We start from the raw sequence: 483,590 nt of genomic DNA, 5'->3' as shown, positions 1-483,590 counted from the left end.
AGGCTCCAAATGAGCGTCTGTGGGACCTGAGAGCACGTGGAATTTGTTGGCAACAGATCAGAGCACACGTATTCAAAGGTGCAATTGCTTTCCTCATTACAAAAGAGAAAAAAAATCACAAATGCATCACACTGTGGAATACCACCTTAACCAACGACAGAAGCCTACCGAACTTTGTCTTTTCGACGAACGATGAAAAAAGTGAACCCGCGAGCATCGGCGGACACTCGGCCTCATTTGCTGCATGGTTACGGGCACAACATCATGCATTTTCCTCAGTGGGTGCAGTGGTGAAAATAAACTGGTTCTGAAACGTTCACGTTCACTTTTCTAGTGGAACTTCGGTTATAAGTCGTTTTGATAAGAGGGGGAAAAAATACCAAAACAATTGCCTTGCATGATGCCAGTGGCTTGCTGTTCTGTCTAGCTGATCCTAATTTTTTTTATAAAAATAGACATCCTGCATGTCTGAGACATACCAAGGAGGACCATGGCATCATTCCATCTCAGGGCTTTTTGTCCCTTTGGGTGTCTTAAGGTAGACATAGTGACGAGGTCCAGTCCTGCTATCTCCAAACGAAAGAAAGATTCCCCCAACAACTCTTGTACACGAAGATTGAATTGTTTTAAAATTGCCTGCAGCTTAAGTGCCATTAATGCCATTTACAAATAATGCTTAAAAGAAATATTTACAACATTCCACTTTTATGTTTGGGTGTTCCTTATTTTGAAAGCATCACTTCTTTTCCTTGCTTGTTTCTTTAGCCCACACCTGCTACTCACGAAAGTTGGAACCCCAGTGTGATCGATCGTTTCAAGGCAAACAATAGCAACATCTGATAATTCTGATTGTTCCATGAGGTTAAAATTGTGAAGGAAAGTGGGGGAGTGGCTAGTCATAGGTTTTGAGAAGATTCTGAATTGATGATTTTTTTTTTTTTTTAATCAGAAAGGGCAAAATATGTGCTAGGCTCACCATCCTTCGCCTTTTGCATAACTGGCTGGCCATTCACACTTAACTACGTGGACCACACTCTGAAGCCTTTGGACTTGCAAACCCAGGAGGTTGCAAGTTATGGTCCTCCCCGGCTCAGCGCCGCCTGTTGGGGGTTTCACACAATTCACACACACAGTGGATTTAATCAAGAGATCACAGGACTAGTGGAGACTTCCCGAAACCATCTAATGCTTTCTGACTTCTGGGGGGAATTATATCCGCCACATCCTTGACCACTGGTACCAGGGCAGACCTCTTCCTGCCCGTCTCCCCAAAATGCCTGGACCACATGTAGCTCCCCTTTCCCCTGCCCCAAATTTTGGGCTCCAGTTAAAGTTCTGGCATTTCCTTTGGGAAGGAGCCAAAGAAGAGTTACTTTCATGAGGCCCTTCCTTTCCAACGGTAGATTTGGTTTAATGCCTCCACTTGGCTGGAGCGGTGGCTCACTGGTGACATCCTGTGTCCACACATTAAGAGACACAGGAAACGACGCTTATGCAGGTGTGGGCGTTGGCTCTTACTGGGAGAGTCCTTCAAGCCTGCAAAACGTGTTTTCATTGGTGGATAACTGGGACTTTCTTATTCCAACAAGTTAAAACCTTCCTGATTAAACTATCTATCGATCCACCCTGTATTACTTCTCACCTTCTTTATAGTAATGTGTTAAAAATTCTAGACCCTACAGACAAATCTGGCGAAGAGGCTTCCCTGTCATTTATCCAGTGGTTTCCGTGGGCCAGGCACTAGATTTAGGCACTTTATGGGCGTTAAATGCTCGCTGAAACCTCACAGGAACACTGTACTAGAAGTGGTTATAAACCCACTATACAGATGAGGATACGGGAGCTCAGGGAAGCTAAGTAATTTACCCAATGGCACACAGCAAGAAGGTGGTAGAGCTGGAATTCAAAGGCTGTCTGACCAAAGTCTGCTTTTGACTTTGCTATAGCGTCCATGTTATGCATTCTTGTGTGTGTGTGTGTGTGTGTGTGTGTGTGTGCATGTGTGTCTTTCTAGTTTCATGGACACGGCATACAGAGGTGGGGAGAAGATCTCTGTTACCAAGAGGGCACAAGGTCTTTGCGTAAACATGACCTCGCGGGTTACCCCTGCAGTTACGTAAACATTATTTTGGTTTGGGTTTTAGGAAGGCTGTATGCGGCACACTTTCTGTACTGTTAAAACTGCCCTTTGAAAGCACTCTTTTGCACTTTACTTGCTTAGTTTGCAGGAACTCCGAATACAGCAGGAATAAAACAATTCAAAGCACTAAACTAAGCTGCACATTCTACCAAATGGAACAGGTGTTGGTGTGTGCTTCCCCAAACGAGTCAAATCACAGTAAATACAGAGGGATCCAAAACAGCCCTTGGCTGAGAGTGGGAAAATCTCCAATATAACCTGTTCCCTGAGTACAGGGTTGGGGGGGGGGGGCAAAGCCCCAAGGAATATAATCAAAGAAGAGCCCTCCCTCTGTGGAGATTGATCCATTAAATACGCAGTGTTGGACAAACTATAACATACTCTCCAAAGGAGATGCTGAGAGGGAATAAGAGCTTGGACTCTGCTTAGTGTGTACAAGCTAAGATCTGGGGGGAGGCTAGTTGTTGTGAAACTGTTTGAATGTCACCCTTGTAAGATGGGGCCAAATAGCATGTAGCAAGACTGCTACAAATTCTAAACACACGTCAGCACAGCCCTGCCCTTCCAGCCTGCGCCCCACCCCCCGCCCACATAAACCTGGAATAAATGCTTCAATTTTGCACACGGGAAGAACACATGTTCCGTATCTTCAGTGGGTGGTGACTTTCGCTTCACCTGGTAACTGGGTACCAATTTTTTCTTCCCTGACAGATCTGGAGGTTTACTGGTGACAGCTGAGGGACGGTTTGGAGACTAGAGCTCCATACCAACTCCTCACCCAATAGCAAACTCTAAGAACTTAGCGCTTTTGGGGGTAGGGCCCTAATGTGTGTGTAGGTAGGGGTGTTCCTGGCCTGCAGGTGGGGTGACTGGGACTCTTGGTCTGCGCTCCCCTGTCCCAGCCTGTGATGGTGGGCAACTGAGTCCTTGTGCATCCAACTTTGTTACCTCATCAGCACATCGAGGGAATTGAACACACAAAATCATCGAGGTCCCTTTTAGTTCTGCAGCATTCTGACCAAGCATCCCCTGGTCCACGAGTTTGTTAAATTTATTAAGAACCATATTAGCTGGGTTTGTAAATACCGACTAATGGGCCCCTTCATCTTAGGCTAAGAGAAGAGCTTAGTCTCCTGCCCTTTGGGATTTGTTTTCTGGGTAATTGATGGAGACCAGATGTATTTGGGAGCCTGGTGTCCAAATTAGAATCATGCCCTGTGTAGGCTCACTCTATCCTCCCTTAGAGCAGGCTGTCACCCGGAGGGCTCAGGCGATGCGGACGTTTTTTGCATGGCATTAAGATTATTTAAAGAATTTTAAGCTGTTGCTATTTGCAGTCAAATGTAGTAAAAGTTCCCTTTGATTTGATTACTTCATGAATTCATATACTATACACAGGTCTCTCTCTCTCTCTCTCTCTCTCTCACACACACACACACACTGGAAATGGCTGCCTTGGGTTCTATGGGGGACCGTTCCATGTTGAAAGTCCTAATTGCACTAGACATTAGCAAACCACCTCCTTCCTCCCTCCGAGAGGAGGACTTCCTGGCTGAGTCAATGCCGCTCATCTATTTGTGTGCTTGGTTTCGGGGATTAGTGAGAATGTAGCCAGAATTTGGGTGAGGCAGATTTATACTCATTGGATTGGGTAAGAATGGAGACCATCCAATGTATACCATGGTTTCTGAACCATAGGAAAGGCATAAGAAAATAAAACAAACGTGCAGAGACTCTCTAAAAAAAATGAGGAAGAAACCAGTATTGCATTTCTTGTCTTTGCTTTCCGTATCCCGCTGATGTTTCAAGTGGAGGTTATCGTTTCTGTGATGATGCACCTATGTGCAAAGACGGTGGCTGTGTCAGCAGAGAGAACTTTCATCAATATAGTTAGTGTAAGAGCTAGTTAGCAATGGTCTTAAAAAATAAAAATGGGGACTCTCTGAAACAAAGGTGACTTCAATTTGGCATTGTCGATGCTGTATTCTGCATATGGAAACTTTGGGATAGCATGTTGAGGACATGGCTTATAAACAAAGCCCTGCACTCTGTCTTTGCGCGATAAACCACCTGTGTTTTTCTTCACCAACTTGGCCGCAGTCCATGTAAACTTCAGTCCTCCTGTGGCAGTCCCTAGGTCACATGACGTCAGCGCAGTGGCATTGAGGAGAAATAAGAAGTGTCTCTGATTTTACTGAAAGTGATTATCATTTTCACAGGTGCCTAAGATTTGAAATCTACCTTCTGTTCTTGGTTCTTAAGTGAAAAATCTCTCATAGTTCCCTGTGCATTAAAAAAAAAAGCCCTTGAGAGGACTCTGCTCCATCAAAACAGCAGACCTGTGCTGCGGAGGGCAACTGGAAAACCTCTCCTTTGCCATCCGGGTGCCGAGCTTGAAGGGGGAAGGTGCAGTGGTACCTAGAAGCGATATGCAAACTAACCCACATACCAGCCTCCAGCCTCTCCCGTCCCAGACTCACAGGCAGGGGACCCAGTGATGATGAAAACCCTTGTGTGGAGGTGTTTTACCTATTTTTCTCTCTGTAGGATTTCATGGTGCTTTAAAAAAAAAAAAGGCATTTTACTGAAAATGCGGGGTGGGGGGAGGAGGGAATTTCGTAATGTTCTTAGGAAAAGTACAAAAGCAAATTTGCTTGTAACATTTCAATAAGCTGTGCTGCTATTGTCTTTATTTGATGATGATGTAATTTTTTTTCCAATGATGCAGAAAATTGCAACAAAGACCTTCTGGAAGATCCAATCCAATGTCTCTCCTGTTTTCCTTTCTTTTGTGGGGCCAAGCACGGTTCACAGCGGCTGGGTCGGGAGCTACACTCAGGTCTTTTAGGGAATGGCTTCTTGCCTGGCCGAGCACCCGCTTACCGGCACGCATCAGGCCAGAGCCTATGGAAGGAAACCCACTGTCTTGCTGGAGGAGGAGACCACAGTTTGACGCAGATGATAAGCTCCTCAGGGCAGGAATTAGGTCTTTCATTTCCAGCGCTGAGCACTGTGCCTGATACAAACAGAGACACTCAAAATTATTGGTGAAGTGATTTTAATGTCGTTATTGATAGCGCATTTGCATCCTTCAAGGCAGATTTAATTTTTTCATGACTTAGAAGTCTTTTGGAGCCAAGACTCCTGAAATAAGCAATTTATACCACTCCTAAAGTATCATCTTGGTCAAAACCCAGTTTACCTACAAAGTAATGAGTTGGGTCTGTATTTTACAACAAACTCTAAAATTTACCGTGATGGTTGTTGAAATAACTAGACTCTAAAATGACTACTCTGAAGGATAGCTCTCATTTAGATGTATGCTGATGGACTATTTGTTTTAAGACCAATGTCATTACTACAGATACAGTTTTAATGTCTATGAATTTAGGAAATAAGGGATTACGCTTTGTGGGGATGTCAAACGTATGGCAAATGGGTCACCACCCCTGACTCTTGTGCCCAAGGCAGCTCTCTTTATCACAGAGTTACTTCCCTATCAACCCAGACACATTCTCAGAATCCACTTTAAGACTCTAGCCAAGGTTAGTAGTTTTCAAAATATGGTCCAGTGACCCTCGTAGGTCCTCAAGATTCTTTCATGGGATCATGAGGTCAGAACTGTTTCCAGAACAGTAGTAAGACATTACTGTCCATTTTAACACATTCCTTCAGGAGGGCATGCATTTAGAACTGAGTAGCATTAGTCACTCAGAGGACAGAGGCAAGGCAGTGTGATGCCTTTTGTTGACGGTTAAAGAGTTTTCCAAATTTCTGGTAAATGGACATATGTTTCTTAGAAAACCCCAAAGTACCCAGATATAATTGGAAAGGGCTTCCTGCTGTGCCTCATAGGAATGGATCTTAGAAACAGCCACAAAACAATATTTCTCTGGTCCTGCGCAGCTGCTTTGTGGGGATCCGACCCCTCAAATTCCTCTCCAGTTAGCCCTAAGAACCCTAGAGGCATCTCACGGTTACTCAATTTCTTGGCCACCATGCTGTAGTCAGTTTTCTAGAAATCTCTCTGCCCCTCTGGGACTGGAATTGATGGCCTTCCGATGATCCCCTTGTCCACCTTCCCTGTATCCAGAGCTCATGAAGGGACATCTTTTTTGCTCATTGTTTCCATGGGCCTGGCACAGTGCACAGAACGTGGTTGGATTTTATCCAAAAAAAAAAAGACATTTTTTTGGTTGAATAGCAAACCCCAAACCATGGGTGTTGAGTAAAGGGCCTCTGTGGAGAGTAGGAACAGATGAAGAGAGCCCAAATCTGGGGTGAACTTAAGAGGAGCCTGGATGGATTCAAAAGAACAGGGTAGCTGTCCAGACAAATGGAAAATATCTTGGAAGATTTCTGGATACAGAACACTGACTCCAATGACAACTTTTACCTGGTCACGTCTATGACCTTACATCAATCACAGGCACCAGAGTGGTGTAAACAACCTTAACACAAAACTACTGTGGTTTTAAAATGCTAGGGTACACCTGGCTGTGTGATTTGAGGTGGCACACAGCTCAACATCCATCCTGCCTTTGCGGGAAATATTTCAAAATTTTAATGACTTGTTCTTAGAAATAAATTGAAAAACGGGCTCCTGGGTGGCTCAGTCAGTTAAGCGTCCGACTTCGGCTCAGGTCATGATCTCACGGTCTGTGAGTTTGAGCCCCGCATCGGGCTCTGTGCTGACAGCTTGGAGCCTGGAGCCTGCTTCAGATTCTGTGTCTCCCTTTCTCTCTGCCCCTCCCCTGCTCATGCTCTGTCTCGCTCTGTTTCTCAATAATAAACGTTAAAAAAATTTAAAAAAGAAACAAATTTAAAAATATAAGAATCTAAAACTAAAAAATGTATATATACAAAATGTCACACAATCTATTGGAAAGAGTCGTGTTTACTAAATGCATTTTAAAGGTCATTAATTATTACTTGGAATCATTTAAGATAAATAAGGATTTTTTCCTCACTTGGAACATGACAATATTAGAATATTTTCCAACATAGTAAACTACGCTATCTACAAACTGCCTACAATGGTTGTTCTGAGTTATTTGCAAATACCTGAGGCAAAGAACAACTGTAAGACTTTGTAAGATATAAACTTGTTTTGAAAAGAAGAGCCTTAGAGAACTCTATCATTCTGGAACCAACACTATTAGTTATAAATGTAAGAAACAGAAATACATATAACACTAACGTAATTGATGGATGTACATTTTAATATTTTATGTAGAACATTAACCCATGCCTCAAAAGAACATTGTTCTGATTCCATAAAAAGAAGAGAAGTAGGGGCGCCTGGGTGACTCAGTCGGTTATGCGTCGACTTCGGCTCAGGTCATGATCTCACTGTTCGTGGGTTCAAGCCCCGCATCGGACTCTGTGTTGACAGCTCGGAGCCTGGAGCCCTCTCTCTCTCTGCCCCTCCCCTGCTCACATTCTGTCTCTCTCTCAAAAATAAACATTAAAAAATTAAAAAAAAAAAAAAAAAGAAAGAAGAGAATAGGCTGTTCCATTATTTCCAAAAATGAATAGAAGCCTGAAACAATTTCTCCACCGAATGATTGTTGAGGGGAATAAAGAGAGACATAGGTAACAGTGATGGTAGCTAGTTAAGACTGCACCATTCATCCATCCATCCAACCAACCATTTAACCTACTCTGTATGAGATCCTGGGACAGTGGCAAGGGATGGCAAGTTTCCTGCCCACAAGAATGTCACATGTGCAGTGAGGCAGCCCTGTGTAATGTGCTCTGGGATGCTAAAATCCTGCCCTTTGGTTGGAGGAAGAATAAAAATAGGGCGGTATGTGATTCTGTTCAAAAGCACAAGGAGTTCTCACAAGGGGGCTAGGAATTCAGAAGGCATGAGGATCAGTGAGCACCATGGCAATCAAATAGGGCTTTCTGTAAGAGGCAGCATCTTAAAGAAGGTGTAGTAGGACCAGTTAGGGAGCAGGAGTGTGTGAGTGGCTCCAAAGCATACTTCTGGGTAATAATATTTAAGACTGACCCGTCTGTCTGAGGATACCACAGATAAATCCTCACTTGGGATTACTTTGTTATAAGACATTTTCTGTTAAGGGGCGGGGGGGGGGGAGGGATGCTTTAAAATGACTCAAGAAATCACAACGTTAAGCCAAAATTAAAAGATGAACAGAAGATTAGCTCTATTAGTCACCAATTACAACAGGAATTATAACTCCTTCTGATAGCCACGTGTGACTCAATCCCATGCAGTATATGAGTTCCTCTTCCTTCTCTGTGTTTTCCCTCCTTCTTGCCTTTTGTCAAGCAGATCCTAGGTTCTGGCTTCATTTCCTCCAGGGAGGAATATAATGGCAAGAATATTCCTGCTGCTTTGATTCAAAAGCCAGGTCCACAGGAGGATTTCAGGTGACAGGAAGCAGAGGAGATTGGAGCACACGGATGGGAAAGTATCTTCCCTAAGAGGAGACTCCCTTAGGTTGGGGACAGACTCTGGGGTCTCCCCAGAGGGGGCCTGCATGCAGCCTCCTGGAGAGAAAGGACAGACAGCATGATGAGCCTCAGTAGAGGAGCCCTTGGGCAGCCCCGACAGAAGGCCAGGGGCCCTGGGGGAAGGTGCTGGGCCCCAGGATCCTAGCCCAAACCAGCAACCACAGTAGGACTTCCCACATTCCCAGTAGGGTGGGTCTTGAAAGGGAAATTTACAGAAAATAAAGAGCTTCACTGTTTCTTGCAGACCTGAACTGTTTTTTTGTCCTAAATGATTCTTCTTGGTTTGAACCTGCATCATCTTATTTCTTAGGCAAGAACAGATCAAGTTTTCTCCCTGATTTGTGGATGATCCCTGTTTTAGAAATACTGCGCATCTGGACTGGACAGTCTCTTTTTGAGGAAGGGGTGGGGAGGTAGCTTCTTGTAACTAGAGACCAGGAATGCCCTCGGCTGATCTCCTACTTGTTATTTCCTTCCAGCCTCAGCAGTAGCAAGGTGGGGCCCAGCAGAGTTTGCCTCCTCCCTCGGGCAGAGAGGACGGTGGTTGGTGGCAGAAGTGAAGGGCTCCTGTGGGGAGAGAGATCCAATTAACCACAGGACTGGACTGCACATGCACCCAGGCCTGGCTACCCCCTGGATGTCCAGAAGCACATTCTATGCCCGCTTCTTGGGCTCTCTCCCTTTACTAGCTCAGCACTGTGGGATCTGGGGTCCAGGATCAATTTCTGGCCAAGGTGAAGAAGGACTCATCCTGGAAAATAGGCATATGTGCATGGCTGGGAGGGGCCCACCTCCCCCTTCCCTCTCTCTTGCCCTCTCCAGTCCTCTTAGGAGCTCCTAGAAGAAAGATGAGCTGACTCCTAGAAGTTGACTGCATATTAGGAGTGGGGATGGATGATTATCCTGCACAAAAGTGTTCTACTCTCTCGAGTTCTTTTTCCTTTCGTCAGTCTGCCCTCTGTGCATCCCCACCCTCCACCCCAATTCAAGCAAGAGAAGGATGTGACTGGAAAGGAAGCAGAAATAGCCTAATATTTCCCTGGCCTTTAATTTTCCCGAAAATCTGAATCCTTAGTGATGCTGACAGAACAATGAGAACTGGTAAAGGAGAAAAGGTAGGGGATACAGGCAAAAGTGTCTACCAGAAGCTAAAAGGCAAAATAATCTCTCCAGAGAAGATGGCTGCCTAGCCGGCAGGTGGGGCCACAGGGTCTGCTTCTCTGCGAGGGTGGGGGGGGGGAGGGGAGGGGGCTCTAACATCCCCCAAGGGCAATATATCGTGTGTTCTGGTGTGGGGTGGGGCAGATGAGCCAAAACCATTGGGCAATGAGTATAGAAGATAAGGGGAGGGGCCCCACATAGATTACCTGACTTGTGTGAGGCACAGAGGCCCGTCAGGAAGCTAAAGCTAGCCTCAGATTTGGGGAGGGCTGGCCCGAGCAGGCTAAAGTTTTCAGAAAAGTGATCCAGCAACCGTCGAAAACAAGAAGAGGTGGGCTGAGGTCATAGAAAGGACTGGAAGGGATCTGAATTGAAGGGACTAGGGAGAGCCTTCCAGGAGGAAGTAGGCGCCTTGCATGGAGATGCGGGCAGGCTCCAGGAGACCTATTTCTTCTCCCTGGCTCTCTGAGGCTGCCCCTGTGCCTGCTCCACAAGAGGAAGAAGAGGTTGCTGGGACAGAGGAAGAGGTCTCCCAAGACCGGCTCTTCCCAGGGCCCAGCCAACTAATACAACACAATGCATCCATCGAAGGCTGAAAATGAGTGTAGAAGGTCGCTTGACTCACCGGGGATCAGGCCACACACTGAAAAGGCCACACGCTGAAAAGGCTGAGCTTCAACTAGGTGCATCTCAAGGCAGCGTGAGGGAGGAGGGGGCCAGCTGCACTAAACTATTTGCCAAGCCCTAGCCATAGGCCAGGTTCTGGACCTCTGCACAAACAGCTCCCATCTGTACAAGGGGAGGTGAACATTATTGAAGGTACAGAGCTGGTCTTCTGTCTCATGTTCCTTCCTGGGGGGGAAGTTTATTTCAGAGAATCAGCAGATAAAGGGAGCCGGAAAGTGTACAATGTGAATCTCTGTTCAACAAAAACAATGTTCAGTGCTTAACAGTGGTGGGGGTCTCCCCCATTTCTGTATCTTTAAGCTAAGGCTTCTGGGCCTTTCTGGCAAGACCCAGTAGATGTCCCAAAGACCATTAGAACAAAGCAAGAGGTGGCCTTTTACATAAGAAGATTAAAAAAAAAAAAAAAAGAGGTTAGAATTTTTTGGGTGAGAATACATCGGGTCTACCATATACGAAGCCCGTAACTATGCGCCAGGCACATGCACCTATAATTAATGATTCTATTGCTAATTAGTTAAATAATTATGTACTCAATATTTAACAGTAAATATTTCTATTCCTCTTACCCTATGCTGTTATCCGTACAGAAGAACATAACTGATTCAGAGGGAAATTTCTACAACAGTATTTGACAAGTCCTTGTCTTCAGAGAGTACGTTTCCCCCTTTCAAATTTATTTTCCTCCTATTTATGTTTTAACTCTCAAACTGAAGAGCCTTTCAACAGTAACTGGCTTTTCAGACCCATCCAGAAGGTTAAGCTGGAGAGTCTCCCTTGTTTACCACAACAAAGGTGCAAATCACATTGGCTAAGTGGGTGCCTGAGGGTCCAGACAACTTGAGGGATGCCCTTAAGGTCACACCCACTGCCAGCACCAGCCAGAGGGTCAAAAGGCAGGGACAGAAAATAAACGTGTGCTCAGCTCCAGATCCCACATTCTTCTCACTGGCGCTTCTCTGCCATGAAGCTTCTAATCCCAACATGAAAACCACACCAGAGTAGAGGGGGGAGGGGCTCCAGCAGAAGCCACTGCTTTGTCCTCAATGGCACCAGGTAGGCCCGCAAAACTCCCCTCTCTCCAGAGTCACTTGGATGAGTTTCTTAAGGCAGGATACCAACTCCCAGAGGTAGGGGACTCTTCCTCCCCTTCCGTTACAAAGGAGCAACCATCTGCCATTGAGGCCCCCTCCAAAGCCCCCCTTATCCTGTGGTCTCAGCGAAAGCACTGGTTTTGGCCAGACTCAAGCAACAGCGATGCCTTGTAATGACTGTACCTGAATGTCAACAGCACTCCCCAGCCCCCAGCCCCATCCAGCTCAGGTGAGAAGATAAGTCGGAGCTCTGGTTACAGGCTGTCAGTAACATCAGTAGGAAAAGTCAGAAAGTTCTCTGCTTATCAGAAAACATGTCAGGCTGTCCAGGGGCAAGTGTGCCATGGAAAAGACAAGGTAGTGGCTTCACCTTCCTCTTTTTCTGTCTCCCTCTCTTGTTCCCCGAGTCCCATCCTGTTTGAAGCAGCCAAGGACAGTGGTCTGTTGGAGGGACTCGGGTGGGCTTAATTGTTACAGGGACATGTGAAATCCTTCCCCTAGGCCACACCTGCCGTCCTCATCCTGGATGGTTTCTCTTCACCAGATGTGGCTCCCGGAGAGAGAAAATGGAGGTGACTGGCCATTCCTCCCCGTCTCCCTCCTGCCCCGTTCTCCCGACTCCCACAGTCGGTCCAAGGTCCGTGATTCACCTCTAGTGTGCCAGGTAAGTGGCCTTCGGCAAGAATTTCTTCCTGCAGTTTGGGAGGGTTTGGCTGCAGGTGATGCTTTTGCATCTATGCACTTCCCATGTTTCACATGGGCCCTTTGAAGTCATGTATGATTCCATTCAAAAATGCGTCTTGCATTTAGACATCATTTCACATCAGAAGAGCCCACTTCCCTCTGGCTTTAGGAGGCCAAGAGGGCTGGTATTGGGGGAACCTTTGGTTGGGGGGGATACGACTAGCATTTGTGTGCTTTGGAGTTCAGTTTCTGAGCTCTGCAAAAGCATACAGTTTTGCTTGTTGAAAAGCTGCATCCCATTGGCCTCATGGGGTCTGGGAGGGTGGGTGGTGGTGGTATGATGCTGAGAAATGGGCAAGAGAGGGGACGGGACTCCAGACTCAAGTAGAGCCTGCACCCTTCTTCAGGCGGGGCTGTGACAAGCAGGGACGTGGCCTCGGACTGCCCTTCGGTACACAGAAGCTGCACCCCCCTCCTCGACCTCGCCAGGGCTGCACTGCCTGCCCAGCAGCCCTGTATCCTGGGTCCTTGTGCGCCAGGCAAACCGTCCGGGCCAGGCATAGACAGTGGGGACAAGAAGCGGTTTGCCTCTTCCTGTCTTCTGCTTTTACGTTATGGTGACTGTCCTTCTCTGGACAGTTTTCACTTCCTTTTCAGAGGCTGGACCTTGCAAGAACATGGGGGAGGAGGATGCCCACCCTCCTCTAGGACTCGGAGAAGGGGTGTGCGGAGCAAACGTCTTCCCAGTGCTCCTACTGGGAGGGCAGGGGAAGGAACGAAACAGTGGGGCCGAAGCACAGCCCTAGTCAGAGATTCCTGCGGTTTCCCCCAACCACACTCAGAGCTGGAGAGCTGCCCGTGGAGGGGTAGAGACTGTGGAAGGCACTTATCCCAACCTTCCGCACAGGGCCCAGATCCTCTTCACAGTAATCCTGAGAGATAGCCCTCCAGCTGCCACCTGCGCATCTCCAGCGTGAGTGGGGAGGGGTTCGGAATGCGGCCCGACATGCCTGTTGTGTGTCAGGCCCTCACTTGGGTGTCAGGCCCTCCTCGGTTTACTTGAAACAGACATTGCTGTCTCCCAACACGCTTGAGTTCCTAGGAATAGATTGCAGGGACAGCCGCATGCCTCCCAACGTCCCCAGCTAACTCAGGCCATCTCTGGGAGTTGACACTTTCTTCTCGTAGCGATATTTATTGCCAGGCTTCCAGCACACAGGAGCTGGCATGCCATTAAAGTGACAAAGGGGAATAAGAAACAGGTGAGGGTCCTAGGAGAAAAAGGCACAGAATATGCACCTACTAAGAGGCCGGAGGGAGGGATTAACAAACAAGAGTGGCTTCAAACTTTGTTTTCCATCTTCTTTTCCATCTGGGGTTCAAGTGTGGAGAGAAGATGATCATTCACTCATCCCTTCACTCAACATTTATTGAATGCCTACTGTGTGCGGGGCAAAGGCGGGGATCCGGTGATGGATCTGCCCAGGGGACCTCACCAGCTTGTCAAGGGTGAAATCCATGACGTCGATAAATGTCATCGAATGTGATCAGTGCAATGACAGAGGTGTGCCCCTGGAAAGGGGTCCCAGCTGCCACGTAGTGGAGGAGACGAGCAGGCAGGGATCCAGGCAGGCAAGCTTCAGGAAGAGGCCTGAGTAGCAGTTGGCCTGGGGAGGGGCATAGGTGAGGGTTCTAAACAGAGCAGAATTGTCAGCAAAAGCACAGAGATGTACAGGTTGGGACGAGCCGTGTGGGTGCTGTTATAATGGAGAGACTGGGGCGCCTGGGTGGCTCAGTCCGCTAAGCATCAACTTCGGCTCTGGACATGATCTCAGGGTTCGTGGGTTTGAGCCTTGCGACAGGCTCTGTGCTGACAGCTCAGAGCCCAGAGCCTGCTTTGGATTCTGTGTCTCCCTCTCTCTCTGCCTCTGCTTGTGTTTTATCTCTCTGTCAAAAATAAATAAATATATATATTTTTTTAAAAGAATGGAGAGACCAAGATGGCGGTGTGGAGGGAGGCAGGCTGTGACAGCCTCAAATACCACGCAGAGGACCTTGGACTTTATCCTCCAGGCTGTGGGAGAGTACTGAGGGTCTGTGAGGAAGGGGTAGGCCTCAGAGGAGGGTTCAATGACCACTTTGTCAAGGAACATGAACCCACATGAGGGAATAGCGCAGTGGACCTATAGAATGCATCCAATGCTTTCAGGTAGGAAAAGCAAGGGTTCACACATCTGCCCATCTGGTTAAAGGGACTTCTTCACTTTGGTAGGAAATAGCAGCAGCGAGACCCAACCCAGGTTATTTAGAACTTTGATTCTGTGTCTTCTTTCTCAGAAACGAATTCAACAACATTTTCTGGTTTTGTTTTTATTTTTTGTTTTGTTTTGTTTTTGTTTTTGCTTTTTTTGTTTTTTTGTTTTGTTTTGTTTTGTTTTGTTTCAGCTGTGGACTTGAGACTGGAGCTGCTGTCCCTTTCAGTTATTTGATCTGTATCTGCATACATTCCCTGCCCCCCTCACCCATTCCTTCACTTCCTCCCTCCCTCCTGATGAAGATTTTTGGGGTGATAGTGGGGTTCGTGGGGTCCAGAGCCAACGGCAGAGAAAGAATTCTTGAAGACGTCTTTGGTGCAAAAAGGTGATTTTATTGAAGTCATAGGGACAGGACCCGTGTACAGAAGAGCTGTCCTGGGACCCTGAGGAGAGACTGGTTATATACCATGGAGATGGGGGAGGGAAAGTCCGGGGGAAGTTTCTAGTGAGACTTTCATATGCTAAAGAAGACTCCGGAGGCTACCTGAGGCCTAGCTATTGTCAAGCTATGGTTGTTTTTCCCTCTAGCGAAACATTAGCATTAAGACAGCAGGGAGTTTCTGGAGAAAGGTTTTACTCTGCCTGCCTCAAGTATTTGTCAATGGGCTGTGTGCAAGTTATAAGGAAATTTAATTCTATCTGCCTTTTCCTTCTTGCCTTTGTTCCCCACGTCACTATGGGGGGATGATGGAAACTTGGGTCCTGCAGGACGAAGATCTCTATCAGTTAACCCTTTGTTTTCCCCCTTTCCTTTGTTTCTGGGCAGCCGGAAGTGCCTGAGGAATAGCACACATATCCCACCAGGTTGGGGGCAGGGGCGGTGTTTGTGGCCTGTCAGCTTGCCTTATCCCTTCCTTCACTTCTACCTTGCCACTTTCCTTTCTTCCTGCCTCCCTCTCTCCATTCTTCCCTGTTTCCCTTCCCACTTCTCCCTTCCCTCCCTCTCCCCACCCCCACCTCCTTTCCTTACACATTAACTGCCCATTAATAAATGCAGGCAAAAACGCATTAGTAATTCTTCCTACTATGGCCTGTGTGCCTTCTAGTAAAGGCCTGTGCCTTTTCCTGAAGTTTCCTGAAATCATTCATCCTTAGATGAGGCCAGCTAGGCTGAACTCCTTTGTTGGTAAAAACAGAAGAGAGTAAAGAATGGAAATAAGCCTCAAGCTGGGAATTAGCCCTCCTCCTCATAGAATTAGGTTATGGAGGGCCCCAATATGGGGAAAATGTGGATCAGAGTTTTGTGGTATAAGCCATCAATCAAATAGGTAATCAAGAGGCAGACTCTCAATCTAGGCTCTTCTCTCAACACAGTGTCTACTGCCATCAATTAACAGGTTGGTCTTTCTTGGAGACAACATTGGTTTGGTTAGCAATACAGGGACCTGCCCCCCCACCCCCACCCCGTCCCCCACCGCCCCGGCTGCCATGCTGGAACAGTGAGGCTGCTCCCCGAGGTCCAACTTTCCCTTCTACTTCTATCCTCAACTTGCAATTTTACACCGGTCTGTTTGCCAGGCCCAAGAATGGGGTCGTCATAGGGATTTGCCAGCCACAACAGATCTTAAAAAGCAGAGTCTCATTATGTCGGAGCTAGAAAGGGCCTTAGAGATGAGCTTCACATTCATTCAGGATATTTTTAGGGAACACCTGTTTGCCAGGCTTTGCTCTAACTTCTGGCCCTGGCACTCAGGGGAATAAAGAATAGGGCACACTGTTCTCTGGATTTCCCTTTTTGTCTTGGCCACTAGAGACATTCTGAACCTCTTCTCCATTGAACTGAGCCCACTGAATTTTTCAGAAATTCCACTAAATTTTCGGGTCTTTCAGTTATCTACTTGAGACAGGTCTTCTGCTCATTTAAAATTGTTTCATTTGTGTCTGTATGTAGGTTTTCCAATTGTCTTATTCTCCTTCCCTCTGTCCTTCCATTCCTTCCTTCCTTCCTTCCTTCCTTCCTTCCTTCCTTCCTTCCTTCTTACCTTCCCTCCTTCCCCTACTATTCATTGCCTACTATGTGCCAGGCTTGGCTGGGGCACTGAGATAAATTAAGTGGCTTATAATCAAGTAGGAGATAAATAAAAAAAGAGGAGTGACTATGGAAAAAGAGTCAGGTGTTCATTGGAATGTGAAAGCAAAGTCTAAAGCCCCTCCCCCACAAGACTCCTCCCCCCAGATTGCAGTGGCACTTTGACTTCATGAAAGTTCCATTCAGTTAAACTGTCCTTTGGCCTGTCAAAGCCTCTCAACACTTGCATCCCTTCAGAGACACAGCACTGGCTTCTCTCCGTGTGTGTCTGAAGGTAGTTTAAAACCCAAGGCTAAGATCTATTTTCTCCAATGTTCATCATTTCCCCCCTTCTCCATGTGGTTTTTATGGGGCTTGCTCCACTCTTCAGTATGAATTTCACATTGACTTGGGGTCAGAAGTTTTCTAGGGGAACAGAAAAGGAACGGAAAGGGAACAGGTAGCCCTTTCTGTAATACAAGCGTGAGGAGAAAGTTACTTTGAGGAATTGGCACAAAGGTGGATTTCCCAGCCAATTTGTGGCTGAACAGGGCCTGGAGGGATACAAGGACCCATGTAGATCATCCAAATCTTGAGGTCTAGTTACATGCATCTATTAGGCAAAAAAACAGTAGGACGTCAATCTAGTGTTCTTTAGGTAAATTTTTTTTTGATCTACTTCTGTACTGCAGAGGTGTTTACTGAACAGCTAACTGAGGCTAAATTTAGAAGTCAGCTTTAAGTAGTTGGACTAACCTCATGCTTTTGATGTGATTGGTCAGAATCATTTTCAAGAGAGTACCGCTATCCTTAGTTTTCAACAGCCCCAAAAGAAGGTCACCTTGGAGAAGTGGTTTTCAATGGCCATTCCCTCAGAGACCATGCTCTCAGCCCACCCTCAAACCATGCACATACCTCATATACCCACAAAGCGTCTCTGACCTGTCCAATGTAGCTCTTGCTGGTTTTCACAATCCATTTCCAAAGCTAAGCAAAACAAAGAGATCACTCTCTTGGCTGATAGGAAATAGTAGTACTACGTTTAGAGAAAAAGCCAAGGAAATAAGTATATGGATTTCTTACTCCATCTTCCCCTACTACTCCCACAAGAACTCAGTCAAATTCTAGAAATTGTTAAAATTTTAAAAAGTCAACGATGAGGTGAAAGGTAGTGACCAAGATTAAGCCTTAAGAAAATACATCCAAGAGCCCAGAAAGTATCTGTTGTGAGTGCTGAATGCCCAGAGTGCCAAGACCCAAAGCAAGAGTGGAGGGTACAAAATGCCCTCATTGCCATAAGTGGTGGGGGAGGGAAGGTGAGGGAAGAGGAAAGACAGTCAAAAGTCACCAAACAGGGGCACAAAGAATCTCCATTCCCTATTTAGATTTCCCTCAAAATTCAATAAAGTAATAAAAGGTCACAAATGAGATTTAACACGTACCTTAAAAGACCCCCACAAACAGCAGTGGGAAGGGAAATACTATGAATCCACATGACTATTAGGTTTTATGGAGAAAAGGAGATTGGGTGATGGGACGGCATTGGGCAATATTCTACCAAGCTTCTGAGTTAGATTTTGTGACATTTTTTCCTAATCATACTCATAATCAGAAGTTGGTCAGATCTCTCCTTTTCCCTTCTCTCCACCTTGCCATTTCTCTTCTCTCCTTGCGTTTATTTCTCTCATGACTTAGGGACAAGGTCTTTGGAGTGAGCTGGTTTGGGCTTCAGTCTTGACTTTGGCACTTACTAGCTTTGTGACCTTAGGCAAATTAATCTTGTTTGGCATGTATTTCCTCTTCTGGAAAACAGGAATGATAATCTTTGTCTCACAAGATTACTGTGAGCTTAAATGGAGCTATTATATGCAAATCCTTCATACTTGTTGGCACTTGTAGGCTCTCAATAAATACAGGTTTTCTTCCTAGAAGAATGGCTTATTTCCAAAGCTAAGCCCTGTACTTGTGCCCTCAACAATCCTGTTCTTTTCTGATTTTCCCGTTCTTTCCTCCTCTCTTACATCTTCAACCTTCCTAACTTCTTGAGACTTAGTGGTTCCCTCCTTGTGACTTGGAAGTTGTGGGAAAGGATCAGTCAGGCAATGAAATACCTGTGCATTCTTTAGAAAACTTGGATCCAGAGATGGCTAGAAAAGGATTGGTTGCTCTGGGGTCCATCTGTCCATCCATGAGATAAGGCCATGAGAATGGGTAAGAGCCTTCTACCCAAGCATGAGGAGAAAGAAAGACTAGAACCTTAAGTCACACCAAAGGAAGAAGCAAAACCAGCAGGAGTTAGTAAAGTAGGGGTAGGGGGAGAGACGCAGAAACCAGAGCTAGGGCTAGAACAGGGTGGGAGATTTTTGAGAAAGAAGTAGTAAATAAAGCATTCGTGTGAGGTCTGAAAAGTGTCCACTGAGCCCGGGCTTGTCATTTAAGAAGTGACCTGTAACCTTTGCCAGAACATTTTCAGTGGTAGAGGAGAGAGGGGCTTGGTTGCAGTGAGCTAAAAGGGGCAGTTAAAGGGGTAAGCAGAGGTGATTTCTTTGGCAAACTTGGTGGAGAAGATGAAGCAGTTGCATGGGAAGGTGGAAGACCAGTGGGAACTTTGCTTTTTCCACAAGTGTGGATAGCAGCACTGGGCACAGTTTAAAGCTGTACAGAGGGTACCTGTTGAGAGAGTTTGAGAATACCAGGAGAGAGGAAGCTCTGGGGAGAGGCAGGGTCTCGGGTCAGAAAAAGGGGAGAGAGGCTGGATGTGGAGAGCTTTGGTGGTGGGCTAGCCTCAAACATGAGGATAGATTACATTCCTTGAAGGAAATGGAGTGAGGGTGGACGCGGATTTGGATACATTCATAGGTGCAGGGAATCTTGCCTGACCCTTTTGAGGGCTTTACTTTCCTTCTCTGAAGTAGGAAGACAGAATGTCTGCTGAGGGCAGGAAGCTGGGGATGTGATGGGGATTTGGTAAAAGTGATGAGGGTTTGGAATAGCTGTGGTGGGATATGAAAAGGTTGCCTGGGACACTGAGATCCCAAGAGAAGCTGCAGATCCTGGATGGTGACTTTCTCAAGCAGTGCTCAACAGCACAGGGGTAGGAAGCAAAGAGGGGGAGAATGTTTGGACTGGTCCAAAGTTGGATACGGGACAGTGGTGGGGCTGGAAGATAAGAAGGGGCTAGGGCATTGCGGATGTCAGGAGGGGTTGGGAAGGATTCACTGTGAATCTCACTATGAGTCTTTCCAGAATAGGAAGAGAAGCCACCGAGAGAGGTGTGGCTGGGAGGGAAGAAGAGGAGTACAGGGTCAATGAGACTGAAGAGCTGGTATAGACCAGGGAAGAATTAAGAGTTGGATGGACAGTGGGAGATGGCGGCCAGAACTTGGGATTTAACATTTCAAACATTTCAAACATTTTAGGGGTTGGCAAGGCCCACACAGAGGGTCTGGCTGTTGGAGGGATAGAGTTCAGGCTTTTCCAGCATACCTTTATTAAGCTTGCTTATTGTTCAAGCCAGTACCATAACCACACTTGTCTGCACCTTAATGGAGAAATCCACTTGTCCAAGAAATCTTTGGTAGTGAGGGGCAAGGGCGTTCAAAACACTTTCCTTTCCCCCTTGCATTTAGGGATTCTGAGTATGAGTCCCTTTGTCTTTCTCTCTTCTCTTCCTTTTATAACATTGAGTAACTTTTAAAAAAGGTCACCCTGACAATTACAGGAAGTTTACAGACTTTTCATATGTGAGGATATTTTCCTTTATCTTAATTCTTAGGTTCTTGTCCAGCTGGGCAGGTCCAAGATTTTGCTTCTGGCTATGGTTGTCTGGGACAACAGAAAGAATATCCTTCAAGGGCAAGCACAATCTTTCACCTAGGTGACAGAAGTTGGCTTCTTACCTGTCATAGAGTTGTTGTTGTGTGGTTTGACCCCCATCCTGTCGCTGGGACTGTGATTCGTTGCTGGATTCTCAGGTTCTGCACTTTTTTCAGGGAATCTGCTGTTTCCTGTAAGCAGTCACTGCAGAGGAAGTATATGTTTTTGCTAAAATTTCCCCTTTTGGCCGTTTGCTCTTTCCTCAAAGCTTGCAAATTGAGAAGGCAGAGGAATTGTAAATGAGTTCTGAATTTGGGCCAAGTGGAATCCAAATCCAGACACCATGGAGCTTCTGTGATTCTTCCATAAATAACTTTCCCTTTCTGGTATGGTAGAATGTTCCCTCAACTGGAAGGACAAGTCATGTGGGCCTCAGTGTTCACTGTGGTCTGAGAGTGTGGGGTATGATCTCTTGTAACCTTGATGAGCTATGGTGTAAGGGTATCTGAGCATACCTGTATACTTTTATCTATTTTATTTAAGTAGATATTACAAAGGAATGGGCATCTTTGATAGGTTCAAGAGTAGGTGCAAATACTTCATTAGAAAGGAAGTAAATGTATCCTCCCTAGGCATCCTTAATTCATGTATGTCCTGTAATCATATAACACTAGAAATTAGGAACAAAGGAGTCTTGTTACTGTGACCTGTTGAATGAATCTGCCCTGTGGTTTATAATTGCATTTTTAGTGTTGAATGCAGAGAGAGTCTAGTTACTGGTTTCCTAATGCCTTCAGCAGGCATTAATCAACTACAGAGGCATTGGCAATATAATCTCCTTTTCTCCTCCTGAAAACCCTTCCTCTTTTTCCCAACATTTTGGATTCCAAGAGAAAGTAGTTTGAAAAAAATCAATGGCTCTGTTTTAGTTTTGTTCTGGTTCTGTTTCTGGAGTGGTTTTGGTACCTGGTTTTCTTTTGGTTTCAATATGGTGAGAATATGGAATCTAATTTTTTTTTTTTAGCCCTTTTAGCTTCTGGAAGGACCTGGGATATGCCCTCTACTATATGTCACTTCCTGTCTCTCTTGTGCTCTCTTCCCTTTTCCTTCCACATTTTGCTGAATATTCAGGGCATGAAAGTACTGGAATTCCTTCATAATATACCCTGGTCAGGGGTGAGCTCTTTACCACCACGTTAAATTTTGCTTACGTTGGACCACCATCAGGCAAATTTGACTTTAGTGAGTTTTTTCAATCAATAGGACCCAGAAGATGCCAAGGCCAGAATGGTCAAGGTTCTTGCTATCCAAAATATAGACCATGGTCCAGTCACGTCGGGGACATTGTGTAGGAGTTCCTTAGAAATCCCCAATCCTAACCCCAGCCCAGACCTAAGAATATGCATTTTATGAATATATATATACTCAGGTGATTCATACACATGTTAAAGCACAGAAAGTGCTGACTGAGATGGCATGTTAGAAACCCATTGGCCCAGATAGCATTTTTTTTCTTTCACCCTGTCTGATTCATGACTGCCAGAGTTAGTCTGCTTCAGAGCCTGTTGGTCTTTGGTTTTTGTTTTTGTTTTTTTTTAGTTCAGAGAGGGAGAGAAATGGGGACCATTGGAAATCTGTTGAAGGACAACAGAAAGCTCTCTTGGAGGTACTGGAATTATGGGAATTTGTCCCATCTGCTTGGTGTCCCAGTCTGCCATCTTGCTGCCAATCTCTTGTGAAGTGCTTGGATGTCACTCCATTCTGAGAAAAGAAAAACATGTAGGTAGAAAAAATATATGACAGCTCTGGCTTCCATCCTAAGATTTATAGATGCCAAATGCAGCCTAAGAATGGTAATTACCAATGGGTTTTCAGGATATGAAGGATAAACCTGTTTTGATAACTCTTATTAATTACATATTAGCACATTCATTTTGGACAGCAGTGTCGGGAAACTATTAAGAGAAATAACATTAGTGTGTTTTGTGGCATTCTGGCTATAGGCAGGGCATTATCTGTCTGTGGTCTCCTCCTGAGGCTTGGGTGAGTGATGACCTGGGATGGAACTAGAACAGTCTTTCAGCAATAAGCCTTTCTCTTCTGTACTGCACTGTAATGTGGTGAGATGCACTGATTGTGACGCTTATGATTCAGAGGGTGAGGACACAGTGATCCGTCTCTTAAATGAAACCCACATCACTTTGGTGGCCATAAACTCAGATAGTCCTTGTTAGTGACTAAGTGTTTGGGGGTATGTGAACACATACAAAAACCTTGGATTGAAAATTTTGAACGATCATTTGTCATCCTTTTGAAACATCCATGTTCATTTCATGGGCATCCATCACTCCCCTCTCCACTCCAGGTTGATGAGTTGAATTACGTGCAAATATACCTGGATTCTTTGTCTCTCAGAGACATGTTCCCTCAAATGCCCACACTGGCAGTAATGGGGGACTGGTAACAGGTTTAAATCAATGAGGGACTTCTTTTATCTCTCTCTATTGTCAAATTGCTTACAAAGAGAAGGGCAAAAGACTGAGGAATCTCCACAAATCAAAATTACAAACCTCAGGTCTTATCTTATCACACATACTTACACAATTTCAAGAAAGAACAGTTCTTCATTAGTTTAAAAACACATGCTCAATATTAAATTTGAGTAGCATCAGGGGGAAGAAAAGTAACAAAACACCTGCAGTCATGTCTGTGCAAAAATAATATATTTTAGTTTATATTTAGCTTCTCCCTCTCCCAGATTTATCTACAAATACATATAACACATATAATATTTATATTGTTTTTAAAAATTTTTTGTTAATGTTTTTTTTTGAGAGAGACAGAGACAGAGCACAAGTGGGCGAGGGGCAGAGAGACATAGAATCTGAAGCGGGCTCTGAGCTGTCAGCACAGAGCCTGACGTGGGGCTCGAACCCACGAACTGTGAGATTATGACTTGAGCCAAAGTCAGATGCTTAACTGACTGAGCCACCCAGGTGCCCCTATATTGTTTTAATAAAAATGTTACCGTGGTAACATACTTTGCCTGCCTTTGCATTTAGCAATGCATTACATTTTCTCACATTAATAAATACCCTTTGCTATGATGTTTCATGGCTGCACCCTATGCAGTTTAGATTTCTCCAAGACATGGGGATAACAATAGGTATGGGTCTAATTAAAATGAGGAACAAGAAGAGAAAAAAAGCCTCTTAGTCCCAGGAGCATTGCATTTCACTAAATTCATTTCTCCTGGGAAATCATATGACTGAATGGCAATTTGGTTTCTTGTTTTTGTAACTTGTTATGACTACACATGTAAAGTTGCATACACTTGACTCCATCTATCATTTTTGGAAATGATTTGGGGCTCCAGACGTTTTCTTGTTACCAAGATTCTCAGATGTCTCAACCTCCATCTGCTTTCCATCTGCTTCTTGAAGTACCTGATGGATGCATATGCAAAGCCTAAATTATGTAAGTTGATACGGAGTAGGGAGACAAACTAGCTGAGGAGAAAAAGCATTCGTTCTTCCCTACCTCGGTTTGTAAAAATGAGCCGCCCTTCTTGTTGCCCGCGTTTATTTTGGACGATGGCTTATATAGGTGATCTGAAAGTTTGCGACTTTATGACTTTTAGGATATGCCAGATAACCTTCCAGAAGCAGAGCTGGTATCATGAATCTCCCCAGCTGGACACACGAATGTGGTTGCTAACTTCCCAGTGGAGAACTTCAAAGTACATGGCCCGGCACATCATGACCCCGCCCCTGCCCGCTCTTATTTCATGATGCTTCCCTACAATAATCTTGCAATCCATGGGTCCATTCATACCGGGGAGACTAGCTCCTATGGGTCTGGGGAAATCCTTGACAGGCTTCCTCCTCCAATAGGACCCTCCTTCTTTTTTCTTCCCCTTGTAAATTCCACCCATCCTTACTCAAGATTCAGTCCTCCGTGTAGTCATGCAGCCTTCTGGACTTCCCAGCTCATGAAGCTTACTGCCACAAGTGGGAGTCTCTTGGCTGGTATTCCTCAGAGGCTTGATTGCGTGTTTATCTGTGCATACTTGGTTATATGCCTATGTGTAGGGACACATCCCCAAGAAGAGCAATAACCTTTTTCCATGTACAAGTCAGATTTCCCATAAGTTGACAAAAAAAAAAAAAAGCTTTAGAATATATTTCTTTTGCTTTTCACAGAAGCCACTTAAAAGCCTCACAAATCACACTGAAGTCATAAAGGTGGGAATGGATTCTACATCTTTTGAATCGGCCATGGCTGGCCACAAAATGAATTAGAATCTCCGTGTTTTCTCTCTTTTGTCCTCAGAAAGACTTGTACCCTTCGCTTCAACTGTAGTCTCCAATTACAATGAAAATGTAATAGGATGCATGTGGGCAGGCAGAAAGGGAATAAGGCACAAAATATGGCAATAGTGTGAGCTGATGAAGAAAGAAACCAGATTCAGAAACATGGAGCTGGAAGCAAAAGTCTCCTCTTCTCCTATCCCTCCTTCCCTCCTCTCTCTCCTTGATTTTCTATAATATATGCTCAACACTACTTTGTAGTTACTTAAGCCATATATAATTTTACATGCCTCTTAAATTTTTGTGGGTGTCTTTGGAAACAATTTGTGTAGGGGCAAATTTGCCCATGAGTATTTCATAACCCAGTGTAAATCTGCAGAGCTAAACTGTAAGACTCTAATAAACAGGGCCATGCTATTTATTTCCTAGTGTTCCCAGTAGTGCCTGGTACTGAGTCCTTATGCAAAGTAGCTGCCCAGTGTAATGGACTAACATACCTAACCTGTATGTAGAACATACCTATATGTCCTGCCAGACGCAAACCTATAAAGGACCACACACTTCCATAAGGAATTTCTGCCTTCTTTGGGAAAGGTGGGCATAGGGGCAGTTAATTGGGAAACCTTACTAGCAGAGGCTCCCTTATAAGAGCGGGAACATAGGGCTACTCCCCCCCCCACCCCGGCAACCCTGTCAAGTCTTGTGGTGGTGCTTGCTATGGGTAGGATGGGGAATAGCTCTTGACAAGATGAATGGATTGTCCTATATGGATGGATGGCTAGGGCCTCTATACTCTAAGGGAGTGAGGGAGGAGGGAATTAATGTTGAGAGCATAGACAATCACTATAGATAATGGAGGAAGAGAAGAATCCAGAGGCCCAGTCAAGAAAACTAGAGGCCCTTTGGGTTTAGGGAGAGGGAAATTCTTTTCTGTCTTCCAAGTGTTGACAACCTCAAACTCTCCCCTTCTTGTGAGCACCGGTATTCAGTGGGTGTAAGAAATTAGTATCTGCATTTGAGATGCTCCCTACCTCCTGTATCCAGGCCTCTGCTGGCGGCCTTCCCCTCTAGCAGAGCACTTGGGGTCCTCTCCTTACTGCTTCCTCCTCACCCCTTTTCTTAATGGACAGTACTTGCCGATAACTATTTCTGTGAGTGTGAATCGCTCTCCAGCTGTACTTTCCCCCATGCAAATGCAGACAGATAATAAACGTTGGGAATAAAAGAGAGCTTCCTATTTCTCTGGTGTACTCTTCTGATCTTAGAGATGTACAGAGACGCCCCAACGTCACATCTAATAGCGGTACTTCCGGGGGTGGGGGCAAGGCCAGACCTCCTTCCCTACTGCCTGAACACATTGGAGCAAGAGCTGTTCAAGTGGGGTTTTCTGGACTCACAATGGACCAAAGTACAGGCAGATGGTTAACTGTGGTTAACCTGCTGACTTTGACAACATGGGCATCATCTGAATCATCCAGACGTCAGTTTACCCAATTTGGAATGCTCTCCACTCAAAGCTTTAGGTGGGGGACACCTACGCTTCTATTCCCTCCAGAAACTCTTCCTGGTTAAAAGGAGTCAGAAAAATTGCCTCTCCCTTATTTTCTGAAGGTCATGGGATTGGTGTTACAGAGAACAACTACGGACATGTGTTCTCCACTCCCCTAAAATGTGAACCTGACGGCTAGTAGCGGAGTTCCTGATCTTCACATGGCTTCTAAAGCAGCAAGTGGTGCTTCTGGCTGCTGCTTTCCCCTGTGGGTCTCCATCATCTTTGGGGTCAGCTCTTTGCTCCCGGGCCTAGTTGGCAGCCTGTCCTAGGCCTTGCCCCTGCCTGGAGCCCCAGCTTCCCAGCTTCCCGCTGTCCCTTGGGTTCCCGGGCTTCCGCCTTAGGAAAGATAGGAACTCCACAAGGACGGACACTTGTTTCATTTTCATACCCACCTGGGCCCAAGAAAAAGCCAGTGTTCAATTAATACTTGCAGACTTGACTTACTTGCGCTCCCTGCACAGAGCATTTCCTTTCTGATGTTAATTTGTGACATGTTCACCTAAGACAAACCCAGTCCAGGATTCCTCCATTGTGTGATTGGTTGACTTACACAGTTTCACTCTCCCAGTTTTCACGACCTCTTAAATTTCTCAAGGTGGCACAAAGGTCTAAAGCTGTGTTCCCCCTTGGCCCACCAGAAGGCTTACTGCCAGATGATTAAAGAAAGGATTTGGTATTTTGGTGAACTCACTCTCCTTCCAGGAGGAGATACTGATCCAGCTCAGCTGAGACAGACAAAGCCTCACGGTGGCTTGAAGCCAGGAAACTCCACTGACATCAGAACTCATGGGGTCCCAAGTGTTATAGGACGTATTGCTGGATGTTGACACCCACACCTTCCCATTTGCTAGAAGATAAGGAGGTCTGGAGTCATCTGCTTACACTGGTATCCAAGGGTGGAGGTGAATGTGACATTGTGGACACAAAAAGAGAAAAGCAAAGCTGATTCCTACCCACTCTCTCCCCCAAATCGAGAAATGATGCTCATGTCAAAGGATAAAGGGAAGCAGTCTGGACAGCTGAAAGGAAGGAGAAAGGTGGTGGGCAGTCACTTTCACTGAGGACCCACTCTCAGCTTCACACTCAGCTGTGCTCTTTCACATGAATTATATAATTGAACTCTTGTAAGAACTTGGCCAGGTAGAAAACTTATTTCCATTTTACAGACGCACAAACCGATGTCCAGAGAAAAATCTATGGGCTTGTCCTAGGTAGTAAGTGGCAAAGTCCCAGTCTTTCTGGCCCCAGAAAGTTTGTGGTTTTTGCACACTCTCATATTGCTTCTGTGTCCTGACTAAGGAAGTAAAAATAGTATGCGGTGCTGTGGGGTTGAGAGAAGCAAATGGACATTCTGGAGACAAAAATCAGATTTTACGCATAGCAACGTTGGCTTTCAGTTTTTTCTGACACTTATTACCATATTTTCTGCCCTGAATCCCGTGGGATCTCCTCTGCAGAAGTGGATCAGAATATTTAGAAATAACGACAACCTTAGGGGACTAATTCAGAATATAGCAGCTACGTAGGCTAGTGAAAAAATGTATCAAGACTTCAGAAATAAAAGTAGTATATATTTCCTGTGAAAAAGTAATAAAAAGGGCTTTGGATTGGTGACTTTCAGTCTCAGTTGGTCCTCTGCAGTCACTAGCAGCCTCACTGCCAAATATTTGGGATGGAGCTTTAGAATGACTAAAACAGATGATAGTTTCTGTAACGTTTCCCCACAAACTTTAAAAGAAAATTGTCATTAGACATTTTATGATTGACCTTCTTTTGTGTTTTCACCATTTACTAAGTCTGGGGGAAGATACAATGTTCATGTCAATGTCTTCATGATCGAATTCCAGAGAACAGGAAAGCTGTGGAGATGAGCCCTCCGGGTTTTCTGCTCCGGTTCTGATTGGTTATGGGGCATTGTGGAATGATGGAGGAAGGGGAAAGAGGGTATATTCTCCCACGAGACTGGAAAGTCCAGCTCAGGATCCTGATGGACGTGCCCCAGAGAAGGAGGATGTGAGGAAAGGAAGGAGGTCAAGTGCTAGTGCCCACCAGGGAAGCGAACTTGGGTTGGGAGAAATGGGGTGACCAGAGCAGCCCTCTGGCTAAGCTTGAGCATAACTGGCTGCCCTGAGGCAGAAGAGGTGATGTGGTGAGAGAAGGTCCCGGTGAGACAGGTGGGGAGAGAGCCGACCCTGAGTCTGCTTCTTTGTAACTCAGGCCCTGGGTCATCCTGCTTCCCAGGTCAAGGACTCTCTCCTCTGGTGACCACATCACCCCCATTCCAGGGTCTAGTGCCTTCCCAAGCCCATCTAAGGATTTTCCGTAAGCCTGGAGTTTCTCTAGCTCTTTCCTTTCTCCATTTTTCCTGATCTGGCCACATTCTTTCTTTCACTTTCCTTAGTATCTTTTAACTGTTTTTTTTCTTCTCTCTTTTTTTTTTTTTTTTGCCCCGGTCACCCCAGAATGAAACAGTGCTACTTTTCTGTGTACCTGAAGGCTTGGGGTTAGTGGGAGAGATTTTAGCACCGCATGGACTAGTATGTGACATGATTCATTAGCCATCCCTGGCTGCGGGGCTATTTTTATAGGTCTCCTCTCTCCCTAGGTCTCCCCCACCATTGCTGCTAACTAACCTTATTACTACCTCCCCATTTCTTCCAAGATCCCAGGCCCTTCACTGCGGCATCTGCAGACAGCTCCAAGATTCTGGTTGCTTTATTGAGCAAAGTAATTTAGCTTTGTTTGGCTTAATCCTCACCCATCCAGACCAGCTCACGTCTCACATCCCAAGGGCCCATCAAACTGATATCTCAACAGAAAAACTGTCTATGGGGAGATGGATCACGCTACTTCCCAGAAAGCAGAAGCGGTAGAAACTTCTGGTTGTTTTTTTTAGATAGAAATTGTTTTCTTCCCTTGGCATTGAGAGCAGGTGAGTGAGAGGAAGTGAGTGAGAGGAAGAAGTGTATAGGGGCTGGAGGAGTGTGCACCCAGCTCCCAGCTCTGCCCATGTCTGAGGGGCCTGCAAATCCTGTGTTAGGTTTTCTGTTGGATTTTTTACCTTTGCCCCCAGAGAGGCCAGTGGCTTGGTGGTGAGTGTGCCGCTTATTGAAGAGGCCACTTGGGAAATTTCATGGAACTGGTGACTCAAGACTGCAGTTCAACATGACCTTGGGCGAGTCCTTGACAAATAGGAAAATGGACTTTCCAACACAGCAGTCTTTATGACCCTTTCTGCAAGAGGTCTCCCTCCTTCCTCAGGCCTCAGATTGCACAGCCTGGATACTGCCTCTTGCATCACTCACTACACCCCATGGCTGGAGCTGAAATGTCTTTTGACATAGTGTTGTGTGCACCTTGCCGGCACGGCCTCAGCAGTGGTCACTCTACCTATACAGAGGAGAGTAAAGTGAGGGGCTGTGGAGTTTTGGCTTTGTTTTTCTTCTTTGTGGCCTTGTCCACTTCTGCATCTATGGCCAGCCTTCCTCTGCAGTAGCATTGCTTTTCCTACTATTTCATAACCTACCACTCAAAAGTCAGGTCCTCCTACCTTTCTTCCCATTCCCCCCAGGGCAACTGGCTGTTTAATTTGCCACCCAAACAGGATTTGGTTTAGTTTAGTAAGATGTCCAGTTCTTAGAGACAGTGATAACTCCTGCCTGAAAACTACCCTGTATTGACCAGGAAGGGCCAACATCAACAGCAACCCCTAATTGTCCTTTTGTGATGCGGGATTGACAAACAGGGCCTTGGGGAGGAGACATAATTTTTGTCCATCTAACTCCTCCTGCAGAACAAATGGCTGAAAATCAAATCCAAGGCTAAGTTAAGAGATTCCACCCCTCTCTCAAATATCACGCACGTATGCTATTTGTTCATTGTCATTTCATTGAACCATGTACATAGTTTCCTTTCCTGAGAAACAAGGAACTATCTAGTGAACTATCTAGGACTTTACGTGGAGAGTGCAGCTATAGCTATAAAAGGCCCAAAGTTAGAGGATATCTCTACTGGGAACTATCAGTGGGTACCATTTTCTCCTTAACCCTCAAATCAAGACATAGGGACTCCTGTGTGTAAGAGATGATCCAGGAGATGCAGATTAGATGAGAAAGTGTTGAAATATTATTTGGTTGTACAACAGGACTGAATATTTGAAATCAGGACTGTTTTGGAAAGTCTAACATTGTGGGTTAGACTGCTCTGGCTCTAGTGCCCTTCCAAATCTCCTCCCAGTGAAATGGGTTCTTCTGATCTCAGTTCCCTGATTATTTATCTGTTTACTCTCATGAGGTGCTGGGACAAACTACACACATTACTCCAAAGCCTGTCTACACTGACAGTTAAATGCAAGTTCCCTACATGTTGTTGGTGTTCAATGATTAAAAATTTTAAGAGGTTTTTGGCACTTGCTATTGGGGTAAATTATAAAATGCCCCTCCTTGATCTTCCTCTCTTCCCTTCCACAGCCTGTGAATTTGGGTTGTTTGTGAAACAAGAGTCATTACTATTGGAATATTATTTAAGGAGACACGTGTCAATGCCATTCCAAAAATGGTACCCATTTATACCACTACTTAAAAGGGTGCTGTGTTACATGTCAGAATTAGTTAGCACCACCAGACAACTGGCTTTCTGGGAGACATGATCAGTGCAGGGAGTGATCAGAAGGGCTAAGTTGTGCTGGACATCTTAATCACCAACATCACCAGGAGGGTGGGGTAGATTCTGGGGCACTAAGCCCAGAAACAGATTCCCATAACTTGAGCTTCAGTTAGGTGGGCAGAGCTTTTCTGGGAGGCCCAGCAAATTCTCATCATGAAGGTAGAAATTCAGGGTCCAGACAGACTGGCTATTATTATTAAGAAAGCTCATTCATTTTTCTCATTCATCCATCCAAAGTTCTTTCAATTGACATGTATTTTGTTCCTTCTCTGTGCTAGGCACTAGATTTACACTAAGGCTACATAAAAATGGTTAAAATTTTATCCCATCCTATAAGGAGGTCTACTAGACATGACACTCAAGTTGAAGCAGAATGACAATGGAATACAAAAACACCATCCTAGAGACAAACTACGTGGAAGCTGTGTAATGTTGGGGCAAAGCTCCTCACCTTGCTGGGGTGGGGAGAATCAGGACAGGTGTCCCAAAGAGAGGGTTTCTATATCTGGATCTGGCCCAACAGAGTGCTGGGGGAGTGGAGTGGAGATCCACTTTCCGGCAGAGGGCACCTGCTACTGGGCTGTACTGCCCTGAATTGGCAGTGGTTAGGTCCCTGGCTTGTGCCAGTTGGGGGATTGGAAAATAAGAACAGCAAATCTGGAGAATGAGAATGGAGAATCAGAACGGGACCTCAGAACACAGGGTACAGGGAAGAAACCCAATTTTATGATGTGGGGCACACAGAGATCTGGGTTTGTGAACCCGTGGCCGCAAGAACCCTGATTTCCCTGTTATTGCAATGGACACGTAAGATGCAGTGGGCTTCCCTGAGGGGATGTGTGGGAGCTCAGGGATCAGTCCTGGGGTTTAGAGGTCAAGATGACAGCCAAGGGGATCCCAGGTGTAAGGCTGTATGTTTAACATCATGGATAGGCCCCGATCCCCTGTCAGTCTACAGGCAAGGAATTTAAAGCTAAGCCCTGCCAGATGGGTGGTGGAGTCAGAAGGGGCAAGAGGGGAGGACTGAAGCAACTCAACCATTTCTTTCCTCAGGCCAGCCTTGGTTTGGAGCTAGACTAGGGTGAGGTACTGGCCTTGGATAGACCCAGCTGTGTCAGGGAAAATGGACAACTGGGGAAGGGGTCCAGATGAACTGAGAGGTTATTTATGCTAATGTTCTGGGAAACTGTGAGCTTTTCTGGTGAAGAATTAGGCCATCTATAAACAGTCATGCACAAATGCATGCTTAGTGTTGTTGCAAAGATGGACAACAAAGTTGAGCAGTAACAAAAGGAAGACTTGTCAGGGTTTACCCAATCAAACTTGGAAATCCTCTGTGCATCTGACACCAGGATGTCCCTGACTCTTGCTGCACGTCTCTGCTCAGGATCCCTCCTGGAGACAATGGACGTCAGGAGGCTATCTTTGGATCCACAATTGTGTGCTTTTTTACCTAGATTCCTGTAGACGCACCTCATTCAGGGAATCCTTTTCTGCCTGTACCTTATGCATGTGACAGTCTGGCAGTGGTCTGAGATCTGGATCCAGAGCCTTGACTTAAGAGAACTAAGCCTTTGAATCCCAGTTTCCAGTTCTAAATGCTCTTTGATTTGCCTCTATATGCCCACCCTTCTCAGGGGCATGTGGCCCTGGACCCCAGCTTGCTCTAGCCTATCTCTGATCCACACTGTGCTCCTGGTTATAGCTTTACCCATGGTATGTCTCAAAGCCAAAGTTAAATCTCTTCCAGAAGAAGATGTCAATATTCAGAGCACAATATTGTATACATGGCCTACACGAGTAACTTCTGGGGAAAAGAGTTTTAAGAATAGTAACTACCTTTAGGGTGAGATTTGAAACTCAGGGCCAGAGCATTTTTTTTTTTTTTTAAACTGTGGGTATGTTTTCTGAGCATAGAGGTATGGACAGCTTGTTGGGAGCAGTGTCAGGTTCATAAAGTCTGAAAACATTTGATCCACTGATTCAAACAAAATGCCATATGAAATGGCATTTCTCTCTATGTTCTGAGACTCCAGAGGTGGTTGGCTTCATTCTTGTTTCTTGTCCCGTGTGGTCATTTCCTTACTGGCCTCAGGTTATGCACTTGGGCATTTTTAAAGAAATCAAAACCTTGCCCAATCTTCCTGTCATGTGATTGTTCTTTCACTCTTATTTTTTAATTGACCCAAAAGCTTTCCTTTCAGACCATATTGGCCTCACATGGCAGAGATGCCCACAAAATGCTAAATTAACTGAGAAAGGCCCTTGACCTCTGATAAGGGCCATTTTACCTTGTACTCTAAGTATAAATTACTCTCCACTGGCAGACCTTGGTCTTTTGGGTTATTTGACTACCGTGACTAAATATGTATATATATGTATATATTTCAGTCCAAAACTTTCAAAAGTGGTAAAAACATTATGGTGAAAACAGGGAGGATTATAACTGCAGTTTTGCAACTAATATTAATGCTCCGACTTAAAATATATTTTGCTATGCCAATTCAATAGTAAAAAAAAAACACTTAAGAAATTCATGAATTTTTTTGAAGGAAGAGAAATTAGCGTTTTTTAAATATGCAGAGTCCAGACCAGTTCAGCCGATGTGGGCTACTGATGAGCTAATATAGTCAGTATGCTCTGTCATTGGGTACCCTGTGATGCCAAGTGCTGCTGGGTTGATCCCTGTCTTATGCTGGCAGCCCCAGGGAATGTGAGGAATAGATAGCACATCTATATTTAAGTTATATTTAGGGCATATTTAGCCTGTAACAGAGACGCTTGAAGAAGAGCTTTCCCTGGAGATTAATTGCCAGCTGGTGTTGATGATACTTTGGGCTCCCAAACACCTCCGGGTGGGCTTTTATTTCCAGGAAATGGCTGGTGTCTTAATCATGACTTCTTACTTTGCCTGCTAAAATAGAATTTATATTTGGCAATCTTTATTTAATATGGTTTCTCTTTCGGAGGCCAGTCAGTCTGTCTTATTTGGAGAGGACTAAAACAGCTGGCACAGTCTCATTGGGGTGGTGAAGGACTCTTTATGAGGACTAATGTAGCCCTTCCTCATTCCCTGAATGTAGAGGAAGTCCTAGTTCAGAGTAATGGGTCTCCTTAGAACTTCCCAGCAGTTCATGAAAGGGCTTGTCCTTTGGAAGGGAGGTTGTTTCAGAAAAATACCACTTGTTGAAATTTTTAGGTACAGAGAAATTTATTTGTGGGGAGATGTTACCTAAATATCAGGAAAAAAAAAAAAAGATCTGACAACCCTCAAAGCCAGAAAACAAAAAATACAGGCATGACTCTTCTGGTTTCCCCAGAGACAAGGCTGTTACCGCTCTAAATGAGGTGATGGGTCTAGCTAGCTCTAACTGTAGACAGTTGCCGGGCTCTTGAAGAACACCAAGGCTAACAACAGAAGAAAAGCCATCAGCCCCCCTGTGCTGACTGTTTACCGTTGGAATCCGTTCTGATTGGTTGGTGCCCATACCATATACCAGTTGTTAAATATTTTGAACATCAGCTCCACTTAGCTTAGAAATGATCTGGGAAAGGAATAGCATTTTAAAGGATGTGGATGGGTCAGAGGTGACACTCTCAGATGGGAACGGTCCCAGTTCTGGCAGCACTCGAGGAGGAGGAGGAGGAGGATAGGATGGTGAGGGGGAATTGACTGGACTACCCAAATTGGGTACCATAAATTTGAGCCTTCACAAGCCTTTCTTACAAAGTCCATATGTATAAAATACATTGACACATGGAACACAGGGAACAAGAGTGGCCTGGAAAGGTATTTGGGGTCAAGATCCTGGAGCTCATGGGGACAGTGAGGCCAGGGGAGTCCCTGGGTGAGCTGATGAACAGAGCTGGGGTGTGCATCCAGTGGTCAGACAGAGTAAAGCTGGCCTCCCTGGAGGCTCTGGGTGATGGCGGGCACAGCCCAAGTGTCCTGCCATCTCAGTCGCTTCTCATCCTTTCTGGCACCAATCCCAGGGAGCTGGCCCAGTCTGGAATGTGTCTCACGTAGAGGCATGCCCAGATGAGGCCCCGCTCCCCTCCAACCTCCTGCTCACCACATCCTTCTCATGGCCCCCAGTACTTGTCTGAGAGTTCAGAATGGACCACATTTTGTAATTCATATGTGCCCTTGTTTTGTCTGTGCTGGGAACTTGGAGAGAAGGTCAGATTTGCCTTACACTGTGGTTATGGTATACCACTGTCATTGTACTTTCAATAGTTTTGATGTGTGAAAAAATTCAAGCATGTGCATATTTGTGTTTTTCCTATCAGATTCTCTATGTTACCCGTGGGCAATGTAACAGAGTTTCTGGAAACAATCTGTGTTTGGCTTTAGGATGCTCTGTGTGGCTTTTTCCTGGAGCAGATTAACCGTCTACTTCTCTTTTGGGGAGTGATATTTAGTTAGATTTCATTCCTTGATGGCACACCAACACAAGGGGTAGTGAATGTTTTCCTCTCAGTAGATCACAAGGGCGTTAAATGAAAGTAGGTGCTATTCACTAAGTTCTATTTTATCTCTTATCTTTTGGTATGTCTTAGGTTGACTACTTCTGATGATGTTCTTTGGGGTTAATGGCAAAATATCATGCTTAATGAGCTAGCAAATGCTGCTGGTTAAGGACTTTCAATTTTTTGCATGTATGTCACCAGTTTTCATTAATATGATGCTTCAGTGCTTTATGGAAGTAAAGGCTTGAAGACTCATTCAGTTGTCCGAAAGCCCCTTGAAAATTTGGTTGGTGTTCCTTTGGGAAAAAGATAGTCAACCTCCTGTAGAAGGGTCAAAGTACATAGGGCTGGGGCTAGATACGGAACTCTGAGCAGAGGGTCAGTGCTAAGGACTCCTTGGCATTAGGCAAAGAGAAGTGCAGTAGAGATGGCAAGGGGTGTGTGTGTGGGGCGTGTGTGTGACTGTTTGAAGCAAACACCTCGCCCTGTCACCTCATCTTGTGACTTTTTTTTTTTTTTATCCTGGTAGAGGTATACTTCATGCACCAAAAGGCAGAATCTGTGTGAATGGCCTATGAAAAGAGAGTTGTTTTTTTTTTTTCTCTCTGCACTGGGATTTCAGGTAAAGCCTTAAAGTTGGGGGCAATGGGTGAAATAAATAATTCTGCATTTATCCAGAACGTACCAAAGAGAAACCAGACATGTTTTTTGGACACATGTACCTATCACCCAAATTCTTTCTTATAAATTGGAAGGTTGGTATTTATTGGGTGAACTATTTTGAAGGGAGTTTGCAGGAGTAAAGCTGCTATGGGTCTTCTCCTCAGAGAAGGGACTATAGGAGAGGAAAAGAGAGGAGAGGAGAGGAGAGGAAAGGAAAGGAGAGGAGAGGAGAAGAGAGAATGTTGTTTTCATTCATTAGCCAAAAGAAGAGAGCCCAATAAAACTACCAGAACTTCTCACAGACTTTGGTGTTGTCTGCTAGAAGGGGTGACCATGTCAACATTCCCTGGATGAATGCCAGCTGGGGTTCAGAAACTCATTAGCTTTCCTATAGAAGAACAGAGTTCTCTAGAAAGGTTGACAGGTGTCCCCTGAAGAAGTCTAAAGATGAGCGGTTGGCTGGGGAAACTCAAAGTAGGAGGGCGAGAAGGGCAAGTTCAGGGGCTGAGCAGGCTGTACTTGCAGTTCTGAGGGACAAGAATGTATCCCCAAGGCATCAGGTAAATGTGTAAAAGGATCAAGGCTCAAGTTGTCTTGAAAGGATGCTGTCTAAGAAGGCTATCTGTGAGGGTAAGGGGACCTCAGAAGCATACTGCCAAGGCAGGACCTGATGGGGTCATGGGGCTTCAGCCTGGGGAAGAATTGTTTGGGTTAGGGGATGGTGTCACAGCTAGTCCCCCAGGTAGTCTCCAACATGCCCATAACTGCTACGCATAAAATAGAGCCAGTATTTATATGATGGAGGCACTTCAAGAGCCAAGAGAGAGCACTGAAAACAGCACCAATTAAGTAAAAATTCCTTTGATCTTTTGCCTTTCATTCCTCTTGTGCTTGGAGAACCCAGAAGCAGGCACTGGGCAGAGTGAGGTGGAATAGGAGGTACTGCAAAGAGAGAGAGCCAGATAATGACTCCCTCCCAAGATGCTGATTCCCAAACCTGAAATCAAGCCCAAGCTTGGTGAAGAAAGTTTTAATTGGACGCAAGGTTACAGTTTTGATTTAGAATGGTCTGGATTGCGTTTATTAATTTCTGAAGACAGGGCTATTTTTTAATGGTTGCAATTGACTGGAAAATGATGAATCTGCCCCAAACATTGGTGGGAAAAAACAAAACCATTTCCTGATTATATCATACCCAGTCAAACCATATACAAGCCTGATTTAAAAAAAAAATCTGCATTTCAGATATACCAATGAAGTTTACTTACTGTCCTTAGCTACATTGGCTTCATTCTAAAGATCTATCAAGATAGTGGTAGTTCATCTCCACACTGGATATTTAAGGATAGGCAAGAATTCACCTGAGGGAAACAAAAACATAATGCTTTCCAGGGAATGAGTATCATGGAAAGACTGATACCAGACCATCCTGTCCTCTCCAAAGCGAAGAGAAGACTCTTTGGGCTCTGGCTGCAGTTTTTTGCAAGATAGTTTTTAGCCCTTCTCCATGGATCTACATGGTTTCCTTACTCTCCATTGGGATGAATAATCTAATTCTTGCTGAGCCTGATTTCTCTATGGGAAGACTCAGATTGAAGGGTCAAAAAGATCAGATTGAGCTCTTATGGACAACCAAAGCCAATGATGCCTTTGGGAACTTTTTTGACCCTTTCCATTTAAAACCCCCAAGAAGAATCCAGAAACTCTTTGATTATCTGTATTCATATTAAGACTCGAAAACAAGCAAGGTTTTGTTTCATTTGACCAAGAATATTTTCTTTCTTTTTAGAGGTCACTTTAGGAGTCTTAAAATTAAGCACAGACAAACAAGAAATAAGGAAGCCTCAACAGCTTCCTTCATGAATGACAGATCAATAATCATTTATGCTAATGGTCTTGGATGGGTCTCTTCCTTTCCCACAATTTGTTCTAGTTGGCCATATCTCAACCTGAAGACCATTTTCCTTGGTGTATGCTGGCAGCTCCATGTTAAAGTCTCAAGAGAGTACTTTCCAAAGAATAGTAAGGCATTGCTAAGATCCCCAAGGACTTATTGGCACTGTTCTTTGACAGTCCTTTCTTACACAGAAGACGAAGCATTGCTTGAGTCATACTTCCTCTTTGCGAAGGCAGATGCAGGAGAAACAGATGAGCAGGGTTTCAGATGTGAGGAATCCTGGGTTGTCTTTCCAGCACAGTCATGGACTTTCAACAAAACCTGAGGCTCAAAGCCAAATACGTTGTTAAGTAATCTAAAGCCAGAGGGCGCTATTACACAGAAGACGTTAGAGCTTAAGTTGTCTTTTTTTTTTTTTTTTTTTGAAAGAAGCCAGCTTCTAATACCCAACTTCTGGTTTAAAAGGGTTGGTTTTTGTTTTTTTTTTTTTTTTTTTTGGTTTGTTTGTTTGCATTAATTTCAAATTCGACCCCTAAAATCGGGCTTATGTTGATTTTATATTTTTTCTTCTAGAGCTAGTCAGATTTCTCATTACTAACACAATATTTTAAATTGCTCTTAGATTGAGTTAAACTTTTTTTTGATGGTATGGGAAAAGCATGGGAAATATTCTCCTGAATCCCCAAAACAGAAAAACTTAGCATTTGGAAGAACCATAGCAATGTGTGCCCAGTAAAGACAGTGGATGAAGGTCATTGGGCATCTTGATGAGAAGTCCCTGGTTTTGTAGGAACCATAAGATGAAACTTCCATTTTTTTGTAATTGGAATTTCTTGATTGAGGATTCAGTTGTTTTTTTTCTTGTTCTTCAGAAAACTCAACCTTGGTTCTAAGAGACAGGATTGGCCAACTCATCCCTATATTTGACTTTATCCGATGATGAAAATTCCTACAGCAAATGTCTCTTGTTTGGCCCAAATTAATACATCTCCTTTACTTTTAAAGGCAGGGAGTTAGGGCTGTTACTCTTGTTTTAGACAACCAAGAATGAGAGGGAAGTCAAAACACATGGCCTTTAGTGAGGTCTTGTGAATAGGGATATCTCAAATGGCCAACAAACCAGGGCAAAGGTCACCGAAGACCGACACCATCCTGGACTCATGATGAGCTCCCCACATCTCCTTGCTGGGATCAAAATCTTGCCCTGACCCTGAGGCTTGCTTGGCCAGCTAATAATTTTCTCAGATATTTTAATTCTTCTGGGAGGGTAGACAACGATTGGCATGTCCTCAGACACTCACTGGGGCAGTCCCCTTCAAACAGGAGACCACCTGGATTCACTGTCCTGCTGGCTTTCTGAATGTCAATTGTCATACTTCCTGGGAGCTTTTTCCCAGCAGGATTTAATGCTGGTTGAAATCTTCCCTGTGTTCATTATGTTCCTCTAGGGGCTGTGTCTTAGCTGCTGGCTGTGGCTTCTCTTCTCTTGTTAGAGGTCTCTTGATTCCTACAACACAATCAGTTCCTTTCATTTCACAGTGCTTGCTTCTTTTCTGTTCCCACTAGCCCATGGCTGAGGTATACAGTATGCCTTGATGTCACTTCAATCAGAGTAGTGATAAGTAGGGACATATGCAGAGGTTTATGTTTGGAGAACTTCAGAAATTTTTCTTTTGGGTGGTCCTTAACCACCAGGAATCGTAAGTCCATACAGAGGCAGAATTTCAGCTCTTTTGATTATGTGCTTCGGAGACTATCCCACACAATTCTGAAACAACCAATCAGTACAATTAACCACTCCTTTGCAAGGAAGCATAAAAATATAATCATGCCTTAAATAGTATGGTTACAGTGTCACCTTGTTTTCTATCAGCAAAGAGGAGCCATTCAGTGACATCTCAAAACAACATCCCTTGGCATTGATTTTTAAGAGCTTACAATTCAGTGCAGTGCGGTTGCAAACAAATATTCATTAGGTTTCTACTCTGAGCAAGGAATTATGCTAAATACTCTATGGGACTCAAAGATGAATGAGGAAGGATGATAAAATAGAGTGAAAATAAATAAGAAGACCTAAAAAACTTCATAAGAAATTGAATTGACCTGAGGGGGAAAATATGTGTAAGAGAGAGAGAGCTGTAGAAGAATTCTTGTACAAAAGCACACTGGAATAAATATTCCTTATGAATCTCCTTCTTTGATGAGAAGCACTGATGCTGAGAAAGACAAAAAAAAAGAAAGATCCAAAAAGGAATGAGGAGCTATTGCCTGTGTGGGAGCATCAGGCATGAGAGAAATGCCTCAGGAAGGGAGAGAAGCAGGGAAGCACTTTTTGTTCAAGATGGTGGGTTGGACACACATGTCTAATGTTGCTCCTTCCTGCAACACCTCTAAAGACTTACAGTGACTTTTAAGGGGCATAAATCTATAAAGATGGGGAGCATGCCACCCCTAATACCTGGGGCCCATGAGTAAGAATCTGAGTAAGAGGTCACGGCATATGTTTAAATATTTAAAAGTTATAAATCAAGCTAACAAGCTGTTAGAGTTTATCCTCTTGCCTTGACAAATATACCCTCATAATGACAACACTGAACATATAAATGTATATTCCTACCACATAACTGCAGACAGCGCAATCTGGGCAGTGGTGCACACACTTGAGCATGGCAGTATGCATCCAGCCCCATTCTCATCCCTTGCAAGAGCCCTCTCTTGACCATCCCTCAGGTCTAGGATGTACACGTTGGAGATTCAGCCTACTGGATGGATGGAGGAGGAAACCCTGGCAGGTCCCAGGCATGTCCTGCGGACTCCTTGGAGAGGGAATTTGGGGGCCCTGCATACAAAGAGTATGATCTCAAAGGGAAATAGGAAAGACCCTGGGTGGACATACCTCTTGCTTCAAAGAAGCTTTGCCTCTTTGGGATGGAAGCAGCTCAGCTCAGTTAACTCACCCAGAAATTTCTGAAACTGGAAAATGAAAAGGGTACAGAGTAGCTGACTTATCAGATACCAGTAGGGAAAGGAAGAACCAACCTGGTTTAACTATAAAATCCTCAAAAAGCTCTGAAATTGGGAAGAGGGTGGTGGTTCAGGGACTTCTAGAAGTGTGTATTTCCTATAAGAAAGAAGGGTTGAATGCTGTTTATGAAGTGATGAGATCCCTAGATTCTCTCTTCTTACTCCATACTTGTGGAGCAACCACTCTTCCTTCACCCAGGAAAGAAACTAAGCTTATTATCCATAAAGGGGGAAAAAGGGTCTGTGGACCAGGAGCAGCCAGGCATAATTGAAGGCAGGGTGCCAAAGTGAAAATATGGGGGTCTAGTTGAAATACGTCTATGGACAACAGAGACCCCACTTCTAGTTTCATCCTTCTCCATTCTGTTTATGAACACTGGCATCCAGGCAGAAAATTGGAAGATCTTCTCTGGAAAATATAGTTGGATCTTCACAGTCAATGTGCCCTCCTCATCTGCTCAGAGCTTCTAGTCCACAGGAACAGACAACCAAAAATTAGCAGAAGTTTGAAGTAGACTTGTAATGATAAAAGCAATATGAAAAAAACATTCTGGAAGAAATTGTGAGTGAAAAACACTTCAACCAAAAAATATGCTCTAAGAAAGTTTTTATAAAGGATCCAGCACCCATTGCATGAAGAACAAACTGCCAGAAAATAGTACTTTGAGAATATAAAAAGGCTTCTGAAAATGAAAAGCTTGATGTTGAAGAAGAAAATCCAATAAAGGGCCAGAAGAGAACACTGAAAAACCTCTTCAGAAAATAGAACAAAATGGCAAAAATATAAAAAAAATAGGAAACAAAATAATAAAACTAGCCTACATGGTCTAATATCTGAATATCAGGCATTCAGGAAGCACAGTAACAAAGAGAGTAATAGAATATAACCCACTAAATAATGTCAAGAAAAGTTCCCAAATGGAAAGACCTGAGTTCCCAGATTGAAAAGCTCACAGTATCCCAAAATATAAATGATAATAGATCCATACTGATGTAACCCATGTAGAATTTATCTGAAGTCACTGTAGCATTGGAGAAAATTCTACAAACTTCTAGGAAGAGAGAGAAGGACCCCCCTCCCCCCGGCCCCACACACACACCCAGACTGAGAGAGAGAGAGAGAGAGAGAGAGAGAGAGAGAGAGAGAGAGAGAAGCAATAATAATAACAACAAAACCCCCCAAATGAAAAGCACATCTCATGCAAAAGAATCACAATGACCAGATCCTTCTTAAAAGGAATAGCCACACTGGAAGCTAGAACATATTGGAGTCATAGCTATAAAATTCTGAAGGAAATAAAAATTTCCAATAAAAATTTTTGTACCCAGAGATGCTATTAATGAATTGAGGCCAGAATAGATACATTTTCAGACATGAGGTCCTCAGAATTTTACTTCTCTATATAGCCCTTCTTGAGGGGATAAAAAAAAGCACCAAGAAATCAGAGGACATGTTGTGTTAGAGACAATGCTATGTGTCCCCTTATCCCAGCACACAGGAAGACTACATATCCCAGCATCCCTTGCAGCTATGGAGCCATATGACTGAATTCTGCCTACTGGAATGTGGGAGGAAGTGAGGTGCCCCCCACCCCCCAACTCCCAAATCAGGTCTGGCCCATCAGCTCTGGATATAAAAATATCAGAATGATCTTCTGGCTTCTCCTTCCCTTCCATGGTCACTTTGAGACCTTGTGTTCCAGGTGCTCTCTGGTGGAGAGCCACCTGATTTGCATTGGACTGTGACATGAACAAGAAGTAAAGACTTGTTGAGTCATTGAGATTTAGGGTTTGTCTTTGTAGCAACTAGTGTTGCAATTTCACTCATAGAAAGTGGGTGTTGAGGTAACAGGAGCTTGGCATTTGCTTAGTGGTTCAATGCTGAGTAACAAAGGAACTAATGTCAGAAATTAAGAAATGGGGACCCAAGTCACACAGTGACAAACATTTGATAAAATGATCACTTGCTGTGATGTGGGAGCTAGCGGCCCAAGAAGAACAGATTACAAAGAATTGAAGCGTTGGTGGGATCGGCCACTCTGTGATCCATTTGGCAAGGAGTTGCCAGTGATAGATGGCCTTTGGAAATAACTGACTGGTGTGCAAGGAGAAATCACAAGGAATAAAAGGGGTACAGAAATTTGGGCCCAGAAAGCCATTTTCTTATAAAGCACAAAAGATAAGTGACATAGACTTACAGTAAAACTTCTCAGATAAAGTGACTTGGGCATGATGGTCCCATTCAAACCTGATGGCCTCAGTGTGGTGTGGTGGTCATTGAACTTGGAGAGGAACGGGGAGGGAGGGAGGAGGAGGCAACGAAAAGGGTCTCTATATAGGAGGCACCACCATGTTTAGAAAAGAACTTTGGGTACACTTGTTGCCTATGAATCTGATTGAAAGTGAATACCTCAGAAACTCCGGAGGCTCCTGAGGGAACTGTGTTGCCAAAGAAACCAGGAATTTGATTACCCCCCTACCCCAAAATCTTGAACCATTTGAAAATAATCCCTGCAGCCCAACCTCCACAACCAGAAGAGAGACTTCGCAGACTCTGTATACTTTCCTCCTGAAGGGACGCGCCTGCCAGCGCTCTGGTCAGATGGGAGAAAGGAAAATAAAAACCAGAGTCACTGAGAGAGCAGAGGAGAGGGTCACAGAGAGTAGCCACAGACGTTCCTTCCAGAGGCATCCGCAGGGCCCCATCCACAAATCTGCCTTGCCTCGGAGTGCCCAGAGGGATTTCAGAATTACTCCAGGGCAGTGATTGTTCTTCAACTTTTTTGGGAGAAGGACTTTTTGTCTCCAAGTTACCCTTTTATTTTGGTGTTTCTACAACCGGTGATTTTTGTTTTTACTTCGTACTTGTGAGATCAACAGGGCCAGAGCCAGTGGAGAGTACTGCTTTGGTTGTCTTGTCTACCTATTGGAAGAACGCTGAAATGGTTTGGTGCTCGGATGGGCAGACTTGGCAGACATAATGCTAGGCATTTCCCACACCATTTCTTCTTCCTGGTGCACAGGAAGTCTACCTGCCTCGACCCCCCTCGTAGTCATAGGTCAGGGTTCCTATGACTGAGTTCTGGCCATTGGGAGGCAGGTAGAGGGAATGTAAACCATTTCCAGGCCTGGCTCTGAATAATCCCATATACACTCCTCCAGCTCTCTATTCCGCTTCATGGGCAACTTTGGAAGCATGTGTTAGAGACAGCGTAGTTAAAGAGTGCACGCCCATACACCATAAGTGTGGCCACAACTGAGCGACTATGTGACCCGACTGTACAACCATGAGGATACAAATGCATTGTGTAAAGCTTGAAAGGTCAAGGTTTGTGTTTGCCAGCACTTCTTACTCTCATACACATGCAACATTGATACCGAGAGTGGGAAGATGGCAGCAAAGCCATGTGAGATCCTCAGGACGAACGGTGAGAGCCACACGTAGGGGACCACTGGTCTAGCTAGGGCAGGTCTGAGGGCTCTGAGAGGCCTCTGCCCTAAGGTGAAACCGGTAGAGTATCTGATATGAATGCTATTCAGGGGACCTAAGACTCTGCTAGAAAATTCGAGTTTGAATTACTGGTGAGAATACAGAAATTAAGGGGTGTGAAAAATAATTCACTCCAAGAAAAAGCAAGATTTGTGTTTACCAAAGGAAAAAAGAGTTATAGTTTGTTACATGCCTCACTTATAAATAGCATATAGAGTCATGATTTTATAGGCACCGACACGACCATGTTGGACAAAAGGGGATGGGGATGGAAAATGTGTGACGTATTGGTGAGAGAAGGGGAAGAAAGGGGGAGACTTATTTTTCATATCCAGGAAGCCAGTAGAAAATGCCTAAAACTCCCCAAATGCAGATACAGCAATAATAGTACATTATTTAGAGATATGCGTGTTTTCATACCGAAAGAATCGATTGAAAACAATCCCTTCTTAAATAACAGTCACGTCAGAGAAGGAGAAAGAACTTTAAACCATTTTCAAGGGTTAATTTTGTGTGATAGTTGCCTTAATGGTAGCCATTCTTCACGCAGGCTATTAAGAGAAACGAACCCGGTTTCTGTAGAGGTATTAAACCCTACCTTCCTGTCCCCCACCCCCAACCCCGACAATCCAATGCCTCATTACCCCGTGTAGCTACATTGTCCCAATGTGTGATCTGCACAGGTGGCTCAAGAATGATGCTCTTATCCACAATTTCTTCTCTGATAAACCAAAAAAATCACAACTGTTATTCTTTCCTTTCTCTTCAGACAATGTTGCCTATCTAGTCACGGTGGATCAGCACACAGAAATAATTTTTGCTGTGGAAAATGTGTTCCCCGGTTTTCTTTCTCTCCCTACTTTTATTAAGTCAGGGGCCCACAGATTATGGCCCAAGGGCCAAATCTGGCCCATCACCTCTTTTTGGGTGGCCTGTGACCTCGTGTGGCTTCACATTTACCTCTCCTCCATTCACAGATATAAAGCATAAAAGGGGTAGTGAGAGGGGCGCCTGGGTGGCTCAGTCGGTTAAGCATCTGACTCTTAATTTTGACTCAGATCATGATCTCACTGTTTGGTAAGTTCAAGCCTCGCACTGTGTTGGGCACAGGTGGCATGGAGTCTGCTTGGGATTCTCTTTCTCCCTCTCTCTCTGCCCCTTCCCCATTCGTGCTGTCTCTGTTTCTCTCAAAATAAAGAGAACTTAAAAAAAGAAAAAGTGGTAGTGAGACCAGAATCAGAGACTTTTAAATAAAGAGGACCAGGAGTTTTGTCTAGAAATAGAGGAAGTGCTAATCAATTAACTTCTCGAAGACACAGTTGTATTATCTCCAGTGTGTAGTACAGTGCCTGTCACAGAGTGATAGTAAATGCTCATTGGCTTTCCATTCTAGCATCCGACACGTAATAGGCTGTTGGCAAACATGTACATGCATGTCTGAATGAATGGGGGAACAGTAAATAGGTATCACTGAGCACCTGATACATGGGAAGCATGATGGGGGATGGCATATAGAAAGTGATTCTTAGAATTCTTAAAATTTCATCAGATTACAATATTTTGTGATGATGGTATTAATACACAATTATCAGTTAAATTGTGTGGTACAGACCAGTGCCTTCAAATTGGGGTACTCGGATCCCTGGGCATCTCTTTCCTGGCGTTAAAAAGCTGTTCTTTCCCATCGTCCCCTTTCCATAGCCCATTTTCCGCTGCATCTAAGAAAGATAAACACGTTACCGTTTCCAGTTCTTACTGTGACCCATGGCTTTGGGTTATACACCCCGCTCCCCGCCAGCCCTGGGCCAGGGCACAGTCCATTTGAAATACTGACTTGAGGGAAGAGTCTCTTAATTGGTGAAATTAAAGACCACCCCCCAAAGCTTCCTCTCCTTTTATGTCTTATGTGTATTTCTGTTAAAGACGAAGCATGGCATTGGAAATGGGGGATATTTGGGCCCCTACGGTTGTATTCTGCAATCAGAAGTACATTGACTCTAGGCCATGGACCTGACTTTCATGTAATTATCTGCTCTTTTATCACTGTCCCTGAGAAATGCATAGCTGTTGAGAATTTGATGAAGATAGAGCAAAGAAAATATTGATAAGAAATAATAAAAGCTAAACATGGCTCTCTCCCTTGTGGCCACTCCCCCAACAGATTTCATGTAAGGGGTCCTTCTCAGTTGTTCTCAGTGCTTATCCCTGGGACAAGTCATTAGCTGGAAAGAAAGGCACCTATGAGTAGCCCAAGCAGAAGCGATCAGCGATGGTTAGTTAAAAAACAAAAATGTAACTGAAATATTTTCAGGAGCTATCAGATTTTCAAATTACCTTGGATAAAGCTTGTGGATCAAACTTTTGTGTGTCTCCTTTTAGTTTATGATAATCCTGGTCTGCTTGTCTTACTTCAACTTATAAAATGTTTCATTCTGTCCATCTTCCTGATAAGAAGTAGAAAACAGGATGGCGGAAGCATTGGTGAAACGTTGAAGCACATGGTCTTTTGTGGAACAGAACTTTTTCTTTGCATAAATCATGTCCAATCACAATGTCTGATGACATTAATGGTGTTATTTCTCAGTCTCACACCTTATTCTGTTTTCATTTTTCCTGTAGTGTGTTCTCTATATTAATTGAGAATGTTTAGTTTTTCTATAAAAGGCGAGACAACAAATGGGATGGATAAAACCCACAAGTGTATAAAACAAGGCAAGAAAGCTAGTAGTAGCTTATGAGATATGGGCCAAATTGATAGGACACGTTTGGGATAGATAATGGGCAAACAAAGAGCTTGTGAGGCACAGGCAGAATTGGTAAGTGTGTTAAGTATAGACAGTAAGTAACCTGTAAGGTGTGTTGAAGATGGAATAAGTGGAATGTGTGACAGAACAAATGTGCGTTACTTACAGATACAAAGACATGGGAAGACCAAATTCTAAATAAAGAGGATGCCACTTCTGGGCATCTTGAAACTGGCCACCCACCGGAGGTTCCCAGTATGGTCCTATTCTGGCCCCACTTGTGCTCTGCCCAAGAAACTCAGCCAAAACCCGGAGCTATCGAGCAGGCTAACTGCCAGGCTGTTGCCATGGCCAGGCATCTGTGTTCTGAGTCTCTCGGGTGGTGTTTGTGTTGGCTCTAGGCACTTTCTGCCTGCTAAGCCCTCTTGTTCAAACCTCAACTCTGGTTTTCATAAGCCCACCTTCAGTGGGAGATACTGATGCGGGAAAGACAAGATGTAAATGTTGTGCGACCCAAGATTTAGGTAGTGTTGTTTTCGCATCCTGGGCTGCAGGACGCTTGAGCCTTTCTTCCTGGGCCCCTTCCTGCATCAAGAAATATTAAAATTATATTTTCCTACGGCATTGGAACAAAGACTAACATAATCTAGGCTGGATTATACTCTTTTCTTCTTCTGATTTTAAAAGAAGTTACAACAGTTTTGTGGGCCCCAAAAGTGTTGGGGGCCCTTAAGTACTACGTCCAAAGTGCCCGATGGCGAAGTTGCTTTGGTCCATCTGCTTGTACCCCATGCTAAGTGTGCTAGCCTACCCCATGTCTTTTTCTTGCTTCTCCTTGTGCTTCAACTTGATCAAATCACAGCTTTGTGGGATTCAAGTATTTTAATTTGAATCTTTAATGTGATTTTTAAGGTTTAATGTGAACCTTTCTGTTCTGTGACCTTTGAGATAGCTTGCCTGAGAGCTAGTTGAGAGGTAGTTGGAAACTACCATTATGTCAAGGTAATTCCCTCCATGACATTCCCCAACGCCAAATATCTGCATATGGTATACACATGCATACCCTCCTGCTTTTTCCCCTGGGCTCCCTTCACAAAGAGCTTCTTATTTTTAACTATACATTAAATTTTGAACTGTTACGAGTTAATGAAAAACAGCAAATCGACTTATGCTTGACTTTATAACTTATAAAAATCCATAAACCAATGACATTAGATCTGCCTAATTATAATCTTGACAACCTTTAGTAGTTCATCCTACAGTAGTGTAAGCTTACCATTGCGATTTGTGTCTTTTTCAGCAGATTGTGTACATGAATGCATTTATTTGGATCAAAAACTAAGTCAGAATTGTTGTCTTCTCCTGACAGTCTGATTTGATTAAATTGATAAGGAGGACTGGTTTTGCTAACTAGGTTATGTGGCAGTTATTTTTCATAAATTGAGTGAGCTAAATACGCAACACCAAGGTTTTGACCATATATGTATTCTATGAATATCACATACATGTAATCAGAAAAGCATATTGAAATTAACATGTATTTTCATCGCATTTTCCAAGTATGTTGGATTAAACAAGATAACTAAAAAAAAAAAAAAAAATTCCAATGTGAACGTGGCATCTGTCTTGGTGTAAACTGTTTCCCTCTCTGCACTTGGCCATGACCTAGCTTCAGTGTCTTCTGTGGTAGGGAAAATGACTACCAAAGATGTCCACATGCTAATCCTTAGAAACGGTGAATATGTTACACTACATGGCAAAAGGGATTATACAGGTGTAGTTTAGGTTACAGACCTTATGGTAAGGAGATTATTCTGGATTATTTAGGTGGGGCTGCTCTAATCACACAAGCCTTTAAAAGCAGTGAACTTTCTCCAGCTGGGGACGAAAGAATGTGACCAAAGAAGACAGAGGGATTTGAAGCACAAGAAGCATGTTACTCACTGTTGTTCACTTTAAAGGTAAAGAGAACCGTGATCAAGGCTCTAGAAGCTGAGAGAAGCCTCCTGCTGACAGTCACCAATGATACCTCAGTCCTACAACCAGAAATGACTGAATTCTGCCAACAACCTGAACAGGTCTGGAAGCACCTTCTTTTCTGAAGCTCTCACTGAATTGCTGAAGCTGGCAAAAGTCTTACTCCAGAGTGCTAGGGTTGAAGAAACTGACAAATGGCATCACAAGTCACGGTCTTGGGGCATTGAGGGACATCCTGATAACTACCCCGATTCCAGAGGGCATGTCTGTGTTAACTTCAGTGAGACCCTCATTTAGGACTATGGCACTCAGGTCCCCTGAAAACGGTGTGTGTGTGTGTGTGTGTGTGTGTGCGTGCGCGCGTGGACAAGCACGCATACTCACAGCAGTCAACACTGGAAAGTCAAGGTGTGGAGGGTACGAGACACCTTTTAGTAGTATTGTCTTATTCCTAAATATTTTACTCTGGGAACAGCCCTGGATCTATAGGAGCTGGTTTCTCACAGCTACATATGTACTAAACGACACTACCCCTTAGCTACAGCTGAGTGATTCAGGAATGGGTACCTGGCCTATGTCAAGGCAGTTTGAATCCTTTCCTAGTATCTTGCTAACTGGAGGATAAAAAATAAGCTTTCTAGTCCAGGGGAAGAAGGCATTATTCAATGGGACATTCAGCAACTGGCGGATGCCTCATTTCCTGCCACATAGGAGAAGTCCTCCACTTTGAGAAGAAACAGTCTACCCAGGAGAAGCAGAGGCAAGACAGAGTCCAGAAAGTGCTCAGTTTCAGTTGCTCTTGACTTCCAGCTGCACCTCTGCCTTTGCCACTTGATTGTTCAATCCTTTAGTAACGTAAGTTGCCCCACTATTCTTTCAATAAATATCTTTCCGTGGGGGCGGGGGAGGCGGGCTCAAACCTTGCTTAAAGTTAAAGAGCCCTTTCTAATAGAGCTGATAGAGCGGATAGGTCACACTGATCCCACCACGTGGGGAAAAGATTGCAGTAAGGATCAAATGTAAGGAAGTCGGAAGCTAGAGAGATCCTCGTGGACAGGGGGGCAAGATGAAAAGCCTGATTAAAGCTTGGACTCAGAAGGACGGGGAGGATTCTTTGTTGCAGAATATTCCAGGCAAGGAGAACAGCATGTGCAAAAGGTTGGTGGTCCCGACTGCAAAGATAAATTTCCGTGGCAAAAAATAGTTGAAGTCAAAATGTGTGCAGGGGGAGACAAGGTGGAAAAGGAACTTAACTGTTGAGGACCTTGAATGCTAGGGGAAGGAGTTTGTGGTTTTTGAACATGGAAGTGGTATCCCAGAAGCTGTATTTTAGGCACATTGACCCGGTAGTGTGCCAGGTGAGCGGAAGGGTGTAAGAAGTGGTGTTAAATGGCCTGATCATCCTGAGATGGCCAAGGGCCTGGACCAGAGCAGTAGAGGTGGGAATGGAGAGGGAGGCGGTGGGGGGGGGGAGTGTCTTTCGCCTCTGTACCCTTCACATTCCTTTGCGGAGTGACTGGCATCTAGTAGGTGCTCCCCAAATTCTTGTTAATAAGTAATGAGTTCTAGTCAAGTAACGTTATATCCACATTATCATCATAGGCTCTAATATCTATGTACGTAAGACTAGAACTTTAAAATAAACTGTATTGTTGAATTATTGAGGACACTTGGTCTGGTTATTTTAGCTGTCACTGAATTTCAGTAGAACCTGAGGTAAATTAATTAGAGCAATACCTGTGCCTTATTGTTGAGAACCAATCATTCCCTTTATTTTTTTTTATTTGTATGTTAAATATTTTTAATGTTTATATTTGACAGAGGGCGCAAGTGGGGGAGGGGCAGAGAGAGAGGGAGACACAGAATCTGAAGCGGCTCCAAGCTCTGAGCTGTCAGCACAGAGCCCGACGCGGGGCTCGAACCCACAGACCGCGAGATCATGACCTGAGCTGAAGTTGGACACTCAACCGACTGAGCCACCCAGGCGGCCCCCAGTCATTCCCTTTAGATCCCAGCAAAAAATCAGGTGCTGGAGGAAAACTTGTTCACGTGGCTTTTAGAAACTCGCTTTCCTTGCATGTTTGAAATCTACTGAGGCCATTCTATTAAAGAATCATCATTTCATAAGAAAATACAATAGCTTTAGCTACTTAAAATGTTAATTGGTATTCTACAACCAAAACATTTATTAGTCTGATGTAGAATATGAAATTTTCCTTTGCCTTATAACTTCTCTTTAGAGAAAATGGCCAAAGAGCCTTAGTAATGATGCAGGAAGACAGAGCATTAAAATGCCTCATATATTCCACGGGTCTCCTATCTTAAGTACTATGTTTTCAGTACTTCATGAATCTCTCTCCTTTTATTAAGTGGGAGACGCTGTTCTCCCACTGTGCGTGTCTTCATTTTTTTTTTAATATGAAATTTGTTGTCACATTGCTTTCCATACAACATCCAATGCTCATCCCAACAGGTGAATGTTCGTGTCTTCCTAACTTCCCATTCACTGATGTCATATTAGTAGCTTGAAATTCCGGTGGGATTAGCAAATAGTATAAATCAGGTCTTCTGGGGCACCCGAGTGGCTCAGTCAGTTGAGCATCTGACTAGTGATTTTGGTTTGGGTCATGATCCCAGGGTCGTGGGAGTGAGCCCCACATTCGGTTCTGTGCTGAGTGTGGAGCCTGCTTAAGATTTTGTCTCTCTCCCTCTGCCCCTGCCCCCGTAAATAAAAAAAAATTTAAGTCAGGTCTTTTATTTATATTCTTGGTTGTCTAGACCCAGAGGCTGGCGAACTATGGCCTGTGGGCCTTCAATCTGTTTTTGCAAATTAGGTCTTAGTGGAATACAGACCCATCCATTTAGTTTTAATGTTTATTCTTTTTTTTTTTTTGATAAAGGCAGAGTGCGAGTGAGGGAAGGGCAGAGAGAGAGGGAGACACAGAATCTGAAGCAGCCTCCAGACTCTGAGCTGTCAGCCCAGAGCCCGACGCAGGGCTCGAACCCACGAACTGTGAGATCATGACTGAGCCAAAGTCAGATGCTTAATCGATGGAGACACCCAGGTGCCCCCAGGCCCATCCATTTAATATGCATATTGTCTATATGGCTACTTCCAGGAGACAATGGCAGAGTTGAGTAGTTGCAAGAGAAAGCATACAGCCCACCAAGCTTAAAATATTTACCGTGTGTCCCTTTAACAAAAGTTTGCTGATCTCTGGTCTGGACTTAAAAAGTGATGAGGTAAATGCTAATAATCAAGATTAAGAGCGGGCTGTGTTCATGGCAGAGAGAGAGAGAGAGAGAGAGAGAGAGAGAGAGAGAAGGGAGACAATCCCAAGCAGGCTTTGTTTGCACTGTCGGCGCAGAGCCTGACGCGGGGCTCAAACTCACAAACCGTGAGATCATGACCTGACCTGAAATCAAGAGTCGGATGCTTCACTGAGTCACCCAGGCGCCCTGAGTCTTACAATTTATGATGAAAGTACAACGTATAATATACATACCTCTTTTTCTTTTTTTTTGGAGAGCCAGTTGTTAAACACTTGCGAGCATGTCTCTGGACAGACTTGGGTAAGGTCAAGTAGGTCGTTTAGCCTCTCTGAGCCTTGGTGTCCATGTCTGTAGTGTGTTATAGTAAGAAGAAACTAGTATTATCCACTAGACAAGGGATCAGCACATTTTTTCTCTACAAAGAGCCAGCTAGTAAACATCTTTGGCGTTGTGGGCTAGCATGTGGTTTCCCTCACAAGGACTCAGCTCTTGTCACCGTAGCACGAAGGCAGCCCTAGAAAATGTATAAATGAACGGGTACGATTGTGTCTGATACAATTTTATTTAACAGGCAGCGGTCTGGGTTTGCCGCTGAGCGATGGTTTGTTGGATCCCGTGCAAGATTATACGCTTCTCGAGAGTGGGAACTGTATTTCTCGTGATGAGACTTGTGTCCTTAGAACTTGGCACGGTTCCTGGCACACATGGCAAGAAATCAATAAATATGTGTAAATACAAAAACAGCCGCGAAAATGAAGCGGCGAATGCCACCTGCACCAAGACGGCTAGTGCTCGCCAACAGGATGCTGAACAAAAGAAGCCGGAGACAAGAGAGTGCCTGCTGTATGCATCCATTTCTACAAAGTGCAGGAGCAGGCAAAACAGAACTCCCCCTTCCAGTCAGGATGGGATAACAGACTGAACTGATCCCTCCCACCACAAGCAACGGAAAAAAAGCAGGTAGAATGTATGATTTAATGATGTATGACCCTGGGCCAAGAGGGCAGCACTGGTCTGTGGTCTCTGAGAATAGGGGAAAGGAATGAGGCATCCAGACACAGCCTGATGGTCTTTCTGAGTGCTGGACACGGGGACAGGAATTTTTTTTTAATGTTTATTTATTCTTAGAGAGAGCTCGTGTGTGCAAGCAGGGAGAGGGGCAGAGAGAGGGAGGCATGGAATCTGAAGCAGGCTCCAGGTTCCAAGCTGTCAGTACAGAGCCAGACACGGGGCTCGAACTCACGAACTACGAGATCATGACCTGAGCGGAAGTTGGACGCTTAACTGACTGAGCCACCCAGGTACCCCCAGGGACAGGAATTTGGAAGTGCCGATGTGGCTGTAATTTGGAGAGGAGGGAAGTAAGTGAACAGAGCCCCAGAGAGTATCTTCGTGTTTCTGGCTGGGCGCTAGCCTGCACCTGAGTGAGAGGAGACGACCCTAGGCCGCGGAAGGAACCATACCATCTGACTCAGCAATTCCTGTCTTGGGCTGCTACTGATATTCGTGCACAAGTTTTCTGTGGACACAGGTTTTCACTTCTCTGGGATACATACCTAGAGTTGGCATTGCCGAGTCCAATGGTAACTTTATGCTTGACAACACGATTTGCTACGGAACTAGTTTCCAAAGTGGCTCCACCCCCTTGCCCGCACCTGCTATTGTCTGTCTCTTTGACTGTAGCCATCCTAGGGGGTGGGAAGTGATCTCTCACTGTGGCTTTGATGTGTATTTGATTTTTTTAATTTCCCTGATGGATAGTGATGTTGTGTAATTTTTCCTCTGTTTATTGGCCATCTGTAGATCCTCTTGTATCACCATCTATTTTTAAAATAAAGTTTTATCAAAACATAGCCATGCCTTTTGTTTACACATTGTCTAGGGCTGTTTTTGTGTTACAAACACCAAGCTGAAGAGCTGCAAGGGAGACCATCTGGACTGCAGAGCCTAAAATCCCTCTGTGTGCAGCCCTTTATGGAAGGAGTTTCCTGACCCCTGCCCTAGACCACAGGCCTGAGCGATTGTAGGGTTTAAAACCCCATTTCAGTTTTCCAGTGACTGGTTATTTTCTGGAATGAAGCATGATCAGTGCTACAAAATGGAACGTCCTAGGTAAAGTGGCACAGCTGGTCACCCTGGCCACTGCACAATACATGTTTGCTGAATGAATAAACAAAACAACTGCTTGCCACTTTGAAAGCAAGCATTATGGAAAAATACTCCTAAAACACAAAAAAGATTCTTACCTAAGGCTTTCTCTTCCTGGATTGGAGTGGAGGGTCTGTTGAAGCGTAAAGAAAAAAGAAAGATCTAAAGGAGAAACCACAAAATAGGTAAATTGGAGGCCACCCCCAAGAGTCACAATAACCCTTGCAATATTAGAAGGTGGGACCCTAGCTCTGTGGTCCAGTTGTGTCATTAGCCTTGACTCATGGATTAGTTTTCTATTGCTACATAAACTCCCACAAACTTAGTTGTTTAAAGTAAGACCCGGGGGAAGTTCTTTGGAAACAGCCAAATAACAGTCTCTGAGAGTCTTCTCTATAGAGAAGCAATGGGGACATTAGCAAAAATTGTCCAAATTAACTTTTTCAGAACTCTGTAAAATAACCAAAGGCTTGCAATGATCTAAGGAGAATTCAAGAATACCAGCTAATCTTGGCATGAACAGTGAACTGTAGGCATTTTAAAGTGCCCTATTTCCACCTTCCATTCCCAAGCTCCATGGAAGCTTTGAAAACCAACAGCTTTGCAAACCTTGTAACTAGGAATACCTAGTTACAGCCGGAAGCCTCACCTCCACTCGAAGGGGCTGAAAAAGTTTGGAGGTTTCCAAGAGTCTCTCCCCAGAGAACTGTCACTATTTGACCTGTCTGGCAGTTCCCCGAAAAAAAAAAAAAGTCAAAGTATTTGAATAGAACATTCCTCTAAAGAAGATACAGAAATGGTCAAAAGCCCATGAAGAAATACTCAGCAAAGGGGCGCCCGGGTGGCTCAGTCAAGTGTCTGACCCTTGATTTTGGCTCAGGTCACAATCTCAAGGCCCCTGTGGGGTTCCATGCTGAGCTCAGAGCCTGCATGGGATTCTCTCCGCACCCCCTCCCCCGCCCCTCCTCTGTGTGGCCCTTTACAGAAAAAAAATTTTTTTCAGAGCAGCACACACGTGTTCTGTCTCTCAAAAAACAAAAACAAAAACAAAAACCCACAAGGAGATAACACTTTACCTCCACTAGCCAGACAATTAACAAGTGTTGGCAACTCCCCCACCACCAGAAAAAAACCCCACAAAACACACAAAAACAAGGGTTGGCAAGGATGTAGGCAAATTGGAACCCTCACACATTGCTGACAGGGTTGTAAAATGTGGCAGTCACCTTAGAAAACAGTTTGGTAGTACCTCAAAGTTATTCTTTGACCCAGCAATCCCAATCTAGGTACATACCCTAAGGGAAATGAGAAGCCATGTCCATGGGAAATTTGTACACAAATCCTAATAGCATTTATTCATAATCACTAAAAAGTGGGAAACATCCAAAGGCCCATTAACTGATGAATGGATACACAGAATGTGATACACTCATTCGATGGAATATTATTCAGCCCTAAAAGGGATAAAATCCTGATAACACGCCGCACCGTGGGTAGATCCTTGAAAACAACATGCTACATGCAAGCAACCAAATACAAAAGGTCACATACTGTAGGATTCCACTTACAGGAAACAGCCAGAAAAGACAAATTCGTGGAAACAGACAGTACACCAGTGGTTTCCAGGGACCAGAAGGATGGAGAGGACTGCTAATGGGTACAGAATTTCTTTTTTGAGTGAGACAAATATTCTGAAATGAGACAGTGCTCCGGCCGCCCATCTCTTTGTCTACTGAAAACTCTTGAATTGTACACTTCAAAATGGTGAATTTTATAGTGAGGCATGTGTCAATAAAGCTGATAAAGCAAGCACCCATTTATCCGCTCTCAGCGCTGTAGGTCAGAATTCCGGCACGGATGGCTGGGTTCCAGCTCAAATGAAGCTGGTGTTTGGCTGTGTTCTCCCCTGGAGCACGGAGTGCTCTCTCAAGCTCATTCCTGTCGTTAGCAGAATCCAGTGTCTTCCAGCAGCCGAACCGAGGTCCCTGTTCACTTGCTAGCTGCCGGCAAGGGGCTGCTGGCCACTTCTGCAAGCCCCGGCCTCCCTTGTTGTGTCCCCCTCCATTTTCAGGCCAGCAGTGATGCTTGATGGAATACTTCCCGTGCTTCAAATCCCTGACTTCGGTTCCCAGCTGGAGAAAAATTCTGCTTGTAAAGGGCTCACATGACTCGCTGGGTTTCTGTCTTAAAGGTTCGCCAACTTGGTGCTTGATGTTTTAATTACACCTGTAAAATGCCTTCAAGGCAGGACCTATAACGGTGTTTGAATGAGTACTCAGGACGCTAATATATTTGCGTGATCTTTAGAATTCTGCCGACCACAGCCCATATCTGTGGTCATTCTGCTTGGGGTGGAGGTAACCGTGACCCTTCATTTACCTCAAGGTTCCATGTTGCTAAAATTGTGTCCGGCATTTTGATCTCTCCAACTGGCCCATCTGTTACGAATAGTTCACACGAACATCGGGTGTTGTTCTGCTCCGACCTTGGCCTCAAAGGGTCAGTGTGATGCCTTTTGTGAGTTGAAATACCTCTGTAGGAGGGTCCACTGGGGGGCTACCAGTGGTGGATCTGCAGGCCGCATGGCCGGTGACGATTCCAGCTATCGTGGGGTTTCTCCTCTGGCGAAGGGCGAGCTGGGGAGGAGTAGCATCCAGCCCTGTCAATGCCGGTGATATTGAGCCGGTGTCCTATCTTCCTCTTTGTGATCACTGCCATTTCAGGCTGGTGAAAACCCCAGGCTTAACCTTCAGGTACTGAGTGTTCACAGCGGTGTGGTGGAGGTTGTCTGGAGGCACTGGTGGGGGCCATAAGTAATAACTTATGATAAGAAGCATCACATGGATACAGAGAAAAGAGAAGTTACATTTTTCCAGCACAGGATCAAAAGAGAGTAAACCAGAGGCCTGGGTACTCTGTTTTGTTTCTTTTATATCACTCCCTAAGAGGATACCGGCAATACGCGATAAATACGTGCGGAATGAGGAACCGAGTGAGGGCTATTTCCAGGGCCTGATTGTGCCTGGTCTATAAAAGTGCAAAGGCCTATTTCCTTTTAACTTGTTCTCTTGGAGTCAAAATGCAGATGATCTCCTCCAGTTTATGACTAATAGTGGATTTCATTATTCATGGGTTAGCACAGTCCCTAAGTCTGCAGAAAGTTACAAAGACCAGGGACACATCAATTCTGCTCCATTCGGAGCCCGAGAAAGATGACTGATAGGCGGGCCGGCTGCTGTCCAGGTCCTCACTCCCAAAGCCTAATCTTTCCATACAGATGCTGAACAGGCCTTGGGCAATTTGAGTGAGGCTCCCAACGAATCTTTTCTCCCTCAGAATAATCAAATTTTGAGAATGTGCTATAGGAAAGAGCTGCCACGTTCCATTAGGTTAGCTCTGTGACTTGCACGGAAATTGTCAGGTAACTCAATTGCCGTAGTCCAATCATTTACAGGCATAATTTAGTTCACTTAGAGTTAATGATTAATAACATGTCCTATTTGGAGCTGTGGAAAGCAAGCAAGGAACTGTGGTGCATCTGATAGTTCACAGGGGCTGCAGAAGCAGACTGCTAGGGTTAGAATAGACATCCAAAGACTGTGATATCAGAGGAATGCTTATGATTAATTTAAATTATACAATGCTCTATAGTTCACAAAGCAATGTCACTTATGGTCTGTCTTGATTCTCAAGGCAATGTATAAGGTCAGTATCATTATCATCTCCATTTATAAGTGCAGATACTAAGGATCAGAGGCAGTGCCTCATTCAAGGTCACTTGGCTGGTTTGTAATAGAGTAGAATGAGAAGCTGAAATTAAACTCCCATTATGGGTGGAATTGTGCACCCCCTCAAAAGATATGTCCCAAGTCCTAACTCCTAGCACCTCAGAATGTGACCTTATTTGGAAATAGGGTTGTTGCAGATCAAATTAGTTGAGATGAGACCATACTGGAATAGGGTGGGCCCTCAATGCAATATGACTGGTGTCCTTATAAGAAGAGGAGAGAGACACAGAAGATACATGGCCATGTGGAGACCCAGAGACACAGGGAGAAGGTCATGAGAAGATGGAAGCAGAGACCAGAGTGATGCGTCTACAAGCCAAGGGGTGCCAAGGATCGCTGAACATCACTGGAAGCTAGGACAAGCACAGAACAGATTCTCTGTCACAGCCCTCGGAGGGAACCAACTCTGCTTGGGCTTGCAAGCCTCTAGAACCATGAGAAAGAAATTACTGTTGTTTTAAGCTACCCTATTTTTAGTACTTTGTTATGGCTGCCTTGGGAAGCCAATATGGATTGTAAGAATAATAAGTTTCCATTTCTCTAGACCCTGGGTGTGGCCCAGATGCATACTAGTATGGAGTCTTCTAGAAACTCTTTAAGATGTATTATTATCAGTGACCTTTTTGTGACTTAACTGAGTCAAATAAGCACAGAGGTGGAGCTGGGAGCCCAGCCCCAGGCCCGAATTTAAAACTGTGTCCTGTCCACGATGCCCCTGAGCCACGAGAGTGTCCAAAACGTTTGTGGCAGTGTTGGGGCAGTGCTCCTCAACCCTTTTGGGCTGCTCCTTTATTTGGGTTCTTCCAGGGACCACTGACTTAGTTTGAATTCCACCACGCTAACTTGTATCCTTTTGTTATGAATAACCACAAAACAGTGCCTGACCCCCAGAAAAAGCTCAGTATTTGTTCTTTGGGGAACAGGTAATAAAAGCTCCTTAACCTGTCATGGTCCATTGAAATTCACAAAGGATTTTCACATCGATTCTTTAATTAGATTGTTTACAAAAATGGCTTGAAGGCCGCTTTAAGTGTGTTCCTGTCTTTTTCCTTTCTTTCCAACTTTTTAAAGAAGATTTTGCCATGTCATCAACCAGGTAGTAAGCTTCTAGGAGGGAATGGATATTTTCTTTTCTTTCTCCTTGAATGATACTGGTTCTTGAATGGGTTTCACTGGATCTAGACTTATGGTCTTGAAATGATCGCCCAGACCACTCTGAAAATGATTATACAGAGTGAATTGGAGAATCTCTATATAAAAATTAAAAATAGAACTCCAAATTTTTATCTCCCAAATCATAGAAGCCATTACCAACTCTTCCGGAATGTTGCTGTGATGCATTTAAAAATTCTTTCCCTGCTTTACTAGACTGTGAGGTGATCCCAGCTGTCACTAGTCCCTTTGGACTATGAGACTCAGGGATAAGGAGGGATCAGCCTTCCAGTTCAGTGCTCTGTGGTTCCTGGGGTCCTGGAAGATGAGAGTGCTCTTCCCAGAGTATCACAGGCTAGGACTGCCTTTCCAGAGTCCATGAAATGCCATGGCCATGTTCTTATCATGTTCTTGGGTGACCACTAAATTCCTACCCATTTTAGCATCTTATTTATGTTCAATTTCCTCCCATATTAGTTTTCATGATGTTTTTGTTTGGCATAGATGCCCCAGGCAACTTATTCAAAGTTGAGGTAGGGAAGCCTAAATGGACCGTTTCAGATTTTTAGTGACACAAGAGATGTCCAGTATAATTCCACTAAGTAAAAGGAAGTGGCTAAAAATATGCGTAACGGGATCCCAGTTTTTAATTTTTCTTTCTGCTATTACAGAGGTGTGACTTCGAACAAGTTACCTATCCTCCATGAGTATCAGTTTTCTTAGATGTGCACAATAGCATGTACCTCGCAGGGTTAATGGGAGGGTTAAGAGTGGTGCATTTGACAATCTTTAACAAACTTTGATGAGTTATACCTTGTGTTAGTTTACTAGGAGTGTCACAACAAATACCATAGACTGAGTGCCTTAGACAAGAGAGATTTCTTTTCACTCACAGTCCTGAAAGCTGGAAGTCCAAGACCAAGGTGTCACAGGGTTGTTTCTTTTGAGGCCTCATCTCCTTAGTTTGCAGAAAGCCACCTTCTCCCTATGTCCTCTCCTCACCTCTCTGTGTTTGTCTGTGTTCTGACTTCCTCTTTTTATAAGGAGACCAGTTGTATAGGATTACGACCTCATTTAATGTAATTACCTCTATAAAGGCCCTCTCCCCCAATACAGTCACATTCTGAGGTACTGGGGGTTATGGAGTGCTGGGGACACACAACTCAGCTCGTAAGCATACCTCCTGCACAGCCCACAGTCCACTTCCACGAGGCTCCTGCCGTCTTCTTCCAGCACCTGCGGAAGCTAGTTCCTTCTGCCTGGAGCGTCAGATCAGCCTCTTTGGCAGGTCCAGCATCCAGCCCTTCCTCCCTTCTGAAGTTCAGCTCAAATGTAAGAATCTTTAGGAAGCATGTTTGGATCCCAACCTTAAGGGATTCATCTCTCCCCCTCCAGGACCCTGAGCTTTTCTCTTGCATCTGTATCAGAGCAATGCTGTCCCATATTTACTTCTGCATCCCCATAGGCCTAAGACAGGATCTGGCACATAGTAGGTTTTCAGGAAATAACCAGGTGAACTGCACTGAATGCCAGTTAGTGATACCAATGCTTTCTCTTTGTCTGACAAAGCTGAGAAATGCCTTCATTTGACTGGTAATGGAGCATTCTGAGGGGGACAGACCGGAGCAAAGAGCACGGTCCAATGAGCCATTAAGACACATGGAATAAATAAGTTCATTGATCTTCCTTCTTGTTTATTTCATGTCTAAGAAGCCTATCTTAGGGTGTGTTTGAAGTAGCCTAACATTCATGGATGCTGACATGAATGTTAAGTGACTTTCCTGATTTATAGTTAGACTTTGAATTTTTAATCAATATAGGAAAAGCTATTTTGCCCAGGAAGTCTGGTGTATCATGTGGAGTGATTATTTAAACTGCTTGTGTAGGAGGATAAATAGTGCAAAAAGGAAAGTCTGCTGTGAAAATGTGCAGAGATTATTTAAGCAGGGCTGTGTTTTTAAATGTATGGAAATGCATACACATACATTTTTTTCTGTCCCAACAATTCAATTTAAAATGGACTTCCTCTGGATACTGAGGATTATGGCACAACTAAAAGAGTGGCTATGTGGAATTATCCTCACCTCAAGGACGTTCCCTTACTCCCACCACCTCAATTACAAACATGTGAGCTCTTATGAAATCTTAAAGCAGGGGCGCCTGGGTGGCTCAGTTGGTTGGGCATCTGACTTCAGCTCAGGTCATGATCTCGCGGTCTGTGAGTTTGAGCCCCGCGTCGGGCTCTGTGCTGACAGCTCGGAGCCTGGAGGCTGCTTTGGAGTCTGTGTCTCCCTCTCTCTCTGCCCCTCCCCCACTCGTGCTCTGTCTCTCTCTATCTCTAAAAAATGAATGAACGTTAAAAAAAAATCTTAAAGCAAAAAGCATGCCTCACACACTTCCCTTTTCCAGGCAAACCTGAAACAACACCAAGCCAGGTGATAGATAATCTTCTGTTAACAGCTTAAGCAGTGAAAGGTCCAACATGCTTGTACATAGCCTAGAGAGTTCTGTACTTTACAGCCTTTACAGCTGAGATGTCTTTTAATTTTTTTAAAATTTGAATTCCAGTATAATTAACTCAGTGTTAATTATAATTACTTATTACACTCAATTATAATTACTCAATGTTCACTGTGATTAAGTGTGGTCATTAATCCCCATCACCTATTTCACTCATCCCTCCGCCCACATCCTCTCTGGTAACCATCAGTTTGTTCTCTATAGTTTAGAGTTTGTTTTTTAGTTTCTCCCTCTCTCTCTCTCTCTCTGTCTTTTCCCTTTGTTCATTTGTTTTGTTTCTTAAATTACACGTATGAGTGAAACATATGGAGTTTGTCTTTCTATGATTGACTTTTTTGCTCAGCATTTCTCTCTCTCTTTTGGTGCAAAAAAGGTGGTTTTATTAAAGCACAGGGACAGGACCTAAAAGGTGGTTTTATTAAAGCACAGGGAACAGGACCTGTGGGGAGAAAGAGTTGCCAGAATTATACTGTCTGGATCCATTTGCAATCTTGTTGCAAATGGCAAGATTTCATTCTTTTTTTTACGGCTGAATAATATTCCATTGTATATATACCACATCTTCTTATCCATTCATCTATCAATGAGATGTCCATCTTTAAAAAAAGAAAACAATTTTACCACTAATGGGCAACTTTAAAAAAATCCTCTGTTCCTTATGCAAATTCCTTATACAAGTTCAGTAAAAGGTGTTAGGATGGATGAACATATGCATTGAAAATTGAGATTTTTTCCAGCAAACTTCCACATTTTCAGAAGTAATTTAATTTTGCTCTATTCTTTTTCTTTGATGACTTCACCATCCACCCAGCCTTCAGACAAAGGCTCGTAAGGGGTGCACTTGACACCCTCTCTCTTGTCTCCTACATCCTGTGAATAAGTCCAACAACTTTCCTCAAATCTGTTCTCTCTGTCCCATTCCTTCTGCCCCTGCCTCGGATCATCTCCTTTCATCTAGGAAGAGAGTCATAGTGGCTTAAAACACAAGATAGAAGTGTTTTTCTCTGTCATTTAATGACCCAAGCTGGGATGGGGCCTCTTCCTCTGCAGGGGCTCAGATTCCTTCCATTTTGTTGCTCTGCTATCTTTAGATACTGTTCTCATCTGTACGGCCCAAGATGGCTTATCATCGAGCCTAGATTCAGGAAGAAAGAAGGGAGAGATGGGAAATGAGAGGGTTTATCCCTTTCTTTTGAGTCAGGACCAAGAGGTTTCACATGTAAGTTACACTCACATCCCCTTGGGCAAGATTAGACACATGGCCTCCCTTCACTGCAATGAGATGGCTGGGAAATGTAATCTTCACTCTGGACATCTTTATGTCCAGGTAAAAATTTATTTTACTTACTTACTTACTTACTTACTTAATTTTCTTCCAAGATTTTATTTAAATTCAAGTTAGTTAACATACAGTGTAGAATTGGTTTCGGGAGTAGAATTCAGTGATTCATCACTCACATATTAAACAAGCCCTCCTTAATGCTCATCACCCATTTAACCCATCCCCCCCCATCCACTTCCCCTCCAGTAACCCTCAGTTTTTTCTCTATAGTTAAGAGTCTCTTATGGTTTGTCTCCCTCTCTGTTTTTCTCTTATTTTATTTTTCTTCCCCTCCCCTATGCTCATCTGTTTTCTTTCTTAAATTCCACACTTGAGTGAAATAACATGCTATTTTTCTTTGTCTGACTGACTTATTTCTCTTAGCTTAATACACATTCTAGCTCCATCCACATCACTGCAAATGGTAAGATTTCATTCTTTTTGATGGCTGAGTAATATTTCATAATATATATATATATATTCCAGTGTTTATAGCAGCACTATCAACAATAGCCAAATTATGGAAAGAGCTCAGGTGTCCAGGTAAAAATTTTAATCTTTATGTAAGAAGGGAGAAAGGATATTGGTGAACAGTTTGCAGTATCGACCTCAATTCCTGACTGGCTTCTTTGCTTTCTGCCTCACCAGATTTCCCCTTTTCCTCAACTCACACCAAAGGTACTCTGACCATATGTCTTTCTCTTTGAAAGTATTCAACAAGCTCCTTACGGCCTGTGGACAAACTCTTACCCCCCAACATGGATTGAACAGTTTTCTTCATATGCTGGTTCCTGTCTACCTTATCTTCTAGTTCTGTCACCTTTGCACCTTATTCTCTAACAACCTGGAACTTGAATAACATGGTGTTTCATGCCTCAGTGCCTTTGCACTTGCTGCTTCTTCTTTTAGGGATTTTCTTCCACCTGACAAATTTCTAGTTGACTTTGAAAACCATTCTCAGAGGTCATCAGGGAGTCTATTAACCTTCCCTGTCACACCCTTAACCAAGAGAATTAATTGGTCACTTTTTACACCTCATACTATACTGTTCACTTTTGGTCCTTAATATATTATTTAGTCATCTATCACCTCTTCTACCCTATGAGCATTATCGGATTCACCTTATATTCTCAGAACTTAGAACAACATTCGCCACAGCATAGTTCAATAATTGCTTGTTCGCTCTTGACTGAATGAATGAATGGGAAAGTGACAGAATGATTGCATTATATCAGTCCTGATTTAGCACTCTTAACCTTTATATGGGGTCTCTTTCTTTTGGTTAAATTTTTTTTTTACGGTTTATTTATTTTGGGGGGGGGAGAGACAGAGAGAGAGGGACATAGGATTTGAAGCAGTTTCCATGCTGACAGCAGAGAGTCTGATGCAGGGCTCGAACTCATGAGCTGTGAGATCATGCCCTGACCTGAAGTCTGATGCTTAACTGACTGAACCACCCAGGTGCTACATATATGGGGTCTTCTTTCGATAAAAGGTACTATCAAGTACTTACTCTGCTTGAGGTTCACTTATTTTGTGTTAGAGTAGTAGCAGTTATATCTAATTTAATCTTTATAAATAGTTCTGTGAGGTAGGCATTATTATGCTTATGTTACAGATGGGAAAGTGAGGCACAGAGAACTTAAGTAACCCACTTCATTTCCTTTTTAATTGTATTGACTATAGGGAAAGTGGAGGGTGGAAGAAAGTGGAGTAGGCGTTTGGAAAGTAGGTTGGGCTGGCAGCTATGGGACTCTCGTCCACTTCTATAATGAATTAGTGTGAGTGTCCAGGGATATGGCCCTGTTCCGCTCTGGCTTCCGTTTTCTCATCCATCATAAGAGGGCTTGGCTCAATGATCTCTAAGTTTCCTTCCAGATCTAAAAGTCAGTGATTTTCTTACTTTTCTAATGTAACAAGTTGAAATGTAACCCTCCTCCACACCAATATGCTACATGCACACAGCTGTGATTTTGCTAAAAATGGACACTTTCTAAATGTTAAAACAGTACATGGTAGAGAATAGTCAGTTCAGAGCCAACAAAACCGACTCTGCCAGAGGACTGACGCTAAAGTAAAGCCCTAGATCCCACTCAGTATCAAATCTTCCCAGAACAGAGGATGTGACTTGGCATTGCTTTCACTGGAGCTTTTTAAAAGGGTACATCCAGATATATTTAACCACCAAATAAATTTGGATCTGGGAGTATTGCAACTGAAATGTAGCTACAAATATACCCCGGATTCTCTCTGTGACATGAGTCCACAGTGTAGGAAATTCTATACAACTCCTGTGTGTGTTGACAAATTCCGTGTGTGTCTTTTCTTGAATTATATCAGAAATCTTGAAAGGTCTATAATACTATCTCCCAGCTTCCCTACCTGGGTTCTGAAACAATGAAAAGAAGACAAACTTGTTTAGCAGGTGGAGATAAATGTATCTCCTTTGTGGTGTCCAACTCGATATTGGAGAAAACGGCTTCTACTGGTGGCCAAGGCAACTGTCTACCGCTGATCCCTAGAATCAGGCAGATAGGAACCCAGACCTGCTAGATTAGGATGAGCCTTTTCCCAGCAAGTGTATAAGTTAAGCATTCTGAGTGTTTCCTTGTAAACTCACTATGGAGAGACTGCTAATTATCAGCTAAATCCCGTCTTCCTGTACAGTAATACATTCCCCACTTTTCGGTGGGGCATGGTGGCTCCTCAGAATAGAGACTACATTCCCCACTATCCCTTGCAGCTAGGTGTGACCCTGTGACCCAGGTCAAGGGGGATGGTGTGGTGGGGTGGTGATAAGAGCAAGTCTGCTCAGTTTCTAGAAGAGTGATTATCTGAGCTTCTCTACCCAGTTTTCCTCATCCCTTCTGCCAAGACTAAGGAGCTGGAGTGTCCATTTGGACCACGAAATGGAAACTGAATTTTGACGATGGCATACAAACTAGAAATGAGCCGGGGGTCCCGGAGACTTCATAGAAGCCCTGGACTACCTATCTTGTACTTTATGTATGGGACACAGAGACGAACTTTACCTTGTTTAAGCCACGATTATTTTAAATTTCCTGTCACTTAGGGCTGAGTCCAATTCTTTTTTTTTTTTTTTTAATTTTTAATGCTTATTTATTTTTGAGAGAGAGAGAGAGAGAGTGAGAGAGGAGAAGGGGCAGAGACAGGGAGACACAGAATCCGAAGCAGGCTCCAGGCTCTGAGCTGTCATCACAGAGCCTGACACGGGGCTCTAACTCACAAACTGTGAGATCATGACCTGAGCTGAATTCGGATGCTTAACTGACTGAGCCACCCAGGCAGCCCGTGACTGTATTTTTTCTTTTTTAAATATCATCCGTCCTCTGTGCTTTTATTTTTTATTTTTTTTACATTTATTTTTGAGAGACAGCGTGAGCAGGGGAAGGGCAGAGAGAGAGGGAGACACAGAATCTGAAGCAGGCTCCAGGCTCTGAGCTGTCATCACAGAGCCTGACACGGGGCTCGAACTCACAAACTGTGAGATCATGACCTGAGCTGAATTCGGATGCTTAACTGACTGAGCCACCCAGGTGCTCCAAGGCTGAGTCCAATTCTAATTGATATACTCTCCAATCAGATAAATCATTCCATCGCCTTGGGTGCTAAGTTAGGAATGGGGTGACTAAGACGTTGGGGAGCAGCCTAGAGTGTTACATTAATTTACGTCCCTCCACATGGGTAGGGAAGAAGAGTTCTCCTTCTGACAGGTTTACTCATTCAACAATTATACACCATCTGCTATGTGCCAAGTACCCTAAGAACTTTACAACTATTATTTTTCAAAGTTTATTTATTTTGAGAGAGAGAGAGAGAGAGAGAGAGAGAGAGAGAGCACGCAGAGAGGGGCAGAGAGAGAGAGGGAAAGAGAATCCCAAGCAGGCTCTATGCTGTCAGCGCAGACCCCGATGTGGGGCTTGAACCCACAGACTGTGAGATCATGACCTGAGCTGAAACCAAGAGTTGGATGCTTAACCAACTGAGCCACCCGGGCCACCCCACAACTATTAACTTACTTAATCCTCACAGCAATCCTATCAGGTAAGTATTAATAATATCCCCATTTCACAGATGAGGAAACAGAGACGCAGAGAGGTTAGGTAACTTGCTCCAGGTCACATTGCCTGGAAGTGAAGGAGCTTGGAAACTAACCCAGGAAGTCTAGATCTAGAACTCATGCTCTTCACCACAAACTAGGCAGTTTCTTTTGAGGGACAGACACAGACCTTCTTATATTTCTCAAGTTAGAGATGTTTGCTTTTAGGATAGACGGAGAGGTCAGAAAAATAAAGAATTATGTCAGTGGTCACCTGAGAGGTCTGTCTGGTTACCCTTTCAGCGGGATGGGTCCATCCTCCTAGACTATCGTACTAGCATTATGGTGACTCAGTTAGTCTCCGTCATAAGTCCTCTACCACCTGTGGCTTCTGCCTTTTGCCTTCTCGGTGTGCACACATTTCTGTGCACCCTATTATCCAGTAACGATATTACCTTCTCCATAAAAAGGATTGATGGGATCAGCCTGTTATCCTCCAGTAATGCCCAGTCAGGTAAGGTGTTTGCACCAGTCACTGTCTTTGGATGGTCCATCTGGTGACCCCCTCCCCAGGTCACCAAGAGTGCTACAGGCTATGCCGCCCCCTTCCAGGACTCTGCCACACAGTTTGCATTCAGTTTCTTCAAGCAGGAGGCGTGCCCAGCAGAGAGTTTGGACATGCTGTCCTTGTTATCTTTTCTTTGTTAGTCTTTCGCTTTATAAATGAAGCCAAAGACATAAATGGGATATTTAACGTTTACTCTTTCTTTTCCTGCATCTCATCAAAAGAAGATGGAATGAGCTTTAGTTACTTACTAGTAATTTAATCAATACAGGTGGACTACATTTTAAAACAAAGGCTAAGATTTTGCTAATAATCTTTATCTACCTTAGTTTTCTATTGCTGCATCAATAATTAACACAAACTTAGTTTAGAACAACATCCACATACTATGTCACAGATTCTGTAGGGCAGGAATCTGGGTATAACTTAGCTGGTTCTTCTGTTCTGAATCTTACAAGCCTTAGGTCATGAACAAGCTGGGATCTCATCTGGAAGCTTGACAAACGAAGATCCCTCAGGTTGTTGGCTGAATTGGTTTCCTTGAGGCTATAGAATTCATGGGAGCTGGCTTCTTCACAGCTAGCAATGGAGAGAAAGACTGCTGCTTTGAGCCTCTGACCCCTTAGTCCTCTTAATGGACTCATCTGATTAGGTCAGGCCCACCCAGGATAATCTCTCTTTTGATTACTTAATTGAACTGTTAAGGAATTTAATTACATCTTCAAACCCCTTCACTTTTGCCATATAACATAACTTGATCACAGTTGTGATAGCCCATCACCTTTGCCATGTTGTGTTGATTAGAAGCAAGCTATAGGTCCCACTCACACTTAAAGGGAGGTGATTATCTAAGGGTGTGGGTCATTGGGAGTCATTTTAGAATTCCACCTATCGAACTACCCATATGGAATCCTTTCAATAGCCCATGCACCTGGCTCTCTCCCTCCAAAATCTATTTGTCATTCCCTTGCTCTCCTTTTCCTATAGGTTTATTTACTTTCTGAGACTTGCTTTATTTGTTACTTACTATTATATTGCTAAGATTCATATGTGTTGGTATGTGCTTTTATAATCTCTTTACTTTTAACTGCTACATAATATTCCACGAAATGAATTTTTTTCATAATATTCATTTGCTCTCATGTTAATGGGTATTTGGGTTGTTTTTAGTTTCTCTGCTATTGGAAACAATGTTGATGTGAACATTTTTTATAGATATGTAAGACTCTATTTTCAGAATATATGTAGGAGCGGAATTTCTGGGTCATGAGACATGACTGGTCAACTTTAGTAGATTATGTCAACTTTCCCAAACTCACATTTCCATCAGCAGCATGTGATAGATTCATCCCCAGTACTTATCATAGATGATTTTTTATATTTTTGCCCAGGAAAGGCATGGAAATTGGTGCCCCATTCTGGCCTCGATTTCCTTCCTCACTAATAATGTTCAATGTCCTTTATATGGTCACTAGCCAAGCGTTTACTCTTTAGGGAAATACTCTTCATGTCTTAACCCGTTTTTCTATCATTTGCATTACTTTAGTATTTATCTGTAAACGTTCTTTTTAGATATTCAGCTTGCTTTTCTTGTCAGAAACATAAAGGAGTTGGCTTCTGAGGACAATGGCTTCTGAGTTCCTTCATCTGTGAATTAATAATTGGTGTTATGCTCACTTCTCGAAGCTGACGCAAAGAGCCCATGGAAGAATGTACGTGAAAGCACTCTGCACATGAAAAATGAGGTAATAACTTGTTTCAGGGTAATATAGGCCTGATAACTGGCAAATATGGAAACATTCAAATTTGCTTTTTTAAAAATGTGTATTCATTTTGAGAGAGAGAGAGAGAGAGAGAGAGAGGGAGAATGTGCACGAGTGTGGGGGAGGGACAGAGACAGAGGGAGAGCAAGAATTCCAAGCTGGCTCCACACTCAGAGAGAAGTCCAACACGGGGCTTGATCTCACCACTGAGAGATCATGACCTGAGCCAAAATCAAGAGTCAGACGCTCAACTGACTGAGCACCCAGGCACTCTGGGAAGCATTCAAATTTGAACTGGGAGGCAGTATAGTGTGTTGAAGAAGCACACAGACTTTTGCACCAGATTGTCTGGGTCCAAACCTTGACCCTGGTTACGAACAGTGTGACCAAAGGAGACTTCTGTAACTTCTATGTCTCAGTTTTCTAAGGTATCAAGTGGGGATTTTAATAGTGTTTACCTGACAGGGATTTTTAAGGAGCAAATAACTTAAATATAGCTAACACTGAGAACAGTGTCCAGCACGTAATAACCACTATATTAATATATATGGAGAGCATTATTTCATGTGGATTTCCAGGTCCTGCTGGATGCTAGGGCAGTGCTCTGCTTAGCAAACTGGGGAGAATCACTTTCACACCCCCCCCCCCCATTCCGATATGTGTGTACTCTTTCACTCTTGACTCATTTCTAACAGGTCAATGTGGATTTTTTTTTCTTTCATGGATAACTCTTTCTTGAATAGTGGATTAGTAGCTGATGGAGAAGTAAGTCAGACCATTGAAATGCACACATATCAACATAATACAAATAACATATAATAATAATACATCATATAATTCTGTCTCTAAGCTCTCCTCCAGCTTTCATAGCCCGTGATTCCGTAAGGAATGTTGAATTACTTTTACCAGACTACCCAAAGCTGGACGATAAGGCATGATAGGACTTAAATTGCTCTGCTTTGTTGAGTCTGAAATTATGTTCCGAAGCAACAGTCATTGTGTATGTAAAATGGACTGCCAATTATTTGAATAAAGAGAAGTAATATTGTCCTGTATTAGCTGTCTTTCTTTCTCCATTAATAAAATTCATTTGCTCCCATTTGTTCACCTCTCTTTTGTTCTGCCAGGCCTTTTTTAATCCATAGATGCTTTTATCTGCTGCAGACAGACTGAAGGAGTCTGATTCTTCTAGCGAATATATTTTTAGCATCAATTAAAGCTTATGTCGCCTGCTTTTCTGAGCAACTGGCACCCTGCATTGTTCAGAACAACCTGCATTCAGCCTTCAGGGAACTGTACTGCTTTGCTAATGGCTGAGCTATCAAATGGAGGCATAAACACTGCAGGTTATAAGCTGGAGAAGGTAGCTAATTATGCTAAACAGGAATATTAATAATGCAAGATGTGCAAACAAAAACGCTCTTACCAATGCATCAAGGCATGATTCCTCTTCTCCTTTTCCTCACTCCGCACCTCTACTCATCTGAAGGACATGATAACAACAGAAAGCGGGTCTCCTCCAGCAGACCCTGGATCCTGAAAAGCAAGAGATGAAACTGACAGTGAAATTACCCATTGCAAAAAGAGAAGCACCATGTCGGCTTCCGTTGGAGCTGGACTTTTATGAAGGATTTGAAAACAACAGAAGTGTGTTAACTGGTAGAGTTTCTCATAGTGACTCAGGCCAAAGGTCGGGGATATTGTCAGGTCTTGTCAGAGATATTCTAGGCTACTCCTCTCCAGCCCAGAGCAAAGGAAAGTTTGATATGTGGGCAGGTAAGATTTGGATCCATTGTGAGGAACAAATTCTTCTTTCCTGCTCTCCCAAGTAAAAGGATCTGAATACATGTCGTTCTCAGGAGGACCTGTCAGCTGATACAAACTGGATCTCTTAGACCAAGTCCCTATATGAGTCTTAATATGTCACCGGAAGGCATTCTGATTATCTATTGCTGTGTAATCGACTACCCCAAAACTTATCGGCTTAACGTAATCTATTATTATCTGCTATGGTTCTGTAAGTTGACAGGGCTCAGCTTGGCAATTCTTGCTTGGCATTTCTCATGCAGTTGCTGTGAAATAGCTGCTGAGGCTGGAGTCATCAGAAGGCTCAAATGCACTGCATGTCTAGGATGACTTCCTCACTCATAGGTCTGGTGCCTGCCTCTCCAGCTGAACAGCCTAGATTTCCTACATGGCAGCACAGCGCGCCAAGAAAAAGGAATGGCCTGGCATAGCACCACTTCTGCCACATTCTATCAGTAAAAGCAGTTAAAGGCCAATTCAAACTCAACAGAATGGAGCGGCATGTGGATACAAAGAAGGCAGGAATTGATGGTGCCATCTTTGGAGACAAGGTACCACAGCAGGTGCCTACACCTCGGGAGGTCTCCCAGGAAACTTACCCTTTGGGAAGCACAGAAACTTTCACTGCTGGGGCTGGTGGAGAGACCTTCCTGCTTAACTACTATTCATCCTTCAGCTCTTAGCTGAAACATCAGTGTCCCCAAGATGCCTTTCTAAGGCCCCACCATTAAATTAGATTCTCTTGCATGTTTCCTTCATTTCATTTTATCACAGTTTATAATTGCTTCTTTCCATGATTATTGACTTAATGTGTGTCTCCAACACTGGACTGAAGATCCCATGAGAGCTGGCCATCACACTTGCATCGACTTGTGGGGCCTAGCATGGTGCTAGCTCTCAGTGAGAGCTCAAGAAACAACTGTAGTGGATGAACGAATGGATACGTGGTGAACGTATCTGGTTTCCCCACTTGGCTTCAGTGATTCACACGAAGTTTCCATAAAAAGGAGTCAGAACGCCCTTTCATTAATTTGTGACGTTTTAAAACCAATATATACTGAGTACCACGTGGGTACTAGACACAGCACCGGACCATGGGGGTAGAACCCAGGACAATAAGGGAGAGGTGAACTCTGCCTTCAGAGTCTATAGTCTATGTGGGAGGGCAGACAAATAAACATACTACTACAATCCAAGAGAAAAGTGCCAGAATGGTAGGGTAGGGTAGTGTTCATAGTGTGTGCTGTGTTTCCCGCCCCCCCCCCCCCCCACACACACTCCTATGGAATTTCATACATAATTTCAGGGCCCGTTGATTACTCCTAGTTTAGATGCTGTAACATTAAACACACTGCATTTATACTTGCAGCAGTGGTATTATTTTGGGTTTATTTAGAATGACTGGGGAATGTCCTTCTTTGATGAGAAAATTAAAAGTAAACTTGCTACATTTTAGATGTTCATAATAATGGAAAGCTAGAGTTCACACCAGAAGAACTGGGCTCATCAAGGGGTTGAAAAGTTTGCAACATGTTCCCAATGTCAGAGCTAGAAGTTAGGGTTTTTCACTTTTGGACCTGCTTGCATTTCAGATCATGCAAGCCAAATTTACTTTTGAATCTACTCTGTTCATAGTCCACAAGGATTTGTCTAAATGTGAGTAAAATACAGAGCAGTTGCAACATTGCCCATTGCAAAAATGCCGAATTTTATTGTGTCAGGTCAGCTGCCTATCCCACTCTGAGAACAAGAGTGAACTTCTAACATACTGGGATAGAGAGTATGGATTTTGTTATCAATGTTAAGTGATTAGAGGGTTTTGAGTGGAAGAGAGGTATGGTCGAATTTACATTTTAAGGAGACATTCTTGCTTCTGAGTGGAGTTTCTTCAGATTACAACAGTTTAAGAATAAAGCGAGAAGACCAGTCAAGAAGCTTCTGCAATCAGCGAGGGTAACATGAAGACTGCAAGCAAGTGCCTCGAATAAGAAGGAATTTAAAATCCTGTCATATTTGTATTTCTAAAAGCCAAGGGGGTTTAGGTGTTTGGGAATGTGAGAGGTGCCTTCAAATACAAGACGGGCTGTCATGTCAAAGATGGATTAAAATTATTCTGAGTCCCCAAAAGGCAGACCCGTGCATGGAAACCACAGGGCATGAGATTTGTGCTCAGAATAAGCAAGCGTTTTCTCTCAGAGCTGCACAAAGATAGAAGGGCCTTCTGGGAAGTCTGGGAGTTCTCATCCCCAGCACTGGATGAGCAGGGGCTTGGAGGACCCAAGGAGGAGATGGGGAGCATCTAGGAAGGATGTTGAACCAGATGATGCACAGGCTTACGCTGAGATTCACTGATTTTGGAAACTCATAAATGTAGCAGGATTGAGAGCTGTGCATATCCTCATTTTGGCATAACACCACTAAGATAGAGAAAATTCACTAGAGATAGAGATAGAGAATTATGTTCTCTATCTTGAGGCTTTTAGAGAACTCCCATTTTTTTCTTTAATCTTTTTAGAGAGATGGTGTAAGGCTCTGGGTGTAAGTCCAGGCTCTGGGTTTGGGAAACCGAGCTCAAAATTCTCTGTCCCCACTTGCTAACCAACCGCCTGAGTGTAGGCAAATAATTTAATAATTTAATGTCTTTTCATTTATCTATTGAATGGGGATAACATTGCCTATTTTCTATGGTTGCTATAAGAGATCATCTGTACAAAGTTCCCAGCACCTAGTAGGATTTTAATACATGGGAACCAGAAAAACCAAAAAAAAAAAAAAAAAAAAAAAAAAAAAAAAAAAAAAAAGCCCCCTCCCCCAAAAGCAAAATATTTTCTTGTGTTAGCAAATGGAAAGTAGCTATTATGTGCAGGAAGTGGGTACTATGAGTCACAGTGATGGAAGATGGGCAAGCGGACATGCTCACTGATTGAATCAATGGAGTGCCAATTCCAGGATATTATTCATTTTTCCCTTCAATTTGATGCATCTTTAAAGATAACCATTTAGGTGCTGGGAGAACTGGACAGCAACATGCAGAAGGTTGAAACTAGACCACTTTCTCACACCATTCACAAAAATAAACTCAAAATGGATAAAGGACCTGAATGTGAGACAGGAAACCATCAAAACCTTAGAGGAGAAAGCAGGAAAAGACCTCTCTGACCTCAGCCGTAGCAATGTCTTACTCGGCACATCCCCAAAGGCAAGGGAATTAAAAGCAAAAGTGAATTACTGGGACCTTATGAAGATAAAAAGCTTCTGCACAGCAAAGGAAACAACCAACAAAACTAAAAGGCAACCAACGGAATGGGAAAAGATATTTGCAAATGACACATCGGACAAAGGGCTAGTATCCAAAATCTATAAAGAGCTCATCAAACTCCACACCCGAAAAACAAATAACCCAGTGAAGAAATGGGCAGAAAACATGAATAGACACTTCTCTAAAGAAGACATCCGGATGGCCAACAGGCACATGAAAAGATGTTCAACGTCGCTCCTTATCAGGGAAATACAAATCAAAACCACACTCAGATACCACCTCACGCCAGTCAGAGTGGCCAAAATGAAGAAATCAGGAGACTATAGATGCTGGAGAGGATGTGGAGAAACAGGAACCCTCTTGCACTGTTGGTGGGAATGCAAATTGGTGCAGCCGCTCTGGAAAGCAGTGTGGAGGTTCCTCAGAAAATTAAAAATAGACCTACCCTATGACCCAGCAATAGCACTGCTAGGAATTTATCCAAGGGATACAGGAGTACTGATGCATAGGGGCACCTGTACCCCAATGTTTATAGCGGCACTCTCAACAATAGCCAAATTATGGAAAGAGCCTAAATGTCCATCAACTGATGAATGGATAAAGAAATTGTGGTTTATATACACAATGGAATACTACGTGGCAATGAGAAAAAATGAAATATGGCCTTTTGTAGCAACATGGATGGAACTGGAGAGTGTGATGCTAAGTGAAATAAGCCATACAGAGAAAGACAGATACCATATGGTTTCACTCTTATGTGGATCCTGAGAAACATAACAGAAACCCATGGGGGAGGGGAAGGAGAAAAAAAAAAAAAAAGAGGTTAGAGTGGGAGAGAGCCAAAGCATAAGAGACTGTTAAAAACTGAGAACAAACTGAGGGTTGATGGGGGGTGGGAGGGAGGGCAGGGTGGGAGGGAGGGCAGGGTGGGTGATGGGTATTGAGGAGGGCACCTTTTGGGATGAGCACTGGGTGTTGTATGGAAACCAATTTGACAGTAAATTTCATATATTAAAAAAAATAAATAAATAAAAAAAAATAAAGATAACCATTTATACTAGTTCTTAAAACATTCTGAGAAATTGGCAACGGTTTAGAGGCAATGATGCATGATGCTCAGAGCTTTCTCCAGACTGGTACTGGGAAGCTAGAGGGAGTAATTGGGACTCTTCCATGAGCGCTGGTCTTCCCGTGAATAGCGGGGTGGGGGGGGGGATTGGTCTTCAAATAAGTATGATTCATGGTTTAGCAGAAAAACTGCCAAGTTCCCCATGAAAACTGAATAGCAAGTCAGTTCATTATACATAGTTCCTATATATACTGTAGTTTATTGATATTATAATCTGTTCCCAATGAATGCAATTAACAAATCCATTTAGGAAGGAGTGCATTAGGGATTTTGTTTGCTTTTGTTCATCCTTTAGGTGCCTGAATGATGTTTTGCAAATGAAACCTGCCTCCCTTCCACTACCTTTGGGTTTCTGTTCACTTCTACACATCCAATACCTGTTACCGTGCCCAGCACACTGATGGTTCTTGCTAATATTTGCTGACTGATTGGAACTGTCCTCATTATGTGTCTCTGGGCGCCTTTGCCCACTCAACACAGGGATGTTCAGAAACTGGTTATAAAGTTGTCTTTATGTGTATATCCACTATACCCACTACGCATGCTCCCTGAGCCCAGAAGCTCTGGTTCTCAACTACTGCCAACCTTGACACACAGCCTCCATAGCTCTTTATATCGACAATGAACGACCCATTCACATCAATGCAATAGTGTGAATAATCTGCTTGTGCATGTGACTCTCTGTTTTCTCAGGGTTTCCTATAAAGCCCCCAACCTGAGAAGAGCAGATAACTTCCCCCATGCTTTTAAGACAGTGACAGGGAGCTGGCAGACATGCTCTTAATGGCTTTCTAAGATAACCTTTTTTTTTTTTTTTTAACATTTATTTATTTTTGAGAGATAGAGGGAGACAGAGCACAAGTAGGGGAGGGGCAGAGAGAGAGACACACACACACAGAATCTGAGCTGTCAGCACAGAGCCCGAGGTGGGGCTCAAACTCACAAACCGTGAGATCATGACCTGAGCCGAAGTTGGACGCTCAACCGACTGAGCCACCTAGGCGCCCCCTAAGATAATCTTTTGATCCTGTTACTATCACCATCCATCCCTACCCACTCCAACCATCCTGTGTAAAGTGAAGCTGCACTTTTGAAGGGAGCTCACCCAATAGTTTATTGACATGGGGAATCTGGGCCTCATGGGGAGTGGTGTGGCATTCTCATATCTCCAGATCCAAGTAACATAGAGGTCATAGAAGCCAAGTCAAAAAAACTGTCATAGGGTTTTGGGGGGGGGGGACAGTGGGGAGGTGTGCTTCAAGAAAGGGAGACTGACAGTTCCCTGGCTGGATGCTGGCTGAGCTCTGAACCATGGCAGCCATTGTTTGAGGCTGGAGTTTAGGAGGCTTCCTGAACATAGAGAACAAGGCTTAATTACAACCTGGAAAATTCTGGAGGTAGGAGGCAGATGGTACAGCCTGCAACAGCTGCAAGAAGAAAAAGGAGGAGAGAATATTTGGCCTACCTTTCTTTGCCACAGAAGGTGGTCAAGCTTGAGCCATTGTTTTGGTCCGTGTGCACCACTATAACAGAATATCATAGACTGGGAGGCTTCACAGAAATTTATTTCCCACAGTTCTGGAGGCTGGGAAGTCCAAGATCAGGGTACCACCATGCTTGAGTTCTGGTGAGATCTCTCTCTCTCTCCAAATGGCTGTCTTCTTGCTGGGTCCTCACATACCAGAGACAGGAAGCAAGCTCTCTCCTGTCTCTTCTTATAAGGGCATTAACCCCATCACGGGCGGTTAGGGTTTCAACATACGTATTTTGGTAGAACATAAGCCTGATCAGGGAAGGGTGATTAGTGGAGGCAGGAAAAAGGAGAAGGACAGAGCTTGGCATTAGATACGAGGCTCAAGTTTTGTTTTGTTGGACAGGACTTTATAGAATCTGAAAATTAGTTTTTACACCTGAAAGGAGATTATTCATGAGACCAGAGAAATCAGAAAGCCACAGTTTCTGCCTGGGATGTCATCAGAATGTGCAGAAAGGATCCATCAGAACATGCTGGAAGCAGTGGAAAGAAGAAAATAAAGCTGTTCTTATTTGTATCCTTACTGAATTCATTCATTAAACCGCTTCTACGTGCAGTGTAGACATTACTGAAGAATTGATAGGCAAGAGGGAAGAGAGGACAACATTGCACACAGCAGATTGCCCCAAGCATTAGACATGCTTTTCCTCTCTGTGGAGTGGATGGTCCTCAACTCCCTCATGGTGCTCGCTCTCTTTTCTCTAGCACAAACTTGCATACCCTTGCATGCAGGCCCCTTAGTGACCCCTGGTGTGAAGGGCGTGACATCAAGGTTGGCATGCATGGGGAGGCAGTGGACATTCTTGCACACTTCCCCCAGACTTTCTTTTGCCAACAATAAACCTGTAGCTAGCTTTACAGATTGATCCCAATCTAATAGAATACACTTCCATTTAGGTTAAAGTAAGCAGGTGTTGTGCTCAGAAAGGAGACCAAAGACAATTTCTTAAGGTTATTCTGGATTTCTGGATTCTCAGTGAAATGACACTCAGTGGGGTATCTCAGTTGTTAGACATGAAAAGTTCACAGTGACATTAGGTATGTGCTTTTTATACCCTCTTTCCAAACTCCAGGTGAATTTCCTATTTTAGGATATCTTCTCTCCTTAATTTAAAATTGCTGAGCTCTATCCTATTCAGTCAGTGTGAAGGCTGTGTTATAGTATCACCACACAATAAATCAAGAACGCATTTGTTATTTATGAGAAAAAAATAAAATAAAATAAAATAAAATAAAATAAAATAAATTGCTGAGCTCTAACATTATTATCCAGATGGTTTTATAAAATGATTTTGAGTTCTCATTTGCTTTTAGTAGATGAGCTCATTTGGATATGAAAATTTAAAAAATAACCTAACAGTATCAACTAACACAAGTGACAGTCATGGGTCTTTCTATGGAAATCACAACGAGATCGTACATGATTGGGTAGTGTTAGATCCATCCTTCAAGATGGCCTCTTCACAGTATGGTTGTAGTAGAAGCTAAAGAACAATAGCATTTAGTATTTCTAAATTGTGATGGCCTTCTGACACATTCTACTCCAGTCTGTCCAGGTGTGTAATCTTTGAAGTCAGGGATGTGTAATCCACCAGTAATCCTGTGGATTATATCTGCAAAATATATTTTCAACCAATTCTCTTCTCCCCACCTCCATTGCCACCACTTTAGTCTGGGCACCTAAGTGGTCTCTTTGCTTCTAATTTGCCTTTCTTTGATCCATTCCCCACATTGGAGCCGATGTGATCAAACAGCAAAAACAAAAACAAAAAACAAGTGGGTTACAAAGGTGAATGTCTCTTCTTCAATAACTAATAAATGAGAGTGGGGGAGTACAGACCAGCCAGGAATGTATCCGGTTGAATAAATGTTAAAAATTCTCTCATTCCTTGTGCATCTCTCCAGATTTGGGAGTACAGGTGAGAATGCCCAGGCCCTTGTTGGCAGAAAGGCTCCTGGAGGATGCTTAATAGGTTAGGAACAGGCTGGGCTGAAGTCTCCCCTCTTCCACAGTAGAGCTCTTTTTCCCTTTTTTGGTAGATAAAAAATGTCCTGTTTGGCTCTGAAAACTATTGTTGAGTTTGTACCAAAGCCATGTTGCCCATGGGCTGCTCCCAGACATTGGCTGGCTGTGCATGGCAGAGATTAAACAGGCCCATTCCCAAGAGATGTAGGATTCCTCTGATGAGCAACCCTTGGCTTCAAGACACCCCCATGGCCTTGCCTAACTTTTCTTAAGCTGGATGGCTATCTAGGAAGCATCCACCCAACCTTGCTTCCTTCCTTCATGCAGAGTCAGACCTGCATCATGATCTGATGGCTCTCTCAGCCTTTCCCGGCACCCTTCCGATTATCCCTCATAGATGTTCCCCCTAATAAATTTCTTGCACATTTAATCCTGTCTTGGTGCCTGCTTCTTGGAAGACCCAGAATAATGCACTGGTGCACAGGAGATGCTTGATAAATTTACTCAGGAAGTAAATGGGAAAACTGAATTAAAATTTGATGCTTTCCTCACTTTCCTCTTTCTGGTCCTTTGCTTCTCTGTGCCCAACTCCTTGTTATAAAATAGCTGCATCTGAGGAGAAGCTTTGAATCATCCTCCTCTCAAGCCAGATGACTTTGGCACCTAGGACAGTTTCTAAGGTAATGGAATCATAAAATTGCATGTAAATTCATTAAAAATACTTTTCGTGGTGTTCTTGAAGGGGTTAAATTAAATCAATATAAAGACTTTAACACAGATCCTGAAACATAGTAGGTTCATTATACATAGATAAAATGTGGTGGACACATACCAGAGGGTCTCATGCGTCCATCTGAAGCAACACAGTAAATGTACATACATCAGCAAAGATGAATCACAAATTATATATGTTGATTAACAAGAGGGCTACTAGTTGGATCTACTGTTTATATTTGGTTGGAGAATTCTGAGTGCCTATGGTAGGCCCAGAAGCCGGAGTTCTTAATCCTTATGATATTTGACTATGAAACGGATTTTGGGTTGCAATCAGAGTCATGGTGGCAGCTGACACTTTCCATACACTCAGCCTATGTTCAGTAACTTGCTGAAGATCACAGAGCTAGTATAGGAGAAGATGGGCTTGTCTAGGGTGGTAGGGTCGGCAGTGATATGAAGATGGGACGTGAGGCAAAGAGGAGGCTAGGGTTAGCTGGAGCTCTCGCGAGTACCATGTTGCCCTAGACCCCAGTGGGGAGTCATGGCTGCCATGGCAACGCTGGAGTTCTTTCTCTGCAGCACCTGGAGGCAGCATCCAGTGGCAGGCAAGTGTGGGCTAAGTCCAGAAACCCAGCTGTTATGTAGCTTTACCATTTAGCAGTGTGGAACATTGGGGAAGATACTTTACTACACCATGATCTCTTCCAAAAAATGGAAAAGTGCTACCTATTCAGATGGCAGTATGAAATTCCCATGAAATGATACACGCGTTCTAGTTTCTGTGCTAACAAACCTTCCCAATCATAGTGGTGTAAAACAGCTCACAATCCATGAGTTGGGAATTTGAGCAGGGCTCTGATAGATGATTATTTCGGTCCTTCTGGCAACCGCCTGGGGTCACACTGGTATTCAGCTGGTGGCTAGCTTTCTCTGGAGGGTTAAGAGGGCTTTATTCACATGCCCGGGGCCTTGGTGGGGATGGCTGGAAAATTGCACTCAGCTGGGCTGCTCACCCTCTGTGTCATCTCCAGCTCTTCCAAATGAGCCATCCATCAGGGTAGTCTGATTTCTTAAATGCAGACTCAGAGCTCAAAGAATGAGCATCTATGCAAGTAGGAGACAGAAGCTACTAACTAGTCTCTTAAGACCTGGGCTGGGAAACTGGCACATCACTTCCTCCACATTGTATTAGATAATCACAGAGCCAACCCAGATTCTATGGAAGGGGCCATAGAATCCACCTGTTGGTGGAAGGTGTCAAAGAATTTGTAGCCATCTTAATACACTACATTATGTAGTGTAGACTGCGTGATTATTAGGAGTGTAAGCTCTGAAGACAGAGTGTTTTGGTTTCACTACTTCCTACCTGCATAGTGGACATATTACTCATAAGAATCCTACAGCTCAGTTTCCTTGTCTGAAAAATGCTATAAAAATAGACTATCCCTTCTAATGCTCAAAGAATCTCTTCGTTTCCTATCTTTGAATTATATTACAAAAACCTTGAAAGGCATCAGACTCCAGAAAAGGGAGAACAGAGAAGAAAATAAACTTGCCATTTAAAGGTTTCTCTCACTACCTAGGAAACCGCTCCTAAGTAAAATGGTGTAAATCAATTACCATTTATTTATATAGAAAAATTCCTGGGCATTCCCGGACCCCCAAAATCACCTCTTTTAGGCTTTTCTGGTACCTTTTCTGGTACCACATCTTGCTAACAGATGCACAAAACAAATTAAGATAAAGCACAGATGCTCACAGACACAGTTCATAGCCCTGTGGGGGCTTGATGCTGAGATGCTGAGATGCTGTGTGGTTCCCAAGAAGGAGCCTGGCATCTCCCCTCTTGCTGCTGGGGGTGAGTGATGCCCCTATAAACAGCTTGCAGCAAACAAATGCTGAATGCTATTTTTGCTTTATGCTTTTTTTATTCTTTTGTATAAGCGAAAATCCTCTTCAGATTTCTTTCGGTTAGCCAAAACAGGTGTTAATATAAGTCTTTCTTAAAAGCAAAGTGGTGTCAGGCAAACTTCTGGAAAGCGGACGTACCTGTACTTAAGTGTATTGAGACTGTTCATTGTGTTCATACCAGGCTAATTATCATCCACGTGTTTCCTCATCAATTGTCACAAATACTCTAAAAGGCACTGATTGTCTCCATGTTTTGAAATGAAGAACAATTTGAGACACTGAGACAGAAAAGCTGGTCTAATAGCACACTGCTGGCAGGTGGTGGAACAGGCATTGCTCCAAACAGAAATGTTTTCCTGACTTCAGGTTCTGTTTGTGCAACAGCGAGAACCTCTCCCCAAGAAGTGTTTTCCTTGCAACACATCCTGAAGGGTTTCAAGGGCTCTCACCTCTAAAAGCCAACAGCCAATTATCTGAGCTGGTAAGGGAAGGTATTGCAATAAGCTGGAAAGCATTTTTCCTCTCATAATCCAGTATATTCTAACTTTTTTAAAAGGCTGCATGTACATCTTGATGATTACTTTTATCTTGGGCCCATGATCCCTGATCATTTAAGAACTCTGACATCCTATTATTTCATAGGCAGAGCAGCTTAAGAGAGAAGGGAGTTTCACAAAGTTTCAGAAGTAAACTTCTACGGGCACTTGGACACAAAATGATCATTTTCACCACCCATTTATGGCAAGTAATACTGATTTTATATTTATATTAGTGACATAAATGTTGCTTTAAAAAATTTAATGTTTATTTTATTTTTAAGAAAAGGAGAGAGCAGGGGAGGGGCAGAGAGAGAGGGAAACAGAGGATCTGAAGTGGGCTCTGAGCTGTCAGCAGAGAGACCGATGTGGGGCTCAAATTCACGAACCGCGAGATCATGACCTGAGCTGAAGTCAGACGCTTAACCGATTGAGCCACCCAGGTGCCCCATAAATGTTACCTTTAAGTAAATTTAAATACAAATGTCAGTGAGTTTAAGAAAAACAAATCATAGTAAGATGGTGAGTGGCTGGGGCACACATTAGGAATTTTTAATTACTGAAATTCGGGAAATACTGGTGCAGTAAAGATATCCACTAGATATTGGGGGTTAGGGTAGATATTAAGATCTAAATGGAGAGAGGGATAAATATAGAAACACTGTATATGAGAGTCATGTTCAGTCCTGAAGCTGCTAATTAGCTGCCAGACTTTGAGCAACTTCTATAACATCCGTTACAGACATCAATCAGTCTTCTTATTTGCAAAATTACAGAATTGATTTAATCTATGCTGAAAATTCAGTTTTTGCTCTATGATTTTGCAACATTTCCTCTCTTCTTCCAACAGACCATTTCTTTATTCAGAAATGAAAAAGAGAAAGCAAATTTGGATTGTATTTTTTCACGCGTCTAAAAAAGTAGATGACAAGGCTTGTAACTCAGCACCTTTTCCTTAGAAACAAAATTTAAAATAGCATCTAGAGTGGCGATGGTATCTGTGAACTTCATTTTTCTTCACTGACTTTCAAATATATTTCTGTGAGCATCATCAGTCCCTCATCATAATTATATCTTCAGCCAACATCATAAAATATGACCAATATTATCTATCATCATTATTCATTGAAATATATCATCAAATACTGTTCCAATCCTCCAAAATTACACTGCTGGTAATATTGTTGTGTATGTCACATTCCAACAAATTCGTGAAAATTCAAAATAGATATATATTCTGTATATCAAATTCAGAAAACTTTGTGTAAAAATATGTGAAGGAAGCATCCTAAATGCAGAGACATTTCTTGTTGAGGCCAGACAGTCACTGAGATGCCCAATCAGCCCTCAAGTAGCATCTCTCAGCAGTCACTGACCTTGGAGTTGACATTTTCCCAAGTGGACAGGCTCTGAGTTATCGGAAGCTTTCGCTCAGCTCATCCCTCAAGTCCCATCAAAGGGGCTGGGGGCGGGGGGAAGACAAAAGACAAGAGGAAAGACCAGCCACCGCATTCAGACATTGGATCATCTCCCAGCCATAGCACTAGTTTTGGAGGCTGCACCTATGTTCCAGTCTTGACACTCAGAGGTAGTACGGTTGTAAGTCCAGAGCTGAAAAGAACCAAATCATTTCTAAGATGACGACGCTGTGCCCTATAGAAGTTAAGTGGCTTACTCAAGGTCACAGGGTGAGGTAGTAGCAAAGTCAGGACAAGAACCCAAGTTGCTTGCCTCCTGTGAGTTCAGTGCTTTTCAATTTTTATTCGAAGTTTTGAGCAGGGAGAGAGTCATAGGAAGATACATGTCATATCAAGTCCCTACTGTCTCCTGGCCTGACTGGCACACAACCAGAGTTGCCCTGACACTTGAAGTCTATCCAACTGGTCACTGATACTGCCACCCTTTGTTTTCTTGAGAGTTCTTAGAGACACAGTTGTTCCCTATGCTCCGAATGACTGTTGCAAATGAAAAAGGGCCAATCTGAGTGCCAGCTGTGATGCCTGCAGAAACTATAGAGCTGGCCCAGACAACACAGATGTGTGGTGTCCCCCAGGCTCAGCAGCCTGGACTTCCCGCTGTGGGCTACACAATGTACTCATCATTCTAGCAACTGTGACAGAAGAGGGTTCTTAGGAGAGCTAGGAAGACTTTTCCCAGACGTTTTCTAAGAGTTTCTACAGTTGTCATTTATTTTTCAAATAATAGCTGAATACCCACTCATTCCTTGACCCATTTCCCATTTATGCATTTATTCAAACATTCAAGAAATATTTACTGAGCACCTCTTAGATGCTATCATCATGATAATTGCTAGCATCATGCTAGCAACATGGTAGTCATGTATATACATCAGTAAATCAGACATGGTGGCTGGCTTCAAGGCGCTCTATTAGGGGAATCAGTCATAGAACAATACCCATGTAATGAAGGGCTATGGGTGCTACAGGAGAGGAAGGATTTTCATTGGCTTCACGTAAGCTTATTTCTGGACCAATCACTATAATCAAGGTTGTGTGGTATTATGACTGGCTACACTTGAATAACATGTCCATGGATGGGAGACTGATAGCTCTCATCAGAACCACATGTTTGTTTTAGGAAAGAAGAATTCCCCAAAGATATGAGGGTTGGATGCATGCGGAGGGAGGAATGTTGTTATCAGAAGAAGGGGGAAAATTGGTTATGAATAGGCTAAAAGAAAGGATATACCCTAATCTCTGGTAAACATTTCCCACCCTACTTCATCATGCCAGACATGTTTTTCTTAGGAGCAAAAGATTTGCAAAATTAGACATAAGGTTTATTTAACATATTTTCAAATGGCAACACCAGTGAAAATAAAAAGGCTCCTACAAAGTTAAGGAAAAATGAATTTTCCTATAGCCATGGTAGCAAATGGCTACCAGGGCCAGTTTTAACCTGTTCCCATAGATCAAGGCAACAAATTTCAGTTGAACATTCAGTTAATGGTTAATGAATTAACTACTCACAGTTAGTGCCTCACTTCTAAAAGTCAATCAGTGATGGACTCACTCTAGTATACACATCAGGACTGCTAACCGACCAATAAGAATCGTACCCAAGTAACTCTGCTTCTATAGGTTGTCAACCCTTTACTGAAAGTCTGCCAAATTCTTGAACTCTGTGCTGCATCCAAACCCAATATAACATTAATGTTCTGTTTTGCTCAGAGAGACTGGGTCCAATCAGCTTAACTCCCTTAGTGTAGTGAGCAATAAAGTATTACATACATACATTATCAAAGTCCACTAATGTAACACTTCACCAATTTGAGTGAAGTCTAGAAACCTTACTTCCCGGTTCATCCCTTTGCCCTCCCCTATCAATAACGTAAGTGTCTTAACTATTTTTGCTACATACATTGAGAACCACATTAGACAGTGTTAAAAAATTTTGCTTCAACTATCAAACAATATTCAGAAAACTCAAGAGGAGAAGGAAATTCTGTTGTATTTATCATATTTTCTCTCTTAGTATGTTCTTCCATACTTCCTGATAACCTATGATACATTCTTTAAAATTTGCTTTAACCATTCTTAACCATTCTTTTAAGCATTCTTTTAGGGTAGGTCTGGTGGGGACGAATTCTTTTAGTGTTCCTTCATCTGAGGATATCTTGATTTCCTCTTCATTCTTGAAAGATACCTTCTCCAGATGAAGAATTTTGAGTTGACAATTCTCTTCTTTCAGCACCTGGCAAATGTTGTGCCACTTTCTTCTGGCCTCCAAGATTTCCAACGAGAAATCCATTGTTCTGATTGCTTTTTCCCATACTGATAATGCATTGTTTCTCTCTGGCTGTTTTCAAGATTATTTTTTTGTTTTTAGTTTTCAGAAGTTTTGACCATGATATATCTTGGTGTAGATTTCTTTGAGTTTATCTTATCTGGAATTTACTCAGAGTAACTTATTGAATATGTAGTTTTACAGCTTTTTCTTTTCTTTTTCCAAATTTAGGAAACTTTTAGCCATTATTTCTTTGAATACTTTTTCAGCCTGCATCTTCTTTTCTTCTCCTCTGGGACTTGGTATAGTCCCACATGTCACTGAGGCTTTATTTTTTCAATCTTTTTTTGTTGTGGTTGTTGTTCCAATTAGGTATCTTCAAGTTCACTGATTCTTTCCTCTGTCCCCTCCATTCTTCTGTTGAGTCCATTCATTGAGTTTTTTATTTTGGTTTCTGTAATTTTCAGTTCTAAAATCTGCATTTTGTTTTTCTTTGTATCTTCTAATTCTTTGCTGAGAATTTCTGGTTTTTAATTTGTTTCAAGCATTTTCATAATTGTTTGTCAGAGCATTTTTATGATGGCTGACTGACAGTCCTTGTCAGATGATTCTAACATTTGTATCATCTTAGTGTTGGCAACTGTTGATTGCCTTTTCTCATTCAGTTTGAGATCTTCCTAGTTCTTGGTATAAGTGATTTTTGACTCAAACCTGGACATTTTGGGTATTCTATTATAAGACTCTGAATCTTATTTAAATCTTGTATTTTAGTTGGCTTCCACAGATGTGATGGTGCTGCCTCTTCACTGCCAAGCCGGGGTGGGAGTTCAGGTTCTCCCCTTCCTTTCTGTTGACCCCAAGGGGTTGGGGATCTTTGTTACTTTGTTGCTGCAGAAGTGACACTCCAGACTGAGTTAGAAAGGCCACCCAGCTTCTATCAATCTCTGATGGCACTTACTCAGAACCTTCAGCCACTAGGTGAGAAGCTTGGATACCCTAAAACTGCCCTGCAGGGAGAATATATGAAATAACTACATAGAAAGGAGAGATTCCTGAGGATCCCCAGCTGCTCCAGTGTCCAACTGCTTGAGTCTTCTTAGCCCAGGTACCAGACATGTGAATGAAGATGCACTCAAGATGACCCAGCCCCATCACCACCTGACTGCAACTTCATTAGAGACCTCAAATGAGAACTGCTTAGCTAGGGTTTCTCAGTCTTGTGCTGGGTACTTCCTTGTAGGGGCACTATACCGTATTTAGCAGTGCCCCTGGCCACTGCTCACTAGATGCCGGTGGCACTTTTTCCAGTTTAACAACTAAAAATGTTCCCAGAACTTCCCATCTACTTGCTAGATGGGATGCTTCCTGATCTATGCATTGTTTAATAAATCCAATTAGATTTTCAAATTAAAAAAAAAAAAAGTCTCCAGATGTTTGCAAAAGTCCCTTGGGGAAAAATCACCCCTACTTGGTGAGCTGCCCCAGCCAATCCCCCCATATTGATGAACAAAATAAATGATTGTTTTTAAGTCTTTGTTTGGGGTTGTTTTACAGCAATAGATAATCTGAGGGGTGTGGGGGATGCAGAACACCATCTCCTCTATAAGCTATCTGATGCTATCTGAAGAGTTGGATTCTGTCAGGGACCTGATCAATAGTCTGTTCCTACTATCCCTGGAATTTTTATTATGGGCTATCTCTGGCATCTAGATAGGAATTTATCATTTATAGAAGGACCTGTAGAGAATTATAATTTAAAAACACACATATCCTTATACATAAAATATACACAAGGCGATTAAATGAAAATAATAGGAAAAATTGGAAATCATTCAGGGAAATGGTCAAGTTATTGTTTTAGTAAGTAGAAAGTGTTTGCTGATTTCATTTTTTCCCCTTATCTTTCTAAAAACTAAGAGAAAGAAGCACTTTGGAGTTTTATTGTAAACTAATTTGTGAGTGCTACATGTGTGTGCGTTCCTAAATTCTAAGAGGAATTTACAACAAGGAATCTTAAATGAAGGACATCGAAAAATGTCATAAGCACAGTTTTATTTTTATGTAAGTTACAGAAAAATTCCCCCTATGGCAAAGAACCTGACACTCCATCATAACTCAAAGGAAACATTTCTGTCAGGATGAACCTGATGTAGCTCAGGTATTTTTGCTGATTTAGCAAGACACCAGGATAGTACTTAGAGAAAGCAACGAACCAGGAATATAACTTGAATAGTGTCCCGTTGATCAATAGCCTTATTTCTCATGAGTTTAAAAGTTTCCTGTTTAAGACTCATAGTTCTTAAAATCCATATCATGCATATAAATGATTGCTTGTTTTCCTTTTTCGTTTCTTGGCAGGTAGCAAATCCATGAATGGGATCAAGTTATCAATCAGCAAATTAAAAAGGAAAAAGGGATGAGGCAACAAAACTCCCTGGATTTCCACCACTACCTTCTTAGATGTTTGAGGATTCCGTCCAACGAGTTTGACTCTTGCAATTGAAATAATGGTAAAAGATCATTATTAGCGTTCCTAATGGCTGATAACGGGTCAGGGGAGACCCTAAATATCTTATGTCACTCCAGGTGTTTTTTTTCTCAAGGTAAGGAGTGTAAATCTAGATTGTGGTGGCAATACACTGCTTTCTTGAGGACACACATCTCTCAAAACCAGCACATCTCTTGAGACAGCTTTTGCTGTTGTCTTTAAGGGATCTGTCCTCTGCAGTAAGTGGCTGCCATGGGGTGGGTAAGTTTTATTTGGGGGGATGTTTATTTATCTGCCTGATGACTCCCCAAGAAATCATCAGAGGTCCTTGCGTGTAAGGACCCAGGACTACTGGCGTGCTAAGGATGGGAGGCAGCCTCAGGAAAGGTAAGTTGCCAACTGTGACGTGCTGAGTCACTGCCACAAAATCAAGCTGAGTTGAGGATCTTTATTATGAAGACACATGTACCTCTGTCATGTACCTCTACTTCTTCAAGATTTTCAGTTTTTAACAATTAAGCTGCAAACAGCTTCTAGTATCTGAATATCAGATGTACTAACATAGCCTAAGGAAATCATGTGTTGATAGAATCAGTTTCTTGGTTCCTAGCAAATCCTGAATCACCTTTAATCACTAGGTCAGCCCAGGGCCACTGAGTGGTGCAAGTGATTTGTAAGCCTATAGTGTGAGAGTACATCCTGACTCTGTTTTTGAAAAGGTTTCATTTTTTTAATCTGTTGTTTTGACTCCTTGTGATGGCTTCTACAGTGTGACCAGGAAGCAACTTATCTGCAAACCACAGTCATGAAGAGTGAGGTCTCTGTTCCTCCTACAGAAGTAGCTCCTTGGAGCAGTTTATTAACATGCTAACTTCTAGACAGATCTTAATTCTTCCTGAGAACTCAGAAATATACCAGGTCACTTTCAGTCTGATTTCAGCCACTTTGGAACTTAAAGGTTTGGGTCCACATAGAAAGGGCACTGACTGGATGGATAACCCTTTCAAATTAAAGTACACTGATTAATCATGGATTTGAATCTCAGTAGTTCCACAACGCAGCTGAATGATATTGTGTAAGATCTTAACCTCTCTAATCTATGGTTCCCTTTTATGTACAATGAAGAAAAAAATAATACTTTTTCCTCTTATGGTTGTTATATGAATTAAATAACATAAAGTTTGTAGCTCAGATTCTGGCAAACAATAAACCCTTGGAAGATACTAGCTATTGTAATGATTGCAAATAATCATGGGGGGAGAATCAAGTTCAGTTTATTACAGCTTGAAGAGCTGGTAAAACAACTCTTGTTTCTTATTCTAATTGTAGATAGTAAGAATGCTTTGGGATAATATATAACTTTAACTTGGAATACCTCAGTGGATAGAAAATAAGGCAAGGTCAAATTTTAATTTTCTAAGAATGATTCCAACATGGTATAAATTATGGATTAAGTATAACTTTTCTAAGGGTAGAATATGATAAGAATTTATTAACTAGAGACACATAAATTTCTATCTTTTGGTGCTCATTAGAAAATAGTCATTTTAGTATGTCTAGGATGCCCACTTTTCTCCAGACATCTCAACGTACAGTGGGACTTGTCCCTCCCACATGTGCTACAATTGAAACTAGTCCCTGCATCAGTTTTGGCGTAAGCAGAATCCCATGGTTTATTCTTGCTATTTTGGACTGTGACTCATGTCTTCTTGTTCCTTAAAATTATTGTTGCAGGGTTAGATTTCCTGAAAATTTTGCTTGTTGAGCTGAGTGATAGTCGCCTTTTTAGTTCCTGTGAATAATGTTTTGTTCCCCTGAAAAATGTAAACCCCCAGATAAACTGTCTCATCTGGAGAAATTTCAGTGATGATGAGAACACTGTGGTCTAGCAGAAAGGGCAAGCTCTCTGAAGTCAGCTAGATATGGGTTTTGGTCCAGATTCCACCCTGTCCAGGCTGTGTGGTCACGGGCAAGTACCTTTCTCTCTCTGAGTCTCTTTCTTCACCTGTAAAATGGGAAGACACTACATTACTACATGCATGCTTTGCATGCAGTTTATAGTAAAAGCCCGACATATGTTGTCTCTTATTAAAATTATAATTACACCCTGGACTATTGTAATCTGGTAAAGTTGCTGAGACCATGTTATGCTACAATCATAGTTATGAAGTAATGAGCACAGTACCTATTTCCAGGGTAGGAACTCTCTAAATGATAGCTGTTAATATTATCAGTAGTTTGCTCCTTGCTTATAGACTCTTTCAGGGCTGTGTTGAGTCGCTGTGTGAGGGAAGAGGAAGAAGGAGGAAGCCTGATATGTCAATGTCACCTCTCTTAGGACTTTGAACAAGGTCATCTCAACTCTCTTGCAGGAGTTCAGTGACAGTGATAATGATAATAATGAGGATGAGGACGATGGTGGCTCGTATTCACTGGGCACTTACTCTAAGACAGACACGGCCCTCAGCGCCTTCTCTCATTTGTTCCTCCTGACAAATGTGTGAGGTACAAGCCTGCCTCTCCCCAGAACACACCTTGAGCTTCAGGTACAAGGAGTTTCTTTGGGGGATAATCTCAGGAACATGGTGAGGGACTGGGAAATGACACCAGGGAGAGAGGAGGCCAGGAAAGAGTGAGGTGAGGAGTGGATGCTGCTGTAGGCAACTGGGGTCTAGAAGCACAACTCTCGCAGTGGGTCACTGGATGTCACAGTAAGCAAGGCCCCTTGCGCATCTATTCCTTGGGGCCTAGATCACTGCACCCTAACTACTGGGGACACAGGGCCATATTATGGTCATTGATTTAGGGAGCATACTATATCTTGGAGGATAACACCCATCTCACAGGGTGTTATCTCCAATCTGGTGCTTCAAACTGTCCAGTTGCCCTGATGGTGTGGGACTAGTGATCCTTGCTTAAAAGCTCACTGGCAATATCCTTTGCTGTAAAGTGAGTTAGTTGGTCTGAAGTGAGAGAATTATTTCCCTGACAGAGCCCCCTCTTTTGAGTCCAGGCTAGGGAGAAGCATCACATTCTGTGTCTTTATTACCTACTGTCAGAACTCCCAAAGGAGAACTTGGCTTTGCAAGACTCAAGCAGCTGGCAGCGTGTTAGGAAACAATTGCACAGGTACGTGTGGTGGGGAGGGATATGAATGCAAATGAGAGTTGGAGGGGCAGAGGGATAGGCACAGGGTGCTCAGCCAAGACAGGGGAAGCTCGATGCTGTTGGTAGAGGCTCCCAAAATAGACTGCAGAGGAGGGGCACTACTTGTAAAAGGACAAATCCTGACGCCCGGGGTCCAATTAAAAGAATTCTTACAACCAGCACTATTCTTGAGCCAAAGCCAAAGCACTGCCCCACCAAAGGAAAAATTACAGAATCCATCCTAAAATTTGGTTGCAGAAAGAGATCATCTTGTCCAAATGTTCCATTTTATTTAATAAATGAGAGAAATGGGATGGGGAAGATGGAACCACTGTCCATTTCAAGCACTTGGGAAAAAACTGGGAGTGGAAGGAGTTTGTATAGACATGAAATCATCAGTTTGTGAGGTTTCCTGAGTGGGATGAGGCTCACAGAACAGAGGACAGAGATCAAACGAAGGCCACACAGAAGGAGGCTGGGTCAACAGGAATAAAGAATGCTTGGGACACCAGGTGGCAAATGCAGATTGTTGTCACAGATTGTTGTCCTGTGCTGTGCACAGGGACATTAGGGAAGCCAGCAGCATCTAGTGCATCCTGTGGACTGGGAGGGATGGGGGAGCCTTTCTAGGGGAGGTTAGGACAGAAGTGAGTCTTGAGTGACAGTCTGAGGGAACAGAAAGAGCCTAGATGTGGACTCAGCAGGACTCTGCCCCACCACTGACCTGGGATGAGTTATTGAACCTTTGAGCCTCATCTCTGAGAGTTGTAACACCTTCCTTATATTGTTTAGGTCAGGGGGCTGGTGCAGAGATACAAGCTGTGGCTGAAAGTGTAAGGGAAAGTGGATGATGGGCATTGAGGAGGGCACCTGTTGGGATGAGCACTGGGTATTGTATGGAAACCAATTTGACAATAAATTTCATATTAAAAAAAAAAAAAGAAAGTGTAAGGAGCTCACTCAGCATGCATTCCAACTCCTCTATAGTTTGCCTCCCTAAAAAGCCAGAAACCACATTCCCCAAACTTCCTGGCAGCCTGGTTCAACATGTGACCCAGATGCAGTCAAGCATTTGCACCTTCATACAAATAGGCGGCAGGAATGAGTAACATGGCTGCTGCTGGAGGAAGCAGCCGCTTGCAGCAACTGCAAAGGTGGGGACATCCAGTTCTTCTGGGATCACTGGGGTAGAGCTTCTGGTGTCTGGTTCCTAGGCTCACAGGAACCAAATGACACGCAGCAGTGATTCTGCTCCAACACTCCTATGATACAGTTGGCACTGCTCTGTGAGCCTTCCAAACTGGGCTTTCTGGCCCTCCTAAAGCTTGTGTTGTCTCCTAATATCTTATAACAAACCCCTTTCTGCTTTATCAGCACAGAGTATACTGTTTTCTGCCAGTAAGAAGCCAGACAGATGTCATCCTTCTCCCCCAAATCCAGGCTGTCACCAACTCCAGTTAATGCAGTATTTTCAGCCCGTCCACTTCCCTCCTTCCCGTCTGCTGCTTCCCTGGTTCAAAGCGTTACCATCTCTTGCCTAAGTCCCATGCACAGGCTTTTCATCCACAGCCTCCCAGGGCTGAGTATCTCTCTAAGCTCAGTATCACCCCTACTCCAATTCGTTCTCCACACTGACACCAGAGACATCTTCCTAAAGTGCTCATGACACTCTCAGTGCAAACCCCCCTCCCCACCCACATACTCTAAGCTTCAGCCACGTGGGGTCACTTTCTATTCACAGACTGTACACTTGGTTCTCTTATCACTAAGCTGGGTGCATTTGCTCTTTCTGCCTAAAGCACTCTCCTCTCCCCCACCAGAACTTTTACTCGCATTTCAGGTCTTAGGAAACATTTCTTGACACCTCAAGTTCAAGTTAGGGGCCCTTGTGCTTTTATAGTATCTCCAAAACATATTGTACATGGTGCTTATTTATCTGGATTCCTTCCTGGACAAAAAGCCCTATGAGGGCTGGAATCTTGTCTGTTTAGTTAACTATGCCTCCCAAATCTGAGACACAGCCTGAAATACGTGGCCACTCAATAAGAATGAATTAAGTAGAGAATGGCACCAAATGCCCCAGAAAGGTCTGAAGTATAAGGATTGACCATTGTCCGTGAGTATTGGCAACCTGGAGGTCACTGATGACCTCAGCAGGGGAAGTTTCAGAGAAGTGGCAGCCAAACCCAGCTCCCGTGGGAGCAAGGGGGACACAAACATTGGAAGGCCATTGGTTTGTCACATCAGGCCTCACTCTGTAGCTGACCAAGTTGTTCTGATGATGTCAGTGGGCAGGACAGGCAATGGAAACAAGAAGGCATCAGACCTACAAACTGTTCAAATTTTAATTTTTTTTTTAAAATAAGAACAATAACAGATTATAGTTAACCTATAATAATGAATCCAGTCTGGATTGTATTCAGCTTTGTAACACAGTCATAAAGTATCATTTTTCATATTATTTGAAGGAGGCAGAGGGTCCTGAAGACAAAAGTGTTCAGGGCCCCTAAGAAGTGGTAATGCAGCCCTGAGCAACTTTGCTGACTTTCCAATCTAGTCCTGTTTCTGAGATTCATTTGTCACGAACTAGGTCACCCTCTTTCTTCTCTCGGTCTTTGGTTCCGCCCCTGGATCTTGTTCTTCCTGGGTTGGTTTGGATGGGGGCAACCATATCCTCTGATATCTAACAGACTGTGGTTCAGAAAGGTCTTATCAGAGGGCCCTGACAAAGGAAAAGTGACACTGTTTTTCATGATTTTCACAAAGATATTGGGTTCAGCCTTTGGGCATGTCTGTTTCTGTTTCTGCTCAGGGCTAATGAAGCCTGTAAAGATACAGTAAAGATACAATCTTCCTGGAACTGTTGAGGGAAGACCCAGCCAAAACTCTGCCAACACAGTGCAGTGTCGGGCGGTAAGTCCTGACTTTGCTCGGTGAAGTCGTTAGTAACTTCCATAGATGACTGGATGGATGAAGTAACCCAGGGAAAATAAAAAGATTCCCTGGGTGATGATGACTTCCACTCCAAGCTCATTAAGAGGAATAAAGAAAGCTTAATCAGAAAACATGCTAACTTGCACACTCCTTTCCCAACAAGGTAGGCTTTGTTCTAAGTAGAGGTCTAATTTGCTTTAGACAACGCAGAATATCAAACTGGGAAATTTCTCAACTTTACAAAAATCTCAGCATCTAGAAGAGGTAAAGTTTCTGTGAAGCCCATGCTCAGTATACAGGGAGTTGCAGACAGAGGTCAAAACAAAGACTGTCTTCCAAGGCTTTTCCTTTTGGGAACCATCTATAGCTAGGACACGAGATCCCAGTTTGTGGGAAATGGAACTAAAAGTATGCATGCTCCCACCCTACCCCATTCTATGGCTCTAGAGCAAATGTTATGTCTGCTCAGAGATTCTGCAGATAGAGTTTATCATACGAAATCATTAATGCATTCACCCTCTTAAGCTCTTTCAGAGCATGGGATGCTGGTATTGCAAATGTGAATAAAACTCCATCCCTGCCTGCTTTGCTGGCACTTTTTGTAGCCTGACGTCTTACACATTTACTTGTTTATGTCTCTCTCCCCTCACTCCTTGTACCAATACAATTGTAATCTCTATGAGAGTGGGGACTTTTCTCTTCTGCTCACTGCTCTAAATTTAGTGCCTAGAACAGTGACTGGCATTGCTAGATAAATAATTATTGCGTGACTTTGCTGAATGAATGAATGAATGAATGAATGAAAGAAATTATTTTATAATAATTCTTAATCCTGAGCAAACTGCTAAAAAGATAAGCCCATGAGCTCCATTCAAAGAAGTTTTTATTACCATTCCCTAAGAATTTGGCTTGGAGAGCATTTATAAAGATGCGGTAAAGTTAACATGGAAACACCAACACTGTTCTTCAATAAAAACTTCACATAAATATGTAACAGGCATTGCAGAGCTCTACATGTACCTTTTACAGGTTATTCACTTTGAGGAATTTGAGTTTCATGTGAACTAGTAATTGTCTTTTGTAACTTTTAAATATAGCACTTGCCAGCTCAATAATGTAATTCACCTTTTAGCTGTTTAAAGTAGTAGTTCCTTTGTGCAAAACTAGATCCCTTCCTGGGAAAGATTAATCTGTTTGCAATAATCTCTGCATATGTTCAAAGACTGGTTGGCCTGTATTGACATTTAAAAAGAAAAAAAGACTTGAATTCTGAAGCAAATCAACAAAGTCTCCAGGAATGAGCCATATGGCTTTGTAAAATAATCTGATAGATGGAGTTCAGCCTTAAGAATAGCAGGTATAGAGGGGGGCCTGGGTGGCTCAGTCGGTTAAGTGTCCTGCTCTTGATTTTGGCTCAGGTCATGATCTCATGGTTTGTGAGATCTAGTCCTGTGTCAGGCTCTCGGCTGACAGCACGGAGTCTGCTTGGGATTCTCTCTCTCCCTTTCTGCCCCCCTCTCTCTGTCTCTCAAAAAACAAAATAAAACAAAACAACAACAAAAAACAGGTATAGAAAATTACCATGTGGAGTGACTGCCTCTTGATGCCTGGGATTCTATTATTGAAGAGTCATTCCTTTGGGTCTCAAATGTCCTCTTAATCTTTTGAGTTTTCCCATATAGAGAACAAAGATACTCTAAGCCATTATTTGCTAACCATATACCTGGAGGAACCTGACAGAATTATGAATTAATGAAGCGGGGGAATGTATGACACCAGGGAGTTGAGGCGGGTGGTGAGGCGGGGGGGGGGGGACCATGAAGTATAGATGCCTATGCTACCCAGTTTCTAGCCAGAAACACCTTTAGACTTTTTATTTAGAAGGATGGCTATCTATCTGCAGATGGGAATGGGATGGGGATGGGGATGGTAGTGCTTGAAGCTAAGTCTGCACAGCAGTTTAAATGAAATAAACACAACATCCATTTATCACATCAAGGAGTGGGGAGAAAGTTACTGATGGAAATTATATAGAACAACAACTAAAGCTTCCCTAAGCTCTATCTTGTTTCTATCCCTGGCTCAAGTCCATTGTTGTCCTGTGAGAACTGGGCCCAGTATTTTACTGTTAGAGCAGTTGCACTTTCTAAAGAAGCGAAAAATCCCAATTTTTATGGGAAATGTCCTGGCTTTGCTGGTGATAGTTTAGGTCAGGGAGTACAAAAAGACCACCATGATAAGGTAACATCTGAGTACAGTCTTGAGGAGAGAGAATGTGAACCACAAGCTAACAGGGGTAAGTGTCTCCCAAGGAAAAAAAAAAAGAAATACTCAGCCCTGCAGTAGGGGTGTGTTTGAGAGTCAGCGAGTGGCCACTACGTCTGGAATGGATGAAATTGGGGGAAGAATGGAAGAGACAAGGGCAGAGGAGAAGCAAGGCAGGGAGGTGGGCAGGCAGAACACGTAGGTGCAGACAGGTCTAGGAAGGCCATTAATCAGGCCTTGATGGGGGTAGCACAGGAAGCCACTGGAGGGCTGTGACCACAAGAGTAGCATGAACTAACTTGGGGGTTCTAAAGTTAGAACTGCTCTGGCTGATGCTGGGGAGAGAATAGTTTATAAAGGAACAAGAGAAGAAGTGGGGGGGGGGAATCAGAAGACATACTGGTTTGGATGAAGTTTTGCAGCGACAATGTTACCCAGGTTACAGTGGCTTTAAATTGAAGGTGGTTTCTCTCTCACTCCTAAGTCCAGAGGTTTGAATCTAGAGGTAGATGGTAGTTTTATTTACCAAGTCCTCAGCAACTGGAAAACATTCAAACTCATTGCTCTAAGGACTCACCTGGGGCATGAATGCAGATAGAAACGACTAAACATAAGAGCGCTTCTCTGCAGGCTAAGGAGTCATCTGTGTAACAGGAAGCAGGATGAGGACAAGATAAAGTGGGAGCTACAAAGGGTATCTTCTAGCTCTCTCTTAGAAAGGATCCCAGAAATTCCATAGACATTTTTGTTTACATCCCCTTGGCTACACCTAACTCTAAGATAGATTAGAAAATCCCACATTTGGAAGACCAGGAACCCAGATAAAAATTCTACCAGTACAGAAGTGGGGGGATAGATATTGGGAGGGAATGAACAATTTTGATCATAGGCTACTGTTGCAGCAATCCCGGTGAGAGATGATGGTGATGGAGGGTGTGAGAAGGGGTTGACTTCTGGATATAGTTTGAGGTAGAGGCAAGAGGATGTGCTGTTGCACTGGATGTAGGGTGTTAGGGAAAGAGAATAGTCAAGGATGATGAAGGTTTTCACTTAAGAAACCGAAAAATGGAGTTACTTTTATTGAGCAGGCTTAAGAATAATCAGGAGTTTGATTTTTGGGAAAGTTGGTTTTAACACCCAAGTGGAGATGTCAGAAAAGCAGTTGGATGTACAAGCCTGGGGTTATAGAGAGAAGTCTGGTTTAGAAATAGAAACTTGGGATCTGTCTGTATAGATATGGTATTAAAAGCTATGAAACAACAAAATCACCTAGAGAATGAGTGTAGATAGGAAAGAGGAAACAGAAGATACTACGCCCAAGGCACTCCAAAATTTAGACACTGGGAAGATGAAGAAGTGACTAGTAAAGAAGGCAATCAATCAAGAGAGAGGGCTCCTTAGAAGCCAAGAGAGTAAGTATTTCAAAAAGCAGTAACACACCATATCAGATTCTGGTTGAATAAGATGAAGATTAATAATTGAGCATTGAGTTTGGCAACATGAAGCTTGTTGGTTATCTTGATATGAGCTGTTTCTTTGACATAGTGAGGAAGAAAGCCTGCCTGGAGTGGATTCAAGGGAGAATGAAATTAGAGAAGAGAGTAAATACAGAGTTTTTTTTTTTTTTCCTCGTGGGACATACCTATAAAAACCATCAAATAAAGGAGATAGTAGTTGAAGGAGGGTGTGGAGTTAAGTTTTTTTGCTTTTTTAAAATGAGATTTATTGCAGTATGTTCTGTATGTTGATGGGAAAGATCCAGTGTGGAGGGAAATTCTGAAGATGCAGGAGAGAAGGGAAAGAGCTGAGGAGATGAGAGGAGATGGTGCCCAGTGCACAGATGGAGGTTTTGGCTTTAGAAAGGAGCACAGACAATTCACCCAGGAAGGAAGGCAGATTACATGGGAACAGATGCAGGTAGGCAGTCGAGGCGGTGGTGGGAACTAATGGAAATTCTCCCCTCATGGCTTCAATTTTCTTGTTGAAATAGAATTCACACTCATCAGCTGAGAATGAGGAGGAGGGTGAAGGAACTGGGGTTTGTGGAGAGAAAAGAAAATATGAAATAGCTCTGCAATAGACTGATCTGGTGAATGGACTACGGAAACGTGATAGGATTGCTGGGCAGCACTGGACTTGAGTTACGTCAGCGGTCATAAATTTAGTATGTGAGCATGGGAGGAGGTAGAGTTGGATGTCAGCAGAGTTGGGTGTAAGCAGAGAGAGAGAGAGGGCAGAGAGGGGTGATGGGGGAGGGAGAGGAGGGGTTAAGGAGAGGGGTTAAGAGTACGTTAAGAGTCATAAGGAAGAAGAGGAGACCATACAATGTAATCTGCTCATGGGATCCCTTGATGGGGTGGGGTGAAGGACAGTGTAATAGAGGTCTTGGATTCAATGGATCAACCATAGCCTTCCTCTGAAAAGTTGACTAAATGTGCAAGATAGACATTGCTGCTTTTTGACACATTGTGTTGGAGTATGCTAAACTGCAATTAAAATAACCCCCCAAATTTCAGTGGCTTAGAAAACAAAAAGCCATTATGATAGCATTCAAGTTGATGTCAGCTTTCTTCCACAGTCATTAAGGACCCAAATTGATGATGCTTCTGCCAACTTCAACACATGACACCTGGGGATCATCTAAAGCCTTGCCACATCAGTCAACCAGCAGTGAAAAAAAAAAAGCATAGAGGGACAGGTGTGATGGGCTTTTATGAGTCATGCTGGGAAGTGGCATATGTCATTTCAATTATATTCCATGAAAGATAACTTAGTCACTTCTCTGCAGGGGATGCTGAGAAATGAAGTCTACTAGCTGTGTGCCCAGAAAGAAGGAGAGAATGGATTTTTGCAGGCAATCACTATTTTCTTTCAAAAATTTTAATGTTTATTTTTGAGAGAGAGAGAGAGAGAGAGAGAGAGAGAGAGAGAGAGAGAGAGAGATAGAGAATGAGCACAAGCAGAGGGGGAGGGGCAGAGAAAGAAAGACAAAGAATCCAAAGCAGGCTCTCTGCACTGTCAGCACAAAGCCCGACATGGGGCTCGAAACCACGAACCATGAGGTCATGACCTGAACTGAAGTTAGACACTCAACCGACTGAGCCATCCAGGTGCCCTGCAGGCAATCTCTTTTGTAGCGAGCAATCTCTGCTATTAGCCCCTATGGCCAGCATAATTCTTTGCATAAAACATCCATACTCACTACGGGAGAAAACCCACAATTTCATCTAGTTGTTGCATCTAATTCAAAGTCTAGGATCTCTAGGAGATGCTCAGACATCTCCTTCAGGTCCGTATATGATTCCTCAAGGTCCAGGACCCTTCAAACTAAAAGACAAGTTACCTATGCTCCATCTGCCCACCCACTATGTAAAGAGGACAGGATAACCTCAATAAACATTCCTAAAGCAGTCCCTGGTGCACAGCAATGATGGAATCCTGTTGAGGAGGTAATGGAAAGACCCTCAACCCCTAAAAGAAAATGTCTTCATAGACTTTGGGTTGGTCCCCTACAAGGAACTTTCTTGTCCATTGTTCTCAGTGGCCCTGGGCTCTGCCTTCCTGGAGAATATTCTTGTCCATTTTCCTCATCTCTGTGTATGGAGTGGATATTGTAGAGTATGTTATTAAGAGTTGTGTGCCTTTGAAAACCCACTTTCTACTGGTGCATGAGAGTAATATTATAGACATAAGCTTGTGGTTTCTGAGCAATAGAATTTGCTCAAAAACTTGACAGGTTTCTGACTTATTTCCAGTCAGTTTAATGTGGTAGTAAATAAGCCTCCAATTCTTTTATAGACTTGCCCTAAAGCCCTCCTTGTCCTCATGGAATCTACATTGATGTCTGAAATAGGCTTGAGTAGCAAGGCAACATCCTTGGTAATATCTTTGCCACAGGGGTTGTGTCTTGTTTTTCTTTCCTTTTCTTTCTTTCTTTCTTTCTTTCTTTCTTTCTTTCTTTCTTTCTTTCTTTCTTTCTCTTTCTTTCTTTCTTTCCCCTTCTTTCTTTCTCTTCCCTTCTTTCTTTTCTTTTTTTTCTTTCTTTCTTTCTTTCTTTCTTTCTTTCTTTCTTTTTCTTCAAATCTTATCTTATAATATTTGAGGTCCAGAAACCGTCAGTTTTCCCAGCCCTCAGAAGCCCTGAATTTTGAAAGTCTTTTTTACCCCATTCCACTTTAGCTGGCCAACTAGTCAATTCTTGCCCGAGTTCATCTCCTTCTTGTAATACTTTGCTAAAAGTAAAAAACAGCAGCCAACAAACACTAATATTATTTCTCTTTCTAACTGCTTTCTGTTGAGCTACAGACTTAATAGACTCTTGGCTCTTGGTCTGCCTTCCAAATTATCATAGATGATAATTTTATTTATTTTTCCCCATGGATAACACAGGGCTCTAGCTTTCCAGCTTTTGTTTTTTTTTTTTTTCCTTTTGTTTTTTGTTTTGTTTTTTAAGGGAGAGAGAATGTGAACAGGGGAGAGGGGCAGAGGGAGAAAGAGAGAATCTTAAGCACACTCCATTCTCAGCACGGAGTCTAACACGGGGCTTGATCTCATGACCCTGGGATCATGACCCGAGCTGAAATCAAGAGTCACATGCTCAACTGAGCCAGCCAGATGCCCCAGCTTTCCAGCTTTTGATATCCATTTTCTTCCTTCTGTCTGAATGTCAAGCTAATACCGTACATTTTAGGTGCTTGTTACAGCACTCACTTTTAAGTACTGATTTCTCTGTTGATTAGGGAAGATGGTAAACAAATAGACGCCTAAAATTGGGTGGCTTAAATAAAAATGTGTTCCTCTCCTACAAAGGGAGTTTAGGTCTGCAGCTTGACTGGCATAGTTTTTCAGGGATTCAGACGCGATGGTGAGTCGGCCATCTCCCTCACACGGCTGCCAAGGTTTCCTTGTGGTCGCCTTCTCAGACAGCGATGGAGATAAAATCCGTGTAGAAAAGACCAGATGAATGCGTGATTCTTTCTTCTATTAGTTTTCAAGATAATGAGTTGGTCTCCCAAATCCTTCTCCAAATATGACCTATTATTTGATAAGAATAACTATAAATGTGTAAAGTTAAATATATTTGATAGAGTAGCAGTCTATTGTAGCCAATATCTTCATTAAAACTCAAACTGTCCCATTTCTTGCCTTGGGGAGACACTTCAACTTGGTTCCTTTTAACATGACCCTTATAGGGTAACAACATGTTCCAGGATCATCTTGTATATTTCTTGACACAGTCCTGAAATAAGTCACATCTCTAAGAAGCCCTTAGTTCAAATTGTATTCTGGGCATTAAGGATGCTCAGTGCTACTGGGTTAGGTTTTTGTTTCCAGAAAGTTTCAATGGCCACATCTAGGAGCAACCCACTGACATCATGTACACCCAGACTGTGATCTTGAAATGAAGGTTTCTTGAATATACATACATATATATTCTTAAGTATAAATTTGAATTATGTCAATATAAATTAATTCAATTCAAATTTAGGACAAATGAATTGTTATGTAATTTCTTCTAATTTACATCTGTCTCTTCCTTTTTCCATACTAAGAATCCCTTTTCTCTAGAACACAGGTAATGATAGAATTAGAAGAGGCCATAATTATTAATTTGTTTTATCCTACATCATACACAAAGTTTGTCCCATGATACCAATTTCAATACAACACCATCAAAGGATTGTTGAAAACAATTTTTATTTTATTTTATTTTTTTGAGAGAGAGAGAGAACAAGTGGGGAGGAGGGCAGAGGGCAGAATTGAGATGAAGGAGAGAATGCTAGAATCACCTGGGAGAACTCTGTTCAAATTATATACATTCTGACCACTCCAACCTTCTAATTCAGACATCAGAAATTTTATTTGAAGGACAAAGTTAGATGAATTATTGTTAATGTAGTATGAAAGCATATGAAGATCCAATCATATTGTTGTCTTACTACTTCTAAGAAAAGGTATACTCATTATTCTTGGGCCATGGGACAAAGGTTGCTGGACTTATAAGGGCTGAGCTCTTCACAGCCCCCAGAAAAACCTTTGCTCTATCGTGAGATCTCTAGTAGGCCACGAGGAAGTAACAGGCAGAGGACAAGAATGTGGCAAACTTAAAATTTTTTTTTTTAAGTTTATTTATTTTGAGAGAGAGAGACAGAGAGAGCAGGAGCTGAGGAGGGGCAGAGAGAGAAGGAGAGAGAGAATCCCTAAGCAGTCTCCTCACTGTCAGTACAAAGCCCAGTGTGGGGCTTGAACTCACGAACTGTGAGATTATAACCTGAGCTGAAACCAAAAGATGGATGCTTAACGGACCAAGCCACCCAGGTGCCCTGAGAATGTGGCAAACTTTAAGTCAGAGACAGTTTCAACCATGTTGGAGAGGACTGAGCAGGCACAGAGGGTGACAGCCTGGCCACCATGGAGCACACGAGCATCAAAGCTGGACACTCAAGTGAAGGGCCAGAGCTGGACAGCAATATCACGTGGAGCCTCAGGGCCTGGATCCTTCACCATTTTTCCAGCATCATATAACCTCCAGTAGGGGTGAATGAAAGAGCCCCAAGAATGACTGAAGCTTTCTCAAACTGAGCACCCCCCACCCTTATCCCCAGGCCCTCTGAGAATCACGGATGTAAAAATTCCAGAGTCTCTTTCTTAAGAAAGGATCTTTCCTAAGAAGGGCCCTTTTGGCAGGTTCTGAGTTCCAAAGTTTTCTCTAGTAACTTTGGAATGGCTTATGTTTATTAGATGCAGTTTTCCAGGTACACCTAGATTCAATCTGGAAGAGACCTCCAGCCTCATGGAACCCTCACTTCACAGATGAGACAAACTCAGGATTTGGCCAAAGTTTCATAGCAAGAGTGTCGTTTCACTAGGACTAGAATTCAGGTCGCCTGCCTCCCATCCCATTCCTACATCCATCACATGCTTTCCACTTCAGTAAAGGTAACTTGATCCAGAAGCACAATTTATTTCTAACCTCCTGCTATTAAATGTTAACTGCTTCTCGGTTTGCATTCAACTTATGAAATCACATCGTGAATGTACAATGGGAGAAATTCAGCAGGATGAATTCTTTACTTTTGGACCCCCTACTGTTCTCACATATATTACTACAACTCTCAACAGGGAATTTGAGTTTCGAGGAGACAGTGAAATAAATCCTGTGGAGTCATTACATCATGTACAGCCATTGTGGGATAAACATCCATGGAACACACAATGCCTCTGGCAGGCTAACAGCTTGTTTTGAAAGAGGCTTGTCTTTAGAAAAAGATATTGAAAGGGAAAACAACTTACTTTTGTTTTTGATTGAAAAACAAGGCAAATTTAAAATGTGTTAGTGTGTGTCCTTATTTGTGTCTGGTAATTTCTTGCAAAAACCTCAGTCATTCATATATAGATCTGTAGTGGCACATCCCAAATGACTGTCAGGGAGTTTGGGTCTCTGAGACATTTCATGAGAACACACATGGAGAGCTACAGCCTATGCCTCCCTCTTGGAGTGTCATTTTGCCCATTTGGCGTACTAAAGGCTTTGGAGGTCCTTTTATTTAGTCCATTTGCAAAACCTCTTTGGCCATGGAACCCCTGTTAATTCTTTTCATTTAATACCCTTAGAACTCAAATTCCAGATAATACTCTTTGGAAAGTGCTGGTTCATGATGACTCTCCAGGAGCTTAACACTCCAGGAGGGGCATTTTGGGTCACAATGGCTCTCTGTGGGGGTCTGATAAACGTAGCTCATGCTGTGAACCCATCACCAAGGTGACCTTTGACATCAGCAGATTCTCTTAAGTATGTCACAATGCGACAGTGTCTTTCAACGTCTGTTTCCAATTCCTCCATGTTTGAATTACTCTTAATGAGTATTAGCTATTAACCATGGTTGAGACCTAGACCTCAGCAGAGACACCCCTGACCCTCCAGCTCCTGCTTTCATGCTGACTCTGTCACCATGGCAGAAACCTTAGTATTTACTCTGTGTTAACAAGATGTCCTTCCCCCAAGCATCAGGAATTCAGTCCATGGAAGACTTGGATGCTCACAGATTACTTTATCCTTCCTTGCTTTTTATCCCTCTTCATTCTCTTCTCCAGCCCCTCAAAGGCCATCTAATTTCTCCTCGATATATGCATGCAATTTTGGAAACTACTTTGTTTTGACATTGTCCTTGGGAGGACTCCCCTTATACCCCAAGTATCAAATACGTAACGAAGTGTTTCCACCAAACTGATGGAATATTCTTCCAAGAAGAATTCTGATTACATGTTCCCATAACATCATTATTGAAACGACATATATATAAAAAGAGAGGGAAGATGCCAATAATAGTGCTTGCTCAGTGCATGCAAGTTCCTTTCTCCCTTCCTCTTTCTGTTGGTCTGGAAGTGCCACAATCAACTCTGGCTGCCCAACCATGTGAGAAGCTTTTAAGATACATCTGGGCTCAACTTTTAGAGATTCTGATTTAAATGATGGAATCCATGCATCAATTTTTAAAGCACCCCAGGCTATTCGATTGTAGACATTAAGGTAGTGTTTCACTGATTCAGAACATGGAACCGATGAAGGTGAAAAATGCCATCACTCACCAAATTATAAGAAAACAGAAATATTGAAAGATTCCACAGGCTGCTAATGTACCTGGTCACTCACAGCTTCTATTGAACTATCTACCTGATCATCCATAGCTCTTCAAATACAGCTTTCCTACCAGATGCTCAGAAGTGCAGGACAACATAGGGATTTGTCTCAGTTTGTATCCATTGAACTTCACTCTAGTGAGAAGGGGAAAATACATCTGTAACATTGGGACCCTTTCTTTATAGCTGTCACTAGTATGATTTTATAGTTAAAATTTTATAGCCTGGGATGAATATTCAACCAGCTTCCACGCACCCAGTGCAGGGCACTAGACCACTAGTAGTTGACTGTTAGGGCCATTCCTTATACCAAGTATTTTAACCTGGGCTTCCTTAGAAGCACAGCTTAACGCAAAGGGCTGATTCCAATCCCAGAGATCAGTAGTGAAGGACATGGAGAAAACAGAAGGGATATAAGGAGAGCTAATATGAGGATTTGTTAACAAGCAGGCTGCCACTAGGTGTGACTGACTGCTCAATTCTAACCCAGTGGGAAACTGATGAGCAGTATCCCTTGGTTATCCATTTCGTACGGATGACTCACCTAGAGTCTGGAAGGGACAGGACTAGAAAACTAGGGACGAGAAAGTCTGGGAAGAGGTATACAGATTGGCCCATAGGAGTGTGCACAAAGCATGCAGATATAATTGCCCACAGAAAACACCTACTTCAAAGGGGTGTCTCAATAGCCAGAGGGAAAGGCTGACTCGTGCTGAGTAGGTCAGCCAATCTGTCTCATTGATTTGCCTCTGTGCTGGACAATGGGCCCAAGAACAGAGTGGTCTTGTGGCAGAGACAGAGGCTTGTACAGGCTCCCTCTGACCTAGCTAATGCTACTCTTACATGCCTAACTTGCCAGGAGCAGAGACCAAGGAGATCAGCCAACCTTTTGGAGCAGGTGGATTATAACAGACATCTTCCATTCTTGGGTGACAGAAATGTGTCCTTTACTTGAATTGATATTTAATCTGAATATGAGTTTGCTTTATGAAGAGTTTACACATAGTTGTATTGTAACAACTATGGGCAAACAAAGGCAAGGTAAACAAGGACTCAGACTCCTCAGAGATAAAGGTCAATGTCACTTCACTAGTTCACCAACCCACACCAGTGTCCTCTTGGTCGCTCAGACAAGAATAATTTCCTAAAGCACAAATTTGATCATGTCATTCTAGCTTAAAACTTTTTAATGGCTGCTTATTGACCTTACCATAAAAGTCCAAATTATTTATCTTAACTACGACACTCTCTAAGATTTAACTTCTGCTTCTTTCCATGCTTTATCTTTTGCCACTTCCTTCTTCACGGTCAGGCTACGACAACACTGAACTACTTTCATTTCCTTAAAATGGAGCCAGGCCTTTCTATCTGCTGCCCCTTAGCCTGAAATACCCTCTACCAGTTGATTAATGCCTACTCAGCTGTTAGATCTCAGAGGAGGCAGCACATGTTCTTGGACGTTTTCCTGGATGCTGTAAAATTGAGCTAGTATTGGTCATGCCCACTGACCCTTCTTAGCCCTTGCTGTAATACTCACTATGTGGTATTGTGTATCCCTGGATCCCCTATTAGACTATAAGCTTCCCATACTCCAAGCACCTAGCAAAAATTAGGCACTTGACAAAAATGTTGAAAGAATGAACGAATCAAGTGTTTTTCCTTTCTCTCTATTAAGTTGTTTACTATCCCTTATGATATCATTTAAAAAGATGGGTGTACTTTTCTTCCCCTCACATGCTTCTCCAAAGTACTTAAGAAGTAAATGAAATGGAATAGAACAGCATGAAATTGATTGAGAACTTTGCCAGGGGTAAATTTTATATCGCTGGGCTTAACCTCTTATAGCTATCACGTAGGATGAATAGACTAAACTGCATATATAGACTATGTGCAGTAAGTCAGAATGACAAATGCCACATGATTTCACTTATATGTGGAATTTAAAAAACACAACCGATATTAAAAAAAAAAAAAGCAGAACGGATACATAAATAGAACAAACCGATAGTTGTCAGAGGGAAAAGGGTGGAGGGAATGGGAAAAATGGGTGAAAGGGAGTGGGGGGGGACACAGGCTTCCAGTTATGGAGTGAATAAGTCACAAGGACGAAAGGTACAGCACATGGAGTATAGTTAATGGTATTGTGGTAGCGTTGTATGGTGGCAGATGGCAGCTACGTTTGTCGTAAGCGTAGTATAACATATAGCCTTATTGAATCACATCCGAAACCAAGGTAACACTGTGTGTCAACTATACTTCAATAAAAGTAACTTGCAAACCATTTAGCATTCTTAGTTTTTATATTTCAAAAATCCGTTGTGATATTTTTATCACAAGAGTGGTTGCAAAACTGATCATGCTGTCTCTTGACCATTCACCTCACTGATGGCCTTGAGCTTTATGTGGTATCATAATAATTAGAATTTAGACTTCATAGTGACTCTCAGAGAACAGCAATTCAATATGGTCGGTCCCTGCTCTGCTGTTAACATGGGGTCCTCAGGAGAGAGTGGCAGTCAAGTATCTGCCCCATGTATCTGTAATGTGCACACACATGTCCCATGAAATTAGAGGGACAAAACTCCCCTGCATCTTGATTCAATGGGGATCAATCAGATTTACTGTAAGAGAGAGAAAGACAAAAAAACCCAAAAAACCAAAAAACCCTGCTCGAACAAAACGGAAACAAAGTCTATCTAGTATGGTGGTCAGAGTCACGGTTTTGGGACTCAGATATTTGAGTTGAAATCTTGTTCTGCTTTTAGCTTCTCCAAACTTCAGTCCTTTTGTGTACAATGGAGATAAAAACATCTACTTTGCACATCCTGTGGGGGGAATTAAAATATTGGATGTAGAGTCCTCAGCACATGGTCCACTTTCATTGTTCTCACGGAGGCTATCACTGATGAGTTCTCAAGAAACTGGGACAATAAGGGAATCTGATCAAAAGAGGTTCAGAAACCAGAATATTTACAAAGGGATTGGCAGGGCCGGGTGGGGCGGGGCAGTGACGAGAAGGAGGGGGTGAGAGGCAATGAGGGAAGTGGCGGCCATTTTCTCTAAAGTAGTTTTTATCAAACCACAGCTTCCAATCTGGGGGTCAGAAATCTAGGCAACCTAGGAGCCAGCAGTGCAGAAATGAGTTGTGATAAGCTCAGCTATATTATGGAAAACATTCTCAGCAAACTCCAGGAGAGACATAGCAGGAAGATCCATGGCTAATGTGCCGCTTTTACAGGACTTTCACAACTCACTGGGGCACATGGGGACGTTGTGTGCATTTGCCTACTCATAAACATATAATAAGCACAGTGACTCACTTGTCAAGCAGAAAACTTGAGCTTTTACAGTAAATCATCTCCTTACAGCCAGCCTGGAGTCAATGGGAGGTTAATTTATCATTAATTCATTTCAACATTCACCTGGTAAAAAATGCCACAGATGGAAAAGAGTTAAATGGGCTTTGGAACTTTTCTTGATGTAAGAATTCATAGCCATAAATAAAGCATACTAATCTATTTCTTAGGCTCACGCACGAAGGTTTAAATGATCAGTATAAAATTAGTAGTTTATTATTCACCAAACACTTTCATATCCAGTTTTTCATTTGTACTGAATAGTAAATACCATTAGATGGGTAGGGGAAATGTTATCTCCATATTAAAAATGAGGAAACTCAGCCTCCGAGAGGTTATCTGGTTTGCTCAAGGTTTCACAGAACTAGTAAATAAAGGAACAAAAACTCTAACCCCAAACCAACAAAAAGCCCCAGTGGACATCATGGGTGCTGCTGTCACGTTTGCTCACAACCCCGTGTGCCTCGATTGATTTTTATTATAGATGTTTGGCAGGCAACGTTGCAGTACAGGAATTTAGACGTGGGCCTACGTTCAGACATCTCATGGATATTTCCCTGATTTAGCCCATGAGGAGAGTGTGACTATAACTGAGAAATGGAATACTTGTCTGTTCCTCATCCAGACATCCTTCTCCACCCAGCTTTGTGCTCCAGAGGCTGACCTCATGAGCCACAGCAACACAATTCCTCACCTCTGGCTTCCTAGCAGTTCAGTTTGTTGAATAGGGAGCTCCTGCAGAAAACTGGAAGGAGGGGAGAAGAGAAAGGTTTGGGTATCTGTCCCTTCCCCCAGCTGCTATTTGGAGCCTGTATCCTTAATAAAGGTCACAGCTTCAGGCCAGCCACACTCTGCAGACAGCCCTCTGCGCCTCCAGGTTTGGGAACCAGCCCCTGCTTTTGCCCCTTCAGCTCCAGCGGTGTCTTTGTCTCTGGCCCTTCCCGACACTACCTTTCAGGATGCACATTGTGGAAAGTATCTGTCCTTGATGCGGAGGAGTCCAATTTCTCCCCTTTCAGAAATTAAATAAACTGGGGCGCCTGGGTGGCTCAGTCGGTTAAGTGTCCGACTTCGGCTCAGGTCACCATCTCACAGTTTGTGGGTTCGAGCCCCGCATCAGGCTCTGTGCTGACAGCTCAGAGCCTGGAGCCTGCTTCGGATTCTGTGTCTCCCTCTCTCTCCCGAGAGAGGAGCCTCCCCGGCTCATGTTCTCTCTCTCTCTCAAAAATAAAAAAATAAACATTAAAAAAATAAAAAAAAAACCCAAATTGGATAAACCTATATCCCTTTCAATCGAGAATAATGCAAGGTGTGTGTCTGATGTCACAGGTGTATCTGGACCACACAGTCTAGAAGGAGCACTCTCAGAAACAGACTCTCCTCCCTCCCTCTCTAGATAACCGCATTCTGACTTTCCTTTGAGAAGCCACCCTCTCTTCCTCTTTCAGTCTCCAAAATTAAGATGTGACCGCCCTACACTCCAGGAGCAGGCATGGTCTATGAGAGTTGAGAACTGTATACCTCTAACCGTAACGACTGCTTTAAAGTGAGGAACAAAGTCAGGGGAACCAGAATCATGATTTTTGCCAAAAGTATCAGGAAAGAGACTCTCTTCCCACTGGATTTTCTAAGCTGTGGAGCCTAAGTCTGGAGGTTCCAGGAACCATCTTTGACATGATATAAAATCTTCTAAAATACAAAAGGCAGAACAGGAAGATGGCAAAAAATGTGCTCCTGGCAACATGAGCTGAGCATCTGAATTCAGCCATACCTGAAATTGCCCCTGGACTTTTCTTCTCTAGACCAATAATCTTTTTTCCCCCTTCAGACGGTCTGATTTGTCACGGGCCTGCAGTAGAGGAAAAACTCTTGACCTGGTAGATGTGAACCTTATTCCAATCTCTGTCGTGGAGAAGTTGTGGGATCTTTGGTAATTTATTTTACCTCGCTGGGCTCAGATTCCTTATCTATAATAGAAGAAACATGTAGTAGATGTTCTTCAAATGCCTTTCTAGAACGAAATATGGAGGAGGAGAAACAGTGGCCAATCTTCTAACTCAGGTAGAACTAGGAAGGAAGTTAAGTCTTGTTCCAGCACTTTCAGGATAGTAGAGGGGCCGACCTGTTCTCGGTCCAATCAAGGCTACTGCAGAGAAAGACTATACCCAGCCCTTGTTAGCCACATTGATATTCCTAAGAGATCCCATGTCGCCCTACCCCCTTCAATTCAATCAACCAAGTACAGCACGTAATTTTCATATCTCTCTTCAAATCTAATCACATCAAATGACCAAATACATATTCAGTGCCTACTATAAGCAAGATGTGGTTATAGGTGTTGTGATTATTAGCATTCTGTCTTTATGTGTATCTTCCTTGGAAGAGACTGAATTCATTTTCATCAAATGAATGCCAGAGAAACAGATGAGCTTTGGAGAAAACAGGAAGGACACTTTTGAAGAGTGTTTAATCCTCCTTATTATCCACCCACCCATCCTTCCAGCACCCAATGACCAGGATATTGTTTCTAGGCTCTTCACAGTAGCTCGGTTTTCTGCTGTTGTTTCCCAGTGGATGAAACTTTAGCTTAAGTAAGCTAGCCTTATGTAAAAAATGAGTGTACCAGCATAATCCTACACAATTTGCCAAACATTTGTTGAGTTGTGAGGTCACATTTTTACAGACTACATTTGCATGTGGGAAAGAAACTTATTCTCCTGCCCTGGAAACTCCATTCCCACTGATGGTGGGGAAAAACACTTAAAATTTGTACAAGGTATTTCAGTCTCTGCTGGCTTATGCAATCTCTTAAAGACTTGTTTAGTATCTTTTGGATAAACAGTCAAATCCAACAAGACTCCTGTTGCCTTTAGGACTCCTTTTAGATATCCCACAGAATGGCACCTCCCATAAGATGGCTCTTGGGAGGAAAGGAAAGCTTACCTGTCCTCTCTGCAGAGGGGGAAGGGGGTGATGTCTACCTGCTGGTCCTGGTGCTGGCTGCTCTCTGGTCCTCTCTGGCCTTTGAGAAGGTATCCTGCCTGTCCATCTGGCATCTTCCTGATAGTCAACATGACTCATGATCTGACCTAGTAGGGGTCTAGTGTTCCCCCTAACCTGTGTCCTCACTCTATCTGCAGATCTTCTAGATCTTAGCAGTCTGCTCCATCCTGTCCTGGGTCTAGGTTATCCACCTGCACCTTCTGCCACAGAGATCACATTTCCCCCGTGGTGATCCATGGTAGACCCATTGGCCCTCCTCACTCTTCCGTACCCTCCCACCTCTAGGAGCATGTGAGAATGCTTAAATACCCTCCTTGCCCCTGCCCCATGAGTCTACCAATCCCCAGGTATCTTTTTTTGCATAAGCATGGTATGCCCCATGTCTATTTTCCCGTTTCTTGCTGTTTTCCCATTTTGGTGTGGGAGTTCCCTGAAGATGGTCCCCTCCCTGGTCCCCAAAAAGACTATGGAGCAGAAACCCTCTCTGTTTCTGACTTTTTTCATTGACCTCTCCAGGTGTGATGTCAGGGACATGTCCTCTCTCTTGCTCTAGCTTTCTCTACCCTATGGCTTTCTTCTAGAATCAGACGGTATATCTGCTTCATCTTTCTGTCCAGTGAGACATCACAGAGTAGTATTTTCTTTCATGAACTATGACTTTTGGACAACTCCTTCCTTTTTCCTGGGCAATAAACTGGGCTTTAATGATGGAAGGGCATTGAGAGAACATCACTTATATGGGAATGGAAAGTGTAATCACTTTAATATCTTCTAAATATGATTCCTGCTACATCTAGAATGTATAGAGCTCTATGCTCTTTTCCAGGAAGGGACCTAAGCATTGGTTTGAAGGACACACAGAGGTGAATAAAACATGGTTTCTGCTCTCAAACAGCTTTTGACCTAGTGGAGGGGATACAGGTGAACACCACTAGCTAAGGCATGGCAAAGAACCCACATGTGTCCTCACCACCATGCCATGAGACCAGAGAGGGGAAAGACTGTCTAGCTTCCTTAATCTGACAGCTTTCAGTCTAATTGCTTCTTGTCAATTCCGCTAGTTGGAGACCATAGCCAGAAACCTTTTCGGTCATGGTTTTTGAGTCTTGATGATTTCTGCCTCTTAGCAGCCACAGGTTAGGACTGAACTCGAGACAGGAAGGGACCCACAAATATACCCCTTGCCTATGGACCGTATGCCAGTTGTATCCTTACTGTGGGAGAGGTTGTACCTTTTTTCTGGGGAGGGGTAATTGATAAAGAAGGGCCTGGGATACGGCTGCATTATATTAGAGCAGGAGTTCTCAGAAGTATGGCCCGCCTACATCAGTTCCTGGGGAACTTGTCAGAAATGCCCCACCCCACCCCTACCGGATCAGAAGCTCTGGGAATGGGGGTGTGAAGGAAAACCCTACCCAGTTTTTCCCTACAGTATGTGTTTTGCGTGTCTTTTTTTACTACTCACACAAAACACTCCACTTCTGACACTTCTGGTCACCACACGTGTGGGAATTTTTCTCCACAACAAACAATTCTGCGGCACGAGCTTGGTGTCCCGCGATGTAACGCAATTCTGATGCTGTCTACCTGGAGACAGGGTCGGATCCCACTGGTTGAGGACTCAGTTCTCCACGACTGCTTCCACCCACTTCAGATGCCAATTGCAAGTGGTAGGTTTCAGGTTACCCACAACTTCTGTCTGATCTGACTACAAAGCAGGCTCCCATAATCCCTCCTCGGGTTCCATTCATCTGCTAGAGCTGCTCACAGAACTCTGGGAAACACTTACATGGACCAGTTTATTAAAGGAGGTGATAAAAGATACAGATGGACAGCCAGGTGAAGAGATTCATTGGGTAAGGTCTGGGAAGGTCCCAGGTGCAGGAGCTTCCATCCCTGCGGAGTTGGGTGTGCTATCCTTGCAGGGTGAATGTGTTTGCCCACCTGGAAGCTCCCTCAACTCAACTTTGGGGATTTTTAAGGGGTTTTCCTCAGGTAGAGTATGATCAATCATGAACTCCATTTTTAACCCTTTTCTTTTCTCAAGAGAATGGGGGTGAGGCTTAAAACTCTAACTTAAAAAAATATTTGGTTTTGAGCGAGCAAGAGAGAGAGCGACAGAGAGAGATGGAGACTGAGCAGAGGAGGGGCAGAGACAGAGAGGGGGAGAGAGAATCCCAAGCAGACTCTGCATCATCAGCACAGAGCTCAGTGCGGGGCTCAAACCCACGAACCTTGAGATCGTGATCTGAGCCGAAACCAAGAGTCGGACGCTAACCGACTGAGCCACCCAGGCGCCCCTGAAGATTCTAAACTTCTAATCATGTCTTGTTCTCTCCAGTGACCAGTCTCGTCTATGCCCCATCCACAAGCCCACCCAATCATCTCATTAAAGCAAGACAGTCTTATGACTTAGGAATTATAAGACTTTCAGGAGCTGTATGTCAGGGATGGAGTCAAAGACCAAATATTAGAAACAGAGATGCCCCTAGGACTTTATCACTTAGGAAATCCCAAGGGTTTCAGGAGTTCTGTGTCAGAAACCCCATTGAAGACCAGCTATGGATGTCTTATTATAAATCACAATGTTGTAGCAACACAGCATTCCATTTTAACAAGTCTTCCACATCACTGTATTGCATGCAAAAGTCTGAGAACTGTGACTCTAGTCTCTAAAACTGTGCAACTCGACACCTGGACCCAGGGCCTGGCAGCATCAGCATCACCTGGGAATTTGCTAGAAATGCAGTGTCTCAGTGTCTGCCTCAGAATTATTGAACAAAGATCTTTTGAACCAAGATTCCCAGATGATTCTTATAAACATTAAAGTTTGAGAATCATTGCTCTAGTGATGGGACGTACAATCAACCTGGCTTATAGGTAGGTCATAGGCAGACAGGATTTTTAGAAGAAAAGTATGCTTCTTTCTTTCTGTTCCAGCAGGCCACCTCCAGTCAAAGCTTTGACATCTGAGAGGTAATGGTCACACTAAAACCCAATTGTGCACACACAAAAAAGCAGCTTTATTTTGCCTCACTGGTCTCTTCTTCCTTCTGAGACACCAACCTGCTGAGTAGCAGGGTACAAAAAGTTATTCTGCTTGTGAATTAAAAATATCTCGACCCCTTCCTGCATAAACTGTCTAACTGGTTTAACTCAGCTACTTTGGGGTAAACACTCAGTTTTACAGGTAAGTTCCACGTACCCTAGCTCCTCCCATGATGGCTCTGGAGTGGAAGAGGCTTACATGACCTTGTGATGGCAGGGGTGAGGCCAGGTTAAGCTGCTCATATGGCATTCTATGCCAATCAGAAAAAAATGCATCTTCCTTAAGACACTTTTCTTCCAGTCATGCTGATTCTGTTAGAATACTTCGCTGCCAATGCTCCAAAGCTGCCATAATAAATGTATAAATCCACAATGTCTGTGAAATGAACGGTGCCCCTCAGACATGGATTTCTTGTGCAGTGCTCAACCAGCACAACTGTATGCTAATCTCTATTTGGGTACTACACTGATATGCTTCATAATGAATATGGGATTTCTCCCAGAGGCTTGCAGATGTCTGTGGGGAAAGCAGATTGCTAGCATTGACTCTTCCCTCTCACCAACTCTGGAAGTTCCCACTGCTCCTCAGGTTGTGAGGTTGAACATTTGTCTCTGACATATTTATTCTAATTTTTCCTTGTCTCATCCCCAGGGCCAGTGGGGTCAGGATGCCAGGTTTTTCTATTTTTTTGCATAATAAGAGCTTCGTTTATATCATAACTTGCTCTCACTTCCCTTATAGGAGACTCCAAGTGTAAGTCATCTAGTTTGGTTCTTGATATGAAAAGGAAGCCTGAGGAGTTTCAAAATTCGTTTCTTTCTCCATAATGTCTAGCTTTTGACACTCTGCTCACTAGTGACTCACAGATAATACTGACTTCCTTTTTCTAGCTAAAATTCACCCTTTTTCTGAAGTGTGAAAACACATCGCTTTAGTGAACGGGCCCCTCAAGGCAGCAGCATTTATTAGATTTGAAAATATATCAGGAAAGGTCTTACAAAAATTGAATTATTTTACCTTTCTCTTGCAGAACTTTATTGAAGCCTGTAAAAAGAAGCTCAAAGACTCCAATGTCTTGATTTTTTTTTTTTTTTTTTTGGTAATTCCCTGATGTGAGAGCCTTGGTAGACATTTTCTGAGTCTCAGGTTGCAACAGGAAACAGTTTAAATAATTATTTTGCTACCATTTAATAACAATGGCCAGTAACTTCACCAGCTAGACATGTCCTCATTGCCCTCTCCATTATACATCTTCAGCCCCGCTTATTCAACAATCTTACAGCACCCTCACTTCCACGTTCCACATTCCAGTAAGACCCTTTGGGGTTCTAAGAAGGAAAAAACCCTGACTCAGATTGATTTAAAGAACAAGGAGGTTTATTTGGTTCATGTAACTGTAGTGTGCAGAGGCTCATCACATCATAGGACCCAGGTCCAGTGCTCTGCAATTCCCTGAGTTCTTCTTTTCTTCCACGTGATGGATATTTCATAACCACAAAATGGCCATGAGATTCCAGTACCTTAACTGCCTAGCACATCATCCAGAGCAAAAGCCAGAGCCGTTATCCTAGCATTACGAGCAGGTTAGGTCACATGCCCACCACTGAACCCACTGAATCGTTGGTCCAGGGCATTGGGCTGCTTTGATTGGCTTAACTCAGGTGCATGGCCCACTCCTGAAGCCAAGAACTAATGGATTTTGAAGGGAATGTCAGACGGTTTCTACTCAGTCTTGTCAATGAGCCCTGTGCCCCAGGATAGTCAGGGAGGCAGCAAAGAGCCAGTGAGGTTACACTGGTAACATGACAGCTTAGGTAACATCGGTGGTGATTTGTTAGAGACTGGAAATCGAAGACCACTCCTCTATTTTCTTAGCATGGTGTGAACCTCCCTGATTCTGGTATGAACCTGAAAGAGGAGGACAGCCCAGTAATGACTGAGATGGAATTTCCTATAGCTTGGTGGTATCTGGGCTGGGAGTTGCAATTAAATTCATTTAAAGAAAAGGTAGCAATTCATATATAAATTATATATAAATATACATATATATTTAGCACTGAATCAACGAACAGACTCATGTCATTGAATAGTCTGCAATACGATCAAGTCAATTTTATTTTCTTTTTTTTTTTTTAATTTTTTTAAACATTTATTTATTTTTTGAGACAGAGAGAGACAGAGCATGAACAGGGGAGGGGCAGAGAGAGAGGGAGACAGAGAATCTGAAACAGGCTCCAGGCTCTGAGCTGTCAGCACAGAGCCCGACGCGGGGCTCAAACTCACGGACCGTGAGATCATGACCTGAGCCGAAGTCGGACGCTTAACCAACCAAGCCACCCAGGCGCCCCGATCAAGTCAATTTTCTAACATCTTACCAAAGATTTGGGGAATGAACATCATAAAATTTCTTATAAGTAAGGAATGATAGATGGAAATCAACATGACACGACCTGTTTTTATGGATTTAAGATGAATAATATGTCATTGATAATATCTGTATCTGTTTTACTTTAACAAATGTAAAAAATGTTAATTAAGGCTTTTTAAAAAGGACACTCTCTCTCTTCAAACTTACTTTCCCATATAATCTTGAAAATTTTCAACCAAAATCCAAATCGTTACAAGGGTTTCAGATACTGAACTCTAGGGCTAGGACAAAGTAAGAAATTGTACCATTCTTAGTTCACTCCATTAACTAACTTATCATTTATTCACTCAACAAACAATTCTGATTACTAGTGAGAACACCCTTAATAGTAGTCCTTTTAGGGGTCAGAATAAGATTTGTAGAGCAAGAAGGAGAATCTCCGCTTATCTCAGACCCTGCTTTGCCTTGGCAATCCTTTAATCCGAGGAAGACTGGGCAAGTGTTACAATGAAGTAAGTAGGTCTTCCTTTCCCACAGTCCCTTTGAACACAGATATCACACTTTCCCTTCTTGGATGAACTGCCAGTGATGCACCAAAGGCACTGCCCTGAAGACTTAAAATGGCTTTCCTTAGCATCAGCAAGTGTCATCTCCATGAATGGGTGAATGGCATGAGAGCATACTTTTTAGGTATATATATTGAAAAACACTGATAGAGCCTAATCGATCTGGCCCTCACGTGCGTCCTTGCAAAGATTCATGGTACACCTCTCTGTGGCATTTCTACAGAGGCACTTTTTAGTCCATTATTTCAATCCTTTGATGTGATATAATTAACTGTGAAATGAAATCAGGGTTTCCAAGTTCATCCATTTGTTAGTAAGTGTCAATAGTCTTGGAGCCAACACCATAAATTGTACAATAATTTTGAACAGGATTCTTTTGGAAGGATGTTTACAAGTTCAATTACATACCCGAGGGGGATCAATGAAATGCCAGGAACTCACGTTAATATTTTTCATAGCACCAGCAAGTCACATCATTGTAGAGCAAGATTTCTTGGTTGTATTTGATTTGAAATTAATGGAGCACACATTTCCTCAATAACAAAATTTATATTTTTATTCTCAGAGCTTGCGGCGAACAATACGGAGTCTTCCCTAGCTTGTTTTTTTATTGGCTTGCTTTCGGAACACATAATTGCAACATTATTTGAGAAATCATAACCTATTTTCTAAATGTGTAAAGATTCACTGGTGTTTCATAAAGGGCTTAAGAAAATTATAGGCAGAAGAAAAACAGATTAGATTAGAAGCCATTATGTGTTTAATGATATGTAAACGCCGTTAAGTTATGACTGCCTTACTTATCTTTGGGGAGGTACAGATGTAAACGATTCAAAACAACAGATATATTTTTAGTGCTGAGATATCACAACAATAAATTTGAAATTAAAAGTCATACAGATATTGAATTACCTCTTGAATTTCCTAGATAATAATTTTATCATAGTAGACAGAACTGCAAACTTCTGATGTCTCAAATGTGTTACATGCCTATGTATGTGAAGGGTGGCCAGGATTTTCTTACACGGGTAAGACAACTAAATAAGTCATCCACGTTATACCCACAACCCTGCAGTAATTACACAGCGTAGCCTGTGTTCTCTTACATGTAGGGTGAGCAATTTTGAGCAGCTGGAAAAAAAAAATATGTGGAGTTTAAACCAAGTGAAATTATCTGATGATTACTGAGCTTTCCAGGAAGCACAGAAACAAGTCATGCAAACTGAATTTCAACATTTCCCCCCTTCGTTTCCAATTTATAGGGGATATGTCTTGTGTCTTGGATAGAAAAACCGTCACATTATGGTACTCTGCTCTTTGGGAGTGGCGGTCAGCCCAGAACAACATACAAGGTTCTAACTAGAACATGATCGACACCTAGTGGCCACAGGCAAGTCCTCTGTGGGATTTGTCTTGGCCAGCAACACAAGATGTAGCAAGAAAAGGATCTTTGGAGGAGAAGGAATCCGAACTCCCACATAGCTCCCCCTCAACCAAGTTTGACCCAATTTTGCCATTGTCAGCTTGTTCCTGCAAACAAGGGGCGTTCGGCGAATGCAACTAAATAACATGAACTTAATCACCTTGTGCTCCATCTTTAAGCTGTATGAGAGGCCAAAAAAAATAAAAGAAACGAATGGTCATTTTTTTTTTTAAGTTGAAACCAGTCAGGTGTTTATTTTATAAACAAAGAACAAAACAGGATGTTCCTGCTTTCTTTTATCTATTTATTAAAAAATTTTTTTTAATGTTTATTTATTTTTGAGAGAGAGAGACAGAGTGTGTGTGAGCAGGGGAGGGGCAGAGAGAGGGAGACACAGAATCTGAAGCAGGGTCCAGGCTCTGAGCTGTCAGCACAGAGCCCAATGCGGGGCTCAAACTCACCAACTGTGAGATCATGACCTGAGCTGAAGCTGGACGTTTATCCGACTGAGCCACCCAGGTGCCCTGTTCCTGCTTTCTTCCCCATCAGTTATTCTTCCCCATCGGTTTCTGCCCAGAAGACGTAAATAAAACAACTCAGTCAGAACTGGGTTTTTCCATAGTACTATTTTCCAGAATAGTCTTTGGCTGCAACTTCTGGCTGAGGGAAAAAGAAGGGAGTAGAGATAGGCAGAATCTTAACAATGACCCCATGACTGCTGATCTAGTAAAAAGAAAATGAAAACACCCACGTGGCACATCATTTCAGAAATTAAAGAGGTAATACATGTTCTCCTAGTTGGTATTAGATATCTTACATAATAGTACAAACATGTGCTGAAAGATCCCAGGAATTTTTGTTTGTTTGTTTTTGTGAGATGGGGCAGGTTGTTGGGTGTGTGAATATGTGTTATTTGTATGTGGGTGTGTCTGTTGGAGGAACAGCCTACTGATGCATGGCAGGGTTCTCCAACAGACCTAGACAAAGACGTCTATTATCACAGAGGCCTTCTTGAGTCAGGGTGTTGTTGTAGCTGTTGTGCTTCCATAGCAACCTGTGGACCGGGTTAGCCAGCCAAGAACAGGGGCCCATGCATAAATGACAGATTGATGGCAGTGGTGGCTGGACTAAAAGAAGCCCAGGGCAAGACAGATGCGTTGGAAAAAGAAATGCCACCATGCCATGCATCACAGATTCTATTTTAAAATTGGCATTGTGTAGGGGTGCCTGGGTGGTTCAGTCGGTTAAGCACTGACTTTGGCTCAGGTCATGATCTCACGGTCCGTGGATGTGAGCCCCGCGTCGGGCTCTGTGCTGATGTCTCAGAGCCTGGAGCCTGCTTCAGAATCTGTGTCTCCCTCTCTCTCTGCCCCTCCCCCGCTTGCTCTGTGTCTTTCTCTCAAAAATAAATAGACATTACAACAATTAAAACTGGTGTTGTGTAATTCAAAATGAATAAGTTTGCAAGGTCAACGGAGGTAATTGGTAAATAATTGTTTATCTGATCATAACATTAAAGAATGGAAATATAACATCTTTAGGAGAATTTATGGCTTAAATTGCCAAGAGGAAATGGAATAAATGACGTTGGGGAAGCAGATTTGCCAAGGTTGCCCCTAAGCAGATGATGCTGTATCATTTGATCCAAATGAGGTGGTTATTTTTGGTATCTTTTAACTTCTCCTTCACCCACAAAGCTTCTTCAGACTAGGTAGGAATGGAGGTTTTAAAAACCTGTGCTCAGTTTGCTCACTGGCCTGTCTCAGATGTCTAACTTTAGAGTTCATGAAAATAAAAACTAACATTCTGAATAAGGAAATGAAAAGGGAGAAACTTAAACCAATTAAAGACGGACACCTGCCCATCTGTTCATGGTGACGTCACAGAATTGTGAAGTGCCAGGAGCAGGTGCTGTTGAGAATGTGCCACAGAGCCAGGAACAACGGAGACCCTTAAGTTACCTTAACGGATGTGCTTCGCCACCCGGAAGAAGTAAAGAGGGCAAGGGTGTGCTGCAGCCAGCCCTGGTCAGCTCACCTTGCTACATTCCTGCCCCAGTGTCCTAAGAACTCTTCTGTCTCTCGGTGACAGGGTTTTGGAGTGATGGGGGTTCAGAGCTGATGGCCAGGAGAGAATTCTTGAGGTGTTTTGGGTGCAAAAAAGGTGGTTGTATTAGAGCACGAGGACAGGACCCATGGGCAGAAGAGCTGCGCTGGGGTTGTGAAGAATGAATGGTTATATACTACGGAGTCTGGGGAGGTAAAGGCAAGAGGAAGTTTCCACAGGGATTTTCATATGGTAAAGAAGACTCACAGGACACTGGAGGCCTAGTTATTGTCAAGTGAAGGTTGTTTTTCCTTCTAGCAAATCATTACTATTAAAACAGTAGGGGGTTCCTGGAGAAATGTTATACTCCCCTTGCCTCAAGTATTTGCCAATGGGCTGAAGGTTAGAAAGAAATTTAACTTTACCTACCATTTCCTTCTTGCCTTTGTCCCCCATTATCACTATGGAGGGGTGATGTTGGGGTTCCAGGAAACCGAGTCTATAGGTTTCTGGAGATTAGGCTATGGATAAGATTGCCTTTTTTTCTTGTAATTTACTAAGATACTTGTAAACTGATGGGAGACTTATGTCCTGCAGGACTGTGATCTCTGTTAACCATCTGTTTTCTTTCCTTTCCTTTGTTCTTGGGTAGCTGGGAGTTCCTGAGGAATATCAGGCATATCCCACTTGGGGGTGGGGCTTGGAGGTGACTTAGGGGGTGTGGGTTGGGCTGGGGGGTAGGATGAGGGGGGGCGGAGTGGTCGGGAGCGGGGCAGGAGGGGTTGTTTGCAGGATGTCAGCTTGCCTTATGCTCCCTCATCACTGGGTAGCTGTCCATGTATCTTGACAAAGATGAGAATAACTAGTAATAATGAACATTTAGAGATCTCATCACAGTTTTACAAAGTGTTTTTCATGCCTACTTGTCAAAAGCAAGTGTACTATTGCCCCCGCAGTCTACAGAGACTGAGCCTTAGGGAGAGCATGAAAATTCTTTAAGGTCAAACAGTTCGTAAGTGGATGATGGGTGGCATTCCAATCTGGGTCTTCTGCCAACAAAGTCCCAGGAAGATAATAGTGACAAGGTCTCTCTCCTTCCAGACAGACTTTCCGTTCAATGGAGGACTGTAATTAGGAATTTAAAAAGCTTTTCAAAACTGAAGGGTTAACTTTCCAATGTTGGGACTGTAGGTGATTGGAGATCCTGTCTAGAGTGCTTTGACCTGAAACCAGGAGAACATCCCCCAACCATGGGCTCTCCGAGACTGGCCTGCTCTGACAGGATGGATAGGCTGCTCGAAGATTTTGGCAGCTTGGTTCATTTTTAACTTACCCTACAACATTCTAAATCAATGATTTCTGTTGCTAATCATTAAGTAGGACATTCTTATTAAGGGTGCCACGGATTTGTATTCGCCGCATCTCTTTATATAGCCAACTGAGGGAAAGTCCTGACCGGCTCTTCGTAACAGATCATCTTAGCTACTATCCATGTAACTGATTATATTGCCAGAGGTATTCATTAATAAAACAACTCTCCTTTTTTCCCTTATTCTGATATAAGTCCAATGACTCTCCCGAATAACTCTTCATGCATATATATCTTTTGCATCCCTACAGAAAGAAATGGTCGAAGTGTTAAGAACAAACAAACCAACAAATATAAAGGAGGAAAAGCAACTCTAGAGGGAAGTCAAGATCTTGGGGTTCAAGCCTGGCCCTGCTTCCAACCTAACTGTGTGATCTTGGACAAGACACTTAATTGGCATTTGAGTTTCCAGATGCGGGCAACATTGTTTCTGGACCTCTTACTTTTACAAGTATTCACGTTACAGGCTGCCAATAATTTACCAATAGTTAATTAACAGTCGAAACTCTTTTAATTACTCTTCATTTTAGTGGTGGATCTTTAGCTTTTAGGCATATGTAAGTGTATCTCAGCATGACCAGACAGAATCTACTAATTCTCCAGAGACTTTATGATCAGAAAAATGCAAAGAACAGAGAGTACGCAAACAGCCTCAGAGCAAGATGGCTTTCTCTTGTGTACCTGAACCATCACTGAAAACTTTAATAGAAAATGTAGACAGTATGTGCACTCACTGATTTATTAGTGTGTGTCTACAACCTCATTACTGAAAAGATATTAGTCGGGTTTTTATTGTTGTTGTTGTTGTTGTTGTTGTTGTTAACAGGTAATGTGAGGGCATCAAATGGTACCAAAACATTTGTAATCAGATCATTTTGCAGGGAGGAGGAGTAGAAGGATAGATCGGAAGCAGAGAGGGAAGAGAAAGAAGAGAAGGAGAGAGGAGAGAAGGGGAAGTGTCTGATAAAAAAAAATCTTTAAAAAAAAATACTTTAGTTCATAAAATTGTTTACCTAATGAATGCTTACTTAAAATTAGGCAGAGTGATGTCCACAGTGAGAAAATACAAATATAAAAGAATACATTGTATCAAGATTCTCTATTCAAAGTCCAAAAAGAAGTCCCTGAATGTAAGATTTAATGCAATAAGTTTCTTTGTTGTCTATAATAGGTCTTTTCGTCTAGACATTAAACTTCTGATAATTTCAAGTATGTTGTACTTAACTGTAAACTTTTTAAAAACTATCATTTTAAAGGAGTAAAGAAGGTCTCTGAGCAGCTGAAAGAGCTTTCACAGAGCTCATAGATTTACATCACAGAAGAGGCCTTCAGACTCTTGTTCAGAGCCCATTTGCTTTTTGTTTATCAAAAGTCTTACAGTCTTAATGACTAGGTTTCCAAGTTGATGCAAACTTCCTAAGACTTCATGAGACCGTTTCTTCTGTAACCCCAATACTTAACACAAAGCCTAGTATAAAAAGAGCTCAATAAATATTTGTTAACTAATGAGAAGGTTAGAAGCAGTATTTAGTAGTTGGGGTTGTTGGAGACAGGTACATACAGTTGGGAAAAAGGATAGTTGATGGTCTGAAATCCATAGAATGACTGAGAAAAATCATGAAAAGCAGACACAAAGCTCACTGATTTAAGGACATAGAGTTCCATACATCTTACTGACCTCTGAAAGGTTATAGCATATATTTAAAAAAAAATCAATTGCCATCAATAATAACGATCCTGAGTCACTAGGATAATATTAAATTTTGTTTAATACTCATTAAAAAAAATCTTCTAAAAGATTTCCATTGAAGATTAGAATATTCAGTTGGAACACCTACTCCCCCCCATGCTAGATTTCCTCTTCAAAATGTAAACTTGATGATATGATACTGTGTACCTTAAAAAAAAAGAAAAAGTCTTCACTTCTATTCCAGGATGTCTAATTCCACGGTGTCTCTGGTAGACATAGAAAGTATGCTTTTTCTTTGCCCTTGTGAGTTATTAAGCTTCCCAGTACAGAATTTTAATATATTCCACATATCAGCTCTTCCTGTTTCAGTTACAAAACAGTACAGAATTGGATCAGCAACACAATTTAAACTTGTTAGTGCCACCGTGATTCTATACATTGTGTAAGTTGGATTCCCGGACTTGTTGTGGTCAAATATATGTTTATCAGGGTTCACATCATGCTCTAAAACGCTGCGAATCAGCAGCATCACATGAAAGGGAGTGAAACACAGGACGAAAGTCAACGTGATGCTAATAAGTAGTTTTATGATCCTCTTCTTTTCGTTGTTTTCCGTGGCTTGATTATGCTGCACAGCTTGGTAGACTTTCTGGTTGCAAATCATTATAATGACCAAAGGTATTGCATAGCCTGTACACGTCCTAAACAAGTTCAAATTGATTTGCCATTTCTCCAAGGGGTATTTGTCATAGCATAAAGTAAAATTAGACTTTTTGGCCTCACAGTATTCTATAGTCGTTTCATCTTTCCACAGAATGATACCGTTGAACATGGTTTCCAACACCCAGATGGACAGGCTGACCATGAAGGCAGATCTTCTTGTCCTTAGAAAAGAAAACCTCAAAGGGTGGACAACTGCTAAATACCGGTCAACGGCGATGCAGGTGAGGAATGCTGTGCTGCTGTAAAAGTTCATGTACATGAAGAAAGCATTCCCTTTGCACAGAGCATGGGAGAATGTCCAGTTGTCATTATTCCAAGTGTAATCAATCCATAGAGGGAGAGTTGATGTGTAGAGCAGATCTGATAGTGATAAACTGAAGAGGTAAATTCCTAATTCATTTTCCTTCTTTGCTTGCAGAAAAGACACACACAGAGACCCAATATTGGCTGGAACACTGGCTATAACCACAAAGATGTAAATAACTGGAAATAAATAGTGATCGAAGTAGTGCTGTTCTTCAAGGCATGTGCTGTTCATTTTTGTTTTGTTTGTTTTGTTTTGCTTTTCGTTTTAAGGCAGCAGTTGCATTTGGTCTGAGAAGGTCAGTAGCAAGGCGAAGCCTTGCCTCCTTCTAGTTTGTTTTTAACATCTCGTTCTTTTACTAAAATTTCTCACCTCTTCTTTGCTTTCCAAAGTTCTGATTAATTCGTTTAGTGCTTTTAAAGGGTGGATGTAGACTGATTTTCACAAAGATACCAGTGGTTGGAAGTCAGAATCCAGCCTCCTGGCAGTTAGCGCAAATGGTCACGGATCTTAATGAGAAGGAGTCCACGTTCTCGTTATCACAGAATGCTGATGAAGAACCCCCAGCAATCAACTGGGTCATCCCTCGGTGTCCACAGAGTGTGGTCTCCAACTTGTTTTTCTTGGCAAAACTCAGAGGAGATCGGTGCACATGTGCATACAGAAGGCTTTGTTTTCACAGAGACTGACATCTCTTTTTAAATGTCTTTGTTTCTGTAATGAAAGATGAACTAGAATAGTTTAGATGTTTACTGGGTATAACACGATTTTGAAATAATCCTCTTTTTTTTCACTGCTTGCAGGTAGCAAAAACGTATTAAATTACAATGAAGGCATTTAAAAAGGGGAATTATTTAATTGACCGCAGTGAAGGAAATCAAGCTGAGAAATTTTTTCTATTTCCAATAAGAATTATCCACAGGGTGACAGATTAGGGGGAATGCTATTTCTCACTGGACATGATCACAAGACTAACGTTAAAAAGTCATTTTAGGAACTAATAAAAAAGATGGAAATTTAATGATTTGCTTGAAATCAGTAAATGCTTTGGAGTTGTATGATAAACTGTATAGTTATATGATTTCAAATGTTGAGTTTTGCATGCAATCTAGGTATAAAGCACCTTCAATATCAGCTTGTTGGCCAAGAATATGTTGTCACGAGAAATTTAATAAAGTGAAACATTTTAAAATATAGCAACTTGCTAAAACTTCATAAATAATTAAACCATGCTGCCTCTTATGTTTTTCCCTTTGCTTCCTTTGGTGGGCACTTTATCTTCCTCGTACTTTTGTGAGAGAGAGGGCAGAATGTTCTTAATTCTGGGTAACATCTTGGCATCATCACTGTCTGCCTTTTTACCCGATTGTTGATTAGCTAGTTTCTTTTTAAAGGCCTGATGTTATAGATTCACAAAGGAACACAGACTCCGTTCTTGTCTTCACAGTGGAGTAGAGAAGTGCCTTTGCTAGTGAGGCCTGTTGCTGCTTTGGATGATTTATGTGATGGGGAGCTTCGGAAGATTTGCCTTCTTGTTGTGTGCTGTGGGGCCTCGATAAGACCCAAAGTCCCCCTTTCCAAGTGTCAGTGAGCCCTGAGCACAACAGAGGCCTTGTCACCACAAGCCACGAGGGTTCTGCTAGCAGAATAAACATATGCAGAGTACATCTTTATACAGCACTCTTAAAAGAAAGTGGAGAACTAAATTTCCCGAAATCTCATTGTTTTCCCACACCTAGAAATATGAACACAATGTGAAAAAAACCACCTTTTAAATCAATAGGTGAAACTTCCAGAGAGAAAAAGAAAATTGTGATGGAAAAAAAGAAAGTGGGAGCTGAGATCGGGAAGGTGAGCGAGCAGAAAACTCTGAATGTCCAGGAGGCATATTTGGATCAGAAGAACTAACTAGGGCCTCTGAATGCAGGGGAGCTAGAGACACAGCCCCAACCCACACAGGCAGGAAGTGGCCCTCCGCCACCCCACGCAGGTTGGAGTCCAGGAGCCGCTGCCCACAGGCAGAGGATGAACTAGGAAATAAACAAAATAAAATAACAAACCGGACAGCCATCTGCAGACAGCAGAGAAAGTTGGCAAGTTTGCTGTCTCAGCTTTGTTTCTCTGTGGGGCTGTGATGGAGAATCCCTGAGGATTCACGGCCTCCGGCTGGTCCGCACTTGGGAATGGGGCCTGAGTCTACACTATTTTTTTTTTTTTAATTTTTTTTTTTAATGTTTATTCATTTTTGAGACAGAGAGAGACAGAGCATGAATGGGGGAGGGGCAGAAAGAGAGGGAGACACAGAATCGGAAGCAGCCTCCAGGCTCTGAGCCATCAGCCCAGAGCCTGACGCAGGGCTCGAACTCACGTACACTATTTTTTTTTAATAAGGTTTTAAAAAAATGTTTATTTGTTTATTTTGAGGGAGAGAGAGAGAGAGCACGAGCAGGGGAGGGGGAGAGAGAGAGAGACAGGGAGAGAGAAAGAATCCCAGCAGGCCCCTCACCACCAACAGTGTAGACCCTGACGGGGGGCTCGAACTCACGAACCGTGAGACGATGACCTGAGCGGAAACCAAGAGATGGATGCCTAACCGACTAAGCCACCCAGGAGCCCCTGAGTCTACACTATTAGTTTGGTCCTGTAAACTGCAGGCCAGCCATGAACTAGCACCAGACCTATGCGCTCACCTTTATCAGTCATCAAGGAAATACAAACTAAAACCTCAAGGAGGTACAACTAGGAACCCACCAAAATAAATAACATGAAAGAGACAGAAGGCAACAATACTGTGGTGAGAATTAGAGCTCCTGGGACTCTTCTGTCCTGTTGGTTGGAAAACTGCTTTGGCACTTGTGTATATACCACACTTATATACGGTTCGGCGATTGCTCTTCTAGGTGTATGGTCAACAGAAATACACACGTATGTTTACCAAAAGGCACGTGGTAGAATGAGGATATCCACAGTAGCGTTATTTGTAACATCCCCCAGTGGAATGGCCACTAAGTAAATTGTGGCATAGTAACATAATTGAAATCTATACATCGGTGAAAATGAACACATCATTGCTGTGTCCAATAACACAGCTGAAGCTCAGAAACACAATGCAGAGTGATAGAAAAAGGCAGGCACAAAAGAATATGTACTAACTGATTAAAAACTAGGTAAAGTTAATCCATGCTTGTCCGAAATCGGAGTAGTGGTCCACTTATTAAAGGCTTCCTATGCGCTGGGCACCACATTAAATGGCATGCATGTTTGTTACAATTTATCTTTTACTACAATTCTGTGCTATTTATTAAAATTGAGCCACACATTGACTAATTAGCCCCCGAATACCTATCTAATCTTTCGTACAACTTGGCTATAATCCTAGGTTGGAATGCTAAATAAAGCCTCTTGACTCTTAACTATTTTGCCTTCTACTTTTTACATAAAAATGCCTTAGAGGGCACCTGGATGGCTCAGTCAGTTAAGTGCCTGACTCTTGATTTTGGCTCAGGTCATGATCTCGGATTTGTGAGTTCCAGCCCGGCATTGGGCTCTGCACTGACTATGTGGAGCCTGCTTGGGATTCTCTCTCTCTCTCTCTCTCTCTCTCTCTCTCTTTCTCTCTTTCTCTCTTTCTCTCTTTCTCTGTTTCTCTCTCTCTGCTCCTCCCCCACTCACTATCTCTCAAAATAAATAAATAAACTTAAAAAAAATACTTTAGAAATTTGAGGTATTTTTGCAGCAATGCAGACCAGCTTTGGTGAGAAAGAAGAATATTTTCTATTTTCTATTGAAGTTTCTAGCACTGATAGATTAGGACAAGTCTTTTAGCCATAAAAACAGATCTAATTAAAGAAAATAATTTGTGAAAAATCATTTCTGTAAATTAGATAGAAAGTAACCACATGTCTTCTAGAAAACATCACTTTCACATTGTCTATTAGACTACACAGGCTTCAAATAAACTTGTGAAAATCACCTTACATCATGTCCTCACACTTAGTGACAATGTGTTGTTATGTGCCCACAGATTTCAAGGGTTTCTTTTCTATAACGGATAACGTAGCAGATTCACTCAGACAGGCTTTTATTTTTACTGCACTTGATTTGAGAAAAGATGACTAAAAGGAGCAAATATTCTGCTACCACACTCAAAAGAATCTCCCAGTTCTTAAGAGTCATGAGGCTGAGTTTCAAAGAGTCTATTTTTCACTTCCGGAATCCTCTGTGAATTATTTCAAAGTTGAAATTAATTGTCTTTCCCCACTCATAATGTGGCAGCAAAGAAACTGAACATCAGACCGATTGTGAGATAGAGACCTATGCAGCATGATATGTCTGTATTGTTGCAAACATTCATATGGAGTTGAAGGCGGCATCTATCTCGTCAGTTCAGATGCAAGAAGGAACACTAGATATCATACCACCTGCAGGCACAGCTGGACCAGCAAGGGAACGAACGCAACCCCACTAGCTTGCGAGCAGTTAATCAGCACTACCTTAAAGATAGAATTCCCAAATGTACCTAATGCAATCTCTAACAGAAAGCATAAAGATATTTTTCAGAATTTAAATCTCTTGAGATGGAAAAGACCTTTGGTGGGGACCAGGATCAGAGCAGGATCAGAGCACCTGTTAACGTGACCTCATGGGCCTGTACTCAGCAGTGTCCACCTTCTCAGGGGACCTCTGATAACATGACCTCATGGGCCTCTACTGAATGGTGTCTACCTTCTCAGACCTCTGATGATAAGACCTCATAAGCCCCACTCAACAGTGCTCACCTTCTCAGGAGACCTCCTCTGACTTCAGGGGCCCCCACTGAATGTTTGCCTTCTCAGGAGACCTCTGCTTCACGGGCATGGCTTCACGGGCCCCCACTCAACAGTGTCCAGCCTCTCAAGAGACCCCTGCTAACATGACCTCACGGTCCTCCACTCATGAATGTCCACTTCCTCAGGAGACCCTTGTCCCAAATTTTGCCCTTCAAACCTCTCACTTGCAAGACACTGGGGAGTTCAGGACTGAGGAGGGTTAGCTCCCCATTTTCCTGGCTGGCACCACACCAATAAACGGCCTACCTTTCTTCACTTCAAAAGCTCCGTGACAGTTTTAACTGACTTGCTGCACATTAGGTGGAAAAACTCTGGTCTGTTTTGGTTACAGAGGGTCATATTAAACATTTGTCAGAAAAAAAAATCAGGTGCTGGTTATCTTGGGGGAGGGGCCGAGTAATGACTGGAAGAGGGCACGAGGGGGCCTTCTGAGAATTTGTCATGTTTTGGCTTTTGATATGAGTGTTGATTCCGTGAACAAGTTCAGTTTGCAGACACTCAATTCATCCAGCTGTACACTCAGGACATGTGTATTTTTCTGCATGTATACTACACTGCAATTATAAAGTTAAAAAGTGGAATCAAAGGCTGTGTGAGATGAGATATAAAGAATCCTGACAACCAACCAACAACTGTATTACCTTCAGATGGAGCACAGAGGCCTTCCTGAGAACTGACAGGATTTTACTTCTTATCTCATATGTAAAAAGTAATTCATCGAAGCCAAAACAATAAATAATTTGAACAATATGAAAAGGAATTCACCAAAAAAAAAATTGCTATATGAAGAAACGAATATTCTAGGCACCTGGAAGAGTACATACAAATCGTCCCTTGAGGAAAGCTCAGCCTAGGCTTCTCTGTGAGGAATTCTCCCAGAACAAATGGATGGTTGCCAGAGGGCAGGGGCAGGATGATGAGCAAACTGGGTGAAGGGGAAAGGAAGGCACCGGCTTCTAGTCATGGAATGAAGGAGTCGTGGGGGATGAAAGGTACAGCTTAGCAAATACAGTCAGTGGTTTCGTGTATAGTCAGGGCTGTGTGGTGGTGACGGATGGTAGCTACATTTGCGGTGAGCACAGAATCACGTACGGAGCTACTGAGTCACCATTTTGTCCACCTGAAACTAACGGAACATTGTGTGTCCGTTATACTTCAATAAAAACATTAAATTAAAAAAAAGAATTCTCACAGATAGAGTTCTAACAAATATGAGCTCATTAAAACACACACGTGCGCGCACACACACACATTTGACCACTATGTTTGAGATTCAACAAAAATGAGAAAGATGAGTAGCAGATCCACAAAACCTTAAGAGATAGATTATACAATCAATTTACAAATCTATTAACAAATTAATAGATACACAACACAAAACAAGTGTGTTTAATAAGAAATAAAGAAAGGAATTTGAACACATGAGTAGGGAGGAAGAGACTTCAAAAGACGGGTAGGCATATTTTTGGAGCGACTGGGAAAGGCTTTCCAGAAATGAAAAATGTAATAATTTAACTTAAAAAATTAATACAGGGATTAGCTTCAGCTGAATAAAAAAATTAATGTACTGCAAGATAGATCTAAAGAAATAATACAGGGGGAGCCTGGGTGGCTCAATTAAGCCTCTGACTCTTGATTTCAGCTCCGGCCATGATTTTCAAGGTTTGTGGGATCGAGCCCCATGTTGGGCTCTGCGTGGAGCCTGCTTGGTATTCTCTCTCTCCTTCTCTCTCTCCCCTCTCTCACTTGTGTCCTCTCTCTCTCTCAAAATAAATAAATAAATAGACATTAAAAAAAAAAGAAATAATACAAAATTATCAGTGTGAAACATATGGGAAAATACCAAAGAGACATGGAAGATAAAGTGAAAAGTTCAGGATATGTTTAACTGGCATTCCATAAGGGATAGGAGAAGAGAGAAAATAGGAAAGAGGCAACGTTCAAAAAGATAATCACTGAGAGCTGTCTAGAACTGATGAAGGACATGGATGGAATCCTCAGATTTATGAAGTCCAGCAAATTCCAAATAGGATTAAAAACAAACAAAGATGGAAATCTACATACATGTAGACACCCTGCAATGAAGCTGAGGATCCAAGAGTAAGAGACAGAAGGCCAGAGAGAAAAAATGGTGCACCTACAAAGAGTAAAATTTACAGAGACAAAGGACTTCACAGAAGTAGTAACAGAAACCAGGAGACAGTGGGTTGATAGTTCCAAACGGCTATGAAAATGTATGTAATCCTATAATTAAATATCTGACAGAACTAAATTTCAAAACCAGGGCAAAATTAAGGACAATTTAAGATAAATTACCAGTTGGGGTGCCTGGGTGACTCAGTCGGTTGAGCATCTGACTCTTGATTTCAGGTCAGGTCATGATCCCTGAACCCGTGTTGGGCTCCGTGCTGGGAGTGAAACCTGCTTAGTATCTTTCTTTCTCCCTCTGCTCCAATCTCTCTCTCTCTCACACACACACATAATAATAATAATAATGATGATGATGATGATAATAAACTACTACTGACGAAATTTACCCCCAAAATCTTCATTAAGAAGACCTTTAAAGGATGAAAGTGAAGAAGGAAAATGATCCTAGAAAAAAGTCTGAGATACACAAAAAGCTGAATAAGCTACTAGGATGGAACTCTGATGCTACACAGTGTCCCATCTATCACCAGGCTCACATGTCTGGGGAGAACACCTCAACCACGAAGATATCCCTCCTTGGGACCAGGATTGAGAGATCGAGGGGTGCCCCTTCCTCCTCTATCCATCCATTGTACAGTGACATTTCACATATGATACCAAGCTCTGTAGATAATAGTTGTTAAATTAATTTGTGCGAATCTGAGGGTTTTTTGCTTCTGAGATTTTAATGGAATACGTAATTCTCATCATTCGTACATTTTTTTCAGACATTATTTTTACTGCTTTTAATAAAATTATGACAAAATTGTTTTTAGAACCACTGCTGAGAAATGTGGGCAAGTTGCTAATTTTGACAAATCCCAAAAAAAGATAATCCCCAGTGCATTAAAATATATCTGTTATTAACCAGCTCCTCAAATAGTACAAATCATTGATGACAATCATCAAAAGAGAAAATGTTTTCCTACAGGTTATAGGAAATACTTGCCTTCCTTGATCAGTTTACTAGCTACTTGTTACGACTACTATGTCTCAGACACTGATGGTCACTTATTAAGTAAGCATTATTACTTAATATTTATTAATACTAGAAATACTATTTCCAAATTTCACATTATTTCTGATGATATAAAAGGTATCATGAGACCATTGTACTAATGAGGAAATGGGTAGATCTATAGCTGGGAGCTGGTAGATTTCCTCACAGCCTCTTAATTCAGTTTGCCAATATGATGTTTCCTGAAAGGGAATGGAGCATAAATATTCCTCTTTTGTGTATCAATAGGTTTACCTAACTATTTCTAAATGTCAGTTCTGACACCCTTTAACCACTGCTCAGAAGTGGGGGAACCATGTGGCAGCCTCATTTCTCTTTGTCTTATAAAGTTCTGCTTTATTGCATTTCTGTAGCCTAAACTTGGTAAAAGGTTGTGAGCATTACTGACAACCGTGCCTGAGTCGTTATCTACTTAAAAATATTATTTTATTGTTAAATCTTACACTTACCCATGTTTCTTGAGGAGATGATTTTGTCGACCGAGGAGCCAGATAAATCTGCTTGCACCGAGATGAGAAACCAACACTGTGAAGGGACAGGAAATTACACTTGTGTTTCAACATAAAACAATGAGGAAGCAGCATCTTAATAAGAAGGATGTTCATTATTCAAGTTTGACCAAAGACAGTCTCCTAAATAGTTTAAAAGCTGTTTTTGTTTCTTACTTATGGTAGTTTAATTTTCATGACTCACTCTCCTCTTCGCATCTTAATTACAATGTATACTGATATCCGGTGTGTTTTATTTAATAGAATACGTGCTAGACTTTCATGTAATCACTCACTCATTCATTTAGTCTGTCAACACATACATCTATTACATTCTTAGGACACTGTGCTGGGAGTGATTTAGGACCTGGCTATAGCATGCGAGAAGCTCATCACCTAGTGAAAGAGAAAGGCATGTTCAGGGATCACCATGATACAATGGCAAAAATGGGTAAGTAGTACTCCAAGAGAGGTCCAAAAAAAAAGAAAGGAAGAAAAGAAAGAAGAAAAAAAGAAAAGATGAGTTATGGGAATGTGTGACATAGGAGAGGATGGTCTACATGGATTCAGCATGATGCACTTCCTGGGAGAAAAGCAGTTGAGGAAAAGTGGGTGTTGGGTGTATAATGAGCATGTTCCCTTGCTTAATCCTGGCACCTTTGTGAAGTCTTTTTTTTTTTTCTTTTTAAGGGACCAACAGGATTAGCTATATAGTATTTTATTGTAGATATTTTTTTGTTTTTAATTTTTTTTAATGTTTATTTTTGAAAGGAGGGGGAGGGGCAGAGAGAGAGGGAGACACAGAATCCGAAGCAGGCTCCAGGCTCTGAGCTGTCAGCACTGAGACCAAAGTGGGGCTCGAACTTGTGAACCGTGACATCATGACCTGAGCTGAAGTTGGATGCTCAACCAACTGAGCCACCCAGGCACCCCTCTTTTTTTTTTTTTTGTTGTTTGTTTCTTTATTTATTTTGAGAGAGAGAAAGAAAGAGAGAAAGAGAGAGAGAGAGAGAGAGAGAAAGGCACCTCTATTGTAGATCATTTTCTCTGATTGTCCTCTTGGAATAGAAGGCCGGGAGTGCTAAAAACCATGCTAAAACCAGTTGGCTAACTGGCTTAGGTAAATCAATAATTCTATGTAACATGGTTGTATGAGAAAGACATGAATTGTTCTAATGAAACCTCATGTAGCACGTTACATGCTGACATTTGCTGCCAAGTCTATAAATGGTTTAATATGAAGTGAAATTAACTCCCAGAACTTTTGAGATATAAAAAAGTCAGAGACATCACATATGAACCTGCCTCTCATAAATCTTTATTACAAATGAAGGGGAGGGGTGCCTGGGTGGCTGTGCCGACAGCTCAGAGCCTGGAGCCTGCTTCAGATTCTGTGTCTCCCTCTCTCTCTGCCCCTCCCCTGTTCACATTTTTTCTCTCTCTCTCTCTCTCTCTCAAAAATAAATAAACATTAAAAAATTAAAAAAAAAAACAAATGAAGGGGACAAATTATAAGGATAGAATTAATGTGGGATGGATGTGACTTAAAATTAGAAACTATAATCATGATTATCTGAGTCTGTTTCTGTAAAAGGACATTAGAGGATGTTCTTGGTAGCCTTTTTTGTTTGTTTGTTTGTTTTCTACACAGAAGTAGAAAAGACGATCTTGTGATATAACCAAGACTTTTAATCTTGGAGTTATTCAGGACGTGACACAAATGTAATGGGATTTTCTGTGCTTCCTTTATAGGTTTTTCATGGAGAATAATAAAATTAAGAACTCACATTTATAAAGTACATGAGTTTGCCAAGTAATTTAGCATATAGTAAATTAAAACTTCAGAATACTTTATATTTTTATTGAAATAATGACAAATTTAAGTATAATCTGGAAAATTAATAACAAATACCTTAAGACTTTACAGAAATGAAAGTATGATTTCAGTTTACTTGTGGCTCTACTCCACAATTCTCATTTTTGTTTGGTTTTACACATCTGCTTGTCTGTAGCTTCTGTGCACAGGTATGCCACGGCCCTCACAATGTCTTATTTTATCTAAATAGACTACACTTCTGCTTTTAGGGAAAAGGTATATTCATATTCATGTCTAGTATTTATATATGATGCTCTTCAGAACAAAAAGCTATATAGTCATGAGACACAAGAAACACAATCAAACTTTCACTTCAGATTAAATAGGAGAAAAACTGTAGGTCTCCTGTGCTAAAATGTTGCCTGTTCTACACCGTAAGACGCTGAATGACTTATAGGAAATGTGCTTCTTGTTTAGTCCAGAATATATGGCAATACGGTGTTTTCAACCACAGGGCTATCTCATAAGCAGTTGGAAATTTCAGAGCATCGAGTCTCTGGGACATTTTAACGGCTACAAGCTGGAAAAAAGCCACGTGGCAGGTGTTCAGAACACCGCCTTGAGGGGGCTGGTGTTCCTGGTGTGCCAGGCGTTTGCTCTTCTGAGGCCAGCCCGAGCCAGTGGCAGGGCACTCTGTCTACCCATGGGGAACAAGAAGAGAATGTGGTTCTGCCTGGTTCCAATGTCTCCACAGGACAGACAGCACAAGAGCCTAATCTGCTGATGAAGTGTCCTCTGCTTGGCCACATGGCCTGCCTGGTGCAATTTCGCGAGCCAAAGCAGCCAAGTAGGCATGGCAGGGTATGTTCTGAAATACTGCTGTGTTTTCCCAGCCGCGTTTCCTTTACTGCCTCCACCCAATGCAATGAGCTATTTTGCATTTATTGCATCAGAAGAGGAATTTTTGGCAGAAGAGTAAAGGGTCAGGGGAGAAAGACAGTCCTAGGTTTTGAGTTTCAAAAATATGTCTGCAGCTTAGGAGACTGGAAAGGACTGAGGCCCAGACAGTATGCTTGGGAGGGTACCTATAGAGACAAAGTGGAGCCTCCAAGAACAGGAAAGGGGCTGCCCTGTGGGGGTGGGACTTGGTTGTGAGAGAGGAAGTTCTGAGAGCTCAGATGTGGCATCTGAGACAGGGACTTTGCAGCCTGACTGCTTTGCACCCCTTCCCCAGCAAGCCCTGCAGTGGGGTGGGGTGTCAGTCACTCCAGATGAGCTATACAGTCTGGGGAGAAGAGTGGCCCTGTGGCTCAGGTCCAGGGTGAAGTCCAGGTGGCGAGACACAAGGGTGTGTGTGGGAGAGGCTGGAGGCAGCCTCAGCAAGATCCCCTGTGCCCAGTGTAGCACATGGGGAGTAGAATCATTTCTGGAAGGCCACGCAGGGCACACAGAAGTGACGGCAGGCCTCTGCCCATGTCACGGGGCTGCCAGGGGCCCAGTGTGTCACACAGGCAGCTTTGCAGCCATAGATGAGGGACAACTCAGGTGAGTCCTGCACGGCCTAACTACTGAAGACCAGAAGGGAAGGAGGGCATCTTGGGAGAGGCCAGCGTTGATAGGGGGTCACCTTGAGATACAAGGGTGGAGCTACCACCCTCAAGCATTCACAACGTGAGAATTCCCTGGACCTCAGCTGGCGTTGTGGGCGGAATTGTGTCCCTTCACCCCTCTGCCAAAATTCATATGCTGAAGCCTTAGCCCCTAGTACCTCAGAATGTGACTGTATTTGGAGATGGGCCTTTAAAGAGGTGATTAAGTTAAAATGAAGGGCCCTAATCCAATACAACTGGTGTCCTTATCAGAAGAGGAGACTGGGATACAAAGAAACACCAGGGGTGCATGTGCACCCAGGAAAGACCACGTGAGGACACCGGGGGAAGGTGCCATCTTTAATTCAAGGAGAGAGGCCACAGAAGAAACCAAACCTACCAGCACTTTGATCTTAGACTACAAAGCCTCCAGAACTATGTGAAAATGAATTTCTATAGTTTAATCCACCAGTCTGGGGTACCGGGTTGTGGCAAATACAGGTGGAACCCAGAGGAAGGAGAGGTTGGACCCTGAATTCATTGCGATTAAGTTTCCACTGCCCTGGCAGAATGGGGGATTAAAACACAATTTTAGCTGAGTTACAAAAGATAGAGAATGTTCTGTTTCTTGCATCTGTGGTCCTGGCCTGAGATTGGAATCATTTGCCTCCACGGGTCTCTAGATGTGGTTCTCGGATTAGCAGCATCAATGTCATGTGACTCATGTCACATTTGAGAGCTGCGATGGTCTGTCCGTCCCCAGGCCCAGGGCATCAGGAGCTCAGGTGGGAGTCCAGCAATGTGTGTGTTCTAAAGTCATCCAAGTAGTTTTGATGCTCCCAAGTTTGAGACCAGCTGGTGTCCGGGATGGGTGTCTGGGCAAGAGACTGGGAGGGAGAGAACAGAACCCCTGAAAAGAGGGGAGTGAGGAAACCCCTCTGTTTAAATTCCTGCCTTTGGTTACTTTAACCCTAATGTCTCTTCACCAGTAATTAAATTCCATTTTGCATCATTGTACCATCAGTTTCTTTGGCTCCAGCATTTTTAAAAAAATTTGAGCTAATACAGCCTGTCATTTCAGACTTGTAAGTGCTTTTGACTTCAGTGTCAAGTCAGACAGGCTTAAGTATAGTAAGAGTTAAAATGGAGATCTGTTACTAAACTGAATACTAGAGGCTTTAATATCTTAACTACCTTTTTAGAAGATCTAATATGTATTTCTTGGCGTCTATAAATTACATAATTAACTTTTAATGGCCTTTACTATGTCCACTTATTGAAATAACTTAACAAAATGTTAAGAAGGATATTAACTCCAAATAGTTTCCTCTGATGTATTGTGGGTGTGCAAACTGCTGATTAACTTAATTTTTGAAGGCAGGGTAATAAGTATACATCCTTGTGGAAATTTCTGTTTCTGTTGAGTCTGCTTATGGTAGGGACAGTCAGCTAATAGTTTAGGATTTAAGATCCAAAAAGCATTTCATGAATCCAAGTTTAAACAAGGCCAATATATTCTAATATTTAAGGAAGTTCGATCCAAAGGATAGGGAAGTGAGGTACAGATGATTGGCAAAAACTTGGGTCAGCTGGGGCTGAGGGGTTAGGGATACACAGGAGGGAGGATGTGCAGCCAGCTTGATTGGAGTGGGCTCTATGGTATCAGGACTGGTGAAGACAGGTTCTGTTACCCAAATGTGCTGGTAATAAAAAATCCATAGAACGCACAGAGCAGAGATTATAGTGAAAATCCAAGACAGAAATACTTGCAATTTTACAGGAAATAATGCTAGAGTCTTCATTCTCCCTGGTGCTTTTTTAGAGGCTGCCAAAATATCTTTGCAAATGTGCAGTAATTGAGCACATCCCTTATGGTGTTTTATAATACCCATTTACTTAATTTAATTCACCCAATATTTGTTACTGCAATATTTAATACTGTATCATATGAGTGGTTTGCTAATATGCATCATGAGTATGTGTGGTGATTTTAAGCCATGTTCACAGATTCTTTTCTCCCCTCCCCTTTAGTGTGGGCTAGACTTTAGCAACTCCCTCTTGGTGAATAGAATAAAGCAGAAGTGATGGTCAGAAAGATCTCGTGACTTCCTCCTCACTCTCTTTGATCTGAGGGAAGCCAGCTGCCATGCCGTGAGAAATTGTCTACTTGGTGAGTCCTTGAGTGTGCCATCTCGGAAGTGAATCTCAAGCCTTCAGATGCTTATGGTTCCTTCTAACATCTTTACTGCAATCCCATGACAAATCTGGAGCTAGAACCACCCAGCTAATGTGCTCCTGATTCCTGACTTACAGAAGGGAACAGTGAGAAACACTGAATATTTGGTGCTTTAAGCTACTGATTTTCAGATAATCTGTTACACAGCAACAGACAGTGGAGGTTTCATTACACGGGCATGATTAAGTAAATCCTTGGCCAACTGGTGATTAACTCAACCTCTAGCCCCTCTCCCCTTCCAGGAGGTGGGGAAGTTGGGCTAAAGGTTCTAATCCTCTAGGCTTGCCCTGGGTATTTCTGGTGATCAGGCCTCATCCTGAAGCTTTCCAGGGGCCATAAGCCACAGGTCATCTCAATTGCAGGAAGAGGATACTCATCACTCTGCAGATTCCAAGGGTTGAACCTCTATCAGGAACCAGGGACTAAGACCAAAAATCATAACCAAAGATGCTTCTATTACCTCTTTCACTCAGGAAATTATGGGGGGTTTTAGGAATCCTGTGTCAGGTACTGGGGGCCAAATATATATTTCTTACTATATCACAATACCCCAACCACATTAAAAAGGACAGAGGTGGGGTAGACAGTTGGTCATACCACTGACCGCGGGACTCAGGGTGGCAGGCAGAGAAAGAAGCATCTGGCCTGGCCCCTGGAGACGAGCAACAACTGGGGAGGAAGGATGTCAGGCCCAGGTGAATGCCCTGAGGTTGAGTTAACCTCTAATTCCAGTCCTGGCCCCTGGAATTACAAATAGAAAACAGAGACGGAAGCCCAGGCTAAGCCAGTAGGGTCAGACGAGAGTCATTTGTCACAGTTCATGTTTTCATAGGGCCTCTTTTCTGACCAGGGTCCACTCTGAGTACAGTGGTAACTTGGTTAAACCTCTCAGTTCCATTCTGTTTTCCACCCCCCTCCCTGCCTTTCTTAGATGCCCTGGACCCGCCTGCTTTATTCCTCCTGCAACCCAAACATGATCTCTTGAAAGATTCTGTGGCTAATGCATTTTAACAACTTAAACACGTGGGCCAAATCCCCCGGGGGGGGGGGGGAATTGTGGCAGCAGCTTAAAGAGGTATTATTTTGAACCTTCAGATTAAATATTCTTTCAGAGAATCTTTCCACAAATATTTGTTAACACTTATTAGGTCTATTATGAATAAACATTGCCTGCCATAGCATAACACTACGCTGCTGTAATAGAAATTATAATGAATCATACACCGGACTTCCCCTTTATCAGACTTTAGAGTCTTGTAAAGAAGATACCTGAGAGATTAGATGAAGCGAAGGTTACTTTAAACAGATAAATCGAGGGAAAGGAAAGAAGGAGGGACCATTGAGATGGATCTTTAAAAATGAGAAGGCTTTACACATTTAGATATGGGAGAAAGGATATTTTCAAACCATAATAGGATGAGGTAAGTCATAGAATAGAGCACCTGTCGGGTGTGTCCTGGGAAGAGCAAGCGATTACCTTTAATACAGTCTATTAAAAGAGATGGGGAACTATTTTTTCCGATTTCCAGTCTTTTGGACTTATGTGCACACAGTTGTGAATTCTCAAAACATGCAGTGGTATGTTGTGTATGCAATACATTTTCCCTTGGACACCAAAGTATATATTTAAATTTTCTGAAGACAATTCTAAATTCTCCTTACGACTTTGGTTGTAACTTTATTGATCAGGGATCAACCATACGTTCAATATACAGAACTGGTGTCCTTAAGAGATCTGGACACACACAGAGACATCATTAACTTGCAAGCACAGAGGAAGGATCATGTGAGGACACAGAGGGATGTGGCCACCTGCAACCCAAGAAGAGAAGTCTCAGAAGATACCAGATCTCCCCACAACTTGATCTTGAAGTTCAGGACTGTGAGAAAATAAATTTCTGTTGTTTAAACCACCATTTTGTTGTATGTTGTTATAGCAGCTTTAGCAAAGAACGGATATTCTTCAGCTTTATCTTTAGCCGCAGAGGTAGATATTTACTGAGTGTGCCTAGCCCAGGGCCCAGGACATACTAGATCTGTTCTGTCCAATACAGGAGCCGCTGACCATATGTGGCTACTGTGCACTTGAGATGTGGCTAATACAAATTGAGACGTGCTGTACATGTAAAATGCACTTAAGGTTTTTGAAAACTGAATATGAAGAAAGAACATAAACTATTTTATTGATATATTTTATATCAATTACATATTTGATAATATATGGATATTTGGGAATAAATAAAATAGATCATTAAAATGGATCTCACTTGTTTTGTTAATATTTATTTTGAGAGAGAGAGAGAGAGAGAGAGAGAGAGTGTGTGTGTGTGTGAGGGGGGCAGGGGCAGAGAGAGAGAGAGAGAGAGAGAGAGAGAGAGAGAGAATCCCAAGCAGGCTCTGCACTGCCAGCTGGAAGCCAACACAGGCCTGGATCCCACCACCGTGAGATCATGACCTGAGCTGAAACCAAGAGTCAGATGCTTGACTGACTGAGCCACCCAGTGCCCCAAATTGACTTTTTTTTTTTTTAATGTGGCTACTAGAAAATTTCAAATTACATATGTGCTTTGCCTTATATTTGTTGGACAGCATAGCACTAAATGTTGTAAAAAATCTTTTGAGTGGTGGGAACCTCTGGCACTGTTATTTTCTTCGTGCTTAGGATTTGGGATCAGGTGGATTCTATAATTCTTCCCCTGGCGGCAGTGCAGAAAATGGTACTGACGATCCAAAGAACAGCCATGTCACCAGTGGAAACATCGGAGGACAGCAAAACTTCCTGGAGTTCTCTTATTTGAGCAGATCCACACAGTAACAACGACCAGTGGAAGAACCAGGGGTGGTGAAGTTGAGATGTGCATTTTAAAGCGGGGGAAATGCAGACACAGAGGCTGAGAACTCTTGGATGATTGCCTCTGCTCTGGATTGTAACCTGGAGTGTTAGTCACGGTTCTTTGCTGCGGGCAACAGCACCACCTGTGGCTAACTTGAGCAGAAAATGAAGGACTTAGAAAGCCTTCAGGATGCAACACAGAGTTGCTTGCTGAGGCTGCCCAACCAGGCTTGTGAAAATGGGCCAGAGCCAGAGGACCAGAAAGACCACTCAGGTCACCGTGCCTGAGCCGTATGTTAGGACGGCACTTTTGATCGTGCTGTTCGGGGCACTCGGGGCTCCTCTGATGAGCCTCTGTGCCGCTGCCTCCACTGGACTCTGACATGGTCTGGGGTGCTTGGCTGTTCATACATCTGTCTAGCTACCCTTACATGATCAAAGTCACAGGCTCAAGGCACTGGCTGAGGGACACTGCAGAGTTCTCGCTGCTGGGGGCAGGAAGAGGGAGGATCTGGCTCCTTCCCTCCTGAAGGAGGGGAATCTGCCTCCCACCAAGACTCGCACACTGGGGAATCAGCCATATGGGGTATGGGCTTGAATGACTGTCGATAACAAAAATAGGGAAAAAAAATTCAGAGTAGTACAAAGACATGAATAATCTTTTCCTCCAGAATTGTCTTAGTTTTGTGGAGAGCAGTCAAGTAACAAGTTATACTGTACTTAAATCTGTATGCCATTTATGTCATTTATATGATAAACACTTCTGTAGCATGTAGTATATGCTAGTCACTTTTTTTAAATGTTTAGTTTTGAGAGAGAGAGAGAGAGAGAGAGAGAGAGACAGAGGATGAACAAGGAGGGGCAGACAGAGAGGGAGACACAGAATCTGAAGCAGGCTCCAGGCTCTGAGCTGTCAGCACAGAGCCCGAAGTGGGGCTTGAACTCACGAACTGTGAGATCATGCCCTGAGCTGGAGTCGGAGGCTTAACTGACTGAGACACCTTAGGTGCTCCTATGGTGGTCACTTTTCTAAGTGCTGTATGAATATTAACTCAGCTAGCCTTCATACCAACTAATTACTATCATCATCTCTATTTATAGATGGGTAAACTGAAGTCCAAAGATGGAAAGTAACTTGGCGAAAATCACACAGCTGGTAGGTGGTATTAGAGATTTGACACTATGCAGGCTGGGACTCCAGGGCTGATTCTAACCACTATGCCACAGTATAGCTCTTTGCTATGGCAGTTTTTATGAGTTATCCTTAAGAAAACGTTTAGTACACAATATATAATTTATTCCATTATGTCGATTCTGTCCTATGAACTATTGTTATTGTCTTCACATAAAGTCCCGAATTAAGAGAATTCCTATACATTTTTTACACTGATCAGGGTGATATTATGAAATGCGATCAAGCAACATATGTCAAAGTGGAAAAATCAGATAAACAGCAGATGCTACAGGACAGTTCATGAAGAGAATATACTTCATACTCTTTTATGCCCAGGAGATTCTACATTAAGGAATGTTTCTACTTTCTTTTGTAAATAATCCTTTTTCCTTATCCCCTTATATGATTATTCAGTGATTTTTTTTAAACCAAATTTTTATTTTTTTGGTATCGAGACATTAAGTGATACTTAGACCTCCAAGTTCTACAGGAATTTACCCATGCTTTGCATTAGAACTTGTAAAGTTTCACATTTTACATTTACAGCTTTATCCATTTGTAGTTTATGTGTGGTATGAAGCACAGATCTCAAATTCGATCGTTTTCCAAAGAGTTATCCAGGCGTCTCCATACGTATACACATATATGTTATATACGTTAATATATGTATAATATGTATATGTGTGTATACATATGTATATATATTTTGTGTGTGTGTGTATATATATACGTGTATATATATATATATACGTATATATATATATATACGTGTATATATATACGTATATATATACACGTATATATATATATATACACGTATATATATATACGTATATATATACACGTATATATATATACGTATATATATATACATATATATATACACACACACACACACGTATATAAATTTTTTAAGTTTATTTGAGAGAGCTTGTGAGCCAGGAGGGGCAGAGAAAGAGGGAGAGAGAATCCCAAGCAGGTTCCATGCTGTCAGCACAGAGTCCAACAGGGGGCTCCATCCCGCCAACCATGAGATCATGACCTGAGCCCAAATCAAGGGTCGGATGCTTAACTGACTGAGCCATATGGCCCCTACATATGTTTTAAAAAGTTCCATCCTTACCCCAGTGATTTGAGGTACCATTTTCACAGTGATTTTTGTTTTTAAAGATTTACTTTTGAAAGAGAAACAGATGCAAGCAGGGGAGGGGCAGAGACAGAGGGAAACACAGAATCCAAAGCAGGCTCCAGGCTCTGAGCTATCAGCACAGAGGCCAATGTGGAGCCGGAATCCAGGAACCATGAGATAATGACCTGAGCCGAAGTTGGACGCTTCACCGACTGAGTCACCTGGGCGCCCCCAGTGATTTTTTTTTTTTTTTTAAGTTCAATTCAACTAATATATTTTGAGTACCTTCTGAGGTATGGACACTGCATTCAGGAAGTACAGAGAGGGAAAAGACTTGGCCTCTGTCCTTCAATATGATGGCTGAATTCAGATTTCCAAAAGTAGAGCCGTTTTCTAAGGCGAGACAACAGACTACTATCAGACCTTATCAATAACCTTTCACTGAAAGGCAAAATCTCTCATCTTTCTCAAGAGACCGTCTGATTTTGATCACATTCGTCACTTTCAAAGAATGAGAGATTTTGCTGTGACTCAAGTACAGCTGTGATACTCAAAAACACTGTCCTTTAGGAGAAAAAATCTTCACTTTCAAAACTCACCTGAAATTTGAGAACTGAGAACAACACTTCTCCTCTTGTTTATCTCACACCACAAAAACCACAGGAACAGGGGGAGCTGAACACATGAACACTTGTCTGAAAAGTGCTATTTCCCTTTATCTTACCTCTTGAGCACATCTGACTGCTGTGTCTTGAAGCCCAAGAATCTCTCTTCCTTGGCTCAGATTTAATTGCTTTTTTATTAGAAACTTTCTTTTCGAATGGTGTCCTGAATATACATTAGAAATTTGAAACTGGAGATATTTTCTGTGGTAAGGTAAAATTACTTTGGTATATGGACTAATAGTAACTAGTGATATGTCCTAGGGATGAGAACATGTTTTCTGTTAAATATTCTGTTTCCTCTTCTACAGATATCACAAAGTATACAAATATTTGTGGTGTGCTCTACCGTGGCTTGCATCCACTGGTTTTCAGATTCTGGCTTAAACTACTGTGTTAGGGGGCGCCTGGGTGGCTCAGTCGGTTGAGCGTCCGACTTTGGCTCAGGTCATGATCTCACGGTTTGTGAGTTTGAGCCCCGCGTTCGGCTCTGTGCTGACAGTTTGGAGCCTGGAGTCTGCTTCTGCTTCTGAGTCTCCCTCTCTCTCTGCCCCTCCCCTGCTCACACTCTGTCTCTGTCTTTCAATAATAAATAAACGTTAAAAAAAAAATTAAAAAAAAAAACTACTGTGTTAGATGGGGTGGATCAGAGTGAGTTCTGGGAAGGTAAATCTATGGAACCTGGGTAGTTATCGTCTTATATCACAGAATGGATAGAGAAGGTACAGTTCAGGCATGTGCTGTATTGGGAAAAGAAGAAATAGAAAAAGAAAAAAGTGGCCCATGTATACAGGACCATATAATTTATCATCCAAGCCAGAATACTTTTTTAAGTTTATCTATTTTGAGTGAGAGGGAGCGAGAGTGAGAGAGGTGGGGGGAGGAACAGAGAGGGATAGAGAGAATCCCTAAGAGGCTCTGCACTGTCAGTGCTGGGCTGGATCTCAGGAACAGAGAGATCATGACCTGATGTGAAATCAAGACTCAAACCCTTGAACCACTCAGCTCCGCCCCCCCCCCCCCCCCCCCCCCCCCCCGGGGCGCCGCAAGCCAGATCACTTTGAGGGTGAAAGGGGCACTATTAACATTTGTTAGAACAATAGAAATAAGCTGGGACCGTCCTTAGTAAACCAAAATAGATCTACAGTAATTTAAGAGAAACAGCAAGCATTGCTATCATGCACTGAGAAAGGACGGATGGCAGAATGGCCTGACAACTGCATTTTTGGGATGGCACAGATAGGAGATTTTTCCTCCTAGTATAATTGTGATCATGGAACTTAAGTTTGTAGTTAAGGGGAAAAACAATCTGATTCCAAATAGGACCCTGAAGATGAAGGCTCACATGTCCTATAGTCTTTGGATCTTCTCTTTGCCATTTTGGGGTCTCCAGGGCTTGTGTAGATACGGAAAACCAATTCCATGGGTACGCAAAAGGCAGATTTGGGATCAGAAATGCTTTCTCTGCAGCCACTCAGTCTCTTCAGTTTGCTCAGATACCAAGAAAATCAGAAATCTCACACTGACGCTGCAATGGCAGAATCCCAGGACAATTCACAACTTCCCTATCGATTTTGGGTTATCTGCCTGGAACCATGTCAACGGGCTACGTAAGGTACTTGATGAAGCTAAACGCCAAATATACGTAATGATTACCAGAATGGAGAACCCTGTCAGCTAACGTTAGCCAAGTGTGCAACGCATTCAGCTCGGATTTACCGAGCGCCTATTACCTTGTATTTCGTTTAATCCCATGTCCCCCGGCGGCTGCTCTTGTTTCATCTTACGCAAAAGGAAACTCAGGCTCAGAAAGCTAAGTGATTCGACCAAGGAGACAGACACCTGAACTAGGACGTAGTGGGGGCTGCAAGCTGGGTCTTCTCTCTTGCTTTGCCATAGATTGGCATGTGGTGAATGTGCCCCGAGATGTTAAGGAAGGTCCAGTTCTCTCGGCTGGCTTTGGACATCCATCTCCCCTGAGCTAACGTGCCCCAGCAGGTGAGGCCGGAAGAGGCGCAGGGAAGTGAGTACACATGAAGGCCACACTCCACAGGGCCTGAGCAGACACTCTGGATCAGCTATCTCCCAGCAATCGTCCCCGACGTGTGGCCCGCACTCAAGATGGCGGCGCCGGCGTCAGCAGTCTCCTGCCCTTCTCCATCATGGCGACGACAGGACCCGCCTCCCGAGGCGCCGGAGTCATGTGACCCACACAATGGCCGAGCGCCTACCCCAGGCTTCCCGGCAACGCGGAGGGAAAGCCATGACGGCCGCCGCGGGTTCGGCGGGCCGCGCCGCCGTGCCCCTGTTGCTGTGCGCGCTGCTGGTACCCGGCGGCGCGTACGTGCTGGACGACTCCGACGGGCTGGGCCGGGAGTTCGATGGCATCGGCGCGGTCAGCGGCGGCGGGGTGAGCGGCGGGCGGTGGGATGCGCCGGCGTTGCCAGGGGGGCGCCCCATAAGCCCCCGCGGCGCAGCGTGGCGTTTCGACGCACTCCCGTCGCGGCCCGGCTGCCGGCGGCCGCCCGTCGGCCAGAGGTCCGGGCGCGTGCGGGGTTGGAACCGGCGCCTGCTCGTTTTAGATGAGCCTCTATGTAGAGACAGTTTTAGTAGACGAGGATCCGGAGATCCACCGAGTGACAGGTGTCGATAGTGACAAGGCTGGGGCTCGCACCATCACCCTCGTACACTCCTGGGCTCCCTTTGCCGTGGAGAGGGCATTCCTGAGGGTCGCTCCAGAAATGGCCAAGGATCCGGGGAGCATCTCTCTTTCCAAAAGGATGCTTCAATGCGGGTCGGGGAGTCGGACGCCCTGGACCACTAGTGCAGCGGGCAGTTGGCTAGCTTCACAGGGGCCAGTGCACAGTATGTTTGTGTTGGGAGGCAAGACAGGTGCCTCAAGGCCTCTTTAGGAAGGTAAGAGGCCAGTCTGAGACTTGTTTTGTTTATAATGCTAGACTATGCTAGTATCAAATGGTAGTCTAGGATTGTTTAGTGTTGGGGGCTTTGTTTATTGGCAGTGGTCAAGGCCCAAGGTGGGGTGAGTTGCCCGCTGGAAAAGTCGGTGCCTGTGTGTCTCATTAGTGGCTATTTTTGTGTGCAGGGAAGGGGAAACATTGGGCCAACAGCCAGGGTGGCTTCCCACCTTTAGGGTGTGTAAGAATCACCTGTTATGGTTGTTAAAATGTACTCCCCATTCTGTAGTTCTGGATTGGGACCTGAGAATCTGCATTTCAACGAATACACCAGTTGATTCTCATACTAAGTATTGAGAGGCTTTTTTCTTTTAAGTAAATTTAACTTTAGAATAGCTTTAGGCTTGCAGACAAGTTTCTAAAACAGTACAGATTTCTCAAATACGCTGTAGCCATGTTCTGTTATCAGCATCCCACATTGGTAAAGTACATTTGTTACCACCAGTAGTGATAACATGAAAATCCATACTTTCATATTTTATATTTACTTAGTTGTTTCCTAATGCCCGTTTTCTGTTCCAGGATCCCATCCAGAATATCAGCTGTGTTTAATTGTCACGTCTTAATCCTTTCTTGGCTGTGACAACTGGGGTGGGTTCATGTTACCTGGGCATTGCATAAGACTTACGTGAAGGGAGACGGGGCCATTCCAGCTTTGTGTAAAATTGTGTGGGCATAGCTGGTAATTGTCTGAGATCCCTGGTCCTGCTGACAGGTGGCCTCTTGGCCTGGGAGCTTGCTTTAGTAGCATGATTGTTCTTGGCTCTAAAAATTTCTGTCACATGCCCTTTGTAACCTTTTTCCTGTCTTTGTTTTATCCCCTTCCATTGTACCCCAAATCACAGCTAGAGCTAATTTTATTTGATAATGTTAAGGCCTAACTCTTGAATGGGTTGTTTGTTGGGTTGAGTCAGACGGAGCTTGTATATTCAGATGAATTCAGAACTAGCTTGATTGCTTGCTTGCTGAATGGATGTTTTGTACTGATCTCAGCTTCCTGATAATCAGTGTTGTGACTGGACTCGCCCTTATGACTGTTACTTTGGTTGTAAGATGTCCTCGGCAATAATCATCAGGAAACTTTGAAAAAAAAAGGGAGGTGCTATTGACAGATCCTGGCAAGCACGTGGCACACCTGGGCCACACAGCAAAATTGTGGGGAGGAACCCCTGTGTGGCTCAGTCAGTTGAGCTTCCAACTCTTGGTTTTGGCTCACGAACCATGAGATTGAGCCCCTAGTTGGGCCCTGTGTTGACAGCCTGGAGCCTCTTGGGATTTTCTCTCTGCCCTTCCCTCTCACGTGTGCATGCATATGCTCTCTCTCTTGCGTGCTCTCTCTCAGAAATAAATAAGCTTAAAAAAAAAAAAGATTGTGGGGAGGGGGAGAGAGAGAGAAAACACCTGGGTCCTGCTTTTATTGCGGCTCACTCATTGGTGAATTTAAAACTTAAGAGGGGGAATATGGGGCGCCTGGGTGGCTCAGTTGGTTAAGCGGCTGACTTCGGCTCAGGTCATGATCTCGCGGTCTGTGAGTTCAAGCCCCGCGTCGGGCTCTGTGCTGACAGCTCAGAGCCTGGAGCCTGTTTCAGATTCTGTGTCTCCCTCTCTCTGACCCTCCCCCGTTCATGCTCTGTCTCTCTCTGTCTCAAAAATAAATAAACGTTAAAAAAAAAAAAAAAATTAAAAAAAATAAAAAAAATAAAAATAAAAAAAATAAAAAACTTAAGAGGGGGAATTTACAGTACAGGAAGAGAAAGAACAAGCAGCCTAAATGGTCAGTTACTGAAGTCAACCAAGATCTTTAATGTTTATTTATTATTGAGAGACAGAGACAGTGTGAGCGGGGAAGGGTCAGAGAGAGAGAGAGAGAGACAGAATCTGAAGCAGGCTCCAGACTCTGAGCTGTCAGCAAAGAGCCCGACGTGGGACTTGAACTCAGGAGCCATGAGATCATGTCCTGAGCAGAAGTTGGATTCCAACCACCTGAGCTTCAGCCTGAGCCCCTCAACCAAGATCTTTAAAACAAAGAAAGCTGCCCCCACCACGCCCCCATAGCCTGGCTCTTTATCTAGATGTGTGGCCTGCAATGTATTTATTTGAAATTGCCATCTTTGAGGAGGATGCCCTAAGGCACTTGCATTCCAAAAAAGAAAAAAACTGTCAAGGTATACACTACAATCCATCTTGATGCTAAGGGATCAGAGTCAGTGGTAACCCAGGATAGCTGAGATGTTAAAAGTCGGGGGTAGGGCACGTTGTAACCCAGAAAGTACACATCTAAGTAGGATTATAGTAGCACTCCTATAATAATTATACAGATAGTAGTCTGAAATCCAGTCTGTAGCCATTGTCCCAAGCTTAATGGGTCCTCCCCTGAAACCAGGTCAGTGATCCTGGGGCTCTAGAAATGCATTCAAAGATTTGAGTAATAATTGTGAAATATTTAAACATCTTTGGCCATCTTATGTAAGTAGGTTTATCAAATAGGCTCTTCCAAATATGCTGCATCCCCGCCCGGGAATCTCAGATTGGGCTATTAAAAGTCCCTTAAGTCTGGGTAGCCAAGCCAAGGACTAGCCTTCAGACTTCACCTATAATACCTATAGATTTGGGCCAATTCCTCTCTTTTCAGGGTGCCTGAAATATCCTGAGGCTTTGGCCTCAGGGTACTATTAAAGGTCAAGAAGTGGCCTTCCTTACCTGGTAAGGCTGACAGGAACATTTAAAGAGTTTAAAATAGCCATGTAAAACACCTGATGTGACTTCATTACAGTGTAGTTGACAAGGAACTTTGGTTATTCCTGTGACATAACATTCTAAGATAATAACTAGAATTATAAGTGATAACAGACCAGCACATAGTAAGCCTCTAGGAATTTCATATGGTTTCTGGAACACTAACATCAGTCACACATATTCATACAAATTTAACCTAAAGAAGGTTTTCCATTATTTATTTGACAGTGCTTTTCATGTAGTTTAACATAAATAAGCCTAATTAGTTTAACAATCCCTTTTTATAAGGAGAAAGAACAAACCTGAGATTGTTCCAGGATCCCCCGGAAAATCCTAAAGTTAGTTCAAGGTTAAAAAGACTTCATTTAGAATTTGATTCTGGGAAGTTTGTCAGAAATACCAAAAGGTTTTGAAACACTTGATTACAGGGGCACCTAGGTGGCTCAGTTCATGGAGCATCTGACTCTTAATTTCAGCTCAGGTCACAATCTCACGATTTGGTATATTGAGCCCCGCATCAGGCTTTGCTGGCTGCTTGAGATTCTCCCTCTCCCTCTCTCTCTGCCCCTCCCCACTTTCTCAAAATACATAAGCATTTGAAAAAAAGTAATATACTTGATTACATAGGATCATAGATTGTGGTGAAATGTTACTTAGTTATCCATTTAATCAACTTTAACCAAAATTACAAAAGACTTTATAGGCAAATATGAAAGTTACATACTTGTATATAAAAAAAGAAGTTCTTTTAATAGAGAAGACTCATTTTCTTAAGTGATCAAAGGGGTGATAAAGACAAAATGAAGCACAAGAAATTATTTTGATAAAATACAGAATCTTTATTTCCTAGGCAGATTACTTAAAAGGTAAAAACCTTGCATAGTTTTATTAAGAACAGCACTTTTATTTATTTATTTTTTTAGTGTTTATTTAATTTTGAGAGAGACAGTGTGAGCAGGGGAGGGGCAGAAAGAGAGGGAGACACAGAATCTAAAGCAGACTCCAGGCTCTGAGCTGTCAGCACAGAGCTGGACATGGGGCTCGAACTCCTGGACTGTGAGATCATGACCTGAGCTGAAGTTGAATGCTTAACAGACTGAGCCACTCAGGTGCCCACAAGAAAACTGTCCTTTTAGTAGATGAAAGAAAATTAAGCTGTAGTTTTCAGAAGTACACTATTTATTAAAACTCATTTTAAAAAATCTTTATAATTTATTTCATTTTTAGCTAGCTTGCTACACAAGGTAAAATTCTTTCTTCCTCTCTTATTCTCTTTCCTGTGCTTTCTGTATCCATTTAGTTTGTGTATGTTAGGACAAAATTACTTCCATTTGCCTTAACAAAAATGCATCTCCACACTTCATATCTTTTCTTAGCTAAAATACATGCTACTTTTCTTGCCTAGAGATGTTTCCCTTATTTCTTGTACTTTTAGTTACATATATTAGGTAGAATTCTTAATTCTTAGAAACTTTAATTTTTACTGAAAACTAGCAAGTAAGGAATTGTGAACTTTACTAGCCAATATACTCTATACTGGCAAATTAATACATTTCATAATTTCTAGAGGCATATACCTTTTTTTTTTAAAGTAGCAGTTTTTCATTATAGCACAGGACATGTATACTAACAAATCCAAATATCTTTAGCTTCTCTGTTATGAGAAACCAAAAGTAGATAAATCTGTGTTCAATAATAAATGTTTCAATATTTTATATTTGGCAATGATCTATGTAGTTAATGAATTTCCATCATTGAACTTGCAAAACTTTAAGGTTTCAAGATACCAAAAAGATTAGAGTAACTATTTTTAAGTACACATAGCCATAAAACATAATTGTTGAAAAGTAGATGCCTTGGCAATCAAAGCTGGAGTCAGACATTTGCATTATAAAAAGAAAAAGCACACTATTGGGGCTTACACTAGAATGGATAACCTGGTCTATAGTTGATCACAGATCTGACCTGCTTTGCCGGTTGGGGTGGGGTGGGGGGACAAACCTTTTCCCTAACCCAACTTACTCTTCTTGATTTTTATGCTTTTATTTTCTCATGTTACCACCTTACTCTAAGGTGCTGGCGTGTTTCAGGGTAAACTGGACTAATGGGCCAATGTGTGTGTTCCTTACTACAACCATCCTTCTTTTTATTTTTGGGGTCTAAACTTAAAATAGCCAATATTTCATTAAATGGGACCCATCTGTCTTAGTATCTTTACTTGTGGCATTAAATCCAGTGTTTAAACTTGCTGAAAAATGGAGACCTTTGGTTATTTTATTAACTCCGTTTAAAATTAGTAAAATGAGGAGAATTGTTTCATAACTCAGAGTAGGATACTCTCATCCATTCAGTAGTGTCCCTTTGTGTAGTGAGGTGCTCATCTTAGATGCTTCATAAATATTGACAGATGAAAATGGTTGTAACACGATATTTGCACCCCACTTTAGACTTCTGTATGGAGTCCCTGGTACCTAGAACAGTTTGTGGCAGTAGTGTTTGGAATGTTCTCATTTAATATTCAGATCTGATAGGGAAGGCAGTATGGGGCAGTAGTTAAGGGCGTGGGTTTAAGGGGTACCTGGGTGGCTCAGTCAGTTAAGTGTCTGACTTTGGCTCAGGTCATGATCTCACTGTTCGTGAGTTTGAGCCCCATGTCAGGCTCTGCCCTGACAGCCCTGAGCCTGCTTTGTATTCTCTCTCTCCCTCTCTCACTGCCCATTCCCTGCTTGCACTCTCTGTCTCTCAAAAATAAATAAATATTAAAAAAAAAAAAGTGGGTTTAAGAGCAGATTGTCAGGGGTCTGTTCTGGGCCCTGCCATTCACTGTACAGCCATGGGCAGGCTATTTAATCTCTCAGGGTCTCAGTTTCTTTTCTGGGGAGACTGTGATACCTGGTGGGAGCATTGTGAAGATAGATATAAAGTGTTTGGGATGACATCTGGCATGTGGTTGTTGCGTCAGTATTATCTTGTTTAATCAATTAGAAAGGAGGAAGTTATCTTTACAGAAAAAACTTATTTGGGTGTAAAATGTCTCAATAAATTGAGAACTTAGCCCGGGTCAGCTATGTGCTAAGGCTTCTTCCTGGGCTGCTTGTAAGCAGCTCCAGGGCTTTTTCAGGGTCTGTGGTTGGTAATTTGTTATTCTTTGATGGTGCATGTCATCATTTGGCTATACTACTCTGAACTGACTATTGCCATTGACCCATCTCTCTTATTCACTTACAACACCTTTGTGTTGAGAATGACACAGGCTTGCAACAGCATAACGATGTGGTGTGTTTGTTTAAAGCTGGTGCTCCCTGTGTTAAGGATAGAAGTGCATAGAGGGCAAAATAACCTCCAAACAGGGGGTTCTGTTTTTAAAATTTTCTTAAATGTTTATTTATTTTTGAGAGAGAAATAGTGTCAATGGGGGAGGGACAGAGAGAGGGAGACACAGAATCTGAAGCAGGCTCCAGGCTCGGAGCTGTCAGCACAGAACCCAGTGCAGGGCTTGAACTCATGGACTGCGAGATCATGACCTGAGCCGAAGTTGCACGCTTCACTGACTGAGCCACTCAGGCGCCCCCCAAAACACACCGTTCTAATGACATGATTCAGGGTGGGAAACATTGTTTACCTCTGATCAAGGATAGGTTATCGTGCATAGACTGTGTTCATTCACTTAAAAAGTACCTACTTTAGTATTTGAGTCTCTGCCATTCTGTAAGAATGGTGAGAACAGTGACTATAATTTTAAAAACAATTTGTATAATGCTGGTCATTTATTGAGAGCTTACTGTGTGCCAGCTACTGTGCTGTGTCCTTTACATACACCTTGTTTTAGCCTTAGAATGGTTGAAGCAGTTCTAAAGAGTAAAAAAGCCTACTTTACAACAGTTTGCCCTTGGTCACATAGCTTCTAAGCGATGCAGTCAGGGTGCAGGCTCCCTCTGACTCAGAGCCTCCCATATTCTGTGCAACAAACAGTACCATAAAAGATGCTAAATAAATGTTCGCTGAACAAGAGAATAAATGGGGATATGACATTGAGTAAGACATAGTCCCTGTCCTCCAGGAACTCAGAGGGGAGACAAAGAAGTATGGCAGTGAGCAGGGGGCCGGGGTTAGGAGAGTTAAGGTGGAGATGTAGACCTGAAGCCAGAGACACACCTACATCACATCAGTGGGGAGGGGTGCAGAGGGGTCTTCCCTGAGGAGGATGAATGGAATTGGCCGAATGAGGGTGTGGAATGCATCCCAGACAGAAGAAAGAGAAGTGGTTTGATCTATCCAGATAGTAGGCATGAGAGTGGTGCTGGGTAAGGTGTCCAGAGTTATGATCCAAATAATCAAAGGATCTGGGTATAAAACTGAGAATTTGAACTTGATCCTGAAAGCTCTTGGTGGAGGGGAGGTCTTGACAGGTTTAAACAGTGTACTTTCATGGTTAGATTTGCATTTTGGGAAGATGATTCTGGCAAGTAGTGTGGCAGCTAGAATACAGGGAGGCAGATAGGAGGCCCGGAGAACCTTTAGGCTGTTGTAATGATTGAGGACAGCCTGGATGAAGGAAATAGGGTTGAAGTCAGGGGTTGGATTGGAGAGTATTAAGGAGGTCTTGGTGACTGAAGATGGATGGGAAGTTGGTGAAAGGTAGCCCTGAGTTTATGGTTCTTTACTAAGATAACAAATGCAGGAGAAGGAACAGACTAAGGAAAAGGTGCTATGTTTGGTTGGGGATGTGTTGAACTTGAAGTGAATAGAGGGTAGCTCCATGGGTCTGCGTCTCAGTGGCAGGGGCTGGGGAGATTGTGGGTGTGAGAGAGAGAGATTAAAAGAGCCACTAGAATGTCAGTGGTAACACACATGAGAGTAGGAACACAGAACATTGAGTATAAAAGTATCTTGCCCTTGGTGTCAGTGGTTTGAACCTAGAGCCTGTCTGGCTTCTAAGCCTAGGGACATGCCACTCTTTCATATTAAAACTTATTTCTTTTATTCCCCTTATGTATATTGCTCCCCAAAAGATACATTATTGGTCCACTACTGGTTTTGTGAGTTCTTTGTTGAAGCAGTCATTGCCCATGGGTTAGATGTGATCGTGTTCATCCCTGCATCCTCCACCTCTATCTTTCCATACATTCTGATACCAGTCTTGTGTGAGGTTTCCTTAGTATACCTTGGCCCGGGGATCATTGTGTGATCATTCTTTTTTGTGTGTGTGTGTGATCATTCTTAATAGGAATGCCACTTACAAATCTCCGGTAAAGATGGGAGAGTATTGGTTCCTTTCAGCATTGCTGCTTAATTTCCTGCAAGATGTTGAAGGGAAAGGATTACTTGTTATTCATCCTTTTCATGATCCCAGGGTTGTGGGATCAAGACCTGCATTGGGCTCCATGCTGGGGCTGCAGCCTGCTTAAGATTCTCCCTCCCCACCCCCCGACTGTGCCCCTCTGTCCTGCTTGCATGTACTGTCTCATTCTCTTTCTCTCTCTCAAGCAAATAAACAAACAAACAAATGATAGAGAACCTAAGTTTCTAAGTTTCATTTCTTCTGATAATCACTCTCTGAGTTAAGTTCCTCGCGACAAATTTGTAATCACGAGGTTCATCATAGAATTAACTTACCTTCCGGCAAACCCGCATCTCAACAGAAGAGAAACATGCCGTGGCTTCAAACCTGTGTTTTAGCTGTTGGACAAACAACAGCCTTATTCGCCTAGCGATGGGCAAAATAAAGGCAGGTAAACAAGTAACCTGGGAAATGACTTTCCTCAGCTCAACTTTGCCCACAAGCTGGCTAAATACGGGCATGCCAGGTGGTGCATGTCGGCACTATGAAAACCTGTTCATGATTGGATTTGTTTTATTCACACTTTTGAATTTTTTTTTTAGGCAACCTCCCGACTTCTAGTAAATTACCCGGAGCCCTATCGTTCTCAAATATTGGATTATCTCTTTAAGGTAATGAAAAAATAATTATTTAATGGCACCTGTGATATGTTTGAAGCTATGGTGAATTTCAGCGGTAGAATTGGTCACCTTCAAATTTCTAGCTTTTAAAAAAAATGGAAAATTACTTTTGGATTAAGTGGCTGTTGATTTGAAGTTGGTCTTCTCATCTGTCAAACCAAAGGCAGTAATTAGTCACTGTCATGTTTTGTCCTTCATGCGGTGAATCACAATGTTAACACTCCTCCTTCTTTCCCCAGCCAAACTTCGGTGCCTCTTTGCATATTCTAAAAGTGGAGATAGGTGGTGATGGGCAGACTACAGGTAGGAGATTTGGGAAATGGGTTTATTTTCCTTCAGCACTTTAATCTCTACCTAACCTTAGGGACTGTGAATCAGAATGTAAACGATATCAACATTTTTGATGTTGATCATTGCTTAGTACATTCTTATTGTTCCTCTTTTACTCTACTTAAAAAAATATTATATCAAAATACTCACTTTTCCCATAAAATGGCATTTGGACTTTAGATGGCTTATTTAGTTGAATTAATTTGTAGCAAACAAAACCACAGTTTTTAAAAAAGCTATTTTCACGAGGCAGAGCATAGAGACAGGAGTTTTTATTGAGAAATTAAAAAAAAGAAAGCTTTTACCATAGAAAGCATGTAAAATATTATTATGTTATTAGCTTTAAATAAATTTGTGGCAAAAATATGTCATCAGTATTTCAGAGATGCAGTTTTTTTCTTTTTTCTTTTTTTATTTTTTTAAATATGTTTATTTTTGAGAGAGAGGGAGAGACAGAGCGTGAGCAGGGGAGGGGCAGAGAGAGAAGGAGACACAGAATCCGAAGCCGGCTCCAGTCTCTGAGCTGTCAGCACAGAGCCCGAAGCGGGGCTTGAACTCACGAACCATAAGATCATGACCTGAGCCGAAGTCGGACGCTCAGCCGACTGAGCCACCCAGGCACCCCAGCCTTTTCTCTTTTAAAAACAAAATTATTTTTAGCCACTAAATTTTCAGTCTTCACTGTCACCATTTTGATTGACTTTATGTAGAACATGTGGTCAATTAATGTACAGGAAGAAGAAAATTCTCCCGATGATGATGCAGCTTATTATTTACAGGCCAGATTCCATTGTAGTGAACTTTACAGTATTGTCTCTATACATGTGTTCCTGTTGGTGACTCGGGAGTAACTTTTGTTAAAGAGATATGTCTCTGTGGTGGCATTAGTGTTTAATTAATATTGAAAGCAAAAAATGCAAATCACAAATGAAAGAAACCTCTATAAGGAAAACTTTCCCCAAGTTATTGTAAGAGGACATGTATTTTATTGTCCACCCTTTGATGCAGAATTGATAATGACTGGCCATCTTCATTTGCTGAAGTGAAATTCTTCAGGTAGTTCTTGTGAATTCTGATGTTTACCTTTAAGAGGCAAGGCCCCACTCCTCGTGAGACCCTTCCTAACAAGGGCAGATGTTTGTGAAATGTGGTGACATATGAGGACAGATACCAGGATATCAGTTATCTACCTTGACACACTATGGAGGTTAGGATAGAATTTTCTTACAGAGGGGTTGTGTAGATGTATACTCATTCCTTTTTTTTTTTTTTTTTTTTCTCAAAGCTCTGTTGTCTTGGTATAACAAGGCACGTTATAGGCTCAAGGCCTGGGTGGTGAGAATGGGGCTAAGGAGCTCAAGATTTACATTTAGGATGGAGAAATTAAAAGCTGAGGTGATCTGAACTCAAAGTTGGACATGGGGACTTGAAAACTCCAGACAGACCAGACCAAAAGCCCAGGGAAACATAGTCCAAGGACTCTTCAGTTACATGAGTTGATAACTCTTCTCCTTTTAACCCTGCTTATAATAGAAAGTTGTGGTTTTATTTTTCAAGACCTTTACGATACTTAGAATAATGAAAAAAGGTGAAATAATACACTTTGATCATGCATTGTCAAGTTATCTAAGATTATTCTTATTTGCCCATATCAGGATTGGAACCGGAATACACCTTCTCTGAAATGTGTGTGTGTATAGGGGAGAGTGGCCCTAGGAAACACCATTAAAGGGTGGTTTCCTTTCTCTTTTGCTCTCTCTCACGCAGATGGTACTGAACCCTCCCACATGCACTATGCATTAGATGAGAATTATTTCCGAGGATATGAGTGGTGGTTAATGAAGGAAGCTAAGAAGCGGAACCCTAATATTATACTCATGGGTAAGAAGTGAAGTTTGTAATGCTTTTGCAGTCTGTTTAACTTTCAAATTCTGAATTATTTATATGGAGTTACTCTTAATACTGAAGTACTAACCATGTTAATACTACCCTTATCCTACCAGCCGCAAAGCCTGTGCCAGGCTTGATCCTTTCTTTGCCTTTATATTTTATGTCTGCTCTTTGTATGTAATACCTCTGGAGTAAGGCATTAATCTTCCCATTTTACAGAAGCAGTAGGGGCTTAGAGAGGTTATGCCACTGACTTAGGTCAGATAGTTAGTAAATGCCAAATTCAGATATAGAACCCAATTCCATTCTTGTGATGCTAAACTAATTTCCTCAACAAAATTTCTCATCAAAATTTGTAAAATTTTGGGGCAGAGAGAAAATTGTCAGTAGGCGTTATAGTACATCCCAGCTCTTTGCGAAATTATGCATTACATGCAGTAGTAGGTGCCATTTCTAGAAGGCGTATACATAAAGTGTATGTTTTGAACCTCCACAGTGTGGTGGGCACTGTTCTAGGCATTGGGGATACCCAACAATCCAGCCGCTACCTTCTGCCCTTTCGGAGCTTAAGCTCTAGAGGCAGCATCGCTGGAAGATTTCTCAACTCGTACTACTGCATTCACTTTACAGGTTTCGTGTGGCAGTGCACAGACCCGTAAAATATTGCAGAATACACAGTGATGACATCCTTGCATAGTTTGAAATGAATTTGATTTTTTGAAACAGGCTTACCCATTCAGCCTTGTGAGTAAGATCAATGAAAATTCATTTTATAGGCTTGATTTCAAGTCATTTTCAAGGTCATTTTCAACAATCAAAGGACAAGCACGAGTTTTTCTAAATTAAAAAAAAAATGAGGAGTCAGTGTGTTCTTTCTAAATGGTCTTTTGTAAGAGATTCCAGAAATGTTGTGAGCAGTAAAAAAAAAAAAAAAAAAAAGCATCGTTGACTTCAGCACGTACTCCCCCATTGGGCTGCTTTCATGGTCAGTTCTCATTTAAATGTAGAAAATCTGGCATGCTGAACCATGTTCTAACAAAGACTTACACATGGTGGGCCTATAGAATGTATTTGGCATTTCATTGTTTAAAAATGTTCCAGTATTTTAATGTCACATTTTTTATGGGATACACACTTAGGCATTCATTCCTCCTGAGTTTAGAAAAATAAGCATTTTGTTCTTTTAGTTTTGAATTTTTTCTGTGGTGAACTCGATTGTTTTTATATGTATATATATAAACAATTGAGGAACTTAACGGTTGAGCTTATTTTGATATGTTAGTAACAAAATTAGGATGTAGAATTGTAATTAGTGCTTATCTACTGTTCTCATTTTCTTCCTTAAAAATAATAATTAGGGTGTTGGAAGAATGTGGGCTATTTGATTTATATCATACCACAAAGGGGTATTTTCCTGTTGAGACATTGGCATTTATATTGATAATGATGACAAACTAGTTTTGTTGAGTTTGATTATCTGACTAGTTAGTATTTTAAGGAGACTTAAGTTTTAAGAAGATGTACTAGTGAAAGAGGAATTTGTATTATATTTAACCTGTAGGAATACTTAGGCATAAGCCTTTCAGAAGAACTCCTTGATTTGACTTCAGAGGGAAGAAATTGTATATTAAATATCCCTATAGCAGGCAGTGGGCATGTTGAGTTAAATTGTATGTTACATTTCTTTCCATGGGTAAGTATCTTCAAGAGGGTGTGTTCTTATTTCTTTTTCTTGAAAGAGCATTTGGAATTATGGAACCAGACTCTAGGGCTCAGGAAGGAGTTCCTGAGTTCATAAACTGGAAGGGATTTTGAGAATACACACAAGATATATAAGCTTTCCTCTAATAAGATCTCTATTGGCTTTTTGTTTACCCTGTGTTCTTTTTGGTTTCTTTTGCCTTGTTTTGGATGGTTGCCAGTACTGTAATACCCACCCCACCTTTACCTTTTCCTTCCTACAGGGTTGCCATGGTCATTCCCTGGATGGCTGGGGAAAGGTTTCAACTGGCCTTATGTAAATCTTCAGCTGACTGCCTACTACGTCATGACCTGGATTGTGGGCGCCAAGCATTATCATGATTTGGACATTGATTATATTGGGGTTGGTAATGTATTTAAACCTTGATTAACTTTTGGACTTTATTTGTAATTTCTTAAAGCAATTTGATTCTGTGGCATTTTGTTGCTAACCATTTTGTGGTCATGAGACCCAATTTGTTCCTTTGGCATCTGATAACAAATTAAGTATGTGACCTTTTATTCCTCCTCTTTTCCCATCCAAATTCTAGCCCCTTTTGAAAACTGTACTGAGTGTATACCTTCTCTGAACTTTTTCTTTCTTTAATTTTGATTTTGATACTACTCCAGCCCCAGTTCTCCTTGAAAGCTTTCCCTCCTTTCTCTAGTTATTCAAGAATACCACATTTACTATCTGGTTAATGATTAATCTCATTTTGCTCTCTGAATCTCCTGCTGTTCTAAACCAGACGGTGGCAAACTTTTTCTTAGTGGGTCAGAGACTAAATATTTTAGGTTTAGTGGGTCAAAGGCAGTATTAAGGATATTATGTAGGTAATTATATAGCCCTTTAAAATGTCACCATTTAAAATTGTAAAAACCATTTTTGGCTTTTGGGTTGTAAAAAATACAAATGGTGGGCTGGATTTGGCAGGCTGGCTGAAATCTGCCTACCCTGTCTTACACTGTGATTTAACACCTTATAATGATTAAAAAAAAATGTAAAATCTGATGTCTTTCCAGCTGGTCTGTTGGCAGGCTGGAGGCACTGTACCTCTCAGAGCCCTACACGTACATGTAGTGGTCTCCATACATGTTTGCATATTAATATGCCATATGTCAAAATTGATTTTAAAAGTGTTCAGCAGTCAGAAAGCAATTATTGAGCTCCTACTGTGTTGCAGACACTGTAACTGTTGTATTCTAGGGATACCAAGATTAATAAGCCCTTAAGGAGTTTAGTGAGAGAGAGAGAAACTGGGTGGAGAAATTGTGATATCACAAAGGACATGGGGATAAGCCCAGGGTTGTAGGGAGCCAGAAGCAACGATATACTTTGTTTTTTGTTATCTTTCTTCAAACTATAATTGGAAATTAGTTTGTATTTGAGAACATTCTTAAATGTCAGGGTATTTTTTAATTTGTAGTGAAACTAATTGTAGATTTGGATCTAAGTAGCGCTTTATTATGGTAAAGTCACACTTGGAAAATGTTTCTGATAAAGAATGGGTAATTCACATCTCTTTTAGACTTATGTGCTGTGGTGAGGAGATTCTTTGATAAAAAATACTTTCCTGTATCACTAGAGTAAAATGAGTTATAGTGCCTAGACTCTAGGCCATCTCTGTTATTAACAGTTTTCTCAGATGCAAAACGAAGGTCTTGGATGTTCTCTTTCAATTCTAAAACCTCATCATGATTCTAAACCAGCGAGAGTTGTGCATCTTCCTTTTATCTATCCTCATTAAGAATTTGCCTTTGTGATGTAGCACATCACTGTGATCTTATGTGTGCTAAAAAAAAATTACTTCTACGATGTACTTACAATACTTGGCTTTAGGTGTACTGGTGGGATCTTGTAAGAATTATTACAACACTCCCCACGTCTGTTAGGTCTCCAGTACCTAATATAGTCCCTGGCACGCATTACATTGTCAGGATTTGTTGAATGATTGAATGGATATTTCAGTTTTAGAAATCACTGGAATAAGTGACTTTTTGAAAAATATCCACCAAATATTCAAGGTTTTAAAACATATTTTAATTGTAAAAAGTTATGTTGTCTTATGACATGTCTATAAATTCAAGAACAAGACATTCCATGAAGTACGAAAAATTGCTTTTTAAGAATTTTTTTTAACTTTTTTTTTAATGTTTATTTTTGAGAGAGAGAGAGAGAGAGAGAGAGAGCGCACGTGCGCGCACAGGGAAGGGTCAGAGAGAGAGGGAGACACAGAATCGGAAGCAGGCTCCAGGCTCTGAGCTGTCAGCACAGAGCCCGATGTGGGGCTTGAACTCATGGACTGCGAGATCATGACCTGAGCTGAAGTCAGAGGCTTAACCGACTGAGCCACTCAGGCGCCCCAGAAAAATTGCTTTTTAGATTATGTTAAAGATGATGAGAGCAGTGGTGTCTGAGTGATCATGTCTACGTTCTGACACTTCACTTTCAGTTCAGACTCTGACTTTCTGTTTTGCAGATTTGGAATGAGAGGTCATTTGACATCAATTATATCAAGGTCTGTACAACTTTAAATCTTTTTATCTTTAAGTTTTTGGTAAATAATTCCCTTATGGTACCATGGAAATTAGAAGTAGGAACGCTGTATTTTTTACAGCACAGATGCTTGTTTTGCTAGTTCTGACATAAAATTTGAGCAAAAACGTAGTCATGTTTAAATTCCTGATTAAAGTGTCTGTAATTCCCTGTGAACCCCAAGTTTCATTGTCTAAAGAGTTGTGTTGAATTTTCCCATTTTAAAATTTATTATTTGTAGAATTATGATGATGATTATAAAAACAGCAGCATCATTTTAGACTTTTAGGACTTAGAGAAATGTAGCTTCTTTTTGTTTCAACTGAGCAAAGGAGGCGAAGATGAAAAAGAACAAAGACCTTAGTTTGGGGTCTTGTAATTGCATCTCAGGGAGCACAGATTCTGGAGTAGCCAGAAAAGCGTCTCACTCACTTTTCTGGGGAAAGCAAGGAGTTTTTCTGAGAAAGAAGGAAGGGGTAGTTACATGATGTAGATAAAGAGGAGAAAAGAGAAAACTGCTAATTTGGTGCTGACCGGTTGAGCCACTTCTGATGACTATGTCATTGATTACTTTGTTGTGCTATTACAAACAAAACTATCCCTAGAAGGCATGAGTTAATTTTGCTGCCCTCATATGATCTGAATGCCAGTTGCTCTGTTGAAATATTAGGAGGAATTGCTTGTAAGACTGTTGCCACTTCTGGTCCAGTTCAAGAGTTCATCAGGTGGAAAGGAAAGTGGAACTTGAAAATGGGGCCTTTTATGTCCAGAAATTTTATATAGTTCCACATCCAATATCAAAATTTCCAGTATGCAGTCTCATTATTATTTTCTGTGGAATGCCTATTCTATGGGAATGTTCTATATGTTTCTATCTGTGATTAACAAATAGGTGGCAACTAACATTTGCAAAGTATGTTATTTTTTGAGTCACTTTTCCTAAATATTTGCCTCCACTTAATTCTCACTCCCTTCCATACAAGGTAACTACTATGATTGCTATTTTTCAGGAAAGGAAAAACTGAGAATAATGACCCTCTGTCACTGGGAAACTAATGGCAATTTAACTTTTAAGGTGGAGATATTCTTTAGTTTACTTTTCAGTTCCATTTGTTTGTGTTTCCTCCAAGAAACACAGTTTTGTGGTTATATTTTGTTTCAGGTAAAAAATTCTTTAAGTGTCTTATGTTTTTATTTTTTTAAATGTTTTTATTTTTGAAAGAGAGTGACAGAGTGAGTGGGAGAGGGACAGAGAGAGAGGGAGACACAGAATCTGAAGCAGGCTCTAGGCTCTGAGCCGTCAGCACAGAGCCCAGTGTGGGGCTTGAACTCATGAGCTATGAGATCATGACCTGAGCCGAAGTCAGATGCTTACCTGACTGAGCCACCTAGGGGCCCCTAAATGTCTTATGTTTTTGAGCAGGTAATATCCACTAAATTTCTTTCATTTATTCCCCAGCAGGCATTGACTCAACTCCAGGCTTGTCAGTCCTTCCCTATGTACTTGGAAGATAAAGATAGAAAAAATACTGTTGCTGCCCAAGAGGCACTCACATTTGGGGACTAAAGAGTCCCACGTGGACAACTGAAATATCAGTCCTAAGTTCTCTAGAAGGATAATGTCCAGGCAGGGTTGTCAGAAGGTGCAGAGAGGAGATGACATTCTGCTTGGGTGGATTAGAGAACTCTATTAAAGGAGGTGACCTGGAGTTGGAATCTTCAATATGGGATGGACAGGAACTCCCCTTGTTGCTAGGGCAGGCGTGGACACTGCAAAGAAGTGAAGATTGAGAGTAAAGGGATTTGGGGGAGGAGCAAGGATGAAAGGTGGAGTAGATGAGCTGGGGACTCTGAGCCTTGCACAGCCCAATGTGTTCACTGGGAGCAACGGTGCACTTCACTCTGTAGCCATGGGGTTTGATGGGGTGGCTCGCAGCCAGGGCCTGTAACTCAGGGTCAACTCCAGGCTGCAGGCGTTATCTATCAGTGTAGTGGTGAGAATGTGGTGGAGGGGGCGTTGTGGGGTTATGGGAGGTGGAGCAGGGGGCTAGTATAAGATGGAGGCTCAAGGTTAGTGAAAAGCTGTGGCTTCTGGGAGCACAGGGCTGACGAGAGCCGCAATAGCCCCGAGTGGAAGACAAATTAGTGCGTGTGTCCTGGGTGACCCTGCGGTTGGCACAGCTTCACGACAGGGTCTTAGCAGTGAAGGTGAGGAATTGTTTGTCTATCCAGATTTGACATTTCACAGCTTACGGTTTTTTCCTTGCGACTATACATGTGTCTCTCTAGTTGTGTCCGCTTCATATGAAGGAAGCATTAAGAACATTAGAATCTGGTTTCCTTTTTCTTTTAAACTAATGATCTGCAGCTATGGTGGTGGTTTTATTTATTTTACTATTAAGGGTCTGTTGTGGATTCCATTAAAGTCAGAGGGAAAATCCCTCTAGAACATTTTTACCTCTTTTTTTTTTTTCTTTTTACATTCCCACCAAGTAAATTATCTTAATGATAGTGCTTTTATTTTCCAAAGGAGGCACATTTCTATTGAGAAATAATATGGACACTATCATCCAGGATGCTGATTTTCGAAGATACTTCAGCTGTTGTGGTTGTAATTCAACAGCTATAAACACAGTTGTGAACTTCTCTGCATTCTGTTTATCTTCCCAAAAGGTGTTAAGAAGGATGCTGAACTATCAAGGTCTCCATCGAGTGAAAATCATAGCAAGTGACAATCTCTGGGAACCCATTTCTGCTTCTATGTTGCTCGACACTGAGCTCTTGAATGTGATTGATGTTATAGGGTAAGGACAGTTTTCCTTTGAAAACTTAACAGTTTCTGATTGCTTGCTTGGGATACTGACTTTGTTTTTGCTTTTCCTTCCCACCTGATTACATTTGCAGAGGTAGCTTTCTTGTATTTACTTAACTAAAGCATGTATAACTGATACTTCATTCCTTTTTCTTTGAAATATACATACAGTTGACCCTTGAATAGCACAGGTATGAACTAAGCCAATCTGCTTATGTGTGGAATTTTTATGATACTGTGAATGTATTTTCTTTTCCTTATTATTTTCTTAATAGCATTTTCTTTTCTCTAGCTTATTGTAAGAATACAGTGTACAGTAAATAGAACATACAAAATATGTGTTAATGGCCTATGTTGTTGGGTCTTCTGGTCAACAGTCTATTAGTAGTTAAATTTTAGGGGAGTCAAAGATTATACTCAGATTTTCAAATACACATGTTGGGGGGCAGCATGTTGCCCAAGGTTCATCTCTACTTTGGGATCTTTCTATGAATGAAATGTATTGGTACTTTACAAATATTGTGTTAACGTTTGGGGTAATGAAACATGGCTTTGTTTAGATTAAGGGGCAGGGTAGTTTTTAAATTTTAGAAATTACAAATGGCAGACTTCCTGTGGTTGGGAATTCTTCCATGAATGAACACTTATGTAAATGGTACGGCATGAACCCTGACCATGGCTCTTGTCATGTTTCCTCAGCAGGGTGGCGTTGACCCTGCTTCTTAGTCCAGCTCTGCCTTTTAGTCCTCTGGGTCTTGGCCTTCCTGAGTTCCAGCAGTAATTTTTTCTCTGTCTTATTTATTTGCTTCTTTCCAGTCTTATTTAGAAATAACTGATGTACATTACTGTGTAAGTTCAAGGTGTATGGCCTGATGATTTGATTTACATATATGTGAGATGACTACAAAGGTTTGGTTAACATCCATCATCGCATATAGATTCAGTGAAAAGGAAAAAAAAATTTTCCTTATGATGAGTGTTCTTAGGATGTACTTTGTTAACGACTATGTATCGCACTCAGTGTTAATTATAGTCATCATACTGTACATTACATCCCTAGTACTTACTTATTTATAATTGGAATTTTGTACCTGTTGACAACCTTCCTCCAATTCCCCCTCCTATCCCTGACGTAGGAGTATTTAAAAAAAAATTTTTTTTTGACATTTATTTATTATTGAGAGACAGAGACAGAGTGTGAGCATGGGAAAGGCAGAGAGAGAGGGAGACATAGAATCTGAAGCAGGCTCCACGCTCTGAGCTGTCAGCACAGAGCCCGACGCGGGGCTCGAACTCGCAAACTGTGAGATCGTGACCTGAGCCGAAGTCAGACACTCAACCAACTGAGCCACCGAGGCGCCCCCCCTGACCTGGCAGTATTTTTTAAAGTGAATTTGAATTTTGTTTGTCATAACAACATATCACATTTGAAAAATAGAATACACATATGTGTGAAATTGGTTCTTTATTTGGTGTGAAGACTGCTTGACATGTGTCTTTTTGTTTTGAATGAAGAATTTTGAATGTACACAAAGTAAGCAGAATAATATAATGAATATCCGTGTTCCCATCACTCAGTCTCCATAACTGTGACCCATACCTAGTTCTCCATCACACATACCTGTCCATTCTGTTACCTGAACTTGGGTTCATCTGTTGGTGGCTCTGGGGCCAACAGACACAACCAAGCTAAAGAATAGGGAAAGGAAGGGTTTTATTTGTAAAGTAAAGGAGAAAAAGTAAAGGAAAACACCTGGAGTGTTTCCCAGAGCGGTGTCTCCTGGAACAATAAAACTGGGGAAATTTTAGGCTAAGGGTACCTATGTATTCATGAAGGGACTTGTACTATGAGGCATTCAGCATGGAATTGGGGCAGAAGTCATCTTAAGATGACAGAGTCCAGGCCTCAAAGGTCAGCATCATCACTTCTGGGTATCTGAGCGCTCAGAAAGGTTTAGATCTTGCAAAGATAGCTCAAGAATGTGCGTCAGGTCAGTCTTTGGTTTTGAACCAGCACTGGGAGATTTACCACTGATTCCTAGTTCCTGATGTGATTAGGTTATCTCCTGGTCTGATAGTGGCTGTTTGTTCTTACGTTTTTTTTTTGTTCCCTTAAAATTGTTATCTCCTGGCATCTATTGTTCTGCAATTTCAACATATCTCAGGAAGTTCTGCAAGAAACAGGCTTTGGGCAAATAGTGCTGGTCAGTCAGGCATAGATCACAAGATGGCTGGGGGCCCACGATGACTTTTCTTACAGTCAAGGAAGATTGTCTTGTCTTTTTTTCCTCGGGGACCCCAGCTCTTTCCACTTACAGTTCCTCTCTTCCTTTTCCCACATTATTTTGAAGCAGATTCCACACACATGTTATTTCTTCCATACATGTTTTAAGACATATCTCTGAAGATAAGGATTCTTTTTCTTTTTACCATAAGCAATAATACCATTATTACATCTACAAATGTCACAGTTTTTTGATATTATCAAATACCTGTTTTTGTTAGTTTATAGTTCTATTTGATCGAATCTGGATCCAATTTAGATTCATACACTGGGATTGGTTGATATTTAAGTCTCTTCTAATTTTTCGGTTCTTACCCCACCTTTTTATTCCCTTTCATTTGTCAAAAAAAGCTGGATTGTGTGACCTGTAAAGTTTCTCACAGTCTGGATTTAATGGTTTCATCCTTTCAGTTTGGTTTAACCTGACCATCTGTTCTGTTTCCTGTTGGAAATTGATAGAAGCATGGTTAGGTTAGATTTAAGCTTTTTCTTTTCTTTTTTTTTTTTTTGGCAAGAAAAGTAAGACGTATTTAAACATTTCATACATTGAAATTAGAATATAATTTTTGCCTTTATTGTTAAAACTTTTCATAAATAGCTGAAGCGTTGAGAGGAAAGAAAGTTGTATTGATTTTGAATATATTTGGCTAGGAAAAAATATTTAAATGAAGATAATGGGTTTTACTGTATCTTCATGAACAAGTTGGATGTTTAATTCATTTTATCTTTATTGATGTGGGTTTCTAATGCTACACAAACTCCTTTGTGCAGTGCTTTAGCTCTGCTTTATTATTTTCTAATTTTATTGCACTGTGGTCATTTAATGCTGAATTTGTTTTTCCAAAAACTTTCTCAGGAACTTCTTTTTGTATTATTATATTAGGATGTAGTCTCTATCCGTATATAAGAGTTAAGTGTATATTCTCTACCTTTTCTACCTTACTGATTGCATTGTTTAGATATTCTGTATGCTGATTATTTTGTTCACTTGACCATCCAGGTTTACCAAGAGTGTTGGTTTCGTCTCACTAGTGGGTTTCAGTTTCATGCGGTTTATGCTTATGAAAGTTGCTGCTGTGTTATTTGGCACCTAGGTATTAATAAATGTCTTCTCTTCATTCTGGTTTGTAACAGTTGACCCTAGAAAATGTCATTGTTTGTGGTGCTTGGTTGGCTTACTAGGAAAAACATGTGACTCTTGATCTCAAGGTCATGAGTTTGAGCTCCATGTTGGGTTTAGAGATTTTAAAAAAAAAGAAAAGGAAAGACAATGCCATTCTTTGCTTCATTATGCTTCTTGGATTGAATTTTGCTTTGCCTATGACTAAGAGACCTCTGTGTTCTTTTCATTTATATTTGCCTGATCTGTCTTTGCCCGTAATTTCATCCTTTACCTTTTGAGGTCATCTCAGGTTAGGTGTGTTGCTTGCATTATAGCATAGATTCAGATTTTGCTTTTTTTGCTGCCCTAAAAAATCTTCAGAGTTTAATGAATAGGTTAAACTCATTTATATAACTGAAGGTTTTGTTTTCTATCCTGCTACATTGTCTTTTGTTATTTAATTATTTAAACTATATATATAATAATATAAAATCTTGCTCTGAGATTTGTTTTCTTTGCACTTCTAAAAAATATTTATTTATTTATTTTGAGAGAGGGGAGTAGGGGTAGGGGAAGAGAGAGAGGGAGAGCGAATCCCAAGCAGGCTGTGTGTTGTCAGCATGGAGCCCAACGTGGGGCTCGATCTCACAAACTGTTGGATCGTGTCCTAAGCCAAAATCAAGAGTCGAACGCTTAGCCGACTGAGCCACCCAGGCACCCCTTGTTTGCCCTTTTTGAAGGAGGTTTCTTTTTTGTTATTTAGCAAGGTTTGGCTTTTGGTTCTATTGATTGCATTTGTACTGACACCTTTATACCAGTGGGTCTCGGCTGGGGATAATTTTGCCTCCCAGAGTACAGGTGGTAATGTCTGGAAATATTTTTGATTGTTCCTGGCATGATAGGTGGAGCCCAGAGATGTTTCTAAGTATCCTCCCAAGCACTAGATAAGTTCCCCACAACAAAGAATTATCTGACCAAATGTCAGTAGTGAAGTTGAGAAACTGTTTATACCAATCCTCTTAGTTTCTTTTAGTTATTATGTATTGGTTTACTATACACAATGGGAAAATTATTTCATAACTTTTTCTTTCTCCCCTTCTCACACCAACAGTGGAATTTTAATTACCAAAATTTCTTAATCTTTGGACTTTTACATGAGCTTAAGCTTCTACTATCTTGATTTGTGAGCTGCAAGCTGTAACCTTTAACTCCCAGCCAATTGGCAAGCTTTATTTACATTTCATTTTCTTTTCTCTTCCTATTTTGCATCCACTATATTAGTTATACGTTATCAGAACATGTAACGTTTATGTGCTACTCAATTACTCTTTCTTTTAGTATATAGTTCTGCCATTAGGCATATGCAGTGTTCACCTTCAAGTCTTTTGCTGAAGTTTCTTCCCTAGATTCTTGGGTGTCCCAAGCTTAATATTTACCATATTTTTTCAGGAAGTGCTAATGGAAACAATATTTCTTGATCTCTTACATGTTTATTACTATTGATCTGTGGCCTTTATATTTGAAGGACAGTTTGGCTAGATATAAAATTCCTGCCTCACATTTTTTAAATCTTGAATGTCATAAAATTTACTCCATTGGTTACTTATGTAAAATGTTGCTGCTGAGAATTCTGATGCTAGGCTTCGCTTCTTTTCTTTTCTTTTCTTTTCTTTCTTTCTTTCTTTCTTTCTTTCTTTCTTTCTTTCTTTCTTTCTTTCTTTCTTCTTTCTCTTTCTTTCTGTTGTTGTTTCCCCCTCTCTTGGACCTCTCACCTACTCAAATGCAGAAGAAGCTGCTGGTGGTCTACCAAAACCTATCCTGTTCTTCCTGGGCCCAAGGCAAGATTCTTAGCATTCTTTGCAGTTAAGATGTGGCAATCTGATTAAGTTCCTGGTGATGAAATGAGAGCAAAAAATGATAAGAAACACCCCAGGGTTCATATTCTAGGATATTGGTACATTCTCTTCTATCCGTTTTCCTTCCTACTGGCTGGAATCTGTGGCAACCAGTTGAGCGTGGAGAAGATATACGAGCTGCTTCCACCAACCTTGGCTCTCAACTAAGGATGATCATATGGAAGCAAAGAGTCTGAGGCGTCTAAACAGTATTACTTATTTTTTTGGTATAAATACTCTGTTTTGTCCCTGAGAATTCCATATCTTTGCACAATGGAAATAGTGAACAAAAACAAAAACACCCCCTCATGTTAGTCATTGAAACTGTCTCCAAGAATAGAAAATATCCTTTTGTAGATATGCTTATCTTATATGCCAGTATAAGGAATTACTTCTATTTCCATGGTGGGATACTTGATACTATAACTTGATCCCTTGGATGACTGAACTATGTCAGACATAACCATCGCTAGCTTCCATGTGTTAGGATATCATTTACATGGTTTTAAACTGTTTTCATAGACCAAAACAGGTTGTGGTTTAAGCAAGATAGGTGCTTATTTCTTAAATAAAAGTATAAAATGGTATACGGGAGCACAGAGCAGCTCTGTTCTATAAGGTGCTCTCTAGTTTCTGTGCTTCTGGCATTTAGTGTATTATCCTTGTTCAGACTTTTTGTTTTTTTTTCCTTATAAATGACTTGGCACAGTTCCTGTGGATCCAAAGAATATTTTCCCTTAACTCTAACGTCAAGTAGTTATACACTATTTACCACTTCTAGGTATATAGTACATGCCTTTTCAATATCTGTATTTAAGTGTTTTCTTATTTCAGTAAGATCCCGCTCCATGACTTTGATTATGCCTTTGGATCTTGTTTCCATATTACCTTTGTTCCATATTTATCTGAAACCATTGTTACCTCTTTATTTTGGCTTGATTCTCTATAATTTTATCCTTGCCATCCCCTGTTTTCCTTTTGGTGTTTTCCATTTCTGTTCTATCTTGTGTTCCTTTTCCTAAAGTATGTTTTTTATAATTATTCTATAATTCTCTCACTTTAGTCTCATGTACGTCTGTTGTCTAATAGCTTCATTTCCTTAAAATTTTTTTTAATAAAGTATAACATACATACACATGCCTACATCCATACGTAAAAGTACATAAATCCTAAGAATATAGCATAATGAATTGTCACAAAGTGAACATACCCACGTAACCACTACCCAGGTCTAGAAATAGAAAATTATCAGTATCCAAGTAGCTCTCTCCTTAGAAATCTTTCTAATCATTAGCTCCTCCTTTGGTCCCAAAGGCAACTGCTAATGTTAGCTCTAACACCATAGACCAATTTTGCCTGTTTAAAAACTTTATTTAAATGGCATCTTAGAGTATCTTATTTTGATCAAAATTATATTTTTAAGATTAACTCATGTTGCCAGGTATAGATGTAGTTCATTTTCATTGCTGTTTTGCGTTCAGTTGTGGGAATATACCACAATTTATCTATTCTTTATAAATGGTCTTTGAATTATTTCTAACTTTTGGCTATTGTGGTATAATGAGATTTTGCTCAGGAGTTATTGATTCTGTGGCTGCTACCTCCATAGGAAGAGTAGATCTCCCTGCCGCATTCATGTTGTACTTGGCCTGCATTACATTTATAAATTCTTGTTTCGTACTCACTGTGCTTTCCGGGGTCAGCTCCCTCTGGGCCCCATTCTCCCTTCTGCCTGAATGTTGTCTCTCCCTCACCCTGGGTGTTCTTGTCTCATTCAATTTAGACTCTCATTCAAGCAGCTTATTTTCACAGTGAGGCTCTATCATTCCAGATAGAATTATTTGCTATTTATCTCTGACATTGTTAAGGGTTTAAACCTGTATTGTCCAGTATGGTAGCCACTAGCCACAGTTGGCTACGGGGCACTTGAAATGCAGCTAGTCTGAATTTAGGTGTGTTGTAAGTATAAAATAGACACTGGATTTTTAAAGCTTGGATGTTTTGGGGCGCCTGGGTGGCTCAGTCACGGTTGAGCGTCCAGCTCTTGATTTTGGCTCAGGTCATGATCTCACAGTTCATGAGATCCAGCATCGGGCATCGGGCTCCATGCTGACAGTGTGGAGCCTGCTTGGGAAGCTCTCTCTCCCTTGCCCTCTGCCTCTCCCCTGCTTGTGCTCTCTCTCTCTCTCCCTCTCTCCAAATAAATAAATAAATAAATAAACTTTAGGGGTGCCTGGGTGGCTCAGTCGGTTAAGTGTCCGACTTCGGCTCAGGTCATGATCTCACAGTTTGTGGGTTTGAGCCCCGCGTCGGGCTCTGTGCTGACAGCCCGGAGCCTGGAGCCTGGTTCGGATTCTGTGTCCGCCCCTCCCCCTCAGTGCCCCTCCCTTAACTGTGCTCTCCATCTCTCTTAAAAATAAATGCATAAACATTAAAAAAAATTAAAAACCACGTTTCCTTTAAAAAAATAAAGATTTGATATTTTAAAAATGTAAAATGTTATTCATAATTTTTTATGTTGAATCATAGTATTTTGGATCTAGTGGGTTTAAACAAAGTATATCATGAAAATTTCCCTTCTGCTTTTTTAAATGCAGCTGCTACAAAATTTAGCATAATGCACATATCGCCCTCCTCCTATTTCTGTTGGTTTAAAGGGTCATGGTATTGTATTTGTACCTCTTAGTGAATTCACTGTTTTCTATTTATCCCCGACTGAATGACTTCAGCATATGAAGACATTCCCGGTTTCACCAGCTGCCCTCTGACGCCTCCATGGAGGCTAGGGTCTGCTGCTTTGGGGCGCGACTGCCTGCTGTTCCACAGTTTCCACACCACACCTGCTGACCCTGGGTCAGTCCTGATGCTGCAAGACTCCTGGGGATTCCCTGTCGCCCACTTTTGATGAGGACGTTGTCTGTGGGTTTTCCCCTTTCCCATATCTGGTTGGTCTGTCTGCTTTCAGGAGGAGTCCTGGGGAGTTTCAGAAACTCCACCATGATCCACGTTGTCCACAAGTCCTAGTTCTCTTTTAATACAAATGTGTTCCCCTGTTAGGATAACTCTGATTTACTTCCAGTAATCTTAATTTTGTCATCTGAAGTTTGAAAAATCATGCCGTGAAATGACCAGAGATTTTTGCCTAGTTACATACATTAAAAACTGTAAAGAACCTTTGCGTTTTGTCGAACTAGTGATGGGTCCGGACGTTGGGAGAGACCCAGTTTTTAGTATCATTTTTTCCCCCTGTTTTGCTCAGATCATGTAGTAAATTACTCAGTTTTAATGTAACAGTTAACATTTTCTGAATGAGGGATGTGATACCTATTTCTGTAACTTTAAAAGATACTTTTTTCAGATTATAAAAATAGTGCATACTTACTATAGAAAATTTGGAAAATGTAGAAACCTGGAAAGACAGACATAGAACTTACACAGAATCCTAACATCTAGAGATCATTAGTAACATGATAGCATATTACTTCCCAGGTTTTTACTTTTTTCACAAGTATAATTGGACCACAGACACACCAAGAGTACATTTGGCTGAGGGACAACTGAATGAGTCTTAATATTAGTATGTGGCTGAATATCATGATCACAGAATGAAGCTCTGGGATATAAGAATGAAACTAAAATGCAGAACTCTGTTAAAATTATATTGTTCCAAAGATTAGTAACAGATACTGTTATAAAGATTAGTAACAGACTTACCGTGTTTGGCATTGTAGTGCCAGAACAATAATTTCCTAATCCTGTGAGGTACTAGCTTGCTCTTGAGGTCTCTGTAGTGTATGTTTACACAACCGAATTAAGTGTGTGTTTCCAGCTGAGTTCAGTGACTCTGCGACATCTTGGTAGTGCCTCGTTTTTCTTGAATACTTCTTTTTATGTCCCCTGTTCTCTGTTACGTGTTCTTTTCTTCCTTATGAAATCCTGGAATGCCAAATTAATGTTGTTCCATAATTCATCTTCAGGAGGTAGAATGAATTCCCAAATGAGACTTTTTTTGTGACAGATTCGTGACCTACATGGAATTAAATAACTAAAAACTAAAACAAGTCTTGACCATCATTTCTTCAGTGTAATGAACACTATGATACCAAACTTAATTATGATGTAATCCAGTCCCGATTATTCTGCTTGTATTGTTATTAAATTTTTTGTAAATAATCGTTGTCCTAAAAAGTACACGCTCATGTCCCTAAAATTACGTAGCTAATATGCTCTCTTGTTCTTGTGTTGACTGTTAGTCTATTTTCTACTTCACATTTGAGATTTCTCAATTGCTTTTATTCAATAATCAGTAACTTCCAAAATCATCATTAAAGCAGTATTTTACTCTTAGAATAATTAACATACGTTTATACTTTGACTGACTTTTCTCAAATAATGGAATAAGGGAGGGGTCTGTTACTCTGGGGATGGGTTACTCAACCTGTGAACTTTTGAGATTTCCACTGGATAATTCTTTGTTGTGGGGACCTGCCCTTGCATTATAGGATGTTTAGCAGTACCTCTGGCCTTTACCCGCTAGATGCCAGTAGCAAATCCTGCCCGCCTCTGCCTTCTCCACCAGGCAAAACCACCCGGGCTCAGAACCACCACTGCTCTGGGAGAATGATTTGTAGTTTAACCGAGGTAGTTTCTTCTTTTTATTCAAGAACGAACTCTCTGGACTTTTGTTGTGTTTGATTTTTTGTTTTTGCCTAGGAATAAATACCGAGCTGTCTTTCTCTTTGTCTACGCAGGGGTAGAAGTAGGGGAGGAGGTGCTACTTTATAAAATGGATTCATTAGTCTTATTTTTGACTTCCTTCTTACTCCTTCCTTTCTCCTGTTCTGAGCTCTCTACTTCCCCTGGGAATCTGAATTCTGTCTCCAGCTCATTCGTCTCTTGGAGTGTCCTAGGCTGTGGTCTCCTCTGCTGCCTCCATCTGTCTATGTGCTTCCGTCCATTTTATGGTTTCTAGAAACAGAAATCTCTCACCCACTGATGATCTTCCTTCCCATTCTGCCTGTTATAGGCTTATCGCATTTTAAGGGCATCCTGAGACACAAGAGTGGGAAGCAGATGCTTCCAGTTGGTGTGACCTCTATCCACAAGCTGCCCAGTGATTTAAAATAGAAAACACTGGTAAAGACATGTTTTTTCTTTACTCAACAAATAGATATAAGTGGCATGTGCTGCCTTTTCCCATTTCCTCCCACCCTTTTCTTTTCTAGAGCTCATTATCCTGGGACCCGAACGGTGAGGGATGCGAGGTTGACCAAGAAGAAGCTTTGGTCTTCTGAGGATTTTAGCACTTTAAATAATGATGTGGGTGCAGGCTGCTTGGGTCGCATATTGAATCAGAATTACATCAATGGCTACATGACTGCGTAAGTTACTGAAAACTTTTAAACGTTTTTATTTTGAAAAATTTCAAAAACACAATAGGTAGAAGGAAAGTACAGTGGGCTTCCTATTTCACAGCCTAGATTCAGTGGTTGTAAACAGCAGTTTCATCTATACCTACATGTACACCTAAGCTTGTGATTTTTTTTTTATATTTAAATATTGTCAATATGTATCCGATAAAGTCAGACTTACTGAGATGTAATTGACAGTAAGATTCACGCAGTTCTATGGTTTTTGGCAAGCCACGTATACATTTTAATGAACAATTATAAACTCCATATGTCATCACCCTTCACCCCTAAATATTTTAGCGTGTGGCAATACCTGGGTCCAGAGCTTCCCTGAAATCCACGGAGTCACACTTTCAGGGTTCAGTACCTACCAACCACTAATCGACATCTGAAGGAGTGGGCAAGCTTCCATCGGCACTTGCAGACGGCATGGAGTCCTAGTAGCGCGAGAGCTGAGACCTTGTTCCGTACGCTTCGCATGCGTTAGTAGAGTGACTCCTCACAACGATCACGTGGGCTAGGCACACTTACTATCCTCATCTTACACATGAGGAAACTGAGGTCCAGAGAGGGTGAGTGGTGGAACCATGGTTTGAACTCAGGCAGTCCGACTCTAAGCATTCTCAATCGTAAAACTCTGTAGCAGCTCAGAGTCAAGTTCAGAAAATTATAGCTTGAAACTGAGGCATTAAGAAGGCTGACTGTCAAAAGGAAAACAGGTATGGACGAAGCCTTTATTTGTATTTGACTCAAATTTGTGACATGTCTCGTGCTGATAAGGTGTGATTCATCTTCTGGCTGCACGACTGTTCAGTAAGAATCATACACCCAAAATACACTTACGTTTTTTAATTATGTGCTTCACCGTGAAAAATACCTAGATGGATCCAACACTGGATTTTTCACAATGTGAATGAATTTAGGTGACTTCTGTTTTCTTAGTTTGGGCGGTCATTTTTTGGTTCTTTACATATATTTATATAAATTCTGATAAGGTGTTTTTACTACAGTCTTCTAGACCTTTACATTTTGATCACAAGCTCTTTTGGTATTTCTCTTTTATCAAACAAACTTTTCAGCACAATTGCTTGGAATTTGGTGGCGAGTTACTATGAACAGTTGCCTTATGGACGATGTGGGTTGATGACTGCTCAGGAGCCGTGGAGCGGGCACTATGCTGTAGAACCCCCCATCTGGGTCACAGGTACGGTTCAGATTCCATTTCTTCCTTCCCACATTTCTCTCTAGGAGACAAAGCAGGAGACGAGAGTATATAAACTGTGTATGGGGGCATGGAATATTGCTCAGTACATTTTCAGGGCCAGCTTTGGAGGTACCCAGTAAATACATATTGTGCAAATAAAACGTGCTTGAAACCATAAAGCTGATTAGTTTTTGAAATGCACTATTAATTTTTTAACCTTATTTTTTGTAGTTGTATTATGATGGGTTGAATAGAGGTGAACAAAAGTTCAGAAAGGATAACTTTATCTTACTCTTGGAAAAAAAGACTTAGTATTCTCAAATTGACGGTGTGGTTCATTTATTATTACCAGTAACTCTAACTACGGTTATTCTTACTACAATTGTACCATTTAACTGGACTAATTAGTCAAATGTTGAAACGTGAGATTGGCAAGTATTTTCATCTAAAATAGTAAATAGCTTGTTGGATTCAATCAGACTCAAGTCAGTAGACAGCTTTATTTATTTATTCATTTATTTTTATTTAATTAAAAATTTTTTTTTAAAATGTTTATTTTTGAGAGAGAGAGACACACACACAGCATGAGCGGGGGAGGGGCAGAGAGAGAGGGGGACACAGAATCGGAAGCAGGCTCCAGGCTCTGAGCTTTCAACACGGAGCCCAAAGCGGGGCTCAAACTCTCAAACTGCAAGATCGTGACCTGAGCCAAAGTCAGAGGCTTAACCGACTCAGCCACCCAGGTGCCCCTATTCTTTATTTTTTTAAAGAAACCCTTTTATCACTGTTTGTGTCTTACTGGGTCTTTTTCTGCTTTACTGTAGCCCATACCACTCAGTTTACTCAGCCAGGTTGGTATTACCTGAAGACAGTTGGTCACTTAGAGAAAGGAGGAAGCTACGTGGCTCTGACTGATGGCTTAGGTAACCTCACCATCATCGTTGAAACTATGGTAATTCTTTGTTGTTTTTATGAGATTAACTGTCTTCGTATTGGAAAAACAGTATAAAACACAACTAAACACCTTTAAAAACAAAAAACAAAACCCAGCTTTACCGAAGTGTAATTCATATGTGATAAACAACATGTAGGTGAAGAAGAAACTTCTTCCTATACCGTCTTAGGTTCAGAAGCTGGGACCCCAAAAATTAAACTGATGAACCCCCACAGAGTAACAAGAGGAAAGAAAACAGTTATTTGTGCATGCACCTTGCATACATGTGCGGGATACTCTGATGAGTAACTAGGAGGGGTGGTCAGAGTTTGGGCTTGTATTCCTAGATTAGTAAGTAATGGATAGGGGACGAAAGGACACTTAATGGAAAATAAGTGCCTTTTTGGAAAGATGAATGGGTTTTCTGGAGAGCAAGCAGGAATGACTGTGGTACTGTTTGTCTGTACCAGACCGCGGTCTTCCCCCTGCCTTTAGGGCTGTAAAAGTCCTCTGTGGAAGGGACTTGGGGTAGGTTTTATTCCCATTCCTCCTCTTTGGGTATAGATCCACCCTGAAGAGGAATTTTTGGCAGCCTTATTTCCCAGAGGAAAATAAGCTTTAGTAAGAGCTTTGCTTTTAGTAAGCTAAGGGAAGCTCAGAGAAGACTTTTTTCTGGCATCTTTTGAATCTCAAATACTTTCAACTTTAAATAATCTTTATACCACAGTGGCATAGTTTATGGTGGCATAATGTGATCCCCTTCAAACACATACTTAAAATGCACAGTTTTACAAGTTTTGATATGTAAATGACCAGTAAGCCATTGTCACAATCAAGATAGAGAACGTGTCCATCAGCGCCCCAAAAGAATACTCGTATCACTTTATAAATATTCCCTCTGTCCTGTGACTTCCCTGATCATTGCTTTTTGTCACTATAGATTAGTTTGCATTTTCTAGAGTCGTGTGTCAGTGGATTCATGCAGAATGTACTGTTTTTTGTCTTGCTGCTTTCACTCAGCATAATTATTTTGAGATTCAACCATGTTGTGTGATACCTATTGCTTCCGTTGTAAGGACATATGGTAGTTTGCTTATCTATTTACTTGTTGATGATGTTTGGCTCGTTTCTACTTTCTGGCTATTACACATAAAGCTGTGAACATTTGTGCACAAGTTTTAAATGGACATAGAGTTTTTGGGGGTAAATACATAGGAATGGAGTGGCTGGGTAATAGGAGATGTTTCTGTTTAGCTTTATATAGGAAGCTGCCAAACTGTTCTCCAGAGTGATTGTACTGCTTTAAATTGCCATCAGCGTAATAGGAGTCCCAGTTTTTCTTTATCTTTGGGAATGCTTGCTGTGATGAGCTTTAAAAATGTTAGCTCTTAATAGGTATGATGCACTATTTCATTTTGGTTTTAATTTGCATTCCCCTAATGACTGATGATGTGGAGCCTTTCCTGTGCTTGTGCTTCACGTATCTTCTTTTCTTTTGCCATTTTTGTTTCTTTCTTATGGTTGAATTATATCCTTTACATATTTTGGATACAAGTCCTTTACAGATATGTGCTTTGTAAAGATATTTTCCCAGTCTATAGTTTTTCTTTTCATTTTGTTAACAGTATCTTTGGAAGGGCAGGAGTTTTTAATTTTTATGGAGTCTGATTTATCCATTTGTACTTTCGTGGAACATGCTTCTCGTGTGGAGCTAAGAAGGTTTGCATACAGGTGCACATCTGTTCTAGTACCATTCGCTGAAAAATCTGTTCTTTTCCCCACTGCATTGCCTTTTCACCTTTGAAAAAAAGTCAGTTGTCCATGTATAGGTGGAATTATTTCTGGACTCTATTCTGTCTCTTTGACCTAGCTATGTATCTTTACACTAGTACCGTGGTTACTCATATGTGTATGTGTGTGTGTGTGTGTGTGTACAAACAATTCCTAGTAGCAGGTAGTCTTAGCCCTTCAAATTTGTTCTTTTTCAAAGTTGTTTTGTCTATTCTCAGTCGTTTGCATTTCCCTGAGAATTTTAGAATCAGCATGTCAGTTTCTACCAAAAAAAAAAAAAAAAACAATACCCCCAAAAAACCCAAAAACCAAAAACCACATACAAAAAACAAACAAACAAACAAACAAAAAAACCCTGCTCAGATTTTGATGGGGATTGTCTTGAATCTTCAGATCAGTTTGAAGATAATTGATATTTGAACAACATCAAGTGTTCTAACTCTTTAACAAGACATATCCTCAATTTATTTAGGTTTTCTTTAATTTCTCCAAATAATACAGTTTTCAGTGTACAGGTATTTCATATCTTTTGTCAAATTTTGACTAAGTCATGTTTTCAATTCAATTGTAAATGGCAGTTTTTAACTTTTTAATTCAATTAGTACCTAGTATAAAGTAATACAGTAGATTTTTGTATAAAGATATTGTTTTCTGCAACATCACTAAACTCACCTATCGTTCCAGTAGCTTTTTTGTGGATTCCATTGGATTTTCTTTGTAAATGATCTACAAATAGTAGAAATAATTTTACATCTTCCTTTCCAATCTGGGTATCTTTTATTTCCTTTTCTTGTCTGATTGGACTGGCTAGAATCTCCAATACAGTATTGAATGGAAATAGTGAGAGCATATATTCTTGGATCTCAGGAGGAAAGCACTGAGTATTTTACCAGTATGATGTTTTTCATGGATAAACTTTATCAGGATAAAGTTCACTTTTATTTGTAACTTCTTTTGAAAAAAATATCAGGAGTAGATACTGGATTTTGTCAAGTAGTTTTTCTACATTTATTGAAAACATTGTTTTTCTTCTTTTTTTAAAATTTAGTAAAATAATTATATTAACTGATTATTTAATTGAAATTTGATTCACATACTATGAAATGCAGGCTTTAAGGTATAGAATTCAGTGGTTTTAGTACATTTACAGAGTTGTGCAACCATTACTGTTATCTAATTCTGCCACCCCCAAAAGTAACCTCATACCCATTTGCAGTCATCCTCCACTCCCTCCTCCCACATCCCTTGGCAACCACTATTTTACTCTTTGTCTCATGGGATTTGCCTGTTTTTGATATTTCATATAAGTGGGATTATATAATATATGATCTTTTGCGTTTGGCTTCCTTCACTTAGCTTAGTGTTTTTATGGTTCTATATCAGTACCTCAGTATAATTCATAATATTCTGTCTTATGAATATGTCACATTTTGTTTATTCATTGATCAGTTGATGTATATTTGAGTTGTTTCCAATTTGTGGCTATTATGAATAATGCTAAGATTAACATTCATGTGTATGTTTTTCTGTGCACACGTGTTTTCATTTCTCTTGAGCATGTATGTAGGAGTACGATTACTGGGTGAAATGGTAACTGTGTTTAACGTTTTGAGGAACTGCCAAATTGATTTTCAAAGTTGCTGTACCATTTGACATTGCTACCAGCAGTAGGTGAGGCTTCCAGTTTCTCCGCATCCTCCCCAACAATTGTTATTGCTTGTCTCTTTGATTCTAGCCATGTTGGTGGTGTGAATTGGTCTTCATTTGTGTTTTACTAGTGACTGATGACATTGGGTCACCTTTTATGTGTGTATTTGCCATCTGTATTTCTCCTTTGGAGAAATGCCCACACAGACCCTTTGCCCATTTTTAAATTGGGATGTTTGTCTTTTTGTTTTTGAAATATAAGAGTTATTCACATACTCTAGATAAAAGTCCCCTTATCGGGTATGTGACTTGTAGATATTTTCTCCCATTCTGTGGGTTGTTTTCCACTTCCTTTTTAAAAATTTAAATTTAATTTTTAAAAATTGTAGTGTAGGGGCGCCCGGGTGGCTCAGTCGGTTAAGCGTCCTACTTCGGCTCAGGTCAGGATCTCATGGTTCACAAGTTCCAGCCTTGCATCCGGCTCTGTGCGGACAGCTCGGAGTCTGGAGCCTGCTTCGGATTCTGTGTCTCCCTCTCTCTCTGCCCCTGCTCCACTCATGCTCGGTCTCTCTCTCTCTCCGTCTCAAAAATAAATAAAAACATGAAAAATTAAAAAAAAAATTGTAGTGTAGTTGACATATTATATTAGTTGTTTTTCACTTTATTAATGGTGCCCTTTAAAATACAAGAGTTTTAAATTTTGATGAAGCTGAATATATCCATTTTTCTTTTAGTTTTATGCTTTTGGTGTCCTATTTAAGAAATTATTGCTTAATCCAAGACATGATATTTATACCCATGCTTGCTTCTAAGAGTTTTATAGTTTTAGCTCTCACACTTAGGTCTTTGATCCATAATATTTTTTAAATAGAGGGTTAGGTATATATCTGTAACTTCATCTTTTGCAGGTGGGTATCTAATTGTTCCTTCACCATTTGTTGACTGTTCATTCTCTATTGAATTGTCTTGGCTCCCTTGTTGAAAATCAGTTGGCAATAAATGTGAGGGTTTTTTCCTGGACTCTTAATTCTATTGCCTTGGCCTGTGTATCTATCCTATGGGAGCATTATGTTGTCTTAATTACTATAGCTCTATAGTATGTTTTTAAGTCAGGATACATGAGTCCTCCAGCTTTATTTTTCCACATTGCGTGGCTCTTCTGGGTTCCTTGCTTTTCCATAGAAATTTTAGTATCAGCTTGTCAATTTTTGCAATGAAGCCAGTTTGGAGTTTGATAGGGATTACGTTTAACCTGTAGATCATTTGGGTAGTATTGCCACCATGACAATATCAAATCTTCTGGTGCATGAGTATGGGACATCTTTTCATTCATTGACATTTTTACTTCTTTTAATGATGTTTATAGGTTGCAGGGTATAAATCTTGTACTTCTTTTTGTTACAGTTATTATCTCTGAGTATTTTATTACTTTGGTAGAACTGTAAATGAATTGTGTTCTTCGTATCATTTTCAGAGTTTTTGTTGCTAGTGTATAGCAGTACAGTTGAGTTTTACATATTGATCTTGTATCGCACAAGCTTTTATGCTTTTTTCTTAGTTATAATAGTTTGTCTGTATACAGAATTACGTCATCTGCAAAGAGAGAGAGTTTTGCTTCCTTGTTTTCATTCTAGATGCCTTTGATTTTTCCCCCTTGATTAATTGTCCTTTTGTAAATATTGAATAGAAATAGTGAGAATATGCATTCTTGTACTGTAGCTGATCTTAGGGAAAACACTTTCAGTCTTTCACCATTAAGGTGAAAGCATAAGGTTAGCTGTGGTTTTTTGGTAAATATTTTGTATAAGGTTGAAGAACTTCCCTTCTATTGCTAGTTTGTTGAGTGCTTTCGTCATGAAAGGGCATTGAATTTTAGTAAATGTTTTCTGAGTCTATTGAGATGGTCATGTGTTTTTTAATTTTATTTTATTGATACAGTGCATTATGTTGATTTTTGTCTGCTATACTAGCTTTGCATTTCTGGGATAAACTCCACTTTGTCATCATGTATAATCCTTTTTATCTGTTGCTGAATTTGATTTGCTAATGTTTTGTTGAGGATTTTTTTGTGTCCAAATTCATTGGAAATACTGGTACAAAGTTTTCTTATAATATCTTTGTTTGGTTTTGATAGAATGGTAATACCCCATAGAGTGAGTTGGGAAATGTTCCTTCCTTTTATATTTTTAAAGAGAATTTGTGAAAGGTTGGTATTAATTCTTTAAACATGTGGTAGAATTCATCCGTGAAGCCCTCTGATTTTGGGATTTTCCTACAAGAATGTTTTGGTTTATGGACTCTATCTCTTCATACAGGTCTATTCAGATTTTGTGTTATTTTTGGAGTCAGCTTTGCTAGTTTGTGTTTAGAGAATCGGTCTATTTTATATATGTTACCTAATTTGTTTGCATATATTTGTTTATAGTATTCCCTTGTATATTACCTTTTTACTTTTGTGAGGTTGTTAAAAATGTTCCTCTTTCATTCCTGATTTTAGTAATATGTCTTCCTTTTTTTCTCTTGGTTCAAAAACCTAAAGGTTTGTCAATTTTGCTCATCTTTTCAAATAAACAACTTTTGTTTATGTTGATTTTTTTCTCGATTTTTCTCTTTATTTCAATAATTTCCACTCTAACCTTTATTCCTTTCCTTTTGTTAACTTTGAGTTTAGTTTTCTCTTTAAAAAAATATATTTTTAATTTTCTTAAGGTAGAATATTAGGTTCTTTTTTTTTTTTTTAATTTTTTTTTTAACGTTTATTTATTTTTGAGACAGAGAGAGACAGAGCATGAACGGGGGAGGGTCAGAGAGAGGGAGACACAGAATCGGAAACAGGCTCCAGGCTCCGAGCTGTCAGCACAGAGCCCGACGCGGGGCTCGAACTCACAGACCACGAGATCGTGACCTGAGCCGAAGTCCGACGCTTAACCGACTGAGCCACCCAGGCGCCCCTCTTTTTTTTTTTTTTTTTTTTTTAAGTGTATTTATCTATTTTGAGAGAGACAGAGACAATGTGAGGGGAGGAGCAGAGAGAGAGGGAGACAGAGAATCCCAAGCAGGCTCCATGCTACCAGCACAAAGCCTGATGTGGGGCTCAAACCCACAAAACTGTGGCATCATGACCTGAGCTGAAACCTAGAGTCGGAAACTTAACTGACTGAGCCATGAAGTCCCCTGATATATTTCTTTTTTTAATATAGGTATTCAAAGTTATGAATTACTCTGTAACTAGTACTTTAGCTGTATCTCTTCAAGTTTTATTATGTTACATTTTAATTTTTATTCATCTCAAAGTATTTTCTAATTTCTTTTGTGATTTCTTCTTTGACCCATTGCTTATTTTAGGAATGAATTAATTTGTACATTTTTGTGAGTTTTCCTAACTTTTTGTTACTGATTTTTAATTTTATTCTATTGAGATTTGAGAGTATACTTTATATGATTTTAATCTTAAATTTATGGAGTTTTATTTTATTACTTTGCACATTATCGTGGAGAATATTGCATATGTACTTGAGAAGAATGTATGTTGTGTTATTGTTGGGTAGAGTGCTATTCTATAGATGTTTGTTAGATCTAGTCGGTTTATAGTATTCAAGTCTTCTACTTCCTTGTTCTCTCTGTTGATAGTGGTTAATTGAAGTCTTCAACTACTATTGTTGAATCATCTGTCCTCTTGTTTTGTTTTATATATTTGGGCTCTTTCTTATAGGTGCATATGTGCTTATATTTTTCTGATGGATTGATCTTTATATCATTATAAAATGTCTCTCTAGTAACAATTTTTGTTTGTTTAAAAGTCTGTTTTGTTTATTACGACTCTAGCTATTCTTGTGGTTTCTGTTAATATGATACATATTTTCCCCTCCATTTACTTTCAGCCCCTTTGTATCTTTGAATCTCCTTTTGATAGCATAAAGTTGGATCTTGTTTTATTTTAAATGTACTCTGAACTTGGGGCCCCAGGGTGGCTCAATCGGTTAAGTGTCTGACTCTTGATTTTGGCTCAGGTCATGATCTCACGGTTTGTGAGTTCAAGCCCTGCATCAGGCTCTGCACTGTCAGTGCTTGGGATTATCTCTCTCTCTGCCCCTCTCCTCATGCTTTCTGAGTCTCTCTCTCTCTCTCTCTCTCAAAATAAATAAATAAACTTAAAAAGATTGTCAGTGGAAGACATCCAGTGACTTCTTAAAAAAAAATGTACTCTGAACTTTTGATTGGATTGTTTAGTCCATTCATATTTAATGTTAATATTGATATAGTTGGATTTACATTTGTCAAGTTACTTTTTGATTTTTATATGTCTCATTTTTGTTGTTCATCTGTTCTTTCTTAACTGTCTTGTGTATTAAGTGAATATGTTCTGGTAACATTTTAATTCCTTTAATTTTTTCACTCTATTGTAGTGAGTTACTTAGTTAATGGCTATTCTAGGGTTGTACATCTTGACTTATTAGAATCTACTTTAGATTCATATTAACTGATTTCTAGTGAGATACAGAAATATTATTCCTATATGTAGCTCTATTCTCCTTCCCCCTTTTTGTTCTGTTATTGTATGTATCATACTTCTATCTGTTACAAGCCTAACAAGACTTGTTATAATTACAACTTTATATATAATTATAAGTCTTTTAAAAAATCTGAGAATAAAGGAGAGAAATGATATATTTATTTTAATCTTATTTACCATTTTGGTTGCTTTTATTTATTGCTGTAGATTACTGTGGATTTGCCACCATCTGGTGACATTTCCTTATTCTCATACAGTCCTCTCCCCTCTGTGGCTACTTTGTGCTATTATTGGCAATTATATCACATTTCTATATTTCATAAGCCCAACAATACAATTACATACATATTATTTTATGCAATTGCTTTTAAAATCAGTTATGGGAAGAAAGAAGAAATAGGCAGTTTTGCTGGCTTTTATAATTGCATAATTACCTTTGCCAGTACGTTTTGTGGATTTGAATTACTATGTGTGATCATTTGCTTTCAGTCTGAAATACTTATTTTAAATTTTGGCAAAGTTGTATCTGGTATCAACAAATTCAGTGTTTGGTTATGTGGAAATGTACTTTGCCTTCAGTTTTTGAAAGATGATTTTGCTGGAAAAAGGATTCTTGGTTGACTGGTTTTCTGAGCATTTTAAATGTGTTACCCTTCGTTGTTTCTGATGATGAATCCACTTTTAATCTTACCGAGGGTTTCTTGTAAGTGGTAAGTTTTTCCCTTTCTGCTTTCAAGATTTTCGTCTTTTCTTTGACTTTCAGCATTTTTACTGGTGTCTGTGTACAACTCTTTGCTTTCACTCGTAGAGTTTGTTGAGTGTTTTGGATCTGTAGATTGTTTTTCATCAAAGTTGGAAAGTTTTCAGCCATTTTTTTCTGCAAACATTTTTTTCTGCTTCTTTCTCTGTCTACTTTCCACTGTCCCATGGTGCATATGCTGGTACTTACTGGTCTTACAGCTCTCTGAGGTTCTGTCGTTTTTCTTCATTTCTTGATCCCCTCCCCCACCCCGCTTCTTCGGGTTGCACAATCTCCATCAGTCTGTTTTCATGTTCTCGAATTCTTCTGCCAATTCAGATCTACTGTTGATCTCTCTAGTGAATTCATTCCAGTTCCTGTATTTTTCAACGTCAGAATTTCCATTTGGGTTTATAAAGAATTTTAGTCACTTGATCGATATCGTCCACTTGATGAGACATTGTGATTATTCCTCCCTTTACCGTTCTTATTTAAGCCTGTTTCCTTTAGTTTTTTTCAAACTTATCTATGGACTACTTCGAAGTCTTTGTTAAATCCAACATTTGCTTGTTCTCACAGCCACTTCTGTTGCCTCCTTTTTTGTGTATGAGTCACATTTTTTTTGTTTCTTTGAATTTCTCATAATTTTCTTTTGAAAGCCCTACCTTTTATAGATATGTAGCAGCTCTGAGTCCTGGTCCCCCTTCCCCCCTGGTCTGTTATTGTTTGCTTGCATGTTTATTTAGTCTTTGGCTGGAGTATTTTAGTGAGGTTTATTTCCCCCTGCACCATGAAGCCCCAGGTGTTGCTTCCTAGAGGGTGCAGCTATGGACCTGTGCAGGATCACCCTGGGATGGCAGTGGTTTCCCAGGACCTTCTTTGTCTCTTTCCTTTATCACACCTCTCTGTTAATTGCTGGTAGATTGCTCTATTGTTTTCAGCCCTGCCCTAGGACTTGAAATAGCTCCACAAACTGATCCAGTCAAACCCCAGTTTCTTTGCAGAGGTGGTGTCTGAGGTTAATGTTTAGGTTTAATCTGACCTCCAAAGGGTTCTTCTTAGCCTTCTGTTTCTGTGTCTTTCTGTAGCAAACTAGCTGGGCTGTGGTTAAGCTAATGTATCCAGTGAAGGTGCCAGTCTCTTCTTATTTGCTTTCCCCCAGAAGCCCTATTATTTTTGAGAGCATCATTACCAACTATAACTGCTCTGTATTAGTTTCTTCGGGGAGACTTTCTAAATTCTCGGTTTCACAGCCTGTCTGTCTCCCTGCACAAAAATCTCTAAGCTGAAGTTTAGAGCTGGGATGCAGACAAAGGTGTTCTCTCTTTGTAACACTGCTGCTTTAGGAACACAGGGGGAGGGGTGGAGGTTTGGCACCCTGGTACTCTCAGTATCCCAAGGTGAAACCACGAATGGGAGCTGTGCAGAGGAAAAGAGCACCCCCACGCCCCAGCCCCCAGCCTCCTGGCCATACTTGCTGCTCCTTAGCATTGGCATCGAGTAGCTGAGGGGGTGGGGGATGAGAAATGCTGAAACTCTGCTTCTCCCAGGAAGCTCCTGCAGCCTCAAGCTGTGAGCTGGGAGGAGGAAGCCCTGTGTTCTTGGCTATCCCTACTTGGCATGCAGTTTCTGTCGCTTGGCTAACAGAGAAAGGGACAGAGTGGATCGTGGTTTAAATGCCACGGGTTCTTGCTCTTTTTACTGAGAGTAGATTTTCTTAAATAAATGTTTATTTGTTGCATGCCCTTAGGATCATTTCCATTTTTTTCTAAAAATCCTTTCCACCAGTTTTGCTGGGGAGCAGCTTTGTGGAGCTCCCCACATTGCCATTCTGGAAGTAGAGCTGTGCTTCCGTTTTTTAGATGTGGTTTCCTTTAGCTCTTTGAACACATTTAAATACCTGATTTAGTGTCTTTGATTAGAAGTCTAGTATGTGGCAAGTAAAGCCGGGCTTGGTCAAACATGGTTTCTGTTGAGCACTTTCATTCCTTCGTGTTGGCCACTCTTTCCTATTTTGTTTTGTTTTACAAATCTCATCATTATTTGCTGAAAACTAGCCATATTACATAATGTAATGTGGCAGCTGTAGAAATCAGATTTTCTCTAGCATTTGTGATCATTGCTTTTTATCGTTGTTGCCGCCGTTTATTTGCTTAGTGACTTTCCTGAACAAATTCTGTAGTTTGTGGCTTTATCACGTGTGGCCACCGAAGGCTCTGCATAGCTACCTTGGTGATCAGCTCATACCGTGCAGAGGTTTCCTTCTGTTTGGAACTGGCACGTCTCCTGGCCTCTGCCTGTGGGCCACGTGGGCGTGTTGGGGGGCACGCGTCTGTGCTCAGGCAGGCAGTGTACCAGTCTGCGGTCGCTTGGCTTCACGTTTGACCAAAGCTTCAAGGCCGACCTGAGTTTCTCAGTGCAGCCATCGGGGCTATTCAGGTTATCCATATCTTCTTTAGGGAGCTTGGGTTTCTGTGTCTTTCAAGAATTTTTTCCATTTCACTCAAGTTGTTCAGGTTCTGGGCATAAAGTTACTGAAGTTTTTCCCTGTGGTTCCTCTAATATGTATATAATTTGTATTGATGTCACCTTTCTTACTGTTGATGATGGCAAGTTGTGTTTTCTTTTTATCCTGATTTCCTGATTAGTCTAGCTAGAAGTTTATCAATTTTATTGATTTCTTGAAGAATCAGCTTGTGGTTTCTTGATCATTCTCTCATTTTTCTGGGTTTTGTTTACGTGATTTCTCCTTTGATCTTTATTTATTTTTTTTCTTTCTTTTGCTTACTTTGGCTCTTAATTTGCTCTTTTCCTACTATCTCCGGGTGGAAGCTGAAGTGTCATATCTTTCTTCTGTAATCAGTGTTCAGTGCTGTAAATTTGCTCCTAAGTACTCCTTTCGTGGCATCCCACAAATCGTACGTTGTATTTTTATTTTGATACAACTCAAAATTCTTTCTAATTTCCCTTTTTATTTTTACTTTTTCTTTGAAACATGGCTTATTTAGAAGTTTGTTATTTGGTTTCTAAATATTTTGGAATTTTTCTAGAGGGTTTTCTGTTATTTATCTCTGATTTCATTTTCTCGTGTGGTCAGAGGACATATTTTGTGTGACTTGAATCTTTTTGAACATTGAAACTTCTCTCATGGCTGAGAATATGGTGCTCCCTGGTAAATGTTGCACGTGCCCTTGAAAAGGATGTGTGTTCTGCTCTTGCTGGGGCAGGTGGTCTACAGATGTGAGTCCAGGCCAGCTCCTGGTAGTTGTGCAAATCGCCTCTATCCTTGTTGCTTTTCTGTCTAGTTGTACATCATCTATTGAGGATGAGGCATTGAAATCTCTAACAACAGTTGTAACTTTTTTATTGCCCACAAAGCCTGGCCTTCTGCTTCAGTGCTCTGGGATTGTTGAATCCCCTGAAGTGGGATTATGTCTCATAATTCTTTTGATCCCAGCCGATAGTAGCGACTATTTTTAGTAAAAAATGATGTTGTCAATTTGAGAACTGTTGGTTGTATGTACTTACTGAATTTAGTTGTGTATTTGAAGGTTATGTTAAGATGAGATGCCTTTTCGGTGAAAACATACAAGCATTTGCTTTTCATTTGATGCATTTTACGTGGAATACCATTATAATATAAAAATTAATATAAAATGACTCTGCAGTTTAGCTGTGAATTTAAAGTTTATTTCAGTCAAAATGCCAGGGAGCTTTACTTCTGACTAGGCATATTCAATAGACTTTCAGTACAGGTTATACTAGAAAAAAGTCTTTAGCGATACGAAGTAAACTCTTATTTGTCACCTAATGTGTGCTATTCTATTAATCTTGGGCCTTAAATGTTTAGTTTTTTTTTCCCTCTATAATAGCTTGTATATCATTTGGGTTACTTACGTGATTTTTTTTTTTCTCCTAGAGCCATAAACATTCTAGGTGTATACGGCCGTTTCTGCCTTATTTCAATGTGTCGCACCAGTTTGCTACCTTCCTTCTAAAGGGCTCTTTTGTAAGTAAATATGTGGGACTTTTATTTTGGTTTTGATTTGAGAATTTATATATTTTATCACAGGCTAGCCCTTCTCAAGTGAAGTCTTATGTATGTTACCAGCAGCATTTGTACATAAATGAATAGAAGCAGTGGTGTTTTCTATCTGCTAACTGGTTTTAGTCAAACAGCGTGGAAGCCACTAGCAGGCAAAACTCTCCATGGCTTTGAAGAACACTCACCGAAAGTCACTTGCAACAAAGTTGTTCTTGTTGGTAGAAGCATCAATTATGTAGTCTAGGGAACTTTCAAACTTTGATCTTTTCAGTATTCTGTACAAAGAAGCAACAACAACAACAACAATGTAAAAAGACACAAGATTCTTATTATTTCTACCTATTGTTAGATTTGAATACAGAAAATACAGTGCCTTTTCTGACTACTAATTACGTAAGAATTGTTCTATTAATACCAGAAAATCCCTAAAAAGCATTTTACACAGGTACAATAGTGAGTATTTTTGAAGCAAAGGCACCAGAATCTTTTTAAATGTTTGCCAAAAGTCTGTAGTATTTACAGGACATAAAGTATTTGCTTGAACAATTTCTTCCTACTTTCAGAATGTTGCTATTGAAGACTTGAGGTAGGTCTTTGGCAAATAGAAATAGAGTGTGCATTATCAGCGCTTCATTCTTGCTGGTACTTACTCATTTTGGAAATCCTCAGAGGATATGATGAACCACTCAACTATGCTTTTTTTGTGTGTTTTCTCCTCAGAGTGAAATACCAGAGCTACAGGTGTGGTATACCAGACTTGGAAAACCATCGAAGAGATTTCTTTTCAAACAACTGGATTCTCTATGGGTAGTTTTCAAATAAATTCATATATTTTAAACATTGCAAACAGTGAAAGAGAACAGACATTTGATTAATGAATTAAGAATTTTTAATTTTATAACTGATTTTGTGGCTTAAGTATAATAGAGCTAAAGTTGTTCCCAGTGGGTGTGAGTGTGTGTGTGAGTATGTGTGTGTGTGTGTGTGTGTGTGTGTGTGTGTGTGCATTTATAGAAATCCTTCTCAAGGCATAATAGGAGTGTGTGTGTTTATAGGTGTGTTTGCTCTTAGTATCTAGTTTGCCACAGTGAATGGTAGCCCCATCCCTTGGCCGCCCAAGTCACAAAATTGAATCTCATCTGAGGCCGTCTTTTCCCACCTACTCTTTCTTTATACACCATCATTGATCAAGTAGAGAGCATTCTATCACTGACATATTTTTCTTACACGATCCTTTCTCCTCCATTCCCACTGGCTACTGCTTATTTCAGTTCCTTATTTCCTCTCTCCTAAGATTTTGGAAACTACCTTCTGTTTTCTCAGCCTCCAGTCTGACTCTGTCCGGGCCACCCATCACACTGCGACTAGAATCCAGATCTGGTTTTTGTCAATCCATTGCTTAAGTCCCTCAGTGATTTTTCCTGTGAGTTGACCTCCCTTAGTGTAGCACATGACCCTCGTTGTCACCTCATGGGGTAAAAGACTGCTTTCGTTTCTCTATGCGTGTTCTGCTAACGTGGCCTGTACTCACGAATCTTCTTGCATTTTTCAGAGCATGGCATGTCACTTTACTCACCTCTGTGACTTTGCACATGCTTTTTCTTCCTTCAAAACTCAGCTGAAGTGTCGCTTCCCCTGAAGCTTTCCCTACCAGTCTTGGGTCATGGCCATCTAGGCACGGGTGCTTACTTAAACACTTTCCTCACCACACCGGGCACGTTGAGGATTGGAGACCTGCCTCATTTAGCTTTTTATCTCACGTCCCTGCTACTGTGCTTAGCACATGGGGGGTCCTCAGTAAATGTTTCAAAGAACGAATTGGTCCAAGTAGGCACACTACTTCACGTAACTGACACAAATCTACTTTTCCTGGAGACTGTTAATGTTCTGTGAATCAGTTAGTCACCATCAGTGATTGAACACCGGTCATATATTAAATTCTAAAAATGAACAGTCTGCTTTTTGTACAATAAATTGCTAGAAATAGGATATTAAAATTGATTTTCCCCATAATAAATAATATCATTTGGGGGGTATACCTGAGCCAGAATATGGTGTTACATATTTCATAGGTCTGACCAACAATTTATTATTAAAGCAAAGATATGCTATAAACCCCTTTAATTCAAAGTAGGAAAAAAAGCTGCTCAAATTTCACAAAATGGGCATACATCTAATGCCTACATTCATTATGCAGAGGATTCTGGTGTCTTCAGAGATCTACATTTAGCATAGAACAGCTGAGATGTAGGGAGTGTTTCTTGAAGGTCATGCCCGGAGCTAAGCATTTTATAAACATTATCTTATTTAATCCTCACAACAGCCCTAGGAGGTATGTATTTCCCCCCCTCATTTTGTGGAGATGTGGCTTAAAGAGATTAAGTTGCCAAAAGCATAGATGTGACATAAACCTAACTTGCTAATTGAAATATGTATTGAACATGAAAGAAGCAGGACTTGTTTTTCTTAATAGTAGAAGGTTTTTTGTGCTTAACAGCTGGTTAAGCTGTTTATGGACTTTTCCACCTTAGTAAACTCCTCAGTACTAAATAGGCAGATCTCTTCTTTACATACATGTATTGAACATACACAGGCTTTGAGAGCTTGTAGTCTAATGGAAAAGAACAGACTAATAGAAATAGGTTTTGCTGTTGTCTAGTCATCCTTCCCTCCATGTAGTGAAATTCTTTTAAAGTCCTACCTACAAAGTAGAATTTTATAAAGTCTTCTAAATAACTTAAGAAAAAGATCGCAAAGACCTTGGTATTGGATGTATCCTTCACAAGTGGTTATGAAGTTGTAACAGAAGTGAGTTTGGCTCTTTTTTTTTTTTTCCAAAAAGTTATTTGGCCCAAATGAGAGGAGCCCAACGCAGCTGGCCTTGACCTCCGCGTTTTCTTTTCTCAGCTTCTCGACAGCGGTGGCGCTTTCACGCTGGAGCTGCAGGAAGACGAGCTCTTCACCCTCACCACTCTCACCACCGGGGGCAAGGGCAGCTGCCCGCCGCCTCCAGAGTCCCAGCCTTTCCCGCAGGTGTATGAAGATGATTTCGATGTTGGTGAGTTTTTCATTTTTTGCTTGGTTTTTTAAAACTAAAACTTAACCTACCTAACCAGTAGTGGGTGGATTTCTATGTGTTGAACTCGTGCGTGATAAAGTGGCTGTAAAATGTAGCTCTAAATGTCCACGTGGTAACTGAGATCTCATTTTTGTGTTACCTCAAGGTGACTCTCGACCTGAGGACCCTGTAGTTTTCAGTGCCAGAAAAAACGCGTAGAGGTCAATGTCAGAATGAGAGCTATAATCCTAATTTGGTTTCGGTGAAGCCTGAGGCTTATTACCCTGCCGCTTCCCTGTTAGCGGAAGCCATTCCTGGCATCCTCCTGTAGCCCCGAGGTCAAGTGACTTCTCTTTCTTCAGTGTCGGGGGCCTGATGGCTGAAGGCAGCAGTGCTCCCCTTGGCTACTTCACCTCATCGTCTGCCCTGCCCGGGAGTTTTATACTTGCACTCTCCTGCTTTTCTAGGAAGAGCTGTCCTAAAGCTGTTGGAAAAGCTTTTGATTTTCGGTAATTTAGCAGAACTGCTGGACACGTGAGAAGGCCCGGTCATCGTGGTGATAGCCCCAGGTCACTCAGTAGGTGACGGAACTTGTTGATTAGTAGACGTGCAGCTTGTGGACCTCACAGGCAGGGTCAGCTGGCTCTCGTATTTGCTCCTAAGATCTGTGGCTGTAGGAGAGACACAGGCAGGGAGACTGCCATTGTGAGAGAGTGACTTGACCCTCCTATCGCCGCAGGGCTGCTGTTTCCAGCATGGTTGGTTGGAGACTCCTGGTACCCCCTCCCGATGACCCCGGGCCACTGCCCAGCCACAGGGTCTCATGTCCCTTTCCCAGCAAGTGATGTCCTGGTTAACTGCAGGACGATGCCCTTTGGACTGTGTACTGGGCTCCTCTCAATTGTTTGCATGACATGGACCACGGGGACCCCCAGGGTTGCTTGGTGCCTTGTTTTCTTGCAGTTCTCTGAAGTGGCCTCTTAGATGAATCGGTGAATTATGCCGCCAGGCATAATCCTGTTGCTTTCCTTTGCTGACTTCTGTGTCGCAGAGGTAACTGTTCTTGCCCTCAGTAGATGAAGAGTCTGAGATATGGCCTCGTTAACCAGAGAGAAGTTCCCCTGGCACCAAAGCTATTCTGTGACCTGAGGAATGAAGGGCAGTTTGAAACCTTCAGATCTAAAATGTAATGCTCTGTTGACCACAAAATAAACTAAAACCTAAAGTTAAACTGTAAGTCAGGCTGTAGCACTACTTTATATGGTTCTTAATTTCTCAAATGATGAATATGGAAGCATTTAGAAAAGCATGAAGTGTGAAATAGCTGTAAGATGATGACCACAGTTCCTCTTCTATAGCCTTCAGCATTGTAAGACTGTAATTTAATAAAACCAAGAACAGATTCATAGTGTGGACCCAACTGTTTTTGCCACATTTTAGAAATAGAAGACAATTTGTAATTTGTAAATTCTGTAGTTGATATGGTGAGCCTTTTCTAATCTCTCAGCTGATGACTGTGACCCGGGGTTTAGAAACTTGTTTGACAGATGCTAGAAATAACAAAACCATCTCCTATTGAGCCGTTGCCAGATGCTGGTTTATGTACACACTTCACATACATTCTTTCATTTAATTCTCTTGTCCTCATGCCCACTTAGAAATGAGGGAGCTTGAGAGGCACCTGCGTGGATCAGTCGGTTGAGCGTCTGAATCTTGATTTGGCTCAGGTCCTGATCCCAGGGTTGTGGGATCAAGGCTGGCATCGGGCTCTGTGCTGAGTGTGGAGCCTGCTTAGGATTCTCTCTCTCTCCCTCTCTCTGCCCCTCTTTCCTGTTTGTACTCTCTCTCTCTGTCTTTCAAATAAAAAAGAAATCAATCTCTATTAACCTAAACCCTAAACTTCCACTTGTTATTAGTGTCATTTACTTATTTAGGACTTTTCAAAAGTGTTTTAAAATGTGCTGAAGTATCAGCAGAGATTCTGTGAAGACTTTGTACTAAATGGAGAATTTATTGTGTTCTGAACAGATTACCCGTTTTTTAGTGAAGCTCCGAATTTTGCAGATCAGACTGGTGTCTTTGAATACTTTACAAATATCGAAGACCCCGGAGAGCATCGCTTCACGCTGCGCCAAGTTCTCAATCAGCGGCCCATTACCTGGGCCGCCGATGCGTACAACACTATCAGTGTTATAGGAGATTACAAATGGTATGTAAAATTGGTGTGCGTATGTAGACCTGGCTGAAATAACCTCTCATGTTGTCGAATATGTTCTGAAGTGAAGACTTTTCAACGGTCTTCCTTGTATAAGAATCTAATAAGTGTGTGATAATTGCTGAATATCATGACCACAAGCCATGGTTATGATGCCTCAGTGTCCTTCCCTCACATTTGCTCAATTTAATAGTGATTGTTGCTGGAACAGATTGATTTTAGTATAAAAATTGCGGACTTTTGGACCCAGTTATAATTGAAGATTTATTTATAAATAGACATTGTGATTTGTGGGTTTTTGTGGATTTGCTGGAGAATTCATTTGTTGATCTGGGGTTGCCACCTGCTGGATCCATTGTAGACTTACACTATTTTAGCCTTCCTGGAAAATCTGTTTACCAGGTGACGGTAGATGGCAATAGTGAGAAGCAGATTGGCCTTTACTGTCATCCCCCCTCGCCTGCCCAAGAGTACTACGGAGGATTGGCTGTCTCTGAACCCAAACTCTTATTTCTGGCTGGGACTCTAGAAATATCGAGAGACTCCTTAATTATAGTAGAGAGATGAGATCGAGCACCATCCAAAGAGTAACCGAGAGTATTCATAACTTTGAAGATTTTATGTATTGAGATGGCAGTACTCATCTTTCCTGCTGCAGTGGCTAAGGAGGTGGGAGAGGTGGAGGGGGAAAGTGGGGAGAGAGGGAAAGAGCCACAGGGTCTGAGAGAGAAAGAACCAGGAGAGAGCAGTGATGCCTGTCGAGAGGCATCGTGTTCATCGTTCTTAGCCCTGCTTTCATTGTGTGATTCCCTGCTCAGGAATCTGCAGTGACTCTCTTCAGCTACCGAATCAGATCTCATCGTCTGTGTCTGACTTCCAAGACCCTTTCACATTTGGGCTCATCCTGTTTATTATGTACTCTTTCCCAGTATTTCCTCCTGGATTCAAAGTAGCCAGGTCTCTTCAGAGATTCCCCACAAGTCCCATGCTCATTTCTTTTCTTCTGGCTGCGACTCCCTCTAACGTGGGGAAAGGAGGGAAGGAAAACTGGGTCGTACTTCCCACAACTACCTGTGGCAGAGCTATCATCCTCCCCACCTTACAGATCAAGAAACCAAGACTTCCGGGTAACATTTGCCTGAGATCCTATACTTGTAAGTTCTAGAACTAGGGTGAGAGGCCAGGACTGTCTGGTGCCGTAGCTCATCTCTTTGGACTACACCTCACTGCTTCGTTTTAATCGTTGTCTTCTTCCTAAGACGAGCAGGGGATGAGTGTGGTTTATCTATAGTGCTGTTTTAGAAACTCGGCTCTCAGTGTGGGCACAGCCATTATTTCTTCAGGACCGTATTTGTGGTGGGACTTCCCCTCTCATACTTAGGTTTAGTTGAGTCCCAGCCCAGTGATTTGACTATGGAGGGTAGGCTTTCCTGAGGCTACTTGAGACTTTCATCGTGTTAGTGAGCTTTGGTTGGGATCTGCGGACGGCCCACCAAATGACCTCTCACTGCACGCATCCCAGCTTTGCATCCCTTTGGTTAAGTTTGCTTAATGCACAGGCTGGTTTTTGTGCCCTTAGCATGACCAAGAGGTTGTGGCTGTGGAAGACCAGACCACGCTTTTATTCTCCTTCATTCGCCGTAAAATTGCTGGCAAGTTCTGCCTGGAGAATCTCTATTCTGGAATGTGATGTAAACAAAGGAGGTTAGATCTTCTCCCGCCCTGACTCTAAATAGAGTAAGTTTGTGGTGCTGTAACACATTCACACTTCTGATGAGTCAGAACAGAGGTAGGGGATGTGTGGAGCAGTTCTGATCCTTAGTAGTTTTCCTGCTGGTGACAGTCTGTAGAGAGACCAGCTCCCTCTGCTGGGGAGGATGTACAAGAGAGACTGTGCTTCTGTTAACTTTGCATTGGACTTTTCTGTAAAGTAGCCCAGCTTTGGTTAGACGATTCAACGTGGATTTTCCTGATTGTTGTGTGCCTGTTGTAGCTACTTCTTTTATATTTTTCATTACAGAGTAAAATTTTATTGTGCAAAATTCACTGATAAGAATCTGAGAAGTGTAAAAGCCACATAATTCTAGATCTAACTTTCCCCGCTTCCAAAATACATTTCTTGACATTCTTAGTTTTCTTTTAGGTAAATTGCTTGCCTTATTACTTGGCTTTGTGCATGCTTGCTTTCCTGTTCGCAGTTCAAGTTTGAGTAGGAGGTAAATTATTTTCAGAGATCATTTTGGCTTGGGGTGGTTGTATCATTGCAGAAGGCATCTAGTAGGGTTTATAAAAGAAGCCTGGAGCAGAGCTCACTGTTAAAGCTGTAGTAGCTGGTTGGCTGAATTTCCTCTCCTTTGATGTGCCCCTGTTGATCAGTGATGCCGGGCCAGGGTTTTACTGTCCCTATAGGGACAGGGATGCTCTGTAGGGGAAAATGGCTCTCAGAGTAGGATTCCTGAACCAGTGGCGCCGGCATCACCTGGGAATTTGCCAGACATGCAGATTCAAGAGCCGTGTTGCAACCCACCTGAGTCAGAAGCTGTGGGCTGGGGCTGACAGACTGACTTTCACAAGCCCTCCAGGCAATTTCAGTGCTGCTCAAATTTGAAAACCCCTGCTGTAGTGTCAGGAGAGTTGCCTCTGTCTTTGCAGAGAAATACCTTTAGATCTTTCTTCTGGAGTTTTTAAGTCTTGCTCGAGTTAAAGGTAAATATTAGCTCCAAAGTGTGTTCTCCTAGGGGCTCCAAGCTTTTGTCTTCTCTGCTTCTCTTAGCAGATGGAAATTTAGTAAATTTGTTTTTCAGAATTGTATGGAAGCAGACCTTTTATGCATTCCTATGGGGAAAAAAAGCCTTCTTTTAACATTATATTCTTAGGTTGAGAAGTTGTTTTATCATAGATCAGAAATGTGTTCTTTTTTTTTTTTTTTTTTTAAGTTTATTCACTTATTTTGAGAGAGAGAGTGGGAGGGGCAAAGAGAGAGGGAGAGAGAGAGAATCCCAAGCAGGCTCCATGCTGTGGGTATAGAACCTGATGTGGGGCTCGAACACATGAACTGTGAGATCATGAGTTGATCTGAAAGAGTTGGATGCTCAACAGACTGAGCCGCCCAGGGACCCCAAGAAATGTGTTCTTAAGAGGCTTAAAAACCGTAAATACTATTTTCCAGTAGCTCATTGAAAGAGGCAACGAAATGGCTTAACTTTAGTCACATAAAACTTAAAACTGTTATCAATGAAGATTTTTTTTTTTTCCCCATCAATGAAGATTCTTGAAGCCCATCCCTGCCACAAACACAGACTTAGCAAGTCACATATTCACCTCAATTAGAAGTTTGGAGGCATGTGGCTGTGAAATGACACATTTGTGCCTTACCTGGAGTGGCATAATAAAAAGTGCTAATGAACAGTTTCACTCTGCAGGTCCAACCTGACTGTGAGGTGTGATGTTTACATAGAGACTCCTGAGAAGGGAGGCGTGTTCATTGCGGGAAGAGTAAATAAAGGTGGTATCTTGATTAGAAGCGCTAGAGGAGTTTTCTTCTGGATTTTTGCAAATGGAACCTACAAAGTTACAGGTGACCTAGGTAAGTGACTTCTTCTGTATGTAGCACATGACTTACTCTGAAATATGCTGTGAGCTTCTTACTGTGTGATGAGAGAGCTTCATCTCTAGGTGCTTGGACATCTATTTGGGAAGAGATTCAGCACATTTGAGCCAACACCAAATGATTCAAAATCATAGAGTTAATGAGAGAGGCGGGTGTGGAAAAGAAGGTTGTGTAGAGCTCTTTCTGGTGGAGCTGAGCTAGGCGGTCAGGATAGGATTTGCATAGCCTGGGGTGATGTGGACGGAGTGGGGAGAGAATGCTCAAGAAACACCCTAAGTAAAAAGCAAGACTATAAGAATGTGCTGGTATGCTTAGGGAAGTAGAAGGAGAGGGGTTGGTCTGCTTAAAATGGAGATACCCTGAGGGCGCTTGGGTGACTCAGTAGGTAGAGTCTGACTCTTGATTTCCGCTCAAGTCAAGATCTTAAGGTTTCTGAGTTTGAGCCCTGTATCGGACTCTGCCCTGACACTGGGGAGCCTGCTTGAGATTCCCAATCTCTCTCTCTCTCTCTCTCTCTCTCTCTCTCTCTCTCTCTCTCTCTTTCTGTTCCTCCCCCACTCATGTTCTCTCCTTCTCTCTCTCTCAAAAATAAATAAACATTTTTTAAAAATGGAGATATCCTGTTTCCCAATGTAGTTAATAATTTGACACTTTTCATTCATCTTAACAGCCCTTGTCTTATGTAGAATAGCATCTTATTCAGGAGAGGTGCTTAGAGTGTGTCCATGTTGAATTCTGTCTAATTCACTGTGGTGTTGGTGCCCCCTGCTCTGTGGAAACAGACTGTATTGGTGCTGCCTCTTCTGGATTCTCAGTCTCTTGACTTAATCCTGCATTAGTGAAAAAAATCTTCTCTCCTATAGTTTGTTACTCTTTGCCTCTTGCTAGGTGGAAAGGGCTCCACAAGTAATGAAGAAAGAGTGGGTAATAAGGACACCAGAGTAGGAATTGCAGAATCATAGCATGACCCATCTAGAACATTCCTCACTGATTTTTCAAACCAGAAACCAGTCCAAACCAGAGAGCTTAATCGCTTTTCCCAAAGTCTCAAAATGAGATGGTGGTAGAATTAGAACTAATGATTTAAATCTGCGTCTTTAGTCCCCCCGTTCTTGTGTTTTAAACTGCCCACTCAACATCTCATCCGCTTTCTCTCAGCCATTCAGATAGAATATATCCCCAGATTAACTGTTTTCTCTCTCTAATTCTCAGTTCACGCTCTATCTATGTAAGCAGTTACACTAGCTGGAAATCTTACGGTGACCTTTGACTACCACTCTTTTTTCTTTCTATCCAGTCCAATCAAGTATAAACCTACGCCTGAACTGTAGAAGCCAACACATTATACTGGGGATGGTTTGTAAATTTATTTCACTGGTTCTCCTGTGAGCTCACATATATATGTCTCAGAGTAGGCTCCCAGTACGTGCTTGTGGAATGCATGCCCAAATGAAGGATGTTTTGTTTTAAATCAGTAGTAGATCTGGAAATGTGGATCTTTGTTAAGGCTTACTTTACTGCATACACATGCCTCCCGAGAATCCCCACTGAGCTATGTGATTCTGTGATTTAGATTTTAAAAATATATCAATTAGGATCATCTTTGTGTGTTGCAGCTGGATGGATCATATATGCTTTAGGACATGTTGACGTTACAGCGAAAAGATGGTATACGCTCACATTAATTATTAAGGTAAGGATTGCTGATCAGAATACCTGGAGGTAAAATATTCTTTTCTTGTGCTTTTCTAGCATTTTCTGTCCTCAAACGAGAGGGGGAAAGTGTGATAAATACAGTGATGGAAATAGGCAGAGAATCTGCTGGGACACCAGCAGACTCTAGGGAGATAGTATATGTCAGGGTAAACCTGTATGAGAACCATCAACTCTTGACTTTATCACCCCACGATTTTTTTAAATTTTGGTTTTGTTTTTTTCAACTCAGGAGTAGTTGGTAAATAGTCAATAATTGATTTATTTTTTTCCAAGTTGGCCTGAACCAAGATTATAATTGGAGCTTATAGATATAAGCAAAATCACATAAATTTATTTTCAGTGGTTGAGACTAATTTGGTTTTCAGAGAAAGGTACAATTTTTTAGAAGTTGGTTTCCATGAGTATTTTTTTGTCATGGAAGGTACCAGATAAATCGTAGGATAAGAATGTCTAAAAATACTTGTCAAAATTGCCGAGTGATCATGAGTTCTTGATGGACATGCATTCAAGGGACGTGTAGAAAATTCTTCTGTGTAATATACTACTGCTCTCTGCCATTATAATTCTGTCATAATTTGATTTAGGTTACAACAAGCAGTAAAATACGGAATTCAGATAACTTTTTGAAATTGTTCTCCTCTCTTGCCCAGCCACCAAAAAATGATACAGTAACATTTTCCAGGCAGTAACAGTAGGCTTTGAACATCTGGTTTGTGTGTGGCATAGTTTATTTAACTCTGCCACACTCGATGGCACAACTTTGTTCCCCGTTCTTTCCTCTTCTGGTGAATGGAGGCAGGATGGGCTGGCTTTCCTTGCAGGTAGAGGGGAGGGGTCTTTTACATGCCTCCTGGGGTGCACACGTGCTGGTGTTTGTTCAGGCAGATGTTTAGAAATGGAATTATATTTACAATCTTGACAGAAACTGCCCTATTGCTAGCCAAGCTGTATCCACTTTTATAGCAGTTATAATATATTACCTATTTTTAAAGATTTTTTTCAAACTAATTGACGTGATTTATATTTCCCGGATAATTAGGGAGGTTGCACATCTTACTATGTTTATTGGCTATTTGTATATATTTTTTTTCTCTTCTCTGAAGTTACCCATTCACATTCTTTCCTCATTTTCTTACTGTGTTTTCTTTTTCCGTTGGATCCATATGAATTTATGATATATTTTGAGTAGTCACCCATTTTCTTTTTTTTTTTTTTAGTTTTTTTTTTTACATTTATTTTATTTTTGAGAGGCAGAGAGAGACAGAGCACAAGTGGGGGAGGGGCAGAGAGAGAGGGAGACACAGAATCCGAAACAGGCTCCAGGCCCTGAGCTGTCATCACAGAGCCCGACGCGGGGCTCGAACTCACAAACCGTGAGATCATGACCTGAACCGGAGTCGGACGCTCAACCGACTGAGCCACCCGGGCACCCCTATTTTGAGTAGTCATCCATTTTCTGTTACTTATGTTACAAATATTTTTTGTGTCTTGTGTGTTTTAATTTCTAATGGTATGTTTCGCAGATAGAAGTTTTAAATTTTGGTGCTGTCAAGTATTTCACTTTTTCTTCAGTGCTTTTATGTTTTATTTAAGAAAGCCTGCACCTTTCTCACGGTTAGGAACATTTCTTTTCCTCTAAACTAAACAAAGTTGAGGATTTTTTTTTCCTGTTGGAGTCTTTAATACATCTGGAATTTATTTGTGAATCATAAGGGAAGATCCCAATATAATTTTTTTAAACGAATGGATAGCCATCATCATTTATTACCACAGACCATCCTTTTGTTTATGATTTGAAGGCTAACTCTTTGATGTAACAAATCATCACATGTGCATAGGCTTCTTTCTGAACTTTGTTCTTTATAGTGCTTTGTCTTTCCTTATCCAGTATCACTCTTTAAAACACTTGATTACAGGGGCGCCTGGGTGGCTCAGTCGGTTGAGCGTCCGACTGCGGCCCAGGTCATGATCTCATGGCTTGTGAGTTCGAGCCCCGCGTCGGGCTCTGTGCTGACAGCCTGGAGCCTGCTTCTGCTTCTGTGTCTCCCTCTCTTTCTGCTCCTAACCCACTCGCATTCTTTCTCTGTCTCTCTCAAAAATAAATAAACATTAAAAAATAAATAAATAAAACACTTGATTACACAGTTTACCCCTTTACTTCCTTCAGGTTCTTTCCTGACCACCTTATATAAAATAGCACCCACCTCCTTTTGTGTCCCTCCCCCCCCCCCCCGCCAGTTTATTTTTCTTACCTCCTGACATCACACAGATTCTGCTGATGGTTTTTGTCCTTGCCTCCTCCCTTCACTAGAAAATGGCTCCTTCAGTGACAGGCCTCTTTCACCAAACACTGCTGGCTCTCCAGCATTCCTGGCACATTTGCCATCAGAGCAAGAGCCTGGTGAATTCTGGCGAGTGAGTGAATGGATGCCCCCAAGGGCAAGTCCCTCATGATTTCTTTTTCCAAATTATCCTTTGTAAATTAAAGAAAAAAAAAGTATATTTATTTCTTGTATGTGAACTTTTAAAACATCTTTTCGATTCCATGAAAAATGCAGCCAGTATTACGTTGAAAATTTATACATCAATTTGGGCAAAACCAACTTTTTTTTAGAATGATGTGTTTCCCCCCCACAAGACCATGAGGACAAGAACAGGCTGCATTTGCCACTGTGTCCTCCAGTTTTATTTAGTGGTTCTTGCATACTTCTTGTTAGGCTTATTTTTAGCAATGTTTTGAATTTTTTGAAACCATGAAAGGGATTTAAAAAATAAATGTCCTTAATTTTTCTCAGGTGCTTTGTAGACAGGGGTAAGAAAATCAGAAGGGCTTGTTGGAAACAGGTGCCTTCTGGGCCCCTTCTTGTTCCTTCCTCCTCACCCCATGCGTTGTCCTGTGCCTCTGATACAGTCACTCTGAACTGTTCGAGGTGTATCTTCTGGTATCTCTTTAATAAAAAGTGATTTGTAACTTCTAGAAATTAGCTCCGGTCTCGCCACTGGAACAGGCGGGGGTTTTGCAGACTTAACACCCGCGCCACCCCCAGCCCCACCGTCTCTTGTTCCGTCGGCCGGGAGCACCCGGCTTCCCTGTCGCGTTTCAACTCTGGGCACTTCGAGGCCTCCTCCCACTCTGCAGTCTGGTCAAGCCCCCGTCTCCTGGTTGAGTTCTTCACACGCCTTGTACCGCTTAGCTTTTCTTTATTGTGTGAGTTGGTGGGTATGTCTCCCGCTAGAGCGTAAGCTCCATGGAACAGGGGCCTTGCCTTTCTTGTTCATCCTAAATTCCCAGTCCTTTAATAGCACTTGGCAAATGGTTTTTTGCATGAATGAAAAGGCAAAGCAAAACAACATCTTGTTCGATGGTCCATTTTCCAAATTACAGCTAATAGGAGGATTTTTATATTTTTTTACTTAAGTCTTTCATTGGTCACCTACATGCCAGGTACTGGCATTAGCGAAATTATGAAGGTCATGGTTTTCCAGTTAAAATAACCAGTTGTCCCTCAGCTTGCCTCTTCCCATCGTGTTTCTCTCCCCACTGTAGATCCATAATCACAGACGACGACAGCTTTACCGGTAACAGATCTAGTTTGAAACTAGCCCACAGGCTGTGCATCAGACTGAAAGCACTGTGAGACCAGCTTCAGTGTTTGTTTTCCTCCTTTTACCATCCCCAAGACCAGCGTTTAGGAGGATTTTATATCATTTTGTCCTTGGCCCTCTTTCACTGCTTCTCAGCACTACTGAGGTGGTGGTTAGAGCGATAGACTGAAGCCTTAGTATGTTCCACCTGCAAGTGTTTTATGTTGCTCAGCTTTTGTTTTCCCGTCCAGAATATCAGGAATATCCATAATATCACATCCTTCTTACAAAGATCAAATGAGATCATATATATGAGCGTTCGGTACGGTACTTGTTACATGGTAAGCACTTCGTGACTCGAGTGAATATTCTCAGCAGTAGGCATGTTTGAACCAAGCAGAGCAGCATTCATATTTCCTTGCTGATGCATCCTGACTCCCCGAAAGTTATTTCATTTCTTTGAGCTTTTATTTCCTGGTCTGTAAAAGGGACATAACTTCTGTAAGGTTGTTTGGGGTTAAATGTGTCTTATTCTTTCGTTCCACACATTTCTATGAAGCACCTGTTATGTGTCCTTTTCTAGGTGGTAAGGGATACAGCAGTAATGAAGACACACACGGTTCCTGCTCTCCTGGAGCGGGTATTCTCTAGGGCAGGGGTTGGCAAACCCTTTGTAAGGGGCCAGACAGTAAATATTTTAGGCTTCGTGGGCCACGTAGTCTGTGCAACTTTACTCAACTCTGCTTTTGTAGTGAGACAGCAGCCACGGACAGTAGATAAATGGACGCGTGTGGCTTTGTTCCGATAACATTTTATTTATAGAAACAGGTGGCTGGCTTGTGGGCCCTAGATGGCTGCCTCTGGTTCTAAGACGGTAAAAAAACCCAAATCAGCCAGTCACATGGTGAAGACAAAACGGGACAGTGAGGTGAATGAGCTCTACTGTCCAGAGTGTCTAGGTAGAGAGGTGAGGGAAGTGCTCTCGGAGCTGGTGAGCTTTGAGCTGAGCCCTGCCGGATGGGAAGAGCACCTTGAGCAGAGGACCCTGCTGGTGATAGGCCTCGTGTGCGGAGCAGCCCAGCGGCCAGAGGGCAGGGGTGGGGAGGAGGAGGTGATGTATGCTTGCGCGCTATGGCTACGTATTGGCTCAGTGTTAATACCCCCCGTTGGCCGAGCAGCGGAAGGTGTTCAGTGAGCACCTTGAGAGCTGCGGGTAGCTGTGCACGCGTGTGGCTGTGCACGCGTGTGGCTGTGCACGCGTGTGCTGGTGGGAATATGTGCGGCCCTGAATGTGGAGTTGGGTGGCTATGATTCAAGTTGTAGCCCTGCTGGTGAATCTGATTTTGACTTTTAATCTCACGTCTCAGTATCTCCCTCCGCAACATGAAAGGGCGAAACGAACACCCATTGAATTGCAATTCTGTGACCTAAAAACAGGTTTTCTTTTGATCCGTAGCCCAGTGCTTTGGATCGTTAGCTCTTCGCCCTTTGAAATTAGCTACTTTTAAATGTTCAGCTGCAGCTGATGCGCTCATAAACGTGCTATAATAATGATGACAAGAGCTGGCATTTATTTTCCCCTGTGTGCCAGGCACTTGGCTAGGTAGGAATGGCCGCTATCCGAGGGAGTTATTTTTGTCTTTCTGTGTCAGTGACCAGTAAGTCATTCATTTCTCTGGACGTCTCCCTTCTTACGCCTGACCCTCTCACCCCAACATCAGTTTAACTGACGGTTCCTAGTTTTATAACTTGAGGGTGGGCTCTCCATATGACTTTGAGGTGATAATTTGTACACGGGACAAAACGGACTTAGGTAAACGGAAGCTTTGGCTCCGGTAGTCACGTCCGAAAAGCTGGTGGCCGTTAGCCACAACACATGAGGATGCACGTACTTGCAAATTACAAATGTTTCTTTCCTTCAGTGGGCTTTTGTTTAAAACTTTACAATGTTAGGAAAAGTTTTACATTTCTGTTGGTTTAGAGCATTTTGGTGGGGGACAAGGAAATACCAAGGTATTTATTCCTTGTGCTTCGGAAACTAGTTACATAAGTAGATAAGAATTTCCTCAGAGAATTTTTCCTGTATTTCAAACTTGCGCTCAAACTTGTGGAATTGTGTTTTGCCATGGTCTTAAGTGAGAAAGATGTTCGCTTCACAGAATAGATTGGCCACACATATTAAGAAACAGACCTCAGAGGATCATTTTCATACGTCTTCAAGGGGTACATTTGTCTTTCCTCCAGGGCCGTTTCTCCTCTGGCACGTTGAATGGCAAGTCTGTCTGGAAGAATATCCCTGTGAGTTTCCCGAAGAATGGCTGGGCCGCGATTGGAACTCACTCTTTTGAATTTGCACAGTTTGACAACTTTCATGTGGAAGCCACAACCTAATATTCACAGAGCACCGTAGAACACTCCTTGGATTTTCCTTCTTTCTTTTTGGTTTTGGTTCAGAGCCAATTCTTGCCTTGATGGATCAATACATGAGCCTCTCGGAGACTAAAAATAGTGAAGAGTAAATGGGGAGAGAAATATATTTTTGCTTGATCTTCTGGAAGATATTTTTAAAACTAATGCCGAGGGGAAACACGTGAATCTGTAACATTACCCGATATGGCCCCTAAAGTTCAAGCTGTACAGGGGTCCTGTTGTTAGGGGTGGTTTGGGTGGTTCACACCTTGAAGCCTTGGCTTTAATGCTGAGCTCGCTTTCTTCATCTTGTGTGCACGGGCTCGTGCAGAGGGCAGTGACTTGATCTTCACAGATGTGGACTGTGTGTCTGACTGAGCTGAGGGCCTCGTCTGGAGGTAATGCCGCCCCAGAGGGAGCTGAAGAACACTGGAAGTGCTGCTTTTTGAAAACCACTTCAACATGTTAATCTTACACTCTATAAAGAGTATTTTTTCTTTTCCTTTTTACAGTGATGCTTTTGAATTATAGATGAGTGGATGATTTGAAAAATGCCTCATTAATAAACTACCTCTAAAGCTACTTCTGCAGTAATAAATATGAGCAGATTAATTGGGTTATCTGCAGTTTTTAAGTCTTTTAGATCCAGCTTTTAGTCGTGTAACCCTTAAAACTCTCTGAGAACATCTTCCCAGGTGGCTGGAAGGAAGAAGAGAATCCCACCTAGCCAGTGCTGCACGTGGCTCTCAAGATGATATTGTAGCAGTTTTCTTGTGTCTTATCTCATTGTGCCTTTCGTGGTCTGTCTTGTGTGTCACTGATGACAGACTAAAACAGCTAACGAATTATTTTGTCTTTGCTCTCGGAAGAAGGGGAACACTAAGCTTCTGCTGGTACATAGAATTGGATCATTCTCTAATATTGTGTGATTCGATGCATTTATTTCATTAAAGTACAAATGTGTTTGTATTTAAGTATGGGGAGCATATTTCTCATGCAGTGTAATTGATATCTAAGCATAAATAGACATCCTAGAAACAACTCCCATCATTCATGTCGATAAAGTAAATTCTGGAATTCTTTATAATGAAAGTTCAGAGCTTCACTGGACTAATTCTGCAATTTTGGAATTTGTAATAGTTCAACATAGGTGAAATTAACAAAGTTGTGTATTTCTATTATAATAAGACAAGAAGGTAAATATTAGAATAAATCAGATTACAGAGAAAAATTTTAAATTAAAACCAAGTCTTAAGTGATTTCCATTCCGGTCTCTACATATGTTTTTAAGTTAACTTTGTTGTGGCAGAATTCACATACGATAAAATGTTCTCATTTTAAGTGTACAGTTCAGTGAGCCTTGGTAGGTGGAAATACCCACAAAACCAACACCCCAACTACGATGTGGAACATTTCTGTTACCCCCAGAAAGTTCTCATGTGCACCTATAGTAATTTCCTCCCACCCGCACCCGTCTCAGGCAACCATCGATCTGATTTCTATTGATGCTGATAAATTTTCCTTGTTCTAAAACGTTATAAAAGTGGCATCATACACGATGTAGTCCTTGCTGAATGGTTTCTTTCACTCAGCAGAATGCTTTGAGATTTGTCTATGTTGCTGTTTATATCAACGGTTTGCTCCTTATGTCAAAGAATATTCCATTGTATGGTTCTGCGACCGTTTGTCATCCCCTTCTCCCACTTTCTGGTGTTGCAAATAAACCTGTCACGAACATTTGTGTACAAGTCTCTGTGTGGACGTGTGTTTTCACTTCTTAATAAATACCAAAGAGTGAAATTGCTGGATCTTTAGGGGAGTGTCTGTATAACTTTATATGAAGCTGCTAAGCTGTTTCCCACAATGACTGTATGATTTTACACTCCCAGCAGCGTGTTTGAGAGTTGCAGTTGCTTCCCACTCTCGCCAAAGCTTCATGTTGTTACTCCGCCTGATTTCAGGTGTGTGGGTGTGTGGCAGTGCACGAGACGTTGAGCATCTTTTCACGGACTTCTGTGTCACTCATGTATTTTCTTTTGTGAAATGTCTGTGTACCTTTTGCTCATTTTAAAAATTAGGTTTCCTGTCTTATTAAGAGCTCTTTATATATTTCAGATGCAATTTTAAAACTCAGATATATGTTTTATAAATTGTTTTCTCCAAGTATGCATCATTTCAAGAATGCAAAATTTTGATTTGGAAGTGCAGTTTATTTTATTTTTTTCCTTTATGGTAGGTGGTTTTGTTTTTCCGTTGTTTGTTTGGTTGGTTTTTTTTGCTTGTTTGTGCATCCTAAGAAATCTTTGTCTATTCTAAATTCATAAGGATCTTACCCTTTTTTTCTTGTATAAGTGTTATACTTTTAGTTTCTATATTCAGTCTGTGATCCATTTTGCATTTTTTTTGGCATATGCTGAGAGGTGTGAGGTTTGACATTCATTTTTTTTTTCCTGTATGGATATTCAGTTTTTCCAATATCATTTGTTGAAAACACTATCCTTTGTGAAAAATCAATTGCCTATCACTGTGTACCTCCAGAAATAAATTCTCCATTCTGTTGTATTGATCTGCATAGCTGTCCTTAGGCAAATGCCACACTGTCTTCATTACAGTAGCTTGAGAGTCAGTGTGGAACTCCGTTTAAATCCTCCCAACTTCTTCAAAATTGTTTTGTCTAATCCAGGTAAACGCGAAGTTTCCATATATATTTTAGACTCGCCTTGTATATTTCTGCAAAGAGCTTCCACGATTTTTATTTGGGATTACATTAAAATTACAGATCAATTTGGAGAGAATGGATATCTTTGTAATATTGGCCCTTCAATCCATGAACATGCTCCATTTCCACATTTTTAGGCTTTCCATAATTTGAGCCATTTCTGTAGTTTTCTGTAGGGTACAGGTTTTGCACGTATTTTATTAAATTTATTATTTTGTGATTTTTTGATGCTGTGAATGATATTTTTTATTTCATTTCTCAGTTGTTTGTTGTGTGCATCACAATACATTTCTACAACACACATATTTCAGAATACACTTGCTTTTCTTCTGTTGACCTGCAGTCCAACCACACTGCTAAATTACTCATTCTACTAGCTTTTTTTTTTTTTTTTTGTAAATTCTTTAGGATTTTCTACCTACACAGTGTCATCTGTGAAACAGATAGGATTTCTTCTCTTGCAACATGTCTGCTTTATTTCTGCCTTATTGCACTGGTTGGGACTTCAGAACAACATAGAGAAAAAGTGGGAAGAGCAGACATTCTTGCCTTTTCGTGATCTTAAGGGGGAAAATGTCTCACCATTAAGTGATTAAATGATGTTTCTCCTTTCTTCTATTAAGGTAGTACATCATTTTGCTTGATTTTCAAACATTAAAGCAACTTTGTGTTCCTGACATGACAAGTGGGGTTTATCTCTTCGTTTATATATTAGTGAATTTGATTTGCCAATATTTGGTTAAAGGTTTTTATGTCTACATTTATGCAGAATGTCGGTCCAGTTTTTTATTTTTTTGTTTGTTTTTCTATTTTTGTCTGGTTTTGGTAACAACCTCATAAAATCATTTGGGAAGTGTCCCTTCCTTACCTCTTTTATCTTCTGAAACACTCTGTGAGGTTCTTCTATCTTAGACTCTGTCACTGGTATCAGTCACAGTCCAGGACAGAAGCCACACCAGAAAAAACGACGTTATTAACTGGTAATGGGATTAACTACTAAGGGGTAATGAGAATTCCAAAGGTTACAGAAATAGCGGGTATAGAGACCGGCCACTTATCGGCAAGGGCAGAGTACTCAAGGAAGGGGCAAATTTGGACGAGGGCTTCCTTGCAAAGCTGAGACTCGGTCTAGTAGAGATAGTGTGGCTGTGGATGGCATAGAAGTTTGCGGAGATGCTGAATCCTGGGCTCACAGGCAGGAAACCACCCTGTGGGTGTGTGAGGAACATAGACAGGCTGCCTCCCGGGCTGCCCCTGAAACTCCCTAGAAAGTTACCCCTTTGTGGCGCTGGTGAAACTTCTGGGAAACCACGAGGGGTGTTGGGGAACATCACGGGAGGGTGAATACCACTGCTCGTCCCAGCCCTCCTGGAAGGGGTGAGTCACAGTGTGCCAAATGCTCCCAGTGGCCACACACCACAGGTGCAAGGAGGGAAAACACCCTGGGACAGGACGGCAAGCTCCTCCTCCAGCACGTCTCTGCTACCCAACAAGAGAGACATGTTTCCAGGGCCCAGCTGCAGTCTCACAAAGCAGGTCAAGAAGAGGGATTGGGGACTGAGAAGCCTTAACAGAAGCTGGGCTGTTCCAATTTCTACATTTTTTTGTGTTAGTTTTGGCCATTTGCGTCTTTCAAGGAATTTGTCCGTTTCGTATAATTGTCTAATTTATTAGACATAGACCTGTTCATAATGTTTCCTTATTTTATTGTCTATAAGGTGTTCTTAATATGGCCAATTTGTGCTTTCTCTCTCTTTATCTTTGTTAGTGTAGTTAGATTTTTGTCAATTTTCTTTATGTTTCAAAGAACCAGCTTTTGGTTTCTTAAATTTTTTCCCCATTGTTTCTTTGTTTTCTATTTCTTTGATTGCTGCTTGTACCTCTGTTTACTTCTGTTTACTTCTGTAAAGTAGTAGACTTTCTTCTGTTTACTTAGGGTTTTAATGTACTCATTTTCTGGCTCCTTAAGATGTAAGCTTAGATGCTTGGGTCGCCATCTTTTTTTAACACAGACTTTCAATACTATAAAATTTTGTCTAAAACACCGAGCAACACCTCATGTATTTTGATATGTCATGATGTCTTTTTCTTAAAATTCAGTTCAAAATGTTTTCTCATTTCCGTTTTATTTTTATTTTTTGACACTTGTGCTAATTAGAAGTGTTTTATTTCCAAATACTTGAGGATTTTCCAGATTTTGTTGTTGTTATTATTGATACTTAGTCCTGTTGTGGTCAAAGAATATGCTCTATTGGATTTCAGTTATTTTAAACGTATCTAGACTAGTTTCACGATGCAACTTATCTTAGTCAATGTACCCTTGAAAACAGTACACATTCTTCAGTGATTGGCTGTAATGTTTTCCAAATACTAATTAAGTCATGTTGGCAGATTGTGTTTAAGAATTCTGTGTGTTTACTGATTTTCTGTCTACATGTTCTATGAATTACTGAGAGAGGAACATTAAAGTCTCCAAATACAATTGCGTGATTTCTGGTTTTCCTTTCATCTTTGACAGTTTGACTCTTCTGGGGCTTTTAGAGCTTTTATAGGGCAGGTAGAATACCTTTCCACCAGGGCTAGTATAGCCCCATTTCCTAAGGCAGGGAATTGTCCCGGGGCTGAAAGAGTTCTTTCCACCAGAGTTGTTCTAATCTTGACCATCTCCCATTCTCCCTGTGAGACTCCTGATATTTGTACAGCTAACAGGACCCTGGTAACTGTCCTTTCCCTGTTTATTCTTTGCCTGGCTCATGGAGTTTCATGCTATGATGATGTAGCTTAGTCTAGAGCCAAAGACACGGACCTGTCTGCAGATTTCTGGTCCTCTTTTCCTACAGAGCTTTCTTCTTCCTATGAGCTGCATATCTCAGCCTCCTCAAACTCAGATTTTTTTAAAAGAAATTATTTAGTTTTTGAGAGAAAGAGAGAGGGAATGAGTGGGGCAAGGGCAGAGAGAGAAGGAGACACAGAATCCCAAGCAGTCTCTACGCTGTCAGCACAGAGCCCATTGTGGGGCTCGAACTCATGAAACGTGAGATCATGACCTGAGCTGAAATCAAGAGTTGGACACTCAACTGACGGAGCCACCCAGGCACTCCTCAAACACAGATTTTATCTTCACAGCTCTATAAGCCCATCCTCTGTATTTACCCCCTGTGTACTGGAATCTAGTAAATGCCTCCAGACAGAAATTGGGGATCACAAGGTTCATCTCATTTGTTTCCCTTCTTTCAAGGATCACAGTACTGGGGTGCCTGTTGTCTAACTCCCTGAAACAGTCTCTTTGAGCGAAGGTCCCGTCCAGTTCCAGAAGTTATTCTCTCGTGGCTGGAGATGGACCTCTCAACCCATTCAATTTAATATTTAGCATGGACCTTTTCCAAAATCCTTTATTTAACACTAATAATTTGAACCACATCCCATTATGACTTTGGTGCTGTTTCAGGTGGTATTTTGCTCTTCTCAAGTAGCTTGTGGCTCTTTGGGTAGAAAAAACTGCATCTCCTACTTCTACATTCCCTGGTTTGGTGCTCAGTGAGGGTTTTACTTCTGATCAGGTTGATGTGAAACACTGGATTTGTATGTGGTTACTAGTAACCATGAATTGTATTCATTGAAACAGACACAGCAGAGCCTCTAGATGAGAGTGCTTTGTAAATTGCCAAACGTACTTCACATATTGTCTTCATCCTTTCAGGCTGCTGTCACAAAATACCACCGCCTGGGTAGCTTATAGACAACAGAGACTTCTCACGGTGTCCTCACATGGTGGAGGGGGCTAGGGAGCTCTCCGAATCCTGTCGTCCTATTCACGAGGGCTCTACTGTCATAAGCAAAACACCTCCAAAGGCCCCCATACATCCCCATTCCATCACCACGAGCATTAGGATTTCAACATACGAATTTTGAGGACACAAATAATCAGAGCACAGTACACCAAAAATACCACCTGGGGGAGCACCACCATAAGAGCATTGAACTTGAGTCTGGAAGCTTGAGCTGAATGCCAGATTTGCTACTTAATTTAGCTTGGTTGAACCATACAAGCCTTGTAAGCCTTCTAGAATGGAAGGAGCTGTCTGTAAAGCAAAGAACCTAGGCTGGTCACCAAGACACCCTCCAGCTCTTACACCCAAATTCTGTAACTTGCAAATCTGCATTTCTTTGTTTAATTCAAATCTTGCTTACCTGAAGAGGTAGCTTTGTTTCTACATCAATAATGTTTGCCATCGTTTCTCATGCTGAAGATGAGCGCACAATGCCCTGCACATTTTCACTCTGGCGAAATGGCCTCGTCAAGTGAAATCATTTTGCAAATCATATTTTACTTCATTTTAAAGTAATATGGATGGGCTGTATACCAAATTCCATTCTTCTAGGTATGTGATTTGCTTAAAAAGACTGTCTTTATCACTCTCACAGAACTATTCATAATATTTTTAAGCTATCATGGTGTCCAAACAAGAGGTAATCAAGAGGCGTGTTTTAGAAACCACAGTGTTCTAGTTTTTGCTCATAGGTAGATTCTCACACTTGATTTTTCTTGTCTTGTTAATATTCTACTCTCACTTCAAAGAAAGCTTGCTTTTCTTTGTATGTCAGAAGTATTATAATTTGATCATATTATTCTGAAGATAGCCTTTTTCGCTTAATTCAAGCCCATGGCTGACTTGAAACTTTTAAAATGCATTCTCCTCCCCCTCTCCCTCTTTCTTTTCCCTCCCTTTCTTCCCTTCTCCCTTCTTCCTTCCCTCCTTCCCTGCCATCTTCTTCTCTACTCCCCCTCTTTCACCAGTAAAATTGAACTTGATGTTCCAGAGAATTGATAATTGTTACTCAACTAGGAAAAAATGCAAATACTTTGAGGGATTGTAGGGGGCTGTTGGACAAGAAATTGGAAATGATTTTGCTCTAACAAGATATTTATAGGTTTCACATTCCTGGGGGTGGAAAACATTACAGAAGTAAGTGATTTCAAGATTATACTGAAAAGACAGTTTATTACTCTCTGCATCTGTTTAACAGATTGCACTGATTAATGTTTTTGAATAGTGTGGTATGTATTTAACACAACGTGGGAAGTGTTTCTAAGCCCACATTAAAGCTTTTATGTGCAAGGTGGTACCATGTGCTTTGGGGATAGGCTTGGACTTTGGTATCAGTGCTATTGCTGTAGCGGATTTACTGCTGTGTTTGATAACAAACAGGCTGTCAAGCCCCTCGATTGGAAGACCCCACTAGACACAGGCAGAGGATACAATTTCCTTGAGTGTAGGTAAATGGCACGAAAACTTAACTGTGTGTGGATGGCTCAGTGTGGGGCACACAGGGGCATCTTCCCAGGCGGGGTTGTTCAACTTCTGGCCCTGAAGGCTCACAGGACTTCTCACCTACTTCTGATACTGTCTGATGGGGATGGGAATTGGTCAGATTGTTTGCAAACGGAAGGATTCAGGATATCTCTACCCACCTGCCTCGTTCCAGTTGCTCTGTGGCTATGTGCATGGGTACTCCCTAGGTGTAACCGGTAGCAACCTCAGAAGAGTCTGAGAATTCACTGCAAGACTAGATGAGCTGAAGGTCAGTCTCTCAGGTAGAGCGTCCTGTTGTCCGTCCAGGTCACAGGACCTCCAGAGGTCTCTTTCCACACACCCCCTGTGACAGATCTACAGAGACTCTAATTATTTTTGCAAATAAAACCACCCAAGATGTCATGACGGTTAATTTTTTGTGTCAGCTTGGTTGGGCCATGCACTCAGCTATTTGGTCAAACATTATTCTAGATGTTTCTGTGAAGGGGCTTTTGTAGAAGAGACGAACATTAAAGGCAGTAAACTGAGTAAAGTGAAATATCCTCCATGATGTGGGTGGGCCTCATCCACTCAGTTGAAAGCCTCATTTAAAAAAATGACCTCCCTGGAAGCAGAGGTGATTCTGCCAGCAGACTGCCTTTGGACTCAAACGACAGCTCTTTCCCGGGTCTCTAGCCTGCCAGCCTCTTCGGCAGATTTGGGGCTTGCCAAGCCTCTACAATGGCGGGAGCCAATTCCTTAAAATAAATCTCCCTATATTATATATCCTACTGGTTCTGTGTGTCTGGATACAGATGGTTTTATCCTGGAAATGTGTCTTGGAATTCTTAAACAGAGGTAGATAAAATTTTCTATTTGGGGTACTGCATTACATTTCCTAATAAAAATGTCCCTGAGAACACAGAGATTTTGGGCTGGTTTTTGTAGAGGATCGAAGAGAACATGGGATCTTCGATAATCATAATTACTGAAAATCTTCAGTAATCATAAACATTTGTGAATGTTGAATGAAAAGCTTACAATTAGTGTAACCGTGATGACATGTTTTTTAAAATGTTTAGACAGAGACACGGCACAAGTGGGGGAGGGGCAGAGAAAGAGGGAGACACAGAATCTGAAGCAGGCTCCAGGCTCTGAGCACAGAGCCCAACGCGGGGCTCGAACTCACGAGCCGTAAGATCGTGACCTGAGCCGAAGTTGGACGCTCAGCCGACTGAGCCACCCAGGCGCTCCACCATGATGGCATTTTTCCCTCTGGCAGGTGTAAAGGGCGTAAGAACCACTAACTTTAATCCTCTAAAAAGAATGCATATGGCTTGCTTGCTGGGTTATGGTGATATTTAGGTAGAGAGTTTGTTTAAAAAACTGACTTTTGAAAATTCCTCTTTTGCCCATTTCAGTAGCATTTTACTCCTACATTGCTGTTCATGAGAGGAAGAAAAAGTGCCTGCCCTTTCCCATTTAAGAAGATGTGCTGGAAAGATAAATTTACATGCCACTGACCAGAATTTGGTAAAATGCTAGCTGGAGTCATGAGAGAAAGTATGAAGTAGATCTTTTCTCTGGGCACCACGAGACTTCAAATGAAATTGGGGTTCAGTTTCGGAGAAGAAAAGGGAACATGAATGTCAGGGCAGGTAACGACCAGCCTCTGCCACAGGCACCTGGTTTTGTTAATGTTATTTACAAGTTCAATCCATGAAGGGCGCCCGGGTGGCTCAGTGGGTTGAGCGTTCTGACTTCTGCTCAGGTCACGGTCTCTCGGCTCGTGAGTTCAAGCCCCACATTGGGCTCTGTGCTCTCGGTGTAGAGCCTACTTTGGATCCTCTGTCTCCCTTTCTCTCTGCCCCTTCCCCACTTGCACTCTCACTTTCAAAAATAAATAAACATTTGAAAGAAGATGAATTAAAAAAAAAAGTTCGATCTGTGGAAACTTTGGCTCGTTTTCAGTACTACTATCTTAAAGCCCGTAGACCAGAAGCATCATTGTTTGGGGGGGGGGGATCCCTCTCCCAAACACTCACACTTGTTCTTACTGGAAGATGTGAGAGCTGGCAGGGACTTGAGACATAATCTGGAACAGCGTTGTCCTTTTGCAGAGGAAGACAATAGAGCCCGGAGAGGCGAGTTGACTCGCGTGAAATGAAAATGCCCTGGGAAGGCTTCTTGGAGCCGGAAGTCAACCATCTCAGTCTGCCTCTGCCCCCACCCCGCCGATCCCTGTCATTTCAAGTTTAGATCAAAGTCAGAACCTTGTCTGGCCCTTCAGTGCTGCGTTGTGTCTATCCATGAAACTTAACTACCCACACCTGCCATTTGGGCCTCCGCAAGCCAAGTAAGAGGGTACACACCCTTGCTGTACCCCTCACGCGATTTCTTTCTCTGCAGTGTAAGGATCATTCCCCATCTCAGTATCTTGAAATGACGACAGCTGGCATCTATTGAGAATTAGTTTGTAAGCTCCGTGGAAGCAGGGATCAGGTTTGATTTTACACACCCCTGTGTCCATCGCGCCTAGCATAGGCTTCGATGCGTAATACGTAATACAACAGATGAAGGACAGCTGGGTGAGTGGAGTGTTTACGAGGTGGCCGGCACTGTGCCAAGTGCTTTGCGTGGGTTATCTCATTCCATCCCCATAATAACCCCACGAGACAGGCAATACTCGAAACTAGGATTTAAAAATGTGCCCAGGGATACAAACCCAATAAGTGTCAGGGACCATGCTAGTCTGTTTGACTCCATCCTGAATTACCAGGGTAGCTAGAGGTTTTGGGGGTTGCCGTTATCACACGAGATGTATAAAACTGTTAGATTAGAGATGGGGAGTTTTAAAAGTCTGACCAGCTGACATGTTATCCAGTACTCAAGGTAAGTTACTTAGCCTTATAAAAAAATGGAAGAGTAAAACAGGAAAAGGCTGGCCTGTTGGGTTAGCCAAAGATCATTGGATATATTCTGGGGGTGGGGGGGGGGTGGGGTGAAGTTGAGTGGAGAATAGTTATTCAATAAGTTTCTATCCTCTCTTGTTTGAGATGTCAAGAGACTTTGCTCTGAGCTGTACATTCAATTTGAAAATGTCATTCTGTGATGTAATCACATCTAGATCATAGATGAGAGGCACTGAGATCTTACTCCCAGGCTTCATTTCCATGATGGTGAATTTGTGCAGGAAGAGAGCAGTGAGCTACAGGCACCGTCTGTCTGTGGTACCTCTGCCTCAGGCACTTCTCCTCCACCTCACTGGGAGAGAAGTTTTGCATGTTTGTGTATGAGGGTTTTTGTTTTTGTTTTGCTTGAGGCTTTTCTAATGCCAGAACCCTGGGTTAGGTGGTGAATATACGATCCAGCTTCTCAGACCCGTACAGAGAGACTTAAGCCATTGGGTGTGGAACAGAATCCCTCAAGCACACCCCTGGGACTGACCTGGTCTAGGGGTCAGGTCTTTGAGTGGTGGACGTGGGTCAGAGGCCACATGGCTGCATGCCTTTATAGGTTTTGTTTTTTCTCTCCCTCCATGTTTCTAGAGCCTAGCTGTTCTCAGCCTTGGGTGCAGTGGAATCATCTAAGGAGATCTGAGCTATTGATGCCCAGGTTCTACCCCAGAGGATATAATTTAATTGGTTTGGAGAGGGGTCTGTCACTGGTACTTATTTTAGAAGCATCCAGCTGATTCTGAATGTGTAGTTGGGGCTGAGTCATTTTTGTGGCCTCCCATGGCTCTTGCCCAGGCAACCATTGTTTTTTTCTTTACTTTTTCCTCCTCCCTGTGTCCTGACTCATCTAGCATGAGGGCTGCTGATTATACTGGATGGCATTTCTAAGACTGTCAAAAACACTGGATTCGGTAGGGAGGGTACGGGAGGACGCCTTCTAAGAAAAGCACAGAGTGAAGTGTATGGAACAAGGGGCTATTTTTTCTTTTCCTTTTAAAAAACTTTTTTTTTTAAGTATTTATTTATTTTTGAGAGAGAGAACACAAGCAAGGGAGGGGCAAAGAGAGAGGGAGACAGAGGATCTGAAGCAGGCTCTGCACTGACAGCAGAGAGCTTGATGTGAAGTTCGAAATCATGAACCATGAGAATCATGCCCTGAGCTGAAATCAAGAGTAGGACACTTGACCCACTGAGCCACCCAGGCATCCTGGGACTGTTTTTCTTTTTAATTAGAAATTAATGAACAACTCTAAGGAAAGAAATAATAAAAACTAAGTAAGTGTGAACTGGAAAAGTTTTATAGTTTTTCTGTAACTGGTAAATTGGAGTGCAGATTATCTCCTGACAAATGGAAAAAATTAGGCCAAATGAATGCTTTTTAAGAAAAGACCTTCATAATACTGACTCAAGAAGAACCGAAGACAAGAGAATGACCAATTATCATGAAGGAAATTGAGCCATTTGCCATGAAACATCAGGCGCAAACTGATTCCACGTTTAAATTCTTGAGGATCTGATGGTTCTTAGGCTGTTCAAAATGTGCTAGAGCAGAGGAAAAAAAAGTAAACTTCTGAATTATCTGATAGGAAGCAAGCACAACATTGGTATAAAATAATGGGTGAGGACAGCATTTAAAAACAATTAGCTAAGAATCTAGTCTTCCCTCAGAACATTGATAAGAAAATCCCAGTGAAAGTATAAGCAAATAGAATCCATCAAGGCAGAAAAGGATAGCTCCATGGCCAAGTGAGGTTCATGTTCACAAATCAAAGATGGATCAATAGTGGAAATCTGCTCGAGGCACCTGGGTGGCTCACTAGGTTAAGCGTCCAAATTAGCTCGGGTCACGATCTCCTGGTCTGCTTCAGATTCTGTCTCCCTCTCTCTCTGCCCCTCCCCCACTCACGCTCTGTCTCTCAATGTCTCTCAAGAATGAATAAATGTTAAAAAATTTTTTTTTAAACAGTGGAAGTCTGAGAAAGTGACTCTCATGTGATGGGTAAAGGAGGGAGAAAAATATGTTGATTTCAATAGAAGCAGCCAAGGCATGTGACATAAGTTAATATACCTTCTGGATAAACAAAACAGTAAAACAGTAGTAGATCATATTAGGGACATTTCCATGGGTTATTTTCATTATGCTTAGTGGTGAAATACTAGAACCAGTTTTTGAAGTTAGTAATAGATGACACGCCCACAGTAACAACCACTCTGATTTAACAGACGTAACAAGAAGTTTACAGCACCAAATGAGCCGTGTTTTCTGTGTTCCAGGCAAATCATTTCATCTTCCCAAAACCCTGCAAGAAAGAAACTATTATTCTCATTTTACTCAGGAGGAAATAAAAGCACAGAGAAGTAACTTTGCCCAAAGTAACACTGCTGGGAAGTGACAGAGCTGGGATTAGAATCTTTGGCCTTCTAGAAGGGAAGTTCTGGATAATAGGAGATAGAAATGGAGATTGGAAGATACTTTGTAACGATGGCATTCCCTTTAAATTTCTTAGCAAATTAAGCTATACTCCAATTATAATTCCAATAAGATTTTCTTAACTTGAGAAAACAATTCTAAAGTCCCTCTGGAGGAATAGGTATTTGAGAATAGCAAGAAAAAAAATGATCTGTAAAGAAGTATAATGAGAAAGGAGTTAAAGTTGTAATAACAGTGAGCACGGTAATGGCCTGGGCACAAATGAATGGAGGACATGGAACAGGGGTCGGCAAACTGAGGCTCGTGGGCCAAATACACCCAGGCCCGTCCATGTACATATTATCTACAGTTACTTTCAATGTGTGAGGGCAGAGCTGAAGAGTTGCCATAGAGACCATAGGGCCAGGAAAGCCAAAAATATTGACTGTCCGTTCCTTTACAGAAAACATTTACCCCTTGGCATGGAGTAAAGTCCACATTTAAGTGTTTGTGGATGGCATTTAAAAATCAATGGGGCTATTTGATTATTGCAGTTGTCTTATTTCTTGTGCCCCCACAATACACACATACATGTTGCAGATAGTAAGTAATAAGTGTACAGAAAGAGAAGATAGCCTTTCTTTTCTTCTTGTGGGAAGAGGCACCCTCATGTCGCCAGAAAGTCAGATGACCTTTGTAAAGGGCTGAGTCAACTCCCTGACTTAGCAGTCTTGCTTTGAGAAGAATCTGCCAAGGAAGGAGATAATCTCGTGAAGTTAACCAGAGGCAAGCCAAGCACCAGAGTATTGCTATCAGGCTATTGCTCTTTTTTTTTTTTTTTTTAAAGTTTATTTATTTATTTTTGAGAGAGAGAGAGAGAGAGAGAGAAAGAGAAAGCAGAGGAAGGGCAGAGACAGAAGGAGACAGAATCCCAAGCAGGCTCCAGGCTGTCCGCACAGAGCCCGATGTGGGGCTCGAACTCACGAACCATGAGATCATGACCTGAACCCAAATCAAGAGTCAGACGCTTAACCAACTGAGCCATCCAGACACCCTAGGCCACTACACTTAATTGCAAAATATTGTAAGCAATCTAAATGCCCACTAGCCAGGGACCAAGGAAATAAATGATGGTACATTTATACCGTGAAATCCCACCCTGCCTTTGAAAAAGAGAGACATTGCTCAGGGACAGTATCATATGGTGATTGAGTCCACAGGCTTTGAAACTAGGGTGCATAGGTCCGAACCCTGATTCTTACCATTTACTAGCTATGTGATCTTGGAGCATAATCAGTTTTGCCATTTGTGAAATAGAGATAATAGCAGCAAAGTAGGCATAACAACAGAAAATAACCTTCGTGGCTGGGGTTTTGCAAGAATTGAATGAGTCAATACGATGCCTCCTTTTTGTTCTCAATGAATAGTCGATACTATTATGTTTGTGGCTCAAGACTGATGATCATGGCATGACATTTTAAGTGACAAATTAAGGTTTTGAAAGATCAAGTACATTACAATCTATTTTATATAAAAAAGCGGTCTACATGTGAGCACACACGCATAAATGATAGAGGCAACCACAGAATTTTCCAGAGTCTGTTCGAGATATTAACAGAAGTCCTCTTTGAATGAGATGTCAGTGATTTTACTTTATTTCCACTGTCTTATTTGTGTGTGTGTGTGTGTGTGTGTGTGTGTGTGTGTGTGTGTGCATGTTTATAATGTACCACATAGAGTTTTTTTAAAAAGTTATTAAAAAAAACACAAAAGGCCAGGGTTTAAATTCCCTCCTTTTATTATTTTGACTTAAATAAGACACAGCCCAGTCCTGGAAGGCAGGGCACCAAGGTCCCTGGAGAGAAGCTGGGAGTGTCAGCCGGGCTTGGAACACTGGACCTCGGCAGGGAGCTGGGGTCTCCCAGCAGGAGTCAGGCACCAGCTCACATCACCATGGCAACCACATGGAAAGTTGACAAAGTAGTTTCGGGAAGAAAGCACCTTTCTTTATCATTAGGGGCATAAAAAGGAGAAGCTTCTAATTTTTGTATTTTTGACAACACTCTTCCTTCGTCTGTCAACAAGGCCCAGAGCAAGCATTCCAGTCCTTTGACATAGGCTCAGACAACTAGTGAATGATCTGACATGTCAGCTCTCTCCGCAGACAGTTCTCTTTGGCAGATTTTTGCCGTTCTCATGACCTGCGGACTCTGGAGCTTATTGTTTAATAAACATGTTGGACATGAGGCATCCAAATGAGTGGCGAGACAGAATTAGCAAATCTTCAAGTTACTTGGAAGGTGCTTTGGAGTCTGGGTGGGAGGGTGATCCCCACTTCTGCAGCTCTGACCCATGATGGTTTAGCTTCAGCCTGGTCCCTCTGCTGGCAGGTGTCCCTACATGTCTAGAGAGATGTCTTTATTGTAGGAGAGTCATAATCACTAGAAATGAGTTGTTTTGACGCCCAAACGTGCCTTTCTTGAGCTTCCATCAATTGATTCTAATCCTAGGGCAGCATTAACTCCCCCCAAAGTCTAATTCTTGTCCCACTTCAAAGCCCTTCAAGTAGATAGAGGTCACTGTCATGGACTGCTTTGGAAAGGGCTATTTATTTACTGTCTGTGATAGGGTACTTCAGAAGCTCTCAGGTTTCCAGGTGTGTGGAGATAAAACAGTCACACACCCCTTCACCATCTTGTTTGAAAAGCTGAGATAGTTGCTCCTCGTCACCCTTACCATGTTCCTTTTGTCCTGGCTTCGCTTCAAAAATCAGGACACCCACATGCACTGTTCATGGGGAGAGGCTATTCCTTCTCCTCTCCTCTTCAAAATAAGGGATGAGAGGCTCCCCCAGTCACGGAGAGTCTGAACCATCCCTCTTCCCTCTAGTGTGGGAGCTGACGGTCACACAGTGGGATGTCTACCCCGCTAAAGCCCTAGTGCTCTCGGAGTATGGAGTCAGGGACCAGAGGGAGAAGACAGGGCCCGGATGCAGCCCAGGTGAAGTTGCCTGACTTCCCCCATGAGCATGGGATGGACGTACTCTGTGGTCTAGAGCGTGCCCCAGAAGGGGTGGCTGGCTGCCCGATGGGTCTCCCTGCCTGAGAGTTGCCTCCTGGGCGAGGGGCCTCTGCTCTTCTCAGGGGGTGCTGAGGGAGGTGGGTACAGGATACATCTGGAAAGGGACCCTGAAGACCCACACTCTCTCGCGAGAGTCCGCAAAGGCACTCCTGAGAGTCCATTCTGAAGCCCTGTCCCATGAAGGGGACTGGTGTCCCATCAAGGTGACACAAACAGAGGCCGCTAACAGAAAGGAGCTGGCGCTTGATCGTGGGCAGCTGGTGGGCAGCTGGGCCTCCCCGCTGTCTTCCTGCCCTGACAGCACAGCAGTAGGAGGCGGAACAAGAGATGGAGGGAGTGTGTGGCCGCTGCAGGGTCGCAGGTCTGGCCTGCCTTGCGGGGAAGGCTGTGAATCAAGTAAGACTTTGAAAAGTCAGAATGAAGAGCATGTCTTGAAGAACTGGAGTTATACTGTTCTAGTAATTGTGAGTGATCAGAAAGTGAGGGAAATGGGCTGAAATCTTGCTAAAATCCTCTTTTCTCCAGCGGGTCTGTAGGTTGCAAAGCAGACCCTTTGGGCAGAGCAGTTACTGGCGAAAATAAGCATGTTCTACGTTTATACCATCAATGAGGGCGACCGCCAACGAATCAGTCAGCTTCACCGGGTATGCTTCTAAACAGCTGGTGTCCCCTGCGCCACCATGAAGGCTGCTGGGAGGCTGGATCACCTTGCCATTTTTAGAAAGTTACCAAGAAGACACCCGGTCTGCTGAATAAGGCTGTGAAGAGATAGCTCTCTACTTACTGTAGGCATGTGGCATAGGGATGGTGTGGGACAGGCCTGAGGGCTTGTGATGAGTGGGGTCCTTGTCCTGACCAAAGGAAGGATAGTCTTAGGAATGTAAAATCGAGGTGCCCAGTCACCAGCTATGAATGAACCGTGTCCTTTAGGCCAGAAAATCATAATGGATTGGATGAACTTAGGAGTATGGGAAGTCAGAAAACCCATCCTTCCATCCTTCCTAACTTCTTCTTTCTTTCTTTTTCTCTTCCTCTGTCTCTCTCTCCCTCACTGTGCTTCTCCTTTGTAGAATTTATATCAAGCGCACAAATATTTGTTTAATTTCTGTTGATTGGCTGCCTTTTTCTACTAGACCCTAAAAGTCTGAGAGCACAGCCCTGTCTGTTAGGCTCAGCATTCTGTCTCCATTACCAGCCCAATGATGGGCCCGTGGCAGGCACTCAATCAATATTTACTAAATGAACGAGTACATGAACACTCAATGGTGGTCATTAAAATAATGTTCTTTAAATTGCTGGTTTTATTGTAAGCTAAATTTCCTGGTCTTATTAGGCTGTGATCCAACTTAGGATCTCGATTCCTTCTTAAGTGCCCACATTGTCATGTTCTGCACTGTTTTGACTACCGGAGTTCCCTCCCAATTGGAATTCTGGGGGTTGTCTGAGGGGTTCAGGAGAACTGTGCCCAGCATTCTCCGTGGACCCCCAGCCCCTGTGAAGTGTTTATTCTCCTGCCCCAGCTCCTGGTAACCCTCTCCAGCGGGCATGGCTCCCTCTTTTGGTGTCCCTCTCTAACACCCCTATTCCAGCTTCGGGAGAACATGGACTGCCCTCTCCCCTCTGCTTTTCCACGTTAGCCTGGGCAAGCTCTTCCTCTCATTGCCGGAAGCACACGAGAGACCCACAGAGAACAACGTAAAACCACCATTAGTGTCAGTCCTCCCAAAGTACTCACAAAGCTTCCTGGGCATCTGAAGAGAAAAGGAATCATACGCTTGTTTGCCTTACCTTAATCTAACATCTCTGCTGAAAGGCACACCCTCTTTGCATTATTCAATGAAGCAGTCTCGAACATCAACATTTACTTTACTCCACTGTATATATGTCTTTCTCAGGGGCAACAGGTGGGAACCTGCTAATACATATTTTTCTAAACCGAAAAAAAAAAAAGTAAATTCAGAGCTCCTTTTCTTAGGAGGCAGAAACCATCTGCAGCATCCAAAACTTTCGGATCTATTTTCAGTGAGGTCTACCCCCATTACCTTATTATTCACAGTTGTGGTTGTTGTTGTTTTGCAGGACAACACTCATTTGGATGTTACATTCTGACGCTTTGTTAGAAACCCAGTTACTGCTTTGCCCTTATACTTGTTTATTATTTATCCAACATATACCGATTGTTGAACATTTACAAAATCCCCCTTCCATGGATTTTATATTCTTAGATTTTACATTCTTAGAGAGGGATGAGCGTATTTTTTTCTATAAATGGTCAGCAAATATTTTGGGCTTTCTGGACCATAGGCTGCTGTGGTACAACTATTCAGTTCTGCCATTTTAGCGCTCAAGCAGCCGTAGACAAGATATAAATGAACAGACATGGCTCTCTCCACTAGAACGTTATTTACAAAACAGGTGGCTGGCCTGGGTGCCGTAGCTTGCTGACTCCAGTTCTAGGCAATAAAACAGATATATAATATGGCAGGTATGACTAAGTGCTAAAAATAAAAATAAGACATGGTGAACAGCAGGGGACAGATCATGTAGGGATTTATGCTGAATGAGATTGGAAATCCTTGGAAGATTTGGACAGAAATGGTCTGTCTGATCTGACTCCCAGCTGCAGGGGAGCTGGGACACATTACGGAATGGGTAAGACACTTGGAAACTGGCTGGGAGGTTATTGCAATGATCTGGATGCAAAGGGATGGTTCTTGGTACCAGGATGGCAGTAATGAGGTGGTCAGAAGTGGTTGCATTCTAGATAGATTTAGAAGGTCTGAGAAAAAGGAGGTTCAAGGGTGACCCTTAGACTTTAGGCTGAGTCATTGGAAGAATGGCCTTTCCATCTTCTGAGCTGAAGAAGAGAGAAGGAGGGGCAGGTTTTGGGCAGAAGACTGAGTCCTGTTTGGGACATGTTGTATTTGAGATGCCTTTCAGACACCCAAGCAAAACTGTTGAGTAGGCGGTTGGATGTAGGCCTCTGAGATTGGGGAGGGAACTGGGGTTATAAATTTGAGAGTCACGACAGCATGTGGGTGGTCCTTACAGATCAGCGAGGGAATGAGAACTGATATAGAAGACAGGTCTTGGGTTGATCCCTAGCATGTTCTGGCACTTGGAGGTCAGGGGGAGGAGAAAGCAGCCCAGGACACTGGGCAGCAGTGGGGCAGCATGGCCAGAGAAAGGCAGGGAGAGTGGGCTCGGGTGGAGAGTGTGACAGGCCAGCAGGATGCTACTGGTGGGGTGACAGGGGTGCAGGCTGAGATCTTTCGCGACGAGATGCTGAGGGCTCTGGGGGCGCCTGGGTGGCTCAGTCGGTTAAACGTCCAACTTCGGCCCAGGTCATGATCCTGTGCTTTGTGGGTTCGAGCCCCATGTTGGGCCCTGTGCTGACAGTTCAGAGCCTGGACCCTGCTTCGGATTCTGTGTCTCCCTCTCTCTCTGCCCCTCCCCCACTCCGTCTCTCTGTCTCCCCAAAATAAGTAGACATTAAAATTAGATGCTGAGGGCTCTGCATCTAATCTAAGCTCTTCCGGGATGCACCTTGCCTTGCATTTCTCCCGGCGGATCCCTGCTGCCGCTGTCAGAGAACTCCCAGGCCATCACTCTTTCTAGCTCCCTTCATTGCCAGACAAGTTGCATTTTCTTTGTGACGTGGCAAGTTGGGCAGGCAAACTGCACCTTCCAAATTGTCCATAATCCTTGGCTAAGCTGCTCTCTTTGTACTGAAAAAAGAAGCCAGCAGAGTCCGAGAATGCTCTCTGGAACAAAGAGGAAAATGTTTTCACAAAAATACAGGCACATCCTACTGGCCGCTGACCCCTGTCCCGGTTCCCTGGGGCAGGGTGGAACCTCCTCGCCGTCAGCCTCTCTACAGGGTGAAAATGCAGCTTCCGGAGAGGTGCGGGCAGCATTCTGCTTTCACATGTAGGCAAAAGCACCAGGGACTGTCTGTCACGCGTGGGCCAGCGTGTGAGTTAAAGGGCAAACACAGGGCAGAAAGAAGATGGGCAGAGGCGAGAGAATGGGCAGGAGGCCCGAGGAGGCCAGCGGAAGGAGAAAGACCAAAGCAGAATTCGTGGGAATGGAGGGGGCGGGCTTTTTGTGGTGCAACGTCTTGAGTGTCTTTGACCTAGAACTGGCCCCATGTTTAAGGTCATGGATCCAGGAAACCGGCCCCTTCCTTCCTTTCTCCTTTTTTTGTCACAGCAAAGATGACACCTGGCACTCCGTGCTCGCATCTGCTCTTGCCTTTGTTCTATTTTTTTTCTACTCCGTTCAATTTGGGTGTTTGGCGTGACCAACGGAGGTTTGAAAGCGACACTCCAGCTGTCCCATGCCCACTCCTACTGAATTCTCTTGAAATTCCTCCTGCTTGGCATGGCTCTCTCTAGTCCCCGCTAAGCAGAGTCTTGGGCAAGTCTCTGTTTTGACACGGAATCATGTACTTGGTGCCTCCCCCCAACAGTCTTGTTGGATTATTGAACATCTGTCTTCTAGGCTTCACATCTTGTGGTTGATGGATGACCAGCTGTCCCTGAATGGAGCTGAGATCATAGAACGGATGGGGCCTCTGCATGGTTTGGATCCCCAGCCAAGGAACACACAGGTCTGCCCTGTGTTTAACACATTTCTGGCCGGGAAAGTCCTGTAGATTAGTGGGATACCCATAACAATGGGGTATTTTTAAGTCATTCCATGCTTCTATTTGTTACCAGGCTTTATCAAATCCAGAATACAGCCTTTGTTTATTGTCCTGGCTACCAGGTAGCAAGTCATGAAAAAAGTAGGCAGAGGAGAAAAAAGTACCTATGTAGGTGGTAGAAAAATGCATTATTTTCATATCTGCTACCAGAAATATTCCCAGGAATGGAGTTATTTTAGGAAGGTGTCTTGACAAGTCATTTGGGGATGGAAGGGGAGCCCCGAGGGCCTTGAAGAGTCAAGACAACCAAAGGAATTCTGAAAGTGCTGTGCACATGATATTAAGACTTGGGGAGAAGGAGAAGAAGGGAAGCAGCTGGAGAAGGGGGCCAGAGACCTGTGGAGTGTGGGTGTCTCTCTTGTATTAGGGTTCTCCGGAGACACAGAACCAAGAGGATATGGACATATCATAAATTTCTGTGCATGCGTATCTTCATCTACTTACCTACCTACCCATCTATAAAGAGATTTATTGTAAGGAACCGGCTCATGCAATTGTGGAGGCCAAACAACCCCATGATCTGCTGTCTGCAGACACAGAAAAGCAGGTAATCTAGTTCGAAGGCCTGAGAGCCAGAGAAGTGACGGTATAGATTCCAAGTCTGAAAGTTAAAACCAGGAGCCCCAAAGGCAGGGGAAGACCAATGTCTCAGCTCAGTCAAGCTGAATTAATCCAGCCTTCCTCCACTTTTTTATTGTATTCGGGACCTCCCAGTGGGGAGGGCAATCACTACACTCAGTCCACTGACTCAAACCCCCCTCACAGACGCAGCTAAAAGTAATGTTTAACTAGAAATCTGAACATCTCCTGGCCCAACTAGGTTGACGTACAAGATTAATCGTCACAGTGCCTGTGTTGGTAAGGAGCTCAAGGAATTTTCTGCACAGAGATGATGACACTTTCTTTGAAGGTTCTGCGTTTTAGTAATGCTGGTCTCCCAGTTTGCTGAAATCTTTAGTTGAGTGTATTGTGCACACTAGTGTATGCTTTTTCTAAGTGGTATGATTATGTGTGTGTGTGAGAGAGAGACAGAGACAGAGACAGTGACAGACAGAGAATCATTTGTGTAGATGGAAGGAACTCAGGCTCCAGGGATGTTTGCTGTGTTGCCGAACGGGGTTGGATGGGGAGATAATCTGGAGAGGAGTGATTTCAGCAGAAGCAGGATCCTGTATCAGAGGCAGGAGAAAGGCAAGAAACAACCAGGCAGCTTTTGGATAGTTGAAATGAGAGTTAGGGCCACTCTAGTCTAGAAGGTAGGGGGCATGGTGGTGCCGGTGACCCGTTCCAGAAGAGTTCTGGAGGCTCCATTAACTCTTGCTAAAATAGCAAAGCCTGAGGCTAATAGATTTAAAGTCTGACCATCGCTGCCCTCTACTCTCAGCAAAGCAAACAATCTGGATGGTGCCTGTACTTTATTCTTCCCTCTACTTCTCCTCTTGTAACCCAACCAGTGTGAGTTGGCCCAGTGGTGAGTCACAGGTAGAAACCACACCAGGTGAGTTGCTGCACCAAAAGGAAACTTTATTTGCAGCAAAAAAGGAGATTAGGGGAATAACTTCCAAAGCCATGACTCCCCCAGTGAGGACGAGCGGGTTCCTTTCACTTAGGGTCAGGATGAATATTTGATAAGGAAGCCTTGTCATCCTATGTAGAGGCAGGCAGAAGGTCATGCATGTGCCTGAGGAAACATGCCTATACATACATTCTATGTTTTGTACGTGAGGCTTGTGCTCCTCCTTGGGCAGAGATTTCAGTATTCTAATGAGGTAAAGGTAACTGTCGGTCACTCTGTGGCTCACTCCGTAGTCCCTCTGCACAGGCGTGGGTTTTGAGGGGGCGGCATCGGGTTCAAATTGGTCTGGGTGGTCTGGGCCAGTGGGAGCTTTTCATCTGGGCAGTCATTATTGCTTGAGGGGTATTTTGGGTTTCTGTCATGGGATGCAATGCCCCTTGAGTCTTTTGCCCGAGGTAAGAGACAGCGGGAAAGAAGACCTTAAGGAAAAATATGGGACAAAGGCCAGTGGGTACAAGCAGGTGGGCAGTAAAGGCCGGTGACAATCTGTTGATAGCTTCCTATCTCCTTTATCAAAGGCACTTCAGTCTAATTTTAGCAGACAATATTGTGAGGGATGAGGAAGTAATTTTCTGCAATGGCTTGGGATAGAAGGCCCTTTCAGTAGGACTTTTATTCAGGGGCTTAGAGGAATAATTCAATAAAGTCCACTTGGTTTACACAGAATTTCTAAGACGCTGGCTGTATAAGATGAATTATATTTTCATGCAAGTTTCTTTTTTTAAAATGTTTATTCATTTATTTTCAGAGGGAGAGAGAGAGGGAGGGAGGGAGGGAGGGAGAGGAGAGTGGGGGAGGGGCAGAGAGAGAGAGAGAGAGAGAGAGAGAGAGAGAGAATCTCAAGCAGGTCCAAGCTGTCATCACAAAGTCTGATGCAGGGCTTGAACCCATGAACCGTGAGATCATGACCTGAGCTGAAATCCAGAGTCGGACACCTAATGGAACGAGCCACACGGGTGCCCCAATTTTCATGTAAGGTTCTGAATGGCCAAAAGATAAAACACAACTAGTGTTTTCCTAAAGTCTTAAATGCCTTTGCAGATGTGAATTTATCTTTAATATCACAAAGTACTCTCTCTGGAGTGGGTCGACATGAACCCCTTCCCTCGTCCTCTGTGGTGATCACTACTCAGCATCAGCTGCTAAACTTGAGTCACCAAACACTAATCACGTAAGAAACGTATTAGGGAGGAATCCTATAAAATTGTGTTTCCAGAGTGGAAAAAAAAAAGTGCAAATTTTAAATTCACAGTGAAGCTCTCACAGCTATTTCAGATGCAATAAAAGTCCATTTTAATAAGTATCGCACAGTTTACCTGTACCTATTAAGTGCATTTTAGAGATAGGCAAAGTGAAAGCGTAATCTGCTTTTAAGCATTCTCCTAAAACGAATGACCCAAGTGAAGTATTTGGGCATGCTTGCACTGCTAAACGAGGCAGAAAACTTTACCAAACTTTGTGTTATTAATATTTCTTACGTGTTTGGCTCTGTTAGTAATGAATCATGCAATGTAAGTGAAAATCCTTCTGCGGGGTTGGGCGGCCAAATAAACCTCTCTCACCTCTGTCTCTAGTTCTCTGTTCCTGGGCAAACCACTTCCCTTCTCTGGGCTGCAGGTGCCTTATGTGTAAAAAATCTCGGTTAATTAATCCTATGAGTATCATCATTCAAGTTAAATTAGATAATACGTACAAAGAACTCAGCTTAAGAATGCTTATACGAAGTACTCCATAAATGATAGCTATTATTATTATTATTAGAAACTTATAGTATTTAACTCAATGCTATTGTTTTTAGAGTCCAAAGTTCTATTTATTTTAACCATTTAAGATGGACATTTTAAGTAAATTTTGCTCTTCCTGCCTGTTAGACTGAAATTTATTTTTTAATTTTTATTTATTTATTTTGAGAGAGAGAGAGAGAGAGAGGCAGAGAGAGAAGGAGAAAGAGAATCCAAAGCACGCCCTGCACTGTCAGCACAGAGCCCGACTTGAGGCTCGAACCCATATACTGTGAGATCATGACCTGAGCCAAAACCAGGAGTTGGACATTTACCCCATTTAACCCACTGAGCCACCTGGGCACCCCAAATTTTATTGCTAATGTGAACATATTATATTGTTATATTATATTATTATATTGTTATAATATTATTATAATATTATATATAATATATATAATTATTATAGATATAACATTTATAATTATTATATATTTATAACTATTATAATATATTATAATATATATTATATTGTCATATGTTATTATATTGTTATAAGAACACATTACAATGGAAATTTAAAAAAGAAAAATGATTTACTCATAATCCTCATATCCTAATAAGACATTGCTTTTCCTCTCTTTGGATTCCCTTGCTCATATGGAGGCACATTTTGATGTTATCGTAATTCGTGTTCATAGCGCTATTCTATAGTCTGCATTTTCATAAAATGGACTTCATTTTTTGTAAGGTCTCCATAATTGTACTTTTTAGTAGCCATATAGCATTCAGTTGAATCTGGGGACCCTAATTTCACAGTCTCTGTTTTCAGTCATTTAAAAAAAAATGTTTATTTATTGGGGCACCTGGGTGGCTCAGTTGGTTGAGCATCCGACTCTGGCTCAGGTCATGATCTCATGGTCTGTGAGTTTGAGCCCCGTGTCAGACTCTGTGTTGACAGCTCAGAGCCTGGAGCCTGCTTCAGATTCTGTGTATCCCTCTCTTTCTGCCCCTCCCCCGCTCATGCTCTGTCTCTCTCTCTCTCTCTCTCTCTCTCTCTCTCTCTGTCAAAAATAAATAAACATTAAAAAAATTTAAAAAAATGTTTATTTATTTTTAAGAGAGAGAGAGAGTGAGAGACAGATCACAAGGGGGTGGGGGTGCAAAGAGAGAGGGAGACACAGAATCCGAAGCAGGCTTCAAGCTCTGAGCTGTCAGCGCAGAGCCCAATGTGGGGCTCGAACTCACGCACCATGAGATCATGACCTGAGCTGAAGTCGGACGCCCAACTGACTGAGCCCCCCAGGTGCCCCTGTTTTTAGTCATTTTGATCGCTTCTAGTTTCCATAGATGAATATCTCTTGAAAAAGGAGCCAAGGGATTCTGGATTTGGAGACTTGGAAGAGGTGAGTCCCTTTGCTTGGCGCGGGTAGGGCTTCATAGCTGAGGTGTTTGGGGATGGAGGACTGGGGCTCTCGCACGTGCTTTTGGAGAACCAGCAGCAGTGGGGGTGAGGCCGGCCGAGATCCCCAAGGAGGAAACGTCGCCAGGCTGGCTACACAAGGCTGACTCAGTCTGTGTGGTAGGACGCAGAGGGGGACCTTGAGTTTGCCTTCTGGATTGGTCTGCTCAGTTCGGTAGCTAAGAGAAGGACCAGGCAACGCTCAGAAGTTCCTTCTGGAAGGCAGAAGCTGAAGTCAGTATGGTGAAGGCAACCTCTGTGTGATGTTGTGATTTATAATAAGAAATGTGTGTATTTGGTCTTTGTTTCAGCTTCTGGCACAGAGCTCTGAAAACCCTTGGAATTTCTGAAGGAATGAGAGTGATTGAGGTCTCTTTTGCTATGTTAATGAGGTGACTTTTGGAAAGCCCCTAGGTCACCTGGGGAAGGGGGCTGGTTGCCAGAAGAACCAACCGTGTGTTTAGAGGATTGGAACTTTCAGTCCCACACCCCTGGCTTCCAGGAATGGGCGAGGGGCTGGAGGTTGAATAGATTGCCAAAGGGCAATGATTTCATCAACTATCTCTAGGAGTAAAGCCTCCATAGAGGGGCGTGTGGGTGGCTCAGTAGGTTAAGCATCCACCTCTCGATTTTGCCTCAGGTCATGAGCTCATGATTCCATGGAGCCCTGCATTGGGCTTTGTACTGTCAGTGCAGAGCCTGCTTGGTATTCTCTCTCCCTCTGTCTCTCTGCGCCTCCCACACGCTCTCTCTCTCAAAATAAATAGATTAAAAAAAAAAAAAAGCCTCCAGAGAATCCCAAAAGGACAGAGTTTGAAGAGCTTCTGGTTTGAGGAACTCTTGAAAATACGGAGAGAACGTTCTCCGAGGTATGGAAGCTCTGAGTCCTTTCACTCCTCTCCCTATGCATCTTTCTGGCTGCTGATTCACATCCTGTACTATCTTTTGTAATAAACTGATAGTCTTATGAGTGAACTGGTTTCCTGAGTTCTGTGAGCTGCTCTAGCAAATTACTTGAACCCAAGGCGGGGTTCCTGGGAACCTCTGATCTACATCCAGTTGGTCAGAAGTATAGGTGACCAGCTGCGTTGACAACTGGCATCTAAAGTGGAGAACAATCTTGTGGGACTGAGCCCTTAACCTGTGGGATCTGATGCTATCTCAGGGTAGACAGTGTCAGAATTGAGTTGATTTGTAGGACACCTGGCTGGTGTCTGAGAGTTGCTTGGGGGCGGTAGGAACACCCCCCAGCCCCACCCGCCCCAAACACAAACTGCGATTTGTACCAGAATGTACTCTGCTTCTGCTATTTTCTGTGAGCTCATTTAATCTTATAAAGTACTATTTACGCTATAAAGTCAGTTAACATTCCAGCTAAACAGCTGGGGAAACTGAGTCATAGGGGGTGTAAGTTGCCCGGGTCAACAGTTGCCATCTTGTTGGCATGCCCAGCTCCACAGGACTTCCCTGAGTTGAGAGCTGAGAGCGGGAGAACCCTGTGGGTGTCCATCTGGGAGTCATGTTAACAGCCTTAGACCAGTAAAGGACCAGTTCTGCCCTACAATTAAAACCACAAACTTGCCTTTCCTGCTGGGTAAATTGGGGCACTGCAGAGCAAGCTGAGAGGAAATGGCTGCCAGTCGTATTCTTAGGAATGTTTCCCTTGAGTGCGACGCCTCTGAATATAACAACCCTGCGTGTGTGCATGTAAAATAGTTCTACTCGGAGGATCCTGGACGATGGGCTTTGTAGCGGTTTGTGGCAAGGAGAGCATCTTAGCTGCTTTTCTCCAACAAGGACTGAGTCCAACACATTGTTGGATCATTACTACTCGGGATTTGCCGTTGCTGTAGTTCATACGAGATAGTATGAAAACGTATATAGCTTAATTCAATAAAAAGACTGCATTTTTCACTTATTACATTGGCAAATACATATATATATATACATATTATAAATGTTATTTTATATACAATAGGTGATGTGTAAAACAGCACATCATATGTTTTACGTATTTATAAATATTAGGTATGTTTATATATGTTTAAAATATAGTTTTAGGGACAAATATGTGTGTGTAAGGATATTTGTTACAGGGTTCTTTATAATAGTGAAAAATTAGAAATTGCTTAAGGAGTGCCTGGGTGGCTCAGTCGGTTAAGTGTCCGACTTTGGCTCAGGTCATGATCTCACAGTCCATGAGTCTGAGCCCCGCTGTCAATGGGGAACTCCTCTGGATTCTCTGTACCCCTCTTTTTCTGCCCCTCCCCCACTCACACATATGCTCTCTCTCTCTCTCTCAAAAAAAGAAATTACTTTAATGTCCAGTGATAGAAGACTTGGTAAAGAAATTATGGATACTCACACTTCGGAATTGAAGCATTAAGAAAATACGCTTGCAAAAAATGTTTAATGACAGGGGACACTGGCCATGATTAAGTTTGTAAGGGTGATATGTAAGATAAAAATTCCACATTATGCTTCCAGTTTTGCAAAGACAGTACAAACATTTGTAAACCACAACTGGAAATAAATGCATAAAAACAACAAAATGAAAATGGTGATTATTTCTCAGAGGTCAAAACAGGGGTCGAGTTGTTTTCTTGTTTATACTGTAAAGTTCGCACACTTTCTTCCAAGAACCTGACAAACACACATGGCAAACATTTGTGCGTACGGAGTCACTAGAGAAAACCCACACCGTGTAGATTTTCCCTAATTTATCCCAATTTCCAAATTTTGCCCTGTTATCAGCTGAGGCAATTTCATTCTGGCTGGGAAATAAGATGCTGTGGGGATTGGAGGACGAGAAAAGTCAAGGCTTTTGTAACTTAGGTTTCTTTTTTTTTTTTTTAATGTTTATTTATTTTTGAGACAGAGAGATGGAGCATGAATGGGGGAGGGGCGGAGAGAGAGGGAGACACGGAATCTGGAACGGGCTCCAGGCTCTGAGCGGTCAGCACAGAGCCCGACGCGGGGCTCGAACTCACAGACCGCGAGATCATGACCTGAGCCGAAGTCGGACACTTAACCGACTGAGCCACCCAGGCACCCCTGTAACTTGGGTTTCTAACTAGAGCCTGCAGGTAAGCTGCTGGATGAAGGGAGAGTGCAGGTGAGTCAGGCAGACATGGAGGGCAGCCGAGGTGTGGTGGAAAGAGGGCCCCGAGGCTTCAGGTCTGACCTGGCCACCGTGAGCTCTGGGAGCAGGACTTTGCCTGGTATAGAGGCTGGATGGACCCACGTTCAAGTCCATGTCCAAAGTTACCTATGTGACTTAATCTCATGAAATCTCAACTCAATTGTAAAATGACCGCGTTACTGGCCGGTAGGGAGGCGTTGATGACACAATGTACCTAAAAACGGGAGAAGGAGGCTGGCCCGTACCGAGGGCATATAACCAATGTCCAGCTCATGACCTTCCCTGGTCTGCATGGTTGCCTGTCAAATCAAGGAATTAGAATGGATAACCTCTAAATTACCCTTTCTCTTTGAAACATTTACGGTGCTTAAAAAGCCTTAGGCAAGGAGAATTTAATATTTCCCTAACTTTTATTTATCTTCCTTTGGCAAAGAATGAGTTATCGCAGTGCGTGCGTATACATTAAGGAGCCAAGGAGCAGGGTTTGAAATTCAGCCGCGGGAGCAGAGGCTCCTAAAGGAAGCCAGAGTGGGCCGTGGTTCTTAAGGTGAGGGATGACAAGGAACAGGTGACCTGGGTACAGGTGCCTTGGTCTCCTGCCCTTTCCTGCAAAGATACATATCCAAGGGCTCTGTGTTTTGTTTTCTCTAGAGCAGTGGTTCTCAAGCTTTATTGCAAATTACAGTCACCTGGAGAGCTTTCAGACCATCCCAAGGTCTCAGAAGCGCCTCACACCAATTAAATCTGCGTAGAACCCAGGCGTCGGTGTTGTTAAAGCTCCCCAGGTGATTCCAAGTGTGCACCCAAAGTGACGATCCCCGCGCTGTAGTGAATGGAGGGCCCGGAAACAAGTGTGAACCCTACATGTCAATTCTGACCACTGAGTGTGACCTCAGTGGTGCAGCGATGCATGTGTGAAGGGACTAGAGTAACATGTCCCCTTCCAAATGGTGACATCTGTGTCACATAACAGTGTTCGTAAATGTCTGGGGGCCAAAATAAATAAATAAATAAATAAATTTAAAAAGTCGCCAGTTTGAGGTCTGGTTTCTCAAGAGCACACCATGGAGCTGAACAAAAGGTGGGCTGTCGCCGATGTGATGGTGCTTCTTTCCAGGAGGACACATCTCTCGTTGGGATCTTCTCGTTTTTAAACCAAAGCAGATACCCAGGTTCTATTCCGGCCCACTGAGTATGACGGACATATTGAAAACATCCTCCTATGAAGACAGGAGGAAGGGATAATGTAAAAATACAAGGGCAAACATACAGGGAAATTTATGAGGAATTCCAAAAATTGGTCTCCAAAAGAAGAATGCATGTCTGACATGAACCTCAGGACCTGGAATCCTTTTGGGTCATTTCCAGGAGACAGAAGAGCCGTCCTTCTAAAGTATGTCCACTAGATGGCAGCATCACCATGGTAAAATATACTGGCCTTTCTTGGCATAAAGGAGGGATTTTTTAATATTGAACAGAGGTTGGAACTCAGATGGTTTTATAGATATGAATATGCTGTTAAAATATTCTAAATTATAGTATATATATCTGATATATAATTCTTAGTATTATTGTGTAAATTATATTGGCATTCTCACTATAATTCATACCATCATTAATTATATCGTGTGCTGTTTAAGCAGGTTTAATGTTATGGCTAGAAGTCCTTTGCTGGCTACCACTACCTCTTCTTGGCTAATCTCAACTTTTGTTTGGCTAAAACTACATTCTTCAAAGGGCAGGGAATGTTTATTTATTAAATGGCTTTCATCTATAGCATGAGCCAGCCAGCTGTGATCCTGCTAATTATGGGTCTGTCATGATTTTCACTCCGTTGTATGATGTAGTCAGTTTCTTCTTTTTCTGCCACGACTTAATATCAACTCCAACTCCATTTGTGATGTTTTGTGGATGCAATATGGTAAATCATTATGTTTCGACCTGAGTGCCAGGCCACATGTGAGCTGTTGGCAATACTAAACAAGACTTTCGTGGAGGTTCCATGCTAGTGGAATATACCATGACACGCGTGTAAGGTACATATTTTAGTGCAAAGGCAACTGTTGTTTTTACAAGTCCTGTGAAGATTTAGACTCTTGTTCTGTTGATCATGGAAAGTTCTTTCGGAAATGGCATGGGGATTGGGAAAAGGGTTGGACCCGAGAATATCAGAGGTGGCTTTACAAATTTAAGGATTAGTAGGAGACCGATGCCAGACGTGTTCGTTGGGGACTAGGGCTGTGCTGCAGCTGTCCACTATTGTCACCATCTGTTATCTTTAGGATACATCCCCCTAGCCAAGACAAAGTCGTTTAGAAATATGTAGACAGTCTGGTTAATTTAGTTAGCTCAATAAGTGAATACACACACAGGCTGGTCCACAAATAGAACAAGTCATTGTGTGAGGCTTTGTAAAGCATTTGATGGTAAACAAAGCATCTTCAAATATATCATGTGTGTACCCTATGCCCAGGAAATGCAGCCATCTGCCCCAGTTGCCATAGCTAGCCAGGGAAGGCAGAATTCAGAAGTAGAATGCTAAAACATGTCAGGTGCACGTCAGAGGTATCCAGTGAGTTGCTATTTTAGAATGGTGGCTATTTACTAGAAGCCTGGCTTTTGGTAACCAGGCATCGTAGTCTTAGATCATGATGTTTCCGGCTCAGTAATTTATGACTTGAGATCTTCAGATAATTCTCTTAGTTCCAGCTTTGGGTGTGTGTGTGTGTGTGTGTGTGTGTGTGTGTGTGTGTGCGCCTGATCTTCAAATTCTGCTCCTGGGGTCTTTGTGCATATGCCCCACCCGTGTTTTATTTATTTTGCTTTTATTTTATTTATTTGAGGGAGAGAAAGAGCACATGCGTGCAAGAAGGGGAGGGGCAGAGGGAGCGACAGGGAGAGAATCCTGAGCAAGCTCCACGCTCAGGCTCGAGCCTCACACGGGGCTCGATTTCATGACCCCGGAGATCATGACCTAAACCAAAACCAAGAGTTGGTTGCTTAGCAGACTGAGCCACCCAGGCGCCCCTCCACCTGTGTGGAAGAGGGTGTGACTTTTTGATCTGTGGTTGGCAGGACCATACACAGAACCAGCTTTGTTACTGGCCAGGGTGTAAATTAAGCAACGGGCCCTTTCTAAGATGAGATGTGAAAAGACCGTACGTTGTCTGATTAGCCTGGAAAAGGCTTCCGGTCAGCCAGGCCTGGGAGTGATGCTCATTTATAGCCTGGGCAACGGGAGGTCTCACGGTCCGTGGCTGTGAAAGAACACTGAAATGTTAAAAGGAAAAGCTGTTGCCCGTAATCTTATAAAACAGGCTTTCTGTTTCCAACAACAACAAAAACAAGCAGACAAACAGAAAAAGAAAAGCGTGAAAAAGTCGGAACAGCAAAACGATGGAAGAGTGTGGGTCAGGACCGGGCAAGGTGCCAGAGCTTCCCATAAAGGAACAAATATATTTAGAAAGTGGCAGCACCTTTTGACATTTGCTAAGTGATTTTGATGATTGACTTTTCAATTGGGTTTCTGTAAGTAAGCAAAAGAGGGGTTACCAGGGAAAAGCAATTTTCCCAATGGGAGTATAAAATCCTTCAGCCTAATGAAATGTTTTCTCTGGTTTAGAGATAACAACCCACTTTTGGGTTTTATGCCTAATATTGATTCTTTGTGTATTTTTTATAGAAGCCTTGATGAAATTCAGTTAATTGTATTTTATTAGAGTGAGAGATTGTCTTTTTTAATATTCTCCAGTCCTCCTCACTCTTGACTCTTCCTTCTGTCTCTCTGCTCCCTATCAATAGTTTAACTTTGATGGATGATTTGTGACAGTTGGAAAAAAATAAAATAAAACTCTCGCTCTACCTTTTTGATCTGCTTCCAGTTTGCGCAATTGCAAAAGCTCTGAAAAAGCCAAGTTTCTTTAAGCAGTAAGATGCTGAAATATGGTCATTAAATCCTGATGGGTTTTTCATTCTGCATCCCATAATTTTAAGGAGACCCAGTTTCTGAAATGCTTGGCTAAATGCAGAAAGTATAAGAAGGTGGAAAGGAGGTCTCAAGGCAGCTTTTGAATCTGTGGGACACTGAGTTTATTTACAAACACTGCAAGAGGTCATAAATTATCAGGGGCTGCCGTACTAAGCAAAGCAGACCCAGGAACAGAACATGGAAGGTTTGGGGGTTTGAGCAGCTTGGTGGCTGGTGATGGGGGCTTCTGTGGCTTCCCCCTGATTACGTCTTGGGTGTTTTATCTGGCGAAAGCATTATCTTGAGAAAACTGCTTTTGCTCTTGGGCAATAAGGTGACTTACTTCTCGGGATAGAGGGTCTCATCAAAGAACTTGGACAAGAAGAGTTAGTGGTTTGTGGAAACTGTAATCTTTATTGACTGGGGTGGGCATGGAAAGCAGAATTAAAATGAGAATTGAAAAAGGTTCGGATTGATTTAAACCCAAAGAATAGTGAAAATGAAAAATAAGAGAGAGGCAGGATATTATAGTGCTAATAGTTCTGCCCCAGGAGACTTGGATTTTGGTCCTGGTTTTGTGACTTAGAAGCCATGTGTCCTTGGGTAAATCACTTAAATTCTCTGAGCTTCAGTTTTCCTGTTTGTGAGATGGGTTTTTTTTTTTTTGGGGGGGGGTTGCTCATTATGGGCTGGGGGAAGAAAATCACATGTGTTATCTAATTTAACCATCTCAAGAACCTTATGAGGCAGGAAGTATGATTGTTATTCGAAGATACAGATAAGGACACTGAGACACATCGGAGGTTGGACATTTCCTGAGTCTGTGACAGGGACAGGATTTGGAGACAGGCTGTTTAAGGCTAGTGTCTGAAAGAACTGTATGCATGCTGCTACCATAGAGCCAGCCTGGAGACATCATCCTTGCCCCACTTACGAGATCGTGGCACGATCTGGTAAGTTAATACTGGTGCAAAGTGTTCTATAAAATAAAAAGTCACGCCAGTGGAAGGTGGCATTGTTTTCCATTATCAGTAGGCTTCCTAGTGTTAGATGTGGTGAGTATGCCCGAGACCAGACTCAAGGGCAATGAGGCTACTTTGCATCATGGGTGCACTAGTTTCCCAGGGCTTCTGAGACAAAGTACGGGAAGCCACGTGGCTGAGAGCAATCCACTTTTATTGTCCCACAGTTCTGGAAGCCAGACATAAAGGTTTTGGCACGGCCATGCTCCCTCTCAAGGCATGAGGATGTTCTAGGCCATCCTCCCAGATTCCGGAAGCCTCAGACGTCCCTTGGCTTGTTCCTTCGCCCTGTATCTTCATGTCCTCGTCTCCCTGTGCATGTCTGTGCCCAGACTTCACCCTTTGTAAGGACAGCAGTCATGTTGGATTAGGGTCCACCCTAATGGTCTCATCTTGACCGTAAAGACCTTGTTGTCTGTAAAGACCTTGTTTCTGATTAAGGTCACACTGACAGACACTGGGGATTAGGACTTTAATATATATATGTTTTTTCTGAAGGTAGTGGTGGTGATGGGGATGTAATTGAACCCGTAACAGTGAGAAAGTGCAGGGATGAGATATGGAGTCAGCCACACCAGAGTCCAAATCCAGCCTCCACAGTTGACGAATGCACTGCGGCTGTAACAGATTACACACGTTCAGTGGCTTAGAACGGTATATGTTTACTATCTGAAAGTTCTAGAGGTCCAAAATCTGAATGGGTGTTCCTTAGCTAAAATTGAGGTGTGAGCAGGGCTGTGTGCCCGGCGGAGGTTCCAGGGAGAATCTGTTTCTTGCCTTTTTCAGTCTTCAGGAGCTGCTTGCGCTCCTTACCTCACGGCCTGGTCCCTTCCTCCGTCTTCAAAGCCAGGAGGATACTATCTTCAAATCTCTCTTGGAATTTGACTTTGGCCTTCTGCCTCTCTCTTCCATTTTTCAAGGATCCTTGTGATTCCATTGTCATTTTAAGGAGCCTTGTGATTACCATCTGGATAATTTAGTATCCTCTCCCCATGTCAGGAATTATTCTGGGGGAGTTATTCTGCCTCCCACAGTGACTATCCTAAACTCCCTCTGTTACTCAGGAATCCTCATGATTTTATATATGTTGTTGAGAAGGTTGAAGGAAGGCATTCTCGTGACGAGCTCGGGGCCAGTGCCCAGCACGGAGTAGCAACTCATTACCTGCTAGCTGCTGATACAACATGCATGCAGGATTTTAATGGGAAGCTATCTTTGTAAATCCTTTGGGGGACCTGGGCAAATATTTCTGAGGTTTGTATGGACCCAAAGCAAAGCATAGGTGTTCTGTTTTCTGCGTGATCAGTAACGCTACATGTCACTAACAGAGCGGGGCTGGCACCTCATTTGCATGGCCTACATTCCCTTCTTTTGGTTTGCTTTCCAAATCAAGTGGCAATTGATACAGATTATGCATGGGAAAGACGGCCAATTTAAGTTGGTCATCTTAATATAGTGGACTATTCCCTTTTAGGCACCTCAGTGTCTTAAGACATTAAAAATTTTGTTTTTAATGTTTACTTATTTTTGAGAGAGAGAGAGAGAGAGAGAGAGAGAGAGAGAGACTGTGCTAGCGGGGGAGGGACAGAGAGAAGGGGAGACACAGAATTGGAAGCGGGTTCCAGGCTCTGAGCTGTCAGTACAGAGCCAGCTGCGGGGCTCCAACTCACGGACCGCGAGATCGTGACCTGAGCCAAAGTTGAACGCTCAACCGAGTGAACCAGGCGCCCCTAATGCCTAATATCTAAGACATTTTAATGGCCACTGTAGCACTTACTCAATCACCTCCCAATCCCCAGCCCCGGTTTAAATTATTTTGGAGTGTTTAATGTATCTTATAGAAGCAGCCTAAAGCCATACCGATAGAATGGAATAATAAAAAATTATTGTTTTTTATAACTACAATAACAATATAAATAATTGAGCAATACTTTATAGTTTTACAAAAGGCTTTCTCATAGACTATCAAATAAATGACTGATTTGATGGTTCTACAAGCATCCTAGCGTGAGGATGGAGGTTGGTGCACTGGCCTCAGAATCAGACTGACCTGCTTTTTATTCCCACCATCACCCCTTACGAACTTTGGGATCCCAGCCAAGGCATAGACCCTCTCTGGGCCTCAGTTTCCTCATCTGTTAAGCGAAAGAAACATTGTAGTTCCCTCATGGGGTTGTAGTGAGGATCCAGTGAGAAAAGAGCCACAAAGCACCGGGTACAGTGCTCGGTGCCTCTCCGCGACGATCAATATCGGCTGCCATTGTCACTATTATCGTAAAGAGGTGTTGAAGCCAAGCTCTACCAGTTCTTTTTTTTTTTTTTTTTTAACGTTTATTTATTTTCAAGACAGAGAGAGAGCATGAACGGGGGAGGGGCAGAGAGAGAGGGAGACAGAATCGGAAGCAGGCTCCAGGCTCTGAGCCATCAGCCCAGAGCCCGACGCGGGGCTCGAACTCACAGACCGCGAGATCGTGACCCGGGCTGAAGTCGGACGCTCAACCGACTGAGCCACCCGGGCGCCCCGAGCTCTACCAGTTCTAACTGCAGCTGTGCTTTCGAGTTAATAGAGTTAATAGAGGCTACAGTCCAAAGTGAGATGCAAAACCACAAGCAAGACTTACAAACGGAGGCGAACAAGTCTTGGGTTCTGACTCACTGTTGGCCACTGGTCTCAAAGAGGTTGGAAAGATAGATGCATGGGTGGGGGATGAGGAGGGAGATAGGCGGAGCTGTGGTGGGGTGAGCATCTCCGACAGGGAGAAAGGTGGGAGGATTCTTCTCAGGGCCAGAGGGGCTGCAAGGAATTCACCCAGAGAATGTAATGTGTCTCTGGCAGTTTGGGCAACATGATGTACTGGTGTGCGGCTCATCTCTAGAGGCCAGAGTGAGAGAGGCTGGCTAGCTAGTTGCGACAGAAAAAAGTGAAGGAGCAATTGCCACTGCCTTGGGGCCAGCTGCCCTCCCTGCATTTCTCTAGGTAGTGAGTCTTGTGGAGCCGGTGGGGGCTGTGCTGGTGAGCAGTGGGGCTGTCTCAGATCTTCGATCTTAGATGTCTTAGATCCTGATCAAGATGGCCGCCAGCAGGGGTGAGGTCCTTCCCAACTGGGAGGAAGCAGAGGTCTGGATCTCTAAGTACCTGCCGGAGGGGAAACATTGATCTAAGTCAACAGAACTACAGGGGAGAAATGCTCACCTATCGGGTGAGGACACCATGTTTCAGAGACGCAGAGAAGTACTCCTGGAGAGAAGTGGATGCTAGGTCATCCCAAGATGAGACACATCTCTTTCTCTCCCTCCCTTACACTCTGATCCAGGAGGGTCATAAACCATGATTAGCAGGTTTGAGGAGAAGGGACGAATGTGCAAGGTGGGAAAGGAGAAGTCAAACGTCATCTTGCCCCAGGCAGGCAGCCAGCCTGCTCAGCCAGCTGTGAACACGGAGAGGATGTGAGGGAGGGCATAAAAGTGGAAAGTTTTATTTATTCCTTTGGACCCAAAGATATGAATTACCCGACCAAGACTGCTCCGATTACAGTTGACCCTTCAACAACATGGGTTTGAGCCGAGTGGGTCCTCTTATACAGGGAGTTTTCACAGTACAGTAAGTATATTTTCTCTTCCTTAAGATTTTCTTAATCACATTTTCTTTTCTTTACCTTACTTTATTGTAGAAATACAGGGTATATAATATGTGTAACATACAACATCTGTTAATCGAGTGTTTATGTTATTGGTAAGGCTTCCAGCAGATGATAGCCGATTAGTAGTTAAGTTCTGGGAAGTCAAAAGTTATACGTGGTTTTTCCACTGTGTAGGGGGTCAGTGCCTCTAACCCCTGTGTTGGTCAAAGGTCTGCTGTACTTCAAAGTGTCCAAGGGATCCTGACACTTACCCTAAATCTGGTACAGGGGCCAGAGAAATCTAGTCCCGCGTGTCTGGGTGGCTCAGTCAGTTAAGCATCTGACTTCAGCTCAGCCCATGACCTTGCCGTTCGAAAGTTCGAGCCCCACCTCAGGCTCTGTGCTGACAGCTCGGAGCCTGGAGCCTGCTTCAGATTCTGTGTCTCCTTCTCTCTCTGTCCCTCCCTCATTTGTACTCTGTCTCTCTGTCGCTCTCAAAAATAAATGCACATTAAAAAAAAGTAAAAAAAAATAAAGAAAAGAAAAAGCCAGTCCCCTGGAATGAACCAGAAAAGCCAGTGAAAGAAAGAACCGAAGCAGCTCTTTGATTATGTCCTACAAGTTATATTTGAGAGACGTAGTGATTTCCTCATTATTTCCGATAATAACCCTAGGGGGTAAGTATTACTGTGAGAAAGGATAATGTCTCCACAGATGAGGTGATCAAAGCTCAGAAGGCAGGACTTGAACCCTGGATTCCTGATTCTACTTCCTCCACCACACCACTCAGCTCCCTCATCCTGGCAGCGGAACCGAAGTCCGTGAGGAGCGTGGAGCCAGGAGCCAGAAGCGGCCACTGGAAGACCTGGATATTACATCACACTGTCTTGAATAGTAACTAAAGGGAAGCAAAAACACAGAATCTTTGACCAGTCTCTCCTTCCACATCCTGCGGCGTCCATCTTGCTGAGATGATAGGAGTTGGCATGACTGAAGTCTAGGAAGCAGCCAGGTAGGGGGTCACCTCTGATCGTGACAGATTCTGACACAGAAACCTACTATCAACCTTGTATAATTCTGTCAAGGGCATCTGAAGAAGAGGAATATGTTTAGCTCAGAAACAAACAGTTAGGGAGGCACATCAGGTCCATTGGTGAGAGAGGAAGTAGGTTTGTTGCCTATGATCCCGAAGGTGAGACGCAGGAAAGGGGGTTGAGTTCACAGGCAAACAGACTTGGGCTCAGCAAAATACCTAGAAGTCACTGTGTTCTTCGTGGAACCCCACAAAACAAGGAACTAAGTAGTTCTCTTTCACCTCTGACTTCTTCTCCACGTCCCTCCTCAGACCTGGTTTTTTTTGCTACCTCTCAGTCCCTCATGAGGGACTGAGGGTGGGAATGTCCTTCTAGATGACAGTTTTGGGGGCAAAAGGGGATAGAGTGTAATTTGCTTTCCTCTCAGGGGGATTACAGAAAAGAGGACAGGTTTTGGAATCACACGCCATTGGTTCCAACAGTGGCTCTGCTGCACCTATGTTGGGTGACTTTAGGCCAGTTATTTAAACTCCCAGACTTAGTTTCCCCGTGTGTAAAATGGGAAGAATAAACATCACCGGCATCCTAGTGTAGTTGTGAGAATTAAATGCTTATCACGGCCTGGCACCTGACGATAGCAGGCACTTATGGGAAGATGGCAGTCCCAGAGGGCACTCAGGATTGGTGTCCAGTTTACAATGCTTAGAAATATTGAATAGAACTAAATGGTACATTCCATTCAACAAGGCAACGTTACAAGTCCAAGTACCTAGTGTTGTTATTGTTTTTAAGTTTATTTATTTATTTTGAGAGAGAGAGAAGGTGTGAGTTGGGGAGGAGAAGAGAGAGAGGGGGAGAGAGAGAATCCCAAGCACCGTCAGTGCAGAGCTCGGGCTTGCAGTCACGAACCGTGAGATCGTGAGCTGAGCTGGAGTCTGATGGTTAACCGACCGAGCCAGCCAGGCGTCCCCCCAAGTACCTAGTGTTTTTAAAGAAGTGCTTTGATCTTAGGCATTGATGATTCTGAGCTTTGCTGTTAATATTGTTTTTTTTTTTTTTAAATCAAGTTCTTTTGTGCCAACGGAGAAGTGATAGTGTATCTCATAAGAAAAACCACCGAGGGAAAACTTAAATTTTATATATTTGTTTAGTTCAACGTAATTATTTATGGACCCGAACGGGGTTTGAATTCCCATTTGGCTATTTCATTAGCTTTATGACTTTGGACGAATGACTTAACCACTTTAAACGTGTTTGCTCTCATAGAAAGGGAATTATTGTAACGGTTAAATGTAACGAAAATACATAGAGAAAAGCCTAATGGCTGCTGTGGTCTGAAGGTGTCCCCTCAAAATTCACGTGTTGAAATCCTAATCCCCAAAGGTGGTGGTTGTTAGTCAGTGAGGCCTTTGGGAGGTGCTGAAGTCATGGGTTTAGTGCCTTGCGAGGGAGGCTCCACAGAGAAAGAACAGTGTCCCTTCCACCATGTGAGGACACAGTAAGAAGGAGCCAGTTATGAACAAGAAAGGGGGCCCTCAGCAGCAGGCGGCCATGCTGGTGCCTCCATCTTGGTGCCTCCAGATCTATCAGAAACAAATTTCTGTTGTTTTTAAGTGACCCAATCTGTGGTATTTGGTTACAGCTGCCCAAATGGACTAAGACAATGGAATTATGTTTTCAAAACAATATTATTTTCCAGTAACAGATTTATTCATTGTTCACTTTTAGCTGTTGAACAACTGGGTTGGGAGGCATCAGTGTGTCAAAGGTACAGAGTTGGAGAACCACTAACCAGTGGTTCTCCAGTAGTCAGAGACCAGTAATCAGTGGTGTTCTGGTCTCTATGGGTTTCCTGTTGCTGCTGTAACAAATCACTACAAACTTGGGGACTTAGCACATACTTATTCTCTTAAAGTTCTGGAAGCCAGGAGTCTGCAATCAGTCTCACTGGGCCAAAGTCAAGATGCTGGCAGAGGACCAGTTCCTTTTGGAGAATCCAGGGAGAATCAGCTTCCTTGCCTTTTGTAGTTCCTGGAGGCCCTTCTTGGCTTGTGGCCCTTCACCCATCACTCCAATCTCTTGCTTCTATCAAAGGATTCTTGCAATTACGTTGGGCCCACCTGCATAGCCCAAGATCATCTCCCCCTCTCAAAGTCCTTAACTTGTTCACATCTGCAAAGTCCCTTTAGCCATTTGAAGTAATGCTCACAGGTTCTAGGAATTAGGATGTGGACACCTTGGGGGACCTGGTAGAGGGCGATTCTTGTACAGGTTGGAAGCTTCTTTAGGAGCGACCTGTGGGCACTTAGAATCTGTGACCACAAATGAAAAACAAGAGGGAAAAAATGTACTTGTTAAAATGAAAGCATTTTCCTCTTCTTCTCCGCCCTGGGCGATCATGTTTCATCCCAACTCAGCAAACCTTTTATCTGTAAATGCATTGTCTTGGGGTTACGTTTCATCTAATTTGTACTAATCCATGGGCTGGTTGAGCCACTCTCCTACTTTTTGGGGGCGTTCCCCCATTCTTCTGACACATCCCTTTTTTTGTACTTGCTTGCCGCAAACTGACAGGCCTATCACATTTATATAGCACTTTTCTATCAGCACTGTTCTAAACACTTTGTATATATTAACTCATTTAATGGGATATTCTATGATGAATATATATCCTCATTTTTCAGATGGGGGAACTAAGGAGGCACTGAGAGATGTAACTTGCTCAAAATCTCAAGTGGGCATTGAGAGCATGCCTGGCTGTAGAACCCACACTTTAAACCACTAAATTCCACTACCTCTCTGCAAGACATTCACACCAAATGGTCACTGTCTTCATAGAGCCCAGAAAGAAATGTGTTGGAGCCTGCTCCTATAGTTCTGTTCTGCTTTGTCTTAGAAACAAACAAACAAACAAACAAACAGAAAAACAGCAAACAACAAACAACAAAACAGAGAGAGAAAGGAAAGGAAAGAGACTGAGAGAAGCTCTCATTGACTTGATCTAGAAGTCGCCCCAGCCCATGGGTATGCAACATGCACGTGGGTGATACCACAAGCAAGCAGTTCGCATATTTCATCGTCCAGCAGTTAAGCTAGTGCCAAGCAGATGTTGATAGAAAGATTTCGGAGAAACATCATAAAGTGATGATTAAGCTAAAAAGAATTTGAATTGTAAAAACTTAGTCTTAAATCTATAAATTTATGACTACTCTGTGCATTTGTGTAAAAAAATCAGTCTTAAATCTGTAGCCGTGCCGAGGACTTGGAAAGACAGAATGGGTGGAGTGGGGAGAGGTGATGGTGTTTGTCCCCTCCCGCTCCCCCCCTTTGGCGGACCTCCACTCCCAGTGTAGAGGTGATCACTTTGGCGGACCTCCACTCCCAGCGTAGAGGTGATAGGAAGTACAGGATGACAGACTGCACGGTGGGTAACAGTCCAGGTTCTGGGCCAGACTGTCTGTGTTCCAATTCTGAAACTACCTCTTATTAGCTATGTAACCCCGACAGTGCTTACTGAACTTTTCTGTGCCTTAGTTTACTCAGTAGAAAATGAGCCTAATAATAGTACCAATGTTAGGGTTTGTTAAATGGGCTAATACCCATAAAGTCATTTGTCTCCCATGTAAATACTCTGTACGTGTTAATCGCTATTATTGTCCCCTTATCATACATAATAGTCTTGGGAGAATTCCATGCGTCTGGGAAGAGGGAGATGTTTTTGTTTGGATGGAAATCATAAGGGAGTCACTCATTGTTTGAGAGAAGGAGGATATAATAAACTGTCTTAGTCAGCTTGGGCTGCTATAACAAAACACCACACTAGGTGGCTTAAATAACATTTATTTCTCAGAGTCTGCAGGCTGGAGGTCTGAGAGCTGGGCGCCAGCACGGCTGGTTTCTGGTGAGAGCCTTCCTCCAGGCCTGCAGATGACCATTTTTTCACTGTGTCCTCACAGGTAGAGAGTGAGAACTCTTTTTTTTTTTTTTTTTGGTTCAGAACTTTTATTTATTTATTTTTTTTCAATATATGAAATTTATTGTCAAATTGGTTTCCATACAACACCCAGTGCTCATCCCAAAAGGTGCCCTCCTCAATACCCATCACCCACCCTCCCCTCCCTCCTCCCCCTCCCCCCTCCCTCCCCCCCCCCCCCCCCCCCATCAACCCTCAGTTTGTTCTCAGTTTTTAAGGGTCTCTTATGCTTTGGTTCTCTCCCACTCTAACCTCTTTTTTTTTTTTTTTTTCCTTCCCCTCCTCCATGGGTTTCTAAGTTTCTCAGGATCCACATAAGAGTGAAAACATATGGTATCTGTTTTTCTCTGTATGGCTTATTTCACTTAGCATCACACTCTTCAGTTCCATCCACGTTGCTACAAAGGGCCATATTTCATTCTTTCTCATTGCCACGTAGTACTCCATTGTGTATATAAACCACAATTTCTTTATCCATTCATCAGTGGATGGACATTTAGGCTCTTTCCATCATTTGGCTATTGTTGAGAGTGCTGCTATAAACATTGGGGTACAAGTGCCCCTATGCATCAGTACTCCTGCATCCCTTGGGTAAATTCCTAGCAGTGCTACTGCTGGGTCATAGGGTAGGTCTATTTTTAATTTTCTGAGGAACCTCCACACTGCTTTCCAGAGTGGCTGCACCAATTTGCATTCCCACCAACAGTGCAAGAGGGTTCCCGTTTCTCCACATCCTCTCCAGCATCTATAGTCTCCTGATTTGTTCATTTTGGCCAGAGAGTGAGAACTCTTATCTCTCTTCCTCTCCTGATAAGGGCACTTATCCCATCACAGGGCCCCACCCTCATGACCTCATCTAAATCTAATTTCCTTCCAAAGGCCTCACCTCCAAATACCATCGCACTGGGGGTTAGGGCTTTAACATCTACATTTTAGGGGCACACTGACATTTAGTCCATAATATTGGCAAATGGAAAAGTTAAGAAGACGGTTTCAGATTGTGGAAATTGCTGTGAAGAAAAGGTTTTATAAGAATGGGCTCATTTGTGCCTAGAATTGGTGGGACAGGGAACCCTACTCCAGTTGGGTGGCCAGGTAGGCTGCTTTGGCCAGGATCTGAGAACAGAGAGATCTGGCAGGAGTATTGAGGCTGTGGCAGCAGGAGGGCAAAGGCCTTGAGATAAGAAAGAGCTTGAGTGTTGGGGAGACAGCAGCATAATAAGTCCAGTGAGGCTGGAGGAAATGTATAGGGAAGCATGTGGTAGGAGTTAATGTCTGGGAGATGGGCAGGGGCTAGTGCGTGAATGACAGGGAGGGGGGTTGAGTCTAAGCACGGTGGGAAGACATTGGAGGATTTTAGCCAAGTGGAGACATGCTCTGATCTGTGTTTCAAACTTGATGTTGTTGTGCTAAGTGTTGTAATTTACGATTTGCATTATTACTATGGATAGACACATTTATTAAGTACTTACCTGTATGCCAGGCATGTGTTGACCACTCTGCACACATGTGATACGGAGTAAACTGGAAATTTCAACAGAAGCACTAGGGCACTTTGGATATGAAATTCCAACGTGAGATGTCAGAACATATGCAGATGTTTAAGGGTGCAGGCATTAGATGGTGGGAAAATCCCCCTGTAGGATATAAAAGGGTAAAGAGCGTGGGTTTGTGAATAGGATTTCTTTGGAGGCAGCTGGTGCCAGGTCCCTCCCAATGTACCCCCCCCCCCCCACTTAAAGGGCTTCAGTGAGACCACTTAGAGAGTGGGTTGTCTGCTTGTCATTTGGGGGGCATGCTGAGATGGGGTCTGACATGGGAGAGTGGGCAGGAGGGAGGAGAGGCGAGGTGAGGGAGAAGGTGGTAGGGAAGTAGGTCAAAGGTATATGAATGGTGAGCTGGAGGTGCAGACTGGTCAGGGTCTGGGGTCATTTAAAAGGAGATTGCCCAAGAGGATCATGTAGAGGGACTGAGTTCCTCATGGGATGGACACTGGCTTGGGAAAAGGAGAAGATCTGAAGACAAGTCAAATGTGATTGTTGTCTAGAACCGGACCTTCCAATTTCTGAATTGAGACTGTATTTGAGATGTGATTTGAGGACATTTATGATCTAAGGTGCACGTGTTACGGGCCGTGCTTCAGACAGACTTCTACCAAGTACAAAGAAACAACATCCCCCCCCGGCCCCCCTCCCCCCGATGACATCATAAAGGGAAGTGTTGAGTTTTGATTCTAACCCTTGAAAACCTCTCCAACGTTACTGGTTATAGATATTTTATGGAAACTTCTCTGAGGTGGGTAATCTCATTCCCATGGAAAAGGTGAAGAAGTTAAGGCTTAGAGAGTTTCCACTAATCAGAAGGAGGCCATAAAATTCGGAGGGAACCAAACAGGGTTTGAACCCAGAGCTTCTCTTAGTCGCTGCACCATGCTGCTGAGGAAGCAATAAAGGACCCTGCCATGGCAGTCTGACCATGAACTGTTGGAAATAGCTCATGGGTGGTGGGTTTTGATTTTTTTTTTTTTTTTAATAAAGAAGGCGAACACATCAAGCTGAATTTTTCATCTCTCGGTTGAAGATTGGCAAAGCTCCCCAGAATGAAGCGGGACTTTGGACCCACAGTTCAGGGTATCTTTGCTGGCATGTTACGAGAAGGCAGAGCTGGGTCTTCAGGAAGACAAGGAACGTGGGGGTGCTGCTTTCTTCCCACCTCCCCCCCCCCCCCGCCCCGCCCCGGCCCTCTTCCCCTGCTGGTTTGTGCTCCCTGCTGCTAGCTTCAGAACTCGAAGTTCAGGGCCAGTCCTGGGGGCTGTTCATCGGGGTCTTCATCTTGTGGACAATGTGCTGAGCTTTGCAGGCTGGGGGAAGTTCATAAAACTGCAGAGCCCTGCTGGAGAAGTGAGGAATTGTACTTTTCAGAGGGGCTCTCAGGTACCCCTGAAACATGGCCTGTCAGCCTCTCCCTGCTGTTCCGCTACCTTTCTCGGGGAGCGTCCCAAAACCAGCACCACCAGTTGGTGGTGCGTGCACCACCAACTCCAGTAAAGCCGTTGTGAAACACCCATTGTTAGGATCATGACTATCAGATAAATAAAATACTGCTGTATATTCAAGCATGGCCTTTACAGCATTATATTAAAACAATAAATCAAGTATCACGGACTCAGCGTTTGAGCCAGCTTTTATTGCATTATTCCATTCTCTCCATTATCCAGCTTTAAAATCCCTCCCCCTGCATTTATGATTTTGAAACATTACATCAGTTATGTCCCCATGGCACTTTAATCTAATCCAAAACTTTAAGGGGGTAGGTAAGTGTTTAGGACACCGGGCCAGGCTCTGATCATTTTATGAAACCGTTGTTTTATAGAAGAACATTACCTTTATTACCACATTCTATGGTGTGTTTGGGGGGACAATCTGGTTACAATTACAAATAGCATTTTTTAAGACCTGCAGTAGAAAGGCCAGCCATTTGAAGATGAGATACGGCTTCCTCAATGGGTCGTAGCATATTGGTGCAAGATGTCAAAAGGAAGCACGTCGATACCTCAGCCTGGCGCTTCTCCCCGGGGATTTTACGCTCACTATTGGTGCAGGTGGTTCCAATGGAAACACCTGACTTGGTTCTGAGCCCTGAAGTTCTGTTAGTAATTCATAGCACAATCGTCACCTATATCAAAGAGAGCCTTTATGTACTGGCTAATGCGGTTTGTTAAATTCACCCCAAACGAACTGGATGCCATTAAACCTTTAGAGTAATGGATTCTTTCTTACAAGATGGGAGGTCAGACTCCTGGGGGAGGGACTACATTCTGCCCCTTTGCTTCCCCAGTTCTCAGGGAAGAAATGGGTGTCTGTTTCCATCAACTTCAAGCTGGTACCAATATCCATGTTTGCTGTTCCTCAACACGCGTTCCTTTTATTTACTTTGTCTTGCGGAGATAGTGCATAGATAAAAATGTCTTTAAACAATAACCCCAACTATGTCAGTAGGACACTGTTTAACATTCAAGTGGCCTGTCTTTCATATGAGCCTCTGGGAAGCCAATAAATGTCAAAGAAATGTCAGATTATGTATGTATTTATTGGGCCCATAGTGCGTTTCTGAGGAGGCTTTGTGGCATTTGGTTATCCCATTCTTTGAAGGCATCACACAGAGAAGGTGCCATAAATACATCAAACGAATTTCAGCATCCACCTCTGTATACGCCACGGTCCAGCACTAGAGTGCGCGAGGTTCTTCTCCCTTGGGGGTTTGCTTTGCCAGATGATTCTTTTAGCTCTGATATCAAAAGTACGTGGGCAGACATGTCCCCACAATCAGTAAAGGCCCAAGTTTGGATGGTGTTTGATGTTCCTCTCCCTTTTGGTAGAAACCTTTTAATGTTGCATGGAAATAAGCTGCCGGGATTTTTAGCAAATGCTTGGTGGGCGAAGGAAGGTAGGCAGGGGAGTGGGCGCTGTGGAAGAAAAGTGGGATGACCATTGGCATTAGCAGCGGGTATGAGCAGGGCTTTCAAGACCCCTCTGGCCCCTACTAGGAAGATGCATCTTTCTCTCTGCACCTTGTACAGGAAGACCCCTGCGTGCCTGGCCTTTCCGAGGCAGCGTGGCCTTCGAGAATGGAGTTGAATTCACAGGCAGCCAGCTTGGATATCTGTCTTTCTTGTCTTTAGCAAAACTGGAAGCGAATGTGGCAAACTTCTCATGAAAAAGCTGCATCAATCTGAGAAATAAATAATTTATTTTTTGATTCCTCTTCCTACACCCATTCTCTCAAACGACCTGAATTCTACAGCCCCAATTTTTCCTTTTCTTTAAAAAAAATTTTTTTTATGTTTATTTATTTTCAAGAGAGAGAGACACAGAGTGTGAGTAGGGGAGGGGCAGAGAGAGAGAGGGAGACACAAAATCTGAAGCAGGCTCCAGGCTCTGAGCTGTCAGCCCAGAGCCCAACAGGGGGTTTGAACCCATGAACCGTGAGATCGTGACCTGAGCCGAAATTGGACGCTTAACCAACTGAGCCACCCAGGCACCCCCAATTTTTCCTTTTCTAATCTTAAGAAACCCAACGTTTCTGAAGTGCCCACCATGTGACTGGCACGGTGCTTAGCCATTCACACTTACGTTATCTCTAGATAGGCCTGCAAGGCACGTGGAGCCTATGGTGCCATTTGACTCATGATAAAACTGAGGGTCTGGTTGGCCTACGTAACCTAACCTGCTCAGTGCCAAAGCAAGGGTTTGAACCGAGGTTTTTCCTGGCTTCCCACCTATTACCTCAGGGCAATGCCCAGAAGATACCTGCTCCTGACTTTTGGGGCCGTTCTAAACAAATATAAATACCTGGGCAATGTATTCAAAGCTGTTCAGTTCTGAGGTCCATCCAGAAGCAGAATCCTTACAGAGGTCTTTAAACCACACCCCCTGTTTGCCCGACAGGTTTTTTTTTTTTTAATAGGAGATGGAATCCCAGTCTTTTTACCAACACATGTTATACAGAAGAGGCAAAGTCAATCATTAGTCAATGCATTTGAAGGCAAAAAGGATGGGGAATGGGGTAAGTTGAAATTGAGAAGAGTTTGGCTAACTCTAGTAATTCCGTTATATGTTACTTATTTGAAGCCTTAAAACAAACAAACAAACAAAGCGGAGTCTTGAATGTACAGATTATCCAGGAAGAGCGTTAAACACAGTGATGCCAAGAAGTTAAAGGCTGGGCATGTCCTGTGTGTAGAACACACTAAAAGATTTCAAAGAACTTTTTTAGACTGTCTCTCTGGTAATAAAAAGAGGGGGGCTGAAGCTACACATGGGCAAAGTCAGTTTGTAGAAGAACTTTGGAATTTTGCGAAGAAAACTTCTTTGAGAGGAGACTCCATCAATTTAGTTTTATTGTTAGAATCACCCTTTACTCCCCCTTTGATAAACTGCCCTCATTTGTTGTTTCTCTCTCTTGTCTATCATGAAACGGTTTTGCAGTTGAATCCACCTGCAGATTGTTCTTTGGTGTGGCCTCCTCCAAGAGCGCTCAACCTCTTACCCGGCAGGCATTCATTCAGGCCCTGAGCTAGACATTTGCTTATATGTCCTCCTGAGATATTCCTCCCCTCAAGAATTCTAGTGACCACGCTAAAAGGAGCATTCTTCACCCTAGAAGACAAGGGATATTTTCTGGCCTTTTCTCTGGAATTGCACTAATGGCAAATTTTGTGCCAAATGCTCAGTGAAATTGTTAGACTTAGAAGAATCTTAATAATTTGGACCTTACCGATGTAGAATGTATTCCAAGTCAGACATGTGCTTGAAAGGTTACATTCATTGCTATGAAAAACTAGGCTGCATAACACATGCTTGATTTCCCCTGAGAAAACATTTTTGAAAGTTCATTTGACACCTATTTCCATATCAATAATCAATGTGCTGCTTACTGATAATTTAAATCTGATTATTAAAACAAATCCAGAAGGAAATTGACTTGCCAATGTGTAGTGATCCTGTTTTGGCTAGAATATATAGTTGTGCTTAATAAGCTTGCGTATCTTTGAATATCCAGTAATTCAGGACTTTTTCTCTGGCCAGTCTTGGTCAGAATTAATCTAATTAATGAGATTTTTCTGTATTTCAGTGTTGACAGCTTCCTTTTCATATATTTAAATTCTATTCAATAATTTTTATTCCTAGAAATAAAAACAGATTACACAGGGCTTTTGGAAATATTGACAAATGACAACCCTGTAGTGTTTAGTGAGGAAAATTGTAGTTTTTAAAAATGTTCATTTTGTGAGAGAGAGAGAGAGAGAGAGAGAGTGAGTAGGAGGGGCAGACACACACACACACACACACACACACACACACACACACACACACAGAATCTGAAGCAGGCTTCAAGCTCTGAGCTGTCAGTACAGAGCCCGACGTGGGGCTTGAACTCACAAGCCATGAAATCATGACCTGAGCTGAAGTTGGATGCTTAACTGACCGGGTCGTCCAGGCACCCTGAAAGTTGTAGATGTTTTGAAGCTCATTTCTTCATCTTGGCCAGTATCACAGGTTCATGATGGTTGATTTTATGAGTCAACCTGACTGGGCCATGGTACCTAGATAGTTGGTCAAACATTATTATAGATGCTTCTATGAAGGTATTTTTGTTTGATGGAATTAACATTTAAATTGTTAGACTTTGAGTAAAGCAGATTACCCTTCGTGATGTGGTGGGTCTCATCCAATCAGTTGCAGACCTTAATAGAACAAAGATTGGTCTCCAAGCAAGAAAGAATTCTGCCAGCAACTCTTCCCTAAGTCTCTAGCCTGCTAGCCTACCTTGTAGATTTTGGACATGCACCTCCATGATTACATAAGCCAATTCTTTAAAATAGATCTCAACCCCACCCCCCAAATATACATACATCTATAGATTTAGATATAGCTCTAGTTCGTTCTCTGGAGAACCCTGACTAAAGAGACTTCTCAGAATATTAACTGTCTGAGAAAGTACCCAGCATCATGCTTGGCACGTTTTAGAAAATGATTGTTTTAAGCTTTGTATGTGTGGGGAGTTGGCTGGCTTTAAGGTCTGATGCAGAATGCCATTTAATGAAGTTTGTCTCTATTTTCTGTTTGATGCTTGTATCGTATTTAGCACAATGGTAATGGTGAGTAAACATATGCAAGAATTTTGTAGAACACCTGGATGAGAGAGGGCAAAGCAGTCCAATGGCACAAAACCAGAGAGAAAATAAACTTTTATTTTGTGGCAGGATTCCATGCACAGAAATGGTTTCAGGCAGTTTCTAAATGTCACGCTTAAACTAGCACATGTGAAAAGTGGGAGAGAAGAGGTTGTTGAACTTAAATAGAAGATGTTAATTTTTTTTATGTGTTTAAAGGAACTTTGGAGTATTTATACAAGCACAATTGGCCTCCAGTGGATAGTTCAGATAATAAGAGAAATTCTGGTTTTTGTGCAATAAACTAATAAAATGTGTAATGTTCGTTTTATGAAATAGTATTTTTTCCTTCATGAAGGTGATGCATTAGAAAACATAGACAATTTGGCAAATATAGAAAGATACAACATAGGGTGGGAATCACTTTTAAAAGATGATCATTATCCATATTTTGGGGTATTTTCTTTCAGTCTCTCTCCCCCCCCCCCCAAGTCTTTCTTAGTGTTTGGAATTTACATGGTTGTATTATGTTATTATATATAAAATCATTTGTATTTCTTTTTTTCTGTTTATATAAAATAAATATTTATTGAAAATGTATGGAAGTGTTGCCACTTGTCCAAGGAGAAATTAACCTCCCTAGAAATAAGAAAAAAGACTGTAAAAATTTAAAAAGAAAATCTTATTACTGTTAGAACATTTTTTTCCTTCCTGGGTAGTTGTTCGCATCTCTGCGAGTTTCTCTGGGCTATAAAACCGCAGTGGTATTTCAAAGGGGAGCAGTCCAGACTAGCGGTCAAGTGTCCCAATTCCAGAGCCAGACAGCCTGGTTCAAATCCCAACCCTGCCGCACCCCCGTGGAGTAAGCTTGGGTGAATTTCCTCATCTGTAAAATGTAGATTAGAAAACTGCCTCTCTCATAATGGTTGCAAGGGTGACATGAAAACATGGGGGAAGCACTGAGAACAGTGCTTAGAACGTAGTAAATTCTTAACTGATGATCGCTCGTTACTAGATGACACGTGATTGTTTCTAATTACACCATGAATACAGTTTGCAAAGACATCAGCCCCTGGTTAGCGAGTATAAGGTAACAAGTGCTTTGCACACATATCTTATTAATACAACCACTCATTACAACAGTTTGTGAGCTAGGCACGGCCATGCCCATTTTGTAGATGAGGAAACTGAGGCTTGGGAAGTAACTTAGCTTTGCTGAAGTCTAACAGCTGGTCAGTGGGAGGATAAACCACTGATTGTTCAGACCTCCTTGTGGCCTTTAAAACAAGGAAAATGCAGGTGTCTCCAGTCTCACCTGTGCAGGTGTGAGAGCAGCTCCAATTGGAGAAGGACGTGGAAGGGAAAGGAAAAGGGGGAATTTTAAAGAAGTTTGCCGTGATCTGCAAGTTCTGAGAATTCACATAAAGAACGGGAGTGATTCTGGAATTGGTTTCAAGGGGCTGCACACAGTCTTGTGGCCCCACTACTCAGACTAGACCATGTGAGTTACAGATTTTTGATCACAGTGTTCAAAATCTTTCCCATTAAAAATAAGAAACAATAACCAAAAAGGAGAGTGTGTGTTCTCCATGAGGAATTGCAGAAAAGGAAGACACATTTTCCTTCTTCAATTTTCTCTAGAAAATAAGTCATTGTATCTGAGAATGGTAGCGGAGAATTCGAGTCCGTTCTATGCACGGTTGTGTCATGTGCAAACAGCTTGTGAAAGAAACACCCAGGGTAATTTGTCAAGGAAACTGCTTTTGACTCCATTCTTTTCCCTGGGGTTTATGAAACTTCAGCAGGTGGCATTTTGGTGTTTAGCATGACAAGCTCGTGAAATCGCAACAGCTAGCAAGGAGGGGGGCTGCTTTCGCGTATGAAAGAGAAGGGCGAGAACCCGAGACTCACACGGATTGAGCCTTTTGAATGCACGGGGTCCTGGGCTAGCCGCTTGAACATACACTGAAATTTATATCGACTTTCACACATCCAGTTTAATTGTCTCAGCGTTCATTTATTAATTCAGCCAATATTTATCGAGTGCCTACCAACGAGCAGATCCTAGGTGAGGGGCTGGGTTTACAAAGTGAGCTGGTGGAACTGGTGAGCAGGAGAGCCACGTGGGTCTCTGCCGAGCTGGAGGGTGGTGTGAGCAGGCGTCCCTCCCTTGATGGGCTTTGCAGCCGCACCGCAGACACAGTGGCGTAAAACAATACCCGTTTCTCATCCCACTGCGTCTTAGGTCAGAAGCCCCGCAGGGCTCTCCCGGCTCTCCGCTCCGCGTCCCCTTCCCAAGCTGTCTCGGGTGGCGGCAACCTCCTGCGAGGCTCTGAGGAAGCACAGGCTTCCAAGCACATTCAGGCCACTGGTAGGATTCAGTTCCTTGTGATGCAGCACGGAGGGCCCCCTTGCCTGGCTGTTAGCGGGTTGCTCTCTGTCACTAGGGCCACTTGGAGTTCACAGTCAGGGACCATCTCACATACCCCCCTCCCACCTCATCTCGGCTGGCAGTGAGACCCCTCAAGTTAAATCCCCGTCCCTCCTTAAATAAACGACTCTCCCTCTGGGGGCAACTGGGTGGCTCGGTCCGTTGAGTGTCTGATTTCTTCTGCTCGGGTCATGATCTCGTGGTTCATGGGTTTGAGCCCCACATCTGGCTCTGGCTGTCAGCTCAGAGCCCGCTTTGGATCCTCTGTCTCCCTCTTTCTCTGCCCCTCCCCAGCTCACGCTTTCTCTCTCTCTCTCTCTCTCTCTCTCTCAAAAATAAAGAGATGTTAAAAAAAATAAATGACTCTACTCTGCTACCGGCGAGAGAATATTCTCTGGCCTACCAGTTAACGCTCAAGTTAGGCTCACCCAGATAATCTACTTTTTTGATTAACCAAAAAGAAACTGATGGTTAACCTTAATTACATCTGCAAGTATTCTCTTTGCCATTTAATGTCACAAGTCACAGGAATGATCTCACCATATCTGCAGGACAAGGACCATGGGGGTAATAGAGTTCTGTCTGCCCCAGGGGATAGATATTTTCAGCAGTTCATTAACACTGTCAAGTACATTTTTGCTTCTTTTTCAGTTCCGATTGTCTCCTGGTTTCCTGCTAGAGCCTGAATACCTTGTATGTTTTCTAACAAATCTCTGGAGCCGATAGATGGGCATAGGTGCCCATGCAAATGTGCTACTCAGAGTCCCTGCTGCAGAGAAGGTCACTGACTGATGACTTTAGCCCCGAATCCTTCCCCACTTCATACAAAACTTTGTTTTCCAAGGGCTGCTCCAGAGAATGTTCCACAGAAACCTATTTTGGCTCATCATTTGAGGACTCCCTTTCAGCCTGGTTGAAACTTTCTAGAACGGTCTTGCTGTCTGAGATTTTCGTATCAAACCCCCTTCTTCTCTCTCTCCTTCACAGGGCCCAGACCCGCATTGCAGTCTGATGGCTTTCCTTACCTCCTCTGGACTATCCTGTTTTCCTCACAGGCATTTCCCCCAATAAGTCTCTTGCATATCTAATCCTGTATTGGCATCCACTTGCTGGAAAACCTGAGTCAACGCAAGTGTAGAAATGTCCCAGCTAACAGGTAGTAAGATGGGGTTCTGGGACTGGCTCTCTTACCACCAGGTAGCAAACAGGATATCGTTCTGACTGGGTTGTTGGGGGGGCAGATGGCCCCCCGGCACTAGGCGGACCACTACAGACTGAATCGTATTCCCTCCAACCTCATATGTTGAAGCCCTAACCCCCAATGTGACTGCATTTGAAGATAAGGCTTTAATGGGGTAATTACAGTTAAAGGAAGATAAGGACGGAGTCCTAATCTGAGAGGGTTGGCAGCCTTATAAAAAGAAAATGAGAGACAGATTCTTTTTTTTCCCCCGTAACTGACTGACAAGTCTATTCAGCCGGACGCTCTTTACTCTTTCCTGTGAAAAAAGGTTTCTTCCCTGAGAACGAACTGTATACTGGAGAAAGGGGACATTTTGAGGACACTTGGACATGGGGTCTGAGTTGGTGTTGCTACTGAGAGACCAAAAGCATCGTCATGGCCCTCTGTTACAGTAAAGGCCTGAGGGGGCAGGTACTAAATGATGTCCTGGATAAAGTCTGGCTCACCGTGGCCCACGGGCTCCATGGGCGTCTTCAGTGGTCATTTCCATAGGCTCTGTCTGGGCTGTTCCAGCCAATGGCTGAGCACAGAGGCCACATGGATGCGGTCCCATTTCTGCAAGATGTTAAGACTCCTCTGACTGGCGACATTGGCTTAAGGACGCCCGGGCAGCCTGTTGCAACTTTTGTCAGACCCCATGACAGATGAGGACTGTGCACTCAAACCTTCCTTCTTCTCTGTCCTTCAGGCAGGACAGACCTGCCTTGTGGTCTGATGGCTCTTCCAGTTCTGCCTGCTCCCCTTCTGTTTTCCCTCCCTGGCACTTTCCCCAATAAGTATCTTGCGCATCTAATCTCCTTTTAGCATCTGCTTCTGGGAAAACCCAAATGCGATAGGACTTACAGGCAGGGCCGTATTTATGCACATGGCTGAACGTGCTGTTCAGTTGGAGTCTTGCTTTAGGGGCAGGTTGCCGGTCACACCACGCGCTCTTTTAATTACTACAAAGCAGCAGTGGGGCGCCTGGGTGGCTCAGTCTGTCAAGCGTCCAACTCGTCCTTTCGGCTCAGTCACGGTTCATGAGTTTGAGCCCGGCATCAACTCTGTGCTGACAGCTTGGAGCCTGCTTGGGATTCTCTCTCTCCCTCTCTCTCTCTGCCTCTCCCCTGCTCTCTCTCTCAGAATAAATAAACTTAAAAAAATTTTTTTAATGAAAAAAATATAAAGCAGTGGAGTAACATGTATTCTTAAGCCAGTAGGGCTGTGGTCATGGCAGGAGGTGATAAAATGCCACCTTTCCCCTTATATATGGGCTTGACAGCAGCTTGCTCAAAGACCTATGCCTGCTCCTTAGCTATGCGGGTTTTGCCGAAGAAGGTCTCTCAATATCTGGGAACGACTCCTTATCGGGACATCTCTTTTCCTCAGGTTGCAGCAAATCAGACCCTTTTCCCAGGGACTCAGCACCGATCTATTTCCTTCTGAAGCAATTTGTGATCTTTCTCTCTCCTCCTGACAACGTAGCTCCAAGTGCTGAGTTCGTAAACTAGTTTATAAAGAGACCTGCCCCTTCTCTTGCTCAAAGTGATTTCTCCAAGTTCAGGATGCAGAGCTGTTATTACCTAGGTCGTGGGCATGGCTTTTACCACCAACTATTTTGTTTTATGAAGCTATGGTCCTGTTTTTCCTGTTTTTTGTTTTGTTTTGCTTTTTTTTTTTTTTAATGTTTAAAAGGAACCACACACATGCACACAAAAGGAGTTAAGACAGCTGAGGGTTAGGAGAGGAGGGTCTGTAGAGTTGGAGTGGCATTCTGGTGTTTTGGGAAGACGCAGGTTCTGACCTCAGCCCAGATGTCCACTGACCAGGTGCTGGGTGGTGAGTTTTGTAATGCCTACATGCCTTCATTTTCTCATTTGGAAAAGAAAATGATAATGCTACAAGGATTGGGGAAAAAATTTTATGTGGGAAGCTCCGTTTATAAAGGAACCCCAAAATAATAACCACTGGAAACCAGGAGGCCAGAATCATCGTGATGGCTGGAGAACCCCCTGGGGGCAGCCAAGGGGGCTTGACCTGTAGGGAGTTTTTAGCGTGTGTTAAATAAATGGGAGCTAATATTTAAGCTTGCATGAGTCCTATGATCCATAAATTTAGAGGTATAGACTCCTGAAAGGCAGGGCATTTGGGATCCACCGTGCCAAGGACAGGCATTGCCCCTAATGAGCACTTCATCCATATACTGAATGGATGAATAGATAGCAAGGAGGTTGAGATGAAATCTACCTGGCAATTCTCCAGTGGAAGAATCCATTCATTCCCCGAATCTGTGTTCTTCTTCCCAAAACATGAACAAAAACGAGGCAGGGATGGCTTTGAGAGGAAGCCATTTGCATGCTCAAGTTCTCACCCCTCGGCAAGCATTTCTGAGCATCATCAAAGCGCCATCCCCTGGGCTTGGTGGCCAGAAGTGAAAGCAGGAAAAGACTCTAGCCATGTCTCCAAAGAGCCGTCAGCCCAGTCACGGAGGGAGGCTATGGCAGGTCCCCCTGGAGTCCTACCAGCGTAAGGAAGGGCTGGCGCAGAAGCCTCCAGAGGGGGTATGCCCCTTGCAGTTTTGTCTGTGAGGTAGTAAGGTGAACACAGGCAGTTTAAACAGGGAGCGTCCCCCTGAAGGTTCAACTCTGTGACTGAACCTGGTTGTGAGGGCATCAGGGAACTTTTCATACGTGACGCAGCAGTAAAAGTACAGAAGGTAAGTTGTCTCCCAAGTGAAGGAGGTAGATGCAGCAGGCAACGCAACTCAGGCACGGTTATGACTTTCACCCACCAAGTCTTAGAGAAAGGGCTGAGCTTGGGGATATGCCACGTGGCGTCCCAAGTTGGCACACCCATGTGTCCGAAGCAGTAAACACTTGGCAGAGTGGAGCCAGTGTCTCCGATCGACTCTATCTCCAGAGACTCTCTTCCAGAACCGGAGTAGAGATGTCCGAGTGGAGATACAAGAGGCCGCCGCTCAGCTCTCAGAGCCATGGACGGACAGTTGGGCTCCGTGGGGTTTATTTCTCTACTGGGTTGTGGGTTACTTTCCCTAGTTCCACAGCAGGAGGTACGTGAGAAATTGCTCGAAGAAGCTATTGGGTTTCCCTGAGCAGTCCGCTTCGCGCCCTTTTCCAGCTGTCAGGGGGATTCTTCCCCATGAAGGCGTCTGTCCCTGCGTGTGCCGCTTCTGGGCCACTCCGGGACTCTGATTTCTGCGTTTCAGGACAATGTGTGCACGAGGGAGCCCCATTTTACTTCCCAGGTAGCCCGCCGCTGTATTAAGAAAACCATGAACGAATCCCTGCTTTGCTGTAACAGCCTGCCCCTCCCCTGCCCCATTCCCCAGACCCTCTTCGGCTGAGTATCTTTCTTTCTTTCTTCCTTAATACGTCCTCCTCTCCATTTCCTTGAGTCATTTTATTTACCCTATAATCATTTTCTCTACCAGTTAATAAACTCTGCTTTATTTCTTTTTTCCCCTATTCAGTGGGTAATGTGGTTTCGATGAATTTTCTGTCATTTGCCTAAAAATGGTTATTAAGTTGTGCGGTAAGAGTGGCACGGGCTTCATCCATCGAGAAGGCTCCAGCTGGGTTCCAGGGGGCCTCCCCGCTATCATCTCATTTGTTCACCCAGAAAGTAAGTGGTGGCGTTGGAGCTCTCAAAGGCCATCGAACACAAGCCTTACCTTGCTGCCTTCACGCACGACAGGAGCCCCACTGCGTGTGCCCGTTCTGATCCTTACCTGACTCACAAGGGTCACTTGAAGCCCGTCCAGGGCTGCTGGGCTCCAGTTGCTGTGCACTTTATTTATTTTTTTATTTTTTATTTTTTTAGACATTTTTAAACCTTTATTCATTTTTGAGAGGCAGAGAGAGACAGAGCATGAGCGAGGGAGGGGCAGAGAGAGAGGGAGACACAGAATCCGAAGCAGGCTCCAGGCTCCGAGGTGTCAGCACAGAGCCCAGTGCGGGGCTCGAACCCACAGACCGCGAGATCCTGACCTGAGCCGAAGTCAGATGCTTAACCGACCGAGCCACCCAGGCGCCCCATCTGGTTCAGTTTTAATAGCTAAACAGTACCTCATCATACCAATGTAGCCTAATTTCCTTCACTGATTTTCCCGTTCTCGATAGTTTAGGTCGCTTCCAACTTTTCATGATGTATTCAAAAACGGACTGAGCTAAAATCTTTATGCACGGTCTTATTTTTCCCTTAGCAAAACTTCTTCCAAGTAGAATTATCGAGCCAAACAAGGCATATTTGTGAGGCTTTGAGAACATCTTGCCAAATTATTCCCTCCCCCCCTCCCCGCCCCCCTCCCAATCCCTGGATAATTTGTGCCAGTGTCCACATTCTCCAGTAGTCAGAGTATGCCCATTTCTCCTTACCCTGAGATTTTGAGTAGGTAGGAATTTTGTGGTCCTGGACAGGCTTTTAGAAAGACAGCTAGCAAATGTTTGGAACCTGGAAGTCTGCATCTAGCTCTGCACGATGATGGGTGGGTCGAAAGTCTACAGTGTGGAGTTTGGAGGCCCCCATGTCGTGCTTGGAACCCTACCAGCAGAACTATGCATTCTTCTAAACTTGCCCAGAATTTCCTGTCTCACGTTGCCTTTTCTGTGGCCTTCCTTTTGTCCTGACCACCTTTATTTCTGTACATACACCTTGTACTGGGTCCTGTGCTCATCTCTTCTGGTCTCGGATTTTCTGTACGTAGATGCTGCTTCTCCATCCTGACTTAACTTCTCTAGGGAGAAGAATATTCTGTAAATTCAACCTTACCTGGCACCTGACAATGTATACAGTAGGTGATAAATACCTCCTGACTCAGCCTGACTTTCAGGCTAGACCACAGCCTTATCCTGTAGCTATTCTTAGTAAGTATTTATAGGGTGTTGCCCAAGTCATAGAAAAATGACAGTGTGGAGGGGAGGAGTGTTTTCATCCAATTTCTAGAAAATAAAACCACATACGGTGCTGGGGGAGCCTTTTCCTAAGCCTTCTGAGAAATGCATCATGTTCTTTATTATCCCCTCAAGGAGTCATATAGCTTGTTATTTTCAAGCCGTGTTACATGGAAAATCGAAGCTCAAATCAACTTTGCCTCTTGTTGTCTCTCAGTTCCAGTCTCTTGATTTTATTTCCTGAGCTGGAGTCCGTAGGACGAAGGACGGTTCATAGGCTGAGTGGAGACAACAGGCTGTTTACCCCGGGGTTACTGATGCCCAAGAAGGGCTAGCCTTCCTCCCCGTACTCTATCCCACCCAGATGTACTCTTCCTCAGCCTCTGATCAGGCTACCTTAACTTTAATGCTAATGCCCAGAGCGCTTGGAATTCTGGTCAAATAACTTCTCCTGCTTTCTCTAACAGTGAATTATCTTTCCATGTCATTGAGTCTTGACATTACTGGGTGGGGTTGAGAGGACAGTTCTGTGAGCGATAATAAAAGACAGTTAAATCGGGATGGGGTTTATAATTTGAGAGTAATCTGATGTAGTAACAGCAGCGTGAGTCACATATGGAGGGAGAGTTGAGAGCAAGGGGCATGGAGACCACTCACACCCATACCTCGCCGACACTGGCAATTGCCTGTGAGGCGTAAGACTCCATGGGAAAGTGGGGACAGAGCCGAAAAAGGGAGAAGAATGGCAATCTCTCAGGTCAGGCTTTGGGATCAACAGATTGACCAAAGTTTGTGATTTATTAGTTGGGAATAGCCACACTCAAGCGCTTAGCATTGATGGATATTTTTCTCATTACATTTCAAACATAGAAAATGGTCCTTTCTGAATGAGAAATCTGGGGCCATTTTAGTCATTAGTCATTTGAAACTTTCTCTCCTGGTGTTACAGAGAGAAAAAAAAATGACAAGAACTAAAACACATTCCTTGCTCTGAATTGCTTATATAGAACAAAATGAAATGCTTAAGTTCAGTAACTCCATTAGTCTGGTGGTTTGCCTCTTTTTTTTTTTTTTTCTTTTCTATTTCTGTTTTAGCGGCCTATTGTATTCAAACCTTTTATTATGTGGGAACAAAAATAATTGAATGCCTACTGTGCTGGGTATATATGTGTACATATTAACTCTTCAGTGGGTCCCTGTGGCACCTATAAAATCTAACTGTCCCATGATCCAAGGGAGGTGCTCAGTTAACATTTGATTATTAAAATGAGTGGACTCAAAGAATAACACCTCAACTCCACACGAATGGAGGAAGATATTCTGAAAATCCTGGGGAATTTCAGTGTCGATTTACCTTTGGGTGTGTCAGCATCGGACACATACACTCAGGATTCGTCCTGCCACAGGCCTGGTTGTAACCTCAGCTTAACTTGAGGCTACTCTTAGCAGCAGAAGACATACAGTTGGGTAGTCTGCAGAGAGCCTTTGTCCTTGAGGGAAACCAAAATATGCCACTCCAAAATATGTCACTTTGGCTTAAAGATTGTTTTGAGCCAAAGGCAATTGAGAAGAAGCAGATACAAGGAAAGCTTCCCACCTTCCCTCTATTTGCCTGAAAGCAGGACACAACTTTTCAAGATTGTCCCTCTCTCCCTCTCTCTCTGCCAAGAAGGACCAAAGTTAACCATAGGAGACAACTTTAGCTCCTTATCAGCCTGGAGATGGCACCAGAAGAATCTATATAACAAACTGTACTAAGTAGCTTTTAACTACCATTAGTTTCTAATCTATTTACCTTAATACAGTTTACCACCCTTGGAAACCTAAAATTATTTTTCTCTGTCTGATCATTGCTTTACAAATGTATTGTTCTTTGTTGGAGCTGCTCCATAAGCCTGAATTCTAAGCCACTTTTCTGAGTGACTCATCTCTGAGTATTCTCACGTGTTACCTATGTAATATACATGTTAAAACACTTGTCTGTTTTTCTCTTGAGAACCTATCTTTTATTACAGAGCCCCAACTTTATAACTGTAGTAGTTTATAAGAGTCATAGATGCAGCCATAGCATCTGGACACTGGAGCTTACATGGGCTTTATTCTACACGATCTCATGTGTCTTTTGAGCAGTAATAGGAAGTAGGAGTTATTTGCTCACTTCCCATAAGGAAATTGAGGCTCAGAGAGGCTAAGGGACTTGATTGAGTCCACTCAGGATGCCATACTATCAGGTTTGAACTTGGTGCTGGACTTTTGACCTCACCTACCAGTTCTCTCTTTATTCTGGGACAACATAGAAAATTGGTGAATGGCAAGTTTTAGGGGGCTGGTCTATTTACCAAGGGCTCATGGACAAACACAGCGAAGAGTTGTATGTCTTTGGGTTAGATGTCAGCTTGTCTGGGGTACAAAACTGCTCTGTGTGAAAGGGACTTGAAATTATTAAAATCTCAGAGAATATCCACAAATGAACTTGGCTTTCTCACACACACACACACACACACACACACACACACACACACACACACACACTCATCACCCCTTAAAGGCACAACAAAAAGCAAACAACTTATTTAAGCTTCAAAGCTTATTTTAATCATTTTGATAGAAATGTTTACAAAACGAGGTCAAATTTATCCTGTCTTCTTAAACAGATTATATGAGGTCAAGTCCTAAACTTTGTGATGGCAGGAATTGTGTCTATTTCATTCATGTTACAGCCTTAACACAGAGTAGGTATTCTATAGACATTTATGGTTTGAGTCAACGAATAAACAAGAAAAACCCCCCACATTTCAATAGAACATAAAAATTTAAAGAAGTTAGCATGGTTTGGGTGGCGATCTCTTTTTAAGTCAATGAAGAGCTCTACGTGTTTAGTTTGTCCGGCACCTTCATTTTGCTTTATTTTTTCAAAAACTCATTACTCTCATTACTTTGCTCTGGAGCTGCATAGAAGCACTTTCTCAGCCATAAATTCCCAGTTGCTAAACTCAGCTAGAACCAAGTCAAGTGCTTCTTCAACTCCATCTGATTTGTGTGGCCTACAGCACCTTGGATTATTTTTCCAAGTAAAAGGAAACCATTTGCTCGCTGACAATCCACTAATTTAAATACACCTTCAGGTATGGATTTTCCATAAACCTGGTAACCAGCCCAGCCGGTTTGGCTTTTAATTCTGAAATTTATTGGCTCTTGCTAGCCATTTGCAGATACGAGCTTATTCTTAATTGTTCATTTTTATTCTTACCCCAAACATAGTAAATCTTAATAGCCGTGCTTCCAACATTAAGGGGGAATGTGGTAGCTGTAGAGAAAAGTAGTCAAAAGCACATTAGATTAGCAACAATATAATAATGTTTCCAAGCTGCTCATAAGAGCTTATATTGACTTTCAGAATAATCGTACAGAGACGGTTTTTGAAAGGACCCTCCAGATGGATACGTTCTCCCCACCTCAAGATTGTCATAACATGTTTCTTCTTCCATCTCTGAGTCATTCAGAACTGTGAAAATTCTATTTTTCCACTTTAATTATGGAACTGGATGAGAATGTATTCTGTTGTTCGGCAGTATTACTAACGCACTCTATTTGTTTATGGCTCTTTGAGAAAGCCATTTTAATAAGGTCAGATTTGCAATTTAAATGAACTTTAATATTTCTTGCAAAGGCTGGGGCTGCTTATTTATGCGAGGGGTGAACACAGTAGAAATTTATGGCTTGAAAATATGTTCTCCTGTTTTCTTTTCCAAATGGTGCATCTCAGGTGATAAACGTTTTCAACTATATTTATAATTTTTTTCGCGAAAAGGGCAGAAAATCCGAATCAGTGAAATAAATCATGACTCTAAATGGGGTTGTTAATACTGTGTTTTTCTGCTTTTGCCATTAAAATATCTACCCCAAACCCCTATTGTATGCATGAAAAAATATCACTCATCTGCAATCCTGTGGGTGAACTCTTTGTTCTGGCGCTCCTATACCACACAAACAGGCAAAACCACAACATAACACAACGAAAATTATCCTCTAAACCTTAAGGAGTGGCCATTTATTGAATTATGCAATTGCTCTTGATGAACAGAACTCTAAGTAAAGAATGGAGCCTTGACGTTTACCTATCGGAGGATCTGTGACTGAGTGTCAGGCAGGCCACTATATACCATATCCCTGCAACTCAGGGATCAGGAGCAGCGGGCTTTAGAGGAATTCATTTAATTGGCTGAGAGGTTTTTTTTCTTGATTGGGGTGATGAGAGCTGGAGAAAGTGTTTCCAGATGATCTGGTGGAAACACAAAGACCAAGACAAGGGTGAGAAGATCTAAGTGTAGCTTACGTCGTAAATGCTTGTAGGCACCCACGTGGAAAATAATTTGACTACATAGGGTAGGATGACTTTTACGTACTTTCTAAACCAACTTAAGAAGAAAAATGAGATGAGTTGTATACTTTAAATTCTGTTAGCTTCAAAGGTTCAAGTGTATCTGCAGACATGAAAATCGGTGGAAACTAAATCTCTGTGAAATTCCTTCCTCCCTCCTTCCCTCCCTTCCTCCCTCCCTCCCTCCCTCCCTCCCTTCCTTCCTTCCTTCCTTCCCTGCCTTCAATCCTGCCTTCCCTGCCTTTCCTGCCTTCAATCCTGCCTTCTTCCTGCCAACAAATTGCTAAATTCAGTTTCATCTGTTTGAGAGGCTTAGCCTTCTCTTGAGTCAGGTAAGCTTTAGGCTGCCATCTGGTCTCCTTGCCTGTCCAGCCAAGCCTCAGGGAAGACGAACCTCAATGATCACTTACATTTCCTCACCTCACACTTGTTCCTCACGTTACATCCTTCCCACGCCCATTCCTGACATTTTGTTAAAACTCTTCTTGCCGAGTCCAGCAAGACCCCCACAACTAGAAAGCCAATGAACACGCTCTTGCCTTGGTTTGTGTGACTTCTCTTGGGAATAGCCCTGCTTATATCGGTTGCTTTATGCTTGTGCTTCTCTTCACTTAGAAATCTTGGTTTTCCTCATGTATCTGTGGCTTCTTGATCTCTCTCAAGAGTGCTGAGAGCCTAAATGCTCTGTCTCTCACAGTGCTCTCGGCTCCTCTGCTCCTCTTACCCCAAATGCTTTTCTTAGTAACGTCATCAGTACTCATGGCTTTAGCTATCACTTACAGGGAACATGAGACATAGGGTCTTGTAGTGTCCTGAGCTGGGCTGACATGGTGGTTCCCACTGGTTTCTTTGCTTGCCACCTCCACGAAAGGTCCCTAAATCCATTCACCCAACCAGAAGTTGGAGTCATAGACCCTTCTGCTTGCCCATCCCATAGCCAATCAATACATCTTCACTTTCCAGCTCCTTAAAATGCTCTCAAATGCATCTCACTCTCTATTCCTTCTGTACTTGTCTTGGTCCCTGTTACCTATTATCTGGATCCCTCCCTACCTCCAGTCAGGCCTCATTCTCAGAGCCATGTTTTATGCTACACCGAGAGACAATTTCCTAAAATATAATACCTGGTCGTGTCACTCGTAGTCGCACCTCTAATGGTCGGTCATCTAAAGGTTTTGGTACAAATTCCAAGTTCCTTGACTATCTCTTTGTTATTGCTTTCTTTTTAAACATCACCGTCCAAGGACACACAAAGAGCTTGGTCTGTACAATACTTTAGTCTTTGGAGTTGGTCAAGATATCTTTTTGTGGGCTTGTACAGAATGAAATTCTTTATTCGACCAGTGTTGGCTTGAAAAGAATAATTTTATCTAACTGTTTTTATTGATCAAGATTAGACTTCACTTTGATTTTTTAATCTGGAATTTAAATTTTTCTTCAAACCCAGGAGATTCAAATGTTGTCTTTCTTCTTATTTTCTTCTCCTGTATCCTATTAGATATACGCTAGATGGTTTCATTCTCTTCACTACCTATTTGAACCTCTTGTTGACATTGTTGATCTCTTTATACGCCTGCGCACATTTCTTTCTAGTTCATTGATCTGTTGTTTAATTTGCCCGTTGCGTCTTGGATTTCAGTCTCTGTGCATTCATTTCTTTCAGTTGCACTTGATTTTTTTAAATCCATTTTTTAAAACACAATGTCTTTTTCTATAATTAAGGTTTCTATTCTTTCTCTTGTTCTCCTTAATGATTTTAAGAATACTAGGTTTTAGTATTTAGGTATCGCAGGCATTTCTAATTCTTGGAGTACTGATTCTACTGTTTGCTACAACTGCTGATTCTTCTTAGGACGGTATATATCTCCCTTTGATTTTTAAATTTTGATTGTGAGCTTGTCTTCAGTGGAGGTTTTTCGCCTGTGGTGGTCTTATGTATTTGAGCTATGGGAATATTTCCTGTGGGAGAGGTTTGGATTTTTTTTTCCCCCTGGACCCAGAAGTTTCACAGTTTCATGAAAAGTTTTGATGTTAATTTCTCAGCTTGAACCACGTATCTAAAGTGAATTTGGATGCTGCACCTGTCTTAACTCAAGCTGGGTGGTATGACATCCTAAGATATTTTTCTCTACCCAGAGCTGGTATGGTGATAAAAAAAAGAGAAGGGGCAAGGGTGGATTTCTGGAATAGAGCAAAGTCTACTATAAAAGCAGGCAGAGGTTTAAGAAACAGGGAGGGGACAGAGAAAGGTGTTCCCAGAGACTGAAGGAAGGCCAAGGGAGAAGAGGATTTCAGTAAAAGATGTGAGTTCCACTGGGTTAAATTTAGCACATGTAGAATTTCCAGTTAAACTCGTCCTCACCAATTAATTCTGAATACTGCTGAAGATCTGCCTTTGTGTAGGCTCCTTTGTGGGACCTTTCATATGCTGGACCACCATAAACTACATGAAGGACATAAAGAGTGCAGCTGTCCACAGGATTTGGAAACATCAGTCAACAGGTCAACACGGATGACAGAAGTTGTGTGATTAAACTATTCCTCCTTGAAGGCATTTCTGCCAGTTGAATTAAATTCAGACTGAGTTTGACATTCAAGGCCTTCGCCTGTAATGTCACTCATTTATATTCACGAATGTTCCACCATCACATCTGCTTGCTTATTGACCTCTGTGGGGGCCCAGACTGAAGGCCAAGGTCCCTCCATATAGCAAAGCCTTCCCTGTCTCAACTTGCTGAGTGTTCCTTTAAATAGTATCTCCTTGGGTTGCCTGGGTGGCTCAGTTGGTTCAGCGTCTGACTGAAGCTCTGGTCAGGATCTCACAGATTGTGGGTTTGAGCCCCACGTCAGGCTTTCTGCTGACAGCTCAGAGCCTGGAGCCTTCTTCAGACCTGTGTCTGCCTCTCTCTGTCTGCCCCTCCCCCACTCAACCTCTGTCTCTGTCTCTCTCTCTCTCTCCCTCTCTCAAAAATAAACATTAAAAAAATAAACAAATCCCACACCCTTTGTGAAGCTTTTCTAGATTTCCCTAAACCAGTTATGATTTCCTTATCCCCTGAATTCTCATAATCTCATGTTAGCAATCCTCATCACCCCTGTTTGACCTTACATGTTTTTCCCTTTCCCTCTCCCACCCTCACTTTTACTTTCTGGAGGGTAGACTCCAAACCATCTTCACCGTTGGGACACCCTAGTGTCTAGAATCATGACATGACAAAGGTTTGATACATGGCTGATAAATGAATTTATAGAGGAGTATGAAGGTGATGTGCTTTGTGCTTTAACCTTGTGACGAGGTCTGGGATTAGAGCAGTTGATGCATGGAGGGTGCCAGGGTGGACCTTCAGCGTGTCCAGGAAGCTCTGTGCAGAGGCCACACACATCACTGTAAAGACAGCCATGTTGAGACCAGGGGCTTGGGCTCTGGGAAGAGAAGGACTTGAAGATTTGATTGAAGGTGAAGGCTATACACTTTGGTGTCAGAATGAGGGAGGATCAGTTGAGACTTTCTGTGTATCAGTCGCCGTGAACATAAGCCCACTGTAGGTCAGATGGCCAGAGGCAGAGAAAATATACACACTCACATATCCATACTTACTGTGTCTATAAACGTAATTTTTAAAAGACACACACTCCATACATCTCAAAGCCTCCTAGTAAGAGGTTGAGGCCCCATATCTGAAAAATCCCGTATTAGAGGGAAGCCAACCTTATTAAGAGAAGCATGTGGAGCAGCTGTGACCAAATGCCTGTTGTAGCCTGGTCTTGGCAGTAAAGGTGTGTTATTGGAAACCTTACCACTTGCGCCCACCAGGATGAGTCAGCAACAAAGTGGTCACACGAGCACTGGGCAGACGTAGCCTGCATAGTTAGGAACAGTGATTGAACAATCATTGAAGCCTCCACAACTCACTTGAGTCTTGATGTAATTCATGGGAAAACTGTTCTTTCCACAGGAGTGTCCAACCGATGGCTCTACCTTTTCTCTCCTTTTGTATTTTGTCTTTTCTTATTTGGAGACAAGAGGGACATTTGGATAGAAATTGTTGATATTTATACTTAGATCTTACTGTCTGTCGAATACCCTCGTCAGCGGCAGCGAGGGTGAGGGCTCATGGCCAGGGATAAATGAGAAAGAAGCATGATGACACAGGATGGTCTATGGGCCAAAAGTCACTAGGGTACAGCTTTTGGATATGTTCAGATTTTTAAACAGCAGATTTATAGCCCTAATTATTTACTTTGAATTCATTTGTGTTCCTAGAGCCCGCAGCATCTGGGTGGCACCGACTGGCAGTGGGGCACATTGGCTTGAACGTATTTGTGGTGTAGATTATTTGCCTGCGGGGCTGAGTAATGAAAAAATTCCAGAAATGGAGGCGCAGGGTGGATCTGAAGGAGCCCATGAAACCCTGAGGTTTTTTGCCCACATGCAGTGACACATGCTCGTTGACCCAGAAGGGCATGTCTAACCCCAGCTTACTGGGGTAGCTCAGAGTCAGTGGAGACACATAGCTGCTTCATAAAAGCTGCCAGATGAGGAAAAAAGGAATTGCTTTTTAAACGACTTGATATATTTGCTGAGATCACAGAAGTTCAGGCCAGCAACAGATGTATTCACCTATCTTTTTAAAAAGAGGGATGATCCCTGAGATTACCTCTAGGAAGTTTAAGTGCATGGAGAAAAATACCCAACACATCTAAGAAGTAATGGAATCATGAGTGAATAAGCAGCTTGGTGTTGCCACAAATAAATCATCCAGAATGGGTCTGAAAGCTATTTAAAATTCACAGTGGAGGGGAACAAAGTCACTGCAATACATCTTGATTTTAGTAAGGCATTGGATGCCACGTCACAAAATTTTGCTCATGAAATTAATTGACACTGGTGTGGATACGAACACTGTCATAGCGATTGATAATTTTTAGGGGGTCTGTAAACAAGGCACGGTGATGAATAATAGTGTGACATCCAGCCAGAGGTAGTTGATTAGTAGGGGTGCCAAAGAGATTGGTGTTAAGCCTGATCATATGCAACAATGTTATTAATGGTTTCAAAGGGAAAGTAAAGAGAATGTTAATGAAATTTGCAAATTATACAAACCGGGGTGGTGCTGGAATAAATCCAATAAGAATGATGGATAGAATTTATTCCAAGAGATATAGACAGGTTCAATATATGGGTAATAAACAGCAAAATGAGATTCATTTTCAAAAAATGCAAACTAGGATAGATCAGGGGAAAAAATAAAAGAAAAAAATGATTCCTATAAGGGCACTAAGAATTTACTTAATTTGCAAGATGCTTCAGGGTCCTTTTTAGCGGGGCACCAACCTACCTCCCTACCTCTCTGTCTGAGTCATCTTTTCCTTTGTTGCCATCCCCTTGCACCTTGCTTCGCAATCCCCTTGAATGGTCTGTGCTCTTTGATACCTCTATGCTTTTGCAAATACTGTTCCTTTTGAACAAATGCCTTTTCCTTTTATTTCTGTGTGTAAAATCTGATGCGGTCTTCAGGTCTCTTACTCATCGTTCATCTTCTTTGTAGTATGGTTCTCTATGCCCCCGAGAACCACTTTGTCCGCTCAATGGTCATCTCGCTTGGTAAACGCTTTTATTGGGACTCTTGCCTTACCGCATTGTGACCACGGAGAGGGAGGAAGGGCAGTGGCTAAGCACATGGTCTTCAGGGTCAGAGCCAGGAACCCAGCCTAAGTGCCACATCAACCACTTATGGGCTGTGTGACCTTATTTGAGTTCCATAGGCCTTTCCAAGCCTCTGTTGTTCGGGCTATAAAGTGGGCATTGTCTTAATCAGTTTGGACTTCTATAACGGAATATCATAGACTGGGGCCTTTAACAACAGACACTTATTCCTCACAGTTCTGGAGGCTGGATTCTGAGGTCAGGATGCCAGCATGATTGCATTCTTCATGGAGAAAAAGAAAGCAAGATCTTGTCTTCTCTTTCTTTTTATGTTTTTTATGAAAAAAAATTTTTTAAATGTTTATTTATTTGAGAGGGAGAGAGAGAGAGAGAGAGCAGGGGAGGGGCAGAGAGAGAGGGAGACACGGAACTCAAAGCAGGCTCCGGGCTCCAGGCTCCGCACTGTCAGCACAGAACCTGATGCAGGGCTGGAATTTATAAGTTGTGAGATCAAGACCTGAGCCGAAGTTGGATGCTTAACCAACTGAGCCACCCAGGCACCCCTTGTCTTCTCTTTCTATAAGAACATTAAACTCATCATGAAGGCCTCATCCTCATGATCGAATCTAACCCTAATTACTTCCCCAGAGCTCCACCCCAAATACCTTCACATTGCGAGGGTTTCAACATATGACTTTTGGAGGGAGGGACACAAACATTTGGTCCATAGCAGGCATTTTGCAAGGATTTAATGACATATATATAAAAGAGTTTGGCCAGTTCATAAGCTAGTTTTCACTGGCAAGTATGATTGTTCTTAGTAATAATGTTTGCTTAAGCCTTTAAAAAAATTTTTTTTGAGAGAAAGAGATCACAAATGGGGAAGGGGCAGACAGAGAGGGAGACAGAATCTGAAACAGGCTCTGTGCTATCAGCACAAAGCCCAATGTGGACCTTGAACCCATGAACCGTGAGATCATGATCTGAGCAGAAGTCAGATGCTCAATCGACTGAGCCACCCAGGCACCCCACCCTTTGGTCTTTTAAATCCATGAACTCTTTGAGGTCAGGAAAATTATTCTTATTCTTTATACTCTTCCTAGTCCTTCATACAGTACCTGGTACCTTGCAGGGCTTTGAACCAGTGGGCCACACATTGGCATGGGTTCTTTCTGAAGCTATTGGAGCTGTTCCTTTTGCTATCTGTATTTTGGGTTTAGTAGAGAAATGGAGGAATTAGATAATTAAGCCCCTTCCCAGTTCTTTTTACAGGTGTTTCCAGGAAAAGCACTGACATTTCACCTGTGAGTTAGGTACTGTTTCAAACATCCGGTAGAGATTTCCCAGCTTCTTTCTAGTGGGATCATGTCTGAAGGAGTATGATCAAGTGTGGGCCAGATGGAACTAGTGGATGGGCTGGGGAACAAAAGCCACGTTAATGGTCAAATAGATAGTCTGGGAAGCAATGGGGGTGAGGTAAAGGCATTGGGAAGAAGGAAACACTGCCGTTATCTGATATGTGGGGCCTCTCAAGGTGGGAGCATGATCTTGAAACTTCATAAGTCTTGAAATTAACAGTTTTGACAACAAAGAAAAAGAGTAACATGATGCCAACATGCCTTCTGACTGGTAGAATCCCTCTGGCTTTGGATTAGTTATTTTGGGTGAAATTCATGGCCCTTACATGCATTGCATTACTGAAAATATAGATATGAGATCCCAGGTAGGTTGCAGCCAGCCATTTCCTGAGATAACAGTGTGCATTGTTTGACATAAAGATATGCTAGAAACTACCCCAGCTTGCCCATATTTGCTCATCAATACCAGCCACTGTCCCCACACATTTGCTAGAAATCTGGTATTAGTTAGTCCTTGCTGAGTAACAAACAGCTCAGCTAATGCTGTGTGATAAACACAGGTTTCAGTAGGTCAGCTGCAGTTTTCCTGATCCAGGTTAAATTTGGCTGGGCCAGGCTGGACTCCAGCCAGGCTCATATCTACTCACGTGGACTCTTCGGGTATGCTCTTCTCATGGGAGATGACAGGACCATAGGAAATTGAATCAAACCACACGAGTCCATTGAAAGCCTCTCTCAGCTAAGGAACATCAAAGAGGCAGAGAAGTATACATAGCTTACACCACTGGGGGATACTGTAGTTACATAACAACATTGATGTGTAATTCTATAAAATAGAAGAGAATGAAGAATTGGAAACAATAATGCAAGAAATACAATCACCACCCCACTTCTCATCTGTTGTTCATGCTCAATTAACTGGTGATAAAGTTTCCCATCCAATTCTTATCCTCTACCAGCCACAACCACCAACTCCAATCTAACCTCTGGGTGTGACTCTATTTTTGAACCTTTCTTTAATGACACCATCCTCCAGCTACGATGGCACTGGCCTCATGGACTGTCTGTGTCTTCACGGAAGGCACTTGGAACCCAAGTACCCCTCTTCAACTGCCCTTACCACCCCTATCTTGGAGAGTCTCTGGGTTCAGATGGTAGGGCTAGAAAGAAGCTGTAATTTCTCATTAGCTCTGGTGAACTACCACTCCCCTAATTGACACTGAAGAACGAGGTACATATTTTACAATGTTTTTAAAAATGTTTATTTATTTATTTTGAGAGAGAGAGAGAGAGAGAGAGAGAGAGAGAGAGAGATGGAGAGAGTGAGTGAGAATGGGGGAGAGGCAGAGAGAGATGATCCCAAGCAGGCTCCACACTGTCGGCTCAGAGCCCAACATGGGGCTCTATCTCACAACTGTGAGATCATGACCTGAGCTGAAATCAAGAGTTGGACGCTTAACCAACTGAGCTACCCAGGTGCCCTAGAAGGTGCATATTTTAATCAGAGTTTCCTGGACTATCTTTCAGCACAACCTGGCATTACTTAAATAGCTCTTTCTGGTTAAGTCAGGCTGATTTCAAGGAAATGTTCTCAAACTTGACTTTGGATTCAACATTGGGTACAGATTGAAGAAGAAGAATCAGTATTTCAGAGGGATAGAATGGTATTTAGAAATAGGAGTTCAGAAGACTTTCTAAGTTTTTAACTTACTCTAAGTTCAAAGGTTTAGCCTCTACTAGTTGGGAGGCCAAAAAATAGAGGCTGGCACTCAGTTGGTGGGCAGGAAAATCTATCTGTTTTGATCTAGGACCCAGGGAGTTCAGTGATCCCCGAGAATTTCTCTAAACTCATTATGTTCTTTTCTCCCCTTCACCCTTTGTGGTCATGCTCCACTGACCTCTGCTTGTCCTCAGACCCACCAAACATCCACGCCTCAAGACGTTTGCAGGTGCAGTTAGTTACCTCTGTCTTGAATATCCTTCCCTGACTTGACTGGGCTAGTTCCTTTGCCATCTTGTTTCCTCCACTTACAGGCTCCCTTCTCAGAGAAGCCTTTCTTGTTTACCTGTGTTGTATAGTTTCTAATTGCTTCTCAGATGCACTTCCCACCCTTCTCCACTCTGTTCCGTGTTCTGGGAGACAACACCAGGCTTCCTCCTGGGATCAAAAGTCAGGGGTTGAGAGAGGTTCAGGATCCTTATTCCTTGAGGTCTCTCTCTGATGAGTCCCATGGGTGCTCTGTCATCTCTATCAGAAGCCACAGTCAACAGGATCTTTTCTGCAACTGCAGAAATCTTCCTTCCCCTGCTCTGTTGGGTTGGTAAAGGTAGACTGCTGGCTTTCCTCTTGCCTGCCCTGCCAAAGAATTTCACCACTCCTGCTACTCTTTTCAACCTTCCTCACACTTTTTAAGCAAGTAGTCTTTCTCTAAACTTTCCTCAATTGCTCTGATTATGTTTTCCATCTGCTATAGTACTCTATCCAAATACCTCCTTGCCCCCATTTTTTCCATTCCTTTCTTTCACACCTTATCTTCCCCTTTATGAACTTTTATGTAGTGTTAAGTTTTATTTGTTTACTTGATTAATACATGTGTCCCCTCCTGATGGTGAGTTCCATGGAGATAGGGACAGGGCTTTATTCATCAGTATATAGTCACCACCTGGTACTTTGTATCTGGCTCAAAAATGTATTTGTTGAGTGGGCAAACAAACAAACAAACAAACAATGAATGGATAACAAGACACTAATCAGGTTGCCAGAGAAGAAGTGTTATTAATTGAGCAATTACTATTCGGCAGGTACTATGCTGTGTGCTGTCCACACATTACCTCTTTCACAGCACCCTGTGGGTAGCTGAGACGAATGTCAGTGTTATAGAAATGAGGAGACTGGACTTCTGGGAGGTGATGTGGCTTTCCAGGGGACACATAGCTAGCAGGTCGTGGCTCCAGGATTCAAACCCAGTTCTGTCTGACTCCGGGTGCTATGGATTTAATCACTGCACTGAACTGGCTGGGCACTCGCAAGTCGCGTGGGTTCCAGTAGCCAACCCCAATCTTCTGTTTGGCTCCAGTGGAGAATGTAACCAGTAGCTGGATCAAAACTCCTGGTCCCCCCAGGGCTGCCAAATGGACTGTTCAAGCACATTCCGACTGTGCAGCTGATAGAATCCCCCATCATTTATTTCTCTCTCGTCAGTGAATAATAGAACCTGGCTTACGGAGGTCATGGGTAGTTCTCACCTAGTAGATTCTGTCTCCTGTCTATTCTGTGTGTACCAAGGATGTATTTAATGATTTGCTCTTATGTATATAGAACATGTGAAAAGAGGTTAATTCCATACCAAACAGAACACCTGTCAAGAAATTAGGGCCTTAGTTTTATAAATCCCCAGCCTCTCTTTGATTATTGCTGTAACTCATGCAGACAGCAGATAATCTCTAAATTATACAGAGCTTCATGATTAAAATATTTTGCCCCTTTTTAATAGTTTGAGAAGAAAGAAGATGTGGCTTTGGAGGCGTGGTGTCAAATTAAGCAGTAATAGAGCCGCAGAGGAACATAATAAATATGCATAAAGACACTAAAAAAAGCATTTCTAATAGGACCATACCATAGGAATTTGCTATGTGTGAAATTGAAAGACTTCCTAGGGAAAATCCTTGGCCCATTTGCTTTTAAATTCACTTTTTATGCCCTTTTGTTAAAAAAAAAAGTTTTAAGCTCCATTATTCCCTTGCAGAGGAATCTGATCAAAGGAACATTCTTGGAGCTCTAGAAAACCTTTGCTGAGGGCAGGTACCCACCAAGCCCCCTGCCGGCCCACAGTTAGGGTGGAAGACATCGTTGCTCTGGTTTTACCTCTAAAGACCAAGGCTATCACCCCAGGTATAATCAATCAATGAGAAGAGCTCAGAAATAGTTATCGAGGCCATCCGGGCTAGGCTTAGCAGGAGAGAGAACTGAAAGATAGCAACAGGCCTGGGAGAGCTCATAATTCAGCCAGGGACACTGGATGTCCATCTGTTGTGAGGGGATGTCCCAGAGATTTGTTCAAGGAGCAAAATCTGGGGAGTCCAAGACTGACAGCAGACTGCCAATGGGGATGACTTTTCAGAGCAGGTGGGTCTTACACCTGGCTGTCAGAGATGATCTGGAGTGTCAGGAGGGAAGGCAAGGGCTCTTCAAGTGGAGCATGTTGCCCTTAGAAGTTTGGAAATGGGTCTGCTGTGAATAAAGCTTCTTGCTGTGGTGAGGCCAGCACAGGGGCTATGAAAGGGTGTTTTCAGAGCTGGTCGAAATCCTGATGCCACTTTAGCTGTTTCTGAGATGCATGTCCTTGGTTTTGCCTGCAAATCTCAATTTTCATCTTCCTAAGATATCTGGATGGGGGAATGTTGGAAAAGACAGTGGAGACTGAAAAAAAGAATTTTACTCTTCAGGATATTCTGTCTGTTCTAAGAAAGCCAACAAATTTGCATGTGGTTCAACCTTTTTGCCCAAGATTGATCACAGTAGTGAAATTACTTCCGTGGAGAGACAAAGCTTCCAGAACTTTTATGCCTGTTATTTAAGTATTTGGTAACTTTATACAATTTCCATAGCTTCATAAGTTGAGGTGGTGTGGTGGATTTATTTAATGTTTTCTCCATCTTAATTCAAACATTAACGTTTTAGAAAAGTGTCTTAGACTACTTAAAGATCTCCAAAAATGTTGTCTGGGTTCTCCTGGTGTCTAGGAATTTGGGCTATATAAAGGGCAACTCTGTAAACAGACTTGACTATCAGATAAATATATCTTCATTTTGTTTGAAATCTTTCATGAAGGAGGTTGATTTTCAGCCTTTGTGAGTCAGATCACATTTTGATAGCAACAAAGAAAACAAATGAGCTAATATGACCCCTGTATTTTTCATCTTGCAAACCATGAGCTGAACTTTTACAGTTAATGTCTTGCTGAAGTTTGCCCATTTTCTTTTTATCTAGAGGCAAAGAAGTGAGAAAATAATGATTTATTGAGCAACTTCTACATGCTCTGTGCTAGGGGGTTTACAAGTGATTTCTTGTGTAGTTCTCAGAATGACAATCAAGGGCAATACTACTTTCATCATCTACAAAATGGCATAATAATAGTGCCTATGTCTCAAAGATGCCATTAGGATATAATGAGATAATGTCTGTACAGTATTTAGCTTAATGTCTTCCTCGTAGCTATAACCATTACTATTATTATTATTATCATTTTAATTTTATTTACCTCACCAATGTTATCCAATCAGTAGGAGCTAGGATAGAAGCATTCTTATAAAAAGGCCAAAAATGATTCGTATCTGTAAGTAAGATGGGGAAAATTAGCTTACCTATTTATTATGTGCAAGAAATAGGCTTATATTTAAAGGCTTCTTCACAATTCAGTTGGATTTGGGTGAATCTGAATTTAGCACATGTTTACGCTCAGACCTTGGTTTCTAGTAGGATTTTCCAGGAAAAGGATCCAGGGCTCTTTGGAGCAATGGCTGATTCTAGGTCTGGGAAGGAAATTTACAGGACGAGCCTGGGTCATCTTGTAGTGTTAGAAAGTCAGAACATGCTCAAAAACAAAAGCAAAACAAAACAAAAACAAAAATGAATCCCCACCACAATGATGGGAGTATGTCAAGGAGACATAGTAGCCAATAGAAAGAACCTCCAATGGCCCAATCTGGAACAATATGAATAAGAAAATAAAATACTATTGAATTATAACCCAAAGTATAAAATAAATATCCAGTAGTCCGTATTGACATAAATGATTGAATAATTAAATAAATGGAGGAGAAGAAAAAACCTGTACAGAAGATTAATTAAAAGATTAATTAAAAGATAAATTAAAAATAATTTATGTAGATTCCTTGTCCTCAAGAAGGTGGAGTACAGCTCCCCACTCCTTAAATGCAGGCTGTGCATAGTGACTTCCTTCCAAAGAGCACAATATGGAAATGGGGAAAAAAGAATGATTTTACAGAAAGTAAACTTGACAAAGAGTACCTCCGCCAGGTGGCCAAGGTCAACAACATCGACAGTGGTAAGTCACGTTAGTAGCAAAGATGTGAGAAAACTGTCACTTTTCCTCTGTGGTCTTCCTCCCAAATACCTGTAACTCCAGTGTAATCATGAGAAAAACATCAAGCAAACTCCAGCTGGGGACATTCTATGAAATACCTGATCAACACTACTCAAAACTGCCAGGGTCGGCAAAAACCAAGTCTGAGAGACGATTACTGCCAGGAAGAACCTAAAGATACATGATTAAATGTAATGTGGCCTCCTGGATGCTATCCTGGGAAGGTGGAGGAGGAACCTCTCGGGTTCCATAGCTCTTTCCATGTCAGACATTGAGCTGGGTCACCAAACATCTCTTGGTGCTGTCTTGCTAAAACTCGCTGAATCTGGCCTGTGAAGAGCTGGAGAGGGCCAGCTAGTGGGTCTGATCTGTGGTGAGACTCAAGTTCCCAGTAGAAAGGTTATTCTTTTGCTCGAGAGCCTCTTTCCACAAGGGCTCGATTATAGGGAGACAGATCAATAGGGACACCCTTGAGAGGGAAGAGAGGTACTATTAATAGTTACAAGGGGAGAACCAGAGGAAGCCAGGGCTCTTCCAGGCAAACCTGGATGTATGATCAACCTACATATCAAAACATTCACAAGACTGGGAGAAAGTTTTGCCCCAACCATGCTGTTTCTGTGAAGATCCTTTGGATGAGCGAATGGACTCTTTAACCATCCTTTCCCTTTTTTCTCAGAACTCTGCATATATCAATCCCTGCCTATATTTGCCTGACACTTACATGTAAATGATCTTGCATTTGCCCAGGTAGTTCAGTATTGAATATTCTTGTGTTGAATGTGAAAACAAAATGGACATCTCTTGACAACTGATAATTTTCTTATTTCCTAAAGAAGTTTCAAAGAGTAAGCACTTTGAGGATAAAATGGTAAGTGGTTTGATGTGTGGGGATGAAGGAAGTTCAGCAAGCTTAACAGGAGGAAGGAAACGAGTCCAGGAAAGGATGCTGGTTCTCTCTTCTTCTGTGCTGTTCAACTTTCTGGCACTTTTAACTTGTAAGGCACTGGTGTAATTTTCTGCTAATTCACAAAGTTCCTACACAAAGCTTTCTTTATCCAGTTCCACATATTACAACCCAATCGGCCACATTTCAGGGGCTGCAATTGATAATTAGCCATTATCCTTCTACATGTCAACATTGAAGGGAGCTGGGTGCCAAAGATAAGGATAAGCTGAACTGACAGAGTGCTGACAAGCCTCAGAGGTGTGTGGAACGATAACAGCTTTGCCGATTGCCCTCTCCAGTGGTGAGGCATATACCAGGTTGCCGAAAGCAAACTTTAATATGGAAACTCCTTTTATTCCTCATAAAATGCACTAGATTAGAGGAGAGTGAAAATGGTTGTAAAAAGTGAAGTGCCTCCAGGCACTGCTCCTGTGTGAAAGCTCTCTCCCCATAGGTTTGTTATCTTTGACACATCCTGATGGTACCTGACTTGGAAATTAAAGTTGCTGGCAGGCAGGACAGTTTTACTTGAAGCTTTATGTGCCTTAATCAATGGATCATTGAGATATCAGATGACTGCTATCTAGATGGCATCTAATATACTTGTAGAGAGCTTAGGTGGGTCTTGATTTCAATAATTTAGGATTTTAGGTGGCTAAGTTATATATCTCATTTTAGAAGACAGTGCCGTGGTTAATTTTATGTGTCAACTTGACTGGTGCCCAGGCATTTGGTCAAATATTATTCTGGGTGTGTCCGTGAGGGTGTTTTTGAGTGAGATAAACATTTAAGTTGGTAGACCAAGTAAAGCAGATTGCCCTCCCCAGTGTGGGTGAGCCTCATCCAATCAGTTAAAGGCCTGAATAGACCAAAAAAACTGACCCTTCCACAAATAAGAGAGCAATCCTCCAGTCTAACTGCCTTTGAGATGGAACATTGGGTTTTTTTTTCCTGCCTTTGGACTTGAATTGAAACATCAGGCCTTCCTGGGTCTCAAGTCTGTGGGCATTCAGCTCAGAATTATATCATTGGCTCTTTTGGGTCTTAAGCTTGCTGTTCGCAGATCATGAGATTTTGTTGGCCTTCATAATAACATGAGCCAATTCCTTATCTGTCTATCTATCATCTATCTATCTATCTATCTATCTATCTATCTATCTATCATCTACCTACCGATCACCTACCTATCTATCTATCTTTCCTATTGCTTCTGTTTCTCTGGAGAACACTGGCTAATACAGATGATGTTAGTTTGCTAAGGCTGCCATAATAAACTACCACAGACTGGGTGGTTTAACCACAGAAATGTATTTTCTTACAATTTTGGAAGCTGAAAGTCTGAGATCAAGATGTTGACAGGGTGCCTGAGTGGCTCAGTCAGTTCAGTGTCTGACTTCGGCTCAGGTCATGATTTCATGGTCTGTGAGTTTGAGCCCCACGTCGGGTTCTGTGCTGACAGTTTAGAGCCTGGAGCCTGCTTCGGATTCTGTGTCTCCCTCACTCTCTGCCCTTCCCCCTGCTCATGCTCTGTCTCTCTCTTTCAAAAATAAATAAGCGTTAAAAAAATTAAAAAAAATTTTTTTGACAGAGTTGGTTTCTTCGGAAGGCTTGCTCCTTGGCTTGTATGAGGCCACCTACTCCCTCTGTACAGTTCTGTGCCCTTATTTCCTACTCTTACAAAGATACCAGTCATATTGGATTAGGGTCCACACTAAGTGACCTCATTTTAACTTAATCACTTCTTTAAAGACCCTGTCTCCAAATACAGTCACATTCTGAGGCACTGGGGTTTAGGGCTTCAACATATGAATTTGTGAGGAGAGGCACAATTCAGCCTATAACAAAGACACTTTGTATGGATTCATGAGCTTCAAAGTCAGGCCTTGATGCTTTAAAAGTAAGTACTGGAAATGGCTTACATAGAAAAAAAAGAGAGATTTTTAATCAGGGGGATTATGAGTCCAAACAACCTTTTCTTTAAAAGTCTGTGCTATTTTCCTTAATGGAAACAGTTGAAAGGATAAGGGTGGTTGAATGACTCTAGAGATACAGCAAGCGAGGAAAGGATATAAAAAAATTGCCTTTAGATTCCTAAATGGTAAGTAGAGAAATTGCAGCAGATTGCTCGAGGGCATCTCAGCTTAGAAGTAAAGGCTTTTAACTGTGTAGCTTCTCTGTGAACTTCCTGTCATAAGATCCTTCTTAAATGGGACACATACATTAACCTCTTGTATTAGTTAGGACTCCTCAACCCAAAGGTGACAGAAAGCAAACTCAGTCTGCTTATGGAAAAAAGGAAATTTATTGGCAGGAATCTGGGTATTTGGGGGAAGATGAGAACAATCAGGCCACAGGAAAGATAAGGAGACCATTAGCCTTAGAAATGACTACAAGCAAGTATTCAAATGACATTAAGGCTTTCTCTTTGTCTCTGAATTTTGCTTCTTTCTGTGATTGGCTTCATTAATGTCTGTCTCTTTCTCCCTTTGCTTCCTTTCTTTCTCCCTCTTTCTCCACCAGATTAGGGAATACCCACCAATAATTCCAAAGCTTTACATCTTTGGGCCTTACCTACCCAGAGAATCATGGATTCTCTTTGAGATCTAATTATACACTCCTGGGAAGGACTCTGGTTGGCTCTGATTGGCTCATACGGTGGCAAGTATCTGCCCCAGACCAATGAACTGTGACCAGTGGGCAGGGTTTTGTTTACAAAATGGCTGCTTTCACAGTGGGGGTGGATGGGAGGAGGTTACCAGATAAAGGAGAATGGGCAAACAATCCTAGTGTTATCCTCTACACCTTGTGTTCCTAGTTTTTATGCCTTTTAGAAAAATGACCTTTAGATTATTGATGGCTTCATATTGATGGGACTCTTAAAACTTTTGAATGAAAAATTCAAACCATAAACAATTCGATTTCTACAAATTAGGAAACATTCTGGCATAGCTGTGATGGATAGTCAAGACACCTGTAAAGTTTCAAATTTTGCTAAAACCAAACTAAAAAAACCCAAATCAGCAGCAGTAGAGTATCTATTCTTCAAGGAGCTTTCAAAAAAGAAAAATGGAATTAAATATTTGTGGAAACAACATCCGATGTCTGTTAGGGTGACATATGAATAGATGCCCATATGTTTTGTTACCTACTCCAGGACAGGTTTGAAAGTAAAAAGGAGGCACTATTAATAATTATTCGAGGAGACCATGAGAACATAGTCACTCTTGCTTACATTACCCATCTATCTCTTCTTCCAAGTTGTCTACTTTTCCCATTAGAGCCCTTAACATATTAATCATAGTGATTTTAAATCCCCTGTGTAATTCCAATATCGATGTCATATCTGAGTCTGGCTCTGATGCTTGCTTTGTCTCTTCGGACTGTTTTCTGTTTCCTTTTATAGCATGCCACGTAATTTTTGGCTGAAAGCCCAAGGTGTTGGTTAACAGAATCAGAAGTAAATGGGCCTTTAGTGATATTTTATGCCAATTTGAGAAGGCATTGAGTTGTGTTTAATGTTTGCTGTAGATCCAGGCGTCAGAAACCTTAAAGTCCTCTAGTGACCTTGTTTTTATCTCCCTCATTGGCTTTGGGCTTCTCTAAGTACTTCAGAGAGAGTCTATGTCTTACAACTCTTTCGGTTGCAATCCACTCTTTATACTGATCCCTTCTGGTCTGGTGGTCAGGTATGTGGGAGGTGAAGCATTTTGTAATCTTTTGGTTAAATCTCAGTTTTTTTAGCAGGCTTGTGTCACAGGGCTGTGACCTTCATGAGTGTTTCCCAACCACTCATGACCTCCTCCCCATTCCTGACTAGCTGAAATAGGATGACTGGAGAGAGAAAATGTCTTACCCCCAAGTGGGATACACCTCTGGTAGTCTTTTCTCCTGGCTTTTTCTGTGAAGAGTATTGACAATGGCTATCTTCCCCCTTTTCCTGTCAGAGCCATGAGGGGGTCTTTTTTAGATCTTCACCATGAGAATCTAATGGGGCTCCAAGAGTAAAAACCCAACAATGTGTCGGGGCACCCCGAAGGCTGTGGTCCCTAAGAGTTCCTCACTCTGATGCTAGTGCATCTAGCCTCCAGCAATTTGTCAAAATTACCATTTAAGTGTTTTTATCAGTTTATGGCTCCAGTGGCTTCTGTTGCACGTAAACAGATCCCTGCAGTGGCTCTCTGGATCCACCCATCTCTTTAGATTTTAGGTCGCAGTTTGCCCTGAAACCTCAGTTCTCTGATGGGACCATGACAAGTCATTGATTTTCAGGCTTTTCAGCTCTTTATGGTTGTAAAGAGAAGAAGGACAGTTTCCAAGCTCTTTACATGTTAGAGCTAAAACCAGAAGTCCTTGAACCTAGAAGTCTTTATATTCTCATGATAAACTATGTATCTAGTGAGGACAAAGTAAAGACATTTTTTGACATGTGAGGATTCAGGGGTTTTACTACCCAGAGAGATAATATGAAAAACATATATATTCTGGAAAAGTTACAAAGGAATTCAGACTTCTGTTTCTCAGAAAATGGAGTAGACACGCTTTCTACTTTCCCTACTAAGTACAACTAAAAATCTTAGACATTAAATATAAAACAAACATAAGAAGACATTGAAAGCTGAAGAAAAGAAAGTAGGCCAGACTCTTTTTTTTTTTTTTTGGCCTTATATATCCCAGGAATTGAAGAAATTGGCAGCCCAGCAACACAGATGGGAGAAGACAAAAATAAAAGTCATGACCAAAGCCTTCTCTGTCTAGCAGAAGGTCCAGGATGAGGGCAGTCCAGTAAGACAGAAAACTTTTAGACAATAAATAAAGCATGAATGTCTTAGATTTATTTTACATTGATGCACATGTTATAAACCTTGACATTGGCCATATAAAGTTAATGACATGTTGGACTGAGGGGGAAAGGAGACAAAGATTGGGAGGGTGTGAGGAGACACTAAGGCAAATATGGGGGTCCTGTTCCATCACCATCACATATTGTCTAAAGTTAATGGGCCAAGATATTGTGTAAAGCCAATGGTTCAAAGACTCAAAATGTGTAAGTAAGATTTGTGAATATAAATTAGAGAATAAAAAATATGGCAGAAATACAGAAGACACAGTATTGGAGGCAGCGTGAATGAACTCAATCTCTCATTTTCATTGCAGAGAGTCAATATATCATGCTTAAAGTTAGCAAATTAAGAAATACAGTGTATGCACCCACTTAGTATTGTAGAAGTAAGCCCATAAAAATTACACAGGGGCACCTGGGTGGCTCAGTTGGTTAAGTGTCTGACTCTTGATTTCAGTTCAGGTCATGAACTTGTGCGTAGTTTTGGTATGGAGCCCTGTGTCAGGCTCTGCACTGACAGCATGGAGGCTGCTTTGGATTCTCTCTCTCTCTCTCTCTCTCTCTCTCTCTCTCTCTCTCTCTCTCTTTCTCTCTCTCTCACTCTCTCTCTTCCCCTTCCCCATTTGTGCATGCTCTCTCTCTCCCTCTCTTTCTCTTTTTTTTCTCTCTTTTTCTCAAATAAAAAAACTTAAAAAAAAAAAGAATTATACAAAAGAAGGAGTTATTACCTCTGAGGAATGGAACTCTTGGTTGAAGAGGGGGAAAGAAAACTTAGTTTTTTTTTTTTAAGTTCATTTATTTATTTTTACATAGAGAGAGAGCACATTTGAGCAGGAGAGAGACAGAGAGAGAAGCAGAGAGAAAAGAAGACAGAGAGAATCCCAAGAAGGCTCCACACCATCAGCATGGATCCTGATGTGGGGCTTGAACCCATGAACCATGAGATCATGACCTGAGCTGAAACCAAGAGTCAGACACTCAACCAACTGAGCCATCCAGGCACCTCAGGAAAACTTAGTTTTTAGCTTTTGAGCAGGTCTAGTAATATTTGAATTTGTATTACTATATGGATATATTTCTTTTATATTTATATTTGCTAGTAAGTTATTAAAAACAGAAATGAAAATTTTTACATAAAGACTTCCAAGGTCCTGGAGACATTTATGAATTAAGGCCTAAGTCAAAGTACTTGACAAGCAGGTTTTTGGAGGCAAGTTTATTATAAGTTTGCAGATGCTTTAGTCCTAAAAAAGTGAGAGTAGGGTGTATATTCTGGTTTCAGAGATAACCCGAGGATTTGAAACTCCTCCCATATTCCTCACCATATATATCAATATATGTAATAGCTAATCAGAGCTTCATATCAGGCTCCCAAGAAATCAGTCTTTTGAAGGCTCATGATTTAAGCCAGAAAACGGATCTGCTGCTAGGAATTGAGATAAGTGTCAGGAAGGTTTGTTGGACTCTAAACCCAGAGAAGGCAAAGGCATGTCTTGTCTAACTGTGGTCAGCTGCAGGGCGCTTAGGTATTTCATGGTCACTCCTAGTAATGATTAGACAAAGAGACACACAAAGAGAGTGTGGAAGTGACATGAATGGGAGGGTAGAAGTTTAGTTTCACCATCTAGTCCTGTGAGAGACCCAGGACACTGACTCTACACTACTTTTGGAGAGAAGACAACTGATGTGTGACATGCATTAAAGTGCTCCCAGCAAAGCTCCATGAACCTGTGTATGGGGCAGGTGCTTGCAGCACAGGGGTGCAGTGGAGGGGTGGAGGTAATGAGGATCCCATCGCAGAACGTTTTTTGAAAAATGAAAGTTTTCCCACTTGGTTGAGCCTTACTGATCTTAAAGACCACTTGAAATTTGCATTAGCAGATGTTTGGAAGTTTTCTGGTGTGTCTGGAACCATGACGAACAAGGAGACATGTACTAACTAACACACATATACATGCACAAATGCAATGTGCACAGAGCCTCATCTTGGGCAATATTGGGGTTCCTGAAGAGACTGTATGTTGACTTTGTCCTTCAAATTCTACAACTCAGAGTCACAAAGAGATCAGAGTCTGTCAGTTGCAGCACTGGACATTGAGAAGTGAACTTGAGGCCCAAATGGGCTTTCCCTCCATTCTCTGTCTGGTCTCTTCTCTACCTCCCGTTGAACCTGCAACCCAGACACAAGGATACTTTCTCTCACTGGCTGACTGCATGGAGGAGGGGGGCTAGTTTACAGTTAATGTGAAAACAAGCCAGAGAGTTGGAGAGATGGAGAAAGATGGATGGAGCCTTGGGACTTGGCTAGTAGGCCTACGTGCTCTGTCCCAACCAGCCTAACCAGATAAATGACCCCTCCTTATGAGGAAGAGGAGTAAGGGGGTGGGGAGAAGGGCAATGACTTTCCCCCCTGTTCTTCCAAAAGGGAAGACTTTTTCTGTTTTAAGAGCCTATAGGCAGGCGTAGGGGAGGAAAATTTTTCCTAAACCCTATTAGGGTCCCTGCCTGCATCTGAAAATAAAACTGACAAAGACAGATCAACAGGAGAAAAACATTCAAATGTTAATGTATATTTAAACATCCATGGGAGCCCTCACAAGAAAATGAAGATCTGGAGAAGTGACCAGAGCAGGAAGCTTTAATATCTGTTAGACAAAAAACACATATTTGTGCAGAATTGACAAGACAAAGGGATTGGGCTGGGGGTAGTAAATGGTGAAGAAGTAACCAAGAAGGTAAGGGTTAATTTAACCAAGTTTGTACAGATTTCTTGGCCCCAAATTCCCATCTCTGGTGATAAGAATGTCTTCCCTTCTCCTTGTACAGGCCACATACATTTCCCAGAGGAATTTTATGACTTATTTCAGGGAAGAAGGGCAGCAGATGGTGGGAGAGGTCAGAGCGAAATTCTTGCTTCTGACATTTAAAAAAAAGATGCCTTCAGCTTAAGATATTTAATATGCCAAGGTGCTACACATTTTGAAGTAGCAGGTCCTGAACCCGAGCGCAGGAACTTAAGGAGAGAGACTGGGTCTCAGAGCCAGCAGATGGCTGTATGATGTGCTTCAAGCCTACCTATGTCTTGTACATAGCCAATATGTTTGAATCAGCTCTGTTGACTGGTAAAGGATATTCACGTCTTTCCCCACAAAGGCAATTTCTTTTTTTAAGTTTATTTTATTTATTTTGAGAGAGAAAGGGAGAGTGAGCATGCACATGGGCACAAGGGGAAGAGGGATGGGGAGAGAGAGAATCTCAAGCAAGCTGTGTGCTCTCAGCACTGAGCTCAACATGGGGCTCTATCTCACGAACTGTGAGATCATGACATGAGCCAAAATCAAGAGTTGGACGCTTAACCAACTGAGCCACCCAGGAGCCCCCAAAGGCAATTCTTAATAAGAGAAAGCTGAATATTTTATTTTATTTTAATTTTTTAAAAGTTTATTTATTTGTTTAGATCAAACAAGCACGAGTAGGGGAGGGGTAGAGAGAGAGGGAGACAGAGGATCCCAAGCAGGTTTTACACTGCCACCACGGAGCCTGATATGGGGCTTGATCCCTTGAACTTTGAAATCATGACCTGAGCCATAATCAAGAGTTAGACGTTTAACCAACTGAGTCACCCAGGTGCCCCAAGAGCTGAATATTTTAAAAATGATAAAGGCTAAGCCAGGATCAGACTTTGGAATGTTTTGCTTTTTCACTCCCAGCTCAAATCAATGAAACCCTAGACAGTTAAAAAACAAGGGTGCCCTCCCATCTTTTTATTAAAAAAATTTTTTTTTAACGTTTATTCATTCTTGAGAGACAGACAAAGCATGAGTTGGGGAGGGGCAGAGAGAAAGAGGGAGACACAGAATCTGAAACAGGCTCCAGGCTCTGATCCGTCAGCACAGAGCCCAGTGCAGGGCTCGAACTCACGAACCGTGAGATCATGGCCTGAGCCCAAGTCTGATGCTTAACCGACTGAGCCACCCAGGCACCCCAGCATTTTTTTATTTTTGAGTTGTTGCCCACCACCACCAAGAAATAGATAGAGCACCTTTATTTTTACATTTTAATCTAGTAAAGAAAATGTAATCAGATAGTAATTGTTTGCTTTATACTACTAGATTTAGAAGGTCAACTCCCCCAAAATGTAGTGTAAAACCATTAATTAAATGTAAAAAAAAGAGATTTCTGTTGGCTTATGTTATCCTATTCAAGCCTTTTCTACCCCTTTAAATATTAATGACTTTTGATAATGATGGGATGGTTATAAAATAATATGTGTTAGCATTTAGGACAGAAAAAATTATTATTGAGAATAGCAATGGTAAAGAAATTAATCTTAAATATCAACCCTAGTTAGCTGTTAGCAGTTTACTCAAATGGTGCCTTGAGAAGGATTCTGAAGCTGCATATGGGATTGATAAATTGTGCCTGCCAAAGCCAGGAAGGGGCGGTATTAATACTATGTTATTATTGTCATCTCTGTTTTGGGAGAACCCCATGAAACAATTGTATCAGCCATTTCCTGACATTGAATTCCATATCAGTTTCCTCATTTGTAAAATGACAATTAGATTGGATAAGTGGTTTTCAAACTGTGGGATAAAAGTTTCACTGCGATGGGGGTGCATTGTGGAAGCCAAGGGAATTATTACTGGCCTCCTATCCCTCTTTTAGCCAGAGCTCATCCATTTTTTATATTTTCATGTTTTACGTATTGGCTTCCATATCAACATTTGCTTGAACAAGTGTTCTTCATGTAAAGAGGTTAGAAAACTAGTGGATCGCTAATATTTCATCATTTTTTTCTATGATTTATTTTCTCCATGTCCTTCCCCACCCCCCACCCCCAACCCCAGTAGAACTGGGTAAGCCAGAAAAAAAAAAAACTTCTCAGAAATATAGCATATAAGTTGGGTCTTGAAGGATGAGTAGGAGTTCACCATGAAGGGTGCATTGATGTGAATGTGTGGTTATTCCAGGATAATAATATTTCTTTTTTAATTTTAATTCTATTTTATTATATTTGCTTTTTGAGAGATAGAGAGAAAGGGTGAGACAGAAAGAGAGAAAGGGAGAGAGGGAGGGAGAGAGAGAGAGAGAGAGAGGCAGAGGACAGAAAGAGAATCTTAAGCAGGCTCCATGCTTGGCATGGAGCCTGATGTGGGGCTCAATCCCACGACCCTGGGATCGTGACCCGAGCCAAAATCAAGAGTCAGATGCTTAACCGACTAAGTCAGGTGCCCCAGGATAGTAATATTTCTAAATGATCCATAAATCAAGGACCAAAGAGCAAAGATTAAAATTCAGAGAGAGCTGTGAGTAGCTGCCAGGGTGGCCCTCAATGGATGGCCACAGTATGGGGCATTTGGGAAAGCCTAGAGTCATTATCAGACAATGACTCAGGCTGTTCTAAGACCAGATGTATAAAAAACACAAATTTATTAAAGTACAGAGGAGATGATTAATTGTCAAGTCCTGGATTATTCAAAACTCCTTCCCCAAATTCATGAGCCAAACTGGTAATCAGAAGACTATTCGGTGAGCCTGAGATAGCTGCTTTTGACGGAAAATTCATCCTGGCCACCGGAAGGTCTGCTGAGCCTCCCTGGATTACACGACAGTCCACCTCTCTCACCTGCCCTTTCGGTGCTGGTTAAACCCTCACCGATTATTGCCCTGGACACTCCTGACACATGGAGACTATCCAGTTAGCATCACGATTGCTTTTGAAGGTTTCTGAGCCCCTATAGTGAGATGGCCAGTTTGGTGGGACTGCTGACAACAGGTCCTGACTTTCCCACCCCTCGCTCCAACAAGGGGGGCTTGATCTCTTCATTCAGGAAGCACCTTATTGCTTCTCTGTATATGGCTCTCAGTCTTTCATGTTGCCCTCTTCCCCCCCTTTTGTGAAATATCAAAAGTTGGCTCTGATCAGCTGACATGTTCACTTTCCTCTTTTAGGAGCCTGCGTGCCTCAGTCCCACCTTCTGTGCTGGCAGAACAGAGATTGCATCTGACAGTGGCTGGAGGGTATCGCTGCCCTGCTTGTTCTTGGAATGGCTGAACACTCTTCTCTCTCTCTGGAATAGAACAACGGCTCTAATTCGAGTGGTTAAGCCCATTTAAAGTCAGAGATGCAAACTCTCGCCTTATAAATTTTGATGGGGCCCCCTTTTCAGGGAGCTGTGTGCACCATATGTTCCAAGGTATAATTACACAATTGTGGAGTTTGGGGTGAAAGCAATAACTATAATTTGAAGGGGAATAAGGCAGAGTTTCAGTTTTGGCAAAGGGGCTTCCCTGATTGAAGATGGCAAATGTGGCTGGGCGCGTCTAAGGGGGCTGCTTCCACCAGGAATCATGCTCAACCCCCAATTACCGCGGGATGTGAGTGCAGACATCCGCTGAATCTTGATTTAATTTATTACTCTTGCTATTCCAGGGACTGTGCTGATGCCGTGGATACACAGACACACATTGGCTCCTTTTCTGTTTCCCAGCCTCTAACACTTTGCCAGGCTGCCCCTGGCCAGTCTGGGGTTGAAGTTAAGGCCAACAGGTTGCTAAAGGGTGGGAAAATTCTTACTGACTGTAGTGGGCACATTAATGGCGCCCCAAAGACATCCCCGTACGAATCCCTGGAGCCTGTGAATATGTTATAGCTGGAATTGAGGTTGTTAATCATCTGAGCTTGAAATGGGGGAGATTATTCTGAATTATTTAGGTGGGCTCAATGTAACCACAAGGGTCTTTCTAAGAAGAAAAGAAAGGCAGAAGAGAGACTCCAAGTGATATGACGTGAGGAAAACTGGCCATTGTTGCCTTGGAGGGTAGAAGGGAGTCATGAGCCTGGGAATGTGGGTGGTCTCTAGAAGCTGGAATAGAGCAAAAAACTCTAGACTCTTTCCTAGAGCTTCTAGAAAGGAACATAGGCCTGCTGGCGCCCTGGCTTTAGCCCATTGAGACCAATTTGAGACTTCTGAATTTATAAACTGTGAAACAATAAATCTGTGTTGTTAGAAGTCACCAAGTTTGTGATGATTTTCCTTAACAGCAATAGGGAACTAATACACTGATGCACTTAACTAATTCTGTGTGAGTTGGCCTCTGCCTTCCTTGGGCTTGGCAGTCAACAGCTGATTCTTCTTATGGGGTTGCTTTCCTGTACTTTCTTCCCCCAGAGAATTCCTCCTCCTTTCCACAGACCCCCCACCCTACCCCTCAACGCATACCTTGACTAGCGGTTCCTTACCAGTTTTTCCCTTGATATGGTGAATGCTTGTTCTAGTTGGTTATTCAGGGCTCCTTCCTCGGATCTTAGCATTTCAAATGTCGTTTCATGAGGTCTTCATTATTAGTCACCCTTTTGAGCCCTCTTGCTAGTTCTTTTTTTTTTTTTTTAACGTTTATTCATTTTTGAGAGACAGAGTGTGAGCGGGGGAGGAGCAGAGAGCGAGGGAAACATAGAATTCGAAGGAGGCTCCAGGCCCTGAGCTGTCAGCACAGGGCCTGATGCGGAGCTCACGCTCATGAATTGCTAGATCATGACCCGAGCCGAAATCAGATGCTTAGCCAACTGAGCCACCCAGGCACCCCAAGCTAGTTCTTTTTCATGTGGCTGGGATATGGTGAACAGGAAACACTCATGACTCCTCAGTACCACCTTACATGCAGGTACTAATATGCTCTTGTCACAGTTAGGGAAAAGGAAGCCCGAAGAGTTTATTCATTTATTTTTTTTCAAAGCCACGCAGCCAGTAAGTGATAGAGCCAGACCAGCATGCTGAGAAATCACACGCAAGCTGCTCCCTTCCTAAGGATGCCCCATCCTTCCCCGACACGTCCCAGCCCTCTCTGTTCCTCACGACCTCATTCAAGTACCTCCTCCTTAGAAATTTCCCTGATGGCTGCAACCTTTGCTACGTTTCGTCTTCTGCCTCTCTTCCGAACTTCAATCACTGAGTGTGGCATGGACAGCTTGCCAATCGCTTTATGTGTATTAGTTTGACCTCCCGAGTCAGAATGAAAATGCCCATAAAAATGCAAACACCTCCCCAAGAACAAGTGACAGCTTGCAGCTCCGGTGCTTCCCAAATCCAAGCAGGACCAAAGAGGCACTTCTTGCTGCCGGAAGCCTGGGACCCAACGAGACGTGGCTCCGATGGGACCGCACACACCCGGTTGCATTGCCAGCGAGAGCACTTCTCTGGGCCTCTAAAACGTTTGTCTTCCGGTTAGTGTGACTTTATAATTTTCCCCAAGAAAAGCTGGTAGTTTTCTTGGAAGAGAGAAACGGTTTGCCTCAAAGAGGCATTCAACTCTCCAAATTTGCCGAGACGGAAAACTGCCTGGATATTTAAAGTCAAGTCCTCCTGCCCCCACCTTCTGCTCAGGCCAAGGGCCTCCTGTGACGGTAGTGTGAATCGAAACACCACGGGAGATGGCATCTAAGCTTCACAGCGCCTTCTAGCAGGTCTGGGAAATACAAGCCCCTCGCCTGGCACCGGGTATTCCCTGCAAAGTGGCCTGGTGTCTGGAGAGTTGACTCCTTGCAAGAATCTTTCAGATCTCTCCTTTTCTACAAGCTTCCTGCTTCTCTTCCCACGTTCCCCCTCCCAGCAGGGAAACAAAGCCATCAGAGGGCACCTGCTTCCCATATAAACCCCCGGCTCCCATTGCTGGAGTACTGTTCTTGTTACTACAGAGGAAATCCCTCCTCTCGCCTTCAGCCAATCCCCCCACTCCTACTGTCTTGCCAGCTGGATTCCAGGGCCTTCTCTGGAACTTCCTGTAACCTGCTCATGGCGTTCCTCTTATCCACGCCCCGCACCCCAACGCTCGAACTAAACAGGCCTCATCACTTCTTGCTCTTCTTATAATAAAGGCAGAAGACCGTCACATGGCCAGTGAGGTCCTGTGTGGTTGGTTTGCCTCCCAGACTCATTTTATGTCAAGACCCTCCTCGCTGTCTGGGCTGTTGCTGATTTGGCCTTCTCTCAGTTCCTTGGACACACACTGGTCTTTCCCTTGACAGCGCTTCTGTCCTCTCAGCCTGGAAAGTTCTCTCCCCACTCCACTCCCTCCCGCTTAGTTAATTCTTACTTCCTTCAGATCTCAGGGCCACTGTTGCTTCCTCTGAACTTCCCTGCCTGGGTAAGGTCCTCCAACTGTCTGTTCCTATAACAGTGTGGCTGCGTAGCATTTATTTGAGTCAGAGGTTACATTTTTTTCGTGCTTCTTTTATTCATATCTCCTTTCTCCAATACACTTTGGACTTCTCCAAGGCAAAGATTGTACCTGTGCCTAGTGTTGGTACATTAACAGCGTTCTATTAATTAGTCTGACTGATATTTATTAAGTCCCTCTTCTATGTTCTATCAATTATACCTTCCATGGGAAAAGCCATAAAAGATGGGGAAGATCCAGGTTTTTGAAATCTGTAGAAGGATCTACAATTTGGAGGGTCATCTTACAGAAAAATAATAACAGATCATGGATATAAATTGCCTGTAGCCCCTGGAGAGAGGCCCCTGCTACTTGGGGTCCCTGAAGCATAAGCTTCATTAGCTTTATGATGAATAGGCTTCTGCACAGAGTATGGCATTCGTTCAAAAGTGACTCCTGGCCTGGGTTTGGCTGCTGAGAGAGGAGAAACTGTGGGACGGACGTCTGCAAGGAGCAGAGCAATGTGATCCCTGGGCACCAGCTCATTGGGGATCATGGGTCAACTCCTTTTGTGACTGGTGGTATCCCAACCGGGCCCCTGGGCACACTGACCTCCCCTCTGAGTGAATGGGCAGCAGGAAGCAAGATGCCAAAGCCCTTCTCTTTTATGAGCAGCAGCACTACTCGCTGGTGGAAGCCAGAAATTCAGAGCATGTGGTAGCCAGGGCCCCGTTGCCAGGCTATTTCTTCTGGACTCCATGACATGGATTTTCTTAATAAGCCCAAGGAATAATTCCCCGTTGAGTAAAGACACCAGTTTTGTTAACCGCTTAGCGCTCTCTTAGGCAGCCCCCCCCCCCACTCCCTGTTTCTTAAACTGAATGTCCCCCTCTCTGCTTCCGATGCCTCGGAGAATACTTCCTCGCCTTCCTCCTGATACCCCAGAGCCAGCCTTGACCCTGTCACACACCTGAAAGGGGAGTTCAGAAACAGTCAACCTGGCTCCCAAAGGAAAGGGCTTGGGACCAAATGAACTGTGTCTGCCTCCCAGTTCGTCAATTTCTTGTTACTTAACCTCTGAAATCCCGCATTCTTCATCTGCATCATGGGACCAGAGCAACTCCCTGTAGGTTTATTTTTGATTTGCCAAAAGCTATAATTTAAGTTGTAAACATTTTTTTTTTTTCTTTTTGGAGCAGACCACTATTTTGTCTTCCATGATTTCTCAGGAGCCACAAATGAATGAAAAGTTGTATGGCTTTCTTAGAGGATTGTCTCTTCCTTTCCTTTCCCCAGTTCATATGGAAATAAACAGAAAGGAGACATGGAGCACAGAGAGAAGGAGGGAGGGACACGCACACTTTCAAACAGCTAGTTCTTGCACCATACTGGAAGAACTGGGGATTCCCATGGACGATAAAATGCATCTATGCGGCTCTGCCAGTCTCTCTCCAATGAGCAGGCAAGTAGGCAGGTGTGTTTTTCATGAAGTCAGAGGTGGAAGCAACATAGGAGCTGCTCCAAGCTGCAGTGGGTGGCTCAGTGTTCAAAATTCTCTTATATGGATCTAATCTGAAAATGAACGAATATCCAGCACTGGAGATCATGGGTGCCGGGGCCACGCCCTTGTCCAGGTGACGGGCTTTTTGCTCTGCAGTGTTCACAGGCTCTTTCCTGCCCACTCTTTTGTACCTTTGGGGTCACTGACAGGACAGACGTTAATTGCTTTTTAATTATAATTACAGATAAGGTTTCCTTTGGATATTGTAGTGAGTTGGATGGTGACCTCCCCACCACCATCTCCCCTAAAAGGTATATCCGTAGTTTAATCCCCGGAACTTGTGAATGTGAACTTATTTGGACAGAGGGTCTTTGCAGATGCAATTAAATTAAGGACCTCAAGAGGAGATCATTTTGGATTATATGGGTTGGACCCAAATCCAATCACAAGTGTTTTTAAGAGATGCCCAGGGAGGATGTCAGGAGAAGAGGGAGGTGGATGTTGGTGGGGACGTAGCCACAGGCAAGGAAAGACTGCACTCACAGAAGCTGGGGAGGCAGGAAGGATTCTCCCCTAACCCCTTCAGAGGGAGCAGGGCCCTGCCCGCACTTTGATTTCAGACTTCTGGCCTCCAGAACTTTGAGAGAATGAATTTCTGTTGTTTTAAGCTATCAAGTCCGTAGTAATTTGATATGGTGGCCGTAGGAAACTAATAAAGTTACATCTCAAGCTCCAACTTACACTTTATATTTCCAGATTTTTCAGCCTTATTTTTACCAGCTTATGGGGAATGTGCGTGTGTTAACAAATACAAATAATACCAAAAATATCTGTTTTTATCATTTCATTTGTATCAATCTCTGTTCATAAAGGTTATTTTCTCAATACTGCCTGAACCCAAGGGAGAGCCATTACAAAGAGTGCCCTGAAGCAAGCAGATGTTCCCAGGAATTGAGGGTTGTGTTGCCCAAATTTCTATATACCAGTCTATACACGCGGAAACATGCTGATACATGTTAGTAATTCCTATTTGGTAACTATCTCATAAATCGAATTCTTTTCTGTGTAATATATCCAGCAATTACTTACGCAAGTAGGAGTCTATGCTTTATCTGGCGCATATTTGAAAGGTTTTGGCTTAGCTGGACCAGAGAATATAGCTTTTATGATGTTGAGATCAGAAAACATAAGCTGCTTTTTCAAGGGGTTGTGTCTATCAAAGTCAGGGCGTGAGACAGCACATAAGACCCTTCCTTTGCCTGTCAAAAGCAGCAGAGAAAGAATGGTGATAAATCATTGTAATAACAGTGGCAGTGGACTGTCAGCTCGGGGAGGGAATCCAGATGAATATCCCTTTCCAAGCCATCAGTTTTAAGCAAATGAGAGGCCTAAAGCACAGAGTAAAAATAACTGTTGTAAACCGAGAGAATGACTCCAGATACAGAAGATATTAACTGACGGGATTTCCTTTTTTGTACTTTCTCTTCAAGGATGTCCGGACACTGTACAACCTCTTTAAATCAAGGGTTTTACATTTGCAATTTCTTTTTAGCTCCGACAAGGGCTATGCTTGAAGTTTCTTATTTACCTTTGTCTCCCCGGTGCGTGGCACATGGTAATAATAAAGGTGATAACAGTGATCGCAAACACTCGTTGAGTGTTTATTTTTTGTCTGGCCCTATTCTAGGTGCATTGCATATAATTTGTCTTTGCAACAACCCCAGGAGGCAGGTGCTACCACTATTTCCATTTGCACATGAGAAAACTGGGGTGCAGAGAGGTCAAGGAGCTTGCCCAAGCCTCACAGTTGGTTATGAGCAGAGGTGCATGTGACCCCGGGTGGTCATATTCCAGAGCCCCTGACCTTTGCAGCTCCAGAACGATCAGCAAAAGCTTCGTGAATAACAACAATAAATTCACTCTTAACTTAGCACTCACTGTGTCTGCCACTGTTCTAAGTCTTTTGCACGCATTAACTCCTTTGCTATCGGTATGTACTTATTCATAAATAATTTTTCCAGCTTTATTGCCCCTTACTTGACATATGACTTTGTGTAAGTTTACGATGTACAATGTGATGATTTGATACAAGTTACATTGCAAAATGATTACTGCAATAAGATGAGTTAACACATCTATCACTTGACATAAGTACAATTTGTGTGTGTGTGTGTGTGTGTGTGTGTGTACATATGGGTGGTGAGAACATTTGAGATCTATTTTCTTAGCAACTTTTAGGTATATAATACAGCATTTTATTTTACTTATTTATTTATTTATTTTTCAATATATGAAATTTATTGTCAAATTGGTTTCCATACAACACCCAGTGCTCATCCCAAAAGATGCCCTCTTCAATACCCATCACCCACCCTCCCCTCCCTCCCACCCCCCCATCAGCCCTCAGTTTGTTCTCAGTTTTTAAGAGTCTCTTATGCTTTGGCTCTCTCCCACTCTAACCTCTCTCTCTCTTTTTTTTTTTCCTTCCCCTCCCCCATGGGTTCCTGTTAAGTTTCTCAGGATCCACATAAGAGTGAAAACATATGGTATCTGTCTTTCTCTGTATGGCTTATTTCACTTAGCATAACACTCTCCAGTTCCGTCCACGTTGCTACAAAGGGCCATATTTCATTCTTTCTCATTGCCACATAGTACTCCATTGTGTATATAAACCTCAATTTCTTTATCCATTCATCAGTTGTTGGACATTTATGCTCTTTCCATAATTTGGCTATTGTTGAGAGTGCCGCTATAAACATTGGGGTACAAGTGCCCCTATGCATCAGTACTCCTGTATCCCTTGGGTAAATTCCTAGCAGTGCTACTGCTGGGGCATAGGGTAGATCTATTCTTAATTTTTTGAGGAACCTCCACACTGTTTTTCAGAGCGGCTGCACCAATTTGCATTCCCACCAACAGTGCAAGAGGGTTCCCGTTTCTCCACATCCTCTCCAGCATCTATAGTCTCCTGATTTGTTCATTTTGGCCACTCTGGCTGGCATGAGGTGATATCTGAGTGTGGTTTTGATTTGTATAATACACTATTTTAAATACAATCATCATGCTGTATATTAAATCCTCAGAATTTATTCATCTTATAACTGAAAGTTTTATCCTTTGGCCAGTATCTCCCCATTTCCCTCACCCCTGACCCCTGGCAACCACCAATCTTCTCTTTGTTTCGAAGAGTTTGGCTTCTTTAGATTGCACATGTAAGTGAGGACATCCAGTATTTGTCTTTCTCTGACTCATTGTACTTAGCATAATTCCTCGGGGTCCATCTATGTTGTTGCAAATGGCAGGATTTCCTTCTGTCTTATGGCTAATATTCCATTGTGTGTGTGTGTGTGTGTGTGTGTGTGTGTGTGTATACATATATGTATATATATAGTATGTATAATAGTGATTTCATTTCCTTCCACCCAGAAGTGGAGTTGCTGGGTCGTATGGCATTTCTATTTTTAATTTTTTGAGGCACCTCCATACTGTTTCCTGTAGTGGCTGTACTAGTTTACATTCCCACCGGTAGTGCACGAGGGCTCCCTTTTTGCCGTATCCAGGCCAGTGCTTGTTATTTCTTGTCTTTTTGAAGATAGCCACTCTAACAGGTGTGAGGTCAGAGCTCTTTGTGGTTTTGATTTGTGATAAGTAATCGAGTCATCACTGATGTTTACTGAGTGAACATATAGGTACTTTTTAAAAAAAATCTCTAATTTACTGGAGATAAGAAAACTGAGGCACTGAGCAGTTTAGGAAATTCTCCAAAGGTCATAGCTAGTAAGGGGAAGGAGATCTGACTTACAATTGCTGGGTCATCTGGGGAGTCCCTGGGCTCTGGGACCCTGACCCAGACAGATCTGAAGGAGTCACGGAAGGTTCTTGGTCTTGTCATAAGAATGAATTCAAGGTCAGATATGAGTCACAGTGGGCAAGCAACACAATCGGGAAAGCTTATTAAAGGGAAATGTATACTTGAGAGATGGGGGAGGCAAGGGAGGGAGAGAGTGAGAGTCAGAGAGGGTGGGGGGAGAGAGAATGAGATACATCCTGGCGAGGTGGATTTCTCTCTCTCATCAGCTGTTGTTAACTAGCGGCAAAATATTCATTACCTGGAGCAGGAAGCAGGCTTTCTGCTTTTTCTTCCTAATTTGGTCACCGCTTTCCTGTCATGGCATCTGCCATCTTGGGCCTGTCTGGTTTGATCAGGCTTCTTGTAGAGAGCTGCCAGCACAGGTCTCTGACCTTCCAGTTAGCCAGCCATGACTTCCTCATTGTTGAGCTCCAGATATCCTGCTGGAACCTAAGTGCCTACTCTAACACTACTTACTGTCTGTGCTCCTAACCACTGAGCAATACCAAATCCTACATGAACAAATCATGAAATTCATCTTCATGGGTATGGGGTGGCGGCGGGGGAAGGCATTTGTTGAAAAGAATCATTGCCGCATCTTTAAGGCAGTTTACAAGTAACCATTTGCTATGGTCAACTAATAAGCAACCAACTCAAGAACTTTTTTATTCATTCATTGAAGCAGCTTTTTCAGAACCTAAAAGTGACTGCATAGCAGTGCCTTGCTACTCGAAGTGTCGCTCTCAGACCAGGAGCATTAGCATCACCTAGAAACTCATTTTAAAAATTCACATTGGTTAACATACAGCATAGTCTTGGCTCTAGGAGTAAAACCCAGTGATTCATCCCTTACATATGACACTCTGTGATCATCCCAACAAGTGCCCTCCTTAATGCCCATCAGCCATTTAGCCCACCCCCCACCCCCCACCCACCTCCCTCCAGCATCCCTCAGTTTTTTCTCTGTATTTAAGAGTCTCTTAAATGTATATATATTCATTCTTTATCCATTCATCAGTTGATGGACATTTGGGCTCTTTCCATAGTTTGGCTATTGTTGATAGTACTATAAACTCCAGTGCTATAAACATTGGGGTACATGTGCTCCGTTGAATCAGCATTTTTGTATCATTTGGATAAATTCTTAGTATAGCGCAATTGCTGTAGGGTAATTCTATTTTTAATTTCTTGAGGAACTTCCATACTGTTTTCCAGAGTGGCTGCACCAGTTTGCATTCCCACCAACCTGGGAACTTTTTTGAAAAGCAGACCCTCAGGCCCATCCAAGACTCATTGACCCAGAATTTGCATTTTAATAAGACCCCCAGTAGAGTCAGTGCAAATTGAAATCGGAGAAGGGCCCCTCTGGATCAAGGTTCTCAACTTTGGCTGCAGATCAGAATCACCTGGGGGACTGAGTGTGATTTAATTGGCTTGGGGGGTGTGGCCTCAGCAAGGGGATTTTAAAAGCCCCAGGTGATGCTAATGTGCAGTCAAGGTTAAGAACTTGGGGACTAGTGCAATGGTTCTTAATACTGGCTGCACATTAGGTTCATCTGAAATTTTAAAAATAAATCTCTGGGGTTGACATTTTTAAAAAGCCCCTAGTGATTCCAATGGGCAGCCAAGGTTTAGAACAAGTATAGGAGACCAAACTTGAGTTTTTTGGCCTTGCAATTATTCATTTAACAGTTATTTATAGCACTTTTTAATAATACAGGCAGGGAGGTGGGTACGAGGGCTATGCAACAGTAACCAGACACAGTCCCTGAGCTCAGGGAGTGAGGTGGGCAAGTTACTTCTCTCTGAGTCTCAGTTCTCTCATCTGAGGGAGTGGTATAGTGATCAGGGGACTGTCTCTATCACTTTCTCACCTTTGGCATAAATTCCTGTCCACACACCTAGCTGACTTCAGGCTTCTAGAGAGGCCACCGCTGATTGGATGAGGGTGAACACCTGATCGAGAAGTGGCCAATCCACGGGCTGACCAAAAGCCTAGCACTTGTGCTGTTAGCAAAGTAATGGTTTGTTTGCTGTGTTCTTGGACCAGAAAATACTGTTTCCTAGAACTAGAATTAGGACTGAGAAAATAAACAAAGTTTGTGAGAACTTGTTTGCTCCCCAGGGAGCTGACCTTTCTGAAAGAGCCTTTCCCAGGATGCCTTGCAGGAAGGTGTAGCACCTGTGAGTAGCCAGCCTGGAGCTACCTGGAGGACAGGATTTGGGCGTGAATGGGTAAGGATGCACTGTGGCTTGCTGGTCTGTTTCTTGGGGTTTTCATAGACTCCCAGTAGTTATGTATTGGAAAGATGATTAGCCTTCACTCTAAAACAACATGCTGGTAAACATATATTGTCTACTCAGGGTCTCACATGATATTGGGGATGTTTAATTCCCTTTGGCTTTGCCCAGAAAATGGGATTTTCCACTCATTCTGAGGAAACTGGTGCCAAGGAGGCATCTGCTCAAGTTCACCTGGTAAATCCAAGTCTGCCTGATATCACAGCTGTGCTGTTTTCATGATTTTTGATTTGTCCTTCGCTCTCATGCTTTCTACAGATGTTGCTCAGGAGGAGTTCCTCAGGACTTCTTTTTCTTGATAAGGTAAGTTTTTGGAAAAGTAAGTATGTGTGCATCATCGTTATGACTTAAGAGATTCCTCTGGGGTATGTTTACCTATTACTCTGCAAATTTTCCTAGAAAAATGAATTACCTTAAAGTTACATGAAATTAGGATCAGTTTTTGCCCATGTAAAATTTTTTCTTAGTCTTCTCATTTTTTCCCCTCATAATGATATCATGTGTAGGGATCGGAGCCCGCCTGTGTGATTTGAGGAATAGTAGAGGTTGATCACTTAATGGATTGCCATAATTCCTGGACAGTTTAATCAAGGCATTCTATATCTCTGTTAATGCTGATGTATTGCATTGAAGGTGCATCTGTATCATAGTTAAATTAATTTATTGGGCAGGGTTACCAGCTAATCATTGAGAGAATGGATTACTAGACAGATGAGTTTCAATTAAATAGAGATATGCTATCCAAAATGGTAGCCATGGCCACATATGACAGTCAAGCACTTGAAATATGGATAATTTGAATTGAGATGTGCTATAGTTGTAAATCACACATTGGATCTTTGTAACAACAACAACACACAAGAATGTGAAATATTTCATTAAATGTTTTTGTATTGATTACATGTTGAAGTGACAAAGTTTTGGATATGCTAAGTTGAATAGAGATATTATTAAAAACTGATTTTACCTGTTTCTTTTTACTTCAACGTGGCTATTATAAAACTTCAAATTATGTGTGGTTCACATTTGGGCTTGCGTTATGTTTCTATTGGGCTATGCTATCCTAAATATGAAGAGTGGCCAGCCCTTGAAGAACTGATGTTTATGAAGGGGAGCATGGTATAACCCAGTAAGGGGGTAGGGAAGCAAAAAAAAAAAAACTGTAACAAAGAAGTGTTAGAAATTTGTCCTTTTTCACATTTTGCTACGAGTACAACTTAGTCCAAGAGACAAAAGGTAACTTACCTTGCCCAAGCTACCACTGTTGCAAATGCAATCTGGTAGTGGGATATATGCCTATGTATTTTCCCTCTATATCTGCAGTAATGGTAACTCAGCCACCAGCAGAATCTAGCTGACACCCAGTTGATGGTTGACCAGAAATCCCATACCTTTCTGCCGGCTGCCATGGTACTCTGGAGCTGAAAATGGGTGTTGAGAACACAGTCTCTCGGGAGGCTCTGAGAAGGGCTTGAGTGAAATGGGTTTGCTGTGATGTGACAGATGGGCTCTGAGCGGCTGAGTCAAGACTGGGAAGCTCAGGCCTACCTGATACTGGTACATCTGGATCCACCCTTGAGGTCAGGCTTAGTGATGGCCTGGTCGTGATAGGCCTGCTTGGAATGGGTTTAAATATTGGCTCTGGGGTGCCTGGGTGGCTCAGCTGGTTAAGCATCTGACTCTTGGTCTTGGCTCAGGTCGTGATCTCATGGTTTGTGGGATCAAGCTCCGCCTTGGACTCTGTGCTGACAGCGTGGAGCCTGCTTGGGATTCTGTTTCCCTTTCTCTCTTCCCCTCCCCCACTTGTGTTCTCCCTCTCTCTCTTTCTCTCAAAATGAATAAATAAACATTAAAAAAAATAAATATTGGTTCCAATTTCTTGCATGTTCCCTGTAGTCTTCAGAACTGCCTCTTAGGGTTGATCTGGATGGAGTCAGAAAACCCCACAGTGAATCTATATATACCCTAGTCTCTGCAGTTCGCGATATGCTTGGCTGATTTTCAACAGGGTGCCAGAAGCCTCATTATGCTCGGTTCTATCAGCAAGGTGCCATGTATTCTCACAAGTATGAAGTTAGATTATTAACATACAGATATTCTCTCCAAGGAGATAAAATGTACTGAAATTTGCTCCTGTAGTATAAAGATGAGCCAACTGTTATTTGTACCAACCTATGACAAATTTTTAAAAAATTTTAGATGGGCTTCTCAGTCTCCAACTTTTTTGTTTCAGTTGGGTAAAGCAAGGACCATCTTACCAGCACAGCATAAATTTACTTGCTATTAGTTTCAGTTATCTATTGCTGTGTAACAAAGTACCCCCCCAAAGCATAGTGGCTTAAAACAATAGCCATTTCATTTCTTAGGATTCTGTGCACCAGGAATTTCGTGAGGTCATAGCAAGAACAGCTTGTCTCCATTCCTTGATCAGTTGAGATGGGTCAAAAGGGGCTGGCCAGGATGTCTTGACTACAGCCATATGACTGGAGGCACAGTTGTTGCTTTCAGCTGGATTTAATGGTTTTCTTCAACACGGTCTCTCCACGTGACTAGCTCAGACTTCCTTACAGTATGGTGGTCTCAAAGCAGTTGAACTTATTACATAAGTGGCTGGCTTAGCCCAAGCAAAAACGGAAGTTATCAGGCCTCTTGATGTTTATTCCCCTATAAAGAGAGAAATGATCCTTGACATTCAGGAGCTGACCAGGCACTATCACCTAAACCTAGGTGTTGTTAGGAGCTGTCCTGCACCACCTGGTGGACTGTGCTTTTTTTTTTTTCCCCATTAAATATAAACATTTTCACTGAAGACTGAGATCAATCAAAGTCATTCTGTACCCAAGATGGAGCAAGACAAAGAAAAAAGTCCACTCCGTAGTCATGTCCAAAGGCAGACAAAAACAAGAACACTGTGGCTTATATGAGCGACTGCTGCTTCTTTACTAATTATAACATAAACTTTATTCCATTCTTTCTGCCTTCTAGATAAAAATGATGAAGATACCCAGTCATATAATTACCCCTGCTTCCTGACAGCATCCATTCCAGGGCGAAGCCCCACTTCCTGGAACTCTGTTTAAAATCACCTACCACAGACCCAGTCTCTACAATAAGGCCATTCTAACACCCTCTTGTTGAGACACTCCATGGCTCCCCCTGGTGTGCATTCTCTCTCATTGCAGCCAGTCAAAAAACCCAATTTCATTGGACGGCAGGTTTTACCCCTCCTGGTAGTCTTTGGCTAGCACTCCCATCGGGTACAATGTGCCTTCCATTGCATTATATTGGTTAAGGCAAGTCACAAAGCCGCCTCAATTCAAGGAGAGGGGAAACAGACTCCTCCTTCTTGTGGGTGGAGCAACGGGGGATACAAGGGACTGTGTGGCCATCTTTGGCAACAGAACTGTAGCACGTTCATTCATACTTTACAGAGAGCGGCTGAATCTTGAAAAATGTATGTGGGACACTGGCATTGCCACCTGCTTGAGCCATATTCGGTGACGAGGACTTGTTCAGCTAATAGAAGGATTCAGCCTCTCTTTACACTTTCAAAATATGACCTTCCTTCAGTGTTTTTGTTTTTGAAATAAGGGACGCTGCCTCCCATCTTTTCCTTCATCCAACATGCTCCGCCCCCCCCACTGACCTTTGACAGCAACTTCTTGTTCTGGGGCAACTGTTGCCCTGCTGGTCACCTTCTGGAACCCTGGGACAAACGCCTTCGCTGGTTGTGTTGCTGTTATCCCCACTGTGCCTTGGAGAATTGGTGGGACCAAGGCTGCTTTCCTTCCACAGCTCCGTCTGTCCCTCCCAGGCACCACCAGCTACAAGGTTGGTGTATGAAAGAGACTTCAGCAATGGTGACGTGTAGCACAGAGGGAAGGCTGTCAGCAGTGTGTGGCAGCTGGGCACCCATGTGGCCCTGGGGAGGGTCATCATCGTTCACCTCTCTCTCCTGCCCTCCTCCCCCAGTGGGAGAATGGACGCTTTCCGATAATTTCCCTTGTCGCCCCCTTTAGTCTACGTACAAACAGCAGTCATACATCATGAATCACCCCAGGGTGAACTATGATAATCTGCTTGTGTAAGACTGTGGGTGTTTTTCTCTTCTTTTTGCTCATCTGTATTTTTCTACAATACAATATTGTTTTTGTAATATGACAAAAAAAAAAATCCAAACAAAACCAAGTCTCTTTTTAATTACAAACAAAAGAAGGGGATGTAAACAGAGAACCCTAATGATTCAGGTGTTTGGAAAGACTTTCCCCAGGAGTCTGAAATTTCTCATTACTTTGTGTTTAACCTTGCCAGCGAGTGTTTAGAATGTAGCATGGAACGAGACAGTGCATTTTTTAATGTAAATGCTTAATGACTTTTTCAATACTTTTCGGACACGTGGTCAGAGAGCAAGTCCTAATAAAGACATGAGGTGTTGCCCGACTTAGTAATCAATGTAGTTAGTGAGCAACTTGAGGAAGAAAAGAGGTGACTGTGTTGGCTGCCAGCAATGGCAGAGATAATACTCTGGAGACTCAGAAAACGGCATCGTAGGAGTTGTCTGTGGAGGCAAGATAAAAATGAGGTCATCTTATAATAAGATCCTGCAGAGACTTCACTGTGGACAGAGTTCTATAAAGCCCCAACTCAAAACAAATTCTCCTGGAGACGAGAGATGTCCTGCTTCTACTGCTGAATGCCTTTTCCTAGCACATGCTCGTTGAACTTCAGGGTGATGAAATGAGAACACAGGAGCGATTAGTACACATTCTGTCGGCACAATAAAAAGGGGCATCAAGACGGTTTCCTCTCAAGTACCTTGCTTTTGACTCACTTTGTCACTCATTTGCTTTTTCACTTGCAGGTAACGAGGTGGAATGAAGGGTGTAAAGGCTAAGGATGGAGGTTTCCTAGTTTAGGAACTCACATAGGCACCTACCGCGTGCCTCGTCCTGGGCTATACGCTTTCCCACTGCTGGGAAAGACTTACGACAGCAATAATAACAACAACCATTTTTGATGCCTGTTGCGTGCCAATGTTGTGCTGTGTCCATTAGGATATTCAGGCCTTAAAACAACTCTGGGAGGTTCAGGCCAGTCCTATTACCTCTTCTTTTCTAGATACAGTGACTGACACTCAGGAAGTAATTTACCCAAGGCCGCATAGCTAATATGAACCCATTCTAGGACATTAAACACAGCATTAGGGTCTCTTTACCTTCAGTCTTGGGGTATTTCCATTAACTTCATTGTGGTATCTCCTTGATTTTGATTATTAAACGTGCTTTGTTGTTGCTGTTGTTTTTGTTTTGCTCTGAGCAAGTGATATTTGCTGTTTTCATTTTGATTTTCTACTTGGGAGCCAATCTTTTCCTGGTGCGAATGTGGTAAACAGATTACGATGATTACAACAAAATCCTCCTATAATGCTCTTAAGTTTTCCCTCATCCTACACTGATCTATTAAATATCTAGCCTCATGCAAACCTAGGCAGTGATTTTCTCTCATAGTGTTTTACTACTTATTGAATTTTCTCTTCTTGATCCTTGGGGCCCATGTTGTAAAAGAGCATCCACAGCAATCCGTTACTAGGAACAAAACCCCTGAAGGTAGGAAGGGCCACGCCATTTGGTATTGGCCTGACATTTTTTTGTTTCCCCTGGAATTCTCTTCCATGAATGATGCAGTTTGAAACAAATTCCCTCATAGCGAGGTATCTAGGGAAGCTCAGAGGAGAGCAAAAAAATGATGAAATGTTTTCAAAATAAGACCCTGGAGGAAGAGGTAAGAAACCAAACATGTTCAGCCTTGTGTCAAGAAGACGTAGGGGAGAAATAACTATAAACATGCATGCTGATGTAGCGGACAAAGTAAAAGGCAATTTGCCTCATTACAAGGGAGGGCAAAAGAACTAGGAAGGGGGCTAAGTTATGGTAAGGAAATTTTAGCTTGAAATATGATATTCACGCATACTGAGGTAGCTTACTGAAGATTCTATTTCCACCCATTATCACTACTGGCGGTTTCCAATGTATTTGCCCCATATACGCACACTTTTGTATCAGGTTGACTGTGGCAGCACATAATGACTGGCGGTGGGATGCAGGGAAGGGGATTCTTGTGTAAATGGACAACTATGGTCTTGTCTTGTACCCAGCTTGAACAACTGAGCAAGGGTCAATGTTTGACTGGTTTGTCACTCCTATTTTATGGCTATAGGGCCATTTTCATCTATTTGGAAATTTATTGTGCTTCTGGCATCATCATCATCATCATGATAATAATCATAAACATTTACTGAATGCTTCTGAAAGTCAGGCGTTGTGCTAATGAGTGCCTCCCATGCATTTATTCATTTGCTTCTCACGATATGCCTGCGAGGTAGGAGTTATTGTTACTCGACACACCCCTGGCACTGGTTTCCTCACCTGAGAAGTGTGTTTCATAGTCATGGTGCAGCTGAGGGCATGAGGAGTACAGTAAAGCCTTGGATCGTGAGTAACTTGCTCCGCGAGCGTGCCAAAGGTGAGCAAACCTTTCTAACACATTTTCACTTGATAAATGAGTGATGTCTTGCAGTACGAGTAGTACGTGACGCAGGACGTCCCGTGATCACCACTGAGCCAATGGTTCTCGAAATTCTCTTTGATACACGAGTGCTTTGGATGACAAACATGTTTCTGGGATGAATTATGCTCGCAAACCAAGATTTTCCTGCATTTAGCAAATAAAAGCCAGGTGTGCTACGTATCTTACAATGCGTGGGGCGGTTTCTTGAAGTTGGCCAGCTCAGAATGCCGACAGAATAGCTCTAGAGACCATGTGAACTCTAAAGAAGTCCCCAAGTGTCTGAGAAGCCTCTCAGCGCAGCTTTAAGGGGGCGTGAGCTCTTTCCTTATGATGGGGCATTCGGACTCTTATACCAATGCCAAGGTGCATTATGTAGAGGGTGATTATTGAAGCTTAAGGGGCCTGGGTTTTATCTATGGTGTCCAGTGATTCTTGGTCCCGAAAGACCTCAAGAATCTTCCGGAAAGCTTTGAAATATACAGATTCCCTGGGCACCAGCCCTGGAGATTCTGACTCAGTAGGTCTGAGGTGGATAGATAGCCCAGGAACCTTTTGGTTGTCGCTATTCTACGAGGGATTCTAATGATCAGCCACTGGCCCCACTGCCCTGCTTCAGTCCATCCACTTGCACATGGGGTTGTGAGTTCTCGGGGTTGCAGAGCTGGGCTTAGCACCCAGGTGTCCTGCTTCCTCCTCTCCCACTGCAAGACTCTGCTCCTTGCTTGCTGCCGCTGCTTTGTGTTGGGCCTTCCTAAGGGAAGAAAAAGAGAAAGTGAGAAAAGGACATCCTGCATTTCTAAGATACACCAATGGTTGCGTGTAATTCCCCCTCCCCCCATGGCCTCTACTGGGGGTTGGCTGTGCCTTTAGATTGCAGGCCATTATGTTTTATGATGATTAGTGCAGATCCAAGATTGATCATGAGCACAGGTGGAGTTTGCACCCACCCAGATAATTAGGGAAGCTCTCTAAATAAAAGCTGTAGCTCGAATACTTAATTATTAGGTGGGCTTGTGACTGTCAGGGAGTAAAGAGTTTACTTTTTAAGGGGTTGAGATGATGTCAGGAAGAAGAGTCAAAGGAGCCCTTTCAGCCGGGAAGTCAAACTGATGTCCCATTGGGAGAAGCCCAGAAGAAGTTGTTTTAATTTTACCCAGCACCTTCCGAGCTCCAGAGTGGCTGAGGGAGGAGTCCTGGTTGTATGAGTCTGTTTGTATAGAGGTGTGTTTGTGTGTGACAACTTGGGGGAAGAGTTCACCTCATTTTAGAAATAAGGAAACAGAAACCCAGCAAGAGGTTAGACAACCTGCTTGGGTCCGGGGCAGAGCTGGGATTTGAACCACAGCTGTCTGACCGCCACGCCTGAACTCAGACCTGCCGCGCTCCCTGGCCACACAGGGAAGGTTGTGTTGAGCCAGGGCAGCCAGAAAGAGCCCATCCAGGGGTCAGAACCCTCATGCTAACCTGAAGGTCGTTTTCCCAGCCCCAGGCTTAGAACTCCATTTTCCGTTTTCATTCTCCTGGCTTAAATTCTGGCCTACCTCTGTCTGCTTCCGGAATTGTACCCACCTGCTCACCCTCCCCACGTCCCATACCCAGCTTAGCAGGGGTTCTGGTGCTCACCCCAGCATGCGCGTGGGCCCGGTACCTCATCTGCAGCTTCTAGTCTGGCTTCAGCAGGGCAAGTGGGAGCTGCCGCCCAGGGTTTCCGCGCCTCCAGATTTGCCTTCTCTTGTACGTGCACCTGTTCGGGAGCGGTGCTCTCGGAGGGGATGGCGTGTGGGTGGGAGACATGACCGAATGGACAGATGTTTGCTGCTGAGTCCCAAAGACCTTGGGCCTAAGGGAAACCAGTAGCAAAGTGAGATGCCCAGCTTCCAAGTTCCGGAGCCTGGGCTGAGGGGAGATGGAGGGAAAGGAAGGGCCGAGTTGGCAGCTGGGGCCGGGGGTGGCTTACGTAAACCCCAGTTAGGTTTGGAGGAGTTAGGATAGAGTCAAGTCCTCTAGTGCGGGGGCCACATTTCCAGCAGAGATTCAGGAGGTGTCAGTCCCCAGGACAGAGGTGACTGTGCTGGATGTCCACGAGGCGGACTGATCCCACCAAGCCCAGCGTGGCAGGGTACCCGCAGGGTCATCCTCCCTCACCGAAGAGTAAGGTGTCAGAGGCAGAGGGTCCTAGCCTCACAAAGGTCCCCAGACGCCAGCGTGACGTCAGAGCATCAAGCTTCCGGGAGAAGGCAGGGGACATGAGAGATAGCGGGACCCAAACAGGCCTCGAAGTCAGGAACAAGGGCTGATGCTGCATTGAGCAGTGCAGACTGAGGACAGGTGTAGACCGAGGACGGTGTAGACTGAGGATAGGAGCCTGGTTGGAGACGGGGGGGGGGGGGGGGGTGGGGGGGGGGGGGGGGGGGGGGGGGGGGGCGGCATGTCCTGACGCCGGTGTGGGCAGGGCATGAATGAGGTCCAGCCAGCCTCTTGTAGAATTTGCAACAATACCCTGGCCCTGCATAACCGCCCCCCCCCCCCGAAACATAGCCACGACGCTGGGGGGACGAAGGGAAGGGAAATCCGGATCACGGGTTGAATGACATTTCCTGCTAAGGCAATTAAGAGGATTCAAAAAAGTTACAGTTATGCTTTTTTTCCCCCCAAACACGAGATTCTGAAGGGACAAGCCTTGCACTTTCATTGTTCCTGGGTTTTCTGCAGCCCCTGGAGCCCTTCTTTGACTTCTGGGGCTGGGGAAGCAGAGAGACGGGTTCTCTGGATTCACATCCACCACCTTCCTCTCCTCCGGCCGCTTTGAGTGCTTCCCTGCCCCCAGGCAGGTTGCCGCCTCTGACAGCCCAACTTCCTCCTTTTGTGAGCCCCTAGGATTTAATCTCTGCGGGTTTAACGTTAGTTTTGTCACTCCGATTTATCTGGCGGGATCACAGCCTGCTGCTGCTCCCTGAAAGGTATGAAAGCTACGGTCTATTAGGAGACGGAGGAGAGAGCAGTGACTTGACTGCTTCCGTCTGTACAGCCGAGCAGCTTAGCATTTGACTGATAGGTGTGTAAACAAGAAAATACCGTGGCTGGATCCCCATGCTTCTGAGGAGTCCGATGACATACAAGATGCTGTGCTGTCAGTTGTATAAGTTCAGTTAAATTAATTGGTATCAATTCAATTTTTAATTAATTAACTAATTAATGATTCAAATCTGTGGAGGACCCATCGTGTGCTGGGTTCTGTAACACTAATGCCCTAGAATCATCCATCCATCTATCTATCTATCTATCTATCTATCTATATTCTATCAGAGGAAGTTTCTGGAAGCAGCCCTCCAGATCGGCTTTGTATTTAGATTCTGACTTGTGCCTATTTCTCTCCAATTCAACCATATGAATCTGCAATATAGGAGTCTAGTAGTTTTCTTCCCCTGGTAGCTTTCAATCCCGCCTTTAAAATGTATTAACAATTGCTATCGTTTGTTAGCACTAATCTGTGCATATTCTGAATGTGGCACTTCCCTTATATTATTTCATATACACCTCATAAAAAACTGGTAAGAAGGAATGATCATTTCAGGAATACCCAGGAAGAAAGTGATTCTCGGAGAGGTTACTGTGCCCAAGGTGGCACAGGACGTAAGTGACAGCCAGGACTTGAACTTTGGCCTGCTTTACTCCGTGTCCTAAGCTATACTGAAATGTACTGAGTCCTTACTCTGTGTCTGGCACTGTACCAAGAGATCCGACTCCCATAATTTTACTCCTCAGAACAGCCCTATGAGGTGGCTCCCATTTTACAGATGGAGGAACTGAGGCTCAGACAGGTGGTAACTTGCCCGTTGCTGGAAAGTAGCAGACTTTGAAACTTGTTCTTTCTGATTTCAGTACCACCTATGTTATATATCTACAAGTGTACAGGTAATTAATTATATCCAAGTGGAAGGGAAAGAAATTAACATTTATTGAATGTCTTTTTTTGTACAAGGGCATATAATACTTTTTTCTAAAACAGCTCTAGTAGGTGGAAATTATCCCCACTTACTGATAGAGCAGGCTCTCTGGGCAGGTGGATTTTTAACTCACTGTCATAGAGCAAGTTAAGTGTGAACTTGATACTTTATCTGGTCTATTTTTCCCCATTATGCCATTTTGCGTCCCAAAGAAATAAAAACCCACTTATAAAAAAATCATTTTATGCATTAATTAGTTTTAATTCCTGAAGGACTAGCAAAGAAAAACATCTATGACTAGCACTAGGGGTCAATTCACTTAACTCATTGAATGCTTGGTGCTTCCCACTGTTTCTTTTTTTTTTATTTTTATTTAACATTTATTTATTTTTGAGAGACAGAGCATGAAAAGGGGAGGGCTAGAGAGAGAGGGAGATACAGAATCTGAAGCAGGCTTCAGGCTCTGAGCTGTCAGCACAGCTTGAACCCACAAACCTGAGCTGAAGTCAGATGCTTAACTGACTGACCCACCCAGGCGCCCCTCCCCGCTGTGTTTCTAAGCATCTTTTACTTCACAAACATGAGTGAGTTGTGACACTTGTAATTCTTGTTAGGTTTACTTAAATAAGTGAGCATCTTTTCGTGTGTCTGTTAGCCATCTGGAGGTCTTCTTTGGAAAAGTGTCTATTCGTGTCTTCTGCCCATTTCTTAACTGGTTTGTTTGTTTTTTGGGTGTTGAGTTTGATAAGTTCTTTATAGATTTTGGATACTAACCCTTTATCAGAGATGTTGTTTGCAAATTCTCCCATTCCATAAGCTGCCTTTTAGCTTTGTTGATTTTTTCCTTTGCTTCGCAGATGTTTATCTTGATGAAGTCCCAATAACTCATGTTTGCCTTTGTTTCCCTTGCCTCTGGTGATGTGTCTAGTAAGAAGTTGCTCTGGCCGAGGTCGAAGAGGTTGCTGCCTATGTCTCTTCTAGGGTTTTGATGGTTTCCTGTCTCACATGTGGGTCTTTTAGCCATTTTGAATTTATTTTTGTGTATGGTGTAAAAGAATGGTCCAGTTTCATTCTTCTGGAAATACAAATCAAAACCACAATGAGATACCACCTCACACCTGTCAGATGGCTAAAATTAATAACACAAGAAACAACAGGTGTTGGCGAGGATGAGGAGAAAGGAGAACCCTCTTACACTGTTGGTGGGAATGCAAACTCGTGCAGCCACTCTGGAAAATAGTATGGAGGTTCCTCAGAAAACTAAAAATAGAACTACCCGATGACCCAACAATTGCATTATTAAGTATTTTTTCAAAGGATACCAAAATACAGATTAAAAGGGTACATGCACCCAAATGTTTATAGCAGCATTATCAACAATAACCAAACTATGGGAGAGCTCAAATGTCCATCAATTGATGAATGGATAAAGAAGATATATATACACACACACACACACACACACACACACACATATACACACACATATATGTATATATACATATACACATATACATATACATGTATATATACACATATATACATATGGAATATTACCCAGACATCAAAAAGAATGAAATCTTGACATTTGCAATGATGTGGATGGACATAGAAGGTATTATGCTAAGTGAAGTAAGTCAATCAGAGAAAGACAAATACCATATGATTTCCAGTCATATGTGGAAGTTAAGAAACAAAATAGATGAATATCTGGGAAGGGGTGGGGAAAGAGGACAGATGGAAACAAACCACAAGAGATTCTTCACAATAGAGAACAAACTGAGGGTTGATGGAGGCAGGTGGGTGGAGGGTTGGGCTAAATGGGTGATGAGCATTAAGGAGAGCACTTGTTGTGATGAGCATTGTTGTATGTAGGTGTTGTATGTAAGTGATGAATCATTGAATTCTACTCCTGAAACCAATATTGTGCTGTATGTTAACTGACTAAAATTTAAATTTAAAAATAACAGACAAAATTGGGCTCAGTCGGTTGAGTGTCTGACTTCAGCTCAGGTCATGATCTCACAGTCTGTAAGTTCAAGCCCCACGTTGGGCTCTGTGCTAACAGCTCAGAGCCTGAAGCCTGCTTCAGATTCTGTGTCTCCCTCTCTCTCTGCCCCCAACCCACTCACATTCTGTCTCTGTCTCTCTCAAAAATAAATAAACATTAAAAATAACAAACCTAAAAAAGAAATACTGAAAAGAAAAAAAATAAAGAAGTGATTTTTATGGTGGAAGCCATGGAGATAGATTGTCTCTTGTATGCAGGACATATCGTACTGCCCGTGGCTTGAAAAATGCTGTCTGTGGGCTTATCATGTGCCTAAAGAGATAGTGACAATGATTTTTACTGTAGGAGCACCATTGTAACTTATGAGGAAACAGAAAATAAGGGACTGCCCCTGTGGTAAAAATAAGTCATGGCTAAAAATGAAAGAGCTAATCCAGGCAAGGTGATGAGAAAGATAGAAAGTATGGAAATTGTCCTGTTGGGACAGATAGCACCAGACTCAAACACAGGGGTCAGGAGCCAGAACTTCACATGTGTATTGTGTGTCTGAAGAACACTGCTCAGCAACTTCTCATAATCCCTCTGTCGAAGTCATCTCTCCAACTAAAAATTGGGATGCAGGGGCACCTGGGTGGCTCAGTTGGTTAAGCATCCAATTTCAGCTCAGGCCATGATCTCACAGTTCGTGAGTTCGAGCCCTGCATTGGGCTGTGTGCTGCCAGCATAGATCCGGCTTCCGATTCTTCCCCTCTCTGTTCCTCCCCTGCGCTCACACATGCGCCCTCTATTTCTCTCTCAAACATAAACATTTAAAATAAATAAATAAAAATTGGTATGCAAATTTTGCCGTTGTAGTGTTGAAGGCTAGAATGTCTAGCAGAATGTTAGGAATCATGAGTAAGTCCCTGAGAATCTAGGAGCCCAAGGGAAATTTAGGAAAGTCACAATTTTCTTTTTAAACCTGCCAAGATCCTATTTAAAAAAATTATGCCTTGTGATGCAGAGAAACAAAAGCCTAAAAAAAATTAGATTGTTCTATTTAGTTTCCTTTTTTTTTTTTAAAGGAAAAGCTTGTACTTAGTGACTTTAATCAAATACATTCTTTTTATTTGTTGCTTTCTTTTATTGGATTCTGGAACAAGCAGAAGCAAAGTGTGTGTGTGTGTGTGTGTGTGTGTGTGTGTGTGTGTGTGTTGGTGGGGAGTAGGGAGGCTCCATGTTATTGCCACAATAAATATTACAGTGCAAAATCCCGCCAGACTATTTCCTCTAGCGAGAGCTGTTTGAGAGTGTAATAAGGCTTGGTGACTGTGAATTCATGCCTTGTGTATGTTATTGTAAAATGAACATGGCGACAATACATTGTCTTAATGGGTCTGGAACTGGCAGTGAATAAGAGAGGCAGGCTAGGGAAGGGGGCCAGGTACAATAGTAGCCCAGAGACTGAGAGATGCCACCAGTTTGTCAGGGAGGCCGTCTTCAGTCTTTATACTGTGCAAAAGAGGTCCCTGCACTGGGTCCTCATGCTTTAGATGGTCCTGCTCTGGTCCTTTTCCAGCTGTGTCCTTCCCCATTGGGCACAGCGCTTGAGAGGCAAGGGGATGTGCTTGCCCAGAGTCCATATCCATCCCTCTAGACCATACTTCAATAACAGTTTCTTGCCCAAATAGTCCACTCCCACTTCTGGGATCTTCTTAAGGTCCATCCTCCTGCGGGGAGGTCACTGTGTAGATAGGAATCCCTGGGTCCCTGTGCTGGCCAAGGGGAAGCTGTTTATAGAGGTGTGGACATACCTTAGATCCCGGGTGGGGTGTCCATACAGGCACACATGAGGTGTAACAGGTTGCTGGAGAGAGAGAAAAAAAAAGTGGGGTGGTCTCTGAGCTGAGGGCGAGCTGTCAACTTCCCCAACATCACCACCATGTTCTGTTATGAAACTCCAAAGGGTCTGAGACTGGCAAAGTTGAACTGGATCTCTAGGTCATTATGATGGCACACTTGTTAAGGTGGAAGGATAGAACGTGTTCTAGATAGCAGTTTGCTAGCTTAGTTTATAATGCCGAAAAGGCTATAAATGTGTTATATGGACCTTTACTTGTCTTCCTGCCACAGGCCTCGCAAATATCAGGTATGGGACTGGCAGAGCCTGGCTGCACTTGAAAGGGGATATAAGACTGAGAATTTGGTCTAGCGTTAGGTTGGAAATAATTGGAAGTCCCCAAAGATGACTTACCAGTTCTGTGAGAAGGACAGAATTAAGAGTGTTGATGTCAGGCAGAGGTGAAACAGACCCCAGCTCTCTTTTGGACCTCTCCTCTTCCTCTCCCTGGCTTCTCTGCATCTCTTGGAGATATAGTCTGGTTGGACAGAAAGCAGATGTAGTGGAAAGTATATTCAGAGCTGAATTGATGGGGAATCTTTCAGCACTGCCAATTATTGGCCTCAATTTCCCTATTAAAATAGTGATATTTACTTCTGGGGTTGTTTTGAAGATAAGATGAATTAATGTAAAGTGGTATAATGTAAACTAGTCTTCAAGTTGAAGAGCTGTTCAACCAAGGGCCCCTCCCTTCTCTTTCTGCTTTGATAAGAATAAACTTTCCTGTGTTTTATTTCCTTGGATACTTAACAAAAGTCTTATTTAATATTTTATATAATTCTTACTAATGACATAACATGAATACTCTCAGGAAAAGTTTTGAAAAGTGACTCCTGGAAATAGTGCACTTTAATGCCACAGAAATATTTTGGGGCAACAGGGTCCTTTAATTCTCACTCACAGAGTGACCAGTGCCCATCTCAAAGGCTTAACTATGTCGAGATGCAGGTTTCATCGCTCTGGTATTATCTTTGACATATCAACATTGGCTTCATCTCAGTTATTGGATTTTGATTTATTTCCAGAATTACCTGGACTGAGTTCAATGCCAGAGAGTATTTGGAATGATGGACTATCACATGGACTTCATTTTCTTGAAATGTCGCATGCTCTAATGTTCCAATTTTTCTCAGCAGACAGTAGTGTGATGGTTAGTTTTATGTGTCAACCTGACTAGGAGACAGTACCGAATTATTCAATGAAATGCTAATCTAGGTGTTGTTGTGACTGTATTTTGTAGCTGTGGCTAGCATCTACAATCAACTGACTTTAAGTAAAAGAGATTGACCACAATAATCTGGGTGAGGCCCATCCAATCAGTTGAAAAACCTTAAGAACAATCAGGTTTCTCTGAAGAAGAAATTACGCCTCTGTCTATCTATCTATCTATCTATCTATCTATCTATCTATCTATCTATTATCTAATCCTCCTTCCTTCTTTCCTTCCTTCCTTCCTTCCTTCCTTCCTTCCTTCCTTCCTTCCTTCCTCTCTCTCTCTCTCTCTTTCTCTCTCAATTGGTTTCCTTTCTCTGCTAGAACCCTGACCAATACAAATTTTGGTACCAAGGGTAGTTCTAGAAGTACAGAATCTCAAAGATGAGTTTCTGAATTGATTCCAGCTTTTCTGGAATTGTTTTTCTAATCTGGCAGAGTCCGGCTACATTTACAAGGGGATAGAAGATTGAGAATTGGCTCTACTGTTAGACTAATGTGATTAGACTGTTTACATTTAGAGGCACTAGTAACGCCATTTCCTGTGGTAAAGAGGGCACTGGTAGTCTGTGGCATGATGTGGCAATAGAGGAACACAAAATATCATCATTGGATACTCCTAATCAAATGGGTATAAAAGGCGAAGTTCTGGGTAATTACATTTGATTGGTGCTTCAGAATATTTTAGTCAAATTAAGGAGTATAATGATCTTGGTTGCTTGCTTCTAACTGGCCTGGAGAAACTAGGGAAACACAAGGATGAACTCAGAGGTGTAAATTCCTAGCTCAAGTTCTGCAAACACGTCCTGAAAGAAACACAGATCTTCTATTGTTGCAGGACTGAGATTTCTGAAAGCCAAACTCTGAGTCTTATCCTATGTGTAGCGTTAATACAACAAACACTGAATCCCAACCTCACAGAGTTTCTTCTGTTAAAGTGGGCCCGTTGGTGGGAAAGAATGGGATCCTGAAAATTGAAATGGGATGTATCAGGAAACCTCAATGAACCTGAGGATACTGGACCCTTAAGTTCTGCTGGGTGTTCTTTGCCAATAGTACCTCCCCTTCCTTGTCTGAGGACGTTAACACTGCTCTGTCCGAAGAATCTGTAATAATCTCCCTGATGTGATTCCCTGGCAAGACACTGCCGATTTTCTTCAGGACATACTCCATACCCATCTTTGCTTTAAAACTCTAATGAGACTGAAGTTCCAGGGGGTGAGGTGCAAAGCGTGATGCATGAGGAGATGCAAAACATACCCAGAGAACCTCACGATTTTTCCAAATCATACGGACAATAATCTGTGATATGTGTCAGGATGCATAGTAAGGGAGCGGGGTATCGTGGAAAAAAACATAAAGTTGGGTCAGGCTGAATTTACTGATATGCGTTCTCTAAGCAAAACTCCTGGATTCGGTTTTTTAGCCTGAAGATTTAGAAACCACTCTAAGTTTGTTTGTTTAATTGGCTGAAACATGGACCGAAAGGTTGTCTGCTCTAAGCTAAGTTGAGGGGCGCCTGGGTGGCTCAGTTCGTTCAGCGTTCGACTTGAGCTCAGGTCATGATCTCATGGTTCATGGGTTCAAGTCCCACATCAGGCTCTGTGTTGAGAATTCAGAGCCTGGAGCCTGTTTCAGATCCTATGTTTCCCTCTCTTTCTGCCCCTTCCCTACTCGTACTCTGTCTCTCAAAAATAAATTAATTAAGTTGAAATGGCAGAACTGCCTTGCTGTACTATTCAGGAAGGTTTTTAAAGGCTTAGGGAGATTGGAATTTTAGATTAGATTTATCATCTAAGACCCACTCATCCACCCTAGGAGGACCTAGGGAACACACCTGTCATTACAACTGTGAGAAATAAATTTTTGAGGGCAGTCTCAGCGTCCTTCATGAGCTCTGTGGTTGCTCTTCTCTTCAGGTCAGAATTTACAGTGGGGACTGTTGACACCAAAGAAGGAAGCAGAATAATCTGACTCACAAAGAGGTATGGTGCTGGCTAGATGATCACAGTGTCCCTAGAAAAAGAGTAGATAGACATTCTACTGAATTCTCACTTGATCTGTACAAGTGGAAGTGTTGCAGGTTGAGGGAACAGGAGTCTAACTTGAAGCATAGAAATAGTTATGCATCAAATGGTGCCCTTCCTAAATTTGTATGTTGAAGCCCTAATTCTCAATGAGACTATATTTGAAGACAAGGTCTTTAAAAGGGTAATTAAGGTTAGTTTTTTTAATGTTTATTCATTTTTGAGAGTGACGGAGTGTGAGCAGGGAAGGGGCGCAGAGAGAGGGAGACACAGAATCTGAAGCAGGCTCCAGGTTCTGAGCTGTCAGCACAGAGCCCAATGCGGGGCTCGAACTCGTGAACCGTGAGATCATGACCTGAGCTGAAGTCGGACGCTTAACTAACTGAGCTACCCAGGCACCCCTAAAGGAGTAATTAAGGTGAAATGAGGTCATGGGGTAGAGCCCCAATCCAGTATGACCTGTATCTTTATAAGAGGAGGAAGAGGGACATCTGGGTGTCTCAGTCAGTTAAGCTTCTGACCCTTGATTTTGGCTCAGGTCATGATCTCACAGTTGGTGAGACTGAGACCTCGAGATGGGCTCTATCCTGATAGTTGTGGACTCTGCTCGGGATTCTCTCTCTCTCTCTCTCTCTCTCTCTCTCTCTCTCTCTCTCTGCCCCTCCCCACCTCATGCTCTTATGCTCTCTTTCTCTCTCTCAAAATACCGTCAAAATATTTTTCTCTGAACACAGAGAAAAGGCCAGTAGAGGACAGAGAGCCATCTGTAAGACAACTAGAGAGGCTCCAGGAAAAACCAAACTTGCTGACCCCTTGATCTTGGGTCCCAGAGCTGTGAGAAAATTTTGGTTGTTCAATCATCCAGTCTGTGGTATTTTGTTGTGGCTATGGGAGTAAAGTAAGACAGAGAGTCATGACTCCTCAGTCAATCACTAGACTTGAGCCAATTAAGGCCAGGTTAGAAAGGAACCAGCTACACTTGCCAAAAATGAATACTTCTAATTTAAAAAAAAAAATTATTTATTTTTGAGACAGAGAGAGAGAGCACGCAAGGGAGGGGCAGAGAGAGAGGGAGACACAGAATCTGAAGCAGGCTCCAGGCTCTGAACTATCGGCACTGAGTCTGATGCGGCGTTTGAACTCACGAACTGTGAGATCGTGACCCAAGCTGAAGTCAGATGCTTAACCTACTGAGCCACCCAGGTGCACCCAAAATGAATACTTTTAATCTTTCTCCTGGACTTCCCTAAAGGGATCTATTGTCTTTTACCAGAATAACTGCACTGGGTAAAAGGAAATAATCAGACCTTTCAGGGACTACTGGACACTTGCCCTGAACTGATAATAACTTCAGAAGACTCAAAATATCGTTGTTGTCAAAAACAGTAGGACTTATGGAGATTTGGTGATCAATGGAGTTTTAGCTCAGATTCATGTCACAGTGGATTCACTGAGTTGCTGAACCCATACTATGGTTATTTTTTCAATTCTGGAATGTATAATTAGAAAAGACATACTCGACAACTGACAGAATCCACACATTGGTTCCCCGACCTGTGGAGTAAGAGCTGTAATTGGGGGAAGTCCAAGTGGAAGCCACTAGAACTTATGGTATCTAATAGTGAACTAAGACATTAGTGCCACTAATCAAGGACTTCAGAGACACAAGGTCGTGATTCCTGCCACTCTCCACTCAGCTCACCTATTTAGACTGTGTAGAAGACAGATGGATCTTGGAAAATGACAGTGGATTATTGCAACTTAACCAGCAGCTGCTGGTGCAGATGTGGTTTCATTGCTTGTGCCACTTAACATACCCCCTGGTAACTGATATGCAGCTGTTACACAGGCATATGCTTTTTTGTTTTTTTAAAATATCAGTTAGTAAAGGCAATCAGTATCAGTTTGATTCCAGCTGGCAAGGTCAGCAATACACCTTCACTGTCCTACATTGGGAGAAGATAAATTCTCCATCCCTATGTCACAACTTCAGGAACCTCAATCAACTTTGGCTTCCACAAGACATCGTACTAGTCCATGACACTGATGCTATTATGCTGGTCAGTATAGACCCTTTGGACTTTGGATCAAAGCCTTGCCATACCCTGTGGATAACTACTCTTTGGAGAAACAGCTTCTTCTTGCAGCTGGGACTTAATAGAAACTGAATGCTTGACCAGAGGTCACCATGTTTCCATGTGACTTGACGAGTTTCCATGTGTTCATGACAGCATAATACACTTGCTATTGTCTGATCTGCCCAAGCCAAGATGGATGTGTACAGTGGCATTCCATTTTCAAGCGGAGGTGGTATATACAAAAATCAGACCCTGAAGTTTTAATAATTTACATGAGGAAGTGACCAAATGTCCATGGTTCCTATTTCTACTATTACTGTCTCTCTCCAAACCTGTATCTATGGCCTCATGGGGAGTTCCCTATGAGCAGTTGATGAAAGAAGAGAAACAATTTTGATGTACAGGTGGTTTTGATGTACATGCTATTCAGGCACCGCCTAAAAGTGGACAGCTGCAGCACCACAGTTCTCTTCTAGAACATCCCTGGAGTACATGGTGAAGGGAAATCTCTCAGTGGTTTCTCATCTTACTTGTAAAGAGAAGTGGCCAGAGGTGTGAGTTTATATCAGTTCATGGGCTGTGGCCAATGGTTTGGCTGGACAGTCAGGGATTTGGAAGGGAAATATTGGAAAACTGGTGATAAGAAGGTCTTGGGAAGAGGTATGTCGATGAATATCTTTGAATGGGAAATAGAGTGAATAGATCTCTGTCCTATGTGAATGCTCACAGAGGAGTAACCTCTTCAGAGGAGGGTATTAATAATCAAATGGGTAGGATGACTTGTTTTGTGGCTACCAGTCAGCTTCTTTCCTTGGCCATTTTTCCCAATGGGCTCGTGAACAAAGTGGGTATGGTAGCAGGGACTGAGGTTCAGTAACATGAACTTCTACTCACCAAGGCCAATCTACTACAGCCACAACTGAGTGCCAATCTATCAGTAGCAGAAACCAACAGTGAGTCTCTGATATGGCACCATTCCCAAAGGTGATCAGCCAGCTACTTGGTGGCAGGTTGATTACATTGGACTGCTTCCATAATGGAAGGGGCAGTTCTTTGTTCTTACTAGAATAAACATTACTCTAGATATAGATTTGCCTTCCCTGCATACGGTGCTTCTGCTGAACTACCATCTGTGGACTAACAGAATTCTTTATCTCCCATAATGGTACTCCACACAGAATTGCTTCTGATCAAGGAACTCCCTTTGTAATGAATGAAGTATGGTAATGGGCCCATGATCATGGAATCCATGAGCTTTATCATGTTCCCCATTATCCTGAAGCAGCTGGTTTGATTAAAAAAGTGGAATTGCCTTTTGAAGCCTTAGTTCAATGCCAGTGAGGTGATAATACCTTGCAGGACTGGACCAATGTCATACAACAGGCTATAGGTACTCTGAATCAGCATTTAATACATGGTCCAGTTTCTCCAAAAGCTAGAATTCATAGGCCCAGGAAATGAGGGGGTAGACATAGAAATGGCACTATTTACTATTACCCCTAATGATCCACTAGCAAAAATTTTATTTTCTACCCCTGGGACTTTATTTTCTATTGTTCTGGAAGTCTTAGTTTCCAAGGAAGAAACAATTTCCAACCGAGAGACACAACAGTGGTTCCACTGAACTGAAAGTTAAGACCATCATCTGGCCACTTAGGTCTCCTTATGCCTCTAAATCAACAGGCAATGTTGTCCCATGCTGGATGCATTCCTTGATCCTGATTCCCAATGTGATTAAAGTAAATAGAAAACTACAGGGACTGAATTCAGGCAGGACTAATGGCCCAGACCTTTCAGAATGAAGATTTGGGTCACTCCACTAGGCTAAGAACCATGACAAACTAAGGTTCTTGCAGAAGACAAAGAGAATATGGAATGAGTCGTGGAAATAATCATAAATGCAAGCTAAGACCATATGACCAGTTGCAGAAACAAGGACTGTCATTGTTAATATTTCTTCCTAATTTTTTACGAATATATTTATGTGTGTGTATGCCTGTATTAATATATATATATATATATAATATTTTTGTTTTCTTTCCTCTCTTATCCCCTTATCATCTAACATAAGATGTATTAATAATAGTTAAGCTTACATCACAGTGTTTAAGTTATGGAATATCAAGGAGAAGTACAAATGACACCCCAAAATGTTGCATCCTCTTCTGGGGAAAGGGTTAGTGCATTTTCAGTTATATATAAGGTCATTGGATCCTGTTAGGTGGAATTATTACTTGTTTTTGTCTTGATTTGGAGGTAAAATATGGTTGAAGGAGGTATGAAGGGGTGCCAAATTGATAAGGAGGGAACTGTAGTAGTTTTACATACCAACTTGGTTAGGTTATAATACCCAGTTATTCAATCAAACACTAATCTAGGTGTTGCTGTGAAGGTATTTTTATATGATTAACACCTACAATCAGTTGACTTTCAATAAAGAAGATTATAAGGTAGATGAACTTCATCTAATCAATTGAAAGACCTTAGGAGAAAAGCTGAGGTTTCCCTAAGGAAGAAGAAACTCTACCTCTGGATGGGAGCATCAGGTTCTGCCTGAGAGTTTTCAGCCTGCTGGTCTGCCCTAGAAATTTAAGTCCAGTCCCCACATTGTGTAAGCCAATTCTTTGAAATATGTGTGTATGTGTGTGTATGTGCATGTGTATATGTATTAAATATGTTTATATATTACATAATATAAATATGTGCATAATACATATTATATCTATCCAACTCATTCTATTTCTGTAGTAGAACCCTAATACAGATAGAAAACTAAATATGCAATGAGATATATATCACCAAATACAAAATTATATTAAGCAAAATGCTAGGTAACGAAAGCATAATCCTGAAAACTCATGAACTTCTTACACTTCATCCACCTGGAAGAAATGGAATGAAACGATTTTTCTGGCAATTTGTCACCCAAAGCCATATCAATTATAAGAGCTGCCTTTTATTGAATGTCTATTTATATAAGCCAGGCACAAAGCTGGGGACTTTACATTTATTTATGATTTTTAAAAAATGTGACAAAGTAAACATCATTTCTAATTTATAGAGTATGAAATGGTGTTTCAGAGAAAGGGAATAACTTACCAAGAACGTGCTTGTGAAGGCAGTGCAGGGACTTGAACTCAGGTCAACCTGACTCCAAGGTCTGTGCTCTCCGTCAAAGAGATGACAGTATTTCAGCCTAGAATTCCTAGAAGGTAGCCCCGTGTATGTTGAGTTTGGTAGTAGCCCTCATGGGGACAAGTGACAAATGACAACTTCATATACCATTCTCCGTGCTTGGGAAATGAAACAAGATGGTGTGTCAGCCTTTGGACAACTCGTGTGCAACCCGCTTAGTATAATAACCATCCAACTCTATGATGGGGGCAGTGAAAGATTCCAGTACTCATGCAGTTGTGTGTCCATTTGAGACAAGCCGAGGCGACTTATGTTTTCTTTCTTGGGACTGTGGTTGAACACTGAAGCTAAGTCATAAAACACCAGAACAGGCCAAAGAATACATTTAGTGAAACCCCTGGTTTTCTAAACCTAAGGTTCTTGGTTAGAATATTTCGGTCACTCCGAAATTTCTAATCCTTAGGATATTTATAGACCAATAATCAGGGCTAGGAAAGTTGAAATTTACAAGTCAAGTTGACTTCAGTTAATGAGGCACCTCTGGTATCACAAAGAGAACATTGGACCAGGAGTCGGGAGACCAAGACTGAACATCCAACTTTGGGCCTTACTAAACACTGTCTCCTTGTCCAGGTTACTTAATCTTCCCAATCCTCACCGACTCCATCAATAAAATGAGTACGAAATCCCACATGATGGCTGTGGGGTTTTAAATGTGCTTAAATGAGAACACGCGGGTTGAAAATCGTCTAGCGTAATTCATGGCGTATAATAGGTAATCAATCAACGCTTTGCACAACTTAGCAATCACTCCCCTTTTCAGGCATACTAATTCTCTGTTGTCATTGTAGAGGTCTTAGTGGGAGAGTAATTCCAGGCACTCATCTCCTACCCAGGAAGCCAAGAGGATGGACATCTTTCCACTCCAAATAGGCCCGTGAACCTAGTTCGCCTCTCTTCCCTGGGACATCGCATCCTGAATGAATGATGCAAGGTCAGGAGAAACAGAGATGACTCATGTTAGGAGCAGTGGCACCTGAGGCTTTCTGACCAAGCTCTTCGAGTTATGGGGACACTGCAGGGTTGTTTGCTTCTAGTCTCATGTCCTTGTGGAGCCTCCTGGTTTCCTGCTCATTCCGAAGTCTGATCTTCCAGCTCTCACGGATGATGTTAGCAGTAGCACCCTCCCACCATCGATATTCTGAAGAATTCTTCCTTTGCTAATAAGTTGGCTGCGGTTGGCTTTTATTTCTTGCCATTGGGATCCTGGCTGACACACATGTGAAGAACTGATATGAGAGAAGCAGTAGACTAGGGCTTATAGTCCTGTTTGCATATTTCATTAGGTTTGGTGAGTTTGCAATCGTTGGTGTGGGTGTAAAATTCCAATTTACTTCTCTAATGAACTCTTCAACGATTGACCTGCTCCTAATTTAGCTGTACATTATTATAGCTAAATGTTGGTTGCTACGAAAAGACCTTGTTTTGACCTCATAAGAAAACACCATCCAGAATCAACTGGAGGAAAGCAAAACACATGGCCCAAAGTCAGGGAAGAAATTCATTGTGTGTGTGTTTTAGGGCTGGCTGAGTCCTTATTACCATCTCTTTCCTAATACACTAACAATCTCTTGCACATTTGACCACTGTTTAACATGATCAGACAAATATTATTTTAAAAGGAGACATTCTGAGTTAAAAATGACCCTCCTTCTTGGGTGTGTTTTGTGGTTTCTGTGGCTGGAGGTTACAATAGGCCATTTGATTAATGAGCTGTTTTATTGGGATGCAAATAATGCATAATGTCATAAGATCCATATGTTGTACATTACCGAGGCATAAAACCTACCTTGGCATGAAATGGAAAATTTAAAGCATCTTTCTTGAAAAAATATATCATGCTAAACAAAAAGCATGTGGGTATTTCTGGTATTTATGAAACTGGTGAATGCTATTCCAGATTTGCTTAGGTTTAGTGCTAACTCTGATCTTGTGTGTGTGTGTGTGTGTGTGTGTGTTCTGTATTCGTCAGAAGTACCTTTATGCTTCTGTTCCTTCTCAGTCTGTTCAGAATAGTTGAAAAGAGCCAAACAGCTGTTTCTGATAACACACAGTAGCTATAACCTGCGTGGGTTAGAATGAAAATGGTAGATACTGGAAAAAATGTAATTATAATAAAAACAGCCTTTGGGATTGTAGCATGTAATTGCCTATGCATCACCAGAGAGGAGGAGCATGAGAAAGATATGTAAATACACAGTCCAGTGGATACAAATTTCAGAGAAATAAAACCCTTTGGGGGTATAGAGACTAACAAGGTGGTGGGTGTGAAGTGTGTTGGAACCCTGAAGTTTTGGTTGATATTGGAGATTTCACCCTCCCTGAAACACTCATAAGGCCAGATGAGACCGATCAGCCAACTTTCCAGAACCTTCACATGGGTAACTACTCTTCCACCTTCGGCTTCTGCTCAAGTACCATTTCTCAAAGGGCCTTTCCCCAGTTACTCCCTGGCTGCCATGGTCACTCTTATTCCCATGATGTCATTTTATTGTCTTTGTGAAAACTTTTACTGCCTGAATCACCTTGTTTACCTGTTGGTTTACTTATGTAGTGTATGCTTTGCAGGAGAAAATAGGCTCCAGGTCAGATGGGTTCACAGCTATAAACTCTGGTCAGTGTCTGGAACACAGTAAATGCTCAATAAATATATATGGAATGTTGAATTTAAAAGTGAGGATAATAATAATCCTTCTCCCTTGTAAGGAATTCTATAAAGCTTAACTGAGATAATGCTTGTGAACTTGACATGATAGTACCAATGCAGAGTATTTGGCAACTGTTAGCTAGCATTATTATATGTATATTAATTAATATATAATTAATATAATTATTTAATATACATTGATTATATTGTTTATCATATTACAGATATTATATATGATTTATCATATTTCACATTTTATATATCATATTATATACATTAATATATTAATTAATTAAGGTGTAATATAATTATACAATTATATAAATTGTATATGTTATATAAATTATATAATTATAGTATATAAAATTAACATATATTATATAATATATCGCATATAATTAATACATTTTTATATCATAATAATATATTAATTTTAATTAATAATTTAAATATAATTTAAATAAATATTATAATGACATAATAAATAATTAATATATGTTAATATATATTAGTAATGGGCAGTTGGCTCATGTGATGGTCATGAAGGCTGAGAAGTCTGATGATCTGCCATCTGCAAGCTGGAGTCCTAAGAAAGCAGATAGTGTAAGTTACAGCTCAGTCCCAAAGTTCTGACAACCAAGAGTGCCAATGGTATAAGTCCCAGTACAAGGGCAAGAGAAGGCCGTGTCCAGCTCAAAGAGAGAGAGAGAGAGAGCCGATTTCCCTTTCTTCCACCCTTTTGTTCTATCCAGGTCCTCAATGGACTGGATGATACCCCCCGCCCCCCACCATATGGGGAGGGCAATCTACTTAGTCTACCAATTCAAATTCCGGTCTCCTTAGAAATATCCTCAGAGACATACCCAGACATAATATTTAACCAACTATTTGGGAACAGCATGACCCAGTCAAGTTGACACATAAAATTAACCATTACAATTCGGATGCTATAGAACCATACAGGAGGTTGATTGATGCCCATGGGGAGTGATTTAACTTGGCTCTGTTATTCTGTAACTTATTCACCTAAAAATTTGGAAAGTAAAGTTTCACAAACCTAGATCAAGAAAATTACACAGGGGCACCTGGATGGCTCAGCTGGTTAAGCATCCAGCTCTTGGTTTCGGCTCAGGCTGTGATCTTGGGGTTTGTGAGTTCGAGCCCCACATTGGACTCCATGCTGACAGTATGGAGCCTCCTTGGGATTCTCTCTCTCTCCCTCTCTCTCTGCCTCTCTCCTGTTTGTGCACTCTATCTCCCTAGTTAAATAAATAAACTTTGAAATAAAGAAAAAAAACAAAGAATTAGTTGCACAGATTATTAACATTCTCTGTCTGCTATAGCAGTGAGATTATGCCTACTGTCGGAGAATTATGACTCCATCAAGAACTGGTATGCTATAACAAACTCAGCAGGAAAACTCTACAGGAAAGAAGTTGAGTTAGAAAGCTCTTTCAGATTGTGTGGTGTCTCTGGGTCACTGGGTTATCATTAGGAACCTTAATTATTTCTGAGCTTCATTTATTTAAGTGCTTTCTTAGAAATTTCTGGCTCAATGTAATTGCACTTACTCTAGCTTATTTGATGGCATTATACTCTGCACCTTTAATAAACCTGCTTTATTAGGAAAAAAAGATACATCGAATTTCTTTTATTTACACAGCACAATATATGTAGGCTTTATTCTTAAGCTTCCTATAGATAGGGTGATGAAATATGCGATCCTTCTTGACTGAAGTTCCACTCTTCAAGCAAAGTTGTGGATGTGTTGCTGTTTCTTTTCTTGATGATAGAATTTTACTTTCTAGCCAGGTTTATCTTGCCTACCAGAAGGTCAGGGCATGGGCCAGTCCCAGCTGGGGAAGGACTGTTACTCCTGTGAAATGTCTCCTTGCTGGTTCACTGCACGCCAGAGCTCCTGTTCACAGGTATTGATTTTTGCACAGTAAAATTCTGATGGCTTCCTCAAAGGGGCCAATTTTTTTCAGATTAACAGCTGCTCTGTTAATGTCAGAGGAGCTCGGTGGCTAAAAAAGGTCTTTATTTATGGATGTCAAAGAGCATGTCTCAAACATCAGGCCTCTCAAATTCAAAACAAAAGGAGTGTAATAAATGGGAAATTATAGTTTATGTGAACTGTCCTCTTTGACTATAACATACTTTAGGTAATAAAGTCAGGGAATACAAAGACAGTAGATGTTCTTGTCATTACTTATGTGGTATGTTGACTTTGTACTATTTCCACATGGACGCTAAAAATCTGTGTTTAGTGTTCTTTTAAATTTAATTGTATTAACGAACCAAGCAATGACTTGGCTATGTTTTTATTTTTATTTTTCCTGTTGTAGTAGGAACAAAGAGACAAGTAGGCACAGATCATCATTTCTATTTCACCAGACCATTTGTAGTCTAACCTGAGTCATGGTGGAGATGGGATCTGAATGGACCCCAGATATCAGGGCTGGACACAGACTTCCTATTTATCAGAAAACTATCTACTTTTCCTGGAAGAAGACAGTGAAAGGGCTCTTTGGCTTATAGGTTGATCCGGTGTATCTCTTTTTGAATGAAAAGAAGAGATCACAACTGCCCCAACCAAGAAGACAGGGAAACTGCCCTACTACATAGAAAGTTGGAAGACATTTGCCACCAGCCTGGGTTACCTGTGGTTCTGGATTGAGGAGCCTGTGTGTCATGTAGGGTTGTCTCCCACAAGCCTTCTGATTTTCAAGGTTCCACAGGGAGTGCTCCCATGTAGTTATCTGTCACCTCTCTCTCCAACCTCTTCCCTGTAGCCTAATTCTTCATTTCTGAAAATTAATTAAAAAATCTTTTTAAATAAAAAAGTTTATTTTTGAGAGACAGAGAGAGATGGAGTGCAAGCAGGGGAGGGGCAGACAGGGAGGGAGTCACAGAATCTGAATCTCCAGGCTCTGAGCTGTCAGCATAGAGCCTGACGTGGGGCTCCAACCCACCAGACGCGAGATCATGACCGGAGCTGAAGTCGGACACTTAACGGACTGAGCCACCCGGATGCCCCTATGAAAATTAATTTTTATCAGAGTAATGCAAGCAATAGGCTAAGAGTCACATATTAAAGAGCCTGTAATGGAAAACAGCTGCAGACAGAAATACAGCTTGAAAACATGGAGGGCATGGGGAAGAAATACTTTGTTTTCTCTCTCTTCCTGTCTTGTGTCTCCCGTGGGCCAGTGCTTACCAGAAATGGGAGCCTGGGTGACGCATTCAACAGGGCAGAAGATGACTGCATGGAGAACCAACGAAGCTGGCAAACAACAACAACAAAAAATAACCTAATACCTACGCGGAGTAGCTATTGTGAGACTTACATGAGGTAAAGCTGAAAAACACCAGGAAAGTAACTGGTAGGTGGTGGGTCCTCAAATACACATTTTCCTCTCCCTTCGTTCCCCTTTCTCATTGATCAGAATCTGCTTTAAAAAAAAAACGATTTGTTTAGTGCATAAGCTGTAAATGTCTTAGAAGCATTTTAACAAGGATGAGACTAATTCAAAGCATTTAGGATATTTTAGTGTTAGTAACTTGTGAGTGGTATTTTGACGGGGTGGGTGGGCAGGAGGGGGCTTGCCTCCATCTCTTGTTCGCACCCAGGGGCAGCTGCTTGTTTAGTTTGCCCTGCCTTGTGTGGTAAGGTCCTGCCTGCTTTGCTCCAGGGCCCCCTCAGCTTTGCCTTTAGGACTCAGTGCGCTGTTCCCACAGAAAGGTGCTGTAATCCGAAAATGAGGGTCGTAAATCTCTCTGGAAGCCGGGAAGCCTGGTTGTCTTAGACCACTGAGCCACCGCATGCAGCCGCTCTCGCTGCAATGCATGCACCTTTGCATTCCCCGGCACGTTTGCCAAAACCACGTGCCATTTGGTCAGTGCCAAAGAAATGACTTTCTACCCTCTGAATCTTGTTTCCCACCCGTACTGTCCTTGATGCTGTGGGTTCTGATGGGTTGCCGGTGCCCTTTATTCTTTGCTATTAACTTCTCCCTGCCTCTCACTAATAACGCTTCAGTGGATCCCAGGGAGTTTCTAGGTTATGATTGGAGCAGTTGTCTGGTCCAGGGAGTCATGACATCCTTCTGGCAGAGAGAAATGGTCCTGTATTGCAGGACCTGCCTCAGTCCCTGGAGGCTGAGCTTTGACCTTGCTCAGGGAAGCTTTTCTGACCTCTGGAAGGGGCTGACCAGCAGAGAGTGCCCCTGAGAGCTGGGCTGGGCTTCCCGTTGGGATCTGGGACAGCCCCTAACCCCACGAGTCCTGAGGAACATAATTTTCTCTCAGGGCTCCCATCTACCCTCCACTAATCTACTTCACCCAGTTTCCTCGTTAAAGTAAAAATCATCAATGTGCTTTTAATGTGGCTTTTTGTGTTTCATTTCCTTTGTTGCTTAAAAAATGTTTCCAATGAAACATTTTATAAGATTTCTATACAGTGCATACATTTTGAACATTTTGTTCCTATTAACATAAAATATTATTCTCATTTCCTCTTGTGTTGTGAAGAAAGAGGAAAAAAGTATTCTAAAAATTAAAAATAATTTCTTTGCTATTAAGGAGGTATGAATGATTTATGAGCATAATAAAGGCAAGTCTCTTTGGTCAACATTATGAATTTGAAAATAAAACTTCTTTTCAGATTTTTGAAATGGCTTCGATGACAGTAGGCCCTAAAATAACAAAGGAGACCAGGTTATAATGGGAAATTCTTTCCCTCTGCTTTTCCTCTCTGGGGGACATCGTGTGCTCTCTACCCTTGGGAAGCAAAGTGGAGTCATCCCAGGGTAGAGTCAGGGAACGCGGTGTCGAAGAGGTTGTTTCCAGGTGCATCTGTGGGTCATCTGCATCTGTACAGAGATGCACTGGAAAATCCCCTCTGTCATTTTTATATGTCCTTAAGGGTCATATCTAGTTGAGTCTTACCAAAGCTACCCATGTTGGCTGACTCGCTCCGGGTGACACGGGGTCCCTTGGTTCCTCCCACGTGCCGATCGCTCAGTAGCTCTGGGAAATGACCTAAAGGACTGTGTGTTCTCAGGGTAATTCCCCTGAAGCTCCATCAGGTCTGCCCGTTAAATCCCATGCTTGCCAGAGGGAGGGGGTTCTGTATTTGGTTTTTGGTTCTGCGTCTCATGGTTCTCAGCCCATTGTCCCAGTTCTGCAACACTCGGCTATATATTAAGCTGGGGATATCACCAGGGGAGGCTGGCAATTGCAAGGGTCCTCTTGAATGGCGTTTCCTAGGTGAATTCACCCTCGTTTGAGGTCAAGTGGCTGGCAGTGCATGCTCAGAAACCAGATTCTCTTAGTGTATTAACAATGTGCTGGGGAATGGCCGTATATCAACCAGCTTACGGGGCTGAGGAAGAGCCTGGCCCTCCAGTTACAATAGAAATACCACCTTTTAAACACTTGCATCGATGCCAGATCATTGCAGGGAGAAGGTACCCGCTTGGTGAGACCTAGAAAGACTAGTGGTGACATCACTAAGATGCTAGCTGCTGGATGTTCAAGTTCTAGGCAACTTACTGAGAACCCAGTTTAGGGAGGGCTCTGTTTGAGACACTGGGGATACAGCAGAGAACAAAGCAATCAGAAATCCTTGCCCTCAAGGAGCTTGTATTGTAGAGACTATTTGAGCCCAGAGGTCTGGGTAAATCACTCATGCACACATGTTTGGATTTCTATTTTCTCTCCTCAATGTCTCACAAACTCACCCAGAAGTGAAGGCATACTGAGGCAGTCCTTTGGAGAAATAGCCTAAAGAAAGGGCAATGTGGTGAGAAATGTCTCTCCACGCCTTCAATTTTAACCCAGAAAATTCTTTAAAAAAAAATTTTTTTTTTACGTTTATTTATTTTTGAGACAGAGAGAGACAGAGCATGAACGGGGGAGGGTCAGAGAGAGGGAGACACAGAATCCGAAACAAGCTCCAGGCTCTGAGCTGTCAGCACAGAGCCCGACGCGGGGCTCGAACTCACGGACTGCGAGATCATGACCTGAGCCGAAGTCTGCCACTTAACCGACTGAGCCACCCAGGGACCCCATTGACCCAGAAAATTCTATGTGTGGGAATAAGGACAAGGTTTGATACTTTGTTATGGTGTTCTCTCTCCCCCAGTCCTGCTAGCTACAGAAAAGGTCTTGTCAGCCTGCTTAGAGAATTTAAAACTGAAAGAATACGTGAGAAGGGACAGACCTCAGACAGAAAAAGGAGAGAAGCCAAATCCATCTTCAGGATCAAGAACGCGTGGTGTTGCAGAGAGAGGGTTTGACTCGCAATATCCAAAACCGTGGTGAAGGAGAGCAAGAGAAGTGAAGACAGGAGGGAGGGTTTTCAAAATGGCTGTGTTAGATTATGAACTGAATTTCCTTTCATGCTTTTTTTGAATGGAATTACTTTTGAACTACTTTCGATTACTAGTCTGCAAAGATTAAGCCATAAAGGGCCCTAGGATTTATTAAAGTTTGTGAATTCTGGGTTCTGCTTTTAACCTGATTATTCTTAAATCCTTCAGTCTGCTGGCCTCATATTTTCCTTTCACATACAGTTAAAATAGTATGATCCCCCTTTCCACCGACCTGCAGGAAGTCTGCTATCCACTCCAGTATTTTTAAGTTCCAAAGGTGCGTCAACTGCCTGTCATCTCCCACTCCAACATTCTAGCTCGATTCTTCACTTCTTCAATTCAGTTTTTAATGAAGTAATGCATGCGCTAGTTTGAAACTCAAATATTCAATGGATCAAAATGCAAAACAGAAGTCCTCAACTAATTGTTCCAACCAATTGTCCAACTCCTTTCAGGCAACCATTTTCAACTCTTCCAGCTCTTGCTTTCTTATACAGTAGAACCTTGGATTGCGAGTAACTCGTTCTGCGTGTTCTGCAACACAAGCAAACATTTCTAATGTATTTTAGCTTAATAAACGAGAGCTGTCTTGCAACACGAGTAGTACGTGACGCCAAACATCACATGATCACAACTGAGCCAACGGTTCTTCTCTCTCTTGCTGTGGGATTGTGGGTGATCGTCGATGCAATGTCACCTTTCCGTAAAACCCTCAAAAGGGGGTAAAAGCAAGTGTCATTGGATAGGTTTCTTGTTAAAGTTGCACGAAAAGAAAAAGATTCCAGTGAGCCAGGAGTGATTCTGTTAGTGACAGTGAAAGTCGTCCTGCATGATAACCCTCCTCTCTCGTCTCCCTCACACCAGCCATGAAGGTTTTCAAAGGTAAGGGCAGGTTAATTTGTTTATTTTTCTTTATATTTTGTATTTTATTTATTATTTTGTATTATATTACAGTATTGTAATCATTTTTATATGAATATTTTTGGGTTATGGAACGAATCATGAGAGTTTCCACTATTTCTTATGGGAAATTCACTTTGAAACACAAGTGCTTTGGATTACAAGCATATTTCCAGAATGAATTATGCTTACAAACCAAGGTGTTACCTTCTTATTTCTAAATAAAATGCTTGCTTTATCATTTATTAAATTATTAACTTTAGGTGTTAGGGACGGATATTCTGTTACGATGGGCGAAGGTTTAACTCTCATTCTTCTACATCCCCCCATCCCGCCCACCTTCTCTTCCTATGCTCTATTTGAATGATATAAAGTATTTTTGATCAAATCAGCAGTCAGGATTGACATTATTATGACTATGAAAAATATTAATAACCAAGAACTGTGTCATAGTTCTATCTTCTTTCTTGTACATATTGTTTTTTCCTAGAGTTAGTATTTTCCTCGTTTTTTATTTGCTTATTTTTGTGTGTGTGCTTCTATTTAATATTTTTCATTCTGCATTGTATTTTCTTACACATCCATTAATATTATTTTCCAAATGGTCAAATAAACAAAATAATCTATCAACTAATTCTTTTTCCCTGGGTTCCTCTCTCCAAATGCTTCCTCTCTTGGTTTCCATTTGGACAGTTGCTTCTCAGGCCTGCTGCTCTCATCATGGATTTCCTTTTTTGTGTCTTTGTGTTGCATCCACTGTTTCCAACTCATTCTGCATTTGCCCCCTCACTTGAAGGAGGGAGCACATGCTCCTATACTCGTGGGAAGTTGTTCATAGTGATAATTATGTGTTTACAATATTGCCTTTTTGTTTCTGATCTACCTTCATACTTAGTTGATCATTTGGGTATATAATGGTAGGTTGCAAATCATTTTGCCTCATAATTTTGAAATTATTTTTTCCATCGCTTTCTAACCCCCAGATTTGTTGCTAAGAAGTCTGATATTATTTCATTCCATACACTTTGTCAATGACCTTTCCTCCCAACCCCAAGGAAATTTACAAGATTTGTTTCTTTTACTTTCTGGTGCTCTGATATTTCTTAATGAAGAGCCTATGTGCTTGCTTTTTATCGTTTGCTGTGCTGGACACGGTGTGTTGTTCTTTCAGTCTGGAGAATCTCACATCCTCTGGCCCTGGAAAATATTCTCTGGTATGAATTTGAAAATAGCTTTCTCTCCATTTTTCCTTCTATTTTATTAATCTATTGTTGAGTTTCCTGGGCCAATACTCTAAGTTTCTTATCTTTTCTCTTCATAGTTCTTTTGATTTTATTTGCTCTACTTACCAAAATGTTTCTTAGTTTTTATCTACCAAACTCGTTGTTACTTTTTTAAGAGTGGGGGTGTAGAGAGAGAGAGGGAGAGAGAGAATCCTAAGCAGTCTCCACGCTCAGCATGGAGCCCAACGTGGGGCTCTATCTCACGATGCTGAGATCAGGATCTAAGCTGAAATCAAGTGGTGGATGCTTAACTGACCGGGCCACCCAGGCGCCTCAGTGTTACATGTTTTATTTTGACCAACAATTTTCCAGTTTGTTCCCCAACACTTGTCTATGCAGCATCCCATCTTCCTCTTATATTTGCCTCGTCTTTTCTTATCTCTCCACTTTCATTCCTTCTGCCTTATTGACTAAGCTCATAGTTTTCTTTTCTTCCTTACTCCTCCCCTTCCTCCTTTTTCTTTCAGTTGTGGTATTTTGGGTTCTTTCCAAATGTTGAAAGTTGTTGCCGTGTTTTGGGTTCTTTTCATGTTGGATGCCTTTTCCAAATGTCTGATTGTCTCTTCACATTTAATAGTGATGACTAAAAGCTGATTAGAAGTGCTGAAAGGGGCGCCTGGGTGGCTCAGTCGGTTAAGTGGCCGACTTCAGCTCAGGTCATGATCTCGCGGTCCGTGAGTTCGAGCCCCGCGTCGGGCTCTGTGTTGACAGCTCAGAGCCTGGAGCCTGTTTCAGATTCTGTGTCTCCCTCTCTCTCTGACCCTCCCCCATTCATGCTCTGTCTTTCTCTGTCTCAAAAATAAATAAACGTTAAAAAAAATAAAAAAAAAAAGTGCTGAAAGTGGGGACTGGACATATTCATAAGTAATTTTCAAGATACTGGGATTGGATGCTACCTGTAGAGCTGATATCAGTATCTGGCAGCTTTTTATTTGGGGATTGTAATTTTTCCAAAAGAAGACTTTTCAAATCTTCCACCTATAAGGGCTATTTCTAGAAGTAGAAATTTCACTTAAACTTCTATTTTCAACTGTTGACCTCTCTCTTTCCTGGATTTTGACTAATGTCCTGAGTTTCCTCTGTTTGTCTTTTCCTGAGAATGAACCATGGGTCCTGTGTGTGTGTGTGTGTGCGTGTGTGTGTGTGCATGTGCGTATGTGATGGGGGGCTTCATGAGGTGAAGGAGGAGACAAGGAGCCAACCCTTCCACAAAGGGACTTTTGACTCTTTATGGGCTGAACTGTGTGTCCCCCAAATCTATGTGTTGAAGTCCCTCAGAATGTGATTATATTTGGAGACAGTTTTAAAGAGGTAATCCAATTAAAATGAAGTCATCAGAGTGGCCCTAATCCAATATGACTAGTTTCCTTATAAGAAGAGGAAATTTGGACACAGGCAATTACAGGGGGAAAACTATGTGAAGACACAGGCAGAAGACGTCCATTCACAAGCCAAGGAAGGTGATCTCAGAAGAAACTGATTCTACTGACACCTTGATCTTGGACTTCTAAACGCCAGAACTGTGAGAAAATATATTTCTTGTTGTTTAAGCCCCTCATCTGCGGTACTTTGTTATGGTAGCCCAAGCAAACTAATGTACCATGTTTTCGGCCCTGTTCCACATCCCTAAGTTTGATGATGCCTGTTTCCTTCAAATTCTGTTCTTTTCAAGGTCCTGTGGGACGAACTGGCTCACATCCCCTCTGCAGGCTGCCACCCTTGTATGTCACTCACTGTGCCTCTCTCCATCTGCTTTCTGTCTTCCTAAAATTTGTGGAATTATGAAAATTTCTTTAAGTGTGCCTCCTACTGTCTTTATTCGTTAGAGTTTTATACTAAAAACAAAACAAAACAAAACACAACATCTTTTGCTGCCATTTTAGTGGTTTTCGAGAGAGGGAAGAGTTATACTTGCATTTTAACCTAAGGCAAATTTCTAAAATTCTAGAACCTTTTAATCTAGCAATGGCAATAATCAACATGTTATGAAACTGTCATTCTTTTTAACAAATTACATACATACTGGCACCCAATTTGTTGGTTCTCAGCTCCCAACGCACGCTTCTTTGCCCTATTTCTGATACTGGAGCTGTATCCTGTAAACATTTCTGGTTTACCAGATGGCTTCATACTAGGCTTCATCAATAGGGGACTTCGGAGGGACACTGCAGGGGGAAGGAGTTTCTCTTCCTGGTTCCCCTGTTCGTTTATCTCCGGCTCCTGTGGTGTGAGGCTGCCAAAGGCATATGGGGCAGCCATGACACAAACACTTCAGTGAGTTTCACAGACACCCATCTGTGAATTCCTAGTGAGTCTTGGGGGCCTCCTAATGGGGCTTCCCAGTGAGTCCCATCACGGCCCAACAGGAAGTTTTCAACTTGCCAGCACAGGCCTACGGCACTTCAATGAATTTCTTGCTATCCAGTGGGCCCCAGTCACAACTTCTCAAATGGGATCTGAATCTCAGCCTGGTGTAGTGGGATATTTTTTCTCAGATTTTTCTCTTTTTGGGGTGCTCTGTCTCAGCCCTAGGTGTAGTGGCTCTCTCCCTTACCTGCTAGTCTTGTATTTTTTAGAGCAAGGGTGTGCAAAACTTTTCTGGAAAGAGCCAGCAAGTAAATATTTTAGGCTTCACGGGCCATGGGGTCTGTATTACTCAATGGAATGTTGTAGTGAGAAAACAGCCACAGACAGCACACAAATGAACGGGCATGGCCAGATGGGCCACAGGTCCACTCCTGCTTCCCTATGCTCCTTAGCCCATAGGCATCAACCCCCTGTTACTAGTGAACAGTTCTTTATATGAAGTTCTCACTGTTCAAATTACTGGTGTGGTTACTTCTGACCGGACCCTGATTGATATACCACATTGAAATTTTAGGCGAGGACTTGGCTCGTGACTTGGGCCAGCTGAGAGTGTTTGCTCTGGATCTTACAATTTTGGTCAGTGTTAGAGAATGAATGAGAGAAGGAGTGACTCTGTGGCAGTCTTAAACAGTAAAAATAACAAGCGGGTGGATATTTTAGGCAGGGCTTTCTTACCTGCGTGCAGACAAGACTTGGGGCAAAGCAGAAAAATCTTCTCTTCTTGTCAGTCGTAAACTTCAGGTTCATAAAATGTTCCCTACCGTTACCTACTCTATAAAACTTTCACGTTTATTTTAAAATAATTTCCCCGAGATCTTCAGGTAGAATTGACTCTCTAGGAAGATGCAGGGCGTTTTTTCCTGGGGCTCACTCTCCCCTAGGCTCAGGATGGCAGTGCTCTTGGGGAGCACGTGTCAAATGCTCTTTGGAGTGGTAGTTTCACTGCCTCCCCAAGCTTTTCTTAGCCAAAATACATCGCAGTTGATTAGTTTTCTGCTTTCGAAATTGCTGTCAAGTTCCAGACTCATCTCCCTGAGATTATTCCCATCATCTTTATTGGAGGTTTGGGTGTCTGCAAATTCTTCAGTGACACATTTACAGGCTGTCTTTTGCTTTATGCTCACAGATGGCTAATCACAATGACACCGTGTATTTTACTAGTTTAATTCTCAGAGGGTAACCTCTTTTCCAAGATTTTGTTTCTCCATGCATTGCCACTACCAAGAAAATGTTCCCTGATCACAATGGGACAGAGAACACTTACCCCAAGGCTATCCCAAAGACAGGGCTCTGGGACTTCCTGAAAATCAGAACCTTGCCTGAGATGTTTCTGCCAGGTTCCCTATGGCTTTTAACTCACGTGATGGGTTAGGGAGAGAAGTGAAAGGAAAAAGCATGCTTCCAGGCAATCCTGGGGTAAAAGCAATAGCAGTTGGCAAAACGTTTGCCCTAACTGCCTATCAATTTTTCTCTTCGTTATGATACAAGCAGGAAGGTTGTAAGATCAGCTGTCGTAAATGATGAGCTAAGACAGAATTATGAGTACAGGATGCCTTATTGCTGGTATCATACTGAAACCTCTGAAGGGAAAACAGGGGAAAGGGAAAGAAACATTTTTCCCCTTGCTCACGTAAGGCTTGGGATGGAGTATGAGAAGGCGCTCCGATCACCAGCTGAGAGCTTTCCACTGCCCCTCCTTCCCATCCCATTTTGGATCAACCAATCCTCTCTTGTAGACAGAATACAGGGTCCACATGGCGCCTCGCAAGGATTCAAAATAGGTAAGGTCGTCCTCTGGGTTAAGCTATAAAACTGACTTAGATCAGTGTGAAAAGGTACAACGTCATCTCAGAAATAAAATGTTTTCTAGGCTAAGACAATGATGAATGGACTGTAGGCACCGATGCAGGCAAAGGAAGAAAAGGCTTTGCAGAAAGAAGTTGAAGCGAGGCAGTGCCTGTCCAGGTCCGTTGTGCAGGAGAGACACTCCACCCCCAGCCCCTGTCCCCGAGGAATCAGGAGCATCAGCCATTATCATCTTTATACTCACCCTTCGCCACATTTGATCTTTGGCAAGTCAACTTCTGCTCATGGTCTTACTCCCTGTGTGGATTTGTCTGCAGAGAGAGAATGGCTTGATCCCCAAACATCCCTATCACATCCACTTGACAGCTGTTTCTCATTGGAAATGAACAAATGAGCAACATGGTGGCTGCCAAGTTGGTTGGTATCTGAAACTTGGGGTGCTAACAGATCAGTTATGTGCCATGTTGGATAAGGAGCCCCAGTGTGGGACCAGCTGGGCTCCTATGGCACTTGTAAATAGTCCTAAAAGACGTCTGAACTTTTTTCAGACAGACATTTTTATTATCTAGAAACTTAATTCTAAGAGAAAAAGTTGATTAAATTGCAGCCATTAAGAGACTCAGAATACTACAATGATGACGATCAGGAACTTCAGGTTCAGACAACACGGGCTCCAGGTCTGGTCCTCTAGCCTTTCTTCATGATGTCCATAGGCACTTAGTTGGGTCTCTGTGTGCTCAAATTGTTTCACCTATCAAGTGAGCATAGTAGTACATAATAAAGTATTTATGTAACAGGTTTGTTGTGAGCGTTAAATGAGATTTGCCCATGAAATATTTATTGCAGTGCCTGGCACTCAGTAAGGGATCCATAAATTTTAGCTATCATCACCGTGATTATTATTATCAAGTATTTTTTTCTCCGTTTCAAGGATCAAAGTCATATGTTACTGCCAATCAGAGTTTAGACCAGCCCAAGATAGTCAGTGCTAAAAAACCCAGTTGAAAGCACTTTTGACCAGGCACTATTCTAGTATAAAATAATAGTAAGCAAAAAATAAAAAAAAATACATATTTATTTAACAAAGAATATCGAATTTAATTTCAGAGAGTAATAAAGGAAATGGAGGTAAGGGCTGCGAGAGGGTGATGGCGATGACGTTAGATAGTGTGACTCTACGGGTTTTAGATCCAAGAAGCGATAGGAGCTGGATGGAGTGAAAGACCCTGCGAGAAAGTGGCATCAGAGGCTGAGAGCCAAAAGATGAGGTCAGCCCTTTATGCTCTGCAGCAAACATTCAGGAAGGGGGTACAGCTGATACAGCCTGGAGGAGTGAAAGAGCTTGGGATTTTTAGCAATAGAAAGAAGGCCAGTGAGGATGGAAAACAAGGATGGGGGATAGGCAGGGGGCGGGTTTGGGAGGGAGGGGTTGCAGGCTACCGTAGAGTGGAGGGTTTCAAGCCTAAGGTAGAAGGAATGACTGGGTTTGAGGCAGTGCAGCCAAGGCTGGAGTGAGGAGAGTGAATTGTCATGGGGTAATGTATCCCCTAAGGGCAGGAAGACTGTCTGGAAGTTAACAGCTTGGCCAGGGAAGAGAGAATAGTGGCTTAGGCTGGCGCAGAGAGAGTGCAAATGGAGAGAAATGGTTGGATGTGTTTTGGAAGGAAAACTGATAGGACTTCCTGACCAATCAGGTGTGGGGAATAAAGGCCAGAGAGAAATCAAAGACGATTGTTGGATTTTTGGCTTGAACAGTGACGTCAAGGATTGTTTCATTAAGTGTGGGTGGATGGACGGGGACAAAGTGGATTTGGTGGGGAAAAAATTAGGTTTATGAGAAATAAGTTGAGACTGTTAGATGTTGTGTCAGATATTTAGGTGGCCTTTGCATGGCATGTTTGTGCTTTCTATAAAGTTTTAAAAACCCAAAATCCTATTTCAAGGAGCTCTATCATCCTAGAGCCCTATACTGGGAACTGTTCTTCTGTTCAATCCTTTTGTTACACATGAAAAAAACTGTTATGTAGCAATGAGATTTCCATTGTGACTTGGTGGTGGAACTGGCCCCGGCACCTGAGCTTACTTACTGATCTACTTATTTCTGATGAATTATTCTGTTCTGAGCTTCACATCAGCTCCAAGATCGTCTCTATAATAAGAAGAGTCGGGGCGCCTGGGTGGCGCAGTCGGTTAAGCGTCCGACTTCAGCCAGGTCACGATCTCGCGGTCCGTGAGTTCGAGCCCCGCGTCAGGCTCTGGGCTGATGGCTCGGAGCCTGGAGCCTGTTTCCGATTCTGTGTCTCCCTCTCTCTCTGCCCCTCCCCCGTTCATGCTCTGTCTCTCTCTGTCCCAAAAATAAATAAAAAACGTTGAAAAAAAATTTTTTTATAATAAGAAGAGTCTCAGGAAACCCTAAGCCTAAGAATGTCTTTTGGATAAAACAAGGATCTTGTTTTCATGCAAATGTGGCCTCATAAATGAAGAGACGTAGAAATGGATGTAGAGCCAAGCTGTGGAGGCGAAATAGATTTTCTGAAACACCAATAGTTTCCTAAGGGATCGTTTGCCCATCTGGGTTTATTGGGCCTGCCAGGAAGAAAAAAAAAAAAAAAAGAAAGGTCATGTGATCATGTCCAAAGAGTACGCCGTGTCAGTTATGAAATAATTATTTAAATGGTATTATTTGGATACTGTCTGAATTCATATTTTTCTGCCCCAGGGATTGGGAGGGGTCAGGGAAGCCATTAGTGATTGCTGAGAAACCAATACTACGCATCCCAAACAAACCTGCACACAATGTCCCATAAAAATCTCATTACTCACCCTGTTCTCCCTGAATCAGCATTCTGGGCACTGTTGTAGATATCCTGTAAATTGCACATTTATAAATTACTCATTTATAACATCTGTCGGAAGGCAGCTATAGAAGCAGATAATCTTTTCCCTGTAGCCTCAGCTCTGTAGCAGCTTGCTTTCGGATTTTGCTTTGATCTTTTTTCAGTGTCCCTGAAGACTTCAGACCTGTTGTTGACTGGCTCTAAATTATCTGGGAGTGTTCCAATGAATCCGGACTGCCTCTTTGACCCAGTCGTGGAGGAGGCTGGAAACCAGCCATGTGCCAGGAATTAGACGTTGGGAATGAAGAGGTGAGACAGTCCCTGTTAAAGACGGCCACAGAGAGCTAAGAAAATTAGTGAAGACAGCACAGCATGCCAAGAAGTGCCACCGGGATTTGCACAGAGTATTGGTGAGAATGGAAGAAGCATCTAACGCCTCCTGGGTGACACTCCAGGAAAAAGAGGTGGGGAAATGCTTTAAAGTGACACCAGAGAACACTCACACACTGCTGGTGGGAACGTAAAACAGTGCAGCCACTTTGGAGGACAGTCTGGCATTTCCTCCGAAGGTGAAACACAGAGTTACCACATGACCCAGCAATTCCACTCCTCGGTCGGCACCCAAGAGAAATGAAAATACAGGTTCACACACACACACACAAAACTTGTACGTGAATGTTCAGAACGGTATTACTCATTATAGCTGCAAAATGAAAACAGCTCAAATGTCCCTCCCGTGATCAATGGATGAATTAAATGTGGTATCCGTACCCTGGAATGTTATTTGACGTTAAAGAGGAAAAAAGTACTGATGCATACTACAACGTGCATGAAGCTTGAGAACGTTATGCTGCGTGAAAGAAGGCAGTCACAAAGGATCAAATATTGTATGATTTCCTTTGGGTGAAATATCTAGCATAGGCAAATCTGTAGAGACAGGGAGTAGATTACTGCTTGCCTAGATCTGGTGGAAATGGGAGCATTGAGGGGTTATGGCTGAGGGCCACAGGGTTTCCTTTTCAGGTGGTGCTTTGAAATTGATTCTGTGATCGTTGCACAACTTGGTGAATATACGAAAAGCCCTTGAATTATACACTCACATAGGTGAATTGTATGGTATATGAATTCAATCTCAATAAAGTTGTTAAAAACAACAGTGACACCTGAGGACCGGTAGGGGAGAAGGTTACTGGGCAGAGTGACAATAATGAGCAAATATACCCCATTAGCAACCCCCCCCCCTTGACTCTACTGCCAAAATGTGTCCCCCCAGATCCTTTTAACCTTCTCTATTCCCACCACTACCCTCCTGATCCAAGCCACTGGTATCTACCTGAACCACTAAAGTAGCCTCATAACTACTATACTCCTGTCCCTGTGTTGGGGGGTTGAGTGGCAGCACAGGACCATCCTTCTTCTCTGGAGGGGCTGAAAGTGTGGGGAGCCCATTTTCCAGAGGCCCTGCTTCGGGGCTCCAGACTGCCCATGCCCCTTCCCTAGGGCCCCTTCCCTGTTTCTGCTGAGTATCCAGCTTATCCCTAGTCGCACTGTCTTCCCCTGTGACACTCGATCACGACTGAGAGTGGTTTTCTTTGTAGCTCATGTCACCTGCTGAGGTTCACGTATGTCCTTTCTTGCTCACTCTCCGGCTCCTTTCTGGAAGGCAAGCTCCCTGCAAGCAGGGACTTTGATTCACAGCGGTATGTGCGGTGCCTCGTTCAGTCTCTCGTACACAGAAGCTTCTCGTACTCTTGCTTGCTGAGTGTGCGAAGACGAGGCAGGACGAGGACAGGGCGTTGAGGGCCTATCTCGCACCGTCCGTGGTTGGAATGCCACGGGGCACTTGTGGGGGTGGAGGGAGGTGAACGGTGAGGTTGCTGGGAAGATGGGTCCCACAGGGCTTTGCTATTTCCTAGCTGTGTCATCTTAGAAAAGGCATTTCATCTCTCCAAGCCTCTCTGCTTCTCCACTTTACAATGGAATTTTTAAAACCCATCTTGTGAGGGTTGAATGTGTACATTACATGAAAATCCTGAGGAAATTCGTATATTGAACATTGAATATTCTCATGTGCCCACAGGGGCTAGGCCCTGAAAATTCAGAGATTAAAAAAGGTGTGTTCTCTGTCCTTGAGAAGCCCATGTCTGGCAAGGAAGACAGACCCACAAGAAGTCATAAAAGGTGTCTCACATGATTGTTGCCTCAAGGCCTCTCAGCCAGAGTGCCTGACTTCCAGTCACTTGTCATGACAGGGTGCCAGTCTGTGTTGTGTCTTTATTAGCACTGGGACCTCCTCAAGGACAGTGGCGGGCCTCCACCTCTTCCACAGGGCCTGTGGGGCCTCCTCGGGATCCAGGTACTAAGGAGGCCCAGCCTGCCTCTTCCCTTGAATGGGGGGCTCGGCTTGTCTTCAAAACCAGGGGATCAAAAATCCCAGGTCTCCCGACCTTGTACCCTGAGTTACAGAAAACATTTCCTTTTATGACAGGAGAGCTCTTTATTCTCCTTGCATCGCCTTTCCCGGATGCTTATTCAGTCAGGCGCCATTTTGACATGACTCTGCTCTCTAGGTGTAGGTTCTTTCCACCCTGCCTTTTCACTGCATCACTTCTCCTCTTGCAAACTTTCTCTCCTTTGCTAAAGTCTGTTGTACCCAGCCTTCATCGTCTTAAAAACCAACTGCTGGGACTCTTTGTGACTGGGGACTCTGCTTTTTACCCTTCCAGGTTCTCAGAGCTTAGCAGTGCCCACAGAAATGTCCTCTCTGCTCCCCAGAATTTTATCCACACCCTGTAACTGTTTGGAGGCACAGTCCGCGGCAGTGCGTGTTTCTCAGCTGCTTGTGACATCAGGTTGGGAACTCCCTTGGGATGCTGGCCTTTGTCACCTCATCACTTGGTGTGCCTGGCAGAGTGGACAATGGTGTATGGGATGGAGGTTTGATGGCTTGGAGTGACAATAATGTCTTCAAACCTACCCTCTTGCTCTCGTTTGGGTCTAAGTGAAAAATGCCAAATGAACAGCCTCTTCCCGGCCTCCCTCAAGCCAGCTGGGACCAGGCAGCAGCCTTCGGGGTGGCTAAGGAGGAGGAGGTGTGTGTTTTACTATCATACCTCCAGTCTCCAGTTTTCTCAAGGGCTTCATGTCTTTTGCTTGACTGGGGGAGCTGAGTGTCTAAGTAGAGTGCATTGTTTCCCCTGCTTCCGATTCACCTCAGGACTAGACTGGCAGCTGTGGGGCACCCGGGTGGTTCAGTCGATTAAGCATCTGACTTCAGCTCAGGTCATGATCTCACGGTTCGTGAGTTCCAGCCCCGCGTCGGGCTCTGTGCTGACAGCTCAGAGCCTGGAGACTGCTTGGGATTCTGTGTCTCTGTCTCTCTCTGCCCGTCCCCCACTCATGCTCTGTCTCTGTCTCTGTCTGAGACAGAGTAATAAACACTAAATTTATTATTTACTAAAGTAAATAAACACTAAAAAAAATAAAAATTAAAAAAAAAAAGACTAAACTCATTCTGGTGCTGAATTGGAAGTTTTGAGGAAAAAAAAAGAAGACCGGCAGCTGTGTCTGAGAAGAAGACGGTGCTGGTAGGGATGGAAGGAGAATGAGGGGTAAGTTTTGATTAGAAATAAATGGAAAAAATGAAAAAAAAACTGAGGAAATGCATTATTCAAAGATTTACAACATGTTTGCTCAATCAACCTTTATTTATTGCCCAAAGTCTGATTTCTTTTGGAAGATTACCTTGGCAGACAGTCTATAAGTAACGGCAATGCAACAGAATTGGAAACTCGAGGCAAGGGGAGCCTTAGAAAGTAGTTGTCCATCTGTGTGAACTTTAAAAAAGTTTTTTTTAAATATTTATTTTTGAGAGACAGAGAGATGCAGAGAAAGAGAGAGACACTGAATCGGAAGCAGGCTCCAGGCTCCGAGCTGCCAGCACAGAGCCTGAGGTGGGGCTCGAACTTGTGAACTGTGAGATCATGACCTGAGCTGAAGCCAGAGTCGTAACGGACTGAGCCACCCAGGGGTCCCCTGTGTGAACTTTTAAACAATTTTTTTTTTTTTTTTGTGGGGTTGGAGGGTGATGCATGGAGGAATTATTCCCTTTGAAAGTCAGCAGGAATGCGATCGTGCTGTCCTGGGTTTGAGGCTGCTACCGTAAAATCTTCATCTTTCACCTGATTATGCCTGCTTCTGATAGCAGCTCTTGGGTAAAAAAAAGTTTTCTCCTTATAACTACACATCTGACTGCACATTTGTCAAAGTGTTGATCAAGGGCTCTTTCTTCTTTTAATAAATGTGATGTATCCATTCCAAAGCATTCCTTCTATAATTAATAACAATAAGATCCAGTACCTGTGGAGAGCGGAGACATTGAAGAAGAACCAGAAAAAATACAAGATGGAATCAGCAGCCTAACAGCAGTGCTCTCGGCCTTCTCTGGCCCCCGTGCAGATTGCATCTGCTACCCAGAGATCCCACCTGCCTGTGGGGGGCCCCTTGCTCCCTTCACGCTTCCCTTGGTTCTTTATTTTAAAGGAGAAAAAGTTGGATTGCAGTAAGAAGATAGATCCCATTTAGGGGGGATAAAGCTAAGATAAAATATTATACTTGCAAAACAATAATACAAGGAGTGTTATTTGCCCTGGACACTAGATTTTTTTAAGATTTGCTTTTGAGAAGGAGAGACGGAATGTGAGCGGGGGAGGGGTAGAGAGAAAGGTAGACACAGAATCTGAAGCAGGCTCCAGGCTCTGAGCTGTCAGCACAGAGCCGGACCAGGGGCTCGAACCCATGGGCTATGAGATCATGACCTGAGGCAAAGTCAGATGCTCAACTGACTGAGCCACTCAGGCACCCCTGTACTTTTATGTAATGCCAACAGCTACCTTTCGTAGCTGGTGCATCACTTATACCATTTATAATAATAATCATAGCTAATATTTAGTGAAGCTCTCCCGGGGTCATGTGCTGTTCTGAGGCACTTCATGTATTTGATGGACTTCTCCAAAACACATATGGTAGGAGACTTGCCACATATTTTATATAAATTAAGTCAACTCTGGTCCTTCTGCTGCATTTTGCTTTGTGGGAAAGTAACTTGTTAGTATCTCTCTCCTTCCCTCCCTCCCTCCCTCCCTCCGTCCCTCCCTCTCTCCCTTTCTCTCTCTCTCTCTCTCTCTCTCTCTCTCTCTCTCTCTCTCTCTCTCAGGTCTTAACAGGACCTAAAGTATTGCAGGAGAAAGGCGCAAGAGTTCTCTGTGCATGAAACAGTCTGGGGTCCTTGATGAAGACAGTCACTGCTTGGTCACTTGGAGACCCTTAAATCTGGACAGCTCCACTGAGGGTATCTAGATCTCAGTCTATATATTATATGGATTTATATACATTATGTTTCACCAGAGAAGCCTGACTAATACACTGTTCTTTGTGAGACCATACCTGGAATAACAAAGTCTTATTTGGAGAGGTCTCCAAGGAAGTGGGAAGTTTGCTTTTTTTTTTTTAAGATCATAATGAGAACAGTTATTGCCTTTTTCTAGGGAGAGCCTAGTCTTCAGGAACACAAACCTGTTTATCTCTTGGGGCAAGAACAGGAAATGGTTCTTTCATTCCTTTAAAAATAACACCCATGTGTAGGAAAAATAACACTGCTTGCTCAGTGCTTATACTGCTATCCACACAGTTTGTCTCTTGTTCTCGCAATTTCTCACTGGGGAAGGGATGAACAGGGTGATCATTTCCTTTTTCAGATAAAGAAACTGAGGTCAAAGAGAAGTCAGGGAACTTCTCCAAACTGATCCAACAGGTTGTTCCTGGTAAGGTCAGGATTTACACTTGACCAGGCTGACTCCAAGCCCATCCTCTGGGTATTGCTGTGTGTTAATCTCAGTGTGCAGAAGCAGACTGCCTATGAGCTTCTAAGATAGTTTTGGGTGACCATACTGGCTTGGCCACCTCCAAAGTGCATGATGTGGGATACGCTGGGTGGCCTGACCCATCCCCTTCCCGGTGCCCACTGCCCCCTGGTCACACTAGCTTTCTTTCTGCATCTTCTTTCTGTCTCCATCTTGGGTGCTTTGCCCTTTCTCTTCATTCTTCTAGAAAAGCCCCCTCCAGCACATTTTATTGGCTGGTCTGTCAATATTGAGCCCTCTACCTAAATGTCCCCACCTCCGGGCACCTGGGTGGCTCAGTTGATTAGGCATCCAACTTTAGCTCAGGTCATGATCCTGTGGTTCGTGGGTTTGGACCCCGCATCGGGCTCTGTGCTGACAGCTCGGAGCCTGGAGCCTGCTTCCGATTCTGTGTCTCCCTCTCTCTCTGCCCCTCCCCCACTCACACTCTGTCTCAAAAATAAACATTAAAAAAATTAAGTGTCCCGCCTCTGCCCCAGAGCCCCTCCAACATGTCACTCTGTAGCAAACCGACTGCTTCCTCCCTTCACAGCACTTATTAGTGCTTGAAGTAATGCTGTTTGTTGGTTTCAGTGCTTATTTTTTATGTTTCCCTACTAGAATGTCTGTTCCTCGCGGGGCACCGTGTCTTTCATATTCAGCACCGTATCCATTCAGTGCTTGGTCCATACATAATGCATGCCCCCAAAATGTCTATGAAATTCTGGACTCACTGGCCCCCAATTTATTTTCAGGTGTAGTATCAGGATGGTATTGTTAACTTTTGGCATCATTGCTAGAAATCGAGGGAATACGGACGTCTTGGTGCATCGCCAGCTTGGTGCTTGGTGCTCAATAAATAGTAGCTATTCTGGTGATCATTGGCTGCTTTTCTTTTCACTACCCAAGGGCTTGGAAAAATGTTTCGCTGAACGCAATCTTGGCAGCAAAGAGGTCCCCAAAGCATTGCCTTGCCTGCCCTCAGCCTTGGGGAAAATAAATCACATTTTCTATTTAAGGGTGATGTAACATCGCCACAGAAGAAACTTTATCTGTTTGGCCCTATCCATCATTTTTCTCTCCCCACCCCTCCCTGCCTATCCCTCCCTGGGAAGGCGCTCACATTTACCACGTGTGCCCTACCCACTGTGTTTCTGCCTGCCTTGGTGACTGATCTGTAGCTAACAAATCAGCTGGGATGGCAGCGTGGCCGCTGTCCCCTTCCGCCTCTGATGGAAGGTGCGGTTGCTCTGTAAATCATCGCTGGGAGCTGCAGGCTGGGTCCGCCGGGGCGCAGCTTCAGCCGCGCTCTGTTGAAGAGGCTGTCGTGTGCACTCTCCTTCAGGCAAGGTGGCAGCATTGTCATCTGCCCCCAGGATCAGGGCCAGCGCGCATGTGTGCTTTTGTGGCCCGTTCCGCTGCCTCCTTGAACTCTTAAATCAAAACCCGGCACAGCACAGAGGTCAGGAAGCCAGGGCTTCCAGGGGTCTTGGTTGGGCCTTTTTGTGACTAACGACAATAATAAAAGGATTGAAAAGGGATCTTTGAACATATTTTAGCAGAGAAAATTGTCACACGTTGTTGGGAACTTTCCCTTCCTTCCTCCACTCCATCATGAAGAATCACGTCATTTGTGGGATCTCTGGCAGGGCCACCGAGAGAACCCAGCCACGCGTCCTGACGACGACGACGATGATGAAGATGATGAGACCTTACCGGGCGCCCTGCACCATTAATCACTTTCCATACAGTCGTATTTAATCTTCCAGGAATAATGGGCTAAGGAAGCAGGTCAGATCTTCTTTGGTGGGAATGCATGCAAAGCAGGAGTCCTGATTTTGAAATCTGGAAAGTACTGGGTGGAAGGGGTAGCGTTCAGCCAGTACCTACCCCAGCTTCAACCCTTTCACATAAGGTATGCCATCTGCCAACCTTGCAAATTAGGTCGCCTCTTCCCTACGTTTTTACAGGTGAAACTGAGACTCAAGAAGCCTTAGCAGCCTGTCCGAGATCACACCCAGTTGCTAAGTGGCAGACCCAGGATTTAAATCAGATTTGTCTGACTCCAGACTCTGGTTACGGATAGAAATGGTCTGAACAGGGTCCGTCTTACAAGTAGGCAGTCCGATGGGAAGTCTGCCTGTTAGAAGTTTTTCCTTCAAGCCTTAAACTTTTCTCCTATTCCTAACGCACAGGCAATGCACTCGCCACGCACCCCAGTCTGAGGGTGGAACCAGACAACCTCTGCAAAGCACCATGAAGCCGCGAGGATTGAACTATTCCAAGCTTTCACTTTATCACTATTCCAGCTTCTAAACTTGTCATCTTTATAGTCCATTGAATTAATAAGAGAAGCGGATACTCGTTGACATTGACAGAGCAGGACACTGCATATTATATAAACTGCTCTGTGCAACCCCATCTGATTGCTGTAGAGACACGAATTCATACTTTTCACCATCGTAACCCATAATCGTAACCCAACATCCATTCAAATTAAGGCGCTGTAACTCTTTTTAGGAGTGGAGAAAAAAATTCTTGCTGCTTTTTACTAGTTGATTTATTGGTACATGACAATATTGGGTATATTAAATTTTAATATTGGTGCTGTCTTTTTCACCGTAAGTCTTGTGCTGAGGAGCTCAGAAATTATTTCATTTTAAAAGGGACATTTATTGCACCGTATAGGCAGGTAGGTAATTCCTTCCTCTGAGAAGCTCGTGGATTATTCTCCTTCTGAGGTGTGAGAACTTTTGATTTGCACTTGCTGTGCTGTTTAAGTGCAAAGGAAGGGTGATTTACTGTTTCCACTGGCATAAATAATGTGCCGTTTGTTTCTGCATCATTTTCCAACACCCACTATTGATAGTGCCTCGCAGTTTACCAGGCAGAGAATTCAGCCTTTTACTGTAAATGTCAGGGAGAGAGAATGCAAAAATAGCCTTGGATTTCAGCCTAATGTTCCAGTGGGTCCCCAGTCGCACTGGAAAGAGACAATCCAGTCATGGTGGGCTAGTGCTACAAAGCACCTGTCCTTTCCAGTTCATTTCTTGGAACCATTAAAACCCTTTAGGGAACATGGCAACCGTCTGATCCTTACGGTAAGACCAATCCCAGGATAATTTATGCTTTTACCGAAGATGAGGCATCTCTTCTGTTCTACTTCTCACCCACCAATTTTCTCCATGCTTCCCTACTCTGACCTTTTTAAACATATGTGCCAATTTGTGAAAATATTATGGGGGAACTCTGGCATAGCACGACTTCCTGGGATCTCTACAAAACAGGTAAGACGGGACCTGTTTGTTCCTGACCCAACGTCCATTTTCTTTTTCTTCCTCGGCCATCAAAGCTGATTTTCTTTGGCGTGGCAACATGTTTGCCCTAGATACAAATTTCTCAGCTCCCATTACAACTTCAGGTGACCATCCTGGCTAATGAGGTGGAAACAGAGGTTATTGGGCAGACACTCTGGAAACCAGAACTGTGAGGCAGACGGTTGGTATGGGCTCATTTTTTGCCTTTCTCTTCTAACTTCTACTTCCTGTTCGATTGTGGACAGTTGGCTGGATCTCTAGTAGGTCTCCATATTGACAGAGGAGGCAAACTTCAGGTCTTGTAATAAGGATGGGGGGACAGAATCCAAGGCACCTGATGACTAAATGTAGCACTATGCCAATCACATACCACCTACCTTAGGACTTTTCTAAGCCAGAGAACACATATCTACTTTATTTAAGCAAATATAGTCATGTCCTATTATGGGCATCTGGGGGAGCCAGTCGCCATATTGTGAGGACACTAGAGCAGTCCTATAAGGAGGTCCACATGGTGAGGAACTGAGGCCTCCTACCAACCACCAGCATTGACTCGTCAGCTGTGTGAGTGGACCATCTTAGAAGCGGATTCTCCTAGCCCAGTCAAGCTTTCAGATGACCGAGACCCTGGCTGGCAACTTGCCTCTGACTTTCACGAGAGACCCCAGATAAATGTTTATTGTTAGTGTAAGCTGCTACAGCAATATATAAGCAATACAGATTTTAGCATTAGGTGTGTATTCTTACGTACATATTTTAAAGCTGATGTTATCAAGTGAGTAATGCAAACCACTAATATTCTGAAACCCTATAAATGAAAATATCCACAAAGGCATTTAAGTGCCTCCTCTTTTTAAGGCATCATAGTTAAATATGGTGGCAGACTTAATCACTTTTTAGCCACCCTTATGAATACAGTCGATAATTCTCATGAATTTCACATTCCACTACACAGGCCATTTTCTTAACTGACCGTATGTCAATTCAGAATTAGACTAAAAATCCCATATTCTACTCCCCTGCTTCCTCACTATTGTGGCCCCCCTGCCCTCAGTTCTGAAAGGCTGGAGTGACCCTTTAAGCCCCAGATCATAGAGGATTGAAGATTCCCAGACTGCTTCCCTCCCCTTAATGATAGTGTCTCACAGGGAAAACTAGCCTTTGGAAAGGAACATGACTTCCCAATTTCAAGTTCAATTTAACTTGGTGGGAATGAAACTGCCTTCCCAATTTACCGTGAGATCTGCGTGGTTAGCTGCCTGAGTTCTCTGCTGATGGGCCCCCAGCCCCCTTCCTGATTTCCATAAACACTTACTAAGTTTCCAAACACCTGGCTTCGTTTACAGCAGTCAGAACCTTCCTCATAGAGCACGAACCCCACCCCCCATCCTGAAACTTCCGTGATCTTTAATCTCTCACACCCCACAGTGACCCCTGAGCCCTGGAGGAGGTTGCCAGCTGAGCTGCAGAACATAACACCTAGGGTCTAGTTTTCCTTGAGCTAGAGCCTCTTTTAGGTTAGGTGCAAAGCTTCGGGACCGAGGTGTATTGGTCACTTAGTTATGATTCGCTATCACTTGTTTGCCTCTTCCTAGACTGCGGAGCATTTCCGGGAAAGCCCCCATTCATAACATCAGGGATGAAGGCTGTCGTGTCCACAGGGGGATTCATTAACCCGCATTTCAGACCTGCTTATTCCAAGATTCCATTTGTGACTCCATTTGATTGATAAATATCAAGGGCTTCAGCAGGGTAATGGCAAACTGTCCTGCTGAATTTACTCAAATCCCCCTGATTAATCCTGTCTGGCTGCCCAAAGCTATCATTATCACTTACATGCTGCCTTTTAATTTGGATTTTATTGCCCTCCTCCTTCTCTTCTGCCCTCTCTCTTCCTTTTGCTGTCCACATGCTTGCAGGTTAGAAGTTGAAGCCCCTGACTTGATTCTTGTTTGGTTGGATCCTTCCTTCCTCTCTTCCTTCCTTCCTTCCTTCCTTCCTTTCTTTCTTTCTTCTCTCCCTTCTTTCTTTCCTTCTTTCCTTCCTTCCTTCTTTCCTTCCTTCTTTCTCTCCCTCCCTCCCTTCTTTTCCTCCCTCCTTCCCTCCTTTCTTTTTTATTTTCTTAAGGCGTATTCAGTTCTGTGCAATGAGAACTTCAGAACCCAAAGAAGGAACCATCATTGGCTCAGCTCTATGCCAGAAGCATTTAGAAACTGTATGGGTATCCCCATTTTTTCCCCTTTTAAAGCTATCTAGGTGTGTGCCTTTATAATAACACCTTCAGCCAGGCAGACGCAGTTGAGTGATCTATAAATAGGGTTTGGGATTGACTGATCAATCAGAGCTTCTCCTGCTGTAAGGAGGGACTAGTGCACCTGTGTTCTGGTCTGTGTTCACTTGTCAACCTCAAACTTGAGCAGTTTGGAGACAGGTTTGATTTTTGAGGCTTTTTCTTTGGTTAGGGGTGGGGTGGGTGGAGGATGAAGAGGAAAATCTCATTAAGATATTGTTCTACTCTTGCCAAACAGGTAGTATAAAAGGACTCACTTGCTAGATACGGCCATTAAAGGGTAACTGCTTATTTTTCTTCTTTTCCAAATGGGCAGCATATTTTCTGCTCGCATCCTATGCCCAAGGTAGCAATCTGGAAGCAGCTTGAAGTCAATAGCAGCGAGCAATTCCAGTGTAATTTGTGCCCAAGCTCAGCTTGTGTCTTGCAGCGACTCCACTCAAGCTACTATCAACTGACCATGTGAACACACACACTTACACATACAAGTACATGTGCAGATGTATGTTTTTTCTATCCAACGCTCTCACCTGTACCTTCTCTTCATTGTCAGAGGAAACAAGCCTGAACACACAATGGTTTTGGCTGAAATGAAGGTATTTGCCCTTGCTACGTACAAATCTGAAGAGATAGGAACCTTGAAGTAACAGGGTTGCTCTGCGGTCCATCTCTCCTGCCTCCGTGAGAGTTACCAACCTCACGAACTGGGTGGGTGCAGAATCCAGTAGTCAGCCCGTGGGAGAGAACGCGGTGGTCCTCCCAGCTGCGGCTAAAAAGTCCTAAGGATCAAGAGTGATCAATAACACTTTTTCTTTTCCCCCAGGTAGGCTTTTCTTCCTATACATCCTTCCAGTTGCCATTTTGGGCATCTAGGTTTGCAAGCCTTTGTCCACGTCCACTGGGACATCCGTGTTTGATTTGGGGAGAGAGAGACGTGCTGGGTGAACCTTTGTATTGATTCTAAAGGTCTTCCTGTGTAATACTTACAGACAGCTCTAAGGGCCTGCCTTGAATAGCTGCCCTTTATAGAACAAGATAATGCTGCTGATACCCTAGGAGCCCTTTCTCTTTCAGGAGCCACGATGGGGTACGCTGAGCTGTCTACCCTTATCTCTGCCCCAATAATGGGTCACTGCTCAAAGTTAGGCATACAGGCAGCATTGTCTTAAGAGCTCCAGCTAGAAGACCAATGTGAGTTGGGTGTGAATCCTAATCACCCCTTAGTAGCCGTGTAAATTTGGTCAAGGTTTTTTTTTCTTTTTTTTTTTTTTTTACATCTTTCTTAGCTTCAGTGTCCACATTCGGAAAAGTCAAGTTAGTACCCCATTTGTTGTGACAAAGTTTAAATGGAATCATTCATTAGATAGATGAAGAAAGAAGGCGACTATGGGGTGCCAGGCACTTTTCTAGGCGCTGGGAATAGAGGGGTTAATGAGCCAACAAATTCTGCCTTTGGTTACCGTGGTTACCAACTGGAGGGTAGCCGCATATGATACATAAAGGAGTCAGGACATGAGGTCATTACAGAGAGTGAGCAGTAGTATGAAGAAAATAAAACTCATAGATGTGTGAAGAGTAAGTTGGGAGAGGTGGGGTAATTCTACACTGGATGGTCCTGAAGGTTTCTCCAAGGAGGAAGTGAATGTAAACCCATGTAGCCCAGCGCCTGGCAGGAGTTAAGAGCACCACAAATGCTGTTCCATTGAAATATGTATATATACAATTATTTATGTCTGGGACAGCCAGTGGAGTTTGCAAGCTGATATTCTGGCATTATGATCATCTCCCCGGCCCTCTTTTCTTCAGCCTCCAAGCAATGGAGAAAAACAGTAAAGCAAAGTACTTGGAGAGAAGTCTTTGTCGTTCTTCAGGTACAAATAAGACATTGGCCTTGCTGGAAATCAGAGAATGGGGCAGTCCCTGGATTGAATGTGCATATCCAAATTATCTTTGACAGGAGGCTTCACAGGAAGAGGTTTCCTTCCCGGATTCTGTGATATGCTGTGATTCCCTGGGTGTAAACAGAAGGGAGTTGAAATGGACTCATTCGGTGATCGTGAAGTGGGTCTTCCACTGTGGCTGCAAGAGCACTCAGGATATTGTCTCATTTGTGAGGAGGGAGAGCCGAGAGGCAGAGATGCCCAGGGAGACATTGAGACCCACTCCTCCAGCCCTGTTTTGGTGAACGGCTCCGTTACTTAGCCCATAGAGGAGCCAGGAACCATGGTGTCTGCGTGAGACTCTCTCTCTTGCATTCACGTGGTCACCGACATCTCCAGGGTCTCCCCCTTTACTGTCTTACCCATTCTGTTTTCTCTCTCTCCACCCCCACTGCTATGGCCTCTTCTAGGCTTACGTCTACTCTCTCCCTCTGATCCGCTATAGGCTTCACTCGAAACTCTTTCCTCTAGTAGTTTTAAAAATGTTAAGATCTTTAGGGCAAAAACAAGGCCGCTTTCTCTTTTGCCTACTCTACAGTAGTGATTCCTAAGTTATGGACTGAGAACTCCTCGGAGCAACGGCTAAGGAAATATTGCAAGAGATCCTTGGATCTGTTGTCTGCGGAGTGGATAAGTAAGTGCCTTAGTCTGTTTGGGCAGCTATAACAAAGTACATAGGCTGGGTGCCCATAAACAACAGAAATGTATTTCTTATATTTGGGATGCTGGAAGTCCAAGATCAGTATCAGCACGACGGGGTTCTGGTAAGCTTCCTCTTCCGGGTTGCAGATTGCACACTTCTCCTGTCCTAACAAGGTGGCAAGGGCTAGGGAGCTCTGCGGGGTCTCTTTTTTCAGGTAATAACCCCATTCACGGGGGCCCCACCCTCACGCCCTAATCACCCCAAAGGCCTCACCTCCTAATACCTTCATCCTGGGGAAAGAGGGTTTCAACATATGAATTTTCTGGGGCGAGGGGAAACACAAACGTTTATTTCATAATAATAAGCTTCAAAAATAGACGTATAAAGATTTTCAAATACATGTAAATACCGTTTTGACAATAAGATGCACATTTACTCAGAGTTGCCGAATTGAGTTTTTCATTGTATATTTTTAAAACCAATAAGTGCTAAAAAGGGATCTTTTCTCCCTTAGGGGCCCACGATAGCGTTTTCATCTATAAGTGGGTCTTCGGCCTTGAGAAGGAATCTTGGCCATCACTGAGATGAAGTACAGTGACAGATGTGTTGGGGCACCTGGGTGGCTCAGTCCGTTCAGCGTTCCGACCCTTGATAGTGGCTCAGATCATGATCTCACGGTTTGGGAATTGGAACCCAGCATCTGGCTCTGTGCTGACAGGGTGGAGTCTGCTTGGAATGCTCTCTCTCCTCCCCCCCCCCCCCGCCCCTCCCCGACTCACACTTTGTTTCTTTCTCTCTCTCTCTCTCTCAAAATAAATAAACTTAAAAAAAAAAAAAAAAACCAGACCGATGTTTCATTTGGCACCTGCTACAGCCCGCGGTACTCCGTAAATGTAAACGCCGGGTCAGACCAGCGCCCTGTGTGTGGGTTTGAAGAGGGACCAGGGGATGCTGCCCTCCAAAGCACTCGACAGCACTAGGGTCCCTGAAGTAGGTCGAGGGACATGGAAGCCAGCTTTCTGGCTTCTGTGGTGCTCATGCCTCAGGTGCAGAGGGGATCATCGAATCCGGATCCCATTCAGGCAACACGTTAGTCTTGGATGTTTGTGCGAGAGCAGTGTGCCGAACGGACACATCGGGCCTTTAGATGGCAGTTGTCACCAATTTGTATGCGTGTGAAGGCTGTGTCGGAGCTGTTTCCGCCTCCGCTTGCTCTGTTTATGCAGCACGAATGTCTGGAACACGCAGTCGTGCTGCCGCTGCTTATCAGATACGCCATCCCAAGGTACCACGGGGAATAGCTTCATTATTAACATAATAAGAGGGGAGCAGGCTGCTTGTGGAAACTGTCTGCGTATTTCTAGAACTCGCCTTTGTGTTACGTGCCGGCTGCTAATTAGAACCAGGCTGACGGTGGCGGGGCATCAAAGGAGGAAACGATCCAGGCGAACACCACGGAATGTTAGGACGGTGGGCTGGGGGGCCTGGGCGGTTCAGAGTTTGCCTGCAGAAGAAAAGAGGTACGAGAAATGGAGCCTAAAGGAGAGCTTCCTACCAGGGGTTCGTTGTGGCCTGAGAAATGAGTGAACACACGCTTACCTCTGGGGAGACGCTGCCCGTGTCTGTCTGTCCTTCCCGTACATCTGGTCAGCGCGGGAGGGGGCCGTACCTGGGCTCTCTGATGCAGCCGGGAGGGTGCACCTGACGTAGCTTCTCAGAGGAGCCAGAGAAGCAGTACCAGGAGGGGAAGGGAAGGCCATTTTGCCCCCTCTGGATCGTCTTTGATACTTTCATTACTGTGATCTTAAAAAATTACACATAATGCAAATATAATATTGCAAATACTCAAGGAATTCCCAAGTGCACAGATAGAAAATGAAAAGTCCCCCCCATGTCCCCACTTGATCCCACCTTCCCCTCCAGGGATGACCATGCATATTAGTTTGTGGTGTATCTAGAGCCCATCTACTCACCTACACAGCGTTGCTTTTTCCAGTGACCGTATCTTGAAAATCTTGCCGTGTCGTGACATGTAATGCTAACACAGGCTGACCTAACTCGTTTGTCATAACCGCTGCGTAGTATTTCAATGACATATGTATGTATTGTAATGTGTTTGATCATTCTTTTATTCACAGCATTTCTTAAGCCTTTGACGAAAAGCCTTAGTAGGATTCTAGCCCTGTATATTTTCTTTGTTTTTCTAGTTTCTTCTCTTCCTACATTTCTTGAATAATGTGCCCCCCGCCTCCACCATTTCTGGAAACAGTGAATGTACCTTATATGGCCAAAGGGCCTTAGTTTTTATTTTATTTATTTTTTTAATGTTTATTTTTGAGAGACACAGAGAGAGAGAGAGAGAGCACGTGAGCATGGGAGGGGCAGAGAGAGAGGGAGACACAGAATCCGAAGCCGGCTCCAGGCTCCGAGCTGTCAGCACGGAGCCCGATGCGGGGCTCGAACTCACGAACCGTGAGATCATGACCCGAGCTGAAGTCAGATGCTTAACCAAATGAACCACCCAGGTGCTCCCAACAGGGCCTTGGTAATTACGGACTTGAGATGGGAACATCATGCTGGATTATTTGGGTGAGCTCGACGGTGGGAAGGGTGCTAGAGGGTTCAGTGAGAGAGAGAGGTAAAAACAGTGAGAAGATCGAAACAGAGGTCATGGTCATGTGGCCGTAAGCCAAGGGATGCCAGCGGTGTTTGGAAACTGGAAGAGACAGGTACCCACTCTCTCCCGGAGGCCCCAGGAGAAACCAACCTTCCCCGCACACCATCTTGATTTTTGGACTTCTGCTTTTATAAGCCACTACCTTTACTGTGGCAGTGTAAAAAAGCTGTGGTAACTTTTTACAGCACCACTAGGAAACAAATATACTTGGCTCATCTGGCTGTATTCTTTGAATAACTGATCGTTACCATTAAAGATTTTGGGGCGGGGGGGAGAAAAAAGATCTTGGCTGTCATACAGATATAAAAATGAACACGGGCTACAGATTTTATTTAACACACGAGGAGACCAGACGGATGTTCTAACTGGTTCAAAAAAGAACCAAGTAACGTGACTGTCTCCTGAGAAAGAGTTGTTGAAACAGGAGCAAATAGGGGCCCACCTGGTTTTTGTCATTCGAGGAGGGAGGGAAGCCCGTGGAACTTCTCCCAGGTGGGACAGAGTTCGCAGCCTGGTGGTGGTGAATGAATCTGCCCGAGGGCTCAGGCCGGAGCTTTAGGCAGGAGCTGGGAGGCAGGAACGGGCTCCTTAGCAGGTGGGGGTGGGCTGGTCTTGGGCCAGAGGGTCAACCTGTTATATGGGAGAACTTCACCAGAGGGGAGGGTGCTGGTGGTCCAGAGCTGGTCTGTGGGAAGGGGGCCGCGGAACTGCAGGGAAACTTCCCAGAGAATGAGCACCCCAGGCCTCCGACAGATTGATCTTCGGCAGCCGCACATTCACCCAAATATAAATAAGCGAAAACTGAGGTGGGTTCTCCCCTGACAGCCTGGAGCCTGCTTGGGATTCTCTCTCTCCTCCTCTCTCTACCCCTTCCCTGCTTGCGCGTGCTCTGTCTCTTATATACAAATGTTTATTTAAAAAAAATTAAAAAAGGGCCACCTGGGTGGCTCAGTCAGTTAAGCTTCCCACTCTCGGTTTCAGCTCAGATCATGATCTCAGGGTTCGTAGGTTCGAGGCCCGCATCGGGCTCTGTGCTGACAGCATAGAGCCTGCTTGGGATCCATTCTCTCTCTCTCTCTCTCTCTCTCTCTCTGCCTCTCCCCTGCTCTCTATCTCTCTCAAATAAATAAACATTTCAAAAAAAAAACTTTACAAAAAGAAGTAAAAGGAGGAGACATGATCAATGGAGGTCTGAAGAATGTGCACATACACTGAACACAGGCAAATGCTTAAACTTCGAAACACGATTGTTCTACAACCTGCTCTTCTCACTGAACCGTATACTGTGGACATCTTTCCTTGTCAGGGGATAGGCATCTGTCTCTTCCTCCTGGTAACCGTGAGGGATTCCGCTGCGCACATGCCCCAGAATTTAATTCACTATTTTCTTACCGACAGGCATTTACGTTGTTTCAAAGTTTTCACTACCGTCAAAAAAGAAAAGCTTTCAATATGTCTTCTTGTCAGTTTGCTTAAAAACAATGGGCACACGCAGAGAAAATTCTGGAAGGATTGACACTAAAATATTTACTCTAGTTGTCTTTGGAGGCGGGGGGGGGGTTTACAGAATGTTTTCTTTCTGCTTTACTTATTGCTGTACTCTTTGAATTGTTTTTTTTTTTTCTACAAGCATGTATCATTTTTTCATAATTAGAAAATGCACACAGAAAGAGCTTTCAGTGTTGGAAAGAAGTGTAGCTTCATTGAAATTGTTAAGCTGTCACTGACATTCTGTTAGATGCTCAGGTATTTACATGAGAGACATGCTTTTGGCTTTCTGGGAAGGAGACGCAGTTGGCAACTGTTGTTGCAGGGCCCAGGTAAAGAAGAACAGGAGGTTTTTTTTTTTTTTTTTTTTAAATGTTTATGTATTTTTGAGAGAGAGATAGAGTAAGAGAGAGAGGGGGAGAGCACCTGAAGCAGGCTCTGTGTTGAGAGCAGAGAGCCTGATTCAGGGCTCGAACTCATGAACCACGAGATCATGACCTGAGCCGAAGCCAGAGGCTTAACCAACTGAGCCACCCGGGCACCTCTGAGAGCAGGTGCATTTTAAGTGACATCTTGCCCGGGCTGGTAGGCATTTGCTAAATGGGGAGGGTGGCAGGATCTGAAGGGAGAGACGGGGTTAACTCACATTTTATTAACTTCGAGGCACTCACAGGGCAGCTGGGCTAGACGGAGTGGCTGGTTTCGCCTGAGTGGCCCGTCCCGATGTGAGGATTCCCTCCACCTTTGGTTCTGAGCCAAGACGCGGCGGGGGAGGGGAGAGCTGCTCTGACCAGGTCTGCAGGGGATTCCTGGGAGAAGGGGAGGTGGCCACCCGACGCCCATAGCACAGATGCTTCTTCTAGAATGAGTATTCCGTCTAAAGGGGTTAATAATTTAACAAGCGCTCTCCAAATCCTAGAGCTAAACTCCTTTTCCTACAAGCTGCGGTACAAACTGAACGAGAGCACAGTCTGTGCGACCAGTTTTGATGAAGGGGCTGCCCCCCTCCGCTAAGGGTGATGTGGAAAAGCAAGGCTCGGGTTGGGGGGATCCGGAGGGGATCTAGGGGAATCTAGTGCCCATGGGGTCACTCAGGAGCCACAGCCTTGTGCCAGGGCCGGGAACCTTTGCTGGGGAGGAACCCCAGCTCCAGCATCTCTGAGATTTGAGGCTGCCGGAGAGGTGACATTTCATTTCCTCTTTTAACAGAGGATTTGTGACATTCGGGGAAGGGGCAGACACCCCTCACCCAGCTGGAAGGGAGGGCCACAGGGGGAAGGCATCAAACACCTCCACAGCAGGCTTTTTCAGGGCTAAAAAATACCAGCAAACTCTGTGGCAAACAGAGGCGAATAATAACCATCATTTTAAGATAGCAAGATTTGGCCTTCGGGCCCTTTGCTTTCTCCTGGGTGCTGAAAATAGTCCTGGAAATGGGACTTCATGGATGGTTCTGAGCATCCTGCAGCTTCAAATAGCGGAGCAGTCTGCCCGGTGGGATGGCCCTTTAGCCTGCCCATCACCTTCTTTGTTTTGTTAGCATTACTGGAAAGAAAAAGGGTGAAAAATCACTTGAACAGTGAACAAATTCCTTTTCTGACATGCGTTTGCCCAATGGGGTCCTACTGAAAGCAGACCGCTATCAGGAGCATGAAGAAAATACAGCAATTAACATGAATCTAATACAGTGTTTATTTCAGAGCAAAAACTCAAAGTCACGATTTCAGAGACTTTCCCTTTGATCCCACCTCATTCTCAGTGGGGATGTTGCTGATGGTCTTTGCAGAAACTTTCGAGTACACAGTGTAACTAATGGTTGTACAATAGACTTGGTTTCGGAGGCGTAACTTAAGGGCAGCGTTATTCATGGAAGAGAATGAGTCAACCTAGGGTGGAAACGCCCTTCTGGAAATAGTCATGGCCATTTCCCGGGGAGCGAGTACAGATCAAAGCTCTTCAGCAGCCCTCTGGCTACAGAGCCCGAAGCCCCTCTATGCTGAGCATGGCTGGGTGCTAACTTTTGAGACTTTGCAGGAGCCCATGGAGGAACAGCACTTAAAATCCCCGCTTGGGTGCCTTCCTAGGATCCCGATGGCAGCGGCAGCTTGGGGGGCATTTGCCCACCACTGAGAGGCAAACCACCCTCTCCACCCTGCCAGTCCCCAATCCTCCAGCTCCTTGGTGTCTGTCAGAACCCAGGTTATAAAATCGTTCCTGCTGTCTTGGTATTTTCCTTGCTTTCTCTGGCTGCGCTGGCTTCGCCTGTCTGTTCTCCCTTCTTGCCTAAAGAGCTGTCCAAGCAAATGCCCTAATTGTAATGAATCACTATCCTAAATAACAGCCATGTGGTATTGTAAATGACAAAGGTCTTTGGTATTCATTTTTCAGGTTTGAGACTCAGCAGCCCTGTGAGATCGGCGGGGCGGCTATTACTATCTGCATGTAATATACGGAGAGATAGAGGTTCACCAGAGAGGTAGTGGGGTTAGCCCAAAGCCACACAGCCAGTGGGCAACAAAGTAGGAAAGCAAATCTGAGTTTGTCTGACTTCGAGTCCACTGTCTATGTCCCTGGTCTAAACAATGATACACCATCTTACATTTCAATCACGCTGTGTCCTTTATAAACACCTTCACCTTACAGGATCCTACAACCAGTGGTCAGTAAGGAAACTAATTCAGAAAAAGAGAACTTTGATGGCCAAGGTGGAAGAGCTAGACAGCAACAGAATTAGGACGTCAACCCACTTCTAACTAAGCTACCGGCTTGTTAGAAGCTGGTTGGTTCTTGCTACCCGGCTTCCCATGAAAGAAGTAAATGTTATCAGTGCCTTTGTGGGTGCACTGACTGCATTTCTTTCTTTTTTTTTTTTAAAGTTTATTTATTTATTTGAGAGGGAGAGAGAGAGAGAGAGAGAGAATAAGCAGGGGAGGGACAGAGAGAGGAGGGGCAGAGAATCTGAAGACCAATGCAGGGCTCGAACTCACGAATGAACTGTGAGATCATGACCTGGGCCAAAGTCCAATGCTTAACTGGGCCACCCAGCCTCCCCCACTGACTGCATTTCTTAGAATCAAACATGTAACTGGAAAGAGAGGCTTCTGTATGACATAATCATTGTGGCTATCATTTATTGAGTTCTTACTATGTGGTAGGTACTGGGGTGTGAGTGTGTGTGTGCGTGTGTGTGTAAGTCCTCATCTAATTTAGTCTTCATCACAAACCCATGCAATGTGTACTGTATTTATTCCCATTTTACAGGTGAGAATCTAATAATGTTGAGGCTCAGGGAGGTTGAGTAACTGCCCCAGGACACACAGCACTAGTGGCAATATTCGACCGCAGGTTTGTCTAATATTTTACTTACCAATACACGGGTCATTTTCTGGTCTTGCTGTAGGCTCGAGAGGAAACTGATCTATGCTGGATGCAGACAGCTCCCTGTGGCTGATCCATTCTCAACAATGCTACCTGGTTATCTAACTATCATGAACGTCACCCTGATCAGAACGCTCGGACAGCTCCCACTGCTCACCAGATGAAGTGTGAAAAAGACCCAGCCTTACTGAGTGTCAGTTCCACTGCCTACATCAGCACAGCTAACTCCCTGACAGCCTGTGAGGGGAGATTTTATTCTTGTCCCGGTGACCAAGAAGTGGGAACTTAGACATGTTATATCACCTGCCTCCGTTACAAAGACAGTGAGCACTGGGGCCAACGTTTGGACATCTGTGTCATCCCAACCCTCAGAGAAGGTCTCCAACTTGACCCAGACCCTGTCTCCCACTGTTATGCTGGTGCCTCCGTGGCAGGCACACAGTAGCAAGCCCTTCGTGATTTTGGACTCCTACTGAAGGCTTAGAGAGAGTGAGCTTCGGAGGGTGTCCCAGCTTCTTCCTGCGTCTCTGGTGACACCTTCACATATTCCACACCCTAGAGCCACGGCTAAGCCCCCACTTCCCTTGTCCCAGCAGAGACGTTCTGCCCACACCTCAGAGTCTGAGGTCTCACCGAGAATGATAGGTTTTCACACAAAGACCTTTCCTTTCCTTAGCGTTGTTCTGAAGCAGCTGCAAAGAGGAGGCGTGTTTCATTTGGTTGCATATCGGTTGCTGTCATCCGTGGCGCCCGGGCAGAGCTTTTGGCACTTGCGGAGAGAGAAGGACATGGAACTCCCCTCCACGCTGGCCACCTCATGGTTTTGGAACAAACAGGAAGAGAAATGATAAATATTTCAAAGCTGGAATGAAAGGTTTACAGCAGCACAGCCTTACAAATATACTAACACCGCTGCAAATCTCCTCTATGAGTGCGTTAAGGTGATTCATAAGAATAGAAAATTCATCCTTGTCAGCCAGGGTTGAGCAGGACGGATTACCTGTGGGCCCACTATTACACCTGTTCTTAGTACTTCCAAAATCACAGCTGACATTTATTTCTAATAAGTCATGGTGAAAAAGGCGAGATAGTTTACCTGTGCTAGAAGATAGAAAAGTCTTTTTTTTTTTTTTTTCAAAAACCGTATCATTTTTTTTTTTTTTTTTTGTGGGTTTAAAATAGATAAACCACCCAGGGAAGGGGATGTTCTATAAAAGCACAAGAGAAAGTTTGCCCTGGGGAATCAACAGGACGTGATGATAACCGGCCATTGCTAGGGTGCCTTTTTCCTACCAGGCTGCTTGCAGCTGCTGTCCACAGAATGAAAAAGGATAACGCCATTTGCGGCTATAGGTGCCAGGGCCAATTAAAATCACCGTTTCTAAAAAGTGTGCAGGAAGGCTTTTGGCCAGGCAGTTGCCGAATAACCAGGAAAGGGTGTGTGTATACGTGGGTGTGTTTGTAAGGGTGTATGTGTGTTTGGGAGTGCTCCCTTATCTTGACCACCTCACAAAGAATCTTCCTTGGTTTCTTTCTCAGTTCCGGCTCGGCTCTTGGCTCGGAACCATACCAGCCCAGCGGGCGAATGTACACCCTCCTACATTCTTAACTGGCTTGCTGGGAAGGTGAAAGGAAAGGAAGGCACAAACTCCAAGTCCGAAAGCATGCAGGGGTGGAAATGGACCCCCCCCCCCCCTGCATTACTGGCGGGACCAAATGGTTGTGTTTTCTTTATGTCCATAGACATAGCCATTTACCAGCAATTTCTCCTCCAGGTTTACTTGAGCATATGGGGAAAGAATACATAATGTCGTTTGTATTAAAGACTACAACCAAACGAAATGGCCAAATGGAATGGCTAAAGAAATCACGATCAACTCATACAGTGTCTTGGCCAGGGACAGGCAAGGAGCCTTCCTATCCTACTTCTTAGCTTTTCATTTGGGAAGCCTCTGAGGTACAGATTCTGCCCCAGCCCCCAGAATTCCCCGGCAGGTTTGAGCCGCAGTTGCCCACTGTAGTGACCCTGCGTGGCGCCTTCAGCTCAACAACACGCCCTTCCCTCCTTCCTTCCCTTCCTCCTGTCACTTCCTCACTCTCTCCCTTGACAGTTTCCTGAAACCACCTCCCCAGGAAACTACGAGACGATGTCATACCCAGTTGTCCTATCCTTAGGGACGTATTCGCAAGTGATTTGCACCAGAAACCACAGCAGGGGCGTTTCTCGTGTCCGGGACATGAACACCACGGGGGGTCCACCATAGCCTACCCGAGAAGACTCCGGGCCACCCTCTTGCCAGTCCCAGCTCGTGTGGTGTCAGACCTGGTTGGCACCGAACTGTCTTCCCAACAGCTGGCTTCTTATTTCAGCTGAAACGAGCTCCTGCTCGTCAAGGTCTCCTGCTCCTGGCCTCCAAGTCAACGCTCTACGCGCACCTTTTGTGATGTGAACCTCTCTTCCTCAGAAAGGACAGTCAGGTGAAAGAGAGGGTGTCTCACTTGGTTCGACCTCTGACTCCTGATTTTGGCTCAGGTCCTGATCTCACGGTTCGCGAGTTCGAGCTCCGCGTTGGGCTCTGCGCTGACCGCACAGAGCCTGCTTGGGAATCTCTCTCCCTCTCTCCCTCCCCCTCCCCCAGCTCTCTCTCTCTCTCTCTCTGTCAAAATAAACATTAAAAAAAAATCAAGTGAAAGAGAAAAACTAGGCTTAAGCTCAAATGTCATTTCTGGATCTCTTGAGGTTCCTCTTGGCGCTGAAGGAACAGGAGGGCAAAGGACTCCACCCCAACGTCATCTGGTGGGGGCGGGGGGTCTGCGTCTCATGACAGATTCAAGCCTTCCCACACGCCTGTGTTCTGTGAGAGGTGAGGCTGGGATTTGGTGCAGAGAGTAAGCCATGGAATCTAGGCCCGGGCTGACGAAGAACACTTCCTACAGGTGCAGAGAACAACAGCTGAGGTCCCGCAGGACGTTGCCCAGGCGACTTGGAGAAAACCCCTGGCTACCTGAGAACTAGTGAGAGAAAGCAGCTAAGGGCTTCCGCAAGTTTTTAAAACCTCCACTCATGCCACTGTCAAGGATGGCCTCACAGGTGTCTGCTGAGCCCCTGTCACAGGATGAGGGGCACGTTTCTCCGGAGAGCTTCCCCCAGTGGCGATTCTTGGGGAACATGGCAAAGGTAAATACTCAGAACCCAGGGGGCAGGTGGTTCTTTAGACAAGATCATGGAGGATGCTGGTTGGTGTGGCTCAGAAGCTTCCCGACCTGGTGGTTACGAGTGAGGAAGGGATCTCTCCTCTCCCTTCACCTCTGTCTTCAGGTTTTAGAAGCTTTGTACTCCAGGGGCCCTTTTTTGGTGGCAGAAAATGGAAGTCCTGTGGCATCACCATGGCTCAGAAGTATGTGAACAAGGCTGCTGCCTTACGAGGTGGGGAGTGCGGAGACGTGGGTTCGAAGAGAGCATCAGGATGCTCGGGGATCGGTTCGAAGAGAGAATCGGGATGCTCGAGGATCTCAAATCTGGATGCCTTGCTCCCTCCTTCCGTGCTGAATCCTGTGTGTATGAGTGTGAGTGAGGCTTTGTGTAAAAAAAAAAATGAAGGATGGGAGGGAACTTTCGCTTTGACAAGGACAAATTGCCCCTGCTGCTCTCTCTTCCCACTGGGCCCTCTCCTGTTGTTTAGAAGCAGGAGAACGAGAACACAGTGTTCTACCTCTGCAGTTGTAGGCTCATTTGTTAATTTGAATCCAGTTGCTAAAAAACAGGCACCCCTAGGGGACACTTGGGCAGCTTTCAAGGACCTTGCAGCTTTGTGCCTTTACACTGGTGGCCTGTGCTCTCAGACTTTCTTGTTCTCTTTTTTGTTCTGTAGTTCTCTGTTCCTTGCTTTTCCGTTTCTTTAATATGTAAGTTTTATTGCAACAATGGACTGGCAGAGAAGCCGGGGTTTGCAGCTTGGTATTTGCAGTGGGCGGAAACCACCCCGGGCTTCCTGTTCCATGAAAATCTAGATGCCCTCGAGAAACAAAATGAACCAGAAGTCAATGGGGTCTTTGTGGAGAATCATCCTGTAGAGAGCACAGATTTTCTGTTCTGACATCTTACCACTCTGACCTTGCCTTATTCCACATCACCCAGGGGAGGCAGAAGAGTCTAGCATCAACGGTATGGACTTTATCAGCTACATGTGTATTTCTCTTGGGAAAATATTTAACTTCAGTGTCCTTATAAATACGTAAGACAGTAATATCTTTCCCGGGTAGTTGTGAGGATTTAATGAGATAACGTGTATAAAGTACTTAGAACAGTGCGTGACACAGAGGCATTTGAGTATCATCGAATATCGATTATCATCGAATATCAGGTGTTAGTTGATGCTACTCTTTCTTTGCTTTCTATTTGGCATATATTGTCTTTCAATTAATTATTACAGAGACTCCATGGTGTTTTTTCTCCCCAGTTTCTCTACCATGATATCTGATGGGCATCTTGAACGTAAATCATCTAAAACCTACCTCTGGATCCTTCCTTTATTATTCTCCATCTCAAAAAATGACAACCCCATTTTTTCCACCCCACCCCCCCTTTTCCCTTGTGTCCTGTATCCTCTTCCTTTCATTATCCGTTATCCAATCCATCAGCAAATCGTCTTGGCTTTACTTGCAAAATGTATTTGGAGCCCCGCCCCCTTTCCCCACGTCCACGTCTGAGCCCTGGTCCTGCGATGTCAGAATGGCTTCCTACCTGTTCTCTCTGCGTCTGCCTTGTTGCCCCTCCCCCAAGTCTATTCTCAATAAAGCACAGTCGATTCACACCCTCAGGTGGTGTCCCATCTCAGAGAAAACTGTATTTTCCTTACCGTAGCCTAAGAAATCTGTATACATGTTCCCCTCTTGAGTTCCCCTGCACAAATCCCACATAATTTTTTTAAAACTTATTTATTATTGAGAGACAGAGAGAGACAGAGCATGAGCAGGGGAGGGGCCGAGAGACAGGGAGACACAGAATGTGAAGCAGGCTCCAGGCTCCGAGATGTCAGCACAGAGCCTGACGTGGGGCTTGAGCTCACAAACTGAGATCATGACCTGAGCTGAAGTCGGATGCTCAACCAACTGAGCACCCAGGTGCCCTACAAATCCCACATAAGTTTACCTCCTTGTCATCATGTCCTATTACTCTGGCCCTGGGTCATTCCCCTCCTGCTACCACACTGACCTGCTAGCCTCTTCTCCAACACACCAGAGACTCAGCACCCACTGCCCCCTTGTCTGGAATGCTCTCCTCCACATCTTGCCTCGGGCTACTAGTACCCTGACTTCTGAGAGGCCTTTCCTCAAATGTCTCCTTCCCTGTAAGACCCCCTTTGGCCACCCTATTTAATATCATAGCCCCCCCCCCCCACTCTTTATCTACCTCTTGTGCTTTACTCTCTACATAGCATTCATCACCATGAAGCCTATCTTTATTTTCTGTGTCCACAGATAAGATGTAAGCTCTAGGAATTTGTGTGTTAGGGGGGTGGGGTGGAGAGGAATTTCTGTCCTGCTCACTGTCATATCCCCAGTACTTAGAACAGCATCTGGCAAATAGTAGGCACTCAATTAATATTTAGTGAAAAAATGACTACGTTGATTTACAGTTTATAGACGTGACAACAGAATCTCTGAGAGCTCATGTAATTTATATCACTGGGCATCAATGAATACAAGGTCCATGTGAACCCTCCTCTGCTCCACTCTCAATCCTGGTATTTTACATTATACCGTTATCACTGTGGTTATCTATCTATCTATCTATCTATCAATTGAGCAACCGATCGAATGATCTATGTATCTCTCTATCTATCATCCATCCATTTACCCACCTATCTGCATATATGTATCTCTATATTCTTTTTTACCCTACTGCCTCTATAGTGAAAGAAAGAAATAAATGTTATGGACTGAATTGTGTCCCCCTCCCCCATATTCATATGTTTAAACCCTAACCCCCAGTGCCTAACCCACAATGTGATTGTATTTGAAGACAGGGCTATAGGGGAGGAAACATGATTGTTCCTCTCCCCTTCTAAGGTCTTTGCTGAGACTCCTGCAATAAAAGATAAACAAGAGAAAGACAAACAGAACTTTGTTAACATGTATAATTCATGTATACATGAGGTACCTGGGAAGAGTGAATAACTCTAAGGTTTAGAATTCAGATTTAAATACCATCTTCGGCTAAGGATAAAAGAAAGAAAGGTGCATGGAAGCCAGTTATGGAAACCTTGCAAGAGAGAGTAAGATTTGTAATGCAGATTTAAGCCAGTGCCTTCTCCACTGATATGGTCTCAAGTTGTCTCTAGGGATTAGCCTTTAGGGAGGAGGGGAGGGACACCTTCGTAAATTATGTCCTGCTTCAAAACAAATAGAGGGAAGGCAGAGAAATTTTCTTATACCTGCTTCTTTTCAGTTGCCTTCAGCTCAAAATAATCCTTATGCCAAAGTGGTCTCTTTTGCCACCCTTCAGGGCCTTTAAAGAGGTAATTAAGGATAAATGTGGTCATAAGAGTTGGGCCTTAATCCAGTATGACTGGGATATGAGACACCAGGGATATGTAAGCACAGAGGAAAGGCCATGTGGGGACACAGAGAGGAAGGAGCCATCTGCGAGCCAAAGACAAAGGCTTCAGGAGAAGCCAAACCCGCTGACATTTTCATCTTGGACTTCAGCTCCCAGAACTGTGAGAAAATAAGTTTCGGTTGTTTCAGCCACCCAGTCTACGGTGCTTTGTTCTGGTAGCCGGTGTTGACGAAGCTAGGGAGGCAGTAAATCTGCGTGCCCACTATGCGCTTAAAAGAAAGGAAGGGAGATTAAATAGTCTAGAGAAACAATAGGCTTTGATTTCCATGATCAAAAAGAACCACACGTGGGTAGCTTGAGCCAATAAGCATTCCACAAATGCATGTTTGTGGAATCCACGTACAAGTGAAATAGAAAGGGTTGGAAGGTAACCTGCAAGTGGTTGCTCTCGAGCTGCCACGTATGTCTTCTTTAAAGCATGGCTGGGAAATTCACAACACATGACGAAAATCCAGTTCTCTCTCCCGCACATTCGTGTGTCCTGTATCTGTGATTCATGACGCCTGTCCTTTCAAATGCAAGATGGCAGGCTGTGGGCTCCTCTCCAAGGCACCTCTAACTCAGTCAATATGCTATTTTCTGGAAAAGAATATTTATCGTTTTAACAGCTGTACTTCTACCTTCTTGGATTAAAAAAAAAATTACCTGCATTCACAAATGACTTCCAGGGATTGGAAAGTAGAGCGTTGAAATTCCCAACTTAAAATATTCTACAGGTTTTACAAAACTGTCCCCAAACCGCAGGAGTTTTCCATTCTGGCTACCTCCGTATCCCTGGAAGGTTTGGGGAAATCAATAGCACTTGTGAGCATCCAGAGTTTGCCTGGGGGTTGGTCCAAAATTGTGTGTGTTTATGGCAACGCCCAGTGAGGACCAGCCTCCTTTACGTACCTGCTGGCCCAAGGAGAGCCAGTACCTACGAGATTCAGAGCTCTTGGCAAGTTCTCCTTTAGTTTTCCTGAAACTATTTGTCTTCAAAGAAAGATTTGCTTTTGAAGGGTTGCTGATGATATTGCAGCGCTAAGCTCCCTGGGTTATTTGTTTTTGAGATTGCATATAAACTACTAACATTATTATGACACAATTACCAGTAAGTAAGCATCCCATTGCCATAAACATGTCCCTCTCAAAATATTGCAAATTAATATTCATGCTTTCCTCAAATCCACCATTCTGAGCTAATGCGTGCCCACATAGTTCATCAAAATGTATATATGTTTTTTTTCCCCAGTGAAAGGAAGACTTATAGTTCAGTTCTTCATCTTGAGGTATGGGAAGATTGTAGTGACGGTAGCATTAGTTGCTCTGAGAGACAGTTTCCCTGTGAAACTGATGCAGCCACGAGAAATGAACTATTGCTTCCGGGGAAAGCATTTGCACTCCCTTAGAGCTATATTGTTCACAAAGCCTTTATAGTCATTCAATCCTGGCAGCTGAGAAGTCACGGCAACTACCTGAGCATATGTAATTGTCATATGTGATGATAATCGTATTTGTCATTCTAAGAGTTGACGGGTTGGTCGCTGCGGAGTGGAGATCCTAGAATCTCACCATGAATAAATCGCTGTAGAGTCCTCTCCCCAAACCTCATAAATCTACAGAAAGCAAAGGAGTCCCCAAACATGCCAGGATGTAGAAACATGAAATGCACAAAGATGATTGGACAGTGAAATCTGGACCGAAAAAGTAATCCTAAGATGAGTTAATAGATTTTAAAATTGAATGTAAGCAAACTTAATTTCACTGTATACAAAGCATCAGATAGTGATACTGTTTTCTGCTAATCCAACAGGTTACATCAATGGTGATAATAATATACTAGCTAAGCCTGAGTTGATTCAAATTAAGGAAGTGATTCTAAAGCCCTGAGACAGATTTTTGTGTATCAAACACATATCTATAAATGCTTACACACCGTGGTGCGCTGGGCTGGTGAATGTTTCACAACTGGTTCTCCGAAAACTGAAAAAAGTCCTATTTTATAGCCTGTTTCAGTTTCTGTGGTATAAATACTCTCACCATGGCTGACTTCAAACTACCATCACGATATCACTGAGCACAGACTTGGGAAGAAATGTGAACAACTGGCCGTGGTGAGCCAGAACGCGATGTGTCTAGCCTAGGGCTGGCCGTGCAGCTAACTACAAAATCGTGGAGACAAGTGTACTCAGTGGGTCACGTGACTTTGAAATTAACAAGTCTGAAATAAAATGTAACACATGTTGCTCTGATATTATATAGAGGGTCACTGGGCTAAAGAAGAGCGTTGAGAAGGAATCCTAGCCCCAGCACTGTGATTGTGCTACCCCCGTCCTTCTGGAGGTAGCGAGACTTTGTGCAAATGATGTGGGATATGAAGTGCCCCAGGCCGGGGTTTAAATCTGCTCTGCTACTCCATAGCTGCAAATCTGTGGATGAGACCGTTCCTCCTAGCCTTCATTTCTTCATTTGTAAATGGCGATGCTAGAAGCCTCCATGGATGGTTATCCTGAGGATTAGTTATAAAGCACAAATCTTCTAACAATGGGCTTGGCACATGGTGGGTTTTCGATATTCTTCTATTCTTTATTGGAGATAGTTGGGTTGCATTATATTTTAGGTTTCTCTCAATGTGTAAATCTCAGAAAAACGTTCTATTATGTAGATTTTATTGGACAAAAGATGTTACAGTCCCAGGCATTTACAAAGTGTTTAATAAATACTGTTACTGGATGGATGGATATTTGAGATTCATATTATCTATGGTTTCTTCTCAAGCTAAAAATCTGTGAGAGGCAACTTTGACTCTTTTCTCTTTTTCCTTTTTTTAAAAAATGTTAATATTTATTTACTTTTGAGAGAGAGAGAGAGAACAGGGGAAGGGCAGAAGGAGAGGGAGATAGGGAATTCGAAGCAGGCTCTAGGCTCTGAGCTGTCAGTACAGAGCTGGACGCGGGGCTCGAACCTACGAACCGTGAGTTTGTGACCTGAGCTGAAGTTGGACGCTTGACCGACTGAGTCACCCAGGCGCCTCTCTTTTTTCTTTTTGTAAAACAATCATTCTCCACATTAAATAAGCTACCAGGTATTGACGATTTTTATCTCTTAAATATTTTTTAAAAACCTGTCCCTCCCTCTTTATCTCCCTATGCTGTGCTAGGTCAGTTCATCATTATTTCCTAATTGGTTCTCTGCTTCCTGTCTTGAACACCTCAAAACCATCCTTAACAAGATGGTCTGTCTCCAACCCAACATTCTAAGCAATTTGAGGACAAAGATTTATTTAACTTATTTTTGTCTCAAAGTCCAATATAGCTCCTGGCACAAAATATATGCTAAATAAATGTTTATTTTATTGCATAATGAATGATCCAACTTTTGGGAAAAGTAATTGGCGTAGTTTTTTTGTGTGTTGGAAATTTTCTTCCAAAGTGGCCTCACCTATGTTTCCTCATGTGTTTTCTCATATGTCATCAACTTTGTAGACCTTCCTACACTGTAGGACTTGTGTTTCAGGATTATGTACGGATCTAGATATTTCATGGCACCGTTCCTACGCTGTGAAGCAGGGTATGCTATGGCCTGCCTCTGCTCCCCGGGCCCTGGCTGTTCTGGTGCCATCTGTAACTTTCCTGAGGATGCCCTTTCTCTCCCTTGGACTCTTTTCCATTCAAGTGAGGCTCTTTAGAGCCAGAGGTTACTGACAGAGCAATTAAAGTTTACTTCCTTAAATTAGTGCAGATTGGGCTAAATTTTACAGGGTCAAGGTTGAATACACTGAAACTTTATGTGACTTTAGCTATCTGGAGTGGATTTCCGTGAGCCTGAATGAAAGCCAACATGTAAAGACAGAATTCAAATTAGGTGCTTCTGTTCCTTTTCTTTGGATGGTATCTCTCAACATGTCAAAATAATGCTGTAAAGGTGAAAATTCCAGTAAAAGTAGAGTAAGAAATTAGCATAAGTGAAAGATTGACAGTCACTCACTTCTTCCAAATTCTGAACATCCAGAATTACTAAATTTGGGATTTTTACTGTTGGTTTTACATACACACATACACACACACACACTCACGTACACGTACATTCTTCCTGTCATTTAAGTAATCTCTGCACCCAACATGCGGCTCCAACTCATGACCCCAAGACCAAGACTTGCATGCTCTAATGACTGAGCCACTCACGAACCCCCTTCCCATCATTTAAATTTTTCCTTTAGTATAAGAAGTGACCACTTTTTTTTTAACCCAAACTGCTTTGGTTTGGAACAGACTCATGGACTTGAAGTTGAACTTCAGGGTTACACACCCATAGTTTGAATCTGGGCTCTGCTGCTTATAGGTGTGTGCTACTTGAGTAAATCACTTAACTTTTCTGAATTTCAGTTTCCTCATCCAATATCAGTGGTAAGCATGAGGTTTTGGTGAGATAACATATGTATGCCCTCCATCACGGAGGGTCTTGAATACAATTGATGCCCCAATAAATATTAGCTTCTCCATTTTCCCAGTGAGATTAGGGCACTCTGTTTTTACTGCCTGAGACTTATCTTCATTTTCTCCACTCGTATAGACACCAGGCTCCCATAGATTTTCCCTTCTTGTTCTTCCATAGCCCTTACGTGCTTCATAACCATTAGACTGTTAAACTGTGGTGTATTTCATTGTTGTGAATCGCACCACTGGTCTGTGTCTGTGTGTTGGTGCTTATGTACCTTCTCTTCTCAACCAGATTTCAGAGGTCATGTTTATTTATTTCGGTATTGTCCTAGAGGATTTAACAAACAAACCAATCGGTTTCAGGATGCGCTGAAGTGGTATTTGATTGACTTTAAACTCTGAGAGGGGACCAGTGAGTGATGAATTAACACTTCGATTTCTGAATGTCTTTAAATAAAAAAACCATCCATTCTAAATCATTTCCACCCGATGGCAAAAAGCGAAAATATCAAATACGCAGAGGAATCTCTTCCAATTCATTGGTTCTGCTTCTAAGATTTTTACTATATAAAACTAGAGAATATTCTGTTTTCATTTAGTTGTTCTTTAGACAGCTCTGTGCTAGGAACCAATGGACTGAAGCAAATGGAACACCCCTAATATTTTTTGCTACCCATTTTTGCCCCATTTATGCTGTTTGTGTTTGGAATCAAATTACTGCCATCAAGGAAACCGCTAAGAGGGTCTGCAATAACACGGTGCTATAACGGGTTTGGATTTCAAAACAATTATTTGCTAATATAGGACAATGCAGTCACCAAGAGCTGTGGAGAGACACAGCCGCCTTCCTTTCCTTCAACCTGACATTTTCTTGATCAGACTTGACATGGCAAGATCTCAGATCCGATATATTGGAGAAAGGATTTGGCACCGTTGGCTAGAGTGGGCAGAAAAAGGGAGCCAGGAGCTGAAATGATTATTCAAGGTATGGCAGGAGCAGAGTTTTCTGTATGCAAGCCAAATGAAATTATTAAGGCTAACCTTCTCACTCAGCACTTAATAGGTAATCAATTTTCACTACCAACAGTGGAGGGTAAAAACCAAGGAAGGAATAATAATGCTGCTTCTTTACATTTGTGAAGGGCTTAGAGGGTACAAAATGATTTTACCTGTATTATTTCATGGAGTTTTCACAGCAACATGAAACTGACCAAGACACTCATGCATACATGCCTTCATTCATTCATTCATTCATTCCATAACACCTATTTGGTTAAGTATTTTTGAAGCCATCAACTATATGCCAGACTGTGTGGTGAGCACTGGAGAGAGAGTGGAGAATAAAGCAGATAAAGGTTTTAGTGTCCTCATTTCAGAAATGAGGAAACAGATGCACTAGGAAGTCACATGAGCTCTTGAGGTCACATGAGAACATGCCAAGCTTGGAACTTAGTGCAGTGATCTGAATCTTGGTCCATAAACATGGTCATGTGGAAAATGGAGCCTACTCTATTTTCTATCACTCAACTTCCATATCAAGTTCCTGTCTCCTTGGGCTGATGAGGAAGTTAACGTGAGATCTGTTGTCTACTCCCTCCTGGTTCATGTGAAAATTCCAGGAGCTTAGATATTTCCATGGCATTGGGAAGGACCTCTGTTCATTTGTGTGGTGATACCACCAATATTCTTGTCTGCTTAAAGACATCATGAAGGCAATGCTGTTCTGGGACCTACAGCCTTCCTCCTTTGGAGCCAGAAAGCATTGTGTAAATCCCTCTGTCTTCTACATTTCCTTCCCCACTCCTTCCCCACTGCTTCTCCCAATGTCCTAATCTCAGGAAAAGCCTTATCCTTTCATGTTTCTTTAATATGTCTTTTCTGTGCCTCCACTTACCCCCTCACTCTTAGGCTTGAAGATTTGGACACAAAAGCATCTGTGTCCATGGTATAGCTCACCTCATTCTGCTGAGGCCAAGAACACACAGCCAAACACCTCTCCAAATGGGAGGAAGAGAAAGGGACCAATGAAGGCAGAAATCGTCATACGCTTTAATCCAAAGTAATTTAGTGACATACCACAGGAGGAGCAGATCAGGACAGAGCCCTGTGGAAACCGACCAGCATGTGAATAGCCTATTTTCCTATGATTAGGGCTACAAATGCAGAGAAATCTGAAAATCAGCCCTGGAAGACACTGGCCCTCTCCATGGAGTTGAGGAGAAAGCCCCTAAAACTCCCAGCTCAGTTCTGTAAGTCAAGACTCGGAACATGTGAGCAGCAGAGAAAGAATTCAAAGTAATTAACGGGATCGAAGGCCCTGCCTTACGGTTTGAAATTGAAATAATAAAACGTGCACAGTTTTCCCAAGCAATTATGAACTGAAAAAGATGAGAAGTGCCAGCAATTCAGAGCAAAAGGATGAAATGAAATAAGCAACGGGAAACTTTATATGGGAAGTAGCTGGAACCCATTTTCACAAGGGAAAAACTTTTAGCCTTTGCGCTGATTTCCTTTCAGAAGAAAAGAAAGTCAGTTGTGCAAAAAAATTTAAGAAAAATACTTAACATGATGTGACATGCACATCCCCAGACTTCACAGCCGGTAGGGACATTTGAGAACACATTAATAATAACATCCTGATTACGATGGTTCTCCTCCCTCTCGCTGTTTTGGAGCACTTGAGCCAACAATGCCTTTTTTTTTTTTTTCTATGAACAATAAGAAAGGGAAGCTTCCATTCCTATCGGGTTAAGTTATAAACCAACTATGGGCCATACTTCCCAGAGGCACAGGGTCCAAATCTGGGTTCTGTCCAGTCACGACAGCAGTTGTACCTGGGATAGTCCTGCACAGGCCCACCAGACGGGATGGAGTAAAATGAGGTAGATGCTGTGGCGGCGGCGGAGTGAGGAATTTGCTTCTATTATTTCCAAAGAGACCGCGCCTCCAGTTTGAGACTTTTCCCCGGGGCATCTTCAGTTATCGGAGAGAAGATTCATGTAGGTCTTCTTGGCTTTTTTCTCTGTCTGTCCCTCACGCCTAGCATCAGAAGATGGCAGCAGAGATCGCTCTCTTCCCACCGCTGGGGCTCCTGTCCTATCTGCCTGGCAGGACACAAATGTTCACCAGCAAAGGCAGGGCAAAGTCCTTTGCAAAAAGCATATTGATTTCATTCAAAGGAAAATAAATTCATAAACCGTACGACTGTATTCATCAGTTCATTTGGGGGGAATGTGAGCTGGGCGGCATGAAAAAATAAAATTCCCAGTAGCGGGTATCGTTTGTTATCTCTTCCATATGTACGACTGTAATGCTCGTGAGAGGGTGAACACTGCTGAATCTGACAGCTGCCTTTGCAAGTACCCTTGCTGAACCCACAACCACTGTGTGGAGCTGGTCCAGGGCTCCTACTGAGGCTTTTTTTTTTTTCCATGTAAACCACATACTCCAAATCTCTGACCCAAAACACCTGCATGGATCCTGCCTCCGTTTCTCAGTTCATTCTTTCTATTCTGGCCCTCAGCCTCGCTTCATACCCTGGTCCTGAAACTAAAGAAACTCATTCTTGCCAGATTCTACCTAGAGACGTAAAGGTGAGTGTGTGTGTGTGTGTGTGTGTGTGTGTGTGTGTGTGTTTGGGGATATGGACTGGGTGACCTTCTATTCTTCCAATCACTAGGAAAAGAAAATTCACCCTGGTTTGTTGTGGTTTCTTTTCTCCTCCACTTTTCCATTCCCATACGTATTGTCCAAAAGGGTGTTCAAATTATGCAAAGTTACTAACCATAAGTTTATATAAAGCCCCGTGACAAGGTAACAAGACATGTGTACATAACACATAAAATATTATTTTTAAACTGTTCAATTACAACAGAATACCTGACTAAGCTGACATAATAGTGGGGAATTATTTTTTTAATGTTTATTTATTTATTGAAAGACAGAGAGAGAGAGAGAGAATCCCAACCAGGCTTTGCACTGTCAGCCCAGAGCCCAATGTGGGTCTTGATCCCATGAGCCGTGAGATCATGACCTGAGCCGAAGTCAACAATCAGATGCTTAGCCAACTGAGCCACTCAGGTGCCCCAATAGTGGGAAATTATTATACCACCTGTTGAAAAGGAAGGTGGATGCAGGCTTGGTTAATTCAGCAGCTCAGTGATGTCTGGGCTCTTTCCCCCACCCTCTTGTCTTTCGTCTTGTGGCTATAAGCTGTAGCACCAAAATCTCTACCCTGTGATATCTAAAGGGACACATAAAGGAGATACTTTCTCCCACATATTTCCATTTTCCAGGAGAAAAGAATCTTTCTTAAACAGCATAGACTTCTGCCAGGTCCCAGTGCCCCGAGCTAGGTCATGTGACCATCCTAATCAATCACTAGCATACTGGAATGGGTTTACTTGAATGGGTTTATGCCAGTTAAGATCCTTACCCTGGGAATGAGTCTACTTCCCTTGAACACACTGCCGAGACTATGTGAATAATACTGGGTTTCTTTCAGCAGGAAAGAAGTATGACACGGCCACTGGATGGGCAAACAGCATGATGTGCAAAAGTGCATAGTTGCGGCATGAGAGTCTTACTCAAAAGTATCTCTAAAGAACAGAATGAAAGAGAAATCCTCCCAGCGGGCAGGACTCTGAGCCATACACCTGACTATTCACTTTGCCTGGAAGGAGACGTGGCAAGTGGCATGCAGCTAGGGTGATTCCTGGGCAGTGGGTGGTGCTTTGGCTAGTGGTCCAGGACTTGGAACAAACAAGGTTAGAGCATCAGTGACAAGAACGTCTGGGGGATGAGATATGTGGATGGACAACTCAGAATAGGCACAGAGTATGAATATATTAGTGCCCATCTGAATGCTACACAAAGGACGACTATTGAAGAAGGGGCTTTCAACGATCATGTGGCAACAAAACATGAATGCCTAACCTGCCAACAGCAGAAACTAAATTCACACTCCTGATATGGCTCCATTTTTTGGAAGGGACAGCAATTTGTCCTCGCTACAATTCTTCTGACAGCACTGCCTCGTGTGGATTTTTGAAGTGCCTCATTTACCATAATGAAATTCCACACAGCATCTCTTCTGACCAAGGACCCACATTAGAAGGAAATAAGTATAGCAATGAGTTTATACCCATGGAATTCATTGGCCTTATACATACCTATAGGTATACAAATGTAAGTATACATATACTTAATTCATTGGTCTTATACATACGTGTTTATCACTCCAAAGAAGTTGACCTAATATAGCAATAGAATAGCCAATTAATAACTTGGTCATAACACTGATGGTTGAAAACACCTTTACAGACAGGGGTGATATTCTCCAAGGTGCAGAGCATGCTGTGAACCAACATGTAATGTATACAATATAATACCTTCTCATAGGCAAAATACATAGATTGAGAGCCAAAGGGAAGATGTGATAGTAACTTCTATCACTGTTGCTCCTAATGATTCAGTAACAATTCAGGTTTGCCTCCATTCTTGCAATTTGGGCTCTATTTTGGCAGTCTTCGTTCCCAAAAGAAGGCCTCTTTTTCCAGATAAGTAACAAGACTTCCATTGAATTAAAAACTTACACTCTACCTGGCCCTTGGGCTACTTATGCTACTGAACCAATAAGCAGAAAAGGGATTACTATCCTGCACTTGCTGAGATGATGATCTGATTACCAAGTGGAACTAGAGTTGCCAGCATGTAATGGAACACCAAAAATAAACTGTAATATAAACTGTGGACTTTGGTGATTATTATGTGTCAGTGCAGGTTCATCAGGTGTAATAAATATACCACTCTGGTGGGGGATGTTGATAACAGGGGAGGCTGTGCATGTGTGGAGGTGGGGAGTGTATGAGAAACATTTGTACCTTTCTCTCAATTTTTCTGTGAGCCTAAAACAGCTCTAAAAAGTCATGTCTTTAAGAAAGGTTAATGGAAAACTACAGTCACCTAATATAGACATAGATCCTTCATGAGTAAAGGCTCGCATCACCTTAACAGGTAAAGCACCTGTTAGCAGAGGTGCCGAATGAGGGCAAAGGGAATATGGAATGGACAGTGAGAGAAGTAGGTTACAAAACCCCACTATGACCAGGTGACCAATGTGAAAACAAGGAATGTATTACATAAGGAAGAGTTATACATATTTTAGCTGATACTTCCTTGTTTTGGTATGTTTTCATTTATTATTACTTATTATAATTATTCATTATTGTTTTCACCTTTTCCATTGCCCCACTGTTGAACATACAGTTTCTTAATTGTAACATATCCATATTTTGATATTTAAGGTTATACGTTACTAGAAGAGGAATAAAGATTACCTACAGAGAAATAAATTGAATCGATCTAAGACACGTGTCTTCCCTTTAGGGGAAAGAGTAAGTGCATCTTCAGTTTTACAAGGAAAGGTTGCAAGGCAAAAGCGTGATGTTGTTATTACCTTTACTCAAAAGTTAAATACGGATAAAAATGGTGCACAGCATTGCTGAGAAAACAAGAGTGGACTGTGGTTGATTATCTGTTTCCTTTGAGTTAATGATTTCATTTCATTTGGATATATAAAGAGAAGTAGGATTGCTAGATCACATGGTGTTTCTATGTTTAATTTTCTTGAGGAACCTCCATACTGTTTTCCATAGTGGCTGCACTAATTTATGTTCCCAACAGAATAAGGGTTCCCTCTTTTCCACACACTTGCCAGCACTTGTTACTTCTTGTCTTTTTGATTCCAGCCATTCTGACAGGTGTGAGATGACATCTCATTGTGGGTTCGATTTGCATTTCCCTGATGATTACTGATGCTGAGCACATTTTCATGTACGTCTTGGCCATTTGTATATCTTCTTGAGGCAAATATCTATTCATGTCTATTGCCCATTTAAAAATTTTTTTCTTTTTTAAAAGTTTATTTTTGAGAGAGAGAGAGAGAGAGAGAGAGAGAGAGAGAGAAAGTGGGGGAGGGGCAGAAAGAGAGGGAGAGAGAGAGAATCCCAAGCAGGTTCTGTGCTGTTAGTGCAGAGCCTGACACGGGGCTCGATCTCACGGACCCTGAGATCATGACCTGAGCTGAAATCAAGAGTCAGACACTTAACTGAGCCACTCAGGTGCCCCTGCCTGTTTTTTTAATTTATTGTTGGCTGTGCAGAAGCTTTTTAGTTTGTTGTAGTCCCCCTTGTGTATTTTAACTTCTGTTACTTATGCTTTGGTGTCAAATCCAAAAAATCATTGCCAAGACCAATGACAAGGAGTTTTTCTTTGTTGTTGTTTTTTTCCCCCTGAGGATTTTTACAAGTTCAGGTCTTACATTGAAGTCTTTAATCCACTACAAGTCAATTTTTGTGAGTGGTGTAAGATAGGGGTCCAATTTCATTCTTCTGCATGTGAATATCTAGTTTCTACAACACCATTTATTGAAGAGACTGTTGTTTCCCCATTGAGTATTCTTGGCTCTCTCATCAGATATTAGTTGGCTGTATATGCAAGGGTTTATTTCTGAGCCCTTGATTCTGTTTTATTGATCTATGTGTCTGTTTTTATGTCAGTACCATATTGTTTTAATTAGTATAGCTTTTTGATATAGTTTGAAGTCATGTTTCATGCCACCAACTTTGTTCTTCTTTTTCAAGATTGCTTTGGTTATTTGTGGTCTTTTGTAGTTCCACATGAATTTTAGGATTATTTTTGGTATTTTGTGAAAAATGAAAGATGCCATGGAATATCTGTTATCAACTCAGCAACAACCCCCCCCCCTCCCCCCAAGGTATATTCTGTGTCAGAGAAGAGAAGCTGGGAACTACATTTTCCTTCACTGTACAGTTCTGCAAGTGAGAGGAAGTCATACAAGACACGCAAGGCAGAATATTAGGAGAGGCCATTATGATTCTGTGGCAGTTGCTGTCCAGATATGTGGGAATATATTGAAGCTTCATAGCACACTCTTGAGAACAGCTCCTTTGCTGTTATAGACTGAAAAAGTTGGTGGGGGATTCCCAGAGGATATGGAAAATTCCAAATGTTTTGCAATGAACTCTTGAGAACCTTGGTGTTTCTGGCTGATATTGCCTGTGGTGGTTTCCATGATCTTTGCTCTCCAAACTCTTCCAACTGTTAGGTAAGCCCCTGATTTTCAACATTGGAATCTTTAATTTCTGGAAAACTAAAATGGTTTCTGTTTTTTTAATCTAATTTCAGTTGACTTAAAGATCAATGAAAGGTATAACTACTATATTATGAACTACTATATCTATTTTGTATGTGTGTGTGTGTTTGTGTGTGCATACATGTGTGAAAAAAGGAAAGTAAGAGAGACTTTATCATTTTAAGTTATAAAATAATATATCACTACTGTGAAAAGTGAATATAGAAATCTAGAAAAGAAAGTTTCAGTAACTTCCTTCTTTTTCCAAATCGTTTCTCAGTTTTAGCCACAGTTAAAATTTTATATTTTTGTGGCTCCTAGAATTGTTCTATGGATGCAATTCTATCTTTTGAACAAGATAAAAATGGGTTTATGCTGTATATATTGTTCTAAAGTTTGGTTTTTGGGGGGCGCCTGGGTGGCTCAGTCAGTTAAGCATCCCACTTTGGCTCACGTCATGATCTCATTGTTCATGAGTTCTAGCCCCACGTCGGGCTCTGTGCTGACAGTTCAGAGCCTGGAGCCTGCTTCACTTTCTGTGTCTCTCTATCCCTCCCCTGCTGGTGCTCTCTATGTCTCTCAAAAATAAATAAATAAACATAAAAAAAAATAAAGTTTGCTCTTTGGGATGAGACAGTATTTCATAGCGATCCTTCCACATATGCACACGCAGTTGGTGCTACCTTGTTGTTTTTTTAGTTTAGTATTCTATTGAATGGCTGGGCCATCATTTATGTAGCCGTATTTACCACTGATGAGATATTCAAGTTACTAAATGTTCCCTTATTATAGATAATGTCATAAGTGACTATTCTTGGGGGTACATCCTTGCATATCTGCCTGAGTATTTTAGCAAGGGAGTTACTTAGAAGTAGGCTTGCTGGGTCAAAGGACTCACATATATCAAATTGTGATGCATTTTGCCAAACTCCCTGAAGGAAATCTCAGTTTGGCTTGCAAAGATGATTGGAATTTCTCAAATAGCCTGAAATCATACATCAGACAAATTCCTACTAAAACCAAGAAAAGGGTTTTTGAATTTGATACGTAACATGCTACTAACCAATAGCAGACTACCTCTATTCGGAAGGAAACTAATTTTTGAGGATCCTTTATATTTCCATTGAAGGCTGAAGAGCCCCCAGGAGGAATAAAGGTAAGTTTACTTCTGATCTGAATTCACCAATACTGGCTCTGTGGCTTGTGCCTAAAGATCATAATATCAGTCATTTTCCAGAATGCATCATGGACTGTGGCTGTGTTAGAATATGTTTGTTTCCAGCTTCTTGCTTTTATATTTGAACTGAACCATTCTTGAGACCATTACTCCTCAAAGGAATGGTGGACATCCCAGCTGGTTAATATAGAAGTGATCTGAATATATAACACCAAAAGTTATTAGTAAGAAGTGGGTGGAATTCAGTTCAGTTGCTCCTGTAAGCCTCATCCAAAGTAGCCTGATCCCTTGGGGATGGAAAATTTGAGCCAGAGATCTCATTACCAGATTTTTTTTTTCTCATTAGGTACTTGCTGGCTCTAACTAGAGACTGGCTAGTCCCAAAGAACCAGGATATAAGATCCAGATTTAAAATGAAGAGGAGTTTTAATGTGAATGAATGGGAACTGGCAATTATTGAATGCTCACTCTGGCCCAGATAGTTTATATAGTGTGTCTAAATTAGTATCCACAACAACTCTATGTGGAAGTTGGCCACAATCCCATTTTTCCAAAAAGGAAACTGCAGCAGAAGGTACAGAGGTAAATTTGACCGACATCATCCAGCTAGTCCCTGACTGGCACAACTGGGTTCAATGTCAGGTCTGTGCAGTACCGGAAGCTATGTATCCCCATTCAACCATCATGCATCCTTCTGCCCTCCTGGGACTCTTGTGTGACTCAAAGGGAAGAGATGAACTGGACACAGGAATGATGAAATTTGGGACTGTGTTTTACGGTTTATGTTTATCATCTCTCTATTGTTTAAGTGAACCGCTATCTTCCCAGGATAAATTATCTTGACTTTTGAAAAGATCTTTTGTAATCAGTTTGTTGGTGTCAGCGATCCATGCCCGGATATCTTATTTATTTAAAGCAGGATTTCTCAAACTCAGCGCTATTCACAGTTTGGACGGAATAATTCTTTGTTGTGGGGGGCTGTCCTGAGTCCTGAAGGAGGTTTCGTGGCGTCCTTCACCTCTACCACGACATGCCCTAGTAACCTCTACCCGAGACATGACAGCCCAAAACGTCTCCAGACAGTTCTCCCATTTGAGAGCCACTGAGTTAAGCAGAGAGAGATCAGGAGAAAAAAAGAGAGAGAGAGAAAAGAAGCAAAATTTGTAAAGAACTGCTGTCAGGTTCCTAGTATCCAGTGCATAAGACTAAACAGATTGGGGAGCAGGGGAGCATTTTCAGCATGAAATGCAGAAAAACAGGTTTACCCTGACTTCTTGAGCACAAATAGGAAAGATGTATGTGCACTTAGCAAAAATGTAAAAGTGTTATCCGTATGGGGACTCTGGATAGGTGTAATCACTCCGGTCTGCATCACCATCTCTCAGGGAAGGAAAAGTAGGTAAACAATCTCAATTTCTAATTATTGAGCTGTTTAAAATAATGTGTCTAAAATACTGTGTTAAGCACAGGCTTAAAGTTCGATGTGCATTTCTTTTTGCTCCTAAGGATTTGCTGTAATCTTGGATCTACCCTGAGAGTCTTTAACTGTTTCGTGCCAAGCCTACTGGGAGAACAGGGAAATGGGCATATATGGCTGGTGGCTTCTAGGGAAGTAACATGGTGGAGTGGGAAGAACACTGGGTTGGCCAGACATCTGAATTCTGGCTTGTGGCTGTCCTTATCGAGATGTGTGCCCTGGGACGACTCATTTTAACTACATGGGTCCAATTATGTAAGATGAAAAACCAACCCCGCAAACCGAGCATGCCCTCTCCTGTGTCAAGTTAAGGTGTGATAGATTGATTGCATTAATGTCCCGATCTCTTTGCCCACATCTAGACCCTTTGTCCTGTCATTTTATAGTCCCCCCACTCTGATTCTGGACTCGGCCATGTGGCTTGCTTTGGCCAGTGGAATATTTCCCGACTGGACGTAGCGGAGGGTGAGAACGTGCTTGTCTGTTCGTGACTATGTATGCCCTCTGCCGTCACCGTGAAAAAGACACATCCCGCTCACCCTAGGGGAATGAGAGACACATGGAACCAGGTTTCCTCATCTTTCCAACAGAGGCCATCCTAGACTTCCCAGATCTGTGAGCAGGCTTAGCTAAGATCAGCAGGGAAATTGAGCTGACCACTCCAGATGTGCGAGCCTTAGACATTTATTGGTTAGTTGTTATACAGCATCACTGTGACCATGGATAATGGATACATAAGATGTGTGGGATAATAATTTCAGGAGAAATGGGTCTTTATTTAGGAAAAGCTTTTGATGAGCTTTCTTGAGTGTGGAGGCTGAGTCTACCCTTACCCCGAGGCAGCGTCTAGAAGGAGAAGGTGAGAGAGCAGGGGGGCAGTTGTGAGAGTCTGAGGGAAGCCTGAGAGAAAAGAGACAGAGGATAGAGAAGAGGGAAAAAGAGAGAGATTTGGGGAGAGAGAAAGGAGACAAGCAACAACACGGGCGCTGTCCCGGGAAGACTCAGTCAGTAGCGGTGAGGCAGGGAGGCCTGAGAGTCCAGTTACAGTGGTTGGTTGTTCTGCGGGCTGATATCACCATCCTAGGGTAAGTCCAACCTCAAGTAAAAGTCAGCTACACACACCCTTTTCTCTGCACTGTGTTTACCCCAAGCCATCATCATCAGATAGGAGTCATGGGACAGGCCTGAAAAATAGAATCAGTCCGAGTCCCTCCCTGCTTACAGCCTTCCCTGATCACCACCTCTTCCCCCGGGCTCAAGCCACCTGGGCCACTTTTTGGCCCTGGTTCCTCTCTCCTCAGCGTCCTCTCCCTGCGTGCCACAAACACCCTCCCCCGCTTGCTCATTCGCCCTTGGCCTGGGTGGCTCCCTCCCTCTCGGCCTTCAGACCTCAACCTACGCGTCTGCTTTTCAGGGAGGCTTTCTTCAACCATCCAGCCTCCGAGAGGCTCCTGGCGGTGCACCGTCTCTCTTCTTACTTGCTCTTACCACCATGACGTGATCACTCTCACTGTGTATCCTGGAGGCATGGCTATCGCTGCCATTCAATCTTGTGCTCTCCGAGGGGACAGACCATGGCCGGGTTGCTGGCTCTTGTATACTTCGTGTCTAACGGTGTGTGTCACCCAATGGGGAACCTGGTTTGTAGCTAGTGAGGAAATGAATGCACGAGCAGTCTCATGTGAGTGGTTCTCCGGCAATGGCCAGAAAGAGGCACAATGGGCTTGGCGTGTCAGGAAGGGACAGGTCATCTATAGGAAGGGAAACCCTAATCAGACCCACTTCTCTGTAGATGGAAACTTAGCGTGAGTGCTTCCAGGGAGCCAGCAGAAGAATCCACCGGAGGGCACAGGACAGAGCGCCCATCGACACAAGAGCCTGTCATTTTTATCCAAATGTTACGTGAATGGGCAACCTCAGAAGGGCGGAAGAACTGGGGATTCCCAGTGACGGACATACAGACCTCATGAGGCTTTGCATTTGGAAAGTGAGGGTGTTGGGGGCTTAGGCTAGGTGCTTGCTACAACCCTTCCAGCTAGAGGATTTTCTGCCACCACCTTAACATGGTGGGGACAAGACAGAGGGGCCGTTATAGGTGAGCAAGAGATTTTTACGGATTGATGGAAAGCAGGCAAGGGTTAAGACTGGTGAAATCATTTCACAGGATGGCGGGTGCCCTGGGCAGATGTTCAGCCCTGTGCTGATCTTTCCCTCTGCAGCACTCCCTCTGATGAATAAACTGGCTCCTTTCTCTGGCTGGCACTCAGTGCTTCCCTTTGTAAAGGAAAGAAAACTCGATGCGTGCCAAATGGTAGAATGCATTTGTAGCTCGACTATATGATATTTAACTATGATGAATTACTCAGGCTAACGTAAGGTTGACAAACCTCAGCTGTGCATCACACGCTCCAAAATGAAATAGAAATCAATGAAGCAGCTAAATGCCCCCTTAAATGCCAATCCCCTTTTCTGTCTAAGCCCCCTTCTAATTCTTTCATGGAAATAAATGTAAGGAATCTTCATTATATATTCAGTTTCTGAATCCATTTTGCTCATTAGGCTGAAATAAGGGGTAGGTGAGGGTTTATTAGGGAGTAAGCATATCTGATAAGCATTAAATTACTTCTGATGGCTTTATGTATTTAATAGTGTTAGCAAATTAGCTTGGTCTTTGATCTAATGGAGTTGATGTTGATGAGGGCTGTGGATTTAACCCCGCATGTTAAACAGAATGCTGACCTGGGGAGCAAGGCGGGGTGACTGCAGAGTCCATGCCTGCTTTTCTCTCTTGTCCTTGGAAATGTTTCCCTTGTTGCCGGTTTCTCTAATTGCCTCCCTGTACATGACTCCCTTCCCCATTATCTCTAATCCTGTCCCTGAATGTCAGTCTTTGTGCTCTCAATTGCCTCCTGCACGGTTGTACCTGATCATGTTGCACGGAATCAACGATCAGACTTTCCCTCCCTTATTACCTGTTCCCTTCCAGACTCCTCGATCTGCCACATGTCCCGCCATCTTCCTGGGACTCTGATTCAAAATCTTACTGTTATCCAGTTCAGCACGTACTTTTTTTTTTTAATGTTTATTTGTTTTAGAGAGAGAGAGAGAGAGAGAGCACGAATGAGAGAGGGGCAGAGAGAGACGGAGACACAGAATGTGAAGCAGGCTCTAGGCTCTGAGCTGTCAGCACAGAGCCCGACGTGGGGCTCAAACCCACAAACTGTGAGATCATGACCTGAGCCAAAGTCAGACGCTTAACCGACTGAACCACCCAGGCTCCCCATCACAGACTTTTAAAAACTGTTCTTTCTGAGCCTAAATGTCCATCAACTGATGAATGGATAAAGAAATTGTGGCTTATACACACAATGGAATACTACGTGGCAATGAGAAAGAATGAAATATGGCCTTTTGTAGCAACATGGATGGAACTGGAGAGTGTGATGCTAAGTGAAATAAGTCATACAGAGAAAGACAGATTCCATATGTTTTCACTCTTATGTGGATCCTGAGAAACTTAACAGAAGACCATGGGGGAGGGGAAGGGGAAAAAAAAAGGTTAGAGAGGGAGGGAGCCAAAACATAAGAGACTCTTAAAAACTGAGAACAAACTGAGGGTTGGGGGGGGTGGGAGAGAGGGGAAAGTGGGTGATGGGCATTGAAGAGGGCACCTGTTGGGATGAGCACTGGGTGTTGTATGGAAACCAATTTGACAATAAATTTCATATTAAAAAAACCCTGCTCTTTCTGAGTTGTCGTTGTTTTTAGCTCACTCTCATGACTCACTGTGACACTGCCTCTTGATGCTCTCGGTGAGGAGAGTGTCAGGCTCTGGGTTAGGTGCTGTGGACACAAGGGTACAAGGCAGGGTTCCCGCCTCTCAGAATCACATAGTCTAGACAGGAACTAAATATGTCAACAGATAATTATAATCTAACAGGCATAAATGATTTATAAGGCGCAGAAAAGGTCACCTAAGAGTAGGAATGAGGGAGTGAGGGAAGGCTTCAACAAGATGACCCTGGACTTGACCTGGAAGGATGAGGTCAAGTATGCCAGGTGTTAGTGTTGCAGGTGGCAGGATGGCCCTGGTGCAGTCTCTAATTATCTCTATAGTGTGCATTACGGCTGTAGCATTCTGAGTATAGGGGGAGCCCTCTGGCTTTCAATTATCTCTGTGGTTTGCACTATGTCTTAAGCATTTTGAAAATAGATGCAATCCCAACTTATCCCATCTTTGGTCAAGTTTCCTCCACTTTTGGGAGGATAGAGTCGCAAGTCAGGTGCAAGATACAGAAGTCACAGTTCTGGCAGGAAAAGGACAGTCCCAAAGAGACTTTCCAACGCAGAGAATATTTACAGAGGGGAGGGCGGGGTTTAGGAAGCACCCAGTACTATGAAGGATATGGAAGTAATATAAAGATCGCTCATCACCTCAGGTCTCCAGGGGCAGAGGAAACAGGGTGTAAGGAAGTCAGCTGCCCACTTTTGATATAGAAGGTGTTGTCATAGATGCAGCTAATCTCAAAACCTCACCTGAACAAGAAAGGATAGGACAAGGAGTATCTACGTCCAGTCTTTCTCGTCTCCTGCCCCCGGTTGGCCAAACCCAAGCAGAAGCCGGTGGAGCAAAGGGGCCCTTTGTGACGCACAGAAGTCAGCTTCCCAGGGCACAGAGCAGGCAGACAAGGCAGAGGGAGAATCTCATGGTGACAGTGGGGTGGGAGAAGAATGAAGACTAACCAACACTCAGAGAACACTTTTACCCCAAGTAAATGAGCCCCACCTCCAACTGGCTTGGCCATCATTTCCTCAGAGGCAGTTCCCATTTGTAACTTTTAAAAGAGAAGTGAAAAAGGACTGGTAGGAACAGGGTTGTGTGTAGCCATGCTAAGCAGAAAGAGGGGTTTTTCTTTACTCAAAGAGAGAGAAAAGAATTAATCTCTGTGTCAAACTTACATGGCCGAGATGGCTGGCTGCCTATCTCATGACTATTCTCCACTCTTCTTTAAACATACTGGCTTTATTTGGTGAGGCAGTGAGCCCAACTAAAGGACGGCAGTTCTCAGTGACTCTTGCTGAAAGGGGGGAATGAGCAAAGAGCAGAAGTCATCACATCGACTTCCAGGGGGATCCCTTTGCGTGGCTTACTTGGCTGGGAGGCACCCCCTTTCACTCATTGCCCTTCCTTTCCTTCCTACCTCGAATCATGGCCTGTGTCTATCTTGTGCCCTTGGGGATGGATTCATGCCCTAAGGCTGGTGGGGCTCAATTCTCTCAATCCATGCTCTCTTTCTATCAGCCAAACACAAATTCTAATGACTACACCACATTTAGATGAGTCAGATACAGGCACGACCTCCTGGCGGGGCATAGGACTTGGCAGCAAAGTAGCCATGTGAAGTCTTTGATCGCCTTGCATGTAGCAAGTGCTTGTTGTTTTGTTTTTGGAGGGGTTGCATGTTCTAGCAATAATTTCCTCTGCGTATGACAGATGCATTTTCTGAACCACAAACTGGACTCTTCTGACAAGCACGAGCACACTTCGCGGAACAACAGGAAATAGCACTGGGCATTAGGACCAGCACAGAAATGAGTAAGAGGCATACCTTGTCCATTTACAGGTTAATTCCTCGACTCGGAGATTGTGCGACATTTTGTTCCTTTGAAGAGTTCTGGTGAGTCTCTTTTCCAGGGGTCTGCAAACTCCTGGCCTGTGGGCCAAAGCTGGCCTGATGCCTGTTTTTGTAAATACAATTTTATTGGAACACCGTACCTAATCGTTTGACGTCTGTCTGTGGCTACTTTTGTGTTACGGTGGCTGACTTGCTGTTTGGCCCTCTACTGAAACAGTTTGCTGTTTCAAACCCCTCCTCTTGTCTCTCATGACCACATTTCATGTTTGGAGCCTTGAGCTCATTTGAGTTTTGGAGATGATGACTCAGTAGCTTAAGTTCTGGAAAACAACGGTATGAATATTACTGCAAGTTCCTGAGTAATTATTTCCTCCCACCCCCACCCCCAAGGAGGTATCAGAATATTTCAAGTCAATCAGTTACCCTGCCAACAATGCCTTAGCCGTAACTGGTAATCATTTAGGGGTTTTGGGAAACTGATTCTGGTTTTGGACAAGATTAGGGTATACAGTTGCCTTGAGGCAATGTATTTGAAAGTTGTCATTTTCTACCAGGGTACTGTTTTAGGACAAAGTACTTGGAAAGGTGAAGGAGAATGGGCAGAGTGAACTCATCTGGGGTCAGAGATCAGTACCTAGCACATACCAACCCTTAAAGCCTGAGGGAGCCTGATTTGTTCTAATTTACCACCAATCCAAATAACAAAGCCCTAAGTTCTTTTAGGACCCAGGTTCTACCTGTTGGGTGATAAACTATTCAAAATGTCTCGATTCATTGATCAGATCTGAAACTTGGCTTCGCCAATTAATGGCTGTGTGACCTTGGGCAAGTTACTTACTTTCTCTGTGCCGTTTTCTTTTTTTGTAAAAGAAATATACAGGAAATATAATGGGAAATATAATAGTAGCTCACTATCAGGACTATTAGAAGGGCCAAATGAGCCGCAAAGTGTACGTATATGCTTAGAACAGAACTTGGCATATTTTAGGCACTCACTACATGTCAGCTATTATTGTTGTTGTTTGATTCAATTTCCTTTTAATCTCCTCAGGCCTCTGGTGTCATGCTAGCTCATGCTACCTAATGTAAGATATTTCATTAGGCAATGTGGGATATGCTCATATGTTATTCATTCGAAACCCAATCAAGTGCGTTTTGCTAAGTAAAGTCCTGTTCCGGGTCTCCCCTCTTTAAAAGTTATGGCTGTGTGTTTATAAAGTTGCATGTGTATCTATTCATTAAGTGAACCCACAGTTTCAGTTAACCTGGGGAACAGAATATTGATTTAAACCGTACTTTAGGAGGCTTATCTATCACTTTGAACAAATAAAAACCTACATGAGATTGAACTTCACTGCATGAGACAGGAAAAAACAGACTCCACTGAATACAGCCTGTGGTTGTAAGGCTGAGTTCTAGAGGTATCATCAATATATTGGGTTCCTGCTTTCACTTTTTAATGATCTCTGTCAACTCTGATAAAGATAGGCTCACGTTTATTGCTGCAGAATTTACCCTGTCCTGTTACTTTTTTTTTTCTTAACACAGTGAGTATACCTTCAGCCTGTCTCTATCCCAGCACTGACATGTCTACCTTCCAGATTTGTTAACATTGGGGAAATAATGTATTTCCAAGAAATTCTGTCTTATTTTAACTGTGGGTTTTGAGCTTTCTCTGTGTGGAGTTCTACTTATTTCCAAACCACTTTCACGGGGAGAAAGACTATGAGTCCTAAGCCCTGAATTTACCAGCTCCATCTTGCTCCGCCTTTTTAAAAAAAACTTTCTAATGTTTATTTATTTTTGAAGGAGAGAGGGACAGAGCATGAGCGGGGGAGGGGCAGAGACAGAGTGAGACACAGAATCCGAAGCAGGCTCCAGGCTCTGAGCTGTCAGCACTAAGCCTGATGCGGGGCTTGAACTCACAAGCCGTGAGATCATGACCTGAGCCGGAGTTGAACGTCCAACCGACTGAATCATCCAGGTGCCCCTTGTTCTGCCTTCTTTTGTCAGCTCCAGGGCACACAGCTAGATAGTTGGATCGAAAGCTTTCTTAAAGGGGCGCCTGGGTGGCTCGGTCGGTTAAGCGTCCGATTTCAGCTCAGGTTGTGATCTCACAGCCCTTGAGTTTGACTCCCGCCTCGAGCTCTGTGCTGACAGCTCAGTGCCTGGAGCCTGCTTCGGATTCTGTGTCTCCCTCTCTCTCTGCCCCTTCCCTGCTCACACTCTGTCTCTCCCTCTCTCTCAAAAACAAATAAACAAAGAAACAAATGAAAAAAAAAAAGCTTTCTTAAAGTTTATCCAGTTTTGGAGCCAATCAGTCCTGAAAACAGCCTCTCCGGGCTGGTGGCAGGGGCTGGTGGCAGAGGCTGGTGCAGATTGTGCCTCGTTTCCTGTCCCTAGAATGCTTTCTCCTATCCTTTTAGTAACAGACCCCTGGCTCACATGCTCATCTAACAAAAGACTCTAATTTCCTAGCCTCCTTTCAAACGGGGGGTAGGAGCCACACGGCTTATTTCTGGCTTACCGGCGTATGAGCAGAAGTGAGGCATGCCAGTTTCACGTTCTACCCCAGATAAAGGTCATGGTCCCTCCATGGTCATCAACCTTTCTGGCGGTCGGAACGCACCAGCAGCTGGAACAGCCACATTGGACCACAAGGTGGGAACAACCCACTGAGAACACGAGACAACCAGACGGAAGGAGCCTGGGTCCCTGCCAGCCCACAGCTGCCAGCAGCCCAGGGCTCAGCAAGTTCAGGTCATCCCAGGGAGAGAAATAAGCTATTTTGTTTAGCCCACTGTTATTTTAGCTCTTGCTTGAGCAGCTCAACTGGTATCCTCACTAATGTAGAATTTGGGATTCAGATGTACGGTGCTACCACGGTAAGACAGACTATGAGTCGTGTTCTTCACAGTACTGGGTGGTAAAGACACAGATATTTCAGGCCAGAAAATGGGTGCTACTTGGCGTGGCCTGGAAAAGCATTTGCTTGCAGCATCTCAGAAGGCAGGCCTGATGCTCGCGGAGTACATGACTCCAGTAGAGTCTGTTGGAAAAACTCAGGATGTTGGTATGGGTTGGATGATTCTTCTTGTTTTGTGAACGGCCACCAAGAGACTAACTCAGAGAATGAAGAAATTGCAATAATGGGAAACGACACTACCCCGAGCTTTTCTCAGGTGTCTCCATAACGGCTGCTGGCCAGGCAATGGGAGCCATCCTGGCTGCGAAGGCAGATGACGGCACCGTCTTCCCACCCAGAGGCTTTTGTTCTAGGTGGCCTCAAGAGAGTCACCATAAGGAGGAGAGAAGAGGGAATTAGGCAGAGCAGATTGAGCACAGGGGCCAAGATATAAACAGCAGAGCTTTTAACACATGAAAAGCAGGTCCAGAGGAGGCTTTTGGTTGTGGTTACTTATGCTTGGAAGTGTCTAGAAGCAAATACATCTTGACAGTTTTGAATAATGGTATTTCCAAAGAAATTGAAACCCTGGTCTGCAAAAGTAGGTGATTATTCAGCCCCACATTTTCTTAAACATACTACGAGGAAAGAGACAGCAGCCCTCTGCAGCCCTCAAGAGAGAAACACTCCCCGGGATCCATTTAATATGAGGCCACGGAGGACCTTATCTATTGTCGAGGTTCTTTCTCCCAGAAAACCAGGAACGGCCAACGAGCCTATCCGAGGATCTTGTTTCACTGTCCAGCTGGATGTGAAAATCACTGTTGACACAGTTGCTTTGGTTTTCATTCATTCCTTTTCTGAATGGGAGTTTTTATTGCCCTTGTCCTGACTCTACTCAACCCTGTTGCTATGGAGACAATAACTTGTAGCTAGCTCAGACTGTGGGCATGCACAACAATCCTAATGGGGAGGAGGCACAATACTGAGAGTCACTACATTGGAGCTGCATTTGGGAGCTGCGCACAACTTTCGGCTGCCTCTCTTGGGGATGATGGTGTTCCATGCCTGGGAGGAAGGGAATGCATGAGCATCTGGTCGGCCAAAAGGTAGGCTTGTATCAGAGAATGCTGGCTTCCTCAATATCTGTTGCCTCCCCCACTTGTTTTTCTTTCAAAGTAGAATTTCTAAGATTGACCCCAACGTGTGGCTCCTTGGCTAAAGGTTACATTTTATGGCTTCCCATGTGGCCCAGTTGGCTGCTTGACTGGGTTCTGTCCAATGGTGCGTGAGTGGGAGATGGGGGCCAGAAAAGGAATAGGCATATTCTCCCCTTCCATTCACCCCTTCCTTCGTCTCTGCTGGCTGGGATGTGACTGTGATGGAAGGAGCTGGGACAGCTACCTTGGACCATGAGTAGATAGAACCTGCATATGGAAGGTGCGCAGCATCGGAGGTAAGGCACCCGGTTCCCCCACACGGTGGAGCCCGAGACAGCCCGGGACTGCTCTGCATGGACTTCTGTATGAGAGAAAAAAGCCCCTTGTATCTTGGCCTCTGTTTCAGCAGCTGAAATGGGATCCTAACCAGTTCAACAGAACAGTCCTTCCGAAATGGAGCTTGAAGAGCTGACTTCTCCGCCCCGGATCGGGACGGTGGGAACATTGACAGTGGCCTCTCAGATCGCCCTGCTTGCCCCTGCATGTTTCGCAGTGAGGACCGCTCCGGACGTCCGGCCGCCCGGCCTGTGGCCCCGCTGCAGTGACAGCGCGCCTGGGGGTGGTGATTCTCCGGCCTCGGATGGAGCGGCTGCTGGGAATGCCTGGTGTAGACGCTGCGCGCCCTGCCTGCCGACAGGCACCGTCTGTCCGAGCCGCAGCGGTACCGAGAGCTGGCAGGCCCGGAGCCACCTAATTGAAAAGAGGGCTGTGACCTCCGACTCCGCTGGAGGCGTCACCGCAGCTGCCGCGGTGCACCTGCCGGCCGAGCAGGGCGGCCTCGTGCTCACGGGCCCCGCCTCCGAGCTGTCCGAGCCGCCCGGTCGTCCACACAGCGTGGCGCCAGTAGTCGGCTGCATCGCGGGCACCGTCTCTGCGCACGCGCTTCACGAAGGCGCAAGACGTCTTTGGTCTCAGAGCTGGAGGGGCTGCGTTGAGTTCTGCAATCTCCTCCCGCGGGTGTGGAGAGTGACGTAGGAGTCAAGGCAAGGGCTTCGGAAGAGCATCGTGTTTCCCATCGCAGGTTTACATTTTCCTCCTAATTGCGTCGGGCTCTGCAGTCTAATGGTGGAGAGAGGGCTCTAGAATCAATTGGTTTCGGGGGCGCCTGGGTGACTCAGTCGCTTAAGTGCCTGACTTCGGCTCAGGTCACGATCTCGCAGTTCATGACTTCCAGCCCTTGCATCCAGCTCCGTGCTGACAGCTCGGAGCCTGGAGCCTGCTTCGGATTCTGTTCCTCCTCTCTCTACCCCTCCCGTGCTCATGCTCATGCTCTGTCTCCAAAATAAATAAACATTAAAAAAAAAAAAAAGAATCAATTGGTGTCCTGGCTCTTCACAATGTGACCTCAGACAAGTTACCTCTGCTCTTTGACCCTTCATTGTATCATCTGTAAAATGGGGGTTTTTGTGCTGAGAATGACCTGCCTGAGCGCTTTTACTTAGGGTGAGGAAGCTCTCAGTAAGTGTGGAGTATCGCTTGATATCTTTATTATGATAACTATGCACTTCACCAGGGATGCAAGTTGTTAATTACAAATATCTTTCTGTTACTAAAACTGACAGCCAGAAACTCCTGATGATGATGACAGATTTATGAGGGAGGGGGGTGTGCAGGGCAGTAAAACAAATACCTTTGACATGATTACCTTGGAAGAAAGGTGGCAGAAAAGAAGTGTGTGCTCAGGCAATGAATATTTATTAAATACCAAGTTGGGGCCAGGCCTTGTTCTGGGTGGAGAGAAGGCAGCAGACCCCGATGCCTGTTTGCTGGGGACATATTCTGGTGGAGAGCCATTCAGTAAGCAAGTAAACAACCATTTTGGAGGTGGGTAACCAACTTTCCTGAACTCAAGCTCACCAGTAAGGTGGTCCAAAACCCAAATTTGATTTCCAAAAGTCTGATCTCTGAGGCTTTATGCTACTCTCTGCCCCTTGACCCCTGTCCCTAGAAAACTCACTGGAATCCACGATCGTGGGAATCTCTGTGTTACAGTTCATTAAGGAGCCAGCATGCACCCAGTCTCTTTGTTCCAAGCACCTGACAGACTATTTTCGGTAGCACAGCTCACTTAGAAGGCTCAGATCACAGTTTGATCCCCAGCTCAGGCTTCTATGAGCTGTGTGACCTTGGACAGGTTATGCAAGTGCTCAAGGGTCAGTGTCCTCATTGGTGCAAAGTGGGGGCAATGGGACTGACTTTGGACAGTGTGGGTACATGGTTCTGCTGACTCCCTAAACCTGCCCAGCGGACGTCAGCCTAAGTGCATTTTAAAAAGTGGGAAAGAATAGTGCGGCTCATAATAGAAGCACTTAGCTCGAAGTGAGGTTCTGTCTGCGAAGCGTTCCTGGGCTTTGGGGAAGGAGACGGTTGTGCACTGCCCTCACTGCGGGGCGAGCAGGGGCCGGGGCCAGCTAAGAGGCTGGACAGGGGTAGATGCAGATGAAAGCAGGGTGGCATCTAAGTAAAAAGATTCCAAAAGGGGATAGGGATTAGAGAGCTATTAAATGGATGGAGGGTTCACAAAAATAGTCTTTTGGAATAAATGGAAGCTCATTCAGACAGTGAGGGACATAATTAGAACAGAATTTGGGAAGGGATGTGAGATCCAAGGTCCCCACCTACTTGCTAGCTCACCCTTGGATGAGTGGGGCTGGGAAGGGCTACCCGCCGATGGTCACCAGCCCCTTCGGGTTGGGCCTGCACATTCTTATCTAGCTTTGCAATTACTCAGTTTGGGCCCTGAGCTTCACTTCTCAGGGTTCAGACATGAACATCCAAGCCCATGCAGTCCTGTTGACTCGTGTGATTGCATGAAGGTTTGCATTTATCTAACACATTCGTGTTTTGTTTTTGCATTGGTACAAGCCTGTCAACTATCCAAATTCTACTTCAGTTCCCTGAGATGGCTCAAAATGGCTGTTCCCGAGGGGACAGAATAAAATAAGGAGAAAGGGAATGGTCTCAGGGTCCAGAATTCAAGGCATGGCCATGTCACTGACCAGCTGTGTGACTCTGGGAAAGTCATGCAACATTTCTGAGTCTAAGATAGGCAACACAGTATCCACTTTGTAGGATTATGTGAGGGTTTGAAATTACAGATCAGTGCCAAGCTCAGTCCCCAGTTTGTAATAGGCACTTAATAAATAGCGGTTAGTCTTAAATTTAATTGATTATATAATACAGGGCAATATGAGTAGTATTCTGTTTAGGATCTATTTTATTTTATTTTTTTTAGCTTTAAATACCTGTCATTTGAAACCTTAAAAATCAGGCTGTCAGTAGTCATTGTGTGAGTCCAGCTAAGGGTAGAATTTGTTCAGTTTTTTTTTTTTTCTCCACCACAGTTCTCTTTATTTTTAAGCAAATGTTATTATTATTTTTTTAATGTTTATTTATTTTTGAGAGAGAGAGCATGAGCGGGGGAAGCACAGAGAGATGGGGGGAGACAGAGGATTTGAAGCGGGCTCCATGCTGGCAGTGGTGAGCCCGACGTGGGGCTTGAACTCACACCTGAGCCAAAGTCGGACGTTCAATCGACTGAGCCACCGAGGTGCTAGTAGGACCACTTAGGTCAACAACAATTCACTCTACTCTGCCTTGGTTTCCCCATTTGTCCCTTTCACTGTCACCCAAACATAATACGAGAGCAAGTTGCAGCCTCGAACATATTATGAGGACTGAGAGGTAGGCAGCCATTGGCATCATGTAACGACTCTGAAATTTTAAATGAGCCATTTTGGTGGTTGGAAACGTGTCTATATGCAACTCTGATTGTTGGAATCAGCTCTTTCCCTGCCTAATAGTTATAACATTTTCCATCATGCGCTGAATGCTGGGGTAAGTGCTCACACGCACCTTTTATTTAATCCGAACTATAACCCTGAGTGATCTCTCAGGCTGGAGAGGCTCTGGGCTTTTCACAGGTCGCTCGGCTAGTAAATGGCAGAGCACGTGTGTCCCTGGGCAGCCTGGCCCATAGCCCTCTTCGATATGGCCCTGGGGGATTTTGGCGAAGGTCCCCTTATCCACGATGTGGTTAAGAACCAGGGGTCTGCCACATCACTCCTCTCCCGTTCCAAATAGGTTTTGAAAGTGCCATTTACCGCGGTACCCTTGTCCCCCACAAAGCAAGAAGCCATGGGCGCCAAAGTCAAAAGGAGGCAATGGCGAGGCATGGGAATAATACACGCTCCCATTTCTCTGGGGCACTGCAGGGAGGAAGACGCGGCTGCTTCCCACGGTGCTGGTTGCTCTGCACGCTATCTGCACAGGACAATGGGCCCGTCCGGCTATCTGCTCCAGTGACAGCCAGCCAGTCTTTTCAGGCTAATCACGCCTTTCAGCCCCTCTGTCCCCAGATCTCGGCCTCCCTTGCCTTCCGCTGTGGGAGAAGGGAGATGGAGGGAGAAAGCCTCTGGCCTTTAAGTGTCTGCACAGGACGTCTGCGTGGAGTGTAGTGGTGAGATAAGGGCTATTTCAGGCTGTGTCTCCTGCTTGTGTGAATAGCACGTGATTGATTTCAGAAAGGGAAATTTATTTCCCTGCAGACATATTTTTATCATTTGCTTGAATTCCTTGATGCCTTACTCACCATATGTATAGAAGAGTCAGGTCTCCTTCAGAGGGGGAAGGAAGGGAAAAATGGATAACACTTTAAACCTGAAAAAAATATATATATATATAAAAGGCACTGCCAGATAAAATGTTCTGTGACCTATAAGCTTTGGAATGGGTCAGAGGGATTATACTGAGGCTGACATTTAGAAATGATGAGATCCGTTGGCTGCTGCCTTTGCATGGAGCGTGCCAAAGTACCTTCCAGAGCTTTCCTTCCGGGGGAAGCCTCCGTGAAGCCCCACTGAAGGGCGAGCACTTGAACCCCAGGGGTGAGAGCTAGACTTACCGGGTCACTTTGCGCTGACTTTTACAGGGTGAGATCACTTTATTTAGAGGGACCCATTCAATTCAGTTAAGCTCTCAAATTTATGTCCTCCTAAAAGAGAAGGCTTAGGAGAGACTAATATAAATGGAAATGATTTCAGAGGGAGTGGCGGAGAGGAGGGAGCACGGTGGATGGGGGACAGGGTCGGAGGCGTGGGTAGAGAAATGGGAATTTGTATGCAATGAATTTCTTGGACACAAGCATTTCTTCTTCTTCTTCTTCTTCTTTTTTTTTTTTTTAATGTCTGGTGTTTCACATTTGGGTGGGAACAGAAATGCCCACTGGGACGGGTTAGTTCTGTGAGATTTAAAACTTGGGGCGATTTCCGGGACCGCTTAGTTACCCTGGTATAAAGTTAGTGCTTTGGTGATAACATCGACTGCGATGTGAGCGCCTTGGCATCCAACCCTGTGAACGGGGTGATAAGATCAGGCAGTTTTCAGACAATAGTCATTTGCGTGGGTGGAGGCCCAGCAGGGGAGCAGAAAACCATCTCTGGCTGGTGTTTGAAGGTGTTTTTTTTTTTTTTTTTTTTTTTACTTCTATGTGAAGACCAGGGCATCTGACATTCTGGGAACGTGCTTCTCCAGAGAGGCCGACCTGTCTCTGGGTTGGCAGGAGGCTGCCTGATGCCCCCGCTGGGCTCCTTCCCCAACTGCTCTCCGCTTCTCATCTGGCATCCTGCTGGGAACTGATCCGTTAGGACTGATCCATGGCTCAGACTTCCTCCGGAAGGGGGTAGAGGTAGTTCAAAAGCGTGTCTGCACAAGAAGCGCACAGAGAGAGCCGGGAGAGGGACTGCACATGAGGCAGATTAATTGAATAATCGAGAAGCCGATAGTCAATAAAGGTGAATGCAACCTTATGCATCTGAGACTGACTATTTATAAAGCAGGGGTGGTTTAAACATGTCTTTGAGGGTGAGATGTACACAGTCCGGTTCAGCTAAGTGCTGTTTAACCTGTCCCCTGGCCTTTTAATTCCAAAGTAATTATTTTGGGGTTTTGATTTTATTCAAACTGCATGCAATTTTCCTATCTTTCGATTCATTCTTTCTGGCCTCTAATCCCTCCTTTATCTTGTTAATCATTTTTATCTCTTTCTTTCGTTTGCTCCCTCAGATTGCTCTGTTTGTACAGGTTGCAGAGGACTGATTCTCTCTGCTCTTGGGTCTGGTGACTGTCCCTTGTGGTGGACCACTTTCTTGCCCTCTCCTGGATTCCATCCTCTGTACCTTTTCCCTTTGCTGACTTGAATCTGTATCCTTCTGTTGTTATAAACTGTAATAAACAGCTTTTCTGAGTTCTATAAATCCCTCTAGGGAACCAAGGGTGGTCTTGGTGGGGGGGTGAGGGGGGAAGGGAGGGGCAATCTCTCAGTGCAGGAAGATACCCAATTTCAACTCCATGCTGTGTGCTTGGTCTCCCTGTGGGTGTTATAATTTCAGCATTTAATTCAAAATATTTAGTTCTTATGTGTACTGTGATCTCTGTAGGGGACAACTTTCTTTTCCAGGGCGCTCACGGTGTTGTGCATATGCTAGTTTGAAGGAAGCGAGCGATGTTATCTGGCTCTTCTGAGATGGAAACAGGATTGTTGCCAGGTCTATATGTACCTCGATTGGCCTGTTTGCAAGCCCTCTGATTTCTTGCCTTGCAGCCCCTGTGCCTACTTCAGATTAATCCCAGCTTCTAAGAAATGATCCTTTCTTGGTCACTGCTTACCTTTTTTTGGAACACTCTGAGCCTGGCACATAGTAGGTTTCTAGGACACTCTTGATTTTTGTTTATGTAAAACCCCTTCAGCGCTTTAGTCTTTTTAAAACAGTTATATTTCTTGTTTTTTTTTTCTGATTTCCTTTGTGGCTCCAAGATTCAAAGCCCTAGACTCTGAAGCCCAAGGGCAGGCATAATGCCAGTTTCTCTGTGTGCACCAGTACCCAGCACAGAACCTGGCACCGAATCAGATAGTCGTTGAAGTCAGACGATCATTGAGCCGATCTGAAGACATACTTTAGAACACCCTATTCCCTGTAAAAGTGGAACAGAGCTTATCCCCTAAAATCTTGCTTCCTCTGAACGTTAATAATGAAGCAAGCAGGTAGAGAGGTTCACTGTCTTCCAAGTCCCACGAAAATAATCCTGCATCCTTCGGTTTTCTCTTTTATAAATTAAAGGATTTCATTCCTCACTGTCTTATGTCCAGTTGTGTGATCTTGTTAACCATCCCTTTCTGAGACTCTTCATTTACTGCTTTATGATGGTGCAAAACTGACATTCAGATGCTTCAATAAGGGGCTGATGGTAATTGGATGTAACAAGAGTATTACTTTAAGTGTCTTTTGAAAGCATGTAAGAAAACCTGTTTCCTTCCTTCCTTCTTTCCTTCCTTCCTTCCTTCCTTCCTTCCTTCCTTCCTTCCTTTCTCTTTTCTTTTCTTTCTTTCTTTCTTTCTTTCTTTCTTTCTTTCTTTCTTCTTCCTTTCTTTCTTTTCTTTCTTTATTTCTTTTTTTCTTTCTTTCTTCCCCTTTTGCTAGGGGAAAGGGTTGGCATCCAACCCTTTTTCATTTTAACTTTTTGAGTCATAACTGACATATAAAATTGTATGATATTTAAAGTGTACATCACAGTGATTTGGTATATGTATATATTGTGAAAAGAGTCCCCCAATCTGGTTTTTTTTAACACATCTGTCAGCTCATACATTTATTTTGTGTGTGTGCTTGTGCATGTGCGTGTGTGTGCGTGCATGAACATTTAAGTTTTACCCTTAGCAAATTTCAAGTATACAATACAGTGTTATCAACTCTAGTCAGCATGTTTACATTATAATCTGAGACCTTACTCCTCTTATAACTGCAAGTTTGTGCCATTTTTCCAACCTCTCCCTATTTTCCCTGCCTTAGAAACCCACTTTCGACTAGCTTAGGCAAAACAGATAATTGGAAGATGTATTCGAAAAATATTATAGAAATTTACAGAATCAAAGGAAGACTAGAGAATGGCTAGACTTTCCCAAATGAAAAAACCTTTTTGTTGGTAGCACCAGATCTCCTATTTCTAGCTCTCAAGAATTTGGAGATTGTTCTCCCTAGATTTGATTTAAATAATTGGAGGAGGTCCTCTGATTGACTGAGCTTGAGTTATGTGCTTACTCCTGAGCCCAACCTTCTAGCTAGGAATTTGGGACGCTCTGATAGGCCAGGGTTGGATCACATGTTTCTCCCTTTGGACAATGCCTGTTATCAGAGACCATGTGACGGAGAATCAGTTATTATAATTTTTACACATAGTGGATTTTACATCCCTAATTATTTAGAAAAAGGTCATAGCATATGTTTTTCTTCAGAATTCTAAGTTGTTGACTCAGTGATATCTATGTTTCACAAATGTTGTCTCCTTCAAAGTTATAATTTAGTTTAGTTATTCTATATGTTATATTGGCCGAGCTCGCTTTGAATCACTATTTTGTTAAGTGGATTTCTTTTAGCTCATCCAATACTCTTCCAAAGAACTGAAAAGAAAAAAAAAATCCCCTACAATTCCTCCAGGATAATTTGATGGGCATTCAGCAGTCTGAAATACTGTGTGTTCATGCTAACTCCGTTCTTACTGCCATCACCCTATTGCCTGAGTTGGAGAAAACTTGTCTGCCATTTCTCACAAGGACATTTTGTGGGTGGAGGACTCCGTTAACACTTTGTTTGCTTATCACATCACTTGATTTATCTGAGGGTAGAAGGAGTGAGGTAGAAGGTTTGACAGGCAGTGACAGCTTGGCCAGTCAGGCTCAAATACCACTGGATGAGGATAAGCCCTTAGCCAAAGAGACCTTCCAAATACCATCAAAAGGCAGGAATAAAGCATGCAGACAGGAATGAGGCTCCCATCCAAACATTACAGAACCTCTGTCACACTTGAACAAACTCAAAACACACACGCGTATATGGATATATCCTTTCTCTTTATTACTGGTAACCAGAGAGCTAAGGGTGTAAGTTTAGCATCACACAGACTCAAGTGTTGACAACTTATTTTTACAGGGCAGCCTTGAGAAATCCAACAGAGGTAAACCAAAGGAGGGGGAAAATCATAAAGGAGGTGGGGGCGCACAATTTAATCCTTGCTATTGGCACTCACTGGCTTTTAGAACTCACTCCCTCCCACCCCATTTTCCACTATAAGTTTTTTTTTTTTTTCTGATAAAAAAAGAATAAAAACAGCACCGGCTGAAAGGGATACTGCAATTCTGTGTGTGTCGAGGTGCGGGGAGGATTTGGATTAACGTCTCAGGCAATGATCTTGGGAGCACTAGAGAGCGCTGGAAAAGCAGCGTGCTGTTGATTTCTTCGAGGTCACCTCTTTCTGATGAAGGAAGCACACAGGCTGTGTTGGTAATGGCCTAGAGCATGAACCTCCAGGCTTTCTGTCAACACCAATTCAGTGAACTGGTTTAGGATTTGCCTTGCCTATTACAACAATCATAACCTGTTTTGGCTTCCCATGGCCAGCTCAGAACTGTGGAAAGAGCACTGAACTTGGAGTTCAAAATCTGGACCAATTCCTTGTGTTTTTTTTTTTTTTTAATTTTTTTAATGAGACGGAGGCAGAGTGCGAGTGGGGGAGGGGCAGAGAGACAGAGGGAGACACAGGTTCTGAAACAGGCTCCAGGCTCTGAGCTGTCAGCACAGAGCCCGTCTCGGGGCTCGAACCCACGAACTGATCTGTGAGATCATGACCTGAGCCGAAGTCGGACGCCCAACCAACTGAGCCACCTGGGCGCCCCACCTTGTTTTGTTTTTTATTGGCCACTGACTTAAGATCTGGGGAGCCTTACTCCCCTTCTCTGTAAAATCAAGGGAATAATAGCCTCTTTCATGTAATCACTGGAATTGGGGGCAGCCGTGCACAGGAAATCACTTTTACGATGTCTGGAGCTTTACAAATGCAGGTGGTTATTGTTACTATTTGTGGCCTGTTCCTTTATGTCAGTTCCAACTCTGATAAGAAGATATTTAGCAGCAACTTCAGCTGAAACTCTGCCAGAACCCCTTACCTTTTGTTTCTCTGGGGTAAAAGATTTTCTATATTACACCTAAAACATCTAGAAACACAGGAGAGCATTCAGATTGTGAGAATGGGCAAACCCCCTAAGGAGGTGAGGTAGGAGTGTGTTACTTCCCGCACATTGGACAAAACATTTGTTGGTTTATTCCAGTAGTTCTTAACCGGGGAGGATTTTGACCTCCCTCACCCAGTGCCCCTTTGGTAATGTTTGGAGACATTTGTAATCGACAAGGCTTAAGAGCTGCTCCTGGTAGAGGTCAGGGACACTACTAGATATTCTGTAACACGCAGGACAGCATCTTATAACCAAGAATGATCCAGTCCAAAATGTCAATAGTGCTGAGGTTGAGAAACCTTCCTGTATTATGAGGAGACATTTTCTTTTTCTTTTTAAAGTTTATTCATTTATTTTGAGAGAGAGAGAGAGAGAGAGAGAGAGAGCGCACAAACAGAGGAGGGGCAGAGAGAGAGGGAGAGAGAGAATCCCAAGCAGGACCCATGCTGTCAGTGCAGAGCCCGACATGGGGATCCATTTCAGGAAGTGTGAGATCTTGACCTGAGCCTAAATCAAAGTTGGAAGCCCAACCTACTGAGCCACTCAGGCACCCAGACGTTCTCCTTCCTTAGGATTCCTAGAAGGAAAGGTTTTGTCAGTTGGCAAGCTTCTTGAAGGTCAGTGGCGACAACCATGTCCCTATATATTTCCTATTTTCCTATCATCTCTGCTATAAAATACTTACTTTTTAAATGATAGCTTAAATCAAGTGATACAATTAACATGCAGTTTTCTCTCGACTATCATGCTGAAAAATATGGATGGCTAGTAAGACATCCACTTTCGTATACCTACGTCATTTGCAGTGTCTTTAAGAATTTTTATGTGACCTGTAAGGGTCTAAAAATAAGGAAGCCTTAAAAGTAAACATGCTCTGCCTTTATTTTTATTATTTTTTATGAATTTACTATATTTGCTTGAGACATTCTTAATCTTTTATATAATTCAGATAGAAATGTGATGTCTCTAGTAAGAATTATGAAATTTCTTATTGAATAACTTTATTTCAGAAAATATGCCACCATCTTAGATTTAATAGTAATGTCAATTAAAAAATTATTTTGAAAAAATTTAAGCTTTACGAAAAATCTGCAAGATGACTCTTGCATATTCTGTATTCAGATTCCCCACTTATTATTAACATCTTATAACATTTGCTTTGTCAGTCTCTCTCTTTCTTATTCTCTCTGGATGCACCCACACACATAATTTTCCTTTCACACACATAATTGTTCTTTCTGAAGCACTGGAGAATAAGTTACAGACACGGTGCCCCATTAATTGTAAACACTTCCATGTATATTTCCTAAAAATGTAGACACCACTTTATAACCACAGTGTAGACCACAAATTCTGAAAATTAATGTTGATACATTATAACTTTCTTAGGTACAGACTTTAAGTGTTACTGATTGTCCCAACAATGCCCTTAATGACAAAAAGCCAATTTGGAATCATGCATTGCATTTGGCTTTCATATGTCTTTGGCCTCTTTCAAACTGGAACATTTCCTCTGTCTTTTATTGTTTTCCTTGACCTTCACATGTTTTTGAGTACAGTATTTTGTAGAATGTCCCTCAGTTTGGTATCGCCTGGCATTTACTCACGATTACATTTAGGTTTGCAGTTTTGGAAAAACTAACACGAAAAGCGATGCTGTATTCTCAGGGCTCCCTATTATGCGGCACATAATCCTATTTTGTTCCTTTACGGGTGATATTCAGTTGGTTACTTGGTGAAGGTTGTAACTGCTAGGTCTCTCCACTAAAAAGCAACTACTTTTCCCTTTATATATAATAAGTATTTTTTTTGGGGGGGAATATTTTGAGACTGTGTAGATATACTTTTCTGTATTAAGATTTTATTTGTTAGTTTTAGCTTTCATTGAATGATTTCTGCCTGAATGAATGATTATCATAATGGGGGCCAAAAGGTATTTTGTCTAATCTATTATATTTTTTAGTTGGCTGTAGGAAAGGCCCTTTCTCTTCTCCTTATTTGTTTACTCATTTATTTATTTATATCAGTAGGGACTCACAGAGTCCTATTTAATTTAATGTGTGATTTACAATTACTTTAATTTATTTAATCTCAAGATGTCTCAGATTGGCTATGAGAACCTGGTCAGGCTGACTTCTGTGTTCCTTTGACACCATGTTTCGAGGCCTTCCTTAGCTTCTGGACTCATTTGTACTTTATCAGACCTAGCTGTAGAATCAGCCATTTCTCCAAGGAGAATAATATTTAGAAACCATGATCTGGACACATACTGTGCTTGTTGCCCCTGGGATGTCATTGCTTCTAGGCCCTAGCAGCAGACATGGTAGAAAACACCCATTTCTCCCTTCCTTTCCTTTCCTTTCCTTTCCTTTCCTTTCCTTTCCTTTCCTTTCCTTTCCTTTCCTTCCCTTCCCTTCCCTTCCCTTCCCTTCCCTTCCCTTCCCTTTCCTCCCCTCCCCTCCCCTCCCCTCCCCTCCCCTCCCCTCCCCTCTCCCCTCTCCTCTCCTCCCCTCCCTTCCTCCCTTCCTATCCTTTAATCTATCATTATCATGAGTACTTCACACAATTACCTTCAATTTGCATCTAATCCCCCAAAACCCAAAAGAGTCATTCTGTTTTTTAAATTTTTATCTGTGACTCCTTCTCTGACAGTGAAAACCTGCTTTCCATTAATTCTCAGTATTTTTATTTATTTGCTCAATCTTTCTGTATGTATCCAAACTAATCCAATCCAATCCAATCCAATCCAATCCAATCCAATCCAACTATTCTGGCTGCTGCCTTGGTATGCTGCTTTTCCACTTGGCCCCCAACTTGCTCAGTGACAGTAACTTTTAAGGGGCAGTGAAGTTCTGATTTTAAGAGAGATTATAGATTTTCCTTCCCCTTAGAAAAGGAAGGCAAGGACTATTCTGAGAGTGTGGAGACTATGGTCATAGCAAGGCTAGATACGTCATGTTATGGTTAGCCCCGGGCCTAAAAAATGTACCCATTAAAAAAATTTCCCTGTCTAAAGGAGACTAAAAAGACAAAACAATTAAATGTTATGTTTGAAGGGCACCTGAGTGGCTCAGTCGGTAAAGCATTCGATTTTGGCTCAGGTCATGATCTCATGGTTCACGAGTTCCAACCCCATGTTGGGCTCTCTGCTGACAGCTCAGAACCTGGAGCCTGCTTTGGATTCTGTGTCTCCCCCTCTCTGCCCCTCGCCCGCTCCCACTCTGTCTCTCTTTCTCTCAAAAGTAAATAAACATTAAAAAAAAATGAAAAAAATGTCATGTTTGATATCGCGTTGGATTCTGGATCAAAAAAATTCTTCAAAGGATATTTTGAGGACAGTTGGTGGAATCTTAAAATGAACCATTACTATATGATAATATTGTACCAATATTAAAAATCATGAGTTATATTGTGGATATGTAAAAGAATGTCCTTGTTCTTGGAAAATACACACCAAAGTAGTTGGGAGTAAGGGGGATGACATACACACCATATTCTGGAAGGTTCAGCAACAGTAATAATATGTACATAAAAATGTGAGTTTGAATCTTGGCTCCCTCACTTAGGGAGGGAGTGAATGGAGGTGGGAAAGTGAATCAACTTTTCTGTTCTTTTATTTATTTATTTATTTATTTAAGAGTGAGAATGCTAGCATGGGAGAGGGACAGAGGGAGAGAGAAAAAAGAATCGTAAGCAGGCTGCATGCTCAGTGCTTAAGAGCTCAACCCCATGATCCTGGGATCACAGCCTGAGCCAAAACCACGAGTCAGATGTTCAACCCACTGAGCCACTCAGGCCTTCCAACCTTTCTGTTCTTAATCCCCTCATTTGTAAAATAGAGATGTTAATAATTCCTTGTTCTAATCCTCATAATAATGTCTCTTATTTTGGACATTGCTGGGACACATTGTTACAGTTAAAAAAAAATACACACTCTCGCTTCTTATTTGAACATTCTTGGGCCTGGTGGATCATGTCCCCATCCCTAGACTGATGAGGAGCCTGCATTTGGGATGGAAGGGGGGAATCTCTTCTCTAACAGAGGCAAGAAACCGAGTCTACAAGGTAATAAACAGCCACCACAATTGTCAAAGCAATCTTTGGGGAAGGTACTCCCATTGACACACAAGGAGAGGACGTCCTGGAGGGAACAGTCATGTGCTTATTAAGTAACAGAGCCAAATTCAAATCTTGCTCAGAACAATCTCACATGCCACTCTGCCAATGGCTGTACTATTCTTGAACTGATTAATATCACGTATAGTTTTAGCTTTTATTACCTCTTACGGGTAAGAAATACTGCCAGTTTACTACCTGCTGAGCTAAGTGCCTCCTCTGTGCTTTGAGCAAAACCCTGAATTCTAGCGTCCTGTGGTTTCAGTGTATCCATTTTTTTGTTGTTGTTCAACAAAATTGTATCGATATCTTCTACATGCTAAATTAAATATTAATGAGCATTACGTAAATGTGAAGACAGAGTGCATTCTTTTTAAATGGTATCCACTAGCCTTTAGATGCTTTTGTAGATGTCTAGGCTACAGATTGCATGGGATTGAGCAAAGTGAAGTGTGCACATTCCCTCCTCTACACCTTGCGAGTGCTATTCTTATCACCTGGGACACTCCTTTGGCCCTACTCTTTTCTTTTTTTTTTTTAATTTTTAAATTTTTTAAATGTGTATTTATTTTTGAGAGTGAGAGAGACAGAGCACGAGCTGGGGAGGGGCAGAATGAGGGGGAGAGAGAGAGAGATAGAGAGAGAGAGAGAGAGAGAGAGAGAGAGAGAATCTGAAGCAGGCTCCAGGCTGTCAGCTGTCAGCACAGAGCCTGACGCAGCACTCGAACTCACGAACTGCAAGATCATGACCTGAGCCAAGGTTGGAGGCTTAAGCGGCTGAGCCACCCAGGTGGCTCTGGCCCGACTCTTTTCAAATGGATCTCCTGGACAAATTCCTTGATGTTTATTTATCAGAAATAAGACACTTATTAAGTGCCAGTTGCTATTTAGGTGACAAAGATAAATGCTATATAGTGTCTACTTTGATGAGAATATACAGTCTAATTACACTAATTATTTTCCCATGTCATCACAGTGAAACTTGGCTTTTGGCTGTCCTAGGCATGTCTCTATCTCCCATTGCAATTCACTTCTTTCTTTGAGGCATTTCCTTGACCACATTTGTTTTTCTTATCTTCTAGCATGGAGTGTGGAACGATGTCTTAACTTTACTCTCAGTTGGTTTAGGTATGAAAGTCTCTCATTCCCCAACATATCCATGGATGCATTCGTCCATCATCCATCCATCAACCCATCGATCCATCGACCCATCGATCCATCATCCATCCATCCATCATCCATCCATCCATCCGTCCATCATCCATCGATCGATTGATTGATCCATCCATCCATCCATCCATCCATTTGCATGTTTAGTTCGATTTATTGAGACTTTACAAAATGCCCTATTTTATCATTTTCAGTGAAAGCTAGAAAAAGGACTAACACATACCTCACTTCTCAACTGGGCAAAACACCACCCCCCCACCCCTCCCCAAGGGTGGGGTGAGGAGCATCTGGAAACGTCTGGAGACATTTGGTTGTCATGACTGAGGAAATACTACCGGCATCTGGTGGGTGGAGGCCATGGACGCTGCTAACAACCCTTCAGTGTGCGGGACGGCCCCCACAACAAAGAATTGTCTGGTGGAAAATGCAGAGGTTGAGAAACCCTAATATGGATTCTTAACAACTCCTAGAATTGGACAGAGTCCTACGTTTAATCTCAAAGATCACCCTAAATCTCTCCAGAAACAGATAATATAGAGTCTGGAATCCTCCTTCCCTGGAAGCTATGAAACTCTGGTTATTGTAGTTTCTCCTCACAGCACCTCCGAGAGACAGAGGACATTCCTGTTTTACTGATGAGCGACTCCGGCTAGAAGAGGTTAAGTAACTGTCAGAAAAAGTGTTCGCTTTTCCTCTTTCATGAAGTATAGCAAAGAGGTTATTGAGTTTTTACTGAAAGGCTTACTCTGGGCTGCTGGGTGTCAGCACCAGCATTTTTGGAGGAAATTCAAGTCCTCTCTCTATAGAGCTGTCAAGCAATGACTCGTCCTTAAAGGTGGGCCAAAAGTTCCCCTATAGTTTTTCAATTATGTGAGAACAACAGCTAAGGAGTTATTGATCTCCAGGGTACGTGCTGGCACAGGGAGGTGAGCATTAGCCAAGAAATAAGACAACTGTGGTCACTGGTCATTTTTCCCACTTCCGCGAGGCTTTGTACAAATCCCACTGCTTTTGTGTGTCTGCTCCGTGCAACTTTTCCTGGTTGTCCTTATCAGGCTCCGAGCTCTTCCCTCCTCCGGGGCACTCAGCTGACTCGTTCACCCTTTGCCAACTCTGCTTATTTATATATTGCGTGGCTTTGTATGGGCGTTTTTGCCGCTTCATTTGTGCTTGTTTTGTACTTACAGCCTGATTGCAAGCTTCTTTCTGAGCGGCACACTGAGAACTGCTGTCGACCAACAAACACTCCGTTGCAAAAGAGACTCATCTTCCAGTCCATTCCTTCATTTACTCTATACATGTCTCCCTGTGGTATGAAAGGAGAGCTTTCCTTTCAGAAACCGAAATGGCGTAAAGTGAAGAAGCAATTACCCTTAATTTACATGGGAATATTTCCGAGCATTCTCAGACCCAAAAAATAACCTCCCTTAGGCTTTCCTCGTAGCCTGGGACAATCTTGCTAACGGATGCACAAAATAAATGGAGATAAGGCGCAGATGCTCACAGGCAGTTGAAAGGTCTGGCGGCTTCAGGCTGGGATGTCGTTGTGGTTCCCGGGGAAGGAGCTTGGCGGCCGGCACTTCTGCTGTTCGAGGTGCACACTGCCTCCATCGCGCCTCTGCTTGCCGCAAAACAAATGCTAAATGCTTTTGTCACTTTTTTTTTTTTTTTTTTTTGGAAAAGCAACAATCCTCTTTGGATTTCTTTCAGTTAGTGAAAACGGGCACTGACTAGGTCTTTCATAAAAGCCAGGTGGCCTAGGGCGCCCGGCTGGCTCAGTCGCTTAAAGCCTCCGACTTCGGCTCAGGTCACGATCTAGCGGTTCGTGAGTTCGAGCCCCACGTCGGACCCTGTGCCCACAGCTCGGAGCCTGGAGCCTGCTTCGGATTCCGTGTCTCCCTCTCTCTCTGCCCCTCCCCTGCTTGTGCTCTCTCTCTCTCCAAAATAAATAAACATTAAAAAAAAAAAAAAGCCAAGTGGCTTGACGTAAACTGTCAAAATGTGGGGATGCCTGTCTATCCTGAAATCATTTACCAAGTATTTAGTGTATTCCATGTATCGTGCAAAGGGAATGTAAAAGTGAAACTATTAAACACTACAGAATAAAAGACACAGTGAGGATTAAAGGGCACATACAAATGAATTACACAGCACAGTCCTTGGTGCCCAGCTACATGTGCTATAAATATTATTATTACTATTTCCCCCAACACGCAGAGAAGTGCTATGCAAGCAGTAGGTGTTTTGTACATGTTTGTTGTGTGATCGAAGGAGGGTACGCTGGGACCCAGACTGTGCGACAGGATGCTGACAAGTGTATTTGTAGCCCTCAGCAAAGACTTGGGGTGAGTAAACATTCTTACAGATGCATCATCTACTAGCTGAGCTTGCTCTGGGAATATCTGACAGGGAAATACATTTTTACAAGTGAAGCGAACCGCGGGGTCGGCTCGGCGAGGAGGAGTCGGATTCAAACGTACTTCTCAGCTCTCAGTGTAAATGGCATTTGATTCCCTGGGAAATCTGCCGGCTGCTCTTTGCCAGGTTCAGATTCCACTGCAGGGCTCCGGAAAGCAAGATTTACCGTGTATTTTATCAGAGAACACCCTTGTAATAATAATAGCTCTAGTTGTGGAAAGAGGGGTCAGGGAAGCCCAGGAAACAAGCCTAAAACGTCAAAACCCACCGTGAGAGCAATAGACTGTTAAATTCGGCAGAAAAAAAAAAATTGTTTCATGTGGACCTCCGTTCGAGATGTGTTTCCTCCAGGTATCATGAGTGCTGAGGGTTGAGGGAGGATAAAATGTGAGATCCTAGCTCTCCCCCAACGGAAGGATCCCTGTGGCAGCGTCACTCCACGCTGGACATCGTGGGTCCTGCCTTTGCAAGAAGGATGTCAATTGCCAAGATGATGCATCGCCGTGCAAGGTCTGCAGACCCTGTGAAATGGAGATAACAAATCTTGGCCTAGCCCAAATTACCGAATGCATGTTCAAGTCAAATGATACTCTCTCTGTGAGGATGCTAGGACTCCTGAATTTATATTATTGAGTTTGGGCTGTTTTCTCAGTTTTAGACTCATATTTCCAGTCTTGGTTCGACCCGACCCGCCAAACATGACGTGTCCCCAAACAAGCTCTTCCATTCCCACCTTTGCATTCCTTCCCTATGAAAAGCTTTTACACAATCTTCCTTAGGGGAAGGCTGTGTTCTTCTCTCCATCACCAAGCACATACATTATTGGTCCCTAATGCTGTTCCTTGGTTTATCCACAGTGGGTTCTCACTTGCTGTCTGTTGAGTAAATAGATGCATTCAACTCGTTACCAGCTATTTCCGATTGTATCTCATAAGATCTCTTCACTCTGTTGCTTCTTTTGCGTTCCTATTGCTGCTATCTTTTTTGGAGACATCATCACATCCCATTTTGATTATTGCAAGGATCCCCTCGCTGGTCTTCCTGTCACTGCTAGCGTCTCCATACTTCTGCCTGGCCTGACCTCTCTTCTTGGTTGTCCACCTACAAAACTATGTACCCTTCCCCAGTCTTTGCTCAAGGACTCCAGTGGCCACACGCTGCCTAGAGGATGATATTAGAAGTCTCACTGTGCATACAGAGCCTAGGCTGTGTGTATGGAAGGTAAGACTGGCTAAGGCTAAAAATCCTGGCATTGCAGTTCTAGCCCCTCCTTCCAGAAATCCCTCTACCTCAGCCCCATTGGGCTTCATGCACCCCCTCTCCAGCTCCATTTCAGGCTATTTCATACCTCATGACTGGCAAGTGCTCCAATCTATATTTAATATTTCTTTCCTCTTTATCTTCATTTGGTGAAATCCCAGCCACCCTTTAAGACCCAGCTTAAATGATATCCCCTTCCTAATCAGCAAGTAGACTAGTTACTCTTTTCTTTGATTTACTGCAAAATTGTGTCTACGAAACCACTCAGTATTTATCTCAATTAATTTTTTCACAGTACATTAACTCTAACGTTCATGGCTCTATTGTTTACCAAACTGCTTGGCCTTGGACAAACTCCTTAAGTTCTCCGTGCCTCTGTTTCCTCCTCTGCATAACGAGGGCAATGGAAGCCAGTCCCTCAGAGGATACCGTGTGGTTTCCGTGCATTGCCCAAACGGAAACTTCTTAGAGCAGCGCCTAATGGTCATTCAAGAAATATCAGCTATCACTTTCGTTTTATTTGAACCTCACGACGACCCTAGAAAGTAGGCGCTGTTATTATTTTATAGATGCAGAAACTAAGGTCCAGAGAAGTTGAAAGAGTTGGGATAACCGGGAGGTAGAAGGGCCAAGGTTTGGAGCTGATTCTGTCACCGCCCGAGAGCCGAGCTTCCAGCAGCCACAGAGTTGCTGCTGCACAGGTTGTGCACTGTGGTTGGAGCGGAGCCCTCTGTTCCAGTGTCTGCCCTTAGCGGACTGGACACTCAGGGAGCGCTCGTCTCCATAATGTCACTACCTAGCGTGGCGTCTGCATGCCGGAGATACACGATGAGTGAATGGTGAATGTCTCAATGAGATGACTGTGCGTCTTAGCGCTGGGGCTGGCATCAAAGGGGGATGCTGGGAGCACAGCGCCATCAGGAGTGTGGCTGTGTTGTTTGGTTCCACCGTGCACGTGCCAAGGGGCAACTGGACCCCATGAGAACAAGGCAGGAGGGTGGGACGCTGAAGGAGTCGTGGACCCTTTTCTCTTTCCCCTGTTTTCTTTTTTTTTTTTATTAAAAATTTTTTTTAACGTTTATTTATTTTTGAGACAGAGAGAGACAGAGCATGAACGGGGAAGGGTCAGAGAGAGAGGGAGACACAGACTCTGAAACAGGCTCTGGGCTCTGAGCAGTCAGCACAGAGCCCGATGCGGGGCTCGAACTCGTGGCCAGTGAGATGGCGACCTGAGCCGAAGTCGGATGCTTAACCAACTGAGCCGCCCAGGTGCCCCTGTTTCCCCTGTTTTCTTGACGGCTGCTTCCAGAAGCAGCGATGGGGACTTGTATGGTGTATGATCCCAACGAGGAACCGTATATTGTACACACACACACAAAATCATCTTGTGATTTGCAGTCCAAGAGAAATGTGCACATTTGCCTAAGGGTTTTCACCCTTCTGTTGCTGCCCTGACAAGCAAGCAGACAAGAGAGGCCTGGCTTTCCGCTGTCATGGAAATCCTCATCCCCCTCCCTACCATCGGATGCTCCAACCTCCCGGCCTGTCTGGAAACTTCCCCCACTTCTATCAAAGCACCTCCTTTCTCTGTCCCCTCGGAGCTGTTTCAGAATGACTCAGCACAATCCTCTGGTGGGTTCCAGAGACTCTAGGTCTCTCCTTTTTCAGAATGTGGCCTCGGAAAGATGCCAACAGTAGCCAGCACATTATTTGTAACGGACCTATTCGTGCAGGTGCATGTTACCGTGGGCGGGGCAGGGGTGGAGATGGCAAGGGGTGGGGGAGTGGGGAAACCCAGCCTCCAGAGTCTCTCTGTATTTTCCTGTCTCTCCACGTCTCCCACGACCTCTCGGTTTCTCATTCTCAACGTGACTGTCTTCCGAATTCTGCAGACCCAAGTAAGGTGTGAGTGTTTTTAGACTCTTGTGCCAAACCAGGCCTGAATCCTATTTCCTCACCTCCAGAGGGCTTATTGAAAAGAATAAATCATTTTTGGTCTGCACGTTACCTTTGAGTTTTCTTTTGAAATCCCCTGTGTAATTTTGCAGAGTTCACCTGAGCGAAGGGAGCCTCTGGCATTCTCATTTGGTAGCCTCCTTGCCATTGCTTCTGTATGGGAATACAGCAAATAATTTAATTTTATCTCTTTCTGTACGTTGCTTTCAAGTTTTCCACCAAAGGCACTTGCAGCTTTAGGTGACTGTTGTAGGACTTAGCAGACGTGTTCATTTTTCATTTTATTCACCTCAGACGCTAGGTGGGATAAACACCCTTGTTAATATTTGATTCTTAAATAATGAGGCTATGGCTGCACCTATTAGCCTAATTTTTCTAATTTTATCCCTTATAAAGATGATGGATGATGTTAATGAGAGCCTTTGCTCTTCATCATTCAACAAAGTTTTCATACGGAGGGCAAGATTTCTTTTTTTATGTTATTTCTGGCTGTTAAGCATCTAATACGGGAGACATTTCCTCAGCAAAAGCCTCAAAGAAAAACATCTTTAAAAATTTTTTTTTAACGTTTATTTATTTTTGAGACAGAGAGAGACAGAGCATGAACAGGGGAGGATCAGAGAAAGAGAGGGAGACACAGAATCTGAAACAGGCTCCAGGCTCTGAGCGGTCAACACAGAGCCCGACGCGGGGCTCGAACTCACGGACCGTGAGATCGTGACCTGAGCCGAAGTCGGACACTTGACCGACTGAGCCACCCACGCGCCCCGAAAAACATCTTTTAAAAATAAAAGTCGTGGAGGAAGTGGGAGAAGAAGCCACGTGACCCAGTCCAGCTCACGTCTCAGACATTCGGCTCTATTTCCAAACAGAGGAAAGCTCCAGGCTGAGCCCGCACTTAAACCCCAAAATCTTTAATAAGGACCAAAGCTTCAAGGTTGCTGAGGTTGGATGCTTTGGTGATTGGAGGACGCCGACTACACCAGTCATGACATGTCTCCTAACGGAACTGTCAGTGAGAAGACAGACCTCTGAGTCCAGGCTGAATGAGGAGCGAGAGTGTGCAATATGGACTCCTACTCTCCCTGTGTGTCATTTATAGTTGGCCCACCTGGTATGACCCACCGATGGAGGCATCCGTGTGCTGCACCAGGAGCTGCCCGCTTGGCATTGGGGTCACCCCCCCATGAGTGGTCTCAGGTTTTGAACATAAGGTTAAGTGCCAGACACGAAGCTGGGCACTTGCGAGACACCAATTCTTTGAAATGAGTTGGTATCGTTTTAAGTGCTTACAATAGCACCTGGCATGTGATCAGTATTCTGCGGATGGGGTTATTACTATCATTCTTGTGTGTCACAAATTCTCACACAATACTGAAAGGCTAACTTTACGATTCCCTCTTCTACTTATAAGAAACCTGAGGTTTAGCGCTGAAAACCAAAGATGAGGGCACGGCAAAGGGTCTCAGGGCCAACTGGAAAGAGCTCCCAATGGGCAAAGGAGGGACGATGGGAGCAGTGAAATAAACAATGTAGTATTGGATTTGGCCCAAAGTGCGAAATGAGTATTTGTGAGTCTAAACTGGTATAAACGATGTAAATAAATAATTGAAGGAGTAAATAAATGGGAGAGAAGAGACAAATCTCCTGTACAGAAGAATTGCAAATAATTTACACAGATACTCCCCTTACTGGAAGTGCAGCTAGAACCTTCCTCACCACCACCACCTGTGGACTGGGCTTAATGCCTGCTTTCCAAACAGTAGGGGGTATGGACAGTGGGGGGAAGTGACGTAGGTGGAGAAACCTGACAGGCACCGTCTCAGCCAAGAGATCAAGGTTTGAACATCATCGCAGATAAGTCACATTAGTGGCATGCACCCTTGATGTGATATAATGAGAATGGCACTCCACTTCTGTGGTCATCCACCTTAACCCATAATTCTAGTAGACTCAGGAGAAAAACATCAAATATGCTCAAATTAAGAGGCATTCTGTAAGATGCCTGACAGTATTCCTCAAAACTGTCAAGGTCATCAAATACAAGGAAAGCCTGAAAAACCGTCACAGACAGCGGAGGCTAAGGAGACACGACTCCTAAATTTAATGGGATATCCTTGATAGGATCCTGGAACGAATAAAGGTCATCAGGAAAAAAAAAAATACCAGTGAAACTTGGGGAAAGTGTGGAGTTTACATAATGGTAATATACCAATGTTGCTTTTGAGTTGTAGCAAATATACCACGGTAATGTAAGGAGTAATTGTGCATGGAGTATATGGTAACTGTTGTATGATCTTTGCAGTTTTCCTATAAATCCAGAATTTGTCTGAACTTAAAAAAAATTAGAAAATAAAACTTATGTAAAATATGTTGTATCTTGTTATATGTAAGAGCATATATAACTTGCTATATGGATATAAAACAAGTTAGGGTAAGATTGCTTAGTTAGAGTCACAATTGATTAGTATCTCACAGGGCAATTAGCAAGGCCATTGGGTTTTTTTTTTTTTTTTCATCGACCAGAAATTATTTGCATCTCTCCATGAACAACTCTGAAATGTAACTTCTGGTCCTGTGGAAGTAGTAAAGTAACCCAGTCAATAGAAAGTTGAGTTTAGGACTGCAGAGAACAATGGTGAGGAATCTCTTGTTTATTTCCAAGTTTGGGATATTTTTGCTGAGAGTTTCTCTTCTGTCCTCCGTGATTATAAATAATCTTCGAAGATTATTCTTGATCACACAAAGACGCTGCTCTCTTTTATTTGACCTGATTATTTGCAAAGATATAGCAAGAGTGTTAATTGACCATATAGGGACCCTCGAGTTTGTTTTGCCAACCCAGAGCTATATATAGATGCCTCAGTGGGAATCAGATTCAGAGAACTTAACCGGAGTTCCTTGGTTCCTTCGTGCCAGTCAAGAGGGGGGTGCGAGAGGGAGACACAAAGCAAGTTCCTCAAAACTAGTAAGTACACTGTAAGACATAGGAGACAAAGCAGAGCGCACTTTATGTTTGTGCCTCTGCGATAAAGAAACATGCAATAAAAAGTGTTTTATTTTTTTTCCTCTTTCATAGCTTCCTGTTTTGCTGTTGGTGAGGCTGCTGTAGAATCTCATGGAAAGCGAAATCCAGAAAAAAACCCACTCAGCTCACCTGAGTCAACTCATTGCCAAAGTTGAATGCCCATAAAGATAAATGATCATCTAGCCATGGGTGGCAGGATATTTGTGCTTTATTTCCAGTGGATCTCCACAAATCGGAACGCACACAAAATTTATTTCCTGTGTTACGTAATTATTGGCCTAACTCTAAAACACATTTAAGTATTATCAAAATTTAGAAGTGCATTGGGAGAAAGAAGTAAGTGTGTGCAAATAGAAAATCAATTGACAAGTGGAATTTACCAGAGGACAGCATTGCTGGTGCGTTCCCTGGTGGCCGCGTGGCCACCCTCAACGTCACAGCCAAGACTGGCATTTCGTTAAGTATTGTGGCTGTCGATACAGGTATTCACTCAAATTTACCGGGCTTTGCTATTTCCTTTGTGCCAATCTTTCCTGATCTATTTATTTATTTATTTTTAAAATGTTTATTTATTTTTGAGAGAGAGAGAAAGAGAGGGAGAGTGCAGAGTAGGGGCAGAGAGAGGGAGAGAGAGACAATCCCAAGCAGGCTCTGTGCTGGTAGCACGGAACCCAACACAGGGCTCCATATCCTGTTAGATCATGACCTGAGCTGAAATCAAGAGTCGGACCCTTAACCGACTGAGCCACCCGGGCGCCCTTCCTGATCTATTTACTTTGTCTGCATTTACTTGATGGGAATTGGCTCAACCTACTTTATACGGTAGGTTTCTTTTCAGTTTAGTATTCGCTGAAGACATACCAGCCTGACATGAGTTTTTACAGAAACACTATACAGTGTAGGGCTTCATTTACTAATATAGTTATTGCTTTTGTGGCCTGCTCCATATCAATGTTCACAGATACCAGTCTCTTTCTTTTTATTCTCGTGATTTTTTATCTTTTATTTTAAGGTAGGTGAGAAATCCTTTTGGATTCTAGTACATGATATTCAGCATTTAAATAAACAAAACTCTGTTCTCCCACAGAAAACCACATTACTATCACTTTCAATACAATTGAAAAATAAAGGTATGGCCCTTCTATTCCCAACCCCCCCCCAAAATTCTCCTTATAGAATTGGAATAAATCTTATGCACTTGTGCCTTATACAACGTTGACATATAAAATATTTCAGGGTTAGGTTTCTACTTATTTGACGCTAGCAATGAAATCAAAAGGCACCCCAACTACCCTTAAATCTTGTCTTTTTTGACACATCTTTGGAATGGTAAGCAACAAGAACAGACTTCTCTAAATACAGTCCACTCCTGGTGAAAAGAAGTTTCCAGTCCCAAGACGGAACTACACAATCAGCCTCCACCTGGGAACCTCCCCGCACGTGGTTTTCAATGCCTGCATCTGAGAAGGACAGATGATAAAGTCTTCCACGCCATTGCCAAGCCAGGGAGGCATTCAATCTCTCTGCTGGTTCTACCCTAATTAAATGTGGACCTCATGTAAACCACAACCCAGACTTTTTATGAATTCAGAGTATGCTGGCTTCATTATTCTTGTCAGGCGGCAAAACTAGACCATGACAGATGAGTTTCTGAGCATTTGCTGATTATTCATCTACAAAACATAATAGTTTGATTCTTTCACTTAGGGCTATTTACAGAAACAGAAGTTGATTAATTGAACCATCGACACTGGGTAAATTCTCATTCTCTCTCTCTGTCCTGAATCCACTCTTAATGTATCTCAAGGAAATCATCATTAATAATACATTACCAAAGGAGGAATACGGTGACTCATTCCCTATCGAGAAATTATATGATATCATTAATCTCCAATAAATATATAAGTATTTCCTTAACTCCATTTTATCTTTGTTAAACACACACTCGCATATTGTTAGAGATTGTACTGAGTTCCAAATACATGATGTGTCCATACTTACAAGAATTGTGAATCAGGGAGACAATGATGATAGTAATATTAATAGCAATAATAATATCCAACATTTATTTAACACCAAGTATGGATAAGTAATTTAGATTTGTTATTTCCAATCCGAACAACTCTAATAAATGAGCATTCTTATCTCTATTTCACAGAGCAGGAAACGAAGGCACAGAGAGATCAAGTGATTTATCCATGGTCAAAGCACTACTCAATTACAGGGTTAAGATTTAAACTCAAATATAATTGGCTCCAAAGCCTATGCTCTTAATCACTGCCTATATTATACTGTGGATGAATCAGATTAGACCACAAAGGGGTTGGGTTGATGAACTGATGGCAGATAGACAGGCATAATATATTAACCGTTTGGGTCCCCTACTGTTTTCAAAGATTATCTCCTGACTCAGCATGGCTCCCCACTACCACATTCACAGGGAACAACAGATGGTTTAATTCTTGAGCCACCTCTGCCTCGCCCCCATGAGCGCCACGTTCCACAATCTGAAAGTGCCAACTTGAAAGCCCTAAACATGGGATCTGTAGCTGCAGCTTCCTGCTCTGTAAAATGAAAGAGGGGAATTTAGTCCTTCTTGGTTATTCTACTTACGGAACATTGGTTCTTGTGCATCGGCGGAAACTTCTAATTCAACACAGGTTGTTTAACAAGAACCACTGGAGTCCCGCATGGTTCACAAAACATCCCATTGACGTGGACCCAGGCCTTCGGCAAAATCCTCTGAAGAATTCTCCTCGTGGCCTTTAAAAGGTTACGATTAGGAGCAAGGAAACTTAAGGGATGGCTACAGACCTTCCTTTCTTTCCTTGATCCATTAGCACAATACGTGCCAAGGGGTAGAGCGTCTGTAGAGCCAGGCCAGATGGAAGTGAGGGAGAAAGAGTTTAGGAACTGGTTTTTTATTTTATTTTTTTTAACTTAAATCCAGGCTAGTTAACATGTAGTGTAATAATGGTTTCAGGAGTAGAATTCAGTGAATCATCACTTCCCTATAACACCCAGTGCTCATCCCAGCAAGTGGCCTCCTTAATGCCCCTTGCCCATTTAGCCCATCCCCCCACCCAACACCCCACCAGCAACCTTAGTTTGTTTTCTGTATTTAAGAGCCTTTTATGGTTTGTCTCCCTGTCCGTTTTTATCTTATTTTTGCTTCCCTTGCCCTATGTTCATCTGCTTTGTTTCTCCAATTCCACATGTGAGTGAAATCATATATTTGTCTTTCTCTGACTGACTTACTTCGCTTAGCATCATACACTCTAGCTCCATCCGTGTCGTTGCAAATGGCACGATGTCATTCTCAACGAGTAATACTCCATTGTGTATATATACCACATCTCCTTTACCCACTCGTCAGTCCATGGATGTTTGGGCTCTTTCCATATGCTGGCTAGTGTTGGTAGTGCTGTTATCAACATCGGTGTGCGTGGGCCCCTTGGAATCAACATTTTGTATCCTTGGGACACAAAAAGGAGTTGTTTAGGAATTTGTTGCTCAAGAACCATTGTTTCTTTCCACGGGGCTGCTAGGTATGCACCGTGAACCTTTTTCTGACATCTGCTCCCGGGAGACAGCCTGATTTGGAAGAAAGTACACCAGAGTGAGTCAGGAAATCACACTCTGTCTCTCACTAGCCTTGTGGCCTTGGGTTCATTGTTGTGCCCTGCGAGCCTCAGTTTTCTCATCTGTCAGATGGGGTTCCTACCTCACAACCCACCTGAGGCCCATTGATGTCCCATGATGTGTGTGAAGACGGTCGTTTTTTGCCAGAAGGGCAGCCGATAGGCAAGAGGTCTTTGATTTATGAAAGCGTAAAGTTCCTTGGCAGATTTTGCAGAACTTTTGATACTTCAGACTCTAAACTTTCTCATATTTATGTCTAAATTCTAGTAAATCCACATCGTAGCATCTTCCCTGGGCTGCCCATCTTCCATTTAGGAGGTTGGGCCAAATTTTTACCCTCTGTAGCTCCCTGGTATACTTAGCAACGAGATAAGTGTGGTTCTATCAAGCTTTCAGGAATAAAGCGACGCCACCGTTTAATTTAGCGTTTAATTATAATACCCTGCCTCCCTGGCAAGTTGCTGGCTTCTCCCTAAGTAAACTGAGTGGAAAATGTCTGTTACTGTTTTGCCTTGAAATTCAAAGTTTGTTTTCTTATGAATTGTTCCATTTAGTTCATTGTTCAATCTCACCACCTGGGCTTGAAGAGGTATAGAGCATGAAAAATATCTGGGTGATACAATAAATACAGGTCTCCATATACACCAAGGTCAGTCCCTGGGCCTCACGCTTCCTGGCCTTACCTCTGTGCCACTCCAGCTGAGTCAGGCCTTGGGCTCCCTGCCTCTATTACTTTCCTAGCGCTGCTTGAACAAATTACCACAGACTTAGTGGCTTAAAATGACACAAATATATTCTTCACACATCTGAAGTTTAGAAATCCAATCTGGGTCTCACAAGGCTAAAATCAAGGTGTTAGTAGAGCTCCCCTGCTGGAATTTCAGGGGAGGGTATGTTTCGCTGTGTTTTTAAGCTTCTAGAAGCTGGATGCACTCCTTCACTGGTGGCCTCTTCCTTTATCTTTAAAGAGAATCATCCCAACTTCTTCCTCAGCATGTCTTCTTTTCTCCCTCTGATCCCCCTGCCTTCCTTTTATTAAGACCCTTATAATTACTTTGGGCCCTACCAGATAATCCAGGATAATCTCCCCATCTCAAGATTCATGATTTATTGCATCTGCAATGTTCCTTTTGCTGTTAAGATAACATATTTACAGGTTCCAGGGATTGGGCTGTGGACATCTTTGGGGCTCCTGCCCAAGGCCATTGGGTGCATTGAGGACTCTACTGCTGTGTCTCTAATTTGCCACTCATTTGGGATTGCTTGACCTCTGCTCTTATCTCTCTGCAGATCAGACTCCCAAGCTGCCCATTCTCTTCTAGCTTATCTTGGACATCCAGTTTATCTTGGCAGAGGAGAGAGTAGCTGTCATATCAGTTGTCATGACAATCCAGCCAGGAAGGAAGTAACATAATCCTCATTTTACATATGATGAGAGTTACGGACAAAGACGTTCACTGAGGTCCTCACATCTGGTCAGTGGCAGAGCTGGGATTTGAAGCCAAGAGTCTGTGCTTTAACTGCCAAGTATCCCGTCTTTCCATCAAGTAGAGTTACTACCCACTTCCTCTGTCCAGAGTAGGAGATACCCCAACACCATTTAGCATTAACCCTCTGCTCTGGATTTTATCTCTTTCCACCTCCTCTGGGAACTGAGACCATTATATGCTTCTTCTATTTTGGTGATTTCTTCATCACGTTTATCTCATCCTCTTCAACTTACAAATGTGCTCATCCAAAAAATATTTTCTTCAAAATTATCTCGACTTTTCCTTTGTTTTACATGATATCTGTCCTTGAGTTGACCATATCCCTGAAAAGAACATAAAAGCCATTCTCTATTTTACTCCTTAGTTTCCTGCAATCTAGTTGATGCAAAAAAGTTCCCACCTTTCCCACCCCCTTTGCAGAATGTCACCATGTGGGGCCACACATCCCATCTTGGAACCTTTTCTCTGTCTTCCTAAGACACTGCGATCTTTTGGTCCTTCTACTGGTTTGTCCGTTCTGTGGTTGGCTTCTTTCCCTCTTGTGAATCTTTTCTATCTCCTTCACAATTCCATCATCCCCCAAGAATGCAGCCATCACCTCAGTCCTGGTGACTCCCCACACTTGATTTCCAGCACTGAACTTGAGTTCCTCATGCCTCCTCCTTGTCGCACATGGTCCCTGAAGTCCTGCCAACTGTTCAAACATAGTGTGTGCAAACATAGCTCATTCATTCGGCAGGATTATTTGAATGGCTGCCCCATGCCAAGTGCTATGTTGGGAATGAGATGTAGACTTTAAGGAATCTAGTGGGAGAGAGACCAGGCTACATCATTGTAATGCAGTTTGGTACGATGCATAGTAGAGAGATGTGTTTAGGAGTAGAGGGGGGCAGAGAGGGAGGTCCTTATGCCACCTGAGCAGAACTTCAGAGGGGAGGTAAGTTAAATGGGTAATGGGGTGGAAGGGTCGAGCAGAAGCAAGAAAGAATGGTCTATGCAGAAGAGACTGTGTAGAGCACAGCAGAGTTGAATGTACGAAATATCTAGGCCCTTGCCTGAGACAAACTCTTCTTCCCTCTTTGGATCCGTGGGGCTTCCTTTTTTTTTTTCCCAGGAAGTGTACCAACACATGGGAAAACATTCAGAGCACTACCCGGCTTAAAATAAGCGTCCAATGAATATGTATTGAACGGAAGGAGGAGAAAAGTTTAGAAGTCACAGTGTCAGTGAGAAAGGTCCCTGCCCTGGCGGATGGGTTGAAGGTCTCTTGGAGGGCTGAGGGGAGGTCTCTATGAGAGGTTTTCTGTTTGCCGGGGGGTGGGGGGGCTGTCTTGAGGCCTCAGGCCTCAGGTAGTAGGAACTTCATCTGCCTGCCTTGCACTTCTATCTGGCTTCATTTGATACCTATAATCTTCTTTTCTGACCCCGTTCGTGTTCAGATCAGCTCAGGAATGGTTTGATCAAACTCACTTACACTCGTGTGTCTTCACCTATTAGCTTTTATCCCTAAAAGTCCCCTGGGAATATTTACAGAAAGCATTCTACCCTACTGGGGAGAATCCAGGCTTTTGAAGATAGAGAAAGCACTATTTTTTTTTAAAGAAATGGTGGTCCTTCACCCCTGTACGAAATCCGACTTGCCTACCCATGAAGTTGCTCAGCCTGGCCCAGGTGTGACCTGCTTGGAAAGGCCTCAACATCTCTTCCATTTAGCAAACTTTATTCGGCGGTTTATTCTGTGCCCGACACTCTCTACCGTGGGAGTACAAAAACGAATAGCCCGCTTCTGGTGTGCAATCCAATAGGGATTAAGAACAGAGAGGAGCAAAAATCTGACCTGAGCTGATGAGCAGAATTTGAGAATGAATTCAAGGAGGGGAAACATGTCGGGAGACAGTGTCCCCTTCCTTCCCAACTTTCCATGAGGTCAGGTTCTCAGGGGTGCTTGGGGACCTGAGTATACATGTGGGAATGGGGGAAGGGAGGGTTACACCATTGAGGCTGAGTGCGCCCCTTGCCCCTCTAGGGGGCCAAGTTCCAGGATGTCCTCTTCCTTCCCACCCCATTGGTCTGTGAAGTACTTCAAGCTGGGACTGGCCTTATTCTCTTTGTGTCCCCCGCTCACATTACCAGCTACATAAGTGCTTAGTAAGTATCTCTGGGATAGATGAATGAATAATAAAGTGGAGGTTGTAACTACTTTCCGTGCCTCTGGGGCATTGTAAGACATCATTAGTTAATGTGAGCAAAGAGTCGTATGAGCCTTAATTATTAACATTATTTTATCTGCCAACCGCCCATGGCTTACTTTCTATGTATGATATGGCAACTGGGCCTGGAACAAAATTACCCGCTGTCCACTCCCAGCTTCCAGTCCTGGATTTAATAATTCAGACTATGGAGGTGCTGGGAGGGTGCGAAAGGGACCCCTTCCCCAGAGTGCATGCAGATGAGGGGCACAGCAGCCATATTCCCAGTGCTTCAGGGCTGGGTTATGAGGAAAGGGGTGGGGTCTCACCTTAAAAGAGGAGCCGAGGGAACGTCACTGCTTCCCTTGTTTGACCTGCCTTTTTCTGAGTTGGTCCAAGGACAAATCGATGTCTGTCTTTCTCTATTATTCAGGACTTTATTAGGAGGAAAGTAACTTCAGGCTTCATGTGACTTTTTCCTCTGCCTTAAACATTTATTCAGCCCGAGTCCTTTTCTACTCTGTCATCCCCTCAAATGAGAAATGCTGGAAAACGAACTCCAAAGATCACAAGGCAGTTAAGAAAGTCACAGAATACATGATTGTGACTTGGAATTTCCGCGTCATTGATGAGAAACGTATTTTGTTAATTCGTCAAGAAATCGCTCTATTATAATGCAGAGTTAAACGTGTTCTCTCATTTCCCCATGGTGAGATGACCCTAAGGAGGGGTGTGTGTGTGTGTGTGTGTGTGTGTGTGTGTGTGTCTGTGTGTTGAGATCTTATCACCAAGTGGGTTTGGAAACCCACCCGTGAGTTATTAAACTTCCCAAATTTTCTTTTGGAGGGGAAAAAATATTGGTACTATATATTCTCTTTTAATAGTCTCTCTCTCTCTCTCTCTCTCTCTCTCTCTCTTTCACACACACATACACACACAAGCGTGCCTGCACACGCATAAAACACACACACAGCTCTGCTTAGAAACTCATTGGGATAATAAGATCTATATATAGAAAAGTTAACTGTCCAAGATCATGACACTAATTAGCAGATCATTGGCATGGCTAAGTAGAAGTGGGAGTTTATTCACACTATCATGTGATTCACACCAAAGGCTGGCTGGGCAACTGGACAACTTCCTCATGGAACTATGCCCCACTTCTCCATTCCTGCCTCCTTTTCTGTAGCTACACTGCATCTCCCCTACTTCCCTCTTGGATTCTCAACCAAGCTTGACCCTCTGAGGTGCTGGTAACTGACTTCTGGACTCTCGGTGGACCCCTTCAGCTATGCCAGTTCCTGTGACTCACATCTGGTGTCATTTGTGTCATCTATTTGTGTCATCACCGGGATCTACAACTCAAATGCCTGCAGGGCCTGGCAGGTCACATGGTGGACCAAGTCTCCCGGGTCAGGAGAGTGTTTGGTAACTGGAATGTGCACACCCTGTCTAAAGAAAGCACCTTCTTTTGGGCTCCGGCTGATCCCAGCTAAACATCGCTAAACGATGAGAATTCAAGCCCGGGGTTGCCAATGCACCAACAATTTCACTACTCAGTTATCAATGCGAAATCTCCCCAGTTTGAAACCATTGGCACCTAAATTAAGAAAACATTGTGTAGACCAAACAAAATGCATCTTAGAAGGTCCTACCTGTAGGACCTTCTGATACTTTGCATCCGGGAGTGCAAAGTCTAGTAGCCCAGACAGAATAAGGGTACAGGAAGTCTCTTATCTGGAAACCATCTGAAAGGACTCAGTGGAGTTAAATAGGAAAGAACAACAGGAACTCAGTCCCTGAGAAGCCTCTTTACTCAGATAAGAAGATTCGCCAAGCGGCCTCTGATATCACCCAGTCCTATAAGACCATCAATGCATCTTCCTAGTACCAGGTGGTCATTCGTGCTGAATTCTTGACCCACAGAACTAGAGATCTGAGGAGTAAAGTTACCAATAGATTGTGCAGCAGAGGAAGCAAGCAGTACATGGAGTCTTGGACTGTTGTCTGAAAGCAGCCATATTTTCGGAGAGGTCTGAGGAGTTCTTATAAAAGGCAAAGGGCTCACCTACTCTCATGTGCCTTCTGCCCAGAATGGGGATTGCAGATGACAAGTTGGGCATAAAACATGATCACTGCAGGCTCAGCGTGTCTGTTGATGTGACACACGACATGTGTGGCTGGGCCTTCTTATTTTGGAAAAATCTGTCCTTGCGATGCCAATGCCTTGCTATCATCTAGGTTTACATCACCATTTTGGAAGAACTCACCTTGAAATATTATATATTTCTGACTTCAGGCATTTTTTTTTAAGACAACGAACACTTCTGATTTTTGAACCAAACTTACAGTGTGGAAGGTCACATCTGGAATAAAAAGGACACAAAAAATAGAGGACATGGGCTGTATCTCTGCTCTAGTGGTCATGAGTCCCTGAGGCTGATTGTACCCCAAATATTTTTGACAATTTCATAAGACGCAGTTTATCTTTAAATAACAATGACTCAAACTAGGGGCCCTGGGGGGGTCCTTCTGGTGAAGTATGCTACTAAGCACAAATTATGCAAAAAATAAAAAATGAAAACCCTTAGTTTCAATGAACTGATTTGCCTTTCAGACATCCTTTCCTATTTTTGCACATTGAGAGCAACTTACATATCTTCACACAATCAATGCAATTAGTTGTGTTTAGTGAGATATATGAATCAGAGCGTTCGTTGTCGAACTGATCTTCCTTCAAGGTGAAGGATAGCCTATGACCTATAGAACTAACTTTGTTGAAATGTCATTCTGAATCAAGTTGAATGAGTCATAATGTGTGTATTTACAAGCTCTTCCTAGCTGGATGTTATTCTCCTCTCTCTCTTTCTCTCTCTCCCTCTCTCGCCTCTTCTTCTCTGTTAACGTCAGTATCATGTTAGGATTTTAATGAAACTGTGAACTTGGACAAGGAGCTTAGCTGTGGCTAACCTAAGTAGAAGGAAAATTGGCTGACCCTAATTAAAAAAGCAGATTATAGGTCTATGAGTATTTGGTCCGTCCTTGACAAAAAGCGGTCTCTCCCCTCGTTAGTCATTAAAGGTCAGGAAGCAGAACAGACACCAGATGAAAATAAGAGGAAAATCCCAGTTCTAAGAGCCTTAAAATGGAAGGAAAAATGAAACACCATTTCTTTTTGTGGCTTATTTTTGCCTAATTATCCAAACGGCATACTTAGTCACCCCCCAATTAAGGGAATGTTTCCCTTAATGTCTTCGATGTCACTAGAAGGGATCACGGAAGGTACCAGGAAGCCTTCACTGTGGGTAGACCTCGGTTTTCAGGCATGATAGTCAATCTTTGTATTTTTTATTATTTTTTTTAACTAGGCTTCACGCCCAGCATGAAGCCTGACAGGAGACTTGAACTCACCACCCTGAGATCAAGACCTGAGCTGAGATCAACAGTCAGACACGTAGCCTACTGAGCTACCCAGGCACCCCAAGAGTCAATCTTGCATCAAGATGTGTCTCCATATCTCCCTACAGACCGGAACCACCTGCAGGGTAGGAATAAAAATGTGAGTTTTCTTTTCAGCATGAAGAGCCCAGGCAAACAGTCAACGCTCCGTGTAGTTTTACTGGATCACATGACAGGGATAAAGTGAATGTCCCTCTCTTGGTAGATAGAGGCTGCGTGCTCTAGATTTGCCAGCCCGTGAGTCCCCACCTGCATGGCTGCGGGACCTTGGGGACCCTCTCCTCATGCTCCCTCAACTACCATCTGTCAGTTGGCTATGTTTCCACCCCCCCAAGCTGCTCAGCACGTGTTCACTTAATCTCGTCAGCTCTCATCTGCTTTGAGGTCCACTGGCCACAGTCCTCTGAGGCACCTCTCAAAACCCCACCTCCTGGGGTGTGAGCACCCCTCACTGTTCCTTCAGGTGCTGTACTTATCCCTCTGTGACCAGCCTGGGCCCACAGGGTGACTCCCCTGCCTGTGGCCCACTGGGAGGGAATAGTCCCCTCACCACCTCAGTGAAACAAGCTCCTGGACGTTGGAATCGGACAGACACGGGTCCAAAACTCAAATCTACCACTTAGTAATTCAGAATAAGTTATGTATCTCTTTAAGCCTCAGTTTACTCAGCTATAAAAATGGGTGGGGACACCTGGGTGGCTCAGTCGGTCGAACCTCTGACTCTTGACTTCGGCTCAGGTCATGCTCTCTTGGTTCCTGAGTTCGAGCCCTGCATTGGGTTCTGTGCTGACAGCATGGAGCCTGCTTCGGACTCTCCCACTCCTTCTCTCTGCCCCTCCCCTGCTCGCTCTCTATCTCTTTCTCAAAATAAATAAAAATAAGTTAAAAAAAATGGGTCATTTGTAGCACTGGGTACATGGGTAGTATGTGTATAAAATGAAAATCAAAATGGGGGCGCCTGGGTGGCTCAGTCGGTTGAGCGTCCGACTTCGGCTCAGGTCATGATCTCGCAGTTCGCGGATTCGAGCCCCGTGTCGGGCTCTGTGCTGACAGCTCAGAGCCTGGAGCCTGCTTCAGATTCTGCGTCTCCCTCTCTCTGCCCCTTCCCTGCACATGCTCTGTCTCCCTCTGTCTCTCAAAGATGAACAAACGTTAAAAAAATTTTTTTTTAAATGCAAAATATATGTAAAGCACTTTGTAGGATGATTAGCCTATTTAGTAACCATTCAGTAGATATTAGCCACCGGAAGTGTTAGCAACGGCTGTTGAAGTCACCGCAGTATCCTTATTGGTGTCATAAGAAACTATTTCCTCTTCTATCCTGTGCTATTGAGCACCCCGTTCTACACCAGTCTCCCAGGAAAAATTTTTCTCCTAAGTACTTCAGTCTGTTTCTATAGCCACTGACTACTTTGACATTTGTCCACTTGCACATGGGGCTCTCTGTTTACCAGTGATGGGTGCAGGGGAGGAAACTCGCTAGTTCTCTTTTATCTATATATTTATAATTTTACCACTTGAACACTCATTTGCTTTTTTTTTTTTTATGTGAAGCTACAGTGAACACTCCTGTTACTACTTAAACACATGTACAAGAAAAAATATTTTTCTGACTCTCTAAGCCAGCCAAGCACACTTTTTGGTGATATATTGGGCCCCAATGGCTTTTTCTGATTAAAAGGCTCATGGCTTATAGTGAAAGGCTGTAGCTGTCCGCATTGCAGTTATTAGCATATAAATGCTCATCTCTGTCATGGTTGTGTATAATCATGAAATATGCTACCATCTAAGTAAGAACGTGCAGTCGACTGGGTTACAGAACACTATAGCATCTTACAGGAATGTAACATTTATGGTCGAATAGTCTTTTTCAATAGAAGCAAGTGTAATAATTTCCCCCTGAATACTGTCAGGATAAACAGAGTTGGTCAAGGGCCAGAAAGAAGTGCATTGGCTGGTCCATGAGGACAACCTTAGCCATTCCCCCGCTGGTGTTCACAGACCTTATGTATTTAAGCTTTAAAAATTGTACCTACTCCGACATATGAAATGGTTTGGAAATTTTTGACTGAATCAAAAATTCAGCTTTTGATCTACTGACCAATTCAAAGATTTCCTTTTGAAATTTAGATTTTTGGAATGTAAAGAGGCACACCTTCGCATCTTGCCCCAGGCATCCCCCTGGAAATTGTGGGTAGTGTCTCATCTCTGATGTAGCTGAATTATCTTAAGGGCAGGGTCTGTTTTGTTCACCCTATCTTCAGTACCTGTGACTTTTAAATTAGCCATTCTTGAAAGAAGTCATGGCTTAGTGAAGATGGTGACGTAGGTGCTGTTTATCTCTGAGGACTTTTCTTTCCCCTCTGTGCTCTCCACCATAAGCCTGTGAACTTGAGCTCCCCTGCCAAGTACCCCTGTGCCTTTGTCCCCCTTTCTATCTCAGCGGCTTCCACCTATGGCATCCAGACTCAGTGGTCCACCTGTGGCATCCACACTCAGTTGTGTCCGTGTCCTGAACATTTGCCATTAACAAGGAGCAGAGACCTTACCACGAATGGATGAGAGTCTGATTGGTAAACTTTCAGGCATCAGTCAGCCTCATATGCAGATACGACATGACGATGTTGAAGGCACACGATGATGATTTTGAACATCGGGCCTTCTTAGAGTCTTAAAATCACACACATTTATGGTGGTGCCTAACATTGCTCTGTTGTGTTCATAAGACAGCTGGATTAAACTGTCCAAATGCAGCACCATTTTCAAATAACTGTTTTCAATTATGGATAGAATTGAGTGTTTTAATATTATGTAGGCATGGGGCAATCTGAGTACTTTCATGCACAACCTCTTTTACATATTTGACTCTAGGTTGCTTCTTAACAAAGTGTCTTGTTTTTATTAGCAACATTAGTCCACGTCAGTATGGGGACCAGCGTTGAAGCATTTATTAGTTCTCTCTAAGACACTGCTAATAGTTGAAGCAAAATAAACCATGCTACCTTATTTTATTTTTATATTAATTTGTTTCAAATCTATGTACATATTTTTAATAAAAATATTTTAGCGTTAGATTCTGCCATAAGTAATACATGTTTCCAAATAGTGGCTTAAATACAAGTTTGTTTCCCTCTTACATAAAAGAAGCCTAGTGGTAGTATCACAGAATTACTTTGTCATTTCCATGAAATCACCTATGGTCCAGAGTTTTGTCAGCTTACTGTTCCACCTAGCATGAAGCTCCCATACTCATGGTTTAAGGTGGCTGCTGGAGATCCAGCCATCACAGTCTAACTTCATGCAGTAGAATGAAAGGAAGAATAAGGGTGCAGGCTTCCACTTAAAAGCGCTTATGGAATGCCCCAACATCTTTTAGACTCAAGTGTTACTGGATGGAAGAAACTCAGTGACACACCAAATTCACTGATGTCTACACCACATTTCAGACAAGTCTGGGGAATGTAGTTTCCAGCTGTACAGCAATGTTCTCTGCTAGAAATACAGATTGCACTACAAAAAGAGAAACGCTATTAGTAATGTATTCATTTTCTATTGCTGGGTAACAAGTCATCACCAATTTAGGGCCCAAAAACGATTTCCATTTATTATTGTGCAGTTTCTGCGGGTCAGAGTCCAGTCATGGCACGACTAAGCTGGGTTCTTTGCCAAAAGTCTCACAAGGCTGAAATCAAGGTGTTAGCTGGGCTTCATTCTCTTCTGGGGTCTCCACAGGGAAGCACCTGCTTTGAGGCACTCTCAGGTTGAAGGGCCCCCTCGTTGAGTCAGGCCCACGCGGGACAATCTCTATTTTGATTAACTCAGAGTCAACTGGCGATACACCTGATAACGTCTGCAAGGTCCCTTTATCTTCGTCCTAGTCTACTGTTATGAAGAAAGTCACAGTCCCGTCCACCCTCGAGGGGAGGGATGACACGTGGCAGTGACTCAATGGGGGTACGTCCACCACAGATATGCAACTGGGGATACTGCTACACACTTGTCTATGATTCTTTTTTTTCTCTTTTCTACAATCTTCCATTAAACAGTGACATGCCAGATTCAGAAAAGAATTGCCTGAGAAATTACCTCGTGGATTTATGCAAGATGTTTTAGCGACTCATGGCTGCATGAGCAGAATTTAGGCATTGCCAATTAAACTCATGCTTATCGTTCACTCAGGGTATTAGTTTGTCTTATAATTTCAACTCATGCTTGTAATATTTTATAAAGTGAGCTCTTTCGAATTTGTTATTTCACAATGAAATGAAAAACTATTTTTGTCATTTAATCTAAGTGCGCGTTATATTTTAGAAGTGCCAGTTCCTCTTTCCATCCAAAAATTATAATTAAAAATGTGTCTCGATGTCAAAACAATTTGAGAAACGCTAGCCTTGGCAATACAGGTGGGTTCTTCAGGAGAGGTGAAGGGTGGGTAGGAGTCCAACTCTGTCCATCAAAGGAAGTTTCTTAATGGCTCTTTCCCTTAAGGGGACTATTTAATAAGATCGTGGCATCTGAAGCAATAAGGCTCCCATTAAGAACAAGCAGTGTATCCATAGGTCTCCTGGCTCGTGTCTCTACCTAACAAGAACTTGTAATAAAGAAGAATGCGAAAGCACCCGAGCTATGAATATCGATATTAAAACATTTGGATAAAAATGCTCATGTGCTTACTGAATGGACAGTCTTTCTCAGAAGCTTTTCCATTTGCTTCACAATTCTAGTAGCCTTCGTTACCTGGCTTCTTTGTCCTTAGGAGAGAAGTAATGGAAAGAAATGAACTACCACAGGCTGAGAGACCCCAAGAGTGCCAAGAAGTGACCTCTCTGGAGAAGACAGGACAAACACAAAATAGAACCAGAAGTTCAAAAAGCACAGAATTGTGAGGCCATTGAGGTCAGGGACATATGGGAACATGTGTTACTACAACCATTTACTGTGTAGTGTAAACTCTACACAGTTTACAAATAATCACCGTGATGACCTTGGGTTATCCAAAGTACTGAATACCTTTGAAAAAGTTTCCAAAGGTAAACTTTTCCTCCCAAATCCTTTCTCACAGCGTTGCACCAAACCAATGACTGTAAGGTACGTGACAGGGGAGTTTAAAATAGTAAATCCTCAGTGATGTTAGATATTATCATCTACAACTGTAACCATTGTCATGGCTTTTCTTGTTACTTCCTGGCCTTGATAATCCTCAGTGCTAAGCCCTTCCACTCTGTATCAGCATATCCTGATTCCATTCTTAGGCTACAGTTAACCCAGGAGTTTAATAACAGTTAGGGGTTCATATTGCCCCTGCTAAGCCACTCATACTCCTATGTCTGTAAACAAAAGTCTTTTAGGAAGGTTACTCTGGATATAGGGCCAAACCACTTCAACTTTGAGGGCCTTGTGCATTGTCATTACCGAAGCTGCTTGGTGATTGAACACTTATTTTTCTAGGTCTGACATAGCTCTATGCACGGACATACAATTCAAGAAATAAGTGTGCAAGGACAATAGGTTGCTATGGAAGCTGATATTACAATGCCCAAAGTCATCTAGCTCTAGACACTGATGTATTAACGAGATGTTTTAGCAGTTAGCGTGCCCTGGGAGTGTGCGTGGATGCAAGGCTATGTTCTTCTCTTAATACTTAACACAGGAATCTCATTTTAAGGGAGTTACTTTGTATGTCATCATGTGAGATAAAACGAAGGTGGCTATTTTCATTATGCATCTTTTTTTTTTTTTTACAAAAGAAAGCAGATATTGCAAACGTATCACTTTATTGTTCTTGTTATATATCCTGTGGGTTTAAGAATAACGGCTCCATTAGAGTTTTATGTATCTCCTGAACCAGGCAATGGTCAATTATTGGCAACAATCACATTCCCCACACCTACCTAATGGCTGGTGGCCCACACTGTAAATTAAATAAGAAACATAGAGCAAGCAGAAAACGTGGACCCCTGCTTTGGCTAATTTAAAAGGTGTTTCATAACATTAACCCTGCATGGAGAAATCCCTGCCAATTGCCATGGTACTATAGAAATATGTGTGGAGTATGGATTTCAGTTTTGGGTGCTGCATTTTGAGACCATCATTAACTATCTGGATAGAGACCAGGGTAATGAAGGAAATGGAAATCATACTGAATTATTGAATCAATGGTTGAAGGAAATGGGATGATCTTCCTTGAAGAAAGGGACATTTGGGGGAAGACTTAATAGCTGTCTTTAAATATTTGAAGGTCTGTGGGAAGTTGTTGACATAGTCTGTTTTAAGGGGTCATAATAAGAGCCATGGTTAGGGATTACTGATGTTCAGGCTCCATATGAAAAAGGATCTTTAAAATAATCAAAGCTCTCTAACAAAGGGACGGTCTCCTCTTCGAAGAATTAAATGTTCCTTCTTTGGAAATGTTCAAGCAAGCCCTGATGAATGTGGTTGTAAATGGATTTACTGTATAGCCGGGTGAGTTGGACTAGATGATATGTTAAATTTCTTCAGTCTCAGGATTCATCTGTTTCCCCCAAGTCTCTCGTGTCTTGCTTTTGCACCGTATCTTTCAACAGGAAACACTTTGAGCAAAGAAATGGACAGACGCTGACACTAACACTTCATTCATTCAATAGCCGTGATTGTGTGCCTGGCACATACATGCGCCTCTATTTGGGAGAACCGCATGGAGGCCCTGAAGGCTTGTTTTTATAGGTCGGTTCTACACCATGATACCGGACGTTTGTTTTTTTGTGTGTGTGTGCATTGTGTGGTGGAAGGGAAATCAATGAAAGAATGAGTTAAGATAATACCAAGTAGTATCTTGGAGTTGTTCAGGCCAAGAACGCTTTTGCCTTCTATCAGATAGTACAGGTCACCTGAGAGATCTAGCCTGGAGTCACCTACTTTGTCTTATGACCCCCACTTAGGTTCGGTTAGTGCATGAGGTTGATGGCATGGTCTATACAGTCTTCCCAAAGAAAAAATCGAAGCTACAACATTTCGGAATACATCCTTTTAGTTCTGGTAGCCTAATTTCAAGCATTTTGGGGTGTAGGGTCAGTTGTGTTTTAATCAGAAAGTCAATTCCAGGGTGACCTTCCAGAATTGAGAGTGTCAGGGAACAGTTGTGCAAGAAGGGAGTGGAGCTGAGCATCTTTGCCCTAGCAACTGAGTAGGTTTGCTATTTAGTAAGGGCAACTTCACGTTTGGTGAAATCTCCATCCGTGGCCTCAGGCCAAATGCTCTGTGAGTACCTACTGAATGTTAATTGGCAGAAGCGATTTCTTCAGAGGCAAGTTCAGATTCACTCAGGCGTAATCGGCTTAGCAATTTTTCCATTTGGGCTCCACAGAGACTCTCTAGGATGCCATGGCGATAGGGGAGTGGGATTGTGTTACGGTTAACTTTGTGTTCCAGTCCTCGTCTTTTGGCTTATTATTGGAAATTGTAAGAATTTCTGGGGGCATCACACAAATCAGCCTACCAAATTTTCTTAGATTCCCTTCAACTTTGAAAACACCATGTATTTTATGCAGAACATTTTGGGAGCTTGAGAAACTACAAAATAGTAACAATAAATTTAAACTTAGTAGTAAAAGTTGGACAATCTGGGCTCAGACTTTATTTATTTATTTATTGTATTTATTATTATTATTATTTTTCTACCCACTGCCTCCACTCCATTGTCACCCTGGGTTAGGTGCTTGTTGGGTCCTGGCTATTTCTATCTGGAATGTTACACTAACCTTCCAACTGCAATCTCCAACTCACACCAGCCTTTCCGCACTCCAATACCTCTTTTGTTGTTGCTTTTGTTTATTTTTTTAATATAATTTATTGTCAAATTGGTTTCCATACAACACCCAGCGCTCATCGCAACAAGTGCCCTCCTCAATGCCCATCACCCACTTTCCCCTCTCTCCCGCCCCCCCCCCCCCATCAACCCTCAGTTTGTTCTCAGTGTCCAAGAGTCTCTTATGAGGGAGGAGAAGGGGGGAGAGTTACAGAGAGGGAGGGAGGCAAACCATAAGAGACTCTTGGATTCTGCTCAGATTTTAGGAGAAGAGATGGACATACATTGAGAAGTTACCCGGAGACATATGCTGGACAGAATGAAGCTTGAATGAAACCAAGAACAGCCCCATACTCTCACTACTCATTTTGAACGGAAGAGAAAGGAGGCGAGAAATAGGCTGATGCCCTGTATGCTTGGTCGTTCTGTTGGCAGAGGCAGTAAGAAGAAAGGCTGACTTTGCTCTGTTCATTCCTTTTAACCGACTGCATAGCCTGGGAAGCCATAGGTACCGCGTGGGAATGACAGGTTGAAAGTGTTCTTGGTCCCTGTCAGGGAGAAGGAAGTGTGGCAAAGAAAACTTTTACAGCCTGTGTTATTTGAACCTAGGCTGCATTTTTGACCCCAGTGGGGGGTTCTTTCTCCCTCAGAACTGCCAGACTCCATCTTTGTGGGTTGACCATAGGCAGCTTGCTCAGGTTGCCCAAACCAAAGTCAGCTCATGTCAATCCATCTCATTTTCAGCTTTGTGTAAAGCCATTCCCTTTATTATTTTTGACACACATTCTTAGATTAGATCCATATGTTTATTAATTCCAAGAGAAATCCTTTGGAAATCAGATCTGGGCAATTTATGACTCCCCAAACCCTGGAAAGATTATGGAAATCTTTTAGTAATAAAATACAATATGCAGTTATTCTAAAAATTTTTGCTCACTTATCTTCATAATCATAAATTATTTCATACCTAATTACAAATAGGCAGACTGAATAATTGTCTTCAATGAGGGATGTTTGACACTGAGAAAATATAGCCTTATTTTATAAACCTTTTAATGTTCAGACTATAAATATGTCACCGCTAAGGAGTACTGCATCTTTAAGTGTATTAAAGTCACTCTTGTGTAGCCAAACATAATGGGATTTTTAAATGAATTATAACTAAAGTAGTTAACAAACAACTTTTTAAACTTTCAACATGTGCACAGCTATTTGAAATTGCCCTTTTCATATTAAATGCCCCAACGTATATTCCATTTGGAGCTGTTTGGCAAAAAAACACACAAAGTTATACTGGTGGAAGCCTTTTCAAGATATAGGTTTAATGGAAAAAATAATTTGATAGGGAATTTGATACGTGTTCTCACAGGGAATCACATCAACGCGTTCTCGGAGTGCTGTTTGTGTTTGGGAGGGTTTTGGAGCAAGAGTGGTTGGTGCACGTGCATTTAATTTAGCAAGAGGATTGTCCATGTGTTTGAGATCTCAATTCACACCATGAACAGGCTGGCCAGCCCTTGGAAAGTAAGAGTTTACACATTTATCTACTTTTCATTTATGTCTTATGTGTCTTATTTCATGATTCTTATGACCGACTGGAATGATTGGTTTATATAAGTCTTTGGTTGACATTGAGATTGGTTCCTAAATTCCAAGAGAGGAGGATTTTTTTTTTTTTATCTGTTTTGGTCATCACTGTCTCCTAGGAAATTGTAGGAGTTCAAGGAATTTTCATTTTTATTTTTTGAATGAGGGAAGGAACACGCATTCATTAAAGTCTTGCTTCTTAGGGTTTGGAAGTATAAGGGCAAATAAAAAGCCTTGGTTTTTGAATAACCTACTCCTTAGAAGAGAGAATGCTTCCAACAACTTGTAAATCTGGACAGCTTAAAATAAAAATGCTGTTTAACCAAAGCACCATTTTTTGTTGCTTTGCTGTTTAACAGGTAGTAACGTGACTTAGTATAAGACAGATGAAGCATCTGAGGACAGCTCTCTTGGCCTGGTGGCTCCAGGGGTTTGTTGAATAGTCTTGGGACCCTATTCAAGCATGGGCAGAAAGACCCCACAGTTGCAAATTTATGGGAAACAACTGTGCTGGAAAGTTCTATTGATGATGGAGCGAGGGCGCTGCTTCCATCTGAAGACAGACATCATGTTCAGCATCTCCGTCAAAACTTGTTGAGATGACACAGTCCTTCCAAGTGACATGAGGCACAGTACAAATGACCCTACTATGGAATCTCTCTGGAGTGTCTGAGCCCTGGTCTCAGAACAGAAAGCTTTCTATCAAATTCATTGTAACACCAGTAACTAAGGTTCCTTGTGTGGGTCCTTCCAGGTTCAATGTATTCCAAACCAAGACTGGAGACTTGGTTATAATCTATGTAGATTCTGGGCCAGACAAGGACAAATTGTTGAACGTGGGCAGTCTACAGGTCTCAGCTGTAGTTCCCACGAGCTAATGAAAGCTCAAGCCTGAAATAAACGAGTCAATACTATGTCCTTAAGCACTATTCTGTTCCAACAATGAAAAATAATCTGCTACATGAAGGAAAACTTTTGTCACTAGGAACTTGCTACAACAATTTGAACAGATAAAACAAGTTTCTCCTTTTCTCCACCTTCTCTCATGATTCTCTAAATTCAGGGTGTGAGTGTGGTAAATACGTAAATATGTCTGTAAGTTGGTTGGTGATAACAAGACTCTCAACTAAGGGAGAGAAATCTAATTGAAGTAAAAGAGAAGGACCTAAGTTGTCTCTCCCCTTCCTCTACCCATGCAGTTAAATAAAAGCAGGATATTTGTAATGGCCATTGGGGTTTCCTTCTCACCATCACCATCAGGAAATATAAAGCTGAGATGAACTGAGTCTCATGCTTTTCACTTCATCTTTATGCTATTACTTTTGAGAGTGTGGTTATGCTGAGAATAAAACGCATCTCTTGGCCTCAGTGGTGGTGGGAGAGAGTATTCCATTCCAGCCATCTGAGATCCTAGCTCATTATCATGGATTAAAGAAAGGTCACAAAACAGAGCAGAGCTAAACAAGCAAGGAAAGGGGTACTAGACAGGATAGTTTTCTGCTGGTTTATTTCAAAGAAGGGCTCCATAGGGACATTTCTTTATTCAAGGGAGTTTTGCTTAAAAAAATGTGTATATATGTATGTGTATGGATTTTCCTTTTTCCTCCATAAACTTTGTCCTCTTATCTCATCTACTCATTTCCAATAAAGTTGATTGCTGCTGCTATCCTTCAGAAGAAGCTGGAGACCTCTGTAGACTTTTCCTCTTGCCTTATTTATGATAGCAAGAGCCTAAATAGACAGAGGCTGTCAGACTTATCAGTGAGAAGTCAAGAAGAGTTTATTTTAAGCTGTGAAGAATGCAAAAGCCTTTTTTTAATTTAATAACTGAATATTTTCCTTCTTCCCAAACTCAATGGATAGGAAGGGATGTGAATAGAATTCAGTGGGTCAATAGGGGCGAACACTCCTGAAGAATACGTCATATCAGCTATTATCACTTTTATGTGTGTGCACACAAGCTCACTGGGAAAAAGAAGCATATAAATCAAATATCATTGATGACTGATATTTTTCCTAATTCACCATATATTGAAGTTTTAACAAGAAAAAGTCTGGAAAGGGGGTGCAATTGGGTTCCATGGAAGGCTTCCATTGTTCTGTGGGAACTCTGGGACAAAAGACCTGGCATGAGCCCTCTCTTTCTCATGTACATGGTGTGAAGGGCAAACCACTCCATTCTTCCCTATCACATCCTTATCCCTGTGAAATGGGAATCTCCAAGGCATAGTGATGAACACCGAGTCAGTCAAACAAACTTCTGTTATTTCTGACAGTGTAGGATAGGAGTCAGGAGCATGAAGTCTAAATCCAGAGTGCTGGCTCCAAATCCCTGGCTTTGCCATTTACTGGAAACTAACCAGGAGCACCTATAAGGTGAGAGATAATGATAGCTTACCCCTGGAACAAAGTAAGCACCCTATAACTACGAGTCATTGATGTTATTGATATTATCATCATCCGCTTGTTCATCCAGTTCTGAATTCAGGCAATGGTCACCGAGTGCCAGCTCTAGGCAATGCCCTATGCTGACTTAATCTCTACTAGTAAAAATCAGTAGACCTTCTCTTTTTTGGAAATTCCAATATGGTGTGGGGAGGCAATGTATAAAAAAGTATGTTTTAATGAAAATTTCAGATCATTATAAGTGCTAGTGATAAGGTATAGGTGTGATAAGGAGGAGATGCGACAGGGTAACTTTGGAGTGTAAGTGGGCGTTTCTTTGAATCAAGGTGTGACGTCAGCCCCTTCTGAGGCCTGAGACCCATGTTAATATGCAGTTGTGTTATTTTTCTCCTCAAAGGGGTTCCTCTGAGTTGCCTAAGCTGCACACAATCTGGATATGCTTCTGTTGAGCATTGAAAAATGACAGACCACCTTCTTATATAGTAAGAAGGGCCCGTCCATGTCCAGACCCAGGAGGAATGAGTGTCTTCCAGGTAGAGGGGTCCACATGTGCAAAGCTCTACAAAGAGCTCTACGGGCTTGAGGGACATCAAAGAGGCCGGTGGGGCCAGGATGTAGGGAGGTGATGTCAGAGAGGTGGCAGGAGTCAGATCCCTGGGACACTGGTTAGCCAAGTTGACAAACTTGGAGTTTTCTCTAGGTGGGTGTTACGAGTTGAGTCGTGTCACCTTCACCTCAATAGGAAAACAAAAGAAAAGGTATGTTGAAATCCTAAGCCTCTAGTACCTGAGAACGTGACCTTATTTGGAGATAGAGTCATGGAGTTAAAAAGAGGACATTAGGGTAGGCCCTAAGCCAAGATGACTTGTGTGATTATAAAACGGGGACATTGGACACACAGACAGGTGTATGTAGATGGAGGATGACTGAAGACCCAGTGAGAACCGCACGTGAAGACAGAGCGTGGCCGAGACGCAGCTACATGCTGAGGCACACCAAAAATTGCCAGCGAACTTCCAGAAGCTAGAAGAGGGAAGGAAGGATTCCCCTACAAGCTTCAGAGGGAGCGGGGTCCTGCCAACACCTGACTTGAGACTTCTAGCCTCCGGAGTGGAGAGACAATAAGTTTCTGTCATTTTAAGCCATCCAGTCTGTGGTACTTTGTTTCTGCAGCCCTAGGAGACAACTATAGATGGGCAGGCATTGGCGGGTGTTAAGCCAGTGAGTGACACACTTTATGTTCTTATAAGATACCTCGGTAAAGAGTACATTGAAAGTGAGCAGAAGGAGGGAGACCAGCCTGCGACTTTCGGGGATCCTGGTCTTAGATGACTTAGATGGCTGGCATTTAGATGACTTAGATGATGGCTTAGATGACTGCGTCATGGCTGTGGGGGTGGAGAGAAGTGGACGGTTCCTGGATGAATTTTGCCAATCGGCACATGGAATTTGCTAGTGGACTGGATGTGTGGAGTAGAGAACGAGCTCAAGGATGGCAGAGTCCCTGAGAGTCTCCTCTCCATCTTACCTATAACGTGGCCTGTCTTTTGGCTGAGAAATATTCAGAGTGCCTCCGAAATCCTCGCTCGCCAATTTCATGGCACCATTTCACTTAACAATCTCTTGTTTATTAACTTTAATAGTGTTGTAGCATTTAGTTACCATGCGATGAGGCTAGCTATTATGCCAGATGGTTCCACAAATAATTATCTTCATTTGGACGGGAGTGCTCTATTTATTTTTGCTGATTATTAGCGCAGTTTTTGAACCCATTAAAGCCTTCAAGCTCTACCAATAGGCACCTAAATAAGGCCCCATCATCCTGAAGAAGAAGAATTTAGCATGTGGTAGTTGAGCTACTAAACTCTCCCCAGCTACACTACTGTTTCAGTCATTGAGAGTTTAACGGAGGAGAAAATCAGAATGTATTGATTTCATCTTATGTCCCTTGGAGGAGGCATTCCAAGTTGTTTTTATGATGTTTTGAAGCACACATGACAGTGCCTCTTAGAGTGTTTGAAGAAGCCCAATTCCGCAGGATGAGCCCGTAGCCAGCTTTTACCTGGGGTCTGGCTCTACATTGATATAAAGCCCTCTGTTAGGGCGTGGAGGCAGAAAAGATGGGACAGCTTTCCTCCCTCCTGGGAAGTGTGTGTCCTTGGACCACAGACCACAGATCAGATTCACGGATTGCATTTTCCCTGCTGACTCCAAGGACTGCACCCTCACTTTGTTGAAACCTGTGCACATTTGCTTATAACTCCATTTTACAGTTTTATATGTGAAAAATCCAGCAGAAATAGCCCCTTCTGGTTTTCAATCCCCCGAAGCCTGCTGCCAGACGCCTTTTCCCTTTACTTCTTCCCACGACCCTTTCTTTTCTCTTCTCTTTCTATTAACTTAGATCGGGAGGTATATATTTTGTGAATCATGGGTATTAAAGATTGTAGAATCTTGACCAAACAATGTTTTAATGATGAGCCTGTGTCAAGTGGTCGTAAGTCAAATTTAGTATGCGTTTGGAGGCAAAGACATACTGTTGGAATGGGGCATGGGATGGGAGTAGCTAAATGAGATGGGAGTAGCTGGACAAGATGGGAGTAGCTGGGTTTTCCTTCTGACTTAGAAAACCTCTCTGACCTTTAGATTCTTTATCTGTGAAATATACAGATAATGATCCAGATAGTGAAGGTCAGATGAAGTAATGTATGTGAAAGGACTTTATAAGCCCTAAAGTGCTAGATATACGTGACTTAGGATCGTCTAGGAACTCCTACTAGGAATGTCTAAAATAAAATAAGGAAGACCTCTAGGCGCTGGAAAGAACTGCAACACTTACTGTTAAGTAAAACATAACAAAGCAAAACACCACAGAGCAATATTCTTGGTGTGATTCGCATTAATGCGAATTTGTATACGATCAAAACAAACCATAGGAAAAATGTGTGTATCTGTGTTCACAGATGATTGTCAGTGTGTAGAAACATGATGGGAAGGATGTGCACAGACTGGTGGTGTTGCCCACGCAGGAGACACATTTCTCTGTGGGGAAGGAACAGGCTGGAGGCGGTTAAGGGGAGACTTTTGCACATTGTACCCCCATGTGGTAAAACAAGCATGTTTTTTGTGTTACTACATTTACTTTAGTAATATAATTGTACACTATTATTAGAATTAGAAGTAACATAGTACTTCTGTATAAAATAAAGCCAAATAAAGCCTTTTTAAGGTAAAAAAAATACCAGTAAAAAAACTGGGGGTAGCAGTGGAGATCATAATACTAAAACTCCTCTTTTGCTATTTATCTGAGTCACATTTTTCATTCCTCTTCTCAGTCAGCAATAAATATTTCTTCAAAGGGCACCTGGCTGGCTCAGTCAGTGGAGCATATGACTCTTGATCTCAGGGTTGTGGGTTCCAACCCCATGTTGGTTCTTAAGTAAGAAATTACTTAGAAACATAGAATCTTAAAAAAAATTCTTCTTCATCACTTGTAAGTTATCCACTGTACTAGGTACTGGGCATCGCCCAAAATATAATAAAATATCCTCCCTGAGTTGTCATTACAGTAAACCCTTGGTTTATGAGCATAATTCTTTCTGGAAACATACTTGTAATCCAAAGGACTTGTATATCAAAGCGAACTTCCCAGAAGAAATAATGGAAACTCAGATGATTTGTTCCATAACCCAAGTAAGTAACCTGCACTTACTTTTGAAAACCTTCGTGGCTGGTGTGAGGGAGACAAGAGAGAGGAGGGTTATTGTGTAGGATGACTTTCACTATCACTAATGGAATCATTGGTATCTATTGGCTCAGTGGAATCTTTTTCTGCATGGGGCCATTGTATACGCTCGCATGGATGTTGACTATAGTAAAGTATTAATAAACTCTTGTCATATACTGTATTTAATGTAACTGGCAATAAGGCAGCAGAGGAAAGTGTCTATATCTGCAAGGAGCCTGACCTAGAATGAAGCTAAGCATTCCTTAACCGACTGAGTCACCCAGGCGCCTGAAGCTAAGCATTCCTAAGCTTACTCTTGAATGGAAAAGCAGAGGACTGTCCATAGGTGCTTTGAAGTGACAAAAAATACACTAGTGACCGTTGTGGGCACCTTCCAATGTTCTGAAAAATCACTCTTCTACCAAACACTGCGGCCTGGGACCGAGCATCTGAGCATGCGAGATGATCACCCACAACACCCACAATCCTGCAGAGAGAGAGAGAGAGAGACAGACAGAGACAGAGGTAAGAACCATCGGCTCAGTTGTGATCATGTGATGTCTGGCGTCACATACTAACATTGCAGGACATCGCTCGTTTATCAAGTTAAACTTTATTAGCAATGTTTGCTCATCTAGTGGAACACTCACAGAACAAGTTACTTGCAATCCAAGTTTTTACTGTATTTACAATGTTTAAGTTCTGGGGAAATCCTGGATTATAAGGGGACCAACTGTAAGATTGAAAGATCCTCGATAGGATAAAGAGAGAAGTATATTTAAAGAATTATGGCAGACTCTCTTGGTGACCCACTCAGTATTTATTTCGACCTCGTTTCCCATAAAGAAGGTCTCAGTTTTGTTCAGGCAGTGATGTGCCCAGCTGTTTGTTAATTGCAACTCAATGCATTCCTAGCTGATATAGGAATGCATTAAAAATACCACACTTGAGTATGATTCAAAAAGTAATAAGTGAACAACACATTTAAACCCACCTTGACATAAGTCATCCCCCAACGAATCTGGTAAACTTTTATAGAATACTAATGTGAAACCTACATCTGCATATGTCTCTGACAGGAAGTTGGGAACCAGAGGGCCACATGCTCAGACCTAGCTCTGGTGCTCGGACAGATTCCAGTTGGGAAGGCTGGGGAAGGGCATACACAGAACCATGTGGAAGAACGAGGCTGTGGGCAGGGCCCCAGAGGGGCTGTCTGCTGTGGTACGATTGCCAAATATTTTCCAGTCTTTTCCTTTACAGGTAGGGTTGCCAGACTTGAAACATAAAAATACAGGATGTACAGTTAAGTTTGAATTTCAGATAAGTGATAAGCAATTTAGGCGTGTAAATATGTCCCATGCCCTATTTGGGACATTTGTTCATGACAAAGACACACAAATAGGTGAGATCAAGTGAGCGAATGCGCTGGAAACAAGACCTTGGGTCTCCAAAAGTAGGTTCTCTTGCTTGTCAATGGGTTTTCCCAGAAGAGTTGGTTTCCTTCTCTCAGTCTGTGTGCTTTGATTTTTTTTCCATCATCTGTGCTTTCTCCATATGTATATAAAGGTAAAAAAAAAAAGGAGTCGTGACACATGAGACTCAGGCCCACTGTGGATTCTTTGGCATGTTTTCTTTTATTTGCTCTTGAAATTTGGGTAGAGGCTGAAGGAGAGAGAGGGGATGGCAGGAGCCACCAGGGGAAGGACGCACAGAGAAGAGACTGGTGGGGCCCGGGGACTTCAAATCCGACCCTGGCCAGACGTCGCGGCTCTTGTGCAGAGCAGCTGGCCACACTCACCGAAAATTGAATGCCACCATAGTTATCAGATAAGTCACCCATCAGCGCTGTGCCTGATGCAGTTCGGCTCCCCAGACCCTTTCCCATAAATCTCCGCCTCAATTAGAACGAGAAGAGATATTCAGCTTCAGATTTCTGCCAGGCTTTCATTAATCCTCTAGACACCGGCGGGATCTGTCTCGCTTTCTCCTTTTCTTTGCCAGCGAAATGACACTTAGCGGAGAAGGTAGCTCTGAACACGCTGGTACATCCCTGACAAACTTTCATAAATATGCCCAGCTGTTTCTCCAATCTCGGCTCCGTGTAGCCTGCAAATCACTGATTAATTTGCACACAGCTGCTACGGATTCTGGGGAGACAAGCTCCTGAAAAACATTCAGCGTTGCCGGTATTAAGCCTCTAATTTCCTTAAGTGAAAAGTTTCTAAAGCTGTTTAAATTGTCTGAGGAAGCTGTGAAGGCAGGACTCCTGGGCTTCCTCCTGGCTTGTCTGACAGCCTCACGGTTGTGCAGAAAAACCCACTTAACTGTTGAGTGCACGCGTTGCCCTGATAGTCTCAGAGCCGCCAAGCCTCCGCTTTGCTTTTTTTTTTTTTTTTCTTGAAGGATTATTGGACACCTGTGTTGTGCAAGGCACGAAAGGAGACAGGGCATTGTCATGGAGGGAACCCTGAGCTTTAAAGTTGAGCAGACCGGGATAGTAAACCGTCCTTCTCTTCTTCGCTAGGGCCTTACGATATGTCCTTTTCTGGAATAACGGAGTCTACATCCAAAGGCTCCCGGGAAGATTTAATGAGATAATGTATTCAACAGGAACAATTTCAAGTGTTTTCCTAGCCTGTCTCCTGCCCTGCCCGAAGGAAATTTTGGGTCCTCTTGGCGGCTTTGTTTGTGCAAATCGGGATAATGGGTGGAGAGGCAGTCTGGAAAGGTCTGGAAGTTGATCTGCAAGGACACTGGCGAGGCCAGAGATGTTCTCCTAGAAGTAACTTGTAACTGCAGGCAGAGGAGAGGAAGAGACAGGGTGCCTACTGAATGCCTGAGAAACCTTTTGGGAACTGGGGAAGAGAGGGCTGATGAGTATCTCCTGTGCTCTGCCGTGTGGCATAAGGGGGAAGAGAAGCGGCGGGGGGAGGGGGGAGGAAAACAGGTTGCTGTGTGTTATAAATCAATCTTCTGGTGTTGTTCAATGCTTTTTTGGATGTTGGAACCACTGATGAGTTGTGGACATGGAAATGATGTGGACATACTTTTGCTTTCCGGTCATTCCCAGGCAGGGTAGAAGATGAGCTGGGGGCGGGGAGCCAGGCAGGAGGTGGGATATCAGAAGGATAGACCGGACCGGACCAGACCAGACCAGACCAGACCAGGCTAGGGAGGCGATGAGCACTTACTAGTGACTGGGTGTCTGCAGGATCTTCTGCACTATCCTGAGATGGCGGGGAGTGAAGAGAATTGGGTCTTTCCTTTTACAGGTCTCCTAATCCAGGATACTTTCTCCATTCCTCTCCGCCGGGCCACACTTGTCTCCTTCTTTAAGATCCAATTTGGGCCTTTCCACCTCCTGTGTCTCCCCACCACACTCAGCTCCACCATTTCTGAAGTTCATATTTCTGAGTGACAGACTGTTCCACCATGTTCATACCTCACCCCCACTGTTGAATTATTTCCTGGGCCTCACTCTTCTTCCCAATTAGACCATGAGCTCCTGGAAGGCAGTTGTTCTGTAACTCTTTTTCTTTCATCCTTGGTGCTAAGCCCACTGCTAAAAACAAATAAATAGCTGTATGGGATTGGAACTAAGTTGGATTTCATGGTGTACCTTACAGGATGACTGACACAAAACTACATCTCAGAAAAATGAGACACATACACAGATAAATGCTGAATTTTCCACGAAAATGGCAATCACCCTGCATTGTCTTTGAAGAATTAGGCAAATCAACTTAGTACAATATAAATAACAGAGCAGACATTTATAATTGTTCTACTGCTGAGCTAAGCAACACCCCTCCTAGAAGCAACTAAAAGAACAAACAAGTCACTGTTTGCACACACTCATGTGAGAATTGCTCCTTTTTAAATTGAAGTCTTGTCCAAAGAGGCTTTAATTTATTAACACAGATGGTTTAGGTGGTTATGTATTGATTGAATTTCTATAATCTCATTTCTCCAAAAACCCTGAAATGATGCCTAGAGAAGACTTCACCTTACTTTAAATAAGATTTTGTTGTTGTTGGTTGATTGCACAGGCTGAAGTAAAGGAACAGAGTCACTAAATAGAAATAAAAAACCCTACATGTCCCAAGAGTCACAAAGGTGAAGTCTATGTTGACAGTGACAATGAGAAAATGCAGAGGAGGAATGTGTAAGAGAAAACAAACAGCTCATTTGGCAATCATCGAGGGATTTAATTTGTGTATGCTTTTCAAGAAATGAATTCAGACAACTTAGAGAAAAAGATGTTCAAATAATGAGGTTGGTGACTGGCAAACAGTCATTTCCCATTTCATGTGGACAAACTGAGGCCCTCCCAAAAATGATTCCATTTGGAAATAATCAGCTTAAATACTTTTGGTTCGTTCACTGAAAGAATTTAGCTTTAAGAATATTTATCATGTAAAAACTTACAAGGTCTATATATGAGAGAACTTCTGGTCCTATCATAGAGGAACTATTTGCTTTGAAGAAGGGTGCCCCCCCCGCCCCCGCCCGCCAAAGTTCCTTTAAAACCCAAAACAGTCAGTGCACTTGAATTCCTATTTGGTTTTTAGATATTTGATTTAACCCACAATTCTGTCAAGAACCCTGCAATTGCGTAAAAACATATTGAAATGGAGGCAAAGCCAGGCCAGTTCGGTTTCAACTTGAATTAGAAGTGGCCAAAGTGTCTGAAGGGTGCTATTTCTTCCAGATCAGCTTATATTTAACTTTATTTCCTTACAAAATGGGGAAAAAATTTTTTTTGACTTTGTGTGACTTTCCATCACAGATATATATTCTTAGGTGCGATTCAGCTTTATCTTCTATTTTCTTATCTGCCTAAGAAGATGCAGTTGTTCAAAACCAATTTACTTGGCTAATTCTTTCCTCTGTCATCTTTGTAATTATTTCCGATAGGGCCTTGGCCAAACAATTCTTTCTCCATCATGTGGTTTCATCTCGGCTGAAAGTTTGTGTCCGCAGAGTCTGTTGTTATGGCAACAGCTGGGCTGTTACCAGCTCAATATTATGGTTTTACTGCAAGAAAGGGAAAAGAAAAATGAGCCAGCGTGGAGGGGAACATGCAGCCATTTCCATATATCTGTTTTGAAGTAATTTATCTTACCTCCTTTGTAATCATTAATTCTTTTTGCATAATTCTCTCCTTTCAAGGACCTTGCGTTCTACTAAATGGGCCATCTTATGCACATTTATAATTTAATTAATATTTATTGAGAAGGGACCATGAGGTGTGGTCTGGCATAGGCACACAGATTCACTGATTTGGGCATGCATTCCTTGAATATGTATTGAGCAACTACCCTGTGCCAGGTAAGGTTTTAGGAGCTGCACCCAGCAGTGACTGGATCAGACGATAGCCTGGCTCTCCGAGAGCCTACATTCTCTTGGAAGAGACAGGCAATGAACAAGTAAATGCATACATGAGATGCATTCAGATGATTATATGTGGCATGAAGAAGATAAAATACTATGACAGAGTGACAGGGGAGCATTGAATAGGGCACTCAGGGCAAGCCTGAGACTTGACGTTGGAGCTGATGTCTGAATAATAAGGAGTGGGACATGTGAATGTGGTGGAGGCTTCCAGACAGAGGGACAGCAAAGTACCACAAAATAGAGGCATGAAATTGCTTGACATGTTTTTCAGGGAGAAAAATACCCCAAGAATCTGGACGGTGGCGAGCAAGGGAACGAAGCAGGAGGGGAGATCTCAGAGGCAATCAGGGGTCTAGTGATTGGTGGTGACACCAGGGTTGGCTTCATGGGTGAACGAAGGACCTCGTGATCAGAGGAGCCCAGCACTTGACTTAATGCTGTGCTGTTGCTGCCTTGAAGTTCTTAATGATTTTATATTTGAACTTGTGCTTCTTAGATGAAGTCTAATGAGACAATGGAGCATGTGTGTGAGCAGAGGCGATATGTGTCTGTCTGCTGTTTCTTACCAGCCACTTGCACACAGCGTTTGTGATGACCCATGAACACAGAAGTCCAGCAGACCCAGCACGTGTGGGAGTTCAGCAAGACTCAAAGTGAGTACAAGTTAATCGTGTTATATCAGCGATTTAGAGCGTGGGGCACTAGTAGCCCATGCACTCTGTCTGAACCAGAAATCTGCTTGAACACAGAAAAAAAGTAATGGCTTTCCAAGAAACACTAAGGACCTAAGAACCATCTCCTGTCCTTTCTTACTCTTATTCCTTCCCTGTACTGGCCAATTGTTGCCTTTGAAAATCATAGAAGGAAACAGAAGGAAAAGAAAAGATAGGGCGACTCATTTTCCTTTGAGTCCTTCCTTGGTCACCGATAAGCCAAAGGTAGATGGGTGTTGGTAGACTGTGCAGTATCTAGAAGTGAAGTAAAAACACTTAAAAGTTAGTTGTGTGCAGAATTTCCACCATTCTGGTAAGAATGAAATACGTATACATCTACGAGTTACTGAATACATATTGTGTAATTTCTGTGATGTCACATGCCAGTTAAATACACTTACATTTACATTTAATACTGGTATTGCATAATATAAAGGTGAACAGTAAAATGCATGCTAATAATTTAAAATTTCCATCTTCTGGTACTGACAATGACATTAGATAGCAAGTAAAAAAAAATCATGACACACTGAGAGATTGTGGGAGAAAGGAAAAAGTCTTATATCTTAGTGCATTTAACAACACACTTTTCTTCCTACTTTTTTGAACAACGGGTGTCTTAGACGATTTGGGCTGCTATAACAGCCCCTATTCTATAACCATAGACTGAGCAGCTTATAAACAACATAATAGTATGTCCCACAGTTTTGGAGGCTAGGAAACTTGATATCTGGTGAGGACCCGCTTCCTGGTTCATGGACGGCCATCGCCTTGCTGTGCCTTTACATGATGGAAGGGACAGGAGAGCCCTCTGGGGTCTCTTTTACAAGGACGCAAATCCCATTAATGAGGGCAGAGACTAATCACCTCCCAAAGCCTCACCTCCTAATACCATCACCTTGGGGATTAGCATTTCAACATAGAATTCTGTCAGTCCCTCATAGGGGGCCATCCATTTTTATTTTTCACTGGACTCCACAAATTAAATGTCCAGCCCTGGTGATAACTAAGTCACATGGGAACAGATATTATTGCATATTGGAACTTGGGGAAATTACGTAGCATTTCCAAGCCTCGGTCTTCTCAGTTCTCTCATGGATATAAAAATACCCTACGAATGGGGTGGTGATGAAGCTCATCGCACAAGATACTGTACATTTGTCACTGGGCAGAGTCCTTTATATTTGGCAGGCATTTGAACACTAGTAATGCGGGTCTCATAAACATACCCTGTAAGATATGAGGTTCCATGCAGATATGAATTATCTTAGCTTGGTGGAGATAGGAAAGGCCTTCTCCATGAAGCAATTTCTACATCTTCATAGAGAAATTCTTGCTCTAAAGGAACTCGAGGGGGGAGCATACCGCTGATATATCCCATAATACCTTGGCTGCAGGAAAGCCCTTGACAAATTATTTCATGTTCTTTTGTGGAAAAGAAGAAACATAGGCTAGATGGTAAACTGATAGATGTGGGTCAGTTCGGCAACTTTATTCGGAGAGTTAGATTAATGGATTATGGCAGGCTGAAGAGTGGATTCCAGCAATACGCCAGAGAACTTTGCTGTTGGCTCTGTTCTGTTTAATATTTAATTCATGGCTTCTTGGAGGACACATCAAGCATTATTACCAAATATGTGACTGATGCTACATTAGAAGGAAGAGGTAAAACTTTGGTGACTAATGCACGATTCAAAAACATTTTCTTTGAAACCTTTTTAAATGCTTATTTGTTCATTTTGAGAGAGCTAAAGAGCATGAGCAGGGGAGGGGCAGAGAGAGAGGGAGACAGAGAATCCCAAGCAGGCTCCACACTCAGCATGGAGCCCGACACGGGGGCTCGGTCTCACGACTGTGCGATTACGACCTGAGCGGAAATCAAGAGTTGGACGCTCAACCAACTGAGCCACCCAGGGGCCCCTCAAAAGTATTTTCAGAGATTGGCATCCTGAATCAATCTAATAGGATGGAATGTAACACGGTTTAAGTTAGTTAGAAGCAATATGAGGGGATGGACTGTCCTAGGCTTGCAAGAATATCCTGTGACAAAGGGCTAAGGGTCAGAATTGGCTGTGAGTCATTCAGTAAAGCGTGTATATTTGCTTAACAGCTATTAAGCACCAGTCAACCTGCCGGTTGCTATGAGAAATATGAAGGGCCTAGAAACAGGGAGTACAACAGTGAACATGGCAGTTACAGCACGACCCAGTCACGGCTGTGAGTGAGGAGATCAGGCAATGCAGATGACAACCAAACATGAACTGCATTCATTATTTTGTTGGAATCACCAGATCATAGACTTATTATATAGCCCTATTTAATACGGGGACCAAATATGGGCAAGTTAAGAAAGAATATTGCAAGCTGGTGCAGCCACTCTGGAAAACAGTATGGAGGTTCCTCAAAAACCTAAAAATAAAACTACCCTATGACCCAGCAAGTGCACTACTAGGCATTTATCCACGGGATACAGGTGTGCTGTTTTGAAGGGACACAGGCACCCCCATGTTTATAGCAACACTATCAACAATAGCCAAAGTATGGAAGGAGCCCAAATGTTCATCGGTGGATGAATGCATAAAGAAGATGTGGTATATATATACACTGGAGTATCACTCGGCAATCAAAAAGAATGGAATCTTGCCATTTGCAACTGCGTGGATGGAACTGGAGGGTATTATGCTAAGTGAAATTAGTCAGTCAGAGAAAGACAAACATCATATGACTTCACTCATATGAGGACTTTAAGAGACAAAACAGATGAACGTAAGGGAAGGGAAACAAAAATAATATAAAAACAGGGAGGGGAGCAGCACAGAAGAGACTCATAAATATGGAGAACAAACTGAGGGTTACCGGAGGGGTTGTGGGAGGGGGGATGGGCTAAATGGGTAAAGGGCACTAAGGAATCTACTCTTGAAATCATTGTTGCACTATATGCTAACAAATTTGGATGTAAATTTAAAAAAATAAATAAAACAAGTTAAAAAATAAAAAAAATTAAAAAAGAAAGGTTCAATAATGTGAAGATGTGAATTTGATTGACATCTCCATGTAAATTTAGTGCACCTGTAATAACCGCCCCCCCCAAGTAAAATACTATTTTTATTAAAAAAAAAAAAAAAAGAAAGAATATTGCAAGATGCATCCAGAGGAGGGTCTATGAATAATGAAAATTTTAAAACTCTGTCACATGAGGAAAGAATGGCTGATTGAGGGTTTCCTATCACTATTCCTATTGTAATCAATGATACCTTATATAGAAGAAAACGAAATAAAAAACAATCTCTGAGTCAGCTAATATTGCATATTTAGCCTGGCAAAAGCACTTGGGAAATGCTCAATTGCTACCTTTAAATATTGCTACCTTTAAATACCCTTTAAATATTTAACAGACTTTTATGTGGAAAATAAAATTAGGCTTTCTCTGTGTTGAATCTTACTTAGAACTGAGACAAATGAGTGGATTTATAGGAAGATGGATTTTGGCTCAATGTACAGAATGCCTTTCTGCTGAGAGTTGATCTTTCCATAATTGGGATTGTCCTTTTTGGGCCTGAATGGCCATTTTTCAAGCATGATGCCGAAGTAAAGATTGAACCATACAGCTTCTATGGCTGCTTCCTAAGCTACGATTCCATAATGTTGTTATGGAATTCCTTGCGATTAGACGACCATTTTGGCCCCTCCTGTGTGGCAGTCACTTCACTGGGCACTCCAGAAGTTATGCAAGCACTCAGAAAACATTCTGCCTTCACCAAATATACTTTTTGTCTTCTTGACCGGCCAAAATATTTAACCAAGAAAGCTATCCTGAAGACATTCAACTTGAGTTAAAATTTGAATGAAGCAAGGACTTTAGTTTCAGAAACGAGTGGGGAAAGTGATAGAATATAGAAATGTTGAGATATAACTGTCTTATAAAAAATCGGCAGATATTTAACTTAACCAGGGATGGAGGTAGGTCATGAGTTGTCTACCACAAAGTGAGTGTGTAAAGTTGAAAAAAAAAGCGTTTAAAATATGTATTTCCACATGCCATGTTGGGTACCTTGAGGTGATGCAGAGGGGGCAGGAACTGTGAACATGGTTTTGGGGACGTTGTCTTCCAGATGTACCCGGTGCTTACCATATTCTCACCCCTGTCTGAGTGGTTCCTTGCACCTAGGTCACTATTCTTGGCATCACATGACCCTGACATCTTGGCCACAGCTAATTGGAATGAGGACAAGTGCAATGAGGAGAGCAGTGTGGTCTAGATGGGGGTTGGTATGAGAGCTGTGGTCAGCACGGGAAATGACCAGTTGGCCCCAACTGGTGTTTCCTCTCTGTAAGTGTGAATATGAAACATGCAGAGGAGCCAGCGCAGGAGGATATGGCAGAAACCAAGACACATGCAGAGGAAGGGCAGGGAACAGATTCCATGACGTAGCAGACAGTGACATGAAGATAGCGAGAGCAGAGCAGAACCAGTAGAGCGAGGCAGGAGCAACTGAGGCGAAGGCAAACATTAGGTCATGTCAAGATGCCAGAGCATTAGATACCCCAGCAATGGGTGCCAGGAGCTCAGAAAACAATGTACACATACCAGGGTATATAAGTGTCAACTTCTGTGCTATATATGAAAACTCTGGTGGGAAATCAGAGAAGGAAAGATCATGGTGGTCTTGGGAGTGAGGGAAGAGGTGAGATTTGAGCTAGGCATGGATAGAATTTGAATTGCCAAGGATAGAGTAGGTGCAAGTGGGAACAGGAAGGGTCAGGTGTGGGGATGCAATGCGCATCATCACTAAAAGATGGTACTTGGGAAAATTGACGAAGTACACCTGTGCCAAGGGAGGGCAGAAAGGACTAATTTCCCAGAATCCATTGCCCTCTTTGAAAATGTCAAAATGGCCTCCGTGGGGCGCCTCCACAGTGAGCACTGTTTTCCAGAGAAGGCTAAGTTGCTACTGGGGATGAAGCATCAACACGGAATCCCTCCCGCATGCCCTCTGAGTCCTCAAGGTCTTTTCCACAGTCACACTGAGCTCGAAGCTTCTGCATTCACCTCCACTGTGACAGGGTGAAAGGCTTGTTCTGACGGTTTAATACTCTCTGCCGAGAAAAGTGTAAATTGTGAGGGTGATTTGGGGGACTGTGGACAGCTGACCATGGGACCAGGGTAGAGGGCTTCTAATCATTTTCTATAAATAGCTGAACTCTTTCCAACTGGTAATGATTTTCTGTCTCTCTCGGCAAAGCCTGAACTTGAACCAAGAAGCGAATTGTTCTGACTCTTTCCACAGGTCCTCTGACTAAACACAAAGTGGGGTCAATAATCAGAGTGGGATGGTCCCAGAGAAGAGCATTGTTTTCTCTCGCCACTGATGAGTTTTAAATAAATTTTATTCCTAGTCTTTAAATCAGGGATTCATCAGAGATCCGGGAGAGGTGTAGTAGACAGAGTTTCAGATTCTCTGCTGCCTGCCGAGGGTTGGGGAAAGGGGCTTCTATGTTTTCTGAATAGGAAATTTTAGCTGAGGGTCAAAATGATGGAGCCAGATCTCAGCAAATGCACAACACTCAACGCAAGGCCTGGTTTATTAAAATCCTATTAACTGGCTCACAAACTTCCCATTTTCACAAAAACTGCCAAGTTTGCCTGTTGGTTTATTATTCATACATGAAGAGATGCTTTTTGGAGGAGCTCACAAATATAATTTCTGTCTGCCAATCAGATTGAAGTTTTCCGACAAAGCGATAAGCACAGTAGAATTCAGGGAGGGGGTTCAGATGTGAGGTGGAAAATGAAAACTGAGTTATGTTTCTGTGGGTTGCCTTGTGTGAAGCAGCCAAAGAGATGAGGTGGGTTATAGAATGTGAAACTATCTGTGTAATCCTGACAAATAGGAGGAAAATGGGCTCCCAAACTCTGTTTCAAGAGCAGATGAAAGGCTTTGGTATACAGGGTAGGAGATTAAGCCAGGAGAGCTGTAACCACTTTCCAGCATCGGTAGGATGTAACCCACCCAAAAAGCTTAGTCTTCCGAATCTCACATTTCTGCCATGGGTCTTCTAGAACATTTAAGACTTTAAATGATGAGTGAATCTGCATTCTTACTTAAACCACTCTTAATTCCAGCATGTTGAGTCCAGGGAAGAATTATGGTGGAAGACTGGTCACAGGAGATAAAGTGGCTCTCTGTAATTGCAAACTACAACACACCCAGGGGTGTTGGATCAATGGGCGTTCCCTGGGATTTATTGATAGGCTAGTGCAATCGACTAGGAAGGGTTTTCATCTGCTTAGAGAACTGGAGGAGGATTTGGTGACCTCAATTCTGGTCCTAGCTCTTCCTCTGGAGTGTTGCATGAGTTTGGTTAAAGGAAACTACCTTTGTGCTTTGAGACAAAGCATAAATGACAATCATGACAGTCAGAAGCCCTTCATTGGAGGGCTGCTGCCTGGGTCTTTCTTGCTTCCTGCCACAAGGTTGAACCTGATTGGCAAGCATTGTAGGAGCTCGGGTACTCAGCCTGTGTCCTTCCTTTTGGAGAGGACGCTTGTCACTCAAACTGTTGGGAGTGTTAATTATTGACAGCTCACAGCTCTGTCCCTCCCAGAATTGTCTCTGGCTCAAGGGTGCTGCCTTGCCCAAGGTCATGTCCCTTCTCCAGGTATAGCCTTTATCCAGTGACTTTTGATACCAGGATACGATGGCCCAGGCTTTTTACCTCAATTCGAGACAACTCTGAGGCGCCATGTTGGATCCAGAGCTCCTTATGGAATCAGCGGAGGCCCCAACTTCTCTCTCTGCCCAATCTTGCTTTGTTACTGCCCCTCCCCCAATACACCCAAGGGAAGATCCAGAAATGCCTTCCAATATAGTTTCTTCATGTAAATCTCTGCTTCAGAGTCTATTTCCTGGGAGGACCAATCTCAGAGAGTGAGAATCTAGGATATTGTTATGACTTATTTATTACAGAGCTGGGTCATTGTTTTTAGGTAAGTTATTTAATTTAATTTGAACTCTTAAATGATATTACAAGAGGCCTTGAGAGATGCTTATCCTAAGGGGTCATGGGTTAGAAGAGGCTTAGCCATGCTGTCATGTAATCTCAAGAACCAGCATGCAGCAGCAAGTAGACAGATTTTGCCTGGACCTGAGAACTTTCTAGAACTTTAAAAATCACACCCATCACCTATGTGTCAGGTTTCTGGGACGAATATAACTGCTTGGTTATGGACTGTTATGCCATCTTTTACAAAGCGCTTCTTTTCTTTAGCTGCCCTGGCTGCTATGGAGCTGCTAAGTGCTGCCAGCGTCCTCCCCTCCCTCACCCGTGCTCTAAACATTCGATAATTCTAACCCCTGCTGTACTCTGCTTCTTCCCCTCCTCCACAGAAAAGTTGGGGAACTTTATGTTCTTTTGTCTCTTCTTACCGAAATAGTTCTATACTGAGGCAACATGCTGTTTCCAGGGAAACAATGAAAAGCAAAAGTTAACTCAAAGAACTCGAAGAGAGGTGCTGATTAAGTACATGAGATGCCTCTGTTTCAGAGGAAGGCAAAAATATCACTGAGGTGTTTGGGGGATAAATAGAGATCTTTTAACAAGGCCGTAATGAATATTCAAAGCTCTTCATAAAGCTGATATGTATTTATTTAAAGATTATCATCATGGAATAATATTTGCCATCCGGGAGCCTATTACACATTAGTTGGGGAAAAAAAAATCAGTACCCATGTAGGTGCAAGAAGTAAATTATAGATGATACATTTCCTTACCATCGATCTTTGCATAGAGTGGAACGTGACCCATATCTTCTAGTACCCATCCATCAAGTTAATACCTCTTGGCATTTATTGTAGGTCACTATTTTATTCTCCCTAGTTGCTTTTATTTCTTTAGTGCTGCGGAAGTTTTGGACTTTTTGGAAGAGATCAAAGATAATCATCATTATCCAACACTTCGGTGCTCCTTTATATTTAAATCGGGACAGGGGGATTGTGTGGTACTGTTAGATACAGTCTATCACTATGATAACCACTATTGACACGGCCACGTGAGAGATCGCAGGCACACAAATCAGCATGTGAGTGGCCCAATGGATGGGGAGGGAAGTGACAGACAAAGGTGAAGTTTGGAGTGTAGACTAATAGGAAATGAGAAATGCAGACGACAGAGCAACAAGTTCTCAGTCGCCATGCCAAATCCAGGCAAATGCATGAGGAAGAGGCAAGCTTCTCAGCTCCTCTAACAACTGCTTCTCCTAAAATTACAACAAAATGACACAATCCCGCACCCAAACGTTGAATTACTTACTAGTGATAAGGGAGGCAGAAGAAATAATTTCTTGTATCTTCTTTTGGTGTGTGTATACTTAAATAATAGCGCTTGTCCATCTGACCAACTGCCCCCTGCCCCTCGCTGCCCCAAACAAAGAGGCCAGTTTACATTCCAGGAAAAACAGTGTGGCCAGTGGCCACTAGAGAGCAGCAGAGATCTGCTCTTGGGCTCTGTTCTTGCACGGAATACTCTCTATGGAGGACTTCAGTCCACCAAGGTTACCTCCTCTGTTCACTCAACCACGTCAGAGAGATCGACTCTGTCGTGTAGAGAAGATATTCCAGTCTAAGATCAAGACTGTTCCCAGATTAAACTCCCTGGGTTACCAAAGAGAGAGTTTAAGCTGTAAAACTAAACTGTAGACTTTAGTGTTCCCCTCAGTAAAATGGGGATAATAGTACCTAACTCACAGAGTTGTGAGCACTAAGCCCAGAGATAACTAGCACTCAGTAGTCACTCCTCAAACAATGCCATACCCCATTACCAAACTAAAAATTTTTTTTCTATGTGTCTAGACTCTTTTAGAGAGTTTGGGATTAGGATTTCTTCAGATACCTGGTCTAGGACAGATTTAGTAATCAATCTTAGTTCTGGTTCTTTTGAGCTCAGAGCGGGTTCACAGTGGGCCTTCCCAGGGTGCTCTAGCTGCAGGCAATCACTCTCAAATAGCATTTCGCCGATGAAGAAGACGGGCTGCGAAAGATGATACAGTTAGTTAATGACAGAACTGATGTGAAAAGGAATTAAGGTCTTAAAGAATGTGATATTCCTAAATGTGATATTCCCTCTTGAAAGTAGAGGAGGTTGGTTTAAAACAGCAAAATTAGAAAATATGGTTTTATGAACTTGAAACCTCCAATGATCACTTTAACTGCATATGCATAAGCGAATTAGAAGTTTTAGGGTCTTGCTGTTTCCAAAACATTGGTCCTCAAGAAGGTTAATATTATCGCAACAAAGGTGAATTCCAAACTGTATATTCATTTGAATGTTCCGGTGAAATAAGCAATTACTGAGCCCCTGTTCTCGAGATGGTTTTGTGCTGGATTCTGTGGGAGATTCAGAGTCTATGGAGGAAGTGGTCCGGGATCCAGCACCCCAGCCACCGTGTCAGTGATAAACCCAAGACACTTTCCTGTACCTATTACTCCCTGGTGGATTTTTCTGCAGAGAAAGGTAGCTGGAAGATGTAATTCACCAAAGTCTTCCGAAGAGTGAGTCATAGGGTTAAGACTAAAGTCATGATGCTAGAACGATCTTTCTTTTATTCACACTCTGAGGGATGTCATAAATATCACCAACTATTGACTTTTCACTACCTGTTTTCTCTTTTTCTCTGGTTAATGATGCATTCAACTCGGCTTAATGGACAAAGTTACTCACTAATCACCAGGATAGACAACTAAACAAAAATGATCTACACTAAAAGCGTAATGTGGGGAAAATAAATTCAGAGTTTCGGTTGAATTAAGCTAAATATAAGTCAACCGTGGGATGTGGCAGGCAAGAGAGAGAACGCATCTGACATTGCTAATGCAGTCTCTGGAGGGAGGGACATGTTAGGGCAGTGGCCTTCAGTGTTATTGGAGTCACTGATTTCTTTGAAAATATGGAAGCTACGAAACTCTCCTTAGAAGAAGTCATGTACATACAAAGATTTGAATAGACTCTTGTGGAGTGAATCTTATTTGACTGCCATGTACCATCAGTATTTAATTTCATATTCAGCAATTCCTATGTATGAACACTGTCCATGCCCATGAAAAAGTAATCACTCCTCTGTTCTCTCAACCTCCCTAAGTGTAGGTGTTTCATGCAGCACAGAGACTCTAAATGACTCAAAGTAAAGAGCCTGCAGGAGAGGATTACGCCTGGGATTTCAGGGAGCCTCATATGGCCGACTTTGCAGATCAGGCTTGCTTTACACACAAGGTCAGCAGAGGCAAGGATGGGTTCCGATAGCCACAAGCTGTAGGTGTAACCATCAGACCCAGAAAAGTTGAGGTTAAAAAGATGGGGTTAAAAAGATGGTTCCATTGAAATTTAGTGAGATGCACACTGAAATGTTTAGGGGAAAATGTATGGATGTCTGCCACTTATCTGAAATACATCAAGAGGTAAGATGGGCTAGTGGATAAGTAGAAGTCAACTAAATAGCTACAAAACAGGCAAATGTAGTAAAATGTTCATGGTGAAATCTAAATGGTGTTCACTGTCAAATTTGTCCATTTTTCTGTGTGAACATTTTCCTATTAAAATTTGGAAAAAAATAAAATAATTTGGGTTTCACTCAACCAGGTTAATCCCAATGGCAATAACTAACTGAATGAAAATCTTCCATCATCGTGGTTATTTCCAGGAAATCAAACTCGCAATGCAGATCGCACTTGCCATTAATCTTTTTGGAACCTGTCTCACTCTGTTCTTTGGTTCTGTGTGGCAGTCATTCATTAGAGAATCCAGTTTTCTAGAACAACAGTTTCTCCTCAGGTAGGCTCAGAGATGGGAAGTGGTACATATGGAGGATGTTTGCTGATCTAATTTTCTGGTGGGCAAACCATGGTGCAACTACGGTAGAAAGATCAAATGTTCGTAAATGGGAAGTGTTTCTATTTGCTTTTTGACAGCCTACAATCACTTGCTTTTAATCAAGATAAGTAAAACCAACCAATTCCACATTTAGTAAATTTGTCTCCCCTTTCTTGTACCCTACACATATTAGTCATACCATGCCTATACTTAGGTCTCGTTTGTAAACGGACTATTGGTTCTTTCATATTTCTCTGGGTTTCCGGGCAGAGGTGTATGAGGTTCTGTCCTCCCTGCCCTGAAGCTTATCATCATCATGTTTAATTTTTATTGCATGTAACAGTAAAATATAATCCTTTGTTATTGAACTGAGACCATAAATAAATCTTTTTTTAGCTTTATTTCATGGCACATTTTTTTTTTAGAGATAAATTAAAAAAATTTTTTTTGTCGGTCAGTTTTTTTGGGAGAGAGAGACAGAGAGTGAGTGGGGAGTGAGAGAGTGACAGAGAGAGAGGGAGACACAGAATGTGAAGCAGGATCTGGGCTCTGAGCTGTCAGCACAGATCCCGACGCGGGGCCTCAACCCATAGACCTGAGCTGAAGTCGGACGCTTCACCAACCGAGCCACCCAGCCGCCCCTAGAAATAAACTTTAAACTTACGGAAGAGTCACAAAAATAATGGAGTTCCCATGTATTATATTCTCTGTGTTCCTTAGTGTTGACGAGTTCAGTAACTAGTATGCACAAGGCTTAACATTAGGAAGTTAACATTGGTACGATACTGTTAACACATCTGTGGACTTTGTTTTTATTTCATCAGTCTCTCCACAAATGCTCCCTCTCCCATGTGGGGTCCAATCCAAGATCCCACCTTGCATTTAGTTGTTATGTCTCTTCCGTAATCTGTGGCTGTATCTCAGTTCTTTGCTTTTCATGACCTGGAGACTTTAAAAAAGGGTGGGCCCCTTGTTTTCTAGAATTTTTTTCTTTTTTTCAGTTTGTATCTGTCTGATGTTTCCTCGTGATAACTGAGGTTACCTATTTGGGGCAAGAATAATACCACAGAAGTGATATTTTCTTCTCAGCATATAATAATTCAGGGGGTACACGATGTTGTCATATCTTATTGGCTGTTGATGACTTCACACTAGGGTCATTTGGTTATCAGGGTCTTTGTCAAGTTTTTCCACTTTTAAGTTGCTACTTTTCCCTTTGTAATTAATAAGTAATTTAGGAGGAGATAGCTGGGCACTACACAGAGATCCTCTTTCTCGCCAGGCTTTCTACTCTCTCGTTTTAGCCTCTTTTCTTGATTCTTATCTATAGTGTCATTATTGTGTTGTCCCGTCTAAACGAGATTTCCTGTTTCTATTGTTCTTTTATTTATTTGGAATTCTACTGATTAACGGGAATTCAAATTAATGATTTATTATTAATTGGAATTCCATTGCAAGGAAGAGCTGACCCATCTTTCTCATTCATTTATATATATTCATATACTTACATAAGTATGGACTCACAGATCTTTACATTTATTCTCTGGGTTAAAATCCATCCCTATCATTATTTATTTTGATGTTCAAATTGTCCCAGATTTGAGCACTGGGGGATTCCTTCAAGCTGGCTCTCGTGTCCTTTAAGTACACTCTCCTCATCATTATTTGAGAATCTCCTCACTTTCTGGCACCACAATACGTTCCAACATTTAGCTTGGCATTTCCTTGCTCCAGCTCTGGAGCCAACCAATTTACCAAGGAGGTCTTCTTCCTGTTATTGAAGAATGGCATTGAGAAAGTAAAGTCTGGGTCCTGGGTGTGCTCATGGCCAGCAGGTGCCATGTTTCTAGGCCCTTTCTGCCAGCAGCAGTAGAAAATAGAACATATACACATCTGTATCTCTACCCAGAAGTATACATAAAACCATAAATTCAAACTGATCCCTCTGACTCAAATTGATCCCTCTGACTCAATCTGCTCTACCGACATTCTTCCAGCCTTCCTTCTTTAATCTTTAATTTGTGACTCCTTTCTGATAGTAGAAAATCACATTCTGATTGCCCATAATATGTTTTTTATTTGCCCCACCCTAGTATACACATGATCGATACTGTATACTGTTTACAGTTGCTAACCCAATTCCCTGAGAAAAATTTACCACGTAAAACACAATTTTATGTTCAGTGCTATTTGTTTTCGGCCTTACGGTATGTAGTCAAAATGCTGTTTTGTTTGTTTGTTTGTTTTTTGTTTGTTGATTTACTTGAGAGAGAGAGAGAGAGAGAGAGAGAGAGGAGGGGAGGGGCAGAGAGAGAGGGAGACACAGAATCTGAAGCAGGCACCAGGCTCCAGGCTCTGAGCTGTCAGCACAGAGCCTGATGCGGGGTTCGAACTCACAAACTGAGAGATCATGACCTGAGCCAAAGTTGGACGCTTAACTGACTGAGCCACCCAAGTGGCCCCTCCTGCTTGGTTTTAATTGTTTATTTATTAAGTATGTGCAACATAACCATGCTTTTCAGAGTAAGAGTTACGCAAAAAGATGCATTCAGGGGATTGGGATTCAAGCCCACCACTTGTTCTCTGTTCCCTGTTTTTTCCACTCATTGTCACCCCCATTCTGTAGGTACTAATCTTAATAGTTTCTGGTCTGTCTTTCTTATATTTCTTTTTTTTTTTTTTTTAAAGAGAGTTCTTGTTTTTTTTTTTCTTTTTTTAAAAAAAATCTTTAAAGTTTTATCTATTTATTTGGAGAGAGGGTGTGTGAGAGGGTAAGGGGCAGAGAGAAGAAGTGAGAAAATTCCAAGCAGGTTCTGTGCTGTCAGCGCAGAGCCCGACGTGGGGCTCAGTCCCACGAACCATGAGATCATGACCTGAGCCGAAGTCAAGAGTCAGACACTTAACCGACTGAGCCACCCAGACACCCAAGTCCTTCTTCTATTTCTTTCCCAAGAGGTGCATGCATACATTTATGTTTTTATAAACTTTCTTACTGAATATACGTCATATATATCATATATATATAATATGAGAGATATTAGTTATTGTGTGTGTGGTATCTTTTCCAAATATTTTCTTTGTTCTTTGACTTTTCTTCATTGACTATTCTGTTTGGAACGGCAGTGCCTCTCGGTTTACAGAGCACTGCCTCATACTTTTTAATAGCTGCATGGCACTCCAGTACGGGAGCGTACCTCAGTTTACTCAACCACTCTCCAGGGTATGGTTTTTGTGTTGTTTCTAACATTTGTAACTTAGAAATCATGCTGTAATAAATAACCTTTAGAATACGTACTTGTGTATGGTCGGAGGCAGAGTTGCAGGGTAATTCCCTAGACGTGGGGTAGCCCAGTCCACATGCACGTTCACATGCAAGTTCATTAGGTGTTGTCAGGTTCCCGGGCGTGTGTGTTCTCACAGACAGCGTCTGAGCATGCGCATTTCCTCACAACACTGCTAACACATCCGTTCTCACACATTTGATGTTTGTCAGCGTAATAGGCAAGAAACGATATCTCAGTGTTGTTTTAATTTGCATGTCTCTAATTGGGAGTGAATTTTAACATTTTCTTTGTGTGTAAGTATCACTTTGATATCTTTCTTGTGAATTGTTGATGTCCTTTTTCCTGCTTTGCTGTTAGGATTTTAATCTTTTGACGTTTTTAAGATTATCTATCTATCTATTATCTATCTATCTATCTATCTATCTATCCATTTTTAATATTAGGGTTCTTAGTCATTGTGTGTGTGGTATCTTTTCCAGATATTTTCTTCCATTGGATCAATTGTCTTTTGACTTTGTTTTTGGTGGCTTTTCTCTATGCATAACTCTTAAAAATTCTATGAAATCACAATTATTTATCTTTTCTTTTATGGACTTTGGATTCTGATTAATAGTTAGAAAGCCTTCCTCTACATTGAGGTTAAAGGGGGATTCATTCATGTCTTCTTGGGAGACTTGTACCATTTCTTCTTCTTTCTCCCCTCCCCTCTCTTCCTCTCCCTCCACCCCCACTCCTTCTTTTTCTCCTTTTTGCATTGAGATCGTGGATCTGTTTATCCATTTGGAGTTTTTTCTTCTGTATGGTGTGGGTTTTACAACTTTTTCTAAGTGATTGCACAACTGTCCCAGCACCATTTATTTAAAAGTCCATCATTGTTCCGGTGATTTAATGTGTCACCTTTGCTGTATGCTAAGTTTTCACTGACATTTGTGTTGGTTTCTGGACTTGGTATTTTATTCGACCGGCTTGTTTATATATTCATACACCAGTCCCGCTCTTTTTTAGTTACAGACACCGTGTAGTATGGACTCATGCCTGGCAGGGCTAGCCCCTTGTTATTTTGTTCAGCCGACAATAAAATTTCAGATCTTTTCTCCCTTTCTTTTTCCTTTTGGTTTTCTTAGTCTCAGTTAATGCTCTTTATATTGAATTCAATTTTCTTATGTATGACTACCACATTACCTTCTTTTTGGTTAAGTTTGAGTTTACCTACACATATTCATTTTTTTCCTTTTATATTAAAGAAAACATACTAATAATGCATTCACAAAAATGAATAGTTCAAAAAATATTATTTAAAACAAAACAAAACAAACAAACCAAAAAACAAAAAACAAAAAACAAAAACAGCAACAACCAGTCTCCCAATCTCTCTGTGCTTATTCTCACTCTGTTTTCATTTATCATATGGAACTTCCTTTTGTCCTTTTTCACAATTTTTTCTTATATTTATTTTTATATACTAAATACTATAATGAGATTACAATTTCTTAATTTGATATCAAGAAATGGGAGAAATAGATGGACTGGGCTTTTTGTTTGCTTTTTTAAATTACTTGAATATAAAAAATAATTACTGGGGCGCCTGGGTGGCTCAGTCGGTTAAGCGTCTGACTTTGGCTCAGGTTATGATCTCGTGGTTTGTGAGTTTGAGCCCTGTGTTGGGCTCTGTGCTGACAGCTCAGAGCCTGGAGCTTGCTTTGGATTCTGTGTCTTGTCTCCCTCTCTCTCTGCTCCTTTCCTGCTCATGCTCTGTCTCTCTCTGTCTCTCAATAATAAATAAACGTTAAAAAAATAAAAAAAATAATTTCTTTACTAACTGATGATAATGTGAAAAAATATAAAGATGTTAGAATTCAGCATATGGGCTGTGAAACACATTTCACTTCAGATTTTCTTTTAAGCTGTTACATAAAACAAACGAAGCCATTATTTGATGACTTTCAATCATATAGTAAGTACAGGCCTGGCTCTTGTTTTCTCTCCTTCATCCCAATCATCTTTGAACAGGAAAATCCCAAGACAGTACCATATATTTGCTTCTTTGAGGGTTATAGTTTTTCACATTTAGTTCAACCTTAGTTTCCAGTAATTTTTTCCTCCTCATAATTTGGAATATAGTCAATTTTTAAAAAATTTTTTAAATTTAAATTTTATTTTTTTAAATTCTCATCCAAATTAGTTATCATATAGTGCAACAATGATTTCAAGAGTAGATTTCTTAGTGCCCCTTGCCCATTTAGCCCATCCCCCCTCCCACAACCCCTCCAGTAACCCTCTTTTGTTTTCCATATTTAAGAATGTCTTATGTTTTTGTCCCCTTCCTGTTTGTATATTATTTTTGCTTCACTTCCCTTATGTTCATCTGTTTTGTGTCTTAAATTCCTCATATGAGTGAACTCTTATGGTATTTGCCTTTCTCTAATTTTGCTTAGCATAATACCCTCCAGTTCCATCCACGTAGTTGTAAATGGCAAGATTTCATTCTTTTTGATTGCCGAGTAATACTCCATTGTATATATATAGCACATCTTCTTTATCCATTCATCCATTGATGGGCATTTGGGCTCTTTCCATACTTTGGCTATTGTTGATAGTGCTGCTATCAACATGGGGGTGCATGTGTCCCTTTGAAACAGCACACCTGTATCCCTTGGGTAAATGCCTAGTAGTGCAATTGCTGGGTTGTAGCGTAGTTCTATTTTTAGTTTTTTGAAGAACCTCCATATTGGTTTCCAGAGTGGCTGTACCAGCTTGCATTCCCACCAACAATGCAAAAGAGATCCTCTTTCTCCGCATCCTCGCCAACATCTGTTGTCGCTTGAGTTGTTAATGTTAGCCATTCTGACAGGTGTGAGGTGGTATCTCATTGTGGTTTTGATTTGTATTTCCCTGATGATGAGTGATGTTGAACATTTTTTCATGTGTCGGTTGGCCATCTGGATGTTTTCTTTAGGGAAGTGTCTATTCGTGTCTTTTGCTCATTTCTTCATTGGATTATTTGGTTTTTGGGTATTGAGTTTGAAAAGTTCTTTATGGATTTTGGATACTAATCCTTTATCTGATATGTCATTTGCAAATATCTTCTCCCATTCTGTCAGTTGCCTTTTAGTTTTGCTGATTGTTTCCTTTGCTGTGCAGAAGCTTTTTATTTTGATGAGGTCCCAATAGTTCATTTTTGCTTTTGTTTCCCTTGCCTCTGGAGACGTGTTGAGCAAGAAGTTGCTGCGGGCAAGATCAAAGAGGTTTTTGCCTGCTTTCTCCTTGAGGATTTTTATGGCTTCTTGTCTTCCATTTAGGTCTTTCATCCATTTTGAGTTTTTGTGTATGGTGTAAGAAAGTGGTCCAGGTTCATTCTTCTCCATGTAACTGTCCAGTTTTCCCAGCACCACTTGCTGAAGAGAATGTCTTGATTCCATTGGATATTCTTTACTGCTTTGTCAAAAATTAGTTGGCCATACATTTGTGGATCCATTTCTGGGTTCTCTGTTTTGTTCCATTGATTGGAGTGTCTGTTTTTATGCCAGTACCATACTGCCTTGATGTTTATAGCTTTGTAGTATAGCTTGAAGTCTGGGATTGTGATGCCTCCTGCTTTGGTTTTCTTTTTCAGGATTGCTTTGGCTATTTGGGGTCTTTTCTGGTTTCATACAAATTTTACGATTATTTGTTCTAGCTGTGTGAACAATGCCGGTGTTATTTTGATAGGGATTGCATTGAATATGTAGATTGCTTTGGGTAGTATCGACATTTTAACAATATTTGTTCTTCCTATCCAGGAGCATGGAATCTTTTTCCATTTTTTGTGTCTTTTTCAATTTCTCTCATAAGCTTTCTATAGTTTTCAGTGTATAGATTTTTCACCTCTTTGGTTAGATTTATTCCTAGGTATTTTATGTTTTTTGGTGCATGTAAATGGGATCGATTCCTTGATTTCTCTTTCTGTTGCTTCATTGTTGGTGTATAAGAATGCAACTGATTTCTGTGCATTGATTTTATATCCTGCAGCTTTGCTGAATTCACGAATCAGTTCTAGCAGTTTTTTGGTGGACTCTTTTTGGTTTTCCATATAGAGTATCATGTCATCTGTGAAGAGTGAAAGTTTGACCTCCTCCTGGCTGATTTGGATGCCTTTTATTTCTTTGTGTTGTCTGATTGCAGAGGCTAAGACTTCCAATACTATGTTGAATAACAGAGGCGAGAGTGGACATCCCTGTCTTGTTCCTGACCTTAGGGGAAAAGCTCTCAGTTTTTCCCCATTGAGGGTGATATTAACATTGGGTCTTTCATATATGGCTTTTATGATCTTGAGATATGATCCTTCTATCCCTACTTTCTTGGGTTTTTTTTTTTCAAGAATGGATGCTGTATTTTGTCAAATATTTTCTCTGCATCTATTGAGAGGATCATATGGTTCTTGTCCTTTCTTTTATTGATGTGATGAATCACATTGATTGTTATGTAAATATTGAACCAGCCCTGCATCCCAGGTATAAATCCCACTTGGTCGTGGTGAATAATTTTTTTAATGTATTGTTGGATCCGGTTGGTTAATATCTTGTTGAGGATTTTTGCATCCATGTTCATCAGGGAAATTGGTCTATAGTTCTCTTTTTTAGTGGGGTCTCTGTTTGGTTTTGGAATCAACGTAATGCTGACTTCATAGAAAGAGTTTGGAAGCTTTCCTTCCATTTCTATTTTTTGGAACCGTTTCAAGAGGTGAGGTGTTAAGTCGTCCTTAAATGTTTGGTAGAGTTCCCTTGGAAAGCCATCTGGCCCTGGACTCTTGTTTTTTGGGAGATTTTGATTACTAATTCGGTTTCTTTACTGGTTATGGGTCTGTTCAAATTTTCTATTTCTTCCTGTTTCAGTTTTGGTAGTTTATATGTTTCTAGGAATTTGTCCATTTCTTCCAGATTGCCCATTTTATTGGCATATAATTGCTAATAATATTCTTTTATTATTGTGTTTATTTCTGCTGTGTTGGTTGTGATCTCTCCTTTTTCATTCTTGATTTTATTTATTTGGGTCCTTTCCTTTGTCTTTTTGATCAAACTGGCTAGTGGTTTATCAATTTTGTTAATTCTTTCAAAGAACCAGCTTCTGGTTTCATTGATCTGTTCTACTGGTTTTATTTTTTATTTATTTATTTATTTTTGGTTTCAATAGCATTAATTTCTGCTCTAATCTTCATTATTTCCTGTCTTCTCCTGGTTTGGGTTTTATTTGCTGTTCTTCTTCCAGATCTTTAACGCGTAAGGTTAGGTTGTGTATCTGAGATCTTTCTTCCTTCTTTAGGAAGGCCTGGATTGCTATATACTTTCCTCTTATGTCCACCTTTCCTGTGTCCCAGAGGTTTTGGGTTGTGGTGTTATCATTTTCATTGGCTTCTGTGAACTTTTTAATTTTCTCTTTAACTTCTTGCTTAGCGCATTCATTCTTTAGTAGGATGTTCTTTAGTCTCTAAGTTTTTGTTACCTTTCCAAGTTTTTTCTTGTGGTTGATTTGAGTTTCATAGTGTTGTCGTCTGAAAATATGCATGGAATGGTCTTGATCTTTTTGTACTTGTGGAGGGCTTATTTGTGTCCCAGTATGTGATCTGTTCTGGAGAACATTCCATGTGCACTGGAGAAGAATGTATATTCCCCTGCTTTAGGATGAAATGTTCTGAAATATCTGTTAAGTCCATCTAAGTCATTCAAAAATATTGTTTCCTTGTTGATTTTTTGATTAGATGATCTGTCCATTGCTGTGAGTAGGGTGTTGAAGTCCCCTACTCTTACAGTATTACTATCAATGAGTTTCTTTATGTTTGTGATTAATTGATTTATATATTTGGGTTCTCATATATTTGGCTCATAAATGTTTACAATTGTTAGGTCTTCTTGGTCTATAGACCCCTTAATTAAGATATAATGCCCTTCTTCATTTCTTGATACACTCTTTATTTTAAAGTCTAGATTGTCTGATATAAGTATGGCTACTCCGGCTTTCTTTTGTTGACCATTAGCATGATAGATGGTTCTCCATCCCCTCACTTTCAATATGAAGGTGTCTTTAGGTCTAAAGTGGGTCTCTTGTAAATAGCATATAGATGGATCTTGTTTTCTTACCCATTCTGTTACCCTATGTCTTTTCATTGGAGCATTTAGTCCATTGGTGTTTAGAGTGAGTACTGAAAGATATGAATTTATTGCCATTATGTTGCTTGTAGAGTTGGAGTTTCTGGTGGTGTACTCTTGTCTTTTCTAGTCTTTGTTGCTTTTGGTATTTATATACATATATATATATATATTTTTTTTTTTTTTCAATTTTTCTCCCCTCAGAGAGTCCCCCTTAAAATTTCTTGCAGGGTTGGTTTAGTGGTCACAAACTTCTTTAATTTTTGTTTGCCTGGGAAATTTTTATCTCTCCTGCTATTTTGAATCACAGCCTTGCTGGATAAAGAATTCTTGGCTGCATATTTTTCTGACTCAGCACATTGAATGTATCCTGCCACTCCTTCCTGGCCTGTCAAGTTTCTGTGGATAGGTCTGCTGCAAACCTGATCTGTCTTCCCTTGTAGGTTAAGGACTTTTTTTTTCCCTTGCTGCTTTCACGATTCTCTCCTTGCCTGAGTATTTTGTGAACTTAATTATGATATGCCTTGTTGATGGTTGGTTTTTGTTGAATCTAATGGGAGTCCTCTGTGCTTCCTGGATTTTGATGTCTGTGTCTTTCCCCAAGTTAGGAAAGTTTTCTGCTACGATTTGCTCACATAACCCTTCTACCCCTATTTCTCTCTCTTCCTCTTCTGGGACTCCTATGATTCTGATGTTCATTTTTAATGAGTCACTGATTTCTCTAATTCTTAAATCGTGCTCTTTCCTTAATCTCCCTCTCTTTTTCCACTTCATTATTCTTCATAAGTTTGTCCTCTATATCACTGATTCTCTGTTCTGCCTCATCCACCCTTGCTGCCATGGCCTTCATTCGAGATTGCAGCTCTGTTATAGCCTTTTTTAATTTCATCCTGACTAGCTATTACTTCTTTTATCTCCGCAGAAAGGGATTCTAATCTATTTTCTTTTTTTGGTTTTAATGTTTATTTATTTTTGAGACAGAAACAGAGCGTGAACAAGTGAGGGACACAGAGAGAGGGAGACACAGAATCTGAAACAGGTTCCAGGCTCCGAGCTGTTAGCAGAGAGCCCGACGCAGGGCTCGATCCCACAAACTGGGAGATCATGACCTGAGCCAAAGTCGGATGCTTAACCGACTGAGTCACCCAGGCACCCCTGTAATCTATTTTCAACTCCAGCTAGTATTCTTATTATTGTGACTCTAAATTCTGGTTCAGACATCTTACTAATATCTGTGTTGGTGAAGTCCCTGGCTGTTGTTTCTTCCTGCTCTTTCTTTTGGGGTGAATTCTTTCATTTTGTCATTTTGGAAGGAGAAAAGGAATTAATGAGGTAAAAAAATTACAATTAAAAAAATTCAGATTAAAAATATTAAAAAATTAAACACACACACACAAAATCAAATAAATGATGCTAGATCCTAGGTGTGTTTTAGTCTGGGTGTTGAAAGGGCTTGATAGATTAGAGAAAAAAGGGGAAAGAAAAAAAACGAAATCATTTGAAAATTTGAAAAATTGAATACACTGAAGTAGACTAAAATGAAATGATGGAAGTAAAATAGAATTTGAAAAAATTTACACAAAAAGTAAAAATATAGTAGAAAAAAATTAAAGAGAAATATTTTTTATAAAAATTGAAAATAAAAATGAATTTTTTCTCTTTCTGTATGCAAGAAAAAGAAAAGAAATGAAAAAGAGAAAAAAGAAAAAAGAAAAAAAAGAAAAGAAAGATAATTGAATAAATGGACCAGCGAACAGACTGAAATACTACTGAAATTACTTTGTTTTCTCCTAGAAGTCAAACTATGAAGCGCTTTATACTCCGTAAACTAAGCAGGCAGGGAGACTTACGTTCCTGAAAAGCGAGGTTGGCCCAGTTGGGTGGGGCTTAGTGTAACGGCTCTGTTCTCCACTAGATGGCTCAGCTTAGCTTACTGGGATGGATTGTTTTGGTGCTTGTAGGTGTGTATGTGCATGCATGGGATCGGTGAAAATGGCGTCACCCAGCTACCCAGTCTCTAGTACTGGACCTCTGCTCTCCCTGATCGGCAATCGTGCACCTGTCCTTTATCTTCGGCTTCTGTCCACTCCCCACTTTTACACTGTCCGTGACCAAGCCCCAGGCAGCTCCTCCCTCCTGAGTTTTGTCTCAGATGCGGCTGTGTTTCCTGACCTCTTACTTCCGAGGGACTGCGGCTTTGACCTGTTCTACCCTCTGTAGCAGGGTCTCACTTAGCAATGGCTGGGTGCTGGTTGCACCCAGGAACATTTGTGGGACTGTGTGGCTGCTGACGCCCAGCGACTGTGGCCGGCTGCCAGCCCGCCTCAGAAAAAGTTTGCAAGATAGTGGAACAGCAGCGTTTCAGGGACTACGGAAAATCTCAACACACATCTGGCACCAGGCTTCACCCTTACGACCTTGTTCCAGCAGATGTGGCTGTTCTCCCGGGTCCACTGGGGCCTTGCCTTTGGGGGACCCACATAGCCTCTACCAGGTGTCCTTCCAGCAGGGGAACCTCCTCTCCCCGTGTAGCCGGAGAACCTCATGGACCCCACTCTGCTCCTGGGGATTCGCCCTTCCCATCAGAACACTGGCAGGTAACAAGCTGTGGAGTTTCAGACTCTACGCTCCCTTTGTTTATAGCCTTAATGGAATTTAAACCCTCTCCTTTCTCCCTTTTTAGTTCAGTCCCTGCTGCTATTTCCATTTTTCCACTTTCTCTCCAGCTGCTTTGAGGGAGGGGTGCTTTTCCATCTCCCATGCCCCATCTCTGTCCTCTCTCCCTATGCAAAAGCGGCTACCTGCCCTCCATGACTTCTCCTCCAGTTCACCTCTCTGCACTGCTTACCTGCTGAATTCTGTGATTCAGGTCGTACAGATCATTGTGTTAATCCTCATATGAGTTTTCTAGGTGTGCAGGATGGTTTAGTGTTGGTCTAGGTGTATTTCATGGATGCTAGACACACAGAAAACTTCCATGCTGTTCCGCCATCTTGGCTCCTTCCCCCATAGTCAAATTTATTGTTGTTCGTGTCATTGATTTGGATTTTAACCAAAATGCTTACGCTATATTTCAGTTCCTGAAATTATTGGTGACCACTGATTCCCCCCATGAAAGATAAGGAAATTAGTTCACTTTCAATGACTCACGATATACCTGCTAGCCCTTTCCACTTTCTGTTTTTTATTGGTAGATTCAAGAGTTTTTATTACAGTTCATTCTAATTAAAATAATAAATACTTATAATGAACTATAATAAAACTATAATAAACTATAATGGTATAATAAATACTATACTAAAACTAAAATGCTATAATAAACTATAACATAATACTATAATATAAAACTATAATAAATGTCTCTTTTTTTCCAAGAATTAAAATATTATATTCAGTCCTGTAATGATAGTCAAAAGAGCTATCTAGACTAAAATTTTGCTGCAATTGTTTAAGGTCTTTCAAACTCTTTCGTATGGAAATTTGTCCATTTGTGATCTATTTATCTTTTCATCTTGATTAGCAGGGTTACACCATTATGGTATTTTAGAGAAAGATGTGTATTAATTATGCTTCGTGAATGCCCGCATAGTTGAGAACTTCCTTCTGGTATTGTCACAAAAGATGAAAACTAAATTGGGGAAAGTTTTTGGATCACAGGTCCCTTTATTTTTCCAGATTTTAGTGTGCTGCATCCATTGGTTTCTGCCATCAATGTTTGTTAGAAGAAATCTGTGGCTGGTTTTGAAATTCAATAATTTATTTAAAAATTAAGGTATACTTTTCAGTTTTTATAAATGTTAGTGTGTGATGATTCTTTTAAATCTGCATTCATAAGTTATTTTAGTTCAGGAACAGTCCCTTCGATTAGGTCTTTCATTGTATGTGCACTGGCTGTTTCGCTGCCTTTCTCTTTAGGGCCAAAGAACTGTGGTCCCTGTGGTGAGTTTCCCATTTATACCATCTTCTGTGTGCCTTGAATTTTTCCTTTTTTGAAAAAATTATGCTTGATTTCTTTTACTGTTTATTTATTTTTGAGAGAGAGAGAGAGAGAGAGAGAGAGAGAGAGGAACAAGTAGAGGAGGGGTAGAGAGAGAGGGAGACAGGGAATCCAAAGCAGGCTCCAAGCTCTAAGCTGTCAGCACAGAGCCCGACGTGGGGCTCGAACTCATGGATTGTGAGATCATGACATGAGCCAAAGTCAGACACTTACCTGACTGAACCACCCAGGCACCCCTATTATGCTTGATTTGTTTAAAGCCAGTACTATTTTTCTCCCCTGCGTGCTCATTCAGCTTTTTGTTGCTGCTGTTTTGTTGTAATTCCGCTGAAAACTATTTTATTATTTCCTCTTCATCTGGACTTACGGAGTATATGTTTCTTTAATTTCCTTGAAGATATGAAGCAGTGTTGCTGAATATTTCTTTTCTTTCCTGGAGGTACGTTTGATTACTGTCTTTATTCTCATTTATATGTTCTTTCTCTATTTCTTTTCTTTTCTTTTCTTCCCTTTTCTCTTCCTTTCTTTTCTCTCTCTGTGTGTATGTTCTCGTCCTTGTGGGCATATGCTTCTTCTCCCTCTTTAAAAGCTTTTATTCATTTCTTGAGTGTTGACTGTTCTATCCAGGTCTTTCGTTGATCCGCAAACCGCGCATAGATTTATTTTGGTTTGCTTCTTT

The 483,590-nt window shown here is 42.7% G+C and overlaps 2 protein-coding genes and 3 long non-coding RNA genes across 26 annotated transcripts; 2 read left to right on the top strand and 3 right to left on the bottom strand.

The window, feature by feature from the left end:
* Positions 1-20,513: 20,513 nt before the first annotated feature.
* GPR65 (G protein-coupled receptor 65) lies at positions 20,514-147,893 on the bottom strand. 17 transcript variants are annotated; one of them, XR_006219032.1, is made up of 6 exons: positions 147,441-147,882; positions 134,230-134,305; positions 71,194-71,303; positions 54,697-54,760; positions 52,684-52,798; positions 22,113-22,146 (listed from the first exon to the last, which is right to left on the bottom strand). XR_006219032.1 is itself a non-coding variant. In XM_042990288.1 (5 exons), exons 1-4 carry the CDS (start codon positions 147,487-147,489, stop codon positions 71,243-71,245), a joined length of 294 nt encoding a protein of 97 aa, XP_042846222.1. In that variant the 5' UTR covers positions 147,490-147,892; the 3' UTR covers positions 55,252-55,334; positions 71,194-71,242. The 17 variants fall into 17 exon arrangements, 10 of the variants coding, with proteins under 10 accessions (XP_042846222.1, XP_042846223.1, XP_042846224.1 ...); XR_006219031.1 differs by lacking the exon at positions 22,113-22,146 and adding an exon at positions 39,414-39,710 and having other exon boundaries at positions 147,441-147,881; XR_006219034.1 differs by lacking the exon at positions 22,113-22,146 and having other exon boundaries at positions 52,573-52,798; positions 54,697-54,731; positions 147,441-147,883.
* On the top strand, positions 147,826-298,034 carry GALC (galactosylceramidase). 6 transcript variants are annotated; one of them, XR_006219028.1, is made up of 18 exons: positions 147,826-148,117; positions 157,302-157,370; positions 157,619-157,682; positions 159,477-159,590; positions 161,564-161,703; positions 163,820-163,858; positions 166,549-166,679; positions 177,194-177,349; positions 178,459-178,583; positions 179,408-179,535; positions 192,127-192,216; positions 192,973-193,059; positions 195,160-195,310; positions 197,339-197,519; positions 200,948-201,111; positions 202,752-202,828; positions 297,007-297,251; positions 297,488-298,034. XR_006219028.1 is itself a non-coding variant. In XM_042990279.1 (17 exons), exons 1-17 carry the CDS (start codon positions 147,923-147,925, stop codon positions 297,169-297,171), a joined length of 2,076 nt encoding a protein of 691 aa, XP_042846213.1. In that variant the 5' UTR covers positions 147,826-147,922; the 3' UTR covers positions 297,172-298,034. The 6 variants fall into 6 exon arrangements, 5 of the variants coding, with proteins under 5 accessions (XP_042846213.1, XP_042846215.1, XP_042846216.1 ...); XM_042990279.1 differs by having other exon boundaries at positions 297,007-298,034; XM_042990281.1 differs by lacking the exons at positions 297,007-297,251; positions 297,488-298,034 and adding an exon at positions 274,554-274,695 and having other exon boundaries at positions 147,827-148,117.
* Positions 298,035-335,239: 37,205 nt separating this feature from the next.
* Positions 335,240-351,940, bottom strand: LOC122239299. The gene is made up of 5 exons (XR_006218258.1): positions 350,604-351,940; positions 348,982-349,025; positions 336,776-336,877; positions 336,089-336,235; positions 335,240-335,343 (listed from the first exon to the last, which is right to left on the bottom strand). It is a non-coding gene; the product is annotated as an uncharacterized LOC122239299 (long non-coding RNA).
* A 10,081-nt stretch (positions 351,941-362,021) lies between these two features.
* LOC102959260 lies at positions 362,022-363,758 on the top strand. The gene is made up of 3 exons (XR_006218257.1): positions 362,022-362,373; positions 362,460-363,206; positions 363,600-363,758. It is a non-coding gene; the product is annotated as an uncharacterized LOC102959260 (long non-coding RNA).
* A 7,597-nt stretch (positions 363,759-371,355) lies between these two features.
* LOC122239679 lies at positions 371,356-398,329 on the bottom strand. Its single transcript, XR_006219027.1, has 4 exons — positions 398,087-398,329; positions 397,437-397,555; positions 377,623-377,829; positions 371,356-371,442 (listed from the first exon to the last, which is right to left on the bottom strand). It is a non-coding gene; the product is annotated as an uncharacterized LOC122239679 (long non-coding RNA).
* Positions 398,330-483,590: the final 85,261 nt, after the last annotated feature.

This window comes from Panthera tigris, chromosome B3, assembly GCF_018350195.1.
Source record: "Panthera tigris isolate Pti1 chromosome B3, P.tigris_Pti1_mat1.1, whole genome shotgun sequence".
NCBI lineage: Eukaryota > Metazoa > Chordata > Mammalia > Carnivora > Felidae > Panthera > Panthera tigris.
Note: the sequence above shows the minus strand (reverse complement) of the source record. Positions and strands in the feature narration are given on the sequence as shown.

What these genes read in the sequence shown, in the direction of transcription:
- GPR65 (XM_042990285.1), bottom strand. Translation starts at nt 125,977, where the DNA reads ATGAACAGCACATGCCTTGAAGAACAGCACTACTTCGATCACTATTTA.
- GALC (XM_042990279.1), top strand. Translation starts at nt 147,923, where the DNA reads ATGGCCGAGCGCCTACCCCAGGCTTCCCGGCAACGCGGAGGGAAAGCC. An exon ending in GCGCGGTCAGCGGCGGCGGG is followed by an intron (nt 148,118 to 157,301) that starts GTGAGCGGCGGG and finishes TTTTTTTTTTAG; the next exon opens with GCAACCTCCCGACTTCTAGT. An exon ending in TATTGGATTATCTCTTTAAG is followed by an intron (nt 157,371 to 157,618) that starts GTAATGAAAAAA and finishes TTCTTTCCCCAG; the next exon opens with CCAAACTTCGGTGCCTCTTT.